This window comes from Carcharhinus amblyrhynchos, chromosome 14, assembly GCF_965287045.1.
Source record: "Carcharhinus amblyrhynchos chromosome 14, sCarAmb.v2.hapA, whole genome shotgun sequence".
NCBI classification, from domain to species: domain Eukaryota; kingdom Metazoa; phylum Chordata; class Chondrichthyes; order Carcharhiniformes; family Carcharhinidae; genus Carcharhinus; species Carcharhinus amblyrhynchos.
In genome coordinates, this window is record NC_137337.1 from 6,414,159 (window position 1) to 6,891,489 (window position 477,331).

The 477,331-nt window shown below is 41.6% G+C and overlaps 3 protein-coding genes across 9 annotated transcripts in view; 2 read left to right on the plus strand and 1 right to left on the minus strand.

Annotated features, from left to right (window-relative positions):
* The window catches only part of tdp1 (tyrosyl-DNA phosphodiesterase 1), a 92,690-nt gene extending 88,929 nt beyond the window's left edge, over window positions 1-3,761 (minus strand). Inside the window, exons 1-2 of the mRNA XM_080202101.1 lie at window positions 3,536-3,761; window positions 1,327-2,016 (exon numbers count right to left, since the gene is read on the minus strand). Coding sequence (XP_080058227.1) covers window positions 1,327-2,011 — 685 coding nt within the window. The 5' untranslated portion in view covers window positions 2,012-2,016; window positions 3,536-3,761. The remainder of the gene's footprint in view (window positions 1-1,326; window positions 2,017-3,535) is intronic.
* A 3,547-nt stretch (window positions 3,762-7,308) lies between these two features.
* On the plus strand, window positions 7,309-104,516 carry efcab11 (EF-hand calcium binding domain 11). Its single transcript, XM_080201938.1, has 6 exons — window positions 7,309-7,639; window positions 16,764-16,859; window positions 22,131-22,179; window positions 25,435-25,536; window positions 26,373-26,463; window positions 104,272-104,516. The coding sequence occupies exons 1-6, from the start codon at window positions 7,562-7,564 to the stop codon at window positions 104,339-104,341; spliced, it is 486 nt and encodes a 161-aa protein (XP_080058064.1). The 5' UTR covers window positions 7,309-7,561; the 3' UTR covers window positions 104,342-104,516.
* A 22,140-nt stretch (window positions 104,517-126,656) lies between these two features.
* Window positions 126,657-406,313, plus strand: foxn3 (forkhead box N3). 7 transcript variants are annotated; one of them, XR_013888539.1, is made up of 8 exons: window positions 126,657-127,094; window positions 232,577-233,142; window positions 287,340-287,476; window positions 320,532-320,593; window positions 391,735-391,803; window positions 399,910-400,018; window positions 403,567-405,998; window positions 406,140-406,313. XR_013888539.1 is itself a non-coding variant. In XM_080202208.1 (7 exons), the coding sequence occupies exons 2-7, from the start codon at window positions 232,591-232,593 to the stop codon at window positions 404,111-404,113; spliced, it is 1,476 nt and encodes a 491-aa protein (XP_080058334.1). In that variant the 5' UTR covers window positions 126,657-127,094; window positions 232,577-232,590; the 3' UTR covers window positions 404,114-406,313. The 7 variants fall into 7 exon arrangements, 6 of the variants coding, with proteins under 6 accessions (XP_080058334.1, XP_080058340.1, XP_080058335.1 ...); XM_080202208.1 differs by having other exon boundaries at window positions 403,567-406,313; XM_080202209.1 differs by lacking the exon at window positions 126,657-127,094 and adding an exon at window positions 144,571-144,806 and having other exon boundaries at window positions 403,567-406,313.
* Window positions 406,314-477,331: the final 71,018 nt, after the last annotated feature.

A 477,331-nucleotide genomic window follows, 5' to 3' on the forward strand; every position in this document is an offset into this window, starting at 1 on the left:
TGACCCTCCGACAGCACGGCACCCCCTCGGCGCTGACCCTCCGACAGCACAGCACTCCCTCGGCCCTGACCCTCCGACAGCACGGTGCCCCCTCAGCCCTGACCCTCCGACAGTGCGGCACTCCCTCAGCGCTGACTCTCCGACAGCACAGCACTCCCTCGGCGCTGACCCTCCAACAGCACGGCGCTCCCTCGGCCCTGACCCTCCGACAGCACGGCACTCCCTCGGCGCTGACCCTCCGACAGCACGGCACTCCCTCGGCGCTGACCCTCCGACAGCACAGCACCCCCTCGGCCCTGACCCTCCGACAGCACGGCGTCCCCTCGGCCCTGACCCTCCGACAGCACGGCGCCCCCTCGGCGCTGACCCTCCGACAGCACGGCGCCCCCTCGGCGCTGACCCTCCGACAGCACGGCGCCCCCTCGGCGCTGACCCTCCGACAGCACGGTGCCCCCTCAGCCCTGACCCTCCGACAGTGCGGCACTCCCTCAGCGCTGACTCTCCGACAGCATGGCACCCCCTCGGCCCTGACCCTCCGACACTGCGGCGCTCTTTCAGCGCTGCGCTGCGACTGTTAGGCTAACCTTTGTGCTGAAGTCCCTGGAGTGGGACCTTGAACCCTGAAGTGTCACCCATTCAGCCAATGGCAGAAAACCAACCAGAGTTACATCAATCACTGATAACCCTCGAGAGCACACGGTGGCGGCTGCCAAAACGGGCCAGATCAGAATGGGGAAAATCGCCCATCGTGTCTTCCCTCTGTCAAACTGGCTGCTCCTCGAAGCTGAGTAAAAAGTCTGACAACACCAGGTTTTAGTCCAACCTATTTATTTGATAATATACTCGCAAGCTTTCGAGGGGTTACCCTCTTCGTCAGGTGAATGGAGAGTTCTGGCCTCAGACAGAGCATATAAAGCACAGACATATGCTCTGTCTGAGGCCAGAACTCTCCATTCACCTGACGAAGAGGGTAACCCCTCGAAAGCTTGCGAGTATATTATCAAATAAATAGGTTGGACTAAAACCTGGTGTTGTCAGACTTTTTACTGTGTTTACGCCAGTCCAACGCCGGCATACCCACACCTCGAAGCTGACACAGGGCATGTGGTTTGCAGACCCGTACATGTCAGTGCGGATGGAGAAGGTATTGATAAAGTTGGGAATCTAAATTCAGACATTGCTTTGTTAATCTTTCCTCTTGGCTAAGCAGAGGCTGGGGAGTTGGGGAGGTACACGTGTGGTACTGATTTCTATCTGGGCATCGGACTGTCAGTGAAACTCCCCGGTTCCGATCTCAAGAACGCTCAGCATCTGCTGATGTCTTACCTTTGATGTGAAGGGCTCCGCAGTTGTCCTTGCTTGGGATGCCAGAGACTTTGGTCAGGTAAAAACTGTAGTGCTTGGCTTTCTCCAGCACGGCCCACCTGTCCAAGGGCTCACTGTCACTCCCAGATTTGGGTGGCCAGGTAGCTCCTGAACCGTCCAAGGGACAGCGATGGTCCGTTCCTTCCAAGCGCTGCCTCTTACTCCTCGGACTGGAGCTCCCCTGGTCAACCGGCTCCTCCTTGACCTGTCGCATTTCTGTTTTGTCATCGGGCTCCTCGTCGCTGCTGGAGACGCCCCAGCCAGATTCGGACAGTGGTTGTGACCGTTTAAGAGCAGGGGAGGGCTGCCTGCCCAGGTCAAGGGCTTCAGTTTTAACAGGGTCTGAGACACATTTCTGCATCATTTTTCCAGGCACGGGTGCAAGAGGGCTTGGTGAGCATTCCCTGGACTGGCCAAATCCTAAAGGTCCGTAGGTGCTGGGAGCAGAATTTCCACAGCCAGAGGTCACAGCCTCAGGTTCTCCTTCATCGATCTTGTCTGAATCTGATACATAGTCTTTCCTGACGGACTGCGTGAGCGGGAAGGGCCTCCCTGTCTGTCCAGCAGGTTCAGCATCTTCCTCATCACTGCTCGACACCGTCCATCTCCCGTGCTGACTCTGAACTTTGCTGGCTCCTCCGGACATGATTTCTGGTGCGTACAGAGAGAGAGAAAGACGCGTTAAAGACTTGAATTTATAGCTAGAAGTCTCACAACATTAGGTTAAAGTCCAACAAGTTTGTTTGGAATCACGAGCTATACCGAGTTTGTGAATCTACCTCCGCTCACCTGACGAAGGAGCAGCGCTCCGAAAGCTCGTGATTCCAAATGAACCTGTCGGACATTAACCTGGTGTTGTGAGACTTCTTACTGTGCCCACCCCAGTCCAACACCGACATCTCCACATTTACACAGCATTCTTCCCAGCCTCCACACGTCCCGAAACCCTTCACAGTCAGCCAAATCACACACTTCTGAAAAGCAGCTACTTCTGGAATGTCGGAAGAGGGGCGGTCAATTTGTGCACAGCAAGATCCCACATAAAGCAATGCGGCAATGGCCAAATCATCTTGGTGGCTGAGGAGGTAAATGTTGACTCAGGGCACCTGGAAACAACTCCCCAGCCCCCCCCTCCCCCAAATAACCGATCACATAAACGAAACAGTGATTGAGTTTACGTGGCAGTTCTTTCCGTTTGATTGGACCTCTGGTTCGATAACACCCTCGGTGATTCCCAGCTACAGGTGACTGGGGAGGTGGCGGGGGTTTACTTGTGGTACTGATCTCTGTCTGGGCATCAGACTGCCTACCGATAAACACAGCTCCAATTCAAACTGGCAGATTACCAGTCTATAGTTTGAACTACCTTTGACAAGACAATAGGCTGAAAGGCCTTATCTACGCTGCTGTGAGTACAAGTCCATCCCTAATTGAACTAAGTGGCTTGCAAGACCACTTCAGGGCACAGTTAAAGTGTCAACCACAACACTATGGCTCTGGGAGTCATGTTGGCCGGGTAAGGATGGTAGATTTCCTTCCTTGGAGAATTAGACTAGTTTTCAATGTTGTTAATTGAATTTAAATTCCACCAGTTACTATGGAATATGATTGAACCCGTTTCCCCAGAGCCTTTGGTTACTAGTCCAGTGATATTACCACTATGCCACCATTCTCAGGATAGCAAAACCTATACACTAACAGCAATCTTAGAATAATTATCCCTGGGATAAACCCACTTTACCTTCTCCGTGCCCCTCTCTCCCCGGTAATAATCACCACATTGACAGGCCCTGACTCTTCACTGCCTTGAACCGGAAACTCCCCAATCCAGCATGTATTGCTCAGGGAGCCACAGACCAACAACAGCGAGCTTCACAGTGAGTTCAGGCTGCAGCCGGACAAAGGGGATGATGGCCGTGGCTCGGTACAAACAGCAGCAGCAGAGAGACTTCCACAGCCTGACTGTCTGAGCCTCCAGCCGGGCTGCAGCGGGGACTGGCAGACCAGAGAAAGAACCTGCCTCAACTGGACAGCAGTGCACGGCCCCAGGCAGGAATGCAGACAAGCCATTGTGAATGCAGACTCGGAGAAGAAGGGATGCGCCTTCTGTAATGTTGCGTTGTGTTTATTTAACTGTACGGTGCAACCACCATCACCTATTGTAGCCCACCTCGAATGCAACTGTATCTAATCAGCAGCCGCTCGACACAATGTATCCCAGTTACTTTAGAACGCGGCCCGGGAGCACGAGCCCACTTTAGAACGCGGCCCGGGAGCACGAGCCCACTTTAGAACGCGGCCCGGGAGGATTCGGAACGTAGCCCGGGAACACAAGCCCTCTTTGATACACCCGCCCGCGCCCCTCCCCTCCGGGTCCTAATGCCCTCCCTCAACCTCCCAACTTACCCTGCCAGCGACCTTAATGTTCAGGATCCCGGCTCCCTCCTCTCGTAAGAAATTTGAGTCGCCGAGTTTGCTTTGAAAAAGTGGCTGTTTTGCTCCCTGTCGCTGTGGGGAAATCCGGCCAGTGACTGAGTTGGTGGCAGTGGGCAGGGGTTGCCAACTCTCCAGGGTTGGCCTTGGAGTCTCCAGGGATTGGGGATCAACTTGCAGATGTCTGAGTGTAACCCCAGAGACAAAAATCAGCCCATTAAAAACAGTTTATTTTTGTCGTTTTCTTGCAACGTTTCTCTTGCAGATATAAAAATATTGAAAAAGGCTAAGAAATGTTTGTTTGGCTGAGAGTCTAACATCATCCAGTTGAGTGTACTGGCATTGGGAAGATTCACTGGATTGACCCCGGGTGTGCGAGATTTTCTGATGAGCAGAAGGTGAGTAGGTCAGGCCTGTACTCACTGGAGGTTAGAAGGAGGAGGAGACCTTATTGAGACATATGGGATTCTCAAGGGGCTTGACAGGGTAGATACTGAGAGGCTGTTTCCCCTTGTGGGAGAGTCCGGGAGCAGAGGGCAGAATCTCAGAGTAAGGGGGTCAGCCATTTAAAACAGAGATGAGGAGGAATTTCTTCTCTCAGAGGGGAGTGAATCTGTGGAATTCTTTACCGTAGAGGCTGGGTCATTAATTATGTTCAAGGCTGAGATAGATTTTTAATTAGTAAGGGAATCAAAGTCTTGGGGATAAGGTGGGAAAACGGAGTTGGGGATCATCACATCAGATCAGTGGTAATCTCATTTAATGGTGGAACAAAATAGATGGGCTGAATGGCCTATTTCTGCTCCTGTGTCTTATGGGGTGACGGAGTCTTTTTGCTTTGCAATTGGTGTCGGACAGCAGTAAATCACAAGAATGGATGTATTGACTAATGAATGGCCTCTTTTAGGTCAAACCAAACAAACTCAAGTTAAATCAGGACAAAGTAGAAGGGGCAGCGCCCCGGCTGAAGTGTGGAGCGTGTCGTGTGATGAAACTTCCAGTAACATATTTAATTGCAGTTGGTAACCCCAAGTTACAAGGTTCCAGCTTCAAGTCTCACTTCAGACCTTGAGAGCTATAGAGGTCAAAATTGACAGGGCAGTGCTGAGGGCTTGCTGAGCACTCCCTTCCCCCATACGCTTCTACATCCCCTGATCTCTTTGATTATTATATAAGATTTAAAGACTTGCATTTCTAATGTGTCTTCCACAGCTTCAGGACTGCTTTTACAGCCAATTAAATACTTCTTGAAGCACAGTCACTGCTGTAAAGTAGGAAACTTACTTGTTTATTTGTGCACAGCAAGCTCCCATAAACAGCAAAATGATAATGAGCAGATTGTCTGTTTTTGTGCTGTTGATTGAAGGATTGGGTAGAACACTGGGGAGAACACCCCTGCTCCACTTCAAAATAACTCCATGGGATCTTTGACATCTACCATTGTGACATAGTGATTAGCACTGCTGCCTCACAGTGCCAGGGAGCTGGGTTCATTCCTGGCTTGGTTCATTCCTGTCTGTGCGGAGTTCGCACATTCTCCTCCTGTCTGCATGCATTTCCTCCGGGTGCTCCGGTTTCCTCCTGCAATCCAAAGATGTGTGGGTTAGGTTGATTGGACATACGAAATTGACCCTAGTGTCAGGGGGACTAGCAGGGTAAACATATGATATTACAGAGGGAGAGCCTGGGTGGGATTGTTGTCGGTGCAGGCTTGATGGGCCGAAATGCCTCCTTCTGCACTGTAGTAATTTTATGATTCTAGGACAAGGCCTTAGTTTCATGGAGAGCAGCATTTCTGATGGTGTGGCACTCCGTCAGTACTACACCAAATAAACTGCTGACTCTTAAAACAGGTACATTTAAACAATATATTTCTCATCTCTTTTATGCTTACAAAATATCACTGGAAATCAGGCAGCAAGAAATGTTTTAAAGTTTATCTATTAGTGTCACAAATCAGTTTACATTAACACTGCAATGAAGTTACTGTGAAAATCCCCCAGTCGCCACACTCTGGCACCTGTTCGGGTACACTGAGGAAGAATTTAACATGGCCAGTGCATCTAACCAGCACGTCTTTGGGACTGTGGAAGGAAACCAGAGCACTCAGAGGAAACCCACGCAGACACAGGGAGAACGTGCAAACTCCACACAGACAGTGACCCAAGCTGGGAATTGAACCTGGGTCCCTGGCACTGTGAGGCAGCAGTGCCAACCACTGTGCCACCGTGCAGCCCAGTTTTGAACTTAAAATTAGTTTTTACCATTTTTATATTGTACCTTAAGTTGGGAAGGAAAGAGAGTAAACTTGTGTGATTAAAACAGCCCGGATCTGTCAGTGCAAACTTGTGAAAAGTGTCAATTCTGGGAGGAGACCATTGAAATTTTTTTGGGCGGGAAATTATAGACAAGTTCCACCTTTAAGAACACGACAATCCCTTTAAGAGCGATAGCCAATCACTGCGACTGATGAATGTCAGTGGAGAGTAAATTTAATCCAATAAGGGATTGGATTGGTGTTGCGCGGAAGTTACAAAAGCAGCAACTTCAAACAGAACAGAGGAAGAGTCAGAGGCAAACACCCACAGGGACAGAGACAGCGACAAACACCCACAGAGACAGAGACAGCAACAAACACCCACAGTGACAGCAACAAACACCCACAGAGAGAGACAGAGACAGCAACAAACACCCACAGAGACAGCGACAAACACCCACAGTGACAGAGGCAGCAACAAACACCCACAGAGACAGCGACAAACACCCACAGAGACAGAGGCAGCAACAAACACCCACAGAGACAGCGACAAACACCCACAGAGACAGAGGCAGCAACAAACACCCACAGAGACAGCGACAAACACCCACAGAGACAGAGACAGCAACAAACACCCACAGAGAGAGACAGAGACAGCAACAAACACCCACAGAGAGAGACAGAGACAGCAACAAACACCCACAGAGACAGAGACACACACCCAGAGAGAGAGAGAGACACACACACACACACCCAGAGAGACAGAGACAGCAACAAACACCCACAAAGATACAGACAGAGACAGAGACACACACACCCACCCACACAGAGAGACAGACACACACACACCCACACACAGAGAGAGAGAGACACACACACCCACAGAGAGAGAGAGACACACACACCCACAGAGAGAGAGAGACACACACACACCCACAGAGAGAGAGAGAGACACACACACACACACACCCACAGAGAGAGACACAGGCTCACACCCACGCACACCCACAGAGAGAGACACAGGCTCACACCCACGCACAGAGAGACAAGCAGACAACAACAAACAGACAAACACCCACAGAGACAGACACACAGACAAACACAAACACACATACCCACAGAGAGAGAGTCACAGACATACACACTCACTCACCCACACACAGACACGGGGAGAGCACACACCCACCCACACAGAGAGAGACACGCACACAGACAGACGCACATATACATGCGCGCACACACACACAGCAACAAGCAGTAACAGAGAATGTAACAGTGCTTTGATACATTGTAGCTGCAGTGATGGTAACAGAGTGAGAGAGAGACAGAGTAACAGTGAGTGAGGGTAAGATTGTAGGTGGATGAGGGAGTAACAGTGTGGGTAATTGAGTGACTAAGAGCAACAGTGAGGGCAAGAGGTTAGTGTGAGTGTAGGTGAAGGGTCAGAGAAGAACAGAAAGACTAAAACCACTGAAACTGCCAGGCTGGTCACTGGCTGGACATTCGATGATGTATCAAGATCGTATTGGCATTGTTGGTGAGGAGAGGATTGTCACTGACTCGGATAAAAGCCACTTTGTTACGGTAGGTGACACTGAGCCCTGGGCTAGAGCCATTTCGCTGCTACTCTCAGGACCCTGGAACTGTCTCACAACAATTACTGTGGTTATTCCCCTGTTAAAAGTTGAAGAGTTTTAAATGTAAAAGCTCTACTTTTAAATCTATTGCTGTGATTATACCTTCAAGCAAAGCAGCCATATAGCTTGTATTTCTGTGGAGTTTTTAAAGACCTGGGGCCACCCCTAAGCACTTCACAGTCGATTGATGCTTTTGAAGTCTAGTCACTATGTAATGAAATGTGGACAATCCGATTGCATGCAGTAAGATCCCACTGAATAACAGTGAGAAAAATGACCAGCAAATATATCTTTGTGATGTTGGTTAAAGGATCGATATTGACCGGGGCGCTCCTTTGAAATAATCTTCTAGAAGTTAACTGTCGCTTTGGTAAACTACAAAAACAGGATGACACCAGAACATGGTGATTTCTAGCGAGCTGTGCCTAGCATATCCTCCAATTCTTTTACTCTTGTTCTATGCTTATAAAACTAGTCTTTGTACACTCGAGTTATGAGTGTACGTTCTGTGCTCTCTTGTTTCCTTCTCTATGAATGATACACTTTATCTGTATTGCATGCAAGAGACAATAATACATCAAGTCTAAGAAAGTCTGACTGACCAGCCTGGATTTTCTGTCTCTGATTTTGGAGTGGCTCTTGGACCCACTATCGCTGAACAGCGCAGCATGTTGTTGAAGCTTTTTGTCTCGTGCTCATCGGGACAAATGGAAGAATATCAAATTTCAAACCATCACAACAGTTTGACAAAGTGATGGTTTGAAAAGTAGAGTGGTTTTGTTTGCGCTGATGAGTGTAAGGTGAAAAGCATCTGGAACCTGTCTCCCTTCACTGTGACAATCAGATTCTGTGGTACCCAATGACAACTCAAACCTGCTGAGTGAGTGGTGAGAAAACTCAATCGATTGTGTTGCAAGTGGGGAAGGCCGAAATGTTAAACCCAATGATAGTACAGCTGTGAAGGAGGCCATTTAGCCCATTGAATCTGTACTGGCTCTTTCAGAGAGCAATCCAGTTCGTTTCACCAACCCCCCCCCCCCCCCCCACCCCGTTTATTTATTTGTGTAACAAGTAAGGCTTACATTAACACTGCAATGAAGTTGCTGTGAAAATACCCTGGTCACCACACTGCAGCGCCTTCAGGTACACTGAGGGATAATTTAGCATGGCCAATGCCACTAACCAGCACATCTTTTGAACTGTGGGGGAGAAACTGGAGCACCCGCAGGAAACCCATACAGATACGGGGAGAACGTGCAGACTCCGCACAGACAGTGGCCCAACCTGGGAATTGAATCCGGGTCCCTGGCGCTTGAGGCAGCAACGCTAACCACTGTGCCATCCAATTACGAATGACTCTGAATCCACCTCCCAACAGGCAGTGCATTGCAAGTTCGAACTCCATATGTAAAGAGGTTTTTCTACATATCACCTCTGGTTCTTTAACCCATCATCATTAACTCTTGACTAGATCAATGTAAAGCTTTAAACTCTTGATGATTTTAAGCACCCTCACCATCTCTCCACTGCTGCTTTTGGTCTCAGGATGGCTCCCCTCTGTCCACATAACTGAGATTTTCAGTGTACATCACAGAGCAGGTGAAGTTTCAAATCCCACCTTTCTCAGAGTACAGTGAGGCGTAGTTAGAATAAAAGTCGTCAAACGCACTCGCAATCCCCTGGAGTAACGGCTGTTTGTGTCAAGTTTAACCCTTTAAATCATGGATTTGAGGATGCCTAGTGAATTCTATTGTTCTTTTGTGGGATTTTGCCTTTGCTGGTGAGAGTGGCATTTATTGCCGTTCCCTAATTGCCCCCAAAGGTGGTGGTGAGCTGCCTTTGGGACTGCTGCAGTCCCTTTGATGTCAGCACACCCACAGTGCTGTTAGGGAGGGTGTCCCAGGATTTTGACTCAGCAACAGTGACGGAACCGCTGATTATATTTCCAATCCATCACACAAACCAGCCTCCCATCCATTTACACTGTCTACACTTCCTGCTGCCTCGGCAAAGCAGCCAACGTAATTAAGGACCCCACACACTCCAGACATTCTCTCTTCCACCTTTTTCCATTGGGACATAGATACAGAAGTCTGAGGTCACGAACCAACCGACTCAAGAACAGCTGCTGCTGTCAGACTTTTGAACGGACCTACCTCGCATTAAGTTGATCTTTCTCTACACCCTAGCTATGACTGTAATGCTACATTATGTACCCTCTCCTTTCCTGCTCCTATTTCTTATGTTCTTATGCACGGTATGCTTTGTCTATATAGCATGCAAGAAGCAATACTTTCACTTTATGCTAATACATGTGACAATAATTTCAAATCAAAATCCAGGATGGTGAATGACTTGGACGGGAGCTTGCAGGTGGTGGTGTTCTCATCCATCTGCTGGCCTTGTCCTAGATGGTAGAGATTGTGGGGTGTGGCAATGTATGTTGTAGATGGTGCCTTGCTACACCACTCATCCTTGGAAGTGGAGAGTATTCCATCTCATTCCTAGCGTATAGATGGTGAACAGGCTTTGGGGAGTCAGAAGTTGAGTTATTATATGGAAGTGGGTTTGCAGCTGTACCTTATTTTACTGCTGAGAGTAACACTGGGGCCATTTAAAACTGAATAAATGTCAGATAGATTAAATCATGGCAGCAGGGAAATAAAATGAATATTCAAATACTTAAATAACATCTTGCATTTATATCACAGCATTTAAAATGTACTGGGGAAGGAAGGCTTTAACATAATTTTAGAGCTGCAGCATAAAAGTAACTTTTTTTTTAAAGTGTCTTGATTAATACCGGCTTTTATGAGCGGTTTGTACTAATAGCTTGGTCTACGCAGCAAATTTCAAAATATGCAAATGATGTGAAACTCGGAAGCATTATGAACTGTGGGGAGGACAGTGTAGAACTTCAGAAGAACGTGGACAAGTTGATGGAATTGACAGACGTACCAGATAAATTGAATATAGAGACATGATTCATTTTGATAGAAAGAACAAGGAGAGACAATTTAAAATAAAGGGTACAATTCTGAATGGAGTGCAGAAACAGATGGAGCAGGACATCATCATTGAAGGTGACAGGACTTGTTAAGAGTGGTTAATAAGGCATGCAGCATCCTAAACTTCATTAATAAGGAAGCAGAGTATAAAATCAAGGATGTTATTAATTGTATAAAGCATTGGTTCAGCCTCCACAAAAAGATTCTGGATACCACACTCCTGAAAACCTGAAGGCAGCAGGGAGAGTGCAGAGAAGGTTCATGACAATTGTCCTATATATAAAAAAATTCAGTTACAAAGCAAGATTGGAGAAGTTTTCCTTGGAGAAGGTTGAGAAAAGATTTGATAGTGGTGTTCAAAATCATGAGGAATCTGGGCAATTTTGGTGAAGTCGAAGCTATTCCCAGTGGCAGAAAGATAAAAAATAGAGGGCATGGATTTCAGGTGATTGAACATAAGAACATAAGAAATAGGAGCAGGAGTAGGCCATCTGGCCCTTCGAGCCTGCCCCGTCATTCAATAAGATCATGGCTGATCTGTCGTGGCTCAGTTCCACTTTCCCGCCCTCTCCCCATAACCCTTAATCCCCTCTCTTATCAAAAACCCATCAACCCGCTTCTTAAAAATATTTAGCGAGGCAGCCTCCACCACTTCAACGGGCAGAGAATTCCAGAGATTCACCACCCTTTGAGTGAAGAAGTTCCTCCTCAACTCCGTTCTAAACCGCACCCCCCTTTATCTTGAGGCTGTGCCCCCTAGTCCTACTGTCTTTTTTGAGCGGGAAGAGTCTCTCCACCTCTATCCTATCCATCCCATTCATCATCTTATACGTCTCAATGAGATCTCCCCTCATTCTTCTAAACTCTAACGAGTACAAGCCTAGTTTATTCAGCCTCTCCTCATAGCTCAACCCCCTCAACTCCGGTATCAGCCTAGTAAACCTCCTCTGCACTCCCTCCAAGGCCAAAATATCCTTGCGCAGGTGCGGCGCCCAAAACTGCACACAGTACTCCAGCTGCGGCCTCACCAATGCCCTATACAGCTGCAGCAAGACCTCCCTACTTTTATATTCAATCCCCCTCGCTATGAAGGCCAGCATCCCATTCGCCTTCCTGACCACCTGCTGCACCTGCAGGCTGGGTTTTTGCGACTCATGCACAAGGACCCTGAGGTCCCTCTGCACCGTCGCCTGCTGCAGTTTTTCGCCACGTAAGTAATAGTCCTTCCTACCATTCTTCCTACCAAAATTAAATTTAAATTAAATTAAATTAAATTAATTAAATTAAATTAAGGGGGGGTAGCTACAGGACGGATGTCAGGGGTAGGTTCTTTACCCAGCGGGTGGTGAGGGATTGGAATGCCCTGCCTGCTGCAGTTGTAAATGCGTCTAGTTTGGGGGCGTTTAAGAGATCTCTGGATAGGTTTATGGACGAAAAGGGATTGGTATAGGCTAGTGGGTCATTGTTTTTGTAACTGGTCGGCGCAACATCGTGGGCCGAAGGGCCTGTTCTGCGCTGTAATGTTCTATGTTCTATGTTCTATGTTCTATTAAAGTTGATGTTGATACTGTTGTTAAAAGTGCACACAGGCTCCGCCCGGTGGCCATTATGTGTGCTTTCACTCTGGCATTCTATTGGCAGTAAGAAGTCTCACAACACCGGGTTAAAGTCCAACAGGTTTATTTGGTATCATGAGCTTTCGGAGCGCTGCTGCTTCTTCATCAGGTGAGATTCTCACATCATTATATTTGGGGACTTAAATCAGCATCGTTAAAGGAGATAGCACCAGCAACGAACCCATGATCATTCGGAACCAGCTCCACTGGGCCAGCTGTGTGCTCAGAATGGCAGAGTCCCGACTGCCAAAGCAAATCTTTTCTCCTCAGCTTGGGGAAGGCTCCTGAACAAGAGGAGGACAAAGGAAGATCTTCAAAGACTCCCTGAAGACGTACCTCAAGAAATGTAACATTGACACCAACACCTGGGAGACCCTCACTCAGAGGAGACCTATTTGGAGCACTTCCTGATTGGAGGGGCACAATTCTTCAATGACACCCGATGGTAAGAAGAGGCCTAGAAAAGGATTCTGAGAAAGGCGTACCCGTGATCTGGAATCCAAGGACCAGACCCATCCCCTGGAAACATCTGCCACGTGTGTGATTGAAACTTTAGGATTGGGCTCCCAGCTGTGCAAGGACTCTCAGAATCAGTGGTATGGTGTCACAGTGGTTAGCACTGCTGCTTCACAGCCCCAGGGACCTGGGTTTGATTCCTGGCTCGGGTCACTGTCTGTGTGGAGTTTGCACATTCTCCTCATGTCTGCATGGGTTTCCTCCGGGTGCTCCGGCTTCCTCCCACAGTCTAAAGATGCGCGGGTTAGGTTGATTGGCCATGCTAAAATTGCCCCTTGATGCCCTGGGATGTGTAGGTTAGAGGGATTAGCGGGTAAATGTGTAGGGATATGGGGGTAGGGCCTGGGTGGGATTGTGTTTGGTGCAGACTCGATGGGCCGAAGGGCCTGTTTCTGCACTGTAGTGTTCAGTGATTCTATGTTCAGTGATCAATAACATGGAGTTTATTAAGTGGATAATCACACTCGTTAAAGAGTGATCACCAAAGAAGGAGACGTGGGAACAGCTGAAGATTGTGTTTTTAAAATATTTTGAATATTTTAGAATTCTTATCCTCGGTTTCAAGTCATAGCCCAGCCTCTCCATATCTCTGTAATTTCTCCAGCACTGCAACCACAGAATCCCTACAGTGCAGAAAGAGGCTATCCAACCCACCGAGTGCACCAAATCTCCAAACGAGCATCCCACCAGCTCCCTTCTCCACCTTGTCCCCGCAATCCTCTGTATTTGCCATGGCTAATCCACGTCTTTGGACACGAGGGGGAAAGGCCAATCTATCTGACTTACACATCTTTGACTGTGGGAGAAAATCCTCTGACATCTCAACTCTGGTACAGTGGCACAGTGGTTAGCACTGCTGTCTCACAATGCCAGGGACTCAGATTCAAGTCCGGCCTCGGGTCATTGTGTGTGGAGTTTGCACATTCTCCCTGTGTCTGCGTGGGTTTTCACTGGTGTTGCCACTGGCTATTTGGAGAGTAAGCGGTGTACTAGCCTCAGTAATATCACAAAGCTGCATTCAAATAGGGCCTGAAGGCTGCTCGAAAGAGGAACTAAAAACAGGCGAACAATCTAACGCTAAACTAATACACTGAATGTGAGCTTCATGTTGGGGAGTGAGTAGACTTTTCATTCTCGTTCATCAGCTGCCCCAGTGCTTACCCCAGCCCCCTCTGTAGAGTGCAATATAGCCTGGATCAGTAACTGTACTGAATCAGCACCAGTGAGGAAACCCTTTCCCATCTGAGCCCGAAGGTTGTGGGTTGAAGTTCCACTCCAGCCATTTGAGTATGGAATCAGGCCTGACACTCCCCGTGCAGTACTGAGGGAGTACTTCACTGTCAGAGGCACCCGTATTTCAGATGAGATGTTAAACCAAATCCCAGTCTGCTCCCTCGTGTGGATGTAAATAATTCCCTGGCCCTATTTCAGAGACACTCCGAGACATTGATAAATATCAGTGTACTGACTGATATTTATCCCTTAATTAACATCATTAAACCAGATGATCACATTGCTGCTAATGGAATCTTGCTGCGCGTACATTGGCTGCCCTGCTTCCTCCTTTACAAAAGTGAATTCGCTTTGTAACTTCATTAGCTACAAAGCATTCTGATGCCCTGAGCGGGGGGGTGCGGTGAGAGGTGCTGGGAGCAAGTACACAAGGACTCCCTTTGATCCATTTAACTCGTGTGGAGATGCCGGCGTTGGACTGGGGTAAACACATTAAGAAGTCTCACAACAGGTTAAAGTCCAACAGCTTTATTTGGAATTGCGAGCTTTTGGAGCACTGCTCCTTCATCAGGTGAATGGTGAAAAAGGCATACAGCACACACGTTTATCAGTCGGGTTATAGATTACAGAAGCAGAGAGGACGTGATGGAGTTGTATAGAACTTCAGTGATGCTGGAGTACTGTGTGCAGTTCTAGTCGCCACATCATAGGAAGGACATGATTGCACTGGAAAAGGTGCAGAGGAGATTCACCAGGCTGCTGCTTGGGATGTAACACTCACCTGATGAAGGAACAGCACTCTGAAAGCTCATGATTCCAAATTAACCTTGGACTTCTTACAGTGACTATTTAATTCATGCAAGTCATCTCTCTTCCATTCAGCTTCCCTTCAGTCAGAAAGTCATTAAAACTTTCCCATCTCAACCTCAGCCAGTATTTTTCAATGAATCTCTGTTTTCACGCCTCCCTCACCCTCAATGACAATTGCTGTCTGATCTATTCTTGAAGCAGTTCTAGCTTGTATCTCTCTCTCATCTAGTCCCACTCGTCCAACATGACCTTTCTGTGACCTAATCCAATCACTAATTCCCCCATCTTTCTGTAAGCTCACCTCCTGGGCCTCCCCCTCCATGGTTCCTCCTGCATTGTCTCCGGTCCCCAAATGTCAGCAGCCAGAGCTGGGCAGAGTAAAAGACAGACGGACAGAAAGAAAATTGCCTTCTCTGCACTCCTTGCATCAGCTTGGGCTGCCCCAGAGCGCACTGAGGTACATTCGATGTGTAGTCACTGGTGTAAAGTAGGAAATGCAGCAGCCGGTGTGTGCACAGGAAGATCCCACCAATCAGCAATGCGTGAGGAGCAGATGGTCTATATTTTTTAAACTCGCATTGGCTGAAGGATAGCTATTTGCCCCAGGACGTTGGCGAGAACAGCTCTACTCTTGAGGTGGAGACTTGAGGTATTAATACAAGTCTGTTTTTATTTTTAATCTTTGGTGGTGGGCCCTCCTGAAGGGATACCTGTAGAGCTCCCCTTTTCCTTTCATGACAATTGCTCAATCCTTTTATTCGCCAATCCAGAATAGAACAAAAAAAGAGAACTTTTGGAAGCAATGTGATATCTGCCGTACGTGTCCTTGGCTGATTTGTTCTCAGTTGTTTCCAGTACGTACCATTTGTTATTCCATTGGCAATGTTGCTCAGTTCATTCCCTTCTATTCTGCATCCATCTGCACCAGATCTCAATGAAGCTTTCCTCAGCACCCCTGCCCCCTCCCTCTTCACCCCCTCCCTCCCTCTCAGCTGTGTTCTTGCTACTTCCCCAAGTACCTCCCTGCGACCGTCCGCTGCCCAGTAAATCACTGAAATCTCTCTGCCATTTGAAGGGTGTTGTGAAATTCACGGGCTTTCTTTTGACCAAAAAATGGGCGATTAGCAGTAAACTGTAAGCTCTCACCTTGTCCATGGGCAGCATGGACAAGTTGGGCCAAAGGGCCTGTTTCCATGCTGTAAATCCCTATGACCTGGCCCAGGGCTCGGTGACATTGCTAGAGATTGAGGGGACAGTCAATGAGTAAAGAGGGCTACTGTTTTGAAAAGCGAATTGGATTTGTATTTCAAAGGGAAAAGGCTATGGAGAAAGATTGGAGGGAATGGAACTCATTGGATAGATTTCACAGGCACATTGGGCTGAATGGCCTCCTCCTCTGTTATGTGATTCCTACAGTTTGGGATGTTGATCAGAATGGACCTTCACCAGACACCTGAAACATAAAGCAGCCTTTTTATATTGGGTGGGGTGGGAGGGTGTTGGACATCATGCAGTTAATTTCTTCTCCACTGAAGATGGCACAGTGGTTAGCACTGCTGCCTCTCACTGCTGGGGACCTGGGTTCGATTCCCGGCTTGGGTCACTGCCTGAGTGGAATTTGCACATTTTCCCCGTGTCTGCATGGGTTTCCTCCGAGTGCTCCGGTTTCCTCCCATAGTCTAAAGATGTGCGGGTTCAGTGGATTTGCCATGCTAAATTGACCCTTAGAGTCAGGGGGCCTAGTAGGGTAAATACATGGGGTAATGGGGGTAGTGCCTGGGTGGGATTGTGGTCAGTTCAGGCTCAGTGGGCCGAACAACGACCTGCACTGTGGATTCTATGATTCTTTTTCTATGACTTGAACGTGTTCTTCTTGTTCCTTCACCAGGTTTTTCAGGAATGTGATTTGGGTCAGAAGGGCTATCTGAGCAGAGAAGATCTCAAGGTTGCGGTGGTAGCCATTTTTGGATATAAACCATCAAAGGTAATGGCTGAATTTTAGAGATTCATAATTAAGCTCATTGAAACATGGCCTTGGAAATGCAGGATCAGTAAGGGACAGATTCACTGTTAACTTTCAAACAGGAATGTTGGACGTGTATTCAAAAAGGGGAAGCAATTGCAGAGTGATCAGTGTTCATGTTCTAATCCTGCTACACTGGGAGTGCAGGGTCTCATTTCTAATTCAGAGCAGATATCACCAATTGGGGAAAGATTTAGAGAATTATTCTGTGTATAAAAACTCCACCTTTGGCTAAGACTAAATGTCAAAACAAAAGCACTAGGTCAGGCATAATGCATTTTCTAGTCAGCTTGGATCTTGTATGCCTTGACCATGATGTGGAGATACCGGTGTTGGACTGGGGTGGGCACAGTAAGAAGTCTCACAACATCAGGTTAAAGTCCAACAGGTTTATTTGGAATCACGAGCTTTTGGAGCGCTGCTGCTTCATCAGGTGAGACTTCTTACTGTGCTCTCTTGACCATGAATTGGATTCAATTTGAATTGGGTTTTGAAGCAAGCAAGGAGATAGATTGAGGATTTGCCCAGTCCACTGTACGCACTGGCTTTGTAACTTTAAGAATGGAGTAAATTATTATTGAAAAAACAGTTTACACTGGGTGTTGGGGAGGAACCAAGAGAGTCTGTCCCTGTACCATAGAAGATATTCTTTCTGGATGTATCACAGCTTGGTATGTCTTCTGCTCAGCCCAGGATGGCAAGAAACTACAAGGGTTGTGAACGTAGCCCAATCCATCATGCAAATCAGCCTCACGTCCATTGACTCTGTCTACACTTCCTGCTGCCTCGGCAAATCAGTTGGCATAATTAAGGAGCCCACACAACCCAGACATATTCTCTTCCACCCTAGTTTTGAATGGACCTACCATATATTAAGTTGATCTTTCTCTAGCTATGACTGTAATGCTGTATTCTGCACTCTATGAACAGCATGCTTTGTCTGTATAGCGCACAAGAAACAATACTTTTCAATGTGTCCTGATACATGTGACAAATCAAATCAAACTCTCTGGTTTTGTGAAAAAGCCTGTCTCCAGATTCTTCCTCCTTGCAGTATGAACAACAGCTTTAACAACAGAGAGCTATTGGGGTTTGAGGTTCATCTGAAAGCTGGTACCTCTGACCATGCAGCATTCCTCAGTCCTGCACTGGGATAGCATCAGCCTGGATTTTTGTGCTTAAGTCGGACTTGGGGAAGGAGCTCAAAGGGGGTATGATTTGTTGAAAGGGCTGATAGAGGCAATGGCAAACACCCTCCCCAGGACAAGCCCGCCATCCAACTCCCCTGCAGGTAGCTGACCCACTTGTCCTGAGTGAAGGGTGCAAGCTCTGTTGATACCCAGATTCCTGAGAGTCAGGAAAAGCCACAGCTGATTTTTCCACTTCACAAGAACAAGCATGTTGTGTCTCCTTGAAGGAGGAGTGGGGGCCAATGGTGGAACGATTAAAATCCAGCATACTCAAGGGAACAGAATTGGCAGAGTGCAGAGATCACCTCGGGGTGTGGGGCTGGAATGATTACAGAGATTAAAATTCCACGGTGGAATTTGAAAACAAGGCTGCGAATGTTATAATTGAGACATTGCGAGTCAGTTTAAAAGTCAGCTGGCACAGAGGTGATGAATGAGAGGGACTCAGTGCCAGCTAGTGTATGGGCAGCGGAGTTTCAGCTGAGCTCAGGTTTATGATGGGAAGGAGTGTGTAGAAATAGTCAGATCTGTTGGTTTGGGATTACTGAGACTCTGTTTACATGGGGCTGGATAAGAGCCCAGGTGGCAGATCTGTGCAAAAGTGGGACTGGACATGAGCAACTTTGAACAGCAGATGGCAGCGTTGTGCTTCAATCAGATTTACATTGGGCACTTGCAGATTCTGAGCCACACTTTGAATTTATCACAGGACATTGAGCTGAGACTCTGCCATCCCCAGTTCCTCACCTGTCACCCCCCCCTCTTCTCCCCTCCCCACCAAAAACAGTCTCCTGCATTTATGCAGCAACTTTAACCTAATAAAATATCCCAAGGGCAGCACAGTGATTAGCACTGTTGCCTCACAGCGCCAGGGACCCAGGTTCAATTCCCAGCTTGGGTCACTGTCTGTGTGGAGTCTGCATGTTCTCCCCGTGTCTGCATGGGTTTCCTCCCGGTGCTCCGGTTTCTTCCCATGGTCTGAAAGACGTGCTGGTTAGGTGCATTGGCCATGCTACATTCTCCCTCAGTGTACCCAAACAGACACGGGAGTGTGGCGACTGAGGGATTTTCACAGTAACCTCATTGCATTGTTAATGTAAGACTGTATGTGATACTAATTAATAAATAAACATAAATGTAAAATGAGGTGCTTCACGGAAGTGTTATCAAACAAATCACAGAATCTCTACAATGTAGAAGGAGGCCATTTGGCCCATCGAGTCTGCACCGGCCACATTCCCACCCAGGCCCTATCCCTATAGTCCCACATGTCTAACCCATTATTCCCTGTAACATTAGGGTCAATTTAGCACAACCAATCCACCTAACCTGCACATTTTTGGAGTGTAGGAGGAAACCCACACAGACACGGGGAGAATGTACAAACTCCACACAGACGCTGACTCAAGCCGGGAATCGAATCCAGGTCCTGGCACAGTGAGGCTACACCACTAACCACTGTATCGCCCAGTGTTGATCCTGAGTCAGCTGGGATATTAAGGTAAGGATCCAGTTTGGTCCAGCTGAAGGTGCCTTAAAATCGGGAGACTGGAATTGCATTGAACAATAGAAGGTTGCAGTAGGTGTGATAGCAGGGCAGAGCGCGAGGTCCAGGCTCAGGGATACAGTGCTGGATCCTTAGTGGTGGAGCTTGAGAGGCGGAGAGTCAGTATGATTCCACTGAAGGGCAGAAGGGCCTCAAGGACTCGCCTTGGAAGAGAATGGGAGGTTGGCAAAGAGGTCAACTCCCCGAGAGTCCTGAACTTAATGATAGGCTCAGCGAGCAATACAGAGCAGCATCGAGCTCTGATTGGTGGAGACCCCTTAGAGTGGGCAACATTGTGCAAGCTCTTTGAGACTTTGGTGGTTTTTATACGAGAGAGCAGCAGTAACGAGGATCTCTCAAAAGCAGAGGAGGCTGGATAGCCAGACAGGCAGCCTGAACCAACAGTGAGGTCTGAGCTTAACGTGGGGGGGACGCGAGGGCCAAATGAGGGCAGGCGCTGGCTGGCAGCTGTCGAGGGGAGAACCCCCCGCCCCCCAAGGCCAGACAGGCAGCAAGACAGAAAGGGCTAGTGGGCAGCAAACCGAGGGCAAGGTGAGGAGGCCAGGCAGCAGGCACAGCAGCCTGTGAGTGAGCGAGCAAGTTTCCCCGATGTCGAGCAGAGGTGAGGATTGAGGGTCGAGGCGGCGCTGGAGGGGTGGCTCGACCCCAAGGCCAGCAGAGCTGTGGGGGTGCTGGTGGGCAACGAACTGAGCGTGAGGTGAGGAGGCTGTATAGACAGGCAGGCAGCACAACAGCAAGATCATCGAGCGAACAGGGGCAACATGGAGCCCAGGGCTGAGGAAGGCCAAAACTGTCTGATGTTTCTGAAACTTCATTGGTTAAAATCAAGAAAGATCAGTTAATAAGAAGCAGTGCTGTCAGTCTGGAGCCAAAGCACAGAAAACTGAAGGAGCGGCATGAGGAGAAAACTAGGCCAAAAGACAGTTTGCCATTGTACTTCAGGAAGTTTGAAGTATTGAGCAGTGCACAAACTGCATGTTTCAACCTCGCCCACCAAGAGTATCAGTGAATTACCTGATGACTTCAACTTGCTGATTTCCGGAGATTCCACATCGTCTGAAAAAGTTGAACAAGAAGAAGTGAACTCCAAAATGGGAATGGGACAAGGTACAGCTCAAACTCATTCTGTAGCTGAAGTGAGGGAAGAAACCCATGCTGATGACCTTGTGACCAAAACCTGCTCCACTGAGTATGACTGAAGATTTCACAGTAAACCAGAGAACATAGGCGATATGGAAAATTTGAGAAAAGAGTGAGATGTTGGAGGCCGAAAGCAGCTGAGAAATCTTCATGACCCCATTTTCTGAGGGTGAAGGGAAATGGCCTGACGGAAGGAGAAATTGGTTGTTTTTTTTTTTCAGAAGCCTCAAAGGCAGTCAACTATTACCTTTGCAAATTATTCCTGACCCTCGTAAAGCGAAACACGCTTTCATCAGGTACTGTTAACTGGAGAAATGCTCGTTGATCGAGAAACTTCCAAAAGTCATATTAAAGCTGTATCTGTGTTTGTTCAAACATGTAGATCATCGGGAAGAATTGATTCTGTTATCCACTCAGTTTGAAAAGGAATATTCTTACTGGAGGGAAGAGTTTCGATGTATTGCTGCCACAGTTAAACTGCTGTCTGCCCTGGGACTTCCTTCATGGGGGCACAATGAATCATCATTATTGTCGAAGAGGTAATTTTTTTAGCCTGTCCTGAATATCTCAGTGAATTTGATGAACTTCTCAAAGAGCATTTGAAAAACTATCGATATTGTGGCTCAGGAAATACCAACTTTCTAACACACGCGCAACCTACAATGACTTCATCACTATAATGGCAGATTGGCTGAGAATCCAATTCACTTATGAATTAAAGATGTCAAAACGTATTTCATATAATGGTTGATTCAACACCAACACTTTCTCGAGGCTAAGGAAATTCAACATGTCAGCTACGACTCTCTCCAACTTTTGCCATAGAAAGCATTCTTTCTGGTTGTATCACAGCTTGGTATGGCTCCTGCTCTGTCCAAGACAGCGAGAAACTACAGAGGGATGTAAATGAAGCCCAATCCATCACGCAAACCAGCCTCCCATCCATTGACTCTGTCTACACTTCCTGCTGCCTCGGAAATCAGCCAGCATTATTAAGGACCCCACACATCTCTTCCATATTCTTCCAGCAGGAGAAAGATACAAAAGTCAGAAGACACTCAAGAACAGCTTCTTCCCTTCTGCCATGTATTAAGCTGACCTTTCTCTGCACCTTACCTCTAACTGCAACACTACGTTAAGCATCCTGTCTTTTCCTTCTCTCTGTACAGTATGCTTTGTACAGTGTGCAAGAAACAATGCTTCTCACTGTTTCCCAATACATGTGATGAATCAACTCAAAAGGTTTGTGTCTTCTGTACCAGTGTGCTTGTCATGAGAATTATTACATGCTGTGCCACATCTGTGAAACCAAACTTTTTTTTACATCTGTTACAGGTGGAGACAGATATGATGATGGCGGCTGTGCTGGAAACCCATTTGCCAGGTACTGTACCTCCTGGTACATTCTCCTAAAAGGGGAGGAGCTTCCATTGGGATCATTGGGCATAAAATGACCAAAATCTATTTAGTTAGTCTTCTGTCTTCCTGTTGTTACAATACTGGAGAATTTCACGTCTGATTGCGAGGGCAGATGGGTTGCAATTAAACATCTCTCGGTGCTGCACTGGGAATGTTAGTCCAGATGAAGTGATTGGGGCATTACTGTTGGCCAGAACGCCAGGGAGATCTCACCAAGTCTTCCTTTTGGTTGAATCGTTGTACAGGAGCTTTTATATCCACGTAAACCAGGGGATGAATCCTTGCCTCGATTCAATCTCAGGAAGGATGGCACTTTCCCGACTCAGTAGCATTCCTTCAGTAGCACTCTGGCGTGTTGGTTGGAATCCACAAGCTACCACTGGAGATAACAATGGCCATTAAATATAAGCATTTATATACTTCCCTTATCACCTCATAAGATCTGCGTTGTCATGCAGTATTTAGCGCAATGCGGTTGTTTCCCTCAGAACCAGTGTGCTCTTTTGTCATCTTGTCATACCAACATGTTGGGCAACTCGTACGTTCCTTCTGTCTCGGCTGAGGCCAATCCTTCAGCTGAGTCTCAAAGACACAATAACAGGACGTTTCACATTTCTTTTTGTTGGAACTTGCACTTCTCGAATTGGCTACCATGTTTCCTGCATTGCTCCAATGACTAAGATTCAAAACTGTTTCATTGTGTATGAAGTCTGCTTGGATTGTGAAAACTGCACGGAAATGCAAATATCTCTCTCTCTTGAATACACTCTTAAAGTTAAAGTTTATTTACGGTCACAAGTCTGTTTACATTAATACTGCAGTAGAATTACTGTGAAAATCCCCTAGTCATCACACTCCGGTGCCTGTTAGGACAGCCAATGCGTTTAACCAGCATGTCTTTCAGACTGTGGGAGGAAACCAGAGCGCCCGGAGGAAACCCACGCAGACACGGGCAGAACATGCAGACTCCGCACAGACAGTGACCCAAGCTGGGAATCGAACCCAGGTCCCTGGCGCTGTGAGGCAGCCGTGCTAACCACTGTGTCCCGTCCCGCGCTCCCCCCCACACGCACACGCGCGCACACACAACCCCAACCCTTTCCTACTTTGACCAAGTTTTTTATTGGCTTCCTGTCTTCGTATCTCCTTGTGCGTCGCATTTCAACTGGTGTTCCTGGGGAGCGCCTTGGCATGCTTTACTCTGTTACAAGCGCTGTATAAAAGAATGATGATGTTGTATCCTGAAGCTGCTCATTGTGGCTGGGACATAGTGCCACAAGGAATTGTTGCTTTCTGACTCAGACCCAGGTTGAGTGTGCTGGGCTGCCTATTGAATTGCAATGGGCATCACAACTGTGCTGCTCAGACTCAACACACCGATCCCCCTGTGGTTCAAAATAGTGGCCTCATTCCTGTCAACCCTCGATAACCTTTAACTCCCTTGTTACCTCTGCCTGAAAAATATTCACTAATCCTGCCTCCACCACTGTCTGGGGACAGAGTTCTAAAGAACTAAAAAAAATCCACAGCTTAAATGGGACACCCTTTATTTTTTAAACTGTGTAAACCCTGAGTTCTGGTCTCTCCCACAAGGAGAAACTCCTGTCAGCACCCACCGTGTCAGGTCCGCTCAGAATTTTGCATATTTTCAATAAGATACCTTGTAATCACCTTCCAGAGCCTTAGCAAGACCACACCTGGAGTACGGTGTGCTGTTTTCACCTCTTTACTCAAGGAAGGATAAACTTTGTCGAAGATTCAGAAGAAAAATCCTATCTACATTGACCCTGTCACACCCTGTAAGGATTTTGTAAGTTCCAGTGAGATAACTTCTCATTCTTCAAAACTGTGGAGAATACAAGCCAGGTTTCCTCTGTGTCCTCAAAAGACAGTCCTGCCATCTCTGGATTAACCTGCTGAACCTTGGTTGCATTCACTCTTTGGCAAGTTTATCTTTCCTTGGGTAAGGAGACAAAAACGGCACACAGTACTCCAGCTGTGGTCTCATCAAGGCGCTGTACAATTGCAGTAAGACATGGGGTGGCAGAGTGGGTTAGCACTGCTGTCTCACAGCGCCAGGGACCCGGGTTCGATTCCTGGCTTGGGTCACTGTCTGTGTGGAGTTTGCACATCCTCCCTGTGTCTGCGTGGGTTTCCTCCAGGTGCTCCGGTTTCTTCCCACTGTCTGAAAGATATGCAGATTAGATGGATTGCCCATGCTAAATTGACCTTGTGTTAGGGGGATTAGCAGAATGAATATGTGGGGTTACAGGAACAGGACCTGACTGTAGTCAGTGCAGACCTGATGGGCCAAATGGCCTCCTTCTGCACTGTAGGATTCTATGACTCTATTATATGGCATCTTTACTCCTGTGCTCCTTGTAATGACAGCTAGAATATCTTTTGCCTTCCTAATTCCTTGCTGCACCTGTGTGCTAACTTTCAGTGACCCATGAACAAGGACACCTGGATCCTTTTGGACAACAACACTTCCCAACCTCCCACCCTGTAACAAACATTCTGCTTTGCTGTTTTTCAAACAAAGTGGGTAACCTGTACCTGTTGGATTTTTGAAGATTTCAAGGTGATCTTACTGAAATATTGCAAGATTCTGAGCAGAGTGGACACAGTGGATGCTGACAGGACTTTCCCTTTGTGGGAGAGACTAGAACTCGGGGTTTACACAATTTAAAAAATAAGGGGTGTCCCATTTAAGCTGAGGATAATTTTTTTCCGAGTGTCGTGAATCTTTGGAACTCTCTCCTTAGACAACGGTGGAAGCAGAGTCGGTGAATATTTTTCAGGCAGAGATGACAAGGGAGTCCAAAATTTATTGGGATTGACAGGAATGTGGAGTTGAGGCCACTATCAGATCAGCCATGATCTTATTGAATGGCAGAGAAGGTTTGAGAGGCTGAATTCCTATGTTCGTACGTTGAGCCCAGGTATAGAGAAACTGCTGGGAGTCTGGGTTGGTTTGTACGCAGCAGACATACGCAACGCTGCAAAGAAACTTTTATCGAAGAGAATTTGCATCTAATTTTGTACTTCACGCGTCTGACTTGGGATCCGTTTAACTCACTCCAAAACTGGGCAAATAGTTTGAAGTGGGGGCGGGGGTGGGTGGGGGTAGGAAAGAGAATGATTCCATTCTGGAGGGATGGAGAAATAAGCTCACGTGTGGGATGTTCATTTTATCACATACTTCTCCCTCCTCCAGGCCTGTCCCTCGAGCAATTCACAAACCTCATGAGCAGGAAGTTGTCAGTCCAGGACCGCTACGACGAGACAAGGCAGATCTTCTCGGCGTTTGACACACGCTGTGGGTTTTACCGCCTGGTCGCACCGTGACAATTCCGCGTTAAGCGTCGGTAGCGCTCTTTGGCGTACTCGCCAGTCACGGTTTAACCGGGGCTGGGTAAAAAGGGCTGGCGGGGTGAGGCGGTTCAAAATCAGTGAAGGGTTTCGGTAGAGTAAATAAGAAACTGTTTCCAGTGGCTGAAGGATGGCACGGGTTAGAGACCAGGATAAAGGCAAGATGAGGAGAAATGTTTTTATTCACTGAGATTAGAATTTGGAACACGGGGACTGATGGGGGCGGGCGGTGGATACAGTTTCAATAGTAGCTTCAAAAGAGGATTAAACAACTATCTGAAGGATTTAAAGAACAAATTGAGGGAAAAAGTGGGTGTGTGGGAGTAAGTAGATAGTCTCCTGCTGTGTTTTGTTCTGTATGACAGTGAAATATTCTATAGACTATTTCCTGTCCCTTTGCCTTGACCTTCACCTGGAAGTGATTACAGGGAGACAGATATAGATACATAGAAACTACAGCACAGCAACTGGCCATTTGGCCCAACAGATCCATGCTGGGGCTTATGCTCCATCCTGTCCTGCTCTGCTTGAGCCTACCCCCTTGTTACCCTCACCCTCCCCCCCCCCAGTGCCCCTCCCTCCCCCCACCCCATAACTCACGTGTTTGACTAAGCCTTGTGTTAGCTGCCTTTGAAATCTCCTTACGCAGTTCAGTTTTAAAGTTTGTCTGCTAATGCTTCTGTGAAATGCTGGTAGCACGTTCGCTGTACCGGCCGGTAGCCTTGAAACCTTTTACATAAATGTAGCTTTGTTTGCTTATTTATTTTTCAATCTCACTCACAGGTCGTGGGTTTTTGACGTTGGAGGATTTTAAAAGGGCGTTTGCAGATGTCGCACCCCACCTGCCCGAGCAAACCGTACTCGAAACTTTCAGGTAAGTCGATGCAATTAGACTTGATGGAATAGTGCACATCCCCAGCTTGGGATGGACCTGCGCCTGTCTGGTTGTCCTTAAAAGTCTGGCTCTTGGAAATGAGCGAAGCTATGTGATAGGGTGTTGATGTCGATGAGTCATAGCCATCAATCTCCATCAACTGGTCAACAACAGACCTCAACATCAGGTGGAGGAAGCCCTCTGGTGTGGGAAGTTTTGGGAACCATAGACCCAAAGTGAACTTTCCTCCAAAAAAGGAACACAGAAACAGGCTACTTGGCTCAACTAGTCCATGTTAGCTCTCGAGCCTTCATCTCATTATTGGCAAATCTTTCTCTAATCCTTAATAAAAACAGAAAATGCTGGGTAAACTCAGCAGGTCGGGCAGTACCTGTGGAGATAGAAACACAGTTAATGTTTTGAATCCGTATGATCTTTCTATAGAATTGAAAAGTGACAGAAATGTGAAGAATTATTTAGTTGGAGAGGGAGAGGTGGGGCAGAATTCAAACTCAGTGATAGGTTGGAGTTAAGGAGAGATTGTCAGAGATGTCATGGACGTGAGACAAATGGGTTGGTAATGATGCCACGGGGGACTGAAGAGTGTGAATAGTGGTAAAGGTAGGATAGCAGAATGTGTTAGTGAATACTGAAAGCTCCAAGACTGCTAACCCAAGTCAAAGCAGATCTGCCTGTGCTTGCTAACTAATCTCGAAGAGGGAGTTTAAATCTAATAAGATGAAAATTGCTTGAATTGGAACATAGTGATAAATTAGCAGTTAAGAATTGTACCTTGTTATTTTTATGTATTGTTCGATTGTTAAATGTTAAGCTAATTCATTAATAGTTAAACTGTGTTTTTTTAGCAATGTTTGTTTTATAAAAGCTTCCCAGTTTGTCAGTAGAATCGCACCTGGAGTAAAACACCTTATCCTCACAGTAATGCCAAAATAGAAAAATCTTGTGGTCTAGTCAGGCTTCACAACATACTGTGGGGTTTCTGATCTGGTACCCTGACGTACGTCTCAGTGATTTGTGTAATGTATCCCAGATTGTTATTTTCTGGTTTAAAACAAAATCTTTCTGATTTTAATTGGAATCGTTCAACACTAACTGCTTCCATAACACAACCTTGTTCCATAGATGGACCTCTTGCTCGCTGAAATATTACTTTCACAGAATGTAATTTTCAATTTAACCCTTTGGTTCCATTATTCCTGATGAGGTTGGGGGGTCTGAGCAGATGCAGTGGTCCACACTGGTCCCCCGCTGGTGGCAGGGGAGCGGGGAGGCCAGCCAGACATGTTGACCAGTCAGAGGCTGAAATAATCCCATCCTGTACCTGTGTCAGGCTGCCCCTCACCATCACCCACAGGCGCATGGACTAGTTGTGTTGGGCAGTGAGTCTGGTGCAGCCAAGCATTGCGTAAAGTGAATCTGGGCATGTCCAGTGCACTCTGACAGTAGAACATCCTAGGCTGTGTAAACTGTAGAATGGAGCCAGCAAGTGGCTCTCACTGGTATATTCATTGTTAATATTGAACCACACCCTGTCAATTAGAGCTGTGTCTATGTTTGAACTCTGACCTTTTCTAAGTCAGCTGACCTCAACCGAGGCAACAATTACTTGAATCTATTCAGTGACTTCAATGAGTTTAAAAAGTTCCAGGATGTTTCTCCATTGCATTATTGAGCAGAATTTAACACTGGGTTCATATAGAATCCCTACAGTGCAGAAAGAGGCCATTCAGCCCATTGAGTTTGCAACGACCACTATCCACCCAGGGCCTATCCCCCTAACCCGATGTACTTACCCTGCTAATCCCCCTGACACTATGGGGCAATTTACCATGGCCAGTCAACCTAACCCTCACATCTTTGAGGATATTAATTAGGACAGTTGGCCAAAAGCAAAGGTCAAAGAGGGTGGGTGTGAAGGAGCCTGATAAATGGCAAGGGAGAAAGTTAGCGAGCGAATCCAAGTGTTCGGGCACAGGTAGAGTCGTAGAGATTTACAGCATGAAAACTGGTCCTTTGGCCCAACTTGTCCATGCTGCCTTTTTTTTGAACCATTAAGGGAGTCCCAGTTGCCCACGTTTGGCTCATATCTCTCTACCCATCTTACCCACGTAACTGTCTAAATGCTTTTTAAAAGACAAAATTGTACTTGCCTTTACTACTGCCTCTGGCAGCTTGTTCCAGATAGTCACCACCTTTTTTGGAGAAAAAATTTCCCTCTGGACCCTTTCGTTTCTCTCCCCTCTCACCTTAAACCTAGACTCCTCTACCTTTGGGAAAAGATGTTGATTATCTAGCTGATCTATACTCATTATCTTACGGGCTTTATAAAATCACCCTTAAGCCTCCTACGCTCCAGGGAATAAAGTCCCAGTCTATTCAGCCTCTCCTTATAACTTAAACCATCAAGTCCTGGTAGCGTCCTACTAAATTTTTTCTGCACTCTTTCTAGTTTAATAATATTCTTTCTATGATAGGGTGACCAGAACTGTACACAGTATTCCAAGTTTGGCCTTACCAATGTCCCATACAACTTCAACAAGATGCCCCAACTCCTGTATTCAATGTTCTGACCAGTGAAACCAAGCATGCCGAATGCCTCTTCACCACTCTGTCCACCTGTGACTCCACTTCCAAGGAGCTATGAACCTATACCCCTAGATCCCTTTGTCCTATAACTCTCCCCAATGCCTTACCATTAACTGAGTAAATCCTGCCCTGGTTCGGTTTACCAAAATGCATCACCTCACATTTGTCTAAATTAAACTCCATCTCCATCTGCCATTCATCAGCCCACTGGCCCAATTGATGAAGATCCCATTGCAATCCTCAATAACCTTCTTCACTGTCCACTATGCCACCAATCTTGGTGTCATCTGCAAACTTACCAACCATGCCTCTTATATTGTCATCCAAATCATTAATATAAATGACAAATAACAGTGGACTCAGCACTGATCCCTGAGACACACCACTGCTCACAGGCCTCCAGTTTGAAAAATAACCCCCTCCAATCACCCTCTGTTTGCTGTCATCCAATCAAATTTTGTATCCATTTAGCTACTTCATCCCGGATCCCGTGAGATTTAACTTTATGCAACAATCTACCATGCGGTAACTTGTCAAAGGCCTTGTCCATGTAGACAACATCAACTGCACTGCCCTCATCTACCTTCTGGGTTACCCCTTCAAAAAAACTCAATCAAATCTGAGACATGATTTTCCATTCGCAAAGCCATGCTGACTGTCCCTAATCAGTCCTTGCATCTCTAAATGCCTGTAGGTCCCGTCTCTCAAAATACCTTCCTACAGTTTACTCACCACAGATGTGAGGTAACTGAAGGCAGGGCCACCAATAATGGAGCGAAGAATGCTGTTGAGGATGGGCAAGGGGCCATAACTGGAGTGCGGTCGCGTTCTGTGAGGATTGTAAAGCTGTAGGAGTTCACAGAAATAGAGGAGAGGCTATGGGGGGCTTTGTAAAGAAGAAAGAGAATTTTAAATGGGGAAAAAAGAAAAGATTTGTGTAAATCATTTTCTGGATTTTATTGTAGCGTTAGATACTCTTGGTGGGAATAGACACCTCTGTGTTCTCATTATTGTGGATGGCAGAGTTTTTGACCATTGCTCAAAAATAGTTACAGAAATCTACAGGGAGAATTACTCTAATTTGAGTGGCTTCAAATCAGCCCCGTCCCTCAGTTGTTAAATTTTGGGTCTGCACTTCAGTGTCACCAGTGTCTGTCTCTGGACTCCCTCATGAATAGTTTAGCTTTAGTGTCCAGTAACTAGTTCAGGGATGATGTGACCCAGAAGCCACATGCGAATGTTGCATCCTTGAATTGCCTCAAGTGCCACCACTCGCAGTTCTCCTATCACCCAGGAGGTGGGGCAATCACTTGAGCCATGTGTAGCCGGTTGTGAGTTGGCAGACTGGTTTATTTTGCATGGAATACATGAATGGACAGTTTTCGCAGTGAAATTTACCTATTATCCCTTGTAGTATCAGAATAAATAAATTGTGTGAAATTTTGCCTCGTGGCTGAATGTCTGAATAGACACTCTGAACAGCTTCTGTGTTCCCAGGGGTTAATTTTTTTCAAACCCTACTTAATTTCGATGCATAATAATATAGATTAATCCCAAATGTTCAGGAGTCTTGAGATGTGATTCTGATGTCTTGCTTAAATTGTTGAGAGATTTGAAGTCCCTCCCCCTCCCCCTCTTTCATCCGGAATGCACCCAAATACCATTTTTGGAATAAGTCCCATTTAATGCCACTGGCTTCCTGCGATCCTCTGAGAACGCTATTAATTTTGGATCTCTTTTTCTCTCTCCCCCCCCACCCCCCCCAACTCCCCCCAAACATCCCCTCCATTCTTCTAACAAGAACTTTTTAAAGAAGTCCATTGATTTCAGTCTTGGATGTGATTGCACTGGAGAGGGTACAGAGGTGATTCACCGGGATGTTGTCGGGGCTGGAGTGTTACAGCTATGGCTACAGCAGAGGAGGCTGGGGTGGGTGGGTGGGGGGTGCACATGAGGACGACCTCAACTGGGATCTTGGGTTACACTATCTGTAACCCCCACAATTTGGGCTTGTAAAATCTCACTAACTTTCCTGGTTGGAGACAATACGCATCTCTTTAACCTGTGCTTAACCCACTCCCCACTCCCACTGTCTGCATCTTTAAGACTTGATTACCTGTAAAGACTCGCATTCCAACCATTATTTTGTAAATTGAGTTTGTGCCTTTATGTGCCCTGTTTGTGAACAGAACTCCCACTCACCTGATGAAAGAGCAGCGCTCTGAAAGCTCGTGCTACCAAATAAACCTGTTGGACTTTAACCTGGTGTTGTAAATAACTTTACGTTCCAGGCTTTGTTTCTCATTAATTGAATTTCCACCCGCTGTCCTGGTGGGATTTGAACCCGTGTCCCCGGAGCATTTGCCTGGGTCTCTGAGTTACCACTAAGCCGCTACCTGAGATTGATGTACTTTGTTCTTGGGATTTGAGTGTCACTGGCAAGGCCAACATTTATTGCCCATTCTAAATTAGTCCCGAGTTGGTGGTGATGAGGCGCAGCTTTGAACCTCTGCAGTTGGTACGCCCACCACGCTGTTGGGGATAGAATTTGACCCGGCAACAATGAAGGAACGGCGATATATTTCCAAGTCAGGATGGCAGTGTGCAGCCTGGAAGACATGGTATGGATGCAAGGCAGGTTAATCACATTAATGTACAATTTCACAATCTGATTGAGTTGTGGAACAGGTCTGAGGAATTGAATGGCTCACCCCTGTTCCTGTGTTGGTGTTTTTGGGCTCATTTGTGCTTCAGGCTGAGGAGAATGATGTCAGCACCACTCAAACTGCCTCGTTGACCTGGAGTCTCAGTAGGTGCCGAGGAGATGCTCTTTAAGGTTGAGGGGAGTGTAGGATGGGTGGGGTTGTTGCATAGAAGATAGGAGGCCATTCGACCCTTCGAGCCTGCATCATCATTCATTATGATCATGGCTGATCATCCAACTCAATAGCCTAATCCTGCTTTCCCCCCCCCCCATAACCTGTGATCCCATTTGCTCCGAGTGCTGTACATGTTGGAGGATGTTAGAGATACCAACCTGGCGAGTTACTGGCGATGGTCTATTGCTTGCAGCAGATTTGACACTGACACGACCCCGCTCAGGCTGACGCCTCAGTGCTCTCGTTTCTTTCCCTGCGGCTTCTGGGGAATTAGTCGATAATATTTTTTTTTAAAAAGAAATGTGAAGAATTAAATGGGTGGATTAAGACCAGCGCAAAAGTGCTCTCTCACACACACTCGCACCCATACACACAGATTCAGCAAACATTTAAAGTCGCTATGTGGCAGCACCGGGTGCTGCAACACGGCTACTTCAGAAAGAGTGTGACACTTTTTTCCTCTTTTTTTTTCCCCTGTAAATTTAAATGTAAATTTGCCTACATTTGGGCCATTCGTTGCTAAATAGTCATAATTAGTATTCTTTCACCCATGTCATTTACTTTGGGTTATTGAAACGTATTTCTTCGGTGAATGAGGGGTGTTTTGGGGGTCCGAGAGGGTTTTCGTGGAATGGGGGGGGTGCTTTTGAGCGGGGCCGAGGCGGCAGGGAAATGAGGTAGTTCTGAAAATGGTAATCAGCTGAGATGAGACAAGCACCTCCACCTGGTCACTGCCGTATAGCTGAGGAAGGCAGGAGTGGACCACTCAGCCCCTTAAGCCTGTTCTACCAGTCAGTGAGAACTTGGTTGACCTGTTGTTCCAGTATATTCTGAGATGGAGGGGATGGACCCCTCCTCGAGTAGCAGCATGGGCTTGGCAGTGCTTATGGAAGTCAAACAGCAAGCTGGGCTGATAGTTTTGAAGGAAATTCGCCAGTGGAGAGGCACTGGGTCACATAGGGGCTGGACAGTTTGGGAAGTGTAAAGAACATGCTTCATTAATTTGTTTTGTAAGGGAACAGCGCAGATTAACAGATTTTCTTGTGCCTACAGAAAGGCATGCTAGCACAGGCTTATCTGTGTGGCAAAGACATTCGTTCATCAACAAGGCTGTATAAGTCTGCTTTTCCCTCCACCTTTGTGCAGTGAGCAATTATGACAGTGACTGGAATAGTAGCAGGAACAGTGGATAAATAGCAAGGGCTTGGCTCTTTACCAGTAATAGGCTATGAGTTGTCCACAGGAGTTCCCAGCAAACATCTGTGTCACTTCAACATCATTATAACATATGATGTGGTCATTATCACCTTTGTCTGTCTGTCTATATGCATCTCTCTTTCTATCTCTGTCTGTATGTGCCTCTGTCTGTGTGTGCCTCTCTGTCTCTGTCCGTCTGTGTGCCCCTCTGTCTCTGTCCGCCTGCCTGTCTGCGTGCGCCTCTCTGTCTCTGTAATTTTGATTTGACTTGATTTGATTTATTATTGTCATACGTATTAACACAGTGAAAAATATTGTTTCTTGCGCACTATACAGACAAAACATACTGTTTGAGAAGGAAAGGAGAGCGTGCAGAATATAGTATTACAGTCATAGCTAGGGTGTAGAGAAAGATCAACTTAATGCAAGGTAGGTCCATTCAAAAGTCTGACAGCAGCAGGGATGAAGCTGTTCTTGAGTTGGTTGGTACACGACCTCAGACTTTTGTACCTTTTTCCCGACAGAAGAAGGTGGAAGAGAGAATGTCCAGGGCGCATGTGGTTATGCTGGCTGCTTCTCTGAGGCAGCGGGAAGTGTAGACAGAATCAATGGATGGGAGGCTAGTTTGTGTGATGGATTGGACTACATTCACGACCTTTTGTAGTTTCTTACAGTCTTGCGCAGGGCAGGAACCATACTCTGTGTGTCCCCCTCTGTCTGTCTGTGTGTCCCCCTCTGTCTGTCTGTGTGTCCCCCTCTGTCTGTCTGTGTGTCCCCCTCTGTCTGTCTGTGTGTCCCCCTCTGTCTGTCTGTGTGTCCCCCTCTGTCTGTCTGTGTGTCCCCCTCTGTCTGTCTGTGTGTCCCCCTCTGTCTGACTATCTGTGTACGTGTGCAGATTGGGTGACTGCTTTCGTCTTAGTAACAGTGATTGCCCTGCAGTTGGGTTGTGAGAAGTGCTGGAGAAATGTAAACGCTTCTTTATTTTTGCAAAAACGTACTTCATTTGTAGGTTGCAAAACATTTCAAATCGTCAAAGCAGGAAATTGCAATGATCACATTTTCTGCATGAAGTGTTTCAATACAATCAGGACAGAATGGTCATTGCAAAATGTGCAGTGGTGTTCACATTGTTGACATGGGTCATGTTGCACTCGGAGTCACTTCCTTTCTCATTCATTGGGGAGGGATGGGCTGGGTGTGTGTGAGGGTTTGTACAGTCTCCATGTCCTCGTAAAGGCTCAGCCTGAAGCTAAACCATTAAAATGGGCAGATTATAGGGGCATGCAGGACCATGGCTTTGATGTTTTGTCTTTGCTATTCACGTGCTATTGTACACATGCGGGTTAGACAAGAAGTGTGCGATCTGTCTGTGCAATCTTTATTCTGCTTGCTCTGAATAACCTGTTGGTACACTTTTCTTCGTTTGCTCTTTCTCCACCTCAGTTTTGATTTTTCTGCCTGTTTTTCCTGCCAGCAGGAGAGGAATGCAATGAACCAAAATAATTGGTTTGATTTTCTTTTTGAGGATAATAGTAGTTTGAGGGTGAGCTATGGCCCAGTGGGTTCCACCCTTGCCTCTCGAGTCATAAGAACATAAGAAATAGGAGCAGGAGTAGGCCATCTAGCCCCTCGAGCCTGCCCCGCCATTCAATAAGATAAGAACATAAGAAATAAATCTAGAAAATCTAGATCATGGCTGATCTGTCGTGGCTCAGTTCCACATTCCCGCCCTCTCCCCATAACCCTTAATCCCCTTGCCTATCAAAAACCTATCAACCCGTGTCTTAAAAATATTTAGCGAGGCAGCCTCCACCACTTCAACGGGCAGAGAATTCCAGAGATTCGCCACCCTTTGAGTGAAGAAGTTCCTCCTCAACTCCGTTCTAAACCGCCCCCCCCCCCCTTTATCTTGAGGCTGTGCCCTCTAGTCCTACTGTCCTTTCTGAGCGGGAGGAGCCTCTCCACCTCTATCCTATCCATCCCATTCAACATCTTATACATCTCAATGAGATCTCCCCTCATTCTTCTAAACTCTAATGAGTACAAGCCTAGTTTATTCAGCCTCTCCTCATAGTTCAACCCCCTCAACTCTGGAATCAGCCTAGTAAACCTCCTCTGCACTCCCTCCAAGGCCAAAATATCCTTGCATAAGTGCGGCGACCAAAACTGCACACAGTACTCCAGCTGCGGCCTCACCAATGCCCTGTACAGCTGCAGCAAGACCTCCCTACTTTTATATTCAATCCCCCTCGCTATGAAGGCCAGCATCCCATTTGCCTTCCTGACCACCTGCTGCACCTGCAAGCTGGGTTTTTGCGACCCATGCACAAGGACCCCGAGGTCCCTCTGCACCGTTGCCTGCTGCAGTTTTTCGCCACGTAAGTAATAGAAGGTTGCGGGTTCAAGCCTAGCTTTTGAACAGCTGAGGTCAGCAACACACACCGAGTGCTGAGGGAGAGGCCTCACTGTCTGAGATTGTGTCTTATAGATGAGGCATTAAAGCAACTTGTTTCCGCTGAAGTTTCCCGGCACTAAATGAAGAAGAACGGAGGCCAAATCTCTTTCGTCCTGCCCAATGTTCGGGTGTCAGCGGTTAGCACTGCTGTCTCACAGCACCAGGGACCCGGGTTTGATTTCCAGCTTGAGTCATTGTCTGTGTGGAGTTTGCACGTTCTCCCTGTGTCTGCATGGGTTTCCTCCGGGTGTTCCAGTTTCCTCCCACAGTCCAGAAGATGTGAAGGTTAGGTTGATTGGCCATGATAAATTGCCCCTTAGTATTGCAAGATGTGTAGGTTAATTATGATAAATGTGTTACGGGGATGAGGTGAGGAAGGAGGCCTGGATAAGTTACTCTGTCAAACAATCAGTGTGAGCTCAATGAGCCGAATGGCCTCCTTCTGCACTGTAGGGATTGTGATGATCCCTCAACCCACTTCACTGAACAATTTATCAGGTCATTATTCACATTACCACTTGCAGGAGACCTCACTGTGCACAAATTGGCCCTTGTGCTTTTTCTATCCTCCAACAGCGACAACACTTCAATAAACATACTTCATTGAGCGTAAAACACTATCAGATATCCTGACGCAAACTACAATAAATGTCCTTTTTCTATTTCATTTAGCAGGATGATTATGATGGAAGTAGTTTTTAATTTTTGAGCCAGTGGGGATGATGGTGGGGACAGGATATTGATGCCCTGCTGCCATTTATTGAAAGGAAAGTGATTGCAACTTGCTAATAATTTTCAGATCCCCTCACATTCACCCCGAGTAAAGCTCAATACTTCCTTCGGGTCAGAAATCTTTCTAAACTGTGTAAATACATCAAATAAATAAATATTGCTTTTATGAAAAATAAAGTAACAATTGTGTTTTGTCATCTTTTTAATTTGCTGATCTCCATCCCCCCTTTGGATGCCCCCTTCCCCTTCAGTTCTCTGCCTCTGCCTCTGCCTCTGGAAATACGAGTTTCTTTTTATGTCGGATTTCTAGAGTGCAGTTTGCATTGATACAGTTAAAACTCCACGTTTACTCTCTGAAGCTGAAGTGAAGTGCTCGAATGGATAATAAAAACCCTTAATGAGATTGAAGTAGTGTTCCCTCGGAGGATTTATTACTGGCTTTGACCCGTCCCTTTGAAAATATAACAGTTCTTGTGAGCAGGGCGCACTTAAGGCAGATTAAAATCAAGAAGAGTGGTTTTTTCCCTTCAAAAGATTTTTTTCTGAAGAGCTTTAGTGCAGGTTATCAGGGAGCAGGGGAGCCCATACACTGTGTTAAGCACTACAGTGAAGGCAGATATCAGCTACCAAGTGATAGATGAGAGGGTGTTCTCAGCAGTCTGGATAAACAACATCAGTGTGCAAGGTTCACCTGCAGGAGTGCATGAGTGCACCTCTGATATGTAATTTTTATTTTGTTGTCTTGTTGCAATAATTGAAACAAAAGCATTGTGGTTTTTTTTGCCCTGCCTGTGTGTTAACAGTGACTGTATCGCCACTTGAGTGTACCTTCAGGGAGAGAGAGCTGGTGCTGTGTAGCCTGTTAATCTGCTGCTAGCACATTTAGATTTATGAACATGTGTCTGGAACTTGAACGAGTACAATGGGCTCATCCTTTTTTTTTCCCTCTGTTGCTTGTTGCCATGGCAACAGGATACACACACATGCACGCACAAACACACACACGCGCACACACACATATTATATGCAACACTGCTGTCTTCTTTCCTCTGGTGATGTCTGCAGGTTTAAAGCCTTTTTGTTGAATATTTCGTTAGTGACTGTGTAATTCCCCCCACCCCCAAAGCATTTGCTAAATTAGCCAAAAACATTTGCTTCTTGAAGTCCCAATTTCCCATAAACTTATAAACCGGTCGCAGTTTGGAGATTTCCTTTGGGTGGAGATGTACGTGGAGCGCTCTCTTCGTGGGGAAGGCATTTTGTATTGTTCCTGTTTTACCATGGGTGCGGGAGCCATGTCCTGGGCTGCAGTGTCCATGTGCACATACATGGGACGGCACAGTAGTTAGCACTGCTTACTCTCAGCGCCAGAGGCCTGGGTTTGATTCCTGGATTGGGTCGCTGTCTGTGTGGAGTCTGCACGTTCTCCCCGTGGTCTGCGTGAATATCTTCCGGGTGCTCTGGTTTCCTCCCACGGTCCAAAAGGTACGCTGCTTAAGTGGATTGGCCGTGCTAAATTCTCCCTCAGCGTACCCAAACAGGCACCAGAGTGTGGCAACTAGGGGATTTTCACAGTGACTTCATTGCCATGTTAATGTAATCCTACTTGTGACACTAATAAATAATCTCAACCATACGTGCAATGTCTCATGTCTAGTGTGTAAATGGCATATGCCCCATTTGGCTGGGGATATTTTAGAAGGGAGCAGATCACAACTGGGCAAATCTTGGAGGAAGGTCAGTCGTTGCAAGCTGCTTTCCACTGACCCGAGTGTCTCCCTGTTGCAAAGAGGAGCAGTGGGGCAATTAACCACCATCAGGCCACAATCTCAGAAAGCTGATGAGCTGGTACCTTGTGCTGAATCGCTCACTGTTTGATGTTCCTCCACGGTCACCTTCAGATTGACTTAGCAGGAGAAATGCTTTAATTCAGCCCCCCCTCCCCTCCCAAACTCCCCCCTGAGCCCACTCAACGAGATCACTGCTGGTAAGAACAGAAAAGCAATGGGAGCTTTTGCCCACTTGATCCCTTGAACCTGCTGCACCATCCTGGAAGGCTGTGGCTGATCTGTTTTGTGGCCACTCTCCTGCCCTACAGAGATTCTATGATCCTAAGCTGATTGCACAAAAGATTACTCCAGGTAACCTGTCGGAAGGCAGCACTTTTTCGAACGTTTGATTGCTTGCAGGGATAGGCTGGGGACCTCTTTTCTTTAGTGATATGCTAGGAAGAGTACCAACATTTCCCACCAGCGTCCTGGTGTCAGGTGAAATCTGCTGATGCCTCAATCCCCACACGTCTCCTAGTGCTCTCTGAGCACACTCAGCCCTGTTCAGGTGGATACAATTACAACATTTTAAAAGACATTTGGATAGATACGTGGATGAGGAAGGTTTAGATGGGTATGGGCCAAGCGCAGGCAAATGGGACTAGTTTCGTAGAATCGTAGAACACCTACAGGCCACTCGGTCCATCAAGTCTGCACTGACCACCATCCCACCCAGGCCCTATTCCCAGAAACCCACACATTTACCCTGCTAATCCCCTGACACTAGGATCAATTTAGCATAGCCAGACTAGTTTGGTTTAGGAAACCTGGTCAGCATGGACGAATTGGGCCGAAGGGCCTGTTGCTGTGCTGTATATCTCTATGACTCAATGACTGCACACCCATTACAGTTAAATATGAATAATTAAAGCTGTATTTTACTACTACACTTGTTTTTCTGTATTCTTCACCCTCTTATAAATGGTTTTTAATATTTACTGTCTGTTTCCGCTGGTAAGGATATGTTATTTTGAGTTACAACTTTTGTCGCCCTCCACCTTGATATTGAAGGGTAATTAAAATTGCTTTTGTGTTCTTTGTAAGGGACCCTGTACCACCCCTGCAGCTTTATAGCTGGCACGTTTAGACACTGCAACTCAATAAATCCTGCAAAGTACCTTCTCTTGACACGGTTGCCTCCCATAAAGGCTTGTAAGTGATGCTGTGTCTGGGGTTGCTGAATGAACTGACACGGAGTGGCTGATGGCCTTCATTAATGGGCTTATAATTAGCTGCCGTATGTTCTTTTATCTTTTTGGTGGGTTTATATTTTAAATGGTTCTGACGTTTTCCTATTCAGCGCCGAGTGTCCCTGCCAAGCAGCTAACACGCGTCTCTGTGTTTTCCAGATTTCTGTTTTGCGTTATTTCCACTGCCGCAACCCCGCACCTCCCAACAACCGCACCCCATCCCACAACCCCAAACTCCCACCTCCCCGCCCCACAACTCCAATCCCATCTCCCTGTTCCACAACCCCCACTCTTTCCCCCCACCCCACAACCCCCAAGTCCCCCGTCCCATAGCCCCAACTCCCACCTCCCCACCCCACAACCCCCCAACTCCCACCTCCCTGCCCCACAACTCCAATCCCACCTCCCTGTCCCACAACCCCCAACTCCCACCCCATAACCCCCAAGTCCTCTGTCGTCCAACACTCAATTTGTCCCCCCCTCCATAACCCCAACTCCCATCTTTCTGCCCTACAACCCAACTCCCAGCCCAGCCCAGCATCCTCACTACTCAAGGACCCCACACCCCGGCCATTCTGTCTTCCACCTTCCGTCTGGGAAAAATATACAAAAGTCTGAGGTCACGTACCAACCGACTCAAGAACAGCTGCCCTGCTGCCATCAGACTTTTGAATGGACCTACCTCATATTAAGTTGATCTTTTTCTACATCCTAGTTATCTCTATAACATATTCTGTGCTCTCTTGTTTCTTTGGACTCGGGATGCTTTGTCTGTAGTACATGGAGTTGGGGGTAGGGTGTTAGCGTGGATAGAGGATTGGTTGTCAAATAGGAGACAGAGAGTGGGGGTTAATGGGTGCTATTCGGATTGGCGGTTGGTGACTAGTGGAGTGCCCCAGGGGTCAGTGCTGGGGCCTCAGCTATTTACCATTTATATAGATGATCTGGAGGAGGGAACCGAGTGTATGGTGTCGAAATTTGCTGATGACACCAAGATTGGTGGAACGGCAAATTGCGCAGAGGGTGTGGAGAGTCTGCAGAAGGATCTAGATAGGCTGGGCGAATGGGCCAGGAACTGGCAAATGGAATTTAATGTTGGCAAGTGCGAGGTGGTCCATTTTGGTAGGAATAATGGTAGGAAGGACTATTACTTACGTGGCAAAAAACTACAGCAGGCGACGGTGCAGAGGGACCTCGGGGTCCCTGTGCATGAGTCGCAAAAACCCAGCCTGCAGGTGCAGCAGGTGGTCAGGAAGGCTAATGGGATGCTGGCCTTCATAGCGAGGGGGATTGAATATAAAAGTAGGGAGGTCTTGCTGCAGCTGTATAGGGCATTGGTGAGGCCGCAGCTGGAGTACTGTGTGCAGTTTTGGTCGCCGCACTTACGCAAGGATATTTTGGCCTTGGAGGGAGTGCAGAGGAGGTTTACTAGGCTGATGCTGGAGTTGAGGGGGTTGAACTATGAGGAGAGGCTGAATAAACTAGGCTTGTACTCGTTAGAGTTTAGAAGAATGAGGGGAGATCTCATTGAGATGTATAAGATGATGAATGGGATGGATAGGATAGAGGTGGAGAGACTCTTCCCGCTCAGAAAGGACAGTAGGACTGGGGGCACAGCCTCAAGATAAAGGGGGGTGGGGGGGGGGAGGTTTAGAACGGAGTTGAGGAGGAACTTCTTCACTCAAAGGGTGGTGAATCTCTGGAATTCTCTGCCCGTTGAAGTGGTGGAGGCTGCCTCGCTAAATATTTTTAAGACGCGGGCCGATGGGTTTTTGATAAGCGAGGGGATTAAGGGTTATGGGGAGAGGGCAGGAATGTGGAACTGAGCCACGACAGATCAGCCATGATCTTATTGAATGGCGGGGCAGGCTCGAAGGGCTGGATGGCCTACTCCTGCTCCTATTTCTTATGTTCTTATGTTATGTTCTTATGTAACTACCCTCTCATGGGATGTGAGCATCACTGATCTGAGCAACATTTCTTTCCTAGTTTGTAATTTCCCTTGTGAAAGCAATGGTGGAGAGGTGAGTTACCTATTTCTTAGACCGCGTATTTATTTATTTTTACAGGATGTGGGCACCACTGGCTGGGCCAGCATTTATTGCCCATCCCCAACTGCCCTCTATTTCAGAGGACATTTGAGTCCACCACGTTGCTCTGGGCCTGGAGTCACACGTAGGCCAAGTAAGGACAGCAGATTTCCCTCCCTAAAGGGCATTCATGAACCAGATGGGTTTTTACAACAATGGTTTCATAGTCATCGTTAGACTTTTAATTCCAGATTTTTACTGGATTCAAATTTTACATCTGCTGTGGTGGGATTCGAACCCTGGGTCTCTGGATTACTAGTTCAGTGATAATCCCACTGTGCCACTGTCTCTCCACGTGGTGGAGATGCTCCCGCTATCCTGTCAGGTTGGACCTGGGTCAAAATAAAGCGATCCGTCTGTTTTATTATTTCCTTTTGTAGCAATTTTGATAAAACTGAATATTCTGCTACAACGTTTTACAGAGCATCTAAGTGTCAACCATTCTGGTGTGGGACTGGAGTTGCACATAGATCTAGAACTGGCCCCACGAACCAAATTTTTTTACAATAATCTGTCAAAAATCATAGAATCTCTACAGTACAGAGGGCAGGCATTCAGCTCATCGAGTTTGCACTGACCACAATCCCACATATTTACCCTGCCAATCCCCTGATACTAGGGTCAATTTAGCACAGCCAATCAGCCTAACCCACACGTCTTTGGACTGAGAGAGGAAACCGGAGCACCCGGAGGAAACCCACGCAGCCACAAGGAGAATGTGCAAACTCCATACAGACAGTGATCTGAGGCTGGATTTGAACCTGGGTCCCTGGTGCTGTGAGACTGCAGTGCAAACCACTGTTTTATAGCTTTATATTAAAGCTTTCTCTTGAGGTTTTTTTTTCTGGTTTGTGAAACCATTTTAACTTAATTACATCTTCCAAAAATCCGTACAAGTGAACATTTTTTTTTGCTTATTGATGTTGTAACAGATCATCTGAATTAAGGACCGTGTAGATCTGTCAATACCACAGCACAACACTGGACAGCAAAAGAGCCCTCCACTCTACATTAACAGTGTGCCTGAGGTCTAACCACTCAAGGGTGCAAGCATCATGTGCTAATCTCTTGCAACCACTCCAGCAACTTACTAAGCCTCCTTCAACAGCATCTCCCAAGCTCTTGACCTCTACCACCTAGAAGGACATGGGCAACAGCCCCACAGGAACATTGCAACTTACAGATTCCCCTCCCAGCCATGTACCATCCTGACCTGGAAATATATCACCATTCCTTCACTGTCGATGGGCCTAAAAACCGGAATTCCTTTGCTACCAGCACCCTGGCTGTACCAATTAGATGGACTGCAGTGGTTCAAGAAGACAGCTCACCACCATTTGCCAGAGGGTAATTGGGAATGAACAATAAAAGCTATATTTGCAAGCAATGTCCCAATGAACATATGAAAAAAAATTAAAACAAATGCTTTTTATCAGAATTGCAGCAATGCCTACATTTATGAACTTTTTTTTTAAAAAGCCATAAAACCAAGGTTTGTAGCACACTATCACCAAGTGTGAGGACTGTGTGCTAACCCCTTGCACCCCCAAATCACTTTGCTAAGTTATGTTGGTGAAAAGCACAGTAAAGTCAATGAACAAACCTCCTGTGGCATTACTCACCAAGTCCCCCTGGTTTATAAGGATACCAACATGAGGTCATGTGATGTGCAATGTTTTATTCTGTCTCTCACAAACCATGGAAGTGAGCTGGCTGGGTTGCTTAAGGCCTTGGTACAGTAAAAGTCTAAGCTATAACCTTTGGGTGACTGAGCAGAAGACATGTTCTGTTGCAGAGGGAATCTGTTGATTTTGGGAATACTTGTTTTTCCCATGCACAGGTTAGGTGGATTGGCCATGCTAAACTGACCCTAGTGTCAGGGGATTGGGGGTTACAGGAATAGGGCCTGGATGGGATTGTAGTTGGTGCAGACTCAATGGGCCGAATGGCCTCCTTCTGTACTGTAGGGATTCTATGAATAATATAAAGGAGAAACGGGCTGATGTAAGACCCCGGAAGTTTGACAGATGGAGCGTAAAAACTAGAAGCAGGAGTGAGGCCATTCAGTCCTTCAAGCCTGCTCTGCCATTCATTTTGATCAAAGCTTTTATGTGGATTAATTACATCTCCAAACTTCCAAAAGAAATTCCAATCTGAGCGCATATTCCCAGACCAAATCTGCAGTAATCCTGTCTCTGTCGGATGGTTCTGAGTTCACGTTCCATTCCAGAGATTTGAGCACAAAATCCGGGTTGGCAGTCCAGGTACAGTACTGAGGGAGTGCTTCACTGTTGGAAGTGCCTTTTTTCTGATGAGATGAGAAGGCGATGGCCTAGTGGTATTATAGCTAGATTATTAATCCCGACACTCAACTAATATTCTGGGGACCCGGGTTTAAATCCCTCCACAGCAGATGGTGGAATTTGAATTCAATAAAAAATATCTGGAATTAAGAATATACTGATGATTGTAAAACCATTGTCGATTGTCAGAAAAACCCATCTGGTTCACTGATGTCCTTGAGGGAAGGAAATTTGCCGTCCTTGCCTGATCTGGTCTACATGTGACTCCAGAGCCACAGCAATGTGGTTGACTCTCAACTGCCCTCAGAACAAGGGTAACTAGGCATGGGGTATAATTGTTGGCCCAGTCAGAAATGCCCACGTCCCATGAATTAATTAAAGAAGGTGTTAAACTGGGATGCTGTCAGCTGGACATGAAGGACCGCAGGGAAAATAGGGGAGTTTTCCGCAGGCCAATTATCGATCCATCCACCAGTATTACAAGCCAATTATCTGGTCATTGTGGGAGCTTGCTGTGTGCGAATTGGCTGTCAAGTTTCCTTGATTGCAACAGTGACTGTGTTTCACATGCACTTCATTGGGTGGAAATCACTTTGGGATTGCCCCCTCCTTCCTGCCCCTCCCCTGAGTTGTGAAAGGCGTTATATAATTGCAAATCTTTATGTATACACAGGGCCCACACATTTCTCCCCAGTGCCTCCAGGAGTGAAAGCAGTTAGGCGTAAATGAGGAAGGGGCATTTACATGAGCCCAACTTGTAAGAGTTTGAGAATCAGAATGCTACAAGTCTCTCTTGTTCTCTCTGTCTCTCCCTCTCCTTGAACTGTGGAAGACAATTGTCATTTGCACATTTGAATTTCCATTAAATGGCATTCAAGTAAACAAAATAGAATAATTTCTCCACTGGCAATTTGCTGCAGAAATCCATTTTATCACTCGGATTCTACAGTAATGAGCTGTCTTTTGCGATGTGCACAGCTTGTGGATGGTAATCTGAAAACTGATTATTTCTAGAGTGTACTTTATAGGATCTGTTTAATCTGATCAAATAAAAGCTCAGGCCGTGAGATCTTAAGTACGGATCAAACTGCCGGTGCAGATAATTGAACAGGAAAACTTCAAAGAGACTCAGTGGGCAGCTTTTTTAACTCAGAAGGTTGTATCTCACATACCTGAGCTCTCAAGGCTGACACTCCACTGTAGTACTAAAGGAGTGCTGCACTGCTGAAGGCGCTGCTTCTCAGGTGAAATGTCCAGCGGTGCCCACTTCATCCTCTCAGTTTTGTGTAAAAGGGTCTAAGGTACTACTTGAAACAGAGTAGCGGAATTCTCCCACAGTCCTGGCCAACATTTATCCCAGTAAGAAGTCTCACAACACCAGGTTAAAGTCCTACAGCTTGGACTTTAACCTGGTGTTGTGAGACTTCTTACTGTGTTTACCCCAGTCCAACACCAGCATCTCCTCAACATTTGTCCCTCCAGATTGATGAGGTAGCTTTCTGTGTTACTTACATTACTACACTTCAAAAGTACCCCATTAGCTTAAAGTACTTCAAGACGTGCTGGTGCTGAGGACACCAAAGGTGCTATAGAAATGCAAGTTCTTGTATCCTTCCTAATCAGTGAGTTAATAGGATCCCCACAACGCAGAATGAGGCCCATCAAGTCTGCACCAACTCTCTGAAAGGTCCTACCCTCCTCCTCCAAGCCCAATCCAACTAACCTGCGCAGCTTTGGAGTGTGGGAGGAAACCGGAGCACCCAGAGGAAACCCACACGGACATGGGGAGAACGTGCAGACACTGCACTGACAGTGACCCAAGCCAGTGATCGAACCCAGGTTCTTGGCGCTGTGAGGTAGCAGTGCTAACCACTGTGCCACCCCATATTACACAGAATATTTCATTGACCTGAAACTTTTGTAGGGATGTGGTTTGGAATTAGTTGGGGGTCTTCACCCTTCAGTTTATCTCTATTGATGCCCTAGTTAATGCCTTTGTTACCTCTTGACTTGACTATTCCAATTCTTTCCTAACTGGGCTCCCAGTTTCCGACTTGCATAAATCTCAATCTGTCCCAAGTTCTCTGTACCCTAATTAACACTAAGGCAGTGCTCACCCATTGCCCTGTGTTCACCAACTTGCACTGACTCCAAATCTAGCAATGCCTCAGAGTTAAAATTCTTTTTCAAATCCCTCCATGATCTCCCCTCAACACCCCCTCCCCACCCCACTCTGTCTTTATCCCTGTAGCCACCTCCAGCCCCACAATCTTTCAATTTTGGCCTCTTGAGCATCCCCGATTTTAACCGTGTCACTATCGGTGGCCGTGCCTTCGCCTGAGCCCTCGGCTCTGAAATTCCCTCCCTAAACCCCTCCACCTCTCAAACTCCCTCACTACCTTTAAATTGCTGCTTACAATCTCCTTCTTTGACCAAGCTATTGATCATCTGTCGAATATCTGCTTATATGGTTTACAGAGAATCTTCTCTCATTACGTTCCTGCGAAGTGACTTGAGGTGTTTCATTACATTCAAGGTGCTACATAAATGCCAGTTGTTGTTCTTTGCAGGAGTGTCCTTACTGCAGTCCTTGCAAGTTTGATATGCATGTCCAGTGCCATTGTTGCTAAGAACAGCATAGCAACGCGATGAGCTGTTCTCCACAGCGATTCAATCTGAAATTTGAACATGAGCTGCTTGTAGATGGGATTTGGAGGTTTTACAATGGTTCTTGGCCAATTGGAAACATCCTCTACCTACACCGATTGATACTCAATTCTAGGGATATCATTACAAAAGGATAAACAAAAACAGGGCTTTTTTTCAAACAAGAGGAAAAGAAATGCTCACCCTGTTCAATGACTCTGCGACATCCATGAATTCATCATTTCCTTCTTTCTAGGATGGCACGGTGGCACAGTGGTTAACACTGCTGCCTGAGAGTGCCAGGGACCCGGGTTCGACTCCCGGCTTGAGTCACTGTCAATGCGGAGTCTGCATGTTCTCTGCGTGGGTTTCCTCCGGGTGCTCTGGTTTCCTCCTGCAGTCCAAAAGATGTGCTGGTTAGGTGCATTGGCCATGCTAAATTCTCCCTTAGTGTTCCCAAACAGGCGCCGGAGTGTGGTGACTAGAGGAGTTTTGCAGTAACTTCATAAAGGTAAGCTTACTTTTGACTAATAATTACACTTTAAACCTTTCCCCCTCTCTTGATTGAATCATATTTCTTTCAAATGTATTCTTTGTTCCCAGGTTCGAGTGTTTCCAAATTTGATAGAAGCACAGTAAAGGAAACCAAGTAACCTAATGACCCCCAACAATAAAACTGGGCCAGTCTTGATCTGTATTCTTTCTAGCACTGAGGGAGAATTTAGCACGACCAGTCCACCTAACCAGCACGACCATGGGAGGAAACCAGAGCACCCGGAGGAAACCCATGCAGACACGGGGAGAACGTGCAAACTGCACAGTCAGTGACTTAAGTTGGGTATCGAACCTGGGTCCCTGGCACTGTGAAGCAGCAGTGCTAACCATGGTTTAGAGTCTGCATCAGTTTTAGGATCACCATCAGTGTGGCCAAAGGGCCTGTTTCCATGCTGTAAACCTCTATGACTCTATCAGTTTCAGGGTCTGTGCCAGTTTTGGGGTCTTTATTATATTCGGGCGCTGTACAAGTTGGATGCCCGATATCCAGAAAAATCCTGCAGAGTTTCATTTGTGAGGGTGCTGGATTTTGGACTTTGTGTCCACAGAAGCAATCAGTGCAGGCAGATTTTGAACTCTTCCTTATTTCTTATTCCAACTGATGTGATAATGAAGGGTGAGGGAGGCCATGTAATGATAGCAGTTGCCACTTCAGATAGCCTCTGAAACGGTATGTTTCTGAGTCGCTAACTGCTTAATAGCTTGAAGTAATTCTCCTGGAACTGAAAAATAACAAGTGCAGTTCAGCAGCTCCGCGGAGCTCATTAACTCCTTCAGTTGTCCAATTTGCAGTTTTAAAAGCCACTTGGTATATTGTGTCTCCTGTCGTGTCTGGTGTTTTTCACTTTTTCACAAGATGTGGGTGTCACTGATTGATTTGATTTAATTTATTATAGTCACATATATTAGTTAGTACACAATGAACTGTATACTGGCTCGGCCAACATTTATTGCCCATTTCTATTACCTGCAGCTAGTTCTGTGGAATCTGCTTCTTGGCCTTTCTCAGTTGAAAACATAAGAAGACCATAAGACATAGGAACAGAATTAGGCCACTCAGCCCATCGAGTCTGCTCCGCCATTCTATCATGGCTGATTATTTTTCTCATCCCCATTCTCTTGCCTTTTCCCCATTACTGCTGATCCCCTTATTAATCAAGAACCTATCTATCACTGTCTTAAAGACACTCAATGACCTGGCCTCCACAGCCTTCTGCGGCAAAGAAGATTGTTTAATTTTAAAATGTATTTATTAGTGTCACTATAATTAACACTACAATGAAGTTACAGTGAAAATCCCTTAGTCGCCACACCCAGTGACTGTTTGGATACACTGAGGGAGAATTTAGCACGGCCAATGCACTTAACCAGCATGTCTTTCAGACTGTGGGAGGAAACTGGAGGAAACCGACCAGAACGGAGAGAACCTGCAAACTCTACACTGACGTTCTATCCATAACTGTTTGTAAGTTTATTGGGTGGTGTCATCTATTACTCATTGGGTAGACTCTCACCTCTGAGTTAGAGGATTCAAGTCTAAATCCAAAAATTGAAGAAACATTTGTATTTCAGTAGCAACGTTCATGACCTCAGCACATCCCAATGTGCTTTATATCAATCAAAGGTATTTTCTGTTCCTGCATCAGAAGCAGAAACCAACTTGGACTTTGGATAGAAGTGACTGTCAGTAGTGGTAGGTTCGAAGTGTCTTTTCGGCACCTGTCTGGTCAAATAGGTTTGCCAACTCTGGGCACAACCTTGGAGATTTCAGGCTCCCAACTTGGTCAGGCTTTTCTTCCAATCCCAATATTTGTGTAACTAACAAACAAATATATCCAGAGAATTTTTTAATGGAAACCTCCAGTTCTTTGAACATGAATTCTATTTATCCTTGGTTTTTCATGGCAGAGTCAGAGACTAACCCTCAATGTTCCAGGATATCCTGGAGGTTTGTCCGTCCTTAGGACAATTAACCTGGAAGGAAAGAATCAGCTAAGAGTCACACCAATTAATTGGGCTGCTTCTTCCCTACCCTGCGACCCTATTGAGATGTCCCTGATAATAAACAGAAAATGTGAAGCACTTTGAAAGAGTACCAGAATTTTTTCCTTTTGCAGGGGTTCAATCATTTACCCTTCTACCGACACAGACTTGGGTCAAAGCAACCTTCTCAGTAAAGAGATACAGCATATCTGTTAGTTGCAGAATGTTTCAAGTGAAATTCTGGTTTCTGAAAGAACTTTAAGTCTGGGCAATGCAGAAATCATTTCCCAGGGACTCCTTGACCTGAGGTGTCGATAGATATTTTCATGGAGGGAATACCAGCAGGATTCCTGTGAGGACAAAGGAGCAGCACTCTTTGTCCCAATCAGGAGGAACATCTTCACCGAGACAGTGGTTAGAATTATTCCTTCATGAGATGTGGGTGCCACCCTTAAGGCCAGCATTTGCTGCCCATCCCTAATTGCTCTTGAACTGAATGGTATGGCTTGCTGAGCCATTCAGTGAGTTAATCACACTGCTGTGGCTCTGGAGTCACATGGAGGCCAGACCGGGAAAAGGTGGCAGATTTCCTTCCCTAAAGGATGTTAGGGAACCAGATGGGTTTTTTACAACAATCGACACTGTTCTGTGGTCAGCATTACTATCATATACTATTCCAGATTTTATATTCCTGCTGCAGTGGTGATATTTAAATCCACGTCCCCCAGAATGTTAGCCTGGACTTCTAGGTTAATAGTTTACTGCATTACCAATGCCTCACCATCTCCCTTTCATAAACACATGCTGAAGACATCTGCAACTGGGATTTTTTGGTGCCGCTGCAGTGAATGGGATTTTGGCTAAGTGCCAAAATTCTCCATGGTCACTTGCAGTGGGGTTACCACGGATGAAATTGAGAATCCCGCCCTTAGAACTTGAAACCATGTGGAGTAGTTGAGATAGTGATGCATCTAAAAAGAAGCCATATAAATATGGGGCAACACGATAACACAGTGGTTAGCACTGTTGCTTCACAGCGCCAGGGACCCGGGTTCGATTCATGCTTGGGTCACTGTCTGTGTGGAGTTTGCACATTCTCCCCGTGTCTGCGTGAGTTTCCTCCAGGTGCTCCGGTTTCCTCCCACAGTCTGAAAGATGTGCTGGTAAAGTGCATTGACCCGAACAGACGCTGGAGTTTGGCAAGTAGGGGAATTTCACAGTAACTTGTTGCAGTGTTAATGTAAGCCTTACTTATGAATAATAAATAAACTTTATATGAGGGAGAAAGGAATAGGTTATGCTGACAGGTTCAGGTGAAGTAATGCACAAGGCTTCTGTGTAAAATTAGACCTTCTGCTCAGCAAGGCCCATTATAGCAAAAACCTGTGGCTGGGCTCTGTGTTCTCCCAGTATTTTCTTTCTATTTCCCTCAGTTTGAACTGCATAGCCCTGGCATTCATATTCATGTCTGCCTCACACGGTGATTTTCTGCCCACTTGCACTGGCAAACACACAAGCAGACCCTATTGTTATTTATTTCCATCTGTCGATAAATGTTTGTGTCTCTGCCATTCTGTCAAACACACTCAACACAAGTGCAGTTTAATACTGATCTACAGAGCTTCTCTTGCCAATAATCAGTACTTTGCATGCTGAGAGAATGTGTCCCTTTGCGGGAGAGTCAAAAACGAGGATGCGCGGTTTAAAAGTTAGGGGTCTCCCATCTAAGATATTAGGTGATATTTTTATTCTCAAAGGATCACTAGCTGTGTGTGAAGTTGTCTGTTCCAGTGAGGAAAAGAGGCAGACTCACTGTATAGATTGAAGGCTGAGTTAGATCTTTTATTGACAAAGAAGATCAAAGGTAGGATGGAGATGTTGGGGGGACAGGGGGGCAAGGGAGTGGAGTTGAGACCAATTTCAGATCAGCCGTGGTCTTATTGAATGGGAGAGCAAGGTCAATTGGGCCGAATGGCCTACTCCCATTGCACAGTTTGAGGATTGCTTTACTGCAAGCTGATGTTTCGAGCCCCTCTGAGAACTTCCATATCATCCTAACTCACCAGTTGAATTGGAACAATCCAGAACAAAAGAGGAATTGAGATTCATGATGGAGTAACACAGAGCATCAATAGGCAAATTGGGTTGAGTGGCACCGTGGGTTAGCACTGCTGCCTCTCAGTGCCAGGAACCTGGGTTCGATTCCCGGCTTTGGGTCACTGTCTGTCTGGAGTCTGCACGTTCTCCCCGTGTCTACATGGGTTTCCTCTGGGTGGCCCTAGTTTCCTCCCACATAGTCCAAAGACATGTTGGTTAGATGCTAAATTCTCCCTCACTGTACCCAAACAGGCACCAGAGTGTGGCGACTAGGGGATTTTCACGGTAACTTCTTTGCAGTGTTAATGTAAGCCCACTTGTGACACTAATAAATATTTTAAAAAAGGATGAAAGCAGTGAGGCATTCTAAAATTTTGTTGTTTACTGTGGGACCTCAGCAGCAAATGTGACCGCTCAGCCCATCATGTTAGTGCCGCCTCTTTTTGAAAGCACTACCTAATTAGTCCCACTCTTCCCTGACTTTTCCCCAGAGTCCCGGCAATTCTTCCTTTTCAAGTATTTATCTAAATCCTTTCTTGAAAGTCACAACTGAATCTGCTTACGCAGTCCTTGCAGGCAACGCGTTGCAGATCAGTGAAAACATTTTAAACCCAGCGATTAATGGTGGCAGCTGAGATTCTGATTGAGTGAATAGCAGGGGCGGATAAGCCAAGGGCAGAGTCACGAGCAGCTGATTCTAATGTATTTATTTAGCTCCTGTTTTTATGCTGAGCGGCTCATTATTGATCTTACACGTGAACCTATGATAGTTCAAGAGCTTTCTGAAAGGAACCATTGCTCAGATCCCTTATCAGTTGCCTTTAGGATTGCGGCTGTTGAGCCTCGACTAGCTGCTATTTGTCAGGCTATTGTTTAACAGAGCAAGCAGTTTCAGATTATATATGTTGCTAATGCTTGCCAATTATGCCCGGTTGACTGTAATTGATATCTTCAATTATTCAATACTTTTAGTGTCTTAAGGTCAGACATTCCTCAGGTTCTTGTGCTTTGAAGAAAAGATGTGTATTTCATTAACAGCTGATCACATTTCTGGGATACATCTCAAAGAGCCTTGGGGGGGGGGGGGGGGGGGGGGGGGGGGGGCGCGTGGCTGGGATGGTGGCAACGGCACGGTAGCACACTGGTTAGCACTGCTGCCTCACAGCGCCAAGGACCCGCGTTCGATTCCCGGCTTGGGTCACTGTCTGTGTGGAGTTTGCACGTTCTCCCCATGTCTGTGTGGGTTTCCTCCGGGTGCTCCGGTTTCCTCCCACAGTCCAAAGATTTGTGGGTTAGGTGTTCGTCCATTCTAAATTTTTTGATTTGATTTGATTTTTTATTTTCACATGTATTAGCATACGGTGAAAACTGCTGTTTCTTGCACGCTATACAGACAGAGCATACCGTTCATAGAAAAGGAAATGAGAGACTGCAGAACATAGTGTTACAGTCATAGCTAAGGTGTAGAGAAAGATCAACTAAATGCAAGGTGGGTCCATTCAAAGCATTGTTAGAGAGTTTAAAAGAGTTAGAATGAAGTTTTAGAAGCATAGAACGAGAGTAAAAGATAGAATTAGAAGGTACGCTGGAGACAGCTACATGAAGTCGCTGTGTTCCAGCGACATCTTGGAAAAAATATTGTCCCTTAGTGCCAGGGAGTAATAACTCCATGGAGGCGGAAGTCCTGTCTCCAAGTTACTTTATTTACACCATACATTTGTACACAGCCAGCTCTCCAATTGCTCCCTGCTGAATGCAGGCTGGGAGTCTGACACACCTGCTTTAAATAGGGAGCATGAGGCTCCCTGATTTAACCATCAATTAGGACTCAACAGGTATATTTCACTGTGTCAACCAGGCTGCACTGTAACATCTATTCCGACCAAGATCCGACGACTACTGATGGGCATGGGGGCTTTGACCTGCTCTGTTACCCACCTGGGCCGATTCACCCCTCTTTACATGACCTGGTGATCCCGGATTCCTCTGGGGACACCGTTTCGATGCCTAGCTTAGTGAGGACACCTGATCGGCATAGTGTGTCGCAACCCAGAACTCCTGATCTCAAGTGATCCTATAACCTCAGCCTCCGAGTCACCGGATGACAGGTGCGTGCCACCGCGCCAGGCAAGACTCATCAAGTAGTTCATACACCAGCAAGCCAACCTCATTAGCCTGGCTCATCACATGGGGTGCAGCTCGGACAAATGAATGGGTTTATGGGGATAGGGCCTGGGTGGGATTGCAGTGGGTGCAGACTTGATGGGCCAAATGGCCTCCTCCTACACTAATTGATTCCATGATCAACTTATTGCTGAAGACTGTTCAGGCCGGGAGTGCAGCAGATGATTTGCCTGCATCAGGATTCATGAACAGCATTGAGATGCAGGAAACCCGGGCCAGCTCTGCTGGTTTGTGTGTGGGCCGGCCCAGGGGCGAAGTAGGAATTGAGGAGCTGTGTTGATGAGTGGTCAGTGGCGATTGGGGACATTTTGTGATGTTTCGGCGGCAGGACCCAGTCCCCGTGTGGATTTCCCCTGCGGGAGCTCTCTCCCTCATGCTGAAAAGGTTCCCGGGAATTACTGACCCGCTGTCTGTGATCCACGAGCTGTTGGGTGTATAGAACATTTGTGCGACAGCGCGCAGTGAACAGCCTGCAGGGGGAACTGAGACCATTCGGTGAACTCTTCCTGTGACAACCTGTGCTGAGAAAATTGAGCCATTTCAGAGCTCAGCTGCGTTGTCAAAAAAGGTTTACACTGTTGTTTCTTTTATCTGCTTCTAGTTGCTGCAGATGGACTGGATCATGGTGAACTGCTGTAACCTGACTCAGTGTACTCAGGGATAATCCATTACAGCGTGACCTTGATCAATCAGATTATGATTCCGATAGTGATCGGTTTCAGGTTTCACGCACCCGGCCGTGGAAGTTCACTTAACCTTTAATTAAATTGCTGACTCCTATCATTATTTTGACTGCTCCATCTACAGGACACATCGGGTGTGTGATTAAATATTCTTTACTTGTCTGGATAAGCGCAGCTTCAACAGCACTCAAGAAGCTCGGCATCATCCAAGATAAAGCAGCCTGCTTGATTGTCACCACCTTAAACATTCGCTCCCACGCATTGTGACAGTACGTGTAACAAAAACAAAAAAATGCTGGAAAATCTCAGCAGGTCTGACAGCACTTGTGGGAAAGAGAATAGAGCCAATTTTTCATAGAATCCCTACAGTGCAGAAGGAGTCATTTGGCCCATTGAGTCTGCACCAACCACAATCCCACCCAGGTCCTATTCCTGTAACCCCACATATTTACCCTGCTAATTGCGGTGTGTTATAGACCCTTATAATCACGTTTTGATTTCATGTTTTAAGTTTCCTTTGGACTTAGTTTTCTGTTCGGGCCGTCCCCCCTACCTTTTTGGGGGGCTACCTCTCTTAATTTATCCCTAAGTTAATTCGAGTTTGTTTTACTTGTTGGATACATGAAAGAACTACCCTACTAATTGCGTGACACTAAGTGTCAATTTATCATGGCCAATCAACCTAACCCGCACATCTTTGGACTGTGGGAGGAAACCGGAGCACCCAGAGGAAACCCAAGCAGACACAGGGAGAATGTGCAAACCCCACGCAGACAGTGACTGAAGACCGGAATTGAACCCGGGTCCCTGGCGCTGTGAGGCAGCAGTGTGTACTCATCACAAGTGCATTGCAGCAACACACCAAGTGTCCTTAGAAAGCTTCTCCTTAAACTAGAAAGAGTGCAGAAAAGATTTACTAGGATGCTACCGGTACTTGATGGATTGAGTTATAAGGAGGGGCTGGATAGACTGGGACTTTTTTCTCTGGAACATAGGAGGATTAGGGGTGATCTTATAGAGGCCTATAAAATAATGAGGGGCACAGATCAACTAGATCTTTTCCCAAAGATAGGGGAGTCTAAAACTAGAGGGCATAGGTTTAAGGTGAGAGAGGAGAGATACAAAAGAGTCCAGAGGAGCAATTTTTTCACACAAAGGGTAGTGAGTGTCTGGAACAAGCTGTCAGAGGTAGTAGTTGAGGCGGGTACAATTTTATCTTTTAAAAAGCATTTAGACAGTTTGATGGATAAAATTGGTATAGAGGGATATGGACCATATATGGGCAATTGGGATTGGCTCAGTGGTAAAAACTGGGCGGCAGGGACAAGTTGGGCCAAAGGGCCTGTTTCCATGCTGTAAACCTCTATGACTCCTAAATCCGTGATCTCTACAATCTAGCAGGACAAGGGCAGCAGACACATAGGAGCACCATCACCTGCAAGTTCCCCTCCAAGATACTCACCATCCAGACTTGGAAATATATCACCGTTCCTTCACTGTCACTGGATCAAAACCTTCCACATCGGCACAGTGGGCATATGTACACCACAGTGACTGCAGTGGTTCAAAAAGGCGGCTCACTACCACCTTCTCAAGGGCAGTTGGGAATGGGCAATAAATGCTGGCCTAGCCAGCGACACTCACGTCCAGTGAACAAATTAAAAAAGCCTCATCTGCCACTTCAGTTAGATCATGGTTGATCCGTCTGAATTCCGTTTACCTACCTTGGATTGATACCCCTTGATAATCTTATCATTAAAAATGTTTGCTCTTAACTTTGAGCATTCTGTTTGTCTCACAGCATCCACAGCCTTTTGAAAACAAGGTTTCCATTCTTCTACCATCCCTTAGTGTTTGACAGTGCTTCATGGCATCATTTGTTCTCAGCCTTGCAATACTTTTAAGGTTATGCACCACCATCTCCCCCCCCCCAATTCTGAACTCACTCTCACCAGAGGAAATAATGGATGCTTAGTCATCAAGTATATGCAAGACAGAAGTCAATAGATTCTTGGACATTAAGGGAATCAAAAGGAGGTCTATGGCACGGCATCCCTACTTCTGGGCCAGAAGCTCTGGGTTCAAGTCCCACTTCAGGACTTCATGCAGACAGAAGGTGTGTTCATAAAATGTCCAAGCACGTGATTATCAGCCTTGTTAAAGAAAATTTTAAAGACCAACCTACATCGCAGCAAATCCACACAATATTATTTTATTTTGTGCTTACAATGGCCATTGGGAGAGATCTGAAGGAGCTACTTAAAGTTATTCTGTTACAGCAGTCTTTTGTACAGATCTAATCATAAGTATATTCAATTCTGCACAGATCTAATCACATTCCTCAGTACAATGGATTTCCTACATTGTTTACCCAATAGGTCTTTACCAGAATACAATTACACCCATAATTAAATCACTAATGTGGTTTTAGCTTTCTTCCTAGGGCATTCCATTCATTGTATGCCTTCATTTTATCTGAGCCATGCTATCCTCTCTAACAAGTCATACTAACCCATAATTTCTGAGTTAACCCGTTATTTATATTTTACTTTATTGGCCTGTTAATCCTTCCAATACACCTGAGTGTGGGTGGTAAGGAATGAGGGAGTTTCCTGGACAGCCGTACTGCAGGAGGTAATGGAAAACCAATCTAGTGGAAACCCATGGTTGCCAATGATCTCTTTGGCCATGGTACCTGAAGGAGGAGGAAAGAAATAAAAGGATATAGAGATATTGAGCATAAATGATCTTATTGAATGGGTGGCACAGTGGCATAGAGTGCCATTGCTTCACACCGCCAGGGACCCAGGTTCAATTTCGGCCTCAGGTGACTGTCTGTTTGGAGTTTGCGCATTCTCCCCGTGTCTGCATGGGTTTCCTCTGGGTGCTCTGGTTTCCTCCCACAGTTCAAAGATGTGTACGTTAGGTTGGTTGACCAGGCCAAATGTCCCCTTAGTGTCGGGGGACCAGCATAGCAATTAATTGGGATTATAGTTGATGCAGACTTGTTGGGCCAAATGGCCTCTTTCTGCACTGTAGGAATTCTATAAATCTATGAATGGCAGTACAGGTTTGAAGAGCCTAATGGACTACTTCTGTTCTCTCGCTCTCCTATTGTATCATTTTATCACCTTAAATATCAAAATTATATCACTCATTATTCTTCTAGGCTCAAGGCACAGCATCAGAACCAATTATTCGCTATTGACCAGCGTGTCATTGGAAAACACTGTTCATAATCCCAGTCAACATTTTATGATTGCATAACATCATTACCACTGATAATCCATTTAAAATAACAGCAAGAATTTCGGTTCCCCTCTCCCAGTTCTAAGGCTCGGGAGTTAAATTTTAAGGTGACTGAACTTGTAATTTATGAAAAAGTCTGCAGCCAAAATGTCCCCTCTCTCCGCTTGTCAATCAGTCATTTCACCTTTGAGTTTTCTTTCTCTTCAAGTTAGAAAGGTTTTCTGCACCACAGATATTGAAATCAATGCTTCTCTGCTGTTCAAAATAAAATTGCAGTGAGTGTGTCTTTTAAAAACTCAAGCCCGTATGGCAAGGTTCTGCGCTCTGAATTTCACTTCCTGAATCCCTCTAGCCTAACACATACAAAATGAACAGTCAGCAAATCATCAAGCAAAATACTGCGGATGCTGGAATCTGAAACAAAAACAGAAAACGCTGGAGAAACTCAGCAGGTCTGACAGCGAATGTGGAGAGAAAGTACAGCCAACGTTTCGAATCCGGAAGATCCTTTGTCAGAGCTGTTAAAACCAAGAGATGCAGGGGAGATGTGAGAATGAGCTTTTTTACCCAGCAAGTGGTAATAACTTGGAACACGCTGTCCTGCTGTATAGAGCGGGGCAATGAAATTCTCATCAGCAGAGACATGATGGACCAGATATTGATTCTGTGATCTCATGATGGTGGGATCATCTGATTAAACATTTCCCACAACATCTCCCCCATCCCTCAGATCCCATCCTCACTTCCCAGAGCAATGTGCTCCCCCGGGAGTGACAAAAATAGAAAAACGAAGCCAATAAGGCAGAAAATAATCTGGAATGTTCCTTTCTGACCCTCTCTGGTATTTGAAACCAATGCAGGGAATCTCATGGACCAAGCATTATTTATAAAATAAAACTTGTCTGCATTGTAGCTTGGTATGGGCTCCTGCTCTGCCCAGGACTGCAAGAAACTACAAAACGTTGTGAATGAAGCTCAATCCATCTCGCAAACCAGCCTCCCATCCAGTTACTCTGTCCACACTTCCCACTGTCTCAATAAAGCAGCCAGCATAATCAAAGACCCCACACATCCCACCATCTCTCTTCCACCTTCTTCCATCAGTCTGAGATTATGTACAAAACAACTCCAAAACAGCTACTTCCGTGCTACCATCAGACTTTTGAATGAACCTACCTTGCACTGAGTTGATCTTTCTCTAAACCCTAGCTATGACTGTAACACTACATTCTGCACTCTGTCCTTTCCTTCTCTATGAATGGGATGCTTTGTCTGTATAGTGTGCAAGAAACAATACTTTTCATTGTGTACTAATACATGTGACAATAATAAATCAAATGAAATCAAATCTAAGTAAAAGAAACTCCTTTAAAAAATTTATTGTTCATTCACAGCTCTGTTTATCTCAACAACAGGCTGCATTTATCTGGCACCTTTACAGTAATGAACAGTCAGTCCTGAGGTGCCCTGACAAAATTTCACGCTGAGCACAAAAAGAGATGTTAGGACATTTGACAAGTAAACATGATCAGAGAAAAGTTTTAAGGACTGTCTTTAAAAGAGGAAGGAGAGATCAAGAGACAGATGAGTTTAGGGTGGGAATTCAAGAGCATGGGGCCCAGATAACAGGAGGTATGCCCAAAAATGGCAGAGTAATGGAAGTGGATGCGCAGAAAGCTGGAACTGGAGGAGCACAATGATCTGGAATGGGTGCAGGACTGGAGGGGGAGCAGATCATAGAATCCCTACAATGCTGAAAGAGGGCATTCGGCCCATTGAATTTGCAATGACCCTCCAAAAGAGCAGTCTACCTCAGTGTATTTTCCCTGCTAATCTTTGATTTGATTTATCATTGTCACATGTTTACCGTAAAGAGAAAAGTATTGTTTCTTGCATGCTATACAGACAGAGCATACCGTTCATAGAGAAGAAAAGGAGAGAGTGCAGAATGTAGTGTTACAGTTATAGCTAGGCTGTAGAGAAAGTTCAACTTAATGCCAGGTAGGTCCACTCAGAAGTCTGATGGCAGCCAGGAAGAAGCTGTTCTTGAGTCAATTGGTACGTGACCTCAGACTTTTGTATCTTTTTCCCAATGGAAGAAGGTGGAAGAGAGAATGTCCAGGGTGCGTGGGATCCTTAGTTATGCTGGCCACCATCACTATGGTGGTGTCATCAACAAACTTGAAAATCAAGTAATCCCTTTAACCCGCACATCTTGGAATACTAAACGGCAATTTAACGTGGCCAATACACCTAACCTCCTTACCTTTGGGAGGGAAACTGGAGCACCGGAAGGAAACCCATTAGGACACAGGGAGAATGTGTCAACTCTACACCAACAGTCACCCAAGGCCAGAATCGATACCAGGTCCCTGGTGCTGTGAAGCAGCAGTGCTAACCACTGTACCACCGAGGAAGATTCTAGGGAAGAATTTGTAAACAGGGATAAGGATTTTAAAGTTGAGGCATTGACATGCAGGGAGCCAGTGAAGGTCACCAAGTGAGTAAAAGATGATGGACGAACAGGACTTGGTGTGAGTTAGTGTTCTAACCATGTTAAATCGTGGTTACGGTGCATCAATTTAAGTGAGAGTAACGGGGAACATTACTCTGTGTCTACCCTGTATGATACCTACCATGGAATGCCAATAGTAAGTGCTAAAGTTATGGCAGAACTTTCCCCTACACTGGGCAGCTTTTATCTTATGAGGACAAGCAGTTTGCCATAATAACAATTCTAAAGCGACAGCATGAATAGTTTATATTGGATTATTTAGTTTGTTAAAAGCACAAAAACCTGCCTACATAATATATGAAACATCTTACATCTGCATGTATTTGCTGAGAACCTTGTTCATTATAAATTCCGACAGACACGTTTATATTTTAACAAGCTATGCCAACTTGTCGTGCTGTTGCTGCCTCTAGTGGTGGTGGGTGTAATGACAGGATGGCAGATTTACATCGGCAATTTCCACAGGGAATTGGCAGCGGAACTTTATCGATGCGCACAGGGTGTACTCTGAGCGGATTACCGAGTGTTTGATAAAATAGATGATGGACGCGCAGCAAACAACCCATTTTGGTGAGGGGGCTCTTCACGTGGTGCTGTTGGTTGTGAAGACCAATCCTTACCCACAAGCAGTGCCCGTGAGGCTGCGGGTTGCTGTTTCTGATGTTGGCGCTGTGGCCAAGCTGCTGGAGAAATTAACTATTGTGTTGGTGCATGCCAGCCCACAGGAGGTGTCACCATTTCTCTGTATTGCCAGTTAGTGACTCCGTTGTATGGTAGTTGATGTTTCGGGCCTTCATGTTACAGAGTGTTATCGGAAGCATCTTCCTATTTGAATGTATGTACTGATGTCTTTAGCGGGTAGGAGCGTGTATAAGCGATGTCATCGGTAGTGTGGGCTTTCGTGGGTTTAGTCTTACCACGAGGGACCCGTGTAACTAGCCTCCTCTAGTTCTGAATTCAGGCTGTGCTGTATTTAGATACTTTTGCAAGTGAAAGCACTGGGCAGCACGGTGGCACAGCAGTTAGCACAGCTGCCTCGCAGCGCCAGTAACCCAGGTTCGATTCCCGGCTTGGGTCACTGTGTGTGCGGAATTTGCGCGTTCTCCCCCTGTCTGCATGGGTTTCCTCCGGGTGCTCTGGCCATTTTGCATTGATGGCCACTTGTTTTGTTCTCCCCCAGAAGTGGAACTGATCCAATAAGTTCCCCCTCCCCCCCACCACCATCACTCTGACCACCTATCATCTGAAGTGTGGACTTAATTGTGATTGCTGGGGGGTGTAATTTTAACTTGGGGTGACGGTGTAACAGGAGCAGGCCAAGGTACCTTTAGCCTCTCATTAGGACCTGCCTGATTTTTCTGTTCCGTTGAAGTCAATGAGAGAATTGGAAATAGGTGTGTAATAGGGCGGTCAAATTTAATGTAGCACATTTTACATTAAAATTCCCCCTTCCCTCCTGTAACACGTACATTTAGTGAAGCAAACCTATCCCTTTGCTGTTGGTACATGTTAACGCAACACAAATTCCTCACTCAGCCTTAAACTTGCGTGCCACTCTGCCAGGAAATGTATTTCAAAGGCGATTTTGGAACAGCTGGTGCAAATTTTATTGCATCAAGTGCCGCACTTGATGTGAGCTAAAAGTGTTGTTGTTAGAAATACCATTAAGACCCACAATCTGTTCAAACATCTCCACTGTTCTGAACAATTTGCTTATGAATTGGTTCATACAACAAGGAGCTCTTTAGCCTCTTTGAAGATGTGTAATTCAATGCATTAAATAAAAAGCAGAACAATGGATCAAAGTAAGATGAGAGTAACCTGTTATTGTAGCAGTCAAGCTCCCTCTTTGTCAGTGGTATAATAGGTCTAGACCCAAGTGGTGGAAGGTACTTGAATTCGATTAGAGCAGTGTGATACACTGTGCCAGGCAGCTTGCCCCACACTCCTTGTCATCCAGCAAGATTCCTATGGAAAGCAAGTGCGCTTTTACAGCACGGAAGGAGGCCCTTCAGCCCATCTTGTCTGTGCTGGCCATCAAATCATCACGCAAACAAGCCTCCCATCTTGTGACTGTCTACACTTCCCGCTGCCTCAGCAAAGCAGTCAGCATAATTAAGGACCCAACGCACCCCGAATGTTCTCTCTTCCACCTTCTTCCTTTGGAAAAAAGATGCGAAAGTCTGAGGTCATAAGAACATAAGAAATAGGAGCAGGAGTAGGCCATCTAGCCCTTCGAGCCTGCCCCGCCATTCAATAAGATCATGTATGAACCAATTCAAGAACAGCTTCTTCCCTGCTGCTGTCAGACTTTTGAATGGACCTACCTGATATTAAATTGATCTTTCTCTGCACCTTAGCTATGACTGTAACACTACATTCTGCACTGTCTTGTTTCCTTCTCTATGAACGGTATGCTTTGTCTATATAGCGTGCAAGAAACAATACTTCTCACTGTATGTTAATACATGTGACAATAATAAATCAAATCAAAATCTACTCATATAACCATATCATCTTGCCTTTTTCAGTAATGTTGATTGAATGATAAATGTCCAGGAAGTGCAGGTTAGGTGGTTTGACCATGCTAAACTGCCCCTTAGTATCAGGGGGACTAGCTAGGATAAATGCATGGGGTTAACGGGATAGGGCCTGGGCGGGCTTGTGGTCAGTGCAGACTCAATGGGCCGAATGACTTCCTTCTACATATAGGATTCAATGATTCAATGGAAGATTACCAAGGAGAATTTCCTGACTCAACAATGACCGATATTTATTTACTATCTTTAACATAAACATTACAAAATAAAGTAGGAGACTGAGCCACATGAGGTATTAGGTCAGATGACCAAACATTTGGTCAAAGGGAAAGGTTTTAAGTGTCTCAAAGAAGGAAAGCGAGGTAGTGACTCAAAGAGGCATAGAGAACGTATTCCAGAGTTTAGGGCCTAGAAAATTGAAGGCACGGCCACCAATAATGAAGTGATTCGAATCAGAGATACTCAAGAGGCCAGGTTTAGGCTAACACTGGTACCTCAGAGGCTTGTGTGGCTGAAGGAGATTACAGAGATGGTTAGGATGAGGCATTGAAAACAGTAATGAGAATTTTATAACCAAGACTCTACTTGAGTGGGAGCCAGTACAGGCAGCGAGCGCTGAGGTGATAGGGGATCAGGATTTGGTATGGGTTAATTAATGGGCAGCCGAGTTTTGGATGACCTCAAGGTTATGGAGAGTAGAATGTGGGAAACCAACTCTGGAGTGTCTTGAATGAGGGCTCCAGTAGCAGATGATCTGAGATGGGTGAAGTCCAGCGATGTTACAGAGGTGAGACAAGCAGTCTTAAAGGTGGTGCAAGTCTGAAATCGGCAGCTCACCAAGTCAGTAAATGGACTGATTTATTTTCAGAATGTTGCCGGGAAAGGTGGATGGAGTCAGCACCGAGGAAACAAAGTTTAGAGCGGAGAATTGGACGAAATTGGAGGAAACCTAAGCTTGGGTCACTGCCTGTTTGGAGTTTGCACATTCTCCTCATGTCTGCATGGGTTTCCTCCGGGTGCTCTGGTTTCCTCCCACAGTCCAAAGATGTGCAGGTTAGGTTGATTGGCCATGTTAAAACTTCCCCTTAGTGTCCTGGGATTGTAGGTTAGAGGGATTAGTGGGTAAAATGTGTGGGGATGTAGGGGTAGGGCCTGGGTGGGATTGTGGTCGGTGCGGACTCGATGGGCCGAATGGCCTCTTTCTATACTGTAGGGATTCTATGATTCTATGAAATTTCTGCTCAGCCAATACTTGGCTTTAATTCAAAAGGGTACGCAATCTTGTATGTCCATCTGGAGAAATTTAATGTCCTATCCTTAAGCACTGCACTTTCAGGTAAGTTTCAAAAGTTTATTTGTTTCAAAAGTTGGCCCAGAACCCACTGTCTCAAAGTGTTACATTGAGCTTGCTCTCTTTGTCATTTTCACACTGGAATGCTTTTCAAGACTGAGGGCAGTCGATAGACATTCCTAACAGAGAGTGGATAAGCTGTGTTCGTTTAGTGATGTTGGTTAATAACTGAAGTGAACCTTGCACGCAGCAACATAAATGGACAGGAGCTCTATACCGTCACTGTCTCTGATTTGTGTGAGTTACAGTAAGGTGCCCCATTGGTCGCAGTTGTCGTGGAGACACTGAAACACGAAGGTGATTTGTTTGGCACAGTGCACAGAACCTCCAGCTGACAGGTGTCACCACGTATCCATCAAAGGCAACGTGGAGAAATGCGAACACCAGGTTCTCCAGTGAAGCAGCGATACCCAGATTCAGCTGAGCCAAGGAGGCTGAGGGAGGAAGCTGTGACATTGCCGAGGTGTCACTTGGCAGTAATTTGCCAAGGGGCAGGACTGCCAAATGCCTGCCTCGCTGCTGATTTCATTCAGGTTGTGATTTAGGCAGTGACTGGGGGGCTTTGCTCTGTAAATCATTATTAAAAACAGGCTTGCATTTACATACTGCTATTCAGGACCTCTGATTTTCCCAAAGTGACACAGTCAATGAAGGCCTTCCAAAGTGCAATCACTGATGGAATATAGGGAGCACTGCAGCTAATTTGCACACAGCAACCTTCCATAAATTGCGATGTGATATAGGAAAGTACAAACAAGTGTCAGTATAGGCTCGATGGGCTGAATGGCCTATTTCCAGGATTCTATGATTCTGTTCTATGTGGTCTGACTAATGCCTTGCACAACTGAAGCATAACCTTCCCACTTTTGTATTTAATTCCTCTTGTAACAAGTTATAACATTCTATTAGTTTTCCTAATTACTTGCTGTAATTACCTCTAAAACAGTCTTTTTTGATTTGTGCGCCAGGATACCCAGATCCCACTGCACCCCAGTATCCTGCAACCTCTCACCATTTCGATAATATGCTTTCTTTCATTCTTCCTGCCAAAATGGATCAATTCTCATTTTTCCATATAGTTCATAAGATTATAGGAGCAGAATTAGGCCATTCAGTACATCGCGTCCGCACCGCCATTTGATCATGGCTGATATGCGTCTCATCCCCATTTTCCTGCCTTCTCCCCATAACCTTTCAACCCATTATCAATTAAAAAATCTGTCTAACTTCTCCTTAAATGTACTCACTCTCTCAGCATCCACCGCACTTTGGGGTAGCGAATTCCACAGATTCACAACCCTTTGGGAGAAATAGTTTCTCCTCAACTCTGTTTCTTCAAATAAGAGATATTACACACCATTTGCCAGATTTTTGCCTGCTCACATAACATCTTGATATATTTTTGTAGCCTCCTCATGTCCTCTTCACAAATTTATTTTCTACCTGTCTTCAAGTCATCAGCAAATTTGGCAACCATCCCTTCATCCAGTTCATTTATAAAAATTGCTAAGGGTTGAAGTCCCTGCACTGATCCCTGTGGCAGACCATTCATTCCATCTTGTCAACCTCAAAAAGACCCATATATGCCTAGTCTCTGTGTTCTCTTCACCAATCAATCATCTGTCCATGCCAATAAGTCACCTCCTATAACATAAGCATTTATTTTCTTTAATGACCTTTGATGTGGCAGTTTATCAAATGCCTTTTGCAAACCAAAGTACAGTACATCTACTGGTTCCCCTTTATCCACAGCTCATATTCCTGCTTCAAATAACTCCAATAAGTTGGTTAAACATGATTTTACTTTCACAAAACCATGTTGATTCTGCCTGATTACCTTGGACTTTCCCAAGTGCCCTGCTAAAACTTTTCCAATAGCAGCTGCCAACATTTTCCCTGGAATAGATGTGAAGCTAACTGGTCTATAGTTGCCCACTTTCTGACTCTCTTCCTTTTTGCCAACTTCCAATTTAATGAGACTTTCTTTGAATCTGGGGAGTTTTGGAAAATTAAAACCAATGCATCAACTATCATTTGGAGCATTGTGAGCAGTTTTGGGCCCTGTATATAAGGAAGGATCTGCTGGCCTTGGAAAGCATCCAGAGGAGGTTCACAGGAATGATCCCTGGAATGAAGAGCTTGTCATATGAGGAACGGGTTGAGTACTCTGGGTCTGTACTCATTGGAGTTTAGAAGGATGGGGGGATCTTATTGAAACTTACAGGATATTGCGAGGCCCGGATAGACCGGATGTGGAGAGGATGTTTCCACTGATAGGGAAACTAGAACCAGAGTGCACCACCTCAGGCTAAAGGGATGATCCTTTAAAACAGAGATGAGGAGGAATTTCTTCAGCCAGAGAGTGGTGAATCTGTGGAACTCTTTGCTGCAGAGGGCTATGAAGGCCTGGTCATTGAGTGTCTTTAACACAGAGATAGATAGGTTCTTGATTAATAAGGGAATCAAGGGTTATGGAGAAAAGGCAGGAGAATGGGGATGAGAAAAATATCAGCCATGGTTGAATGGCAGAGCAGACCCAATGGGCAGAATGGCCTAATTCTGCTCCTAAGTCTTATGGTCTTATGGACTTATCTCATTAATCATTTCTTTTAAGACCCCATAAATATTTTGAAGCAATTCAGAAAGACTCCTGATCTCTGGGAGAGAATGATTTACCCAAGAGTCAGTAATTTAAATTTAGAAGCATTGCCCAAACGGGGACTTGAATCCTGGACCCTCAGATTAAAAGTCTGATGCTCTGTGACTGAGCCACACAGAGCCGTTAATAGATTGACAAAATAATCTCTTTTTTTTAGTGATGTTGATTGGAGGTAAATATTGGCGCAAAACACTTTGGTGAACTCCCCTGCTGTTCTTCACATTTAAGAAGACGGTAGATAGGACTCAAACCTTCTGACTCAGAGGTGAAGCTGAGACCCATATTAAGTGGTGCATAATAGGTTGTGTGGAAGGTCAGTGTGATGATGAGAATTCTAGGTGAGCTGAGGTTAATGGTGGAGAGATTGAAGTGGATGGTGTCACACTGGAACAAGTAGGTATGTTTGTCTATTTAGGGCAAATGTTAAGAGAAGATGGTGGATTCACTGCAGGAACTCACCTTCTACAAGATTCACTGCAAGAACTCATCAAGGCTCCTTAGACATCACCTTCCAAACCCATGATCTCTACCACCCAGGGTGGCAGATACCTGGGAACACCACCATCTGGAAGTTCCACTCCAAACTACTCACCATCCTGACTTGGAAATATATTTCTGTTCCTGCACTGTCACTGGGCCAAAGCGATGGAGCCCCCTCCCTAACAGCACTGTGGGTGCCCATACACCATGTGGACTGCAGCAGTGCAAGAAGGCAGCTCACCACCACTTTCTCAAGGGCAGTTGGTGATGGGGAATAAATGCTGGCCTTGCCAGTGACTTCCACGTCCCATGAATGAATAAAGAAGAAGTGATGTTGAAGTCAGAAGAAGGATAGCGATAGCCAGGAGTAATTTAGTGAAAATGAAACATGTATCAGCAAGAAAGCTCAAGCCTGAAACAAGGAGAAAAATCAGAAGAATAAACATTTAATCTACTTTCCTGTCTGCTTCAGAAACTGGGACAATAAATAAAGATCTGTGGAAAGGAATAGAAGCTTTTGAAATGTGGATACTAAGAAATGTGTTAAAAGTTCCACATACAGACCATAAGTCAAAGAAGTGCTTGAAATTGAAAGAGCAAAAAGAACTCTAAAAGTGACATCCACAAAGTGTCAGGATTTCAGCCATTTAATCAGCACTGAAAAATTGCAGAGATCTGTTCTGGAGGGTGAAGCGGAAGGCATCAGAAAGAGAGGTTGGCCAAGATGTAGTTGGACGACGGATGTCACAGGGCGCTTGCAGACAAGCTACTGTGGAATATGTGAGGGTGGCGTAAGATAGACAACCATGACATACCCTGACAGCAGATTCCCTGGCCGAAGGCAGAGATTGAGAGCAAGATTATGGAGGTTGTGAGATCATAGAATCCCTACAGTGCTGAAGGAGGCCATTCAGCCCATCAAGTCTGTACCATTCGAAATCCACCCAGGCCATATGCCCTTAACCCTATGTATTTACCCTGCTAGTCCCGCAGACACTAAGAGGCAATTTAGCATGGCCAATCAACCTAACACACACATCTTTGGATTGTGGGAGAAAACCGGAGCACCTGGAGGAAACCCATGCATGATGTGGATGTGCCAGTGTTGGACTGGGGTAAACACCGTAAAATCTTGGGTTCATGTCGCACTATCTGTAACCCCCGTGACTTGCCTGGGTTTGCAAAACCTCACTCACTGTGCTGTCTGGAGACAATACACATCTCTTTAACCTGTGATCAGTGCTCCTTCCACACACATTGTCAGCCACTTTAGGACTTGAACAGCAGGTTAGATGTAAAGATTCACATTCTAATCAGTAATCTCTAAACTGTCTGTGCTTTATATGCTCTGTCCGAGGCCAGAACTCTCCATTCACCTGACGAAGAGGGAGTCCCCTCGAAAGCTTGTGAGTTTACTATCAAATAAATCGGTTGGACTAAAACCTGGTGTTGTCAGACTTCTTACTGTGGAAACCCATGCAGACATAGGGAGAACATGCAGCCAGTCACCCAAGACTGGAATTGAACCCAAGTCCCTGGCACTATGAGACAGCAGTGCTAACCGCTGTGCCACTGGGGGACCAGTAGGGAGAGCATTGGAACAGTCCAGTCTGGAAGAAAAACATGGACAAGAGTCTAAAAGTGAACATGGTATGTGTATTAGCCCTCATTGCCAACTACCCACTGGATAGATTGGTTAGATCCATTATGGTGAGTGGCATTGGCAGGGCAAGCGTTGAGCCAAGGGGAATGCCACTGCAATCTGTAATCGCAACATTATTTATTTAGATTTCCAGAAGACCTTTGACAAAGTGCCGCACAGGAGACTGTTAAATAAGTTAAGTGGCCATGGTGCTACAGGTAAGATCCTGGCATGGATAAAGGATTGGCTGACTGGCAGAAGACAGAGAGTGGAGACAAAGGGCTGTTTTTCAGGATGGCAGCCGGTAACCAGTGGTATGCCTCAGGGGTCGGTGCTGGGACCACAACTTTTCACACTATAATTAATGATTTGGAGGAAGGAGCTGAAGACACTTTTGCTAAGCTTGCAGATAATACAAAGCTATGTAGAGGGACAGGTAATATTGAGGAAGTGGGGGGGGCGGGGTGCGGCGGCATGCAGAAGGACTAGGACAAGTTTGGAGAGGGGCAAAGAAGTGGCAGATGGAATACAATATGGAAAATGTGAGGTTGTGCACTTTGGAAGGAGGAATGGAGGCATAGACTATTTTCTAAATGGGAAAATGCTTAAGAAATCAGAATCACAAAGGGACTTGGGAGTCATTGTTCGAGACTCTCTTAAGGTTAATGTGCAGGTTCAGTCAGCAGTTAGGAAGGCAAATGCAATATTAGCATTCATGTTGAGAGGGCTAGAGTACAACAGGGATGTACTTCTGAGGCTGTATAAGATTCTGGTCAGACCCCATTTGGAGTATTGTGAACAGTTTTGAGCCCTATATCTAAGAAAGGATGTGCTGGCCTTGGAAAGGGTTCAGAGGAGGTCCCCAAGAATGATCCCTGGAATGAAGAACTTGACATATGAGGAGCGGCTGAGGACTCTGGGTATGTACTCGTTGGAGTTTAGAAGGATGAGGGGGATCTTTTTGAAACTTATAGGATACTGCGAGGCCTGGATAGTGTGGATGTGGAGAGGATGTTTCCATTAGTAGGAAAAATTAGAACCAGAGGGCACAACCTCAGGCTAACAGAGATGAGGAGGAATTTCTTCAGCCAGAGAATGGTGAATCTATGGACTCTTTGCCACAGAAGACTGTGGAGGCCAGGTCATTGAGTGTCTTTAAGACAGAGATAGCTAGGTTCTTGATTAATAAGAGGATCAGGGGTTATGGGAAAAGGCAGGAGAATGGGGATAAGAAAAGTATCAGCTATGATTGAATGGCAGAGCAGACTTGATGGGCCGAGTGGCCTAATTCTGCTCCTTTGTCTTATGGTCTTATTACTGGCGGGGGAGTTTGTAAGTTGACATCTTGCACCAGTAGAACCTTCATCGTCATGCACGGCTCGTCCAACTGAAATCCAAAGTAACTGTAAACCCAGACTGAGTTTTCAGTCATGTTGCAACAACCAATTGCAGCAACATTGCCCAGTTCTCGATGCTAGCCCTAATGTGGGAACTGTAACTTCCAAAGCATTTCCTACCTCTGCACAGTCAGATTTCCCAGCTTGGCTCTTCCCCAGTGAAGCTCATGTCTGTAAATTGTCACAGCCTCACACTGAGATTTTTCATCCTGTAAAGTTAATGGGCAGAAACTCCCTGGATGGAACAGTATTGTTTTCCATTTACCTATTTACAGACATTGCAGCTTCTCACAGGAACAGGGAGAGGCAAAGCCACAAATATCATTGCCGTTTGCCATGATTCCTTTTATAATTTAATCACTCCTGCTTCCACCCTATACCTCCTGTTCGCCCCCTCCTCCCATCCGCCTTCCCCCAGCTCTCGATGTGATTATAAACTATTAAATCTTTCAGGTCTAATCATCAACCTTGAACATTAACTCTGTTTCTCTCTGTCTCCACAGACGCTGCCCCCAATTGTTTCCAGCTCTTTCTGTTTGCCAGTGTCTGCACTATTTGAACTTTTGTTTAAATGTCACCTCGAATTCCTCTGTCGCTTATCTGTCTCACCTTGTGTGGATCTTGCTCTGTCTCTCCCTCCCTGTCTCTCCCTTCAAGTGCCTTGGTGTCTCAATTGTTTAATTACATTCAGTTAACTCTTACATTTTTCCCCTATGGTTTATAATTAGTCCCTGAGAGAAGTGAAAATTACCAAACCAACAGATGGCTTTTGTGAGGCAGAGGTGTGTGCCTTTTACTCTGCTGGCTGGCTTAATCCCATTTGATTTTGTTGCAAGTGAGGAAGAGAGTGAATGCTGTAATTAGCCAATTACCACAGCACTTGAAACAGTGAGTGCAGATACTGTAACAAGAACAATAGGCATCCCCAGGAAATTGGTGCCCTTGCGGTTGCGATGTGAGTGAGAACAGTATGATATGAAGCAGGCATTTGGCTCAATGTGGCCTGTTCTCCTTTGCTTGCAATTCCAAGACCATAAGACATAGGAGCAGAATTAGGAGACTCGGCCCATCGGAGTTTGCTCCGCCATTCAATCCTGGCTGATATTTTTCTCATCCCCATTCTCCTGCCTTTTCTCCATAACCCCTGATCCCCTTATTAATCAAGAACCAATCTATCGCTGTCTTACAGACACTCAATGACCTGGACTCCACAGCCTTCTGCTGCAAAGAGTTCCACAGATTCACCACTCTCTGGCTGAAGAAATTCTTCCTCATCTCTGTTTTAAAGGATCATCCCTTTAACCTGTGCCCTGATCGAAGACCTGTGTTTTTATTTTAAATCCACTGCCCCATTCACCCATTACCGCTGCGATTCCAAGTCCAGCACTTCGATTTTAGTATTCTCACCCTCGTGTTAAAACCCCTCTGTGTGTTAGCCATGGCACAGTGGGAAGCTTTCTCACCTCTGAGTCAGAAGACCATAGACTCCAATTCCATTCCACAGACCTGAGAGCATTTTCGATGCTGGCACTGGCAGTGCAGCACTGTGACAGGAAACTGTTCCCATTCTTCCTTGAAAACTGTAGATAATGAGATGTTGAACAGGGACCCTTCCTGCCTCCTTAGTTGAACATAAAGAATCGTACAAAGAAGAGCAGGAGATTTCTCCTCAGTTTGCTAAACAGTATTTATCTCTCAACCAAGGCATGTATCAAAAGGCCTTTATCAGGTCAATACTGCTTGAACCCAAGAGCTTGAGAAATAGGAGCTGGAGTTTACCCTGTGACCGTTGGACCCTGCTCTGCAATTCAATAAGATCATGGCTGGTCTAGTTCAACTCCACTTTCCCACGCAATCCCCAGATCCCTTAGAGTCCAAAATCCCATCAGCCTCAGCCCTGAACATGTTCAGTGACTGAGCACCCTCAACTCCCCAGAGAGGGAGACTCTCTAGATCGTCCAGCTATAGTGTGGAGATGCTGGTGTTGGACTGGGATAGGCACAGTAAGAAGTCTCACAACACCAGGTTAAAGTCCAACCGGTTTATTTGGTAGCGTGAGCTTTCGGAGCGCTGCTTCTTCACCTGCTGAGGAGCAGTGCTCCGGATGATCATGATTCCAAATAACCTGTTGGACTTTAACCTGGTGTTGTGAGACTTCTTACTGTCTCCAGCTATGGGAAAGACCTTCTCAGCACCCCTCTTGTCAAGCCCTTCCTAGAATTTGCTCTGTTTATTTGTGGGATGCTGTGTGTATAAATTTGGCTGCCACGTTTCACACAGCGATGATTACAATTCAAGAAGTGCTTCATTGACCGTAAGGCACAGGAAAGGTGCTGAACAAGTATGAGTCTTTCTTGTGTCTGGCACTTGTGTAAGTTTTATACTACAGTGAGGAAGTTTCCTGTTTAAGAGGTGGATGGTTGGAGAGGGACAGTCCAGCTAATACTGGCTCCAGTTGAATTTTCCATTGGCTGCAGAGACACTGCTGAGTTGAATTGGCTTTGAGTCAGCAAAATGCTGGAGCTGTGTTCTCTTCGTCTCAGACTGCGAGTCATTTAGAGATCTTTCTGTGTGAGTCACACAATTGACAATTAACAACACAAGCCACCAATTATATGTGGCAAGGAAACATCAGTCAAACTCTTGGCTCTAATCATTGCACCACAGTTGATTTAGTATCTTTCCCCTTGCCTGCCTCCCCCAGTCCCCAGTGGGGGCACCCTTCCATCCACCCTCCCCACAATACTGTCAGCCATGCCATAGCTAGTAGCTCCCTCAACGCTGAATCAGAAGGTTATGGATCCGAGTCTACCGGAGATCTGAGCAACAACATAGTCTGATGCTCCATTACAAAAGAAGTGGTGCATTGTCAAAGAGCCATCTTGCAGATGAGGCATTAAACCATCTGGGTGACAGTGGTTAGTACTGCTGCCTCATATCACCAGGGACCTGGGTTTAATTATGGCCTTAGGTGATTGTGTGGAAATTATACGCTCTTCTTGTGTCTGAGTGGGTTTCCTCTGGGTGCACTGGTTTCCTCCCACAGTCCAAAGATGTGCGAGTTAAGTGGATTGGCCATAGTAAATTGCCCTTGGTGTCAGGGGGGGATTAGCAGGGTCAACACGTGGGATTGTGGGGTAGGGCCTGGGTATGATTATTTTCAGTGCATACTCGATGGGCCGAATGGTCTCCTTCTGTACTGTGGGATTCTATTCAATGAGTCTTTCACATAGATGCAAGAGAATCACGGTGCTATTTTGAAGAATGGGGTATTTGACCTTCCATTAACATCATAAAACAGAGCATTATTTCATTAGGGTTAATGGGAGCTTGCTGTGCAACAAATTGGCTGCTGCGTTGCAGCAGTGACTACACTTCAGAAGTATTGTATTGGCTGAAAAATGCTTTGGGACGTCCTGAGATTGTGTGAGGTACTGTACAAGTATAAATCTTTATTTTCTTTCTCCCACTCAAGTTAGTTTGGACCTACCTGTCTGGGTTCAGTCATGGTTTTGTTTGTACAGTGGGATGTACTGAACTTTCCTACACATGTGAATCGTGCAGCATGAATCATGTCTGGCCAGGCTTGGCTCCCAGTGTCTGAGATCAGCAGCTTACCTTGGGGAACAGTTGAAGAGTTGGCTGAGGCTGTTGGCTCTTCTTGTGTCTGCACTATTAAAATGAACCCAAGCCCAGGGGAGTGTGCTGCAGCTCTTTAATATCAAACAGCATTGTTTGTAACTCTTTACTCACTTTACAACCTATTAACAGTTGGTCAAAATTCTTTCAACTGTGAGAGGGGGAGGAATGAGATTTCTTGTGAGAATGGGGAGGAAAGAATCAGAGGGCAGAAGATGACGAGGACTTTGTGAGAGAATCCACATGCGCCAACCCAGGGTACCACATGCTAGCTTCACTGGAGGTCGTTGTGCTTGAGGTGTCAGCCATGGCTCAGTCGAGTACATTTTTGTCCATGCAGCAGGAAGTCACGCCCCAGTACAGATACAAAACCTCAGTTGACACACCAGCACTGTACCATTGGAGACATTGGGTGGAATTTTCCCATCCCGTCCGGCACAGGAATTGTAATGGGCGGGACATGGACCATGCAAAATCTGTCGACCTCAGGTGGGATTTTTCCGGTTTTGGGGCGAGCACAGCCATAAAATCTCATCCAGTGTCTTTCAGAGGAGACGTTAAACAAAGGCCTTGTTAACCCTTTCAGGTCAACATGGAAGATCCAGTCATGCTATATGGAAAAAGAGCGAGGGGGGTGGTTCTCCTTGGTGCCATGGCCCATACTTATCCCTCAACCAAGGCCTAAAATATTTATCTTGTCGGTTGTTTCGTTTTGTGTGTGTGGGATCTTGCTGTGCACAAATAGGCCACCAACCTTTCTATGTTATAGCTGTGGCTCCAACTCAGAGGTAATTCATAGGTTTTAGAAAGATTTGGGACATCCTGGGGTTGAGAAACTTACGACATAAGTGCAAGTTTGAATACATTGTGTGAAGAACATGCACTCCCAGGTCAGGCAAAACATGGCAGACTGAAGTGTAAAGCTGTTTCATCTCTACTTGGGTAGCAGGGTAACTCTCTATTGCAAAACATTTAACACCAGGAGTAATAGTCTTTCCTCCTTCTACACAAGATATCCTTAAGACTCCCCTCTAATTTAGACCGACAATTTGCTGCCACTCAGGGGCCAAATTAAGGGACAGATTGATGTTAATGGCTTCTGTCTTTTAAGGGACAATTGGATATCGAGATGTGGTTGCATAGACTGAGAACCATATCGAAACTGTACAGATACATCTCAGTGTTCAAAAAGCATGGCTCCTTGTTGCTGTGTGATTCAAAAATAGCAACGTGCATTCAACATATAGGGCATGCAGCCGATCTAAACAGCCCAGTGCACTTCTTTGGAGCATTATTAAACACTGATTCACATCAGGAGATGTTAGAACAGGTAAGCAAAAGCTTGGTCAAAGGGATATACTTTAAAGATCATCTGAGAAGAAAGAAGTGGAGAGTCAAAGAGGGAGGTTTTTAAGGAGAGGAAGAGAGAGGTGGAGAAGCAAAGGTTCAGTGAGAGAATTCCAGAGCTTTCCAGCTGAAGGCATGGCCAACAGTTGTGGAGTATGTAAAATTCTGGATACGTTTTAATTCTTTTGTGTTCTATGGGCATCACTAGCAAGGCCAGCATTTCTAGCCCATTTCTAATTGCACTTGAGAAGTTGGTGGTGAGCCACCTTCTTGACTGCAGTACCCCCGCACCCCCCAACACTGCTGCTAGCGAGGGAGTTCCAGGATTTTGACCCAGTGATGGTGAAGGAATGATGATATATTTCTAATTTAGGGCAATGTGTGATTTGATGAGGAACTTGCAGGTGGTGGTGTTCCCCCATGTCTTTGACTTCCTTGTTCTTCCAGCTCTTGGGTCTGGAAGGTTCTATCAAAGTCCACATTGACAATGACCAAATTCTGCACGAGGGAATGAGAAGGATGATCCACTGGATTTCTGCCCCTATCAGTTATTTTGTGGTCTTCAGTGGCACAAGATATCTTTCTTAATATCTCCTTATGTGACTCTGCATTACATTTTGTTTTATAATGGCTCTGTGAAGTTCTTCTGGTGTTCTATTACATTGAAGATGCAAAATAAATACGATGTATTGTTGAGGCATACTCAAGGTCGAGGACATTAGGTGTGATTATCTGAGACCAGTTATTACAGCACCACGACAGTGAGTTCCTTTTGGTCAGAGAATTTGACTGGAACATGGTCGTCTTCGCAGCTGATGATCCCCATTCCATCGTTAGGTGACTAACGAATCTAGTGTTATCTCTAAACTATTTCAAAGCTCTCCTTGTATCCTTCATAAACTTCAGCTGATCCAGAACTCTGCTGCCCACATTCTAACTCACTCTGAGCTCCATTCACCCATCCGTATCCCTGCTGATCTATGTTGGCACCTGGTCTGGCAGTGCCTTAGTTTTTAAATTCTCATCTTCATTTTCAAATCCCTGTATGGCCTCAGCCATCCCTATCTCTGTAACTCCCTCCAGCCCACACTCTTCATTATCTCAGTTCTGGTCTCTTGCATGTTCCTAATTTTAATCACTTAACTGTGCATTCAGCTGAAGGGTTTTAGGCTCTGGAGGACCTTTCCTAGACTTTCTGCCTCTCTCCCTTTCTCCTCTCCGTTAAAATTCCTCCTTAAAGCCTATCTCTTTGGCCAAACTTTTGGTCTCCTGGCTTAATTATCCTTTTGTGATGCAATGCCAGATTTTGTTTTTTGATTGCTAACTCTGCTGTGGAAGCATCCTGGGTTGTTTAATTATGTTGAAGGCACGATAAAATGCAAGTTGTTTAAACTAGTCATAGGAGCAGAAGTAAACCACTTGGCCCATCAAACCTGCTCCGCCATTCAATGAGATTCTAACCGATCTGATATAATCGTCAAATCCACTTTCCTGCCTTATCCCCATAACTCTTGATTCCTTTACTGATTAAAAATCTATCTCAGCCTTGAGCATTCTTAATGACTCAGCCTTTACAGCCCTCTGCAGTAAGGAATTCCACAGATTCACTACCCTCTGACAGCAGAAATTCTCTCAAGTATTTTACATAGGTGACCCCTTATTCAGAGATTATTCCTCTGGTCCTACACTCCCACAAGAGAAAACAACCTCTCAGTGTCTACCCTGTCAGGCCCCCTGAGAATCGGATAGGCTGGAGTTTATGGCCTTGCCTGTCCCTAAACCGTAACATCCCACCAGAGGTCACCCCTCGCCTGCTCCAATTCCCGTGGCAGGTGGGCCAGTAAAATTCCACCCTATGTGTCTCAGTAAGGTCTCCTCTCATTCTTCTAAACTCCATTGAGTACAGGCCCAACCCACTCAACCTCTCCTCAGAAGACAATCCCTCCATACCTGGGATTAACCGAGTGAACTTCCTCTGGACTGTGTACATTCCCTTAGATAAAGGGACTAAAACTGTTTGCAGTATTCCAGGTGTGGTCTAACTTGTGCCTTGTACAGTTTAAGCAATTTTTGGCTGTTTTTATACTCCTTTTCCTTTGATATTCAGGCCAACGCTCCAAAGATGTGTGGGTTAGATTGATTGGCCATGCTAAATTGTCCCTTAGTGTCAGGGGATTAGCCAGGTAAATATATGGGGTTATGGGGATAGGGCCTGGGTGGGATTGTTGTCAGTGCAGGCTTGTTGGGTCGAATGGCCTCTTTCTGCACTGTAGGATTCTATGATTTGCCTTCCCAATTCCCTGCTGAGTTCACATGTCAGCTTTTTGTGATTCCACATCACTACGTAACGCCTGCTCATTCAGAAATAGGAGCCGGCTTACTTTTATTTACTACAGCTGAGGTTTGCATGTTCATTCTGAGATATAAATGAATGTTCAACACCCAAACACATTGTTGTTCCTTGTTCAGACATGTTGCCATGGTGATCGGAAGAACATTCAGCCTTGAATTATAAACTGTCAGGGTTCAATTCTAATTGTGTGCAGAAGCATTGCTTACCCTTAGCTCAACGCACCTGGAGGAACTGGGCGCTGAGCTAAATTTATTACCATTATTGCAGACTGGATGATGACATTTCGGTTTAGAATTTGATATTAAAATAAATTAACGTCTTGACTCTCTTTTGATATGAAACTAGCAGTTTTGAAAGATTTATATGGAGCCTGCCAGCTCATGTCACCTGGGGCATTGCACATAAGCATGCATTAGGTATCCATCAGATGTATTATTCATGCATTAAACATTGCAATTAGTTTCTCGTGTAGTAATATTTATATATAAAAAATAAATTGTAGTCCCTGAGTTATTGATGGTGCTAACTGATTCTGGCATATAGTTCCATTGACCCTGACATTCAGCTCTCCACCTCTGCAACCCCCAGGTACCTTATCTTTATGCGCCAGCCTCACTAGTGACTGGGGTCTGGCTGTTCAACCTCTGAGGCTATAACCATACATGACTCAAACCAAATCCAGTGCCATTTAATGTCACTTGAGTATGCAGCTTCCAAGAATGGTGGCTCGATAACTGTAGGAACCCTGAGCAAGGGTGGCACAGAGGCACTGCTGCCTCACAGCACCAGGGACCTGGGTTTGATTCTGAGCTTGGGTGACTGTCTGTGCAGAGCTTGCATGTTCTCCCCGTATTTGCGTGGGTTTCCTCCATGTGCTCCGGTTTCCTCCCACAGTCCAAAAGCCATGCTTGTTGTGTGCATTGGCCATTCTAAGTTCTCCCTCAGTGTACCCAACAGGCACCGGAGTGTGGCGACTAGGGGATTTTCACAGTAACTTAATTGTGGTGTTAATGTAAGTCTACTTGTGACACTAATAAATAACTTTAAACAACTGTCCTGGAATTTACGCAGTTGTCCTGTAATTGTGGTGGTTGTCCCATTTTCTGGGCTGCGTGTTGTTGGGGTGCTGGTTTTCCAGACTTTTAAATTGCGCCCCCCCCTCCCCATTTGCCCCCAGAGCTTTAAACTTCCTCCTTCCCTCCAAACTCTGATCTCACCCTCACAGGGTTACCAGCCCACCTGCTCTCATGCATACGTCAACATCTCTTGCTACTCTTAACAAAGTTACCATGCCAAAGTTGTTCCTTAGGTTTTTTTCTCTGAACGTAGGTCCTGACCTTGGGGGGGGTTTTCCTCCTTCTTCCTGATACAAAGTTTGATCATTGTCACAGTGTGGTCCTTAACAGCAACCTCCAAACTCAACACCTCCACCACCTAGAAGAACAAGGTGTGCTGGAGATGTGCCGTATGCCAAATAATTATTTTAATCCATCAGCTTGAAACCTGAATAAAATTTTTAAAAAGAGACTTTTTTAAAAACCCATACGCTAAACTGACTTGAACTCATAGCCTAAGATGGCTAACCCCAATTTGCATTACTACACATTCAACATTCTAATTCATTGGAGTGGAGTCAGTCTCTACACTCTGTAATCTGTATTTGTGTGTGTGTTAGCTTACAACCTGATCACAGTTTGGAAACAGTTAAGTACTCGCTGAATTGTCAAGTATATCCTTTTAAAAAAACCTGTTGCGATCAAACAAGGAGGGCAAAGAGGCAAGCCACTCAAACCTCCTCACCTGGTCTTAACAATGTGTAGGAACATCCCCACCTACAAGTTTCTCTCCAAAAGACACAGCATCCTGAACAAGGAACAAAATAGCACAGGAACAGGCCCTTCGGCCCACCAAGTCTATGCCGACTCAGATGCCTCTCTAATCTAGTATTTTCTTGCCTCTATGTGGTCCATATCCCTCTATTTCCTGCCTATTCATGTATCTTGAACATTGTTATAGAATCTGCTTCCACCACCTCCTGTGACAGCATGTTCCAGGCATTCGCTATCTTCTGTGTAAAATCTTGCCCCTTACATTTCTTTTAAATTTTCTCCCTCTCACTTTTAGCCAATACCCCTGAGTAATTGACCCTTCGACCCTGGGAAAAAGACTGACTATCCACTCTATCCAAGCCTGTCATAATCTTGTTGACCTCTATCAGGTCCCCCCTCATCCTCCGACACTCCAATGAAAACAATCCAAGTTTGTTCAACCTTTCTTCACAGTCTACATCCTTCAAACAAGGCAACATCCTGATAAATCTCTTCTGCACCCTTTCCAATGCATCAACATCCTTCGGGTAGTGTGGCGATCAGAATTGTACACAACACTCCAATGCAGCCTAACCGAAGCCTTATACAGCTAAAACATTATTTTCCAATTCCTATATTCAACAATCCTGACTTGGAAATATATTGTTGTTCCTTCATTGTTGCTGGGTCAAAAATCTGGAACTCCCTCCCTAACAGCGCTGTGGGAGTACCTACATCACATGGACTGCATCCGTTATAGAAGGCAACTCACCGCCACCTTCTCAAGGGCAATTAGGGATAGGCAATGATGCCCACATCCCATTAAAAAAAACCTGACATTTATTTATCATCCATTCTCGGTTTGCTTCGAGGAGGTGATGATGGGCTGCCTTGTCGAGCCACTCAGCATGTGTGCCAGCATATCCAGGATGTGAACCCAGCCAAGGTGAACGAATAACTGTTTACGGTCCCAGGTTGTGAATACTCAGTCGCTGGGGAACAGAGTTTGTGGCAGGGACCAAAAAACAGTGGATTCACTCTTCTAATTGGGGGACATTTCTGCTGATCCATTACTGGAACTCAGAGAAGCAGTGTTGACAAACCAGAGGCAGTGGATGGGTTAAGAGGGTTAACAGTGACATAGAGCTCAGTGTCTTCAAGGTACATGTGGAAACTGATGCTGTGCTTTTGGATAATGCCAGAAAGCGCTTTGTAGGAACATTATGAGACAAAATCTTACACCAGGCTGTGTGTTTCTACATTAGAAAGGTGGCTTTTCTTCAGAACATACTTAATTGTGAAATGCTTTGGGAGTATTGTTGTCAAAACAAGTCCTTTCTTCCCCTTTGAAATAAAGTGAAATGTAATCTGTTGCTGTTGATTTATGATTTGTTCCATTCTAAAATGCTCATTCTCATTTAGTAAGAGTGATCCATCTTTGCAGCATTTAAGAGAGAGAAAGACTTTGTAATCACCCCAGTTTTAAGCAGCACCCTGCACGCAAACTGTTCCTGACAAAGGAACAATCAGCATTGTTCTCCCTCAGTTTCCCTTCGCACCATTATAGAATCCTCACCGCTGAAGGAGGGCATTAGCCCATTGTTTCCGAGCTAGCTCTTAATATAATATAAGAACATAAGAAATAGGAGCTCTTTAAAGGGGCTGTCCAGTCTGTCCCACACTACAGTCTTTTCTCAGCTGGTTCTCTTCAAATACATGTCCAGTTGCCTTTGAAAGTTCCTTTAGAATGAGATTGCACCATCCTTTCAGTTAGTGCATTCCACATTATAACCACCTTCTGTGGGAAGAGATCACTCATTTCCCCTCTAGTTCTGCCTGTTGTTTTAAGTAGAGGACATCTGAAAACTGACCTTCTTGCCAGAGGAACTAGTTCTCTCACCCAGGCCCTATCCCCATAACTGCATGCATTTACCCCAGCTAGTCCCTCTGACACTAAGAGGCAATTTAGCATGGCCAATCCACCTAACCCGCATATCTTTGGAATATGGGAGGAAACTGGAGCACCCGGAGGACAAGCCTAGCTTCTCCAGCCTCTCCACGTTACTGAAGTTCATCCTTCTTGTAATCATATTGCTAAAACTGCTCTGTACCCTCTCCAAGGCCTTGATAAGCCTTCCTAAAGTGCAGTGTCCAGAACTGTATGCTTAAATCAGCATGACTAATGATCCAAACCACAGCAAATTCTGCTGAGGGTGATCTTCAGGCAGGTTGACCCTATTGCATCATTCTGCCATATGACTTTCCTCTTCTCCTCTGTTGTTAGAATGCCCACATGCTGTCACCATGCTGTCTGCAAAGGGCTGAATGGTATCACAAGTGATAACTGTGCTGCATCTTTTATTTCTCGGTGTCCTTGAGATTCAATAGTAAAGGCTTCTTTATAGTTTTCTTGGTTTCTATTAAATATTATGGAGCAGAGCAGTGCCACTGTGGTGTAAAGAGGCAATGATGGTGTTTGAGCTGCCTATGTACTGCTTTTCGAGAGTCATTCGCAATGCAGTATTCAGATGGTCAGGAAACATCCAGGGCACAGTCCGAGACACTAAAGAGCTATTGTGAGAGGCACTTGGGAAATTGGTTCGCTCAGAATCCCGGATCTAACAAAGCTTTTGGGGTGAGGACGGGGGGTCTGATTTGGGGGAAAGCATATCAAATAGCACATCTATCTCAACAACTTGCATTAACACAGCACCTTTATGTCTCAGGAGTCTTATCGAACAAAATTTGACGCCAAGCCACAAAGAAGGAATAGGCTTTAAGAAGTGGAAAGAGAGCTAGAGGGGCACTTTATAAATGTATGTTGTTGTTGATATTCTTGGGCTGTTTCAGGCAATGATAGAAAGATACCAGGTGCGTGGGAGCTAAATTTGTCTTTGAGCAGATGGACATGTTGCTCCGCGCAGTTTAACTCTGCCGTTTCTCATCAGATGGAACGCAGGTTGCCAAATCCAACATACAATTTGCCTGTGAACATTAAAATCTGACCTGCCTCAAGATGCTGGCTTTTCACAGAATTTGCTTGGTTAACAAAGCCTTGTTGCCACCTTATGTTTATTAAGGGGAATCCGAGATACCCTCAAAGCAAGGCCGAAGGGATCAAACATTCTCACCGACTCTTGGGAGTTTTTGGCTTCTGACTGAGCATGGTGGAGAAGGTTTACTTGGGCAGGCGCTGAACAAATTGAGAAACTTTATCGGGAGCATGCAGAGGTGAAGTTAAGGCTTTGAGGAGGGCGCACTAACCTCCGGAAACCCCACTTAGCCCAACATTCAGACAAATCTGCCCACGTGTGGCAGCATCTGCAGGTCACACATCCTGAATCTTTGATTTGATTTGATTTGATTTGTTATTGTCATGTTTAGTGTACAGTGAAAATATTGTTTCTTGCATGCTATACAGACAAAGCGTACTGTTCATAGAGAAGGAAAGGAGAGAGTGCAGAATGTAGCGTTACAGTCATAACTAGGGTGTAGAGAAAGATCAACTTAGTGCGAGGTAGGTCCATTCAAAAGTCTGACGGTAGCAGGGAAGAAGCTGTTCTGGAGTTGGTTGGTACGTGACTTCAGACTTTTATATCTTTTTCCCGATGGAAGAAGACGGAAGAGAGAATGTCTGGGGTGCATGAGGTCCTTAATTATGCCAGCTGCTTTACCGAGGCAATGGGAAGTGTAACTAAGAAGAAGAAGGAAGAAAAGCAATCAACGCGAAAAAGAGAAAGAAATTGCATTTTGTAGCGTCTTTCACAAGCTCAGTTCGTTCCGAATCACTTTACAATTAACTACTATTGAAGATTTGCCAGTTATAATGTTGAAAGTGAAGCAGCCAATTGATGTACAGAAAGGTCAGACAAACAGCAGTGTGATAATATCTAGATAGACACTATTGATACAGTTTGAGGGGTAAATATTGATTAGGACGCTGTGATGTTTTCAGACAGTGCTGGTGGGATCTGTTATTTTTAGCTGAACATAGAATCTTATCTTAACATCTCATCCAAGTGGCAGCATTTTGAGATCAGCACTCCTTCATGTTATAGCCTGCAGTAGCACATGAAGCCACAACCTTCTGATTCAGAGACCAGAGTGCATGTATCTGAGCAGGTGTATACATCTGTGCATACATTGTAAATGTTCACAAGCACAAAATAAGTTAGCAGGGTCGAAGCCCTACAACCTCTGACAATCCTCCTTTTTTGTTATGATACCAATTCTACAAGATAAGGTGTCAGGGCAAAATAAGAGTTCCTGATGTTCTTTTTTATTTATTCTTGGGATATGAGCATCGCTGGCAAGGCCAGCATTTGTTGCCCATCCCTATTTATCCTTGAACTGAGTGCCTTGTTGGACCATTTCAGAAGGCAGTCAAGATTCAACCATGTTACTGTTGATCTGGAGTCACATGTAGTCCATTCGGGGTAAAAACGGCAGATTTCCTTCCCAAAAGGGCCATTGGCAGAGCAGATGGGTTTTTACGACAATTGGTAATGGCTTAATGGTCAACATTACTGAGGCTAGCTTTTCAATTCCAGGTTTTATTGATAGAGTTTAAATTCTACCAAAAGAGTTTAAATTCTCTCCCCCTCCCCCCAAGGTTCTTCGCCAAAATGATCAAGATTGGATTTGGAAGCAAGATGCGAGGTTACAAAGGAAGCTGTAAGTGGGGAGGGATTCACACAATAGAGATAGGAGAATAAGGGCTACCATTCTTCATTCAATTACTTTCGCTCTTTCATTATCAGGCAGGAGGTGACAATGGGCAGAAGGGTTAAAAGAGAAAACAATTTTTTTTAAATGTTGGGTGATGAAAGGGCAATTTATAATGATGGGGAAATGAAAATAAAGGGGTAGTTAAGGTCACTAAGGGGCAAAGGCAGATGGACAATTATCCAGTTGTTTTAGGGAAGGACGTTACAGCGGAGATATTTTCCAACTGTGATGGTGAAAGTGAGAATTGAATTGGAGAGGATGATGTGGAGCAGTCATTAGAGATAATTGGAGAAAAGGAATTGTTTCTGAACTAAAATAGCAAAATCTATTAGCAGCTAATAGCAAAACCTAGAAGTTCTGAAGAGATGTTTGGCTCCGAATGCTTCACATTGATTAAAAACATCAAATCCTGCAATGAAATGAATTTCCTATTGAGGCAAACCACTTAGAAAAACATTGAAAGCCTTCTCCCCATAACCCTGCACATCATTTCTTAAATAACTATCTAATTCCCTTTTCAATGCCTCAATTGAACCTGCCTCCACCACACTCTCAGGCAGTGCGTTAAATATTTGCCGAGTGAAAAAAAATCATATTATTTTGCTTCTTTTACTAATTACTTTAAATCTGTGCCCTCTCATTTGCAATCCTTTCACAAGTGGGAGCAGTTTTTTCCCTTTCTACTCGGTCCAGACCCCTCAGGATTTTGTATCGAATCCCCTCTCAGCTTTCTATTCTCAAAGGAAGATTCTTTCAGCTTCTCCAGCCTATCTCATGTCTGAAGTTCCTCACCCCGGGAGCATTCTCATGAATCTTTTCTGCACTCTCTCCAATGCCTTCAAACCCTCCCTTGAGCCCAGAACTGGACACTGTACTCAAGTTGACGCTGAACTGATGTCTTGTATAGATTCAACATGACATCCTTGCTGTTGTATTCTCTACCCTTATTAATAAAGCCTATGATACTTTTTTAAACTGCACCCTCTCAACCTGTCCTGCCACCTTCAGTGACTTATGCACATGTACACCCAGATCCCTCTGCTCCTGCACCCCCTTTAGAGCTGTATGTTTTGTTTTATATTGGCCAGTATTTGCGGCCGTTCACACCCTACCACCCGTCAGCGAGAACTGAGAATTTGGCGCTCAGTCAAATCTCTATTCGCTGCAGCGGGACTGGAGAATTCCAGCTGCAGGTGAGGTCGGTGAATCCGGCCCATTGTTTCTCCACGTTCTTACTACCAAAATGAATCACTTCACGTTTCTCTGTGTTGAACTTTGTCCGCCCTGTATGCTCACTTCACCAACTTGTCCACGACCTGTCGAAGGTCTACACTATCCTCCTCACAGTTCACAACGCTTCCAAGTTTCCATGACTTTTAAATTGTGCTTTTTATGCCAAGCTCTTGGTCATTAACATATAAAACACGAAAAGTAAGGGTTCTACACTGATCCCCAGGGAACTCCGCTATAAATCTTCCTCCTGCCCCCAAAGCATCCACCTACAACAACTGATTACTTCCTGTTACTCAGCGAGTTTCTGATCCACTTTCCCTTTAGCTCCACGGGCTGTAGCTTTGCTCACATGTCTGTCATGCGGTCCTGTATTAAATACTTCCTGGAAGTCCATTTTTACCACGTTACCAACATGGCTCTCATCAACCCTCACTATCACATCTTCAGAAATCGCCACCAAGTTAGTGTAATCACAGTTCTCCCTTATGAAACCTGGCTTTACTTAATTAACTCACATTTGACCACGTGACTATTAGTTTTGTTCTGAATTATCGTTTCCAGAAGTTTCCCTAGCACCAAAGTTAAACTGATTGGCCTGAAAATTATAGAATTATAGAATCTACAGTGCAGAAGGAGGCCATTTGGCCCATTGAGCCTGCACCAGCAACAATCCCACCCACGTCCTAACCCTGTAATATTTTATCCTCCTAATCCCCCTGACACTAAGGGGCAATTTAGCATGGCCAATGGCCCTAATCTACACATCTTTGGAGTGTGGGAGGAAACCGGAGCACCCAGAGGAAACCCACTCAGACATGGGGAGAATATATAAACTCCACGTAGACAATAACCCGAGGCCGTAATTGAACCTCGGTCCCTGGCACTGTGAGGCAGCAGTGCTAACCACTATGCCACTCTGCTGCCCCAGTTGCTGGGCTTCTCTTTATACGCTTTACTGAAAATTTCTCCAGAGCCCTGGCAGCTCCCCTGAGTCTGTGGAAGGCTGAAATAGTAAGATAATTTTAAATTAGCGCTGTCTCAGGATCAGTCACCTTCCGCTGTTGTACCAACTGCAACCTGTTTCTCCAGCTCCCCAGCTGCACACCATATTCTGAAGTATTCATTGGTAAACAAAGCAGGTGGGGGCATCAGAGGGTGACACAGCCCCAACCCAGTTCCCTCCTCCTGAGCTCTTTCCTGGTGTTAATTTACACTCCTCCAGATGGCCCCACAGCCCGAGTGCATTCCATTTCTTAGGGCTGGCCAGGAAGAAGTGAGGCTGTGATTGAAAACTGTGAATGAAGCTGCCTGAGATGCCCATGTGACTGCCTTCTGTCAGAGTCACAGTCTCTTTCATACGTGCTGGATAGTATTTCTGTGGCCATTATCCTGTCTTTGGTAGGAGGGAGATTAAACAATCAGCCTTCTGCCTGTGACGATTATGTGAGCATTATGATCTGTGGAGTGATTTTAATTGCATGGGGCAGGGATATGAAATGCTCACTTCTAATCTGGCCGCCTCTTTACTTTGAAGAATTTGAAAATAATTATTTTCTCCTCCCTTATTCTTTTCATCTTCCCCTTTCACTCTTCTTGCTTTGCCCTGGAAAATGCTGACACATCCTGCCATGCAATTCTGTGGGCAACTCAGCCACATAGTCATTCCTCATGCGCACCTTGGTGGAGATTGATAGCAGCCTATCAAACTGTGGGGGGAATTACAGCGAGCCTCAAACCGACATCAGGACTTTCTAACCCAGGTGGCCAGGTAGAATCAAAGAACTTGCATTTCTGTAGCACCTTTCACAACATAGGATGTCCCAAAGCTCTTGACAGCCGAGAAAGTACTTTATTCTTGAAATCTAGGAAATTCAGGAATATTCTACGATTAGCATTGTGATAATAATCAGAAAATGTACCTTCTCCACACTACCAGAAAGATATGGAGGCTTTGGAGAGGATACAGAAAAGATTTACTAGGATGTTGCCTGGTATGGAGGGCATTATCTATGAGGAGAGGTTGGAGAAACTTATTTTGTTCTCACTGGAACATCGGAGGTTGAAGGGTGACCTGATAGAAGTCTACAAGATTATGAGGGGCACGGACAGAGTGGATAGTCAGAAACTTTTTTCCCAGGATGGAAGAGTCAATTACTAGGGGCACAGGTTTAAGGTACGAGGGCCAAGGTTAAAGGAGATGTATGAGGCAAGTCTTTTTGCACAGAGGGTGGTAGGTACCTGGAACTCACTACCAGGGGAGGTAGTGGAAGCAGATACGATAGTGAGTTTTAGGGGGTGTCTGGACAAATACATGATTAGGATGGGAATAGAGGGATATGGTCCCCAGAAGGGTAGGGGGTTTTAGTTAAGTCAGGCAGCATGGTCGGTGCAGGCTTAGAGGGCCAAAGGGCCTGTTCCTGTGCTGTAATTTTCTTTGTTCTTTGTTCTCCTTTGTTCTTTATTAACTCATGTTGGTTAAGCCACTATGTAGAACTCCACTACCCTTCTTCGAAACAGTGCCACAGGATCGCTTACATCCACCTGCAGGGTCATGGTTTAATGTCCGATTGAAAGTTGGCAATTCTGACTGTGCAGTACTCCAGCAAATTCATCTTCAAGTATCTAGGCCTTGAACCCACAGCCTTTTGATTCTTGAGATGTGGATGTTACTCACTGAGCTATGGTTAGGAATAGAGCTTAAGAATGGAACTTAAACCTGGTGTTGTCAGCCTTTTTACTGTGTTTACCCCAGTCCAACGCCGGCATATCCACTTTAGGAATACAGACTCAAATTGTGTTTTTTTCTCCTCTCTCGCCCTAGACCCAGAGTGAGGGGTCGGTGCTGGGGCCTCAGCTATTTACCATTTATATAGATGATCTGGAGGAGGGAACCGAGTGTAGGGTGTCGAAATTTGCTGATGACACCAAGATTGGTGGAACGGCAAATTGTGCGGAGGGTGTGGAGAGTCTACAGAAGGATCTAGATAGGCTGGGCGAATGGGCCAGGAAATGGCAAATGGAATTTAATGTTCGCAAGTGCGAGGTGGTCCACTTTGGTAGGAATAATGGTAGGAAGGATTATTACTTACGTGGCGAAAAACTGCAGCAGGCGACGGTGCAGAGGGTCCTCGGGGTCCTTGTGCATGAGTTGCAAAAACCCAGCTTGCAGGTGCAGCAGGTGGTCAGGAAGGCGAATGGGATGCTGGCCTTCATAGCAAGGGGGATTGAATATAAAAGTCGGGAGGTCTTGCTGCGGCTGTATAGGGCATTGGTGAGGCCGCAGCTGGAGTACTGTGTGCAGTTTTGGGCGCCGTACTTACGCAAGGATATTTTGGCCTTGGAGGGAGTGCAGAGGAGGTTTACTAGGCTGATGCCGGAGTTGAGGGGGTTGAGCTATGAGGAGAGGCTGAATAAACTAGGCTTGCACTCGTTAGAGTTTAGAAGAATGAGGGGAGATCTCATTGAGACGTATAAGATGATGAATGGGATGGATAGGATAGACGTGGAGAGACTCTTCCCGCTCAGAAGGGATAGTAGGACTAGGGGGCACAGCCTCAAGATAAAGGGGGGGCGGTTTAGAACGGAGTTGAGGAGGAACTTCTTCACTCAAAGGGTGGTGAATCTCTGGAATTCTCTGCCCGTTGAAGTGGTGGAGGCTGCCTCGCTAAATATTTTTAAGACGCGGGTTGATGGGTTTTTGATAAGAGAGGGGATTAAGGGTTATGGGGAGAGGGCGGGAATGTGGAACTGAGCCACGACAGATCAGCCATGATCTTATTGAATGGCGGGGCAGGCTCGAAGGGCTAGATGGCCTACTCCTGCTCCTATTTCTTATGTTCTTATGTTCTAAATTCAGTGCACCCACTAGCACCTTGGCTAAGAACAGCTAATTCAGCACTGTGGCTTGGGTCATTCCTGGGTAACCACTGCAGCCTAGTGCAGTTTGCCGAGGGCAGACCAGTGGTGAGACTGTTGTAGATTAACCATTTTTTAGAAATCATCCCCAGGGGGCAGTATGGTGGCACAGTGGTTAGCACTGCTGCTTCACAGCATCAGGGAGCCGGGTTCAATTCCAGTCTCGGGTCACTGTCTGTATGGAGTTTGCAAATTCTCCACATGGGTTTCCTCTGGTTTCTTCCCACAGTCTAAAGATGTGCAGGTTAGGTTGATTGGTGAGCTAAATTGACCCTAGTGTTGGGGATTAGCAGGGTAAATAAGTGGGGTTATGGGGATAGGGCCTGGGGGGGATTGTGGTCTGTGCAGACTCAATGGGCCAAATGGCCTCCTTCTGCACTGTAGGGTTTCTATGAACTAAGGCTCATTAACAAAACTGTCAGGTGTGTGGCTGTCAGCCACTTCCTATTAACACACTGGCAGTGAACTGGATATTCAAAGTGTGCCAGGTCTGATAGAGCTGCAGCTGCAGACAATGGAGATTGTCTGGACGTGATTCGATGGATTTATTCCAAGTACTCTGTTTCTGAATCGGGGGAGTCAGTCGCACGGTGGTAATGTCACTGGACTGGTAATAATCCCGAGATCGCTGTGGAGACATGGGTTCAAATACTGCCACAGCAAATGTTGGCATTTAAACTGGATCAATTGATAAAATCTGGAATAAAAAGGTAGCCTCAGTCATGGTGGCCATCACTGTTGTAAAAACCCAACTGGTTTCCTAATGCCCTTCAGGAAAGGAAATCTGCCTGCTTTACCTGGCCTTGCCTACATGTGACTCCAGTTCCACAGTTGATTGTTACCTGCCCTGTGAAATTGCTGAGCAAGCCACTCAGTTCAGGGCAATTAAGGATGGGCAACACTTGCTGATTTTGCTTGATCCTACAAAAGAATAAATATGATTTGAGAGATTGCTAATTTGCCACAGTTTAGACACATCCATTGATAAATTGGGTGCAATGAAATAACAGGCTTGGGGTTTTTTGGGGGTGGGGCACAAAGAAATGGTGACAGGGTACCCCAGATGGGGGAATGGATAGCCAGATCATGTAGCCTGTAAGTCACGTTCAGTGTGATCTGACGGCTGAAATTCACAATAGTGTTGCATTTATCCTGATTCCTGGACTATAGAGTAATGAGCAAGAGTTAAAATCCCACTGTAGGCATTTTCAGAATTTGGATTATTCTTGAAAAATCTATAAAGACAAAGTTGGTGACAGTTGAAAGTGACAGTGCACTTTCTTGGAATTTAAAAAGCAAATTTTGATCAGTAATTTGAATAGTAAACAGAACAAATATTCACTAATGTCAATGTGAGCCATGGCTCAGTGCGCAGCACTTCCTGGACCTATCTTGTATTAAGTTGATCTTTCTCTATACCTTAGCTTTGACTGTGACACTAAATTCTGCACTCTGTCCTTTCCTTCTCTATGTACGGTATGCTTTGTCTGTATAGCGCAAAGAAACAATACTTTTCACTGTATACTAATGCAGGTGACAATAATAACTCAAATCAAATCAAAAATCCACCAATGAACAGTGGCAGCAGTGCGTACCATCTACAAGATGCACTGCAGCAACTCACCAAAGCTCCTTCGGCATCACCTTTCAAACCTGCAACCTCTACCACCTCAAAGGACAAGAGCAGCTGATGCATGAGAACACCAGCACCTGCACAGAGCCAGGGACTCGGGCTCGATTTCCGGCTTGGGTCACTGTCTGCGTGGAGTCTGCACGTTCTCCCTGTGTCTGGGTTTCCCCCAGGTGCTCCACTTTCCTCCCACAGTACAAAGATGTGCGGGTTAGGCGGATTGGCCATGCTAAAGTGCCCCTTAATGTCAGGGGGACTAGCTAGGGTAAATATATAGGATTATGGGGATAGGGCCTAGATGGGACTGTGCTTGGTGCAGACTCGATGGGCCAAATGGCCTCCTTCTACACTGTGGGATTCTATGCTTCTATGATTCCATTCCCCTCACAGCCACTCTTCATCCTGACTTGGAAATATATCGCCATTCTTTCACCGTCGCTGGGTCAAAATCCAGGAACTCCCCCCTCCCTAATAGCACAGTGGGGGCATACCTGCACCACATGGACTGCAAGGAGGTTCAAGAAGGCAGCTCACCCCCACCTTCTCAAAGGCAATTAGGGACGGGTAATAAATGCTGGTTAAACCAGCAATGGCCTCATCCCACGAACAAATTAAAAATAACTTGGCTTTGAGTCAAAAGGGTTGTGGGTTCAAATCGCTCACCTGGACTTATGAATAAGAGTCAGGGTGACACTCTGTTACAGGACTGAGGGAACATTTATTTCAGAAGCGGCATTAAACAAAGTCTTCAGGTGCATGTAAAAAATCCATGGCACTGCATTAAAAAGAAATGAGAGAATTTTTCCACTGTCTCGGCCAATATATATCCGAAAGCAACGTAACTGAAACAGATTAACTGGTCATTTATCATACTGCCACTTGCTGTGTTACAACTGGCTGTCACAATACTGACACTGCAGCAGTGACCACATTTCGTAAAAGAATGTCCTCACTGGCAATGAAACACTTTGGGACAGCCTGAGGTTGTGTAAGGGGCTATAAATAACAACACTTCACATTTTTGGAATGCCTTTAACGGAATGAAATGCTCTAAGGCACTTCACACAAGCAGACCCTGCTATCATCTAACCTCCACCCTGATTAGTTCCGTGGTGGATGGCTCACCCTCCCCACTACCAGTTGAGGTCCCTTAAATGTCCACTTAAAGGCTTCATCATTCACCAGTTATCATTCACCTCTGTCTTGGGATCTGTCCTTGGGTGTGCCTCTCACTGGTGGCGACCACAGTGTCCCTGGTGCTGCTACTGTTTGTCAAACTTGCCGGCTTCTTGATCCACCGGCAGTTCTTGGCAAGCCCTTGATCCCGGGATAGGTCCCACCGTTGTCCTGTCAAGTGCCTGAATGGAGCAAAATGGGAAGGGCCTTTCAGCAAGACTCTCGCTAAAAACTGAAGCTGATGCCTCAGATTCCTTTCACAAAATTCTGCTCCAAAGAGGTCAGTTTAAGGAATGTCTGAAAGGAGGAAAGGGAGATAGGGAGACAGAGAGCTATAGGGAGGGAATTCCAGAGCTTAGGGCCAAGCCAACTACAAGTATGGCCACCAAAGGTGGGAGCAATTATAATTGGGAATGCATAGGAGACCAGAATTAGAGGAGCACAGATAACTCAGAAGGTTGTGGGGCTGGAGGATATTACAGAGATAGAGAGGGGCAAGGCTAATAGAAGGATTTGAGGACAAAGATGAGAAATGTAAATGCAAGTCTTTATTTTCTCCTTAGCTGCAAGTTAATGCATCACCAACAGTACTGGTTCCAATAGTTGCTAGACACATGGTCTTGGAAAATGCCTGAAGCCTTCCACCTGTGCTTACTTTGGCTTTAGTTATTCCCTTCCAGGCCACTCACCGTCCTGACTTGGAAATATATCACCGTTCCTTCGTAGTCGCTGGATCAAAATCCTGTAATTCCCTCCCTAACGGCATTGTGGGTCAATCCACAGCACATGGTCTGCAGCGATTGAAGAAGGCAGCTGACCACCACCTTCTCAAGGGCAACTAGGGAGGGGCAATAATGGACGCCCGTGTCTCACGAATGAATAAAAAAAAGTCCATCCAGTAAATATGATGGCCACTCAGCTTACCGGCTCTGTACTTTTGACTGCCTCTTCATCTTAGTTTTGAGGTTGCTAAAGTTGTTTGAGTATTTACACTGCCTGGCTTTGGTTCTCACATGTCTTTTACAATCCACTGAGACCCCACCTCACCCCCCCAACCCACCCCCACCCCAAAACCCTCCAAAGTCTCTGTGCTCCTCATGTGGCCCTGTTATTTTTCAGGAAGTAATATTCCTGTGAAGCATCTTGGTCTGTTTTGCTATTTTAAAGGCACTAGATGAGTTGTTGTCGTCTCCGAAAATGATGTATAAACAATTCTTTTGGACTTTTAACAGCAAAAAGAGGCAGTAGTGTTCTTTTTTAATAATTTGTGGGATATGGACATTGCCGGCTGGCCAGCAGTTTTTTGTCCACCCCTAGTCACCCTTGAACTGAGTGCCTTGCTAGGCCTTTTCAGAAGGCAGTTGAGAGTCAACCATATTGTTGTGGCTCTGGAGCCACATGTAGACCAGACCAGGTAAGGACAGCAGATTTCCTTCCCCGAAGGACATTAATGAATCAGGTGGGTTTTTCTGGCAGTTGACAATGGTTTCATCAGTAGATTCTTAATTCCAGATACTTATTTTAATTAAATTCAAATTCCACCGTCTGCCGTGGTGGGATTCGAACCTGGGTCCCCAGGACCTTAGCTGAGTTTCTGGAATACTTGTCTACCTCGGCCATCAACTCCCTGTAACAAGCAAAGAACAGCACAACCATATTTATGCCTCATCTCTGCATGGATTTCCATGCTTTTGTCACACTTCTTGAGTCAATGTTTTTCAATATCAATTTCTTTGCTGCCCCCACCCCGCCCCCCAGTTATAATGTGAAACATCTCAAGAACATCTTCTTCCCTGCTGCTGTCAGACTTTTGAATGGGGGAGGGAGTGCAGAGGAGGTTTACTAGGCTGATACCGGAGTTGAGGGGATTGAGCTATGAGGAGAGGCTGAATAAACTGGGCTTGTACTCATTAGAGTTTAGAAGAATGAGGGGAGATCTCATTGAGATGTATAAGATGATGAATGGGATGGATAGGATAGAGGTGGAGAGACTCTTCCCGCTCAGAAAGGACAGTAGGACTAGGGGGCACAGCCTCAAGATAAAGGGGAGGCGGTTTAGAACGGAGTTGAGGAGGAACTTCTTCACTCAAAGGGTGGTGAATCTCTGGAATTCTCTGCCCGTTGAAGTGGTGGAGGCTGCCTCGCTAAATATTTTTAAGAAGCGGGTTGATGGGTTTTTGATAAGAGAGGGGATTAAGGGTTATGGGGAGAGGGCGGGAAAGTAGAACTGAGCCACAACAGATCAGCCATGATCTTATTGAATGGCGGGGCAGGCTCGAAGGGCTAGATGGCCTACTCCTGCTCCTATTTCTTATGTTCTTACGTTCTTATGTTCTTACCTCGCAGTAAGTTGATCTTTCTCTGCACTCTAGCTATGATTGTGACACTACATTCTGCACTCTCTCCTTTCCTTCTCTATGAACGGTATGTTTTGTCTCCATAGCATGCAAGAAACAATACTTTTCACTGTATGTTAATACATAAGAACATAAGAAATAGGAGCAGGAGTAGGCCATCTAGCCCTTCGAGCCTGCCCCGCCATTCAATAAGATCATGGCTGATCTGTCGTGGCTCAGTTCCACATTCCCGCCCCCTCCCCATAACCCTTAATCCCCTCGCTTATCAAAAACCCATCAACCCGTGTCTTAAAAATATTTAGCGAGGCAGCCTCCACCACTTCAACGGGCAGAGAATTCCAGAGATTCACCACCCTTTGAGTGAAGAAGTTCCTCCTCAACTCTGTTCTAAACCGCCCCCCCCCTTTATCTTGAGGCTGTGCCCCCTAGTTCTACTGTCCTTTCTGAGCGGGAAGAGTCTCTCCACCTCTATCCTATCCATCCCATTCATCATCTTATATGTCTCAATGAGATCTCCCCTCATTCTTCTAAACTCTAACGAGTACAAGCCTAGTTTTTTCAGCCTCTCCTCATAGCTCAACCCCCTCAACTCCGGTATCAGCCTAGTAAACCTCCTCTGCACTCCCTCCAAGGCCAAAATATCCTTGCATAAGTGCGGCGCCCAAAACTGCACACAGTACTCCAGCTGCGGCCTCACCAATGCCCTATACAGCTGCAGCAAGACCTCCCTACTTTTATATTCAATCCCCCTCGCTATGAAGGCCAGCATCCCATTCGCCTTCCTGACCACCTGCTGCACCTGTAGGCTGGGTTTTTGTGACTCATGCACAAGGACCCCGAGGTCCCTCTGCACCGTCGCCTGCTGTAGTTTTTCACCACGTAAGTAATAGTCCTTCCTACCATTATTCCTACCAAAGTGGACCACCTCACACTTGCCAACATTAAATTCCATTTGCCAGTTCCTGGCCATTCGCCCAGCCTATCTAGATCCTTCTGTAGACTCTCCACACCCTCCGCGCAATTTGCTGTTCCACCAATCTTGGTGTCATCAGCAAATTTCGACACCATACACTCGGTTCCCTCCTCCAGATCATCTATATAAATGGTAAATAGCTGAGGCTCCAGCACCGACCCCTGGGGCACTCCACTAGTCACCAACTGCCAATCCGAATAGCACCCATTAACCCCCACTCTCTGCCTCCTATTTGACAACCAATCCTCTATCCACGCTAACACCCTACCCCCAACTCCATGCCCCCTTACCTTCTGCAATAACTTCTTGTGAGGTACCTTGTCAAATGCCTTCTGAAAATCAAGAAAGACCACATCCACCGGCTCTCCTCTATCCACCGCCCTAGACACATCCTCATAGAACTCCAATAAATTTGTCAGACACGACTTCCCCTTAACGAAACCGTGCTGCGTCTGCTCTATCAAGCAATTCCCCTCAAAATGCCTCGCTATTTCCTCCTTGATGACGGATTCTAACATTTTACCTACAACAGACGTTAAACTAACCGGCCTATAATTCCCTGCCTTTTGCCTGGCACCCTTCTTAAACAACGGCGTAACATTAGCCGTTTTCCAATCTTCCGGCACTTCCCCAGAATCCAGCGACGTTTGGAAAATAACCACCAAGGCATCCACTATCACCTCCGCCATTTCTTTCAGAACCCTCGGATGCATTCCATCCGGTCCTGGGGACTTGTCCACAATCAGCCCCTCCAGTCTGTCCATGTGACAATAATAAATCAAATCAAGTTCTAGAACCTTGTCTCTCTGCACCGTGTGCCTACACAATTTCTCAAAAATATTCTCTGGAGCTTCAAAGAACGAGAGGTAATTTAATTGAAACTTGCAAAATTCTGTAAGAGTTTGATAGTGTAGATGGTGAGAGATTGTTTCCATTGGTCAAGGGGAACAATAGTGTCAGGAATAGGGGCCATTCATTTATTTTGATTTGATTTATTACTGTCACATGTATTAACATGCAGTGAAATGTATTGTTCCTTGCGCGCTATACAGACAAAGCATACCGTTCATAGAGAAGGAAATGAGAGAATGCAGAATGTAGTGTTACAGTCATAGCTAGGGTGTAGAAAAAGATCAACTTAGTGCAAGGTAGGTCCATTCAAAAGTCTGACAGCAGCAGGGAAGAAGCTGTTCTTGAGTCTGTTGGTAAGTGACCTCAGAGTTTTGCATCTTTTTCCCGACGGAAGAAGGCAGAAGAGAGAATGTCCGGCATGCATAGGGTCCTTAATTATGCTGGCTGCTTTTCCGAGGCAGCGGGAAGTGTAGACAGAGTCAATGGATGGGAGGCTAGTTTGCGTAATGGACTGGGATATATTCACGATCTTAGGACTGAGATGAGGCAAAATTCCTTCATTCAAAGGATTGTGAATCTTTGGAATTCTTTACCCCAGAGGGTTTTGGATCCTGCATTGTTTAATACATTTAAGACTGGATAGCCAGATTTTTTGGATTCTTAGGGATATGAGCAGCAGGTGGGAAATTGGACCTGAAGCCCAAGATCAGCCATGATCATATTGAATGGCGAAGCATGCTTGATGGGCCGAGTGGTCTACTCTTGCTCTTATTCCTTGCGTCCTTGTGAAAGTTTCTGAATTTTTCTTCACTCAAATTTTCCTGCTGGATAGATTAGACTTCTCAATAGTATGATGGCATTTACTCACACCATCATCTTTTGTGTCTTGTAATATTTACACCGCGGTTTTTGCATGAAGGTCCCTTCTCCCAAAAGCTTAGATTTGACATTTTTGCTCAGAGCGTTGGCAGTGTGAACAGAATTTAGATTGTTCAGCCTGAACATTTACAGTATGTCCAATTCCCCAGGCTGCACTGTGTTGCTCAGTCGCCTACACTGATGGGATATTTTTCCTTAGCCTGTAGATATTTCTGCACAAAAGGTGCATTAGCCTATCCGAATATCTCTCATGCGGATAGGTAGCAAATGTTCTCTGATTAAGGCCCTGTGAAGTAGGACTCAGGGTGCTTTACTTTGTTAAAGCTGCTGTGTGAATGCACTTGTTGCTACTTTGCACTCTTTCTTTCTTTGACGTACCTGAGAGCATTCCCCCTCACTGCTATCAGCTGCATGGTCCAAAAAGGATGTTTATTAATGAAGCACTCTGTAGGTCAGCTAAAAATACGTACAAATGTCATAAATAATGCATGACACACCACCCTTAGCGCGACTTAGGAAAAAGACTAAAGGAACACCTGTGCTTTGTTCCAGAAAATATTTCCACTTTGTGTAATTTGAGAGTCTGAACATCAAACTAAGATTCTTATTGATTTTCTTTTTACTCCTTCACAAGATGTGGGCATTTCTGGCTAGGCCAGCATTTATTGCCCATCCCTAATTGCTCCTTGAACTGCTGCAGTCCCTGTGGTGTAGTTACACCAACAGTGCTGTTTGGGAGGGAATTCCAGGATTTTTGACCCTGTGACAGTGAAGGAATAACATCATACATTTCCAAGACAGAGTGGTGTATGACTTGGAGGGGAACTTTCAGGTGGTGCTGCTGCCCCTGTTCTAAGAGGCAGAGATCAAGGGTTTGGAAGGTGCTGTCAAAGGAACCTTGGTGAGTTGCTGCAGTGCATCTTGTAGATGGTACACACTGTGTGTCAGTGGTGGAGAAAGTGAATGTTGAAGATGATGTATGAGGTGCTAATCAGTTGGGCTGCTTTGTCCTGGACAGTGTCAAGCTTCTTGAACGTTATTGGAACTATGCTCATTCAGGCAAGTGGAGAGTATTCCATCATATTCCTGACTTGTGCCCTGTAGATGGTGGACAGGCTCTGGGGACTCACGAGGTGAATTACTCACCACAGAATTCCTAGCCTGCTCTGGTGGCCACAGTATTTATATGGCTAGCCCAGTTCAGTTTCTAGTCAATGGTCACCCTCAGGATGCCGATAGTGGGGGATTCACAATGGTAATGCCATTGAATGTCAAGGGGGCGATGCTTAGATTCTCTCTGGAGGTGGTCATTGCCCGGAAGTCGTGTGGTGCGAATATTACCGTCACTTCTTGGCCCAAAATAACAACGACTAGCTGAACACTTGTGAGTCAAGTTCCTGAGTATCTTCAGGTGAAGTAGAGATGGAGGGAAGGGGATAACCCCCATTGCCCCTTTGGAAATGGAGGTAACTCAGTCGCCATTTTAATGTCAGTGTATTCTTTACTTACTTTTAGAATCCCAGTAGAAAAGCCTCTGCCCATATTCTTGAGGCTTCATGCTGGCCAGAATGGTTCCAATTGGTGGCTCCCCCATCAATCAGCTAACCTCTACTCACTGCATTTTATTTCCAGAGAAATAAGCCTGTTTTTATCAGGAGATGTTGTTGTAGTTTCACTAGTGAGTTCCCTTTTCTGTGGTTTGTAGATTCATAGTTAAACAGACTTGGCAGGATGCTTTCAGCACTGCGCTGTTTAAACATACTCTATTTGCTGGGAAAATAGACACTGCTGGTTCAGAATTTGGATCTCTCGCACTGCTGGAGACAGCACTAGAGGAGACCAACGCCGTCCCAGGGATTTGTGCAGCGTTGCCAGCTGCTTCAGACGTAGTCCATCCAGTGCACCATCTGGTCTGGGCAATCCCTCCACGTACCAAAGGCTGATGAAGTGCTGCTATCACGGCGTCGCTCAGTATAACCAGCCAATGATGGGCAGCAGTAATGTGCCCCTTTTACATACATATCTTTCTCACTCACCCCTGCAGCACTGCTTTACCAGGAAGGTGAGCAGCAGATCAGTTGTGACAGTTCTTTAACTGCCCATCCTGCACTTGCCAGTTTCTCTGCAGCCCCACCCACCACCCTGGTAAAGTGAAAAATTAATCCACAGAACCCCTGCCAATTTACGTTATAAATTTAGACTGAGAAATTCAGAAAGAAAACTAATGGGAACTGTGTGCAGATGCAGTGCTATTAATACCTTATAAGGAATAACAAAAAGCAGCTTGCATTTATATAGCACTGTTAACGTCCCAAGGTGCTTCACAGAACAAGATTTTGATACTAAGCCAAGAAGACATTAGGACAGGTGACCAAAAGCTTGGTCAAAGAACCGGCTTGAAGGAAAAGAGGAAGGTAGATAACTGGCTAATTACCTGCGCTCCAAATTCCATCCCTTCCCCCACTTCAGCCACTGCCAACGCTCTAAACTCACTGATTTGAGGCAAAGGATTCTGCTGCTTCTATTAATAAATGTTGCAGTTCTATAGCGGGAGAGGAACTGCAAAATTATCCTGCAGATTTGCTTTGAAATCACCAGAATAGCAATTTTGCTGTCTGGGAGCCTGCTTGATGAAGGGAAGGTCCATTAAATACCAATTAGGATCAGATTGTTTTGGCTCAGTGTTCTGCCAGTCAGTCCCCAAACACACAAAAAGACATTCACTGATATGGGAATTTAATAGGTGTGCGCCACAAGAAAGTTCTTTTATTAACTCCTAATTTATCCCTGAGTAGTGGTATAATCAACCTCGTTGAATGCAAGCCCGTGTTATCTGCATATGCAGTTTTTTACATGACAGGATCCCACTGTGTAATGCCTGATTTGTACTTGCCTTACGCTCTTTCTGTTGCCATTTTCCTTCCCTCCGCCTTCCCTGCTCTCCAATCCATACCCACGATTAAAGAGGGAACAGTTTGTGTCCCTCCAGCACCTTTCATAACCTCAGGATGTCCCATAGCACCTTCAGCCGGTTCCTGAAATGTCGACACTGTTTTAATGTGGGGAAATACTCCAGGATACAGGAAGTCCTCACCAACATAGAATCATAGAATCCCTACAGTGCAGAAGGAGGCCATTGGGCCCATCCAGTCTGCACCAACCACAATCCACAGGCCCTATCCCCATGACTCCATGTATTTACCCTAGCTAGTTCCCCTGACACTAAGGGGCAATTTAGCGTGGCCAGTCCACCTAACCTGCCCATCTTTGGGCTGTGGGAGGAAACTGGAGCACCCAGAGAAAACCCATGCAGACACGGGGAGAACGTGCAAACTCCGCACAGACAGTGATCCAAGCCAGGAATCGAACCCGGGTCCCTGGCGCTGTGAGGCAGTAGTGCCATCATGCCGCACTGCAACAATGATCACCAGATGACCTCCTGTTTTGTGATGGCGATTGAGGGATAAATATTGACCAAAGCACTTAGGAGAACTCTTTGATACGGTGGTATGGGATCTTTTGTGTTCACCTGATTGGACAGATGGGGCCTCAGCCTAACCTTTCACCAGAAAGAAAACATCTCCAGCAGTGCAGAGCACTCTCGGTTCTGCGCTGGGAGTATCAGCCCAGCGGAAGTGCTCTTCAATAAAATGCACTTCATTGAATATAAAGCACTTCAGGCTATCCGGGGGTCATAAAAAACATCCAACTTTCGCCCTCCTCTCTCTGACTCCACATGACACATTTATAAATGAACCACCATGGCTCCCAGTTTGAGGCTTCTAGTCACCCCCAGTTGAGTTGAATTCATTGGTGAGGTTATGAAAATTAGCCTTCTGCTTCAAGGAATAGATTTCCTCTGTGCTTGGAAAAGAGCAATTAGAATTTGTGAGGGATCTGCTGTTTGCGGCATTTCTGAAGTGTTGCCAGCTCTATAATAACAAGCGGAGATCACTCAGATAGAACCATCTATTGTGCTAACCTTACTTTGAGTGTCAATTATCAATATAAGCTGAGCTTTATGAAAGAATACGGCATGTTGTCTTTCATGCTTGCTGCGTACTTTATTTCTGTCTGCGAGTGTGATTAAATCCAGGCCAGAAATCTACCCAAGTAGAAGTCATTAGCATAGAACAAGGAGAACAGATTCTCAACTCACTGCCTTCCGAACATTGTCTTAATTTTACTCCCTGTTGCTACCAAATATTACGCACATCTGTCAGTCCTTGACTCGAAAGGCCCAAGGCAACACAGAGTGACAAGCCACATCCTGCAGAGCGGCAGCTGACTAGCTAGGCGAAAAGTGGCAGAGTCTGCACAAAAATTACAAATAAGTACTGTAACTTTTTAAAAATTATTTGTTCTGGGGATGTGGGCATCGCTGGCTGGGCCAGCATTTATTGCCCATCCCTAATTGCCCTTGAACTGGGTGAAACACAAACAGAAACTGCTGGAAAATCTCAGCAGGTCTGACAGCATCTGTGGAGTGAGAACAGAGCCAACATTTCGAATCCGGATGACCCTTCGTCAGAGTTGATTTAATCAACCTCATTGGTTGCAAGCCTGTGTTATCTGCATATGCAGTTTTTACATAGCAGGATCCCACTGTGTATGAAGTTGACGAACAGTCATCCAGACTTGAAACATTGGCTCCAGTCTCTCGCGACGGATGCTGCCAGACCTGCCGAGATTCTCCAGCACTTTCTGTTTTTGCTTCAGATTCCAGCATTCGCAGTATTTTAGTTTTATCTTGGTCTTGAACAGAATGATTTGCCCATTTCAGAGGGCATTTAAGATTCACCCACATTGCTGTGGATCTGGAATCACATTTAGACCAGACCGGGTAAGGATGGCAGATTTCCTTCCCTAAAAGACATTGGTGAAATAGATGGGTTTTTATGACAATTGACAATGGCTTCATGGTCATCAATAGACTGTTAATTCCAAACTTCTTTTGAATTGCAGTTTCAACATTTGCCATGGTGGGATTTGAACCCAGGTCTCCAGAGCATTACTCTGGATCTCTGGATTTCTAGTACAATGATAATCATTACACCAATACCTCCCCAATCACTTTAAGTATTTAAAAAAAGCTCCAGTTGTCAATGAATCAACAACAGCCTAATAGAAATCAGTGATTAGCAAAATCTTGCATTTATACAACGCATTTACCATAGTAGAATATTCAAAATGCACCACTGGCATATCATCAGACAAACTTTGACACCAAGGCACATGTGGAGTGGGCACACACATTAAGGTGGGCAAACAAAAACCTTGATGAAAGAGTTTGGTTTTAAGGAGCAACTTAGAGACAGAGAAAGTGGCACAGAGGTTTTGGGAAGGAATTCCACTCTGCAGCTGAAAGCACAGCTGCCGATGGTTGTTGTTCTTTCTCTTCCCTCACCTAATGGTGCAAAAGGCAAGCACAGGCTAGTGAGTTTACTATCAAATAAATTGGTTGGACTTAAACCTGGTGTTGTCAGACTTCTTACTGTGTTTACCCCAGTCCAACGCCAGCATCTCCACATCGAGATTTTTCCAGGAACAGGTCGCTAGTCTATCGCTGGAGACTTACAGCTTAAGGGGCACCATTCCACATCGAGCATGGTTGAGCAGGTGCCTCTCCCACTCTTACTGACAGCCACTGGTGTGTTGGAAGGATTTTGCAGGTTGACACTCAACCTCTTTGTTCCACGTTGCGAACATACCTTTCCTTGGCCATCAGGGGTGAGACTTGAACCTGGAGCCTCTGGCTCAGAGACAGGGATGCTAACCCACTGTGCCACAAGACCTCATTACCAGTCATGGAGTGATTAAAATCTGGCAGTTCAAGGATTCAGACTGGATAAGTGCAGAGATCTGGGAGGGTTGAAAGAGATTGCAGAGAGAGAGAGAGAGGGGCAAGACGATGGAGTATTTAAAACTAAGAGTAAGAATTTTAAAATTGAAACTTGGCTGAACCGGGGGCCAGTGTAGATCAGCAAGCACAGGGGTGATAGGTGAACAGAACGTAGTCTGAATGAGGATTTAGGCAGCAAAATTTTGGATGAACTCAAGTTCTTGTTCATTATTTCTTGGAGCTGAGGGTCTGGCTAATAAAAGCTTTGTCTGAACTGTGTCTAATCTACCCTCTCAATTAGCATGGCTAATTTTGGCTTTTGTATTGTGTATACCATAAGCTGTATATTCACAGGTTGAAAGCAAAATACTGCGGATGCTGGAATCATAGATAATAATAATAATAATCATTAATTAGTGCAGAGGGAAGCCAGTCAGCCCATCGAGCCTGCACCCACCACAAACCCACCCAGACCCTATTCCCACAACCCCATATATCTACCCTGCTAATCCCCTGACACTAGGGTCAATTTACCATGGCCAATCAACCTAACCCACACATCTTTGGACCTGAAACAAAAACAGAAAATGCTGGAAAATCTCAGCAGGTCTGACAGCATTGTGGAGAGAATAGAGCCAACGTTTTGAGTTTGGATGCTTGGGTATTGTGTTCTGACAAAGGGCTATCTAGACTTGAAACATTGGCTTTATTCTCTCCCCACAGATGCTGTCAGACCTGCTGAGATTTTCCAGCATTTTCTGTTTTTGTTCACAGGATGTCTATTGATCCGGATATCCACTGGGCACTAATTTCATGCCTGGCATTTTCCTCCAGTTATCACCTTTGTGTGGTCTTCTGCTATTTTGCCAAGCCAATCCTATCTCTCCCTGTTATTCAGCCATGATCTTATTGAATGGTGGAGCAGGCTTACAGGGCTGAATGGCCTACTCCTGCTCCTAGTTTCTCTGTTTCCATGTTTCATACACATATTCAGTAACAAACAAATTACATTTAAGACCTAACTTATCAAACATTTCAGTACTGTCCCAAAGTGCTTGCATGACACTGGGTGCCAATAGGCAAATACAGAAACCATTTTGCAATCAGCAAGATCTCACAAAGACTGATTAAGATGAATAACCAATTACAATAACAACTGGCAGCCACATAGCGCCTTTATTGCAGTGAAATGATGAAAAGTACTTCACAGGAGGCTTTTCAGGCAAAACTTATCACCAAGCCAAAGAAGGCGATATTAGGACAAAGGTTTGGACCATGAAGTGGAGATGCCAGCGTTGGACTGGGTTAAACACAGTAAGAAGTCTCACAACACCAGGTTGAAGTCCAACAAGTTTATTTGATAGTAAACCCACAAGCTTTCAGAACGCTGTTCCTTTGTCACCTGAAAGCCTGTGGGTTTACTATCAACTTGTTGGACTTTAACCTGGTGTTGTGAGACTTCTTACTTGGTCCATGAGGTCAGTTTTGAGGAGCATTTTAAGGGAGATCAGAGAAATGTAGGGATGGAGAGGATTAAGGAGGGAATTCCAAAGTTTAGGGCCTAAATGATTGTAATAGGAGATGGTTAAGAGGCCAGAGTTGGTGGAACGCAGAATTCCCCAAGAGTGGGAGCACTGGAGTTTTTGCCTTAGCTTTATTCTCGAGTTTCTGGAGTGACACTTGAACTCAGAACCATTGACTAAGAGGAAAAAGCTACGACTGGGACTCCTGAGGTTGTGAAAGACACAATATGAAGTCTATCTTCTTTCTTTCTCTGTATCGTTTTTTAAAGGCTTCTCCTGTCTTGTTGCAGGGAAGTGGATCGGGATTTGGATGGCCATGTCAGCTTCAAAGACTTTGAGATCGTCATGAACCATGAGTAAGAAGTGACCAAAGTTTGGAGAGAGGAGAAATGTTAAAGCACGATCAACCCAACTGCACCATCATAGATGGCAAGTGATCCTGGGAGGGAAGCCATTGCTCAACCAAAAGTATTATCTAACTGTGGTTTATATATTTCATATTATGTAACTGACTGGAGGAATGGTTGTTTCTGCAAATGGTACTTTCAGGAGGGAATGACACTTAAAATTATGCATCTCTCGGAAATCATAGTTTTGTTGCATTGAATATAATAAACATGTAACATTATATATTTTGTGTCATATCCCATAGTCTTTGTGGCGGATGCAAAGTGAATGGCTTTTCTTTCATTCCATCTACAGTATCATGAAGCCATTACAACCTCCCCCCTCCCCTTCACTACCTCTCCAATCCAGGCTTCATTCCCCTACCCCAAACCCCAACCCCTCTCCTGCCTGGTCTCTCTGTAAATCTCAACACCGTTCTGAGCCCAGTAGCTCACTGTGCAAGTGACATTTTTCTTTTCCCTGATCCGAATCCCAGACTGTGGCAAAGCCACATTTGAGGTGATGGCGTGAGTTAAATGTTGCAGGCAAGATTAGATGCTGTGACGCAATGGTGCTAATTTTCTGGCAAATTCCAACCTTCGAAGTATATATATTTGAACTGTGCTGTGGGATCTATCATAGGGCATTGGGGTCCATAACGTCCAGCAGAGCAGATGAACAAGCCACGCTTTGTCCCGATGCAGGGATCGGGCAGCAATGAGGGCCTGGGTATGATGTCAGAGAGCCGGTGCAAATACAATGGGCCGAATGGCTGCTTCTGCGTGTAGGCATTCTCTGATTCTATATTTGAATCATAGATTCTTATTTTAAATTGATGTGTAAAATATACATATCTGACAGGCGCTTGTGAAAGTGCCAGAAAGATTTACTAGGATGATGGTTGCTTGGTAGTGCAGAACTTGAATACTGTTGAAAAGAGAGACATTTCTCTGGAATTTTTCATCTCACACTCATCAGGACAAATGTAACAATGGTGAATTTACAGGAGTGCCAATCAGGAATCTTGTAAAAAGGGCTCACCTTCATTTTGCTCACCGTGAGTGGCACGGTGGCACAGTGGTTAGCACTGCTGCCTCACATTGCCAAGGACCTGGGCTCGGACCTGTGTGGAGCCTGCACGTTCTCCCCATGTCTGCATGGATTTCCTCCGGGTGCTCTGGTTTCCTCCCGCAGTCGAAAAGATATGCGGGTTAGGTAGTTTGGACATGCTAGATTGACCCTAGTGCTGGGGGAGGGGCGGGATTAACAGGGTAAATGGGGTTGCAGGGGTAGGGCCTGGATGGGATTGTGGTTAGTGCAGACTCGATGGGCCGAATGGTCTCCTTCTGCACTGTAGGGATTCTATGATTCTATGAAGCTTTACACAGAAATAGAGCACATCAAAGCTGTACTGCAGAGTGATGACTATCCTGATCACATCACTGTTTGCTGTGCATTGTGCAAAGTTGCAAGTGAGCTAAAGGCCACCACTTTCAGACCTGAAAAGTGCCTAGTTTACCTCAAATTACTCTGGAAAGGCAGAATATCCCAAAAATTTGAACACGTTAAGCAAGCTGTATAATGCTGCTGCTATGCAGTGACTTCATGAGTGGTATTTTCCACTAACAGGATGATGCTGTGGGGGCCCAAGAAGACATTCTGCCCACCTCGGCATGTATGAATGTCAGTGCTGGTGCAATGATACGTGCTTAGGTCACACCTCACAACTGTGATGAACGATCTGTTGTTCGTAACTGACAGAGTATTGACAGTGGTCAACCAGCCCCCGCTTGAAAAATTCAAAGCAAAACATCTACTGCTAAAAGCGATTCCATGATAATACAGCACTGGCTGAACAATTCTGAGTGTGCCAACAGCTACACTAACAACCTATTGAAGATAACCAGTTCAGCTTATAACTTGACTGCTTTACGCTTGTTCAAGGTGACATACATTCATATGCAGGGACTTGTTCTCTGTAAATAAAAGCAATATATTCAAACCTTGCTGTTTTTATTAATTATCTGGGGGCTTGGGTGCCTTATTTTCCCATTGCTATCTCCATGGCAACACCTCGATCAGTCAGAGTCAACTTGCCAACCAATCAACATCCTTTTCTCATGTACTGTAAATTGTTGTAAGTGTTTGAAATTTGGCATTCTTGCGTTTGTCCTGATGAATGCAAGACAAAAAGTTTTGGCAACATGTGTCTCTTCAGTACGATGTGAGAATGATATTCAAACTGAGGTAGGAAAGGCTAAACACGCTGGGGTACTTTTCTCTAAAACAAAAACCAGGAGTTAAGGAGTGACTAATCAACGTCTTCAAAATTATGAAGGGTTTGATTGGACAGACATATGAATGTACAAATTAGGAGTTGGCTACTGGGCCCTTCATGCCTGTTTTGCCATTCAAGAAGATCATGACTGACCTGACTGCAACTCCCGCCTACTCCCAGTATCATGTACCCCCTTTGCTTATCAAAAATCAACCTTGCTCTGCCTTGAAAACATTCAAAGGCTCTGCTTCCATTATTTCTTGAGAAAGGGAGTTCCAAAGACTTGTAACCCTGTCATGACCTTAACATTTCTCCTCATTTCTGTCTGAAATAGTCCCACACCAGGAAACACCCTCACCTCACATTCACCTCACCTCACATTCACCCCCTCAAGATCCCTCAGGGTCTTGCATGTTTCAATCTAGTCACCTCTTACTCTTCTAAACTCCAGCAAGTACAAGCCTTGCCAGTCCAACCTTTTCTAATAAAACAACCTGCCCATTCCCTAGTTCAGTAAACCTTCTCTGAACTGTTTCTAACACATTTACATCCTTCCTCAAGTAAGTAGACCCGTACTGTACACAATACTCCAGATGTGGTCTCACCATTGTCCTGTACAACTGAAGCATGACCTTCCTACTTTTGTACTCAATTCCACCCACCATAAATGAGAATGTTTGATTAGCTTTCCTAATTGTTTGCTGTACCTGCATACCAGCCTTTTGGGATTCATGCACTGTGACACGCAGATCCCTCGAAATCTCAGAGCTCTACAATCTCTCACCATTTAGATAATATGCTTCATTTTATTTTTCCTGCCAGAATGGACAATTTCCCATTTGCCAGATCCTTGTCTGTTCATTTAAACTATCTTCATTATGTCCTCTTTGTAACATACTTTCCTACTTATCTTTGAATCATTGGCCTTTTTAGTGACCATTTAAGTCCTTTATATAAATTGAAGGAAGTTGAGGGCCTAGCACTGATCCCTGTGGCACACCACCTGTAACACCCCATTAACCAGGAAATGACCCATTTATTGCTGCCTATTTTCTGTTGGCTTGCCAATCTTTATCTGTGTTACCCCCACACCATGAATTCTTATTTTCCACAATAATCTTTGATGTGGCAGCTTATCAAATTTTCAAGGACGTTTTCTTTTGTGGGGAAGCCAGAGCTAGGACCATAAGTATGAGATGGTTGCTAATAAATTCATTAAGGAATTTAGGAGAAACTTCTTACCCAGAAAGTGATTAGATTCTGTAATAAATCTGTGGGGGCAGAAGTTCCTTCACCAAAATCCCTTTATTTACAAACTCAGCAGTACACAGAGTGCTATCAGTCAGCAGTTTACCTCCAGGGGTGTCAGAGGAACTGACACTCCCAGTTAAGTACAAGGCAAAGACTCCCTGATTGGCCCATCAATTGAATCCATAATCAGGGAGCTCATACTCCAATAGGCCAATCTCAATGGCCTGATTGAAGTCATTACAGATTCACTACCACATGGAGTTTGAGGTGACTAATTTGGATGTATTTAAGGGGAAGCTAAGTAAACAAATGAGCATGAAAGGGTGAGAAGAATATGCTAATGGGATAATTGAAGATGGTCTGAGGAGGTTTGTGTGGAGCATAAATGCTGACATAGATCAGTTGGGCTGAATGGCCTATTCATATGTTGTGAATTCAATAATCTCACTGCCAAAGTGTTATTTATTTTGTTTGCACGGAAGTATTTTAATTGCAGTGAATGAATGCTGTTTTAAAGGACAGTGAGTTGACGGGCCTGTCAAGCTCAGTATTTGTAATGGATCCTGAGCATTCCACCATGCCCTGAGACGCTGTGTGACAGCAGTGCCTCATTATCAATTCCACACTCGGAGATCTCCAATTCCGGCCACTTGAGCATTCCTAATTTCAATGGCTCCAACATGCGTGGCTGTGCCTTCAGCTATCTGAGCCCTAAGCTCTGGAATTCCCTCATTAAACCCCTCCTCTTCTCTCTCCTTTAATACCTGCCCCCTTAACCAAACCTTTGGCCACTGCTCCTCACACCTCCTTCTGTGGCTGGGTGTCAAATTTGGGCCCTGTGAAGAAGCATCTTGGGACAATTTACAATGTTAATGTCAACATGCAAATCCAAATAGTCATTTATCAAATATGTGTTAAAGATGAAACTTGCTGAGAACAGTCTAATCTTTATCTCTGTGACAGTTCATTAAACACCCAAAGAACTGCTATAGATGCTCACAAAGGGCGACGAGTGCAGCTTAAAGCTAATCTTCAATGCATACTGATGTTAATATTATGCATTATAGTCTTAGAAGTATATAAATCCTGGTATTAATTATTGTATCATTGAAACGATACTCTGGAGAGATGGTGATTTGTACTGGGAGGGAGTTACTTGAAATTGTACCTGCAATTTACTTACAGTGATATTCAATTGACTCTTCCACTTAACAGAGAAAATTTTAAATTTGCTTAATTAGTAATTGAACGATATTTTAACATCCACAGTGGTGCTGTCACAGGTAGGATTCCAGAGAAAATGCCAGACCACGAGCACGCTGAGAAATCCGAGTGCGTTAAATGAATCAATGTAAATTGCTTTGACTTCATTATTTCTGAAATTCAGTGTGACAGCTGTCGTCTAATCTAAGTACATGTGTTGCATTTCATTACGGGCTCCAATGCTTAATAAAATAATCGATGCATCTGCCCATATTAAAATCTACGCAGATCCAAAGATAACTTAATTAAAATAATTTCCTGCCATGACCCTGTGCAGTAGGAATGGGCCTGAAAGACTCGTGTATCTCGGAAATGGTTCCAGGATTGGGGGGGGGGGGGGGATAATTCTTGAACCTTGCAGCCAGCAGTGTGGAGCAACATTACATGGATTCAGGTCATCCTCAGCCTGATGTCTTGGAGGTTAATAAGCTTGTGCAACTTTAATTGAACTGTGCTAAATTCCTCTCAAACTCTCATTTCGCTGTTACCTGGGTTCTGTCTTTGGGGAGATGAGGAGGAGAGACGGCAGCTGTCAGGCAGTAATGCCGATGATTATACCATATTTGTATTTATTAACTCTACTGTCAGTAAATATGTCGCATTAATCAACAGGCGAATGATCAGAGTATGAGAGTCAACACACTTTCACTGTCACCTCCCGTGAAGAATTGTGTGAAGAGTATATTGTGACCTCTGTAAGGCAAGGAACTTTTTAAAGCAGAAAATACATTTGAAATCCAGTTCGTGACTAAAAGATTGAAGCTGTAAGATTCCACAGTTTAAAAGAGAAGGATTTTTACTGTGCAAGAAGGTCCAAAGATATATAGGTTTGGTGGATTAGCCATGGGAAATGTGTGGGGTTAATGGGAACAGGGTGGGATAGAAAGCCTGGGTACTGTGTCAGAGAATCGGTGCAGATAGGCTGAATGGCCTCTTTTATGCTGTAGTGATTCTATGATTCTTGCATTTATAAGTATCTCTCACAACCTCACTGTGTCTCTGAGCAATTTACAATCAACTCAGTGCATCAACCTTTTCGGTAGCAGTGTCCGTATATACAAAATGCACTGCAGCAACATTGTCAAAACTCACTTCGTCAGCACTTTCCAAACCCATAATCTGAACCACCCAAAAGAATGAGGGCAGCAAGTACATGGGAAAAACACCACCTGCAAGGTACCTTCCAAGTCACACATCATCTTGGCTGGGAACTATATCACCATTCCTTCACTGGCTCTAAGTCAACTTCCTGGACCTCCCTTTCTAAAAGACCCTAAGCTCTGGAATTCTGCTCTTGAATCTCTTTGTCTTTCAATCTTGCTTTAAGCCTTTAAAAAACTCTATCATACCTCTTTGGGCAGCACGATGGCACAGTAGTTAGCACTGCTGCCTCACAGAACCAGACACCTGGGTTCAATTCCGGCTTCAGGTCACTGTCTGTGTGGAGTTTGCACTTTCTCCCCGTGTCTGTGGGCAGTCCGATTTCTTCCCACAGTCCGAAAGCTGTGCTGGTTAGGTGCGTTGGCCATGTTAAATTGGCCCTGCGTGTCAGGGGGGATTAGCAAGGCAAATATGTGGGATTACAGGAATAGGGCCTTTGTGGAATTGCGGTCAGTACAGACTCAATAGGCCGAATGTCCTCCTTCTGTACTGTAGGGATTCTATGATCTAGTCATCCGTCCCAATTCTCCTCTGTGACTTGGTGTCAAATTTTGTATGAGAACAGTCCTGTGGAGTGCCTTAGGATGTTTTATGATGTTAAAGGCGATGTATATAAATGTCAGTCATTGTTCCTGGAAATTGTGAGGCAGTTTATTGACCGATGCTTTAGGTTACTCAGGGATATAGAGACATGAGGGAGGAAGAAAAGGAGGATAAAACAGGGAGGGTAACTAAAGCAGAATTGACTTGCACATTGACTGGGTGTTTTGATGTGTCCAAACATTAAGGTTTTATTGACTGCCTGTGACAGCAACACACTGTGCTTCAAGGCCCTAATTGCTATTATTTGGATTTGGAATTGGTGGGATAATGAGGAGCCTGCGGACAAGATGGTTGTGCTTCAGTCACTGGCCACAAAGTGGCTCACAGCAAGTTGGAACAGTTACAGCGCGACAAAAGGACAATGCATTTTCTTCGAGGTGCAACTTTAAAAAAAAACAACTGTCATTCTGATCGACTGGAAGATTTGGCATCATAATTAAAAATCACTTTGTGATTTGACATCCAAATCCTGTCTGAACAACGTCAACCTATGCCTAAACTCTCGAGATCCAAAAGTTTATTTATTTACTAGTATCACAAGCAGGCTTACATTGACACTGCAATGAAAAAGATGCAAAAGTCTGAGCTCACAGACCAACCGATTCAAAAACAGCTTCTTCCCTGCTGCTGTTAGACTTTTGAACGGACTTACCTTGCATTAAGTTGATCTTTCTCTACACCCTAGCTATGACTGTAACACTGTATTCTGGACTCTCTCGTTTCCTCCTCATTCGAATGGTATGTTTTGTCTGTATAGTGCACAAGAAAGAATACTTTTCACTGTATGTTAATACATGTGACAATAATAAATCAAATCAATGAAGTTACTGTGAAGATCTCCCAGTCAGCACACTCTGGCGCCTGTTCGGGTACAGTGAGGGAGAATTTAGCATGGCCAATGCACCTAACCAGCACATCTTTCTGACTGCAGGAGGAAACCCACGCAGACACAAGGAATTGAACCTGGGTTCCTGGAGCTTTGAGGCAGCTGTGCTAATCACTGTGCTGCCCCTCATTAAGCAACGGGGAAAGTTCAGGTCTATTTTGTGTGACCACCAATGTTCAGTTTGACTAAGATATTCCTGGGTTTAATTCCTGTTTAATAACATTTGTATGAAGTGATAGAGATCTAAGTTAATCATAGAATCCCGCAGTGCGGAAAGAGGCCCTTTGGCCCATCAAGTCTGCACCGACCACAATCCCACCCAGCCCCCACCCCCATATCCCTACATATTTTACTCTCTAGCCTAAGCATCCTAGTACACTAAGGGGCAACTTTAGCATGGCCAGTCAACCTAACCCGCACATCTTTGGACTCTGAGAGGAAACCGGAGTACCTGGAGGAAACCCACGCAGACACGAGAAGAATGTGCAAACTCCACAGAGACAGTGACCCGAGCCGGGAATCGAACCCAAGTCCCTGGAGCTGTGAAGCAGCAGTGCTAACCAGTGTGCTACCGTGCCACCCAGTTGTTAATATTCAATCGCAGAGTGTATCACAAATGATCTTGATGCTGACCCTGTCCATGCCCAATACTCACTCATGTGCACCTTCCTATTTGAGACTGATTGACAGTGGGAAGAAGCAGAATCCGCAGGTTACTATGACAACCCCCTGGCCCAGAAGCACTGAGACCAATTGGAGCACATCTGCTAACTTGACATAGATCACTGATTGGCTGAGAGGCTTTGCTGCTCTGGATTGGTGGGAAGTGTGTTTACACTTTGGACAACAGAAAAGCTTCAAAATCCATTCATTTTATTGAAACTTGTTAGTGTCTTTAACAAAATAAAATGCTCCAAAGCAGTTGACAGGAGTGTTATAAAACACAATTTACTGGCGGCATGGTAGCACAGTGGTTAGCAATGCTATCGGGCAGTGCCAGAGACCCGTGTTCAGTTCCCGACTTGGGTCACTGTCTGTGCAGAGTTTGCACATTCTCCCTGTGTCTGTTTGCTCCAGGCACTCCAGTTTCCTCCCATAGTTCAAAAATAGGTTAGATAGATTGACAATGCTAAATTGCCCCTTAGTGTCAGGGGGACTAGCTAGGCTAAATGCATAGGGCCTAGATGGGATTGTGATTGGTGCAGACTTGATGGGCCAAATGGCCACCTTTTGCACTGTAAGGGTTCTAGGAGAATTTGATACTGAGCCACATAAGAACTGTTGGTTACAGAACGGTATTTCTTAAAGAAGTCTCCATCATCTTTGGTAGATTAACAGTAAAGCTTTATTAACGATTAGAACTATTTACACATGTGCAGTAAAGGTTGCAGACTAGGAGCTAGGAGTCTTTACATATCTCTGCTCAACACCACACAGACCTTGGGTCATGTGCTTCTTACATCACTGCACTCAGTTCCACATTAACCCGATGTGTGCCAGACCCTTACACTAGAAGGACAGATAGGACAGACGATAAAATCTTGGTAGCAGGTTTGGAGGAATGTTGTGTCATAGGAGAGAGAATTATACAGATGGAGAGGTGTAAGGAAAGCAATTTCAGGACTTAGGGCCCGGATAACTGACCAATGACAGAATAATTAAAATCAGGAAAGCTCAGGATGTCAAAATTCAATGAGTGCGGAGAATCCAGAGGATTGTGAGACTGGAGGAGAATGTGGAGATAGAGAGATTAGGAAACAAGGATGAGAAATTTTAAATTGAGTCGTTGCTTAACCAGGAGCCAATGTAGTTTAGCAAGCAGAGGGTTAATACAATTTGACATGAAGCCAGCTGTGAGTGTGTCGGAATAATCAAGTCTGGAGGTAACAAAGACATGGATCAAAAGGACTTAAAAATTCCAAACTAAAAGCAAATAACATTCAACAGATAACTCTGACAGTACAGGTAACTGAAAAGTTCATTGGTTATCACCTAAGTGTTAAATTCCTTTTAAGTCCATTTGTTTACAATCTGGCTACAATAAATGCTACTGTTAATAACTTCCGGTTGTATACCATCACTTTATGATATCAACATAATGATCGTACTGAAACCCATCCTAAGCTCAGTGGTCAACCTTTGCATGTGAGTTTGAACAGCATGTGCCACAATGATCAGATAAAGCCACTCTGTCCAAAGCTTAGACCACCAAGGGCCTGTGTGAAATTGCTACAATACAGGTGGCAGTGGCACAGTGGTTAGCACTGCTGCCTCACAGTACCAGGGGCCTGGGTTCAATTCCCGGCTTGGGTCAATGTATGTGTGGTGTCTGCACGTGCTCCCCGTGTCTGTGTGGGTTCCTTCTGTGTACTCTGGTTTCCTCCCACAGTCCACAGATGTGTGGGTTAGATGGATGGCCATGCTAAATTGCCCATTCATGTCAGGGGGGTTAGCAGGATATATATATGGGGTTACGGGGTTAGGGCTAGGTTGTCAGTGCAGGTTCCATGGGCCGAATGGCCTCCTTCTGTACTGTAGGGACCCTATGAGTCAATACACCACTAGAGACAAGAACCACGGGACATGTTTTAAGAATGACAGGTCTTCCTTTTAGGATGGAGATGAGGAGAATTTTTTTATCTCAGAAGGTTGTTATCAGTGGAATCCTCTTCCTTAAAAGCAGCGGAGGCTGGTTACTGAATTTATTCAAGGCAGAGTTAGAACATAAGAACATAAGAAATAGGAGCAGGAGTAGGCCATCTAGCCCCTCGAGCCTGTCCCACCATTCAATAAGATCATGGCTGATCTGAAAGTGGTTCAGTTCCATTTACCCGCCTGCTCCCCATAACCCTTAATTCCCTTGTCGATCAGAAATCTATCTACCTGTGACTTAAACATATTCAACAAGGTAGCTTCCACCGCTTCAATGGGCAGAGAATTCCAGAGATTCACTACCCTCTGAGAGAAGAAGTTCCTCCTCAACTCTGTTGGTCAGACAGGTTTTTGAGAGAGTCAAGCGGTGGAATTCTCCACGCACCTTGGCATGTGTTTCGCTGTTGTGGAGGATCTTCTGGTTCCCGCCATTGTCAGTGGGGTTTCCTGTTGAAAGCACCCCTCACCACTGGGAAACCATATCAGGGGAGTGCTGTAAACGGGATTGGAAGACCCTGCCGGTGTGAATGTCCGGAAAGCTCCGGCCAAGATGGGGGAGGAGATGGGAAAGTGAAGTTGAAACCACAACCAGATCCGCTGTGATGTTATTAAGTGTTAGAGTTGGCTCAAATGGCTGAGTGACCTACTCCTGCTCCTAAATCCTATGTTCCCATATATGAAAGAAAGCATACAAGTTTAAAAAAGGTTCTGCTGAACTGGGAGGCAGTGTAGATCAACGAGCACAGGGTGAACAGGACTTGGTGCAAATTAGAATACTGAAGAAATGAAAGCTTTCTAAGTGGCATCTAAAGGGCAGCACGGTGGCACAGTGGTTAGCACTGCTCTCTCACTGTGCCAGGGACCATGGGTTCGATTCTTGGCTTGGGTCACTGTCTGTGTAGAGTTAACACGTTCTCCCCATGTCTGCATGGGTTTCCTCCGGGTGCTCCGGTTTCCTCCCACACTCCAAAGATAGCCCCTTCGTGTCAGGGAGATTAGCTAAAGTAAATACATGAGGAAAGGGCCTGAGTGAGATTGTGGTCGGTATAGACTTAATGGGCTGAATGACCTCTTCTGCCCTGTAGGATTCTATGAAATTTACTTTTTTATTCATTTGTGAAACATGGGTGTTGCCAGCTGGCCAGCATTTAGTGCCCATCCTTAGTTGCCCGAGGGCAGTTGAGAATTAACTGCATTGATGTGGCTCTGTAGTCACAGGTCAGACCAGGTAAGGATGGCAGATTTCCTTCCCTACGGGACATTAGTGAGCCAGATGGGTTTCCCTGTTTGTAAGTTCTTTTTCAAAACAAAAATCTGTGAAGAGAGTATAAAAGGTTAGAAAAATGCTTCACAATCTCAGCATATAAAGCTAATGAGAGTTGCAAAGTGCAGCCACTGTTGCAATAAAGAAAACCGCAATTATGTATGTATTCACAAGGATGGTCCCTGGGCTGGCACAGTGGTTAGCACTGCTGCCTCACAGCGCCAGGGACCTGGGTTTGATTTCCGGCTTGGGTCACTGTCTGTGTGGCGTCTGCATGTTCACCCTATGTTTGCGCTGATTTCCTCTCCGTGCTCAAGTTTCCCCCCATAGTCCAAAGATGTGCCGTTCAGGTGAATTGGCCGTTCTAAATTCTCCCTCAGTGTACCTGAGTGTGGCGACTTGGGGATTTTCACAGTAGCTTCATTGCAGTGTTAATGTAAGGCTACTTGTGACTAATAAATAAACTTTTTCGAACCAAGAACAGCAGTGGGATAATGACCAGGTAATCTGTTTTTTTAACGATGTTTGTTAAGGGATTAATTCTGACCCCTGGACATCAACAAGAACTGCCCTATTTTTTCTTTTATAGTGCCATGGGATCTTTATCTATTAACCTGAGAAGGCAGAGAGTTTTGCAAGGAGGCAGGGGGTGATCAAGTCGGTATTTTCCCCTCGACCAACCTAACTAAAACTAAAACCTGATCATTATCACATTGATGTTTGTGGGAGCTTGCCAAATGCAAATTGCCTGCTGTGTTTCCTACATTACAATGATGGCTATCCTTCAAAAAAACTACATTTGTTGTAAAGTACTTTGGAACATCCTGAGGTCATGAAATGTGCTATATAAATGCAAGTTTTTCTTTACTTTCTCTCCAGTCACTCTCTAAGGATGCGGTTTCTTTTAATATGTGAGCCTGAAAAGCGAGCATCAAACAGAAGCAGCACCCACATCACAGTAGGAGCCTCTAAAGTCCAGATGAAAATCAGGAGCAGAAACCCTGAATGATTTTTGTGTTCCCAGGCCCAGGGAGAGGACAGCAGAGGAGACCATTTGTATCACCCAGCTGAATGTTTATATACTGGAAGACTCCAGAGCCCGAGACTCAGTTACCGGTAGATGCGTTTTGCTGACACAGTTTCAACAGTAAACAATTTTTTTTCACATCACCTTGAAAAAAGTCAGTGTGTACACTAAATGTATGAGTCAGTCTTTAAAGTTGCATTATGTGTGTTGACACAAAGACAATGTCCACTTCGTTATTAGTCTGTGGCAGTATTGTTTACAGCACTTAATCAAGCGCTCCATTCAGACCAGTTTGTAGAATCTGAACCTCTCCTCTTGTATTGTCTTCAATCTCAGTCCGGTCTCCGGCCACAAGCTCAATCAGCAAATGTTAATTAAAAGCACAACTAGACGAGATACTGTTGAAAAACACAACACTTTTGTGCTTAGCCTATTTTACAAAGATGGATAGTGTCACAGATAGTCACAGATGGGTGGAGTTATTCAATTTGTCACACATACACTAACACTAAAAGCTGAATCAATGAAGGAGCCCTTAAGGCATATTCATGATGTGTATTGTTCCTGTGACTGCCACATCGGCTGGGGCATTGAGTTTAAAAATTGGCAAGTCATGTTGCAGCTTTGTAGAACCTTAGTTAGGCCACACTTTGAATATAGTGTTCAATTCTGGTCACCACACTACCAGAAGGATGTGGAGGCTTTGGAGGGAGTACAGAATCAGGATGTTGCCTGGTATGGAGGGCATTAGCTACGATTTGATTTGGTTTATTATTATCACATGTATTAACATACAGTGAAAAGTATTGTTTCTTGCGTGCTATATAGACAAAGCATACCGTTTATACAGAAAGAAAGGAGAGAGTGCAGAATGTAATGTTACAGTCATAGCTAGGGTGTAGAGAAAGATCAACTTAATGCGAGGTAAGTCCATTCAAAAGCCTGACAGCAGCAGGGAGAAAAAAGCTGTTCTTGAGTCAGTTGGTACGTGACCTCAGAGAAACGTGGTTTGTTCTCACTGGAACGACGAAGGTTGAGGGGTGACCTGGTAGAAGTGTACAAGATTATGAGGGACATGAACAGAGTGGATAGTCAGAAGCTTTTTCCCAGGGTGGAAGAGTCAATTACTAGGGGGCACAGGTTTAAGATGCGAGGGGCAAGTTTTATAGGAGATGTACGAGGTAGATTTTTTACACAGAGGGTGGTGGGTGTCTGGAACTCACTGCCAGGGAGGTAGTGGAAGCGGATACGATAGTGATTTTTAAGGGGCATTTTGACAAATACATGAATAGAATGGGAATAGAGGAATGTGATCTTCGGAAGGGTAGGGGGTTTTAGTTCAGTCGGGCAGCATGGTCAGTGTAGGCTTGGAGGGCAGAAGGGGCTGTTCTAGTGCAGTAATTTTCTTTGTTCTTTGTATCTGCAGGACCTCATTCCAATGCTTACTCCCCAAAATAAATGACATCTTTCAGCTGTCAGTTGGTGGACGGACACACACACACACGCCAGTCCCTCTTCCCCTCACTCACCCTCTGCTGCTCCCACTGCCCCTGGCTGGGAATGGAATCTCAGAGCTCTCTGTTATAAGTGTAATCATTGAATTTGGAGTTATGGAGAGAAAAGGAGGTATTTGTGCCTGGCCCTAATTTTGTAACTACTAGTCTCAGACCACTAATTAGTGTATAACCGAAGCCTATTGTTACTTAGCCTTGTAAATTAATGTTTGTGGCAGTCTTGGACTTAAACCCTTTGGATTGTGCTATGTTGGTCAGATTAAATACAAGTGGAGAGATGTATGGAAACAATCAGTGAGAAACTTTTCAAAGCAAAAACTGACCCGTCCATGCCAATGTCTACAGCGCAATGCCATAATCTGTGCTGTGGGAAAGCCAAAGCAAGAACCAAGGATAATCTGTTTGTGTCTTTTTATTTCAGAGTACAACATCTCTTTCTCAACCTTTCTGCACCCTGATGTTGCGTAGGTCAGATTTTTGTCTGCTCCTATAACTGATTACTCCTGGAACTCGTCACTAGTCTGTCACCAGGGGCATTACACCGCCTCAAGCATAGCCACACACACACTCCCAAACAAACTAAGGGGCAATTTAGCATGGCCAATCCACCTAACCTGACGTCTTTGGACTGTGGGAGGAAACCGGAGCACCCAGAGGAAACCCACGCAGACACAGGGGGAACATGCAAATTCCACACAGTGACCCAAGCCAGGAATCGAACCCAGGTCCCTGGCGCTGCAATCCCAGGCCTGCTAATGGTATTCAGATTTGAATTTAACTATTTTAATCAGCTCCACACCCATTTCTGGCACCAAGCCGACAACGCTGGAAATCTGGTGATTGGAGATGTGCAGAGGTTGTGGTGCCCAGTGGGGAGCCTACTAAACGGCCTCCGCTTATGTCTTCCAGCCTCCATGGCTTTGAAGGAACTTCAACACGTAACACAGTCGATACTGCCATCCTGAGAGAGTGCTGCACTGTTGGAAGTGCTGGCTTTTAGATGAGATGTTAAGCCTGATGCCCCATCTGCTCCCTCAGTTTGATGTAAAATAATAATATAAAACAAAGGGTAAATTCTTAAAGGGGGTGCAGGAGCAGAGGGAACTGGGTGTAAATGTGAATAGAGTCATCGAGGTTTACAGTGTGGAAACAGACCCTTCAGCCTAACTTGTCCATGCTGCCCTTTGTTTTTTAAACTCCTAAGCTAATTCCAATTGCTTGCATTTGGCCCATATCCCGCTATACCAATCTTACCAAGTAACTGTTATGGGTATTTCATGAATAGATCACCGAAGATGGCGGGACAGGTGGGGAGAGCAGTTAATAAAGCATATAATATTCTGGGCTTTATTAAAATGGGCATAGAGTACAAGAGCAAGGAGGTTATGCTAAACTTATACAAGACACTCATTAGACCTCAGCTGGAATATTGTGTACAGCTCTGGGCATCTCACTATTGGAAGGTTGTGAACTCATTGGAGAGAGGGCAGAAGAGGTTTACAGAAATGGTTCTAGGGATGAGAAAGTTCAGTTATGAGGATAGATTGGGGAGGTTCTCCTTGAAGAGAAGAAGACTAAGAGGAGATTTGATACAGATGTTCAAAATCATTAAGTGGCTGGATACAGTAGATCAGGAGAGACTGTTCCTGTTCATAAAAGGATCAAGAATGAGAGATTTAAAGTCACTTGCCAAAGAAGCAAATATGATATGAGAAAAAACTTCTCTACACAGCGAGTGGTTTGGGTCTGAAATGCGCTGCCTGGGGATGAGGTGGAGGCAGGGTCAATCGAGGCATTCAAGAGATGATTATTTGGATAGAAACAATATGCAGGGGCACGGGGAAGAGGCAGGGGAATGGCACTAAGTCATGATGCTCATTTGGAGAACCAGTGCAGACATGAAGGACCAAATGGCTTCATGCACTGTAACAATTCTGTGATACAAAATATCTAGTGGCATTGGTTTAAAGAAGAGCAGAGTTCTATCCATTATGCTGGCCGTTGAAACTACCAAATCGTATCCGGTCACATTGCTATGTTGTGGGGATGCCAGCGTTGGACTGCAGTGGGCACAGTAAGTAGTCTCACAACACCAGGTTAAAATCCAACAGGCTTATTTGGTAGCATGAGCTTTCGGAGCACTGCCCCTTCATCACCTGATCAGATGATGAAGGGGCAGCATGCCGAAAACTCGTGCTACTAAATAAACCTATTGGACTTTAACCTGGTGTTGTGAGACTACTTACTGTGGTCACATTGCTGTGTGGTAGTCTGGTTCACATTGGCTGCCGTGTTTCCAATGTTACAATGGTGACTACACTTCAGACGTACTTCATTGGCTGTGGTGTTCCTTGGGACATCTCAAGATTGTGAAAGGCACAATATAGATTCAAGTTATTTCTTCCTGTGTCGGCCTTGGAAGCGACAGAGTTCATCAGAATTATACCAGAGCTTTAAGGATTAAATGATGAGGACAGGTTGCCTTGTTTTCCCTTGAATTTAGGAGATTAAGGGATGATCTAATTAAACCGGTATTTAAGATGATTAATGGATGGACTGTGGGGGAGTCCAAAATAAGGGATCAAAACCTTAAATTAAGTTAGGCCATTCAGGGTTTGATGAGAAGTATCATTTCTCTTGCTGTTACTGAGGGTGAGAGATTGAGGGTCAACTAAAAATTTTAAAATAGAGATAGACTTTTATTAGTCAAGGCTACCTAATCAAGGCAGATTAATGCTTTTTTACAAGAAATGAAATCTGTTGCCCTTCCCTAGTCCGGCCTACATGTAACTCCACACCCACGCAACAAATGCTGGCCTTGTCAGTGATCATTGAATTTCTACACTGCAGAAGGAGGCCATTCGGCCCATCAAGCTGCACTGACAACAATCCCACCCAGGCCCTATCCCTGCAACCCCACACACTTAGCCCACTGATCCCTCGGCACTAAAGGGGCAATTTAGCTCGACCAATCTACCTAATCTGCACATCTTTGGAGTGTGGGAGGAAACTGGAGCAGCCGGAGGAATCCCAAGCAGACACAGGAAGAACATGCAAACTTCACACAGTCACCCGAGGTTGTAATTGAACCCAGGACCTTGGCACTGTGAGGCAGTAGTGCTAACCACTGCGCCACCATGCCACCTTTGATGCCCATAGCCCATGGAAGAACAAGTTAAAAAATAATGGGATTAAGATACAGATTAACCGTGATCTCGTTGGATTGCAGAAAATAAAAGACTGAGAGGTGTCTTTTAAAATATGAATGCTTTTGATAGAGTAGACATTGAGACATTTTTCAATTTGTCAACATAAATGCAATAAATATAACATCGTCACAAATAAATCAAGCAGTACATTCTAGGAGAAAGCTGCTGATTTTTGCTGGTTTAAATGTGGAAGTTGCTACCATAAGAAGTACTTGAGGCAAACAATTTATTTAAGGGGAAATTAGATTTGAGCATGAGGAAGAAAGGAATAAAATGTTATGCTAATAATAAGGTGAAATGAAGTACAGTGGGGGGGTGGCAAGGTTCATGTGGAACATAAACACTGACACAAATCAGTTGCGCAGTAAATTCTAACAGTCTGGAAGGGCCAAACGGCCTACTCCTTTATTCCTAACGGAGAGAAGCCAATTCTCCCTCTGCTGTTCATGTGGTACAAGCCTTTAAAGAACATGATTCCAGCTTATGGCCAAGCACTGAGGTCTAATTAATGAAGGCTTATTGATTTCAGAGCCTTTTACGAAAGATTTCACAAGGTTTATAATTACAGATGTGTTTGCCTTCATCATTGGTGCATAATGACATCGCATGTCAAAAGCTCCACACACCCCTGACATTATCTCTCCTCCATCAGGAAAAAGATACAAAAGTCTGAGGTTATATACCAACCAACTCAAGAACAGCTTCTTCCCTGCTGCACACACACTCACTGTTGTTCGGATTATTGCACTGTCTCTCTGTGCAGTCTAGATTATTGCTCTCTCTCTCTCTCTCTCTGTGCAGTCTGGATTTTTGCACTCTCTCTGCACATGTTTGGATTATTGCGCTCTCTCTGTGCAGTCTGGATTATTTGCATTGTGTGCGGTGTGGATTATTGCACACTCTCTGTGTGCAGTGTGGATTATTGCACTCTCTCTGTGTGCGGTATGGATTATTGCACACTCTCTGTGTGCAGTGTGGATTATTGCACTGTCTCTGTGTGCAGTGTGGATTATTGCACTCTCTCTGTGTGCAGTGTGGATTATTGCACTCTCTCTGTGAGCAGTGTGGATTATTGCACACTTTCTGTGTGCAGTGTGGATTATTGCACTCTTTCTCTGTGTGCAGTGTGGATTATTGCCCTCTCTTTGTGTGCAGTCTGGATTATTGCACTCCCTCTGTGTGCAGTCTGGATTATTGCACTCCCTCTGTGTGCAGTGTGGATTATTGCACTCTGTGTGCAGTCTGGATTATTGCACTGTCTCTCTGTCTGCAGTGTGGATTATTCACTCTCTCTGTGTGCAGTCTGGATTATTGCAGTCTCTCTGTGTGCAGTGTGGACTATTGCACACTCTCTGTGTGCAGTCTGGATTATTGCACTGTCTGTCTGTCTGCAGTGTGGATTATTCACTCTCTCTGTGTGCAGTGTGGATTATTCCACTCTCTCTGTGTGCAGTGTGGATTATTGCACTTTCTCTGTGTGCAATGTGGATTATTGCACTCTGTGTGCAGTCTGGACTATTGCACACTCTCTGTGTGCAGTGTGGATTATTGCACTCTCTCTCTCTGTGCAGTGTGGATTATTGCACTCTCTCTGTGTGCAGTCTGAATTATTGCACTCTGTCTGTGTGCAATCTGGATTATTGCACTCTCCCTCTGTGTGCAGTCTGGATTATTGCACACTCTCTGTGTGTAGTGTGAATTATTGCACTCTCTCTGTGTGCAGTATGGATTATTGCACTCTCTCTGTGTGCAGTATGGATTATTGCACTCTGTGTGCAGTGTGGATTATTGCACTCTGTGTGCAGTATGGATTATTGCACTCTCTCTGTGTGCAGTCTGGATTATTGCACTCTCTCTGTGCAGTCTGGATTATTGCACTCTCTCTCTGTGCAGTCTGAATTATCGCACTCTCTCTGTGTGCAGTGTGGATTATTGCACTCTCTCTGTATGCAGTCTGGATTATTGCACTCTCTCTGTGCAGTTTGGATTATTGCACACTCTCTGTGTGCAGTCTGGATTATTGCACTCTCTCTGTGTGTGCATTGTGGATTATTGCACTCTCTCTATGTGCAGTCTGAATTATTGAACTCTCTCTGTGTGCAATCTGGATTATTGCACTCTCTCTATGTGAACAGTATGGATAATTGCACACTCTCTGTGTGCAGTCTGGATTATTGCACTCTCTCTCTGTGTGCATTGTGGATTATTGCACTCTCTCTATGTGCAGTCTGAATTATTGAACTCTCTCTGTGTGCAATCTGGATTATTGCACTCTCTCTATGTGAACAGTATGGATAATTGCACACTCTCTGTGTGCAGTGTGAATTATTGCACTCTCTGTGTGCAGTGTGGATTATTGCACACTCTCTGTGTGCAGTGTGGATTATTGCACACTCTCTGTGTGCAGTATGGATTATTGCACTCTCCCTCTGTGAACAGTATGGATTATTGCACACTCTCTGTGTGCAGTGTGAATTATTGCACTCTCTGTGTGCAGTGTGGATTATTGCACACTCTCTGTGTGCAGTGTGGATTATTGCACACTCTCTGTGTGCAGTATGGATTATTGCACTCTCTCTGTGTGCAGTCAGGATTATTGCACACTCTCTGTGTGCAGTCTGGATTATTGCACACTCTCTGTGCAGTCTGGATTATTGCACTCTCTCTGTATGCAGTGTGGATTATTGTACTCTCTCTCTGTGCAGTATGGATTATTGCACTCTCTCTCTGTGCAGTCTGGATTATTGCACTCTCTCTGTATGCAGTGTGGATTATTGCACTCTGTGTGCAGTCTGGATTATTGCACTCTCTCTGTATGCAGTGTGGATTATTGCACTCTGTGTGCAGTCTGGATTATTGCACTGTCTCTCTGTCTGCAGTCTGGATTATTCCACTCTCTCTGTGTGCAGTCTGGATTATTGCAGTGTCTCTGTGTGCAGTCTGGACTATTGCACACTCTCTATGTGCAGTGTGGATTATTGCACAGTCTCTCTGTCTGCAGTGTGAATTATTGCACTCTCTCTGTGTGCAATCTGGATTATTGCACTCTCTCTATGTGCAGTCTGGATTATTGCACTTTCTCTGTGTGCAGTCTGGACTATTGCTCTCTTTCTGTATGCAGTATGGGTTATTGCACTCTCTCTGTATTCAGTATGGATTATTGCACTCTCTCTGTGCAGTCTGGATTATTGCACACTCTCTCTGTGCAGTCTGAATTATTGCACTCTCTCTCTGTGCAGTCTGGATTATCGCACCCTGTTTGTGTGCAGTGTGGATTATTGCACACTCTCTGCATGCAGTATGGATTATTGCACATTCTCTGTGTGCAGTGTGGATTATTGCATTCTCTCTGTATGCAGTCTGGATTATTGCATTCTCTCTGTGCCGTTTGGATTATTGCACACTCTCTGTGTGCAGTCTGGATTATTGCACTCTCTCTGCGTTCAATCTGGATTATTGCACTCTCTCTATGTGCAGTCTGAATTATTGCACTCTCTGTGTGCAATCTGGATTATTGCACTCTCCCTCTGTGTGCAGTATGAATTATTGCACTCTCTCTCTGTGCAGTATGGATTATTGCACTCTCTCTCTGCAGTCTGGAATATTGCACTCTGTCTGTGAGTGCAGTGTGGATTATTACACTCTCTCTCTGTGCAGTATGGATTATTGCACTCTCTCTCTGTGCAGTCTGGATTACTGCACTCTCTCTCTGCAGTCTGGATTATTGCACTCTCTCTGTGAGTGCAGTTTATTACACTCTCTGTGCAGTATGGATTATTGCCCTCTCTCTGTGCAGTCTGGATTATTGCACTCTCTCTGTATGCAGTGTGGATTATTGCACTCTCTCACTGTGCAGTCTGGATTATTGCACTCTGTCTCTGTGCAGTGTGGATTATTGCACTCTCTCTCTGTGCAGTCTGGATTATTGCACTCTCTCTGTGAGTGCAGTGTGGATTATTACACTCTCTCTGTGCAGTATGTATTATTGCACTCTCTCTCTGCAGTCTGGAATATTGCACTCTCTCTGTGAGTGCAGTGTGGATTATTACACTCTCTCTCTGTGCAGTATGGATTATTGCACTCTCTCTCTGTGCAGTCTGGATTATTGCACTCTCTCTGTGCAGCCTGGATTATTGCACTCTCTCTGTGAGTGCAGTGTGGATTATTACACTCTCTGTGCAGTATGGATTATTGCCCTCTCTCTGTGCAGTCTGGATTATTGCACTCTCTCTGTATGCAGTGTGGATTATTGCACTCTCTCACTGTGCAGTCTGGATTATTGCACTCTCTCTGTATGCAGTGTGGATTATTGCACTCTGTATGCAGTGTGGATTATTGCACTCTCTCTGTGAGTGCAGTGTGGATTATTACACTCTCTCTGTGCAGTATGGATTATTGCACTCTCTCTCTGCAGTCTGGAATATTGCACTCTCTCTGTGAGTGCAGTGTGCATTATTACACTCTCTCTCTGTGCAGTATGGATTATTGCACTCTCTCTCTGTGCAGTCTGGATTATTGCACTCTCTCTGTGCAGCCTGGATTATTGCACTCTCTCTCTGTGCAGTGTGGATTATTGCACTCTCTCTGTGCAGTATGGATTATTGCACTCTCTCTCTGTGCAGTATGGATTATTGCACTCTCTGTGCAGTCTGGATTATTGCACACTCTCTGTGCAGTGTGGATTATTGCACTCTCTCTGTGCAGTATGGATTATTGCACTCTCTGCAGTCTGAATTATTGCACTCTCTCTGTGCAGTATGGATTATTGCACTCTCTGTGCAGTCTGGATTATTGCACTCTCTCTGTGCAGTATGGATTATTGCACTCTCTGCAGTCTGGATTATTGCACTCTCTCTGTGCAGTGTGGATTATTGCACTCTCTGTGCAGTCTGGATTATTGCACTCTCTGTGCAGTATGGATTATTGCACTCTCTCTGTGCAGTATGGATTATTGCACTCTCTGTGCAGTCTGGATTATTGCACTCTCTGTGTGCAGTGTGGATTATTGCACTCTCTGTGTGCAGTGTGGATTATTGCACACACTCCCTCTCTCTCTGTGCAGTCCGGACCCTCGTCCTGCACGCGGCGCTGTCACGCTTCACGCGCAACGGCACGCACGCTGGCGCCAAACGGCGTGGCTAAGATGGCGCCGGGCGCCGGCGACGCCTCGCTATTGGCTGCCGTTCCGCCATCGGGCGCCATTCCCAGCGGCCTGCTCCCCCTCCCGCCGGGCCCAGCTATCTGCTGGCCGCTCTGGAGGTCGGGGCAGCCGGTTTCGGGTCCACTTTACCTCAGGGAATTGTCGGCCGCACCCGGCTGAGGGGGGTCTGGCCGCTGGGGGGGTGGGGAGATTTTCCGCGGCCGCTCTCGCCCGGTCCTGGCGCGGCCTGAGGCGGCGGGAGGGAAGCCCTCGGCCGGATTGTCTCCTTGGCGACGGCTGGGGCGATCGTGGCGTTAGTGAGCGAATTTTTCCCCTCCTCCCTCCCCTTCCCTCTCTCCTCACTTTCTTTTAATATAAACACTTTTTATTTTAGGGGGTGGGGGAAATAAAACCTCGAGTGCTGGAAAAAAAGCCCCCATGAGTGTTCGTCAACAGCCATCTTCCCATGACATGAAGTGTAAGTAGACAAAATATACCCAGCTGTATGTTTATATATGACATTGCTGCACTGTAAAACATTGTTTCCTATCAATTACAATTATTCCTCTCCCACCTTTCCCCTCCCTAAGTCAAGTTGCAAACCCAGGAAAGAAACTGAGGAGGATTTGAATAGTTTCACTCTTGTTGGATTTGTATTCTTGCCTGTTTTTTAAAAGTCCATCCCAAACCCTCCCAAATATATATATATAAATATATATCCTGTACTTAACGTCCTTGGAACACAATCCGGGTTCTCCTTTCTCCCTGCCTCCTGCACTTATTGATAAATCTTGTTGTTTTGTTGAAACCTGGACTCTTGACATTGCAGTCTAAGTTTGGTTTGAATTGCACTAGGAAGGGGTGGGATGTTTCTCGATCTTTTAAAAAGACCGTTTGCCAGAGTTGGGATTATCATTGATCTAGTTGGAAAGCGGCTTTAAACATTTGCACAGTTAGGCTAGCACATCCAATTTAAATGCAACCCTTCCCTTCATGTACTATTTAAGCTTTACAATCTGTTGAGACTTAAATTATTTTTCCCCGAAAAGAAAAGGAACTCCTACTCTTGAGATCAGCGTTTGTTTTTTTTCTAGTGGGTAATTGTCACCACCCCCCCCCTTCCTGTTTTTGTCCCTTTTTCTTTGGAACATGCTTTGGGCTGGTCTCTCTGGAACATTTACCGTTCCCCTCTCATTATTTTGAGGACTAATTCTAGTATAATGCAATTGTATTCCTTTCAATCTCCTGCTCTTAGAGAGCACTGTTTTGCTGAACACGGTACAGTAGTCGACACCGCAGTGTCCTCAACCTCTTGTCCTTTATGGTACGATGATGGCTTTACCCATGTGATATTGGGACCAAATCCCCAATCCATTGATTCTCTTGTCAAATGGTGCTATGTGTTAATTGTGTAAATCCTCTTTCACGTGCATAGTAAATCTTTGTTAACTTATTTTGTGTCTCCCGGATTTTTTTTGCCGTGGCTGACCTAAGAGAAAATGCAACATGTAGGAAGGGAGAAAATAAGTGCTTCATGTTTTTATTTCGCACGGAAAGATGTGCAAATGTCACGGCCTCTCCCCTGTTTTTTTGGTCACACCGGGCTTGTTTCCGTACCTAAACTCCTGGTTTCAGCAGCTACTGCTTAATCCAAGGTGACAAGCCAACTGTTTCCAAGTGGAGACAACTCCAGAGAATGCCAAAGCCATGGATCTGTCACTTGACCTTTTGACACTTAGGTGGTCGAATGAAAAGATGTACCAGCAATTAACCCAGATTATAAAGTTCAGAAACAGCTCCATGATTTACACAATCCGTTTGAACCAATGTTTCGCGGCGCCTTTCAGTCTCGCAGCGCTGCGGATGTTGTTTGTGTATACAAGACTGCAAAACTGGATGAACAGCGTCAATGCGTTTACTTGTCGTCTGTTGAAAATATCGCTCATGCTATCTAAAGACTACCGATGCTTTAACAGTTTCGCACTCTTCCAAAAATAGAAGGCAAGGGATTGTGGGCAGGAGTCCTGTGATTTCTTGCAGTATAATGTAAACCAGATGCTGTGTGTGGAGGAATTGCCACGCAGCCCAAAACCGTGTACAATGAAATCGCATACGCCCACTTCGTAGGCACGGAATCCGATTACGGACTATCGACCTTTAAATTGGATGCTTGTTTTGAAACGAGCCGTGAACAGATTTTAGATGGCTGGGTTTTTTTGCGAACGTTAAGTCGGACAGCAACAACAAAAGACAGCTTTCAGCATTTTTGTCACGGCACGCTAAACACATTTGCAAAACGGGTATATTTGGAAACAAGTCAGTCCGGTGTATGCATTTGATTTGAATTTTAAGGCGTGTTCCTACAAGTAACTGGACGATAAACCAAGTGTGGTTTTTTTTGTGTGTATTGCACTATTTAATGTATACAAAAGTCCACTCCAATGCTTTTTCAACGTAGTCTCAAACCTTTCCGGAGCAGCAATATCTGTTGTTTACAAATGACAGTCATATGTACTTCAGGTCAATTGCATACAAGGAATTCACAATCAACTCGCCCTTTATGCACTGGGACTGCAGTTGGATGCATTCAGCTACCGGGTCGCTATAATATTTGAAAATAAATTTTATTTCATTGAAGTGAATGCCCACTACACAACTTTTTCAGTGTTTTTCTTTTTATATTTTGACGTCTTGACGTATTAAGAATATAGTCTTGCATTACATTATTTTTTGCCAATAAAACATTTTGACATGAAAATATTAAAACTAAATTGTGCGTTTGGGGTTGAGCATGATGTTACCATTAAAGAAAATGTATAATTTGGGATTGTATTGGTAATGTTGCAGATTGCTGGGTAATGAGAAAGTTCTTTTTACCCAGTTTTTCAAAAAGATTGCATGAATCCTGATCGTTAAAGATGATTTGCTCCTTAAATCTAGGCATTGAATGTAAAATGGCATTGTACTTTGTGTTTTAAATTGATCTAATAAAAGTGCACTAAGAATTATTAAGCTCAAGGACTGAATAACTACTTCACATGGAGGGATTAGTTATTTCCACCTACTTATCCTTAATGTAACTTGTTCCTTATAACATAATCCGACCTCTTGAATTTCAAACTGTTTGCATACAAATTGTAAAGAGATAATAAAAGAGCAGTGATCTCTGTATTAGTTACATGAAGTGATACAGTAATTGGACAATAATGGGTAGGAAGGTGTACATTCAATCAGAAGTGGCTGCTCTGTTTTGGCAAAAGGAAATTGAGCACTGGTAGATATTTTTAAGAATCCTTTCAGATTGCTACAGTTTAGTGCTTTGAGAAGACTCCGTGCGTATGAGGAGTATTAAATGTAAGTTTTTATTGTATCCAACCCAAATACATCTATTAACTAGCAGAATTGGTTCCTTCTAATTGGTCCAAAAACTTCAAATGTCATCAAGTTAAAATTTCTCCAGTGGTGAGCTCCATCTGCTTCTTGCCCCAAGCCTAAGAATCCAAAACACTGGGCTTATTTCTGGTTGCCCTCCTCTGAGCCTTCTCTGTTAAGGGACCAATACTGGACACCAAGTTATTAGTTCAGCTGTACATATTGAATTGTCTTCGTACATTAGGACCTTTAGAATTTGACATCCGTGACCTCCGAACTTGTAAGCAGGTGTACTTGCATGATATGTGCCATGTAAGTTACCCTGATTCAAATGCATCACCCTTTATTTATCCACACTGAGGATATTTGCCACACACCGGTCAGTATCTCAACATCAGTTTGTACCCTATTTGTTGTGTTGCTTTCAAGCTTAGACATTTTTGACAAGCCATTGTCATGCAGGTTATTGTAGCTGGTCTGTTTCTTACTGAATTTTCACTTTTATGAAATCATTGGATACAGAATAGCTTGATAAATGAAAAGCTTGAGGCATGAGGAGCATTTCAGAGCTCTGGGTCTGTACTCAATGAAGTTTAGAAGGATGGAGGGGGAATCTTATTGAAACTTAGAGAATATAAAAGGCTGGGTAGAGTGGACATGGGGAAGATGTTTAATTTGTAGGTGAGACTAGGATCTGAGGGCACAGTCTCAGAATAAAGGGATGACCCTTTAGAACTGAGATGAGGAGGAATTTCTTCAGCCAGTGTGTGTTGAATCTATGGAATTCATTGCCACAGAAGACTGTGGAGGCTAGGTCATTGAGTATATTTAAGACAGAGATAGGTTCTTGATGGGTAAGGGGATCAAAGGTTACTGGGAAAAGTTGGGAGAATGGGGTTGAAAAACTTATCAGCCATGATTGAATGGTGAAGAAGACTTGATGGACCGAACAGCCTAATTCTGCACGTGTATCCTATGGTCTTGTTTGTAGCTGTGGGAATCCTGTCTGATTTGTATTTTTATTTCCTGGCCATACCTTGCTGACTGAAGTTCTTGTGGAGCACCTCATATTCCCCCAGCTCAGTGATCAGATGTAGAATAATCTTATAAATGCAAATACTGCAGATCCTGGAAATCTGAAATAAAAACAAGCTTGTTAGAAATACCCAGCTGATCTAACAGCATGTGTGAATTGATCTTAATCTGTATTACTCAGAGCCCCACAAAGTAGAATATTTATTTACTGCCACCTGAGGAACCTGGGTGGTTCTCCTTGGAGAAGTGAAGATTGAGAGGAGATTTGATAGAAATGTTCAGATTCACAAAGGGTCTGATCAGAAACTGTTCCCATTGGAGGAAGGTTCTTTAAAGGTAATCTTGCTTACAATCAAAGAATGCTTACCATACAAGGCTATTCAGTCCATCTGGTTTGTGCCAGTTGTCTGTAAGAATGACTTAACTATTGCCACACCTCTAGCCCCACAAAACTTTCCAATTAATTACCCAATTTTAAAAATAACAATTGAATCTACCTCTACTACATTCAGGCTGTGCATTCCAGATCTTAAGCACTTTCTCCATAAAAAAGCTACTTTCCTCGTGCCACGTTTAGTTCTCTTGCCAGTCACATTTTGAATTGTTGCCCCCGGCTCTTAAGTTGTGAAGAGGATATAGGGAGACTGCAAAGGGACATAGATTAAGTGACAGGCAAAGATTTGGCAGATGGAATATGATGTGGAAAAATAAAAAATAAGCATATTTAAATGGAGAGTCATTGCATAACTGGGTACACGGGGATCTGGGTGTCCAGTTACATCAGGAAATGTTAATATGCAGGTACAGCAAGTGATTAGGAAAGCAAATGGAATGTTGTCATTTATTGCAAAGGGGAATGGGATGTAAAAATACAGGGCATTGGTGAGACCATATTTGGAATGCTGTGTACAGATTCAGTCTGCTATTTAACAAAGGATATAAATGCATTGGAATCAGTTCAGAGAAGATTCACCTGTCTGAAAGCTAGAATTGGTGGATGTTAGCTTGCAAGGTGAAGACTGAGAGGGGATCTTATTGAAACATGAAGATACTGTGTGGACCTGACAGAATGTTTCCTCTTATGGAGAGACCAGAAATAGGGGACACAGTTCAAAAATAAGAGATCTTACATTTTGGATGGAGATGAGAAAATTTTTCTGTGTTGTTAATATTTGGAACTCTCCCACAGAAGGATGGAAGCAGAATCAATATCTTTTAAGGCAAGGGTAGATAGATTCTTGATTAACTCGGGAGTTAAAGGTTATCAGGAGTTGGTGGAATGTGGAGTTGAGGCCACAATCAAATCAACCATAATGAATAGGGGAGTAGGCTGAAGAATCAAATGGCCTACTGTCTCCTAATTTTTATCTTCATTTGTGTACAAATGCCCCAGGCCCTCTGCTCCTGCACCTCCTATAGAATTATAGAGTCAAAAGCTGCAGAAAAGGCCCTTGGCCCATTGAGCCTGCATCGACCACTAAAGCCGCATTAATACCATTTTCCTGCATTTGGTCCTTACTGTTGAATGTTGTGATATTTCAAGTGCTCATCTAAATATCTTTTAAAGGTTGTAAGGTTTCCGGCCTGCACTACCTTCCAAGGCAGTCCATTCCAGACTCCCACCACCCTCTGAGTGATGTTTTTTGTCTTTCTCAAATCCCCTCTCCAGTATTACCTCTCCTCCTTATCGTCATTCATCATTTTATGCTTATTTGCATTGAATCTCATCAATGACATCTACTCAGTCCACCAGCCAATGTGTCTCTTGAAGCACAGTGGCTCCTACATCCTTCGTAGGTATGTATCAGTTTAACTTTTCACTCTGTTCTCTTGCCTGTCTATTTCAATAAGCAAGCAAGCAATGTAAACTTTTAACTGAAAAAGGGTTTTGAAAGTTTTCTTCTAAATAATCTTAAAACAACTGAACAGAAACTGCTTGAAGGTAAAGAAAGTTATGCCAATAAGATAAATTGGTACCAGTTAACTGGGAAATTGATTGTGGTGTAAATGCCCAGTCTGCATACTCTTTGGCTAACAATCACATTTCCAGAAGCAGATATTAAGTCCTAGCTTTTGGGAGAGATTGAGGCCTCCCAAATAAAAACTGAGCTAAAAGCACATCAAAAGCAATTTGGCTAAATTTCATCAAGTTTTAAAATATATACCTACCAAGAAAAACAATACTGGGCAACTTAAAGGGATTAGTATGAGAAAAGATAATATGGCACTTTGCTGTGATGTGACAGGGAGCTGTAATAGGACCTTGACATCAATATTGGAAATCCTGTCAAAGCACCACAGGGTATAGTACAGTCTAGACTGTACTATTTTGAAATTTCCATGGAAAATTTTTATGTAACAGTTTTTTTTGTAACACTTCAATGGAGAATTTAAATATAAATTAGTGTGGGGATGCTCTTGTATTAAAAGGAAATTATTGCAGATGCTGAAACCTGAAATAAAAATAGAAAATGCTAGAAAATCTCAGCAGGTCTGGCAGTATCTGTGGAGCGAGAATAGAGCTAACATTTCGACTCAGAATGTTAGGTCTAGTCTCGCACCACAGATGCTATCAGACCTGCTGAGATTTTCCAGCATTTTCTGTTTTGGCTTGCAGGTGTACTGTCTTGTGCTGGAAACTCACTTGGGATATTTCAGAAGCGTTGTGCTTTAGTGAATGTGATTCTGAATCCTTCTGGATTCATTCTGAAAGTACTAGTTCTCCAATTTACAGTGTAGTCAAAGCCTATTTTCTTCACCTTTTCTGAATCTGCATCTCAACCTGCAAATGATTGCATTAGGATTAGAATTTTTTTTATGCAAAACTTTTAGAACTAACATTAACATGCTTTCATCTCATATCGGCTCTGTTAAAAATGGAACCCTAAAAGAGAAAAAAGTGCTGAAAAGTAGTCACACCTCATCCCCTGACCTGTAGCTAATTTTTTAAAAAGTCATCTTTCACTCTATCTTATACCAAAGAGCAGTCAATAACTTGTTATTAAAGTATATAGGTTTTATTATATTGCTGTATCTTAGACACAAACCATACTATAAGTAGTAGAAATAAGTGATAAAGTAGTTCAGAAATTGGGATTTGAGCAATTTAATATGCATCTCCAAGAAGCTGTTAACTTTAATGCAGATTTGAATTTTTGTCTTATGAATAGATGCAAAAGAAGCTGATGACTTTGAAGGATTGTGTGAGTGTCTGATTAAAATGTCCAACATGTTGAGTGCTTTGTATGTAGGGAAAAGTAGGAATTGCCTAATATGCTGTACTTAATTCTGCATGATTAGTCCATAGAGTATTGAACAGATAATTCAAATAAATGAGCAACGGGTATAAACCAAGATTAGTTTGTCATTTTCTAGAGTCGAATAACACCAGTGGGAAGTCCTGCTAATGTTTGGATAAATTCAGACTATTTGGAAGCAACAGTGATTAGCTGTGAAGGGCACAGTGAACTTCCTTTTTTTTAATTGAGAAACCTAGGGGAATAGACAAATGTCACAGGGCAGAACAGTACAAGGTTGAATGTAGTACAAGAGAAGATGAAGTTGTGTTTAAAGTATCGGTTTCACCAAACGTCTGCTTGACAATGGTTCTAATTAACTCTGTGGTAGCATGTTTGTACATCACTTGAGAGAAATTCATGAACACTAGCTCAAAAAGCTGGGCTGCATCTCAGTCAAGGAAAGCTGTTCTCGATAAAAGTCTGGTGTTTTGCCATTTCACGTTGCAATAAATGTGGCACCCAAAGTTTCATGTACCAGGCTTCAAGTCCTGCAGTTGGCAAAGGCAATCCTTGAGATGATACATCCTGTTAACTGCAGCATAAATTACATAAAGTGTGAAATTTTCACCATCCTTTGGATTGAATAATGGATACCATTTTTAATGTTTTTGCGTGCATTTTTTTTCCCTCCTTGCCCATCCAACTTTTGTGGTCTATTTGGCCTTCTGATATTGCTGCTTAAGTGGAGGGTGGTTTGCTCCTAGACCTCTTATTTATGCTCTTCAGCTGACTATTAGGATGCAAGACAATCCTACTCCACCCATGCCTGAAGGAAACTCCAAGGAAATTATGTAAAATGTCTCCTTTTTCAGTAAGAAGTCTCACAACACTTCTTACTGTGTTTACCCCAGTCCAATGCCAGCATCTCTACATTATGACTACCATCTTTTTCAGTGCCAGTCATCGAGAATGAGGGTCAACCTTGTATTTGTTATCTCCATACCTTGCAATGAAGAGTAACTTTTCTTTTTGTTCAGCAATGTATATATTTTACACAGGTGTGCTTGCAGGTTGTTGCTTGAGATTATATTTATTCAAGTAGCTATAATATTCAGTTTCAAAGTTATGATTTTTTTGAAGCCCTCCAGTTCTTTTGCTGTGGATTTGAAACCTTACTGTGACGTAATGTTCCCATTTCACTTCAGAGTATGGAATTCCCAGCCTTCATTTACCCCCAAGGCATGCTAGCAATTGCAAGGCCAGGGAAAAAACCTTTTTCTGCCCTAGGGCCATGTAGAAATGCTTGCCACCTGGAATGTCTTATCCTTGCGTCTACACTGTCTTATTTTGACTGTTAGTGCTGCGCTGTATGGGGGATTCTCGACCTGCTAGTGTACTTAGTTGTGTGGCGTTCAATGAATTCAAAAGATTGAGACACAAGCCTGGCTGTTTAAATAGAAAATATTGACTTGCTGTGTCAGGCGATGGATGTTTTTGAGGAGTGGATCTTGAGTGCCTGATGCCAAAACTAGAAAACTGGTAGGTATGCTTGGCTTGGATACAGAGTAAACATTTAAAGTTTACCGCACAGTGCAACTTAATTTCAAGCTCAGAAAAATGCCCATATAATTGCTAATGGGGGGGACAAAAATGTCCCACAGCAAGTCGACCTTTGGCTACCCTGAGTGAACTTAAATCGTAGGTGGTGTTTACGTGTAGGGAATGGTGTGGAAAGGCATGTATTTAGTGTTCCTTGTGGGCTGCTATATATCCAACAGAGATTTCTCCTCTGCTGATATGATCACTGGTATATTTTGGACTATCTTTGGCCCTTCCTCTTTGACAAACACTTTCATTTGGCAACATCATCCGGAGCCATGAGATTAGGTTTATTGTGTGTGCTGATGATAGCCAGTGTTGTGCTCCTGCCCCCGCTCTTGATGCTGTTTTTTTTTGCTGCTCAATTCTTCTTCTGAGATCATGTACCAATCCCGACTCAAGAACAGCTTCTTCCTTGCTGCCATTAAACTTTTGAATGGACCTACCTTATACTAAGTTGAGCTTTCTCTGCACCCTAGCTACGACTAGCAGCATATCTTGCACTCTCTCCTTCCTTCTCCCCATGTATTCTCCCCACATCCCAGGGTGTGCTGTATGGGGGCATGCAAGAAACAATACTTTTTGCTGTGTGCCAATGCATGTGACAAATTAAATCGCCTACCTATCTGGCATTGTCTTTGAAGGACCAAATTTTCCATTTGCTCAGGCGCGGCGTACAGCCTTATCTTAGGTGTTGGTTAACCCCAAGCTGTTTCCTTCCTATGTGACTTGTGTCATCAAGAGTATCTCCTTACCATCTTCCTTGGTCTTGTCTTGCTCTACTTCATGTACCCCATTCCTGTGTTCTCCCTTGTACCTTTTGCTTTTCTGATTGCTTCCTGCTCACTCTGCACCCATGCTGTCTGGACCTCCCTCTCAAAATACCTCTTACTTGACTTTCCCCTTTCTGTTTTTAAAAGACTGTGAATACCTTTTCTGGTCCCTCCATAACTCAATTCTAATTGTTCTTTCCCTTTTAATTAATGTTCCATTTCTTTTCCTTCTTTGTGAAGTGCTTATAAGGTCAGATTGTGATGCTGATTACTTAGTATGACACCATAAATCATTTAGATTCTGGCTTTGGTCTGTGCAAAAGTTAAGAAAAATATGATTGGTGTTTAAGAGAAAATTACTATATTTTTAGTCACTTTTATTCTATGCTTTTGTTGCTATTAACTCTCTAATCTTCCTGGCCTCTGCTTCCTCCATGGTCCAGCTCCAGTACAGATTTGTTCCTCAAAGTGCTGTAGCCCTTTTATTGCTTATCTTCCTGTCCATGGGTAGTCTAGCTCCCTTTACTGCCTCATGCCGAGACCTGCCCTCGGTAATCCAGTCTCAACCCTTTTATCTTGCTTCTTCGTACTCCAACTGATAGATTCTATACCCTAAAGCTCTTCTTTTCACTGCCTAGTACTGTGCTGACAGTCCTTAGCCTGAAAATCCCTGCCCCTTCCTCAATCACACCACCCAACTTGCTGTTTCCCCCAACGTAAGAACTATGAGAAATGCTGCAGGAAATTTGCTGGCACATTATAACGTGTCATTCTATCCAAAGGATATTCTATGGCAGGTGTTGCAGTATTACCATGTTTTGTTCTGCAGGCCATAGTTTCTGACCAAAAATGTATACGTTTACTGTGCAATAATACAGCAGTATTTGAAGCCGTGAAATTAGAAGCTGGCATCTGCCCATTTTAAATTGGTCCTTTTTCTGAAGATTGAAGTTCATGTTGTGCAGCAAAGATGTGTTTTATCTTTATATTTGTGACTTCAGATTATGAGCAGTACATTTCTCTTCCTTTTAACATTCTGAATTCATTTTGGTAGATTAGATTAGAATACTGCTTTGATAATACAGCAAGGTTCTTAGCACACATTCTGTAATCTATTTCACATACACAACATACTTCATTTCAATTTTTAAATTTGTAATGAAAACAAATTTCTGGTGACTGAAATATCTTTCAATCTTATTTTTGTTACAATAATGCTGTTTGAGATTGCTTTGGCATCGTGTCTTTAAATTTTGGATAATTGAAGGGGATAATGTGACCTATTCTAAAGTCTGCTTGGGTGGTTTGATTGTTCGAAATCAAAGGAAGACTTGTATTGTTTTACTGAGAGACTGTAAGGTATTTATGCTTTGAGGCAATGGCAGCAGTCTGAGTTTGCAAGAAGTAAATTTTTAGTCTCCCAAAGTCCCAGATAGATGTTATAGGTATCAGGTTTTCAACAGTATGCTGTGAACTGTCCATATACTTCAGTTGAAAGAGGGGAGGATCAAGGACAGCTAATTACCATTTCTGTCTGAAAGCAAGGTTAATGTGTTTTTATGTTGCCATGGGGAAGAGGGTAGAGGAAACCATTTTTGAGGTCAGTTGACAGTGGTCCTATTTGTAATGACAAATCAACAAATATTGCGGACATACAGCAGAAGTTGTGTGTGGTCAGCAGAGAGAAATGGCTGCTTGACATTGCAAGCTACTACATCGGATGCAGGAGGGTGACGGTTTCTAGTCAAAGACACGCCTCCTGCATCTTTCTATGGCTTCCAGAAGGTTTGTTCTGGCATGGCCAGGTGAGGAAGAAAAATTGGTTCAGGCTTTAATGCTCATGGTGCTTTAAGAAACACTCCAAAAACTGTGGAAGGTGTCTGGAGATGGTCACTCAAAGTTACTAAGCAGGAATAACTGCCCACTGGGAACACTATGGACTGTTTGCATTTGCCATGGATTTAGTCTTTACAGCAATTGGTGCTAAGTATAAAAGAAGAATATTTCTATTGGGAAAATAAGCCAAATAGAAATCACTGCATCTTGTGCATCATAGTGGATTGCATGGGACTAATTTATTCATCTCTTACATTTCATAATTGACGACTTGGGGGAGGAATTGCATCCTGAAATATTAATGACAGGGAAGCTGGGTAATATCAATCTGAAGTGGCAATCTTTGCACAGCTTGAAGTGAGGCTGTTACCTAGCCCCAGTACCAAACTATTTAGCTTCATCAAACTACAAGTGGGTCTGAACTTCCAAATCTCAGAACTTCTCGAATTTCCCAGTTAAGCTTGGAAATTCTTCAGGTGTATAAACCAACCTATCCATTCAACTAAGAAGAGATCTTGGATTTTTTGAGTGTTCATAGGTTGAGCAAACAGATGAGAGTGTTAGCATCAGGAACTCTGTGATTCGTTATAAAAGCAGTTGATTTAAATTTTCTAATTAAGGGAGGATAAACATCACTTGAGGAGAAAGTCTGAAAGTTCCAGAGGTCCAGAATGCTCCGACTGAAGGTTTTCCATGATAACCACCAAATATGGCTCAGTGAAACTACTAGCCAAGTCAAGGAGATCATGGCTGCCTGGTTTGACCTGTGACAGGCAGTGAGAGTGCGGACATGAGGGAAAAATGTACTTGACTTTGTTCTTGCCCCTGTTGTAGATGCATCTGTCCATAACTGTATTGGTAGGAGCAACCACCATTCTTATGGGGACAAAGCTCTACATACTGATGTCACCTCCATCATGTTTTGTGGCACTACCATAGTGCTACATTGGATAAACTCAGAACAGATATAATGACTCAAAACTTGGTATCCATGTCATGGATGATCAGCAGTAGCAGAATTGTATTCCAGCGCAATCTGAAACCTCCTGATGATCTGACATATTGCTCAAGACAGCTCTGGTTCAATAATGTGTACAGGAAATTATGATAGAAGCAGTTTGTAGGCATATCTAAAAATGATGTGCCTACTTGGTGAAGATAAAATACAGGACTTCTTCAAACGAAACTCAACAATTCCACAACTAGCAGATCAGATGAAAGCTCTGCAGCCAGTCCTGTGAATAGCAGTGAGCAATTAAGCAGCTCTAAATATTGGGAGGAGGCTGTACAAACATCTCCATTCCCAATAGTGCTTGTGAATGCAAAAAGCTGAAATGTTTGTAACCATCTCCAATTCTGCTGTCTCTCTTCCACTTTGGTGTCATGTACACATTTGATTATTTGGCATTGAATGTCTGAGTCCAAGTAATTTTTGTAAATTCAAAACAGTAATGGTTCCAACACTTTGGCATCCTCTTTCCTATCATGCATGACTTGTTTTCTACTGGTTTTTTTTCTACTTGTTTTTTTTACCCCAGTCCAACACTGGCATCTCCACATCTTGTTTTCTACTAGCAGCCATTGTTTCTTTATTCCTAAAGTTTACAGTATATCTCAGCTTTACACTGGTTCTTATATTTTGATAGCCTAAATGCATTACCGAGAAGTTTGTTGTTTTGTGGTTAGAATGTGTTCAAATTAAACTTGGCATTTTCAGTCAAGGTCAGAATGTGGTAAGGTATAAAACAGTGAAGCTAGCCAGGATAGCTGCTTCCTTTTATGCTTAGTAATTCTGGACTTCGTCCAGTGGGTTGAATATAGTGTAACTTAGACCACAATATCAATAAAAAGATTATACTCATAGTTAATCTAGGGCACGTCCAAATGTCGTGATAGATGGTTACCTCTTATTGGTTACTGATGAGCCAGCACAGAATTTCCCTCTGATGGAGAACTTTGCATCGGTTCAGATGATCACCGATGACAACCACACTTCAAAAGTACTTTGGCTGTGAAGTGCTCTGGAGCATTCTGAGGGTGTAAGAGGCATAATATAAAAGCATGTCTTTCCTTATTTTGAATGAGGATAGGTTTCTTGAGGTTCATAAGAGCAACATTGGATTTGAAACATTAACTCTGTTTCTCTCTCCATGGATGCTGCCATACCTGAATTTTTTCAGCATTTTCTGTTTTATGTTTGGTTTGTTTATGGTTTCTTTGATTTTTAGTGAATGAAGAAGATCCTTTGTTTGATATCTGTTTTGTATCTAAATTGTGTTAGATCGTGTGGTACAGTGTTATATTTAATAGTTTCTATGTTCTGGGTTCAGGTGGGAGTCATGATGTGGGTGTGCCGGCGTTGGACTGGCGTAAACACAGTAAAAAGTCTGACAACACCAGGTTTTAGTCCAACCTATTTATTTGATAATATACTCACTGGTGGGAGTTGCAGGGAAAATGATTCTTTTTGTGCCCAATTTAGGACCCTTATTGGAAAATGAGCTGAAACCTTTAGGACCCTTACTGGAAAATGTCTGAACTATCCCTTGAGACATCTGGGTCGCTGGTGCTGTGAGGGTGTTGACGTTGGGTAAAGACAGGATTAGGCTTGATTGTGAAACCTCATTTCCATAATGGAATAGCCCTTTGATATTTGTGTCTAGCTTTGAGTAGAAAGCAGCCACTTCAGCAATGTAGCATAGAGCTGCCGATCCCTATCTTAAGAAGTAAGAGCAGGACTAGGCCGTTTGGCTTCTTAGGTCTGCTACACCATTCAGTAAGATCATGGCTAATCTGATGGTGGTCTTAACTTGATTTTCTTTCCTGCCCCCGCCCCCCCAAATAACCCTTGACTCCCTGATAGATGGGCAGCATGATGCTGCAGTAGGCAGCACGTTGGTTAGCTCTGTTGCCTCACGGTGCTAGGGACCCGGGTTCAATTCCGGCCCTGGGTGATTGTGGAGTTTGCGCATTCTCTCTGTGTTTGTGGAGGTTTCGTCTGTGTTTCCTCCCACAGTCCACAGATGTATGGGTTAGGTGGATTGCCCATGATTTTAAAAAAATGCCCCTCGGTATCCCAAGATGTGTAGGTGAGATGGATTAGTCATTGTAAACGTGTGAGGTTGTGGGAAGAGGGCTGGGGTGAGATATTCTGTGCAGTCTTGATGGGCTGAATGACCTCCTCCTGCACTGTAGAGGTTTTATGAAATATTTGCACAGCTTAGCCGGGAATATATTCAATGACCTTACCTCCACTGCTCTTTGGGAAGAGAATTCCAAAGACTGACATTCAGAGAAGAAATTCTTCCTCATTTGTCTTAAATGGCACCTCCCTTTTCAACTGGGCTCCTTAGTTCTCAGCCCCTCTACAAGAGGAAACATCTTATCATCTACACTCTGGCTCCCTCAGAATCCCTAGCGTTTCAATAAGATTCTCTCTCATTCATCAAAACTCCAACGAGCCCAGCCTGCTCTATTTTCCCTTGTCCTTCATCCCAGCAGCCAACATAGTGAACCTTCTCTGAATTGCTTCCAATGGAGATTTTTCCCTCAAGTAAGATGACCAAACAAAATTGTACAAAATATAGGTGTGGTCTAACTAATGTCCTACATAGTTGTTGCAATATTTCCCCATTTTTGTACTCCATCCCTCTAAAACCCTACAGCAGCAAGAGTCTGCATCTTCAGGAGTGGGGGAACTTTGGGAAAAAAAATTAAGTGCCATTGAAGCTGAAGAATCCTAAAAAATTTAGTGTAACTATAAATTTGATGTTTCCTGAATGTGAGCTATTGGCAGTCTATCTAGTCCTAGTAACAATTTGGCAGATTTCCCAACCATTTTCTGGAATAATTTATTTTCCACGTTATGTTTGCCGTGTATAAGTTGATTACTGTTGCCTGAGATTATAGTAGTGACTGTATTTTTTAAAGTTGTTCATCAGCTGTAAAAGTGCTTTGGGATGCCCTTGAGTGTGATAGATACCATATAAATACAAGTTAATCCTTTGTTTTGCATTTGCTCCCTGGTGTATATATAATACAGTACAAAATATACCCTTATACAGCATGGCTTAAAGACTGCTTTTTGAATAGTTTTTTTTCCCCCCCAGGACCAAAAATTCCAACCATAACCTGTTAAGTCTATGTAGCAGAAGGGGTAAATGATAAGAGTTGGTCCTGGGCTGATTTGCATGAGTGGTGAAGCCTCAAGTGTGCATGCAATTCAAAACCAAGGACTGACCCCTCCACATGTTCGTAATTCATCCCCTGACCATCTGTTATTGTGTACAAAATATACAAAGCACTTTTTCATTCCTGTTTTCCTTTGTGACAGATCGCTAGTGTTGTCCGGGTGAATGGAGTGCACACATGAGGATGTAGCTGCAGCCAGTGATGAATAATAACTGGTGCTATGAGTGTGACAGAACAATGCCAGATATCCCATCTTTGGAAACTTTTATTTTTTGTTTTCTTTTACCCCAAATTTGGAATCTTCAGTTTTGTGCAGGGGTCAGAACTACCTATCAAATCCCAAATGTTTTTGTAAGGATAGAGCATGATGCATCAAATTTTGCCTAAATCAGTTTTTTTTGATTCTCTAATGATCTTGGGCAAAGGAAATCTAGTTTGAAACATAATGCAACCTGGTGAATGAGGAGGAAACGTACACCAGAACAATCTTGATCGTAAAAGAGATATTTAACAACACAAACCATCGTACAGTGATAAGTGGCATGTGATCATTGGCATGATAGAGTTGAGGAAAGTAGTTCTCAAATGTTAAAATGCAGTAGCAACGTGAATCCTTTTACATAAGAACGTAAGAAATAGGAGCAGGAGTTGGCCATCTAGCCCTTCGAGCCTGCCCCGCCATTCAATAAGATCATGGCTGATCTGAAGTGGATCAGTTCCACTTACCCGCCTGCTCTCCATAACCCTTAATTCCCTTGTCGATCAGAAATCTATCTACCCGTGACTTAAACATATTTAACCAGGTAGCCTCCACCACTTCAATGGGCAGAGAGTTCCAGAGATTCATCACCCTCTGAGAGAAGAAGTTCCTCCTCAACTCTGTTCTAAACTCTCGCCCCCGCCCCCAGCCCCCAGTTTGAGTCTGTGCCCTCTAGTTCTGGTTTCCTTTCTAAGTGGAAAGAATCTCTCTACGTCTACCCTGTGTAGCCCCTTCATTATCTTGTAAGTCTCTGCATGATCCCCCCTCAGCCTTCTAAACTCCTCAAGTACAGGCTCAATCTCTCCTCATAAGCTAACCCCCTCATCTCCGGTATCAGCCTGGTGAACCTTCTCTGTACTCCCTCCAAGGCCAATATGTCCTTTCGCAAATTCCTTTTGAATTACGGACTGGAAGAATGTCCAATCATAGAATCCCTGCAGTTCAAAAGGAGGCCATTCAGCCCATTGAGACTGCACCAACAACAATGCCACCCAGGCCCTATCCCTGTAACCCCACATATTTGCCTTGCCAGTCCCCTGACACTAAGGGGCAATTTATCATGGCCAATCAACCTAACTTGCACATCTTTGGACTGGGAGGAAACCGGACCACCCAGAGGATACCCAAGCGCAGTTGGAGAACGTGCAAACTCCACACAGTTGAAGGTCCTTCAATGTTGAAAATAGGACAAAAACATGCAGACGGTGTCTAGATTATGTGTCAGAATCGGGTGGGCGTATTGTTGGGAAAGTTTTTGACTACCAACCTCCAGAGGAGAGAAGGCACCGTGAGATAAGTGAGAATTCTACAAAGTGTTTTGGGCGGATGGTGTGTGGGGTGGTGGTGAGGATATCCACAAATAAATGCACGCATGATAAGTATGAGAAAAAGTCTTGTGTCTAATGGAGCGTTACTGTTTTTGCGCCTTTTTGTTTGAAATATACAAATTCTGTCACTTGAGCTGTTGGAAATGAGCAACATCTTTCCTGACGTTTTGTTGACAAACCGACCCAGCGGAAGGTTAGTTCGTGAGCGTTTGGGTGGCTTGGTCTGAGCGTTTGATTGTGTCAGGGAGCGTTAGGACCCGGAGGATATCTCCCTGCCTCTGTGGTGCGATGAGTTGGAAAAAGACAGAAAGGGAATCGGGGACGCATTTGCGTGTGGGCTGTGATTTTTCTCTCTCTCTCTCCTCTCTCACTCTGGCTGGGATATTATTTTGCAACTCCGAAAGGATTTAAACAAAAAAAAAAGCACACTGAAGAAGACCAGTGTGTGAGGATTACCGGGAGGAATATGGGATGGAAATCGTTGTTTTGTAGCCAGGGCGGATGCGGAGTGGACTAGCAGCAAGAGCAGAGAGCCACGAGCCACGGGATTAAAACAAGGTTACTAAATCAGCATCTCCGTCAAGGTTTTAATCTTTGCTGTGTGGCCAGCTCTGATTTCATTAATGTTCGCAGGCGCCGGGGCTAGCCTGCACGCTTGGCTGTCGCCAGGTCTCGCTGCTGCAGTGCACGATTTTTAATTCAACACATACCTGAGTGATGCTTTCAAAATATTTCCACATCGATCCGATCTACCGCAAAAAAAAAGAGCTCCGCCAGTGTTAAAAACGCTCTCAGCGGTGCTCATCTGACTGTGGGTGACCCTGTGCCACAGGCAGGGCGGCAAATCAGGGTTTGTTGTGTGCAAACCTCGCTCCTTTTTCCCCCTTTGCAATCGTCTATCTGTAAAATCCGTAAGGGAAGGGCTATTTCGTTGTTCCCTGTGGCGATTGTCATTCATTATGTGCTTCCAGTTCATTGAGATCAGAGATTTGAGCAATAGCAACCAACACTTTCAATTTATTATTCTCGCTTCCTGAGTTTTCTTTATTAAATAACTGCATGCTCTTCTGCTTATGGGCGTCGTTGTTAACAGTTTTGCCTTACAGTACATCGGAACGGTGGTGTGCACTTTTTTCCCCTAATATAAAATGAAATTAGTGTTTAAACTGACCCGATGGCAACTTGTTTGGGCTAGTGATTTTTAAAAATGCCTCCTAACTTTACAGTACACGGATCCTAAAGAAGTAATAGATATTGGATTATGTTAGTTGGAGTGTTTATAACCCAATGGGGGAGGGTTAAAATACATAAAGATAGTCATCGATTTATAGCTTTACACTTTTGATTTTTTATTTACGGAGGTACTGCGTGTTTTTCATGTCTTGAAAAATATTTATAAACGTAGGTAGATGCTACCATACCGTACGAGGTGAATTAAGCACTGCCCAACTGCAATGCTTCAGGTTGTCTTTCTCCAGGTCATCTTTTTCTCCTGCATTATTGTGCAAATTTTGAACAGTTCAGAAAGTTGGATTTGATATTTATAATGCTGAGATCTTTAAACGGGAGGTCCCATGGTTGAGGTCGGTCTAAAGATCCTATGGGACTGTATGAAGGTGACTGGGTTTGTCCTTGCGTCCAGGCCAGCTAACCAAACGATTGACTAGTCCCTCGTCTCCAGGCTGTGGGAAATTGGTGACAAATTTCTTAGAATTAAAAAAAAAATTGTTAGTTCAAAGTCCCTTGAGACAATCAAAATAAATGACTCCCACCAGTATAGTTCTCCATTGTAACCCGTAGGCTTAAATATACATGATGCCAAGACTCATTGCGACATGTATGTCAACTACTTGTTTCTCAGTATTTCAAAATGTGCAGTTCCGTGCCTCTGATCTTGCTTCCTCCTACAACATGGGGGATTTGAACCCCAAACCAGGTAACATCTAATTGCTGCCTCTTAATTTATCTTGCCCTCTGTGCAACAGTTTTCAATTTTGTTGACCTGCCAAGAAGCTTTGTTAGTTATGACTCCTTTCTTTGCATAGGTTTCTCAGTTTAAAACAATTTAGTTGTTTAGTTTTATTGAAATGCCCAGGTTGACTTTGTGTAATCATAGCTTGGGTTACGCACCATGCTTTGTTATGCTCATACCTCCATCCGTATCTGTCTGAATGTTTATGTACAGTAACGTTAACCATTTTGCCAAACCCCACAGTATGTTTGGCTTTTGAGATTTTTTTAAAGTTTGCATCTTATTGTCCTATGTTGGCATAATGCTGCAAGGGACTAACACACAGGAATAAGTATTTTTTTCTATCTCAGTCTTGCAAAAAGTGCATTAGTTGCTCACGTGCTTTGCTCAATCATCATTCCATGCCCCAGCCCCCCCCCCCCCCCCATAATTCTAGATAAATTATTTCCTCCTCAACTGCACCTTGTTGGGGAGGTGCCAGACTTTTTGCATCCTGATAACTCTTGCTCCCCAGGGAAGTACCATACCTAGCTGGACAGGGAGCTCAGTTTTTTTAGTATTGTTTTTGACGGGAGAAAATTTCCCAGATAATTCCAGAACATCTCCCCACACTATGTTATTTCCCCTTCTCTCTGTTTTTGTTTGCTGTAAGAAGTCTCACAACACCTGTGTCCATTGATTATATTGTGTTGGCAGGTTGATGAGTGAGTTTGATGGGGCAGGACTGCAAGTAGAGGAAGTCCAACCAAAAGATTTCTTTCTGAAGCATGATATATTAAGTCACAAAATTCAGGAGTTATATGTGCACATCTCTATTCATAATTTCAGTGCTGAAATGGAAAAAGTTGTGCAGTATTTATTTGAAAGTGTTTAATAAATATCTTGTTTTTATATTACCACAAGTTTTCCAACAAAGCTAATGCTTTGGAACCACTTATTGTTTCAAATATTGACATTTAGTTTTCAAGAAAATGGAATAAGTTTTGGCATAGCAGAGTTTTTAACTCATGAGGTGGAGAAATTATGAATTTGATATATTGTTTCCCCAAAAACAGAATTTATGAAAACTAATTTTTAATATTGATATTGCACCAAGTGTGGTAAGATTCTCCCTTTGCACCTAGTGCAGCAAAATCATAAACATTGTTACAAATGTCTGTATAATTATGTTGCAGCTTGGGTGCAGAAAAAGTCTGAGTGCTCCTGTCTTTAGTAGTCCTGTATCATTTGAGCTTTTGTGTGTTTTGCATAGCCTAATCTTTGAATAAAATGTTTCCCTATTCATTTCTAATCCTGAATCCCATAGGTAAAGGTTGTCAGAAACTGTCACTATTATACTTTTTTTTGAGAAGGAGAATCTGTCCTGGGGTAGGCTGCCTCCTGGCTTTAACCCTTCATGGCATGTTGCAGTACATTTTTCTGATGGCTGCTTTTTAAATAAAGTCCATGCCTTATTGATATTGTGCCAAGGTCAATATTTTGAGTACATTTGATGTATAAATGACATTGACTTTTTAGTTTGTACATCTGACAATTGCCATACTTTAGAGGTGCTGTTTCAGAAAAAAGCAAATTCAGAAATATAAACACTGGAAAGACCATCTAATGAACATGAGTATTGTGTTGAAGTCTGCAAAATGCAGTCTACAGATCCCAAATGGCCACAGAAGACTTGCTAACCAGATGTATGATATTTGTATTTTTTTTGGTTGGGGTTACAAATGAGAGAGAAAGGAACTAATCATCTCCGTTGTCAGAGGAAATTGTATTGAAGATAATTTGAAATGTTATTCCATATTGCTTAAAAAGGAAGTATTAAGTTATAGAAAGATACAATTTGCACTTCAGATTGTAATTTTACTGGAAATTGGCATAATGCAATTTAAATGAATACTGCTATTCCAGCAAAAAGATTTGCATCAGATAATATTCATGGCACCTTTCATATCCTCATATGAGCATACTAGTTTGGAAAGCAAGTAGGAGATTCAGCCCCTGGAGCCTGCTGTGCCATTTCATAAGTAAAAAGTCTGACAACACCAGGTTTTAGTCCAACCTATTTATTTGATAATATACTCGCAAGCTTTCGGGTTAGCCCCTTCGTCACCTGACGAAGGGGCTAACCCGAAAGCTTGCGAGTATATCATCAAATAAATAGGTTGGACTAAAACCTGGTGTTGTCAGACTTTTTACTGTGTTTACGCCAGTCCAACGCCGGCATACCCACACCATTTCATAAGATCATGGCTGATCTGACAGTTGCCTTTACTTCCCTATCCCTCCTTTATATCCTTGACTACCATGTCAGTCAAGAATCTACCTAACTCGGCCTTAAAATATTCAATGACCATGGCACACCCACTATCTGGGAAAGAGTTCCAAGGCCAACAGCCCTCTTAAAATGAAAACACTTCTCCTCATCTCCATCATCTTAAATGGGAGATCATTTGGCCACAGCACCTGATGAAATACCTTTTGGAAATTGAAGTAACCACATCTTCAGGTTCCCAGTCCATCCATTTTGGCAAGTTTGTTCCTGAAAGAGCCCTAATAAACTAGTCGAACATGATTGCCCTTTCACAAAGCCATGTTGATTCCGCCTGATTGCATTGAGATTTTCTATGTGCCCCACTATAACCTTCTTAACAAATTCTAGCATTTTCCCTATTACAGACGTTAGGCTAACTGCCCTGTACTGATTTCTGTCTGTCTCCTTTCCTGAATAGAAGAGTCACAATTGCTATTTTACAATCTGATGGGATCTTTCCTGAATCTAGGGAATTTTGGAAAATTAAATTTGGAAAAAAAACAAATGCATCTGCAATCTCAGCAGCCACTTCTTGTGAGACCCAAGGATGAAGTCCTCAGAATACCCCAAGGTGCTTCAGGTCAATTATTTACTTTTAAAGGTTAATAACTTGTTAGTCACTATTGCAGTCGGCCTAACATAGCACCTCTATTAAACCTGTATTTATCCATCTGTAGTAGAAGAAGAACAACTTCAATTTGTCTAGTGATTTTATACAAGTGAAATCCTGCATTCCTGGTGCCATTCTAATAAACCTTAAGAAAAACTCGTAGCAAACAGAATTTTTGTGTTTCTGATTTGGCCAAATACTCTACTGGCACTGTGACACTAAACTTCTATCTGCTGACAATTTTGATGCTACCCGGGTTGTTGTCTTGTTTACATTCATCACTTTGATGTCAGTTAACTAAAATTGAAACTTATAGCTTTCTTTATTTTAATTCACGATTTTGTGTTAACTTCGGTTAGGGTTTTGAGAGGAGCTGCTAGGATAGTTCGAGTTTATGCTAAATGGGAAAAGGGTAACAAATGGAGGTACCGAAACACCTGACGAATGTAGGATACACATTACTTTGCTACTTAAAAAAGCAACAGAAGCACAGTACTTGCCAATAGGTCCTGTTTGAATATATTGCTGAATGTTTTCATTGAAGCCAAACCAATAGGTGAGAATGCATAGTGCTTTTTGAGTTCACTGGACTCAGAACTGAAGTCGCCTTGAACAGAAGTTTTAGATGTGTCCCAATTCTTTTAATATCATTTTCTGGCTACTAACCAGTGATGTTTCCAAATACTACCTCTTTTGTCTTTTGGGCGGGGGCAAATAAATAGTAGGTGCACTGATGCCTCGCAGTAACTTTATTGCATTGTCTACTTTTACCAATGATTATTGAATGATTTCCATAATGTATCTATATTTATTTTCTGGGATTGGTTTAAGGTGTGATACTGTTGAAAATGACTGCATTGAGATTGAATAATTTTTTGCATTTCTTGAAAGGAGAGGCTCATATAATTAAGCTGTTAGAAACTGTTTTTGAAATGTTTGATATGTAGGTGAATTCAGTCACTGATTTTAATAGAAAAGGTTGCTCACTACCCAGAAGTCTATCTGAGCTAAATTTTGCTTTCTTTGTCTTGAGATTAATTTCATTGAATCACAGAATCAGAATAGTACAGCACAGAGAGGCCGTTCGACTCATCAAGTGTGTGCCAGCTACTTTGTGGAGAAATCCAATTAGTTCAGCTTTCCAACTCTTGCCCCAGCAGCTTATTTTTCTCCTTACAATATTTATCCAAGTCCCTTTTTAAAGGTGATTATTAAATTTGTAGCAATAATAGATGTTGGAAAATCTCAGCAAGTCTGATGGCATCTGTGGTGAGAGAATAGAGCCAACATTTCATGTCAAGATGAGCCTTAGATTATTAAATTTGATCTTATTTAATAGTGCATTGTTGCATAAAATTTTTCTTCAAGTTGCTTCTAATCCTTTTGTCATTCAGCTTAAACCTGTGCCCTCCTGTTAATGACCCTTCGACCAGTAGAAACAATTTATCTTTATTCCCTCTGTTAGACTCTTAAGGATTTTAAACACTTCTCTTAAATCTCTTTGCCATCTCTGTTCTAAGGAGAATAACTCTAGCTCTTCAGTCCAATCAGAAATCCTTGTCCTTAGAACCGTTTTAGTAAATCACTTCTGTACTTTCTCCAGTACTCCAACTTGGAATGAGCTAGTGCTTGATGTAGTTTTATTTCTGTTTGGTGCGTACATGTGTGATGGTGTGCTTTAGATGGGATGTGCTAATGTATTGCTTACATGTGATGTAATTGTGACACAATGCTCAGCTGCTGCAGCTCTTCTCCCTCCTTTGTGACAAAGCCTTTTATTGGAAACACTGAAGTACTCGTAGTGCTTAATGTTTATGCCACCTGCAAAAGTATGCGTTCCACAAGCACTCTTACTTAATAAGACCTGCTGACTTAATGGCTATTTCTCCTGGATCAAAATTCTTTCAAATCCACAAAACCGAACGTGACTAAAGTCTGCCTCAGCTTGAATTCTTACGAAAGATTGTTTGATATTTTTGATCCAACACAGTTTGCTCCTTTGCCAAAGTTTAAACCATGCCCTCTTGTGGAAGAGATACTGTTGTCGAGGGCCTCCTATGGCTGTAAAAGACGTGTTCAGATTTGCTCATTCGTGCTGGCACAGGAAGTTTGGTGTCCAATAACCGACCAGAGGCACAGTTGCCATGGAGATTAAGATAAGACACCCCCAGCTTCTTAAAAAAGGATATCTGTATTTCTGTTCAGATGCATGAAGCTTTAGCCTCTACTCACTTTCCCATGTCATCTGTTGAAACTCGAGTATATGCCTGTCAAATGAAGGTCATTTTATTCAATTGCTGACGTGGTGCCACAACTTTAGTCAGCAAGGTTTTTCCCTCTTTCTCATAATAAACATTTAGTTATAATGTTACATGTGTTAAAAGAAAATGTAAATAATGCTACTCTGAAGAATTCAATTTATTTTCTCCTGGTAATAGTCAACAGAATTGTTGCAGAAAGTAAATTGACCTAAATGTGAAACTTGCTGCAAGACATTTGTATGGAGAAATCCATTTTGGGCAGCGATCCAAGCTGGGTCTAACGGTCTGGCCTCTTCATGTGAATGCACTGCAGCTAAAGTCCCAAAAGCAAAGGTTGTGTTTGCTCAGTTCTAACCTGCTCTTTGAAACCTGCAGCTTAGGGTTTTTTTCATGGGAGAGTATAGTTGATGATTTGACTTTGTTTATTTGCCTATTGGTATACAATTGCAGGAATGATGATCAGCTGCACGTATACAGCATACAATTAAAATAACATTAAAATGAACAAAACCAACTTGGTTTATAAAACAGAAAACACCGCCATAAGAGTGTTTTGGTAAACCTAGTATACAGCAATTTAAAAAAAACTTTTAGTCTTGCATTAGAAAGAATGCACAAATAAAAATGAAGTCCTACAGCAACATGTGTAAGTTGAAGGATTTCCTGTTGGTGGGAGCTGTTTTTTATCTGAGGGAAGGTCTGTTGGCAGGAAATGTGTCAGTCGCTTGTTTTCTTGAACTGAAGGAAGTGAAAAGGATTCGATGACTCGCTGACTGTATGCGGTTCCCTTCTGTTTTCAAAGCATTTTTAAAGAGAAAAAGGGTTTTTTTTTGCTACTGCTGTACAACACCCGTCAATGGCTTTGATCTTCACATCTGAACCTGGAGTTTGGGGAAATTATACTTGGAGAAAGTGATACCATTTTCTTCTTGAGAGGTATTGAAGTCTCGATGTTTCAGTATCTTCAAACTGAAAGTATGTTGAACTATGGCTACTGTCAAAGGTCCTTGTTTGCATCGGTGTTTGACATTCTGAAAATAATTGAACTATCGACGTTGAAGCAGCTGCAGAAAAGAGTTTTGTGTGTAGTGGTTTTGCACACTGACATTTGCTTCACTGTGTCCTGATCCAGCTCCTGCCCCCAGTAGTCCGCACAGCAGCCATATGCTGAAGTAGCTGTCTGAGCAGTACTGTCGTTTATATAACCAGTTTGTTTCTTCTAAAATCTTCCTGCTTCAGCATGTTCTTTATTTCACAAAGCGTTTTGTGTATGGGCTTTGGGATGACCTGATGAATAAGAATTAGTTAGATTTTATTCTCCAGATAAATCTGCCAGTTCCTAATTTCAAGAAATGTTTTCAAGTTTGGGGGGAAAAAAATAAGACTGTAAACTGAACCAAAAATCTACTCTAGGGAGAGAGAAACAGTTAATGTTTCAGATCGATGATGACCTTTCATCAGAACTGAGTATAGTTAGAAATATAATAGGTTTTGAGCAAATTTGGGGGGGGGGGGGGGTAGTGGGGCGGTGGTGGGGTGAAGAATAATAAAAGGGAAAGTTTATGATAGAGGGAAGGCAGGTGAAGAAAGATTTTGTGATTCAAAACCAAAAAGAAGTTATAATAGGACAGCAAACAAAAGGTGTCTAGATGAGGTGTGAATGGCAGGCTAGCCATCATCTGAATGCAAAGTAAAGTGATGAAAGAAAGACTAAACTAGCAAAAAAGTAAACAAAATGCCTCTAAAGGTTGTGATCTAAAATTGTTAAGCTCTGCACTGAGCCAGAAGACTATAGGGGCGGCACAGTAGCACAGTGGTTAGCACTGCTGCTTCCAGCTCCAGGTTCCTGGGTTCGATTCCCGGCTTGGGTCACTGTCTGTGTGGAGTTTGCATGTTCTCCTCGTGTCTGCGTGGGTTTCCCCTGGGTAGTCCAGTTTCCTCCCACAGTCCAAAGATGTGCGGATCAGGTTGATTGGCCATGCTAAGAAATTGCCCCTTTAGTGTCCAGGGATGCATAGGTTAGAGGGATTAGTGGGTATAACATGTAGGGATATGGGGGTAGGGCCTGGGTGGGATTGTGTTCAGTGCAGACTTGATGGGACAAAGGGCCTCTTTCTGCACTGTAGGGTTCTATGATGACTATGAGGTGCCCAAAGAAAGAAAGGAAACAAAATTGTTGTTTGGCTTGGAAAGGGTGCTTGGGCACTTGTATGGTGAGGACAAAGCAGCTCACTCCACAAATATTCGCACCTTCCACACCGTCACACAGTGGCAGCTGTATGTATCATCTACAACGTGCACTGCAACAACGCACCAAGACTCCTCAGACAGCAGTTTCCGAGAGCAACATGTGCATGGGAACATCACCACCTGGAAGTTCCCCTTCAATCCACCCCTCATCCTGACATGGAATATATTGCTGTTCCTTAAATATTGCTGGGTCCAAATCATCGAACTCCCTCCCTGATTGCACTGTGAGTGTGCCTACACCAGATGGACTGCAGCAGTTCAAAAAGACAGCTCACCACCTTGGTGAGAGCAATTAGGAATGGACAATAAATGCTGACCTAGCCAGCAGTGCCCACATCCCAATAATAAAATTTTAAAAAGAGGGGTGGAAGAGGTAAAAAGACAGACAGTGTAACTCCTGGGCTTGCCAGAGGAAAGAGAGACATGTGAGTAGCTGAGGACTGGATCAGTTTATTATGGAGAATAAAGACAGTGGTCCCTTCATAATTCTGAAAGGGGAAGGGAAGGAAAATGTGTTTTGTTATGGTATCACACTGGCAGAAATGGTGGAGGATGATCTATTGAAAATGGAAATCGGGGTGAAAGGTGAGGACTAGGGGAACCCCATTACTGAGGGGGAGAGGAAAGAGTAACAGCAAGAGTGGCAAGTGCGAGGTGGTCCACTTTGGTAGGAATAATGGTAGGAAGGACTATTACTTATGTGGTGAAAAACTGCAGTAAAAAGTCTGACAACACCAGGTTAGCCCCTTCGTCAGGTGAACCTGACGAAGGGGCTAACCCCGAAAGCTTGTGAGTATGTTATCAAATAAATAGGTTGGACTAAAACCTGGTGTTGTCAGACTTTTTACTGTGTTTACGCCAGTCCAACGCCGGCATACCCACATCGTGAAAAACTGCAGCGTGCGACAGTGCAGAGGGACCTCGGGGTCCTTGTGCATGAGTCGCAAAAACCCAGCCTGCAGGTGCAGCAGGTGGTCAGGAAGGCTAATGGGATGCTGGCCTTCATAGCGAGGGGGATTGAATATAAAAGTAGGGAGGTCTTGCTGCAGCTGTATAGGGCATTGGTGAGGCCGCAGCTGGAGTACTGTGTGCAGTTTTGGTCGCCGCACTTACGCAAGGATATTTTGGCCTTGGAGGGAGTGCAGAGGAGGTTTACTAGGCTGATACCAGAGTTGAGGGGGTTGAGCTATGAGGTGAGGCTGAATAAACTAGGCTTGTACTCGTTAGAGTTTAGAAGAATGAGGGGAGATCTCATTGAGACATATAAGATGATGAATGGGATGGATAGGATAGAGGTGGAGAGACTCTTCCCGCTCAGAAAGGACAGTAGGACTAGGGGGCACAGCCTCAAGATAAAGGGGGGGGCGGTTCAGAACGGAGTTGAGGAGGAACTTCTTCACTCAAAGGGTGGTGAATCTCTGGAATTCTCTGCCCATTGAAGTGGTGGAGGCTGCCTTGCTAAATATTTTTAAGACGCGGGTTGATGGATTTTTGATAAGCGAGGGGATTAAGGGTTATGGGGAGAGGGCGGGAATGTGGAACTGAGTCACGACAGATCAACCATGATCTTATTGAATGGCGGGGCAGGCTCGAGGGGCTATATGGCCTACTCCTGCTCCTATTTCTTATGTTCTTATGTTCTAAATAGATTGGGCCTGGGAATCCGCTGTTGAGGGAAAAGGAAGATCCTATAGTCTGGGCAGATATGTTGGAGAGAATGGAAGAATCCCTAGAAGAGGTGGAGTGTGAAGAAATATAGTAGAGGTAGCTGTGGGTGTACGTGCCTATTGGTTAATAGCCCCTGAAAAGGAGAGTCTTAGTTGGACCAGGTGAAGGTGAGAAAGGAGCAGAAATTGGAAACCGATATAATGGAATTTTACAGTTAAGGACAAAAGCAGGAAGCAGCATTGATAGTCATCAATGGAGCAGAAAAACGGTGAGAGAGGGGGCCTCAGTAGGACTGGAAGAACAAATGTTGCACATATCTCATTAAAAGACAGGCATATCTATGATCTGTGTGTACATCTGTAGCAGCACCTTTTATTTGAAGAAAATGAGTGAAATTGAAGTTTTTCAACATTAGAACAAGTTCTGCCAGGTGGGTAAGAGAATGGTATTGGTTGCGCCCATTAAATGGGATTGATAGAATCATTATCAATAGCTGTTATCCGGAAAAATAGGGGCAGAGGTTAATGATCTGAAATGGGTGAACTTATGTTGGGTCTGGAAGAATGCAAGGTGCATCACTTAAGAGACGCTGTTCTTCGAATTGAGTTTTATTGGAAGAGTTGAGGGAACTGACTACGGAGTTGGGCCGTAAGTTATAAATCAGGTGATCAGAAGCCAAGAGATCACACTAGAGAGCTAAATGAAAGTGTTCTGCAAATAAGGGCATTTGTTTTCCTTGTGGAGAGGAGACCACATCTGGAACAGTAGGTGCGGCATATTAGATTGAAAGTACAAGTAAATTGCTGTTTTACCCGGAAGGAGCTTTTGCAGCCCTGGACAATGAGAAGGGAGAGGTTAGAGGGTAGGTGTTGCATCTGATAATGTATACTATTTATGGGAAAGGGCAGTATCCCTTTCCCGTACGGACATTTGTTTGGATTATAAAGTTGATTGTGTGTAACTTCACTGATAGTAAATATTTCACAAAAATAATCAGATGGAAAGTTGGGAACCCGTGCAGGGCATGATCCTATTCATTTTCAATGTACATAAGCATTGAGGGGGAAAAAAGATTATCATTCAAAAAAAAATTTTACAATCTGTTTAAATGTGCAACCAATGCTGAATGACAAAAGGAGAAAATGTTTTACAAGATGTATCTTTTAGGGCTGAGATTCGTGATTATCCACAGTATATAAGCAGTTATATTCTAAATGCCTGTTTTTAGTAATGCAGTTTTATTTAACTTTATGCATTATTGCCTTTTCTACATGTAATTCTGATGACATACTTGCACTGATGTGTTTGTTCTGAGTGTTTCTCTGGATGATGTCACACTTAACTTTCTTAGCTGACTAGTTACTAAATCTAAGAATAGTCTTTATTATATGGGACTTGTATTCATCACAAGACACTGGCCTCACTGTTTCAAATGTGAATCTATGAAAGCTATTTATGTCAGATGGATATTTGCTCACATGCCTTGAATTCCCATCCTTCGCCTTCAGAAAGCATAGGATAAATGGCATTGAAGGATTAACTTTTTCCATTAGGTCATTGTGAATCATAATAAGCCAATTGCCTTTTTGTTTTTAATCATATTTATGTTTCCTGTTGCTTTATTCCCAAATAATTTTCCCAGAATCCAACCCAACATGCCTTTATCAAATCCTTACCATTAAAAATCTGTTGTGAAATGAGGGTATAAAAACAAAATTCTGAAGGAGGATAATTTAGATTCCAAATGTTAACTCTGTTTCTCTCCATTGATGCTGCCAGACCTGAGTTTATGCAGCATTTTCTGTTTTTATTTCAGATTTCTTGCATTTGCAGTATTTTGCCTTTAATTTGTAGCTCAAATACTTGTCTTGTGCAAGTTCTCTTTATCCTTTATTCTGTATTACCCTTTGAGATCTTGATCTAATATTTTCAAGATCTTGTTTGTTTGATACAAAAACAGAAAATGCTGGAAAAAACTCAGACCTGCTGAGGTCTTCTAACACTTCCCCTTTTTTATTTCAGATCTCTAGCATCTGCAGTACATTCAAATTCAGAGTAGAAGTAGGCCATTTGGCCCCTTGAGCCTGCTCCACCATTTAATAAGATCATGGCTGATTTGCGTGTTTCAAGTTCTATATTCCCATCAACTGCTGATGACCTTTGATTCCTTTGCAGAACAAGAATCCATCTACCTTTGCCTCAGAATGCACTGGAAGAAGAGTCACAATATTTTTTTTAAGGCAAAGTTTCAAAGGTGTGCAACCCTCAGAAAAATTCCTCTTAACTGTGTCCTAAAAGGGCGATTCCTAATTTTAAAACAGTGCCCACTAGTTCTGGACTCACCCACAAGAGGAAATGTGCTTTCTTCATGCACTTTGTCAATACTGTTCAGATCTTGTATACTTCAATGTATTTACTAAGATAAATCTATATATTTGAGGACTGCTAATTTTTAAAATCAGAAATACAGCCTGACATCAAGCTTCTTTGGAAGCCTCAGCATTAATTCAAGGGTGAATGCCAAGTGCCAAACAATGCCTTTATTTTTCAAGTTGTAGTCTGTCATTTTGAAATTATAAGGGTTGGAGTTGTTTTCCTTCACTTGCCAAAGGTAAATGTTTGAAGGAAATAAACTGCATAAAGTTATTGGAACTTGCATGTAACACTTTAAGATTACAAGTGGGTGTCACTGTGTCTGAGTGGTTACATTACATTACTCAATAAGCAGTAATTGTACAGTTATAAACTACTGAATCATGAGATTTTGGTTCCCTGTACTTTTCCTTGTATAGACATGCAAAGGAGAAATAAAAGTATCTATTCTATTAAAATAGCTTTAAAGTACTCCAGGCAATTGCAACTTGTTACATCAGGAATCAAAGCTACCTTTTTCTTGAATGAAAACTTTTATCTAAAGTAACAAAGAGTAAGGAATGCTGCTTGTTAAATCACGATCAGGACAAGGATATGTTGGACTTTCTCATTGAATCTCAGAATATTTCATAGTCTGAGTGACCTGGTTGTCGTTTGGGAAACTGGTCCGCGTTCTGCAGTAAGCTATTAACATTGTTATACTCGACCTCAGGGCCATCCAGGACAATCTGCTTGATTGGCATCATGTGCCACCTTAAATATTCAATCTGTCCACCGTTGGTGAACAGTGGCAGCAGTGTGTGTACCATCTACAAGATGCACCACAGCAACTCACCAAGGCCCCTTCATCAGCACCAGCCAAATCCACAAACTCGTATCACTTAGAAGACAAGGGCGACAGTTGAATGGAAACAGCATTACCTAACGTTCCCCTCCAAGTCACTATCTTTACTTGGAACAGGTCCTTCACTGTTAGTGGGTCAGAAAACCTGGAATTTGTGTCCTGTACCACTTAGAAGACAAGGGCAGCAAATGCATCACCATCTGGAAGATCCTCTCCAAGTCTTGCATCAAGCTGACTTAGAAATGTATTGCTGTTCCTTTTATTGATGCTAAGTCAAATAATTGGAGCTGCCTCTCTAACAGCACTGTGGATGTATTTACACCACATGGATTGCAGTTGTACAAGACACCACTACCTTCTTGATGGTAATTAGGGATGGATTGTAACATCCGCACTTTGTGAAAGAATAACCAAACTCCTATTTCTTCTCTTGTTTCCCTGCTATATACCATCTTATCCCACTCCACTTTCCTGGTTGGCAGATTCCAGCATCCACCTGAAGTTGCCTGGGTGTAGGCTTGAAGGATCTGCACATGTGTCAGTTGATCTTGAGTATTTGTAATTGAGTAAAATGTTACCAGATATACTGTAAAGTTATCCAAAGTCCCGCACTGAATTCTACAAAAGTCCTGATCTCAATGTCCGTTTTTGAGTTTACAGCAAAATTTAATACCATTTTCTTAACCTGCGAATGTGATTACTTATTTTCCCATTCAAAATGTTAATTACCTGTTTGGGAATGCAGGGAAAATAATCTCTTCAGACACTAGTACAAAAGGGGTCGTTTCAGTGATTGAACAATTCTGTTGCTTGTTTGTTCTAAAAGCTTACAGATAAATAGTTATTTGTAATTACCAGCATCTAATCCATGGTGCAGAGTTTGGATGAAAATGAAAAGTTTTTTGTAAATTTTGGTGGTCTAGCTACTGTAAATAACATTTTTGATCTGTGTATTGCTTATGTATAATAAAGCAGCAAAAAGCTGTCAAATGAGCACCTTATGTCTATACAAGTAGATGTTTTTTAAACTCTAATTTTCAGTTGGTGATGCAGTTGTTAAATAGAATTATATGCATCTGCCTCTGTAATACCATTCAATGTTCCAAATATTGCATTGGGCATTTATCAACAGAAAAATATCCTTGATTTCTGTACTCTTTCTGACTGGTTCGTCCAAATATTGAAATATGCCTATAATTGAATCTTGGAAATGATCCTCCTCTGGCTAAAGTCCAAATAGATTCCGAAAGAATGTTCCCAATGGTGGGGGAGTCCAGGACTAGGGGTCATAGTAAACCTTTTAGAACTGAGGTAAGGAGAAATTTCTTCACCCAGAGGGTGGTGAATGTGTGGAATTCATTACCACAGAATGTAGTTGAGGCCAAAACATTAAGAAGAAATTAAGTATAGCTCTTGGGGCTAAAGGGGTCAAGGGAATTGGGAAGAAGGGGGATCAGGATATTGAATTTGATCAGCCATGATCAAAGTGAATGGTGGAGCGGGCTGAATGGCCTACTCCTGCTTCTAGTTTCTATAATTGACTTGGTTACCATCCATCTCTTCTTGCATCTGATTATTCTTCGCTCACAAAGACTTGTACTTACGTTACATCTTTCATATTTTAAGTATGTCCCAGCACATATCTTTAAAGAGGCGGCACGGGAGCACAGTGGGTTAGCACTGGTACTTCACAGCTCCAGGGACCTGGGTTCGATTTCCAGCTTGGGTCACTCTGTGAGGAGTTTACGCATTCTCCTTGTGTCTGCGTGGGTTTCCTCCAGGTGCTCCGGCTTCCTCTCGCAGTCCAAAAATGTGCGGGTTAGGTTGATTGGCTATGCTAAAAATTGCCCTTTGGAGTCGTGAGATGTGTAGGTTAGCGAGATTAGCGGGTAAATATGTAGGGAAATGGGGGTAGGGCCTGGGTGGCATTGTGGTCGGTGCAGATTTAATAGGCCGAATGGCCTCCTTCTGCACTGAGGCTTTCTATGATTTCTATATCACCGCTAGCTAATTACGCCTGGTGTATTGTTCTTTTATTGTGTAAACACATACAGTAGCTGATTTAGACATCGCAAGATCCTGAAGTTAGATGAATGATTAGCTAACCTGTTCATTCTTGGTTGAAGGAAGAATTTGATTCGATATATTATTGTCATATGTATTGGTATCTAGTGAAATGTATTGTTTCTTGTGCGCTATACAGACAAAGCATACCATTCATAGAATACATAGGAGATAAGGAAAGGAGAGGATGCAGAATGTGGTGTTACAGTCATAGCCAGGGTGTAGAGAAAGGTTAATTTAATATAAGGTAGGTCCATTCAAAAGTCTGGTGGCAGCGGGGAAGAACCTGTTCTTGAGTTGGTTGGTATGGGATCTCAGACTTTTGTATCTCTTTCTCAATAGAAGAAGGTGGAAGAAAGTATGTTCCGGGTGCGTGGGGTACTTGATTATGCTGGCTGCTTTCCTGAGACATCAGGAAGTGTAGATAGTCAATGGATGGGAGTCTGGTTTATGTGATGGACTGGGCTATGCTAACAGTCCTTTGTATTTCTTGCAGTTTTAGTCAGAGCAGGAGCCAGACTAAGCTATGATCCATCCAGAAAGGATGCTTTTTCTGGTGCATCTGTAAAAATTGGTGAATTGTAGCAGACATGCCAAATTTCTTCAGCCTCCTGAGAAAATAGAGGCGTCAGTGTGGAGGGACCAAGACTGGTTTTTGATGATCTGAAGGGAGACATCCACTTGAGCAAGAATTAGGCATGTCATCTGATAGACTGTGTCTATCCATATGACCGAAAGATTAATTATCATGGTTCAGTACTAAAGAGTTGTCACATGGCAAGTTCCATTTCTCAAGCTGTGGAATGAATACAACCCCCATATATGCTGCATGTTACTTAGCACACTAAGTGCTATAGAATCATAAATTGTTCTGGAGATGGGAGAGATTAAGTAAACCGATCAGTTCTGCAATTTGCAAGAGATTCTTTGCATGCAAGATGTGAATTTGTTGCTTTGATTAAGATGAGAGAGGAAAGAAATTGAAATAATTCCATGCTCTTTGTGGCTATAAATTAATAAACTCTATTTCTAACAGAAATAAAATCCTTTTTTCTTTTTGTTGATTGTTAGTCTAGACAGTGACCTGTAAGTGAACTGCTAAATTTCTAAATGCTGTCATGGAGTCTGCATCTGATTAAGCTCTGCTAAATATTAGACTATCAACATTTATGATTAGCAGAACCCAATTGGTACAGGGTAGTTAATTGGTACAATTTATTATTGTAAAGGCTGTTATGCAAAATGAGTTACTGTATGTAGTACTTGAGAATTTCCCAACTTTTCAAATCTTTGTTGGCCAAAGTATTTATCTTGTATCATGGAACCTTAATTATTCTGTGGAATGCATTTTTCCCATTAATCTGCACGTATCTCAAGTTACTGACTTTTCTAATGGTTCTTGATGTTCTGGGTCTAATACTTCTCAATTTGCTAGTTTAGTATTTATCTGCTGATGACGCAAAACACTTCTTCAAAAACACAACTTTCCTCAAGTACCTTTTCAAAGCTTCAGGCTCGCAAAGTTCAAGATAAATCCAGTAAATAAATGCTAATTGTAAATAAAACTGAAATGCCTAATATTTGAGGACTGATTTTCCTGAGATTAGGAATGACCAGTGCTCAGTCCCACAGTGGTTCATTATAATGGGTTGGATAGAAAGATGAAATCGCAAACACGAGGTAGAAACTTCTTTATGCATTCAGCCTAATTTATCTCATTGCAACTTCTGCATGGTATTTTGTAGTTACCTCTGCTCTGAGAGGGTTTCATTTAGTATTTCACAATATTTTGGTCTAGGAATGCTGGCTAATTTTTGAGTAAGTTACTTAGTAAGCTATTGTGAAAAGTATAATTATAAATATCAAATTGAATTATTTTCAAACTGCGTTTCACTGTTATTTTGTATGCTCACAATTCCTTTGACATCTTAGCCAACAGTTGTTTGTCCTGTAACATTCAAATTATATGCATTCACAAGCCTGAACAATACCAAATCTGTCATTAACTTTGCACTGTATAATACTGTAAATGGCTTAGGTTTAAAAATCTGAATATTGGAGTTCCTCTTTGTTTTTTTTAAACAATGTATGGAAATATTGGTTGACATTACTGAAGGTATAAGTATAGGACTATGCAAAATAGTTTAAAATATGGACAGTTTGAATGCTGAACTGTTGATTGACTACGGTTCTGATATATAGAGTATATTTGTTTTGGTGATCATGTAGTAATATGTTTGTTATAGTGTTGTGTAAAGCTGGAGTATGAATTGTTCTCTTGTTCTGTGTTTATGTGAGCAATAAGCCTTTGTATTTCTAATAATGTTATGCTACATGAGCAGAGAAAAATATAAATAATGCTGGGAAGCACTGAGTTATTCTGTTTGAGTTATTTCAGTTAGCATTGAACAATGTGTGTATAAATAAAGCATGAGATGGCTTTAATATTTTGTTATATCTCAGTAGAAAATATTGAATGTATGATACATAGCCTCTGTCTAATTATGCCCATTTCATTTAGTTAAGTTTTGATGTGCTTGTTAAATTTGACGTTGAGCTGTAGTATCCTGCTCCTGTGGCTGACCTACACTTTCTCACTGAAGACATCTTCCAAGTTGATGCCCTTATCTTTAAAGGTGTAAGGTTATCTAGAATCTTGCAGGTAATTTGTGCCACCTATTTCATTGAGATTGTTTCACCTCTCCTTGAATCTGTTTTGGTTTCATGAACATTCCCCTTCCACCACAATTTTTGATGAGGAAACCTGTTTGTTCTTCAGTGAGGTAGTATGTTCCCAGATAAGTGGCTTGTCAGTCTGTTGAATGATATTACAACATTATAAGTTTATGACTGTTTAATGTTGGTATCTGGGAACTTTGGATAACTGCCAATCCTACTTATTGCACTTAGGTTCTTGCCACACTTTCCTTTCTAGCAGAAACAACAGTAGATTCTGTATTTTTTGGAGGTTGTGTTGGCGGAGCCATTGTAAATTAGATTATTAGATTATGAACCTTGTTTATTCTGTAGTGTGCATTTGGAGACCATCTGTAGCTACTGTGCATATTGACATTGTACTTTTTGTAAAACTTTTACCCGAAAGTTGAGAAACCCACTTCCAGTTGGGTTGCTTATTTTAAAAAAAAAGGGTTATAATAGTTTCTCAAGGTCTTCTATGTTTAGTTTGGCCAGCATTATGCTAATATTAGTGGAACATTACACCTTGTAAGGTTTAAAATTAAAAACTGGCAGCTAATGCATATGCTCAGTTTTTGATTGAAGGATGAGAACAGTTTTTAAAGCTGATTGCAGCTTTGTGAAAATGATAGTGAAACGTGCCTCAAATCTCATGTAAGTATAGAGAGTTTGTTTATTGTGACCTTGTAATATCCACTCATCAAAGCCTTGCTCTTAACATGTATGCATTATTGAGTGTCACATTGAGCGACAGATGGAAAGAAAAGGTAGTCATTTAATGCTGCATGCTTGAAATTTGACCTAGAATTCAGAAACACTTTTCAATTTTCGAAGTTGCCAAACCAAAACAGCAATTGAATTCTGACCTGGAACTGTATACTCAACAATTAGACTTTGTGCCCCAACAGAGCCGCAGCTCTACGTTAGTAGGAGATTAGTACTATTTGCATTTTATGATGGTGTAATGCTGTTGTCTTTTTTGTTGTGAACAATGTCCATTCTAGGCAGGTCTTTTTGCATTTTTAAAAATGTGATCTGGATGTGCTTGCTGATAACACCGAATAACTGAATGAAGCATTCTATTCCAAACAAAAACAGGAAATGCTGGAAAATCTCAGCAACTCTGACAGCATCTGTGGAGAGAGAACAGAGCCAACATTTTGAGTTTGGATTATTCACACTTGAAATGTTGGCTCTATTTTCTCACCACAGATGCTTTCAGATCTGAGATTTTCCGGCATTTTCTGTTTTTGTTTCAGATTCCAGCATCCACAGTAATTTGCTTCTATTTAAATATTCTGTTTCCTTGCCATAACATTGTTCACTTTGATCATAAAAATTGGGGGAAATTAAACATGTGTTTTGTGTGTTTTGCCAGTTCAAGGTTATCAATTGTGTGCTCTCTCATTTTTTGAGTTGCTTTGTTTTGTTTGAGATGGAGTTTGAAAATAGCTGAATAGGGGAAAGTCTCACCCATGAAAGGGCTGCAACAAACTTTGAGTAAAGCACCAGAAAATGGCAAGAAGCAGAGTTGAAGAAGAGTTACTCCATCCCATGTTCACCACAAAACTGGCATTGCCTCAAAGATCAGGAGCGCATGAGCTTCTTTGTGAAAGATATTTTGGGACGGATCATGGATAGGACTTCTTGTCCTGTCAATTACAAAAAAATGCCACATTGTCAGCTCCTTCTGAATTCAAACCAAACTGTGCTGGAGGCTGCCCAGGGGACAGGCTAAGCAAATTGTGTTCAACAAAAAGCTGGGACCAAATGCATAAACTTCAAGGAAAGCTTCACTCGGAAAGTAAAGCTATTACAAATCTTGAGCACAAAATCTAAGCTGACATTTCAGTACTACCCTGTTTGAAGTGCTGTCTTTTGGATGAGACATTAAATTGAGGCACCATCTTTCTTCTCAGGAGGGCCTGAAATCTCAGAGCAATATTTGAAGAGGAGGTAACTATCCTGGACAAAATTTATCCCCAAACAAGATCAGTAAAGCAGATTATCTGATCACTATTTCATTGCTGGTTGTACTGCCTTAATAGGAAATGTCTCGGCCAATTAGCCTACATGACCACAGTGACTACATTTAAGAGGCTGTAAAGCACTTTGGGGTGTCCCGAGATGGTAAAAGATGCTATAAAATGAGCTGTTGTATAGTCTGAGGCTTATCAATACCCTACCTGATATGATAAGTCTTGGAGTTAGTTAGGTGCCAGAGGACGATGGTTCAATATCTCTCTTGACAACCTTTAGCCCCCACCTTAAAACATTTCTTTCCCACACAAAAGTATTTGTATGCTCCCTGGTGACTTGTTTGATAGCCAATTCTTCAGCCTGAATCAGAAGGAAAATATTCTGGAATGAGATCAAATGAAATAACGTTTGTGGAAAGATCTTCATTATGATGCTGATTACAGACTTGATTTTAATCCTAACTCCTCAAATCAAAGTCAGATAGACTTAAAACATCTGCCCATTTTTTTCCCCTCTGGGAAAGGGAGTGAGGATGCCTGCTGCTGAATAATTAATAAACTGATCAATACAAAGAATGTGTGTGACACAAAAGCAAAATACTGTGGATGCTGAAATCTAAATTAACAGAAAATGTTGGAAGTATTCAGCAGGTCAGGCAGCATTTGTGGACAGAGAAACAATTAACGTTTCAAGGTGATGACCTTTCATCCAGAGACGAATCATGTGTATAAAATGAATTTTAAGGCAGTTATAAAATCTGAAAAGGTGTTTTTCATGTTATGGTGAACACTGGAAATCAGCTTTAAAAATTTTAATTTGTAAAGAAACAACATTTCAAATCAAATGACAAAATGAAATCTTATTTGAACATGTGAAAAAGGACCTGGAAAAAATGTTGCCCATCAATTGGTTTAGGTTGTGTTAATTTTGTATTCCACTAGTACTACACGTATTCTCCTATCAGTTAACCACTATGTCAGCTTCCGTACTAAAGAATATTTCAGGAAAATAAAACTTGGTTGGGAGGTGAGGGAGCTGGGAAGTAAGAAAAATCACATGCTAGCTATTTGACTTTAGTTGAACAAGGTCTTTATACTTGTTTTATTCAATAATTTCCATTTGTGTAGAACTTTAATGCAATAAACATTGCCATGTGCTACACAGGAGCATTATTAAACACAAAGTGACACCAAGCTACCCAAGACTTGGGGGACGAAATATTTGGTCAAATAGGTAGCTTTTAAGAAACACTTTTGAGGAAAATGGAGAGTTTGAGCCACAGAGAAGAGTGTAATTCCAGAGTTCAGAGCCTTGGCTACTGAAGACACATTGAATGGAGTGAAGAAAATTTGGGGTAAGAGGCTAGAATTGGAGAAGGGCTGAGACCTCCTAGGGATACAGGGCTAGAGCAGGTTAAAGGTGAGGAAAGGCTAAGGAGAAATTTGAAAATGAGAATGGGAGTCCTAAAACCAAGGGAACACCAGACCAGGTGCAATATAAGTCAGGGCAGACAGGAGTAATAGGTGAATAGAATTTGGTGCAGATTAGCACATATGAAGTGGAGCTTTGGATGTCTTTGAGTTTAAGGAAGATAGACTGGCTAGGAGATGGCTCTAGTTGCGTAGTCAAGCTTGCATGTAACAAAGTCATAAATCAGATAAATTTGTAATATCAATACAGATTGATTCTCCAGAGGCAGCATCAGGGACTAGTAACTCAGATTTCACTTATTCTATTTTTATTGGTTGTTGCTGCATATTGCCTGTCATGACTGATGGAGTGAGGAAGAAGCCACTCACCACTCTCGTCAGGCTGCAAGGTTCTGCTTGTTAAGTATAAGAGTCAACAGTGCCCAAATCTCAACTTCTGCTCCCTTCTAAACATTGACCTTGACTATGTTATCAAAACTGTGCAAGACCATCCAAAAGGAAAATCCGATGTGCAGGCTTTAATTTCAGAAGTTATATTTTTAAAAGCAATGTAACATTTAGAAGTTCAAGGAGAAATATTATGCACAGTGAATTGCGTTCAAAGCAGCAGTGACTCTTCCAGCAATTTGTGTTGTGTGGTACAGTTTTATCAAGAAAGTAATGTACCCGAATGCAAAAGCAAAATACTGCAGATGCTGGGAATCTGAGATAGAAAATGTTGGAAATAATCGGCACATCTGACAGCATTAGTTGAGTGGAACAGAGCTAACATTTCAGATTTATAACCTTTCATCAGAACTTTGATTTGCTATAAAGTTGAAAATGCAACAAGGGACTTAATATTCCATTTCTGCATTGTTACATGATTGAAATTGGCTAGTGGATATTTTTTTCTGCATGTGCAATTTAGCGTGTCATATGCCAACACGTTTTGAATAGCCTTGAAATTTTGCCAAATAACAGCATTTTAATAAAAATTAAATACTCTCGGGATTTTCATTTTAAAATGGTTTGCTGATTGAAATGCGTTCAGAACTGACCACCACAGTTCTTTAGTTGGGTCTTTACTAGAATAGGAAAAAAATCTTGGATACAGCAGTATTTCTTCCATTCTTTAAATCTTCTCAGGATTATGTATGATTGATTTTCCTTTTCCTTCCTCAGAAGGGAAGTGAACGTCTTAGACTTTTCTCTTCTGTGTACCGTTTGATCTGTTTTAAAGAATCAAAAGCATTTTGTCTATTGGGACTAGAATATAAAAATTGGGTAGAAGATTTGTCTGCTAAAAAGCTCCCTTACTGCTTTAGCCAAGGTGGGTATTTTGGATCCTTGGCTTTTGGATTCCATTCAAAAGTTGCCCAGAGTACCCCAGTCAGTGCGCATAGACACTCCTGCCTCAGTGTAATATGGTTAATCACTAATTGTATTGTCAGTTAGCCAAGTAATTTGTATGTTTGAATCTGGATTTACTTGGATTAGGATTTCTGTAAACTTTAGATTTGCAAATCCTTGTACCACAGCCTTTTTAATAATTCTGTAATTCAATCTAAACTAAACAGCAGAAAGCATGTCACAAAACTATTGAACAGAAGTTAAGATTTCTATCATATGCTATCTGTAGTTTAAATTTGGCAGATTAATTATATTTTCAAATGCTGATGATTTTTCTTTAAAGAGCTTTGCTCTGGTAAGGATTTCATGTTTAAATGTTAACCATGGAGTTAATGTTGTATACGTGAGTGAATGTGTTGATCTGGCGTCCAAATCAATGCTTTGAATTGGGTGTACATTACACCTGGTTGTAAGAGGCTTACAGAAGCATTTGTTTCCCCTCACTACTGGCAAATTTAGATTTTTTTTAAAAAAGCTGTGGTGAAGATTTGTTGCTAGTGGGCTCTATCTGAGCTTTTCATCTTGTTCGTTTAAATATATATTCCCAGTTGATTTGGCCATCTAACTTCGCACAGTAATTCCCTTGTTCAATTTTCCTTTTTTTGAAATGTATTATCTTTCAGTGTCTTTCCCAAGGTGGCACATCAAATCATGACAGTACCAGCTTAGTCTTCTCATTTTCCTTGGCAGGCCTGTCAAACAAAATGCATGGTGTAGATTAAAATTTGAAATACTCCTGGTAATCCACGTCAGTCTTTCTTTGCTTGTAAATTAAATTGTTCGTTTCACACACCAGAGGGTACAGTTCATCTCAGTGGGTTCTGGGAAAACAATATGCATATTGGAAGTGTTGTAAATTTGCAGATACCACATTTGCTTCATGGAAAGCCTTAAGACCTTGTGTCATCATGCCAGTTTGTGAAAGATTCTTTGGCAATCAGATAGATGATGTGAGGAGCAAAGATTGTCAGAAAGTCTTCAGTCACCATTGGTTGAACAGATTAGCCAGGCATTGGGTATTCTGTAATGTAACCTGGCTTGTCCAGATTTTTGTATTACTTTTCCACGTTTTGGGGAGGGGGGGATATTAAATTGTCAACATCTGTTGATCTTGGTCATCAAACTTCAGTATTACTACACTGCTGTCTATAGGGTAGGCATTTAAAAGAAAAGAAAAACAATGTTCTTTTGGTCATAATACCAGTGTTAAATCCTTAAATGCTGATTTAAAATGAAAATCAGCACAAGCAAAGTAAAGCAGACAATAGTTATAGAAGACTGTGATCGTGTTGGGGTGCATACCAGGATTTTGTTCTCGAACGACTGTTTGCCCTATCCTGGTTGTTGTACAGGATACCTTTCTATCCTGTTGAGCATTGCCCATATCAAAAATAAACTGTTGGGTCAGTATGTCAGCACAAGTTTCCATCTGAGTTAGACTGTGTAAAACGCAGTAAGTGAGTCGTGTTGCAGGCACTCTCAATTGTTGCATAAAATGCTGATACTGCAGCATATAATTTCCAATTGCCAAATTTGGCTGGTGCAGAGGTGCATCCATACAAAATGGCCATAATCAGGTTTCTTGCATCAATCAACATGATAAACAACTATAGTTGATCTTAAGAAATCTAGTCATCCCTGTTGGGCATCACAGAGCGCACGTCAGCACTAAAAAAGTGTTGAGAGAAAATCGGCATTGTGCTGAGGACTTGGAATTTGAATTGACACTACGCAATGCTGAGGATATCTTTTAAGCCCTTAGATGCCAAGAGTTCACTGGCACAAAGAAAACAGCAATATGTCTCCACAGACTGGTGCCAAATTCTTAATAGATTAAAGACAGATTACATCTGATTCCTCCAAGGAGGTCACGGATGCCTATTAACAAAGGTCACCTTGTATTAAAAATCCTAGCACTGCCTGTATATTACTACTAAAGCAACTGCATCCTATGGATATTAGGAAGTCAAACAAAGCATCTTTGCCTCCAGGACTGATTATTAAGAGGCTTCCAAACTCTATAGTAGGCTTGTTTTTTTTCCTCCAAACTGTACAGTACGGAAGATGGGTAATCTCTGGTGGTCATGATCATTGGACTGGTGATCCAGCTAACATTTGAATTCCGCTTTTAACTATCTGCAATTAAGCATTTGAAAGATTAAATTATATAGTTTGCAGGTGCCCAGGGAGAAATGGGGCACAAAAAAAAGGCCATTGAACAAAACTTTAGACTTTTTTTTGAAAGGGCCTTCTGACATAGTGTGAGATCTGTGCAGATTAGATGGATTGGCCACACTAAATTTGCCTCTTAGTGTCCAGAGGTGTATAGGTTAGGTGAATTAGCCATGGTAAAGGTAGTGGGGTGGGTCTGGGTGAGGTGCTCTTTTGGAGAGTCGGTGCAGACTTCATGGGCTGAATGGTCTCCTCCTGCGCTGTGGGGATTCTGTGGATTCTATTTTATGGATTCTATTTGAAAAGAAGGCAATTCTAGTCCTGTAGTCAGTATAGGCAATGCCTTCAGTCACGCAACAGCATGATTCATCAACCCAAATGTAAAAATAATTTTTTGTCCATATCCCAAATCCATGCAGTTTAACCTGTAAGTGCTGACCCGTTATCTTACAAGTTGAACAGCATTCCAGTATGTGGTTATGATCATAGGCTTTTACAGCGCAGAAAGAGGCCCTTCGGCCCACAGTTTGTCAACAAACACAAATCAATTGATTAAACCCAATTGATCTTCTGCAACAGGCTTCAAAACTTGAGAACATGCTGAGACTCCTCTTCCCCACCCCCGAAAAAAAATTTGGAATTGAGAAGTTGGTGCAATCTCTAGTCCTCTTTAGATTTTTATTAAAGTTAATGATAGCAAAGCATTTCTACATAAGCCTTTTAGGTTTGTTAGTATGGCAGAATCGCTGATCTGTAAAAGTTGAATCTTTTCTTAAAAAATCGAATTGAATTGCCAGTTCTCTCTCTAGGCAATTTTGCTCTAACTGAAGCACTAGCTCCAGATTTAAATTTTGTTGCTGAAGTCCAGTTTTAAAAAGTAATGATTACGGGACAGAATATTTTGAAAACAGTGAGGATTTTGAAAATCAAGGCAGTTCCTAACCAGGCACCAATGTAAGTCAGCAAGCATAGCAGTGATGGTGAAAGAGAATTGGTGCAAATAATGTCACTGGCGGCACTTTGGCTGAACCGTGCCAGTTAAGCTTGTTTTCTTTTGGTAGAAAGTTGCTGGCTTTCTTTACAAAAGCAAAATGCTGCTGATGCTGGAAATCTAACACAAAAACAGGAACATGCTGGAAATGCTCAGGCGGCTGATTGGAAAGTGACATAAAGCTAATGTTTGGGGTCAGTGAACTGTTTGTGTCTCCACAGCGGCCGCCTGATCTGTTGGCTATTTCTAGCTTCTTTTTGGTTTAGTCTTGTTTTTATTTTTAGATACTGGTTTCTTTTTTGACTTCAGTGTTTTGTGCAAACTTTGCTTGTTCCCGATGTACTTTGTTTTCCAAATGGGTAAGTAGGAAAACAGCATAGCACTTCCTCCACAGCCTCTGGTGAGTATATGAATCTATGCAATGATGATAAAAGGCCCAGCATGTAAGGGCATGTCTAACAAATGTTCATTTATATTTTTGGGTGTAAATATTACTGTCAAAGCTGCAGTTGGAAGCACGCACACACACAAAAATCAGTACTTCCTATCAATCATCTAAGGTCCTAAACTGAATTGATGTATTTTACACTATGGCTGAAAGTAACATCTTTTATCCAATATTATTGCCCTGATGTGAAATTTTAAACATCTCTCTGTAACCTTTTCAATCTTTGTTAGTAAATATTGTTACTGATTAGGCATTTCCATTGTTTTAAACCATATGCTATTTCTGACATTTGCAAAGAACGTTCCACCCTCCATAAACCTGAGGTCATGCAAAATTCTGCCGCCAGTGACCTTATTTGCACCAATTCTTTTTCACCATTACTGCTATGCTTGCTGACTTATATTGGTGCCTGGTTAGGAACTGCCTTGATTTTCGAAATCCTCACTGTTTTCAAAATGCACTATGAGCTTGCCCCATCCTGACTTAAAGTTTAAAGTTTGTTTATTTATTAGTGTCACAAGTAGGCTTGCATTAACACTGCAGTGAAGTGACTGTGAAAATCCTCTTGATGACACATTCCAACGCTTGTTCGGGTATACTGAGGGAGAATTTAGTACGGCCAGTACTCCAACCAGCACGTCTTTCAGACTGTGGGAGGAAACTGGAGCACCGAGAGGAAACCCACTTAGCCACGGGGAGAATGTACAGACTCCAGACAGACAGTTGGGAATCAACTCCGGGTCCCTGGAGTTGTGAAGCAGCAGTTTTAACCACTGCGCCACCATGCTGTCCTTATCTCTCATCCTCTCCAGCTCCATAACACTCTCATAACTGCACTCAAGAAAACAGTGCAAGAATTAGCAGGAGTAGGCCACCAGGCCCTTCAAGCCTGCCCCACTATTCAATATTATTATGGCTGATCTGTGCTGGCCTCAACTCCTTCTCTGTGCCATTTCCACATCACCCTCTATTCCTCGTTCTATTAAATATTTATCTGCCTCCATTTTGAATACTTCTAATAATACAGGAACTCAATGTAGAAGCAGAAGTACTTCTAGTGAACAAGAGGACACAAGAAATAGATGCACTGATCTAATTCTGGCCTCTCGAGTATCTCTGATTTTAATTGCTTCACTAGTGATGGCTGTCTTCAGCTGAAATTCCATCCCTGTGCCACTCAGCCTTTCTATCTCTAGTCCTTTTAAGATGCTCCATAAAACCTCTTCAGTCAAGTATTGGGCCATCAGCCTTAATATCAAATTTTTCTTATAATGCTCCTGTGAAGTGTTGTGGGATATTTTATTATGTTAAAGTCAATAAATAAATATAAACTGTTATTGTTTTCTGATTTCCTTTTCCATGATTGTTGACCTGAAAGACGCATTTACTTTTGTATTGCACCTTTCACGTCATAAGGACATAATATTAATAAAAAAAAATTGATAAGGATTGTTTTCATGTGCCCAAAAACAGATGAGCTCTTGGTTTAATGTGAAAGATGGCGAATCTAACAGTGAGGAACTCCCTGTGCAGGAATGTCAGCTTAGATTACCTGCTCAAATTCTGGACTGGATTTAAACTGAGTGCTGCTGTAGAGCCATGCTTACTATATGAGATAGTGGTGCCACTAGAATAGTGGAGAAAAGCTCACTTGCCATGTTGTACTTGACAAGAGTCAACTGCTGGAATGCCTGCTTGATTCAGCCATAGGCAAATCTCTCTTGCAAGGCAAATTGGGCTTGGACCAAATTACTATTTTGAGACTCAGCTGAGTGGAGTGTGCACCATGCTGGCTCTATCTACTTCCACCAGGCAGTCCAGCTGAAGGAAAGCCAAAAAGATGCATGCTCCTTTGGGCCCCATGTAAATGATTTGGACCATTCCACTCCACACTGGGTTCTCCCAAAGTACGATAGGCCTCCTATTTGCATTATTGGCCAATGTACTCCAGTGGGTTTCCGAAAAATAAGGTAGATTTTAGCTATCTTGTATTCTTCCTCATTGTTGCTGCAGTAGTAGTGCAGTGAGATGCACCTTATTTTTCTTCGCTATAGCTTGGGTTCAGTTTTTAGATTTTTTTAAATGCTATGGGGAGTGGTGGGAGAGGAAAAAAGCAATGGAATTATGATCCCCGGAAAATTGCCAAATCCAATTACCCAGTTTAAAACATCCTCATAAACTGAACAGTGCTTTCTCAAAAGTAGGGCACATTGGATGCGTGCTGGTCGTCATGCTTATAAAATTGCTGGATTGTATTTTCTGTTGCCATGGTGTTAACAGTAACCACAAACTTCAGCTGCTGATAGATTACTGCAGATCTGCTTGTGGTCAGGAAGATAGCTGAGTATACATTAGCTGTTCCCTGGTTATAGCAACTACATTTAGCTGTAAAATGACTGACGCAACTCATGTTAACTGAAGATGGAGACTGAAATTTTTAGCCATGCTTAACCCTTTGAATTCTGAGGATATATTAAATACCTCTGATGTTGGAAATCTCTACATGAAAATAAATGCTCAACAATACTCAGGCCAGGTAGCATCTGTGAAGAGAGGAACATAAGTTGAAGTTTTGAATTGCTGACTCTTTTCAGTTTTTGTTACTACTTTTGTTACATTCATTATGCAGATTATTATTACTATTCATATTGTAGATGCAGAATAGTGTGGATAAATGTGAGGTTATCCACTTTGCTAGCAATAATTGAAAGATTATTACTTGAATGCGTGTAAATTGAGAGTTGGGTACTCAGTGAGACCTTGGAGTCCTCGTGCATCAGTTGCTGAAAGTAAGCATACAGGTACAACAGGCAGTAAAGAAGGCAAATGGTATGTTGGCCTTCAAAGCGAGAGGCGTAGGGATAGGTATGTTTTGTTGCAATTGTATAAGGTATTGGTGAGTCCACACCTGGAGTACTGTGTGCAGTATTGGTGACCTTATCTGAGGAAGGATGCTCTTGCCATAGAGGGAGTACAGCAAAGGTTCACCCGGCTGATTCCTGGGATGGCAGGTCACATGAGAAAAGACTAAGTTGGGTTGGGATTATATTCACTGGCGTTTAGAGTGAGAGGGAATCTCATAGAAACTTAACATTCTGGGAAGATCCAGAGAGAACATCCCTAATGGTGGGGGAATCCAGTTTGAGGATAAGGGGTGAACCTTTTAGAACTGAGGTGAAGAGATATTTCTTCACCCAGAGGGTGGTGCATGTGTGGAGTTCACTACCACAGAATGTAGTTGAGGCCAAAACGTTGTCTGATTTCAAGAAGAAATCAGATATAGCTCCTGGGGCTAAAGGGATCAAGGGATGTGGGAGGAATGATCAGGGTATTGAACTTGATGATCTGCCGTGATCAAAATGAATGGCGGAGCAGACTCAAAAGACCAAATAGCATACTCCTGCTTCTAGTTTCTGTGTTATGTTTCTATGTTTAAGTATTCTGATGCAATATCTGATCCAGGCTTGATGGGTTGAATGATCTACCCCAGTTCCAAAAGTACATAAGAACATAAGAAATAGGAGCAGGAGTAGGCCAACTAGCCCTTCGAGCCTGCCCCGCCATTCAATAAGATCATGGCTGATCTGTCTTGGCTCAGTTCCACATTCCCGCCCTCTCCCCATAACCCTTAATCCCCTCTCTTATCAAAAACCCATCAACCCGCGTCTTAAAAATATTTAGCAAGGTAGCCTCCACCACTTCAACGGGCAGAGAATTCCAGAGATTCACCACCCTTTGAGTGAAGAAGTTCCTCCTCAACTCCGTGCACTTGAGCTGATTTTAAACTGGAAGGAGTATATACACAAGAACATAAGAATTAGGGGAAGGAGGAGGCCAATTGGCCCTTCAAATTGCTCCATCATTCCATAAGATTATTTGGCTGACCTGAACTCTACATTCCTTCCTACCCTCGACACCCTTGACTCCTTTGTCACCCAAAAATATAAACAGGTTCATGATTGTATCCAACTTCTTGAATTCATTTTTAATTGATTGTCAAACAAATTTTTAAGCCTTGGTTTCAGTGCCAAGATAGAGCTATCCTGAAAAAGCTGAAATGGCAGTGTATTTTTTTTCATCCTCCATCAGCAACAGAACTCGGTATGGGAATTTGGTTTGTGAGCAGTTGTAGATACAGACAAATAATCATTCAATCTGCAGCCTAATGACTGAAGTTCGCTTAGTATGTGTCCTCTGTTATCTTCTATTATTACATAACGAAAGAGCATCCTGGGATTAGCATTTGACCAGGAAGGTTTTTGTTTTGTGTGCATTTTACCCACCAAGATGTTGGGGCATTGGTAATGGGACATTGGGTTGAAGATGTCTCGTCTTTTATGTTCTTTTCAATTTTTCCTTTGCCTTTTTACTCTGCTTTACCTGCTGCCCACCCTATCACCCTTCTGTGACCTGTAAATTCTTGGAACACTTGATTAGGGTGATGGGACAGCACAGGCTGAAGACTTCAGTAAGAATTGCTAATGTAATATTCAGTCAGACTTGGAATGGATGATTTAATGATTTGGGAAAGTACTGTCTTGCTTTCTATCCCCAGGTCTGATGTGCTTCTGTCTGGCTTGTCAACAACAATGCCCAACTGACTTAATTGTAAAGGATTTTTTTTGGGTTTCCAACATTAAGTTCTAAGTGCCTTGTTCCAAATTTTATTCACCTCCGGCAGCTGTAGGCAGCCCAGAACATACATATTAACAAGAAGTTATATAACACTAAGCTAAATTGAGCTCATTTTAAACTTCAAATTTGAATTTCCTGATCTCTAACTCCAAATTATGATTCATGTTCAATTTAAATAATTTTAATCCCACAAGTAAAATACAAAAAAACCCCACAAATTTAACTTTCACTGTAACAGAAATTGGTTGTCTCATTGGGAAGGTTTTTCCCAAATCACAGCTTAATTTTTGAGTGGCTACTTTCTTGTCATAAATTGAACAGTCTAGATTGCTTAATATCTCTCTGCTATTTGCTCCTATTCTAAACGTCTGAAGCTGCTCTCCACTTTCACTTTGTTAGAGAGATTAATCTCTCTAACAAAAAGATTAATCTTAAAAAGGGGTACAGTGGTAGGCATCACAGCCCCTTCATTCCATTAATTAATGGCCACCTGCAGCTCTGCTTCATTCACTCTATTCATTATTTATAATAATTCCGTTTACCTGACAAAATATCTATCATATCTCTGTCTTGAAAATTGCAGTTCCGCAGCTTCTTGGGGGAATGAATTCCACTCCACATTTGTGGGAAGAAATAATTCCTGATTTCAGTTCTAAATTACTTATGGATATGTCAGTTTGTTCTGGATTCTCCTGCCAGAGGAAATAGTTTGTACACCTGGCATATTTAATCATTTTATTGTTTTAGACACCTCAATTTAAGGGCGTTCAAATGGTCAGTGGATAGGCATATGGATAACATTGGAATAGTTTAGGTTAGAGGGCCATTAAATTGGTTCCACTGGTCGGCGCAACATCGAGGGCCGAAGGGCCTGTACTGCGCTGTAATGTTCTATGTTCTATTCAGTCACCTGTCAAATCTTTGAAAGTTGAGAGAGAACAAGCCAGGTTTCTGAAACGCATCCTCTTAATTTAACCCTTTATGCCAGGGCATAATTTTGGTTATGGCTTCTTCACTGCATTTCTATCCTGCCTGGAGTTTGGTGTCTGAATCTGAACACAGTTCTCCTGACTCTCTCTGAGCCAGGTTCTGAAGCATGATTGTTCTGTCACTGTAAAACCCATTTTCTTTAACTCGTTCTCTTAATGAATAATCTGTGCCCCTAAGGGGATATGACTAAAGTTGCAGTTGGCCTGTGTGGTCTCATTGATCATTTCAAAGTTGCAGATTCTGAATTTGGAAAGGAAGGAGAATATTTGTGTTATGGATTTATCATATTTAAACCCCGAAGGATTTCAAGATTTCTCTATTGCTCAGTGTTACTTAGTTTTATGTAAAGATGTCCTGTTATCTGGTTAGAGAAGAACTAAGCAAATGTTTTTTGACCCACTTGAGAACTAATTAAAAGAGCTTTGTTATTCTATCAAAAAATGAATACCCACCACGCAATTGGCGATTGATTTTCATGAAATTAATTTCTTTCATTATATAGATGTCACAATGCAATGATTTTTAGCCTCTTTAATCATCTCAGCAGTACGGTATATCCGATAAACGTTGAAGTGCATGTTGAAGACCTGAATTGCTGTGACTTGTTTAATTATTTTTATTTGGGTGAAAGTTAAAGATTTGGACTTTGTTAAACATTTATTATGGGGGCAGCTTGACACGTTGCGAAGTGATTATTCTGTGCGAGCTTTTGGCAGTCAACCCCATCAATCTACTTGACCTCAGGAGTGTTGAATTGAACCTCTCATTCATCTGACATACAGCATAGGTGATCATACTGGCACGCCAGAGTTGGTTGGGTTTCTGTTGGACCTGATTTTTTTTTGTTTGATGTTTGATTAACTATAGCTATTGTTTCTGTTGTATGATGAATTATTAGAAATGTGTACATGATTTTCCTTCCAGCAGGTATTGTTAGGTGTGTCATCATTTCATGGGGCCCCCTGTAAAAGCTTGAAAATTATGTACATGTCCCTGCTCACAGTCATCTTTCAAAAAGTGATCACGAGTGGAACTTCCTTAATTTTGTTTGATCCAGAGGAGCAAATCAGGTCAGGTCAGTTTGAAATGAATCTAGTTTGGGATTTTCTCAACCACATTGGGGAATTTCTGAGCATGTGCACCCAAAAACACTTCTTGATTGAACTAAGTGCTTTTTGTTTTGAACTGGCATCTGTTGACCAGTAGATTGGGTTAGCTGCATTGACCAAACAGGTGCTGGACTGTGGCGACTAGGGGAATTTCACAGTAACTTCATTGCAGTGTTAATGTAAGCCTTACTTAAATAAATGTAACTCACCATTTAAAGTAAAAGTAATCATTTGAACAATTATTAAAACCTTTCTATGGGATATAGTCATTGCTGGCTAGGCCAGCATTTAGTGCCCATTCCTAATTGCCCTTGAGAAGGTTGTGGCGAGCCGTCGCCTTGCACCCCTGCAGTTCATGTGATGTAGGTACATACATGGTGTGGTTAGGAAGGCACTTTAGGATTTTGATGCCCAGTCGTGAGGGAATGGCAATATAATTCCAATTCTCAGCTTCTCACCACCACCTTCTCGAGGGTAACTTAACCAGCAATAACAACATTCCATGAATCAAATAAACAATCAAATACACAGCACAAAGCAGTATTAAACTGAGTTAAACTTGCTGAAGTCATGTCCTAAATCCTCAAATTTGGATTTGGGAAAATAATTCTTGCTGTCTCAACAGACCAAGAGTGGGACACCATTAGAATAAGGCCACTTAGGAGAACACTTTCCACACAGTGGTTAGTAGAAATCTGACTTTTTCTCCCAAAAAGGATGTGGATGCTGGGATAATTGCAGCTGTCAAGACTGAGTGATCGGATTTTATTATGTGAGGGTGTAAAGGAATATGAGCTAAATGGAGATGAAGTGAACTATGACCTCTTCCATATTCAAGCTTGAAGTGAGTTTAAAGTTGAAGCATCAGAGGATGTGCACAACCTCCAAACTATCCGCTCAATCTTTCAAGCTCCACTTGAGCCTCACGTGACAAAGTTTGCAGATTGCACTTCGGACTTATTGGCCATCTTAAAACACATTGAATCGGAGTCTTTATCGACCTAAGTTAGTTTTTTAAAAATTTATTTATTAGTGCTGCAAGTAAGGCTTGCATTAACACTGCAATGAAGTTACTGTGAAAATCCCCTAGTCTCTGCGTTCCATTGCCTGTTCGGGTACACTTTTGGAGAATTTGGCATGGCCAATGCACCTAACCAGCACATCTTTCGCACCGTGAAAGGAAACTGGAACACCCAGAGGGAATCCACGTAGACATGGGGAGAACATGCAGTCTCCGCCCAGTGACCCATGCCAGGTTCTGTTGCCCTAGAGAAAGGAGTTCATTGTCTTCTGTGGGTCTTGTCATAATTTAGGTGTGCAATGAGGGATTTGCATGAGTGTCAGAATAGTTCATTTCAGTTTACTGAGGGAATTTCAGCTTCCTGTGCCTCGGGCCTTCCTCTGGCCATGTTGAATGTTGCAAGTTTGGCGTAGATGGTCTTCAAAATGTGTTGAACTATCTTTCAGTGAATCCCTCATGTAGGCTGGTCAGCTTCAGTATTTTTCCAAGAGAGATGGTCTGCAGTGAACAAGTTTGTTAAAACGTGAGCCCACTGTTTGATGGCATGGTTGGGCATGCCTGTGTCAGTGGTGAGTTGTCTGATGCCCTTGCGGTAGCCAGCTTCTAAACCAAGGATGCACTATGGCTCCCAACCCTTCAATCTCTTTGGGTAGTGGAGCAACTTCATGGAGCTGAATTTGCTTATTCATTTTCCTGTTTTCTGAATATACAGGATTTTTTTTTGATGAAGTGGAATGAGGCGGATAGGCAGGATAATTTTAAGTACTTTAGAATTCAAAAAATTTAAGATTTTGGGCCAAGATTATGTGAACACAGCATAGAAAGAAGAAATGGATTCTGGAGAAGGAAGGAATTTTTCCCTCCCAGGAATGTAGAAGATGGGACAAGATGTGGCATAGTTAAAACAGTAATCATGAAAGTGCATTAATATTCTGATTATTGAGATCAATCATATCTGAACCTTGGAGTTTGGAAGAGTGAGGGGTGACATTCAAACATACAAGACCCTGAGTGTGCTTGACAGGGTAGATGGTGAGATGTTTTCACTAGCGGGAGAGTCTCGGAAGGGGACGTAGCTACAAGATGAAGGGCTGGGTCATTGAAAACTGAGATGCGTTGAAATTTCTTCTTGCAGAGGGTGGTGAATCTCTGGAATTCTCTGCCCAAGAAGTATTTAAAGTGGAGGTGAATAAATATTTGATAGATTGAGGAATAGAGAGCTATGGGGAAATGGCACAAAAAAGCAGGTGAAGCTGGCATAGATCAGCCATGTTACTGAATGGCAGGGCAGGCTTGAAGGAGCTGGTGGTCTACTCCTATTTCTTGTGTCCTTGTGAACCAATGTGTGTTGGCCCTACTCCAGTGACTGAGGACTTGTGGCTATTTTCATATCCATAGGCATGTACTACATGCTTCTGGCAACAGATGCACTTTAACATTCCATTTGACTGACTTAAAGACATCCAGCATCGTAAGAACAATTTAATTGTTGGCCGACAGCCATTCCCAAATAAAAACAGAAAATGTTGGAAAATCCCAGCAGGCCTGACAACATCTGAGTGGAGAGAAACAGTTAACATTTTGTGTCTGTACAACTGTTCAGGGCTTTGCAGTATTTTACTTTTATTTTAGCCATTCCCAAATCCTTTTCCTCATCATCCTTTGCTGTGCTTTGTTTAGTAATCAGAAGTAGAATTTTGAGACTTGTATTACTACTATTTCATTTATGTACATCAAATGCCACATCTGAGGTGTAAGTGCCTCTGTTCAGTTATTCTGTTTTGGTGAGAATTGCATCCTGCACAGTTTTCTGTTTGGCAAAGTATGCAGTCACAATGTAGTTAAGAAAGAGATTTTTAAAATAGATTTTAATGGCATCAAAGGGTATGAGGAGAAAGCGGGAATATGGCATTGAGATATGACCATAGTGAATGACGCAGCAGGCTTGAAGGGCTTCCATGTTTCTGATTTTGTTCTGCTGGTCTTGGTTGACGCTACGACAACGGATGAATGAACATCGCTCGACAATCACCAGGCAAGACTGCTCCCTTCCTGTTGGCGAACACTTCAGTGGTCACGGGCATTCGGCCTCTGACCTTTGGGGGGTAAGCATTCTCCAAGGCGGCCTTCACGACAGCGCAGAGTCGCTGAGCAGAGACTGATAGCCAAGTTCCGCACACATGAGGGCGGTCTCAACAGGGATCTTGGGTTCATGTCGCATTATCTGTAACCCCCATGACTTGCCTGGGTTTGCAAAACCTCACTTACTGTACTGTCTGGAGACAATACACATCTCTTTAACCTGTGATCAGTGCGCCTTCCACTCACATTGTCGGCCACTTTAGGACTTAAATAGCAGGTTAGGTGTAAAGATTCGCATTCTAATCCGTAATCTGTAAACTGTGCTTTATATGCTCTGTCTGAGGCCAGAACTCTCCATTCACCTGACGAAGTGGTTAACCTCGAAAGCTTGTGAGTTTACTATCAAATAAATCGGTTGGACTTAAACCTGGTGTTGTCAGACTTCTTGTTGTGTTTACCCAGTCCAATGCCGGCATCTTCACGTCTTGGTTGTTCATGCAGATTTTTAAAATATTCCAAGAGCTGCTCTCTGGGGAACTCTGAACCATTCCCCTTATGAGTATTGACCACTTAAAAATGAAATACCCTTGGTTTCTTATTGTCTAGCCTGTGGTTTATTCACTATTATTTTTCACTTAGTTCTGTAATTGTTTACCCTTAAATACCCTCTTAAGATCTATAATCTGTACTAGCTTGGTCACCTACACATCCAGCAAACTGATATGTTGGTGATCATTTGGCTGTCTGTCCAAGTTGACTTTTTTCCCCCATGTATCTTTAATATTGAATAGAGTTTACATGCCATTATAATTGGAGTAAAGTAACTACCTTCACCAAATTTGCAAGCCATCTACTTTGCAACAAAATCTTCCATAAGCAAGATCATTGTGGCACATTAATGAAACAAAAGTTAGGCTTTTTGGCAAGACCATTGAATCACTTTGAGCCGTCTCCATTGCAAGATCAGATTGGTAAATACAGTTACCATTTTATATAAGTTTGCCCAAACACCTTTGGCTTTTTTGGTGGAATTGGTCTTGTATAGTTGTGGTACCTGGGTTTTTAAATCTGCTAATGCTTCTGTCTTGTAATGTTAACTTTACGACTTGTTGGTCTTTTATTCTAACCTATTTACAATTTGTGGTTGTGGGGATAATATCACAAGTTGCTGATGAGGCTGTCTGACCCTGCCAGATTCTACAAGGTCGGGCCATTTAAACATTTTAGCACTCACCCTACACAGTTTGAATTATGCTGAGGAAGTGTAGGGTGTTGCTGTACTAAGTGTGGCCTGTATTCAACTTTCATGTAGAGCCTTTAATGTAGTAGAATGTCCCCAGGCTCTTCCTAGGAACACTAGCAAACAAAATTAACATTGAGCTGGATGAGAAGTATTCGGACCAGTGACCGAGAAGTTTTCGGACCAGTGACCAAGAAGTTAGGCTTTAAGAGAGGTGTAGAGGGGGAATTTCATAGCTTAAGAGCTAGCCAGCTGATGACCAGGTTGTCACTGGTGGAGTAATGAAAAGCTGAGATGCACAAGAGGCAAAACTAAAGGAGCAAGATTTCAGAAGATTGTGAAGCTGGAGGGAGGTACAAAGCCATGAAGGGATTTAAAAGCAATAATGTTTTGCTGCCCCCAGAGACTGAGAACTATTGATGAGTGAACGGGTCTTGAACGGCATTAGGATTCTGCTGAGTTTTGGATGAGCTCAAGCTTAGACTGCAGAATAAGAAAGCAAATATTTTGGAGCAGCAAAAGACCAGGAAGCCCATCCCTTTTGCTCCAGACCTACCTAACTTTTCTTGCACCATCCCTAACGTTAGTGAGGGCTTTCCTTGTAGCTTATTCCTTGCTGCTTTTTAACGACCAACATTCCAGTGAACATTTGTTCTGGATCAACTTCAGTTTCTTGAATGTGCTTGAAAACCTCATTTTTGATCAGTGTTTTTGCTGACAGGCTTAAACTGGATTATTATTTATCAGTTTTAGTAAAGTTCAAGGCCAAATGACTAAAGGAATCTGTAAAAGTTTTCTCAACTGGAAGAATGTTTAACTTGAGTAGACAATGGGTTGTTTTGACATTTAGTTGCACATTTGAAAGTCTGGTAATGCTGAGGTTTTATATTCTCTGCGGATTTCCATGTATTTAACAATAGCCGGTATGTTAGTTGTTAGTGAGTGGAACCTTCCTCAGAGACTGCATTGTCATTTTGATTAAGGCATTAGAACACATTGCTTTGCTGCTAATACTCAATTTGTTTTCTAATCCAGAATCTCCTTTTCTGTCAATTTTTTCCCTTTCTTATGAAACGGTTGATTTATTTTGCGACATTATGGTTTGTTCTGCAACTGAGCAGACTTCCTGATATATATAGAGAGGGGTTGGGGGGGGGGGGGGGGGTCAAATGGACAAAATCCTCTTTGCTTGCAGGATGGTGTCTTCCCTCAGAAAGGTGACAAGGTTGTTATGTCAAGTCCATGTTGAAAAGAACACTTTGAAAACTTCCAATTGTGAATCCATAGTGGTGGTTGATACCCTCCAAGCTATCTCCCAGTGTTCTGAAGTAGAATCCGTGGATGAACCACCATCACTGGAAGAGCAGCAGCAAGCAATCAAATGGATGGAAAGCATATTACCCTGATGAGATCTTCAAAGCTGATGGACCTTTGCTCATATTAAGACTCCATGCTGTCATCCTGCATGTTTGGGAGGGAAAAAGAACTTCCCTCTCCCGCTGCAACTTCAGGAATGTGACAGTTGTACAAGACAGGAGACAAACAATGCCCTGGAAATTATTTAACCATTTCTTCCTTATCCAAAGCTGGGAAAATCTTGGCACGCCTCTTGAATTAACTACCTCCTGTGGCTGAGGATATCCTCCCAGAAAACAGTGTGGCTTTTGGCATTCCACAAAGAACCTCTAATATGCACTTTGCTACCAGACAAATTGGAAAAAAAACATATTGTATGCATTGAGCTGACCAAGATACTTAACTCTGTCACTCACAAGGGTCCGTGGATTGGTTGTTGAGAGAATGCTAGAATCTGTTATAAAGAATGTGATAACTGGGCATTTAGAAAATAATTATATGATTGGGGAGAGTCAACTTGGATTTACAAAAGGAAATCATGTTTGACAAAGCTGTTGGGTGTATTTTGAGGAAGTGACTAACAGAATAGATAAGGAAGAACTAATGGTTGTGATGTATTTCTATTTTCAGAAGGCTTTTGCTAAGGTTCTACACAAGCAAAATTAGAGGATGTGGGATAGGGGCTGATATACTAGTTGTGGATTAAGAATTGGTTAATGGACAGAATGTTCGGTTGTGGTTATTGAGGGATTGCAAGGATCAGTGCTTTGGCCCCAGCTATTTGCAATCTATTTCAATGATTTGTATGTTGGGACCAAATGTAGTATCTCCCCGTTAACTAATCTAAAACTAAGTGGGACCGCGAGTTGTGAGGAAGGAGGCTTCAAGGGATTTAGACAGGCTGTGGGAGGGGAGTGGGCTGGAGCATGGCAGATGGATCTAATGTGAAAATCTGCTTTGGTGTATAAAACAGAAATGTAGATCTCCTTAAATGGTGATGGATTGGATTGACATCCAGATGGCTTTGGTTGTCATTATTCGTGAGTCCCTGAAAGCTAACATGCAGGTGCAGCATATAATTAGAAAGGCAAAAGGTATGTTAGCCTTTATTTCAAATGGTTTAGAGTGCTGGAGTAAAGATGCTTTGTTGAAATTGTGCTGAGTTTCGGCGAAACTGCATCTGGAGTATTGTGTAAAGTTTTTGGCCCTTTACTTGGGGATGGATAGCCTTGCTGTCAAAGGTGTGCAATAAATGTTTACCAGATTGATTCCTGGGATGGAGAGATTGAGGAGACTGGGCCTGTATTCTCTAGCATTTAGAAGAATGAGAGGTGATCTAGTTCAAACATACAAAATTCTTATAGGGCTCAATAGGGTAAATGCAGGAAAAATGTTTCCCCTGGCTGGGAGCGGGGGTGTTAGAAAATTTGGGTACGTGGTCTCAGAATAAGAGATAGGCCATTTAGAAAGATTGGGAGATGTTTCTTCATAGGGTGGTGAATATTTGGAATTCTGTACCTCAGGAGAATGTGGAGGGTCAGTCATTGAGTGTAGTTATGATTGACAGATGTTTATACATTAAAGGCATCAAAGGATATCGGAATAATGTGGGAAAATGACATTGAGGTAGAAGATCAGCCATGATCCAATTAAATAGTGGAGCATCTCGAGGAACCAAATAGTCTTTACCTCCTATTTCCTATGTTCTGGTAAAAACGCTGGAGAAATCCATCAGCAGTGCCCCCATGGCATCCTCTGATTCAATAGGAGGTAAACACGGTAAGAAGTCTTACAACACCAGGTTAAAGTCTGACAGGTTTATTTGGTGGCAAACACCACTAGCTTTTGGAGCGCTTGCTGCTCCTTAGTCAGGTGAGTGGGAGATCGTTTCACAAATAGGGCATAAAAATACACAAACCCAATTTACAGAATAATGATTGAAATCAAGTTTTTATAGCTAACAAGTCTTAAAGGTACAGACAGAGTGGAGAGAACATCAAGCACAAGTCAAAGAGATGTGTATTGTCTCCAGACAGGACAGTTAGTGAGATTTTGCAAGCCTAGGCAAGTCATGGGGGTTACAGATAGCGTGATGTGAACCCAAGATCCCAGTTGAGGCCATCCTCATGTGTGCGGAACTTAAGAGCATAAGAAATAGGAGCAGGAGTAGGCCATCTAGCCCTTCGAGCCTGCCCCGCCATTCAGTAAGATCATGGCTGATCTGAAGTGGCTCAGTTCCACTTTCCTGCTTTCTCCCCATAACCCTTAATTCCCTTGTCTGTCAAAAACCTATGTACCCGTGTCTTAAATATATTTAGCGAGGTAGCCTCCACCATTTCAACAGGCAGAGAATTCCAGAGATTCTCCACCCTTTGAGTGAAGAAGTTCCTCCTCAACTCCGTAAACTTGGCTGTCAGTCTCTGCTCAGTGACTCTGTGTTGTTGGTGTGTTGTGAAGGCTGCCATGGAGAATGTTCACCCAAAGATCAGAGGCTGAATGCCTGTGATTGCTCAAGTGTTCCTCAACAGAGAGAGAACACTCTTGCCTGGTGATTGTTGAATGGTGTTCATTCATCTGTTGTTGTAGCGTCTGCATGGCCTCCCCAATGTACCATGCCTTGGGACATCCTTTCCTGCACCGTATCAAGTAGGCAATGTTGGCTGAGTTGCAAGAGTTTGTACTGTGTACCTGGTGGGTGGTGTTCTCATGTGAGATGATGGCATTCGTGTCGATGATCCGGCACGTCTTGCGGAGGTTGCTGTGGCAGGGTTGTGTGGTGTCGTGGTCACTGTTTTCCTGAAAGCTGGGTAGTTTGCTGCGGATAATGGTCTGTTTGAGGTTATGCGTTGTTTGAAGGCAAGAAGTGGGGGTGTGGGGATGGCCTTGGCAAGATGTTCGTCTTCATCACTGACATGTTGAAGGCTCTGGAGGAGATTTCGTAGCTTCTCTGCTCCAGGGAAGTACTGGACGACAAAGGATACTCTGTCCACCATGTCTTGTGTTTGTCTCCTGAGGAGATTGCTGCAGTTTTTCACTGTGGCGCATTGGAACTGTCGAGCGCCATATCCTGTTCTTATGAGGGCATCTTTTAGCATCTGGAGGTGTCTGTTGGGATCCTCCTCATTTGAGCAGGTCCTATGTATACGGACGGCTTGTCCGTAGGGGATGGCTTCTTTAACGTGCTTAGGTTGAAAGCTGGAAAAGTGGAACATCGTGAGGTTACCTATGGGCCTGCGGTACAGTGAGGTGCTGAGGTGACCATCCTTAATGGAGATGCATGTGTCCAAGAATGCAACCGATTCCGGAGAGTAGTCCATGGTGAGTCTGATGGGGGATGGAACTTGCTGATGTCATCATATAGTTGTTTCAGTGAATGTTCACCATGAGTCCAAAGGAAGAAAATGTCATCGATGTATCTAGTGTATAGCATCAGTTGAAGGTCCTGTCTTGTTCGAACCTGCGCATGAAGATGTTGGCATATTGAGGTGTGAATCTGGTCCCCAAGGCTGTTCTGTGTGTCTGGATGAAGAACTGGTTGTTGAAGGTGAAAACATTGTGGCCCAGGATGAAGTGAATGAGTTGTAAAATTGCATCTGGAAACTGGCATTTGTCGGCGTTGAGGACTGAGGCAGTTGCAGCAATGCCATCGTCATGGAGAATGCTGGTGTAGAATGTCGAGACATCCATTGTGACGAGGAGCGTTCCTGGTTCAACTGCTCCACGTGTGTTGAGTTTCTGTAGGAAGTCCGTAGTGTTACAACAAAAGCTGGGGGTTCTTTGTACAGTGGGTTTCAGGATGCCCTCAACATAGCTGGAAAGGTTCTCACACAAGGTCCCATTGCCCAATACGATGGGATGGCCAGGGGTGTTTGCCTTGTGTATCTTCGGGAGGCAGTAGAGATCTCCAGTGTGAGATGAGAGCACGGCAGGTGCTCTGAAGGTCAGAATCAAAGGTCTTGATCGGAGTATTGAGTTGACGGGTGTGTTCTTTGGTCGGACCTGCAAGTAACTGTCTGTAGCATTCTTTGTTCAGTTGTCGGTACACTTCTTTGCAGTAATCTGTCATGTTCAGTATGACAATGGCCTCTATGTCTGCTGGTTTGATGACAATGTTGTGGTTGGTCTTGAGAGCATGGATGGTGTTGCGTTGTGCTTGGGTGATGTTCGGGGCTGCCTTGTGAGTGTGGCTGATGGATTTGGTGTTGATAGACCTGATAGCTTGGGCACACATGTCAAGTCAAGGGCAGCAGCCTTAGGGGGAGTCCAGTTCGACTCTTTTCTCTTCGGTTGCTGCACTGCAGATCTCTGTCTGCTGTTCCAGTTCATTGGCTGTCTCCTTCTGTTTGCTGTTGGCCTGTTGGGGTTTGTAGAAGAACTCCCACAGCCTGATGAATTCCTCTGTGTCTGTTGCGACACCGATGGGATCTATTTTGGTAGTGGGGCAAAAATTGAGCCCTCGGCTGAGAACTTCAGTTTCATCTGGTTGAAGTGTGTAGTCTGACAAGTTGACAACGGACTTCCCTGCAGTGGTACTGTTTTCTACTGTGGTACCGGGAGAGGCTCAGTTGCTGCTGGTGGTGATGCTGAGTTTCTCAAGTTTAGGAGGACCAATAGGTAGACCATTGAATAAATGCTCGTGTTTTCCTTGAAGCTGGTTCCGTAGGCACAGGGGCAAAACTGCTTCAATGGATTCTGTTCACATGGCTGAAAATACTTGTCTCCACCAGCTGTGTTCTTTCAACTCTTGAAAGGCCAACATTCCAGAGGAGAATGAAACATCAAAGACATTCAGAAGCTGAATGGAGCATGGCATCGTTGACCTTATGACTGAGTAGAACTTGCTAGCAATCACTCTGGTGACAACTTGTGCATCCAGCTGAATGATGCTTTGAGTCTCAAAAGTCTTAAGGTGCAGCAGAGTGACGGCAGAGAAGGAAAGCAAAGATCCCACTACTTTGTGGGATGTCATGCCCAATGTTCCTGAAGGTCTGCTGGTTCTGACTTGGCCTGTGGAATCTGAAGACCCATGGCAGAAACTCGCAACCTGGCTATAGCCATTATCTTTACCAAGGGACAGCTGAAGCTATTACAGTGCTTTCATTAGGGTGCTGGAAAACTGACCAATCATTAACATTTCATTTTATCCTGCATCAATCCTCTCCTCCCAAACAATGCTGTTGTGCTTAATATGGGGTTTTTATGAAATGAATGGAGTGAACCCAGTGTCAGCATTAGCCAAGGAACAACCAAATGCAGATCAAAACTCTTAGTGCTGTGCCTAAACCATCTGTGTGGCAACGGTGCAAAGGTAACTAAACAAATAATTGGTGATATTTTAGGTTTCTTAATATACATGTTGAAGTATTTTTCAGTGATGTAGACTGTAAAGAGACATCCCATGGGATGGTAAAAGACCATGCACAAGTTATCATGGATGCCATCCAATCTACCCAGTTGGCTGGTGGAGTAATCCAACCACGGCACAAAATCGCCCAGAAAAGAGAGCTCCTTTATCCTGAAGTATAATTGATCAAAGCTCTGTAATATTAATCAGCATTCTAGTTTACAGTGAGCAATTGCATTGGCTTTCATTGCTCCTGTGATGCAAGAGCCATCATCGTGTGCAGAATCTAATCTCTGTCTCTGAACTTCACTTCCAACCTTAAATTGTTAGGTGGACAGCAGATGTCATCTCCCTCAGCCCTACACTCAACTCTGGAACACCTGGATAGCTAGATACTTATGTCAGACTTCAACTTATTGACTGCAGCTCAGTCTTCAACACCATTATTCCTAGAAACCACATCTCCAAACTCCGTGGCCCAGGGCTCGACACCGCCTTTCGCGACTGGCTCCAGACTTCCTAACCCACAGACCGCAATCAGTAAGGACAGGCAATGACACCTTCTCCACAATAATCCTGAACAGCAGTGCCCCACAAGGCCATGTCCTCAGCCCCTTACTATACTCTTTGTAGACTTACAACTGTGTGGCTAAATTCTCCATTTTCAAGTTTGTTACTGACACCACTGTAGTGAGTCCGACCTCAAAGAGGGATGAGGTGGCGTGCAGGAATGAGACAGAAAATCTGGTGAAATGTTGCAATGACAATCTCTTCCACAATGTCAGCAAAACGGAGGGGATAGTCATCAACATTGGAAGCATAGTGGAGGACATGCCTCTGTCTACATCAAATGGGGATGAAGTAGAAATGCTCAAGAGCTTCAAGTTTTTAAGTGTCCAGATCACCAGCAATGTCTCCTGGTCCCTCCATACTGATGCTACAGTTAAAAAAGCCCACCAATGTCTCTACTTCCTCAGGAGGCTAAGGAAATTTGGTATGCCTGCTATGACTCTCCAATTTTCTCAGAGACACCTCAAAAAGCATCCTTTCTGGATGTATTACAGCTTGATACGGCTATTGATCTGACCGAGGCTGCAAGAAACTACAAAGCGTTGTGAGCGTAGTCCATCACACAAATCAGTCTCCTTTCTGTTGACTCCATCGACACTTGCTGTTGCTTTGGAAAAGGAACCAGCATAATTAGGATCCCACGCACCCCGGGCCTGCTCTCTTCCACCTCTGTTGGGCAAAAGATGCAAAAGTCTGTGATCACGTACAAGTCGACTCGAGGACAGCTTCTTTCCTGCTGCCATCAGACTTTTGAATGTTCCTGTTTTATATGAAGTTGATCTTTCTGTACACCCAGCTTTGACTGTAACACTACAATCTGCACCCTCTCCTTTCCTTCTGCCCATGTACTCTATGAACAGCATGCAAGAAACAATACTTTTCACTGTATCCCAGTATATGTGACAAATCAAATTAAGCATCCATTCATTTTTAATTAGGAGTTGATTGAAAGTAAGTTGCCTTTTGTAGGAATTTCAGCCATATATCCTTTACTCTGGGATTCGGTGGGGGTATTACAGGGAAGTAGAGACTTATTTAAGTGAGTCCCAAGTGCTGAATGAAGTTTGTTTATTTTGAATCTATAACTTTTGTTCAGCTGCTGATTCATAGAATTATCTTTATTCCTGTGCTGTCTGTTTATGTTCACTCTTGTCATTTTCTCCAATGAAACTAAGTTGTGGATTTGTGTCATCGTAGCTTAATCTTGGAATGGTCCGTCTAAATTTCTCTGACCTCCTAATGTGTACTTTATACATTTTAAAGGAAAAAACTGGGTCAGTGGGCATGATTTAGAAATTTAAATGCAGATCTGAAGAGAGAGGTGAATTAAATGGACAAGTACAAAATGAATAAACTATGAACATCAAGTTTGATACCTTTCTAAAAACATAAATTGGATTAATGTGATTCTTGGAGCTGCAGCATCTTTGCCAGCAGTCATGGGACAAGGTGTTGCATTTCCACCTCTGTTCGCACTAACTAGCACCTCAGTGGAAGTGATTAGCAAATTTGCTACCTTGGGTTTATGGTGACAGATGATATGTTCCTTGACGCAGAGCTGGATACATGCACAGGGAAAGTGGATCTCATCTTTGGCTGATTTGCAAAATGTGCATGGAATAATACCAAAATGGCTTGAAGATCAAGCTGGATGTTTTCTCCGCATGTTGCGGTTGGTGAAACATGAGCAACTATAACTACTAGGAAAAGAAGCTTGATAATTTCCGTCTTCACTATCTGCAGTGCATTAAGGATAGATGCTAGCAGGGTAAAATCATGGACGTGACAGAGCTTCCAAACCTGTTGGCACTAATCAGCCAACTTCATTAGATTGCCATGTACACAGAATGGAAAATAATCACATATCTAAAAATCTTCTGGATGGTGAGACAAATGGAGCCAAATGACCAGTGGGGCACCCAAGTCTCCAGATTCTTGCAAGCGTGACATGAAAGTTCTGAGCATAGATTTGCCACACCTGGGGGTGACTAGCTGGTGGAAGAGGGAAATGGCGACACCACCTTTGGGCTGACATGTGCCACCACAATAACCAAAGGCTACAAAATGACCCACAACATCGCTTGGCAACGTCATGTGCGGAGTTTGTGGCAGATCTTCACAACCATCAGCAAAGGTGCACCACATGAAGATCCCTCGCCTAATCGGATTGTTTATGGTGTGTTCATCATTTCTTATAGATGGAAGGATGTTAACAACCCAACACTCCTATCCAGAAAATGCATCCAGATAAAGAATTGTTGCTCTAAAGATTTGCCTGATTACTTTATAGAAAATGGTAAAGCGTTTAACTTAAGGTTATTCAGCTCCCCCAGGAGTTTGTCTAATATCCATGAAAGTGTAAGCTTTCAAGCTAGCTTGAAAGACCAAATGGGTAAACCGTTATCTTTAGGATATTTCCATCACCAGAGAGAGACTACAGATTGGATTTGAATTAAATGAGGGAGTCTTACTGTACAGTATTTTCAACCTGCCATGTTGGTTGTAGGAGGAATGAGTTTATACAGTGCTCTTACTGAGAATGTAATGAGGAATGCTGGAGAGTTACTCTATTTCCCCATCCAACTACTTTGCTGTGAATAGTTGCTGTAATTATGAAGTCAAGTAGGACAGTCAATTTCTAATAAAAACCTCATAAAAAGTAATGAAATTGTTGGTTATTCTGTTCTTGCTGATGGTCAAAGATAAATGTTGGCCAGAAACCAAAAGAGGAAATGCTAGAAAATCTCAGCAGGTCTAGCAGCATCTGTAAGGAGAGAAACGAGCAGACGTTTCGAGTCCAGATGACCCTTTGTCAAGTTAAATGTTGGCCAGGATGTTGGAGAACACCCCTGCTCATCTTCATGCTATGTGACCATTATGTTCTCTGGAGTAACAGAGCCTGGGTTTACCATCTCATTCCAAATGAGATATTTGGAGCTACGTTGTTAGTTATATGCTTAAATCTTCAATTAGGATTGAAGTGACAGCTTAAGTTGTGCTACCAATTGAGTTAATCCTCAGAAGGAATAGAAAAAAAATGATGCAAGATAAATTTGCAAGATTATTATGAGAGAAACTGAAGCAAGAACTGAGGTAGTGTGATTGGGAAGATGCAGTGTAGGGTTGGCTTGGAGAAATGATATCCACAGGAGGGGAGAAGAGGCAGGAACTGGTATTTTGAAGAATGCAAATACTTTGAGAATCTTTGAGATGAGAACTGATGATTCATTATTGTTTTTCCACATATCTACTGCTAATAATCCTGGAACATGCAGGTTTATTATTTCTTTGTTGGCTATTTTAGTCAGTTGCTTGAAAGTTTGACGAAAAGAAATTACACAACCATTGGGAAAAAAGTTACCATTGATTTCCCCCCCCCCCTCCCCCAAGGGAGCTTTATAATTGGAGAACATAAAAGGATAATTTCACTATTACCGTGAATTTGAAAGTGCTAACATTGAACGTTGTGCACTAAACGTACATTGTACATGAATCTCCTTCACTCATGAATTTAAATCACTACATTGCACAATGTCTTTCTGTTGTAAGTTTAGAATTATTGATTCCTTAAAGACCATATCAGTGGAATGGACTTCAGATGGAAGATTATTGACCTGAAACATTACACTTTCTTTCTCCACAGATGCTGCCTGACCTGAGTATTTGCAGCATATTCTGTTCACATTTCAGCACCTGCAGTATTTTGCTCTCATGTGATTAAGGGGACTGAACTGTGGTAGATGACCCACATGTATACAAACTTTACTGACATCATGTTGCTTGCTGAGAAGATTAACTAGTGTGCTGAGCACCCTTTCAATAGCAAGTGTTTAGCTGTCCAGTTATTGAGCTTGTTTCTATTTCTTTCTGGTTATTCAGTCACAATGAATAACTACAGAAAACAGTTTACAGAACAGCAATAATTTAATATACTTGGAAGAGAAAGAAAAGTGAAGTAGGAAGAAGAAAAAAAAAGAAGGAAACTGATGAGGATAAAACCTTTTCACTTTGGGGCTAAGAAAAACAAGAAAATTAGCAATAATCATAGGACAGTAATGGTTTGACATGATATAGAATCCTACAATGCAGAAGGAGGCCATTTGGCCCATTGGGTCTGAACCAACCACAATTCCAGTCAGGTCCTATCCCCATAACTCCATGCATTTGCCCTAGCTAGTCCCCCAAGGAACAATTTAGCATGATCTTTCCACCTAACCCGCACATCTTTGGACTGTGGGAGGAAACCCATGCTTTAAATATATGCAGCCTAATTATGGTCAGTTCTTCAAAATAGTCCAGGAAAGGTTGCCAAATTACATAAAATCCATCAGTGGAGCTTTCATACAGTAGTTTATTTTCTCAAGTTTAAGATTCTGCATGAGATCATGTATCTAATTAGTAAATGGGTGGGGCAGACTGCTTCCAGTTTAATAATGTATCTAAGCAATGATGTTGAAAAGGTGATTGCATCAGTCTGAATTTTTGTAAGAGAGGTGCCATTTGGTTCCACTCGAAAGAGTGCTGTTATAGCAGAAGGTTACTACTAAAAATAAGAGTGATGTAAAGGCTTTTGTCAGAAACGAAGCCAATTTAGGGCACAAACCAGTACATAAGCATTCGAGAGGCTAGGGCGGTGTGGCATTTATCACAGGCTGGATCAAAATGGGGGTATTTTTTAGATAATTGGATGGATAAGTTTGTAACAACTCATGCATATCTTTCACATGCTGATGAGGAATGTACATGAGAGAAAATAGATTTCCAGTTATCTTCTGGTAAGACTGAATCAAAATCTTGCTCCCAAAGAGTTTTTAAGGCAGAAATTGAAGGGCAGTGTACTGTGAAGATTAGAGAATATAATTTGGAAATGAGCCCAGCAACAAAAGGATTTAATTCTAATGTATCTTTAGTTGAGTTGAGGGTAAAAAAGGAGTGAACTTTGTTTTTTTGGTTTGGGTAAAATATCCCAAACAGATTTGTAAGTAGTAAAAAAAAGTGAGAGGTGGGCAGATTGTATTTCTGAGCGAGAGAGATGAAAGAAACAAAAATATTATCAATATATTGTGCAATTTAGTGAGAGTTTTGATGGCTCTTATGTGCCAGACTTGAAAGACAGAATCTTCTAATGAAGACAGAAATAAGTGATTTGCATCAATAGGACTGCGTAAACAGAGAGATTGTAGCCCAAAGTGGGTTCTAAACTGGATTCAGATCTTAAATGCTTGCCTAAAGATAGTGTTTGAAGAAAAGTGGTTGCCTTTTTCAACCAGAGATGTATTGACAGGCGGCTGCTTTCAATTGTACCCATGCTAAACTAGCTAGGTCTGAATAAAGCCAAAAAGATACAATATGGACATTAACAGGTCAATAATAAAACTAAATCCCTAAAGTGTAGAAGAGGCCTTTCGGCCTGTCGAGTCTGTACCAATTGGGTATCTTACCCAGGCCCTCTTTACCAGCCTTGTCCCTGTAACTCCATACATTTACCACGGCTAATCCATCAAACCTATACATCTTGGGACCCTAAAGGGCAATTTCGCATGGCCAGTCCACCTAACCCCCACATCTTTGGACAGTGGGAAGAAACTGGAGTCCCTCAGAGGAAGTCCATGCAAACATTGAGAGAATGTGCCAACTCAATACACAGATAGTCACTCAATACACAGGTCTTTGTAGAAAACTTTCTGTATTCTGGGTGTTTTCTTATTCGAAATGAACTTTTGTCTGCTACATTAAATGCTGATCTTTGATGATGATGACAATTTTAACTTCCTGGTTGTGTTTTTAAAAGCTTGGTTGAAAGTAATTTGAATATTTGGAAAAGCAGTTCACCATATTACTCAGAACAGTTGATAGATTGGTATTGACAGCATCCTGACTGTAAAAGGTTACTAATATGAGTGGCATCTAGTACCTTTGTAGGGAAGTATCGAACAATGTCTGAATTTCAGATTGCTAATGTGTAAGTATGGTCAATATTAATATTTTCATAGCCTTTGAGGTTAATTAAATATACTGTATTCAAGTTTCCCTCTGCAAAGGTTATAGCAATACCCTTTTCTAAATACCGAGCTTTGTTTTGCTGTGACAGTTTTCCAGCTGCATTTGCCAACGTCGAGTGGTGTATGATCTGTATTGTGTAGCATGGGAGAATTTATAGCTGTTTAATCTGAAAAGATCAAATTTAAATTTGCAGCCATGTAAAAACCTGCTGTGGTACAGTCTTTTAGTTCAATGGTATCTGCTGTCATGCAGAAGCTTGCTAGTTGCTAAGCAACTATATAGGAGGAGAATTGTTGGATTTTACTGCCACTGAGATGGAAAGCCGAGTGATCCACTGTTTTAGACTGGTCGGTTTCTGATGCTATTCTTGCATCTAGCTGGTTGCTACCAAGAGTGGGGAGGTGGGCTGAAGAGCAGTGGGATTGAGGGGTTGATCTATGGTAGATGACCCATACATGTATGTGAACTTTACTGACACCACGTTGCTTACTGAGAAGATTAGCTAGTGGGCTGAGCACCCTTTCAATACTAAGTGCTTAATCAGCCAGTTATTGAACCTGTTATTTCGGTTAGCAACCAACCATGTAGTTTTGGTGATTGAGAAGTCTTTGCTGTGTCTGTGCAAGTTCCACTGATTTTTCCCTTGCAGAGCACCCTTGACTGCTTCTGAGAAAAAAAGCGATTGATGAATTAATTGTGCTGCACGTTTCTGATTCTAGTAGACAGGCTTGCTGCATTCTGTGCTCCGTTAGCTCATGTCAGTCAGAAATCCTACACTTACAGTCAACATTTTTGAACTGTGGATTGGGGGTATTGCAGGAGAATAGAGATCCTACTCCACTGACCTGTGCTAGAAAGCGTAAGTGTGTGGAAATGGATTGACAACAGAATTGGGCTTAGCAGTTGTACTCCCATGGCTGAATAGCCTGCTGACTGACATAGGCTCACTCAGGAAGAATGACCACTATAGACAAGTGAGTGGCATGAATCATTGGCTGGTATTTTCCACTTGATTGCATTTGTTTTAATGGGTGGAAAATTGCTGGCCGGTGAGCACAGAAGCAGAAAATCCAGGTCGTGGTCTTCAAAATGAATGGAAAATAAAACACTTAAACATATAAAAATGCAAAATGTTGATCAAACTAACTTCTGATGCATTGTTCGAGAGCCTTTACAGTCAAGGGTGAACCCACCCCACAATCATTTGTGCACGTTTTAAATATGTATGGAATACCTTAATAAAATCAAGAGTAACGCCAGAATTTCTTTAGTCAGTTCATGAGCTTTTACAAAAATAATTCATATATCTATTTTCTGTCAAATGGTTACTTTAATGTACATAACTTTTGTGGTCTTTATTTTGTTGTATTTGTACCAGGCTGCTTTTTATCGCTTCTCTGCTTTTTGGCTAAGATCAAGTATAGTATTGACATGCTGTGCTTGGTTGAAGTCATTAGGTTACATTTTAGCTTCATTTGAAGCAATTTTTTTGTTTGTTTTATTTCAATTCAATCAAATCAAGTCCAATTCAGAGCCTCAACAAGTTGAGACATTCCCGATCCAAGCTGACAGGGCTCTCACCTCCTGTCTTGGACTTGATCTACATGATCCAAGCTGATTGGAACAGGCATAGCTCCTCCTCCAAGGCTTGATCTCATTTGCATCTGGGCCAAAAGGCCGAGATGCCGCTTTGAAAAATTGCTTCAACTGAAGCTAAAATGTAACCTAATGACTTCAACCAAGCACAGCATGTCGGTACTACACTTGATCTTAGCCAAAAGGCTGAGAAGCAGCATCTCGGCTTTTGGCTAATATGCAAATGAGATCAAGCCTTGGAGGAGGAGCTATGCCTGCTCCAATCAGCTTGGATCATGTAGATCAAGTCCAAGACAGGAGGTGAGAGCCCTGTCTTGTCAGCTTGGATCGGGAATGTCTCAACTTGTTGAGACTCTGAATTTGACTTGATTTGATTGAATTGGAATAAAAACAAGAAAAAACAAGGGATGGAAATTTATAACATCGAGATGTACTACATTTTTACCAAGATAATTGAAAGTGAGTCAGTTGAAGTAACTGAGGAAGATGTTGAAGAACTGCTGCTAGAGCTAAAAATTCGACGATTTTTTTTTTAAAGAATGCTAATGAGACTAAAAGCAGAAAAACTGCCAGACCCAGAGAGTGCGCTTTGGTGAAGGGTTATCCAGACTCGCAAATATTGGGTCTGTTCTCTCTCCACAGATGCTGTCAGACCTGCTGAGATTTTCAAGATTAGGAAGGGTTTAGATAGTTTCCACTAGAAGATAGGTCATTAGAAGAATGCATGGGGAAAATAAAGAATTTTTTCATGCTGCTGGGTTATTAGAACTTTGAATGCTTTGCCACCAGTGCCTATTCTGACCACAGCAGATGTTAATTGCTGAGCAAGCTAAATCCCGGAGTAAAAGTTGATTTTACAGGCAATTATGTTCGGAAAGAAAAGAAGGAAATGTCTTGATTTTAGCAGCAAGAAGTCCAGTAACACGTCAGGGATTTTAAAAAATTAAAGCAAAAGATGTATTAACAAGAAAAGAAAACTTAAGGACACAGGAAAGACCATTTTCACATGATTGATGACATTGTGATGTCTTTATTCCAAATTTATTCTTGGGACATGGACGTCGCTGGCTGGCCAGCATTTATTGCCTAGTCCTAGTTGCCTGAAGGCAGCTGAGAGTCGACCATGTTGCTGTGGCTGCGGAGTGACATGTAGGCCAGACCAGGTAAGGACGGCAGATTTCCTACTCTAAAGGACATTAGTGAACTAGATGGGTTTTTCTGACAATTGAGAGTGTTTTCATGATCATCAGTAGGTTCTTAATTCTAGGTATTTTTATTGAGTTCAAATTTCACCATCTGCATGGTGGGATTCAAGCCTGCACCCCCCCCCTCCCCGCCCCACCCAAGTAGACAGAAATTAGCTGCAGATATGAAAAAGGATAGTACAGAATTATATAAGGAAATGAGATTGGAGCTGTGTTGTAACTGGGTGACTTGCCTTCCTATTATTGAAGTTCTGAGTATTTGGTATGGCTTCGTGTCATCCTGAAGCAAATTGTTGCTTGTCTCATTTATTTCAGTTGCTCGTTGAAATTATAGTATTTCTTAAAATTTAAAGTTTTAAGTGTTCAGGCAGGATTTTTTGGTTCATGAAACTGGATGGAGTTGATTACCTCATCCAAGCACGTACAGGAAAATCAAATGGGAGGAGAAATTAATTTCATGATAAACCCACCTTATTTCTCCCGCCTCCCCGACCCCCACTCTCCCCGTCCAGTTGTCAGCAATGTTTGTTAAAATGTTGTACTTGGGTTGCAATGTTTAGATTTATTGGTGGACTTTAGTGCAAGATTTTGATTTGTGGAAATAATAAGGGAACTGCTGGAGTAACACCAACCTGAAACAGGGAGATTGGATCCTAGTATTTTGCTGGGAATGTTTGTGTGTCCAATGTATCCAGGACTATTTCTTTTACTTTTTTCAGATAAATACATGATTTGCCCAGTAAGCCATAGTGAGCTATGGGATATTCAGTACTTCAATAGGCAATTTGATTTACTGTTGCCTCTCCTGAGTCGCTTGATTCCAGAGGCATGGTGCTACATTCTCAGTGGTGCATAAATGAACAGCCCGGAACCAGCGGCACTGATTTGAAGATTTAGACTTCAGTTTACAGTCTCGACTGAGGATTTCTTGTTCACACCATGATGGAAATAAAAGTACATAGTAGAATTCTTATTTGTGGTGAGTGGTAAGGATATTTCAGCTCTGTTGGTAGAAACCAAAAGTTAAAACTTTGAAGATTCTATTGCTTGTTTCTTCTTTGCTAAATCCATGCAGTAACAAATACAGCATAAGTAGGAGTCGTAATAAAAACACAAAATGCTGGAAAGACTCAACAGGTCTGGCAGCAGCCTTGGAGGGAGAGAAACTGAGTTAACGTTTCGAGACTGTCTGACTCCTCAGGGCTTTTATTATAAAGGGATGGCCAGTCTTGCTTGTGTGTTGTAATGTTTGTTTTCTGTCACTATGTCTGTTCCATGGAACAAGATGATGTAACTGAATCAATGCCAGGGGAGAATTCCCTCAGTACTGCACTGAGTGTCAGCCCAGACTTGTGATTAGAGGTAAGAGTGCTATCTATTGAGCCACGACTGACACTATATGTCGGATGTGTTGTAAAAGGAGCTATGTGACTCTGGTCCCCAATTCTGATGTTCCCATAAATTGACCACATTATGATCGCATGACCTTGTTCAGGAAAGCACATTCTGAGCTCTGGTTATATCTTTGAGGATTGTCTAGAGCATGTGATATTCAGTGCTGGCGTGATTTTATATCGCAATGACTCTAGAATTTGCATTAATTTGATGTAAATTTGTATGATCCACACTGGGATGGTTATCATTTCTCTGTATTTATAAGAAAATTCAGTTTGTGCAGCAAGCTATATTAAATAAATTGAAAGGTGCGGGACATCTGCACCAGGTATCTCGTACTGAAAATTATTCAGACTTCCTGCTGTGCAGTCAGGTCAATTGAGGTCACACTGTGTTAAGTTTCATTCAACTTTGAACTATGGGTGGCATAAGGGTCAATCGGGACGTTTGAAGTGTCTCTGTGGAGTATTGATTGAAGCCATCTTATCCTATCTAATCTTCCAGTAAATTAGATGTTCACTACAAATGGGTTAAATGCTTCTGAAAATCATAGAACATCAGTAAACAACACATGTATTTTCCATCTGGACGACAGGCTATTTGTGTGTAACAAAATGACATTAGGTAAATGAGGAAGTCAATATCCAAACTAGGAAATCGAGCATTTTTCACTGAGACAAAACTGACTAGCTGACCCTGCCAAATACTTAGTCCAGCGAAATTGCATTACCTTTTGGTTTATTGGATGTTCGATGCATGTTTCCCATGTTCCCTATTCATTTACAATGTTGGGCGGCACGCTGGTGTAGTGGTTAGCACTGCTGTCTCAGTGGCCAGGGACCCAGATTCAATTCTGGCTTCAGGCGCCTCTGTGCAAAGCTCCTACATTCCTCCCATATCCACGTGGGTTTCCTCTAGGTGCTTTGCTTGCCTCCCACAGTCCAGAGATGTGTGGATTAGGTGGATTGACCATGATAAATTACCCCTTAGTGTCAAGGGGATTAGGAGAATAAATATGTGGGGCTGTGGGATGGGGCCTGGGTGGGATTGTTGTCAGTGCAAGCTCGATGGGCCATATGGCCTCCTTCTGCATTGTAGATTCTATGATTCTATATATCATGTAATGGTATATAACTTTTGATAGATATATATCAAGGTTTACAATGATAGCTAGCTGTGAGGCTGCAATGTAACTGGATAGAAACATTTAGTTCCCCAGAATCAGCTATTTTCTGAATGTAAACCACAGCTGTAGTTTTTTGATTATAGGAAAATTCCAGAATTTTACCTTTGTGTAATAACCTTGTACAAATGTTTTTCTCAAAACTGCTGCTGTACTTTTCAAACTCTCTACCATGCAGCCCAAATAATAATCCCGCAAGCCTATTGTGACTACTGTTGTCATAGTATCTCTGACTAAAGAAGGCATTTATTCAGGTTGCTGGTTAAGATAATGAGTACACCTGCTTGAGAGTCCCAATGGCAATCCAACAATAACAATTATAATCCTTTAAATACACTTGAGAAAGCAACTGCAGTATGATGTGACAGCCGCACAATCTGGTGTTGTAATGTGCCTGTTTTGCAGATAAAGCTAGGCAATTTGCCTTGAATTCATTTGTTGGATGCTCTGTAGATTCAGGATTTTCTATTCATTTTTCCATTCCTCCTTGTTTTGTTCTGTACTCCATCTTGTTTAATTACATTTAGATGTTCTGGACAATACTGAGATGTCTATTTTAGGTGATAGTATGTTTCATATCCTTTTTTTCCACCCAAACTAGTAAATTGAATTTTATGAAAGAGCTAATTAATATGCAAACCATTGTTTTGAATATTTTAGTGACTCTCTTGCTATATGAGATTACACCGGTTCTATAGAAAATTTTTGCAAATACAATACTCTCCTTATTTGGATGAGTCATTGGCAACCTTCCGTGTATGAAAGATGATGGACATGCAGCAAACAATCCAATTTAGATGGAATGTCTTCATATGGCTCACCTTTGCTGATGGCTGAAGAGGACAACCAGTTAGAAGCAGATTCTGCCACAAGTGTCGTGCGTGAAGCTGCTGATTTGAAATGGGTTGTTTTCAGCATCGCTGTCAGTTTCAAACCCCCTTATCCATTGGTTATTGCAGTGGAGCATTCCAGCCCACAGGAGATGTTCCCAATTTCCTCTCAGCCAGTGATTCCCAGGTGCAATAATTGAGGATAATAGATGAATGCCATTGCAATAACACTCAGATATGTACCATCCAGGATGAAAAACTTGTCTGTTCGGCACTTCACGCCTCCCTAATCCATATTTGAACTTGTGCTGTATCCTGTACTATCTACAGACTACACTGCAGCAATCCTCCAAGGCGCTCTCAACAGTACCTCCAGAGCTACACCACCAAGTGGTGCAACGGGAACACCATTACCTCTTCCCTTCCAAGTTTCTCATCATTCAGACTTATCATGGAATCATACAATTTACAGCACAGCAATAGTCATTTTGCTGTGTCGTGTACTGGCTCTTTGACTAAGCAATCATGCTTAGTGCCACATAATTCTATTTTCTTTGAAACCCTGCAAGTCATTCAACATTAAGTACCTATCCAACTTTATTAAATTATTTGTGGAATAGGCTTCCAAAGCCTTTTTTAAGTAGAGCATTCCAAATTCCAGCAACTCAAGTGAAAAGAATTCTCAGCTTCCCTTTAAATTTTTTGCCAATAATTTTAAATATATGACCTCTAATTAATGATCCACTTGTCAGAGGGGATCATTTTTCTCCCCTTTACCAAAATCTCTCAGTAAACTTCCATAGGGTCACCATTTAACCATCTCTGTTCTAAGAGAACAGTCTGAACTTTTCCAATCTCTCCTTGTGACTGAAGCTTCGCATAAGGAAATTTGGCATGTCCGTTATGTCTCTCCAACTTTTACAGATGCACCATAGAAAGCATTCTTTCTGGTTGTATCACAGCTTGGTATGGCTCCTCTGTCCAAGACTGCAAGAAACTACAAAGGGTCATGAAAGAAGCCCAGTCCATCACTCAAACCAGCCTCCCACCAGTTGACATTGTCTACACTTCGCACTGCTTCAGAAAAGCAGCCAGCATAAATAAGGGCCCCATTCACTCTGGGCATACTCTCTTCCACCTTCTTCTGTTGGGAAAAAGATACAAAAGTCTGAGGACATGTACCAACCGACTCAAGAACCGCTTCCCTGTTGCTGTCAGACTTTTGAATGGACTTACCTCACATTTAGTTGATCTTTCTCTACACTCTAGCTTTGACTGTAACAGTACACTCTGCACTCTCATTTCCTTCTCTATGTACGGTATACTTTGTATAGTGTGCAAAAAGCAATACTTTTCACTGTATACTAATACATGTGACAGTAATAAATCAAATCATCCCTGGTAATGTCCTGATAAACCTATGCACCCGTACCAAAGTTAGCTGGAACGAGTTTTTGTTCATCTACTATTTCATGGGGAGGCAGTGGTGTGGTGATATTGTCAGTGGGCTAGTATTCCAGAGACCTAGAATAATGCTCTGGGGACCCAGGTGCAAATTTCGCCATGGCAGATGGTGAAATTTTAATTTAATAAAAATCTGGAATTAAAAGTGTAAGTGTCCATGAAACCATTGTCGATTGTCATAAAAACCCGTCTGGTTAACTAATATCCTTCAGGGAAGGAAGTCCGCTGGCTTTACTATGTCTGGCCTACATGTGATTCACTCAACCAGTGATCATTAAAGGATAAACAATGTTGAACACTCTGCGAGTACAGAGATGTAGGATGGAGTGGAGAGGTAGAACTGGGATTCCAGTGAGGAAGTGAAGGGGATCAGAACTGGAGGAGAAGATATTGTCTGAAATATCAGTCAGCTATGACTGAAGCTATGACTGACTCAAGAAAGAGGGACTTAGAAGTGTGGTGCCCAGAATTATTCGCAACTGGACTTGGATAATCTTAGGGCCTTGGGACCAGTTCTGGGCGAGGTGGGACCTGTACAAACTGGACAGATTACACCTGGGCAGGATTGGGACTGATGTCCTTGGTGGGGTGGTGGGGGGAATGGGAACCTTATCAAACTAATAAGGCAAGGGGATGGGCATCTTTGCAAGGATTCAGAGCATGGGGATTAAGAACAAGCAAAAAAGACAGTAGGAAAAATAAAGAAAGTGATAGGCAGAGAAATCAAAGGCCAAAGTCAGATAACTACTGAGTTTAAAAAAAAGTAGGAACTGGAAAAGCTTGAAGCATTCGAAACAAAATGGATGAATTAGTTGCACCGATAGATGTCAAGGGATAAGATATAGTTGACATTATGGAGACGTGGCTCCAAAGTGACCAAGGATGGGCACTAAACATTGAGGGCTATTCAGTGTTTAGGAAAGACAAACAGAAAGGAAAAGGCGGTGAAGTTGCATTTTTGATCAAAGATGATATTGATACGATATTGAGGAAAGATATTGGCATAGATGATATAGAATCTGTATGGACTGAGTTAAGAAACAATAAGCAGCAAAAAACATTGGTGCAGGTGGTATTCAGACCACCAAATTGTAGTGGTAATGTTGGGAAAAGCATTAGTCAGGATATCAGAGAAGTGTGCATTAAAGGAATATCTGATTATGGATGACTTTAATCTTTATATAGTTTGGGAAAGTCAGATTAGTCACAGTACAAAAGAGAAGGAATTTCTGGAGTGCTTATAGGATGGTTTTCTGGAGCAATATGTTGAGGAATCAACAAGGGAACAGGCCATTTTGGGCTGAGTGTTGCGGAGTGTTGAAAGATTAGTTGGCAATCTAGTTGAGAGAGAACCCTTGGGGATGAATGACCAAATATGGTAGAATTCTTTGTCAAGGTGGATAGTGACATAGTTGATTCTGAGACCAGGGTCTTGAATCTTAGTAAAGATAACTATGATCATGTGAGGCATGAATTGGCCGTGATGGACTGGGAAACATTACTGAAAGTAAAGACAGTGGACAGGCATTTAAAGAACAAATAGATGAACTCCAGAAGTTGTTTATTCCTGTTTGGCACAAGAATGGGAAGGGAATTGTTGCCAAACCAAGGCTTACAAGGGAGATTAGAGAGAGTATCAGATTTAAAGAAGAAGCCTACAAATTGGCAAGAAGAAAAATAATAGGCTTGAAAATTGGGAGCAGTTTAAAATTCAGCATAGGAGAACCATGAGATTGATTAAGAAGGGAAAAATAGAGCGTGAAAGTCAACTAGCGGGGAACATAACTGATTGCAAAAGTATGTGAAGAGAAATAGATTGACAAAAATGAATGAAAACGGGAGAATTCATAACGGGGGCTTTAAGAAATGGCCGAGGCATTAAATTTGTACTTCAGTCATGCCATCCTTTGTGAAGATGGGAGCAATGTGTCAGAAATGCTGAGAGAAACATTTTTAATGGGCAGCTGAAGGAAATCAGCATTAACAGAGAAATGGTTTTGAAGGAATTGATGGGATTTAAAGTGGAAAAATCTCCAGGTCCTGATAATCTTCATTCCAGAGTACTTAAGGAAGTGACCCTGTAAATAGTAGATCCATTGGTAGTTATTTTCAGTTCCTACAAATTGGAGGGTAGCAAATGTAAGCTCACTATTCGAAAAGGGAGGTAGAGAGAAAATAGGGAACTATAGACCATTGAGCTTAACGTCAGTACTGGGGAAGTTGCTAGAGTCCATTATCAAGGATTTCATAACTCAGCATTTGGAAGGCAATCAGACAAAATGAGTGTGGGTTTACGCTAGGAAAATCACACTCGATGAATCTATTGGAATTCTTTGAGGATGTAACCAAGGGAGTTGACTGAGGAGAACCAGTGCATATGGCTTATTCAGACTTTCAGAAGGCTTTCCGACGATGTCTCCTGTAACAGACTACCGTGTAAAGTTAAGTAAAGCATTTGTAGAAAGCTGGTCAGCAGATAGGAAGCAAAAAGTTGGCATAGATGGGTATTTTTCTGATTGGCAGCCAGTGACTAGTGAGGTTATGCAGGGATCTGTGCTAGCACCCCAACTGTTCACATTATATATTAATGATTTGGAAGAAGAAACTGAATGTTTTATCTCCAAATTTGTAAATGATACAAGTTGGGTGGGAGCGTGCAGTGATGCTTTAGCGTGATTTGAACAGGCCGTGTGCGTGAGTATATGCATGGCAGTATAATGTGGATAAGTGTGAGGTTATCCACTTTGGTAGCAATGGTAGGAGGACAGATTGTTATTTGAATGGGTGTAAATTGAGAGATGGATACACAGCGAGACCTTGGAGTCATCGTGCATCAGTCACTGAAAGTAAGCATGCAGGTACAGTAGGCAGTAAAGAAGGCAAGTGGCATGTTTGTCTTTGTAGCAAGAGAATTTGAGTACAGAGATATAAATGTTTTGCTGCAATTGTATCGGGCTTTGGTTAGGCCACACCTGGAGTATCGTGTGCAGTTTTGGGGCCTCCTTATCTGAGAAAGGATGTCCTTGCTATAGAGGGAGTACAGCGAAGACTTACCAAGCCGATTCCTGGGATGACAGGTCTATCGTATGAGGAGACACCATGTCAGTTAGAATTATATTCACGGGAGTTTAGAAGAGTGAGAAGGGATCTCATAGAAACTTAGAAAATTCTAACAGGGTGAGACAGGATAGCTTCAGAAAGAATGTTCTCAATGGTGGGGGAGTCCGGAATTGGGGGTCATAGTTTGAGGATAAGGGGTAAACCTTTTAGAACTGAGATGAGGAGAAATTTCTCCACTTAGGAATGAATGTCTGGAATTCATTACCACAAAATGTACTTCAGGCCAAAACGTTGTCTGATTTCAGGAAGAAATTAAGTAAATCTCTTGAGGCTAAAGGGATCAAGGGATATGCAGGGGAAGGGGGGACAGGATATTGAATTTGATGATCAGCTATGATCAAAATGAGTGGTGGAGCAGGCTTGAAGAGCTGAATGGCCTACTCCTGCTTATAGTTATTATGTTCCTATTACACTTGTTCTGGTTATAAAATAATCAAAATTTGAACTTGAGGTATCTTTTGGTATCAGGAGGAAATGTATGCTGGATATATAGTGGCTTGTTTATATTTTTTAAAAAGTAATCTATTGGTATGTGGCTCTAGCAACAGATGATGCCTCCCCCCTCATTCATTATCAATCTCCCCCAGAGGCAACACTTTCTTTCTAACTTTTTACCTTGCAGGTAAAAGTTCAAAAGACAGGTTCAAGTCGGATTTGCTGCTGCTTTGTATTTTTACCAAATCGGAGCAGCTGAAAAAGTGATTTTCTTTTCCCCCCCAGCCCTTACATCAGCGATTTGTAAGCTGCTAAAAGGGGGGATGGAAACTCATGTCAAAGCTGGGGCCCCTGAACATGAGTTTCACTCCCCAGAAAATTTAAAACAGTTCCACAAGCAAAATAAAAGTGTGGCACCACAAACGGAGACTGCCCTTGCACACAAGCCCAATTTCTCTGCAGCCTTCCAGAATGCCTATTCTGAATGTGTTCATGGAGTAAGACCTGGGCAGAGGAGAATTATGCAGGCTGTAGATAATATATGCTGTGACTCTGAGATAGATCAACTGCTGGCACTCCTGCACCGAGTGAAAATTTTGTACTCTCCAGTAAATTAATCAGCCTCCCTTAACCATGCACTTGCTGCACACACCCTGAGGCTCAGTATGTTTAGCTAGTAAATAGTTGAGCAGTACAGATTAGAGCTCAGACTTGGTTGCCACATTTTAGTTTGGGTGGCAGGTATAGCAGAACAACTGGTATCAAAATCCTCAAGCTAGAGGGGGGAAATCTTATTGGCATTCTGGTTCCTGAGTTGCCATCCAACATTTCACATTGGACGTGCACCTGTGTGTTAATAGTATCTTTGAGGTTATGTAGTTGAGGGGCATTGAACACAAGTTCGAACCAAGGCTATCATGTGGTCAGAAGCCAAATGACTCTGGTGGATCCCAAACTGACTGCTAAGGAGCAGATTAAATAATGATGTAAAGTAATATCTCCTAAAGTGTTTGCCCTGATACTGGCCGCCTTTTTTTGTTGCATTTGACTAATGTTTGAAGGTAGCATAGCACAAACAAATGACTCATTGCTTATTTCCAAACCAGTACTCGTCTTTAATCAAGATCAAACTGGTGTTCTGAGCTACTGGGGTGGGTTATGCTCGCATGCATTAGTTGTGTAGATGCAATATACTGCATCTCTCTCAGCATTATGCTTTTAGACTGGTGTTGATTACAGGTCAGGTTTTAGTCAAAAGTTCAGTGTAGATATATTTTAAGACTAAGGATTATGTTTAGGATATTGTTTTATTATATTGTGGTGATAGTAGGCAGTTGCTACAGGTTTTTTCTGTAGAATGATTAAATTTTCAGCTATATTGTACTAGTAGCTATGTCTGGAAAACATTTAACTCAGGTTGGAAAAGCAAGTTAATTACTTCAGCTAGGAATTTGTTACTTTGATGGAGCTAATCAGCTTATATTTACACGCAATATACCTTGGGAAGTTGATTGACAGGAACATGTGATAATGTGGTTATTGTGCAGAGATAGGCGTGTAGCAGAGAGATAGAGGTTTTTGCAGTTTTTAGTTGCAGTCTGGCTAAAGTCAGGCATACACAGGCAATTTCTGAGAACATCACAAAATCTCTGAAAGTTTTAAGACTGTTAACACAATTTATAGCAAGTATGCTTGGGTTTGCTAACTATTTAAAAGTGGTTTTGTTCTATGCATGGGGGTGTTTGCTAGGAACTGGAGCAATCATAAGCTTGAAAGCAAAGTTGCTTTCTTTCATTTTAAAATGTACAATTGTTAAGCTAATTCATTTGTTAAGAGTTGTATTTAAACTGTGTTATTAAATAAAGTTTGTTTAACTATAAAAGATCTGCACTTTCACTGGAATTGTTCTTTAAAAGAAATATCCTATCCTCACATTTGAGCTAAAAAGGAAAAATTGTTGGGGCCTAGTCTGTCTTCCTATTGCAATTTGAGGTCCTGGTCCAGGACCCCAGTAGTACTTTTGTCAATATGTTTTGTGATAAATCTAGTTTAGGGTGACCATATATATGTTCCTATTTACTGAGGACAGTCAGGCATTGTGTCCCTGGGCAAATAGTAGCTTAACAGTGTTGAAGAGGGATGCACTGGTGAACAGTTGCTGAAGCCAGGCTGTGTGGCTGTTCTGAATTGGGGCAGAGCTTGTCTGTGGTTTCAGGAGATGTGGGGCAATGTTAGGATGAGTTCCTGGATTTTGTTCATAAAGTATGATGACCCTGATTTAAATACAAATTGCACCGTACATTGTGCTCATCAAATGCTGTTCATTCAAAATCAGCATTGTAATTCTTTAGTGTTGTCACCCCAGTTGTAGAATGTGCTCTGCATTGTAAAATGATGGGATGTTACAGTCAGAAAACTATTGTAGATTACTTGTGTTGAAACAGTTATCTAATGTGAAGGTGAGATAAAACTCTCTCTTTTCTGTCTCAACCTTGCACTGGTATCATGTTTGCACTTTCCATAAAACATAGTATGCTCCCTGGAAAACTCAGTAAGTTTAAACCGTGATTAGTTGAGCCCCACTGTTACCAAGTTTTATCTTTGAGTTAGTAGACAGGAATAGCACTGGTGCACTAAGGTCAGGGAGGGTAATTCTACCAATGTTTGTGTGCATGGCTGATCTTTGTTGCACGCTTGTGCAGGTGGCCCGCTGGTGAAGAGGCTGCATTGGATTTGGCTTGGATGCACCTCATTTTCAAATAACCAGAGCTCATTGTTATGAATCATGCATGAAGAGTGCCGACTTAGGCAGCTTCTCAGGGAACAAGAAACAGGAGTAGGCCATTTAACCCCTCGAGCTTATTCTGCCATTCGGTGAGACTATGACTGATCTGTCATGTAACTATATTGGACTTTATACCATATCCCTTAATACTTTTTGTAAACAAAAATTTATCAAACTCAGTTCAAATGTTAATTTCAAAACTAACATTAGTTGACATTTGCAAAAGAGAATTTCGAATATCCAGCACCCTTCCTTCACATCTGCAATGTTTCCTAACTTTACTCCTAATGAGCCTTTTTTTAGATTTAGCCCTTGTTTTGGACTCCAAGCAGCAGAAATAGAATGTGTGTAGCTGATCAATTCTATTTCGTTTATATTTTGAAATTTTTGATTAAATCTCTAGTTAATTTTCTACGTACCAGGGGTTACAAACCTTTTTTATGTGTAATCGCTTTGATTTAACCGAGGAGTTGAAGTATCATTCTGCTTCACTCCTTCAAGGTCAATATTTCCATCCCAAGGAGTGACAGTGCCCAGAATTGCTTGCAATACTCCAAGCCTCCATTGGACTTTATATTGCTGAAGAATAAACACTCTTGTCTTCTAATCCTCAAGATATAAACACCGATATTCCATTTGATTTTTTGATTATTTTCCTAGAATCCTTACAATGCAGAAGGATACCATTCAACCCATTGAGCCGACACTGACAACAATCCCACCTAGACCCTTTCCCAATAACCCTATGAATTTACCCTCCTAATTCCCTGACACTAAATGGCAATTTAGCATGGCCAGTCAACCTAATCTGCATGTCTTTGGGCTGTGGGACAAAACACACACAGACAGGGGGAGAATGTGCAAACTCCTCGCTGATGATCACCTAAGGCTGGAATTGAACCTGGGTCCCTGGCACTGTGAGGCAGCAGTGCTAATCACCACTATGCCACTGTGCTGCCCCTGTATTTCTGTATTCACGATATTTTAATAATCTTCGTACCTGGACCTCAACTGGTTTCACCATTTAAAATGTACACTTATGTAATTTTTAGTACTAAAATGGAGAACCTCTCATTTACCTATGTTGAAATCCATTTATCTCAACTTTTCCCATTCACAATATCCAATTTAATGTACTTCTATTTACACAGCTTACAGTGCTGTCTTTTTTTTATCTGTAGGCAAATTTGGATATGTGGTTTTCTATTCTGTCATATAACTCATTAATAAATATGATGAATAATTGCAGCCCCTAAACAGATCTTTGTGGACACCACTAGTTACCACCAGTCTCCTAGCCAAGTTAATGCCATGAGTTTCAACCAGTGTTTTCTTTAAATTTTGCAAACACAAGGAACAAAAGGCACCCTTTTAGATGAATGGGTAAGTGGTTGTGTGTCAGTTATGGAGTGTGGAGTGTAACAACTTGCCTGGACGGGTCAGTGTCTTCAGCTTTAGCTATAGTCTGTTGTGAGGAACTTTATCAAATGTCATCTGGAACTCCATATAAATGACATCCATTGACTTTCCTCTGTCCACTACTTTAGTCACTTTTTGGTTTGTCAGGCATAACCTACCTGTTACAAAATCATGCAGTTTCTCTTGGATCAGCTGACAACTTTAAAATGTTCACCCATTTGGATGGGGAGGTAGTAGCATAGTGGTATTGTTGCTGAACTAGTAATGCAAAGATCCAGGGTAATGCAGTAAGGTCCTCACTTCAAACCACTTCACAGGAAATGTTGATACTTGAATTCCAATAAAAATTGGGAATTGAAAGTCTAATAATTACCATGAAATGTTTGTTGTTAGTTGTAAAAGCCAATTTGGGCCACCAATGTCATTTTGAGAAGAAAATCTGCCATTCTTACCTCTACATGTGACTCCAATCCACAGCAACGTGGTTGACTCTTAAATGTCTCTGAAACTTGGTTCAAGGCAATTAAGCATGGACAATAAATGCCTGACCAGCTATGAATGAATAACAAAATTAGCAATTTCCCGCCAACAATTATAGGTCAGTTTATAACTTTGCAGTTTCTCCCCTTTGCCTTTCTTAAACAGTGGAATGCCATGTGCAATTTTTCATCTAAAGGACTGGTTCCTGACTAGAGAATTATTGAAGGTTATTGTTAGGACATCTGTAATGTTTTCACCAACTTCTTCAAAACCCTGGAAATGATCTGGTTCTGGGGTTACATCGCAATTTGGTGCCATTATTTTCTTCATGACTGTTAACTTGCTTAAGTTAATTTAGGTGAATCCCTGTCACTGATTCAGTGTTAGTCTCCTTGGGATATCTGACATGCTATCCTCTTCCTCTGCTGTAAATACTGATGCAAAGTAATATTCAACCCCTCTATCTTTTCATTATTCTCATCTACAAATATCAGTCAGCATTATTGGTTTTCAAGGGGCATAATTGATGCTGTTGACTTTTTTCCCCTATTGGAAGTGCAAATATTTGTGTTGATTTGATATCCTTTGCAAATTTCTTCTCTATTTTTATTTTTGTAGCTTTTACAAAAAGTGACAAACAGCTCGTATCCTCTCCCAGTTGCCAGGATCTGTGCTTTATTTTGTCATCTTCTATGCTACTTCTGGCCTTATGTTGCTGCGGCTGGTTCTTTTGGCATGTAGAGCTCGTCCCTTAAGGGTACAATCTGCTTCTATAACATAATAAATTTAGTTAAACACCTCCCACTGATGTTTGGATATTTTACTCACCAGCAGATTTGCCCCGTTGACTGCAGACAATACCTATCTCATCCCATTGAAGTCAGACTCTTCTAAATCTTGTTAACTGTCCTGTGTTTCTTCCTTTCAAATGATGTGTTCAACTTGGCTTATATCCAGCTACAACTAGTTTAAGACAATCCAAGCTCAATTTACTCTGGTAGCTGTAGTTGAGGTTGAGGTGGCAGGGCTGGTTTAATTCCGTTCTTTTTGGAGTGTTTTCCTGCAGGATTAGTGGTTGGGAGACTGTTGTCTGGCTTCATTGCAGCTGTGACTGTTAAGAGTTAAAAAACTGAGGGTTAACTCATTGCTTTTTTATTTTGTGAAATTTGAGCCTGCCTAGTCACTTGCAGTCTCTGTGCTATTTTTAAAAACAGCTCCACAATGTTTCTGTTTTGCTAAATTATTTTACTTCCTGGCCACACTGTGTGCAGCTAGGATTATTTAACTGGTGCCAATACAACATCTTGTTAATTAAACTGGCCGATATCACTAAACAGCCATTTTAAAATTGTGTCATGGGACTGGAGACATGCCAAAGTAAAGAAGTGACAGAAGGACAAGCCAATACATTAGAGACCAGTTAATCTAATAACGGTTGTGAGCAAGCCCTTCAAACCCATAATTTAAGATAAACTTAGCCAGCATTTAGAGAAGATTAGGTTAATCAAGGACAGGTAGTACAAATTTGTTAAATGCAAGTCATGGCTGACAAATTTTATGGTTTGAAAGTAACATGTAGTATATATGGATTTTCAGAAGGTGTTTGATAAACCTTCTAGATGCTTGTTATAAAACAATCAGGCACCGGGAATAAGCAGCATGGATAAAAATTGGTTGATGAACTGGAAATGAAGGGTTAGATCGGTTATAGTTTTGATTGGGGAAGGGTTGCCAATGATGTATTCTTGGTTGGTAGGGAATCCATTGATGCCCATGAAAGAGAAGCTTAGGCCTGTGGCGGTGGATAGCAAAATATGCTGATAGCACCAAATGGGATTTGGCAGATAGTGAGAAAAATGTTCAGGACAATGTAGAAAAGTTGACATTTGAAGAGAGATTGAATGGTTTAGGCCTAATTTCTCTAGAATTTAGAATGAGGGAAGATCAAATTGAGATATTCAAATGATAAAAGGTGTGGATAAAGTAGACGTGCAGATGCTTCCTCTTGTGGAGCATTCTAGGATGAGAGGTCATAGTCATAGGATAAGGGGTAACAAATTTAAGACAGAGTTGAGAAACTACTTCTCCCAAAGGGTTGTGAATCTGTGGAATTCGCTACCGAAGGCGTGGGGGTTGCTGGGACAGTCAGTAAATTTACGGAGGTGTTAGACGGATTTTTAATTGGTAATGGGTTGGAAGGTTATGAAGAGAAGGCAGGAAAATGAGGATAGGGAGCATATCAGTCATAATCGAATGGCGGAGCGTTCTCGATGGGCCAAATGGCCTAATTCTGCTCCTATATTTTATGAACTTATGACAATTTAACCTGTAGAAATGTCAGAGAATGAAAGTATTCCCTAAATGAAGAAATTTATGGATCAAGTATGTAATGTCTCAAAGATGTGAGCAGTCAGAAAAAACCATTAAAGCAAAAAGTTTCATAGAATAAAGTAGCAATATATTGAGAAATAGCTGCTGGTGAGGCCACAGTTAGTGTAGTATGCTACCTTGGGTGTCACATGAAAAGGGCATTAAAAGCGTAGAGAATGTACAGCATAGATTTATCAGGATGAAAAGGCTGGAAGATTTCATACGATTTTTAAAATTATGCAAGATATTAAAAGGGTGAATGGGAAAAGACCACTTACTCTAGTTAGGGAGTCAGTGACAAGAATGTCAGCAACTTAAAGTAGAGGGACGAGGTTAGGAGAAACATCTTTGTACAAAAGATTGGAGCATTGAATACTTTGCACAGCGTAGTTTTGGCGCACATATTTTCAGCATTGACAGTTATTCATAGGCCCTAGTGAGGGATCAGAGCATTAGGAATGTTTGAGCCAAACTGAAAAAAGGGACAAAATAGCTTCCTTTTATGCTGTAAATTTAGCTGATTCTGTTGCACATAACTGAAATTCTAGTGATTCATATTTACAGGCAATTGACAGCACTTGGGCAAAAAAGACCCCCTTTTCTGGACACTGCACCCCATTGATTGAAATTAAATTTTTGTTTCTACTGGGGGAGAACTGAGTCAATAGATAACGGTGGGGAAATTTTAAGAGGTATTTTGTGCATGTACATAGTTGGTTTTGTTGTTTGGCAGTCCTGCCATTTGGCAATCAGTGTTCTGCCAGTTCACCGTGTAGTGATGTAACAACTTGAGGTATTTGACGTCCCAGGTGGAGTGTGCATATGAAGATTTTTTTTAGATTTAAGTATATGATGTTGTAAGATTGATCTTTCCCTCCATCCATCCACAATGTTGGGGAGTGAAAAATTGTGATGTTTCTGGAAACCTCTGAATTCTCGTGATTTCTTATCTCACTGATCAATTTTGCATAGGTTTCACAATCAGAAAATTACTGTTTTGTGTTCTTCCTATTTTTCTCTTTCTCCCCTCTCCTCCCTTAATCTTTTTAAAGCATGAGTTTTACAAGGGACTTAATTTTCACTGCAATTTTGACATTTCTGCCATTTATGTCTGCAGTTTCATGTCAAAAATAGCAACTGGTGTCACCAAAATTGGACAAACATTTCAAGACTTCTCAGATTTTACTCATGCTAGTTAATGGCAATTGACTGTATGCCAGGATTGACATTATAAGCAATAAACTTTTAAAGTGCACAGGTGAAAAAGCATTCCGATTTTAATACTTTAACCTGGTTTTATGTTTAAGTACCATTGTCAGTTTATTGTATTTAACAGTTTATAATTCATAATTACTTCGCTTGATTTAGGGAGACTGAAAATGGCGCTTGGGTCTTTCAACATGAGAACAAAATCACTGCCAAGTTTAGGAACTTAAACTAAATGCTAAATTGAGTGCACACTTGATCACCATAGACTGCCTTATTCTGTGTTCCTTCCTTGTTGCATCTTTTGACCTTGTACAGAGGCACCTTTGTTTGGGCTACTGTTCAATTGTGTGCATGTTTTGTTATACAGCCATCTATTCTGAATGGCCATATTTCACCCTAGTGCGCTAGACCAGGAACCAAATGGTGGGGATGGGGTTGGGGTTGAACGGGCAAGAAGTTGTAAGTGCAGAATCTAATTGCTTAAAGCACTTGTGCAGAATGACCAGGGGAACATATTTCAACTGCTTATTGGATGGCACAGTGGTTAACACTGCTGCCTCACAGAGCCAGAGACACGGGTTTGATTCCCAGTTTGGGTCACTGTCAGTGTGGAGTCTGCACATTCTCCCGGGTCTGCGTGGATTTCCTCTACGTGCTTCAGTTTCTTCCCACAGTCTGACAGATGTGTTGGTTCGGTGCATTGGCCATACTAAATGCTCCCTCAGTGTACCTGAACAGGACTGAAGTGTGCTGACGAGGGGATTTTCACAGTAACTTCATTGCAGTGTTAATGTAAGCCTACTTGTGACACTAATAAATAAACTAATTAAACTAAAAATCTTCCAACCGCTTATTCATCATCTGCCTTACTCAACCCAGCTGAATGATCTAGGAAAATTATATTACTGATAAATTTCAAGATTTGGCGTACTGTTCATAGGATCTTTTTAACAGCCTGATAACTTGGGAATCAAATCCACTTGAAGTGTTTTTTTTAATATATGTTATGTTGTTTTCTGGATGTGTTTGCTTCTGATGTTTCTTCCTGAACGCAACTATTGATATATTTAGGCAATATTTTCTTCCTTGAAAATGGTGAAGAATGAACCGAGTTTTTTTTTGTTGAAGGCAGAGGGTATTGGTGGATGGAAAATTTTCAGACTGGAGACCAGTTACCAGCGGTGTACCACAAGGATCAGTGCTGGGTCCGCTGCTATTTGATTTTTATAAATGACTTGGAGGAGGGGGCTGAAGGGTGGGTCAGTTAATTTGCTGATGACTCAAGATTGGTGGAGTAGTGGATAAGGTGGAGGGACGTTGTAGGCTGCAAAAGAGACATTGATAGGATGCAGAACTGGGCCGAAAAATGGCAGATAGGGTTTAACCCTGATAAGTGCGAGGTGATTCATTTTGGTAGGACAAATTTGAATGAGGATTACAGGGTCAAAGGTAGGGTTCTGAGGAATGTGGAACAGAGAGATCTTGGTGTTCATATCCACAGATCTCTGAAGGTTGCAACTCAAGTGGATAGAGCCGTGAAGAAGGCCTGTAGTGCGTTAGTGTTTATTAACAGGGGGTTTGAGTTTAAGAGCCGTGGGGTTATGCTGCAACTGTACAGAACTTTGGTGAGACCACGTTCGGAATATTGTGTGCAGTTCTGGTCACCTCACTATAAGAAGGATGTGGAAGCACTGGAAAGAATGCAAAGAAGATTTACCAGGATGCTGTCTGGTTTGGAGGGTAGGTCTTATGAGGAAAGATTGAGGGAGCTAGGGCTTTTGTTTTAAAGAGTGGAGGTGGTTGAGAGGTGACTTAATAGAGGTTTATAAGATGATGGGGGGGATAGATTTAGTGGACGTGCAGAGACTATTTCCTCAGGTGGATGTAGCTGTCACTAGGGGGCATAACTATAAGGTTCATGGTGGGAGATAAAGGAGGATGTCCGAGGTAGGCCCTGAGTGGTTGGGGTGTGGAATGGACTGCCTGCTGTGATAGTGGAGTCGGACACTTTAGGAACTTTCAAGCAGTTATTGGATAGGCACGTGGAGCATACCAGAATGATAGGGAGTGGGATAGCTTGATCTTGGTTTCGGACAAAGCTTGGCACAACATCGTGGGCCGAAGGACCCACGCTGTGCTATGCTATTCTATGTTTTGTGCCGTTCTCTGATCATAGGTGGGTTTACAGAGTAAAGCTTTGCCACAGCAGCAATTTTTGCACACCTTTCATTCCCTATCACCAGAATTTGCTCCGATTCTGAGAAGAGCTTGTTTCTTCTTCAAACCCTGGGCTGGCACACTCCATTTTTGGTGCAGTAATATCATTAAAATGAACGAAAATTGCAATTACTATGGTAGATTCTTTGTCCCTAATTTACACCTACTGGTATGATCACTTGTTTGTTGTAGCAAAGGAAAGCTCGGCTTGCTGCCAAAAAAATCATTGCAATTTGGCTTCTGTTTGCAGTTAAGCACAATAGGCAGCGATTTTAAAAACTACCAGCTACCATTTCATTGGCCTGCCTTTTCACTTAGTAAATTTTAACTATTCCTTTCAATGGAATTTTCTGTTTTGGCCACCTTAAAATACCATTAAAATGGAGAAAAAGTAAATCTGAACCAGAACGAAATATTTATGCATTTGTATGATAAGCGACACTTCTTACAATGCAAGAGTTTGAATGGGGAAATGGGTGGACTCACGTTGATTATTTTCTCCTTTGTTGAAACCATCCTGTGGTACACACAAGTTACTGTTGTCAACATTACCATGACCTGATCAGTGATGTGACTTGTGATCCGTTAAATAAACTAAATTTGTGTTGCGGGGTAGAGTAAGTTAATTCTCGATCACTCTGATCCACACACACTCTGTATATCCTTAGTTCCAGTCATTCTAGGTTAGTGAATACTGAGTCCTTTGACAAGGTGAACAAGAAGCCGTCAAGAGTCATTTACAGGAATTGAAGTGTAAAGTAATTAGTGATTTGGAGCTCAGTCTACTTTTCGACAATCGCCAGGCAGGAATGTTCCTTTCCAGACAGGGACCACTTCAGCCATCAAGGGCATTCAGCCTCTGATCTTTGGGTAAGCATTCTCCAAGGCAGCCTTCAAGACACGCGACAGCGCAGAATTGCCGAGCAGAAACTGATAGCTAAGTTCCGCAGGCGTGAGGACAGCCTTGACCGGGATCTTGGGTTCATGTCACACTACATGTAACATTTTGTGAAACTTCCCTCTCCGTTCACCGGATGAAGGGGCAGTGCTCCGAAAGCTCATGATTCCAAATAAACCTGTTGGACTTTAACCCGGTATTGTGAGACACCAGTCCAACGCCGCCATCTCCACATCATACTTTTTGAAAAGGCCTCCTTGATGTAGCAAGCAGTGCATGTCCTTTGTACCACATGAGGTAACCAATCTTGTCCTGTTATTTATCTGTGAGATACTGTTTTTAGGAAAAAAAGATTTGTACTTTTGGGAGAAAATCAGCAAGGCCTTAATACTTGTCGAATATTATTATCACTATGCGTAACAGGGTAAGTTTAATTCCATTTTTATTGCACAATTTTGGAAATGTTACCAGTGTTTTCAGGATTAATTCATGACACTGTTTAGAATTAGCCTGCCAGTTTCTTATTATTGAGTAAAGTAAGTTCTGATTTTTATTACATGGGATTAAAGGGTTCTCTCTGCTTTCAGTGAAAGCTACAAATTTATTTGCTTCCAACTTCATGGGAGCGCTGAACAGATCTGGAATCATGCCACATGCCCAATGTAGGCATGGCATGCCGAAGAATAAGTATAGGGCTGGTTCAGTGGTTAAGTGACTTTTATAAGTTGGTGCAAGTGTCAAGACAGAAAACCTGGGAATCGACGTGGCACCAGTTGTATGCTGTTTTGTGATATCAGACGTTTGTGTTGCAAGTATGTATATGCAAGGTGTGTTCTAAATATTTAGTGCAAAAGATGGGAGTCACTTAATTAGCAGGTCTACTGGGACAAGTCTTGGAATTTATATTTGTTAATATAGTTGGTGACACAAGAATTGCATTCCAGTAACTAATCTGCACCGATGGCAGCTCTGGTTCATTTGCCTTATGCAGTTAGATCCATAGCTATGGTTATATCACTTTTTACGTGACTTGGTAGTTATGGTATCTCTTTGAAGGCCTTGGAACCGTTTATTATATTAAAGGCATTACATAAATAGATGTTGTTGCGACAATGTAGCGCTCTAATATTGAACTGAAGTATTATTTAGGTTATTGTGCTTGCATGCCTGATACTTTATAGGTACTATACAACCAACTGAATCAAATTGACAGTTTTAGGCTGAAAATTTCAACTAAAACAGTAACTGAATTTCTATGGATGGTGTTCGCAAGTTGTTTTGCTCCACGCAGAGCAAATTTCTTCCATTGTGTAGGACTCTTTCAAAACTCATTTAACAAATCAGTGTAGCAAAGTTTTAACAAACATTAACGAAAATGTGTTACAAAAATTACTTTGGTCAGCACTGCTATTGTTTTCGCACCTCCCTGCTTCCTCTCTTGTTGGGAGTGTTCACATAACTTTGGTAGTGGTCTGCACATATTGAAATTTGACTGTGTGGCCGCATTCCACTCCAACTCAATTTTCAAGTTGTTGGTGACACCACCGTAGTGTCGGATCTCAAACAATGATGAGATGGAATATAGGAAAGAGAGATCTGTTGAAGTGGTGCGATGGCAATAATCTCACCCTTGATGTCAACAAAATGCAGGAGATGGTCATCAACTGCAGGAAGCTTGGTGGAGAATATGCCTCTGTCTACATCAATGTGATGAAGTGGAAAGGATCAAGAACTGCACGTTACTAGGTGTCCAGATCACCAACAACCTGTCCTAGTCCCTCACGCTGATGCTGTAGTTAAGAAAGCCCATGAATGCCTTTGGCATGTTATTATTATTATGAATTTTTTGAATAATAATAATAATAACATGTCTGCTACAACCCACTCCAATTTTTACAGATGCACCTTAGAAAGCATCTTTTCTGGTTGGAGTGCAGCTAGGTATGGCTTCTGCTGTGACCAAGACTGCAAAAAAATTACAAAGTTTTGTGAACAAAGCCCAGTCTATCTCGCAAACCAGCCTCCCATCCATTGACACTTCCCGCTGCCTTGGAAAAGCAGCCAGCATAATCAAGGACCTCACACACTCTAGATATACTCCCTTCCACCTTCTTCCATCAGGAAAAAGATACGAAAGGTCTGAGATCACGTATCAATCAACTCAAGAACAGTTTTTTCCCTGCTGCCATCAGACTTTTGAATGGACCTAGCATATGTTAAGCTGATCTTGCTCTGCACCCTAGCTGTGACTGTAACACTTCATTTTGCGCTTCTCCCCTATGTTACAGTCACATGAACTATGTTTTTGTCTGGGTAGTGCATGAGAAACAATACTTTTCACTGTACCCCAATGCATGTGACAATAATAAATCAAATCTGAGCGCACGATATAGGTGTGAGCTTGAATTGTGGCAATCCAAACAATTTAGAAACGTTGAATCATTCTTTCAATTATTACTTCACACCATCACTTAGTCATATAGAATCCTTACAGTGTAGATGGAGGCCATTCGCCCTATTGAGCCTACATCGACAACAGTTCCACCAGGGCTTTATCCCTGTAACCCCATGTATTTACTCTGCTAATCTTTCTGACACTAAGGGGCAATTTAACATGGCCAATCAACCTAACAACCACTCTGCAACCACGAGGAAAGAAGTTACAAATGGTAATTCTGTTTGCACCTTGAACTTAAAATGTTGCATATTTCTACGCAGGACAGCTCAAATACTCCAGTTTTATCAGTGATAGTGCTGATTTGTAAAATCACTTCAATGACTTGTTCATGGAAAGGACTTGCATTTCCTTAGTGCCATCTGCAATATTAGAATGTCCAAAATGCCTTGCAATATTTTTGAAGTATAGTCTATGACATGTTGCAACTAGTGCGAGGGTATTTCTTGATGGCAAATAAAGAGCGCTTCATTTATCAAGAACTTCTAGGATGCTTCATATTCAATTAATTGCTTGGAAATACAGGCAGAATAAGACCATAATTTATCTACAAAGTAAGACATAAGTAACACTGAAATGCATGGTCAGTTGATCTACTTTTAGTGTGGGGTTGAGAGAGGAAGGTTTGCCAGGGCACTGGTGGAGCTCCCTGTTATATATGATTAAATCAGTGAAATCTTTTGCAGCAATAGAAATACTAGGTTAAAGTCTAATCTGAGGATGATGCATCTGACAATGCAACACCTCCTCAATCTTTAATTGGAATTATAGCTGAGTTTATAAATTCACCCAATCTGCACATAGTGATAAGCTACAAAACACCAGATAATGAGTTGCATTTCTATCTAGGAAAAATTGATTTTTTTAAAGGTTATTTTTCATTCATTCGCAGGATAAGTGTTGTTGACAGGGCTAGCTTTTATTGCTTGCCCTAATTGCCCTTGAGAAGGTGGTGATGAGCCGTTGCCTTGACAATGTAATGACTTGTTAGGCCATTTCAGAGGGCAGTTAAGAGTCAACCATTTGCTGAAGATTTATACCAGACTGGTAAGAACTGCTGATTTCCTTCACTAAATGTGACAGAAACCTTTGACTCCATCTTGACCACAATCAGAGATGTGTCATTTCCCCCAGCCTTTCTACATCATCGTTCTCACCATCCTTCACCTCATCAAGAACAAGCTTCTCAGTGGAGTGAATCATAGAAACTCTACCATGCAGAAAGAGGCCATCTGGCTCATCGAGGCTGCACCGACCGCAATCCCTGAGTGGACATCACCTCAACCGGTTGAAATCAAAGAAAATGATGCTGACATTGTTCATGGAACCTCAGTATGGAGATGATAATGCCATCTCTGCTCTCAGAAGAGAATCTCCAAATCATGCCTGACATTTTCGCAGAAGCATAATGAAGAATTGGTCTCTGCCTCAACTTCAAGAAAACTTGAATCCCCTACCAAACTGCCTTGGCTAAAATTCAGTCTCTCTCTCTCTGTCAAGATCAATGGAGTACCCTCCCAAATGTAGAACATTTTCCCTGTCTGGAGAGCCACCTCTCATCTAAAGCTGACATTGATGCAGAGATCCAACATCGTATCCAACCCACGAGCACTGCATTTGGGCACCTAAGAATAGTCTTTGACTGTGACATCTGTGCTGATACCAAGATCCTTGTGTACAAGGTAGTCATCCGTCTCACTCGTCTATATGTCTCAGAAGCTTGGACTACATTAAGATGCGACCTCGAGGCCCTGGAGGGGTACCATCAATGCTGTCTAAGACAGATTCTTTGCATCAGTGGGAAGGATAGACATACTAACATCAGCATCCTTGAAGGAGCCAAGAGCACCAGCATTGAGGCCATGATCATCCAAAACCAACTCTGCTGGGCTATTGACGTGCTTATGATGCAGGAGTACCAACTGTCAAAACAAATCATCTTTACCTAGATCAAGGAAGGCTCCTGAACAAGGGAAGGACAAAGAAAATCCTCCAAAGACATCCTGAAGGCTTATCTCAAGAAATGCAGCGTAGACGTCAATGCCTGGGAGACCCTTGCTAAGAAGAAACCTACTTGGAGCAACTTCCTGATTGAAAGGATCATAGAATCATAGAATCCCTACTGAGCAGAAAGAGGACATTTGGCCCATCAAGTTTGCACTGACCACAATCCCACTCAGGCCCTATCCCCATAATTCCACTTATTTGCCCTGCTTGTCCCACTGACACTAGGGCAATTTACTATGGCCAATCAACCTAACCCACATATCTTTGTATTGTGGGAGGAAACTGGAGCACCTGGAGGAAACCCACGCAGACACTGTGCAAAGTCCACACAGTCAAAGGTCGGAATTGAATCCAGGTCCCTGGCACTGTGAGGCAGCAGTGCTAACCACTGTGCCACTGTTACCCCCAGTTCTTTGAGAACCCTAATGGAAAAGGAGCCTGAGAAAGGAATACCAGTGATCTTGTGTCGAAGGACCAATCCCATTTCCTGGAAACACTTGCCAACTGTACACGGCAATACAAACACCCACAGAATCCACGACCAGTAATGCAGAGTTTCTTAGGTGGACAATCCTACTCATTAGTGAGTGATTACCAAAGAAGATAATTAGCAATTGTACCAAATGAGTCAAAAAAACTGTTGCAAGTACTACTCCTGGACTTGTCCATATAATCTAGGTTGACACTGAAGTACAGCACAAGGGAATTGCTGCATTAACTGTGATGTTAAACCAGGTCCTTCCTGCCTGATCAGGTTGATGTAAAAACATGGGGAGTTCAAAAGCAGCAACTTGCATTTACAGTGCCTTTGCTGTGAAGTGCCTTTCAACTTCAGCAGATAACATAAGAACATAAGAAGTAGGAGCAGGAGTAGGCCATCTAGCCCTTCGAGCCTGCCCCGCCATTCAATAAGATCATGGCTGATCTGAAGTGGCTCAGTTCCACTTTCCCGCTTTCTCCCCATAACCCTTAATTCCCTTGCCTACCAAAAACCTATCTACCCGTGACTTAAATATATTTAGCGAGGTAGTCTCCACCACTTCAACAGGCAGAGAGTTCCAGAGATTCACCACCCTTTGAGTGAAGAAGTTCCTCCTCAACTCCGTTCTAAACTGCACCCCCCTTATCTTGAGGCTGTGCCCTCTAGTCCTGCTGTCCTTTGAGTGGGAAGAGTCTCTCTACCTCTACCCTATCCATCCCCTTCATTATCTTATATGTCTCTATAAGATCCCCCCTCATCCTTCTAAACTCCTACGAGTACAGACCCAGTCTATTTAGTCTCTCAGGTCAGATGGTCAGAGAGAAGTTTTAAGGAGCAAGTTGAAGGAGAGAGAGACATTTTTTAATAAAGCTTTTGGGAGTAATTCATGAGCACAGGGCCTACCAGCAGAAGGCGTGACAACTGATGGTACAACATTGGAATTTGGAGTTGCATAAGAGGGTCAGAGTCAGGAAATACGGAGATCTTTGAGGTTTGTAGGGATGTGATTGGAAGGGGCGATGGAGAGGTTAAAACAGTTTAATTTTTGAGATGTTGCTGATTAGCTGCCAGTGCAAGTCAACAAGCAGTGGGATGATTAATTAATCGGGCGGTGTGAATTTTGATATGGGTAGCAGAGGTTGGATGAACTGAAGTATACGGAAGTTGTTTCCCTGACTGGAAAGTCTAGAACTATCTCTATCTCTAGGGCAATTGGAGGTGGATAATTGACTTGCACTGGCAGCTAATCAGCAACATCTCAAAATTTAAACTGTTTTAACCTCTCCATCGCCCCTGTGCTGAAGGAGTTAAGTCAATGACTAAATTGATCCAGGGTATGATGTAAGTTGTCGAGATTATTTTTCAAACTGGAATTTAGGATACTTGTATGTTCATATTGTTTATGTATTGTATGTTTGTGGTCCAGTTAAAACCCCCTAAGTTTATGCTATAGATATTCATTAGGGGAAAAATTGAATTTGTTTGTCAGAACCCTATGCCTTTTGTCAAAAGTTGATAGTGGATTAATCAAAAGAACAGGCAGTTAGCAGTCAACCATACTGCTGAAGATCTGGCATCACACTTGGGCCAGACTGGGTAGTTTACTTTGTCAAGCTGTCATCCACTGCAGCAGTTGTTCCCAGAGTTGTTTTGCTTATTCTAATTCCCCACTGTACAGTGGGCAGGGTTTGTTTGTACTGTAATTGTGTCCTGAGGTGAAACTGACATCACGCTGGGTGTTACTAAAGTCAGGTTCTGAGAAAAAGATAGATGTTGCAGGAAGGGAGAGATTTTCACCAATCCCTTGCAAGATGAGCCTGCTTGTTAAACAGGTTACTGGAGAAAATGTGATACTAGGGGCAGGTTTATTGCCAACACCCTCAAGCGGAAAGGTGGTGGAATCCAGTTAGCTGACTAAATGGCAACTAGCCAGAATTTGTTTGATATCTGTTTTCTATTTACATTAATCTCCCTTGTCTTCACTGCTGCTGTTTAAAATTGAGAAAGAGGAAAATCAACCAGAAAGAGCCTGAAGTGAAAGAGTTTAGTTAGCCCTTAAAAATCCCAGAGGTTAACCAGTTAGCTTCATGTGAGTAGCAAAGTCCTCCAGTAAGTCACAGCTGAATGAAGTGCGTAGCAGTTTTTTTTCTCTCCATAGTGAGGGCTTGGCGTCCCTTGTTTAAAGTTTACTTTTCTGAACCCGAGTGGGATCAGTCCTGGTGGTGAATAATTTATCGCCACCATGAATGGGCTCATTAGTTGCCTTTTCAGAGTTTAAATGAGTTTTGTGGTTGTCATTACGTGAGCCTTCTGTTCGGCTGAAATGACAGTTTGGCAGTATCCTCGCTTGTAACAGGGGCAGCCTGCCTCCTTTCATTCGAGGATCTGCTGTTGTGTTTTGCTGAGGTTGTTCAGCTAAACTGCCCTTGACTGACAACCGCTTCTGCTGAGCAAGACCACTGCCACAGTAAGTACTAAAATCTTTAAGTTTTCTAATAGAAATGTATTCAACAACTTTTCAGTTTAGTTTTTTCTAGCGACAGGGCGAATGGACTCTGGAGTTATTAGTTGATAACTCCAAACTAAACATGGATTACTGACAGAAGTGATCGTTTGTAAACCAAGAGGCTGGATTAAGTGCTTGTGGAATTTAACCATTAGTTAACTTATTTTCATGGTGAAGTGTTATTTTTAATTGATTCATTTTTGTGTACTGAGCTGGGGAGAGAGAGGCCGTGACTATAATTATTCTGGTACATTTTAGATAATTCAAGTGCAGATATTATAGAAATACCTATATACACGAAAAATCTTTGATTTAAAAGATGCTTTGTGAATCAGCTGTTGAAATACAGTTAATTTGAGCCAACTGTATGAAGAGTTAAAAAAATCCTGAATTTATGTAGTGTCTATCGGGATGAACCTATGCACTTTATTTGATTTATTATTGTCACATGTATTAGCATACAGTGAAAAGTATTGCTTCTTTCACTATACAGACAAAAACTACTGTACTTAGAAAAGGAAAGGAGAGAGTGCAGAATGTGGTGTTCCAGTCATAGCTAGGATATAGTGTAAGATTAACTTAATTTCAGGTAGATCTATTCAAAAGTCTGATGGCAGTAGGGAAGAAGCTGTTCTTGAATTGATTGGTACATGGCCTCAGACTTCCGTTATCTTTTTCCCGATGGAAGAAAGTGGAAGAGAGTATGTCCGGGATGCGTGAGGTCCTTAATTATGCTGGCTTTTCTGAGGCAGCGGGAAGTGTAGACAAGTCAGTGGACGGGAGGGTGGTTTGCATGATGGACTGGGCTTCGTTCATGACCTGCTGTAGTTTCTTGTGGTCTTGGACAGAGCAGGAGCCATACCAAGCTGTGATACAACCAGAAAGAATGCTTTCTATGATGCATCTGTAAAAGTTGGAGAGAGTCGTAGTGGACGTGTCAATGAATTACAGCCATGGATTACTTTTTGAAATGTAGTCACTATTCTGACATGGAAACGTAGCCTTTTACAAAGCAAGCTCAGTCATAAAAAGAGAGAGATGCCCTGTTAAATTGTTTTTCAGGATTTTGGGAGCTGTATATTGGCAAGGGCACCAGAGGAAAAGCCTGTGCTCTTAGATATTATGCTACATAATCTTTTAAGTCCACTTGAGGGGGCAGATGAGGCCTCAATTTAATGTCTCATTTAAAGGCTATATTTGAAGTTAGCTTTTATTGGTATTTGTACAGTAAATGGGACCAATATTACTTTCATCTCTATTAGTCATTTTTTGCAGTTGGGATCAAAGTAGGTGAAAAGATTTAATACTTCATCCATATGATTGACAGTGTGGATTAACACTTCTTTGGCAGTCCATTGGGATTGAGGATGACTTGCTTCCACTCCGGGGAGGTGGGTTCTGCAGTGGCTGAATATTCCATTCCTGGAGCCGCAGACTTTGCCCAGGTTTGGCAAGTGGGGTTTGATGAGGTAGATGGGTGGGATGCTCTGGATTCTGCACTCTGTTTCCGCTGTTTACACTTGGCTTCTGCGTGCTTCACCCAGTGACACTTGAGTTGATTGGCTCCTTCCCAGATGCTTCTTAAGTTTGTGTTCTAAAGCAAGTAATTTTTACGTGTCAGTGGGGATGTTGCATTTATTTAGGGAGGTTTTCAGAGTGTCCTTATAACATTTCCTCTAATGATCACTTGAGTAGAGCATGTTTTTCGGGAGTCTTGTGTTGGGATGCCTGACACATCTTGCACGTCCATTGCAGCTGATCGAGCCTGACCAGTGCCTCGATGATAGGGATATCCACCTGGGCAAGGACGCTTATGTTGGTGCACCTATCCTGCCAGTGGATTTGCAGGATTTTGTGGAGGCAACATTGATAATATCTCTCCAGGGATCTGCTGTTCATTGTCCATGTTTCTGATGCATATAGGAGGGCGAGGACCACAGCTCTCTGTAGACCATGAGCTTTAGATGCTGGATTTGAGGGCTTGGGCTTTGAGCATTCTGTTCCTAGGGTCTCCGAAGACTGCATTTGAGTTGCTGCTGGATTTGATATCTATGTCTGCATGCCCTGAGAGGAGACTTTCAAGGTATGGGAAATGATCAATTTTGTCCAGGGACTCACCATGGACCTTAATGGTTGAGGTGCAATTTTGTGTGGCAAGAGGAGACTGGTAGAGAAACCAGCCCCAGATGTTCAATCTGAGGCCCATTCTCTCATATGCCTCGGTGAATGCTTTGACAATGATTTGTTGCTCCGCCTCTGTGTGTGAGTGCACAGGCGTCGTCTGTTGGAGTGGACTTGGTTCTGGCTGGGGGTGTTGGAGGTTGAACAGTTTCCTGCTTGTATGGTAGGTTAGCTCTTCTCCAACAGGGAGCTTCAGAGTGACGTGATAGAGGTTGCTGTAGGATGGATGGAGGGGAGATTTGGTGCGATGATGCAGCCCTGTATGACTATAGTTTGCACATGTATTGTGTCTGTGGTGGTTCACCTTGCAGCTGAATAAGCCAATCTCAGGCAAAGTGACACTATGACACTATGTCTGTATTTCTTGATCCCCTATGTGTTGACATCTTGTTTTATAGTATACCTTGAATTATGGCAAATTTGGTTTGGTCTGATATTCTCATTCTCATTCTCATTCCTCCGGCCTCTCCATCACAACAGACCAGCATGACCATGTTGTCTGCTCAGATAGAGTATGGACATTTGGATGACAATACCAAAGAGGATGCTTGTTCTTTAGAACTGTATAACAGCAAGAGTACGACACTCAGTGTTTCTTACTACCTCCTCCAAATTGTTATGTCGTCAGTACTAACTTCTTTGCTACACCTGTAAATCCCCAAGTTGCAGAGAAAACTCCTGTGATATATTGGCCATCTTTGCACATGTGAAGGACTTTTTAAAATAATTAGTTACGTGATTTAAAAGACTTGATTTTGATTTTTATAACAGTTTTATACTTAATCTGTGGTTTGTCTTTTAATTTTTGGCATCAGAGGTTTATGTGTATCATGTTGTGCAATTCTTCGTTGGATGTTTGCCTTGTCTTTGTGCTCAAGTGCTATTTCTTAAATCCCCATCCAATTATTCACCTCCGTTGGGGATGCTTTTGGTGTGACATGATGTTGGTAGCTTGAGATGCAGGTTTTAACCGTGGATTAGTCTACATTACTTGATGGACAAGAGAGAAATGATTAAAAGGAGTCTATCGTAAGTTGTTTGTCTTGCTGGCATTTGCACCTAGACTAGAAACAACAAAGGAGAATATTTGTTAGCAGAAGCAAGCGAGGTTGGAGTGACCTGCAGCCATGTGATCCAAACTGGAAGCTTGTGGTTGGTTATGTGGCACACAGCTACTGAGATAGCAGAAAATCTGGAACTGGTAGACACTGACCTGCATGTTCCATATTTCAGTCATAAGTTCAGATGGTGCGATAATGCCGATAACAAAATCAGAATGGTGAGGAATGAAGCATATTGTCTCTTTACCAGTTAAGCTTATTGGATTGTTTATCATTTATTAGCAAAGATGGTGCTTGTAGAAACATCAGTTGTGTGTGTCTCTGCATGTGCCTACTTTCTAATTGCAAATTGAATTGTCCTTTGTACCTGGTCTAGATTCGCCAGTTCTCTTCCCTGTTTTTCCCTGTTCGACTTCTCTTTTGAATATGTAGACCAAATTGGGCTGCAGTGCCATTGGCACACGTGCCAATTGTCCTCTTAACTCACCTATAACAAAGCACTGGTATTTGTATGGTGCACTTCCAAGTTCCAAAATGCGTAACTGCCTATGAAGTATTTTTTTGAAATGCAGCATTGTTGTGATATGGGAAATGTGGCAGCCAATTTACTTGTTGCAAGATCCCACAAACAGCAGTGTGGCAATGACCAAATAATGGCCCAGTGTTTGCAGTCTTGAAGTAAATTTGAGATCTGGCTAGAATTTCACCTCTACCATCTGCAGTGGAATTGCAACTCACTGCATCGTTCTTTGCAGGGCATTCACAATGTGGAATTGAAGCAATGTCATTGTGCTGTCCAAGCAGCTATTACATTAAAGAATTTTCACAGGCACACAAGGCAACAAACAAACAAACGGTAAAATATTAGAGATTCGGAAGATAGAACCTAAGCCATTCTGAAAAACGGTCTTCTAAAAAAAAAAGCTTAAAAAAATCAACTAATTGATCAGTCAACAGCTCTTCATGAATGTAAAATTACTTTTTCAGAGCCAGTTCTGTCATTCATCTGATTTTAATAATCACATCACCAATTAAAAATAGTTACATCTGATTGAACAAGGTTCAGCTTTTTAAGGGGTTTCAAGTCAGGATGTAGGAGTGGGCAAGTTGATATTTTTGATGATTTTGGTGATTGCCAGCTTGGGATGAGGGTGGGATCTACCCTGAATGATGCACTGCAAGGTCAGGATTTCTGCGCGTGCTGCACCCTCACGTTGGTCATTTTCAGGAAGTTCTCTGTTAATGTCCCCCTCACAATCTGGCCCACTTTGTTTTAATGGCTCTGGTACTGTTACCACTAAACTAACTCTATCACCCATGTAATCATTCTTCAGGCGTGAGCTCCAGATGGTCTGTTCAACTATAAAGGGATTGATTACAGACAATTCGGATGTTGTCTTTGCTCCACACTCTTATAAGCATGAGCTACAAGATTATTAGCTGTTCTACCTCAGTTGACTAATTGAAGGTGAAACAGTTAATGTCAGTAGCACAAGAATGGTTGATGGTGAAACAGTGGCCCTTTTACACTGCGCCTGATTTTATTTAATATTGAAGCTGAGGGAAAGGAAAAGTAGCCATCTTGTAAATTGGGCTGCCCGTATCCACTCCTCCTGGACAAACCAACCTCACTCCCATATTCACTACTCTTCCTTGAGTACCTTTGGCACTCCATGAATGACCTGTGGTTAATGTCAGCAGCTTTGCAAGTGTGCTCTTGAGACCACCAGGTGAGGAATGGGGAATGTCAGTGTGTGCAGAGCTGGGCCATCACTGAATATGTGCCAAGTTGGACAGTCACCAAGTACTGTACTGGTGTCTGAGGAAAGACATGAGAGGAGGATGGAATTTATGTCACTGGGCCTTTTCATTTGTAGTACTGCACAAAGTATTGAATTTCTGAAGAAGTGGTCAGTCTTGAGACTGCTTCATTTGTTGCTCAGTTCAAGGCTGCAGTTAAGCATTTTGTAAATCCCTGTTTTCAATTCCCTCCTCAGTAGGTAAACCCAACCCAGCAAATGTGCTTGAATGTGTTTTTCACAACAACAAAAATGCACAAAGTTAAGTTCAATTTCATATTAGTTTAGCATTATTTATGAACTTGCACAAACCAAGGTATGAAAAATAAATGCATCATTTTTTGGTATATTTGTTCCCAATGTTAGCTTAAACAAGTCGAACATTCACCCAGGGGTATTGGAACAGGGCCTGTGATGGGGACAGTTTGCTTTGTTATCAAGGACCCTTTATGTACTTGTACTGTTCAGTGATGATTATTGTGTGGAATAGGCTTGAAGGTTGGCTTGTTGCAAGCTGGGAACATTTTCGGACATTAGATGTTTCTTGTTTTGAATTAGCCCCAAGGTTAATGAAATGTATTTGCAGTTTTCTTTCCCAATTTTTCTGCTCCCCAATCCTCATCCTGTGAGTTGCACATTGGTACCATATCCAAAGACAGATTCGTATGAAAATTTTGCCTTCAGGAATATTACAAATGAACCACATTCTGTTATTCACCTGCATGTATGTATAATCCTGTGATTTACATGGAGCTGAGACACTGAACTATGTTGGTTGAAATCTGTTCACCTGAACAAACATTGAAACTAGGACCTTGTGTCAGGAACTCACTGACCATGAGAGCTACGTATTTTTGCAAAATTTAAAACTATTACTTCAAGGCATTTATAATGTTCAGCATCAATAACTTGATCAAATTCATTGCTGTATTGCTAGAGCACAAACATCTCAACACAAAAATGTGTTTCCTTCCCTCCAAATGAATTACGCTTAGTGAGTAAAGTTGAGCTGTGTAAAATTGCTTAAAGCAATGTTATTTTTCCCCTTGCTTCATGTGTTTTTGTTTTTGTCTTGCCTCAGAATCAAGTATTATGAATACTGAGTTGAGGTTACAGGAAATGTTCCACTGAAAGTTGGTTGCAAAGTGCAAAAAAAATTTTGGTACTAGCTAAATCCCTGTGGACCAGGTTAGCAATAAGCAAATTAAGCACAAACAGAGCAGCAAGTTTCTATAGCAACAGTGCAACTAAATTACTTTACTGTCAGCTATGATATAATTTTCCTGCTTAGAGGCTCAAGGGATTTGAAGTTCCATTTGCAGCCAAAGTTATTTTGGCTCATTGGCATAGAAGACAGAGTGAAATCAATTTACTGATGATATATGCATCTGGCTAACTTTTCTTTTTGTTTTGCCTCATTAGGAGCCTCGGTCTAAATGGGTCCAGTTATGCCTCCCAGTAAGAAGCCAGAAGGCTCAGGAATTAGTGTTTCGAGTGGACTGAGCCAGTGTTATCCAGGGAGCTCACTAACTAAGGCACTCCAGGAAGTTGAGGAGCTGGACATTACAAGCAGTTATTTGCCTGCCATTCGTTTGGAAAAAGTAGCCATGGAGGATGAAGAGTTAACAAACCTGAACTGGCTGCATGAAAGCAAGAATCTGCTTAAAAGTTTTGGGGACACTGTGCTTCGTAGTGTCAGTCCGGTTCAGGATATTGATGAGGATACCCCTCCTTCTCCTGCTCATTCTGATCAGCCCTACGATGCCAAGCAGAACCCTAACTGCAAACCTCCTTATTCTTTCAGCTGCCTCATATTTATGGCTATTGAAGACTCACCCAGCAAACGCTTGCCTGTTAAGGATATATACAACTGGATTCTAGAACATTTTCCTTACTTTGCAAATGCGCCAACTGGGTGGAAAAACTCTGTTAGACACAATCTATCGTTGAATAAATGTTTCAAGAAAGTAGATAAGGACAGGAGTCAGGTGAGCTTTCCATTTTTAATGATTGTTTCCATTATTTCCTCGCAAACCGCTTTGAATCATTTATGACATTAACTTTCCTCAAAAAATAAACACACATATGCTTTAACTGTTTGAGCCCACAAAATGTTGGCAGTATCTTTTCTGAAGTGTTCCTGTATGAAAGAGAACAAAACTGCTGTATAACTGCAAATGCAAATTGTTTAATACAAAGAAGGAAGAAGAAAAGTACAGCACAGGAACAGGCCCTTCGGCCTGCCAAGCCTGTGCTGATCATGATGTCCTAACTAGACTTAAAACCTTCTGTCCTTACTCAGTTCATATCCCTCTATTCTCTTCCTATTCATATTCCCATCTAGGTGCCATTTAAATGTTGCTAATGTGTCTGCTTCCACCACCTCCTCTGAAAAACTTCCCCCACACAGCTCCTTTAAATTTTCCCCGTCTCACCTTTAACCTGTCCCCCATGTAATCTTAATAATTAAAAGTTCAAGCTAACAGGATTGAAATAAATCAAAGCCAGCTGGTTATGCTGGTTTCTGTGCCTTTGGAAGGTGATACACAATGGAATATTCCCTAGGTATCTTCTGTGTTTTGGCATCTAATTTCTAAGTTAGGGATGACCGAGCATTGTGATTGTGTTTAACTTTTTTTTGAAGAAAGATAAACACCATATAAAGCATCACAATGGTGGGAAAAAATACTTTTGTGCTTTTCTTTCACAGTCACTTTCCTTTGCATAGTCACTGTCTCTTATTCTCTATTCCTTGCATTCCATCATCTCTGTACACTACCCCCTTGCTCTTATGTGCACTCATGCATTTTTTCTGATTCTTTTTGCATTTTATATTTCTCCCACGCACCCTTTCTATCTTACATTTTATCTCCCATTCTCTTGTAGTCTTTTTGACATTCTGTCTTTCCGTTTAGTGGGCCTGCTCTCGTCTTTGCACCCTGTCTACTGCGTCCCCCCTTTGCTCTCTTGCTCGTAAAGGCCAGCAATTTTTTTGTATTGTAGGATTGACTAAGAGCATAATTCTGCTGTAGCAGGAACCAAAATAGTGGATGATACAAAACAACCACCTGGTATCCAATATCAGTTACATTGTTGAATCGTGAATGCTTGTGGGTGCATTAGACAATGCACTAAAGTGAATAGAGTAGAAACACTTCATTTCATATCTTTGTACTATCTATGGAGGTAGCACTGTAATATAAATGAGGCAGCATACAAGTCCAGAGGCAAGAAACATCACTACAGGGAAGATGTTTTTGATTTATTTTTTGGTCTGACTGTGCTCCTGTGAAGCACCTTGGTTAAAATTGTTATATAAAAACAAGTTGCTGTTCATCCACCTTTTGAAAAAAAGGATGTCATCCAATTTGCTGGATTTTTTTTAACTGCAGGTAGCCTTGGCTCATGGCTGACTGTTACACATTTTTTGCTTGCATTGTACTGATCATCTGCCAAAAGAACGGTGAAGTTGCCGATGTGATTGTATTAATTGCACATGTGCAGTTCTACTGTTGTCAAAGCCGAGTGGAAGTGCAGTTTGGCTAAATCCCATTCAAGGACATGCACAGCACATGTATGCAGTTTCATTGGTTCTGTAGCATAAAGAGGGCTTCAATTCAAACATGTTTCTGTGTGTCAATCCTAATGAATTTCAGCAACAAAATACTGTATTGTTTTGTACATAACCCTGTAAATGCACATGTATAGAATTTGACTTGTGATTGTGAACTGGCAGACTGTTTTATATCCCGATTGAAGTGAATAGCAATAAGAACCAGGAGAGATGAGAAACAGGCCGCAGACTTTATCACTCGTTTGCACTACTGCTCAAAGGCCAACCTCTCCCGTTGAAACCAAATTCTTATGGAAAACACATTTTAAAACAATGCATACTTTGAAACAATTGTTCTTCCGCAATATGTGTGCTTTCTATAAAATAACAGCTGCGACATCTCACTATTATATACCAAAAATGGTGCAACAGCAGTTAGTAACAAAATAATTGTGACCTTTAATTGGCTGGCACAATTATTTTTATTGTTTCAGCTAATATTTTACTAAGCTGGCCTAACTTTTCCCCTTTTTGGTGCAGTGTTGTTGCATCAATAGATTAATGACTAAAAAGCCATTTAGGAATTGGAGAAAAGGCTTGGTTTGCAAGTTTGTTTGCTGTGACTTTATGCAGATTAAACGCAAGTCAACATTGAAATGTTTCTGTATATATGTACATTTTGGACCTACTCCCAACCGCAGTCCGTATATCATATATTTACAACTGGAAGACTGAATTTTGATCAAGGACACTAGCCGTTGTATTATTTTAGGAATGTTTCATTGTACCAAGGTGTCATTTTGGAATAAGCTTTTCTTTCCGAAGGCTACAAAGTACTGTAAAGCTGCCTGTCTGGCAGTGATTAATGAGTGACTCTTTTTTGCTAACTGTTTAGTTGTTTTGTGCAGTGCCTTGATGTGTGTAATTATGTAGATTGCTCAAGGTGGAGTATTAAAATGTTCTTTGCTCAATTTTCCTGCAGTGGCCTGAGTGCATGTCTTAGAAAGGTGGGTCAGTTTTTAAGAAGTGTCTATCTGGCACAGTAGGAGAGTAAAACATACGAGCATGCTTCAGAATGCAACTGAAATAGTAACAATTCCATCTCTCCCAGGTTTTCCAATGTGAAATCTTTTTCTGTTAAACATAGTTAAAGCTGAATAGTGCAAAATATTTCTTTTGAACAGCACTTGCTGCAACAAAGAAACAGAAATTGTCAAAGGAGTGTTGCACACATCCAGGAGACTGAGAGCATGCTGTCCCTAGTTAAGTAATTGTGACCTTGGACCAGATTTGTTTTCCGAATCGTTGCTGAGTTGTTGAATTTGGATGCCAACAGGAAATGGGTATTTGTCATCATTGCTGCATCTGTGGAGAGCAACCCAGATTTGATGGCTTTATTTTTTTTTATTACATGCTATAAGTTGATTTGTTGGATGTTACTTCAGTGCAAACTTGCAGCTGTTTATTAACTGTTTCACAAGTTATGACATAGCAAGGAGTCTCCATGTGTTTAGGAATTAGAAGTAAACAAGGTAAATGAAGCTTTGGGTGTTGGGATTGGACCCTTAAACCTATTTAGGCTCTGTTTATGATCAGGGAGCTATTTCTTGAAGAGGTTTCCTGTGCTGGTTCTCAGCCCAACTGCTGTTAAAGCCACCACACTGATATCGCGAGGCTGTTTCTCCAACAGTCCAGTTAATTTTAAAACAACTGTACATGCATCAACATATGTTTTAATGTTGTTTTGTAGTTACAGCAGAACTCCTTAAGCAAATATCTGGAAACACAAATTAATAAACTATCACAGCAGAAATCATCTTCTCTGTAAAGGTCTCTAAAATAACCTGAATAGATTAGACCTGTGGTTTTCAAACTTTGTGCTTAGCCCATTATCCTTCTAACCTTGCGCGTTTTTAACATGCATTTGTAATATTAAAAATACTTTTGTAGCAAACATGTACAGCACAAAATTCTCTGTACATGGTACTTCTACATATATGAGAATGAGTACAAGTACAGTGATTTCTCAGGCCCTGGTTTAAAGCCCATGGCATAGATATGGACTATTGTGGGATTCCAATAGTTCCCAATCACCCAGTGATATTTTCTATCCATTCTCCCAATCTGCTGCTGTAACCTTTGAACCCTTTGCAACTGGAAAATTGACAGCTGAGATATGTGCAGTTCAGGCTTAATTTCAGCTGTTAAATTTTACCAGCCCCTTGAGACATACTTATACTTACTAAATCCTGACATATTAGAAGAACTGGTTGAGTATCACTACAATTCAAGTAATGTCGTGATTGGTTTGGTAAAGAAAACTGGAGAAATCACTTGTCTGAATAAGGGATGATGCTGGACTACAGTAGTGGTATGTCATATAACCCAGAGGCCCAGGCTAATGTTTTGGGGACAAATGTTCAAATCCCATCATGACAACTGATAGAACCTAAATTCCATTAATAAGTCTGGAATTGAAAGCTAGTCTCAGTAATAATCATCATGAAATTATTACTGATTGCCAGAGAAACCTATCTGATTCACTAATGCTTTCTAGGGAGGGAAATCTGCTGTCCTTACCTGGCCTGGCCTACATGGGACTCCAGGCGTTGATTCTTAACTGCTCTCTGAAAGTCCATTTTGGGATGGGTGACAAATGCTGGCCTTGCCAATGATGCCCACATCCCATGAATGAACACACAGCTCTTTTTTTTGGTGTCAACTCTTTCCCAACACTTGGCAATTAACCTGCTTCATTGTTGGAGGGAATTGGATAGGGTAATAGCAATAATAGCAACTCATTGGTGGCATGGTTTCTGCCCATTCCTGCCCCCAGGAGCACTGTGATAAATTGAAATTACATGGGGAAAAAAGTGAAATGAAAATCAGTGCAGCTGAGAGAGCTTACTTTCATGTTTGTTATGTTTGACCATCAGATTTACATTTAAAAACTTGTCCTCAACCACTAACTTCTGATTTAAATGGAGTATTGATAGTATTGTGGATTGCAGGATCACTAAAAAGACACTTAAAATTAAACCATTATGAATTGATACTATTAATTTTAACATCCATTTCAGTCTTTATCTGTTGAAGTTCTACTGTGGATGTATGCAGTTTTATTTACTGAAACTGTAATTGGAGGCAGAGTAATGCAGCTGCCTTTAATCTGCATCTACTAAATGTAGTGACTAAGAATGGGGTGCATTGATAAACAGTTCAACCACTCAAAGTAGAGATTATTGTGCTGTTGAAACTCGGAAATTTCATCTGTAAATCCATCTGGTTGCAGTGGAAAGGTATAATTTGTAGCTTAGATTGATAGTTCTTTGGTATATTTTATAGAAACTTGCCTGAACTTAAAGCTTTACCAGTGGTTTGAAATTAATTTAGCAGATCAATTACTTTGTGAGGGGGGGGATAGTTCATGTGGTCTATAGCAAGAATAAGCAACGCGTGCTTGCTTGTCATTTTATTCCATATATTATTGATATCTGGAACCTTCAGAGTGCTTGCACACTGTAGCATTGAAATGGTTTCATCGAGCACAGTACCCACACACACCCTTGTAATCTCTTTCAGGCAAACTGCTGTTTTGGCAATTAGTGCCGAGAATTATGGCATGGTTCAGACCATCAGTAATATAGGGTTAGTGTTCCTGAAAAGTTGTTTCAGCTGCAACTTGAGAATTAAGTTGGTGAAGTAGAACATTGATGTGGAAAATATCTCATTTCAGTTTAATGATGGCTAAGGTACTGCTTCAATCTGTGCAAAGCTAACCACCTAGAGATTTTATAGACATCTTAAAAGTGAAGGATAGTGTTAGAAAAGTTGGGTGGGGGTGGTGGGGTTGGTGATTTTATAGTTGGATACTAAAGATGTGTATAGTTGTTTCTGATGGGGTCTGTCATCAACACTGCCTTAATTCTGCCTCTAAAATATAGGTATCTGTTATCATGGCAATCTTTTATTCACCATGCCATATGTACAAAAAATACTGCAGGGGCTGGAAATCTGAAATAAAATGGACACTGTTGGTCAGCAAGTCACATAAGTGGAGAGAGAACAGCAAATGTTTAGAGTCATTTACCTTCCATTGGAACATGTTTTCCCTGTAATAGGTGTTAGCTGTGGTATTTGGTGAAACTGACAAATTTTGTCTAACTGAGAGCAAAATTTGCCTATTATTGGTTTGTCGCCTATTGCCTGTGGCTTAATGAGCTCCAACCTGTTTTCTTGGATAGTAAATCAAGTATGATATAGCTGGAACCAGTATTGGCAGGTAATTATGGTCTTTTTAATGAATGGGATGACCATTTTAGTGCTGTGATGTTAAATTGTGAATTTCAGCATTGAATTGATAAAATGGCAGTATAACAGTAGTGTTGGCACTTCTCTCATGCCATTTCCAAAAAAACTAGTCTTTGTCTGTAAACTTGTCTAGTGTCAGGCCCCCCGCAGCCACGGTAAGCGTGTGTCAAGGAGTGAGCCTGCCTTATAACACGAGGCAAGCATTCATCAAACCTGCGCATGTGACTTTGAATTCATTGCCATTTGTTACTTGGCCTTGAAAAAGAATTTCTTTCTTGTATATGTATTGCCATAGCAATGCATTTCAACTGAGCCAAAAAAGCAAGTGGTTGCCTTAGTGATAAACTAATGATCTGACAGTCTATCTCCTGAGTAAAGGAGATGGCCATCAGAGCTGGTTCATTGACATTCTGAGGCCTAGTCAGCATGTTTTGCCAGATTTCCAGTTGGTGGTACTTGGCATGTTTTTTATCCAGTATTTATAATGCAGATGATTATGTTCTAATGTCCTTTTTTAAAAAAAGTGACTTTTCAGGGTTTTTGTTTATTTCCTTTGTTACTTTTAAGGTAGACACTGCTACCACAACCACTACCTAGCTGAGTGAGTATCATTGACCTGTCGATTGTTGCATGGCACTCTTTAGGAAAGCCTGCTGAATGACTTGTAGCAAGGTGCTTCATTTGGTGAACTGGTGGAAAAACTGTCTCAACTCATTTATAGCTGCAACATTTGGAGGCAAGTACTCCTGAATTATTGTCCTTTGTTTTCCCTAATGTTGTAGTCAATGGAATCCTTTCAGTCATTATGTTCTCCTTTTGTGGAATTCTCAATTATTCACTGCCTATTTTTAAGGCCACCGAAAAAAAAGTCTCTGGTTAATGTTGACTCCCTCTCTCTATTCTTCAGTCTTTGTTTTCTTTCCCACTCATTGGCCACTGTTATCCATTGTTCTGTGCTTTAAAACATTGCTCCTCCTGTTTATGTGGCGGGCTATAGAAATGAAAGTTGTCTCTGTCCTTTTCAATGACTACGTTTGACTTTCTGTAATGCATATGAATTGTATATAAATCACTTGCTAGGTTTCCCTCTTTTCCTTCTCCAGTCTTATTGCTGAATTACTGCGCACAAATGCACGTCATAGCATTGTTAGCAAAATGGGAAGAGAACCTATTTGCTAACAAACCATAGGAATCGTTGAAACTGTATATTGCAGAAAACTATATTTGTGGTATAAATGTAATTTCTATGACTGAATTTTTAATAAAAACAGTAGGATATTTTAGTGAACTCATTAGATCCTGTCAATCTGGTCAAACTAGCGAGGATTTCCAGTTACTATCTGATCACAGCAGGCCGCTGAACAAGTTAAGAAAACTCAGAATCTGGCAATGCAAATTGCAACATTTATTTTTAAGGAAATTTTAAAAGGGAGAAAAAAGTAAAATTGTGCTAAATCACTGAATTGCGGCACTTAAGCGTAGGAAACAGATGTGGTCATGATTTCCCCATCTTGGTCAGATTGTTTGGAGGGTGGTGGAAGAAGCACAAAGCTAGCTTGCTTCCTGGAGAACAGTCAGAGATTGGGAGGTGACCACATACCATGATTAGAACTTGTCTACTCTGAAGTGAGAAGAGAAACATAAAAACATAAGAAATAGGAGCAGGAGTAGGCCATCTAGCCCTTCGAGCCTGCCCCGCCATTCAATAAGATCATGGCTGATCTGTCGTGGCTCAGTTCCACTTTCCCGCCCTCTCCCCATAACCCTTAATCCCCTCTCTTATCAAAAACCCATCAACCCGCGTCTTAAAAATATTTAGCGAGGCAGCCTCCACCACTTCAACGGGCAGAGAATTCCAGAGATTCACCACCCTTTGAGTGAAGAAGTTCCTCCTCAACTCCGTTCTAAACCACCTCCCCTTTATCTTGAGGCTGTGCCCCCTAGTCCTACTGTCTTTTTTGAGCGGGAAGAGTCTCTCCACCTCTATCCTATCCATCCCATTCATCATCATATACGTCTCAATGAGATCTCCCCTCATTCTTCTAAACTCTAACGAGTACAAGTCTAGTTTATTCAGCCTCTCCTCATAGCTCAACCCCCTCAACTCCGGTATCAGCCTAGTAAACCTCCTCTGCACTCCCTCCAAGGCCAAAATATCTTTGTGCAGGTGCGGCGCCCAAAACTGCACACAGTACTCCAGCTGCGGCCTCACCAATGCCCTATACAGCCGCAGCAAGACCTCCCTACTTTTATATTCAATCCCCCTCTCTATGAAGGCCAGCATCCCATTCGCCTTCCTGACCACCTGCTGCACCTGCAAGCTGGGTTTTTGCGACTCATGCACAAGGACCCCGAGGTCCCTCTGCACCGTCGCCTGCTGCAGTTTTTCGCCACGTCCGTAATAGTCCTTCCTATCATTATTCCGACCAAAGTGGACCACCTCACACTTGCCAACATTAAATTCCATTTGCCATTTCCTGGCCCATTCGCCCAGCCTATCTAGATCCTTCTGCAGGCTCTCCACACCCTCCGCACAATTTGCCGTTCCCCCAATCTTGGTGTCATCAGCAAATTTCGACACCATACACTCGGTTCCCTCCTCCAGATCATCTATATAAATGGTAAAAAGCTGAGGCCCCAGCACCGACCCCTGGGGCACTCCACTAGTCACCATCCGCCAATCCGAATAACACCCATTGACCCCCACTCTCTGCCTCCTATTTGACAACCAATCCTCTATCCACGCTAACACCCTACCCCCAACTCCATGTCCCCCGACCTTCTGCAATAACCTCTTGTGAGGTACTTTGTCAAACGCCTTCTGAAAATCCAGAAAGACCACATCCACCGGCTCTCCTCTATCCACCGCCCTAGACACATCCTCATAGAACTCCAGTAAATTTGTCAGATGCGACTTCCCTTTAATGAAACCGTGCTGCGTCTGCTCTATCAAGCAATTCCCTTCAAGATGCCTCGCAATTTCCTCCTTAATGACGGATTCTAACATTTTACCTACCACAGACGTTAAACTAACCGGCCTATAATTCCCCGCCTTTTGCCTGGCACCCTTCTTAAACAACGGCGTAACATTAGCCGTTTTCCAATCTTCCGGCACTTCCCCGGAATCCAGCGACGTCTGGAAAATAACCACCAAGGCATCCACTATCACCTCCGCCATTTCTTTCAGAACCCTCGGATGCAAATAAAACAGCCTTTTTTTATTATTAAGTGGGGAGCAGGGAATTGAGATTGTTCTTTGGTCGTTGACAATCGATAATGCTGTAACATTTGGCATCTTTTTTCTTTGTTGGACTTGGAAATTCCAATCTCACTTCCAGTATTGTCTGAAATGAAGCTTTATCCAAAGTCTTGTGTGTCTAAATTATCTTGATTTAAGATTGGTATTGAAAAAGAAAAATCTTGTTTCTAGATGTTAAGTCAAGGGACTTGCTTTGCATCTGTTTCAAACTGAGACATTGGTTTTAACACTGACTTGCTCTCTGGAGAAAAGCATTTCCCCCTCTATTCTTTCTAACCTTGAGAAAGGAAAAGCATCTCATCAGTTGCTGCTTTTAAATAAGGCTCCCATTCCATTGTGGTATTGGACAGTTTTGGCTTGGTCATCCTTTCCTAATCGCCTGAGTGCTGAGGGATGATGGTATGAGCAAAAGAAGTAGTGTAATAATGAAATAAAGCATTATTTGAACCACCGTGGCATTCTCTGTATGAGGTGCATATTAAGATATGTGATCACTGTGCTATTACGTAGTGTGAGTGGACGAAAAGGTAGGTTCTGTTTATCCTGATATGCATCATCTATTCAGATATGCTGTAAAGCATAATTTGATTGTAGATAAGTGTTTACTCACTACATCAGATACAGCTGTACTAGCTTTGAGGTTTACAGAAGTGTATTTGCACTGTACCGTGGAACCTCTTAATGAGCATTGGTATCTCTATTCATGGAAAAATCCAGTGTACCAATTCATTTACCTAGTGGAATAATGCTGTAATAAAAAATCCTGCCCCCTTACACAATTTCAACCACTAATCTTTAGCCTGTAAAGAGCCTGGAATTTGCCTCCAGTCATAAAGCACTTAATGTCTGCTCATAGTCTGAGTTACCCAATTACTCTTTTTAAAAGCATTAACTCCTGTTCAGCTGCAGTAAGTGGTTAATCTTGGGATCACAGTCTTTTTGATAAAGTATCCAATCAATTTTGCATCCCAATCTTGACTTGAACTTGACATGTACTTCATCATCCAGTTCACAGTGACTGAAGCTTTAGCTTGCTGTATTTTTGTTTCATTGGATTTTGTAAGATGCAGCCAAATATTATGGCAGGAAATCAGATTTCTCTGTGCAAGAATCTTGTTATAAATGCTCCTGTGCGTTGACTCTTGGATAGAGCAACATGAACTGGGAAACATTCATTTAACTGTGGATGTATGTCTTTACGGTCTCTCTTCTGAGCTGTAATAATAAGTTCAGATGAATGAAATTTTAAATAAAGTTATGTTGGTCGATCAGCCACATACTCCAGTTTCTGAGCTGACTTTTAACATTTAGCTTTGCAAAATCTCTGGTAAGCTCTCTGATCTCTACTCATGCTAAAGATCAGCCTGGCCCATCATTGTGCTTCTGATGTTCATGCTGATTTCAACATATCACAAAGGCTTGGCTCACGTCTAAGTCTGTGTTGTCCAGTTGTGTGTGTAGAGAATTAGGTTGTGCTTGCAGCATCGATAGTCACTGGCAGGATGAGCTTTCAGGTAACGCTTTCACTGTCTTTGCCTTACCAGTTATCAGCTTGTGAAATGTACCAGTCTCAGTGAACAGTCTTGCTTCAGTTAGACCGGTCAGTAGCAACGTCTTTCCATTCATCCTGATCATACTTAATTTATAGAATTTTACAGGAGCTAACTCAACACGCAAACAGATCAATTTTTTTTTCAGGACACAGGCTAAGAGTAGGATTACATTTCATAAAATCATAAAAGGATACTGCACAGAAGTAGACCATTCAATTCATTGGCTCTTTGATAAAGCGATCCAATTTGTCCGTTCCCTGCTTTTCTAATCTCATGACATACTTTCTGAAGTGTAGGGCCCAGATTTGAACACATTATTGTGTTTTATTGTTGTTTGGCATTGCTTCCTTACTTTTGCCTCTATTAATGAAGCCAAGGGTATTTTTTTAAAACATCTTCAAAATGTCCTTTCAGCTGTCCCCTTCAGCAATTTGTGCACATAAACATGTAGGTCGCTCTGTTTCAATCTCTTCTCCGCGCCTCCTTCTTAAAACTGCATTATTTAGGTGATTTTGCCTCTCCACATTCCCCTTCTATTGGTTAGATCGCACTTGGAGTACTGTGAAGTTTTGGCCCCCTTACGTCAGAATATTATTGTTGTAGGGGGAGCGCAACGAAGGTTCACCAGACTAGAACAAGGGCAAACTAAGCCCGTATTTGCTAGAGTTTCGAAGAATTTGGGGTGATCTTGTTGAAGCCTACACAATACTTCAAAGAAATAGGTTAAATGCAGGTAAGACGCTTCCCTTGAGGAATCTAGAAGTGGAGCACAATTTCAAAATAAGGAAAAAGCCACTTGGGATTCAGATTTGGAGAAATTTCTTTACACAGACGGCTGTGAAGCTTTGGAATTCTTTTTCCCAGAGTGCTGTGGAAGCTCACTCGTTGAGTATGTTTAAAGTACAGATTGATAGATTTCTGATTAACAATAATGGACAGGATTATGGAGATAGTGTGGATAAAAGGCACTGAAATATCCAATTAGCCATAATTGTATTGAATGGCAGAGCAGGCACAATGGGCTGAATAGCCTCACCCCGTTCCTATATTCCAATCAAATGCATCATTTGATATTCCTGATGTTAAATTGCATCTGCCCATTTTACCAATCTCTCTTGTCTTCCTCAAATAAATCTGCTTCTATCCTTCTCATTGCTTACTACCGTTATAAGTTTCATGTCATCTTCAAGCTCTGAATTATGCACTGTATATCCAAGTCCTGGTCATTACCATAAAAGTAAAACACTGAGGGTGCTGGAATCTGAAACAAATACAGAAAATGCTGGAAAAACTCAGCAAGCCTGGTGGCATCCGTGGGGAGAGAAAACGGAGTTAAAGTTTTGAGTCTGTATCACGTAAGAGTCATACAGACGTGAAGCGTTAACTCTCCACGGATATTGCCAGACCTGCTGAATTATCCCAGCATTTGCTGTTTTTGTTTCTAGTCATTAATGTTGATCAAAAAGAGTAGTGTTCTTAACACTAATGTCTGGATAGCATGATTGTACACTTCCTTTCAGTCTGGAAAACAACCACCACTCTAGTTTCTGTCTCTTAGCCAATTTTTATCCATGCTGTACCTTTAACTCCAGGATCTGTAATTTTGCTGCTATTAAAATGTAGAATTTGTCATAATTTGATTAAATTGACAACAGAAGTGTGAAATCTGGTAATTGTTGTCACTATTTTCAAGGTGTATCCCCCTTGGAGATTGAATTGATGTACTTGTTCTTGTGTTTGTGAGGGTAAAATGACAGGAATTCTTGTCTTCAGAATTTGCATTCTTAGCTCTGGAGGAAGTGACACTCTTCAGATCACCCTTTGATTTTGTTAGAATGGGGAGTGTTACTAATGACCAGAATTTTATAATGTCGATACTTGAAAGGATTTTCTGAAAGTACCAGATTTAACTGCTAGAATCTTGGACAACATTTAATTCGGCACTTTGATAAAATAGCTTGTAGGTTTTGTTTCTGGTATGAGGTTCAGTATGAATGTTAGGATGTTTTCCAGGAATACATTTTCATCTTCAAGGGACCCTGATAAATATGGCCCTATATACAGTGAAATTGATAATGCCTATTTTCATTTGAGAAGTTATTGGAGCCTGCTTCAGAAATGACTCTTGCTTACTGGTACTTTGTCTTGTTGTAAACAGTGACTAAAGAAACATCTGGGATCCAAACATAAAGACTAGCTGTTTACGTTGCAATAATTTTTGGATGTAAGGCACTCAGCAGAATTTCATTTGGTCAAGTCCTGATGTATTGGATCTATAGTTGTCTTGCGCACTGAAACAGGAAAGGAAGCTGTAAGTGAGATAAATCGTTCAGCACAGTTAATGCTTAAAGACAAATGCTGAAGTTCCAAATCTAGTATTTTCTTTGCCCTCCTCTGTTCTTACAGGGCTATGATTTTCCTCATGACTGCATCCTTGAAATAATAATGTAGCCTAGCAAAAAAGTAGAAGGCTTTGACAAATAAATGATTGCTTTTCCTTCTACTCCACAGGAAAATTACCAAAAACATTTTTGTGGTGGGAGACTCGTGTCTCAAATGTAAAATGCTTTGGATGACAAACATGGAGCATTGGGGAAATCTGTGGGAAAAGATTTACTTAGTTGCAGCTGAACAATCGTTCGTTCCACAAGAAATACAACCAGTGTAGATCAAATGTGCAATAATTTTTGTGGTGATGTACTGTGAACTTCTGCACCCCCTTTCCAACCAGTACTTTCCCCTCAATTCTCCAATATAGATTAAGCAACATGTAGAGAATTATTTTTGTAAACCAGTGTGAAACAGAAAAGGGAATGTATTTGTCATAGTAGTTTAGGAAGTCTGCACTATTAAGTTTCTCCTACCTTTGTTTATGCTCCAAAAAAGAGAGACTATTGACAGTCGCAGCAGATGTTGTAATCAAAGGGCACAGAATTAAGATATTTGACAAGCGCGAAAGAAAGACTTGCATTTTATGGCACCTTTCATACTGATCAGACAGTTTAAAGCATTTTACAGCCAATGGTGTACTTTGAAAGTATAGTCACTTGTAATGTAGGAAACATGGCAGCCAATTTGTGCATGGCAAGATCCCACAAGCAGGATTGGGATAACGACTAAATGATCATTTCTTTTGTGATATTGATTGAGATAGTGCCCTTGCTCATCTTCAAAATAATGTCATGGAATCTTCATGCACTAGAGCTAGCAAATTGGTTATACAATTGGCTTGATGGTAGGAAACAGAGGGTAATGGTGGAAGGATGCTTGTTGGACTGGAGGCTTGTGACTGGTGTGCCTCGGGTCAGTGCTAGGCCCATTGCTGTTTGTTATCTGTACCAGTGATTTGGATGAGAACGTACAAGGCATGATCAGTAAGTTTGCAGATGACACTAAAATAGATATTGATGGACAGTGAGGGAGGTTATCAAAAATTGCAGCAGGATCTTGATCAGCTGGGGAAGTGTGCTGAGAAATGGCAAATGGAGTTCCAATACAGAGAAGTGAGGTGTTGCATTTTGGAAAGTCAAATCAAGACAACTTTATTTTCTCAGTAGTCTTTCTTCTTGTCCTTTCCACTTTTTCGAAAAGCGTGACTCACGTTTGCATGTTCGCTGGTAGCGATCCTGCATCTTGCTGAATTGTCTTTTTGCCAATGAGCCTGGATAGAATGTGTGGGCAGACTATTAAACTGACTGGAGGCATCAAAACTGAGGCTCACCTGGTCCTAAAATATGCTTCAGGGATTATGAAAACCATTAGTACAAGGAATTGTGCCTGACTTTCATTCCTGCCTCCACTTTCATTTCTTCCAATCCAACACAAATCTGTGTGCTTCTGAAGATGAACTAAAAAGAGCATTAATTAAGCTAGTAAGGGGAAAATCTAAAGTTGTTTGAGTTTATTAATATGGACATTTCATCTGTGGATGATTATAAAGAATGGGGAACAGTGGAACCAACTGACCAACCTATTGTGGCCTTTATCTGTCCACTGCAGCATGCTTGTAGTTTTTCATGTTCTCCATTAGCTAAGCCCGATGGTTGTTCTTTTTCAGAATGTTGGTGTCTAATGGGAATAGGATCCATGAAGGCATGGCAACAGCCTTATACACAATATAACTCATTTATGAAATATAGGGAACTAATAAATTTGGCAAATTTGAGTAGCGTCTGCAATCAGTGGAAGACAACAAACTAATGTGATATTCTAACTGCCTGTCAACAGGAGTTCAGTCGAAGTGATAATTTCCTTCTTTTTTTTGCCAAAATTTTGAATAGTATTTCTAACTTGGCTAAAGATGATTTATTTTTTGATTTGGCATTTAAAATTCATAACAGGAGGTAATTGTTTTCCTATTTATTTAATGGGGTGTTGTTTGCTCATTCTTTTGGCTATTCATGTTACTGGCAGAGCTGCCATATTATTGCCCATCTCTAGTTGACCTTTTTAATACAACTGATTCGCTTGCTAGACCGTTAGAGGGTAGTTAGTGTTGGAATGGAATCCTGTTTCAACTAAATTGAGTAAGTGTAACCAACGAACATTTGTGAATCGGCTGGGGTTTTACAACAGTCTGACTACTGATGATGCCTGCACATATACAATTCATTATAATCATAATTGGCACCTCTCTTCCTGTGAATACTGAAAGGATATTACACAGTGGAGGATAAAAGGATTAAGAATACCCTCACCCACAGGATAACAAGGACCAAGTTACATAGCATAAGGGAGCTCCTTTAAGGTCCAATGCAACCACTGGAGCCTGAAATAGCCAGAAGAATCATCATCAAGACATCCACAGATGGAATATTTTAGGAAGGTACAATCCTCCCCCTATTGACAGGATGAGGGAAACCCTGTGGAATCAAATAATAAATTGGAGCCTATATCAGTACCCCACTGACCCAGATAATGAAAGGAAACCTCAAGGCACACCAGGATAAGACCAGTAGAGACAAGATGTGGTTTGACAGTGTACACTCTAACATGTGGGATACCACGAACATAGCCTCATAACCTCACAGGAGAAACTCAGGTAATGCGGAGCCTCAGTATGTGGGTTTATGCTCAGGGCCTGAGGATATTAACCAAAAAAAATTCCATCTATTTCTCCCTATCAGAGAGAAACCTTAGCAACAGGAGGAGTTGCTATCCAAACATCTGCAGCCAGGATATCTTGGGGGGAGGACAAGAATCCAAACCACCCCCACACCCCCAACAGGATGGTGTGCTCACTGTACGTTCCAGGTGCCAAACTACCAAATAGTCACTGTCACAACCTGTGCAGCCAAGGAAAATGTAGGAAATCGACCCAATAAAGACTAGACGGTCAAGGATTCCTTGATCGTGCTTAGGTGTGCACCAGCACACATTCTTCCCAACTCCAGTTATGCAGAGGTGCCAGAGACAATAAAACTCAGTCTTTTCCAGATATGTGATTTGTCTGTTCTTTCACAGGAGCTCTCCACTCACCTGATGAAGGGGCAAAGCCCCGAAAGCTAGTGGTGTTTGCCACCAAATAAACCTGTTGGACTTTAAGAAGTCTCTCAACATCAGGTTACTGCTTTCACAGGAGACCAGCAAGGATTCTTTAACCACACAAAAAAAAAACCATGACACCATTATTTTAAAGGGGGTTTTCCCTCACTCACTATGAGGACTTCTAAGGCCATACCCACCATTCTATACCAAACCACTAGCCCGCCATCCTCATATTCTCCATAATCAAAGTAAAGAATGCCATACAATATAAACCTCCATTATAAACGCCAGGATTGCAATACGAGAAACAAAATGACGCAACCCCGTTGCCAACAGCCCAGTCAGCATACTCCTGAAGGAGCGAAGGAGAGACCCACTAACGGCCCACAAGCAAAGAAAATATCTCTGTATCACAACCACTAGACCCCAGGAGTTTGAATTGACACAAGGCCAGAAGAAGGATAGATACCCCTTATCCACCTGTCCCTGATGCCATACCGAAAGACCAAAATCGAATGTAAATAGTAACACATCTTAAACTAAGGTCATCCATTGCCAGAACATAGCATTGGATGAATTTCAGTATGAATATATGGAAAACCCTGGCTTTCAAAGGACAACAGGATAACAGGCAACATGTACCTCAGTGCTGTATATCAAATTCCTTTGTTAGGATAAAAGACAACATTACAAAATCAGGATTATAACATCAAGGAGAGTAGTTCAGGACTAATGATGAACTGCACAATGACACAGCCATCCATGGAACTTGGAAAGGCCAAAGCCTTGGCGGGATTTTGGAACAAAATAAAGATCCATCCACAGTTTCATTGAAACCTCTGCACCTTGATTGTGTCGTTGCCCAAAAATCCCAGTGGAAAGAAATCTAGGCCCCAGCAGTGAGAAATTCCAACTGGGTCCAGCCACTTCCAGCGTCCCTCAAACACTGAGATCAAGACAACTTAAGACCAGTGAACGGGGCCTATAACTGACCTGAAATCTTGAAGATCAGATACAGTATGCCTCTTTGATACGCCCAGCCTTCAAATCTAGGTTATGAAAGTGTAGCAGCCAGTTCTCACATTTGGCCTGGAAGACATCGTCAGCTCCTCTCAGGAAATTGGGCACTCCTTCTCCAGCCTCATATCTCCAAATCAGTCAGGACTTCCAAGAACTGAAGGTGAGTCTTCACCAAGGAAACTGCCCACTGGACTGACAGGATTCTTTCCTCTGTTTCATTTGGGTATCAATGTCAGCACAATGATTTGTGCCAGGGAGCTGAGACCGTCATTGACAGCTATACCCACAGTGACAACCTGATGCCTCTAACATTACAAGAGTGCGAGTCCACTCACCATTTAAACCACCCTGATGTCTCCAGTCCAGGATTAGATAATTATGGTTAAGCATCAGGCTGATTAAAAGATGAGTAGTTACAGAGCTTGTGAAACGCAGCCATTCCTGCTCTTGCATCATATGATCCCCGCCCCATGGAATTTAAATTTTATAAGCTTTTATGGGAATAACATTTAAAAATGATGAACGAATGTCTCATAAATTATTGCATTTCAATGACTTGGCTTCCAAAAGAGTACTTTTTCTCCTGTTGCCGTTTAAAAAAAATTCCTTCACAACCTATCATTCCCTGATCGAGATCCTCCTACGTGCTTGACACAGCTGGTACTTTGCGTTCTAGTGAGGAGATGCACAACAGTGGCTGATATTGACTGAACCCACTCGAGGGAAACTGTTTCCACTGTGCACTTCCCAAGTGTGTTAATGCTTATTGGGAAACAGTCTCAGGAATTTCTGCTTGTTTTAAGTAATGTTTATAATAGTAGTGGGAATTTGTGAGTGATTATTGTAGAAAGTGTGCTAAGTACTGCATGGAAATCTGTTGATTTGTTGTACCAGTCAAGTAAAAAGTTTTTTAAAAAAAAGATATTTGACTTGAATTGTGCATGATGGTATGCAATTTTTGATTAATATAATTGTAAACTAGAACATTGAATTCACAAAGGATTAATAATGTGATATCATAAATTAATGCCAATAGTTACAGCTGAGACTGTATAAAGTTTGTATTTGTTCAAAAGATGTACTTGCCATAGAGAAGGCTGACGTTTCTTTCCTATTTATTGCCCTTGTGACATTAGTGTACCTTTAAGAGGTTTGTTAAATTATGCTCTCATAGCCTCAGCTGATGTCATTGTTGCTGAGTTGACTGGAAAGTTTTTTTTGCTGCTCCTTCAGTGGTTTATAAAGGGTTTGTTTATTTTTACTCTGGGTTATCTTATGGCCCTGCATTGTTAGGAGGAGTGTCATGTGTGTTTGGACAGTTTTTTCCCTCTTTCTAGTGAGTTTAAGATTTCATTTTCTGTTTGGCTGCAGTTTTGAGTTTGTGTTTAGAAGGATCAGCAAGCTGAAAAGAAATGTTTTTCTCTCTCTCCCTGTTTTGTTTGGAAATTCAGCTGGTTATCGGAAAAGAATGTCTTGCCTTTCTAAAGGGGAAAATCTGCTGTTGGTGCCTTGACCAGAGTCTGTCTGGTGTTCTGGGAAGCTGTTCTGGCTTCAAACTGTTCTGGTGTATCAAGGGGAACTTATAGGACTGAGAGTTTTCAATTCTCCAACCAAACAGTTCAATTCTAGTATCACATGAGCATTAGTCAATGCTGTATTAAACCTGTTTGAAGGGTCTTGTTTATGGAATTGGTTTGATTGGAACATCTTGGATATATTTGTTGAGGGTTATACATTATTGTGGTTGTTTTGTTTTTGTTTGTAATTGATGAAAGCTCTTGCTAATTTTCTTACTATACACGTTAACTATATTTTCTCAATTAATCTTTGTTTGATAAAAGCTCCCTGATAGTCATTTGAATCATACCTGAGGTGACATATATCATGCTTATCCTAGCCAAATCCGAAGTGCAAAACTTGTGATCCAGGCGGGCTCCATAGAACACTTGGGAGTTTCTGACCTGAACCATATCGTCCTTGAGAAGGTGGTGGTGAGCTAACAGCTTGAAATTTTGTAACCTTTCTGGTATAGAGCATGATTCTTTAATTGCTGAGGCTGTTTGTAGGCACTGATGTGAAGGACCAGATTACAGTATGAGCATACATTTATAGGTTGGAACTTACTTTTGTTACTAAACCAAAATCTTGAGCTTTAAAAAAAAGCGTTGAACGGTTTAATTTGGACAATAATTCTAGAAGTACACAAACTGATATTACCTTATATTTAGTTGGATACAAAAATAGAATTTTCTCCTGTGTTTGATAGCAAATGAACAGAGTTGAAACCAAAGTGGTTCTTCCAAAAGAAGCTGTTGCAAGTAGGATTGAAATTAGTTGAGCAGAAATTTTCAAACGCTCCTGTCCTACTGGATCAGAGATCTTTCTGTAGAAAGCAATAACTGTGATTAAATAGAGCACTAGATAGATAATCTGGTCCATTGCTTCATTCCAAAAGTCTGGATAAATAAGTGGGTTGACATAAAAAATGAACTGGTTTAAGCAGTCAGTAGAAAGCATGGTTTGAGTCCATGTTTTAACTGTTATGTTTTGATAATTGCAGCCTATTGTACCAGAACTATATTTTTTCTCTCTCTCCACTTTCATTCAAGCAAGATACTTCCTGTTTTATAGATGTTTTCCTCCTTCATGCAATAGGGGGACTAGTGTAGAATACACTTTCCATAAAAAGCACTGGATGCTTGTTTAAGTAATAACTTTTAAGCTGAGATTGATAGACGTTTGCTAAACTAAGGTATAAAAGGACAGGGAAGTAAGGCAGATGGATGGAGTTCAGATACAGATCAACAGTTATCTAATTTAATGATGGAACATGCTTAAGAGGCTGAATGACTTATCCCTGATCCTATGTTCCCACTAGGAGTTACAACTACTCCAGGATCTTTACCAGTGTTGCTTTTGTAGTACCCTTGAAATTCTATAGGTCCCATTTTTTTTTCTCCTTCATCTCATTGCCACCTGAGAACAGGATACAACTATGTGTGAATAAGCCAATATAAATTGACAATGAAACACTTCTTATGTATTCCTTCCTGGTAGCTTGTCTAAAATACATATATACCCTTAATATGAGATAATAGGAGTAGCAGTAGACCATTTGCCCTTCAAGCTTGCTGTAATGTTCTGTAACTCATAGCTGATCATCCACCTGAATCCACCTTCCTACAGCATCCCCATATTCCTCTATTTATTTATATATTTATTCAAAAATCAACCAGTCTCTGTCTTGAATATACTTAATGACTGAGCGTTCAAAATTGGGGGTTAAGAATTCCAAAGGTTGTTAACATGCTTCCCCTTGTTTCAGTCCTAAATGGCTGATGTCTCGTTCGGAAACGATCTTTGTTCTCCAACCAGGGGAAACGTCCTCACTGCGTCCAGCCTGTCAAACACTTTAAGAACTTTATGGCCTAAATTTTAAGTTATATGGAGAAGCAACAATGCTCAGTACTGACCTTGAAGAAAACTGCCCTTAATGATCTTGCACTCTGTGGCAAGTATCCTCTTGCTGAGGACAGTTTAAATATGGCCCCAGATGAAGGCAATCTCCAGGCATGTATGTAATGTTAGCAACAGTTCAAAAGCCAATTACAGTGAAGTATTCTTGCATGCTGTAAACCAGGAATTTAATATAGCACAATAAGTGATCTCAAAGGAGGAATTCACTATCCCAGAAACATAAAATTAGCATTTTGAGTCAGTGAGGGTGTTTAGTAATCATTATGAAATTAATATGCTATTTGAAAGCCCAGTTACACCTCATTCAACAAGGTGCAACTTTTCCAAATATCTTCATCGCAATGCTAACTAGTGTAAAAATTGATTGAATTTGCTGCTCAGGGACTGCATTTTTAGAAGGGGATGGATTTGATGTGATTTATTATTGCCATGGTGTAATAGTATACAGTGAAAAATATTATTTCTTGCGCACTATATAGACAAAGCATACCACTCATACAGAAGGAAAGGGGAGGGTGCAGAATGTAGTGTTACAGTCATAGCTAGGGTGTTGAGAAAGATCAACTTAACACGAGTTGGATCCATTCAAACGTCTGTTGGAAGCAGGGAAGAAGCTGTTCTGAGTTGGTTGGTGCATGACCTCAGATTTTTGAATATCTTTTCTGATGGGGGGCTTCAAAAGTTCATGCTGTGGATGAACACAGAATTGCTGGCAGTAATTTCTGGATTTCCATTTTACTTTGTGCATGAGTCAGACTCCTGAGATTTTTTAGTTTCAGTGCAGTAAACTAACACTTTCATTGTTTCTTTTACAACTAACAGGGAGGCTCCACAAATATCCTCACCCATGATGATGGGGGAGCCCAGCACATGAGTGTAGAAGCATTTGGAACGATCTTCAGCCAAAAATGCTAAGTGGATGACCCATCTTGATCTCCTCCTGAACTTCCCAGCATTGAAGTCTTTGGCCAATTTGATACACTCTGCATGATGTCAAGAAACGGCTAAAGGCAGTGAATGCTGCAAAGGCTATGGGTCGTAACAGCATTCTGGCAAAAGCAGTGAAGACTTTGTGCTCCAGAACTAACCCTGCCGCTAGCCAAGCTGTTCCAGTACAGCTCCAACACTGACACCTATCCTGCAAAGTATATAATTCCCAGGTAGTTCCAGTCCACAAATCCAATCTGGCCAATTACTGCCCTGTCGGTGTACTCTCAATCGTCAGCAAAGTGGTGGAATAGGTTGTCGATTGTGCTATCAAGTGGCACTTTACAGTAACTGATTCACTGGCACTTTGTGTTCGGCCTGAGCCCCTCAGCTTCTGACTTTGTTACAGCCTCGATCCAAGCATGGATAAAAGAGCTGAACTTGAGGTGAGAGTGATTGTCCTTTATAGCAAGGCAGCACTTGACTGAGTGTGGAATCAAGAACCCTTGTAAAATTGGAGTCAATTGGAATTGGGGGGTAAACTGCTGGTTGGAGTCATACCTGGCAAAAAAAATGGTTGTGGTTGTTGGAGGTCAAACATCTCAGCCTCAGGATATTGCTGTGGACTATCTCAAGGTAGTGCCCTAGGCCCAACCATTCTCAGCTGCTTCAATAGTGACCTTCCCTCCAACATAAAGTCAGAAATGGGGATGTTCTGAATGATTGTGCAGCATCATGTGTAACTCCTTAGGTACTGAAACAATTGATGCCCATATTTAGCAAGACCTGGATAACACTTATGTTGGGCTGATAAGCGGCAAGTACCATTGGCACCACACAAGTGCCAGGCAGTGGCCATCTCAAACAGGAGAGAACCTCACTGTATCCCCATGCATTACCATTCCTGAATCCCCCCACTTCAACGTCCTGTGAGTTATCATTGACCAGAAACTGAACTGTGGGTACATGAGCAAGTCAGGAGCTAGAAATTCTGCAGCAAATAACTCACCCTTTGACTCACCAAAGCTTCATCACCACCTACAAGGCACAAGTCTGGAGGTGATGGAATGCTATCCACTTGTCTGGATGACTGCAGCTCCAACAACACTCGAAGTCCAACACTAGCCAGGATAAGCAGCCCGTTTGGTTTGCACCACCAATGTGAATGTTCATTCCCTCCATTGCCGCCGCCACCACAATGGCAGCATTTATAAGATGCACTGCAGCAACTTACTAAGTCTCCTTGAACAGCACTTTCTAAACCTGCGACCTCTACCACCTGGAAGGACAGAAGTGGAAAATATATGGGAACACCATCACCTGGAATTTCCCCTCCAAGCCACATGTGATCCGAAAATCGAAATATATAACCATTTCTTCGCTGTCACTGATCAAAGTCCTGAAACTCCCTCCCTAACAGAGCTGTGCATATATCTGCACGATATGGCTACAGCAGTTCATAAAATAGCACACTACCTCGAGGGCAATTAGGGATGGGCAAATTAGTTTTGTGGACCTTCAGAGTGCTCCCTGTGAGGCCAGTATACCCTTCCTAAGGTATGGAGACCAAAACTGTCTTCCTCGCGTGGTCTCATCAAGACCCTACGTAACTGTAGCAAGACTTCCTTACTTTTGGTCTTTATTACCAAGGAAATAAAGCATGACAGACCAGTTGTTTTCCTAAATGCTTGCTCTGCCTGCATATTCTCCTCCCAATTGGATGGGCAGGCAAGTAACTTTGTCACAGGAATTTGTTAACGCATTCTGTCAATGACTTGCACGTAAGAGTGGCACTCTCTTTGCGTGCAGACATGTCTGGTCTCTGTCTGACAACACAGCTGAGATTGGAATGAGCAAATCCAATATTTTGTGAAATATATTTTGCTTTTTTGACAGCTGTGCCACTGTGTTCAGTAAATGGAGATTGTTGTTAAAGGATTTATTTTTTGATGCGCATGTTTGCTTTGAAAGCCTGTTTTTGTAAGAAAGGAAAATCCTTGGTCTCACATAATAAAGAAGACTCGACCCAATGATAAAATATATGCAATGACTTGAGATTATTCAGTGCTGGTAAACCTAAACTAATCAAATTGTTGACAGGTGATCTAAGGCTACAAAACTTAAAGGAAGATCTTTCTTAGGGTTCCCGGTCTTGAAACAGGCACATGGGTTCTGGTTTCAATGTCACATCTGTTAGCTACCCTTGACTTGAATAATCTACAAGTATTGATGCACTACAGTTGTCTGATGCGCATTTACAAACTGAATTTACAGTTGTGCATTAATTTAGATATTACATAGAATTCACACCACGTGTTAAAGGCATGCATTGTTTAATCCTGCAAGGGGCTTTGAATGCAGGCTGGAGAGTATGGAGAAAATTCCATTACAAACTGATAATTGAAAGAAGTTGAGTAAGAGAAGATAATTGGATGTTTCTAGAATTAACAAGGATTAGCCAAATTACATAGCCTGAGAATGTGTGAGACCCTCTCCTCATGAATATACTTAAATAATTCAGATATAGAGGGAACTTATTTATAAAGCACCTTCAATATAAAACATTGTACTGAGCTCTTTTACAAATTTAATCAAAACATTTAGTGATAAGCACTGATGAGGATAGTGGCTTCCTCCTCCAAGCATGGAAAGTTTTACATCAACCTGAGCAAGTGGTTCTTGATTTCAGTGTCCCTTCCAAAAGAAGACAATGAACTAATGCACTGTTGCCTTAATATTTCATCAAAGCACATAACCAAATGGAGAACTACTGTCCCTCACCCCATGCTAACTCACCTGAGGAAGGAACAGTGCTCTGAAAGCTCGTGATTCCAAATAAACCTGTTGGACTTTAACCTGGCGTTGTGAGACTTCTCACTGTGCCCACCCCAGTCCAACGACCCCATCTCCACATCTTTTATTTTTGTACTGCTTTTCCCAACAGGGAAGGTGAAGGGGAATTTAATATGTTTAAAACAACATAATGCGATTTGAAGTGAAAGACATCTATCAGAATCTTTGGGGAAATTTTAAGAAGTACAAAAGGGTTGTTCACCATGTTTTAAAGGCAGAGAGTTACTTATTTCAACTTATTCCTTTTATCAATTGAATCAGCTTCAACAGTGACTTGAAACAATCATGTTCAAGAAGTTTAAAAAAGATCTGCCTCTCAAAGCACTTCTGATGCAGTCGTTCTTGTAGGGCCAAAAATGCTGCAGCCAATTTGTGCACAGGAAGCTCTCGCAAACAAAATGTTGACAATGACCGAATCACTTTTTTAGATGTTAATTGAAAGAGAAATATTGCCCAGGACACACAACATAACTCTGCTGCTCATTGAAGTAGTGTTGCTCAGTACTACGCTGTTTCTTTTCCCTGTCTTCCTGGAGTGGGCCTTGACTCGAGAGGGTCATGCCACCAACTGAACTGCAGTTGACAAAAGAGAATTGGAGAAATATCTGGGGTGGCACATTAGCACTGCTGCTTCACAATACCAGGGATGCGGGTTCAATCCCCGGCTATCTGCGTGGAGTCTGCACCTTTTCCCAGTGTCTGCATGGGTTTCCTCCGTGTGCCCCGGTTTTCTCCCACAGTCTGAAAGACATGCTGGTTAGGTGCATTGGGCATGCTAAATTTGCCCTCCATGCGCCTAAACAGGCACCTGAGTATGGTGGGTAGGGGATTTTTACAGTAACTTCATTGCACTGTTAAGGTAAGCCTACTTGTGACACTAATAAATAAACTTTAGATTCAAATCAAAGCTTATAGGACAGATAAGGGAAAAGTCACTAGTGTCAATACCTCTCATGAGGACCTATAATCAGCGTTGACATGATGGGTTAAACTGTTTCTTTCTGCGCTCAAGTTTTTACCAGTTGTTTCATCTGTGATTTGATCACTTTGTGTTACATCCAGAGAAGAAAAAGTAATTAGTTTTCCCCAGTATTTTGTTACATATTTATTCCCTGAGGTTACTTCTATATTATTTCTGTGAACCTGTTTTGTCATTCATTATTTAATTTAGTTATCCTATGTGGTGCATTGTCTGATCTGTGGAGATTATAAAGTCCAAAATTGCTTAACTTAAATCGTCTAGGGTTACAATAGTTTTGTAGTGGTAGATGGGTAAAAGATGAGCAACAGATTCAGCAGAGATGTGTAGTTGGAGAATCACAAAGCTCATTTGAGGAAGTCTCCATACTTTGCTTGGCTTAGTTGTCTGGCAATGAAAAATTACTAGAGCTTGGAAGAAGGGAAGGGAAATCAAACCTCCACGTGCAGTCAGAAAAATTTGTCATAAATTGTCATGTAATAAACCCTTCTGTGAAACTTGTCCCCGGTTGTGCCTTTTGGGAATGCAGCCCATGAAATCTTGGATATGGTGTGTAGGTTTTGAGATGTACATTTTGTGCCAAGGAATGAAGTGGCTGAGGCTCAATCAAATGGTAAGTTGGTTCTCATAAAGAAGAAAAGTAAAGAAATTCAGTGAATTCCAAACTTAGTTATGGCAGCTAAAGGCAAGGCTGCCAAAGTTTATAGAAGTCATGATGTGGATACGCTGAGAGACTTTGCCGTCGCACCTCTCTCACACTCCTCAACCACCTCATACACCAGCTTTACAGCAAACGCCGCACCCTGGAAACTAAAATGGAATACATATTCTCAACTTGTGCTCAGGATGGCAACATATGCTGAAACTGTACTTTGTTCCAAATCAGTTATTCCATATAAGCAGAGTTCCTGATTATCTTTAGGCAAACAGCATCGACTTGAGTAGACAATTGTGATATCAATTCAATAATCCAACAGCACTGGAAGTGTAAAGGAATCTTCCTTTTCAGTTGTGAGAAATGATAATTAACCTCTTGTTTAGCCTATTACTTGCAAAGTTATTTTTTGTGGAAACTAGGTTAGTCAACTGAAGTTTGTGTGCCTATAGATTTGTGGTCTTCCTCCATCATCCCCTCATTCAGTCCTCCATGTAGCTAATAAGAACATAAGAACATAAGAAATAGGAGCAGGAGTAGGCCATCCAGCCCTTCGAGCCTGCCCCGCCATTCAATAAGGTCATGGCTGATCTGTCGCTGCTCAGTTCCACTTTCCCGCCCTCTCCCCATAACCCTTAATCCCCTCTCTTATCAAAAACCCATCAACCCGCGTCTTAAAAATATTTAGCGAGGCAGCCTCCACCACTTCAACGGGCAGAGAATTCCAGAGATTCATTATTAAAATTATAATTATATAATTAAAAGTCTAATTCTGAACTGACATAGAAATAGTAGGGAAAGTCATATATTTCTGTCTCTGTGAATCTTTGAATGTAGCAATGTAAATTTACCCTGAAAATAAAGTTGCAGAGTAAAATATATAACCAAATCAGTCAAGTATAAATCCCACTTCTAACAATAAAAATTACAACTGCAGAACGGTAACAGTGGATATTGAGATGAACACTGCACTATTCAGAAATGTTGAAAAGTCACATGCAGTGGAGGTACCGTATTTCACTGAGGTTCACACATGACTTTTCAAAACAGCTTGATCCTAACCTATTACTTTCCTACAACAGTGGCCTGAGTCATGAACCAGCCACTCTGGTTGTATGTCTACTGATGCTGAAAAAGAGTATAAGCTCGAAGGAGTTAAAAGCCTAATTCTGAACTGACATAGAAATAGTAGGGAAAGTCATATATTTCTGTCTCTGTGAATCTTTGCATGTAGCAATGTAAATTTACCCTGAAAATCAAATGTACAGCTGCTAAATGTCTTTGTGCTGTCTTTGAGATCAAATGGTGAAAGAAGAATGGCATCATTAGTGTTACAAATACTGCACTATCCACTGTGTGTCAACATGGATCAACACTAATCATTAACAATGTAAAAGTTCAGGTTATGCCCATTGTCTTTCTGACTGGGTTAGACAGTGCAGGCATGTGCATGTCATCCAAAGCAGTATCTTTACAATAATGGAAGCCTGGGGAACTGGTTGGCAAGAGTTGTTGTGTCATTATTATCTTTGTGTAATGGAAATAAATCCTGTCAATGATTTGACATCATGTAGGTCAAACTGATTCCCCTTTCTCGCAGAGTTCAGAAATTCCTGAGGTGGTGTTTCATTAATGTACTGTTTTAAATACACATATTCAAAAATACATTTCAAATGGAGAGATTTAAAAACACAGGATATTGATCTCAATTGTTAGGGACTTTCCTGATCACTGTTTATCCACCTTAAATAAAGATCCTCGTGATGAAACTCCTCATTACTTGTTGCAAAATAATGGGTTAACATCACACAGTCCTTTCCTCATTCAAATTTTGGTTTTCAAATACATCTCAATTAATCAATTTACAAATGATAGACCAGTAATGAACTGCTCATTGTGTTGATGAAGTGTTAGCATTCTTGTGTACACAAAAATCTGAATGACCCAAGCAAATGTTTGCACAGTTCTGCGCTTATTTCCATAGTAGCTGGCTTGGCGATAGAATCTCTTCCCTCCCCCATCCACTGAGCTGTGTTAGATCACAATTCCAGGAGCTAGTTTGCTTGCTAAACTTCTGTGCAAATGTGGACCTGGATAGTTGTGCCTAGGTTTTCAGAGTGGTGCTATGGTGCTATTTAACCCTTATCTTGTGATGTTATGATGTGGAATAGCATTTAATATTCTGTCTCCTTGTTACTGGAGCTAATTTTTATCTTCCCCGCTGTCAGCATGACTTAGTTTCTTCACTTTGTGTGGAGTCTTTATTAACAAAGGAATCTTCAGCAGACGATTTTAAAATGCTTGGAAATGGAGTCTAAAAATTAATCCATGTCTCAGTATGCCGAATATGCTTTTTAAGTTTTTGGAAGAAGAGTTTAATGAAGAGATGAGTTGAAGTATGGTACGTTTTTGATTTGGCAGTGTGATGCATGTTCTATTTCAGTGGGATGGAAGTGACTTGTGAAAATTTTATTGAAGTGCATTGTAGCATGTCCTAAAGGCAAGTGACTTAAGTGCTATGTAGCCCACGATGGTGTTCTATCTGTCTCTTCATTTTAGGGACTGTAAAGAAGATGGAACAGGGAGTGTGCTGTGAACATATTGAAGTACTTTGCCTACGACAGAGCATTCATTATGCTGTTAAAATTACCATCGTTTGTAATCTAAATTGCTTTTTATTTGCTCACTCCATTCTAATCTCTAATGATGGCTGTCTCTAACAGAACACGTTCCAAAGTGCTTTACAGCCATTGAAGTAACTTTTTAAGTGTAGTCATTGTTGTAACGCAGGGAAACACAGCAGTTAAATTACATGTGGCAAGGTCCCACAAGCAGCAGAGATGTGCACTGTTAAGAATATGGTGGATGGAGGCAAATTCAGTTGTAACTTTCCAAAGGGAATTAAATGAACATCTGAAGGATAAAATAATGCCCTTCTAAAGGGAGAGTGCAGGGAAATCGGGATAGTTTAACTGTGTTCTTGTAAAGAGCTGGAACAGATGCAATAGACTGAATGGCCTCCTGTGTTGGAGCCATTCTGAGTTGGACTGAAGGAAGCTGATTAGAGATGGGTAATAAATTCTGGCCTTGCCAATAAAAAATTTTTTAAAAATTTGCAGTAGGGCTCCCCCAGGGATTGGCATCAGCACCACTAGTAGTGTTGCTTTCTTGTTCAGTTATACTTCCCAATAATTTTCAGTGGCTGAGCTTGGATAGATGTTGCGGTTTATTGAATGACTGAGTAAAGCTAATACCTATTGTGAAATAAATCAAAGTTTCATTTCCAAATTTACTAAACTGCTGACTTTAGCCAGGGTGGCAAAACTTTTAGTTCTGGAGCATTAGCTGAGATCACTGATCATTATCTAATGACATCTGTTGGAACTAATATTGTTGGGCCAAGTAATGAGAAAGGCATATTCTGGTAATAGTTGGGTGCAACAGCATTTAAGGAGAGAGACAGAGTTAAAGCTTCAGGTTCATAACCGTCCCAGTTTTTCTGCCTGATCTGAATATTCCAGCATTTCCTGTTTTCTGTTTCCAGTTTCCAGCATTTCCTGTTTTCTGTTTCCAGTATCCAGCATTGGCTATATTTTTCTTTTGTATCATGTAGGCCATGGTTGAGTTCAGCTATGATTCCTGCTCTTGTAGGAGATACTAGAAGTTGACCAGCAGCTGTGGAAGTTTATTGTAACACCTTTAATTTTCACCCTCCTCCCCCTCCTACGGTACCCCTTGCATAAGTAAAGGAATGTTTTCATAAGATGCCTTCCACAATCTGAGGATGTTCCAGAGCACTTTATAATCACTGAAGTAGTTTTGAAGCATAGTTACTGTTGTAACATAGGGAATTCAACAGCCAACATATATACAGAGTCCCACAAATAGCAATATGATAATGGCTAGATGTCATGAAGATATGCAATATATCAAATAATGGTTTTCAGTACTCTGGCTGGAAACCCAAATGGAAATTTTAAAAACCAACTTTTTAAAAACCCAGAGACTAAAGTGATTTGAACATTCAGCCCAAGATGGCTAATCCTAGTTTGTATTTACCATATGTTGAACATTCCAATTAATTGGAGTGGAGTCAGTCTGTCTGTAAAGCTATCAAAGATAATTACTTCAAGGGAGTGTGAAAGACTCATCTTATCTCATTAGCAAAACATTCATAGCAATCACCTGAGCTACTCAACTATCGGAGACTGGATATTTGGACTAAATCGCTTGGACATTGGAATCTTGGCTACGTTAGCACCTGGGCATGAGCTAATCAAAATCACCTTTGGTGTGCACGTTCAATGAAACGCCCAGCAGTTGGAGAAGGAAGGTCACATGACAAGCCAGCCCTTTGCATGTTTTATGCAAATTTTTTCTCAATAGAACTGACGAAAACCGCATCAAGAGCAGATCTAAGTGGGAGTCCCTCCTGCCTCCTTTTTTCTCTAACCCATCTAGCAAGCTTTGAGCCCCACTGCCTGACTGTGATCAGGGAGGTACTCCCTGCACTACCACCTGCAGAACATTGAACTCCATCTTCTACACCTTTAAATCGGACGCATTGAGATAATTAAATTCCGCCCTAAACCACACGGATTCTAATTTAGTCAGCCTATTCTTCCACGCTGTATAATCTGTATTTGTGTGTGTAATCTGGATCTGTATGCAAATGTCAGTGGATATTTTAGTTGGTTCGAATATAATAACAATAACCCATTTCTTTGTTAAACTTAAGAAAACCAGTCCTATTGATTATTTTATGATCATAGTACGTAAGCAGTTAATCACTTGCTGAATTGGCAAGTGTATCCTTTTCAGAGAAAAAAAATCCTTGACCCTCCTCACCTGGTTGTAACACTAGACAATTTGTTCTTGTGATGTTGATTGAGGGATAAATTTTGCCCAGAACACTGGAAACAATTCCGCAGTTCCTCAAAATGGCAATATTAGGATTGTGAAAATCCACCCATCCAAGCGGCAGGTGAGTTCTCAATCTAACTACTCATCTGAGTGATGGCATCTCTGACAACACTCCAACTGCTGTACTGGAGTATTAGCTTTTGTTTTTGTGCTTAAGCCGTGGAAGGGGGCTTGGATTGGAATCTTAGGATTTGGAGGTAAAAACATCACTAAATGAGCCAAGGCTGCCATGGAAATATATTCACTTAGATTCTAAAAGTGAGACTGAATCAGTGAATGCTGATTTGTGGGTTACATTTGTATTTTAAAAATAAGCTACATGTTAATATGGGATCTGTAACTTTACTAATTTCCATTTCTGAAGAAAACATCAACCAGCCAGGTGATATTTAGGAGTTTGATGTCTGAGCTTGCTGAAGTCTTGCAAGTATTGCTTTGAATACATAAATGTCCCAAGTAGCCACAATGCTTTTTACACATTGCTGCACTGATGCTTCACTTTTGTTTCCTTGTAAGTGTTCAGTCATTTATTTGTGATAAAATCATAAACATATGAACGTTTTATAATAGATGGCACTGAATGTCGATGGTTTCTATTTTTAAAAAATCTCTCAACTTATTGTCAGCAATTCAGTGAACTTCAGTATCTTTTTACCAAGGATAATTTGCTTACATCATAGTGACCTTGGAGAGGATGGTTTCAGTTCCAGTGCTGAGTTGCTGCTCTTTTTGAGTATTAGTGCAAGCTTCCCTCTGGTCCATGGGGGATGAAAGCATGACCATCAAGCTGCTAAATATTTAAGTCAATACTTGGCACTACTCCCATATCCAAGCTCGGTATGCTCAGCAGTTATTTTCTTTTTGTCTGTAAATGTATTTTTGCTTTTATATGATTTGACCTTGTATGTGACCAATTAATCACTTTAGTTTGTTCTAGATTCCTTTGGATTTAAGGACGTACTTTTCTTTTTGCAGTAGTGTTTTATTTTTGTGGCCTGTTGTGTAGTGGCAGATATGCCCCTGTCTACATCAACGGGGATGAAGTGGAAATGGTTGAGAGCTTCGTTTCTAGACACCCAGATTACCAAGAAACTGTCCTGGTCCCCCCATGCTGATGCTTTAGTTAAGCCCACTGACATCTCTATTTTCTCAGCAGGCTAATAAAATTTGGCTTGTCCGTTACTACTCTTACCAATTTTTACAGATGTCCAGTAGAAAGCATCCTTTCTGGATGTATCACAGCTTGGTATGGCTCCTGCTCTGACCAGGACAGCAAGAAATTACAAAGGGTTGTGAACATAGCCCTGTCCATCATGCAAACCAGCCTCCCATTTTTTGACTCCATCTAAACTTTCCGCTGCCTCGGAAAAACAGCCAGAATAATCAATGACCCCTTGCACCCCGGACATTCTCTCTTCTGCCTTCTTCCATTGGGACAAAGGTACAAAAGTCTCAGATCACATGCCAACCAACTCCAGCTTCTACCCTGCTGCCATCATACTTTTGAATGCATCTACCTTTATATTAAGTTGGTCTTTCTCTACACCCTAGCTATGCCTATAACACTATATTCTGGACCCACTCTTTCCTTTTCCTCTATGTACTCTATGAATGGCATACTTCGTATAGAGTGCAAGAAATAATCCTTTTCACTGTATCCAATACATGTGACAGTAAATCAAATCAAAACACTCCAGCCCAGATGGACCACGGTCCTTCCCAACTTCTGAAAAATTGAGTCAAATATTTGTTGATCACAGCTTGTTTCCTCACTTAAAGAAATTGCTAGATTAAGACTAAGGACCAGCTAGTTAATCTACCATCTGATTGTTGCAAGGTATAAGATTGTCAATATATCCAGAGATGTGGAGAGTTTTGACAACTCTAGGTCCAAAGTCAGTTTCTTCCAAGCATGCATTATCCCCACATTTCATACCTTATTTCATGATGCAAGTAATATTTGTTACTTCTGAAAAGAACTCCAGCTAATTTACATCTGAATAAATCAATACTAACTGCTTCCACCATTTCCCAAAGGAGACTATTCCTCAGACTGATCATTTGCTTACTGAAACATATTTTCCACAAGTTTGTTTTGAATTTACCTGGCTCCTTCCCTGCAAGCATAGGCCACACACTCATTTTGCTGTTCTTGACCAGCTGGAACCATTTGTCTTGTTCCACACTCACTTTCAAAAATAATTAATCTCCCATATTACTTCGCACCCCTTTTCTTCAATATTAATATGCTTGCCCTACGTAGTTATGATCATAATCCAATCCCTCCAGTCATAATGTCTACAGATCTTTCATCTGTCCTGTCCTTCTTACTACATGGCTCATCTATGGACCATTGAATTTGAGTAAGTAAGGAGAATCTGAACAATGTTTTTCAGTGCATGCGCTAACATTTTTTAGGGAGATGGAAGCTCTGTGGAATATACTTGAATTTGATGCATATATTTCAGGTTTGATAGTCTGTTGCTGTTCGCAGAGACTGTGGAGGAGGTGCTATGATTTGCCTCAGCACCACTTGGTTGGAGAGGATAAAATTGTTCAGCCACGGTTCCTGTTCTTAATTGCTGTCAACTTTAAATGTGTTCGTGTGAATGTTTATCAGGTTGAGCAAGTCCTGCTGTGATATCTTTCTTATCACTGCCAAATCTCCTTCACTGGCCTTTGTTATCATAATTCCTGCAAATAATGACACCCAAGAGAACCTGGGACCAATAATCCAGCTTGCAAAGTTAATTTCCTTATACAATATTTTATTTTTATATAAACTGAGTTTTAAAATATTTTTCAAGAGATGTTTTCTTTGCTTGTGAATCCTTGTTTGCCCCAATGAAAGTTAGTTGGACAACATGTGTCTTTACAAAGCAAGAAGTTGTTTATGACTTTCCATGCTATTGGATTTGAATTCAGTTGAACATGTGTCTCAGTTGATGTCTGCATGGGTATCTTCCAGGTGTTCCGGTTTCCTCCCACAATCCAAAGACATGCTGGTTAGGTGCATTGGCCATGCTAAATTCTTCCTCGGCATACCCGAGCAGGTACCCAAGTGTGATGACTAAGGGATTTTCACAGTAACTTCATCGCAGTCTTAATGCAAACCTACTTGTGACTAATAAATAAACTTTAACTTTTCTTACTTATAATGGGCAGAGATGGTGTCTACAGTGTGAATTGACCAAATCATTTCCCCTGTTGGCAGCAAGTTCTTACTCATTGTACTGCGTTTTCAGTGCACAATTGACATGTCTCAACCAGGCCCTACATCTCAAGGCTGGGAATTACAACAAGCAAAGTCTAATAGTTTAAGGCTGGTGCAGACTTGGGTAGTAATAAAGAAGTTTGAGGCGGAGCTGACTTCTCCCTCCACCTGCTGCTGTTCTGAGTGCAGCAGTTGTCCATTCAAAATGGTACTGATTGTATTACTCGATGGCCTTTACATTAGTGAATGCTGCCTTGCCCTCTGGACACTACTGTGCTCATCACGCACTACGCAGTGGAGTTTTTACATTCTGGAATTTTGATCAATGGTCCTCAGTCCTGACTTGCAGCTCTGAGAAGGTTGCTGATGGAGTCGAGGATTTATGGTTGGAAACGCTGTCATATTTTTTCTAAGTAAACAGAACTATACTTTCTGCAGTGTTCACTTATAAGGAGTAAAAATATCCCATAACATAGAAGCTAACCCTAGGAATCTTCCACTTTCGACCTAATTTGTATGTAATTGTTTAATAGTACTCACCGGGATATATAAAAAGGTCACAGGTGGTATTGGATGTATTTGTGGATTTGTAAAAGAAAATAAAGTGAGTTTGTGCAGAAGCTGGACTTGCGTAATCTTTTATTACTGGACTGCAACTGAGAGTCTTAACAGCTAAATACTGCAGAAGCTGGATATCTGAAATAAAAACCAAGTCCTGGAAAAGCTCAGCAGGTCTGGCAGCAGCTGTGAAGAGAGAAATGGAGGTAATGTTTTGAGCCCAATTTGAGCCTTCACTGAATACAATGTAGTCTTACCTTGCCACTAGATGAAAGTGCACAATACAAAAACAAGTGCTATATGTTACACAGGAACATAGGACTTGGAAGCAGTAGGAAGCCACTCAGCCCTTTGACCCTACTCTGTCATTCGATAAGATCATGACTAATCTGATTGTGGCCTTGACTGAATTTTTCTGTTTGCATACTGTATCACGGAGCATGGCTCAAGTTCTAAAGAGGAAACATGAGCAAACTAGTTCAGCCTCACCTTGGTGAACTTGTGGAACACACTCCCCAAGGAGGTAGATGTTAGCAAATTCGAAAGCAGTAGTTATTTTGGCAAAAGATGCTATTTAATAGCGTGCAAGGAATGGAAGGTATAAGATTCTTTTTAACTTTGGGACTGGTATATGAATTTCTTGGTCAGTTCTATCTATTACTATGCCTACCTTTCTGCCTCTTCTAGAAGAGTGTAAGCGAAGACTAGAGATAGGATATATGTATATAGGACCATGTTTTCATGGTGACAGCTAGGAAATGAACAAGGCACTATTGTTCTGTGGAGAACTAAGAATAGCATAATATTGTCACTGGCAAGTTTTACTATACTGAGGTGTATGTGATTTCTTTCACCACACAAAACTGCGCTTTCTTGGACATTTTAAATTTGACAACATTAAAAAAACTAAATGTGTTCCAAGAAGAAAAGAGCAGTTGCACTTATGTAGGTTACATTTTTTCTTTATGAATGTTTTTATTAGAAGTTTTTCATTTGCCACAAAACTCAACAAATCCCCAAAATCTAGCACAATAGGGCGGCCATTATTCCACATAAACATGCAGAAAAGGCCAGCAAATATTCATACTGGTTATTCCAAATTTACAAATTACTCCAATTATCAGTCATTGCAATCGTAGTCAGCATCTTCTCTTGTACAGACAAAGGATGCAAAGAGTGTCAGAGGGGGGGAATCTCAGGATACCAAGATACAGTCATGAGCTCAAGGCTCCATACACACCCTTCAACAGATAACAGAAACAGAGCTGCACAATATACCGGATTCCTTCTGCGATAATATATGACCAACTAGGGCCTAACTCAATATCCCAGCATGTGCAATCAATAAACGGATAACCCAGAAAAAGGGAAACCTAAGGATACGCCTACAAGATGCTTGTGGCACAGTCACAACAGCCCTAACATGCTCAATGACACCATAAAATAATGGTCACTAAGTCAAGAATACTCGCTCACTCCTATCCATTGAACAAAGAAATGTATCCTTTTCTCTAGGTACTTCAAAAGCGCTATTTAGACCCCAGTCTCAAGATTTGACCCATTTCCCCTCAGAGGAACTCCAACAAATGGATAATAAATCCACCATCCGCTCCATAAGCCAAGCAATCAAACAACCACTGCTACCATCCGTGCAGCCAAACCAAAATAGAAGATCAAACTAACAAAGCTATCTATCCAAGGATAAATTAGCTATATTTGCAACAGAACGTAATTCCCCCACTCCAACAACACCGCAGGCACCAACAACAAAAATAGGGCCCAGTCTTTTCCAGAATACATGAGCTGTCTGTACTTCCTCAGGAAACAAGCAAGGATTCCCTAATCCCGATATAACAAAGGAACAAGAGAGAAGTGTGATCCTGATAGTCCTAATGGGGGGTTTTCCTCAGCCACAATGACCATATCAACCACCTCTATACCAAACTGCCCACTACACTGTTGTGGTGTTGCTCAGTGCTACTAAAAGTTGTAGTCCCTCAGTGTAAATGCAAGGATTACAACACATAAAAGGAAAGAAATAAACGAGGTAAATACTGCATAACCTTCATGGCAAACAACCAACTCATCATTCTCCCCAATGGAAAGAAAGAGACCCACAAACAATTAAACTAAGGCCTCCCTTGTTCCAATGTCAGAGCACACCAGTGGACGAATACCATCAAAAAAATAAAAACAGTCCTGATTTTTGTAATATACCAAGATAACGGGTGACATACACCCATGTTAGGATAAAAGACAGAATTACAAAATCAGGATTAGAATGTCAATGAAACAAAGTTCAGAATTAATAGTGGACCCTCCACCCCCAGCTTGAAAAGGCTAAAACTGTGACAGGATTGTTGAGCAACATCCAAGATCCATCCAGAGTTTCACCAAAGCCTGTGCACCTCCACCATGTTGTTGTCCTGAGGCCCAGGCAAAGAAAAGCCAAGATCCTGGCAGGTGGCCAGGACCTGCGTATCTAGCTGCCTCAAACCCTTCTCAACAAACACAGAGAATAAGACAAGTCATGGCCTGTGGTCATAGTCTTCGACTAACCCCAAGCCTCAAAGACAAGGTCCAGTGTGCTTAGTTGAACCACAGATGCCCAGAACGCAAATCGAGATTGTGAAAGCATGGCAGCCAATTCTCAAATATGGACAGGAATTCATCCCCAGTACTCCTTGGGAGGCTGAGGGCAAGGATACTCTTTCTCCAGCCCCATATCTTTGAATCAGCCAGGATGTACAACACACCATGCAGCAGAATTTCCAGGACCAGGAGGCGATCCTTCACTGAGGAAACTGTCCTCTCTTGTTTGATGAGATTCCTTACTGCGCTTCATCCATTCTCTGTAGGATATCCTGCAGTTCAGCAAAATGAGCATTAAAAGTCTGTGCTAGGAGCTGAGACTGTCATCCATGTCTTCACTCATAATGGTGGCTATTATCTCAACACCAACAGCATCACTGAAACATAGGCCCACTTACCAGTGAAACGGTCATTGCAAACTGAGTTCCACCCCTCAATTAAACAAGGATTTTCTTGACTAAACTCGGCTTTCCTTCGCTAAAATTTAGCCAGGATCATAGCACAGATTCTGCACACCTGGGTTGAATACTTATGGGTTGTTAATCAGGATTAAAAAACAGATTAAAGGATGGATAATATTAGAGCTGGCGAAAGTGTAGCCGCTCTCTGAAGGTCACATTTTTGGAAACTCACATGTCTCTGAAGGTACACAATGGAGTTTCACTTTCTGCTGCATCCTTTTCACATTGTGTATAAGTGAACAGCTGATTGAGCAGCTTACTGACTGTGTGCAATGGCACCAGTGAACATTTCAATGTATCAGGCTGATTTTTTTTTGATTTGCAGGTCTCAACCCTTTAAAGTAGTACAATTTTACCAATTAAAAAATAATTATTGAAAAAGTAATTTCAGTAATCGAACTTTCCATTTCCTTATTAAATTATTCAATTGTATAAAGGAGTCTGGAACCTTTTTACAAATTCAAGACATAATTAAAATAAATACTTATCTCCGGTTCACATATCAGGATTCTGCTCAAGGTGTTAATGGGTGGGAGAACTTTAATTATTCTTTCATGGGATATGAGCATCTCATTGCCCTTGTGAAGGTGGCAGGGAGCCTCTTGGAATTGCTGCAGTCCGTTGGGAGTTTGAAGGTGTGCATTTGTGGTGTCCCTAACTCGGGACCAGAAGCGCTGGATTCAAGTCCAATGTCAGGACCTGTTGGCCGCAGTAGAAGCGTTCATAATACGCTTTGATAGGCTGAGATCAGCTCAGGAATTCTTTCACCACTTGCCCCAATATACTCCAAAGGGAAAAGACAATATGGGTTGAAGCTACGCTTAAGTCAAAATGTGGAAGTTGTCCTAACTGGTACACTGTTCATGCATTTTGAGGTCCAAGCAAGTGGATGTCGATGGTTTAAAACAGTGATGATTGTAGTCAATTCAAGAGGACAGCTTGGCATTGCTGCTAGATACTGGAAACAGTTTGATTGGATTATTTGACACACCGTCTTTTATTTACATGAAACTTTGTTTACAGCAGATCATTTTGTAATGAATTCCAACTCAATAAAGCTGATTGCTACTCTTGTTTCCTCCAGGCTTGACAGTTTAAATGTCATACTCAGTGGCTCAGTTGGTAAAGCAAATATGTAATTGAGTCCGCAGGCTAGGAAAGCTCCATGTTGGATTCCTGGTTTCTGCTGGAGTTGAGGGATTAGGCAGTGGAAAATCAGTTGCAGTTCCCACTGTCTGTTATTGAATAAGCACTGCAATGAATATGCACATGGTGGGTACCAAAAGGCATGATTAGGTGTGGATGTAGGAACCAGACAGTCAAAGTATCCAATCCAATACTATGTCGAAATGCCTGCTGAAATAAGAGACCACACTTGGAATCATTCATAAACAAGACTGGAAAGCTTCACACATCAGGTGAGAAAACAGTTGCTTGTTCACAGATATGTATGTTATCCACATCCAGTGAACTGATTTTTACACATCCTGATGCAATGGATCTTTGCTGATAGGATCAGTTGACTTTTTTCTCTCTCTTCCACCTTTTTTTTCCCACACTTCAATCAATTGTTTACAAATGAGTGGCTTATTTTACTGCATGGAGGGCATTTCGTAGTGTATGATTGGAATTAAATGTAGGCCAGATTGTGCAGGGTTATTAAGCTTCCTTTACTAAAGCGAGTCAGTAATGGTTTTCTCTTTCTTTTCTCTGGTACTGGTCGATTTAAGTTCAGGATTTACTCAAGTATGTTTCACAGCTTGCCATTGTGGAGTATAGTTTCACCCAAGGCTGGTTTGCTGGTCTAGTATTGTAACTACTAGGTTACTGTACTGCAAATTGGTCATTGAAATAAACAGACATGCTGATCTAATTACTACCTAACTTGACATCTGTGAGCATTAAAACTCTTTATCCAATAAAGATACTACTAATCCCAGCCATGAAGTGTGTGTGTGTTGCCCTATGTGCCCTGCAGGCATTTACAGGCATGGTCAAGAGTGGCACTTGTGTGTGCTTCCTGTGTCTAGATCTATTGCAGTGAAGAGAATGTTGGCAGAAACCTCAAAGTACTGGCTGCTTGGTTCCTTCTCATCTGAAGACCAAATACTATGGTATTCAAAGACTGTGCTTTCGGCACAAAAATGACAAGGCTCTCGTTTTGAACTGGAAATCTTCAAGCTTTTATTCTACTGCGTGGTTATACGCAATGTAAGCATTCCTCCCCTTGAGCAGTGTTCTGTTTTAACCATACAAACATGTTACGTAATAACCAGCAGATCACACTCAATGCTCAATAAGAGGCAGGAGTGAAAAGGCCATCCCTTTCTTTTGCCTCTTTCTCCCCTATCAGATTGGTTTGAGAAGATTTGCTTTGTTTGTGGTTGTACATTTCAAGTGTAGACTATATATGTTGGGAGTTGAACGGGCAAGTTTTTCAATAATATCCTTTAGAGGATGAAGCACAAAGGTTAGTGAATGAACATTTGTTTTGCATATGGGGCAAATTACAGCACCAGAGTTTGGACTGATTTTATGTTACTGTGATTGATTTAGTACAGGATGGGTTTTGGGAATATGATTTGATTTATTATTATCACATGTATTAACATACAGTGAAAAGTATTTTTATGTTGTAATAGTATTGAGTCTCATTGGAATCTCAATTGGAAGTTGGCAAATGTACATTTTTGAAACAATAATTCTCAAAATTAGCAAAAGAACATATAACAGTTCAAATTTGACAGTATGGCAAGTGCAGTATGGATAAACTGATGATGCGAAGCTAATCCTGGACGTCCCCAGACGCGTTTAGTCTTGCACCTTGTATTCCCAGTTCAGTTGACAGTTTGCAGTCATGGTCTTTGTACCAGTGATGAAACTGCATTTAGGTTATTCTGTGAGGTTGCAATGTTTTCTTTCTGATCTGGGCAACAAATAGAGGAACAGCATGATTCTGACAGACCTTCTATGGTATAGTTACTTCTACATTCTTGTGACAATTCATACAGACTGTAATTGCAGCAAAACATGCACCTGACTGTATTCAAAATGTTGACACTATTTACTCCTAGTTCATGTATGCAATTAAATGATTTTTTTAAACAAATTACTGTTAACCCCTGTCATCCGCAGCCAGGTTAGATGATAATATGAAAAGTCATATGAACATCTAGTTCTGGTCACCCTGCTGTAAGTTAGAATCATCATAAAACCTCTCTTTTTGACAAATTGGTCAAATGTGTTGACCAGTCTGAAACCTCAACTATTTCCCTTATAGTATTTTGTACAAAGCTGTAAAATTCGGTCAAATGAAATGGAAGGAACCCTTGCTGATTTGTGGATGTTCTAATCTCTTCTTGATTAGATTTGATTTATTATTGTCACCCATATTGGGATACAGTGAAAATTATTGTTTCTAGCACACTATACAGACAAAATATTCTGTTCATAGTGTACATAGAGGAGAATGAAAGGAGACAATGCAGAATATAACGTTGCAGTTGCGGATAGGGTGTAGAGAAAGATCAGCTTACTATATGGTAGGTCCATTAAAGGACTTAACTTTCAAGAGCATGGAACAAGAGTAAAAGATTTGATTAGAGGGCATGTTGGGGACAGCTCGAAAGATGTCATCTCCCTCTGGCGCCAATTGTTTTCTGTTCCTGTTGCGACCACCTTCCCGTGCAGCTGTATACTTTTTCTGGTCAAACTATGGTCAAATATACAGCTTGGTGTGCTGGTATTTGAAATTGTAATTTACAACTAATGCATTGCTATATAGTACTGTTGAAATTTGACCTGCTTGGATTGATGTTGCTTTCAGGTAGAGTGGGTGCAACTAACCAAACACAGACTTTGGTTCAAATGGCAATATTTTGCCTGATTTGGTGTGTTTGTGATGCAGCAGATGGCATATTGAGTACTCCCTTGGTGCAGTGCTGTTCTCTGGAGCAAGAAAAGTAGTGCTGTATTGAGCGAGGTGCTTATGGGGTTGGCTCAGTGTACATCTGACACCACCAAAAGCTTGTATGCAGCCCAAAACTAGTCAACAGCAGTAAGTCAGCATCAGAGCCACCAAGAAATCAGTGGACTGGAAAAGAACAACAGCCTATATTTATATAGTTAAGACTGGTGAAGGATGAACCAAACATTCTTGTGGTTTTAAACAAATGTTTATTAAAAGGTACAAAGCACAAAATCAACTAAAAAGATATTTAACTACATCTTTTTCTTGCATGAATGCTCTTTCTTGATTCATCCTTAAGTAAGACATCACATGCTTTCTGCTTTTTTCTTTATGTAAAATGGTAATTTTTATTTCCGTATACACTGTGCATTTTATTGAAATCATTGTGCCTGGATCACTCAGACTTTCTCCATGCTTAAATAGTTAAGCTGGTGATGGGAAACATTTTCTTTTTATCTCTATAATCTCATGATCATACTCATGTGGGAAGATTTCCAAAACCAGTACTTTAAAATTTACCCAGTTCCAAATCCCTCTATTTTCCTAACCTTAAAGTTAAATCTCCCCAAACAGCATCCCTTAGATTTGGAACTAAGCAAATTCCAGCAATGGTTATCACACCAGGCACCCATATCTTTTGGGATAGATGCAACTGGCATTTCAAACAGGTTTCTCTAGGTGCAAGCTTGTTGGGATTTGACATAGCTGGCTGCTGTAGGGTGTGCTTCAAAACAGCGCTCTCTTATAGGATGTACTGTCTCTCCCTTTTGATTTTCCCCTATCTGAACCAACTTTCTCGGAAGTCACTCTTAATTACCTTTATTAGCATGCTCACTTTTAGAATGCAAATTCACCTCCATTTTCTCTTTTGAACGTTTTGCAACTTTAATTTGTGGCACACTATTCTCCATTTTACCAACTGGCCTTGGGTAAACATCTATTTACTGTGTTGCTAGGCTCATCAGCATATCAAGAATCTTAGTTCCATCAACTGAGCTAATCTGTCCTATAATTTCCATTTTAAAAGAAGTTTTTGTCTTTAAGCATACAGCCACCAGAACATATTCCTAATGACTGGATTCCTTTTTTCCCATTTTTTCACTATTTCACATTGTTAGATGTTTATTGTAGACCCCAGATAGTCAGAGGGATATTGAGGAGCAAATATGTGCTCAGTTTGTGGAGGTGTATAAAAACAATAATAGAGTTACTATGTTAGGTGATTTCAACTTCTGCAACATTAACTGGGATGTACTTGGTGTTCATTTAAAGTTTAAGTTTTAAGGTTTAAAAGTTTATTTATTAGTATCACAAGTAGGCTTATATTAACACTGCAATGAAGTTACTGTGAAAATGCCCTAGTTGCCCCACTCTAGCTCCTGTTCAGGTACACTGAAGGAGAATTTACCACGGCCAATCCACCTAACCAGTGAGTCTTTCGGATTATGGGAGAGAACCGGAGCACCTGGAGGAAACCCACGCAGACATGGGGAGAACGTGTAGACTCCGCGTAGACAGTGACCCAAGCCAGGAATCGAACCTGGGTCCTTGGTGCTGCGAGGTAGCAATGCTAACACTGTGCCAGCGTGCTGTCCACTAAGGGCTTGGATGGAGTAGATTTCTTGAAATGTATACAGGAGAACTTTTTAAACCAGTATATGGAAGGTCCAACAAGGGAGGGAGTTGTGCTGGACCTGATTCTGGGGAATGAAGCTGGACAGGTGGTTGAGGTGGTGGTGGGGGAGCATTTTAGTGATAATGATCACAACATGGTATAATTTAAGCTTGTTATAGACAAAAAATTAGACAAGCTGCAAAAAATAGTTTTGGATTGGGGGAGAGTAGATTTTAGTGAAATACGACAGGATCTGGTAGACTGGAACAGCTACTAATAGGAAAATCTACAGAAAAGCAGTGGGGGCAGCCACAAAGGAAATGAGGAACAGGTAATGTGGTTCCGCTATTTAAAAAGGATTGTAGAGATAAACCAGAAAACTACAGACCAATGAGTCTTACATCATTGGTAGAGAAATGTTAGAGAAATTTCTGAAAGACAGCATCTATCTCCATTTGGAGAGGCAAAGCTTGATCAGGGATAGTCAGCATGGCTTCATCAGAAGGAAGTTATGCCTAACAAATTTGATTGAATTTTTTGAGGTGACCAGGTGTGTAGATGAGGGTAGTGCAGTCAATGCAGTTTATATGGATTTCAGCAAAGCCTTTGTCAAGGTCCCACGTGGGTGACATGTAAAGAAGGTAAATTCACATGGGATGCAGGGTAATTTAATAAAATGGATTCAAAATTGGCTCAGTTGTAGGAGACAGGCTGGTTTTGTGACTGGAAGCCACGGTCCAGTGGCATACCACAGGGATCTGTGTTGGGCCCCTATTTGTCGTTTATATAAATGACATTGATGACTGTTTGGGAGCTAGGATTAGTAAGTTTGCAGATGACACAAAGATTGGACAGGTGGTTAACAGTGAGGCGGAGTGTCTTGGGTTACAAGAAGATATAGATGGAATAGTCAAATAAGTGGCAGATGGAATTTAACCCTGAAAAATGTGAGGTGGATACTCCTTCCAAAGAATATACTTTGGAAGAAGTAATTTGACAAGGAAGTATTCAATGAATGGTGGGACACTAGGAAGTTTTGTGGAAGCAAGGAACCTTGACACGTTTGTCCACAGCTCTTTGAGAGTGGAAGGGCATGTTAGTCTGGGTGGTGAAAAGGCATATGGGATACTTGCTTTTATCAATCAAGGCATAGATTACAAAAGCAGGGGAGTCATGTTGGAGTTGTATAGAACTTTAGTGAGGCTACACCTACAGTACTGTATGCAGTTCTGTTTGCACATTATCGGAAGGATGTGATTACGCTGGAGAGGTGCAGAAGAGATTCACCAAAATGCTGCCTGGATTGGAACATTTAAGTTATGAAGGGAGGTTGTGTAGGCTTGGTTTGTTTTTGTTGAAGCAGAGAAGACTGAGGGACGACCTGATCGAGGTGTACAAAATTGAGACACATGGATAGAGTGGATAGGGAGCAGCTGTTCCCCTTAGTTGAAGGGTCAGTCACAATGAGGCATAGCTTTAAGGTGAGGAACAGAAAGTTTTGGGGGGGATGAGGAAAAATCTTTTTACCCAGAGAGTGGTGACTGTCTGGAATGTGCTGCATGGGAACTTGGTTGCCTCACATCCTTAAAGTGCCTGGATGAGCACTTCGCACATCATATCATTCAGGGCTATCGGCCAAGTGTTGGCAGATGGGATTAAGTGGGAGTTCAGATGTTTCTAATGGGCCGAAGGGCTTCTTGTGCTGTATGATTCTATGATTTCCTAATATGTACCAGTCAGCAGGACTTGTGTTCTCTTTTACAGCAGTATTTGAGAACTAAGTGGAGTAGTATCATTTAAATAGCATTGTAAAAGAGATTGTTATATCAAGGACAAGGTGGTTCTTGGGGGCAAACTATATTGTGAAGTTTGGAGTTTTTTTAAGAACCATTTCAGTTACATTGAAGTAATTCAGGAGGCTAAAGTGATCATGTTGTAATACAATGCAAAACAAAGCATAATCAATCTGCTTTACAAATTTGAAGTCTCTTAACAAAGAAACAATTACTTCACAAATACGTATTTTATGAAAAGCTCCTTCCCTCTTCCAGTTTGACCTCGTGTATACATGGAAGATATGTTTGGGGATCCAAGTGACTTCAGTCATATAGGTCTTGAATGCAACATACACAGCTATTATGTTGACTGAAGCCTTTGCATTTGTAACAGATCCCTGATTCTGAAAATACATCTTGTTTGGAAAATTTGAAGGCTCTTTTGCATTGTATTTTTCCTCTTGATTTTTAAGTGCATTTATTAGTTTTGATATACCATATTGCCTGCATGATAATGCTATGTGTCAAGTGGCCAGGGACTGTTTTAGTTTAAATTAATAAACTTGATAATGGAGATATCTAAAAGCAGCAGGTTGTTTTTGAAAAGCTACCCTTGTCCTGGTGTCTTGTATAGAGGTTCTTATGGTGACTTAGAGCTTTAATCTAAAGGCATCAACATAACATTGACTACACTTCACACATGCCTAGCTCTATAGGACATTTTTCTTTCACTTGTTTTCCTTCCACTTTTCATTTTTCTCCTTGTCTCTTTTTTTTCTCCTTTCTCACTTTTTGTCTATTTGGTCGTTTTTTTTGTCCTTTCTCCCTTGAAACTGCCGTCGCTCCACTCTTTTTCTTGGACCTACTGCTTTATCTTGCTTCCTGTTTAAACAAGACATCGCATGCTTTCAGTTTTTTCCTTTTTCACATGAAGAGATTTCCAAAGCCAATCAACAGATAGCTGAGGACCTACTTAAAACAGTTCAATGATAAGTCTAAACAGTCTTTTGCTGGCAATTTAGTAAATATTTATTTGGTAGCTGCAGGAATTCAGGTGAATGAATTTGAGATATTTTTGTTTGGAATTTTGTAATGAATTTATTGAAAATGTTAAATGTGAAAAACATTTACCATGCAGTTGATCCAAAGGAGCTAGTGCAAATTAGTGTTTCATTTGTATGTAACTGGGTTACTGTAAGTTAAGGATCAGGTACTCACTGATTTTAACCAGCAGGCAACGAAAATGTAAAGTTTATTAGTCACAAGTAAGGCTTACATTAATACTGCAATGAAGTTACTATGAAATTCCCCTAGTTGCTGCACTCCGGCATCTGTTCGGATCAACAGACCTAACCAGCACGTCTTTCAGACTGTAGGAGGAAACTGGAGCACCCGGAGGAAACCCACACAGTCACAGGGAGAACATGCAAACTCCACACAGACAGTGACCCAAATTTGAGTGACATGCACAATTTTCCAATTGATTGGCCTGTTTCTGAGCTGTAAACTCTAAATATTGAACAATATGTTATTTCCGTAAGATGTTGACTTGTGGAATAAATGCAAGTTGTGTCTGAATTTTAGTAATAACTAGTCAGTGTGTTATGATTAAGGTTGTAGCTCAATAGTATGTGTGGAAGATGCTTTTGGAGTTTGAGACTTGGGTGATGAGACTAGAAGTGCATCTTTCTACTTGACATGGTTACTAGTTAACTGTGGAAACAGATGCAATTTGCGTCTTTTCCCTGATTTGTGACTTTTTGGCGTTGAAGGAGCTTGCAGAGCCTGTCACAACATGGTTGCAAAATCATTAAGAAAGTAGCCTTCAACGCAAGTGATCCCACCCCCTGTCCCCAGTGTTGAGAGTACAGTTGGAAATTTAAATCAGTTATTGTAACTTTTGCCTTAGCCTAAAGTACGCTGAGCTTCACATTAGAAATGGTTAAAAGATCAAATCTGTATGGTTAGTTGTTCCTATTTTGAGCTGCAGCATTTATCTGCTCTTGCACCATATTTTGATGTACTATGTGAATAATGTTCCTAAGTGATTTATATCTTCAGTCTGTCGTAACAAGCTTAGAATTATTGCTTTAGTTGTGATTGCAATCTGCTGTTTAATGACATGCATCTAGGCACCCTGGGTGGCTTAGCAAGTCATAAACTCAAGTTATGCAAAAGAAAGAATTTAACACTTGCTAATGGTATTTATTTTCTCATTTCCACTTTCACTACTTTAGATTACACTCTGATCAACTTTACCCTCCATTGTTACCATCAGCTTGATTTATCATACTGATGCTATTATGTTACAGAAAGTTGTAATTAAACCAGTATATGTTAAGATTGTGTACTTCTCCTAATGTTTTAAATTGTTCCTGGCAGTAACCACCACTGATGCTTTGCATGATTTTAGTACATCCAAAACATTGTCTCCTGTCATTATTCAAATTCTATTGTACTGCTATTTTCCAAAGTTCAAGTGCACGCAATAAAAAAAAACACACACCCTATGTTTTGCTGATACAGTGACAGTGAAAGCAATGCAACCTTTTATTGCAATTGTGATGTTGAGAGACCTTGTGAATTAATAATGGTGAGGTAATCCTTGCCCTGCAGTGTTCAGATTTCAGTGCCACAAGTTGTTTTGGTTTTTTTAAGAAAGTTAGTTGTATGGTTGTGACTACTGGACGGGTTTATATAATTAATCTTATTGATGATGTGAAGAGTGACTCAACCTCACAAACTGCACGGTTGCAGAATACTGCACTCCCATTTAACATTGCTCCTTGCCAATGGTGCAAGATTGTGGAATCATCCCTTCAACCTAATCCTACATTTTGTATGGAAGTGTTCATGATTTTTACATTTTTTTTGTCTTTGCTCGTGTACTTTGTCCTGTATTATGTTATTGGGGTTTTTGATATTTTCTCCTTTACAAACAAGATTTGAAAATTACTTTTGAAGTGATGTGTTTTAAAGCAAAGTGAATTCATGTTTTTTTTAGAAAATGCTTTTGGCAGCAGGCATTGAAGATGTGCATTGAAGCTAGTGATGCCACTTTGTGCAATGTCATAACTCAGTCTATTTCAAATGCAAACGCCAGAGTCGGATGATGTCTCCAGTGCCCATTTAGCCAGGATGGCCTCTAACCATATTACGAGACGCTTAGACTATGCTTTCTTGATGCTCACACCACATTCCGAAGGGGAAATTATGTTTTTATTGACAGGTCTATCAGTAAATTACTGAATAAATAAGCAGCCAGAGGAGGAGAGCCTTTGCTGGATGACGCTGCAGAGTACTTTCTCTCGTTCTCTCTGCCCCTAAAAGCATTTTTAAACTTGGGGAATTTGACACTGTTAATAGCTGGAATTTTCAGAAATGATAACATCCATTTACAGCGATAGCATGGTTGTTTTGCTGATGACCACATGAACTGATCATGTTAGTAATATAAACAAACTATAGCAAAACAACTAGAGGTTAGAAATCTGAATCAAAAACACATATTTCAACAAATCGGGCATCATCTTTGGAGAGCGCAAGGAAATTTATACTGCAGATGTGACTTTCCCCTCTCACGTTTCCAGGAGTTCCTGGCTTATCTCCTACAAGTCAAAGCTGTTCTCCCTACCCATCTGCAGAACACTCATACACAGTAAGGGTTCAGGAAGGGGAAAGCGGCAAGCATAAAGAGGCTCAGAGCAGGTGCTTTGGAGGGAAGCAGTGTCTGCAAGAAGTGGTAGAGACCGCAAGCTGGAGGGAACAGCATAGGCTGTGGACTGGAGGGCTTGTGAGAGTATCGGGGAGGGTCAGGGCGCAGGATGTAGTGAGCAGGAGCAGTGGCAAGTGGGGGACAAGTAAAGAGTCAGCAATTTTATTTTATATTTTAAAATTTACTTTAGTTATGTAATTTACCCATGTAGGAACCAGGCGGCTAAAGTATTTCAGCTTAGAGGGTATAATGTTTAGTTTTTCTGATGAGAAAGTTCCTGCAAAATTGAACTACCAACTTTTATATAGGTTTTAATGGGAAAATATCCTTTGCTTTAAGTTGCACCATTCAGGAATGCGGGTGAGGATTTACTATATTGCTGAATAAGATTGAAATGCACAGTTCTATTATATATCTTAAGATACTGAAGGATTGGAAATTTATAAACTAACTTTCAAAGCCTCTAGACATCCCAGTGTGCTTTATAACGAAACACTGCACTGCAGGAAAATATGGCAGCCAATTTGTCCACAAGAAGCTCTCTCAAATGCAAATGTGCTAATGACCAGCTGATTAAGAGACTACTCAAAATAATGCCATCTGATCTTTGACATCCACTTGCGTGGGCCTATGTGAAAACCAGAATAAATTGTCCCACTTATTGATTGTTTGTAATAAATGCATCATGCTAAAAATGCTCAGCAATTCAGATAGTCTCCATGAAGAGTAAAACTGTTAACGTTTCAGGTTGATGGATCTGAGAAGTAGAGCTGAATCTACTTGAGTATGGTCAGAAAATGATATGGAATGTGATTCCCCCCAACCTCTGCTATGTCTCCTGGCTTCTAACTCTGTAGGCAGACAAGAAATGAAATATCCGGAAGCTAATTTTAACCATGATCTTTTTTCAGCTATTGACTTTCTCTCAATTTTCTTGCTTTTTCTCATGAAAGTGCTGAGTCTCAGTACGACTTCCTTGGGTGCCAGTCACCCTCCATTTCCTTCAGGAAAAAGATACAAAAGTCTGACGTCATGTACCAACTGACTCAAGAACAGCTTTTTCCCTGCTGCTGTCAGACTTTTGAATGGACTTACCTTGCATTAAGTTAATCTTTTTCTACACCCTAGCATATCACTGTAATACTACATTCTGCACTCTCTAGTTTCCTTCTATATGAACAGTATGTTTTGTCTGTGTAGCATGCAAGAAACAATACTTTTCAGTGTATGATAATACTTGTGACAATAATAAATCAGATCAAATCAAAAATGTACAAGTCTTGATAGAGAGTGTATGCCATCACAGTTAAGGGTTACATAGTTCACATTATTTTCATTCATGATTTAAGAAGAGAAAATTGACTGGTTTTCTTCTTTTCGCACCTGAGGTTATGGAGGTCAATTTAGTGCTTCAGCTGGCCGTGATTAACTAACACGGTTTCTCGTTTTCCAGACCTTACCTATCATGCTCTAGAATTTGAAAGTCTTGATGCTGCTGCAGCTTTGGAAACATAGCCCAAGATAATAAAACTGCATGATTAATGATCCAGCTGTTCTCTCTCTTTCCCCCACCCCCTCCAAAAAAAACCTTGCTCTTTTGTAAAACTCTTTAATCACATTGAACTGCTTCAAAGCACTTTGCACAGTGAATTAATTTTCAAGCTAGAGTTCCCGATGCAGGCTCATTATAATTTCAGCAATTCATTTCTTTAAAAAAGGGATACATCAGGCAACCAAGCCCAGAAGTTTGTTGTTGGGCCCCAAATTGCAGAGACACAGGTTTGAATCCACAGCCTTGGCTGTAGCTTGAGTTTGTCTGCCTGGGAAAGTATCCACGTTGTCAGACTGTTACAAAAGTGTTGCCCTCGAGGGTAGGAAAGACATTCTTGCCTTGCAGAAAATGCTCTGACTTGAGTGTGGATTGAAAGTGGTTCTCACTCTGTGCCAGCTGCATGGGTTTGTTATTGTCTATTTACATCTGGGGTTTAGTACAGATTGACTGCAAGTTAATCTTACAACTGCAGGAGTAATAGGCTACTAAATCTAGATTTGCTCCTGTTCTCCGTCCTCCATCAGGTGCAGTGACAAAGTAGAACAAAATGGGTACAAATGGTTAAATTTTATATATACTGCTGATAAGAACTGAAGGAAAAGGAATGATTCTTACTCACACCCTTGGTACTTAATATGCTGAGATGGAACAGTGGTTAGCACGGCTGCCTCAGCACCAGAGACCCAGGTATGATTCCCGGCTTGGGTCACTTTTGTGCAGAGTTTGCACATTTTCCCCATGTCTGTGTGGGTTTCCTCTCAGTGCTCCGGTTTCCCCCCACAGTCTGAAAAATGTGCTGATTAGGTACATTGACCTGAACAGGCACTGAAATGTGGCAACGAGGGGACTTTCACAGTAGCTTACTTGTGACTAATAAATAAATTTTAACTTTAACCTTTGTGAACTCCTTTTGATCTCTGACTATAAGGGAGGCATATTATTTACCAACTGCAGTATTTGAATCATAGAAACCTTACAGTGCAGAAAGAGGCCATTCAGCCTGCGCTGACAACAATCCCACCCAGGCTCTATCCCCATAACCCCATGTATTTACCCTGCTAATCTCCCTGACACTAAGGAACAAATATGTGCAGGTTAAGTGGATTGGCCATGCTAAATTGTCGCTTAGTGTCAAGGTGATTAGCAGGGTAAATGTGCGAGGTTAAGGGGATAGGCCTGGGTGGAATGGTTGTCAGTGCAGTCTTAATGGGCCAAATGGCTGCTTTCTGCACTGTAGGGATTCTATGAATTTAGCATGGCCAATCCATCTAACCTGCACATCTTTGGACTGTGGGAGGAAACCGGAACACCTGGAGGAAATCCATGCAGACGTGGGGAGAATGCGTGGATTCCGCACGGTCACCCAAGGCCAGAATTGAACCTGGGTCGCTGGCGCTGTGAGGCAGCAGTGGTAACCACTGTGGCATCCTTGGCATCTGGTGGTTATTGAATCACAACACTTCAGTGCAGAAACAGGCCAAAAACATTGCTGTGCTTGTGGTGGCCACCATTCGTTAAGATATCCATGTTGGACACCTAAGCACAAAGAATGGCATTTGCAGGGAATGAATCTTGGAATTTATTAACACCTTATTTGAGCTCAGCAGCTGTCACTCCTCCAACCCTGGATTGCTCCCACTATTTATGACCTGATTGGAAGCTGATCATTTAGTCACTGTGGCTTTATGCATCTTCTTTCCAGGTCATTAGAACCCCATTGCTGGCTTTACCAGCAGCCAAAAGAGATCACAGGTCCTCACTCTCCGTTGTAGCCTTTACATTTGTTGGTAACTCTGCTCTGCTGCATAGGTTTCTGCACTGCTCCTTTATGTAGTGCCTGCTATTGCTGTGTGACTACTGCTGATATGTGAATCAAGGGTTTATAAAAGATAAACAATCTCTGTTATGTTGCGAAATGTAATTATTGTAAAAGATTGTCAGACTGGCTTTGCAGAATGTGATTTTTATTCACTTTTGCTCTGTTTTTGTTGCTGAACATAAAGCCCTATTGCATGGTCAAAAATATTTTGCTGTTTTATCAACGAAGTTTGAAGTTTAGATGTAGGGCTTAATTCTTTCTCTCTCCCTCCTCAATCTCTCTTTTTCTCTCTCCCTCCCCCACATCACATCAGCATGCTACAGTGCAGAGGGACCTGGGGGTCCTTGTGCACGAATCGCAAAAACCCAGTCTGCAGGTGCAGCAGGTGATCAAGAAGGCAAATGGAATGTTGGCCTTTATAGCGAGGGGGATAGAATATAAAAGCAGGGAGGTCTTGCTGCAACTGTACAGGGTACTGAGTGCAGTTTTGGTCACTGCATTTGCGAAAGGATATATTGGCCTTGAAGGGAGTGCAGAGAGGGTTCACTAGGCTGATACCGGAGCTGAAGGGATTAGCCTATGACGAGAGATTGAATAGACTGGGCCTGTACTTGTTGGAGTTTAGAAGGCTGAGGGGGGATCTTATGGAGACATATAAGATAATGAAGGGGCTAGATAGGGTAGAGGTAGAGAGATTCTTCCCGCTTAGAAAGGACAGCTGAACTACAGGGCACAGCCTCAAAATAAGGGGGTTGGGGGACAGTTTAGATCGGAGTTGAGGAGGAACTTCTTCACTCAAAGGGTGGTGAGTCTCTGGAATTCTCTGCCCATTGAAGTGGTGGAGGCTACCTTGCTGAATATATTTAAGTCATGGGTAGATAGGTTTCTGATAGACAAGGGAATTAAGGGTTATGGGGAGAAAGCGGGAAAGTGGAACTGATCCAGTTCAGATCAGCCATGATCTTGTTGAATGGCAGGACAGGCTTGAGAGGCTAGATGGCCTACTCCTGCTCCTATTTCTTATGTTCTTATCACCATCACTGCTAACTGCAAATGAAAAGCAAATGCTGAAGCTTATCAACTTGAATAGTGAAAAAGGCAATTTGAAAACTGTAGCAACGTACCATACAGTGTGTAGCAACATACTGTACAGTAACAAAGTTCACCTGCCAATGGTATAATTTGAAATAAGAATAGGGAACGCGACTGCTGAGATGTGCCCAGTCATGGCTGTTTTTAGGGTGGCACAGTAGCACTGCTGCTTTACAGCACCAGGGACCTGGGTTTGATTCCTGGCTTGGGTGGAGTTTGCACGTTCTCCCCATGTCTGCGTGGGTTTCCTCTGGGTGCTTCGGTTTCCTCCTCCATTCTGAAAGAAGCGCAGGTTAGGTACGTTGATCTGAATAGGTGCTGGAGTGTGGCAATTAAGGGAATTTCCCTAACACTTCATTACACTGTTAATGTAAGCCTTATTTGTGACTAATAAACTTTTTAAAAAAATAATTATGCCAGCTTTGTTTAATATATCACAGTATATTTGGAAGAGCAGAGGAATTCTGCACCACTGTTGCCCACTAGCTTTAAACTTGCAATGTAAAATCTGACATGCAATGCTTTAAGAAGTAAAGGAAAAATTGAATGCTGGTGTCAGTGCACTGATCTAGATTTACCAGAGAGTGTTTGGGTACGTATAAAGATTATATCGATTTGATTTCAACCTGCCTACTGTGCAAATCTGGAGTTAGTTAATATTCAGTGCTGCCTGTTTTATAAAATATGTTTGTCTTTGTGATATGGCACTTGCCAACACTGAACTGAAAGCTGTCTTTGGGGTGGGGGAGTTGGGAGAAAAGTTTCTCTGATGTATTACATTTTGAAACTTCTGGTATATGACCCATGTTTTCTTTCTTTCTTCAGAGTATTGGGAAGGGCTCCTTATGGTGTATAGACCCAGAATACAGACAAAACCTTATTCAGGCTTTGAAAAAGACGCCCTACCATCCTTACTCTCATGTGTTTAACACGCCTCCCACTTCCCCACGGGGATATCAAAGGTAAGTGTGTGTATGTTGTTGCATTTACTCATTTATTTGAGCTAATGACAGAGTGAATTGGACATGTATTGTTTGAGGAGTGGAATGGGAGGGATGGTGACTGCAAATGTTTGTTTATGCATGTGTCATTTTGTAAGTAAGAAATCAGAGGTTGAAGCTTCCCTGCAGTGATATCACATTTCAACCAACTGCTGTGTGAAGCTCTGTGAGGGGGAGAGGTGTCCTGTCTTGTTATAGGGTTAAAGCACATTCCAGCACATGCCTAGACCATCAATTGTCAATAAAGAGATTGGAAAGAACAGCTGGGCTGAGAAGAGAAGTACTGTACATCTGCTTTGCTAGGTGATTAGCGTGATGGTAACCATGGAAGCCAGAATGTTGCCATAGCAATACATAGCTGAGACAGGTGCAGTTGCATCACGAGGTCTATTTTGTTGCCTGGCAAATGGACAGACTGTTAGCATGTGGAATTACACTGTTGCCTTGACAACACGTTCTCCATAGTGACTCCAGTTGGCTTCCAGCCCTTTTTTTTGTGTGAGCATGTGTGTGTTTTGTACCTGCCTTTTTTCCCCTCCCGTCTTCATAAATATCCACAGAAGCGTACTTCATCTGAGATGACAACTTGAGGTCAGCTAGCTCTGGGAGATTAAAACAGAATGGGACTCGGTGAAGCGACAGAGTAATCTAAGGGAGAGAGCAAAAAAAAAGCTTGTAAAACCAGAGTGCCTGTGATGTATGTATAGTCAAACCCTTACCATCAAATGCAAAAGGTCCTTGTGGTATATTGCTTTTGACATTGCAGTTTTTTTTATGTTTCTCTAAAGCAGTGGAAGTGTTAACCTCCCCTTCTGAAATATTTTCCTGCACAAGTCAGTCACTGTGCATTCCACAAAATAGAAAATCATCAAAATCTTTGGAACATTGGGAGCTTCAACGTAGTTGAGTTTTTTTTAACAGCAATCATTTCCTTTCCATAACTAATGAGTCAAATTGGGGGATTGGGGTGGGGGAGGGGGGATGGTCACAAAGGATTAATGGACATTAGTTAGCAGCAAATTGCTCGATTTATAGATGAGTCAACTTTTGAAAACATTCTATCTTTTGCTCAAATATGAATGGAAAAAATGTGAACATTGAATCTGTGCCTCTATAGTCTGCTTGGAGCTGGCAATCCTGTTTAATCTCTCTGGCCTTTGTTCATTTCCTGTCTGGTTTTGGTTTCAAAACTGTGCAGGTCACTTTAAATCAGTTAAAAGTTTATGTCTGTAATGACTTGTTTGCAGTGCTGTCAACTTGAACAAGTAAACATTGTTAGATGCTTGGAAATTTTCTTCCAAGATGGTGTTTAGGGAGGATTACTTCTTTGGAGTTGGGTAACTACAGGCCGGTTAGCAGGTAACTACAGGCCAATTTAAGGTAATGTCAGTAGTTGGGAAAATGCTAGAATCCATCATTAAAGAAGAAATAGCAGGACACCTAGAAAAGAACGGTTCGATGAAGCAGACGCAGCATGGATTTATGAAGGGGAAGTTGTGTTTGACAAATTTACTGGATTTTTATGAAGATGTGACTAGTGTGGTAGACAGAGGGGAACCGGTGGATGTGGTGTTTTTAGATTTCCAGAAGGCGTTAGATAAGGTGCCTCACAAAAGGTTGCTGCAGAAGGTTAGGGTACACGGAGTTGGGGGTAAAGTGTTAGCGCGGATTGAGGATTGGCTATCTAACAGGAAGCAGAGAGTTGGAATAAATGGGTGCTTTTCTGGTTGGCAGTTGGTGACTAGTGGCGTGCCGCAGGGATCGGTGCTGGGGCCTCAACTGTTTACCATATATAAGGAGGGGGCTGAGTGTAGGGTAACAAAATTTGCTGATGATACGAAGATGAGTGGAAAGTGAATTGCGTGGAGGACGTGGAAAATCTGCAGAGGGATCTGGATAGGCAGAGTGAGTGGGCGAGGACCTGGCAGATGGAGTATAACGTTAGCAAATGTAAGGTTATCCACTTTGGAAGAAATAATAGTAGGATGGAATATTATTTAAATGGTGAAAAGTTGCAGCATGCTACTGTGTAGAGGGACCTGGGGGTCCTTGTGCACAAATCACAAGAACTCAGTCTGCAGGTGATCAAGAAGACGAATGGAATGTTGGCCTTTATGGCAAGGGGGATAGAATATAAAAGCAGGGAGGTCTTGCTGCAACTGTACAAGGCACTAGTGAGGCCACAACTGGAGTACTGTGTGCAGTTTTGGTCTCCTTATTTGCGTAAGGATATATTGGCCTTGGAGGGAGTACAGAGAAGGTTCACCAGGCTGATACCGGAGATGAGAGTGTTAGCTTATGAGGAGAGATTAAATAGACTGGGCCTGTACTCGTTGGAGTTTAGAAGGCTGAGGGGGGATCTTATAGAGAATTACAAGATAATGAAGAGGCTAGATAGGGTAGAGGTAGAGAGTTCTTTCCACTTAGAAAGGAAACCAGAACTAGAGGGCACAGCCTCAAAATAAGGGGGGGGGGAGCAATTTAGAACAGAGTTGAGGAGGAACTTCTCCTCTCAGAAGGTGGTGAATCTCTGGAATTCTCTGCCCATTGAAGTGGTGGAGGCTACCTCATTGACTATGTTTAAGTCACGGGTAGATAGATTTCTGATAGATAAGGGAATTAAGGGTTATGGGGATCCACTTCAGATCAGCCATGATCTTATTGAATGGCAGGCTCGAAGGGCTAGATGGCCTACTCCTATTTCTTATGTTCTTATGAGCCCCTATGGATGACTATTGCAGTGCTGTAAAGTTCCAAGTGTTTGAGTGCGCTATCTTGAGGAGACTTCCACCATTTACATCTGCGCAAATATGCTGCTCAGAGCTAGTTTAAGAAAAGATTGCTATGCATCAGAAGTTGATGTATCCAGTTTGTGGTGGCTGTTTTGTCTTCCTGTTGTCACTGGATTTAATGAGATGTTCCAGAAGCATTCTATTATTTTGAGTAATTGGGTCAGCTCTGTTATATTCAAAAAGGACTAGTGTTAACTCCACCTCCTTGCTCATTATTTGATTATTTAAACTGGCTTAAATTTAACAGGGCACTAAAATGAGCAGCACTGGGCAATCATGAGGGTCATAGAAACGCATCACAGAAGGAGACCATTTGTCTCATCCCATACTTCTGCTGGCCCTTTGAAAGAACACCCGTGCTTTGTACCACACTTCAGCTTTTTGTTAACTTATTTCTTATCCTCAAACATTTGTCCCATTCCCCTTTAAAATTGTTCATAAACCTTCAAGTGTTCCAAATCCCAACAGTAGAATGGATGGGGGGAAGACAGAATCTCCTCTTCTCCCTTCTAGATCTTTCCTGATGATTTTAAATTTCCAAATCAATATTGTTGCTAAGGTAAAATGGTCTGTCATAAGCCAAAAATTTCAGTGGCTGAATTCCAGCAGGTATTGTGCGTCAATTTGGATAAAAACCCCTTTGACCATTTTAACTTGATTCTCAATTATTATAAAGTACAAAATCCAGTGCAAAGCTGGATTGATGCCCACAGTTGTCTCTGCTATCAATGGTTGGTCTCAGTCATACTATTATATTTTGAGGGAATTGGAACAGAGATCAGATGCTTTCCTGCATAGACTTATTACACCACAGGTGGCCATTTGACCCAGCTCTGCAAACACCATTTAGGTAGTCCCACTCCCCATTCTTTTTGTTGTAGCTTTACAATTTGTTTCCTCTGCAGTTACTTATCTGGTTGCCTTTGAAAGTGACAATTGAATCTGCTTCCACCACGTGATCCGGCGGTGTATTCCAGATCCTAACAACTGGTTGCATTTTAAAAAAAATTTTCCTCCTGGTTGGTTCCTTTGCCTATCTCTGTAAATTTGTATCATCTGGTTCTCAATCCTTCCTTTTTCCTCTCTCTCACAATCGTAACAGGGTGTACCTGCACCACATGTACTGCAGTGGTTCAAGAGGGGGCTCACCACCACCTTCTCGAGGGCAGATAGCGTGCTCAATAAATGCTGACCCAGTCAGTGGCATCTACATCCCAGTGAGCAAATAACTGAATACAAAAATTTACTGTCAACGCTCCTTGTGATCTTGAACATCTCTAACAAATCTCCTCTGAACCCTTTTTTCTCAATCTATTCATTTAACTGAAGTTCCTCTTCCCTAAAAATAACCAATGATGTATTTATTTCTTCATCCTCTCTAATGCTTTCAAATTTATTTAAAAGTACAGTGCCTAGAATTGGGTGCAATACTCCAGTTGAAGCCAAACTAGGGCTTTATACAGTTTCATTCTAGCTTCCTTGTTTTTGTTCTTGATGTTTGCTACATAAAGCCCAGGATCCTGTATGTCTTTTTATCCACTTCTACCTGCCTTGCCACCTCCAGTGTTTTGTGTAGGTTTCTCTGCTTCGGCGCCTACTTTAGCTTTGAACCCTTTGATTTATCTCACCACTCCAGTCCTTTTCCTTCCTGCCAAAATGTATCACTTCACACTTTAGTGTTAAATTTCACCTGCATGTATCCCCATTCCACCAATCTGCCTATGTCCTGAAGTTGATCATCTCACAGTTCCCAGTACTTTAAAGCTTTTTGTCTGTCTTCAAATTTTTCCCTTTTCAACCAAATCTATATCATTATTATATATCAAAAAAGCAGCGGTCCTCGCTCCAAGCCTAGGGGAACCTTACTATATTAACTGCTTTCAGGCGGAAAAGCAGCTGCGCATCACTATCTGTTTACTGCCACTTGGCCCATCCTGCTACTGTTTCTTTATTCCATTAACTCCAACTTCACTGCCAAACCTGTACTGTGACGTTTTATTAAGTGTCTTTTGGAAGTCCATGTGCCATGTTTAATAGGGAAGAACGATTAAAATACTTCATACAATAAATCACATTTAAAGAGTTTTGAGACTCTGAGGCCCTCCGATCTCTACGCTCAAGTAATTCTGACCCCTCGAGCACCTCAATTTTAATACTTCACCATTGAAAGCATGCTTTCAGTTGCTGAAGCCCTAAATTTTGGTCTTCTCTTGCTAAATTGCTCTACCTCTCCTCCTTTAAAAGGCCTCTTAAATCTCTGATTAACCTTTTGACCATCTTCCCTAATGACATTATGTATATATTAGTGTCAAAATATTATTTGTTCTTTTGTGGAATGCTGGTGTCACTGCTAGGCCAACATTTATTGCTCATCCCTAATTGCCCTGAGAAGGTAGTGGTGAGTTGCCTTTCTGAGCCACCCAGTCTGTGGTGCAGGTATACTCACAGCACTGTTAGGGAGGGAATTCCAGGATTTTGACCCAGCAACAGTAAAGGAGTAGCCATTATGGTGTCAGTCAGGATGGCCTGAAGGGGAACTTGTAGATGATGGTGTTCCTATGCATCTGCTGTGCTTGACCTTTGCGGTGGTAGCAGTAGTGGATTTGGAAGTGCTGGTGAAAGAAAGATGATGCACACTGCTGCCACTGACTGTTGGAGTGAATGTTTAAGATGGTGAATGGGGTAACAATCAAACACTACTTTGTCCTGTTTTGTGTCAAGCTTCTTGAGTGTTTGTTGGAGTTGCAATCAGCTAGGCAAGTGGAAGGTATTCCATCACATCCTGACTTGACCCTGTGAATGGTGGACAGGTTTTCGGGAATAATGTGGTAAGTTACTTGCTGCAGAATTCCCAATCTCTAATCAGCTTTTATAGCCACAGTGTTTATGTGGCTAGTCTAGTCTAGTTTCTGGTCAATGGCAATCCTGAGAATGTTGGTAGTGGAGGGTTCAGCAATGATAATGTTGTTGAATGCCATGGGGCAGAGGTTTGATTCTCCCTTGTTGGAGATGGTTATTTGTCTTGTACTCGTGTGGTGCAAACGTTACTTGCCACTTAAGAGCCCAAGTCTGAATGTTGTCGAAGACTGCTTCATTGTCTGAGGAGTTACCAATGTTGCTGAACATTTGTGTAGTCATCAACAAGAATTCCCACTTCTAACCTTATGGTGGAGGGAAGGTCATTGATGGAGCAGTTGAAGATGGTTGGTCCTGGAACATAGCCTGAGGGATACCTGTAGTGATGTCTTGGGACTGGGATTTTGTTTTAGTTTTTATTCATTTGTGGGACATGAGCATTCCTGGCTGGCAAGCTTTTATTGCCCATCCTTAGTTGCCCTTGTTCAGAGGGTTGCTAAGAGTCCACCATATTGCTCTGGTGTGGAGTCACATGTAGGCCAGACCAGGTAAGAACAACAGATTTCCTTCCCTAAAGGACATTAGTGAACCAGCTGGGTTTTTCCCAACAGTCAAAAATGGTTTCATGGTCATCAGTAGATTCTTAATTTCAGTCTTTTTTTTTATTGAATTCAAATTCCACCATCTGCTGTGGTGGGATTCAAATCCGAGTTCCCAGAACACTAGCTGAGTTTGTGGATTAATAGTCCCGTGATAATACCATTAGGTCACTGCCTCCCCATCATCATGTTCACTGAATCAGATCTTACAGAAATGTCAGACTGTTGCTTGCCTATCCTGCAGGACAGTTCTCCCAGTTTTGGCACAAGCAGATGTTAGTGAGGTCGACTTTGCAGGGTCAACAGAGCTGTGGTGCTGGTGCCTAGATTGATGTCAGATGGCTCATTCATTTGAATTACTTTTGCAGACTTTGTAATGATTTGACACAACTGAGTGGCTTGCTAAGCTATTTCAGAGACTATTTTAGAGTCTGAACTGGTTCCTACAGATTGGAGGGTAGCTAATGTAAGCTTGCTATTCAAAAAGGGAGGTAGAGAGAAAACGGGGAACTATAGACCGGTGAGCATAACGTTGGTATTGGGGAAGTTGCCAGAGTCCAATAATCAAGGATTTCATAACTCGGCATTTCAATCAGACCAAGTCAACGTGATTTACAAAAGGGAAATCATGCTTGACAAATCTATCGGAATTCTTTGCAGATGTAACTGCTAGTGATGACCAAGGAGAACTTGTGGTTTATTTAGACTTTCAGAAGGCTTTCAACAAGGCCTCACGACTATGTAAAGTTAAATCGCGTGGGATTGCAAGTAATGTCATGAGATGGATAGAAAGCTGATTAGCAGATTGGAAGGCGATGACTTGGTATAAATGGGTCACTTTCTGATTGGCAGTCAGTGACTAGTGGGGTTCCGCAGAGATCTGTGCTAGGACTCCAACTGTTCACATTATGTATTAATGGTTTGGAAGAGGGATCTGAATGTGTTATGTCAGATTTGCAGATAATACAAAGCTGGATAGGAGGGTGAGCTGTGAGAAGGATTCAGCGATGCTTCAGCATGATTTGGACAGGCTGTGTGTGTGGATGTAATGTGGGTAAATATGAGGTTATCCACTTAGGTAGCAGTAATAGGAAGACAGATTATTACTTAAATCGTAAATTGAGAGAGATGGATCCTCAGTGAGAACTTGGTGTCCTTGTGCAGCAGGCACTGAAAGTAAGCACACAAGTACAGCAGGCAGTAAAGAAGGAAAATGGTATGTTGGCCTTCATAGTGAGAGGATTTGAGTATGGAGATAGAGATGTTTTGCTGCACATGTATAGGGTGTTGGTGAGTCCACACCTGCAGTATTGTGTGCAGTTTTGGTGTCCTTATCTGAGGAAGGATGTTCTTGCTAGAGAGGGAGTACAGCGAAGGTTTACCAGGCTGATCCCTGGGATGGCAGATCTGTCATATGATGAGAGACTAAGTCGGTTGCGACTATATTCACGGGAATTTAGAAGAATGAGAGGGGATTTCATAGAAACTTACACAATTCTGGCAGGGTAGGTTCAGAAAGAATGTTGCCAATGGTGGGGGCATTCCAGAACTAGGGGTCATAGTTTGAGGATAAAGGGCAAACCTTTTAGAACTGAGATGAGGAGAAATTTCTTCACCCAAAGGGTGGTGAATGTGCGGAATTCACAACCACGGAATGTAGTTGAGGCCAAAATGTTGTCTGATTTCAAAAAGAAGTTAGATATAGCTCCAGGGGCTAAAGGGATATGGAGGGAAAGGGGAATCAGGATATTGAATTCAGTGATGAGGCATGATCACAATGAATGCGGAGCAAGCTCGAAGGGTTGAATAGCTTGTTCCTGTTTCATGTTTCTATGCTTCCATTTGCTGTGCGCCTGGGGTCACATTTAGACCATACCCGTTAAGGATGGCAGAATTCCTTCCTGAAAGGACTTTAGTGAACCAAATTGGGATTTAATGACAATCGACAGTGGTTTCATGACTGAGACTAGCTTTTAGTTCCATATTTGTATTAATTGACTTTAAATTCAGCCAGCTGCGATGGTGGGATTTGAGTCCATGTCCCCAGAATATTAATCTAAGCCCCTTGATTACTAATCCAAAGCAATTACCGCTATGACATTGCCTTTCCTCAATCGTTTAAAAGGTGCTTTATAATGCTTCAGTGAAAAGTCTTGGAATATTTTATTCCTCTTTTATGATAGAAGTTTATTTTATTTGTTTTTTTTATAATGGAATGTCTAGTTTGGCTACACATTTAGTGACCTCCTTAGATGCTGATTGGAGAAATGGGATGATCCCAGCAGCATATGTTTATGAGAATGTTGATGTGAAGTATTCCATGGTTTGGGCATCATAGTGGCAATTGCATTTAGATTGTCCTGTATCTTCCACTTGTGGGGCAGGTGACTGTATCATCCATTCCCTGTGTGGATTGAGTCAAGTGTCTTCAATGGACACCAATGCCAGAGACCTCTGCTATTGTGTAAGTGATGCAGAGCTGTTTTTATAAGCTGTGTGCATCCCACAAATCTGCCCAGTGGGTTGACATGAGCTACATGAAAATAGCTGCTGTTGTCCGAATGGTCAGACTGGTAAACGCTGTCCTAATAGGTTTTTGAAGTCTTTGAGTGGGCTGAAAGTGCTGTACAAATATAATCAGGGTCTAAAGTAAAAAAAAGACTAGGTTTGTATGGTATTCAATAATGAGCTCTATTTTGTTTTCCTGTTACTTCTGAGTTCTAATAAATACATGCTATAAACACTTAATTGTTATATCTTCCCCAGCTCCACTTCCTGTACTCTGAAGCATCCCAATGCATTACGTTAGTGAATAATGAAAATTCTCAAGAGAATCCAATAAGCAAGTCTAATGGAGCAATGTAAACAGAATTAAGTCAGTTACCCCTTCTCCCTGCAGAAATATACATGTCAGAGTTTCCTACCTTTGTCAATGACAGCCCATTATTTTATGCCTATTGGCTTGAATAGATGGTAGATCATGGACTGGAAAATGTTGGAAAGATAGTACCTCAACCTCCTAGGATTGAGTCTCCCTTGTTGCTTCACCACTTTTTGGTAACATTGGCATAAGAGATAACAAAATCAAGGAGCAATTAACTGAGAATACAGACAGGTAAACTATTCTTTCTTGGTTTGGTGGCTCTGAATTGGTTCTTGGGTGATATTGAATTATATTAGACTTTGCAGCATCAATGTTTATACTACATGCAATCCTCCCATCCCATTATCTAACCCAGTCGGCACATTGTTCTCCTCTTCCTCATATGTTCATCTACCTTTCTTTTAAATGCATCTATAACACTTGCCTCAGTTGCTTCACCTAGCAGTGACTTCCACATTCTCAGCATCTTTTGGATAGAGATTTCTTTTGACTTCCTTATTGGATCTGTTATTTACTATCTCATATTTATGGCCTTTGCTCTGGGACTCCCACACAAGTGGAAACAGTTTCTGTGCATCTTTCTCACCAAACTGCTTAATAATTATAAAGACCTCTTAAATCTTAACTTTCTCTAGAGAATAGAGCCCCAGCGAGTTGAGCCTTTACTGGTAGTTGTGTCATCCCAGCCTTAGTTTCTTCCTTGTAAATCTTTCTGGTAACTTCTCCAGTGTTTAACCTTTCCTATATTAAAGAGACCAACATTGTCAGTACCGACTATTGTGAAATACTGTATAATCGAGGTTCTACACAAATTTAAAATGTGATTTTGAAATTGCCATCATGAACATCTGTTAACTCTCTGCATCAGCCAATTTCACGTGCAATTCTCAGAGCACCTATTTTGCTCTTCTAAAAATGTCCTTTTAGTTTTTAAAACTTCTTATCCAATCCTCCTGTTTCCCCCCACCAAATATTTTCCGATATATTTTGTTATTGGAGCATGAGCTTAGATTGTCAGGCTCGATCCATTAGTATTTACTAATCAAATGTAAGGAGATGAGATTATAGATAGCTGGACCATACATTGAACTCTTTGCCTCTTAGCCAGAGCTCAGTAAACTCCTGTGGGCAACTAGAGTGCTGTGAATCATGGGGATAAATCTACATTTTTCAGTAGGCTAGTAGCCTTTTAAGACTTAAAATTTTTTTTACTGCTGACATTAATGGATCAAAACTCATTTTAGATGTGTTTTTTTTCTGTGATTCTTGTGAGGGACCATGTGGATTTTCTGTGCTTGATCTCTGCTAGAATCTATACACTACATGGAGCAATCCATCCTCTTGAGAGTCGGTACTGAGAGAACCTTGAGTCTTGAATATTTAGGATAAAAATGACTAATTTTAGCTTAAAATCTTAACCTATTTTGTTACCTTGCATTCAACAGTGCAAATTACTGTCTGGATCAGTTTGTGTTGTCCCCCATTCTTGTCTTTTTCTAGTCCCTCCTAACATGTCTTTGTGCAGACATCCAGCCTGTCCAGCCTAAAGTCACTTGGCTCAAGACAAAATGGTCTGTTGATCCATTGTGTTGTGTTAGACAGTTAAGACGTAGCTTTGTACTCTAGATTCTAGCAACTCTCCACAAATCGTAACTTGCCAGTCATGGTGGCAGAGGTGCCAATGTGTCAGTGGGAGAGAACATTGATCTCTTCAATCTCTTAGCATCTTGATGCCAAGTTATGAAGGTGGCCACAGAGCCTTGGGAGAAGGCTTTTGGGAGTGGCATATACAGGGGTTGCATTAAAGTTGAGAGTGAAAATGTTTGAGTTCAGCTGCCACTCTTTTTAATGGAGGAAAATTCTGGGAGAAGTGAGTGCTCAATGCAGGAAATGCTAATAATTACTTAAGGCAATGTTGAATATGTTTGCAATGATTTTGATTCTATAATGGATGTAATCATCTAATTCACTCATGTAGACTAGTGATTTCTTTGCTCTTGTGACCACTCCGTGCAATGTTACTTAACATTTTACAAAATGGTCAAACTAATGTAAAGTTTTGGTGCTCACAATAGCTTGTTCCAATGTGAAGTCTTCCACAGTCTCGCGAATATCTTGTCACTAATTGGTAAATTGTAAATAGAGAAACAAAAGTAACAGTGGTACTTTGCTATATATTGTTAAATTCTAACCATTTCTCTAGATTCTGTTCAAAGGTTTTTTGGATGTTAAAAGTATATTTTATGAAGCCGTTATGCATCACTAGTTTAAGACAGTCACCAAGAAATCTGATTGGAATTTCAAAAGAAACATCTATATGTAGAAATGTGGAACTTGCCACTGAGTGTTGGAGAGAAATAATAGTGTAGGTGCATTTAAAGGGAAGCTGGATGAGCATATGGGAAAGAAGGGAACAGCGGGTTACATGGGGCTGCACAATGGTTAGCACTGCTGCCTCAGCGCTGGGATCTGTGTTCGATTCCTGGCTCAGGTCACTGCGCGGAGTCTGCATGTTCTCTCCGTGTCTGCATGGGTTTCCTCCGATTGCTCTGGTTTCTTCCCACAATCCGAAAGACATTTGCCATGCTAAATTCTCCCTCAGTGTCCTGATCAGATGCCGGAGCGTAGCAATCTAGAGGATTTTCAAGTAACTTCATTGCAGTGTTAATGTAAGCCCACTTGTGACACTAATAAATAAACGTAAACAATTATATATTTAAATGAGAAACGCTAGTGGAGGTTTGAGTGGAGCCAAACACTGGTATTGACTGTTGGGACCGAATGGCTGCTTCTGAGCTGTATCCCCTGAACATTCACATATTTTCTGCAATTACAGGTGCATTCAGATATATTTTGAGGAATATTCCCTTTTACTCTTATTCTCTCTCTTTCTTGTTGCTTGTATACGCACGCACATATCCTTACCAGAGTGCAAGTTTGTTGATTGTATTCATCATTGTTGAGCTATCATTTTTATACTGTGCATGGTAACCTTGGCCCCTTTGAATAACTGAAATGAGCAGTGTAAAGTTTATATTTGTTTACCTTTAGAGCTGTCAGTCAGCAATGTGGGAGTAACTAAGATCACAGGCTTCAGTCTGACAGCAGCCTGCGGTCCCAGTAACTTGAGACTGACTGATGGCTCTGATGCAACTAATTTCACGGGAATAGATTTTGCTCTTTATAGAGGAGGGTAAATTAATTTTAAACTATATTTACGTATATTTGGGAGATTAGAATTATCTATCAGGAGCTACTTTAATTTGCACAACATAGCAATAATGCTTTTCATGAGAACCATAAGTAGATCTGTTTTATTGGGAATCATTACAGTGAGTGTTGCTGGCAAAGACAATGCAGGAACAATGCAGTCAACAGCCCTTGTCAAATGAATATACATCTGCTTAAATGATGAGGAAAGTAGGAAAATAATCAATGTACTCCTGCCACCAGTAGTTGAACTTTCCCAGAGCCAATTTATTACCATACATCAACTGAAATCTTGCAAATGTCTGGGTTCCGCAAATAGGAAAACTGTTGTTGATTTTGTTTTTGTTTCATTTTGTGATTTATTTCAACAAATGTTTCAGATGTTTTGCAGCTATTTCCCGTTAACTTTCCACTTCAGAATTACCTACACGTAGGTGAATTAAACCATAATCTCAAACTCTCTGATGTTAGGAGATGGAAAAGATATTCACGTGCTTAGTGTAAACTTAGCCACAGATTCAGCATCAAAGAAGGATTAGATTTGAAAACAAGCTTCTATCAGTTTTACATCAACTTATTTTAGAAAGTATTTTCTTCTTGCTATCTATCCATTATTAGTTTTGTTTTTGTTTGAGAGTGTGGATTTCTTTTTTTCAGTCTTTCTACCCCCACACTTAGTTTTACATTTAATTGCTGTCCTTCACCCCATTCAATTCTACACACACAAGTAGAATGCCTCTAAATACAACAACAAAGTATTGTAGATGCTAAAAATGTGAACTTAAAATGGAAAATGCTGAAATGCTCATATGGCATGATCTGTGGCTGGAGGAACAAAGTTAATGGCTCGGGTCTGTGATCTTTTATCATCAACCTCTACATACTTATGCATTACGTTGTTAAGCAATGATTCACAACCCTGTTGTAGTTTTACAACTGGTTGTTCTGTGAATTGGTGGTCAGCCTTTTGAATTCCACTGCACTGTTCTCTTGTATTGACATGTGCACTAACCCTGTGATGGTTCACTAACCTGAAATCACAAACAGTAATTCATTGAAGGGAATTATCAATAAGGTGATTGCACTGGGATTGTCTTAAAGTTTAGCAAAACACTCACCATACAATATCTAAAATAATGCACAGATGACACTACTCTTTTATGGGAACAGACTGAATGACCGACTGACACATTTAGGGCTAGAGTTATGGGTAAGAGTGAAACAAAGCTTCATTTTAATCCTAGAAACTTGAGAAAGGTTTATTGTTTTATGCTTTATTCTCAAGTAATAGTGGAGGCAAAGGTTAGGATTATTGTAGTGGAGGAGAAGGTTAGGGAAGTAACATTAGGGGCAATGGCTAGGGAAGTAACAGTGAAGGAGGAGAGAGTTAGGATTAGGGTAAATTTTGTTTGTTTCATTTGTGTGATGTTCTAGAAGGGAGTTGGTGTAAATTTACCAGAATGATGCCTGGACTTAGTTAAAATACGAGGAGAGATTACAGAAACTAAGTTTATATTTCCTGGATGTAAAAAGTTGAGAGGTGATTTGATTAAAGTTTTCAAGATACTAAAGGCAACAGGTGGGGTACTTGGAGATAAAATACTTCAGCTAATGGGGGACTGTAGGACTCGAGGCATGGTTAGACCTTTAGGGAGTGAAATTAAGAAACACTTTTACACAAAAAAGGGCTGAAAGGTGGTGGTGATCAACCTTCCTGAATCACTGTATTTCGTATGATGTAGGTACATCCATAGTGATGTTAGATTTGATTTGATTTATTATTGTCACATTTATAAGTATATAGTGAAATGTATTGTTTCTTGTGCGCTATACAGGCACACCGTGTACCTATATCGTATTAAGTAGTGATTCAAGAAAGTGCCTCATCACCACCATTCAGTCTTTTTTGTGTAAAAGTGTTTCCTAATTTTGCTGCTAAAGTGGTCTGACTAAGGGAGAGAATTTCAGAATTTTGACCCAGTGACAAAGAAGGAACAGATTACCTTCATTTGCCTCAACACTACATGGATATCGGCTCCAACTGGGACAAGAATGAAGAACTGCGTAAAGGAAGGGCAGTTCTCAATGCAGGTAGGCTGGGACATCCAACTTGTTGCTGCAGCCATATGTGCAGATATCGCACTTAGAAAGAAGTAACAAACTCTTGGAACGTCCCAAAACATTTCACAGAAATTGAATTATTTTGAAATGTAACCACTTGTAATATAGTAAATGTATTTTCAGATTTTTTAATGAAGCAGACGTGCAAAATATCCTTTTATGTTAGCCAAAATACATTTTGGCATTGTTTGTCACTTTGAAAGCTATCTTGGATTGAAACTAAGGAGCTACATCATCCCAGTTGGCTGATCACCCAGTCATCAATCTGGTTCAGGAATAATGTGTGGCACAGGATTACTTTGAGAATTTTCACTTTATCTAAATGTATCCAGAAAGCTTTGTATCATCAATAGGTAATACATGAAATAAGTTATTGGCTGCTGTTGATTTGGAACGTTCCCATCTTTGGTGAGAATTCATGCACTTAATGCAGATCCTCTATATTAGTGCTACTGAAGGGTGCGTGCTTCAATGAAGTGTAGAGTCATGTGAAGTGGACTGAAGAGCTCTTTTCCTACTCATTTCATAAGTAAAGATGTTTACTAACTGTTTGGGACCCATTAAGGGAAGACACTTCACATTAAAAATACTTAATCCAGGATTTGCGGATGCTTGGTGCAATCAAAAATATCACCATTTGAAATGAATGCCTTTGTGTAAAGAGTTTAGCTTTCCTGCATTCTGGCATGTTTTTCATTTTGATATTTTTATCTACCCATCCGTTTTAATAGAATCTATAAAAATATGTTTGAAGCAAGTATTTCTCACCATAAAGTAAATTCACTTAACAATTATCCTATGTTTATGTGGCAGTTTAACATTATAAAATGGCCAGGGCGCTTTACAGGAGCATTACAACGCATAACAAGACACCAAGTCACACAAGGAGATATTAGGTCAGATGACCAAATTCTTGGTTCAAGAGGTAGGTTTTAAGAAGTGAGGTAGGGAGACAGTGTTGTAGGGATGGTATTTCTGTGCTGTGGAGGTGAAGCTGCAGCTGCCTATAGTGGAGAGATTGAAGTCAAGAATGCTGAAGCAGCCAGATTTAGAGAGACATCAAAACAAACGGATGAGAATTTTAAAATTGGATCCATTGTAGGTCAGTAAATACAATGGTTGAACAGGATTTGGTGCAAGTGAAGACATGGACAACAGAATCTTAGAAGCATAGAATCCCTCCAGTGCAGGAGGCCTTTTGACCGTAAGACATAGGAGCAGAATTAGGTCACTCAGTCCATCGAGTCTGCTCTGCCATTCAATCATGGCTGATATTTTTCTCATACCCATTCCCCTGCCTTTTCCCCATAACCCCTGATCTCCTTATTAATCAAGAACCTATCTATCTGAAAGACATTCAATGAACTGGCCTCCACAGCCTTCTGCGGCAAAGAGTTCCACAGATTCACCACTCTCTGGCTGAAGAAATTCCTCATTTCTCTTTGAAAGGATTGTCCCTTTAGCCTGAGGTTGTGCCCTCTGGTTCTAGTTTTTCCTACTCATCGAAACATCCTTGCTACATGCACTCTATCCAGGCCTCGCAGTATCCTGTAAGTTTCAATAAGATTTCCCCTCATCCTTCTAAACCCCAAAGAGTACAGACCCAGAGTTGTCAACCGCTCCTCATACAACAAGCTCTTCATTTCAGGGATCATTCTTGTGAACCTCCTTTGGACCCCTTCCAAGACCAGTACATCCTTCCTTAGATACTGGGCCCAAAACTGCTCACTGTACTCCAAATGCAATCTGATCAGAGCTTTATACAGCCTCAGAAGTATGTTTCTGCTCTTGTATTCTAGCCCCCTCAACATGAATGCTAACATTGCATTTGCCTTCCTAACTGTCGACTGAACCTGCACGTTAACCTTAGGAGAATCTTGAAGAAGGACTCCTAAGTCCCTTTGTGTTTCTGATTTCCTAAGCATTTCTCCATTTAGAAAATAGTCTATGTTCCCATTCCTCCTTCCATGGTGCATAATCTCACACTTTTCCACATTGTATTCCACCTGCCACTATTTTGCCCATCTAGTCTGCACTGACCCTAATCCCACCTGGCCCCTATCCCCTTAGACCCACATATTTAGCCTGCTAGCCCCTCTGATAGCATGGCCAATCAGTTTGACCCGCACATCTTTGGATTGTGGGAGGAAACCCAAGCACCTGGAGGAAACCCACAGAGACACAGGGTGAATGTGCAAACTCCACACAGACAGTGACTCAAGCAAGGAATTGAACCTGGGTCCCTGGCTCTGTAAGACAGCAGTGCCAACCACTGTGCCACAATTTTAGTTTGATGGAAGACAGAAGGCCAGTCAGGAGCACAATTAAATAGTTTTGTGGGTGGCAAATACATGGATGGAAGTATTGGCAGCAGATAAGCTGAAACTGGGATGGAATTGGCAGTGTTACAGAGGTGGAAGTTCACTTACCATTTTTGATTTTTAAAATTGTACTATCCTATCCTTCTGCTCCATTATAGAGGAAAATGTGTTTTCTGGAAAAAAAACATATTGTTAAGTCAGTAGATAAATGTTACTCTTTTGTACTCTATAATCTCTGCTCCTGGGCTTAAAATGAGAATAAATTCAGCATTGTTTCTAACCTTAACCATCAAGTCACTTCTGTAAAAGTGATGACAGATGAAGTTAGGTTCGGCAGTGGCTGCCTTGTCCTCGTAATCTTACCTCTCATATGTGCTCATATATGATATTTGTATAGTTGTACTCATCAGGAGAGGGTGGGGGGGGTGCAGAAATTGGGTGGAACATTAAAAAGAAATGGAACTGGGAATCAAATTTCAAAGATGGAGGCTATTAAAAATAAACCACGGGAAAACTCGGTTGATGAGTTTTATTTAAGCCTCTTCATAGTTTTTTCTCATTGGTAACCTGCACGATAGCATTGAACTGCCAGACCCAATGTGCACTACAGCAGAGAGGACAGCTTGTAAACACTAATATGCAAGCCTCCGTTTTAGAAATGGGTGGAGGAAATAAGTTTAGGTTCTCTCCTGTTTCCCACAGTAGAATTGTTAATTGTTTCAGTTTACTATTCTTGCAGTTCGGAGAACACTGTAAAAGAATTCAGGATCCTTTTACCTTAGTTATGAGTGAATTCATTGTGAATGGGGCAGAATGGATCTCTCCTCAACAAACAGTTCTGTTAAAAGTTTTTAAAAAAAAGTTCAAAGAAAAGTGCAAGACTTAGATTTTTTTTCCCACTGTCCTGCTGCACACTAACAATTTGGATAACTGTGTTGCTGTTGTAAAGTTGCATCATCCATTCTCCTGAGCTCAGATTCTTACAGATTAACAAACTTTGAGCAGAATGCTATATTGCTGTCTTCAAAGGCTAATATCCTGCTAACAGCTTTGTACATTGTAAATTTATTGGTCATGGACACCAGATGTAATCCCAGATATCAATCGTTATTCACGTAGTGCAGCGATGCAACCATCATATAAGATGTTTGTAGATTTATGATCAAAAAGAGCAAGATGGGTTTACAAACCTGTTACGCTACTCTGATTTTTTGGGTTGGAATAAATTAAACTTTGAACAGAATAATTGAGTGTTATTTGAAACAATTTATAAGTTTCTGCAGGTGCAGTAGCATTGGATGCAGATATATATGTGCTTATGTGTGTGAATCGTAGAATTATAGAATGTGAATATATATATGTGTTAATGATATCTAAGCAATTTGAAATTGTGCAGCTGTTTGTATAAAGAAAAATCCCTAGGACGACATAAAATAGGAATAAATTAAGAAAACTGATGAGCCAGGAAGAAAGTGTTTAGAGGGCAACAGAAGGTTTGAATCTGTGTTTCATGAGGCTTTCCGAGTAGGACTGAAGAAGGTTGAAGCTAATGGGATGAGGGTTGCTCAGAGGGACAAGAAGTTGTGCGAGAAAGTAGAGGGCTGGGGGAATTTGCAGAGATGGGGTTAGTTAAGTCCATGGAAGAATTTAATATTAAGGAACAAAGAGCCAATAAAGGTCAGTAAAGATGGATTAAGTATGAACTGATCTGATGCAGTACAGGAGTTGGACTGAAAAGCCCAGGGAGGGCAGATATATTGTTTGATTTAAGTGTTGAACTTGATTAACCCGACCACAAGGCTGTCACGTAATTAAATAGTTCAGATTTTAATAGCCTTGAAGGAAGAATTGCATTTGTATATCATAGAATTCCTACAGTGCGGAAGGAGGCCATTCAGTCCATCGAGCCTGCAGCAACAACAATCCCACCCAGGCCCATCCTCATATTTACCCTGCTAATCCCTCGACCATAATGGTCAATTTACCATGGTCAATCCACGTAACCTGCAGATCTTTGGACTGTGGGACGAAACCCATGCAGATGTAGGGAGAACATGCAAACTCCACACAGCTAGCCACCCTTTCATGACCATGGAACATCCCAAGCTGCTTTACAGAAAATTAACTACTTTTTAAAGAATTTCAGTGGCAGTTTTGGCCATGGGTAGAATGTGAAATGTAAAGGTCACTCAGAGTTGAACAGGATGCTAAGATTATTCATGGTATGTTGTAGAACGAGTGAGTTGCTGGGAAGGAGGATGAAGTGAGAGGCACGGGTCTTTTTATTGTTTAGATTACTATTGTTTATGTTCATTTTGGGGGTTAATATGTGCTTTAGCAATCAAGAACCATTTGAGTTTAAACATTTTGATGTCAGAGAGAAGACTGCAGCTTCTGGATGATAACTTTAAACCCTCTATGTATTCATGGAATCTCGCTTTTCCAGCTGTGAGCATTCGTCCAAAAATACTTCTGCTAATTGTTAGCTGTGTCCCTTGCACTTCACAGTGAGAATAGGCTCATTGTAAGGATCCAAGTTGCTGGCAGGTTTCCCACTCTTGTGTCTGAGTGATGCAAATGAAAATGGCACTGGAGACTGAACGCTGGCAGCAATTAGTCCTAGATTACTAAAAGAGGATTGTAATTTCAAGGATAAAAAGAATGAGGAGTGGGCAAAAGGATTGGAAATGAGATTATGAAATCTGAAGGAGCCTCTCCTTTGTTTGTGAAGAATGCTACAGTTACACTTGAGCCGCAGAAACAATCCTGTTTGGGAAGTGAAGTGTTAGCCTGGCATCCCATGAGTTTAGGAATGGCAAGGACAAAAGGGGACGTTTTTAAGTTTGTTGAATTACCCGCTTGGTTCAAAAGTAAATGCAAATATTGAACTGTTTTCCATCCTGTATATCAGTAATGTGTGTTGTGAATGAAAGAAACTGTTCCTTGAAGTATTGCGATCAAAGGCTAGAATTGTGCTTCAGTCAGGCTGGTATGAGACTCTCTGCTGTCTGAACCCACAACAATTGGAGGCCAAGATTGGGTAGAGCTTTAGTTCACTCCCGATGATTATCTTGCCTTCTGGTAATACTGTTATGAAATTTGTTTTCCAGTTTTGAGTCATTGTGATAATGGCAGCTAAGTGTGTGTTATGATTCAGTAAAAGATATTGGTTATTTGTAATCCCAAAAGAACGAAATAATTATTTGGAATCTGATGCACAATGTTTGCTATTGACTACATAAGATATTTGGCAAATTAGATCACAACTCAAACATGAGCTGGCCACACCAAACAGCTACATGAAACATTAGAGATGGCAAAAATACAGGTTTGAGATCCTAATATGATTTGGGCACAACCTTCCCATTTGAGCAGGTATTCCATGCAGAAAGGGAGGAAAAACTGAAGTTATCCTGATCTTGCAGGCACCTTCGGTGTCAACTGTGGCTTAGTGACAGCAACCTTGCACCTGAGTCACGATTCAAGTCCCACTCCAGAGACTTGAGCACATAATACAACCGGGCTAACAGTGCAGTCCTGAGGAAGAAGCGTTAAACTGGAGGCTCTACCTTGCTGTTTCCAGTGGACATTATGGGTCTTATTGCATTATTTTGAAGAAGAGCAAGAAATTTCTCATGTGTGCCCTGCCCAATAGTTATCCCTCGAATAGTGGCAGCTGTTAATGGATTGTTGTCTCGTTGTTGTTCACGGCACTTTGCCGTGAGATTTCATACATTGCATTGACTACAGTTCAGAATTGCTTAAATGATGCTAAGATGCCTTGCAATATTTGAATTTGTAGAAAATGCTATATAAATACAAGCCTTCATTCATTAAAGGATAGAAGAGCCATAAAAGAACAAAGAACAACCCAGCACGGGAAAACAGGCCCTTCGGCCCAACGAGCCCGTGCCGCCGCATCACCCTACACCTATTCTACCCTGCGTGTCTACAAATGGAACCCCTAACTTAGCCAGATTCAGGGGAGAATAGTGTCAATTTGGTAAACCAATCAGCCTAAGAGCACATCTTTGGGGTGAGGTAGGAAACCGGAGCGCCCGGAGGAAACCCATGCAACCACAGGGAGAATGCACAAACTCCCACAGACACAGGCCCAAATCCATGTATCTGCACAGCTAGCAGCGCTAGTCACCGAGCTGTTGCGGTGCCCATCTACCGGTCCAGGATCAAGCACACACACCGACACGAAGTACTAGGCCACTCCCGGAACCTCCAAGAGCAATAAAGTTTATTTATTAGTCACAAGTATGCTTACATTAATACTTCAATGAAGTCACTGTGAAAATCCCCCTAGTCGCCACACTCCGGCACTTATTCGAGTACACCGAGAGAATTTAGCATGGTCAGTCCACCTAACCAGCGCACCTTTTGGACTAAGAGAGGAAACCGGAGCACACCAGAGTACCCGGAGCAAACTCCATACAAAGAGTGACCCAAGCCTGGAATTGAACCTAGGTCCCTGGCACTGTGAGGCAGCAGTGCTAACCACTGTGTCACCATGCCACCCATGTTTATATGATACCTCATCTGCCTGCTTTGTAATGTAGAGACCCAGAGAGGAGAAATTTTAAATCTCATATACTATCACAGACTGTTGATTCATGAGTTTGTTTATTCCCATTTCATTAGTAGTAGTGTGGAAGTGCTGACTGTAGATCAGCTATGCCGTCTCACAGGACAGAATGGAAATGATCAGAATTACAGCTCCTCGTAGTTTTTCAAACCCTGACAGCAAGGTGCTTTTCCAGCCTCTCCTCCATGGAAGGCATTGGGCAACCAGAAACCAATAATTTCTTTGTCAATGTTTTTTAAAATGTTTTCCAGAGATAGCAAATTACTGCAGATCAAGGAACCTGAAACAGCACCAGGGCCCCAGGTTCAGTTCCCAGCTTGGGTCACTGTCTGTGCAGAGTCTGCACGTTTTCTCTGGGTGCTCTGGTTTCCTCCCACAGTCCGAAAGATGTGCTGTTTAGATGCATTTACCATAGTAAATTCTCCCCTAATGTACCTGAACACTAGTGTGGTGACTAGGGAATTTTCACAGTAACTTCATTGCAGTGTTAATGTAAGCTTATTTGTGACACTAATAATAAATAAATAATAAAATGCTGGAAAACCTCAGCAGGTCTGATAGCAGCAGTGGAGAGAGAATAGAGCTAGCGTTTCGAGTCCGGATGTCTCTGTCAGAGCTGAAACATCTCTAATGTTTTCCTGAGATCGTGGTTAGAAAAATCCTGTACAAGTCCTGACTTGATTCAGTGTTTTAAAATATCAGTGGATTTTGTAAAGCCCAAAAGAATGCTTGATCTAAACTGCACGTGGCCTTTCTATGGGTTGCATATAAGTCGCACCCAGAGTTACAACCCAGCACTTTGCAGGACTCAACTCAAAATCCTGTGTCCAACAACTCCAATTCTGATGGCTGCAAAATGCCATTAATAGATGAATAGTCAGAAATCCGCTGAACTGGTATTGATAGATTATTGTCAGTACAGAAGAATGTGTTTATCTACACGCCTGAAGAGAGTTAATAATTGGACATTTTAGAGGGTAGCATATTCAACAGGAAAAGGATGAATGTCAGCATAAACCAATGTTGTATTGCTTCAAATCTCAGTTTCAAAATGGCCAGTTCTGTGCCTCTTCTCATCAACTTTGTCCTTTTTTTTGCTGCATTCAGCTGCTGCAAAGGATTGTTCCTTTCTATCGCAAGCTAGCGGTTGCCATGGTGATGCATGCCATAACTGTAACATGATGCAAAACATGTGTCTGACTCAGTTGTAAACAGAACCTTCGGTCGTCAGTCAGTTGCCATAAAGTCCAGTGTTCCAACCCTTTCTGTGCCACACCCTCGAAGCCATAAAAGCAGTTAAAGAGGGCCTGCTCTGTTCCAAGTTTTTTTTGCCTCGCAAATGCTTTCTATTTTAGTGGAAGCCACACATTGACCTCTTCCCAGCAGCTGTATGCACTTCTAACAAACTGACTCTTGCTTCGGAGGATGTGAGCTTTGCCGTTGCTAGGCAGCAGATATGGTAATCACATCGCCACCATGCCCTTGAGCTGTTGCCGACCGCAGTATAAATTCTTTGTCTTGTTCGTCACTGCAAATAAAGATACAGTCGACGAACTACATAACCCCAATTATTGACTTGTGTATCTGCTCTGAAGATGCACACCTATGCAGTTTTGTGCAAAGCTCATTTCACTGTGTGCATTAACATGCAATTTACCTGGCATCGTACTGGCTTTAACACTGCTTTAATCTTATTATTTTGGAGCAAGCTTTTTTTAAAAAAAGGGACCGAATGATGCATTGTGTGGAAGAACAAAGGTTGTTTGTCCTTTTACAAAAAAATGTTGAGCAGGAGTAATAGGGAATAGACTTCATTTCAGCCTGCGTGTGGAATGCAAAGAACCACTTACAAATTTTTAAAAAAATATTAAAACTGGATCCATTTAAATATATGCTGGATGTCAGCATGCAACATTAAATGCACACAAACTTCTGAGTATGACAACTTCAAAAATCAAGCAGAGTAGAATTTCAGATGCATTCAGGCTGTTGGCAGTGCTACTTTTTAAAAAGCAACTGCAGTTCTGAGAGGAGTGAGATCTTGAGCCATTTGTTTTATGCTGCTCTGTTTTATATAAAGTAATTTGTGATTTTTCTATTATTACTGCAAATATTTGTGTGGCTTTTTGTTTGTGTAGGGCTCAGAATGTAATCAGAGTACAAGCATTACGTCAAGTGAATTCAATTGTGGAGTTCAAAAATGATTTGCTAAGGGCTGAGGCACTTCATGCCTTTTCTAAAATCATTGTGCACTCATCGAATGGGTTACTACTGTACAAATCTAAAGTTGCTGTAATAGAGTGGTTTTTCTTATAATGTAAACTATGCTCAGCATTTAGCCTCCTGTTAGAAATGTCATCCCCTTTTTATAGACCAAAATGTTCCAATTGAAAAGAATCGAGCCATTTGCAATAATTATTGAACAGCTTGTCAAATTGTAGTGTATCCTTGCAAAAAGAAATCCATGTAGCTAGGAGGTTGCACAATTATATTTTCATTTTACCTTAATAATTCATACACCATCACAGTTTGCTGTGTTCTGATTTTGTTTCATTTGACTGTTAATGACAATCCTGACTGCAAATAGAGATTGTGGGCTCAGCTTGATTAAATTTGCTGGCTCCTTTGTGCCATTAAAGGCAGCAGCCCAACTGGTCGAAATCATATTTGTCTGATTTAATAAGACAGTTGCCTTAATCAAAGCTGTTTAGTTAAATGGCTTGATATGGTGAATCTGAAATGTATGAACTGTGCCCATTCAGATTTGGAAATGAGCTGTCCGATATTGTGCATGTCCAGTGTGTTTATTGTAACTCATGATTTTGCATTTACTGCTGTGTTAAGTGGACTCTCATGTAATATCAACTTTAATCCTCTACATTCCAGTTTATGCTGACGTATTGATCTTTGCAAGTTATGAGCACAAAGTAGTAATGCAGTGGCGTCATACAGCACAGAAAGAGTTCACTTAGCCACCAGTGCCAGTGAGAGTCATCCCTTTTGTTCCACAGTATTGCTCCTTCCTATTGCCCTGCAAAATGTTCCACCTGGGACATAACCAGTGTTTAGCATAACTTTTGATTTTGTCTATACTTCTATTTATAAAGCCAAGAGCCCCATTTGTGTTTTGAACAGCTTTCTCAATTGCTCAGCCACCATCAAACATTTATCTACATACAGTCCCAATTCTTGAGGCACAGCCTCAAGATAAGGGGAGGGCAGTTTAGTACGGAGTTGAGGAGGAACTTCTTCACGCAAAGGGTGGCGAATCTCTGGAATTCTCTGCCCATTGAAGTGGTGGAGGCTGCCTCGCTAAATATATTTAAGACGCGGGTAGATAGGTTTTTGATAGGCAAGGGGATTAAGGGTTATGGGGAGAAGGCGGGAAAGTGGAACTGAGCCACGACAGATCAGCCATGATTTTATTGAATGGCGGGGCAGGCTCGAAGGGCTAGATGGCCTACTCCTGCTCCTGTTTCTTATGTTTCTTGTTGTTGTTGCAACCTCTTTAAAATTGATGCAGAACTGTCAGGATGTACAGAATGCTAGACAACCATAAAGTTTAGTCTGGGTTGGGATCATCACTCAGGCAAAACCAACTGAAGGGGAGATCTCTTGTGTTTTCCTTGGCTTAATCCCAGGACAAAGCAGCCTGCTTGATTGGCACCCCACCCATTTTCTTAAACATTCACTCCCTCCATCACTGATGCACAGCAGCAGTAGAGTACACCATCTGCAAGATGAAACACAGTAACTCAAGACTCCTTAAGACAGCATCTTCGAAATCCATAATCTTTACCATCCAGAAGATCAAGAACAGCTGATGCATAGGAACACCACCATCTGCACGTTCCCATCAAGCGCCACACATCCTGACTTAGAACTATACTGCTGTTCCTTCATTGTCACTGGTCAAAATCCTGGGACTCCCTTCCTAAAAGCACTGTGGGTGTATTTACATCACATGGGCTGTGGTGGTTCAAGAAGTTCATTGACCACTATCTTAAATTAGGAATAAATGGTGGCTTCACCAGCAACACCGCCATCCTGCAATCAAATGGAAAGTGAAGGGGAATTTCACAGTAATTTCATAATGTTAATATAAGCCTTACATGTGACTAAAAAATAAACTTTTTTTAACTTTAAAGTTGGGAGGAAACAAATGAGGTGCATTGTTTAAAAATACATCTCTGGTTATTTTCAAAGATGTGGTTTTTCATGTACACATCATGAGCAATTAAAATAATAGTTTTTATTTTGAAATGTGTAATTTTGAAGTGCCTTCTTCTATTTCTATGTTGGAAATATCAATTCTTCAGCCTATTGAACCTGTCCCAAGTAATTTTGATACATTATATAGGAAGTTAGAAAACTTAGTAAATCAACAGTGTGCTAGAAAATCAATTGTTGAAATGCAGGAAGCCTTATATTTCATGTTTCAGTATTGTCATATGTTATTTTCCTTGCTTCAGTGATTTTACATGTCACTGGCTCTGTTATTTTGTGAACTGTTTGTTAAAGAAGGCAGAGAAAAAATTAATTAGCCGCTGTATTATTTTCAGTGCAATATTTTGCATTAGTATTGAAGCATTAAATTAGTAACACATTCTGTGTCCTGCAATCTTTACGTTGTCATTTAACGTGGTGAATAGTGCACCACTGTAAACTCTTAGGACAATCCACTTGCAGTTTAATTATGATTTACAGCAGTAATATTGTGCAAAATATTTGAGATAAGACTTTTAGCATTTTCCCTTTTAATTATAGGTGCAGACTGTATTTACATTTTAATTTTTATTCAGTAAAAACCCGCTATAAGGAATCAACAATACTGCTGCGATTGTTGGCCACCATTTTTATGACGGAATTTTATTGCCCCACCCACCATGGGAATCGGAGCAGGTGAGGGCTGGATCGTGGGAAGGTCTGTTAACCTTGGTCAGGATTTTACGGGTTCAAGGACAAGCGAGGCCGTAACATCCTGCCCACTGTATTCATTCAAGTTGTATTGTGTGGATGTAAAAAATTTATTTAACTTTCAAGTACTGAATTTCTCATTTTATACAGCAGGAATATTAGATAGGATGAGGCTCCCCCAAAGATGCTACCTGATGTTGCACTAATTCATATGAGCATTCAGTGCAATGCAGGAATTGAATCCATTTCAGCGAGGTTATTGTTGGGAGGAAATTAGGTAAGGTTCCCCGTCATGTGAGGGGAACACATGCAGACATTAGGAGAAAATAGAGTAGGGCTGTGTGTGATTAAATTGGCGGTGCTCCCAGGCCTAGGCTCAAACTTGAATAGCAGCTTGGATAAGGACCATACTGCATCAGGCACCTGTGCAATTTGTTGGTGCCTTCAGGAATGCATCAGTGAAAACGTGGGAGACAAAAGTCAGACTAAACAATATTGGTACTGAAGAATATCTAATCAATGTTTTGGCCACTCAAAGGGATGGTGGAGGTCTTTGTTATCACCAGTTGCATAAGCTGCATCTTGCTTTCAGTCGCGTTTTAATGATGAGGCAGAGCGCTGGCAGAGAAGCAAAGAAAAGGAAACAACTGCATTCCGGATCCCATTACTTTGTGAGATATCCTGTCGTGTGAGTCAAACATCTGTATGTCTGGGATTGGCCTGCTCCGTTAGAATTCCTGCAGTGCAGAAAGAGGATATTTTAGTCCATAGGGTCTGCACTGACTCTTATCCGGGCCCTAAACTTGCAACCCCACTTATTTTACTTTGCTAATCCCAACCTATATATATCTTGGAACACTAAGGGACATAATCAATCAGCCTAACCTGCACATCTTTGGACTGGTGGGAGGAAACTGGAGCACCTGGAGGCGACTCGCACAGACACGGAGAAAACATGCAAACTCCACATAGTCACGCAAGGTCGGAATTGAACCAGAGTCCCTGAGCTGACAGTCAGCAGTGCTAACCGCAGCTGTTAGATGAGACCATTGGCAGAAACTCATGATCTTGAATAGATTACATCCTTGAATTGAGGGACAGACAATGACCATGTGTACTTTGATTACACTTTCTATTCAAAAGAAAAACTTGCAAATGTGGTACCTTTCATCCACTCAGGATGTCCCATAAGGCCATAAGAAATAGGAACAGGAATGGGCCATTTGGCTCCTCATGCATGCTCTGCTATTCAATAAGGTCATGGCTGATCCAACATTCCTCATGTCCACTTCCCTGCCCTTTCCCTCTAACCCTTAATTTCCTTGCTGATCAAAAATCAGCCTTAAATGTACAGAATGACTCTGTCCCCCACAGCTCTCTGTGGCAAGGAATTCCAAAGTCATTCACCCCTACGTAAGAAAATAAGAAATAGGAGCAGGAGTAGGCCATCTAGCCCTTCGAGCCTGCCCCGCCATTCCATAAGATCATGGCTGATCTGACGTGGATCAGTTCCACTTCCCCGCTTTCTCCCCATAATCCTTAATTCCCCTATCTATCAAAAACCTATCTTATCTGTGACTTAAATATATTTAGCGAGGTAGCCTCCACCACTTCAACGGGCAGAGAATTCCAGAGATTCACCACCCTTTGAGTGAAGAAGTTCCTCCTCAACTCTGATCTAAACTGTGCCCCCCCCCCCCTTACCTTGAGGCTGTGTCCTCTAGTCCTGCTATCCTTTCTAAGCAGGAAGAATCTCTCTACCTCTACCCTATCCATCCCCTTCTTTATCTTATACGTCTCTATAAGATCCCCCCTCATCCTTCTAAACTCCAATGAGTACAGATCCAGCCTACTGAGTCTCTCTTCATAGGCCAACCCCCTCATCTCCGGTATCAGCCTGGTGAACCTCCTCTGCACTCCCTCCAAGGCCAGTATATCCTTCCGCAAGTGCAGCGGCCAAAAGCCTCAGGAATTCCTCCTCATCTCAGTCTTAAATTGGCACTCTTTTATTCTGAGACTGTGTCCTCTGGCCCTAGACTCCCATGAGGGGAAGCACCCAAAGCACTTCACAGCCAGTTAAATATGTGTTGTAGTGTAGCCACTTGTAATGTGGAAAATGTTGCAGCCAGTTTGCATGCAATGACTCCCATAAATAGCAGTATGATGATAGCCAGATAATTTGTTTAGTGGTGTTGGTTGAGGGATAAATGTTAGCCAAGACAGCAGCATGATCTCCCCTACTATTAGAATAGTGCAGTGAAATATTTAACATTTTGATGGGTGGGGCTTTCGTTTAATATCTCATGCATGCAGTGCCATGTCTTTGTCAATTGTTGCAATCTCTAGAAAATTCATGTATAAGCATCACAATTGAGAAATAAAGGTTGCAAGGTTCTTTATTTGAGTGCCTGGTCATAATTCATAATGTGAAGTTTTAAAAATATTTAATTTTGCCTTTGTAATTACATTTGAAAAGCTTCAATTATTCAATTAAATGTACAATACCTCTGAACTTCTTGAATTTGTACTATCGGGAAGAGTTGAGAGGGCCACACTAATGCTCATCAACAAATGTGTAGGGGTGTGACACCTTTTTTAAAAAAGGACAAAATATATTGCTACTCTCGGCATGAAATCTCATGAAAAAGGCTAATTTCCAACATGTTGTAAATAAAAACCTTTCATATTGTCAAATTACTGCAAAACAGACTCAGTTTTGTATTTTAAACTTTTATGCTGGCAGAAACTTTAGATGTTCCCTGATAACTTAGTGATTTCTTTTATGTAGTGTGTAACTGAGACTCCTCAATCAGGAATGTCTGATTTTTGACCCTGATCTGTGATGGGAACCTGATTAACCTGCGTTGTGAGTGGCCTCAAAGATTGGACGAGGGAAGGCAGTCAGCCAGGGTACCAGCTCCTGATCTCCAGTGCACGATTCCTGATGAAACACAGATTTGTTTTTCACATTTTGTATGGAACCTTGATGTTTCCTTCCCCACCTCATCTCAGAGGTCTAATTAACCACTGACGCTCCTTGGCTAAACTCAGACATTTGGACAAGGTGATATCTGAAGCCTATGTCCCAACATGAGTTGGCATTTTCAGGACAATGAGCAAATAAAGAATGTTAGAATCATTTGTGTGCGCAGGTTTGCCTGTGATGCCCAATGATTCTAAATTCCTTTGTCCGTTCTGAGTTGTCTCTCAGATTTTTAAAATTTTTCTGTATTTCTTATTGCAGCTAGCACAGAAAAAGCCTCGCAATGTTTCATACCTGTGCCGACCCATTGAACTACTTCATGTTGTAAAAAGAAATGTAGATAAACTATGGGTTTGATTGTATTGAGTGGTGGGGCAGGTTTGAAGGGCCTTGTGGCATACTCCTGCTTATATTTCTTATGGACTTGTGCGCTGTATCTTTTTATTCCCATGTCTAGATGTAAAACAGCATTGCTACAGTTAAGATAGAAGCAGGGAGGTTGTTTTCGTTGGTGGGTGAAACTAGAAGTAGGGGGCATAGCCTCAAAATAAAGGAGAGCAGATTTAGGACCAAATTGAGGAGGAACTTATTTACCCAAAGGATTGTGAATCTGTGGAATTTCCTGCCTGGTGAAGCAGTTGAGGCTACCTCGTTGAATGTTTTTAAGGCAAAGATAGATTTTTGAACAGTAAAGGAATGGGGGGATATGGTGAGCGAGCGGGTAAGTGGAGCTGAGCCCATGAAAAGGCTCAAGGGGTCAAATGACCTACTCCTGATCCAAGTTTTTATGTTCTTATGTTCTCTGATAATTGCTTTAATTGAAGAACCCACGTGATAACTGCAGGCATAGTGTTTAGGCTCAAAAACCATAGATCAGAAAGAAAGGGAAGTTCTACAGTTCTTAGATCATGGATAATGAATTGAGTAGGAGGCATTTTTTTGATGAATCTGATTTCAACACAAGGAGGAGGAAGTGAGTGCAGATCTACATATTTGAAACTTAGAAGAGATGAGTAAGGAAAATTCAAGGGTAACATTATAGAAGCATTGTGTGACGCTCCAGAAATTCAGCCTGAAAAAAATTCTGGGCACTCAAAGCAAGAATTTCTCTAATGAAAGTTTATCTGTTGGTGACCTAATCCAGATGTGGATGTGCCGGCGTTGGACTGGGGTAAACACAGTAAAAAGTCTGACAACACCAGGTTTAAGTCCAACCGATTCATTTGATAGTAAATTCACTAGCTTTCGAGGTTACCCTCTTCACCTGAGGTCACCTGACGAAGAGGGTAACGTCGAAAGCTAGTGAATTTACTATCAAATAAATTGGTTGGACTTAAACCTGGTGTTGTCAGACTTTTTACTGTGTTGACCTAATCCAGTCAAATAAGGGAGAGAATGAACTGGTGTGAAATAATTACAAGATGCAGTGTTGAATCACAACAAGGCCTTAACTTTGGAGCTGTTAGCACAGGCTCATGTACAGAGGTGTTAATTGCAATATTCCACACATACAAATTTTAGGTTTAAAGTATTGTGCTTTCTAAATCCCAAAGTAATGCTTGTTGCATTAGTTTCCTGATCTGAACTCGGAATTGAGGAACTGCTGAAGATAATTGCTACCTTCAAACAGGGTTAGTTGATTGCTGTAGTTTACTTCTGACAACTTATAGAAAATGGTGAATTGGCTTGGACTTGCATTTGGCGACAGAAAAATGACAAGATCTGTGGCATTAGCTTGGACAAAGTACACACATAGAAAATAAGTTAAATCCATAGGATGCTCACGCTATACAGAAGGGAAACTCAAACTGAAAACCCTTCAGGAGAATGTAACTGACGGAAACAAGTCTATTAGACAACAAAAAACTCTTGAAAGCAGAGAACATGCCCAAGAAAACATACATAAAAGCAGCAACTGCCATGTTATAAAATATAACACACAGACTACTTGGAATAATTTCAACTTCTTTTATACATAATCCCTTGAGGATTGCAATTATTATGCCTCTCCCCCTGTACCTTTGGTGGGAGATTGCTGTGATTTCCAGAGAAGAAACGCTTTTTCTACGGCTTCTGCCTGCATAGTTTAAGTGCCTCGTTGTCTCTTGTATCCTTCCTGTTATTTGCTACTGAACACCCTGGAAGGTAAAGAATTTAAGCTAACAATTAAAGCTAAACGTGTGGGGTTACGGGGATAGGGCATGGGAGAGGGCCTAGGTAAGATATTCCTGAGTTGCTGCAGACTTGGGCCAAATGGCCTCCTTTTGTACTTCAGTGATTCTGTGCATCATTTTATAAGTATCATTGAAGCCACCTCACCCGTCCCCTCAAAGCTTCAAGGAAAATTTTCACTTGATACTCAAACCTGGAACTGGAAAAAGTATGATTCATGGTTGTGTTATTTGAGATGACTGCATTTGTGTACAATCTATTCAAGTAGTTCGATATTAGCTGGAAGAAGGTAACTTATTTGATTGACATTGAGTTCTTAAAGGGCTCAGTAGATTGTAGGTAAAAATATGCTATGGTATCAGTTGGTTAGTGATTCCTTTTTACAATAGGCTGAACAGGTCTCACTGAGGAGAGGAAAATTTTGATCTTAAGATGAACTGTGGAAGACAACAGTCTCTCTGCTTTGACTTTCCAGTTGCTACCTTGACAGATTGCAATACATTATTCTGTACTTGCCTGTGATAGTTTTTGATTTGGGACTGAATGTGTAATTAAAAAAGGAGCTTAACTTGTTTTAGTGTTTATCTTGGGACTTTTCAACATTTGAATAATAAGCTGTTGTATAAAAATAGTAGATCAAATAAGGTCTGGATGGGCTGTTTTCTTATTTACAATTAACATGTCATTTAGTTCTGTTACCGTAAAGTTTTTGTTTTTAAAACTTCAGGGTTGTCTTTCATTATGATGTTTTTCTTCCTCCTTCCATCCCAGATTATGTGTCTGCTCTTTGTATTTTTCTGTTATGGTTACAGTTTGGTCTGGTGGAAGAGTCTTAGACATTTGGCAAAACTTTCAGCTTCCTTGTATAGATTCTCCTCTGGATCATCCTCTGCTATTAGTTTGGTCATTATGTAGAGATACCAGCGTTGGACTGGGGTAAACACAGTAAGAAGTCTGACAACATCAGGTTTAAGTCCAACCAGTTTATCTGATAGCAATCCCACAAGCTTTCGGAAACAGTGTTCCTTTGTCAGGTGTGTGCAAGGTTCTGATCAGCAAAAGGCATACAAAGACACACACAGTTTACAGAATCCTGATTAGAATGCAAGTCTTTGCAGCTAACCTGCTATTAGCTACAAAGACTTGCATTCTAATCAGTATTCTGTAAACTGTGTGTGTCTTTATATGCCTTTCTCTGATCAGAACCTTGCACGCACCTGACAAAGGAACACCGTTTCTGAAAGCTTGTGGGATCACTATCAAATAAACTGGTTGGACTTAAACCTGGTGTGTTCAGACTTCTTACTACATTAGTTTAGTCTCCAGATGTTAGTTTAACCCTTCTTGCAAAGGGTTTGATGAGTGACCTAAGGAATGTTAATAATTTAATTATTGTAAAACTTTAAACTCTATTTGGGTGGAATGAAATTCTGAGAAGTGAGTGAGCAACTTAACAATCCAGATCTTTGAAAGCCTTGTCGAAGTGTTACCTTATTTAACTTGAACTGTTTTGTCCTAAAATGAGTTAAGAAAAACATTCCTCAAGCAATGTTTGTTTACTTTATAGCACATCAAGTCCACCCCGTTGGCCTGGAAATGCGTTCTTCAAGAAGAATGGAGCACTCCAAGGTAAGAGCAAACACTCCAGGATTATTAATGCATTTTTATCAGCAATTGGTGATTTTTATGGCCTCCTAATGTCGCTGGAATTAATTTCCAGACTGTATACATTGTTACAGGGTTTCTGACCTGGATGTTAAAGTTACTGAGTGCTACAGTTGTTCTGCATGTTTTGTTTACTAACCCACAAAGAGTTAGCTAATTGCAAATGACTGTATGGATATTCAAAACCTGAGGGAAAGGCAGTGTTTATTGTGGGAGCAACAAGATCTTCAGTCAAAGCTTTGGAAACTGTTGAAACATAAATTCAAAGCTACAGCTTCCACCTTCAACAGTCCAAAACTGGTGATACTCAGCATTCCATTTAAAAATAGGAAACTAAATTCAAACAGTTGTACTAACTGACTTTTCATTTTCCTCTGAGCCTAGTGCTACACGCCTAGGGAGCTAGACACTTAGCAGATATGTTATTTAAGATCCAATGATAAAATAGTTAGAAATAGGGAAGAGCACCCAGTGGAAAACTGATAATGGAGCATTGCAAATCACAATAGGCCTGGTTCATGCTTGAAATGATTAATAATTTGTTTATTCGGGCCTGGCTATTAATCATAGAGTTGCTACAGAGCTGAATAAGGCCATTCGGCCCATCAAGTCTGCACCAACTGTTCGACAGAACACCTCAGCCAGGCCCTGTCCGCATAACCCCACATTTTTAATCCCCTAACTACACTAAGGGACAATTTAGCATGGTCAATCCACCTAATCTGTACATCTTTGGACTGTGGGAGGAAACTGGAGCATCCAGATGAAACCCACGCAGATTTGGGGAGAATGTGCAACATCCACACAGTCACTCAAGGCTGGAATTGAACCCAAATCCCTCGTGCTGTGAGTCAACAGTGCTAACCGCTGTGTCACAATGCTGTCTTCACATTTACATTACATTTGTTACATTTATAACAGAGTGTCAGAATTGTACAGCACAGCAGGAGACCATTTGGCCCAACATGTTCTTCCTACCAGAATGATTTTTCCCTTTTTATATGCATATTGGGGGAGGATAGTAAGCCTATGAGGGAGAAGGAAATTGAGGGTTATGGAATTGGATAAGGATTTTTTTGCATGTAAGGGGAAACGCACTTCACATTTAATGGTTAAATTTCATCTGCCATGTGTCTATCCCTTTTATCTGTTTATGTCCTCCTCTTTGTTTGCTATGTTTCCAAGTTTCATTTCATCTGCAAATTTTGAAATTATGCCCTGCATTGCCAAGTCCAGTTCATTAACAAATATCTGAGCAGTGGTCCAAATACCAATCCCTGGAGAACGCCAGTGCTTAATTGAGAGATGAGCTTCCATTGAACTCCATTGGGACAGTTATGTAGAGTTTAAATAGAAAGTACAATACGGAAACAGGCCCAATTAGTCCATGTCAATATTTATGCTCCACTCGCTTCCTCCCATCCTTGCTCATCTAGAAAAAAATGCTTATCAAATTCCATAACCCTCAATTTCGCTCTCCCTCATAGGCTTATTTATCCTGCCCTTATATTCACCTATACTGTGCATCTCCACCATGTAAAAGACTGAGAACAGAGAGAGCAGAGTGGGATTAAGAGTTACAGTGGCAAGAGACTGGAAGCTCTGGATTGTGTTTGCAGAATGAATGAAGGTGTTCAGCAAAGCTGTTTCCCAGTTTGCATTTGATGTTTCCAGTGTTGGTGAATATAACATCCTAAACTGAAACATAAAAATCAATCCTGTTTCAAATCATTGCTGCCTTCCACCCTTTCAACAGACTTGCCCTCTTTCTCCCCCCTTTCTGTGCCCCTACGCTTAAAGCAGAAACAGAAATATAAATACTAACTCTGTTGCTCTCTTCATAGATGTTGCCTGGCATAATGAGTATCTCAACTATTTCTGTTCAGAATTCTAGTCTGTTCAGTCATTTGAATTTTTAGCTTGCTATCTTACAGGGTTAGTGGACAAAGCGTTATGATTCCCCCAAATTGCTCACCTTGCTAGGATGTGTCAGTGGAAATTTTTGTTTGAAGTGAGAAAGCAGAAGGTCAGCTGTTTGGTTTTCTGTCAGAACATTGTGATCAGTTGACTGGTGGCTGATTAATAGTTGTTGTATTTTACGACAGATCAACTGGCCACCAAGATTGATGTTCTGAAGACCATGAGAAGGTCATTATTAATGTGTTCTAATAGCCATTTCGATTACACTTATATTTGTGATGAAATTTCAATGTGGCCATTATGAAATGGAGATCTTTGTTAATTGTTGTACATTCCAGATGAATGTTGCAAATCATCAGCAGAACCTTGTGCCGTGGTATTTTCTAACCTGATTAGTTTGTAACAGCACCATTAAATGTGTGAGCTGGTTTTCTTTGAACTCACATGCACTGGTGCCTTTGCTGTGAACAAATGTTTTAATTCTGCTCATTGTGAATCTCAGCAATGTATGTCATCAGTGTCAATGATGTATGCCACAGCATGCAATGAGACATGAAAAACTGAGACTTACTTTTGCACCCATGGTCTAATTCATGAGCACTCAATTCTCAAAGTTTCAGTTTTTCTGTGGGTTGTGTCTTTGTACAGCAGCTGGACTGGAACTGAGATTGGAAATAATTGTTGCAATGTGCAGAAATACAAGCGTGTGGTAGAGGAAAGAATATAATAACATTGCAGTGGGTTCCTCAGTTTGGAGGTGCACATTTCTTCCTTGCAGGACTAAGCCACATATACCAGATGATCAGCCCCTGTTGAGTGAGCTGATCTCAGCCTATACAGGAGAAATGGCCTCTGCCCCAAATAGGTATCCGCACGTGTGGGGGTAAATACAAGGTTATTTTTGTCAATAGCGCACAGCCTGCTAACTCAGCGCGGAGCCGTGCATTAATAATGTCCACAGAAGGAAAATGTTGAAGGATCATGGCGTTGTGGAATTGTGTAATAGCAAAGAGTTGATACTGATGGAAGAGGTGAAAATGAAATGAGTTTATTTTCCCTCGTAATCTTTAAAGAATTCTTTTGTGATTATGAGTCTCGTATTGAGTTATACGTTTGAATTGAACATAGTAACTCAGGTAACTAAGTAAACATCTCAGTCTGATATATTGGAAAGTACCTCGCTAAATGCGATGCATACCTTTGCAATGTTATGTTATTGCTTTTCCTTGTTTTAAACAATGCATGTATACATTTGTCTTGTAGAATATTTCAACTATTCAATCTGCACACCTGTAGGGTTGAGGTGGAGAGCCTTACTTTTTTAGATTTTTATACGTGAAAATTGTATGCAAGGATACATTGTTCATTCTGTCTAGTCAGCAACAATACCTTTGAACTTTCATGAAATAAAATAGGTTTTCATTACTTGGATATATTATTGAAGAAATATTAATTCTTTGTATCTCACTGATTTGCATTTGTTTTACTTCTCTCTCTTTATTTGTCAGTGTTTTCCCAATACATGCGGCATTACAAAGTCAGAGACTGTTGTACCGGACCTTATGCGCAAACTCAATTCATTTGACATTGACCTGGCCACTATTTCAGGTTCCAGCAACTTGTTTGCAAACTCTGTGTCCCAATCTCAGGCCGAGCTGGCCACTATATACATTATCTTTAGCATCATAGACCGTCTCCCTTTATTCATGTAATATCACATACCTTCTCTTTTGCCCTAGCTCATCTGTTGAAACCCTCTTCAATGCAAGTCACTGTGAGGCTTGGCTGTTCCAATGCTTTCCTAATCGACCTTGTCCTTCAAGTTCCATAAACATCAGTTCATCTGAAACTTTGCTGCCCCACATCCAGTTTGCAGAAAATCCCAACCTCCTTTCACCCTTGGTGATGAAAAGGAATAGTTTAGGAGAGCTAAAAGAGTGCAGTGGGCTGCTCATGTCTCAAATAATTTGGGAATTTGCTAATTTTTCGGGCTTTCATTTTAGCCATGTAAACTAAAGGATGGATAATTCAAATAATCAATTGCAAAATCAAGATTCCATTGTCTAAATTTTTTAAATTCCACATTGCAGAATTATAATTGTAATTTCAAACTCATATTTCTGAGCCTAAATTTAGTTTCAAAACTCTTCAGCAATGCTGCTTCCCCTATTCAGTGGCTAAATGGAGAGAGAGAGGGGCCATTTTCTCAGCTTTGCTGAGTTTCAAATCCCAGATCACTCACTAGAGTAGAGATTCAGAGCAAGTTCAGTTGGAGGAGATTTGGTAGGGAGAGTGTCTGTGTGACTCATTTAGAAATTTTAGTTGTTTTGGAATCTGTGGCCTGGGGCTTGCAGGCAGCAATTCATTTGTTTTTTTGAAACGACATAATTTGAAGGGAAATCATTTTAAGTTATATTTTGAACAATATCAGGTGCTGATTAAGAAACATTTAACATAAAAGGCAGGCCAAATTTACCTGCTGATTCCTGAAAATGCAATGCTGAGTGCAAAGTGTAAAAAGTATAATAAGCAAGTTAACAAAAATTACCTTTTTGCTCTTTGGGATGTGGATACGGCTGGCAAAGCCAGCATTTGTCGCCCATCCCTAATTGCCATTGAACTAAGTGGTTTGCTAGGCTATTTCAGAGGGCCATTTCAAAGAACCAACGGCTTTCAACATATTTGAAGCTACGCCTACCACCTTGCTTTAAATGGACTGGGTGAGAGCTGTCATGAAGGAACACTCATCAGCCTCTCTACATATCAAACTGATCCATTTCCTGATTGCCTATAGAGCAGTACCCTATGTCACCATGGGTGTTACACCTGTCAAGTTACTAATGGGAAGATGTATTAGAATAAGGTTGGATCTTGTATTTCCGAATCTATTGGGAAGGTTAAGGCAAAAGATACATAATGACTTGACATAAATGGAGTGGGCATTTGAGGTAGATGACTTGATGTATGTAAAGAATTATGCTGGTGTTCCAGAATGAATCTCTGGAATGATTGCGGCCAGAGTAAGCCCAGTCTCATATGAAATAGTTGTTCAAGGAAAAAGGATGAAGAAACACCTGGACCATTTGAGAAGGAGTGAATCGCACAGAACCAGTAGAACAGTCCAGCCCAAGTATGTCTGTTAGAGATATTTCTCCAGATGAATGCCATGTGGCAAGAAGCTACCCCAAGGAAGAGTCAAGTAATGTTCCAGTGGGAACTGAAGAAGTTATCTACATTCACACACCGTCTCAAGTGGAGAGTGTACCCATTGAAGTTCAAACTGAAGTTATCCCCACTGTCAGAGCACTTGAATTATTATATTTCCAAAGGATCAGGCAGTCATTGAACTAACTTATTTAATAAGGGACTGTGTTTGAGATCCATTTGTTGTACAACATTGCAAATAGTTCACTTGTTAGTGAAATGTGTTGATTGGGAACTTGAAGGGGGAGGGATATGATAGCATGCCCCTTTTAAGGGCAAGCTCTCATTTGGCCAGTTGAGAGTATGCAAATCTTGGAGCTAGCATGGGTTTTTCTTGCCAGGTAGGAGTCTGGAATGGTAGGGTATGGTAGCTTTTATATTACTCTCTATACATAGTTACTTACCTTAATAAACCATTCATTTGTTAATTTACTTCATAGTTGCCCGCCTTTGCAAGATATCACATGATAGTATTGTGAATAAAAAATCTGATCAATCAATATGTCCTAAATGCTCGATAGGTTCCTGGTGCCATTTAACTTTTTACACAGCCTACAGTTCCAATTTGGAAGCACAATACAGATAGTTTATAACTCAAAAATAACAAAAACCACAAATCTGAGTTGACAGTATTGCTATTTTCCTTCTCTTGTCCCATTCAAAGCATGTTCTGTGTTTTATCAGGAATGCCTGTTGATATGGGAATGTTGTGCAAGATACTGCTTCCATTTCCTTTTTGGGCTATGTTTATTTGAAGTACCCCTAAATTATATTGTCAAGCTGTTTGGCATCAGAGGGAAGTTTTTTTATAAAACGCATTCAGCCTGTACAAGTTGAACACAAAAGTTTAAAGTTTATTTATTGGTCACAAATAAGGTTTACATGCAATGAAGTTACTGTGAAAATCCCCTAGTCGCCACAGTTCAGTGCCTGTTCAGGTCAATGCACCTAACCAGCACATCTTTCAGAATGTGGGAGGAAACTGAAGCACCTGGAGGAAACCCACGCAGACATGGGGAGAAGATGCAGATTCTACACAGAGTGACCCAAGCCTGGAATTGAACCCGGGTCCCTGGCGCTGTGAAGCAGCAGTGATAACCACTGTGCTATCGTGCTGTCCCACCTGTAAACCAGAAGTATCATAAAGTTTACAAAGACTTGTTTGGTTGTCGTAGTGACAAATGGGTGTGACCTGAGAAGGTCAGCCAACAGCACCTGAGAATCTCTACAGCAATTCACTATAAGTTTCAAGATACTTGTGTACTTTGATATTGATGATAAGCAGGAAATATTTTTGTTTAACAGCATTCTTATTACAGCAATTCTTCTATGATATAAATAGAAAGCAACTTCAAGAGTGGAGGTTAGAGAAAGATGGTTTAAGAGCAACCTCATTTTTCAAAAGCAAACTCTCGGCTGCATAATTCACAGGCTTAATGTTTGGTGTAAGAGCAATTTTTAGTACTCTGCTGTTCAGTCCTTGAAAAGTAAAACAGCAAAACAAACTTTCTACATTTAAAAAAGGATGAGAGAAGGAGTCAGAGTTGGGTGGTGGTGAAGCACTATAATGGATTAACAGTTGGCATTAAAAACAGTTGTCACAATTTTAAAAAAATTCTTAATTTTTAGGTTAAGGTGAGGTTCTGAATTGAATATGGCAAAGCATACTCTTGGGACCCTTTCTGTTTTTAATTATGCATTCGTCACTTACAACAAGGATATAGTCAGTAAAATTGTGATATTTTGCGGGTTGTCCAAGCTCTCAGCCAAAGTAAATAACATGGACGTTGCCAGTAATTTCAGTGATTTGGATCTTGCAGGTAATTGGGCAATAGGTACCACTTCTATGCTTCTCAGTGCAAAGCAGGAAATACTGGTGAAAGCAATTGTGGTTCCAAGTGGTGATTGGGAATTAAATTTGGAGTTGCTGTGAACACACCATACTATTTAACCACAGTCAAAAATGCAGAAGCAAAATATTGGGTTGCATTAACAGTAGGGTAAATACAAATCCAATGAGGTACTACTTTTGCTGTACAAGATATTATCCAGAATAAACTTTCACTGTGTTGTTCTGACTACCTGATCACAAGAAAGGTATTAAAAGTGCTTGAGAAGCTGGAATGGCATGTAGCAAAGATAATTCCAGATGTTAGGAATTTAAAATGAGACTCAATTAAAGTAATTCAGCTTGTGATCTTATTGGTAATTCGTATGAAAAATAGATCCAGGCAAATTGTTCATTTATGTTGAAATGTTCAAATGCCGTGGGCATAAGTTAAGAATGAGAAAATTACGAATGTTTTAGCCTTTTTTATCTGGTAGAACTCTTGTCTTTCGGATAATGGATTGTGGATTTGAGCAGATAATGTAAGCTGGCGCCTGAACGTTGACTATTCTGACATCCATGAAAAAGAAAATTGGACAGGGTATAATGGACAAAAAACTGGCAAACCCATTTCCTGCATCCAGTAGGTTTCCTTCATCCTCAGGGAAACACAAAAGATCCCATGATGTTGAGAGTTCTATCCTTCTTTTCCAATTTAGCCTGCCAAAACTGCTTATCCGGTTACTCAAAAGATGCTATTTGTGGACCTTGTTTTATACAAGTTTGCTTTTGTGTTTTGACTGCCTGTTCATTGTGAAGAACATCACATTTAAAAATGTTCCTTTACTTGTTTAAATCCCTTCATTGCCAGTGGGATAGCTTGATCTTGGGTTCGGTCATAGCTCGGCACAACATTGAGGGCTGAAGGGCCTTTACTATGCTGTACTGTTCTGTGTTCTGTCCTACAATATTGCTGTCACTTCCTCCAACCATACAGCCCCTTCACCTAAAAAGAATTCCTTTGACTCCAGCCTCTTGTGCATGTCCCCTATTCCCAACATTGGTGCAATACCTTAAGCCAACTAGACATAAGAACATAAGAACATAAGAAATAGGAGCAGGAGTAGGCCATCTAGCCCTTCGAGCCTGCCCCGCCATTCAATAAGATCATGGCTGATCTGTCGTGGCTCAGTTCCACTTTCCCGCCCTCTCCCCATAACCCTTAATCCCCTCTCTTATCAAGATCCCATCAACCCGCTTCTTAAAAATATTTAGCGAGGCAGCCTCCACCACTTCAACGGGCAGAGAATTCCAGAGATTCACCACCCTTTGAGTGAAGAAGTTCCTCCTCAACTCCGTTCTAAACCGCCTCCCCTTTATCTTGAGGCTGTGCCCCCTAGTCCTACTGTCTTTTTTGAGCGGGAAGAGTCTCTCCACCTCTATCCTATCCATCCCATTCATCATCTTATATGTCTCAATGAGATCTCCCCTCATTCTTCTAAACTCTAACGAGTACAAGCCCAGTTTATTCAGCCTCTCCTCATAGCTCAATCCCCTCAACTCCGGTATCAGCCTAGTAAACCTCCTCTGCACTCCCTCCAGGGCTAAAATATCCTTGCGCAGGTGCGGCGCCCAAAACTGCACACAGTACTCCAGCTGCGGCCTCACCAATGCCCTATACAGCTGCAGCAAGACCTCCCTACTTTTATATTCAATCCCCCTCGCTATGAAGGCCAGCATCCCATTCGCCTTCCTGACCACCTGCTGCACCTGCAAGCTGGGTTTTTGCGACTCATGCACAAGGACCCTGAGGTCCCTCTGCACCGTCGCCTGCTGCAGTTTTTCGCCACGTAAGTAATAGTCCTTCCTACCATTCTTCCTACCAAAGTGGACCACCTCACACTTGCCAACATTAAATTCCATTTGCCATTTCCTGGCCCATTCGCCCAGCCTATCTAGATCCTTCTGCAGACTCTCCACACCCTCCGCACAATTTGCCTTTCCCCCAATCTTGGTGTCATCAGCAAATTTCGACACCCTGCACTCGGTTCCCTCCTCCAGATCATCTATATAAATGGTAAATAGACCTGATGCTGTGAAATATACTACCTGCACACCTCCACCTTTTCACTTTTCTTCCTTTTAGTCTGCCTTAAAATTCACATCTTTGACCAATATTTTGGGCGCTTACTGATATCCCCACCTTTGATTTGGCATCTTTTATTCTGCCTTTGAGATATTGGGATTTAAATAAGCAATGAAGTTGGAATGCCTAAATTACTATATAACTGCAAATTATTTTATGATGGAAAATCAGGCAGACATTTTCACCTAGACATGCATTTCTTGGAAGAGGAGTCTAGGAATTAGGTAAGAATATGGTGGCCAGTATATCAGTAAAGATTGGGCTTGTTGTGACTTTGTAGCTTCCTTGTTTCTTAATACTTTCACCAAATGAAAAAGCATTGCATATAATTTAATGCTGTTATGTCAAGACTTCAATTCCCACATAACTAAATGGAATAAAAATCATGTCAATGAAATTATTTTGTTTATTTTCTGAACCTGATTAGTAATCTTCATTTTGGCTTAGTGTGCATTAAAACGTATCTTCAATCTTAGAGCGCATTGGATTTATGAACCATATTTTCAAAATTGTACAGCCAGCATTGAGGAAGGTTTTCAACCTGCAGAAGCAGGGTATGCCCCAAGTTAAATACATTTTGTCAGCATTGATTGCTCTTGAAACAGAGGAAGGGGTATTTTATTTACCAATTGTAAGGAATTCCCTAACATGTACTGTGCAAATGATTAGTGCACAATTGCTTCTGAAGATTGCAAAACAGACTGCATGTCACAAGAATTATTGGGTTTGACTGGTAAATATGCTTCCCAAAGTGTAGGACAGAGCTTTAGAGGGCAGAACTCCATGTTTACAAACCTCTGCAGTGATTGGAAGCTCTCGGTATCCCGGGCAAGAAGCATGATGGGACAGGGTGAAGAAATCCTATCACCACCAATTGCTAACCAATGACTGCTGATGGAAAAGGTGCTTCTGCTGAGGCATCCTCCATTCACTAACCCTCCACGGCAAATAGTGTATTGATTTTCACAATTCATTCTCATATGTAGAATAGCCTCCTGTAGGTTGGGTGACAGAGAGAGCCCAGCCCACTGAAATTGTAATTTAGCATTAGTTACACCAGAGGGAAATGTGGAAGTGGAAAATCATATATACAAACTTGATCTAATTCTGCGTATAAAATCCGTGTATAAATTAAATCTTCTTGCATGTTTTTAGAATAGAATCCATAAAAGCCGTACAATTCAGAAGGCTACCATTTGACCCATCGAGTCTCTACTGACTCCAAAAGAGCATTTTACCCAGGCTCACCCCCACCCTATCCCCATAAGCCCATGCATTTACCATGACTAATCCAAATTTTGGTGTTAGAGTGCTGAACAGTTGACTGACAGAACGAGGTGTAGCCAAGTAATTTTAATCTTCTCTATCAATGTTCCCACCTTGGTGCTTCTGGTGAAGCCATTGTCACGATTGAGCCATGACCATTGCACTTTTCAGCTGTGTTTTTGTCCTTGATGCTTGACATATCAGCCAATATGTTTGATGAGTCACTAATATATGTACTTATTTATTACAATTAATTTGGCAATCTAAAACTAAGTTGTTCTTTGTAACTTTGGAAAGTGTTCACGTTCAGTGTAAAAGATCCCATCATTATGCTCATTTGTATTTATTTTGATTGTTGGCTTTCAATTGATGTGTTAAATGTATCTCTGGTCACATTGACATGTCTTTTTTTAAACTGTGGATGTAAAGTTCTTCAGACAGAAATTCCTATGACCAACAATTAAATCGGAAAATGAGACAAAAATATTTAGCCATAATTGTTCAAAGCTTTTGGAATATAGAAAGAGGATAGAAAATACTGAAAATACATTGCAAGACCATTGGCACCAAAGAAAAAAATACAGTTTGATGTTTCAAGTGCAGACACTTCCTCAGAACAAGAGGGATAGTTGCCCTAATGAGTCATATAAAATTCTAGACCATAAATTGCAGATTGAGAAGCATAGCAGTGCAGAGTCATGTATTGAAAAGCATTGCCACTTCTCAGGTACCGCTAAATGTTTTTTCTATTGGTCATGTAGGTTGAACTTTTGGCACTGGCAAGGTTATAAAGAAAGATTTTGCAAGCCTAATTCTGCGTATTTGAAGGATTTTTTTCCCTAAGGCTTTCCTTCCCACACAAAGTGGTAAGTGCTATTTCCCGTTTTCTGAACACCATGACGTGTGGCTTGTGGCTTGTCGTGTTTTTACCGACACTGCTTTGGGAACAGAAGATAAAACTACATGAGAATACTTGAGGATGATTCTCACTTTTATTTTTCTTCTCAAGTCAGTTTAGCTCCTGCTTCACGTCAAGAATTTGCATTGAGAATAGGCAGCGTGAATCCGGGTGCCATGATTCTACCATTGAGTGGGACCAGACAGTATCAATTACCTGACCTTGAACAGTGCCTCCATGATTGGATGGATTTTACAAAGTCTCTGAGCTAAAGGCAAAGCAATTCAGACAATCATAGTACAATATTTATCAATTGAAACATATGTCAAGATAATTCTGGGAAAGAATAAATCTGCGGTATTTAATAGGATTTGGCTTGATTTAAGGTATTGTAAAACATAATCTAATTGATAAATCCATCCTCCCCGCCCCCCGAGAATCAGAGACACTTGTTTGTTGATGACATCATCTTAAAACTATGACGCAAAATGCTGTTGAGCCCTGCCACTTCACAGCAAGTTACCTGCCATGAATAGTTTTTAAACTACAGACAGTTCTGAATCTGATATGACTGCTATTGCATGAATAGCTTTTTCATTGTATGTAGCCTTAGTGAATTAAAGATACTATTTTATAAGATAATTTTAATTCTTAGGGACAGTCTTATCCTGACTCTTTCGTAAGTGTTTTAAAGGCAGAAATTCCATGGACACAGACTTTGTGTTTTGGAACTGTTCATCAATAATATTTCTTTATTTATTTTGATAAGTGTTTAGAGGAAATCTGAGAATTGCATAAGTTTGTATAGTTTCTAATGAACATACTGCATGATGTTTTTGTTTGATGAACCAAGTTTGAGCTTGACACCGTTTTAACCTCAGAACATAGTTTCTGTTCCCCAATTGAAGACTCTGCAATCCTGGCTAATATGTTGCAGTTGAGAGTGTATTTTCGATTTTCAGAAGAGACAGGCTTATTGGGCTGCACACAAAAGTTCCTTTGACACTATTTCAAGACCGATAATTTCTGCTACCATGGTCAGCACGAGTTTGTAATTTGCACCACAAAAGCACGTTTAGCTGGTTATTATTATTGGTTGCTGCAGTTTTCCATTTATCATGAACTACATGTTAAATCAAATGTGAGGAACTTTGGGATGACTTGTGGTCATGTTTGGTGTTCGCTAATCCAAGATCATTTGTTTTTTTAAATATAGCGAAGACCCCAACAAGATCACTTAGACTTTATATCAGTGCTTCAGGATTCAAGACTTTCATGTGAGTGCAGAAATGGACCCCAAGAAAATTAAAAGTAATTCATGCTTATTGGCTGGGATATTTCTGAACTGATTTATAATAGTTAATCAAAGATGAAAAAAATTATAATTATGAAAAGTAAATTTTGAAATTGTTTTTAACTTTTTTCATTTTCACTTCTAACTAATTGTCTTGCTCGCTCCTATACCACCACCACATCCCCAACTCAAGTATCCCCAACACTAAAACCAAATACAAGTAATGTCAGCATGGAACTTTAAGAGTTAATGGTTGCTTAATTTTGCTGTCAAGTTCACTGAAATAGCTAAATGTCTGAAGGAGAAATGACTCATTCAAATACTTTGAAAAATTAGTTTAAGACGAGCAGCTGCACAGAAATTAATCAAACAACTTGATGGAATGGAACCATATCAAAAACTCGATGTATTGAGAGTTCATATCACAGCAAGCTAGTTTGGACGGTGGTGGGGTGTACGGGTTTCGGTAATAACTTATTTGTTTAAAAATAAATTATAGGAATGTGGTTCTTCGTGGCCATTTCTTAATTTGTCCTTTGCACAAAACACAGTCAAGTAACGTGTAGCGTATTCATATGGCAAGTAATGTTTGCAGGGTAAATATCAACATGATCTGACAAGTTGTTCTGATTTGAAAGCATATCAATAATATATAGCATAGTATGGAACACTTCAACCATGAAGAGCCAGATAACGAATGTCTATTGGACTAAAAATTCTTTTACTTTTAACTTTTAAAATCAGATCGAGTTTTGGGAGTAACCAGTTTATTGGTTTTACTTTATCATGGGCTTAAGGATCATCAAAAATGAGAAAAGTTAAATGTAAGTGCTCAATTCCACATTTGTAAATGGAAGGCTCACCAAGATATTAGGTGAGATGTCCCACTGCATCATTTTCTAAAGTGTATCTGTATACAACCACCTTGTGGTTCATAACAACTCTCTTGAGGGACCATACAGTCTTAAGGCATGTACAGTTCAAGAAAAATAAAAGTAAGACTTGCAGTTGTACAGCACCTTTCATGACCGTGGGTTGTTCCAAAGCTTTTTTCAGTCCATGAAGCATTTTTAAATTGTAATGTGGGAAGCACAGTAGGCAAACAGTTGTTTCAGTGATGTTGGCTGAGGAATGAATATTGGCCAGGACACCTGATGGAAGAAGTATAAGTTTTTATAATGATCTTTGTCCAAGGCATGTATTCCATGTAAGAGAAAATGTGAAAAATGCAAATTGAAGAATGCCACTGACAGAGTTGCTGAATTTCATGTTTGAAAATGCTGTTCTTTAGCAGTTGAATCTCCCTTCAAAAGTAACACTACTTGTGTGTAAATGAAAAGCTTATTTTCTTTATTGCCATCCTGATGATGGACAACATATCCATGACCTGATAGTAAAGAGCAAATGTAATGTACCCACGTCCTGATTAAAGCGTGTTGTTTGTGTTGGTGTATTTTTTTTGTTGCTGATGTTGTAAAAACATAGTTTCTTTCAGAAGATGTGATCAATCACAATGAAGCTCAGAGGAATATATCACATACTGAACACACCTGTTGAAAATCCAATTTAGCTGAGCATTTATGATTGGACTATCATTAGAAGTTCCACTTTGGGACAGTGAGATCACTTGAAGAATCAATTAGTGACACTTGTGAATAATATAGCAAGTCCGATGATAACATTTAATAAGTAGGTAATTCTCAGGCGTAATGTTCATAATGTTAGTGGCAATAGCCATCTATCTGGATAATTAAGCCTTTCATAGTTGCGGATAGAAAGGCATGCTAAATCATAACGAAACAGGAATCGTGAGAGCGTTTTTTTTCCTCACTGTTCCAAGTCAGCAATGTAACCATGCTGGTTTTCTGAAATATAGATCAGCAACTATTCCATAGAAATCTAACCAATTACTGCAATTTCAAGCATTGCACGGTCAATTTATTTCTCCAGTGGCTGAGCTGCCACCTCGATTGCTGACCCAGCTGTATAGATATGTTGTGTAATCCTGCCAGGGCAGGAAGCCAAACTGTGCAGTACACCATGCAGTTCACAATCGGCCTCAGTCATTTGGGTCCAATGCTATGCAGCGCATCAGTAACAGACAGATGTTGTTTCAGAAATATGTGCAGCCGTGAAAATAACCATTGTGACTTTAAGACAAAATTCAATAGCTACTTCTAAAATCATTAAACTTACCTTTCAATGCACTCCACATTTCTACCACTTTTTCTCCAGAGGCTGTCCTGTATATATGAAGCCTTGAGCATGTTTTTGTCATCTTTGTCTTTAGGTGTTTTCTCCTCTTGACTCCTCTGCCTGTTCATTTGGTCAACATAGTAAGAAGTCTCACAACACCAGGTTAGAGTCCAACCAGTTTATTTGATAGTAATCTTACAAGCTTTCAGAAACTGTGTTCCTTCGTCGGGTGTGTGGAAGGATCTGATCAGAGAAGCACATATAAAGTCTCACACAGTTTACAGAATACTGATTAGAATGCAAGTCTTTACAGCTAACCTGTTATTCAAGTCTTAAAGATGCAGACAATGTGAGTGGAGATAGCATTAGCATAGATTAAAGAGATGTGTATTGTCTCCAGACAGGACAGTAAGTGAGATTTTACAAGCCCAGGCAAGTCATGGCGTTACAGATAGTGCGGCATGAACCCAAGATCATTTGGTCAGACATTATTTATTATTTGTATGTCAATAATCTTTTGCAGGACCCAATATTTGTTTGATCATTCCCTATGCTGCACACACTGCTATTTTATTCAGTCTTGTCCATTGAGCTCCTTTCATATTACGTCATTTTGAATTACTCCTGATTTTTCAAGTGTGGATGTCAGGTATGTGCAACTTAACCTTGAACACCCTCTGTTCACGGGTGCTCCTGTTCTTCAACAGAACGAACTAATAATCCTGCAGCAGAACAGAGTTAAGAGTAAGACATCCAGAACATAGGATCAATGAAACAAACCGGGAGCACTGACAGGTGCATACAACATGGAGAAGACAGCAATACAGTTTTGTTACCTGCATCCCTATAACTTATAGCAACGAGGATATCAGCTGGTAGATTTTAAAAACATAATTTTAATATTACATAACATTTCCTTTATTAATTGTAATTAGAAAACAGAACCAGATTTGAGGTGGTTAACTGAAGTCTTCCTGCTGCACAATCTCTTGTTCATCTGGTTTCAACGAAGGAAGATGCAAATAAAAGCAGCACAAATAGGAAGAATGTTGTTCTCTCACTCTCAGTCGCTCTCTCACATAAACACCAAAATGCATGTTAGTTTGGCTAGAGTGAAATGATTCATGTTTTCACGTTGTCTTTATTTAAACCTTTGACTCTTCCTATTTCAATTCTGTAATGAAAATGTTACTTTAATTTGCACAGATAGAGATTTGAAGAAAAATCTCTGCAGTCAACACTATGTTGCACACATGTATAATACAGTAAATTGTCCAGTGACTATTCCAAGATAGCTGTTGATGTGTCATCTAATGTTTGGCCGAAATGACTTGTGATTGGGGACCTGACAGGTGGCTTGCTACACTGACTGAATTACCCTCTGCATCTATTTGTTTGGAACCCCTCTGACTTGATTTACAGAGGAAAAGGTGGCAGCTTTGGTTGCCTGAAGAAACAAGTTGAAAAACAGAGCTGAGAACCAAGGGAATGAGCATTTACTTAGAAGGCAGGAAAATTGTCTGAATTAATCTGCTGCAACAAGAAAGATGCCTGTTTCACTTGTAATCTACTGTATCTGATTATTTGATATAGTGGAGTTGAGGCCATGATCAGAATTCTCGTGACAATGTCAACCATGTTGTAATTGTCCTCCGCTTAATCAATAAGTATCACGGAATACTACTCCAGAATATAAAGCTTCGTGATGGCCTTTGCAGTAGATTCTTAAACACTAGGAACTTGATTAAGAAAGATGAAACTCATTTCAGTTATGATTGCTATCAGCCACTAGAGGAAATTTTCATTGTACAAACAATCTGCCAATCTCTCACTAGTTCAGAGATTCAAGCCCCTATCTTTTTAACATAGGACACTCTTGTGTATGTCCAGCCTCCTTCGTTCATTCTAGTACTCTTCTTCCTCTCTCTGCCCTGCAGTGTTAATGTAAGCCTAATTATGACACTAATAAACACACTTTAAAAACTTTAGATCAGCCTGGTATTTTTCTCTTCCTCTGTACAAGTTGCCACTATCCTTTTTGACAATAAAACATATTTAACCTCCTGTTCAGTTTAGGATGGATTATTTCTCCCATGTTTCAAAATAGCTATCACCCTTTTCTCCTCCGCCCTCTCCCTTCAGTGGGCCATGTTTCCTTTCAAGTTGTTACCCTCTTGCAATCTCAGCAACCTGTCCAGCTTATACTTTTTTTTTGCCTCCTTGATGAATGCCATCCTAAATCTTGGGTATATTACTTGGCTTTATTTGAGTCTTCACTTCATTTTAAAAAAATCAAAGCAAACTTCGTTCAAAAAATGCACCGTTACAAATTTGCACAGAGATTAATTATATTCTTATTTCTGGTTTCTAAAAATCCATCCCCCCAAACTGGTGAGCTTGAGCAGTTTAGGGCAAAGCACCTTTTGTAACATGCCTTCTAAATGTCATGGTTGTCAATGTATTCTATTTTTCTTCCAATTCACAAATACTGAAGCAGTCTGTATCCAAATGCAATAAGACTTGGACAATATTCAGGCTTGGGCTAATAAGTATCAAGTAGTGTTTGTACACTACTAGTGCTAGGATTGATCATTAGAGAGAATTTAAATACCTTGACTTTCAGTGGCATTGCTGAATTCCCCTTGTTATCAACATCTGGGGAAATCACCATTGACCAGAAACTACACTGGACTCACTATTATAAATATGGTGGCTATGAGAGTAGGTAAAAGATATCTGAATTTTGAAGTGAGTAACTAATTTCCTGACTTCCCAAAGCCTGTCCACTATCTAAAAGACACAAGTCAGGATGTATTGCAGTCCTCTCCACTTGCCTGGATGGATGCAGGTCCAACAACATTTAAGAAGCTCGATATCATCCAGGGCAAAGCAGTCCATGAGATTGCCATCCCATTCACTAACTTAAGCATTCACTCCCTCTGACACTGAGGCACAGTGGCAGCAGTGTCTCCTATGTACAAGATACACTGCAGCAGCTCTTAAAGGCTCCTTCAGCAGCAGCATACAACTGTGGCTTCTGCCGCTTAGAAGGACAGCAGACATGTGGGAACACTGCTACTTGCAAGTTCTCCTCAAAACCAAGTACCATCCTGACTTGGAACTTTCGCTATTTCTTCACTGTGGCTGGATCAGAATCCTGGGACACCTTCCCTAACTGCACTGTGGGAGTACACGCTGTAGATGGACTGCAGCTGTTGAAGAAAATGGCTGACCACCATCACCTTGAGGACAATTAGGGTTGGACAATAAATCTCATGAAAGAATAAAAAAATTAAGCCTTTTACTTGGGCCAAGATTGTATCTACAAAGATTGATGGATAAATTTAGAACTGACAAGGGGAGAGAGAAGTCAGAAATCTGGCAGAGTGGAGAAATGTGATGTGTGCAATAATACTGGCATACAAACCCAAGAGTGTTTTGGTAACAGTCCAAGAGTTTAAACTGTGCTAATCAACTTGAACTATGTGGCTGGCGCTGGGAGGAGAATGTTGCAATCGTCATTGATATTCTTGGCCTGAAAGTTTGTTCCCAGATTCTAACCAGCAGCTCCTGCTTTGGACATGTATGCAGCATCCATTATAAAGAAGAGTTATGACCGGCTGCTATTGAATTGCCCACTCACCAGGCTTGTGTACACATAGTGACTTGTGTGAGGTACCAGAGGACTGATATCATTGGAATCCTGCAACTTGAGATGCAGCCTTCCATTTGGGGAGGGCAGATTTAGCAAATCAGCTAAAAATGATGAGCGATGGGGAATTGGAGTAGGGGGAGCTTCTTGGCAAATTCTTACTGTTTGCTGTAAGATTATTTTTCCCCTAACGCTTTTGGAATGAATGAACATGATTTTAACATTGATAGTAGTGGCAGTTCTTTGCAGTTGCAGCAAGCTACACTCTGATCTGACCTCCTCTCTCTCGCCATGGTCACTTCTGCCAACGCTGTTTCACTCCACAGAATTGCTGTTACCATTCCCAGGGGGGCGACTATGCTCTCAAATAAATGTAATAGCTATCAAAAATCATCCAGCAGCAACTATGCACCCAGCAACTGTGATGCATGACCTATTTATGTTCTAAACAGCATTAACCTGAAAATCTATCATAAAGCAATAAGCTGTCCAAACTCTCTCCATAATGGAACATCCCCTGATTGCATGAACTCGTAAGGTGAAAATTTAATCTTGACTTTAAAGCTACAACATCCATTTTACACTTGGCTTTGTGTGGTCTTAAAACAGCAGAACTTCATAAAAGGTGCATCCTTATGAATTTACTGTTCGCAAGTTGTCTGAACCAGTGAAACTTACTTCTATTTAATGCATCATATTTCCATTGCGTCATCAGCATTAAAGTAAGTATGGTTCTTGAGATGATACTTCCCTCTCCTATTCTACCCATTAAAAATTAATTACTTTTCCCTCTTGCCAAAAGGTGCATGAATTTCCCAGAGTTAGTTGCACATATATTACTTTGAATCCATAACTTCTTTGCAACCTTCCATTACTGGGAAGAGTTTTACTGCCCATTGGTTCTGATCCTGATGAAGCAGCTAATAATCTGTCTGTCTGTTAAAAGTTTCAGTATATATGCCAGTGAATGACTACTGAGGCTTATGTACAGTACCTTTTGGAAGAATTGAGTGAAGCAATTAGATTGTTGTACGAAGAACATTGTGCCTTTGTAAATATTATTATAATGATGAGATAGTGTATAATGTTGAGGTTGTGTTTAATTATAATGTCAATGTTACTGCCTAATTAAGTATAGTATGTTTCCTTCCCAATTTTCTTTTTGTTTGGAAACAAATTCTTGGGCTATTGTGAAAATAAATTAAATTTTCAAGCTGAGGCAGATTCTTCAATGATTTCAAAAAACCTGATAATTTTGCAATTGTAATTGATTTATAGTGCAATACCTTTTTGAAACTGCATTTTATACAAGGGAAATTGGTTCATGTAATTTTAACCCCCAAAATGTCTGCTCCTGAATGAGAGCTGCTTCTCCATGCCTGCATCTGATTTGCTTGAAAATTGGTTTCACCATCTGAGTCTTTGTGTAGTGGTCTTCTATACATCCATTGGAGGTACTTCTGTCTTATTATAATTGGCAGAGTTTACTTGTGCAACCAAACCAGTCATTGCAGCTTAACTTTAAGTATTGCACAGTGTTTGTTTTTCTCTCTCCCTGAGAACTACATTACCCTGATTTGTCAAGGCACTTGATTTCTGATGCAACAGCAGCAACTTACAGTGAAGGTATTCTGAGATAGCAGTGATCATACACTGAATATGAAGTTCCTTCATTTTAAGAGAGAGGGGAGTGGATCTAAGACCAGTGTTTGAAACTTAAATGAGGGCAATTATGAAGGCAAAACTGGCTAAAGTGAACTGGGAAATTAGGTTAAGTGATAGGTCAGTAGAAATGCAGTGGCATATATTTAATGAGATATTTCAGAGTATTTAAAAATGATCCATTCCAGTGAGAAAGAAAGACTCTAGGGAAAGAATGTGCCATCTGTGGATAGCTAAGAAAGTGTTCCGTTGAAAGAAAAAGCATATAATTTCATAAAGGTGAGTGGCAGATTAAAGATTGGACAGAGCATAAAGAGTAGCAAAGAATGACTAAAAGACTAACAAGGAGGGAGAATTGGAAAATGAGAGAAAACCAGCTAGAAACATGGAAACAGATAGTAAGAGTTTGTACAGGTATTTAAAAAGGAAAAGAGTAATTAAAGTGAGCACTGGTCCTCTAGAGAGAGTGGTCCGGGGATTAGTAATAGAAAATAAGGAAATGGCAGATGAATTGAACAGGTGTTTTGCGACCGTCTTCATTTTAGAGGACTCCAGTAATATTCCAGAAATAATTGTGAATCAGGAGATGAAAGGGAGGGTGAAACTTAATACAATTACAATCAGTAGGGAAAGGGTACTAAGGAATTATTAGAACTAAAAGCTGAAAAGTCCCCAGGTTGTAATGGACTTCACCCTTAAAAGAATTCGCTACTAAGGTAGTAGATGCACTGCTTTAATTTTCCAAAATTCCCTAGTTTTTGGAAAGGTCCTTGGAAAATAGAAAATCCTCTATTCAAGAGAGAAGCAGAAAGCAGGAAATTACAGGACAAACAACTGTCATAAGGAAATTGCTGGAATCCATTATTAATGTGGTTATAGCAGGGTAAATGTTGCGTGCAGAGGGAGCATAGTCATTGATTATTTGAAAGACAGAGGTAGATAGATTCTTGCATAAGCAGGGAGTCAAAAATTACTGGGGCTATGCGGCATAGAATTGAAGCTGCAGCCAAGATCTTATTGAATGGTGGTGCAGAGTCGAGGGGTCACATGGCCTATTCCTGCCCCTAATTCATATCAAGCAAAATGTTCCAAGGTGCTTAACAAAATATGGCACCAAAATGTATATGGAGATATTGGGTTAGATAACCAAAAGCTTGCTCAAAGAGGGAGGCTTTGAGTAGTGTCTTAAAAGTAGAAAGTAAGGTGGAGAAGTGTGAGGAGAGGTTTGTGCAATTGAATGAAGGGCCACCAATGGTGGAACAATTAAAATCTGGGATACTCAGTTAGAATTAGATTTGGTTGTGGATTTGGAGGTGATCACCGCTGTCTCAACTCATCTGCTGCTGAAACCTATTTAATGTCTTCTTACAACTTCTATACTTGGCTATACCAGTGCACTACTGACCTGTCTGTCTCATTATACTTTGCGCAAACTTGAAGTTATTCAAAACTCTGTTTCCTGTTTCTTAAATTTGTATATACCCTATAAGCTCTCTGACCTACATTAGCTCCCAGCTAAGCAACAATGTGATTCTAAAATTCTCATCCTTGTTTTTGAATCCCTTCATGGCCTTGCCATCTTTATGACAGCAGTGAAATTCAAAGTGTTAATGAGGTGGAAATCGACTGCATTGGTGATTGTGTCAGTATGTGGCGGATACTCATCTTGGGATCAAATATGATGCCCGGGATTATGAACAAACTGAGTTAGCTTCATACACTTGTCAAGGAGAGAGATGGGGTCAGTATCCAGGGAATCGGGAGTAGGAACCCAAAAGAATGGTTTCAATTTTTCCAATATTGAATTGGAGGAAATCCATGCTCGTCCAATATTGGATATTAGTTAAGCAGATTAATAACACAGCACACGCAATACCTTCCTTGGAAAAAAGCCTGCTGTCTCCTTGTAAAACTTTGAATTCATGCTCTGCTCTTTCACTTTTAAGAAGGAAAAAGCATCTTCTTGACTGGTCGAAACAACAGATTGTATCTCATCTTTGGTCTGGATTGTGGGATTTGACATCAAGTATGTGGGATAAGCAGTCTTAACAGTCATTGTGATTACCCTCCAACAGTCAATATGTCTTTAAAAATACTCTCTATTTGTATTCTGGTTGAGTTTGGTTTTCATGCAAGTGTCAATGTTGCTAAGTTTCTTTCATAGCTAAAGGTGAATTAATCATGTGAAATGTCCCTAACCTTTGATTAACAAATTAATGGCAGTAGAAATCTAAAGCATAGTACATTTTCATACAAAGCAAGAATGATTGTTAATTTATTGCTTTTGTGCACTTGACTTCTTGGGGACTGGTTTAACAATAGCATTGGAACCCTTGACTTTGAAGCAGGTAACCTATTCAACCTGTTCAGCTGAGCAAATGATTTGGGTATGTTGTGTTGGCGTCAGTGAGGGCACATCATAGCTTCAGAATATCACTGAAGGAGGTGAAAAGATCCTTTAACCTTCTATCTTAAATTGAAACCAGTGCGTAGTTCAAAATACTTCAGTGTGAATTATAGCTGTTATTTGATCATTACGTTGCCAAGTGGTAAAAATGGGTGTAGGACAGAGACTCAGTGGAAACTGCTTGAAGTCTATATTCCATTATTTCTTAGTGTACAGCTTGGTGGAGCATTATCAGAAATAATATGCCTCCTGTTTGAAATTGTGTTGTAATCGGCAACGTTTGTGAAAGAGCATGTATACTTCCATGTCCTCAGCATGAACTAAACACTTTTAAACTGTAGGTACCGTTGTTAGGCAGGTATATGCAATAGCCAGTTTGTGTTTACTAAGCTTCTACCAATAGCAAAAGAAATGCAGAAAATAATCACTTGCATTTTATATAGTGTTTTTCATGATCATCAATTTGTCTCAGTATTTCACAGTACAGTCATTGATGTACTTTTGAAATGTAGGGATAACTGCTTAATCTGTTTCTGGAGGTGGCAGTGCTTGAGGGAGGAATGTTGGCTGAGGCACCAGGCTAGACTTGTATTTTTTTTGAGTGTTCTAAGGAGCCAAAACAGAATCTGCATCTTCAGGAGAGGAGCTTCCCTTTAGTGAAACAGTTTATCCCACAGCAGATCGACATGTTGTCTGAAACTAACGATATCCAAAATGTGAGGCCAGGTGTATTCCAAGAAGCAATTAACTTAATGGAAATCACACGTGGGACTCATCTGACTGTGCAGCATAATGCTGTTCCATGGTAGATGGAGGAAAAACTGCCCGTCTCTTTCCGAGCTTGGTTTGGTTCCAGAGAGGGTATGGTATGCATCATTTAATACTGCAATTTATGAGTTACTGAACATATATACAGCAGGGTAATTGTCAGAGTATAAATAGGAATTGCAGAAGTACGGTAAATATCTAAAATATTCCACCAGTTTTCATCAGCTAATGAAATACCGCGATCACCATTTTTGCAGGGAACAGATGGCTTGTGTTTCCTGAATACTTTACAGGACTGGCAGCAGATCTATTATCCATAAATAAAAATAGAGATTTATCTTGTTCTGCTTGCACTGAACTGTGCCACTAAAGGCAGCTGCACATCAGACTTTTGATCAATTCCATATTAAACTGTCATTCAGTAATGCTCCAGAAGCAGCAGATTAAATGTAAAAGCAAATAGTTGCAAAAATGGAGTGGAAAATCCTGGCCTAACTACTGCCTGAGTGCTTAGTTTACTTCACAGTTTAATGTAGGATTGGGATTATTCAATCAGTGTTTGTTTTAATCTTGCATTAATCTTTAATTCATTGTGAAGAATTTGGTGATGGGCAAGTGCAATTGGCTTTGGAGGAGATGTTGTCATGGAAGTTATGTCACTGGACTGGTAATCCAGAGGCCCAGGCTAATGTTCTGCAGACAAGGGTTCAAATCCTACCGCACCAGCTGGTGGAATTTAAATTCAATTAATAATGTGGAATTGAGAAGTAATGGTGACCAAGAAGGTATTGTTGATTATCGTTTAAAAAAAAATCTGATTCACTAATGCCCTATAGGGAAGAAAAGCTGCTGTTTCTACCTTGTCATGCTTCCAGTCCCATAGCAATGCAATTGATCCTTAACTGCCCTGTGAAATGGTGTGTATGTCACTCAAATCATGGGCAATTAGGGATGGGTAACAAATTCTGGCCTTGCCAGTGGCATCCATTTCGCATGAAAGAATATATATTTTTTAAAATTACTTTATTTTTGTGAAAGTTTCCTTTCTTGGCTAGGAGGAATTGCTGGGATAGATCATATGAATGGTGGTGATACTATTAAAAAATTAGGTGCTTCAGCAGTCAAGTTATGCATTTTAAGTAAGATATACTGGGAATTTTTCTTGGTCCGTATTCCCAATGAAACAATCAACATGTAATTTTTATAAAATGCATGCTCTGGTCTTTTCTGACTAATTAAATATACTCCAACTGTGTTATCATGTAACTAGTTATTATTTCTTTCAATTAGATTTTGCAGCCAGTGGGGAAGAGCATGACTGAAGGCCATCGATATGAAATAGTCACCAAAACATCCAATAGAGAAATTAGAAGAACCTTCTTTGCCCAAAAAATGGTGAGACTATGGAGCTCACTGTCACAGGGAGGGACAGAGGTGATTAGTATAGATGAGCATGTGAGAAGAAAGACAATAGAGGATTACGCTGATAGACTTACAAGAGGAAAGATGGGAGAAAGCTTGCATGGAGCTTAAATGCCAGCGTGGGCTGGTTGAGCCAAATGGCCTGTTTCTGTACCATACACCCTATGTACATAATGGAATATTATTCCTCTGGTCATTTGCATCCTGGTTACTCTTTAGGGAATGATGATATTTTGTTCAGTGAGTATTTTGTTTCCTTCAGCTGGTCCTTTATTTCTGCCACAAGTTTCTTCTCCCATCTCATCATCTCTGTTTTTTGTGGTTGTTTCTGGATATGTATGTATGTGTTGAAGCAATGCTTCTAAATCCACAAGATTGGGGTGAAGGGGGTTCCAGGTCTAACCTTCACTTCTTGCTTCCTCGTAGTCTGCCTCCAATTTAACTCCTCCCCATTTGTGTTACAGTAGCTCCTTTCAATCCTGCAACCTTTATCTCATACTTGTTTGCTACCTCGCTGCATGCCTCAAGTAGAACAAACAAATTGTGTATGTTATGAAAGGAATGTGTGCATGACATACAGAAGAGACAAAGAGACATTGCTTTAAATAAAAAGGAATGAGAGTCAGACAAGCAATGAAAGGGTTAAAAGCAAATTACTGTGGATGTTGGATCTGAAACAAAAACAGAAAATGCTGGAAAATCTGAGCAGGTTCGACAACATCTGTGAAGAGAGAATAGAGCCAATGTTTCAAGTTTGGATGATCCTTCGTCAGTGCTAGAGACAATAGAAAATAGAGTGATATTTATCCTTTTAGGGTGAGGGAAGTGGGTGGAGATTGATGAAGATGTCATAAACAAAAAGACAGACCTAAGAAGAGATCAAAATGTGTAAATGGCAGAACAAAGTAAGGCATATAAGCAGCGCCATTTTGCAAAGTGCCATCATTGGAACAGTTGTGACGAGGCGAAGGAACTGATGGAATCGGATGGCGTCCTACAAGGGTTGGGGTGTGATAAATTATTGTCGAGGTAGCTGTGGGAGTTAATGGGCTTCTACTATCAGGCAGTCTGCCACCAGAAGTGGAGCTTACCCCAGTCCAACAGTGCTTACCCCAGTCCAACACCAGCATCTCCACACCAGAAATGGAGACAGAGGGGTCAAGGAAGAAACAATGGTTAGCACATACCAGCAATATAGTCTTCTAGCTCCAACCAGCTTGACAATAAGAAATAGTGTGGAATTCACCTACTGATGCTGAATTTTTAGTGTTTACCGCCAACCAATTGTAAACTTTTAGGACATACTTTGTAAGTTTGTATAATTACTGATTTTGCCAGCTATCTTTCCTTAATCCTCATTGCTGCTCTTCAGTGGAACTTGAAGAGCACAGATTCTCCAAAAGCATTGATCAGCTGGAAAGAACCTTATTATGATACTTCACTGTCTGTGTTTGCTGCTTCTGCCAGTCAAACTTCAAAAGAGAATGGCGTCATTGTCTCAGTCTTTGAGGAGTTTGACAATCTAATATTTAAACAAAATGGTCCTCAGAACATCTCAGACAAATTTTAACAGTAGTTTGGAAATTGGTGTTGGCTGCTGAATATGGATGCTGTTAGGAGCCGCTGCTGTAGCCCTCTGATGGGACATACCTATGCTGCTTTATTACTTTGTGATTAATCTGAGCATCTTTCTTTCTGTTTGCAAAACCTTAGCTGACATTTGAATTCCTAGAAATGCATGTCAGGCATTCTGATTTTGGCTAGAACTGTGTGGATTACATAAGAACATAAGAAATAGGAGCAGGAGTAGGCCATCTAGCCCTTCGAGCCTGCCCCGCCATTCGATAAGATCATGGCTGATCTGTTGTGGCTCAGTTCCACTTTCCCGCCCTCTCCCCATAACCCTTAATCCCCTCTCATCAAGAACCCATCAACCCGCTTCTTAAAAATATTTAGCGAGGCAGCCTCCACCACTTCAACGGGCAGAGAATTCCAGAGATTCACCACCCTTTGAGTGAAGAAGTTCCTCCTCAACTCCGTTCTAAACCGCCTCCCCTTTATCTTGAGGCTGTGCCCCCTAGTCCTACTGTCTTTTTTGAGCGGGAAGAGTCTCTCCACCTCTATCCTATCCATCCCATTCATCATCTTATACGTCTCAATGAGATCTCCCCTCATTCTTCTAAACTCCAACGAGTACAAGCCTAGTTTATTCAGCCTCTCCTCATAGCTCAATCCCCTCAACTCCGGTATCAGCCTAGTAAACCTCCTCTGCACTCCCTCCAGGGCCAAAATATCCTTGCGCAGGTGCGGCGCCCAAAACTGCACACAGTACTCCAGCTGCGGCCTCACCAATGCCCTATACAGCTGCAGCAAGACCTCCCTACTTTTATATTCAATCCCCCTCGCTATGAAGGCCAGCATCCCATTTGCCTTCCTGACCACCTGCTGCACCTGCAAGCTGGGTTTTTGCGACTCATGCACAAGGACCCCGAGGTCCCTCTGCAATGTCGCCTGCTGCAATTACGCTGGCTCTTCAATTTGAATATTCGTTCTTATAAACTTTACTTTGTCATTTTCTGTGCTAAAGCTGGTAACTTATTTAAGTTACACGCCACCTACATTTGTGTTGTTATCCAAGTATGTGTTCATATGTAAATCTCAATGGCCAATGTCAGCAGACTGTTTAACAGAAAGAGGGAACCAAATCTGATCCTCTTTGTCCATTGTCCCTGTCAGCAATGTTACATGGTCAACGTTTTTTGGTAATCCAGACAAGATTGTACAGTTCCTGTTATCAACTCAGGAAAGATTGGTCAACGGTAAAGGTCATGAGTTGGACCTGGGATTTTCCTGGTTTGTATGGCTCACCCACACACTGGATAAACTTAATGGATCCATGAGGAAGCCGAGGTGTGATTTCTTAGGTTTGCTGACTGTTCAATCCGGCATGGCAGAATGGAGATACCAAAATATGCAGAAATCTATTTTAAAAATATGATTGGTTACAGGTTTTCTCTGCAGCCTTCTCCGTTCAAGAAAAATTCCCTGCACAGATGTTACAGCTGCACCATTTACACCCCACTCCTTTCGAGCAATTATGCTTTCATTCCTCATGACCCACATGGCTCCTGTTGAAATGGACCTGTCCTCCTCCCATTATCTTGTCATGTTATTGTAGATGGAAGTGCTGACTTTGTTGGTGGTGCTGTCATATAAATGAGGCAATCTTGTTACCTCCTATAGAGAAATGGCCATCTTGGGGCGATTGTTTTTTTAAAAGCTTCTCCTAAAGGTAGCAATGCTGCAGCTGGAGCGAGTAACATACGGCTTTCTTTCAGGTTACAACTGAACTGGGTTCAGAGTGCCCTATGGAAGCCAAGTTGTTTTAGCCTTTTTGGCCTGGTTTGTGTGCTGCAGCCAGAAATGTAGCCGTGATTATAACTGTACACATGCACTCTTTTTTGTTGCCGGCTGGTGGTCTGAATTTTCCCCTGCAGTGTAAGCCATATGAATCCAAAGCACCAGCTGGTAAACGTATATTGCAAAATCAAGTAAGACGGATCTACAATATAAATGGTACATCAAACCGTCAGCTGTGATCCTGAACCCTGTAGCGTTGTAGTGCCTTGTGCCACCATATTACTGAAATGCATTTATTTTATTTAACATCCAAGTTGTCATTTGCATGTTATTCATGGTACAAAGAATAAAGCAGATGATGTTTTATAAGTGGCCTAAATTTATACAAAAATGTTTAATTTCCAGTGTAAGGATTTAATTTTTGCAGATTACGCTTGCATTTTTCAGCTCTTTGCAAAACAGATCAACCAGTCTATGAGTTGCAATACTCCATTTGAATAAATCTGTAAGAGTATTCTGAATTTAAACCTTTTCCTAAACTAATCCTGCAGAATCCTGAAGAGTGAGGGATAAAGTTATTATTTAATTAATCTTTAGAGACAGTGTTCCTTGAGCTGAATGTATTACTTGGGTTGTATAAATTAATTTTTTCCTATTTTTGGAACAAAATCCTATTTGAAAGTAGAAGTAATGTAGCTATTTCTGTATTGAAACACGTGGAGCTGATGACACCAGGACTGAACTGGGGTCTTTTCCTGTCCCATCTTTATCAGGTTTTCAAAGTATGTTGCCGCATACACAACGCGCACACGCACTGTTGCTGTACAGATGTTCAGATATTGTGTAGTAATTGTAACATCAGCTACACCTCTATGTATCTTGAGGCCATTGTACTGCTTGATATGCATTCAGAAGTACGTTTTATGTATACATATTTATACTTAAAATGCTGACCGTCTAGTATGTACCATTTTGATTTTATAAAAACAGTTGGGTCTGCTGTGGAGGACTGCCAGAATGTGGCAGGTTCTTTGATTTATTCCCCTCTCATAATATTTGAGACAAGGTGATATTCTCTTTTAAAACAAAAGAATCAAAACTGATGATGGAAGGGGAAAGGCTTTAAACAAATCAACAAGATTGTACTATTTGCATTCCTGTTCTCTTAACACCTGTGTTTCATAACTTTGCTTGCTGATGCAGATTTTTCCACTAGTTGACTGCAGCTGCCTGTGATTTATTTTCCATGCTTTTCTGGAAACACATCTGTCTTTGTATTCAGTTTATTAATTTGTTATGTGAGTCATGTTAATTGTTGAATTAATCAAATTACTAAACCAAGAAACTGTCTTTGAGCTCCCATCTTCAACAAATTCAGGCTTGTGCTGTGTAAACTGTGGAAAATTGCTTCTTTCTTCCTGTGGTTTGAAAAGATGCAGTAACCTTCACTTCTTTGCCATCTCCCAGTGCAGCCCATTGGTCCCTATTTAAAGAATGGGCAAGTTACTACCATTAACCTATTCCAATGAGATGTGCCACTGTGACTCAGAGTAATTTATTTGCTGATGTTGACTCAGCTCTCCTCTTCCCCACTCCCCTCCATTAATCCCTCTGTCTAAATAATCTGTTTGCTTCTGCTGTGTGTCTGTTCCAATAATCCAGACTGAGAACTCCCTTTTTGAAGTATCTCTCAGCACTGAACGCATTCCATGCCAGAATACATTGGTGGGCATCATGTACTCCAATCAGCACTTCTGTTCTCCAGTTATTAACTTGTATTCTGTTAAAGAATTCTATGCAAATTTAGCTCATTCTGAGGAAATAATTTGGCTAGTTGAGTGACTGTGTGTTATTTACAATTGCTTTCTCGCCAAGTTGCACAATATCTCACTTTCTCTCTCTGCATGTCTCCCTCTAACTTGCTGTCTCTCTCTCCACATGACACCAGCACCTCTTGATGGAGTTGCTGAGAGGGTGAATGAGCAAGGGTGTAGATGCAGAGTTTTCCTGGATTTAGATTTCATTGACTGACTCCCGAGTGATTCCAGCATTTTCACTTCATGGGTTATGTCCAGCAGTATTGATTTTTGAATATAATTTTAAGCAGACCTATCTGGTGGGAATGTGACAAGATCAGATCTGCTCCCTGTTTGATAGCACACCCAATTGTACCACCTCTCTGTCTCCCTCCCTCCCTCTCGTGCCCCCCCCCCCAACCCATTGATGACTTTGATAAATGTCAGACAGGGTGTAAAACAGATGACCAATCTATTGTGTCAGTTAGCCTAAAATTTCCTCCATGTTAAACATACCAATGTATCTTTTTGTCTTTGATGCCAAGATTGGGTGATAGAATATTAATTGCAAAGAATCTAGTAATCAAATGATGTGCGACACGAAAGCTTTTTGCTGCTGGAAGATAGCGGGTTGCATTTGAATAACTGAGTAATAGATGATCAATATTTGGAAGCTTCATGTGAGCAATTTTGGGAAAAATTTCAAAACTTTGTCTAAGGTGATTAAATAGGGTCCATGGTGGGCTGGCTTGTGCATGGGATAGATTTCGTACAGATCTAGCAATTCAAGACTAGGCAACCATGTGGCACTAAGATTAATGCACAAAATACTGCAGATGCTGGAATCTGAAGCAAAAACAGAAAAATGCTGGAAAATCTCAACAGGCTTGATAACATCTGTGGAGACAGATGCAGAGCCTGTCAGCTCTGACAAAGGTTTGTCTAGATTTGAAATGTTGGCTCTACACTCTCTCCACAGATGCTATCACACCTGCTGAGATTTTCCAGCATTTTCTGTTTTTGAACCATGCAGCACTGTAGGTCATCAGAGCAGTAGAGCTGTACTCAGCCATAATCTGTAACGTCATGGTTCAGCATATCCCCCATTCGCCATTGTCATCAAGCCAAGGGATCAACCCTGGTTTGATGAAGTGTGCAGGAGGTCAGGAACAGCACCAGGCATATCTGAAAATGAGGTGTGTTACAACCAGAGTTGATGTTAATCGCTGAGCAAGCCACATCCTAGAGAGAAACTCGCCTTGATTTAACTTTGTGTTTCTATTTAGAGAACAGAGAGAAAAGACCATTAATTCCAGAAGCATAGAACTGTACTGCTTTTAGGATTCAAAAAATTAAAAGATTTGTTAACAAGAAGAAACAAAAAACTTGAGTACAAGATTAAAGTTATAAAGTTTTACAAAACATCCAAAAAAACCCCACTTGGTCTGAATATTTGGCAAAAACTCCTTAATATATTTTTAACTATAAACATCCACTAATATTACCTGAAGGACAACTGCTGTCTCTTAGTAAAGATTAATACCACACAACTTCTCAAACTCTTCCACTCCGCTGCGAAATCCAAGAAAAATTGATAACTGTTTCAGATTTCACACAAAGGAAAGTTAAGTTGCCTGGTTTTCAAGGGTTGCACTATTTGGACATAAGACCACGCAACCCATGGTTTCAACAATTCTCTTTGGAAAAAATATAAAATTCAGCAAATTAATCACATTGATTTATAACTGGTGGCACAGTGGTTAGCACTGCTGCCTCACAGCACCAGAGTCCTGGGTTCACTTCTGGTCGTGGGTCACTGTCTGTGTGGAGTTTGCACTTTCTCACCATGTTTGCACGTGTTTCCTCCCACAGTCCAAAGATGTGCAGGTTAGGTGGATTAGCCATGCTAAATTGACCCTATTGTCAGGGGATTAGCAGGGTAAATAATGGTTACAGGAATAGGGCCTGGGTGGGATTGTGGTCAGTACAGACCAGATGGGTCAAATGGTTTCCTTCTGTACTGTTATGATTTTAACTTAAGGTATTCATATCATTTTCAAAATTCACAGGAATAGCATGGTATTTGTGACTGGCCACTTTTGTAACCTTGCTTGGCCAATATTCAAGGCATTGTCTGTTGCAGAAGGTCGTAGTTCAGAAATCTAGCAGGTTGGACTGCTACATCTTGGTATGCTTGGCACAGGCAAGGGATCATTTTGTGACACCATGCTCTGATATCTGGGGCTTACAGGGCACTGCAGCATAGGAAGTCTCAAAACTCTTTGTTTGCTGGAATCATGGAGCAAGGTAGAAGTTGAGTATTTGGACTAGTCCCATTGATTTCTGTTCAAATAGCTATCATGTGTTTTTAAATACTGCAATATTCCACAAAGGAGTACATTATAGGAAGGCTTTATAGCTGAAGAAATTAGCTTTCGAGTGAACCCGCCAGATTTATGTTGAGATCTGAACCTGACCTTCTTTCAACCCTTTAATTCTACTGCTTACTGGATTCTCCACTAGAGAAAGTTAACGTTGTATTTCATAATAAGACACTGATTACTTTATTGGATGGCTGTTACTTATATTGCTTTAGAACAATTAAGGATCGGTACTCTTAAATATAGAGATTTATTCTTTGTGAGATTCTCCCATCATTAAGAGAATGAAAGTTGCTCTCCTTGTCAATTCTGCAATTGAACTGGATTGTCTAATGTAGTTTCCATTAGGGAATGGAACAGTGCAGAGCCACAGCTGCGTAAGGAAACATGTACTTTGGCTTCACTTGGCAGCACCAAGTGAAAGACTTTTTTTATATAATAGTTGTAGCCTCAATGCACAAAAGAATACTATACATCTAAAATGTGAAAATGCCTGTTATCTCCATTAATCAATGGTTTAATTCTTTTGAGAGTTAAATCAGTGTTTCGTATTTCCTTCAGCCACTAGTAGGCGCAGTGTTGCGATTGTTTTAAAAGGCTATAAATACATATTGGCATTTCCTGTTGCACTATGTCGTGGTATGTAAAATGTGACTGGTTGCTATGGGAACTGCAAAGCCAGCATGATCTACGGAAGGAAATGCTCCAGTCATGAGACTTTCACAGATTTTTTTTAAACTGTCTGAAGGCTCCTGTCTAGCTATAAGCAAGTAATAAACAGCAAGTATAAATGTGTACTGCTCAACTCTTCAGTGGCTTTTTGGATATTTGTAGAGCTATAAGTATTGATTCATGAGTTTTAGTCCAGAATATTTGAACTTGAACTATATGAAAACAAGTCTTTGAAAATGTTGCAAAATAAAGGACCAGGAGTAAGCCTGAAGTTGTTACTAACTAAATTAGAACCATAAAGATAAGAGATGGCCATTCAGCCCATTGTCTATCCTGAATCTTTATTAGAGTGATCCAAAACTAATTTTGTTATCTTGCTCTTTCTCCAATGTATCTTCCTTTGCTTAAAATGCAGTAAGTAGTCTCAGCTGCTTCCAGTAATTAAAATATTCCATGCTCTAGTATTTCTGGGAAAATGAGGCACAGAAGACCAACCTACAATGAAGTGCTTTCTAATTCTTCCTCCTGATCCATTTAAGATTGAGTCGGTGGTGAGTCATAGAGATCTGATATGTCAGACTTCTTTGGAAATTCCATATGTGTTATCTAAATTGCCTCACAACAAATTGGCTATCTTGTCCGGCTGATTGGCACCTTTTTCTTCATTCATGTGCTTGCCCTCTCCCAGAATTCTTGTCTCTCCCTTAAAATTGTCAATTCCTGCTCTACCAAACCGCATAGTGATTTCTTTGTCAAGGACTGCTTCCTTAATCCCTGCACCATTTGTTCTCTCATTTCTCTCCCACTTCACCTGCCTTCATTCTTTCTCGGTATTACAACCTCCCCACACCACACCCATGCCATTCACTTAACCTGGCCATTGTATGAGGCCTCATCATTTTATGTTTTTAATTACTGATGACTACACTCACTAGTTACTTGTTATTCCATACCATCCATTTCTCTCTGTCCACCTTCAATCCCACTATCCTCACCAGGGCTTGGAAGGGAATTCATAGACCCTGGTGCTTCTCCTATTTTCAGGACTCTTGCCCCTTATTTGAGCAGTGCTTTGTGAAAGTGTGAGAGATTAGCTTGCAACCTTAATGTGTAATAGTAAATATTGGAGCAAATTAATCCAGAGTTGGCAATTAAATTGGGGTGAAATATTGTCTAAATGCACTAATTTGCATGTTTAGTTAGGGGAGGTGATGGCCTAGTGGCATTATCACTAGACTATTAATTTAGAAACTCATCTAAAGTTCTAGGGACGCAGGTTCGAATCCCACCATGGCAGATGGTGGTGTTTGAATTCAATAAAACAAAATCTGGAATTAAGAATCTACTGATGACCGTGAAACCATTGTTGATTGTCGGAAAAACCCATCTGGTTCGCTAATGTCCTTTAAGGAAGGAAATCTGCTGTCCTCACCCAGTCTGGCCTACATGTGACTCCAGAACCACAGCAGTGTGGTTGACTTTCAACTGTCCTCTGAAATGGCCTAGCGAGCCACTCAGTTTCAAGGGCAGGGCAAAAAGTGCTGGCCAGTCAGTCACGCCCATGTCCCATGAATGAATAAAAAAAGTTGAAACATGATAAAATCCGGATTTAACATATGGGACAATTCCACAAATTAGTGTTTAAATAATTTGTTCCATTTTGTTAAAAGTTGTTCCTCTTTATTTCCAAAATGAATATGCAACACAAGGTAAATAAGATTTGTACGCGATGTACTCATGTATTACTTGGTCGTTGGTACGTTTGTACCATTCCTTTTATTTTGCAGACAAAAAGTAACAGTACCCCTACCCAAAACGCTAGTTGCATGATTACCAACTTGTGGTTTTTCTTGGAAAGGTTGGGGTGTGTTGTAAATGAAAGAGGGGTTCTCAACTGGAGTGTTCATCTTGATATTAACCGTAACAAAACTTAATGCCAGGATCAACAGGGTCTGTGTACCATTGTGAACTGAGCAGGCTGCAATCTCATTCTGTACCTCTTCTTTGAGTCATCTGAAGGTTTTAGTGGGAGTGGGGGCACAGTGGCTAGCACTGCTGCCTCACAGCGCCAGGGACCCGGATTTGATTCCCGGCTTGGGTCACTGTCTGTGCGGAATCTGCACATTCTCCCCCTGTTTGCACGGGTTTCCTCCGCGTGCTCCGGTTTCCTCCCACAATCCAAAGATGTGCAGGTCAGATGGATGGGCCATGCTAAATTGCCCCTTAGTATCAGGGAAATTAGCAGCCTAAATACAGATTTCCAGGGATAGGACCTGGATGGGATTGATGTTGGTGCAGGCTCAATGGGCTGAATGGCCTCCTTCTGCACTGTAGGGATTCTGTTCTATGATGAGTTACACATAAGTGGAATACTTTTGGCTTCCCACTGTGGTCCAATCATGAAAATAAGTATATTCTAGCTTCAGTTATCTTTAATTCAAACTTTATCCCCATTGGAAACTGTTCAGATTATGTTGAATTATATAAACAGTGTTACATTTCCAAAGCAACATTTCAGATTTTAAATTAGAAAATATTGTGACACCATGCAACTTTTTAAAATCAAAATTAAATTCAGTTTCCAATGGTTAAGGTTATACTTGTGAGTCTTGAACAGAGTCTGATCACAGCTGTGTATTCTGGTTTAACATTGACCTCTCTTGTGTAACAATAGCTTTGAGGCCAGAACTCCATGAACCCTGGTGTTTTGCACTTTGTACACCCCACTCTTCTCCTGGGCCTTCACCCTCATGCTCCCAGATGTTGCTTTGAAGTTGGGGCAGCAATTTTATATCTCTTCTGTCAATCAGACCTTGCATCCATGTCTAGTGCTATGACAAGGTCTGGAATTGAATGCTTCTGGTGGGAACCGTTGGCAAGCTGGCTGCTGATGAGGAAGGTGTTGCTCAAAATGGTGTTATTGATAGCATCTACATTTCTTCATTGGCTAATGAGCTAGTATTCTACCTTGCTCCCTCCTGTTGCCCCTCTCTAACCCACCACTGTGGCAGAGCTTTCAGTCTTTTTTATTTGGGCCTTTTGTTTGATACTGTTTGCTGTATTATATTACTTCTCTCCTGCCATTTAAAAACAAATCCTGAAAAACTATTAATGCTTTTTGGTCTTCCCCCTCTAACTCTTCTCCCACTTTCCTTTTCCCCTCTAAGAACATGAGGAACTCACCCAGCCCTTAGTGCTTGCCCTGCTATTCAGTTAGAAAAGGAGAAATCTGTACCTCCATCCCCTTTACCTACCTTCACTCCATACTCCATGATGTCCCCAAACAAAAGATTAGGTACCTTGACATACCCTTTGCATTAATAGCACAAAATAAATGTACGTTTGTTTCAGATTATCCTAAGTAAAACTATCCTTGTAACCCCACATATTTGCCCCAGCTAATTCCCCTAACTTATACACAAATTAGCATGGCCTGTCCATCTAACCTGCACATCTTTGGACTATGGGACAAAACCAGAGCACCTGGAGGAAACCCACAGACATGGGGAGAACTCCACATAGTCACCCAGGGTCGGAATTGAACCAGAGTCCTTGGAACTGAGAGGCAGCAGTGCTAACCACAGTGCCACCGTGCTGCCAGTGAATGGAGTTGTTTCTGAGCAGAAGACATCATCCGAAAGCAGATATTTTGAAACTGACTATTGTTGTGCCTGGCAATTGCAATTGACATTGTTGCAACTCAGCATTCATGACCAAGGTTGGCCAACATATTAGACAACATGGAGTTTAGTGTCAAACCATATAAGACAACAACTACTTCTGTCATTGAAACTGACCCAAGTAACCTTGAAATAATTTGAGCCATTTCTCAAGGTATAATTTGCAACATGATTGATAGTAGTTTAGAATCAAACATGAAAGAGTAACTAATGAGCTTGACACTTAATGCAACCCTGGGCAACTTTACAGCGTCTCCCGCAAGATAGGCTCCTATTTTTATTAAATAGCTTTTATTTGTCATAAAATGATTGTCGTATTCATAAAGTACCGTTGTAATATTTTAAAGAGCTTTTTACCTCTATTTTTGCAGTGCAGTGACTGTTATGTAGAGAAACAAGAGTTTTTGAGAGAGCCTGGTTTCAAGAGAAATAAGTATGTTTTAAGTTCTTGTTTAAGTTGCTATTGCCAGAAGAAAGCATTTTTTAATTCCTCATCTGGCTACAGGCCAGGCCAGAATTTTAATGCCTGTCCCAATTGCGCTGAAAAAAGATCTAATTTGTACAACTGAGTAGCTTGCTGGACAGGCTGGCGCGAAATTGGAGCTGTAAATAGGCCAGAGCTGGTTTCCTAAAAGACCTCGGTGAACAATTCTTCATGGGAATTGATGGCTTTGTGATCAGGTTTCACTGATACCAGCCTCTTGTGTCTTGTTTGAAAGCTGAATCCAAGATGTCTCACTCCTGTGGTGTGATTTTTTTTTTTGTATTCTCGTTCTCTGGATTTAGTCCAGGGCTTATAGTTAGCAGTCCTGCAGTGGAACCACATCATGAGCGTATATACCCTTTTTGAGCATCAAGGTAATTAAAGTCTTTTGGGGAAAGTAGGAAGAAGACTCTTTTAAAACCTCATTTAACTTTTTCTTTCGCTAATTAACCAATGTTACTCAATTCTCCTTTAATGCAGGAGCATTTTGTTAGTGGAGAACTGATGCAATTGTAGTTAAGCCAGTAGTCACTGGACTGTGAACCAAATCAGCACTGTGTAAGTAACGGTTTCCTTGGTATTTTTTATGTTGCAAAAAAGAAGCTAGTGTTTAATTGCATAACAGAAACCTCTGCTTTCTCAGATCATTTGCATTCAGTTCCATTATGCTGGTTCAGCTTGAAATTAATTCACTGTGAATTCAAAGTCTGTCTTGTTTGTTATGGTGTACAATTTATGATCTGTGTCTTTTAAAAGGACCCTTTTGAGGCAAGAAGTGTGAGCATTGGGTATAAACCACAATCTCAGAGCTCACCGACTGACAGCTCTCAGCTTGCGTGCTGTAGAACTCTACATCTGTGTGTTTCCAGCTGTTGGACCTATTGGCTCCCAGCTAATTGAAAAACATATAAAATGAAATAGAAAATATTGGCTTTGCAACAGCCTACTGTTGTACAGCACAAAGCCGAGTAGATTGGGAATTATCTTGGAGGATGGTAAAGGTGTGTACCCAGGTGCACTTTAGGTGTCTTCATGTCTAAATTACACTGTACAGCTGGGTTCAGTGCCAACTGCATAGTGCAATTGTTCAGGAAACCTATCTTGTGCTATTTTAATTTTGCAAAATGTGTTCCTGGGAAGTGAGCTTTGCTGGCAAAGGCCAGTGTTCATGGGCCTTCGTAAAATTTCCGGAGCTTTCTTTTCAGAAATGATTAACATCTTTCTGAAGCAATGAGCATGTGTCGACAACATTTTGTGCTCTTCAAGGTGATGGGTGTTAATGCTGGCGTGCAGAATCCTTGCCCATTCATGGTTCCCGGGACAGCTACAGCACACACAACTGCAGCGTTAACTACCTGCTGGTATATACCAACATCAGAAGAGCACCCTCTGCTGCACCAGCATGGAATTTCTTTTTCCTCCATCAGACAACTCCTAGAGTTAATAGCTTCCATCTTTCTCTTATGAGACAATTTTAGAATGATTTAGATGAATTCTTCATACCTCTTCATGTGCCAGCTATGTTTAACATTATCTATACTTGGTAAAAGGAGGAAGTATTTTCATAGATTGAGCTGATCTTTCTCAACACCCTAGCTATGACTGTAACACTATATTCTGTACCCTCTCCTTTTCTTCTCCCCTATGTATTTTATGAATGGTATGCTTTGTCTGTATGATATGCAAGAAATAATACTTTTCATTGTATCCCATTACATGTGACAATAAAATCAGATGTGTTGAATCACTGTTATTCACGTCACGTAAGCAACATTCAGTGTCACACATGTGCCAGACAATGACCATCTCCAATAAGAGAGAACCTAACCATTGCCCCTTGACCTTCAGTGTCATTATCATTGCTGAATCCCTACTATCCACATTCTGACAGTTACCATTATTCAGAAACTGAACTGGACTAGCCATATAAATACTGTGGCTACCAGAGCAAATCAAAGGCTAGGAATCCCGTGGCAAGTAACTCACCTCCTGACTCTTCAAAGCCAGTTCACCATCTACAAGGCACAAGTCAAGTATTTAATGGAATACTCTCCACTTGCCTGGAAGAGTGCAGCTCTGACAATACTCAAGAAACTTAACACTATCCAGGACAAAGCAACCGCTTGATACATCTGGCTTGCATGCAAACTTTTCACTTCTGGCACAACAAAAGCTAGGGGCAAAAAGGCTTTCACAAGCAAACCCATCAGTTTCAAGACCATTTTACAACACCAAATGTGGTATTTCTTTTGGTGTCCTTATTCTGACTTGGTTCTTAATTAAGTTAATGATTCTGCTCGAAAGTTCGCTACAGTTTTGTTTTAAACTGATTAGTATATCGACAGTGCATTGGTAACAAACAAACATTCATCAAATTTTGGCCTGTTGTTCTTTGGAACTTGAAGACCTGAAGGAATTGCTCCCTGAAGCTCTACCAGAATTTGATGCATACTTCTGCATTCCAGGCCCTATTATTGATGGATAATTGATTGAATTATATATCCAGATTGAAGATTTAACTTGTGATGGAAACTCCAGTAGTGAAACTTGGCTGAGAATCAATTCATGCGGTGTTCAAAGGAACGTTCATTGATAAATGACACTTGTAAATGGATTGCCGCCAAGTCGGCTTTATAGTAGACCTTCTAATTGATGCTCCAACTGATACATTCTTACGACCTGCTGTGTTCTTCACCTTGAGTTACAGAGATTTGAGAGAGCAGCATGTATGATACCATTACGTTTTTCACTTAATGCAAATGGTGTTGCCATCTAGGTGGTTACATGATCAAGTGAAAAGATACCATGGGCCTGATTTTACCATTTTGATTCTAAGTGCTGAATCTGGGTGCAATTCAGATCCGACTTGGAAAACTGTTCCTAGGTGCCCCCATGTGCACTCAGCCTCAAAAGAAAATCACGAGTCTGAATTGTGCTGTGAGTGGGGCTTATCGCACCTGAAATGCATCAGAGCTTTGAACTGCGCATGCGCAGTGAGAAAAATATTTGAAAAAATGCACCCCGTCGCATCATTCCCGGGCTGCAAAAAGCAGATTAAGCAGCCTGCGAGCGAAAAGCGGGAGTGATGGCCCTCACAGACATCGTCCCACCCTCCCGACGTAACCATCCCCCTTATCCACCCACCTCCCTGCTACCCAGACCAATTGTGACCCCCTGACCCCCCCCCTTCCCTGCCCGCAGAGTGGTTTGCTAGCTGCTTTGATAGCTGTGCACTGGTCCAGCCTTTGAAAATGAATCATCTAGTGTCTGATTTAATGGTGGGTGGGTGAATCAGAGGGCACCCACCAGCGAAACATCGTGGAATCAGTATCTTCAAGTCTTTTTTTAAGAGCTGCTGTATATAGTGGTGAAGTGTAGTCAGGTTTCAACACCACTTTTCCTGCCTGACATCGGTCTTTGCCAGTATTACAGAAAATACCAGCCAAACAGTTAGCCCAATTCAGGCTGTTAATAACATTATCCTTGCATTAACACCTTTTACAGAGAATGCTAATGATTATGTACGTCATATTTTTAAGAACATCCTTAAACATCTTGTAGCTTTCATGCTTAACTTAATAAGTTATTGCTGAAAGCATATTTTCAAAATTAAGAATGATGTACTATCAGTAAGGAACCTGTTGCAGAGTTAATTCCTCCATGCAAAGGACTGGCTATTAGACCAACAACTCAAGACAGCCCTGTTGATGACGTGCACCAAAAAATATCCATGGGGCTGGGATACCCTTGTCTTCACTTACTGTGACTCGCGCTGGTAGTCTAATGTATATTTTGTTAATATGATGCACGGGTCCTACCATGCAAGAGACTGTTACATTTATTTGTTCCAATTGTTCTGGGAAAGACATAAGTTGTTTCTTTTTTGTTAACTTTTCAAATTCATGTACTGAATTATTTTAAAATGTTGGTAACTGTTCATTTCCTGTTCAGAGATGATTATGGCTTTGTAATTAGATATACCCACAGATGGACTTAGTCATTTAATTAGGATCTAATGGTGAATAAATTTCATTGAGTTTTTGAGATAGGGCTTGGAGTGAGGAAGAAGTCTGCTATTACCAACCGCAGTTAAAAGATTCATGGCTTAGCGTGCAGAATCTGTTCATCTGAAATCCTTCATGGTTCTAGTTGAGAGCTGTAGGAAGGGAAATATTATTAACATAGGTTCAATACAAATAAGGAGAGACATTGTTTAGGTAAGGGGATCTGAACCAGGGGTTTGGACTTCATGCATGTAGTGAGTGTTTTTGAAATGGTGGTGTCAGGAAGCACTGAGAACCATCCATATAAACTGAGGGAAGAGGGTTGAGAATGGATGTTCAGAAATTGTACTTTTCCTAAAGAATCAGCAACCTATGAATAGGATTTCAGGTGAAGGCTTCAAGTAAGTTCTTGCTGGATTGCTTGGGAACAAGTGGTCATACCATGTGTAAGATGCAAATGAATTGTTTTGGAAAATAGTCGGTCAGTGATTGGGGTTGATAATAATCGAGGCTGACTACAATGAGCTATGTCACTTCTTGCTTCTACCACCATGATCTCCCTTGTCTCCTTCAGCCAACTCCCACCACAAAATTGACTTAAACTCCATTTATGTGTGGAATGAGGAATCATTTTTGAGGGAAAGCCTTCAAATGTTACTCAGTCTAAAGGTGATCAGCTTTGACATTATTTCTTATTAGTAAATCCACATTGAAGTAGGAAAATTTTGAACTTGTCCTTTCAATATTTGAAATTACTGTAAGGTAACTTTAAAATTGGTGAGAGGGTCTGACGTCAGTGCTTATCTGGCTGAGGTTTTATTTTGTGATGTACCCAAGAATAAACTCTTAAAACAAAAGAGACCTGTTTCCATTGTTCCTTGTTGTCAAAAAAAATGACTTTTCCATTCAAATGTTGACCAATGATGAAATAAAAAACACAGCAGAACTTAACTAGTTTAATGAACTAATTTTTTTACAAAAATAGTTTGTTAGTGCTGTGTGAAAGAACAGTTTGGTATGGAACTGTGAATTGCAGTAACCATGATTAGTGGACTTGTAGCAGATTGAATGCAGATGCTGTGTTGATTTTTGCTTGAGTAGCTATAATGACAGCCCCAGGGCGACAGCTAAAAACCTACTGTGGTTTGTTTTCCTCCACCATTTTGTGGAAATCAATTATATCTTAATAGTTATGGGTTTACAGCAGCATTTTCACTGAAGGAGTGTACCAGTTTTTGTTTTCCCGATTAAAATCTGTATACTTAGATCATTATCGCATCAACTTCAAGTGGGTTTACAGCAGCTGGATTAATGTTTCCTCAGTGAAAACAATGAATACAACAATGCAGTTGGCTTAGTCATTAAATGTATATTGCAAATGATTCTTGACTTGCTAAGTTCCAACTTGTATAGTTACACAAGAAAAGGTAGGTAATCAGTTGCAACACTCTTACTGTGGAAATAGTTTGATAACTCGATCAGCAAATAGAACAGGTCTGTTAAGTAAGAGAAAACTGGTTGGCACAATTCTGCATTGACACTACTGTAACTTGAAATAACCTGACCATAAACTAATGAATGCAGTTGTGAGAGTGATTTGTGTTTGCATTTTTCAACAGACAGTTATGCTTTTGCACAGTTTTCCTGTCATTTCATTGACCTGCTGTTATGCTACTTTTATTGATGAACGTATGGTGGAAGTGATTATCTTCCCATGGACACGGTCAGACTAAAAGATCCAATGCAGAATTCAGTGGAGGAACTTCACCTCCCCTTTATTAACATACCATACCTTCAGGAAGCTGACCAATTATTAACATCAGAGAATTCTCCTTGAGTGTTAATGCATCCCAAAATGAAAACCTCATCCAGACAATAATTGATGTCAGATTCTGTCTCATCGACTTGAGTTACTTTACAATTATTGCAAATGTTAAAAGGACAAGTTTAGTTTTTTTTCAGCATCTTATTGTTCCTTTACGATTGTCTACCAGTCTTTGATTCCAGTTTACCTGGGATCGATCCATCTCTATCCTCCTCCATTAGTGTTTTCACTTTTGTTCTTTTCTGTGGCTAACCTAAATCTTATGATACTGTGATCACTGTTCCCTCAGAGCTTCTCTTACTGATATTTGATCCGCATTTCCCAGAATCAGATCCATCAATATCTCTTTCCTTTGGCACTGAAAACCTACTGATCCAAAAAAATTGCCCTTCAGAAACCCTTTTTCTCTCTCTGCAGTTTATACTGTTGGTATCCTCATCTGTATTAGGATAATTGAAGTTCCCAATCTAACTACTCTATAATTTTTGCAACTCTAACTTTCTTGCAAAGTTGTGTCTCGATGGCTTTCCCAATAATTAGTGACCCATTGAATAAACCCATTAATGTCATTGTAATTTTACAGTAATTGTTATCCTGCATTGTGTGTTTACATGCGTGCACTGTAAATCTACATTGTAACATCTTTTATTCTGACACTCACCTAAAATCTTAGAATTTCTTACTCGAGTGCTGTCTGACCCTGACAGTTCTTTTGAGTGCCTTGATTCTTCTTTCTAATGCTGGCTTTTAACCCCAGTGCCAAATTAGCACTAGCAAACTCCCCTGCAAGGAGGCAGCATACCATCCTGCACTCGCATCCACCAAAGACATCATGATAAAACACTTTTTTATGCAGTGAATGATTAGAATTTGGGATGCACTGCTTAGTGCAAAGGAGAATCTGTAACCACATTTGCATCTGCCAGAGACAGATGCAAATATGGTTCTTAGAAAGGAATTGATTGATCACTTGGGAAAATAATCTGAGGGTAAATATTATATACAGGACTAAGTGCATTCCTCTTGCAGAGAGCTCACATAGACATGGTGGGCCAAGTAGTCTCCACAACCCAATTGGATCATTGGGAAGCTTTTTAAAAATTTTCCTTTTAATTGGATTGTCTTCACTCAAAGGGTGGTGAATCTCTGGAATTCTCTGCCTGTTGAAGTGGTGGAGGCTACCTCGCTAAATATATTTAAGTCATGGGTAGATAGGTTTTTGACAGACAAGGGAATTAAGGGTTATGGGGAGAAAGCGGGAAAGTGGAACTGATCCACTTCAGATCAGCCATGATCTTACTGAATGGCGGAGCAGGCTTGAAGGGCTAGATGGCCTACTCCTCTTATTTCTTATGTTCTTGTGTTCTTATGTTGGATAAAATCTTTTATACATGTTGATGAATCTTGAATGCTTAGTGTTGCATTTTCTTTGGCTGCATCTGACAGTCTTCTCGTCCTTTTGTTTTCCATTTACCTTGCGTTTACTAATCACAACCTTAGCGTTTAATTTTAGCATCATTTAGAAACTGTCAATTTAGAATGCAGTACCTGTGCTGCAAACAACTGAGAAGATTTAATTTCTTGCATCAGGAAACTCATTATTAGAAGGAATACCATGGGTGGGATTTTTCCAGCCACGCTCACCCAGAAACCAGAAAATCCCGCCTGAGTTCACCAGACCTTTCCATTGTCCGACTGTCGCCCCACTCCGATTCCTGTGGCGGGCGGAACAGGAAAATCCACCCCCATATCTGCTTTGCAGTTGTTTTATGCTGACCCAGTATTGTGAAATACTGACCCAGACTGATGTCTTTGATAGTAACTTTGGAAGTCTCTTTCTGGATAAGTTGCAAGCACTTCTGGTATCATCAGAAAAGCAGTCTTTATTGGGAGGCAGTATATATTTTAATCTGTTTCAAATGATATGCATGATATGCCATGAGAACCATTTCTTGGCAAATGCCGTCTTTAAAAAATTAGTTTCATGGTCATCGTCTACATTTTTATTCACCAAGTTATTAGCTGAGTACAAAGTTTTTACATTAATGAGTAAATGTTGGGCTATTTGCTTGGTGACGTTGCTTCTCCTTCCATACAATTGCCAGCCCATTCTTCAGTTTACAAAACGATAAGATTCTGTAAAGCTGCATATTTTTCAGCTCAAGTTTAAATGAAGTCATGACTTTTGTGATTCTTTGTTTTGTGACAAGAACTAATGCACTGCAGAAAAGCTTTGAAACCAGTGATAAATGGTGCCGTAAACTCTTAATCATGACCACCTCGTACTTCTGGCCCTTCACAACTGTAATTGATGAAGAAAACAGCTACCTCTAAAAGAGGCTTTCTGTTTGTGTTTCATTAGCCTTTTTGTACCATCAGCTCTTATTCAACTGGAAAGGCAAAGAAAAACACACAACTGGGCATTTCTTCTGTCTTTGGAACTGCTGAATGAAGTGCAGTAGTCTTTGCTATTCTGTTCACATGGTAACAGTATAAATATATCCAAAGAACCAGGCACCGTATCAAGAACACTTCTGTTTGCTGTGAACTGAGTCTGATCTCCCATTCCATTCCTTCCTGCATTCTGCTTCAACTTGTCTTTGTAATCTTATCTGTGTACAGTGAGTCTGCAGGATACAAAGTAGGCACCCTAGCCACAGACTTCACTTAAAGATGCAGTACATCATAATTGTATATTCCTTCCCTAGACAGAGAAAAGGAAAGGAAGAGAGCTTCTTGTTCTTGGTGTCATTTTTAAAAAAGAGTTATCAGGTCCATGGCAGAGAAGATCAAGAAGTGAAACATGACTTATGCACACTTGAAGTGTTGGCATTGCGCTTTGTCTCTTGTTTTTCTCCTTTTTCTGCATGTCTCTAACAAAAATTAGGAGAATGGAGAACAGGTCAGCACCATAGGTACTTGTAGCTTTTCTGCTTATCTCCTGGATAAAGGTCTCAGGCAACATGGTTCTAAGCCACAAAGCCTTGAGCCTGACTCTCAGTTTGCAGATAGAGTTTGCAGATCTTAATCAGCTGAGCACCTGAGACACAGCAGTCAACTTCAGTGCACTGGCTTATGGCTGATGTTGCCAATTATTATTAATGAGGCATTAAGAATGCCCACTTGGATGAGGACTAATACCTGTGGAATGGTATGGAAAAAGAGAGCATCTTTTGAAGAGAATCACAGCATAAAACACAGTACAAAGAGACCATCCATATGAAAATAAAAATTAGCAGCAGGACTAGGCCACGGCCTTTCAAGCCTACTCCACCATTCAATAAGGTCATGGCTGGTCTGATTTTTAATCTCAACTTCAACTTTCTGCCTTCCCCTAACAACCTTTCATTCTCTTGCTTATTGAGAATCTGTTTGCCTCTGCTTTAAAAGTATTCAAAGATTCTACATGCACTGCCCTTTGAGGAGACTTCCAAAATCTCTCAACTCTGAGATAAAACATTCTCGTCATCTGTCTTAAATGAGCAACCCCTTATTTTTAAACAGCAATTCCAAGTTCTAGGTTAGTCCACTAGAGGATGCATTCTTTCTATATCAGTCCTGTCAAGTCCCTTTTGAATTTTATATGTCTTGATTGAGTCACCTTACTCTTTTGAACTACAGTGGTTACAAGTCTAGCCTGTCCAGCCTTTCTTCATAAGACAACCCATTTGTTTCTGATATTAATCTAGTAAAGTTTCTTTGAACTGCTTCCAGTGCATTTACATCCTCAAATAAGGAGGCAAATTGGTGGAAAGGCAAATTGTGCGGAGGGTGGGGAGAGTCTACAGAAGGATCTAGATAGGCTGGGCGAATGGGCCAGGAAATGGCAAATGGAATTTAATGTTGGCAAGTGCGAGGTGGTCTACTTTGGTAGGAATAATGGTAGGAAGGATTATTACTTACGTGGAGAAAAACTGCAGCAGGCGACGGTGCAGAGGGACCTCGGGGTCCTTGTGCATGAGTCGCAAAAACCCAGCTTGCAGGTGCAGCAGGTGGTCAGGAAGGCGAATGGGATGCTGGCCTTCATCGTGAGGGGGATTGAATATAAAAGTAGGGAGGTCTTGCTGCGGCTGTATAGGGCATTGGTGAGGCCGCAGCTGGAGTACTGTGTGCAGTTTTGGTCGCCGTACTTACGCAAGGATATTTTGGCCTTGGAGGGAGTGCAGAGGAGGTTTACTAGGCTGATGCCGGAGTTGAGGGGGTTGAGCTACGAGGAGACACTGAATAAATTAGGCTTGTACTCGTTAGAGTTTAGAAGAATGAGGGGAGATCTCATTGAGACGTATAAGATGATGAATGGGATGGATAGGATAGAGGTGGAGAGACTCTTCCCGCTCAGAAAGGATAGCAGGACTAGGGGGCACAGCCTCAAGATAAAGGGGTGGCGGTTTAGAACAGAGTTGAGGAGGAACTTCTTCACTCAAAGGGTGGTGAATCTCTGGAATTCTCTGCCCGTTGAAGTGGTGGAAGCTGCCTCGCTAAATATTTTTAAGATGTGGGTTGATGGATTTTTGATGAGAGAGGGGATTAAGGGTTATGGGGAGAGGGCGGGAATGTGGAACTGAGCCACGACAGATCAGCCATGATCTTATTGAATGGCGGGGCAGGCTCGAAGGGCTAGTTGGCCTACTCCTGCTCCTATTTCTTATGTTCTTATGTCCACAATACTCCCAGATGTGGTCTCACCAATGCCCTTTGTAACTGAAGGATAACCTCCCCATCAGTTTCCCTTGCAATAAGCAACTTCTCTTAGCTTTTCTAATCACCTGCTGTATCGGAATACTAACCTTTTGTGCTTCTATATACTAGGTCAGCCAGATCCATCTGCATTTCAGCTCGGCAATCTCTCATTATTTAGATAATATGCTTCTCTTTTATTCTTCCTGTTAAGATTGACAATTTTACATTATCTCACATTGTATTCCCATTTGTCAGTTCTTTGCTCACTCACCTAACCCATTATATATGTTAGTGGCCTCATGATGTTTCACAATTTACTTTCCTATCTATGCTGTGCATGCTTTTTGAAAGAGCAGATCATTTAGTCCGTTCCCCTGCTTTTCTTTGTAGGCCTGTAATTTTTTTTCCTTTTCAAGTATATGTCCAATTTTCATTTGGAATGTTTGTATTGAATCTGATTCCACCACGATTTCAGGCAGAGCATTCCAGTTCTTAACTCGCTGTATTTTGAAAGAGAGCTTTATTCACCACCTGTCTTCTGGTTCTTTTACCAATTACCTTAAATCTATGTCATTTGACCTCCTGCTACTAGAAACAGTTTTTCCTTATTTACTGTATATGGGTGTTAATAAATTTGAACATTTATCATATCCCCTTGGCTTTCTTTGCTCCAAGGAGAGCAATCACAGTTTCCTAGCCTCCACATAACAGAAGTCCTTGATTCCTGGCACCATGCTGAAAAGGTTAAAAAAAAATTAGTTAAATATACAGGTTATCATTGCTTTGAAAATTATTTTCTTTCATTATGTGACTAGTGATTGGTTGTGCTAATATCAAGAGAGATTGTATCTTAAAAGTGGCTAGGAAATCATTTGTGTAACCTTGATTGTCTAAGGATACAGAGGCAGTAAAGTAAATTTGCCCAAACATTTTGAAGTGCTTTCATTTCTGTATCTTTTAACTTCAAACCTTGCAGGTTTTCAAATCTCTGGTGTTATACCAACAATGATCTTACAAAAAAGGGATTCTTAATTGTACATGTTTCAGTATTACCATCCTAATAACTCCTTCAGCTCTTCAATGGATCTATCAGAGCTTAGTGGTAAAAAGAAGTTTGCCGCTGTGAAAAGTAGCACAAATATGGCAAGGTATAATCTTCTCTACCAATAACCATAGGGGAGGAACAGCCTCCCTGTAAGCAAACAAAGTGAATGGAACTTAATAGTGGTCATTCTTGACTTTTGCAAAAGGATATAAATTGTGCAACATTTAGGAAGCTACCTTGTGTAATGTAGAACTGCTGCCTCTTTGAAAGAATGTGCATTTGTGTAGCACCTTTCTTGACCTTGGAATCTCATGTTTCCTGCACTGAAATACAACTTGAGGTGGAATAACAACATCCCCTATTTACAAAATGCCTTTAATCCTACTTAAATGTCCCAGAATGCTTCAGAAGAAAGGTAGAGAGGTGTAGAGGTTTAGGGACACATTCCAGAGCTTTGGGTCCTTGGTAGCTGAAGGCATGGCTACCAGGGTACAGTGATTGAAATTGAGGATGCTTGAAGATTGGAATTAGAGGAGCACCAAGATCTTAGGATATGGGGCTGAAGAAAATTAGAGAGATGGGCAGAGGGTGGGCCGGGGGTTGCATGGGTGGTCGTGAGGGATTTGAAAATGAAAGTTGTGTGACATTACTTAGCCAGGAGCTAGTGAACACACAAGTGACGAGCCAACTTGATGTGCTTTAGGATATGATTAGCAGAGTTTTAGTTGACTTCAAATTTGCATAGATTAGATTGCAAGTGGATAGTCAGGCATGTGTTCATAGCAAAATGTTTGAGAAAAGCATCCTTTCCAGATGTATCACAGTTTGGTATGGTTCCTGCTTTGACCAAGATTGCAAGAAACTACAAAGGATTGTGAACATAGCCCAGTCCATCAAGCCAACCAGCCTCCCATCCATTGACTTCGTCTACACTTGCCCCGCCTCAGAAAAGCAGCTAGCATAATTAAGGACCTAAGTACTCTGGACACTCTCTCTTCCACCTTCTTCCATTGGGACAAAGATACAAAAGTCTGAGGTCATGTATCAACTGACTGAAGAACAGCTTCTTCCCTGCTGCCATCAGACTTCTGAATGGATCTACCTTAGAAACTGAGTAGTCTAGGATTATATTCATTTGAATTTAGAAGAATGAGAGGTGATCTTATAGAAAAGTGTAAAATTTTGAAGGGAATAGATAAGATAGAAGCAGGCAGGTGTTTCGACTGGCAGGTGAAACTAGAACTAGGGGCATAGGCTCAAATTAAGGGGAGTAGATTTAGGACTGAGATGAGGAGGGTTGTGAATCTGTGGAACTCCCTGCCCATTGAAGCAGTTGAGGCTACCTCGTTGAATGTTTTTAAAGCGAAGATAAAAGATTTTTGAACAATAAAAGAATTGAGGGTTATGATGTGCGGGTGGGTAAATGGAGTGAGACCATGAAAAGATCAGCCATAATGTTATTGAATGGTGGAGCAGGCTTGAGGGACGAGATGGCCTACTCCTCCTTGTTCTTATATTAAGTTGATCTTTCTATGACTGCAACACTATATTCTGTGCCCTTTCTTTTACTCCACCCCCCCTTACTGTATGAACAGTATATTTTGTCTCTATAGCATCCAAAAAACAAAAGTTTTCATTGTATACTAATACAAATAACAATAAAATAAATCAAATTAAATCAAAAATTGGCTGTGGATGTAGATGTTTGCGCTGGAATTCAGTGGAATGAAAACTTTAAGCACAGAGTTTGGTAACCAAAAATGATAGAAAATAAATACCCTTACCTGGGTGTTTTGGTACTGGAATGTGGTAGTAAGTTTGGGGATGTTGGGGGATTGTTTTGTTTGTGTTGCCTGTTTAAAAGGGGCTGTGTGTGACGGGAAGGATGAAGAGCACCATATGAGCAGTGGCAAAGCAAATTAGAAAAAAAGATGATTCAACTCATCGAGCCTGTGCAGGAGTTTTGAAAGAACCATCCAATTAGCCCCACACCTCTGATCTTGATGCTGCACTTTTTTTCGCAACTTTTTATTCAGTTCGCTTTTGAAAGTCATTGTTGAATCTGTTTCCATCATCCCTTCAGGTACTGCATTTCAGATCATCATAACTCACTGTTTAAAACATTTTATTTCTCGTGTCACCTCAGGTGAAATGCAAAATGCATCAAGTCTGTCTGTCTCTCTCTCTCTCTTTTTCATTCTGCCTCTTGCTCAGTGAGGAATTGAGTTTTTTCTTTTCATTCTCGATTCTTTCTTGAGAAGCACTGAATCTATAACCACGTTACTTGACAGCTGGGACAGAAGATCTAAGAAAGATAGTGCTAGTGCATTAACTAGTGTGTTAGTGTATCATTACATTGTGTTGCCCAGTTTCAGAATTTAAAAAGGTTCAGATCTGGCACATGGCATTGCTGGCAATATCACCATTTATTGCTCACCCCAAGTTGCCTCTTGAGAAGTTATGGGCTGCCTTTTTGACAGATCAATAGAAAGAAACCTAATAAGAGAATACTTTTCCAAGCATTTTAGTTATCCTTGCAGTGCTGATAGCTTCAGCTTATCCAGCTTCAAACCATGGGGCCAGATTTTGCTGCAGTAGATATTTAATCATTATTCGCGAGACAACTTATGACGCTTAGATTTTATTTAACATAAATCAGTCTAGTAAGGATTGGAGGCTAATAGAAGGTTCACTCATTTCTCTGTCTCCCAATTTTGCCGGCTTGCTTTCTGACACATTGAGCTCTCGATTCCTGCAGGTGGCACGGTGCACAGTGGTTAGCACTGCTGCCTCACAAAGCCAACGACCTGGGTTCCATTTCTGCCTTGGGTCACTGTCTATGCAGAGTCTGCATGTTCTCCCTGCGTTTGCATGGGTTTCCTCCGGGTGCTCCAGTTTCCTCCCAAAGTCCAAAAGACATGCTGGTTAGAGTGCATTGGCTGTGCTAAATTCTCCTGCTCTCTACCCGAACATCCGCTGGATTGTGGTGACTTCGAGATTTTCACAGTAACTTCATTGCAGTGTTAATGTAAGCTTACTTGTGACACTAATAAATAAACTGGTTTTTCCTTTCATCTATAATTCTCTAATTTTGATTTTTTTGATTCGTTATTGTCATGTGTTAACATATAGTGAAAAGTATTATTTCTTGCATGCTATGCAACAAAGCATACCATTCTTAGAGAAGGAAATGAGAAAGTGCAGAATGTAGTGTTACATTCAAAACTAGGGTGTAGAGAAAAATCAGCAGGGTAGGTCCATTCAAAAGTCTGACAGCAGCAGGGAAGAAGCTGTTCTTGAGTCGGTTGATACATGTCCTCAGACTTTTGTATCTTTTTCCTGATGGAAGAAAGTGGAAGAGAGAATGTCCAGGATACATGGGGCCCTTAATTATGCTGGCTGCTTTCCCAAGGCAGCAGGAAGTGTAGATCCGAGTAAATGGATGGGGAAGGGCTGGTTTGTATGATGGATCGGGCTACATTTACAACCTTTTGTAGTTCCTTGCGATCTTGGGCAGAGCAGGAGTCATACCGAACTATGGTACAACCTGAAAGAATGTTTTCTATGGTGCATTTGTAAAAGTTGGTGAGAGTTGTAGCTACCTGCCAAATTTCCTTAGTCTTCTGAGAAAGAGGCATTGGTAGGCTTTCTTAACTCTAGTTGCATGGGGGAACCAGGACAGGTTATATATTTGAACAATAAATATGCACTTAAACAGGAATAGCCTCTTGTGATACAAATGGAAAGGGTGTTGATGTTTACTCAAAAGTTCTTGATATTTGATTTCCTCTGACAGCAGTGTTTTCCATGTTGCTGTTGGCAGTGATTTCTAACAACAGAATTCAGACCTCGAGGCTAAGTAATTTGTGCTCTCAGTTGTCCAGCATGGCTAGTTGATTTTTGCCAAGTGAAAATACTTTTTAAGTACAAAAACTCTGACAATTCCTAATTAACTTGGCTGTCAGCTTGAGCATGATGCCATTTCCTGCTAGCTTGAAGACTGCTGTTTCAGTTCTTTTAAACTTAGGGTAATTACACTCATGCCATCATACTTAAAATACACATTCCAGGATAGATGTTGATGAAACACTGTTCATTTCAAACTGAATGGATCATTAACCACCTGCCCTCCCACCCGACCTCTTTACTGCCCTCGACACAGGTTTATTAGTTTCATACTGTTATTTTGAAAGTGTGTATTCTTTGATTTAAAAAATATGGAATCCTACAGCTTTCCCATTTTGTATCATAAAATCCTGAGAGTGTATCCACATAATACTGAGGGTGTGCTCATAAATTCTTTTCCGGTCCTTTTCAGTCAAGTTGGGAGTACATCAGACACATTTTGACACCAAACCGCATTAACTATTACTGCAGGTGACTAAACTCTAGGCTAGAAAGCTGGGTTTTGAAAAGTACCTTGAAGGAGGAGAGGCAGAGAAGTTTACTGGGGAAATCCTTGAGTTTATGGCCTAGGTGGTTGAAGGTAAGGCCACCAATGATAAAGGATTTGGGGGTTGCAACAAAAGACCAGAGTTGGAAGAATGCAGGGTTTTCGCAGGGTTGTGCCATTGCATGTGAAGAGATCTTTGAAAGATGACAAGACCGTGTATAAATGTATGATGAGAAAGTTGATTTCACATTTGTGGATTATACTGCTGGAAAGTATTTCCCTGTATGCTAGATGCTGTGTAGACGGGGTGGACTCCTAGTCACTGCTGTGGAGAGAATGGTAACATATTATGTATTTGGGATTGTATTCAGTCCTTACTCCAGTATTTTTGTAAATTCAAAAGGAATACAAGAACATTAATTTGTTCCATGAGGATTTGAACATCAGTTCTTATTGTCCAAAAGCTCACATCTTGCTGAATTGCCCAGGGAGTTTTAACACATTGAAAGAAACCTGTTAATCACTGCAGGTTAGTGTTTATTGGAATGCACTTTATCATTTACCAGAAAAACATCAGGTTTAAGCAATAAAGGTCTTATGAATGATTACCTACAAATAAAAAGCAAAATACTGGAGATGCTGAAAATCTATAACAAAAACAAAAAATGCAGAAAACCCTCAGCAAGCTAGTAATATCTGTGGAGAGAGAAATGGAGTTAACATTACAGAGACAGATGCTTCTGAACTGTAAAGCAATGGATTGCCATTAATATAACAGCTTTGTACAGCTGTTCTTCTCAATATCTTGCACAAATTATAAGTAAACTAATTTCATTAAAAAATTTAACAGTAATTTTCAAAGTTGGAAAATTTGTGGACAGTTTCAGAAGTGCCAATTATAGTTTGCTCCAAATCCAGAGGCACTTCTTGATGTTTTGTGTTGTTTTGCTTTGCTTTGCTTTGTTGTGAAATCGGATTTTTCAGCAGGTGTTTAATTCTGTTATTAAGCATGTGTACCTTACGAACACACTCGCACTGTAAGTTTGTGTACAATGTTGGGACGAAGTTGAGTAAGCCTACTCAGTTTGAAGTTGATCCATTGTGATCACTGTGAATGTTTTGTTGTGCAGTAGTTGTTAACTTATTTTTTTTTGAGCCTTAAGGGCAATAGCCACAGACCGAAGATGCAACTGAGATGGGTGCAGTACGTCATGGAAAGTGTGCAACACTGCAAATCATTCATCATCTGTATTGTATAGATTTGTTAATGGACATTGTCTTTGTCGCGTGCTACTCATGTCAAGCTATTAATTTGTTGCTGCAAATTTCACACCAGCAATACTTAACTAAACAGCTCAAAATGTTATCTTTAGTGCTAACCCAAGTTTCGAATGACGAAATCTATAAGTGTTCCTGGATGTTGTCCCCAAATGACCACAGTATGAAAATTTCACACATTCGCTATTATGTTTTACTACTATTTGAACAAAGCACTACCTTCTTGGTGGAATCAGTTTAGATGCTGTTGTTATATTTAAGACTGTTGTACAATGAGAAAAATGTTTAAGATCCAACTGTTCACTGCCACTGTGATTCATAAAATAATCAATCTGTAACTCAACGCTGTGGATTTCAAACATATCTTCAAATTTCATCAGTGGCCCCTGATTTTACTAGCAGGAGAGCTGGTAGCCAAAGTAGACATGTTAAACATGGTTAGCCAAAATGTCATGAAGTTGTAATGATTTATGATCTGGCATGCCCTGGCTCAAAGGTTGATAGAAACAGAATCAGTAGTGACTTTAAAAAGAGGAATGAATAAATAGCTGGAAAAGAAATAAATTGCAGGTTAGCACTTTCAAAGAGATGGCACATGATCGGCTGAATGACTTCCTTCTGCACTGTATGATTCTATTATTTTAGAAATGCTGCTGTGGTTTTTTTCAATGGAATCTATTGCTAATTGGGTTATTTCTTGGAAGAGGGTGTAAGAGTTATTTTTGTTCTTAAATGTTCCTGAGTTCAAGAAATTTGAATCTGCCTGTTAGTGTTACCAGAGCTTTATTATTATCCCTTCAACAATGTGATGGAATAAAGTTTGGAAGCATGTTGATGACTTGATGAATGATCATCATGCAATTCACCATCCTTAATCTGAGCAAGGAGCAGCATCATTGGTTGTTTCCACTAAATGAAGACCTAATAGTAAATACAGCGCACTGAACCTACTGTTGCATATCATTTTTAAGCAACGCTTTACTTCCATACTTTCAAGAAATGGTCATTTAGAAATAATATAGAAATCATAGAATCCCTACAGTACCGAAAGAGGCCATTTGGCCCATCAAGTCTGCACTGACCACAATCCCACCCAGGCCCTACCCTCATATCTCTACATATTTATCACTAATCCCTCTAACCTACGCATCTCAGGACGCCAAGGGCAATTTTTAGTTTGGCCAATCAACCTAACCCGCATATCTTTGGACTGTGGGAGGAAACCGGAGCACCCAGAGGAAATCCACGCAGACACGAGGAGAATGTGCAAACTCCACACAGACAGTGACTCGAGCCAGAAATCGAACCCAGGTCCCTGGAGCTGTGAAGCAGCAGTGCTAACCACTGTGCAACCGTGCCACCCCAGTGAGAACAAGTCAGAGTGAAAATAGTGAATTGGAATGAAAATGTATGCACAGGACACGGTCCCATTTTTCCCATGTTGCTTATATGTCCACTTGCAGAGATTAGTGCAGAACTCTTTATAAGTGAGACAACTAGGAAAGGATGAAACTGAAGGAGGTCAGCAAAATGGGTGAACAGGAAGTTAACAACACCTTTGGCCAACATTGTTCCGATCAAAATTTCTATCTTTTTTAAAGTCCCTTCCTTTAATTGCACAATGGTTCTCAGTGGTTTTAGTTCCTCTTTTAGCCAGTCTCTGTTTCCATTCGGGGTGAGAACTGTGGAGTTTATTTACGACACTAAGGATGTTTTTTTGCCAGGTTACTGGGGATCTAGTAGTGGAGATTTATGTATGTCTGTATTAAAAATGTAGAAACACAGAGCTACTGATTTCTGAAAGGAAGCTTTTATTTTCCATTATCCTAGTCACCAGAATTTGACCTGACTGTAAATCCTTGAGGAAAGATAAATTCTATTCTGTGTAAATACTGTTGCTGATTTTCCACATTACAAAATGGGTTCATTATGGCTTGTTTTTACTTTGTGGTTTCTGGGAACACTGAAGTTTGGCACAGTGTCACTCCACTGAGAGCATTGATATTTCAATTATAATTATAGCAGAGCATAGTATTAGACTTTGCCAGTCCCTCCAAAAAAGGATATGTTTTGTTACTTTACATCCTATGGCCCCAAAAATATGTTGTTTGATTCCGATTGCTGCTGATTGGGCAATCCAACATTACCCAACATCTGTCAGGATTCTGAGATCGCTGCGCTCCAATTCTGGTCTCTTTGATGTCTTGCACTCCACTGACAATGAAAGATATGATTGTTAAAGTTTGGAAATTTTCTCTCTAAACCTGTCCTGCCTCTATGCCTCTCATCCTTGAAGTTGCTCCTTAAAACTTATCCCTTGGATGTTTGATCTGCTATTTGGTTTCCAATTTCATTTGATGTTTCTGGGATGTTGATAACATTAATGGTGTGATATAAATGAAAGTTGTCATTGTAGTCATTTGTGAAAATGTTATGGTCTCTTATGTTTATTGTTACATGATTGTGAGCTGTGAGTTGCAGCACTCTGAAGATGTAGCATTAGTTGTGAGAATTTAATGTCTTGTTTTTGTTCAAAAAACAAAATTTAAATTCTGATTTAAATGAAAAAAGGAGGTGCACATGAATGTGCAAAAACTTTTTTAAAAATCTGTTTCTTCCAAAGGGCTGTCTTAACCCAGTGAGTTTAATTGAGAGTCCATATTAGGAAGGTTTCTAGTTCATGGCCATGCTCATAGATAGGCCTTGGCTGGGTGGGGGTAGAGAGGAAATGGACAGGATGTTACAATTGAACTCAGTAACCCAAGATGTGGCAGAGTGAAAACAGCCACGGTTTCTTCTGATTATTATCCAGTACTCCATACTGAAACTGCATGGGTTGCAGTCATTGAGTAAGAGCAGGATTCACCTCAGTTGTAATGTCCCTCATAGTTGAAAAAAGATCCTGCATGATCAGTTGGTTTTGTATCAGGTTCTGGAGAACAATTGTTATGTATGCAACTCTACTTCAACTTGGAGAAGGAAGAAAATCATTGGAGTGTTTTTAATTATTTTCCTCCACGTGAGTTTGACTATAAAGGCAACAGGTCAGATTACTATCTACCTACTAGCATGACTGAGGTGTGGCATTAGAAGATGTGGCAAACACCTTTTATAACTGGAGGATGTGGGTTGATGACATCAAACTGACAGAGACATACACATGAATTAGGACAAGACGATTTAGCTCCTTGAGCCTGTTTTGCAGTTAAATAAGATCATGGCTAATCTGATCATGGTCTCAACTCCACATTCTTTTCTATACCCTCTGCCCTTTGACTCCCTTCTCAATTAAGAATCTACTTAATTCTAGTCGTAAAAAATGTTCCCAACACTGTTGAGGGGTAGAGCATTCCACAAACTCATGACCCTTATAAGATTTCAAAATTCTCCTTGTCTGCATTTTAAGTGGGAGACCCCATGTTTTTAAACTGTGTCCCCTGGTTCTGATCTGTCTTACAAGGGGAAAACATCCTCCCAGCATCCACTCTGATAAGTCCCCTCAGGACCTTGCATGTCTCAATAAAATCACTTCATTCTTCCAAACACCAATGGATTCAGGCCCAATCTGTCCAACTTTTTCTCATAGGATCACCACCTCATCCCAGGAATCAATAAGAATAGACCTTCTCTGAGCTGCTAATTGCTTAAATAAGACCAAAATTGTGCACAGTACTCCAGATGTGGTCTCACCCTGACCCTATACAATTGTATCAAAACATCACTGCTTTATATGTTCCATTCTGCTTTCAATAAACTGCAACATTCTGTATGCCTTCCTAATCATTTGCTGTATTTGCATATTAGCTTTACGTGATTCATGTACCAAGACACCCAGATCCCTCTGTACCCCTCAATTCTGAAACCTCTCCCTATTTAAATAACATGTTGCATCTTTATTTTTACTGCTGAAATAGAGAAGTTTACATTTTCTCACATACACTTCACTTATCTATATCCCTTTAGAGACTGTTTATGTCATTCACAATTTACTTTCCTACCCATCTTTGTGTTATCAGCAAATTTAGTAACCATATGTTCAATCCTATCATCCAAGTCATTAATATAGATTGTAAATAGTAAGACCCTCGCAGTGATCCCTGTGGCACTTCATTCACCACATCTTGCCAACCCAAAAATGACCTATTTATCCCTAATGTTTCCTGTTAGTTGACCAATCCTCCACGCTAATATGTTACTCCCCACATCATGTGACACCTCTCCAAGTTGTCTGTTACACCCTCAAAGAACTCCAGTGAAATAATCAAGCACAATTCCCCTTCCATAAAGCCATCTTGACTGCCTGATTAAGTTTGAGATTTTCTAAGTACTCTGCTGTAACTTCAATAGATTCCACCAATTTGTCTGCATCAGATGTTAGGTGAGCTGATCTGTAGTTTCCTGAAGAGGAGTTTCAGTTGCTATTCACCAGTCTAATGGGACCTTTCTAGACTGTAGGGGATTTTGGAAAATTAAAACCAATGCATCTACTATCTCAGTGGCTAAGACCCTAGAATGAAGTCCATCAGGACCTGGGGACTTGCAGCTTTTAGTTCTAATAATTTTCTCAATACTCTTTCCCTGGTGATTGTAATTGTTTTAAGTTCTTCCCTCCCTTTCATCTCTGGGATGTTATTTGTATCCTTTACATTGAAGACAGATGCAAAATATATTTTCACTCATCTACCATTTCCTTATTTTCCATTATTCTCAAGAGGATCAATGTTCACTTTAGTTACTGTTTTCCTTTTTAAAAACCTGAGAAACTCTTACTCTCTTTTTATATTTCCAGCTGGTTTTCTCTCATATTCTGATTTCCTCCACTTTTAAAACATTTGGTCATTCTTTACTGTTCTTTATGTTCTGTCCAATCATCTGACCTGACACTCATCTGTGCAGAATTGTACATTTTTTCTTTCAATATGATACTTCCTTAGCTATTCATAGAAGGTACATCCTTTCCCTCGGGTCTGTCTTTCTCAACAGTACTATCTTTGCTTGCGGAATATCTTCTTGAAACGTCATGAAGGAAGTTACCATTCTGGCTTAAAAATTTGTTAGTCTATTTAATTCAATCGCAGAATCTTCTAATTTATAATCCAGATTAATTTAAGAACTGTGATTGCTGAGTGCAACTATGTTGGCATGTTAACAAACGAGAATTGGGTGGCATTAATATTCCTTATAACAGCCTATGTGAGTTCTACTTGGTTTCTGGACAGTGTTAAACTCTGCATGTTTTGATTGCATATCCACTTAGAACTCTCTCCCATCTCATCCTAATGCAATTGAAATTTTAAAATACCAGCAAATAGCTGTCTAAAGACTCAGATCTTCAGTAGCTTTGAAAGGTCCCTTTGTCCTGGTATTGCAGTTGTGTGAGTTTGACCAGAAATGATTTGCAACCTTATTGCTTGGATACTCTACAATTTTTGCATTTGTGTGCTGTGAAAATCAACTACCAAGTTAAATTATTAATATTATTGCACCGTTATTGAAAACTGCCTGGCCCCTTTCTGTAAATGCTTTTTAAAATTAATTTACGGGATGCGGGCTTCGCTGACTAGCCCAACATTTATTGCCCATCCCTAATTGCCCCTTGAGAAGGTGATAGTGAGCCACTTTCTTGAACCGTTGCAGTCCATGTTATGTAAGTACACCCCAATATTGTTAGGGAGTAAATTTCAGGATTTTGACAGTCAAGGATCAGTGATGTATTTCCAAGTCAGGATGGTGTGAGGCTTAGAGGGGAATTTCCAAGTGATGATGTTCCCATGCGTCTGTTACCGTTGTGTTTACATGGCCAGCCCAATGACAACCCCAAGATGTTGATAGTGGGGGATTCAGTGATGGTAATGCCTTTGAATGTCATGGAGCAATGGTTAAAATCTCTATTGTTGGAGGTGATAATTGGTCGGCAGTTGTGTGGAATGAATGTTACTTACTGCAACTCTGTATCTGTATACATTTTCTCTAAACCTCTCTTGCTTGCCTTCACATTTTTGTCGGACTTTTGTGTCAGCATTTGAAATGGATACTGTGTAAACTTGTCACACTGTAGTTATGCACATTTGCCATTGGCAATTGTTTTGAAAGCACTTCAGTTTTGCACCTTTGAACTCTTCAGTTCTGCAGAAGAACTGCTAAGTTTCAACAAGCTGTGCATCCCAAATTGCTGTATATTTTCTATTCAATTAAAAATTATATAACAATCAACGTATTTTCAAAAAATGACATGATGGAATTTCACATAGGAACTAACTTATTGCTGCATGACCTTGTCCTGCCTTCTAACCCTTCAGCTGAAAGCCATCAAATGCCTACCTCACTCCCATGTGCACCAGCACAGGAAATGAACTGATGATAGAGCTAAATGCACTTATATTATTGCATGTGAAAAAAGCCGGCAGGTATGCTGGACTGTGGAGGCTAAAATCTGCAAGCATTTAATCTAAGTTAGACAAAATCACTTTTTATAACTTGGTTCTCTTCTGGACTTCTTGAGTAAAACATGCGATCTTACTTTATGTTGACAGTTATCAAACACATTAAAATCCTCAACTAAACTCTGAGGTTAGGGGCATTGGCTTGACCCAAACAGGTGCCAGATTGTGCTGACGAGGGGGGGGTTTTACATAACTTCATACTGGTGATAATAAATTATAATAAATAAACTTTTAAAAAAGCATTGCTGTTTTATTTATTCTAATATTAACTACATCAATAGAGACAAAATGGCTTCATCTTACTGGGTGTTGGGGAAAAGCTGCACACACTTTCATTCTGAGCTAATTTGGTAATTTTAAATTCAACACTTATTGCACAGGGAAATTGTCTTGCTGGGGTTTTGTTTTAAAACTCAAAATGACAAGTGTGCTGTGTGATTCAGCAGTGCCCTTGTACAGCTGTCACGGACAACATGGACATCTTTCTGAAGGCCAGTTTTAAGTTTCAGTATATGAATGCTCAATGTGTTGTCTGCCTTTAAGAAAACACAATAGCAAATCTTTTTGCAGGTTGGATTTCTTTTCTCTTTTTTTTTATTTCGGGAAATGTGGTCCTTTTTAAATAAAGCTCAGTAAACTGAGCGAAGATAAAGTTAAACATGAAAGGCTGGTCCCAGGTAGCATTTTGTTTTACATCTTAATGCCTTACTGTAGCCATCGACATTGATTTCTTAATGTGCTTGAGTTTGGAAAAGGCTTTGCACCCTAGCAATGCTGCTGCACTCCCCACAGATCACGTACAACAGTCCCGTAGGGCCACCCCAAAGTCTTTAACTTCTGCGTGTACACAAGTAAGTCTCATTGTCTGCAGTGAGACTGAGAGCAGATTATCTAATGCACTATTGGGACCTGTCCCTGTAGTTTACTTTTCCTACAGCGTCTGTTTTCAGGAGGCCATGGAGCGTCTCTCCATCTCCAGAGAGAAGTGAATAGGGAGCTGTACTTTCAGCTGCCGAGCTGATTCTATCCAAACATTATCTGGATAGCTGATTGTAAACAGTGCAGTGGTCTCTTAATGGGAGCCAGTATAATACAGTTGTGCCATCTGTGGCCTCCCAGAGGCTCTCTTGGCCTCTTTGTTGTCCGCCGTGTTTCTGATTATTTCTGTATTAATTCAATTTTCATACAAAAGATTGAACATATTTTCACTCGTGTACACATTTTTAAAAAATCTGCTGAGGTTTAAAATGTCATCTGTTCTATTTATACAGGAGCAGATTGTCATATGATTGGAGAAAACAATAATTAAAGTCCATTGACTACATTTTTATAAACTGTGAAAACAGAAGTGTGCTGCACTGGATATCAGTAATGGGAGCTGAAATATAATCTAATCCCTCCTATTGTATCCCTTCCCAAACATAAAGGAACTAAATTAATTAAGGGAATTAATTCCTTCTCATGTTGGATGTGATTTTCAGTCTGCTAGGATCAGCAATGTATTTTGTGTGAAATTGATATCAACTATAAAAGACAGTAGAATGAGATACTGTTTTTAAAATAAAAACCATTTTTGGAGGGGCCAATTCCAGGCGATGGTCAGTTTTACATTCTAACCACAGGTATATATTGTACATTTTATGTGACTTTAGGTCCTGTGCTGGTGAGGAGCATAGTTTTCAATACTTACAACCTCATCCTCCTCCTCCTCCTCTCTCTCTTTCTCTCCCTCCCCCCCCCCAATTATTTTTTGGTCCGTACAGTGAAGGTTAGAGCAGCTGCTTGTGTCCTACTGTGTCTTTCAAGAACGGCAAGCTATATGCACAATAGCTGTAATTGGCTTGTAGTTGCTGTTTAGTTCCCTAACAATCATTCTGGTTGTGGTTGCTAGGGTGTGCAGGTATATCTGACAGGAACAACGTCAAGCTCCCTCAATGATTGTTAACCTCACTCTAGGTGTGTCCAGATTCATGGAATCAAACTACTGATTCTGGCTTTCCTTTAAAGAAGTCAGTGGGTCAACTAGCTTGTCAACAATAGAAGGTCCGGTGCATGACAGCTAGGAAATCTCTGTCATAAATAAGGTGGATTCAGCTCCTAACAGTCAGGCCTTTCTGTTTATGCAGATTTTTCCCTGGGGCTGATTGGTAGCCAGAAGGCTAAATTTCTTTCATTCCAGAAATAGTGAAATAACACTTTGCTTAGTGACTACAAGCAAATGGGTTAATGTTTTTTTCTCCATGTTTGATCCTTTGCTGTTTGCGCTGTACTTTCCTAATGCATGAGAACATATTTTCCTTCATGGTCAGCAGAATGCAATTTTTGAGCCAGGAAAACATAGAATGCACAGGGATTAATTCAGACCAGCGGCCTGCTAGGATGAGACAGCATGCATTAATGCTTGATGAGAGTTCACATTCCAACAATGACTGACGGTTAGCATACTCGGCCATTGCAGTGTTTTGTAATGGCAGATAAAACTCACTGAGGTCACACGAACAGCCAGACAGATGGCATCAAATGGCCAACTAGTAATGCATTCTCCATATCCATTCTCCTAATGTTAATAACCATGTAACTTTTAATCACTTTCAAATAAACCAGCATAAAAAAAATTTGAGTAGTTTTAACCTAGATGATGTGTGTGTGTATGTGTATATATATATATATATATATATATATATAAATAAGAATGTTTCAGGATTTATTAGGTCAATGTCCATTCCTTTCACTTTTTGGAAATAGAGTTTGAATCTGGAACAGATTAATAGGATCCACGTCTATATGTAAAATGAGTTTGGACAAGCTCAGCTGCAGTCTGTGTTCAAAATTGGTCCACAGCATAAAGCTAGCAATTTAATGCACTTGGTTATTTTCAAGTCATTTTACAATGAGAGCACTCATATTATTTTAAAATTTATTTTACTGCTGTGCATTGTTTAGGTTTCTGCCTCGAGAGAGCTGATTGTTTCCTATAGCAACGAAAAACTTGTGCTTGCTGGGACTTGAAGTCTGAGATTCAGCATCAGAGATTAATTATGCCAGTCATGTCATTGAAATATTTCTCCTTACTTAAGTCATGGTTTGCAAGAATTTAGCTGCCAGTGACACAACTGCTGATTCCAAGCCCCTGACAATCTGACAGCACTGCAAAGGTCCCAAGGAGATTGGGTGATGTGGAATGGGAAGTTACTCATTTGGAGCATAAACATCCGGATAGAGGGGGCTGAATGGGCTTTCCTGTGGTCAAAATTTACTCGTGTATTCTAAATCCCAGTTCTTCTGCCTGAATGCATTAACATAATTCACACTATCTTTTAGAAACTTTTCTTGGGTACATCCTTCTCAAGTGATAATGAGGTAGATTGATCACTTGTAAATAGCACTGCAGAGTACTATGCAACAAATATCGCTGTGGAAAGCTGCTTATGAAATATAATGTTCAGTAAAGATAAAAGGTGTTCACACTAGATGGTTGGACTTGTGATTCTACCCTCGCCCAGTAGTCTGTTCCCACTCTGACAAGTCTCTACACTTAACCAATGAACTGATATCAACAACTTTTATATATCACCTTTTAACGGAATGAAATGTCCCATGGCACTTCACAGGAACATTATAAAACAAGGTATGACAGTGAGCCACACTGGAGATATCAGATCAGGTATCCAAAAGCATGATCAAAGAGTCAGTAGTTTTTAAAAAGTGGCTTAAAAATGGAAATTAAGGTAGAAAGTGAAAAGGTGTAGGGAGGTATATCAGAGTTTGGGGCCTAGACACATGAGGACATGGCTATCAATGGTGGAGCAACTATGATTTGAAATGCACAAGAGGCCAGAATTAGAGGACCAGCATTAAGTGCCACTTTTTACTCGAGACGGGATAGGTGGCTAAAAATAAAAATGGGTAGGGTGGTGACATAGCTGCTGAAGAGATACTAAATTCATCAAGTGTGATATATGCTAAATGTGAGAGAATTCAACCAGCCCACGTTATCTGGAAAGATTTTCCAACTTTTCATTTATTGCTTCTTGCACGAGCTACGTGCCCCGTGCTTTAAAGAGAGTACAAGAAAGAGAAATAGTGCAGGTGCTGGAAACCTGAAATAGAAACGCAGCACTAGAATTGCGCAGCAGGTCTGGCAACGTGTGTTGAGAGGCACTGCTAGATCGGCTGAGTATTTCCAGCATTTTCTGTTATGATTTGAGTAAAACAAAGAGCTTGCATTTGTATAGGTACCATCTTTCATGATCTCAGGACATCCCAGAGCACTTTATAATCAGGTAGCAGTTTTTAAGGGCAGCCAGTATGATGGAGTAGCATGCTCTTGTCCCATATTAATTTTTAGTAATTATCCCAAGAGCAGAGATGGTTCCTTGCAGTGCAGAAGTGGTCTTACGGTTTTTTTGCTTCCCTCTTCAGAAGACCACAAATGCCAGTACACAAAGCCATTTGCTCCATCTAGTGGCTTGTTAGAGTCAGTAAGCTTAACTGTTGGAAGAAAAATCATGGATTTTTGGCAACTGTCTGGTTTTGGATTTCAGGATATTACTGTTAGAGTTCACAGGTTATCTTGACCCTTTTTTAAAAATAGTGATGCTGTGGTAATTGCATATTGAACACGTGATATTTTATCAGGCAAGGATTTATTCAGAGAAGTCTGTCCCATTTCCCCTCTCTGTTCTAAACCCTGCAGCATCTTGAACTGGTACATGCGATTGTGGGTGAACAAAGTGAAGGTTACTGGATTAAAGGACAAAAACTACTATTTAAATTGGGGTAATGGTGAGGCCCCAAACCCTGCCATTAGACCCATTGATTTCATTATCGATCTGCAGAAAGGAGCTGGTGAACTGAACCCAGGTAGAGGAGGGGGAGTGAGAAAACTGGGAGCGGAGGAAAGAAATGGTGGAGATAGGTATTATGAGGGGAGGATTGGCAAACACAAAACTTGCGTGCCATGCAAAATTGATAACACATGGAGACGGCAGTTGATAGATGAGCGTCCTTTTCTCTCTCTCTCTCTCTCTCTCTCTCCCCCCCCCCCCCCCCCCAGTGTGTGATTTGCAATCTGGTCAATCCTAGCCTCAGTTCTTGGGTGGGAGCGTTTGTGAATGAACCTTGTCATTAGTTTAGTGCGGGAGCGGTCATTCATTTCAGCAAAGCAAAGGTTGTAATCTGAGTAAGTTGGCGTCTGTATGCCAGAGATGATTGTACACTTCATTTGTTCAGACCTAGCATGATCAGCCATGCTGTCATCCAGCATCGCTGTGCCCTTGGCAGTTTCACTCCGGGGCAGCTGAGATGGTCTGTCAGGGCAGATGTTCCATTCAGCTCGTTCACTGGTGGTCGGAAGCTTGTTTACTGTTGCTATGGCAGCCTCTGTTGTCACGGCGACACTGCTGCTTAATAGGTGACGTCGAATATAGTTATAAAAAGATAATTTTTCCTCTTCCCTGAATGTACCATCTGTTTCAGATTATTCGTCAACTGACAGAGCAGTGCATGTAAAGTCTCGCATTGTCTCAACAAACAGACATGGACGTGATTATTGCAGCTGAATGTAGAATTAACAGGTGCTGATGCAGAATTTGTTGTGCGGATTAAGTTCCTTTTTTGTTTCTGCAGTCTGAATGCTAACATTATCACTGGCTCTTTGAAAGACTATTCCCATCGGCACTGACAGACAAATAATAAGAGCATGTGTGCATTTACAGGACCCTTGAGCAAAGCATTTGTGTGTTGGGGGAAGTGGGGGCAGCAGTGATGGTGGAGAGTGCATTCTGGTCCATCAGTTCAGATCAGAGCTATGAAGTGTATCATAGAATATACAGCACAGAAGAGGCCCTTCAGCCCATCGAGTCTGCACCAACACGTTAGAAACACCTGACCTCCCACCTAATCTACCAGCACTTGGCCCGTAGCCCTGAATGTTAGGATATGACAAGTGCTCTCCCAAGCAGCACATTCCAGACCACCATCACCCTCTGGGCTAAAAAGTTTTCCTCACATTCCCCCCCTAAACTTCCTGCCCCTCACCTTGAATCTATGCTTCCTAGTGAGTGACCCTTCAACTAAGGGAAATAGCTGCACCTTATTCATTCTGTCCATGGGGAGATTTGATAGAGGTGTATAAGGTTTTGATGGGTAAAGATAGAGTGAATGCAAGAAGGCTTTTTCCACTGAAGCTAGGGGAGAAAAAAAAGAGGGCATGGGTTAAGGGTTAAAGGAGAAAAGTTTAAAGGGAATATTAGGCGGGGATTCGTCACACAGAGAGTGGTGGGAGTGTGAAATGAGCTGCCAGGTAAAGTGGTAAATGCAGGGTCACTTTTTAACATTTAAGAAAAACTTGGACCGGTTCATGGATGAGGGGGGTGTGGAGGGATCTGGTCCAAGTGCAGGTTAGTGGGACTAGGCAAAAAATGGTTCGGCACAGACAAGAAGGGCCAAAAGGCCTGCTCCTGAGCTGTAATTTTCTATGGTTCTATGGTGTCCCCCATAATGTACTCTTCGATCAGGTCGCCCCTGCTACAATGAAACAACCAAACCTATCCAAACTCTCTTCATAATTTAAGTGTTCCATCCCAGGCAGCATCCTGGTAAATCTGCTTTGCACTCCCCCTAGTGCAATCATATCCTTCCGATAATGTGGCGACCAGAACTGCACATAGTACTCCAGCTGCGGCCTCACCAAAGTTCTAAAGAACTCCAACATGACCTCCCTGCTTTCGTAATTATGCCTCGATTGATAAAGGCAAGTGTCCCATATGCCTTTTTCATCACCTTGCTAACATGCCCTTATGCTTTCAGAGATCTGTCAACAAACACACCAAGGTCCCTTTGTTCCACAGAACTTACGTATGGCACCACTAATTAATATTGCATAGGCTGAGTTATGCAAAATTGTGAAATAAAACATTTGGAATTAAGAACAGCAAAAGAAACAACACTCTGTCTCAGAAAATGGAGTCCGTGCAGTGCTGATAGAAGTGTCATATCACAGAATGTGATCCCATTAAATGTAAACATCAGGAATAAGACTTTTGACCTGTGCAAGACATTCATTGGGCCACAGCTCGAGTATCAGGAGTGCAGGCTATGCTATATTTCCTCTTTGTGTGAGGGGGAACCAGCTGGGGTAAATGCATGGGACTATGGGAATAGGGGCCTGGGTAGGATTGTGGTCGATGCTGACTCGATGGGCTGAATGGCCTCCTATATTGTAGGATTCTATGAAAAGAGGTTTTAGACCCCTCATTACGGGAAGGGTGTTCGAGCCATATAAAGAAAAATCAGTTGGATAATACCAAGACAGTGGAATGCTCTCAAAACACTTCCCCCCAAAATGGAAGATAAGGGGTTTGAATTAAAGTGTTGGAAGATTTGAAATGGTTTTGTAAAGGTAAAATAATGAAGATAATTTCCATTACCGGTGAGCAAACTGGTAACGAGAGAACATAGACTGAGGAGTTCTTTTAGATGAATGGAGAAGTTAGGAAACATTTTCACAAAGTGGGTCATTTGTTTATTGAATGCTTTAGCAGAGGTGGAAGAGTTTGGGTGAGGACATGGAAGTGGGATTAGAATAAGTAGCCCCAGACCCAAAGCAACAAATAGCAAAATGGTCTAAATTTGCATTTCCTCTAAGATGGCGACATACACTGTTGCTCTCGTTAAGTCTTCTCCTTGCGTCTTTCGAACCTCATCACGTGGTACAATATATTCAATGCAGAGCTGAACTATTTGTTGAAGATCCCAGTTCAACAAGTGGCCTTTGCTGCTTGTAGATTTCAGTTTAGGCAGCCGAATTGAACTCCACTCTCATGGGCTTGGAAGAGAAAATTTAGTCATTGCATCCACTTTTAATTTCCAAGCGGAAAATTCATGGGGTACAAATTTAAGTTGGCAGGGTAGTGCAGACAGGTGGTATTGCATCGATTTTCCCAGCATACACTTGTGCTTGTTTGACTAATAGAGTGAATGTCAGCCGAGGAGTATAACGCAATATGGCTTGCTTTGATCTATTACCAGAGACAGAATGCAGCTTCCTTTTGTATGAATATCCAATGAGTAAAGGATTGAGAGATCACATTGGACAAGGGGTCAGCCATTCAGCCCCTTGGGCCTGTGCTTCAATTCAATGAGATTATGGTTGATCTGTGACCTAGCTCCCTTTTCCTGCCTGTGTCTGATGCCCCTTTAATACCTTTGGTTGACTTAAATCTTGATTGATTTATAATTAACAATTGATCTAGCATCAATTGATATCTGCAGAAAAGATTTCCAAACTTCCACCACTTCGTGTGTGGAAATTTCATGGCTTAATTCCTGAAAGACCTGACTCTAATTTTTAGACCATGTTCCCTAGGCCTAGACTTGCCAATGGTTCTGTTCATCTGTCCTATCTGTTCCCTTTAGTATTTTGGAAGTATCGATCGAGTCATTCTTCAGCTTCTAAATTCATGTAAATACAGCCCTGGCTGGTTTAATCGCTTATAATAAAACCCTTGGAGTCCAGGCATTATTCTGAGAAATTTATGCTGTACTCCCTCAAAGGTCAATGTATCCTTGAGCTCAGTTCAAAGAATAACCTGGTTCAAAGGTGACCTATCACAAGATATACTGATCCTGCATGAGTTAGTGTGTTAAAGAGAAAGTGTTGAAAGAAAATCAAAAGAAAATTATTGTGTGAAAAGATTTTTCTCATGTTACTTTTGTTTCTTTTATCAATTACTTTAAATCTGTGCCCCTTTATTCTTGATCCTTTCACAAGTGAGAACAATTTCTTCCTACCTAATCTGTCCAAACCCCTTATGATTTGGAATACCTCTATCAAATCTCCTCTCAGCTTTCTTTAGTCCAAAGAAAACATCCCCTTGTACGGGAAGCATTTTGGACATCAAGGCCGCAAAAGCCACAATAACAAATGCAAGTTTTTTTGTGTATTAGTGGAATAAACTTTCACTTTAATTTCCTCTCCACTATTAATTTTATGACATAGATCTGTATATAAAGAAATAAAAACAAAGCGATTGAAAGACTCGGCAGATCTGGCAGCATTTGTGGAGAGCGAAACAATTCATGTTTCGAGTTTGTATGACTCTTCAGAGCTGCTTAAAGTTTAAGGCAGTGCTACTGAACACATGGCAAAATGCCAACGTGTTTTGTGTTTACTCTTTCTGGTAAATCGTTTCCCTACATGAGTATATGGTTTAATTGTAAACGGTGTTAAATGGATCATTCTTCAGCAAAACACTTCTACAATATGGTATCAATACTTGATCCAGAAGGATTTCAAACCACTACTCTCTGAATTTTTAATTTTCTCATGAGTTACTTTGATGTACTAAATGCTGAAATTTATACCTGCAAGCTCACAGTTTCATCTATGTTGGTCATAATGGGAGGTGGAAGTAGAAGATGGGTGTTTAACCATTGGGAGGGTAAGCAAACATTGCTGAGCTTGTGGCTTCTGCTTATAAAGTAGCACACAAGGCGGCCATTCAGCCCATCTTGCATGTGCTAACTGTTTAAAAGATCCAATTAGTCTCACACCACTGCTCTTTTCCATAAACCTCCAAATTTCTACCTTTTCCAGTATTTATCAATCATTTTAATCCAAACTTTCATTTTAAAAATTTTATCTCGCTCTTTTTCTATCAATTACTTTAAATCTGGGAACTTTAGCCTTTGACCCTCCTGATCTTGGAAACCGCTTCTACTTACGTACTTGATCAAAACACTTTGAACACCATTATTCCCGTTTCTCCAGTGTCCATGCAAAACTGAAGTGATCTGGAACTTGAAATGTGATTAGATGAATTGCAAACACTGGTGAAAATCGCACGGTTGGAAACCCTCAAATAGCACGTTGAGGAATAGTGAGTGATAGTCTTTGTCCAAGATTATTTAAATTTAAAGATGTTTAGCAACACTTGCAAAGGCATAGCAAGGGAGTAATCTGGTTTCTTGTACAGAGAAATGAGTACAGGATGAGGATAGGGGAAATGTCTATTATCGGATCCGCGGTTTTCCCCAGAGCTGGAGAGATTTTAGTTTTGTCTGTCCTGACTGTGGTTCTACATGAACGCTACAACTAGTGCTTTGTTGCGTGTCAATAATCCTATTATTTCAGAAACTGGAAGGGAAGACAAATTTGGCTGCCTTGACAAAGCATTAGTCACACTACGATGCTTTGTGCACCTTCTGAATATTTAATGTGGATCACAGTGTTACATTTTGATCAGCAACACTGAACGGAAAAAGCTCTAGTCCTGCTCACCTGCTGTAACGTATGAAGATGGTCTTTCCTGAACACTTGTCAGCTCCCACTTCCACTGGCCAGCAACACTTTCTCACATATTTGTCAAAAATAAATGTAGATTTTTTTTCTCATTTCAGATTCTGATATTGATGCAGCCACTGCCATGATGCTGCTGAATTCTTCCCCTGAGGTGAAAGGAGCAGAATGTGAGTACACAGTACATTGCAATAGAAATATAAAGGTTTTTATTGCAGTGCGGCCTCCTCCAGATATTGTTCTGTTGTGATGCAAGTCCTCGACAATTTATTACATTTATTTTTTTTCCCCTGCCCTGCTTCTTCCTGTGCACTCATGCATTCCTCAGTTGGGAAGTGAACCAACCTATGGATTTTTCCATGGTTGGATTCAATATCAGTTTGCCAGGTGTTCCACTTTCTGCCAGTTGAATCTGCCAGGATTATGTAATTTGTGTGATCCAAGTTAAGGTATGCATGAAGTAAGGGCTTTTGTTTTGAAGTTGGGAAAGGCTACTGTATTTAAGCATTCGGCTATTAATCGTCATTTGTTCTTGCCTCGTTTTTCTAATCCTGTGACTTCAACTGTGGCACTCCTCAGTCACATGACAAATTCTTCTGGTAGCCTCCCACTTGTACACTCACTGCAGTTGACTTATCTCTTTTAGTAATTCCTCTTGATAGATGTGGTAAAAGTTGCATAGTTGTGACAAATGTGGCCTTGCATAATTTTTTGTCCTGATTTCAATAATTCAGTCACTACTAAACTAATGAAACATGAGCATGAAAGCATCTCATCAAAAGGTCATCTCATCAAGGCTTGAGATCCGTTTCTGCCTCTATTAGAATTTCAACTCGTGTTGAGAAACATCTGTTATTCATGGATTAAGTTAATGAAGTATCCAGTAAAAAGAAGCAGTAAATCACTACTATCTCTTTAATGACAGCAAAAATGTTATATTGTGTTGGGCCTAACAAAGCAAATGGGAAAAATCCTATATTTCTCACTTTTGTATTTCATGAAGTTGATGTATTCAAGGCAGTGTTGTTGGGGTATAAATCCCAGGTTTCTTGTCTTTGCACTTTGTATTCATTTTATAATGGGAAACCTGATAAATCAAACCATGGCAAATTTGGAACAGATTCTATCGCTAGTTTTATATATATAATTTATGAAGTTATTGCAATTACATATTTTACAAAGATACTTGATATTATTTGTTAACCCACTGTAGTTTCTATGGAGTATGTACATATCCTGTCCTACTCCTCAATGAGGAAAGTCATTGGAAATCCAGCAATTATGCGATTGTGATGCTGTAAATTTATTTTGACTGAGAAATCTTTTGACTAACGCCTACATAATAAATGATGTCTGTGTTCAAACCACTTGTGGGCGTTATTGCCTCCTAGCCTTGCTGGAAAACAGATAATGGCTAATTTATGTGAAAGTACCTGTGGATTACATGTTGAGAGCGATTACTTTGGTATTTTAGAAGAAGGGACAGCGTGAAAGGGTGTATTTTCCTGGTCCGTTTTCTTGCCTCTTTCCCGATGACTCAAATTCCTTCCTGGGTTGCACTTAACTTTCTGGTACCTCACCACCGGGTTCTGAAGCAAATTGTAACATCCCAATTGCTGCTATGATCAGCTAAGTGGCTGCAAACTGAGATCAAACGTTTGCCTTTATTGGTATGCGTGGTTGAGCTAATCACTGGATAAACAGGTTGTATGGGAAGAGCCTGTACATTTCATTGTCTATTGCTGACAACTACATTTTTTTTGTGGTCAATTGTAAATCCATATCAGTACGCATTTTACACTCATCTCTCAGTTTCAGTTCTTTTTCTGGTGCCAAAAACGCTTGAATTTAAGGGATTGATGCTTTTTATTGAGAACCTTTTATGCATCAAGGCCCACTTTGCAGGTCACCACAGATTCAAACAGGAGCTTTGATTGAGACACAATAAGCTTGAATTTAAAAAAAAATGAATTGAAGGTAGAAAGATTTGGGCAGCTGAATATGGAAGGAAAGGGAGTGAGTCAGGAGAACAAGTGTGGGGCCGGTGGGATGTGGGATGGGCAGCCTCAGAGAATATTAGAATAGAGGAGGATTTCAGCAGCAGATTATGTTGCAGAGATGAAAGCCAGCTGCCGTTTCTGATGGAGGGAATATCGAATCAGAAGCTTAGCCCAGGGTTAATGCTGATATTATGAACAGCCTCCCTGAGCCTGACGTGGTGGCTGGGGGATTCATGAGTACGTTTAAAAAACAAATTCAAATAAACAACATTCTGATTGGAAACTGAATCTAATAAACTATGCTTCCTTTAAATTGTCCTGAAGAGTGTTAAGAATTCACCACGTAATTTGGGACTGAAGTCACAAGTAGACAACACCGAGTTGGCTTCCTCAGAGCATTAGTGAACCGTTTGTATTTGATGGCAATAATTTGCCAAACTACTTAACTTGAGATTTGCACTCATGGTTTCAGGTTACTTGTTGAGTACCTTAACCATTGATTGAGTGAATGTTGGCCTATCAAGTCATATGTGGCCTGCAGGTAATGGTGTTTCCATGGTTTTGCTGCTCATGTCCTTCCTTGATGGAGGATACCTTACAGGAATGTGTTGGTAAAGTAAACTTTGCAAGCTGACATGGTGCCTTTTGTGGACTGTATGTACCGCAGCCTATGCACATTGGTAACACTCATAGATGCTGAGTTTATTGGCCAGATTTGTGATCAGAAGCAGAAGAGTTTGGTTTGGTCCAAGAATTGCCCCTTCTCCGAGGCATGGAGAAAAATCAAGCTGTTCCCATTCCTCCAACCAATGGCTAGAAATGTTCTTGTGGACTTGGGTGGAGTGCGGCTGAGCCTCCACTGTGAAGCTATTGAATAGCCTACCTACCTGCTACTAATGACAACTTGGTCAATGCACTCGAGTTATCTTAGCAAGACATCATTGCCTTCAGGAGGAGAGCGCTGAAGTAAAGATTGGCAAGGAGACAAACCATGAATGTGGAAAACTAGCAGTATAAAATGTGTTTGTATTTACACCATTCAGGCATACATTGATGGACAGGATGCATGTAGACCTGTCATCCAAGAAAGGCAGAAAATATCTTCATATTGACCCAGGTGGTTTGGATATACCATGACAAGGCACACAAACAGAAATTAAGAGAAGTTACTTCTCTTAAAGAGCTGTGAGCTTGTGGAATTTGCTACCCCAGAGCGTGGTGGGTGCAGGGACATTGAGTAAAATTAAGAAAGAGATGCATAGATTTTTAATGACTAAGAGTTACTACTGAGATCAGCCATGATCACAGGCTCGAGAGGCTAAACTGCCTGCTCCTGCTTCCAGTTCTTATGCTCTTATGTACAGACCTTAAAGTGGACTTTCATTTACTACTTTAAGAATGATGGAAGAACTTGTATGTTCTTAGGCATCCCAAAGCACCTCATAGCAAATGAAGAAACTTTGACTTGCAGTTATATTAATACAGGAGAATAAGAATGCTACGTGGATTTGAGGGTGGAGGAGAGGGAAAAGGTTTTTTAACCAAAAGTCATATCTATTTGTTTTTGTTGTACATGTATGTGTGGAAAGATAAACAAATCCAGTTATACTTAGTAAACTGAGACATCACCAACTAATGTAATCATGTTTTCAATATATAGATGTGCGTTGTGTCACTTGATACTGCTTTTGAGATAGATGTTGTGAAACAAGCCAGACAGATACCATAAAATGACATTACTGGAACCACAATTATTTTGATCATATTAAAAACAGGGTAATATTAGTTTACTTTGTTGTTTATTTCTGCTGATGTTGGCTGCTTTTGGAATGATTCTCGTAACCCTCTCTTCTAACATTTTCCGCAGTGGATTTTTGCAAGTGTTAATCACTCCTCTAATTTCACAGCTCGATAGAAGTCCAGAGATGATAACTGATTTATTGTGTCGTGTATTGCTGTCCATTGATTGTGATGCATAAGTGGGATCAGATGACTGACTGACTTTGTGCAAGCTTTTAGTTTTACATTAGACTGTCATCAGGTAATCAAAATGTGGAACCGCGGGTCAACTAATTAAGGTTATAGTCCAACAAGTTCATGTGAAGTACACAATTTTCCAATCAAAGCCCAAGAATTATTTCACCGACGTTTTCATCTCCGATTGTTTTTATAAAAGAAGTCAAGCCCAACCAGGAATAAATAATAACTTGCCATTTAAAAAATAATTACAGCTCGACTTGTTACTTTGCATGCATCATTGAGCACGTGGTTGACAGTAACAAAAGCAGAAAATGCTTTAAAAAAATTCAGCATGTCTGGTCGCATCTATGGAGAGAGAAAGAGTTAATGTTTCAAGGCAGTAAGAATTCTTTGGCGATTATTTTAGATTTCCAGCATCCACAGTTTTTTGCGTTTATTTCCATGGTTGACAGTGGTTGAAAGAATCTTGGGTGTCACCCAGCTTACTTGAATGTCAGATTTTCTTGCCCTGTAGCATTTGGAAATAAATCATAATTATCCTAAATTGTAGGATTTTTTTTCACTTGAAATGTGTGGCTGAATTGTGAATGGGAGAAAGGGAGTTTCTCCTTTATACCCTTTTGAGCGATGGTTTGTAAATAAACTCCTACTTGTTGCAGAAACTGATTGAGCACTTTGAAGATGCTATCATTCCTGTCAATTTTATTTGATAGCTTTTAAAAGAACCAGCGTATGTTAATAAATTTCGTAATGGTTGGTAGGCACTAAGGCAAGCAATCTTCTAATTTGCATCCGCAGGCATTAAAGGCACCTTGCGCTTTGAAATTCATGCCATCAAATAATTGTAGTGAAGTGGGAAATGATATTTGTTTTATACCTGTGTTGGATTACCAGAGGAAAATTTGACCTCAGATTTATGATATCTGAGCAATAATTTTGTGATAGAAGAATTTTGAACCTACATTTGGAAGATCAAATTCAGGTGCAAATTATACAGTAAATGGCAGAAACCTTAGCATTGGCATACAGAGGGATCTGGGCCACGGATACGTGAAAGTGGCAACATAGGTGGATAAGATGGTCAAGAAGGCACACAACATGCTTGCCTTCATTGGCTGGGCATTGAGGGTAAAAATTGGCAAGTTTTGTTACAGCTGTACAAACCTTTAGTTAGGCAGTGTTTGGAACATTGAATGCGGTTCTGGTTGCCACACTATCAGAAGGGTGTGGATGCTTTGGAGAGGGTGCAAAGAAGGTTTATAAGCATGTTGCCTGGTCTGGAGGGTTTGGGGTATGAGAAGAGATTGGGTAAAATCAGATTGTTTTCACTGTAAAAACAGAGGCTGAGGGGCAACCTGATAGAAGTTTGTGAGGCATTAATAGGGTGGATAGTCAGAGGCTTTTTCCCAGGGTGAAGGGTCGACTACAAGGGGGCACAGGTTTAAGGCGAGAGGCTGTAAGTTTAGAGGAGACATGTGGGTAAAGTTTCTCACACAGAGGGTGGTGGGTATCTGGAAGTGGAGGCAGTGGAAGCAGGCATGGTAGCAATGTTTAAGGCGTATATTGAATATGAGTGGGAGGCAAAAAGAGGAATAGAAACTGTGTTTCGGTGCAGGCTTGGTGGGCCAAAGGGCCTGTTTGAGGGCTGTATTGTTCTTTGTACTCCCTCAGCTAGGAATCCCTTATCTTGACCTTTCCTCAGCTCAAGTCTAGAAAACATGCACTGCGCCTCTGGGAGCTCTCAGCTTATTCTCTTCTGTGTTCCAATATATTCTTTCTCAATCATGATTCAGACATCTGTTCCAGATTTTGTTGTAAATTTATTCCCCCCCCCCAAATATTTATATTTTCAAGAAAGCTGATGACTCAACCTACATCGTTAGTCAAAGCAGAAAACTGTTGTCTGAGAAAGATTTATGGCAAACTGTATAAGAACAATGTTGTTACACCTTTGAGACATGGATTAAAATCCAGGCCCAGAGGAGGAGAAGGTCTCCTTTCATTACTGGCTGCCAATAACACTAAGTGAAATTACTATTATGATTTGTTTCAATCCAGCTCAGTTGATTGAAGTCTTTACTGCAAAAGTTGGCAATGATAAGTGAGACACATTTAGTAATGAACTTTGGTTAAATTAGGCAAATTTAATTTGAGGGAGAATTTTAAAAATACACACCCTTTTAAAATGTGTTAGAACTGATTTTATTAAACAATCTCTGAAAGGAAATACATTTCTGTATGTTGAAATATAATTAGTAGACATTTGCCATGTTGGATTCTTGTCCATATTTGTATCTGCTGAATTGACACACTAATTATATTCTCTGGCTTGAGAACTGGGTGTTCATGTCTAAGGACAGGCAAAAATGTTGTTTGTGAATTTCCAATTGCCTTAGAAAGTTTAACATTTATTTATTAGTCACAAGTAGGCTTACATTAACATTGCAAAAGGCACAGTGGTTAGCACTGTTCCCTCACAATGCCAGGGACTCAGCTTGGATTCACTATCTGTAGAGTTTGCACGTTCTCCCCATGTCTGTGTGAGTTTCCTCTAGGTGTTCCGGTTTCTTCCCACATTCTGAAAAACGTACTGGTTAGGTGCATTGACCCAAACAGGAGTGTGGCGACTAGCGGAACTTTGTTGCAGTGTTAATGTAAGCCTACTTGTGACTAATAAATCAACTTTGACTTTTACTTTACTTTAAATCCACTAGTAGCCACATCCGGCACACTGAGGGAGAATTTAGCATGGCCAATGCTCCTAATCAGAATTTAGAAGGACCAAATTAGAAGGATTAATTCTTTGTTTTTCGTACGTATTTACCCTCCCTGAGAAACATTTTTCTGTAAATGAAATCTAGATTTTGGGAAAATTCATCTGCTACAGTTTATGAACAGAAGTCTTATTTTAAAGAAAAGTTTGCGCAGTTTTAAATACCAAGTTATAATAGAGATCATCCTGTTTAAAACCTAGAAACCCCTATGCACTATCAGATGAAGATTTGTACCCCCCACCCTCCCCTTCCCTGCACAAGCTGTCATTAAAACAGTGCACAAGAGTTGATTTATTATCTTACTAATCAATTGAAGTTACCACAGATTTACTATGTCTTAAGAGGATCAATTGACAATACATTGCTGCTCATGAGCAGAAGGGGAAAACCCAATTCAGTACACTTGCATTCAAGTACCTCCCAAGGCCAGCTCTTTTCGATGTGAACAGCACATAGTTTTTGCTCAAATGTATGTAACCATGAATAATGAGTAGTGTTGATATGCATTAAAAAAAAATCTATGCTTTCTAGGTCTGTGAAGTTTTCATGTGTCTCTAGAATATATTCAGTAATAAAACAATACTTGTGCTCTTTCAGGTATTTGTCTAGAAAGAAGATCCAGAACTAAGCAGTTATTTGAAGTAGTGATTGTGGGAGCAATTTGGGGTGATGAATTAAGTACATTGAATATTAAAATGTATTTTTTAAGTGTTTTGGTACCAACATATAGTATTAAAATGTTGGCACTGACTATGAAGATGTTAACAAAGCTGAGAAACCATTCATGTGATTAAAAAGCAAATTATTGCTGATGCTGGAACCTGAAAAGAGAAAATGCTGGAAAATCTCAGCAGGTCTGGCAGCATCTGTAAGGAGAGAAAAGAGCTGACATTTCGAGTCCAAATGACTCTTTGACAAAGGGGTCATCTGGACTCAATGTCAGCTCTTTTTTCTCCTTACGGATACTGCCAGACCTGCTGAGATTTTCCAGCATTTTCCCTTTTGGTGAAAGCATTCTCGTACTGCTCTAACACTGTGGCAGAAACTCAAACATACCGCTCAACTAAGTGGTCAATATTTAATTTATTTGGCAAAAATCCTTAAGAATTAATGGACAGACATGATTATTGACATTTTATCAAGGTATCGGTTTAATGCAGAGCAAATAACCTGGAAGAGACTCAAACAGGCACATTGTCAGGTGTTAATATTGGAAAACACCATGATGATTCAAATTTACATATAATAATGGCATTCGGGACTGCAATCCAATACAAGGAAAAATTTTTAAAAATCCACTTTAGTTGTTGGTTCATGCGTGACACTTAATCAGAAAACAGCCCTTGTATTGTGAATTTTAGCCACAATATTGAAGCAGACTCTTGATATGTTTTACTTAAATGGACCATATGTAAGCAGTATTATATGTTTGTGCATTATGTGTTAATGTTGCCTTAAATGGTTTAGGGAAGTTTGTGTTCTGATTGTGGTTTCTCTAACATTGTAGTTCTCTCCTGTCCAGATGCTGTGGGAGTAATGCCAAATGGTGGTCGAGCGTACAGTCGAGGGCCATTCATGGGGATGAAGCCACTGCCAATCAATAGCATTGGGAGTATGGCTGCTGCAGTAAGGTTAGCATTTATCTCCCATCAATTGCAACTGTTAGAATTGAAGTATTCAGCTGCCTTAACTCATTGGTGCTAAAAGTGACCGTCTGACTTGTAATGAAACTAAAAGATTCTGGATGTAAATTTTATAATGTTGCACAGAAGAACTTTGGAAGAAGGATGCTATTGAAAACTGATGTACGTTAATTTCTCACAAACTTACAAATAGAAAGAGAGCCTAATTTTGTTCTTGGCAAATCATATCCATCTCGAACTATCGCAAAGACACCTGTGTTTCAAGTCAACTACCTACCTATGGTTGTGCCAAGAGGTCCAATTATTATCTTTTTATTTAGCACTTTGTAATGAAATCCATAGAATCACTACAAAGCCAAAGAAGGCCATTTGGCACATCAAGTCCGCATCGACTCTCCGAAAGAGCACCTTACCCAGCTCCACCCCCCCCAACCCAATCCCCCTAACCTCTCGCATTTACCATGGCTAATCCACCTAACCGACACACCTTTGGACATCTTTCAAAAGAATTATCCAGTTAGTTCTACTTCCATATCTCCTTGCAAATTTTTCCCCCTTTAAAAATTTGTCTACTTCCCTTTTGCTTGCACCAGTTTTTCAGACACTTCATTCCAAGTCCCCTTAATTCACTGAGTAAATAAGATTCTGCTGGTCTCAATTCTGGTCCTTTTTGCTGATTATCTTAAATCCGATCATTGACCCTTGTGACAGTGGAAACAATTTTCCTTATTCACTGTATTGAAACCTTACAAAATTTTGAATATCTCTCTATTAATTCTCCCCTTAGCCTTCTCAGTTTTAAGGAGAACAGTCCTAGCTTCTCTTGTTTTCCATGCTTCTATGTCTCTGGTACCATTTCTTTAAATCTCTTCTGTATATTCTCCAAGGCCTTATCATCTTTCTGAAGTGTCCAGAATTGGACAAAGTACTCCAACTGCAGCCCAATTAATGATTATAAAGGTTTAGTGTAACATTCCTACTTTTGTACTCTATAAGCTAAAGATTCCATGTTTTTGTCAGCCCTCTGAGCTTACCCTACCCCTCTCTTCCTGCATTTTCATCAACTGTGGAACTGATGTTAAGTATTTGAACATGTAAAGTTTGTCAACACAATAATCAAAATATTGTCTCCTACAGTTATGAATAAATATTGGGAGCATAAAGCTGTTGTTTTATTTTGAAACCCCTTCCAAAGGCAGCAGATGGCTTGTATCCTCATGCTATTGGTTGGTTTCCAGTTTTCCCTTTCTCTGTCCAATGTAAGGACTTCTGAAGCAATAAATTGCAGCAAGCCTGTAATGTTTACATGGAAAGTGAATGGATTTATCAGGTGTTAAATATAGAAATAGATTTATTTTAATTATCTGAGCCTCAGTAGATTTCAATGCCTGCTCTCCCTGGAATTTACTTAACACTTTTGGTAATTTAGCTGTTTAGCAACTTATTTAGAACACTCCTTCCTTGATTTATTACTGTTCTAAATAGATGATTCAGTATTGAAAATATCAGCTAAAAATGCTTTTTATTCAATATAATCCATTTTTTAAAGTGTTAGTTGTCATGCAAAGTGCAATTCTAACCTTTTTAATATTGTACATTACTATATTTCTCAGTATTTAAATAAATAAGAAGGCTACAATATATAATTAGTGACATAAACTGCCTGCATAATGGGAAAAAGCTCAAATTTGTCCACATAAATGCATTAACACTTCAGTATAATGTACAAAGCATAATAATTTTTCACTTTCTCATTATTGATCTCATCTTATTATATTCTCATAATCTGTTGGGGTGTTTTGCTTTCTGAAAGGCATTATATCAATGCAGCTTGACTTGTATAAAAGTGTTCCTAATACATTTCGCTTATAATTTCAAACAGAATAAATCTGCACTTGTGTGAATAAAGCAATGTTGTCATGCACCATAGTGGGTTCTAAGCATAACCTTTCCAATGGTGCTCTGTATTATTGCCCAAGTCAAAGTTTCAATAACTTGGAACTCTCTGCTGGTTATCAGCACTGTATTCCAGTGTAGCATGTTAACCCAGATTTGGTCCTAGACAATGAAAACTAAAAGATCCAAATGTTAACTTTGGCAGATATTCAACTCCTCAGATAAGTGGAAGAACCAAGTGGACTTGAGAATTGAGGTATTGACAGTGCAATACAAATAATGGATGTGGTTGTTAAGCTAGAAGTAATGCTGTGCCAGTACAGTACGAGCATGGAGGAGAGCTAAGCAGCCACTTGACTGGCACTCCATACATCACTTTAAACATTCACTCCCTCTACCACCAACACATACTGGCAGTAGCATGTACTACCTGCTGCAAGATTAAGTGGAGCATCTCACCATGGTTCTCTTGACAGCACCTTCCAAACCAAAGTGCTCTATTGCCTAGAAAAGGGAAACAGGCACATGGGAATACTACTTCCTACACCTTCCCTTCACAATCAAACAACACTATATCGTCATCCTTTCACTATCGTTAGGTTAGAATCCTGGAACTCCTTAACAGCACTGTGGATGTACTACAAAAAAAGTAATGTAAAGTTGATTTATTAGTATCCCAAGTAGGCTTACATTAACATTACAGTGAAGTTACTCTGAAAACCCCCAGTTGCTACATTCCATGTCTGTTCAGAGATACGGAGGGAGAATTTAGCATGGCCAATGCGCCTAACCAGCACATCTTTGAACTGAGAGGAAACCGGAGGAAACCCACGCAGATGTGGGGAGAACATGCAAACTCCACACAGACAGTGACCCAAGCCAGGATTCAAACCCAGGTCCTGGCACTGTGAGACAGCAGTGCTAACCACTGTGCTGCCCAGAGCGGTTCAAGGAGGTGGCTCACCACCATCTTTTCAAGGCAGTTGGAAATGAGCAATTAATGTTAGCCTTGCTGGTGAGACACTGATTCCATGAATGAAAGCAAAAGAACATTTCAGTCCAGCAGTGGTTATGCTTAACTGACACCGTCTCCCACTTCATCTAACCCAGTAGGGGAAAAATATCTCCCGGTTCTTTCTCCATATATTTATATTACTTAGCAGAAAAAGAACAAAGGGGGCAGACCTGGAGAATATTTTATCTCCTTTTGCCCACAGAGTGATGGGCTGAGACAAGGCAAGTCTTGCAGAACCCCTGGAATTAAAGACTTCTTAATCCAATGAGGCATGTCTTGTTTCTTGATTATAGAAACAAACAAATTGCCTGTTGTCATTGAGGAGGCAGCTTCAGTGCTGATCTGTTGCTTTGGTGTCAAAACATATGTAAGTACTGTATGTTTTGCTGCAGAACACAACCCTTAAATAGAACTTTTCTATGAAAGAAGAAAAGAATGATCAGAAAAGCGGGAACCTCAGTTTCCCACTTGAAGCTTTCAAAAGGTTTTTGCTGCTGAAAAATGTAGTCTAGCATTCCTATATGTGCATTCATTTCCATATTGCACTTGCCGCAAGACACCATTATTGAACAGTACTGTATGGTGATTTAGTGAACTGACCTGTAGTAATTTGCTCCCTCTTCAGGAATGGAATTGCAAACTGTCGGATGCGGAATGATAGCGAACAATCCTGTGGCTCCCCGGTTGTCAGCAGTGACCCTAAAGAGGATCACAACTACAGCGTGGCAAAATCTTCCAATCACAGAAGTACATCCCCCACCAGCGACTCAACGTCCTCTTCCTCTGCCGATGACCACTATGAGTTTGCCACGAAGGGCAGTCATGATGGGAGTGAGGTCAGTGAAGGGAGTTACCGCAGCCCCGAGAGCTACAGCGAGACAGAAGATGAGGAGAAAAAAATCAAAAAAGAAACCAAGGATTCCTTAGCTGACAGTGGGTACCTATCTCAGCACACAAAACGGCAACACCTGACGAAAGCAAAAAAACACGCAACTGAGACACTGCCGCTTAAAAAGAGACGCACAGAGAAACCACCAGAAAGTGATGATGAAGAAATGAAAGAGGCAGCAGGTTCACTCCTGCACTTGGCAGGGATTCGGTCCTGTTTGGATAACATCACAAACCGCACTTCAAAAGGGCAGAAAGAGCAGCAACATTCAGCAAAAAATTAAGACAGTAATGCACAGCCTCTTTAAGATTGTTGGCAGAAATTTATTTTCTTTCAGCACGTCAGGTGAATTATAATGATTTGTGGCAATATCAGCAATCACTTTGTTTCCCTATTTTAAGCCCCCTTGAGTTTTTTTGAATATAAAAAGTAATTTTCATTTAAGGAGATTGAAGCCATAGCAGAACTTTTACTGACACTCAGCTAATTTGCAAAAGCTTTTCATTGACTGACAACAAAAGCCAAAATCACTGCACCTTTTTGCTCTCCCTCTCCCACTCCCTCTCTCGCTCTCTTTTCCCCTCCACACTCTGTCTCCCCACTCACTATTTCCCCCCCTCATTCTCTCTCTCTCCTTCCCTCCCTCACTCTCTCTCCTCCCTCACTCTCTCTCCTTCCTCACTTTCTCTCTTCCACCTCACTCTCTCTCTCTTCCACCTCACTCACTCTCTCTCTTCCACCTCACTCACTCTGCCTCTCTTCCACCTCACTCACTCTGCCTCTCTTCCACCTCACTCACTCTGCCTCTCTTCCACCTCACTCACTCTGCCTCTCTTCCACCTCACTCACTCTGCCTCTCTTCCACCTCACTCACTCTGCCTCTCTTCCACCTCACTCACTCTGCCTCTCTTCCACCTCACTCACTCTGCCTCTCTTCCACCTCACTCACTCTGCCTCTCTTCCACCTCACTCACTCTGCCTCTCTTCCACCTCACTCACTCTGCCTCTCTTCCACCTCACTCACTCTGCCTCTCTTCCACCTCACTCACTCTGCCTCTCTTCCACCTCACTCACTCTGCCTCTCTTCCACCTCACTCACTCTGCCTCTCTTCCACCTCACTCACTCTGCCTCTCTTCCACCTCACTCACTCTGCCTCTCTTCCACCTCACTCACTCTGCCTCTCTTCCACCTCACTCACTCTGCCTCTCTTCCACCTCACTCACTCTGCCTCTCTTCCACCTCACTCACTCTGCCTCTCTTCCACCTCACTCACTCTGCCTCTCTTCCACCTCACTCACTCTGCCTCCCCTCTTCTTATTTCACCTTGACTCTCTAGGTGCACACAGGATGCATTACACTGACACAAATTGAGTTTGCATTTTGAATCCCGCAATGTTCTAATGTGAAAAGATGGATCAGTGACCGTTCTGATCCAGCCATGCTGAACGACAGCCAGCCTGAAAAGCACTGTGGCCTAGAGCCATCTAGAGGCATCTGGACAAAAGGAAGAAAATTAATCTGCTGCTCAAGACTGTGATGAATTCGTTGGAGGCAACTGCACTTAAGTACCAGAGCTCTGGGTCTTTTAACAGTATAGCAGACGACCGCCATTATTATTGGGAAAAACAGTCTATTTAAAGTAGGAAAAAAAAGTCCTGCCATTGGTCAGTTCCACAAATTTCTGTCTTCTTAAACCACACACATGTTCAAAGCCATATGCCTGATGGATGGCACTGCGTGCAAAGAGAAAGAAAACATACCGCCTTTGAAACTGCCTGAGTGATGTGAAAGCAATCAAGTCTTGCAAAGAAATTCATAATCAAGCGATAACAAGATAGCGATGCTAATCCATCCTGCCCGATCAAAACGATTGATCCGGCCACGATGAGGAAGACGACAAAACAAAAAGAGAAAAAAGCTCTAAAGCCTGCCATTAGTATTATTCTGGAACAGAGTTGCTGAACAGTGATATATCGGTGAGCTCCTCCACTGCCCTGGAATTGGAGTAAGCAGTTTCTCTCTCAGTCAGGAAACGTGTATGATAAAAGACCATTGATTTTGGAATATAACCTACGTAGCCAGCAGGATTATCCAATCCATGTTGCATGGGTTCTTTGAACAAAAACTTTGCTTTTTATTCAAAGACGAGAAAAAGAGTTCATGTAAGGTAAATAATGTATTTAGCATGAGCATGAATTATTTTCATATAAATATAGAAAATAGAGAAAAGGCAATGCCTCTAATTTTTAAGCCCTTAGGCCTAGATTTTTTTTTTGAAGCAGGTGATAAGGTTTAACCTTTTTTTCAGGGAAAAAAAACTGACTGTTGGGGAACTTACTCTGCAATATGAAGACTTCACATTTCTGGTAGGGCTTGGATGGTTGAGTATACTGCCTTGTCTGCACATTCGGGCCCCACTACAGGCTTGTAAGATATGAAGAACAGTGACAGGTAACATATAACACTGTCCCCCAGTATAGAGTGGGCAGGGGGAGGGTGGGGGGTGGGGGGGGGGAGGGGAAAGGAGGGATGGGTTGGGGTGGGTGGTGAGGGGTGGGGGGGGATGTGGGAAATAAGACTGTTCTCACCTAGTCAGTAGTGAGTGTGCATGATTTATCTAATCTCCTCAAATTATCTGTTAAATATTTGGGGTGGAGTGATGTATTGAATATCAATATCATATATTGGCAATATGTCACAAAACGGCACCTAGCAGTGCTGCTCATTATAGCGATCGGAAGAAAAATAAACCACCACCGTTATTGTTTTTTCGACTGTTACGTCAGGTTTATTTTCAAATTTGATGAGGTGGGGCCCTGGAGAGCAATTAATTAAACTCGTATCGTTTTGGCCATTGTTGGATTCCTAATTTTTACTTAAGTGAAACTTTGTGTGTTGGGAATCAAGAAAGAAACATATGCAGTCACTGTGATCAATAGGTGGCACTGGCTGTTGAGTAACATGCTGAGTCTTTCTGTAATTTGCCTCAGAAATTGGGTAGCCTCTTTCGAATGATCCTACGTTGGTAGAAGTACAGGTGTTCATTCACACTCACTGCTTGACATTTATCTTCTGAAAACTGTTAACCAGGAGACCAAATCTAGTCATTTTTGTTTGACCGATGTATGCCAGAGTTTAAAATTGCAAATGAATATTGGTTATTCACCTGCATATGCTGGGTTTAATGGCAATGACCATTGTGGAAAAGAATACATTCAGAATTTTATATTGTAATTGTTCGAAGGCATACAAAGAAGAACAGTGTAACTGGATTTTGCAAAACATATTATCATCTGGGCTATGTTCATATAACATAGTGAATACTTTGTGACCAGGGTTTTGTGGTTTTGATTTTTTTAAATTGGCTCATTAACTTTGGCAAAGGGGGCAATGCCTTTTTAACTGGGTAAATTACTACAATGATGGATTATTTGCGCAAATATATGATCTTTATTCTGAAGGCTTTAGAAATCATGTGCAGTAATATTCCATGACGGGCAAAAAATTGCAATGTTGAGATGTTGAAAGACTTGAAATTAGGGGATAAAATCGATAACTAAGACCGGTTTAAATCTCCATAGTGATATTTTGAAATTAAACACTCATGTGACCAAAACCAACCAAGCAATAGCTATAATGCTTCTTTGGTTGGCTATTACATCCTATAGGATAAAGCAAGCCATAGAGCTGGAAGGCATTGGGATGCTAGCTTCCTATATACAAAAAGCAGAGGTTACCCAAAAGTAAAATGATGAAAGAAAAATCTTGGTAAAGCAAGGCAAAGAAGTGTCAAAGTCATCCTGGTTGAGATTGGCACTTATTTAAATGCATAAAGGCAATGGATGAAGGATAATTCTTTGTCACTGCTGAGCTAGACTCTCAAACAAAGATTGGGGAAATGGTTAAAGATTCAAAACACGGGGCATCTTCATTCTCTCCACCCACTTTACATTGAAATCCATGAGAGAAACAACTACAATAGAGTTGTTAAACACTGTTAATCAAAGGCTCTGTATAGTGGTGCACACAAGTTGAAATCCAGATTTGGTAACGTGAGTAGGAATTTATTATAAGACTATGAGAGCAAGAAACTTAAAAAAAAGCAGATAAAAGTTGAGGATGGATAGTGGTAGGTCAGTTAGCATTTGGAAAAGGCAACCAGAATGACATTTGAAGAGAGGCTAATTGAAATAGCCTCACATAAGAACATAAGAAATAGGAGCAGGAGTAGGCCATCTAGCCCTTCGAGCCTGCCCCGCCATTCAATAAGATCATGGCTGATCTGTCGTGGCTCAGTTCCACTTTCCCGCCCTCTCCCCATAACCCTTAATCCCCTCTCCTATCAAAAACCCATCAACCCGCGTCTTAAAAATATTTAGCGAGGCAGCCTCCACCACTTCAACGGGCAGAGAATTCCAGAGATTCACCACCCTTTGAGTGAAGAAGTTCCTCCTCAACTCCGTTCTAAACCGCCCCCTTTTTATCTTGAGGCTGTGCCCCCTAGTCCTACTGTCTTTTTTGAGCGGGAAGAGTCTTTTCACCTCTATCCTATCCATCCCATTCATCATCTTATACGTCTCAATGAGATCTCCCCTCATTCTTCTAAACTCTAACGAGTACAAGCCCTGTTTATTCAGCCTCTCCTCATAGCTCAACCACCTCAACTCCGGTATCAGCCTAGTAAACCTCCTCTGCACTCCCTCCAAAATACAAATTGTATTTCTCTCCCAGATTTTGACTGAACTATATATTTCACTGTTTTATTTTATCAACCATTAGTCATTATTGAGGTGTTCATGACTCTTATCAACTCAGAATAATACAGTTTTTCACTGGGCTTTGAAATCTTTGATTTGGATGGAGTAACAGCTGATGGGGGGCCTGTTTCAATAATGCTGACCCTTTAAATTATTCAAAGTTTCCTTTAAAAAAAATCCCCTGCTTGCCGAAATGAACAAACTCTTGTTATCAGTTAATGCTGATAAGCCCAGTTACAGAGTTGATTTTCTTGCCACAAAAAGCTAAGCAAAGACCTCTGCCACTGAAAGAGGATTGGAAATGTCAAGTTTTAAGTTCACCAACTTAGCCCGACATTTTACAGGCTCCGGTGGACGTGCACCAGTTCTGCTGGCTAACTTTTCTAATTCACCAACGGGGCATTATGGTGTTTCTTCAGAGCTCAGGTAGTCTAGCAGAGAAGGGACCTGTTGTTCAGCCAGCCGAATAATCATTCAGTGAAAAGGCGGCTACGCTATGATTAGTAGGTATAAATAGGTAGAGGCCAGGCCGGACTGTAAAACCAAAGGCCACATCTGAATGAACATGACCGTTTTGAGCATTAGCAAGATGTAACCATGAAATTAACAAAAACTGCAGCACAAGAGCGAAGCTTTAAATATTAAACCAATCCATAAACAGTTCCTTTCCTGCCAACTTAAAGCCTCCATTTGACTTACCAAGAGTGGTACAAATAGTCTTCCTGGACCCAATTTTGTGAGAAATAGATTTGGTATGATTCACAAAACAACAGCTCCATTTAGAATTATTTGCACGTGCAACTCCATAAAACCTCCCAAAACTAGCCAGCTCTATTGAACTGTTCATCAAACTTTGGTTCAATATGAATCACTCCCTTCAACACAAAGAAGGTAAAGGGAAACAATTAAAATTGTGCCTTTCAAATCCTCAGACATCTTGAAAAAGGGGATAATGGTAAGGATCAAATGCTACATCATGGCACAGGGATGGTGAAATTGGTTCCTTGATCTTTCATGTCCCCTTTAAATTTTTACATTGACCTCTGCTCTAATTTCTTGGCTTCATAGAGATGCACAAGTACAAACTGGTGTTAATATTACTTTGCATGTTTCCAAACACCCATCTCCAATCTTTTTGCCTAACTGCCATCAGATGCGCCTTACCCCAAAAAGCAGTCAGGAGCAGAAACTTGTTGTGTTGGGAATTAGGAAGTATAAAGCCTGTAAAACCTTTCACAATACCCTTATTAAAAAATATTATTGCAAGACTTGTATCCACATAGCTGCATAGCAAGATCTGTCTGATCTTTCATCTGATAGACTGTTTGATTTAATTTTCATCCAGTTGCCTCGATTGAATTGCCCAAAATAAACCTTGATATAGGCTGGGAGCACAAGTTGCTACAGGCATTGTTTGTATTTGTCTGGTATGAGGAAAGCTTCACTCAAGCCTTTGCCAAAAGTGGTAGTAGAATTTATACCAGCAGTAGGATAGTTGTGATATCTGCAATTTTGACTTGTCCCCCCTACCCTGAATCAATTGAGGAAGGAAAGACATTTCCACCATGTGGAATTACAGCTAGGATCTCCCCGCCCACACAAGACGCCAAGTAACTTCAAATCCTTTTTAATATCTCGTTGAGCAACGGTTCCAAAGGAGAGTAAGAGTGCACCTATTAGCAGAGTGGAGTTTGTTCCCAGCTAATTGAAGTGGTTAACCCTGATGAGGCCCTTTTGTGCAGCTAATTGCTCCCATGTAGGCTATCTTTAGACATCTGTTTGATAATTACAGGGTAACCCCATGGAGTAACCTTCAAGCTTCTCCAGCAATTTTGGAGATCAATGTTGGCTTCTGCTTTTTGTAATAAGAGACTAAGCCCTCTCTCCAGTGACTTTGTTGATGTAAGCAAGATATCCCGTAGAATGTAAAAAAGAAACAAATGAAGAAATGTAGATTTCAGCCTTATTATAGCATATTCTTTTAGTGAAGTTATCCTTGGCATTCCATATATTCTACCTTCCTTTCAAATCAGATTTTAGGTTGTGTGGACTACCAGATAGGATGCTGAAATTCAGCATTTAAACTATTGAATTAGGTTAATAATGCAACGCCATAATGTGGTACTGAGAGTATGCTTAAAATTATGGGGAAGATGCATTTGGATTGAATACCTGAAACATACACTAATGATTTTGGATTGAAGGTGATTGGAAATTCTCGAATAACCAGAAGCTACTGTGTAGAACAGGTAAGGTGGAGTTTAGTGGTACCAAACTGTCACCTAAAGGTGTTTGTGTTGCACCTTTTTGTGAAGCATAACTTCAAAGATTGAGGAGTGCTACATCCAAGGCGAGTCATCTACCTTAATAGTTACATGAGAGGCCAAGTTTGTTTACTTTGATATTTAATGATCTATAAACTGCCATTTTCTTGTTTTGCAAGAAGTATGTTGAATTTTTTAATAGTTTTCTTTTCACAATGTGAGCAGTCGGAAGGCACAGGCAATCAACCAACCTTCAAGAAATATGACAAAGTCAATACAGAGGCATATTTGCATTCTACATTTCCTTGATGTTTGATCATTTTGCCAAAGACAAAAAAAATCATCAATTGTAAATATCACTTGTCCATATATGAAAAAACCTTTTCTTGAACCTACCATAAAGTTTCTGTGATGTAATTGTCTTCCAGTTGCAATAAAAAATTACAAGTTGCATCAATTGAAAATAAAATGGCTCCTTGAATTGTGTTGTTGTCCAGTATTCCTCACCAGTTCAATCGTGACTGCTATCAGAGCGCAGATAATGAATGGTAGCTTTAACTTGGCTAAATGCCAGATATATTTAGTAAATGGGGTAATATATTTTTGGAATTTTGAAATTGGCTGAAAGGCACATGCCAGTTCTGAATGAGGAACAGTTGAATATGATCGAAGATGTCTGGAGGACGTTTTGCGTGAATTCAGTTCGACAGCTGAAGAGCACTGTGCATTGCCAACCTGTTTAAAGCTAATGGGTAATATTAAAAAGGATGAAGATTGGGAGTGTTAAATGCTCAACTGAAATGCAACTAATATGGTAGTAGCATCATATTCCAAATAAAATAAATCAAACTTTTTTTTTACACATGAATATACAGTAGAACTAATGGATCAGGGTGTACTTCTTACCCAGATAAAGCAACTATATGGTTAATATGTTTGACAACCATTTTTCTTTGTTCAATCTGTTTCCATTCTGGCTAGATTGAACATACGTTGTTGAATGTATTGTTGATTTAAAGCTATATTTGTTCCTAGTTTTTACTTTCTGTCATGTTTCATCAAAGCCACACAAGAAAAACTACTGCAAAATTTCACTGAGTGTTTAAATGAATTTAAGCAAAATATGATCACTTCAGGAAATTAGAATTGCTGTGAGCAACTGGCTTTTCTCATTTAGCACTTGGGCTGAATGAGATGTATAATGTTATCTAACTTTCTGAATAAAATGCAATTTAACTTGGTTGCTTTAAAATCTTGGGCATGAATAACAACTGAGATCATTTCTCACAAAGACAGGTATGGTATCTGCTGTGGTTATGATACTGAACAGGTAATCTTGAATTTCAATCCCACTAGGCAAGTTACAAATTTTACCGGCTACAACCAGGAAATTACAATGCAACATTGTTTATCAACATTAACAAATGGTTTACCAAAATCCTTCAGAGATGAAAACCTTCTTCCTTGATGGTGACTCTGGTCTTAAGTATTTGTTTCTTAATGTCCTCTAAGTCAATTCAGTTTTACAATTGCCATAGAACAGAAACACAGCAGGGTATTTACCTCATTAGAAGTCTTTGTCAGAGCAGTGGAGGGTGGGAAAAATGAAATGCCACATTGCCAGTGTCCTGAGATAGATAATATCACATAACATCACACTTGGTTCCAGTCATGTTCCAATCTGAAATTTGGGTTCCATCAGCGTCATCAGTTCCTGACCTCATTATATCCTTGGTTAAAACATAGACAAAAGAGCTAAATGCCAGAGGCAAGGTGACATAGCTGCCCTTGATATCAGAGCAGCATTGACCGAGCATGGCATCAAGGGGCCCCAGCGAAACTGGATTCGATGGGAATCCGGGGGGGTGGGTGGGGATGAGGTGGCGTGGATGAGGAGGAGGAAGAACCCTCCACTGGTTGGAGTCACACCTGACGCACAGGAAGATGGTTGTGGTTGTTGAAGATCATTTATCTCAGCTCCAGGATATCATTGCAGGAATTCCTCAGGGTAGTGTCGTGTCCTAGCCCCAACTATTTTCAGTTACTTCATTAATGACCTTCCTTCTGTCATAAAGTCAGAAGTGTGAATTGTGCAATCATTAGCAAATATGTTCAGCACCATTTATGAAGCATTCATGCCCAAATCCAGCAAGACCTGGACAACATCCAGGCTTGGGCTAACAAATGGCAAGTGACATTTGTGCCACACAAGTGCCAGACAATGACCATCTCCAACAAGACAGAATATGACTATTGCCCACAGCATTCAATGGCATTACCGTCACTGAATCTCCCACTATCAATATTCTGGGAGTTACAGTTGGCCAGAAACTGAACCAGACTAGCCATATAAACACTGGCTGCAAGAACAGGTTGGAAGGATTAAAGATTAATCAAAGAGTCATACAGACTCTTTGTTCATTGTCTCTCTTTTCACAGATGATGCCAGCCCTGCTGAGTCCAGCAAATAAAATTTGTTTTATTTCAGATTTTCAGTATTCACAGTATTTTGCTTTGATTTTAATTGTCATCAAATCATTTACAACCATCAAGTCTATGCCAACTCTGTGTGGAGCAATCCAACCAATCTGGTTATCTCCATAGCCCCACAAGTTTATTTCTTACTGCCCATCTAATTTCCTTTGAAATCATTGATTGTTCCCACTTACACGCCCCTTAATGGCAGCAAGTTCCAGGTCATTACCACTCGCTGCACAAAAATAATACTCAAAACCTTAAATTTTGTTGTCAGGCCTTTCTATATTCCACTGATGGGAGCAGATTTTCCTGATCTACCTTCTCCAAAAGCCTGATAATCTTGTAAATGTCTATCAAGTTTCTGCTCAATCCCACTTGCTCCCAAGGAGAACAACCTTAGCTTTTCCAGCCTAATCACATGGCTAAAACCCCCCATCCCTCGAACCATTCTGGTAAATCTCCTCTGCAACTTCTTAAAAGACACACTCGACCTTCCTCATGACTGGTGCACAGAAGGTGGGGCCAAATCAGAGCTTTATAAAGGTTCAGCATAATCACCCTGATTTTGTGCTCGATCTTTTTTTTCAGAAGCCCAAGACCCCGTATGTTAAGTTAACCACTATCTCAATATGTCCTGCTACCTTTCATAGATCGGTGCACTTGCATTCTCAGGTTCTGTTCCAGTGCTCTTTAGAACTTTGCCATTAAGTCTATGCTGTCTTTCCCTATTCTGTCTAACAAAATGCATCGCCTCATTTCTTAGTATTAAATAATCCAATATCCAAGTCATTTATTTATGTACAAAATACAGTGGTCCTGGCACTAACTGTTGGGGAGCATCAAATAAGGTAAGAAATAGTTTTTTTTAAACTTTTAGTTCCCTATGTCTATTTTTAAAATTTGTTTGTCTAAATTTGGTAGTTGTTATCCTTCTATGGTCCTACCTCTCCCTGCAATTTGTATCTTTCAGGTTCCTATACTGCTCCAAATCTGGCTTTTTGCGTATTCCTGATTTTAATCACTCCACTATTGCTGACCATGCCTTCAACTAGCTATGCCCCAAACTCTGGAGTTCACTCCTTAACCCCACTTCATCATCACCTTCAAGATGCTCCTCTACAACTGAATGTTTGGTCACCTGTCCTAATGTCTCTTTATGTAGATCGGTATCAAATTGTTTGATCACTATCCTATGGACTTGAGTACTATATAAAAATAAGTTATTGTTATAGATTTCCCACAGTCTTTTATTAGAGGCAAAAGTTGTACTCACGCTTCTGAGCCAGAAGGTCATGGATTTGAGCCACACATTGAGATATGAGTTTTAACCGAGGCCACCACTTCTCTGTAGTCCTAGAGGCATTATCAGAGGTGACATATTTTAGATGGCCAGTAAGCCAGGGCGCAGCTTGCCAATTGATCTCGCAACACAATTGGAAGAAAACAGAGTTCTGGTGACCTGGCCAACATTCGTATCTCAACCACAGCATCAAAATGAATGGTCATTGCTGTTTGTGGGCCATGACTTAGTGTATTTGAATGTTTAACAACAGTAGCTACATGTCGAAAGTAATTCACTGGCTGTGAAAACAATTTGCAGCCCTATATAAATTCAAATTTGTTCTTCTGTTGAGCTAAGAACACTGGAAAGGTTCTTCTAATTTAACATGGAATTTTTTTCTTTTTTGAAGGATTGGTGGAATCAAATCAACCCAAGATGTTTTTGCCCCTTTCATTCTTTTAGAAATCAGTTCCTCCTCCCACGACCTGGAGGAAAGAAGTCATATGAGCGGTATAAATATCTGGATGAAACTGCTTGAACAAGATGTGGAGATGCTGCTGTTGGAGTGGGGTGGGCATAGTAAGAAGTCTCACAACACCAGGTTAAAGTCCAACAGGTTTATTTGGAATCAGGAGCTTTCGGAGCACTGCTCCTTCATTAGATGAGTGGAGAGTTCGGTTCACAAATGTGGCATATATAGACACAATTACAAGATAATTACAGATTGGAATGTGAACAATGTCGGCCTTCGATCTTTGGGTAAGCGTTCTTCACAGCAGCCACAAGACATATGTAATGCAGAATCGCCAAGCAGAAACTGATAACCAAGCTCCGCATGCATGAGGATAACCTCAATCGGGATCTTGGGGTCATGTCACACTACTTGTAACCCCTGCCATTCTGCCTGGATTTGCAAAATCCTACTAACTGCCCTGGCTTGAAACACATTACACCTCCTTAACCTGTGATTGTCTCCCTCACTATGCACACTGTTTGTGCTTGTAAAGACTTGATTACCTGTAAAGACTCACATTCCAACCATTCTTCACATTTCAATCTGTAATTATCTTACAATTGTGTCTTTGGCTATATATGCTGTGTTTGTGAATCTACCTCCACTCACCTGATGAAGGAACAGTGCTCCAAAAGCTTGTGATTCCAAATAAACATAAGAAATAGGAGCAGGAGTAAGCCATCTAGCCTTTCGAGCCTTCCCCGCCATTCAATAAGATCATGGCTGATCTGAAGTGGATCAGTTCCACTTTCCTGCTTTCTCCCCATAACCCTTAATTCTCCTGTCTATCAGAAACCTATCTACCCGTGACTTAAATATATTTAACAAGGTAGCCTCCACCACTTCAACGGGCAGAGAATTCCAGAGATTCACCACCCTTTGAGTGAAGAAGTTCCTCCTCTTCACTCAGAAGTAAAACCTGCTGGACTTCAACCTAGTGTTGCAAGTGGGATTGAGCAGAAACTTGATAGACATCTTACTGTTTGAACAAGGATCATTTTGAATGATTGTTCCTGCTAGAACATCAAACCTGTAATTTCTGCGCCAATGAGTGTACAAGCCTGAAATATTCCTTACAATTAGAAATAAGGAAAGGGGTTGATTTGGGGTTTGGGGCTGGATTTTGGGGGGGGGGGGGGGGGTGCAGGGGCAAAGGAAAATGGATCAATAACCAAACTTACCAAGAGTTTGGTTTCCTTGTGCCAAATAAATCCTCTTCTTAAAAAAAAAAATTTTCATTTAAAAACCACTCAGTATTGATTTATTCTTAACATTATTTTGTTTGGAGAAGTGCCCAGTGCAGCACAATTCAAAGTAAGACCATGACCAGCAGCTCATGTTTAAATTAGGGAGAAAGTGAATTGAATGCAACGTGATAGCCAGTAGTCGTTTCCATTTCTATGAGCTTCATAACTCAGGTCCCTTGTTGTTGCAGAAAAAAACTGACTTCCACCATTAGTTGATTAAATTAATATTTGCAGGTCCGTCATGCATTTGAGATCAACACCTGCGGTAACCACCAAAATGTAGGGTTGTATCTTGAATTAGGACACTGGGTACCTGGCAGGATTGTAATAATGTGCATGAAATCAAAATGTTTAACTATCTTGATGTTTTCTTAACCAAATCAGCAGAGTCCTCAAATTACAATCAATGTTTGGAACAACATAATAGTAAACTGGATTTATAGGAGTCATCAGTCATAAGTAGGAGCAATTACAATGACTAAAAGTGGAAAATAAATGACAGAAATGCACAATGAGGTAAAACAATAAGTAAAGTTATGCTGTTCTGCAAACAACTAGACAGAATGATAAGTTCTTGGGCATATTTTGTTAAATTGATAAAAATGTTATCCATAATGAAACTGAGTGAAGCTTCATAGGATTGTGTAAGTGATTTTTAATAATTGAGATGTTGGGATAATGCACTGTTAATATTTCAAATTTCTGAGACTGCGCAGCATGGGGCAGTGTTTCACCAGTTGGGCCTGCCCATAAAACCTTGTGTATTGAAATGCTATTCAATAGGTGACTTTCACATTTACGCTACTAATCTCCTTAATACTAAGGGCAATTTAGCATGGCCGGTCACCTAACCCGCACATCTATGGACCGTGGGAGGAAACCAGAGTACCTGGAGGAAACTCACACAGACACGGGGAGAACGTGCAAACTCTGCACAGACAGTGACCCAAGCCAGGAATCAAACCCAGGTCCCTGGTGCTGTGAGGCAGCAGTGCTAACCATTGTGCTGACTTCTTTTCCCCCTCCCTTTGCCACCACCTCATTTCCCCAGATTATTGCCCTGGCCCAGATCCAAATTGAGAGGATGTTCTACCACATTAAGGATGCCATCTGAGTCTAGGTTTTTCTTAGAATAAACATCGAGACCAGTTTCAATTTGAGGAATGTGCAATTAACTTTACAGAATTTAGGTCTGAAAATTGGCACGTGTTGATTACTCCATCTTGGGAGCAGGACGTTATTTCCTAAATTCCTCTAATACAGAGGCAGATGAAATAATGCACTGTAAAAAAAAATTTTGTATTATCCCTGCAAGAATATTCTGTTAGCAAGGAATATGTAGAAAATATAGCACAGAAACAGGCCATTCATCCTAACCGCTGTATGCTAATGTTTATGCATCACAATACTCTGGCACCCCATTTCACGTCGTCGTTCTTCACATGTTTATCTAGCTTTTCCGGTGGCACAGAGGTTAGCACTGCTGCCTCAGAGTGCCAGGGACCTAGATTCGATTCCAGGCTTGGATCATAGTGTGGAGTTTGCATGTTCTCCCTGTGTCTGTGTGGATTTCCTCTGGGTGCTCCAGTTTCCTCCCACAGTCCAAAAGACGTGCTGGTTAGGCACATTAGCCATGCTAAATTCATGTAAACTTAGTGTATCCGAACAGGCACCGGAGTGTGGCGACTAGGGTATTTTCACAGTAACTTAATTTCAGTGTTAATGTAAGCCTTGTGATACTAGTAAATAAACTAAACTAATCTACCTATGTTATTTGTTTTAACTACTCCGTGTAGTAACAAGTTCCACGTTCTAACCACACCTTGTGTAGTTTCTCCTGAATAAGTACACTAATCTTTATTAGAAGGAGATGCAGCAAGGGGAAAGATGGGAACAGCAGAGCGATTAATCTACGGTATTGACTACAACCTGAAGTGAATATAATTTTACATCTACCTTCATGGGGAGAAGACATAAAACATTGTTCATCCTCATGTTGAATTACCAAGATGTTATTTCCTTTGCAACGTTGTCCTTTCTAAACAGCAGTGGCCAAGATGCACTGATAATTAACTTAGCATGGTGTTTAAGAAGCATGCTATTTCCGGTCAGTATAATTGCAGTCCCTGATGGTGCTGTTCAGCGTATTACTGATGGAAGTTTTAGTAAGTTGCAAGCATATAGGTTTTTTTTTTATCCCACATTTTAGGAAGAAAGGCACTTCAACCTTTTGTTTAGAAGTGCTAAGACCACAAGATATGGGAGCAGAATTAGGCCAGTTGGCCCATTGAGTCTGTTCCGCCATTCAATCATGGCTGATATTTTTCTCATTCCATTCCTGCCTTTTCCGCATAACTCCTGATCCTCATACTAATCAAGAACCTATCTGTCTCTGCCTTTAAGACACTCAATGACCTTGTCTCCATAGCCCTACACGACAAAGAGTTCCACAGGTTCACCACTCTCTGGCTGAAGAAATTCCTTCTCATCTGTTTTAAAGGATTGTCCCTTTAGCCTGAGGTTGTGCCATTTGGTTCTAGATTTTCTTACTAACGTTCTTTCCACATCCACGCTATCCAGTCCTCTCAGTATCCTGCAAGTTTTGCTAAGGCAAAGCTATCTTTTTAAAAAGCTTGATTGGTTTCCCATTTGGTCCACAGTAAATTTATACTGAAGTATTCTTGGGTTTGAATACTTATTTCACCAAGGTATTCCTCAATCTTGAGTAATTTGCAACCGAAAGCTGGGCATGACACACATTTTCCTTGTTATTTGGGAACTTGCCGTTTGAGTTCTCCTAGAGGCAGTGTTGAGTTTATAAGCTCCATTTGACTCACTATCAAACATCCATTTAGGATTAGAATAAACCGAATAATGTTTTGCATGAACTTAAAGTTAGAGCCAGGCCATTTATTACACAATGTTAGGCAACAATTGTTCATGTAAATGCTGATTAAAAATATGGAATACACTTTCAGGAAAAGCAATAGATGCTAGCTCAATGTATTTTGAATAGGAGATTGATAAGATTTTTGCTACTCTGATTATAGAATCATCTGGAGCCAAGGTGAGCAGGTAAATGGACTTAAGATACAGATTAGTCGTGGTCTCATTGCATGTACCAACAGGCTTGTTCCTATGTTCCAATCAATTTCCAAGATACTGGCCAGGAATTTTTGGAGTTTCCCTTCCTGCTATCCAAGGAGTTAGTGGCAAACACATTGCTGAAACTGGCTGCCCCATAGCTATTTAATGCTCTAACAATCATTACACCCCTCACTGGGGAGGAAGCCCCAGTTAGGAAAATTTTTGGCCCGATCTGGTCCCAGCCAACCTGGACCATAGGACACCTCTGGCAAAGTGGCACAGTGGCACTCTGTTTAGCAAGAGTGCAGCACTGCTGATTGCCTTGCTAGCATGGGTTGGTCAAGCATGGGGTCTCTGGCCTGGGTGCAAGGTGGATGGGTGGGGTCCCAGCTTCACTGCATTTATCGCAGAATTGCGGACTCCAGGAATTTTTTGACCAAAGTTAATCATCTGTGGCTACTATACCAGAACTGTAGGAACCATTTTTTGTGGGATTACTTAGTTTCAATCCCATATAAACCACCAATTGTGCAAAATGGCAACAGCTTGCCTATTCAGCTGCATCGTGTTCTGTATGTTTTAATGATGGGGCAGAGCGGCAGCTTTACTGCAGCAGCAAAAAGGAAGCAAAGCCTGGATCCCACTACCTGGTGGTGTGGGAGCATGGCAGCACCCTGCACCCATGTGCCCAAAGATCTGTGGATCAAGATTTGGCCTGTTCTATCACATGGAGACCCATGGCACTAATTTGTGACCCTGAGACCTCATTCTCAAATCAAGGGGCAGCCAACGATGATAGCTCAACAGAAAGAAAACAAAAATTGATACTGGGAAACATTATAAAACACGTGCTTGAATTTTTTGCAAATTTACTGATGCACATAGAATCAACATATGATATCCATCATTAACTATTTCACAGGGGGTGGTTTATTCTCTTGTGTCCTGGGCCACTATCTATCCCTCCACACCATGACTAAAAACTGACTAAATGGTCATTGTAAAGTTATTGTTCTGGGAACTTGCTGTGTGCAAATTGTATGCCATATTTCCTACATTACAACTGTCACTACATTCCAGTAGTTCTTCATTGGCCATAAAGCATTTTGTGACAAACCTGAGGACAAGAAAAACATTTTAGAAATGCAAACCTTTCTTTGAATGTAAAATTGGAAGCTGTTGATCTACTTCTAATGCAGTCAAGGGAAGTGACATGGATTCTTTGCCTAGTAGCAAAAGGGGATCTTTGACCCATACAAAATGTTATAAACATTGACAAGTATCACCGGTAAAACATTCAGAACTGCATGATGCGCACAAACTGAGATCATTGTGGAAGAACCCAGAAGGAATGAGATTTCGTGAACGTAATGTGATGCATAAATTGTTTCTGAGTAAGTATCATTTGTTGTAGGTTGAAGTACTAATAGAGTCAGCTGTTTTAAGCCCAGAGTGTGACAGAGTGATTCATCACCAAGTGGACAGATGCCTCTGCTTTGACTTTCTGTCTACTTGTAAATGGGAACATCTGGGCCCGTTCCATATGCGTTACTCTTTGCTCTCATGGGGAAATGTTATTTATCTATTTGCTTTCAACAACAAGAAATCGATCCAATGAAATGGACACTTTTACTGTTGGGAGGTGGAAATGAGCAAATGGATTTGCATTTTTCTGAGCTGTCCACATGAGTTATATAATGCCTTTGCAGTGACCTTGGCTTTATCCATTTATTTTGAGATTGCAGCTGCCTTGCATAATATATGAACAAAACACAGATTACACCAAATAAACCATACATTGGGGTTAAATGTCATCAACTACACAATTTCTTGGGAAGAGGTGGTATTGTCACTGGACTAGTAATCTAGAAACCCAGAATAATACTCTGGGGACCGGGGATTCAAGTCCCAGGGGTCGAATTTACACTCATTAAAACATCTGGAATTAAATATCTAATGTCCTGTCCCAAAGGACAGACCCAGCAGAGGTAGTGGCACAGTGTTACACAGGCGGGAGGGAATTGGGTGTCTTGAACATTGACTTTGGACCCCATGAAGTCTCTTGGGCAATGAAATCTTCTGATTATCACATACTATTGCCCCTCTCAGCTGATGAATCACTATTCTTCTATGTTGAACACCACTTGGAGGAAGGGCTGAGGGTAGCAAGGGTGCAGAATTTACTCTGGGTGGGGGGTTCATTGTACATCATTGGCTCAGTAGTACTACCATAGACCGAGCTGGCCGGGCCCGAAAGGACATAACTGCTAGACTGGGATTGTGGCAGGTGGTGAGGGAACTAACAAGGGAAAAATATACTTGACCACATCCTCACTGATCTGCCTGCCACTGATGGTATCAGTAGGAATGACCACCTTACAGTCCTTGTGGAGGCAAAGTCCAGCCTTCACACTGAGGATGCACTCCATTGTGTGGCATTATCACCATGCTAAATGGGATAGACTTCGAACTGATCTGGCAACTCAAGACTGGGCATCCATGAGGCTCTGTGGATCATCATCATCAGCAGTAGAAATCTCATGGTCTGACATATGCCCCACTTTACCATTAATACCAACAAGATGAAAACTGGCTCAGTGAAGAGTGTAGAAGAGCATGCCAGGAGCACCACTAGGCATACTTAAAAATCAGGTGATGCTATAACACAGGGCCACTTGCATGCCAAGCAGCATAAGCAGCAAGTGATAGAGCAAAGCAATTCCACAATTGATGATCAAATCCAAGCGCTGCAATCCTTCCCCATCCAGTCATGAATGGTGATGAACAATTAATTGACCTCATCATCAATGCGGGCTACTTCTTAAGATGAATCTAGTCCAGTAGTAACGGAATTAGGTGACCTTTGGGATGATTGTGCTGCTGGCAGGTTCAAGACCCACATTAGGCCCTGATGTCACCAAAGCCTGTAGAAAAGTCCAGCCCTATATTATTTGATTAGGAATTCAGTTGTTTGGACTAATAATAAAATGTGAATTCAAATTGCACTATTGCCAATTTGAGTTCAGATGTTTTTGGAAGTCAAACTAAAGGTTAAAACTAAGCTATTAAATTGCAATAAAAGCCCAACTGATTCACTAATGTTTCTTTGAACATTAAGCCTCCTATCTTAACCTGATCTGGCCCATGAGTGAATCCCCAAACCACATGAACATGGTTGACTCTACTGTTGATCTTGTGATCTGAATTGCCTTCTTTGGATTAATTCAGGTCTTGCTGTAGAGTAACAACTACACTACAGAAGCCATAAAATACAAACAGCACTGGGAAGAGTATTACATGCAACCTAAAGAAGTGTAACAGAAATCAGTCCTAAAATGTTAAACTGGAGGAATCACTGTCTCTCTGACCCCTTCAGGTGGTCCTTAAAATCTATCTCTTTGACCCAGCTGTTTGGCTACCTGTTGTAATAGCTCCTTACATGATTCTGTGTCAACAATTTCCTTTTGGTAACACGCCTGTGAAACCCTTTGGGACAGTTTACTTTGTTAAAGTTGCTTTAATAGGACAATTTGTTGTTGATCATTAAAAAGTAACCCCAAACTTTAGAAAAGAGGAGTTGAAACTTGAGCAATGTTACCAGAATGTAGAAACACCAATTCCTAAATCACATCAGAAAGGAACAGCTCCAGAGGTCAGAATGCACCCACAGTAAAAGAAACTAACTACAAAGAAAACATGCAGTGGTGAAAAGATTACATTTCTGGAAATGTTCACACACTGTGATGAGTTAAATCAAAGGACAAATTTACACCCCTGCTTGCCAATCAAATGATTAATTGGCATCTCACAGCAGGAATGTGGTGACACAAGGTGAAATCTATCTGATGTTCATCCCCAATTTGAATATTTATATGGGCTGATGATGCTTCAAGATAGCAAGTCGAGGTTGGCTGACATCATCACACTTCCGAAGCACTTACTGTTGTGAGCATTCTTCAAGCGACCTGTCTGAAGTAATTGGCTGTGGATCAGTGCTTCTGTCTAAATACATAATACACGCTCCAAATAAATAACTCCTGCTCTGCCTTTCCCAGTTTATGTTGCCAGATTGGTTCAGTGAGTGAATGTTTGTGACTTTACAATTCTGACTGTAGATTTGCCCACTGTAATTACAAAGAATGGACATAAACAGGCTACTTGGCTCAACTGGTCTATACTCCATGAATTTCCTGCCAGCCCATTTCATTGAACCCAATCAACATCATCTGCTATCCCTTTCTCCCTCGTGCTTACCTGGCTTCTCCTCCAATGCAACTATGCTATTTTTCTCAACAATACCTTTTGGTGGTTAGTTTTCACCACTGAGTAAATATGTTTCTAAATTAACCATTGATTTATTAATCTTATATTTATAGTCCCAGTTTTGGTCTCCTGCATGAATTGGAATGAATGTCTATCCTATCAAACCCTATTGGATTGCCCCTTAGCCTCTTTTCTAGGGAAAAGGGCCCCATCCTGTTTAACCTTTCAGATGGGTAAAACATATTCTGGTATAATATTTGTTCTCAGCACTAGCTGTGACCTTTCTTCTGATATCCACAGTTATATAGGCTCTCTCCATCCTTAAGACTGGTAACTAGGCTGTCTTCAAAGACATTGACTTGATATCTCTCACTACCTGAGCCTCTACACCCTTTAAGCTCATATTGTGTAACTCCAACAGCAGCACTGTTATTCCAGATGTAGTGTTTTACGTTGCTATCAGACGGGAGAGGCACGTGAAATGTCACAAGTCTGCCTTCTTTCTTACGCAGCTCCTTGAATAGGTGCATGGATCTGAGACAACTTCAACTAACAAAGAAGATCCCATCAAGTATCCAATGTTGATTTTCACACTTTCCCTGGACATTCTCCTTCTTCCATCAGGAAAAAGATACAAAAGTTTGATACAAAAAAGATACAAAAGTACCAACAGACTCAAGAACAGCTTCTTCCGTGCTGCCATCAGACTTTTGAATGTTGATCTTTCTCTACACCCCAGCTCTGACTATAACACTACATTCTGCACCCTCTCCTCCTCCTCCTCTATGTAGTCAATGAATGAAGAAAGAAAACACTGAAAAACCTCAGCGGGTCTGGCAGCATCTGTAAAGAGAGAAAAGAGCTGATGTTCAAGTCCAGATGACACTTTGTCAAAGCTGTTCCTGGACTCATTGGAACTTGAAACATCAGCTCTTTTCTCTCCTTAAGATGCTGCCAGACCTGCTGAGATTTTCCAGTGCTTTCTCTTTTGGTTTCAGATTCCAGCATCCGCAGTAATTTGCTTTTAGTCAATGAATGATATGTTTTGTATGGCATTCAAGAAATAATATTGGGGTGGTCAGTCTGCATTGGCCTCCAGTACTGCACTGGGGTGGTCAGTCAACATTGAACTCCTGTTCTTTTGTGGCTCAAAGCTTGTTATCTCTGACCCAGAATAGAAATATTATCAACTGAGAGAAGCTGGCACATGTAGCAGACCAACAACAACTTTGGGCCAGCTCACTTTGTGCTCCTGTGCATCCTTCCAATTAAAACCCAAACAAAATGCAGCAATCTCTTGACTTCAAGCACTTGACTTAAAGATGTTTTGCAAGACAGTGCAATAAAAACATCACCATCGGTATAACAGTGGTCCTGAAGCCTTAATGGGAGTTTCCCATTCCCAGCCTTACTGAACTCAAGGTCAGATAACCACTACTTAAGATGAATCATTTATAGAATGCCAATTTTCTGCCTTTATTTCTCACACTTGGTGCTGAATCAGTTATTAGATGAAGATATTCAGGAGGGCACAAGAGAAACTACAATCCACTGCAGCTCTGTGCTCTTGCCAACATTCTCTGCCACAGCTCACACATAGCAATAGGTCCCTGGAATTTTAAATCTCGATAAGGTGATGGTATTGAATGTGTTTCTGTTGAAATAAAATTTTAATGACTGTGCATTTTAAAATGAGAGTAGGGACTGAATAATCGATTCGAAATGAGCTTTTTTTTAACATATGGACACTATATTAAGTGCTGTTAAGGAAAATAAAACCTGCCTTGCCAAAGTTTTTCAGAATTTGAAAAATGGAAAAATCAATAGATTCAAATAGCTGGGCCCCACTCGTTTTATAATCAGAATCTGATCGACACCTGGCTGTCACAAACTGACTTGTTCATTACTGTCCTTCCTAAGAAAGGAACATGCCACTGCAGACCTTTAAGTGTGGCCTATCCGACTCCAATTACTTGCTCTCAAATTGTTATTCTCTGAAGTGACCTCACTGGCCATGGTTGTATATTTTTACTCGTTCATGTGACATGGGCATCGCTGGCTGGCCAGCATTTATTGCCCATCCCTAGTTGCCCTTGAAGATGGTGGTGATCTGCCTTCTTGAATCACTGCAGTCCATGTGGTGTCTTTACACCCACGTGTTGTTAGGGAGGGAATTCCAGGATTTTGACCCAGTGATAGTGAAAGGACGGTGATATTTTTCCAAGTCAAGATGGTGAATTCAACCAGAACGTAACTCCATGAAATGGTGGCAGTGAGGCCAATTATCTTCATTTTTATTTTTTTGAAATAAGTTTAGACCAGGAGCCAATGCTGATTATAAACATAAACTAAAAGAGATGAATCATGGAATAATAAATTAATGCTTTGCAATAAATTTTATGTATTTGAATTAACAGCAACACCATTATATTCAGGAAGCAGCTGTGTGCGCCGCTGTTTTAAATGAACAAAGGTGAGAGATTAAAGTTCAGAAAGAGATTGAGACTGTGTGTAATGTAGAATTATATGGGCAATGAGTTTCAGATTAATTGGTGCAGAGTCCCAGCATCTGCCGTTGATGGATGAATGGCTAACTAATCGCACGCCTCTCATTTCTCAGTCTCTGCATTTCAACAGTCTGGGGAAGACCGGCTTCTCTGAAGGTTTGAAAATTCGATGCGCACATTGCAGCTGTGTGTTTGCGGTTGTGCGCCCGTCTTGATTTCCAAAGTGCCTACCTGTATTGTTAGTGATGGTCTCATCTTGTCCCTGTGTTGTTTCTGTTATCCCTCATCACTGCGTATGGGTGTCGCACAGACAGGGAAATGACTACCTGTGGATTGCATAGCAGCTGAAGAACACACCTGTTGGTATAATCTTCTGACCCAGTCTTCCAGTGTGATAGCAGCCTCTGGGAAATGCATGAGTCAGTCTAAGCCTCGCCAAGGCCTGGACTGGTGTATTCTGCACCCGCAAGAGTTTGACCAATGTTGCATCTTTTTTGACATTTTCCAAACCATATTCCATAATCCATTACGAATCCGATCCAGTCTTGGTGCCCTTTAAATGTCATTGATCTTTTTTAAGGTCAATATGACCCCTTTGAGCAGTTGATTGTCAAACATCTCAGCGCAACACTGGCATGTATAAAACCTCTCTCAGTATGATGACTTATTGTGCAGTTTTTTGTATTGAAAGACATGCATTTCAGAGCCCTTCACATATAATGGATATTTGAAATGAAGCAATTTCTGATTTTGTGGTAAAACAAAGCAATTCTGCACAGAGAAAGAACCCATAAAAACAGCTGTGCAATTAATGATGAATTTGCCTTTTTTAAGGAATATTAGCCACAAAGTCGAGAAAACTTCCTGATCCTCTTGGGATCCTCCTGCAGTACCAGGAGAGACTGACAGAATCTGGATTTAAAATCAGTTCAGTGAGTGAGCCAGATAAAGAGGGCTGTAATCTTACTGTTTAGGAATGGAACCAACCACAGAAATATAATGGATTGTGGAAATCTGAAATGCACTCCCAGTGTAGATGTTGAGTCCATTTCAAGATGATGTGGGTGTTTTTTTTAAAAGCAAGGGTATTGATTTAAGGTTTATTAGTGTCACAGGTAGGCTTACACTAACACTGCAATGAAGTTAGAATAAAGACAGGGTAAATGGGGTAGAGGTCTACCGTAACCAACAGAATGGTGGGAAAAGCTGATTGAAAGACTAAAGGCTTCCTTCTGTTCGGACATCATCTTTTAAAATATAAGACTCCTTGCTTTCCTCAGGAGGACAAGAAAGATCCCACAGCACTATTTGAAGATCAGGGAAGTTCTCCCAGTTTGACAATACACCTGTTTAGCACTATGGGACATTTCATTATCGTAAAGGTAGTATTTAAATGTAAATCGTTGTGTCTTAGTTGGTATTCATCCCTCAAAATCATTAAATCAGATGTTCTGGTCATTATTGCGTTGCTGTTTGTGGGACTGTGTGGTAATGGTCTGCCATGTTTCCATTCTATTAGCACAGATCGGTGACCTCATATAAACCACTGCACTAGTCACAGAAGCGTGGAATGCTACAGTGCAAAAGAGGCCTTTCGCCTGATGGGGAGAAAATAAGTGGGTGGAATGAAAGCTTAATTTGATTTTATATGGGTTTAAGGTCTTTCACTCTATTCAGAATTTGGATAAAGTCTGAAGAATTTCTCCACAGGGCATTGTTTTTTTACGGTCCTGTTAGAGCAGCATTTAATTGGAGGGGGCCAAGTGAGAAGAGAACATTGGATTGTTATACTGAGTTTGGATATTAATCATGTACGCAATGAAAAGAGCAAGCGCTGATTGAAGGACTAAAGGTGAAAGTCATTATTTAGTTTACTGTAAGCTGGAATTCAAATGGCAATTTCTGGTGAGGGATGCGCGGTTCCTGGTTACCTCCTAACGCTGCAGATTCAGGTTGTAGCGCAGTTTGATCATGAGTGATGATAAATGGAGGTGTCACGAATTAGTTGTTGCAGCAAGTCAAACTCCTGCCGGTCTCCCGCACGCTCACTACAGCTTCAGGTAAAGCTTGCAACAACATGCACTTCCCCAGTTTCACCCCCTTTGCTTCTTTCCCCAGGTGTGTTCTGCCGCTGTCTGGAACCTCACCCAGTTGAACATGGTTCCTATCAGGAGGCTCCTTGACCTTGGAGGGCCTCGGTGAGGAAAAGGATCAGAGGGTTGGGAGTGAAGATTACACTGAAGTAAGCTGAAAGAAGAACTAACAGCCCCCTTTCTACAACATCAGTGTGCTCCAAAGTGCTCTGCAGCAAATGAAACAATTTTGAAGTGTAGTCACTGACGTAACATAGGAAACCAAGCCACCATATTGCACCATATTGCACACAGCAAGCTCCCACAAAAATCAATGCAATAAACAACTAGATAATATGGTTTTGTCATGCTGGTTAAGCAATAAATGTTGATTTGAATACGAAAGAAACATTCCACTCACTTCAAATAATGCCTAGGAATTGTTTATGTATATCCAGGTCAGGTGCCAAGGCTTTGATCTTAACATTTCATCTAAAAGGGTGGGGTTAGAGTGGAAATTGAGGCATTTGATAATGAACATAAGGATTTCAAAGCTGAGTAGATGATCGGGGGAAGATCTTGGCGGTCAGATAGGTGAGAATGATTTACCTGAGGGTAGGGTGTGGATGAGTTGATGGACGGGGGTTTCAGTGGGTAGTGGGACTGATGGCGAATGGTCTACAAGCTGTGGAGCTCAGCACCATAGAGGACCTTGTTGTTTATTATTTTGTTATGCCGTTGAATTCTCGTGATCATCTGGTGCCTTTGGAAGCACTGCAGAGCTTTGATGTGGCGCTGATAGCAGACCAGGGATTCTATGCCATATAGTGGCCTGATAGAGTTTGATTTTAAGCTTTATCTTCAGCCAAGTTCCTTCCACTCGGGTTCACGGAGTCAGCTATTGGCAGAATATACTTTCTGGATAGATATACAGTATCTTTACCCATCAAGGTATCCCCAACGATCATAATCAGCTCCTCCATTGTGTTGGCTCAACAGTGTCCTCCTGAATATTCAGCTTGAATGGGAAAGGCCATGTTTCCTGCATGAATGGTTACAGAATCCCCAAGCAGAGCTTCAATGAGAACCCTGAAAACAATGTCAAAGTGGTCAATACAAAAGAGATAAGGACATCCTCAGAACCTTGCAAACCTTTACATTGCACACCACCTTTCTTGGGGAAAACATTGCACTGACTGGCACACCTGAGGGCATGATGCGGAAAGGCTGACATTGGACTGGGGTAAACACAACAAGAAGTCTCACAACATCAGGTTAAAGTCCAACAGGTTTATTTGTAGCGAAAGCCACTAGCTTTCAGAACTGGCTGTTGCTTCATCAGGTGGGTGGGAGTTCTGAACTCCCACCCACCTGGGGGCAAGCAGTGAAATTTGGATTAGCGTGTTTCACAGACCATCTACACCAAGCACACAACATCCAGTGTGTCTGGAGGAAGGCCAGAGATGATGCAGCTGCAGTCACTCCCCCAAACACTAACAGGGATAATAGGAATTGCCAGTTCTGTGGATATCCATACACATTAAATTGTCCATCCCTGGGGTGATCCATAAATGTTAATGAAATAATTTACAGCCTGGACACATGCAAACTAGGATCTGCCATGATAATGGAAGTGATGGTGGCAATGTCTTTGGATGTGAAATCATAGAATCCCTACAGTGCAATCCCTATAACCCCATGCATTTACCCTGCTAATCCACCTGAGACTGAGGGCCAATCAACCTAACCAGCATGTCTTTCAGACTGTGGGTTGAAACCAGAGCACCCGGAGGAAACCCACACAAACACGGGGAATGTGCAAACTCCACACAGTACCCAAGGCCGGAATTGAACCTGGATCTCTGGCACTGAGGTAGCAGTGCTAACCACTGTGCCACTATGCTGCCCATAATTACTGGCTCTTCATGTGCAGTGGACTTTGACACTCGGCTCAGGATCGAGCTGAGGTTGCAGATCTTTGAGTTTACCTCTTGAGTTACTGTCTTGATCCACCACCATTGGGCATATCTGAAGAACATCAATTTGTTCTGAGCTACAGCTTCTCACTCAATGTTATAGACAAGGCATTCAACTTGTTGGGTAACTGGAATCAAGTTGGGGGTGGGGAGGGGGGTTGCTAGAGGGTGCATTTTGGGATGGGGAACCAACAAGTTGAATTCCTTTTCTACCACATTGTGTGTGAAGCTGTGGCTCATAACATTTTGGGCACCTAGCACTGTCTGAAGAACATCAATGATGTGGATCAAGACAGTAACTGGAGGTAAAAGGTGACCATTTAGCGACCAAGTGCTATCAGATATCCCTGGCATGACACACATGTTGGTGCAGACTGGACTGAAACATGGGAGAGAAAAGCCATAGAGAAGGATGGTAGCTGTGTTAAAGGCTGTGGTTAAAGAAAGATCTTGCATTTATACTGTGCTTTACATGTCCAAATACTTTACAGGCAAAGAAAGTACTTCTGCTATAAAAATGGTCATGACCCTTGACCAGACTAGACCCCCACTTTTTTGGTGAGATTTGGTTAGGGACCAATAACACTGTGTTCAAAGTAGATTCAAGTTTGAGATTCAAGACACCTGTTCAGGAATAAAGCCACAAGATTCCTTGGGTTTTGAACAAACAAAACTAGGAAGATAGAACAATTTATTACAAACGATGCAGGTAAGAAAGTCCATGAACAGTTTGTGCACTGCAAGCTCTACAAACGATAGTTTAGGAGCAGCATTGGTGGGTTCAGTGGTAGAATTCTCACCTGCCGCGCAGGAGGCCTGGGTTCGATTCGTGGCCAATGCACGAGCAGTAGTTAATTTCTCTGTGCTTTTGGGTGGCACATCTGCACAGTGGTTAGCACTGCTGCTTCACTAGTTCCAAGGACCTGGGTTCGATTCCTGGCTTGAGTCACTGTCTGTGTGGAGTTTGTACATCCTCCTTGTGTCTGCATGGGTTTCCTCCGGGTGCTCCAGTTTCCTCCCACAGTCCAAAGATGTGCGGTTAGGTTGATCGGCCGTGCTAAAATTGCCCCTTAGTGTTCTGAGATGTATAGGGTAGAGGGATTAGTGGGTAAATTTGTAGGGATATGGGGGTAGGGAATGGGTGGGATTGTGATTGGTGCAGACTCAATGGGCCTAATGGCCTCTTTCTGCACTGTAGGTTTCTATGATTTCTTTCTGTGAAACAATGAGATAATGACTAACTAACTTGATTAATATTATTGAAGAGATAAATGTTTACTAGGAAGATGGGAAAATTCTCTGCTATTCAAAGTAGAACCACCCATCTTTGATGTCCACCAGATTGAGCAGATAGGGTGTCTGTTTAATTTGTTGTTGAAAAGATGTGACCTCTAATGCAGCATTTAGTTAAATGATCAGATGAGAAATACTCCTGGCTGATTCTCTATGAACAATGTGAGACTGATCAATCAAATATTATTTAATGGTTTAGGAGTTCAGGATAGTGCCGGGGAGGCTGTACTTTCTATCACACTTTTACCAAACTGGGCACGGCTCATAGTTGACACCATCTGACAACAAAAGGAAAAGTTCCAAATTACTTTGTGAAGAATTATTATTAAAAATTTGCCCTTCTTTGTCCTGTGGTAGATTTCAATGTTAACTGAGGTTTTGCTGCCACCTGCTGGCTACACACATCAGTTATTGATGGCTGCACAGTACAATACACAATATCTGCCATCATCTTCACCAAATATTCTTTGGCTATAGATTTCTTCAAAAGGAATCAATGTTTTTAAAAAGTGCTACAAATATGCTGCAATCTGGAAAAGAGACATGCGGTCAAAGCCTTTTAACCTACACTCATTAGAACATTCGCAAGAATACCAAATTTCAAAAGGAAAAATAACTCGTACTGCATGAGGAACAGGTTTGTCTAGTTGGTTCTGGTTGGGGTGTTGCCATGGCAAATGCCCCAGGGAGCCATTGTCCCCCATGTTTTTGTCCAAAAAAGGTACTTAGTCTATTTTTGCCTACAAAGGACAGATCTCTGCATATCAAGGATGTAGCTTCTAGCAACTGTAAATGAACTACATTGCGAGCCCAATTAATAATCGTGGTTATTAGCGTAATTCCATTAGTAAGGGAGCTCTAGCATTGGAGGTTCATAAAAGGACCTAGCACATATAGGAGCTGAGTGCAGTCCTGCCCATACTAATGTGAGAATGCATGACCCGCGCATGAAATCAGACACATGTTGGAGAGAGCTGTGTGCGCAAGCAAGCATGGAGACAGCTCCTAGTTTGAACCCTTAACTGTATGTATCTTCTTAGTTCCTATAGTTAATAAATATATACAGGTAACATATTTAAAGCTACAAAGATTTTATTAAGATTGACCAAATGATATCTGATGCTGTACAACTTGGTGGCAGCTCATGGAAGAGCCCAGGGCCTCAGAAAATGGAGCAGAAATTCAAAAGCTGCAAAATCAAAGGAGCAGCATTCTGACTGACTGAAAGCACCTGGAGTGAAATCACACATTCAGATCACCTGAGAGAAACTCCATAGCGAATTAGAAGCAGTGGCCAGAAGGGAAAATCTCCAGAGTGCAGCTGAGGTGGGATAGAGGCTCAGTTAGAATGCTCACAAGAGTGCAGCAAAACTGGCAGGAGTGAGCTGAGGTGTTTAAATTCAAGGATGAAGCAAGTCCTGAGAAGCTTTTAAATAGTTCAGTGCTCAGAAATTGGTATTTAAAAACACTGTCAGGAAAACCTGATTGGCTCACTCCAAAAGAAAAACAAATTAATTCAGAAGAATCATGACGAAAGACTCAGCTTTAAAGATCACCAGAATTTGACACAACCTTAAAGCATAGCACTGAAATTGAGAAGTCTGCAGCCACCAAAACCAGCAAGGATGGGCAAACCTTTGTCTTCAAATGAATGTGCCTAGAATACACATCCTTTCACATATTGGGGATTTTCACAGTAACTTAATTGCAGTGTTAACTATTTGTGACTAATAGATAAACTTTAACTTTAACTTTACCATATGACCTGTGCCCTGCTACTGATATACAATGTCAGGGGGATACTGGAAGTTATTCCTCCATGGTTACAGGTGTGACACGTAAGAACAATTGAAGACTTTTGAAATAAATCGTGTAAGTTATTGCCAGTGTCCTCATTCCCATTCAATTACACAATAATACATGGTGTCAGGAGCTGACTCAGGTGATACAAGATGTGCCAGAACAGGTGAGAACTTTGTTATACTCCAATTTGCTGTGCAAATGCCTCAGTCAGTATGGGCAGGATTGAGGAGCTCCCAATGTTGGCATGGCATGTTGAAGGCAGAAGTGCAAGCTGTTGGATCTGTCATGAGGAAGTGTTTCTAATGGCGACATGTTAGATCCATTCCTGATGCCATAAGACCATAAGATATAGGAATGGGATTAGGCCATTCAGCCCCATCAAGCCTGCTCCACTGTTCAATCATGGCTGATGGGTTTCTCAATCCCATTCTCCTGCCTTTTCGCCATAACCTTGGATCCTCTTACCATTAATGAACCTATTTCTCTCTGTCTTAAATACACACACTCACAGCCTTCTGGGAGGTAAGCAGCAGGTGGATTGGCGGTAATCTTGAGTTGATGTAAACCTCCAGAAGCTTTCTTGTTACAATCTCCCTTCTTATGTGAGGGGGTGGGATGTTGTTCAGACTGGGAGTAAGGGGAGTTAAGTTGATCAGAGACACTCAAGATGATAATGCAAGATATGCTGATACTGCGTGGCCAGAGGTTTGTAATCCCTCACTCTGTACTGAAATTCTACACCCAGCAGCTCCTCTGAGTGACAAGACTCAGGGCAAAGGAGATTATTATACTGGCCATCAATGTATGGCGACATAGGGAGGTGTCCATGCAATGTGTTCTGGTCTTACCAAAGTAAAGAACCGTCGCATCTTCATGCGTTCTCAGACCTTCCACGGTCACTCCCTGCAGTGGATGTAGTGACTAGAATGGGAGACAGCATCATGGTCCTTGCTGATTCATTCTCAGGATAGTTAGTTACCTGACACACAGAACACTACAGTAACCTGGTGGCTAAAGAGACACTTTGCTGTACATGGTATTCCACAATGGTTAATGACGGCCAATGCAGGCAGTTAGGGGGCATGACTGTGCACAACAGGCAGTTTGTGTGCAGGGGGTTCAAGGACTTTGCACATGCATGGGACTAGGAACATTTTACCAGCAGCCCCCTTTACGCACAATTGAATGGCTTGGCAGGGTGTTTAGTATGCTCACCAAAGCACTTCCTCAGAAAATGCCAAATCAGACTTCTGCACTGCAGTGCTTAGTCCACAGAACCTGCCAAGGAAAGGCCAGCACAGAGAATGTTCTCCAGACACACAAGGACCATGCTCCCTGTTGCCAAAACTCTACCACAGCCTGAAGTGGAAATAAATGTGAAGGAAGCTCTTATGAAAAGACAGCAAAGAGGGAAGAGCTGCTATGTTGACAACACTTACAAAGTCTGCATCCTGGAGCTGGGCCAGATGGTAATGTAAGCAACATGGTGTTACGACAAACTGCCTATTGTGCACAGTCATGCCCCCTAACCCAACAGCTATATGGTCGTCTCCGAAGCTGCTGTGTATGTTAGGAACCGGCCCCACTGATGCTGACACATCGAGTCTATAGTCAATGTCTCTCACAGCGGCACAGTGGTTAGTACTGCTGCCTCAAAGCAGCAGGAACCGGGTTCAATTCCTGGATGGGTCACTGTCTGTGTGGCATTTGCACGTTCTCCCTGTGTCTGTGTGAGTTTCCTCTGGGAGCTCTGGTCTCCTCCCGCAGCCTGAAAGACGTGCTGGTTAGGTGGATTGACCCAAACAGGTTCTGGAATGTGGCAACTAGAGGAATTTCACAGTAACTTCATTGCAATGTTAATGGAAGTCTTACTTGTGACTAATAAATAAACTTTAAGCTCCTCTAACACAAGTTGAGACGGAGGCCCTTCCTACTACAAATGTAGGAAGCCCTGAAATCACCATGCTCACCCCAGGCTCGCTTGGTGCTATCTGCCATGCAGGCAATAACCTGGCTGCCTTCCAGGGACAGCCAACTTGTGAGAGTACACACTCTGGGGCGACAGAGCAGACAATATCCATGTTTAAGGGGAGCACGTTTGGGCTTTGTGCCAGTTTTCTTTAGCTCAAGTCTATGCTGTGTATTCCATTGAGTTATACTGCTATCTCAGTCCTGTTCTTTGCACACAGTTACAGATTGTCCTTACTAAAATGGGTAAAATGTAGAATGTGCATCCAGTCACATATTGCAAAGAGACCCGTGTGCCGGCACTAATGGGTGATGTTGAGGAGGACATTGGAAGTAACTCCTGTGTGACTACAGGCATGGCATGGAAGAACTGTTGAAAAACCTTCTGAACTTCTAAAGTTACCACCTGTGTCATCATTCCCACACAACCGCGTGATGATACAGGTGATATCTTTTCTTCCGGCAACTTCTTAAAACTGAACTTTAAACTTGGAAATTTTAACCATGGATGAGAAATCCACTCTTCTGGATTATGCTTCTTGAGTGAGGTCAAAGATCCTAGATTTTTGTATTAGAATGTGGGTATGTTTCAGGTAATGGCCATCTCACAAACTTTACATTGGACATAGGAGTAAGTGTTACAGTCCCATCTGTCAGAGCACCAAGGTTGAGAACTCTGTCTTTGAGAAACAGACACACCAATCTATGGGCCAAGAGGAATCTGACTTGTGGTCAGAGATGTGATTCTAGAGACACAAAGTTATTGGGAAATAAATCTTTCATTGATGTACATAATTTGTAACCAATCTCTTTCTCTTTTGAGCAGATCCCGAATCTCCTCGAAATGATAGACATTGTTAAGATAACCAATGTTGTAAATTATACAGAACTGCAAGTTCCTGAGAGCTCAAACAAGAGAGAATATCCTGACTGGGACTTTAGCTCTGAACTGTGTTCTCTCTTTGCAGAGCAAATTACCAGTGCCTGAAAGCATTCATTGTTCAAATCAGCCGACCGCTCCGATGGTTACCACAGTGCCTTCAGGAGGGGATAGACAAGAAAGCAACCAACAACCAGAACAATTTCAACCTCTGGCAACGGTTAGGAGGTGAACACTGCAATCACGGAGCAAACGCTGCAACTCGCAGCCAGTGTTGACAGTGCCACAGAGGATACTGGAAACAGATAACAGCCGTCCATTGTCAAACGCAAAGGTGAGCTTACTTTTAAAAAAAATCATCATATTAGGAACAGCCATTTTCCACCACAAAGGACACCTCAGTGAGACGCATGGTGCCAGAAGAGGGAAAAAACCCTCTGGGGAAGAATACATCCTGGAATAAATCAACAACCACCTTTCATGACTGCTGAATTGACAGAGTGGTTCAATACGAAGAAGTGGAAAAGAGGATGAAAGACAGTCAGATATCAGAACAACCTCCAAATCTACAGAACTTATCTGCAATAAAGGAACACCACCACTCCCCCTACAGTACTGTGAATGAGATATATAAGGGTTATAAGGCCTGTAGGTGACTATGAATGACTTGCAGGATAGGGAGGAGGGATGTAGAAGCGAGGAGGCCATTAGACCCTTTGCACCTGCTCCACCTTTCATTACGATCATGGCTGATTGTCCAACTTAGTAGCCTAATCCTGCTTTTTCCCCATAGCTTTTGATCCCATTCACCCCAAGTGCTATATCTAGCCGCATTTTTCATACATTCAATGTTCTGGCATCAATTACTTCCTCTGGTAATGAAATAGAAACATGTGGTAATGAAATAGAAACAATAGGATGGAATAGTAATAATGATGTAAATGCATGGGATAAACTAAGATAGTTTGAAGTACATTAGAAAGAGGCTTGAGGGGAGGTGCAGTATAAGGATCTGACCATAGGGCTAATGTGCGACAGGGTACAGTAACACTGATGTCAGAGAGCCATACATCGGGGTCAGTCTGGTGTTGACATCATCAATCCATGTTGCAAAGAGCAAGGTCCATGAACAATGTGGCTGAATAAACCACCTATTTCCTATCCAGTGCCCCTGAACTCTGCTGTGTTCCAGTTGTTAATGTATAAGTGGAACTCAGTAATCTAGAGGCTGAATTCTCACTATATTAATTGGAGAATTAAATTCAATTAATTCATTCAGGAATAAAGCATTGATATCAGACCTGGTTACTATGGAGCTGCTGGGTTGTCATAATCCATTTGGTTCACTGATAGATTCTCTTCCTCAAAAGATATCAGTGAACCAAATGGATTATGGTGAGCTACCATCTTGAATACAACTGAATGACTAGTTTGACCATTCCAAAGGCTAGTAAAGAGTCAAGCCACGTTGTTGAGAATCTGGAGTAGCACATAAGCTAGGCTGGGGATGAATGATAGATTCTCTTCCTCGAAAGATATCATTCATCCCCAGCCTAGCTTATGTGCTACTCCAGATTCTCAACAACGTGGCTTGACTCTTAACTAGCCTTTGGAATGGTCAAACTAGTCATTCAGTTGTATTCAAGATGGTAGCTCACCACCATCTTCCCAGGGGCAATTTGGGATGGGCAATAAATGCTGGTCTTGCCAGTGACAGATATCCTGTGAATGTATTAAAATAGCTCATTGAGTTTGTCTCTCCGATATGGGCTGAACTATTGCTTTAAAGACTGATCAATGTTTTGAAGTGTGTAATATTCAAATGTTAAATTAAATAGTTATTTATTCAATTTTTCAGGATTGCTGCCATTCATCTGTTTATCCACACAATTGTTTATGGTGCAAATTATCTTTGTGTACCTTGGTTCAAAACGCCTTTATTGCTGTCTCGACAGTGGAGAGCAAACCTGTCACTTATTTTAATGTCATATACTGTTGTATTATCACATCTGTCAGATATATAATTCCCAAGGTATTGAAAATGATATTTAACTTGTGAATGCTATCTAATAATAGGTTTAGTTATATAGTAATGTCACAGATCTTGTGACAGTTGAATTTGGTTTGAATGCATTATTCCTATTTTCCAAATAATTCTTAAAATGGCTCTGTTGTAGAAATTGAATTCCTGCTTGCAATGGGACTCTTTTCTGTTGCCAGTTTGATGTGGACTGACTGCCCCTGCTTTGCATTTCCAGCACTTTCTTCTGTGTTTGTTTGAGGCACCACAAGGTGTCAGCCTTGACTCAGCAGAGGTGGTTTGTGGATTCAAGTCTCACTCCAGAGCCATGAGCTGGCTGACACTGCCAGTGCGACACTGAGGCTGACACTGCCAGTGCGACACTGAGGCTGACACTGCCAGTGCGACACTGAGGCTGACACTGCCAGTGCGACACTGAGGCTGACACTGCCAGTGCGACACTGAGGCTGACACTGCCAGTGTGACACTGAGGCTGACACTGCCAGTACGACACTGAGGCTGTCGCTGCCAGTGCGACACTGAGGCTGACACTGCCAGTACGACACTGAGGCTGACGCTGCCAGTACGACACTGAGGCTGTCGCTGCCAGTACGACACTGAGGCTGACACTGCCAGTACGACACTGAGGCTGTCGCTGCCAGTACGACACTGAGGCTGACACTGCCAGTACGACACTGAGGCTGACGCTGCCAGTACGACACTGAGGCTGACACTGCCAGTGCGATACTGAGGCTGACACTGCCAGTGCGATACTGAGGAAGGCTAGAAATACCAAACAGAATGTTCAGAATTCTTTTGATACATGATATCAACTCTGAAGGAATATTGTTCTCCTGTTTGGATAGAGTTTCTTTCAAAGTAGAGCTGTGCTGATTGTTTTCACAACATTCAAGAGAGTTTGGATTTGAGCAGTACAGCTAGTGATCCGCATCTTCTCCTCTCCTTCTCTCTTCCCTCCCAGGCATCAGAGGCCTCCTTATCCATGACCACTCTGTTAAACTCCTTCCTAATTTTTAATGATCTCTATTAGATCCTGGTCTGTAAGACCACAATGAGACCACAATTGGGCCTTAGTACTTCTGTTTCAGTGAGAATGTGGGTTAGTGTATTGGGCAATGCCTGGTTCTCCACTGAACAACAACCATTTGCATTTATTTACTGTATTTAATCTTGAAGCAAGCTCATCCCAAGGGAGAAATGAACACTGAGTCAAAGAGGAATGTATTTAAAAGGCTAACCAAAGGCTTGGTAAAAGAGATGGCATTAGATATTTTAAAGGAAGAGAGGCACAGGGGTTCAAGCAGACAATTCCAGGAGAATCTCGGTCTGCAGGGACCTTGGCATTTGAAGGCATGGTCAGCAAAGGAGTAGGGAAGAGAATGCAGATGAGATCAGGGTCAGAGGACGTAAATGGGTTATCGTTCATGAAGAACCTTTAATACCCTTGAAGTTTATAAGAAATCATAATGATGTGACTTCTCTTTAGTTAAGCTTTGAGAGGACTTCATGTCCCTCTGGGGTTAGAATGTTAAAGGAAGGAAATTATACTTGTGTATTGAGTCCTGGTCAGACCCCACGTGGAGAACTGCATTGAACACAAGAAATAGGAGCAGGAGTAGACCATATGGCCCATTGAGCCCACTCGACCATTTAATGTGATCATGGATGATTTAGGTTTTAACTTTATTTTCCCATACTCCCCATACTCTCAACTCTCTGGGACAGAGAATTCCAAAGATTCACAACCCATTCAGTGAAGCGATCTCTCCTCATCTCAGTCCTAAACGATCAACCTCTTATCCTGAGACTATGCCCCTGTGTTTTAGATTCCCCAACCAGAAGAAACAATCAGTGTGCATCCAATTAAACTCCTCCAGAATTTTGTACGCTCAATCAGATCACCTCTCATTCTTCTCATCTCCAGGGTATAAAAGCCCAATTTACTCAGCCTCTCACCATAGGACAACACCCTCATTTAGAGGGTATTTAGAATTATTAAAGATTCAATTGGGTAGAAAGAGAGAAACCATTTCTATGAGTGGAGAGTCCGGATCTAGGGGGCATAATGTTAGCATTAGAGCTAGCAGCATGGTGGCACAGTTGTTAGTGCTGCTGTCTCACAACGCTGGGGACCCAGGTTCAACTCCCAGCTTGGGTCGCTGTCTGTGTGGAGTTTGCACACTCTCCCCATGTCTGCGTGGGTTTCCTCTGGGTGCTCCGGTTTCCTCCCACAGTCCAAAGATGTGCAAGTTAGATGAATTGGCCATGCTAAATTGCCCCTTAGTGTCGGGGACTAACTAGGGTAAATGCATGGGATTATGGGTTATAGGCCCTGGGTGGGATTGTGGTCAGTGCAAACTCGATGAGCTGAATGGCCTCCCGCTGCACTGTAGGATTCTATGAATTGCTTTGAATTGTACAAGAAAATCTTCCCATTCTTGGAAATCATGTTAAAAAGCGACCACTGTGCTAGGGATGCTAGGCAATTTAGGGATGTACTGTAAACGCTGGCCTAGCCAGTGAAGCACACACCACTTGAAATAAAAAAACTGATGGATGTATGAGGCAATGTGGCAGAAGGAAGCCTGCACAGGATTTCTGGAGGAAGTTTTTTTTTAAAAGAGGATTCACACGAAGACAGACTGATTTATTTTTGCTATTGTTAGAAAGGTTCCTGCTCAAATTTGAGCAAAACAATGTGGGTGAAAATGTCAGTATGGAAATGCCGGAAACCTGGAGGAGGGGAAAACACTAGCATCATTCCAGCCTCTCCCAGTTTCTTTCATCAGTTTCTACCAATTAAGCAAGGAGAGCAAACAATTTCTCTTGAGGTTTTTTAAGTGTTAAAGTACGCTACCTTCTGATTAAATTGTTTGCCAAAATTATTTCTTCTTTGTAAAAAGACTGAAATTGCAAATTGATAAAATTTGACTGTAAACAGTTACGTTGATTGCTTGCATGGACTTAATGATAAAAGTGGAGCCGTTACACTGATTATTCTCCTTCAGTGAAGACCTGTTAAAGTTGTGATTGATTTCTGAATGCTACTGAAAATAAATGTCATGGGTTTTAAAGGTAAGTTTCTCTTCAAGATTACAATATGATGTAGATATACATTCCCTTTCTTCTGCAAGCACGCATTCAATTTGAGTCGCATCGTTGTTTTCAGTCTGTAAATCCTTGGTCTTCAAAGCTCCTGAAATAAAGGTACTGTAAGCTGGGAAGAGGAATTCAAATGTGTGAAGATTTGAGGGTGGTTTTTTTCCCCCTTCTCTGTTCCTTGCTAATTTTCTCCCCATCACACCTTACCTGATAGTATTTAGTCCTTGCAGATATGCACTCGAGAATGGCTGAATTTAGCCTGTATAGCTTTGCCTCCATTCCCCTCATGCAGTCCATTCTCGGGAATTTCTTATGGTGGGGTTCTCGGCAAGTTAGTGGAACGTAGAAACAATATTTTCCTGTTGCTAAGATGTGGGTGTGTGTTGCTGTAATAGTCTAAGTGGTACAGAAACCTTAGGTATGTCTGAAGTTGGCAAAACATGGTCTTCATTTATACTTTGTTTCAAGATATTGTGACAGATACATTAGGTGTAATGCACAGGAAGTGTTTCCTCATAAAATTTTAATGAAACAGTAGGATAGATATCAATGACTCATCAATTGAGTTAATTATCTAGCATATCATTAGCTAGTCATTTAATGTGTTTTAATTATTACAGTTGCACAGTGATACCTTGCACGCAAGGCCATGTTGTGTATGAATCTTGGTAAAGAATTCTGATTAAGCTGTTCAACTACAGAAGCTTCACAGACAATTCCATCCTGTTTGAGTCCTGTGCACATTCCAGTGAAGATCATTAGATAGCATGTGGAATCTTGACTAATTCCTTGTACTTAATGAGTTGTAGTTCTTGTCCATCTCTTCCTGGCATGATAAAAGAGGAGAAGGCCATTCAGCCCCTCAAGCCTGTCATTGAATCATTGTCATTTTTAGTCAGTAAGGGAATCAAAGGTTATGGGGATAAGGTAGGGAAGTAGAGCTGAGGATTATCATCAGATCAGTCATGATCTCACTGAATAGTGAAGCAGACCCGACAGGCTGAATGGCCTACTTTTGCTCCTACATCTTATGGTCTTATGACCTGCCTCCAATGCATTTACAAGTTTCCCTAAATAAGAACAAAACCGCACACAGTATTTGCGATGCGGTCTCACAAATGCCCTATATAACTGAAGTGTAGCGTCCTTATTTTTGTGTTCAATTTCTCTCGTAAGAAAGGATAATGTCCTTTATTACGTGAGTACGGCAGAGTGGTTAGCACTGCTGCCTCACAGCGCTAGGGACGCAGGTTCAATTCTGGCCTCGGTCGCTATCTGCATGGAGTTTGCACATTCTCCCTGTGCCTGCATGGGTTTTCTCCGGACGCTCCAGTTTCCTCCCACAGTCCAAAGATTTGTGAGTTAGGTTGATTGGCTGTGCTAAATTGACCCGAGTGTCAGGGGGTTGGCAGAGTAAATATGTGGGGTTATGGGAATAGGACTTGGGTGGCACTCCATGTCGATGCAGATTCGATGCCGAAATAGCCTCCTTCTGCACTATAGGGATTCTATAATCTCATTAACCATCTTGAATACATGCTGCGCCTGCATTGTAACTTTTTGTGACTTTTGCACAAGAACATATAAATCCCTTTGCACCTAAGCATTCAGCAGTCATTCTCCATTTAAGTAATGTACTTTTATAATTCTTCCTGCCAAAGTGAACAACTTTATATTTTGCCACATTATACTCAACATTTTCCAGATTTATGCCCACACAACCTATCCTTCTGCAACCTCCTTATGCCCTCTTCACAACATACTTTTCTATCTATCTTTGTGTCATCTGTAAATTTAGCTATCATGCCTTCACTCAAATCATTGGTGTAAATTGTAAAACTGTTGTGACCCCAGCACAGAATCCCGATTTTAACACTTTCCCCATGACAGATGTCAAGCTCACTGGCCAAGAGTTTCCTATTTTCTGCCACTCTCCGTTGTTGAACGATCACGTTTGCTACTTTCCAGTCTGATGGAAACTTTCCAGAATTTATCGAATTTTGGAAAGTTAACACCATCGTGTTTACTATCTCAGCCACCGCCTTTTAAGACCCTTGGATAAAGTCCATCAGCACCCGGAGACTTGTTAGCCTGCAACTCCGTCAGTTTGTGTCAAAAAATACTGATTACATTCCTAAATGATTTTGGTCTAATCAGACATCTCCTCATTCTTAATCCCTCCAACATTGGAAATAGAATGTCTCCCTCCACCCAGGCTCCTGTAGAACATGAAAAGTGGCATAGTCCTGCTGGGCTGAATGCTGTAAATAGTACTGGATTCCTTTATCATTTGAAACAACTGATTATCCTTCAAGCCTCTAGATTCAAAAGAATACTTGTAACCTGTCGTCATAGCCTAATCTTTTAAACCCTGATATTATTCTAGTGACTCTGCACTTCACCTCCTCCCATATCCTTCTATCTGAGATCAGTTGGCATAGCACAGAATATGATTCCTTGGTCTGAATGGTTCAGCTTCTTACTGGATAGACATACCAATGGATGCGAGTCATTCACATTGAAGCTGAACTCTAGATCCATTTCCTTGGTGCATCCTGTGAGTCACCATGTTTTTTTTTGTTTTGAATGTGCTTTGATTTGGTGTACACGCTCAATGTGTCACTTAACAGAGCAATCCATTCCATTTTAACTGCTAAATACAACACTTAATCACTTCACTGGAGGGGAAATTGAAAATCCATTGAGTTCCATCCTTTCCAGACAGGAAGAAAAGTTGTTCATTGTATAGCATCTTTCACAATCTGTGGCTGTCCCAAGCACTTTGCAACCAAAGAAGTAGTTTTGAAGTGTCGTCACTGCTGTCATGCAGGAAACACAGTAATCAATTTGCACACAGTAAGTTCCCACAAGGAGCAGTGTCTTCAATTGTTTTAGCTTGCTTCTTACTATGGAAGAAAATCTGAAAACCCAGTATTGTTTTGTAAATTGATCTGATTTTAAATACATAATGCTCTCGCGAACAACGCAGCTTCACAAAACCAGCTTAGTTCTGTAATAATATTTTAGTTGTATTCAACACTACATGTTACCTGGTTTCCAATTACTATTGTTAAATTATCCTTTCAGCCTGTGTAAGTTAGTGATCTGCCTGGTTGGAGCTTCCCCGAGGGATGTGTAGCAGTAAGTTGTTAATTCTGTGTTCATTGAAGTTAGTATTACAAATTGGGAAAGTTACTATTCTGGAGAACGTAATGATCACATTATCCCAATTGGAAACACAATAAAGGTTTGCCAATTCTGGAATTTCATCACTCTCTGTGTCCAACTGCTCTGCCATTGGTCACCTGTCAGGTCCATTTTCATGACATTTTGCCTTTTAACAGTGATTGGATAGTGAATGGAATCTCCACTCCACCCCATCCATCTTCAATGTTTTTGGAAATAGTAAACAGAAGTTGAAATTTTTTTTAACTACTCAGTATTAAAAGTGGTGTAATAATGGAAATTAATCATTGTCCTGGCATTTCCAGGAATTAATCCTGAAGGGTTTGTTTCCCTAATGCAAAGTCAGCTGCTCAGATTGATTTCATAATGGACTTCTACAGATAAAAAGAACTGTCAGCTTCCTTTCAGTGTAGGGCAGTGACTAACAGTTTACCTCATTTTATAACAGACATGAAGCTAATATATAGTTCCTTTAATTATGTTAGTGACTAATCATTAGTTCCTTTAAATACTCTAGAAACTAATATTGCACTTGTTTTAATGTATGAATGATTAATGGTTTACATTCTTTAAATACATTAGATACTGATATAATTGACTCTGGAATGCCCTCCCTAAGTACACACACTCTTATTTACTCTCTCTGACTCCACCTGTAATATATCTTTATAATCTACCTGTTTGACTAAACTTTTGGTCACTTGTACTAATATCTCTGTGGCCCGTTGACTGATTTTGTTTGATACATTAGGATATGTTTAATATTGCTATCTTTTAAACTGCACTAATTAACAATACAACGTTCTAGCAGGTTTATGTCCTTTTAAATTAATGCCTTGACACCTTTAAATTCATCAATAATTATTAGTTAACTTCTTTTAATTACAACAGTTAGCTCTATAGAGATCTTTTAAGTTAATGACAAAATAGCATGTTTGTGTTTTAATCTATTTTAAAATAGATAACATTTTTCTAACTTAATCCTAGTAATTGTACTTTCTGATCTTATTCTGCATTACAATCCTGTTTTTAAATTCGGTCTGACTATATTGGGATGCAGGAAGGAGAGTTGATAGCATCAATCCCTCTGTATTTGGTTGTGTACATCATTGCTGATGTAGCACCAACAACGCATGATTTACCATTTTATTCCATGCCATCTTTTATCAAAATGAATTTCTTGTTCCTTCATCTTTATCCCAAAGCTTTGGCAAGATTGGCTAACTCAGGGCAGCAAAGTATATTGATTGCTTGTGCTGGAATATGAGGTGGTAATTGGCCCCACTAGGCATGACCAATTCTGGTCAGTAATCTTAGGTAGGTTATTCTTGCCCCTTGAGAGGATACAAAACCCAAGATAATCCATTGAGTGTTGAAAATTTGTTATTAGGAAAGGTTGAGTAAATTGGGCTTATTTTCCTTGGGAGAAAAATAACTAAGATAGCCTTATATTCAGGATTAGAATGGGAATCTAAACAAATTATTCAGCATGATTAAGGGTACAATTACTAGAGGAGGTAAATTAAAATTAGAAGATTGAGAATACAGCAACTGGCATTTATATATCATACTTAACAAAATAAATCATGTGATTACACTTTCCATTTCACCTATTTTGCTAAGGACCCAGAGCATGTTTGGTAAAAGTATCATGTGAATGCAAGAACATATGCTATTCAGTAAGAATTAAGTCAAACAGATCTTTTCATCCCCAATTCCAAAGAATTACAGAATAGGAAAGATGATAGGACAGTGTCAGCTGTTGCTCAGTTGCATGCCAACCTCTAAAGTTTAAAGTTTATTTATTAGTGTCACAAATAAGCTTACATTCACATTGTAATGAAGTTACTGTGAAAATCCCCAAGTCGCCACACTCGAGCAGAAGATTGTGGATTGAAGTCCCACTTCAGTGACTTAAGCATAAAAATCCAGTTGATACTCTACCACAGTATTGAGAGAGTGCTGTACTGTTGGAAATGTTGTCTTTTCGATGAGACATTAATCGAAGGCTCCCAATCAGTTCTCATGAAAAAGATTGAATGGCACTATTTCAAAGAAGGACTTGGGGAGTTATCCCTATTGTGCTGACCAATATCCCCCAACCAACAAAATAGATTATTGGTCATTATCATGCACATTTGTGGAAGTTTGATGTGTGCAAATTGATTGTTGCATTAAGAATATAAGAGATAAGAGCAGGTGTATACCATGTGGCTCCTTGAGCCTGCTCCACTATTCAGTATGATTATGATTGATCTTTTGCTACAACTCCACTTTGCTGCCTAATCCCAGGATATCAAAAATTAATCCATCCCAGCCTTGAATGTGTTGAATGTTGGAGCAACTGGAACCTTGTGGGGTTGAGAATTTCAAAAGTTCACAGACCTCTAACAGAAGATAACTTTGAGCTGTTTTCTGTATTACAACAGTACAGACAATTAAGTATTTTTGAAGTGTAGTCAAAGAAATTCAGAAAGGCACAGAGTAATGAGATTTGCTTCAGGAGTAGGGAATGGAGGGCAATGCAGAGAATGAGTCAGTGAGGTTGTTGTTTGTGGACAAGATTGGTGAACCTAATTACCTTTCCCATGTTAAGAACTCGTGCTATTCCTACTTCCTCAGATCAGGCTGGTCAAGTGACCCTTAGCTGCTTCTCAGTGCTGTAGAATGGAAGAACTTTTGTGCCAGCTATCATGTTTTCCTTCACATTAATTGTCCTTACTGATTGCATTCAAAACCAATGAAATAAATTCCAAGTATCAGCAGCCTAACTGGGCTTCGTTCAAAATGTAGCTTTAAATGTTGTCAACTGAAAGCAATATAATTGTACAAAGTACCATTTATATAGATGATCTGGAGGAGGGAACCGAGTGCAGGGTGTCGAAATTTGCTGATGACACCAAGATTGGGGGAAAGGCAAATTGTGCGGAGGGTGTGGAGAGTCTGCAGAAGGATCTAGATAGGCTGGGCGAATGGGCCAGGAAATGGCAAATGGAATTTAATGTTGGCAAGTGTGAGGTGGTCCACTTTGGTAGGAAGAATGGTAGGAAGGACTATTACTTACGTGGCGAAAAACTGCAGCAGGCGACGGTGCAGAGGGACCTCGGGGTCCTTGTGCATGAGTCGCAAAAACCCAGCTTGCAGGTGCAGCAGGTGGTCAGGAAGGCAAATGGGATGCTGGCCTTCATAGCGAGGGGGATTGAATATAAAAGTAGGGAGGTCTTGCTGCAGCTGTATAGGGCATTGGTGAGGCCGCAGCTGGAGTACTGTGTGCAGTTTTGGGCGCCGCACCTGCGCAAGGATATTTTGGCCCTGGAGGGAGTGCAGAGGAGGTTTACTAGGCTGATACCGGAGTTGAGGGGATTGAGCTATGAGGAGAGGCTGAATAAACTAGGCTTGTACTCGTTAGAGTTTAGAAGAATGAGGGGAGATCTCATTGAGACGTATAAGATGATGAATGGGATGGATAGGATAGAGGTGGAGAGACTCTTCCCGCTCAAAAAAGACAGTAGGACTAGGGGGCACAGCCTCAAGATAAAGGGGAGGCGGTTTAGAACGGAGTTGAGGAGGAACTTCTTCACTCAAAGGGTGGTGAATCTCTGGAATTCTCTGCCCGTTGAAGTGGTGGAGGCTGCCTCGCTAAATATTTTTAAGAAGCGGGTTGATGGGTTCTTGATAAGAGAGGGGATTAAGGGTTATGGGGAGAGGGCGGGAAAGTGGAACTGAGCCACAACAGATCAGCCATGATCTTATTGAATGGCGGGGCAGGCTCGAAGGGCTAGATGGCCTACTCCTGCTCCTATTTCTTATGTTCTTATGTTCTTATTAAAACTCCCAAATAAACCTTTTCTAATGCATTAGCTTACAGTGCCTTTAATTCCCTTTGAATGTTAAGGCATTGCCTGAGAATTGAATTATTATCCTGTCCCAATCTTGATGACAGCTTGCATTTTTTAATATAGCATCTTTGAGTTGTAAGATGTCTCCTTAAAGACAGAGGAAATTTGATAAAGCTGTTCCAAATCATGAGGTGTCTAGACAGAGTAGAACAAGAGAAACTGTCCCCGCTGGCAAAAGGATCAAGAACCAGAGGGCGCAGAGTTAGGGTGATTGGCAAAATAACCAAAGGTCATCTGAGGAAAATCCTTTTTACGCAGTGAGTGATTCGAATCTGGAATTAATGTCTGAGTGTAGTGGAGGCAGGTACAATTGTGGTTTTCAAAAGAATAATGTTTCTTTATTCGTTTACAGGATGTGTGCATTACTGGCTAGGCTAGTATCCATTGCCCATCCCATACTGTCCTTGAGAAGGTGGTGGTGAGCTGCTGCCTTGAACTGCTGCAGCGTCTGTGACATAGGTACACCCACAGTGCTGTTATGGAAGAGAAAAGATGGCTGTAAGGAAAATGCTTTGAGGGGGAGGTGGAGAGGAGGGGGGAAAGGGGAAAAGAGTGGTGGGATCGCTGAGTTGATCTTGCACAGGGCCAGCATGAACACACTGACTATAACTTGAGTGAAAAAATTTCTCTTCATCTCACTCCTAAATGATTGGCTTCCTTAATAATAGATTCCATCATTTTCCCAAAGATTGATGTTAGGCTAACTGGCCTGAAATTCCCATTTTTTTTCTATCACCCTCCTTGAATAGTCATGTTGCATTTGCTAACTTCCAATTTCCTGGAATTGTTCCAGAATCTATGAGATTTTGGAAAAACATAACCAGCACATTCACTATCTCCACAGCTGCGTCTTTTAGAACCTGAGGTTGTAGGCTATCAGGTCCCAATGATTTGTCAGATTTTAGACTTGAGTTTCTCAGTTTTGTTAGGCTCTAGGTGACCCTTTATTCTTTGTATGTAATTTGAGTCTTCCACAGTGGAGACAGACACAAAGTCTGTTCACGGCGTCTGTCATTTCCTCATTCTTGGTGATAATTTCTCCTGTCCCTGCCTGTAAGAGACCAATGGTTACTCATGATGCTGAACTGGGAATGAGTGGGGCAATGGAATTGACTGGTCTGCTCTTGGAGAACTAGGATATGCTCAATGGGTTGAATGGCCTCCTTCTGTGCTGTGAATGACTTAGACTCCACTGTCCTCCTTCTTATATACTTGTTAAAGCTCTTAGTTGTTTCTATATACCTGGCTAGTTTACTCTCATTTTATTTTCTTCCTCTTTATGAACTCTGTAACGGCTGTTTGCTGCTTTTTTAAACATTCCCAATCCTTGGGCTTACCACTATTATTTGCCATATTATAAGTTTCTTCTTTTAATCTGATACTACTGATACTCTAGTCTAACAAAATTCTGCGCAATTAGTGTTTTTCTAAGCTCACAACACATTTGGGGTTTGGTTTTAGAATCATCTTAAATCTGTGCCTTTTATTGAATTTGATGACCATCGGTTTCTATTTGTTCCTCTATTCTATTTAAAATCTTATTTGTGTGAATAGTATCACCTTCAACAACCTGGACTTATATCACCATCCCTAAATTGGCTGCAATTTGATATCTTGAAATTCCATTACACCATTTTGAGAGTTCCATTGCCATAGGAACTACAACAATTCAAGGAGAAAGCACACCACCGTCTTAGAACAACTAGAACAATCTTGCCAGTGATGTCTACATTCTAAGAACAAATCAAAATATTTTTCACTTATTTCCAAAATATATGTACTGCACATTTTTCTACATCAAACTGCTACCCATCTGCCCATGCTACAAGCCTATCTATGTCCTGTAATCTTACACAGTTATTGGTGCAATTTGGTACTCTGTAATTACATACAAGTAGATTTCTTAATTCCTGAAAATTTTTGTGGCCTCAAACAGAACCCTGTGGAATATTATTCGCTACATATTTCTGGTTCAAAGAATTTTATTTAACTCCAACCCTTTTAGTCTCTATGTCAACATATTTGTCTGAATTTTATTTGTTGTTCTGTCTATATGTAGCATTTTTTCAAATGAATTTTGAGTATTAGTATAAATGGAGTAGGCAGATGGAGTACAATGTTAGCAAGTGTGAGGTTATCCACTTTGGCAGGAATATTAGTAGGAGGAATTACTATTTAAAGGGCGAAAAGCTGCAGCATGCTACGGTGCAGAGGGACCTGGGAGTCCTTGTGCATGAGTCGCAAAAACCCAGCCTACAGGTGCAGCAGGTGATCAAGAAGGCAAGTGGAATGCTGGCCTTTATAGCGAGGGGGATGGAATATAAAAGCAGGGAGGTCTTGCTGCAACTGTACAGGGCACTGGTGAGGCCGCAGCTGGAGTACTGTGTGCAGTTTTGGTCACCACACTTGCGCAAGGATATTTTGGCTTTGGAGGGAGTGCAGAGGAGGTTCACTAGGCTGATACCGGAGATGAGGGGGTTAGACTATGAAGAGAGACTAAATAGACTGGGTCTGTACTCGTTGGAGTTTAGAAGGATGAGGGGGGATTTTATAGAGACGTATAAGATAATGAAAGGGATGGATAGGGTAGAGGTAGAGAGATTCTTCCCGCTCAGAAAGGACAGCAGGACTAGAGGGCACAGCCTCAAGATAAGGGGGGGGCAGTTTAGAACAGAGTTGAGGAGGAACTTCTTCACTCAAAGGGTGGTGAATCTCTGGAATTCTCTGCCCATTGAAGTGGTGGAGGCTACCTCGCTAAATATATTTAAGACGCGGGTAGATAGGTTTTTGACAGAAAAGGGAATTAAGGGTTATGGGGAAAAAGTGGGGAAGTGGAACTGAGCCACTTCAGATCAGCCATGATCTTATTGAATGGCGGGGCAGGCTCGAAGGGCTAGATGGCCTACTCCTGCTCCTATTTCTTATGTTCTTATAAACTTCATTTCCTTAATCACTTAGTTTTTGAAAGTATTACATATGGTCATTGACTGGCCCTGATTAATTTGTGTTTCTCAGTAATTTCATTCCACATTACATATATTGTTGTAGTTCACCAGTAACTGAAATAAGACTAATTTCCAATTTCCTGGCATTTTCCCACCTCTTTGAACAGAAGAGACATATTTGACATCCTCAATAACTTTCCTCACCATGAAATTTTGAATAACGAAGGGTTAATTCCCTTGGTTCAACTGTTGCTCCATCACCATAACTTCACTGTGAGCGTGGCAAAAATGAAGTATTTGCAGCACAGGTACTGAAATGGAAGCAACTCTGGGGAAATTCCTGGCTTTGTAGTTGGAGCTTCAAGCTCTCTTTCTTGGCTTCCCTTTGGGGTTTTGGATGTAAACCATTAAGTTTCAGTGACATTTCCATCTAAAGTCAGAGTAACTTCTTTAATACTGTTCCTCTTTAAAAAATAAATTGCATCTGCTCTTCTACAGCCAAATCTGGTTGTTCTACCATCCCAATATCCATTGGTAAAAACTGAGACAAATATCCAATGACATCTGTGATTCTCACTTCAATAATTTATTTCTTAATAGTCTTACCATTATAGCTATTCTATTGTATATGTATTGTTACAAAGATGGGTCGATGCCAATGATTCATTTTTTAATTTAATCGACTGGATCAGTTCATATCTGGACAAAGACAGACTTAAAATGGTTGTCAATTTGCATAATTTTGTAGACAACTTCCATTTAATGGAGATGGAGTGTCTATGAAGAGTCCACCACGAACAATGGCTAATCTTGAGATGTTGATTGCTTTCTTCTTATCTTTTCAAATGGATTTAATCCAGAAAGAATGGACTATCAAAAGTTAATTATCTGGGCACTTAAAATTCATCACCTTGGCTATAACACAGTGGCCAAAGAGAAGCTGCGGACATTTTTTGGTAATATTATAAAACTCTAACAGGACCAGACAGGGTAGATGCAGGGAGGATGTTCCCAATGGTGGGGGAGTCCAGAACCAGAGGATTCAGGGTAGACCATTTAGGATGGAGGTGAGGAGGCATTTCTTCACCCAAAGAGTGGTGAGCCTGTGGAATTCATTCCCACAGGAAGTAGTTGATGCCGAAACATTGAATGTATTCAAGAGGAAGCTGGATATAGCATCTGGGTGAATGAGATCAAAGTTATGGGGAAAAAGCAGGATTAAACTATTGAGTTGGATGATCAGTCATGATCTTGATGAATGGTGGAGCAGGCTCGAAGGGACAAATGGCCTCCTCCTGCTCCTATCTTCTAAGTTTCTATACACCATCAACATGGAGAAAGGTCATGTGATGCAACTTTTTGCTTGGATGCGGGATCTGGCCAGAGATCACATGATCTGCCAGAATGTGCTCACTCTCTCTTTCCATTGATCTCAACTAAGTCTGGGCCCTGTTTGGTTTAAATCAGACTGTTGGCAACAAACAGTGAATGTTCTCCCAGAAGATTCTGAATTCCATAGCAGCAAGGTTTCAAGGAGAAAAACCAAGTGGCACAACTTTAAGAACTGCCTCAGCTGTGATCAACAGTATTAGGTCTTGCAACCAATGCACTCTTCTATTTATTTGCTTCTTCTTGTTGAATCTTTCTTTGGTCAAAGTTAACCTCTATTATCCTGCAATCTTTTTTATGTTTGGGTCATGACTGTAATTGTGAAATCTCGTTACCTTGAGTGGATTTTAGCACAATCAAACTAACACTTGTCTAACTCACAAAACTTGCCTGGCTAAATTGTTTATACTGGTCCACTTACTGTCAAGTTCAGGGAATTGGTAATACATCTTTTTTAAATTTAAATACCCTGTTACAATCAAACATGGAATGGGAAAGAAGGGAACCATTCCCCCCGCCATCCTTATGTGGTCATAACTGTACCAATAGAAGGATTTGTATTTTCTTATTTTAAATTTTCTCTTAGTCTTTCTAAGCTGCCATCTTTTAAAGCTTTAAATTTGTTCTGGCTTTCTTTATCACCTGCCTTATAAATGCTTTTTCTTGATTTCAGATTTACTCTAATTGCAAGTAATTTTCATGCACTGAATTCAACCTTTAAATATATCCTTTTTTTGCATTATTGCAATATACATATTTGTAGCCTTTCACAACTGTATAAATATTTTTCAACTGCTAATTGATGGTTACACCTACCAGATTTCATTTGTGTTATCCAAGCCAGGTTTAGTTTGTCTCACTATAATTTTCTTTCCTTCCAGTCAAGTAACCGTGTCCTTGACTTCTTTTCTTTCTACTCTTCATAGTGAAGGACTGAAGCTAATTATATTACTGTCAGCTCTTTTCAGATGTACACTTAAGATTTCCTTTTTAATTTTACTTTGTCACAAGGTCAAACAGTGCTTCCTTGCTGGAATAGCAACTGAACAAATACTTCTAAACATGATGCAAACCTTCCCTGTCTCACTAAAGTCATTTTCCTGATTCTGATCTACTTTTGAATCATTAAAATATCTTACCATTATATTGTATTGTTAATACACATCTTTTAATCTAACCATAAAGACAAACCTTTCAATTACATTGTGCCTCAATTATATAGTGACTTTGGAATATTCCAAGATGCTTTGCAGCCGTTTGAAATGTAGTCACTGTTGTCATGTAGAAGGAATAGTAGCCAATTTGTGCATAGCAAGCACCCACAGTCAGCAATGTGATAATATACCAATGTTTTATTGGCCGAGGACAAAACATTAGCCATTGCTTTGCTCTTCTTTGAAACAGAGCTGTGGGATTTTCTACATCAGCCTTAAAGAGCAGAGGGCCCTTGGTTTATTGTCTCAAAAGCCAACAACTGCAAAAATGGAACATGCTGTCAGTACTGTACTGCATTCGAAGCATCAGCCTAGATTTTGTGCTTATATATCAGCTCTTGAACCCATATCCTTTTGACTCAGAGGTGGAATGCTACCAATTGAGCAATAGTTGACATCCTTATTAGTGTTGCCCCTCATTGTGCTTTCCATTGTTCGACTATCTATGCTCCCTTTGCCGCACCCCTTTTTGATAATGTGACCAATTGCTTGCCACTTCTTAGTTCAATTCAAAGGGATTATGTTTAGAACTCTTCTAACTCAAATTCATGAATGTTGATATTGCTTTGATATTGACATTAATTAATCCCATTACTGTTCCTCCGTTCTCAATGTATTGTGGTTATGTTTAATTCAATATTTCAGAAAATAGAAGAACTAATGTCCTTGCATAAGTTTCCAGGGAAAGTCATTGAAGTGGATTGTGTAAATGCAGTGCATTTTTGGAGAAATGAAAGATGAAGGATACAGTGAAGGCGAGTAGATGGGTTTGATCTTTCAGTAAGGAACATTGGGCCTAATGGGTTTTTCCTGTTGGCTTTATGTTCAATTATTTACATTATATAAATATTGAATCATTTCATGTATCTCTGTATTCCCAGGGTAATGGTTAATGGATCAGAATGATGAAGGATTTGATTTACTGTATAACAGTATTTCTTTTGTTACAGTTTCTTAGAATATTATGCTTACCTGTTTATCACTGGCCTTTCATCTAAGGGTTGTAATTTAGAGCTATTTTTACTCACATTATTTAAATAATGCCTTGTTGAAGAAGTCCTCATAAAACAGGAGGCAGCTCTGATTTGACTTAGAGTGAAAGGAATACATTTCCTGATGTTATGAGAAGGAATCAGGATTTCTGTTAACAGCCATTTGAATTTTAGGTGTTTCCACAATAACTGGCACATCTTTGTTTATTTAAAGCTGGATAAAGTTGGATCTTAATTGCTCTACTTTTGTGTCACAGCTGTGTTCTGTCTTTCCACTGCATGTTGGTGTGAAGTCAAGAGGGAGTAAGGAACACATCTTGCTTTTCAATTTGACTCTCAAATATTGGCCCGTTAGGCTGCAGGGAGGAGCCCTTAATTATGTTTCTGCAGTTGGAACATGAGTTGGCCTTGGATATTAACAAAAGTGGAAGGACAGTAAGTACTTTGTAGTAATAGTATTCTCCTGAATCCCACACTCTTAATATTTAAAGTTTGTGGCTTTCCAATCTATCTGTAGCACACTAATGTTAAGATGATAATAATGAGGCCCCGTTTCCTGCCGAGGTTACTAATTGTATCTAATGGACCAATTATAAAGCATGGAAACAAAGGGGCGATGTTTGCAGCCAGCAGGGATGGTGGGAAATTTAGTATGTGCAATGAAGCATTCTCTGTCTTAGCCAATACTGCTGAAATGTGTTTTGGATGGGAGCCCTTCTCTGTTGTTACCATAGTGAAGGACTCTTCGTTTAAAAAAAAACAATCGAAGCAAGTGGCTGTTTTAGTGAATGTAATTGGCAGACAGGGCAGGAAAGTTAGTGATATCAGCCTTCAGGGGAAGAATTAGAACTGGGTGTACGCTTGCATAAATCCTTGTTCAGTCAAGGGATTGGATTCAGGATTTGATGATTTAGATTCGTGGGACCTTGGGCGATTGTAATTCCAGACTTGTGCCTACTGGTAAATAGGAATGTAATTGTCTTGTGTTATGTAAAGAAAAATCATGTGGTAATCAACATGATTATAAAGGAAAGTTGCATCTGCAACAACCACATTTATGTGATCAGGTACATAGAGCACACAGACACATGCTCTTGATAGCGAAATTTTGTACTTTCCATGGTTTAAATCATTAGAACTGCAGAATTATTATGGTGCACAGGGATGCCAATTGTCCATATAAACTCACCTATTTCCATATGTACTCGATCCCTCTGTTTATTGAAGTGCATATCTCCATCTCAATGTTTTAAAAAATATTATTTCACAGGATGCAGGCATTGTTGGATAGGCCAGCATTTATTGCCTGTCCCTAATTGCCCTTGGTGGTGGTGAAACACCGCCTTGAATCACACTACTCAATGTGGTGTAAGTGCACCTGCGGTGCTGTTAGGAAGATGCCAGAATTTTGACCTACTGAAGAAACAGCTATATAGTTCCAAGGATGGTGAACGCCTTGGAGGGAACTTGCAGGTGCTGTTGTTCCCATGCATCTGCTGACTTTGCCCCTTCTAGGTTTTTTTATATTTATCTGTAAGTGTCACAAATAGGCTTATATTAATGCTGCAATGAAGTTACTGTGAAAATCCTCTAGTCACCACACTCCGGCTCCTGTTCGGGTACACTGAGGGAGAATTTAGCATGGTCAATGCACCTAATCAGCACGTCTTTCAGACTGTGGGAGGATACTGGAGCACCCGGAAGAAACCCACACAGACACGAGGAGAATGTGCAGATTCCACACAGACAGTGATCCAAGCTGGGAATCGAACTTGGGTCCCTAGTGCTGTGAGGCAGCAATACTAATCACTGTGCCACTAAATGATAAAGATCACAGGTTTGGAAGGGGTAGTCAAAGGAGTATTGGTGAATTGCTGAAGTGCATTTTTAGGTTACATTTCAAGGAATATTTGGGTCCTCGAGATTAGCGAATAGTTTCCACATGATTGCAAATAGTGTGGAAATTGCATAGAGCATGGCCTTCTGATTTAGGATGGAGTACCAGTAATCATTTTCGACTATTCTTCTACACCAAAAAACATAAATAAAGAACATAAGAAAATGAAGCAGGTGTAGGCCATTCAACCCCATAGGCTTACTCTGTCATTCAATAAGGTCATAGCTGATCTGATTGTGGCCTTAACTCCACCACTTTTTTGCCAGTCCCCCATAACCCTTGACTCTCTGATAGATTAAATATTTGTCTAACTGAGCCTTGAATATATTATCAGGAGTGCTGAGGGTAAGAGATTGATTTTTTTTCTACCTTTTTATCGGAGTTTTTTTTCAGCTGAATCAGTAAACCAGAAGTAGGCCGCGGTGTGGCCTGGGAAGGTTTCTGCACAATAAGACCGGTGGATGTGGTTTACCTGGACTTCAGCAAGGCGTTTGATAAGGTCCCCCATGCAAGACTTCTTGAGAAGGTGAGAGGACATGGGATCCAAGGGGCTTTGGCCTTGTGGATCCAGAACTGGCTTGCCTGCAGAAGGCAGAGAGTGGTTGTGGATGGGTCTTCTTCTGCATGGAGGTCGGTCACCAGTGGAGTGCCCCAGGGATCTGTTCTAGGACCCTTGCTGTTTGTCATTTTCATAAGTGACCTGGATGAGGAAGTGGAGGGATGGGTTAGTAAGTTTGCCGACGATACGAAGGTTGGTGGTGTTGTGGATAGTCTGGAGGGATGTCAGAAGTTGCAGCATGACATAGATAGGATGCAAGACTGGGCGGAGAAGTGGCAGATGTACTTCAACGCGGATAAATGTGTAGTGGTCCATTTTGGCAGGACCAACAGGATGCAGGAGTACAATACCAAGGGTAGGAGTCTTAGCTGTGTTGAAGAGCAAAAGGATCTTGGGGTCCGGGTCCATAGGACTCTTAAATCGGCCTCGCAGGTGGAGGATGCGGTCAAGAAGGTGTATGGTGTACTGGCCTTCATTAATCAAGGGATTGAGTTTAGGAGTCGGGAGGTAATGCTGCAACTTTATAAGACCCTTGTCAGACCCCACTTGGAGTACTGTGCGCAGTTCTGGTCGCCTCACTACAGGAAGGATGTGGAAGCTATTGTGAGGGTGCAGAGGAGATTTACAAGGATGTTGCCTGGATTGGGAGGCATGCCTTATGAAGATAGGTTGAGGGAGCTAGGTCTCTTCTCCCTGGAGAGATGAAGGTTGAGAGGTGACCTGATAGAGGTTTATAAAATGTTGAGAGGAATAGATAGGGTAGATTCTCGGAGGCTATTTCCCAGGGCTGAAATGGTTGCTGGGAAGCAAGTACAGAGGAGACGTTAGGGGTAAGTTTTTCACTTAGAAGGTGGTGAGTGAGTGGAATCGGCTGCCATCGGTGGAGGTAGAGGCGAACTCTCTGGGGTCTTTTAAAAGACTTCTGGATGAGTATATGGGATCTAGGCATTGGGAGTTACAGATAGTTCCATGACTCAGTAGGTATAGATGTGATCGGTGCAACTTGTGGGCCGAAGGGCCTGTTTGTGCTGTAGTGTTCTATGTCCTATGCTCTATAAATTTGAAGAGAGACGAATCCTGAGAACTACATGTGTAGAGTCTTCCACACTCCCCCTCCTCTAACCTAAAAAAAGACTTGGGTGAGAGCAGATAAATAAAAGAAAAAGAGAGTAGGAGCAAGGGAGGCAGCAAGTGGAACATGAGACTGCGCAGGTGCCTGACGTCAGCCAGTAGCGTGTGGAAGTTTTAAAAAGCAGACCACTCTATCAGCAGGCAGCGGAGTGAGAGGGAGCAGAGTGGGACACGCTCCAGCGTGAACAGGCAGAGGCAAGGGTAGGTTCCGGTAAGTTTTTGATTCTTCAGAGTAGAAAGAATGCCAGGCAGGATATTGGAATGCTCCTCTTGCAGGATGTGGGGAGTCAGGGAGACTTTCAATGTCCCTGACAATGACACCTGCAAGAGGTGCAGCTCCCAACAAACCGCACTGGGGAACTGGAGCAGGAGCTGGATGACCTCCGGATCATTCGGGAGAATGAGAAGTTTATAGATAGTAGTTTCAGGTTGTTAGTAGTTTTCAGTAGTTGTTACGCCAAAGGCACAGAGCACAGGTAATTGGGTTATCATCAGGCGAGGGAAGGGGAAAGGGCAGGCGGAGCAGGGTTCCCCTGCGGCCATTCCCCTCCACAATAGGTATACTGCTTTGGATTTAGCCGCGGCAGCTGGATCTCTGGCACTGGGTCTGGTTCTGCAGCACAGAAGGGAGGGGGGGAAAAGAGAACAGCAATAGTGATAGGGGACTCGATAGTCAGAGGTATAGACAGGAGGTTCTGTGGTCGTGACAGAGACTCATGGATGGTTTGTTGCCTCCTGGGTGCCAGGGTCAGGGATGCCTCTGATCGCGTGCACAGCATTCTGAAGTGGGAGGGTGATCAGCCAGATGTCATGGTACACATCGGTACCAATGACGTAGGAAGGAAGAGTGTGGAGTTCCTGAACAGTGAGTATAGAGAGCTTGGTAGGATGTTAAAAACCAGGACCCCGAGGGTAGTAATCTCAGGATTGCTAACTGTGCCACGTGCCAGTGAGGCAGATGAACATGTGGCCGAGGAAGTGGTGTAAGGGACAGGGTTTCAGATTTCTAGATCATTAGGACCTCTTCTGGGGCAGGTGGGTCCTGTACAAGAGAGATGGGTTACACCTGAACCACAAGGGGACTAACATACTTGCAGGGAGGCTTGCTAGTGTTATTGGGGAAGGTTTAAACTAGATTTGCAGGGAGTGGGAGCCAGAGTGCCAGAGCAGATAGTGGAGCGGGGGTGAAAATAAACGATGATAGTTCATGCAAAATCACAAATAGAAGCGTTGTGTGTGGTGGTAATAATCTTTTGAGGTGTGTCTATTTCAATGCCTGGAGTATTGTGGGGAAGGTAGATGAGTAGATTGACACATGGAATTCTGACATTATAGCCATTAGTGAAACTTGGCTACAAGAGGGCAGGACTGGCAGCTCAATGTTCCAATGTTTCAGACATGATAGAGGCAGAGGGATGTGGTGGTGGTGAGGGGGGGTGGGGGTTGGAGGTGGGGGGGTGGGGGGGAGTGGAGGGGGGGTGGGGGAGGCGGGGAGGTGGCATTGCTAGTCAAGGAAAATGTTGCAACAGTGCTCAGACAGGACAGATTAAAGGGCCTCGGTAGACAGAGGCCATATGGGTGCAGCTGAGAAACAGGAAAGGTATGACTGCATTAATGGGGTTGTATTATAGACCACCCAATAGTTAGTGAGAATTGGAGGAGCAAATCTGCAGAGAGATAGCAGCCAACTGTCGGAAACACAAAGTTGTGATACTAGGGGATTTTAATTTTCCACATATAGATTGGGACTCCCATACTGTTAAAGGCCTAGACAGGGTGGAGTTTGTAAAATGTATTCAGGAAAATTTTCTGAATCAATATATAGAGGTACCAACTAGAGTGGATGCAATATTGGATCTTCTATTAGGAAATGAGTTAGGGGAAGTGACGGAAGTGTGTGTAGGGGAACATTTTGGTTCCAGTGATCATAATGCCATTAGTTTTAACTTGATCATGGATAAAGATAGATCTGGTCCTCAGGTTGAGGTTCTGAACTGGTAAAAGGCCAAATTTGAAGAAATGAGAAACAATCTAAAAAGTGTGGATTGAGACAAGCTGTTCTCTGGCAAGGATGTGATTGGTAAGTGGGAGGCCGTCAGGATCAAAGGCAAAGTAAATAAGAATAAGGAACCTTGGTTCTTGAGAGATATTGCACATCTGATAAGAAGAGAGAAGACATGTATAGGCAACAGGGAACAAATAAGATGCTTGAGGAGTATAAAAAGTGCAATAAACTACTTAAGAAGGAAATCAGGAGGGCTAAAAGAAGACATGAGGTTGCTTTGGCAGTCAAGGTGAAAGATAATCCTAAGAGCTTCTACAGGTATATTAAGAGCAAAAGGATAGTAAGGGATAATATTGGTCCTCTTGAAGATCAGAGTGGTTGGTTTTGTATGGAACCAAAAGAAATGGGGGAGATATTAAATGGGTTTTTTGCATCCGAATTTACAAAGGAAATTGGCACGGAGTCTACGGAAATAAGGCAAACAAGTAGGGAGGTCATGGAACCTATACAGATTAAAGGGGAGGAGGTGCTTGCTGAACTGAGGCAAATCAGAGTCGATAAATCCCCAGGACCGGACAAGGTATTCCCTCGGACCTTGAAGGAGACTAGTGTTGAAATTGCAGGGGTCCTGGCAGATGTATTTAAAATGTCGGTATCCACGGGTGCAGTGCCGGATGATTGGAGGATAGCTCATGTTGTTCCATTGTTTAAAAGAGGCTCAAAAAGTAATCCGGAAAATTATAAGCCAGTAAGCTTGACATCAGTCGTAGGTAAATTATTGGAAGGAGTGCTAAGAGATAGGATCTACAAATATTTGGATAGACAGGGATTTATTAGGGAAAGTCAACGTGGCATTGTGCGTGGTAGGTCACGTTAAACCAATCTATTAGAGTTTCTCGAGGAGGGTACCAGGAAAGTGGATGAAGGGAAGGCACTGGATGTTGTCTACATGGACTTCAGTAAGGCCTTTGACAAGGTTCCACATGGGAAGTTAGTTAGGAAGGCACAGTCGCTAGGTATACGTGGAAAAGTAGTACATTGGATTAGACATTGGCTCAATGGAAAAAGCCAGCACGTGGTAGTGGAGGATTGCTTCTGAGTGGAGGCCTGTGACTAGTGGTGTGCCACAGGGATCAGTGCTGGGTCCATTGTTGTTTGTCATCTATATCAATGATCTGGATGATAATGTGGTAAATTGGATCAGCAAATTTGCTGATGATGCAAAGATTGGAGGTCTAGTGGACAGTGAGGAAGATTTTCAAAGCTTGCAGAGGGATTTGGACCAGCTAGAAAAATGGGCTGAAAAATGGCCGATGGAGTTTAATGCTGACAAGTGTGAGCTTTTGCACTTTGGAAGGAGAAACCAAGGTAGAACATACATGGTAAATGGTAGGACACTGAAGAGTGTAGTAGAACAGAAGGATTTGGGAATACAGATACATAATTGTCTAAAAGTGGCGTCACAGGTAGATAGGGTCACAAAGAGTGCTTTTGGAACATTGGCCTTTATAAATCAAAGTATTGAGTATAAGAGTTGGAATGTTATGGTGAGATTGTATAAGGTATTGGTGAGGCCAAATTTAGAGCATTGTGTGCAGTTTTGGTTACCTAATTACAGGAAGGATATTAATAAGGTTGAAAGAGTACAGAGAAGGTTTACAAGGATGTTGCCGGGACTTGAGAAACTGAGTTACAGAGAAAGGTTGAATAGGTTAGGACTTTATTCCCTGGAGCGTAGAAGAATAAGGGGAGATTTGATAGAGGTGTATAAAATTATGATGGGTATTGATAGAGTGAATGCAAGCAGGCTTTTTCCACTGAGACTAGGAGAGAAAAATACTAGAGGACATAAGTTAAGGGTGAAGGGGGAAAAGTTTAAACGGAATATTAGGGGGGGCTTCTTCACACAGAGAGTGGTGGGAGTGTGGAATGAGCTGCCAGATGAAGTGGTGAATGCAGGCTCACTTCTAACATTTAAGAAAACCTTGGACAGGTACATGGATGTGGGGGTGTGGAGGGATATGGTCCAGGTGCAGGTCAGTGGGACTAGGCAGAAAAATGGTTCGGCACAGCCAAGAAGGGCCAAAGGGCTTGTTTCTGTGCTGTAGTGTTCTATGGTTCTAATTACCCAGCCTCCACTACTCCCGAGGAAGAGAATTCCAAACACTAAAGACCATTGAATGGAAAAATTCCTCCTCACCTCCATCTTAAATGAGAGTCACTATTTTAAAACTGCCCTAGTTCTTGATTCCACCCCCTCTCCTTCAATGAGGGGAAAAATCCTCTCATAATTTACCCTATCAAACTCATTCAAAATTTTATGTTCTTCAATAAAATCACCTCTCTTACTTCTAATGTCCAAAAAGTGCAGGCTCAGTTGTTCAATCTTTTCTCTTAAGACAATCTTCTCATCCCAGGAATCAATCTAGAGAACCTTCTTTGAACTACTTCCAATACAAGCATATCTTTCCTTAAGTAAGGTGACAAAAATTGTATACCATTGTAGTGAGACTTCGCAAAGTTAGGGAAATGATATCAGCAAAGCAGTTCAACCAGGTGAAGGCCTCTGTTCTCAGATCCGTGAACTCTTCCAAAGTGCTCAGCGGATTTATTGCTTTGAAGATCATCTGAGTACCTTGTGTTTAATGGGTGATCCATTGTCACCTGTGAGTTCTGATACTGAGAAACCAAAACCCATAGTGCAAGCTGCCTTAGCGAGGACTCCTTTCAACAGCGTCTAATGGACGCTAGCGGCAGGACAATCTCATTAATGATAGTGCCCTACGTTCAACCAAATACCAGTCAATTGCTGGCTCTCATGACTCCTCGTCGAGGTTGTGAGGCATTCTGATCCTCACTTGCAGCAAACCCAGGTCGTGAAATTTGGACATCTAAATGCCATAAATATATAAAAAGCAATGTAGGTCCAGAAAAAAGAAATTAACTGCAAAGATCTCTTCCTGGACCTTTCACTGCTCTTGTTTCTTAGAAATCATTAGTTTGTTTCCTAATTGTAATAGTCAATTTGCTGAATGATTTTCATTAGCACAATGATAAAAATTGAAAAAAACATACTGTTTTTGTTGTCAGCATTGGGTCTTTGTTGCTATTTCCTGCTTTTGGAGAACTTCAAAGTATACAGGTAATTTTTTCAGCATAATAAATGTAACGTTTCAATGTAACTTACAATTTGGAACTTCAGGAAGGATTCATGTTCCATGTTTACATTCTTATAAAAGTAATATTTTGATGAAGGTTCATCAGACAGATGAATCTATATTGACAAACACGTTACACCAAGATCCTCCTTTGGCAATAAAAGTAGTAATGAATTTGATGGTTAAATTTTGGTCATTGTGAATATTATGAATGTGCAGACATTTGAATGATGGCACATCTTAAAAGGAGACTAGCCTGTGGGTAGAAAAAAAACCCAAATGACTGAAGGTCTCTTAAGAGGAAATTGCCTCCAATCCCTCTGGATTTGCCTGATGCTGAGTTGATGAGAGTTGACATCACAGCTGAGATTCAATTGATTTCAAAGCACTGAAATCAGAAACAATGTCTCGGGGAAGGCAGGGACAAATCTAACCAGTCAATCCAGGGAGCTATTGTTGAAAAAATTTTAAGTGCTGAGATTGTGAACACCATTACTGTGGGAGCCTGTCAAAACCATCAAACACAAGAAAACCCTCTGAACGGTGGCACTGTTTTGGATTTTCAGAAACCTCTTAAAGCTGAACCTGCAAGTTAAAAAAATCTAGCCACAGATCAGAAATCCACCCTTCCACATCAATTTGGGCTTATCGAAGGCCCGGATCAATCACAAGATTGGGGGTTTTGGAGAAAGTGGTTCCTTAGGTAGATGATTACATCAGTTCTGGATAAAAAGACAGAATCTGAATAAGTTAGCACACTGCTTTATTTGGTAAGCTGATAACCGACAATAATAGCTAGACAAGGAATCTACAAATCATCTGCGGAATTTGACAAAGTTTTAAAAATCATTCAACAGTTATTTTAACCTCAGAAGTAACAAAATCCTTGAAAGGGCTAAATTTAATAAACCTGTCCAGCCAGGAGAATGTGTTGATTCCTTCATCAGTGAGTTATACAGAATGGCTAAAAGCTGTAATTACAGTAACCTGAAATCTGAGCTAATCAGGGATGAAATAGTTGTAGTTGTGGTAGACAATGCACTCTCAGTCAGGTTTCAAATGAAGGAAGACCTAACCCTTGTGAGAGTCATTCAGATTGTCACACAATCTGAAATTCATTTGCAGAACAGATCCATACTAAGGAGGGAAAGCAAACTGTGATACAAAATAAATCCCACTAGTGAAATAGCACAGAGATGGGCACACACCAGACCAAGGGCAGCAATAATCTGATCCAAAGAGTGACCATGCCAGTGCTATGGAGCAAAGCATTGTCCTGCAGTTTCAGCCCAAAGCTTGTAAAGTAATGGAATAGGGCACTTGAGAAGTTGTATAAAATCAAAACATCAAATACACAGAAGATCCCAGGAGGATTCACAAATCTGACATCAGACCATTGCTTATTGTGATGTCAAAATGTGGGAACATACTCTTGCGACTCGCCCAACACTGTATGCCTGATACGCTGAAGGAAAGGATGTCCCAAGTCATGGTACATTGGCGACACTATGCAGATACTACAACAACGGATGAATGGACACCACTCGACAATCATCAGGTAGGAGTGTTTCCTTCCAGTCAGGGAACACTTCAGCAGTCAAGGGCATTCAGTCTCTGATTTTTGGGTAAGTGTTCTCCAAGACGGCCTTCATAACAAGACAGCGCAGAATCGCTGAACAGAAACAGATAGTCAAGTTCTGCACACATGAGGGCAGCCTTAACAGGGATCTTGGGTTCATGAACACTATCTGTAACCCCCATGATTTGCATGGGCTTGCAAAATCTCACTAACTGTCCTGGCTTGAGACAATTCACACCTTCTTAACCTGTGCTTAATCCTTTCTCCACTTGCATTGTCTGTACCTGTGAATACTCGATTACTTGTAAAGGCTCGCATTCTTATTGAAGACCCTGGCCAAGAAGAAGAAAGAGGCACATGACATGCATAGGCAACTGGGATCAAGTGAATCCCTTGAAGAGTATAGTGGATGTATAGCAGTAGAGTTAAGAGAGAAAGCAGGAGGGCAAAAAGGGGACACAGATTGTTTTGGCAGATAAGGCAAAGGAGAACCCAAAGCGCTTCTACAAATACATAAAGGCCAGGAGAGAAACAAGGGAAAGAGTAGGGCCTCTTAAGGATCAACAAGGTCATCTTTGTGCAGATCTACAAGGGATGGGTGAGATCCTAAATGAATATTTCTCATTAGTATTTACTATTGAGAAAAGCATGGATGTTAGGGAACTTGGGGAAATAAATAGCGATGTCTTGAGGAATGTACATATTATAGAGAAAAAGGTACTGGAACTCTTAAAGCTCATCAAGGTAGGTAAATCCCTGGAACCTGGTGAAGTACATCCTAGGACGTTGTGGGAGGTGTTGTAGGTAAAGATACCTCTGAGACTAATTGTGAGTCAAAGTACAGCAAGTTTATTCAAAAGCTTTTGGGAGATACACCTGGTACCTATCAGCGGTTCCTCAGGCTTCTCTCCGAATACAACTTAAGAGCACATATTTATACCCCCCCAGTCATGTACGCATCTTTTCAGTCTCAGCAGGTTCCCAGGCTGTGGCTTGTCCTCCAGCATGGGAACACGGCTGCCTCGACATTTCTTCATGGTTATCTCAAGGCCGTAATTGTCGTGTGTGATTAGCCCTTAGCTAACATACAGGCCGACAAGACAACTTAAAATTAACGGGACTGGTGTAACAATCGATGCTCATAAGTTGTATAGCATATGATATGTATAATATGTTGGTACATGACACATAAACAGTACATAACAAATATATATGAATATATATTTCGGACATGCAAGCTTCACTATATTAGGCGAAAGTCCACAAAATTAAAGATAATATATAGATACGAGTTGGGTCAGCTACATTTCTGAATGGACTATCATAAACTTGTGTACAACAGCAAGGGCAGCTGCAGTCTTCCTGTCTGGGCACACGAAAACAAAGTTTGCATCTATCTGAGATATATGAAAACAAGCTGCATGTAAATTGCACGATTTTTTTTTCATTCTCCAAGTATTACAAAGTTCACTAACCCATTCGCTACTGCAGGAGGCTAGAGGGGAAATTGTGGGTTCCCTATCCGAGATATTTGAATCATTGATAGTCACGGGTGAGGTGCCTAAAGATTTGAGAGTAGCAAATGTTATGCCTTTGCTAAAAAAGGGCTGCAGGGAAAAGCCTGGGAACTACAGGCTGGTGAGCCTCACATCTATGGTGGGTAAGTTGTTGGAAGGTATTTTGAGAGATAGGATCTACAGGCATTTAGAGATGCAAGAACTGAATAGGGACAGTCAACATGGCTTTGTGAGTGGAAAATCATGTCTCACAAATTTGACTGAGTTTTTTGAAGGCGTAACCAAGAAGGTAGATGACGGCAGTGCAGTTGATATTGTCTTCATGAACTTTAGCAAGGCCTTTGACAAGATATTGCATGGTAGAGTGTTGCATAAGGTTAAATTTCATGGGATCCAGGGTGAGGTGTCTAAATGGATACAAAATTGGCTTCTTGACAGAAGCCAGGAGGCGGTTGTAGAAGGTTGTTTTTTCAAATTGGAGGCCTGTGACCAGTGGTGTGCCTTGGGGATCAGTGCTGGGTTCACTGTTATTTGTCATTTATATTAATGATTTGGATGAGAATATTAGGAGACACGGTTAATAAGTTTGCAGATGACACTAAGATTTGTGGCATAGTGGACAGTGAAGAAAGTTATCTCCGATTGCAACAGGATCTTGATCAGTTGGGCCAGTGGGCTGATGAATGGCAGATGGAGATGGAGTTTAATTTAGATAGATGCAAACTGATGCATTTTAATAGATTGAACCAGGGCAGGACTTACTCGGTTAATCGTAGGGCACTGGGGAGAGTTACAGAACAAAGAGATCTAGGGGTACATGTTCATAGTTCCTTGAAAGTGGAGTCACAGGTTGACAGAGTGGTGAAGAAAGCATTCAGCATGCTTGGTTTCATTGGTCAGAACATTGAATGCAGGAGTTGGGACACCTTGTTGAAGTTATACAAGACATTGATAAGGCTATACTTGGAATACTGTGTATAGTTCTGGTCACCCTATTATAAAAAGGATATTATCAAACTAGAAAGAATGTGGAGAAAACTTACTACGATGCTACTGGGACTTGATGGTTTAAGTTATAAAGAGAGGCTGGATAGCCTGGGACTTTTTTCTCTGGAGCGTAGAAGGCTGAGGAGTGATCTTATAGACGTCTATAAAACAATGAGGGATACAGATCAGCTTGATAGTTAATATCTTTTCCCAAAGGTAGGGGAATCTAAAACTAGAGGGCATAGGTTTAAGGTGAGAGGGGAGAGATACAGAAGTGTCCAGAGGGGCAATTTTTTCACATAGAGGGTGGTCAGTGTCTGGAACAAACTGTCAAAGGTAGTAGTAGAGATGGGTACAATTTTGTCTTTTAAAAAGCATATCTTCAGTTACATGGGTAAGATGAGTATAGAGGGATGTGTGCCAAATGCAGGCAATTGGGATTAGCTTGGGGATTTAAAAAAAAGAGCAGCATGGACAAGTTGGGCTGAAGGGTCTCTATTCCAACCATTATCTTGTAAATTGAATCCGTATCTGTGTATGCCCTATTTGTGAACACATCCCTTCACTCACCTGAAGAAGGAGCAACGGTCCGAAAGCTCGTGCTAGCAAATAAACCTGTTTACTTTAACCTGGTGACTTCTTACTGTGATGTCAAAGATATTGGATTTTCATTCTGGAATGCAGACATCTCAGATAATGGTGATGATCCTATCAGATAAAGAACTATGGCTAAGAAACAACTTTTGAATGGACTACCTCACATTAATTTGATCTCTCTCTACGCCTTAGCTATGACTGTAACACTACATTCTGCACTCCTTTCCTTCTTTATGAATGGTATGCTTTGTCTGTATAGCACGCAAGGAACGGTACTTTTCACACTAATACATGTAACAATAATAAATCAAATCAGAAAGCAAACATGTCACTTGATGGGCCCAGAGGAACCTTGCGTCAAGGAAATCATTCATTTCACCTATGGAATTCAGTTGTTTTGTCCATTTTTGGAGCCCAAACTGAAGATCTTTGAGCAGTTTTTTTTCCCTGAATAAGTGCTGCTAATAGTACTGTTGATGACATTCCATCACTTTGCTGATGATCGAGAGTAGTCTGGGGCAGATTGGATTTGTCCTTTTTGTGGGCAGGACCTATCTAGTCAATTTTCTACATTATCAGATAGATGCGAGTGTTGTAGCTTTACTAAGACAGTTCTGCTATGGGCATGGCTCGGTCTCGAGCAAAAGCCGGATGTTAGCCAGGCCCATAGTCTTTCCTGTATAGAGTGCCTTCAGCCGTATCATTGAGGGTAGGGATGTTTGTGGAGGTTCGTAGTTTAATTGTCTATCAGACTGGATGTGGCAGGACTGTACGGCTTTGATCTGATTCACTGATTGTGGGAATGCTTTGCTTTACTGGATGCTGCTTCTGCTGATTATCACGTGAGTAGTCCTACATTGTAGCTTCACCAAGTTGGCACCTCACTTGACCTATGTTGGCTTTGTGTTGGGCAAGGCCTCCCTCCTCCCCTCTTCCTATTTCTGTAACTCCTTACAACCCTTTAACATCTGTTCAGCCAATTCTGGATTTTTGCACATCTCTGACTTCTGGGCTATTACTTTCAGTTGTCAAAGCTCCAAGCTCTGGAATTCCCCCTAAATCGTTTGTCCTCTTTCTTTTTTTGCTCCTTTAAGATGCTCCTAAAAAAACTTATTCTTATCCCCCTAATCAAGCTCAGGAGAGACCGTGGTGTAATGGAAAACATCATTGGAGTAGTAATCCAGAAGCTCCAATGCTCTTAGTACATGGGTTTAAATCCCACCATGGAAGCAGGTGGGTTTAAATGTAATTTTTAAAAGTAAGCTGGAATTGAAAGCAAGCTTCCATAAAGTTATCATTGCCATAAAAAAACCCATCTAGTTCAGTAATGTCCTTTAGGGAAGGAAATCTGCCATCCGGAGCCACAGCAATGTAACTGCTCTCAAGGACAACTGGGAAGGGTCAACAAATGCTGGCCTTGCTAGCAATACACATATCCTGTGAAAGAGGAAAAAAAAAGAAAAAAACCTTTTGTCCTATTATCTTTTTTGATGGTTCAGGGTCACATTTTGTTTGGAAGGCTCCTGTGAATTACTTAAAGATATTGTAATATATGAAGGGAGTTATATATAAGCAGCTTGTTGATCCACTGAAGCTACCAGTCTTAGTGCTGTAAATATCAAAGTGTCCTTGCGCTGTTTTCCTACCACAGCTGAGCAGAAGCCACACTGTTTTCAAAAAGTGCAGAAAGTTGTCAGGGGTGGGAAGTAGGAAATGCAATAATTGAAAAAAAAACACCATTAAAATTTAGTGTGTTCTAGACAGTGGTTCTTAACCAGTGTGCCCTGACACTTTTAGACCATGAAGACCTCTAAGTTGTGAAAAATGTTTCAGAATGATTCAAAATTCATGTAGTTAAACTAAAACTAACTTCATATTCAGGTCTGTGGTTGGCATCTTCAAGACCCAGTGAATCTTAGGCCTTTGTCCATGCAGCAGCTGGGGAAGAATGCATATGTGTGGTTTAAATTTTTTGTGTTGGTTAGGCACATTTTTATGGTTCAGGTGAGAAACTCCAAAGTGTTTTATGAAGCTTGCCTGACTCCTAAGTTTTGATTCTTGAATTTGGCAAGGATAAGCATGATATGTTCCACTTCAGATATGATTCAAATGACCCACTAAGGAGCTTTTATCAAACAGTTTATTTAAGAATATAGTTAAGAAAATTAGCAATAACTTCTATCAATTATAAACAAAAAGCAAAACAACCACTACAATGTTTAACCCTTAACAAAGATATCTAATGTGTTCAAAACAAACCAAAACACTTGTCATAGACTAGACCTTTAATCAGGTTCGATGCACCAAAGTCTACTGCTCCCATAATAATGGAAATTGAATCCTTTAGTTCAAGTCTACAGTTCTTTGGATTCAGTCCGAGCAGTTTAAAGACCAGACAGCTTCCTAAAACACCACAGAGATTCTGGTCCAGCCCCAACAATAGCAGATTTTCACCCTTCAGGAAAAGAACATTTTGTTTTCAGCTAACCAACAGAATTTTCAAAACAACAGGACGGGGGGAAAGCACTTTTTTTTTAGCTTGCTGTCCTTTCTAAAGCTAAAACCTGCAGCAGCAAACTGAAAATGAAGAAAACTGTCCAAAAACACATGATCATTCTCCTAACAATGTGGGATTATAACACTAATCCCAGAGTAAAGACAGACAACCCCATTTAAACCACTTATCTAGCAATAAAAGGACATAAGAACGTATGAACATAAGAAATAGAAGCAGGAGTAGGCCATCTAGCCCTTCGAGTCTGCCCCGCCATTCAATAAGATCGTTGCTGATCTGAAGTGGATCAATTCCACTTTCCTGCTTTCTCCCCATAACCCGTAATTCCCCTGTCTATCAAAAACCTATCTACCCGTGACTTAAATGTATTTAGCGAGGTAGCCTCCACCACTTCAAGGGGCAGAGAATTCCAGAGATTCACCACCCTTTGAGTGAAGAAGTTCCTCCTCAACTCTGATCTAAACTGCACCCCCCCCACTTATCTTGAGGCTGTGCCCTCTAGTCCTGCTATCCTTTCTAAGTGGGAAGAATCTCTCTACCTTTACCCTATCCATTCCCTTCATTATCTGATACGTCTCTATAAGATCCCCCTCATCCTTATAAACTCCAACAAGTACAGACCCATCTATTTAGTCTCTCTTCATAGTCCAATCCCCTCATCTCCGGTATCAACCCAGTGAACCTCCTCTGCACTCCCTCCAAGGCCAATATATCCTTCCGCAAGTGCGGTGAACAAAACTGCACATAGTACTCCAGCTGCGGCCTCACCAGTACCCTGTACAGTTGCAGCAAGACCTCCCTACTTTTATATTCTATCCCCCTCGCTATAAAGGCCAACATTCCATTCGCCTTCTTGATCACCTGCTGCACCTGCAGACTGGGTTTTTGCGACTCATGCACAAGGACCCCCAGGTCCCTCTGCACCGTAGCACGCTGCAGCTTTTTGCCTTTTAAATAATAATCCCTCCTACTATTATTTCTGCCAAAGTGGATAACCTCACACTTGCTAACATTATTCTCCATCTGCCAGGTCCTTGCCCACTCGCTCAGCCTATCCAGATCTCTCTGTAGACTTTCCACACCCTCCACGCAATTTGCTTTTCCACTCACCTTCGTGTCATCAGCAAATTTCGTCACCCTACACTCAGCCCCCTCCTCCAGATCATCTATATAAATGGTAAATAGTTGAGGCCCCAGCACTGATCCCTGTGGCACTCCACTAGTCACCAACCGCCAACCAGAATAGCACCCATTGATACCAACTCCCTGCTTCCTATTAGACAGCCAATCCTCTATCCACGCTAATACCTTGCCCCCAACTCCATGTACCCTAACCTTCTGTAGCAACCTTTTATGAGGCACTTTATCAAACGCCTTTTGGAAATCTAAAAACACCGCATCCACTGGTTCCCCTCTGTCTACCGTACTAGTCACATCCTCATAGAAACCCAATAAATTCGTCAAACACGACTTCCCCTTAACGAATCCGTGCTGCATCTGCTTGATCAAACCATTCTTTTCTAGGTGCCTCGCTATTTCTTCTTTGATGATGGATTCTAGCATTTTTCCAACTACAGATGTTAAACTAACCAGCCTATAATTCCCTGCCTTCTGTCTGCTATCTTTTTTAAACAGTGGCGTAACATTATAGGGCATTGGTGAGGCCGCAGCTGGAGTACTGTGTGCAGTTTTGGGCGCCGTACTTACGCAAGGATATTTTGGCCTTGGAGGGAGTGCAGAGGAGGTTTACTAGGCTGATGCCGGAGTTGAGGGGGTTGAGCTATGAGGAGAGGCTGAATAAACTAGGCTTGTACTCGTTAGAGTTTAGAAGAATGAGGGGAGATCTCATTGAGACGTATAAGATGATGAATGGGATGGATAGGATAGAGGTGGAGAGACTCTTCCCGCTCAGAAAGGACAGTAGGACTAGGGGGCACAGCCTCAAAATAAAGGGGGGGCGGTTTAGAACAGAGTTGAGGAGGAACTTCTTCAAAGGGTGGTGAATCTCTGGAATTCTCTGCCCGTTGAAGTGGTGGAGGCTACCTCGCTAAATATTTTTAAGACGCGGGTTGATGGGTTTTTGATAAGAGAGGGGATTAAGGGTTATGGGGAGAGGGCGGGAATGTGGAACTGAGCCACGACAGATCAGCCATGATCTTATTGAATGGCGGGGCAGGCTCGAAGGGCCAGATGGCCTACTCCTGCTCCTATTTCTTATGTTCTTATGTTCTTATTAGCCGTTTTCCAATCTTCCGGCACTTCCCCGGAGTCCAGCGAATTTTGATAAGTAATTACTAAGGCATCCACTATCACCTCTGCCATTTCTTTCAGAACCCTGGGATGCATTCCATCTGGTCCTGGGGACTTGTCCACCTTCAGTCCCACTAGTCTATCAAGCACTACCTCTTTAGTGACAGTAATCGCATTTAGGCCCTCAACTCCTACCATCCTTCTATTTTTAACATCCGGCAAACTATTCGTGTCCTCCCCCGTGAAGACTGAGGCAAAAAACTTATTTAAAGCCTCACCCATTTCCTCATCGCCCACCGCTAAATCCCCCCCTCATCCTCCAAGGGTCCAACATTCACTCTAGCCAGCCTCCTCTTCTTTATATATTTGTAAAAACTTTTACTGTCCTTTTTTATATTTAGTGCTAGTTTAGCTTCACAGTCTATCTTTCCTTTCTTTATCACCTTCTTAGTCATTCTTTGTTGATTTTTAATCTTCTAATCGCCCACTATTTTTAGCCACTCTGAATGCATCAGCTTTTAATTTAATACTCTCCTTTATTTCCTTAGATAACCACGGCTGGTTATCCCTTCTCCTACATTCTCTCTTGACCATCGGAATATATTTCTGCTGAGTACCGAAAATTTCCATTGACATTTGCAGTCAATGACATCACTGAAGCTGCGAGTTAAGAAACCACTGAAGCTATGAGAGCAACAGAAACCATGTCCTTTTAAAAAAAACCTTTCTAAAAGGTACACTAATGTCACAACATGTGCATGACCAAGACTGGGAGCTGAAGACAAATGTCGCATGTGCCTGCATAAAAAGCAAAAACTCAAAAGGCACCAAGGCCTTGGGAGAAGTAAGAGATAGGTAGAGGTTTAAAAAAACAAGCGAAAAGACAGGGAAAAGTTTAAAAACTTAGTTTCCAGTGAGGGAAGAAGACAGAGAAAGTAAGAGCTGTGCCTTAAAATAATTTAATAGTATAGAGGTGTGCCATGAAGAATTCTGTTCTCCGAGTCATGCCTGTTCCGATTCCGGGGTGGGTGTGCTGATAAAATCCCGCCCACTGTGTATTTCCAATATTTCTGTTTTGATTTTGGATTTCAAACATCATATTTTGCTCTCGGATAATTGTTTTGGCAATTTTTTTAAAAAAACTATCTTTGCTCTAAATATAAATTAACACACCCAGTTTCCCAATCACCAGAGCTCCTTCCCAATCGTTAGTGACTCAATTAACTGCAACAAAGTCTGTAAAGATAATCTGGAGTGACTCACCTTCACTTTGGAGGTTGATGAAGCTCCCCACCCACTGTTAACTTATCTTTTCTGTCATAGGCGTTGACTCATCTGTTAGTCTGTACAATCTGTTTTTATTCCAAATACTCCAGCACTGTCTATATTTTCATTTTATTTCCTCCATTTCTTTGACATTGTTCAGCTTTTTCTCCAGATGCCGCATCTTGAGACTAGACCTTGTTATGTTGTCACTGCCACTGTGATCTGCTCTGACCAGAAAATAATTTTTTTGAATGGGGATGGAGGAGAAAATGTGCATCCTGACTTTCCCCGATAACTTATTACCACCTTGCTTACCAAGAATCTATCCACTTCTGTCCCAAAAATATTCAAAGATTGCTTTCACAGTCTTCTCAGGAAGGGAGTTCCAAAGCCTCATGACCCTCTGAGAGAAAAAAAACTGTGCTCCACCTTTGATTTAAGTTAACAAACCCTTATTTTTAAACTGTGACCCCCTAATTCTAGATTCTGCCACTAGAGGAAGCTTCCTCTCCACATTCACCCTGCCAAGAGCCCTCAAGATCTTGTCCAATTCAATAGTTGGCTCCTCTTTCTAAACTATAGCAGATACAAGATTAGTTTTCCAAACCTTTCTCCATTTTAAACATTAGTCGGCTAACCCTCTGAACTGCTTCCAAAGCATTTCCATCCTTCCTTAAATAAGCATTCCAAACTTGATCTCATTAGTGCTTCATTCTACTGAAGTATAACCTCCCTATCTTCATACGTAATTCCCCTTGTAATGAAAGATATTCAATTAGCTTTGCTAATTACTTGCTGTACCTGCATGCTAGCCTTTTGGGATTCATTGAGGCACTCAGATCTCTCTGCATCACAGAACTCGCAATCTTTCTCCATCTCTATTGTTCCCCCTGCCAAATGACAATTTCACATTTTCCCACATCATATACTCCATCTGTCAGATCTTTGCCCACTTGCCTAACTGTTATATACATTTTTATAGCCTCCTTAGGGCCCCTTCACAACTTTCTTTCCTACTGTCATCAGCAAATTTGGCAACCATCCCATCCACCCTTTCATCTAAATCATTTAGATACATTTATGAAAAGTTCAGGTCCAGCACTGATCCTGGTAGCGCACCAATCATTCTATCATCTCAACCTGAAAAGACCCATTTATGCCTTCTCTCTGCTTCCTGTTTAACCCCTATACCATGAGCATTTATTTTCTGCAATAACTTTTGATATGGCACTTTATCAAATGCCTTCAAGAAATCTAAGTACAGTACACCTACCAGCTCCCATTTATCCACAGTATATGTTACTTCCTCAAAGAATTCCAATAAGTTGGTTAAGCATGATTTCCATTTCACAAAACCATGTTGACTCTGCCTGATTGCCTTGAATGTATCCAAGTGTCCTGCTATTTTTTAATAACAGCTGATAAGGATTTCCCTATGACAAATGTCTATGACTAACACCTCTGTAGTTTCCAAATTTCTGTCTACCTCCCATTTTGAATCATGGATTTACATTTGTTATTTTCCAATCTTATGGGACCTTCCTCAAATATTGGGAGTTTTGGAAAGTTAAAATCAATGCATCTCTCTCTAGCCATCACTTTTAAGACCCTAGAATGAAGTCCTCCAGGACCTGGGCACTTATCAGCCCTCTGCTCCAATAATTTGCTCAATACCACTTCTCTGTTGATTGATTGTAATTTTCCTGAGTTCCTCCCTCATTTCCATTTCCGGATTTATAGCTGCATCTGGGATGTTACTTGCACATTGTGGAAAATGTTATAAAAATGATAAAATAAAATGGTTGGCTTCCCACATGACTGTAATTTAGTACAAGCAGGTTGCGGTTTGGCTGCACCCGCCTGGCAATGGATGGATGACATAGTGACTGGCTGCCGACTATGGGTGAGACGATTCTAATGCTGACTGTGTGAAACTTAGTACCAGTGGTGGCTGACTGCTGGTAATGGATGGTTAACACAGAAATATGTTCCATGGCACTACAGGGATCTGCATGGAAAATTGCTGGAGAGTATATGTAGATGCGTAGAGAAAGCAAGAATTATTTTCCATTGGAGAAGGATTCTTATGCGTGCTGTACAATAGCTTCATTTCCTAGCCATATCCTCACTGGTGAACATGGAGTGGCTGAGGAAGCACAAAGAGGACAGTTAGTAATAAGGGAGATGGGGTTATCCTTGGCGTTCCTCGTCCTCTAGGACAATCCTGTAATAATGATAAAGTAATTTGAAAGTGGATTGAGAGTTCTGGATGCTTCCTGATTTCACTCATAAATGGCCTTGCTCTAATTTTAAGATTATGCCCTCTTTTTCTGGATTTCCTCTCCAGAGGAAATAATTTTGCTGTATCTATCCTATTAATTCCTTTTATTATTTTAAACATGTCAGCTAGACGACCCTCTGCCTTCTTAACTCGAATGAATACAACATGACTTCATAATTTGACCATTTAAGCCCCATAATTATTCTGTTCAATTTGTATACCAAAGCCAATCTTTCTTGACTTGCGGTGTCCAAAACCTCAAGTGAAGTGTTACTTCCTCCCGTTTGTATCCTAGTCAGTTTAAAATGAAGGCCAATAATGTTGTTCTTAGAACAGCAAAGGTTGAGTGGAGACTTGAAGGAATTTTCAAAATAAGAACTACAATGAAAGTAAATGAGAAGAAGCTATTTTCACTGCCAAAATAGTTGGTAACCAGAGGATGTAGATTTAAGGTAATTAGCAAAACAACGAAAGATGCATTATTATCTTAAATACACTACCTGAAATGGTGGTTGAAGCAGATTCAGTGGTAACTGTCGAAAGAGAACTGCCTCAATACTTGTCATCAGCTGCTCTTTAATTCGAGGATGACATCAACT

Coding starts and splice junctions, on each gene's coding strand:
- efcab11 (XM_080201938.1), top strand. CDS start 7,562: ATGATGTATCAAGATCGTATTGGCATTGTTGGTGAGGAGAGGATTGTC. Junction 22,180..25,434: donor GCTGGAAACCCATTTGCCAG/GTACTGTACCTC, acceptor TCCCTCCTCCAG/GCCTGTCCCTCGAGCAATTC. Junction 26,464..104,271: donor ACCGTACTCGAAACTTTCAG/GTAAGTCGATGC, acceptor GTCTTGTTGCAG/GGAAGTGGATCGGGATTTGG.
- foxn3 (XM_080202208.1), top strand. CDS start 232,591: ATGGGTCCAGTTATGCCTCCCAGTAAGAAGCCAGAAGGCTCAGGAATT. Junction 287,477..320,531: donor TCCCCACGGGGATATCAAAG/GTAAGTGTGTGT, acceptor TTTACTTTATAG/CACATCAAGTCCACCCCGTT. Junction 400,019..403,566: donor AGTATGGCTGCTGCAGTAAG/GTTAGCATTTAT, acceptor CTCCCTCTTCAG/GAATGGAATTGCAAACTGTC.